We start from the raw sequence: 576,716 nt of genomic DNA, 5'->3' as shown, positions 1-576,716 counted from the left end.
CTGAGGAGTGATTAGGAGTTAGCTAGATGAAGAGCTGGAAAAATGAGTAGGAGGAGACAGTGGGAGTGGCATTGGCATGTGGGAAGGCTCAGAGGCTTTAACGAGCCAAGTTTGTTCAAGGAATTGAAATGTTTTCAATACAGGTAGTCCCCAACTTATGATGTGCTGGAGTTATGACAAACCACACTTAAGGCTGACCTCTTTGTTTTGTTTTGAACATGTTGTTATTAGTAATATTAGTACTACTACAAACAATGTTGCAGCATGTAATTTGCTGATATTATCATTCTCTTGCAAACCCCCAAAGACAAATAAAGATCGGATTTATAAAGATGCTGATAATAAAAGGCAATAATAATGAAAGCCAAAAAAAAAAAAAAAGAGGCATTCAATTTGCATCAGAACTGACTTATGACTGAGTCGTCCAAAGGAACCCGTCTTAAGGTGGGGATTACCTGTGTAGGTTGGAGCACAGAGTGTGGGACAGGAAACAAAATTGAGAGACCACTGGAGGTCAACTCATTTAGGAATTTGTAGTCATATTGGAATATTCACAGATCTCCTCTCTGGTCCTGGCTCTGTTCTGGTACTAGGAATATATAGAATTGAATCAGACCTTAAAGCTGTTCAATCTCAGACTTTAAAGAGCTCACAATCAAGAGGGGTAGAGAAACTCAGACGATGATATGGCATGATAAATAGGATGATAGAGGTAAGAGGTCTTCATGGGAATGTGCACAGGAACACTGAAGAAATAAAATTATTTCATTATACTGCTTTTAAATTTATTTCGTGTTGCTTCCAAATTCTTATTACATCAGCCAATTGTAGGATTAAGTTTAAATTAATGTTATTTTTGGAGGCAGGGCCAAGGTGGCAGAGTATTCAGATGCTTCCAGTGATCCCCCTTACAACAAAGACCTGAAAACACAAGTGAATTGATTATATATATGACAAGCTAGGAACCCTGAACATCAAGGGCAAAGTTAAGAAATCTGACTGAGTGACAGGGGAGGGAGAGACAGTGCAGGAGCAGTGAGGAGTCGCCGAGCCAGCAGCAGCTCCTCAGGCCTGATTCCTTGGTACAACTGTGGCAGGGCTGATGGTAGTTTTGGGGGATATGGCCGCTTCAGCAAACGAAAGCAAGCAAAGAACTGCACACCTGACCCTGTGGTGTGTCTCCAGTGGGGCTGGCCGAGGTGTTTAGGATGCGGCAGATTCAGCGAAAGAAGGCAAGCACAGGACGCAGCCCTAACCCCTGGGGTGATCTCACTGGGAACCCAGCCAGCAGGGCACACAGGCTACATACGCCACTGGAGTCTGAGATAAAACAGAGCTCTCAGCACAAGATAAGTGATTTTGCTAATTTATCACATAGATCTAATAGCTCCTCCTTTTGAAAGAACTTTCTCCTATCTATCTGATCCCTCCTCCCTCTGCCCTAGCTGGCTTCATTAACAGTTTATTTTCGTGCGCCTGAGATAAAAAAAAGGTCCTGCCGCACTTTCTGAGCCATTCTTCTGGCCTTGGAAAAGGAACAAATTAACAAATGGGGAGAAATACTCTGCCAATTCCCCTAATCTGGAAACCCAGAGCAGAAGCAGCTCCAGTCCAGGCACAGGGGATCCACAGACTTTGTCTTTTACCCCTGCATGGATCCAGGTGGCTTCACTACACCAGATAGGATCTGGGTGTTATATTGCAATGGCAAATCTGTTTGAGGCCTGACTGTAACTGTTTCAGCTGTGTGGTGGAGAGGCAGGTTTCGGACATTTGATACCACTCTGCCTATCAAACAGGGCCTTTACCTACTCACAGCGGGGACCTGAGGACTGGAGGCTCCAACTATGCCACCTATCCACCTGTGACAGGGCTCCAAGGATAAGTGGTGCCTACCAGTCCTTACAGGTAAAAGCACTGGGTGTCTATGGTACAGCTGCAGAGCCCACCTACCAGAGCACTCTAGAGAACAGGGATGTGCCTTCCTCATAGACACTCGGGGGAACGTTGTCAGCACCCTGCTTTCCTCAGAGTGTGACCCCTCCTGCTGCTACCAGAAACCTGTGCATACACCAATTACCACTGCTCTCTAAGATAGTAGGTAAGAGCCTACACCACACACTAGGTGACCAACTATCAGGACACCTGAGCTGAATCTATACAAGAATAGCAAATGGACTCCTGGGCTCATATACCTGGTAACAGACATTAGCCATCTGGTAACAGGACATTAGTGCTTCAAAGGCTCCAATAATCACGTTAGCTCACTCTAGTACCCTATTTGGGTATATCAAAACAAAACAAAGCAAGAAACTAGAACACAGTGAGCAAACATAAAATAAATTACTACAATAATTTATAGATGGCTCAAAGAAAATAGCCAATGTCATATCACATAAATAAGCAGACCATGATTGCTTCAACAAACTCCCAAAACAAAGAATCAAGGACTCTCCCGGATGAAGATGTATTCCTGGAATTACCAGATTTAGAATATAAAAGATTAATATACAGAACTTTTCAAGGCATCGGGAACGAGAGTAGGCAAAATGCAGAACAAGCCAAAGAACACACAGATAAAGCAGCTGAAGAAATTAAAAAGATTGTTCAAGAACATAATGAAAAATTTAATAAGCTGCAAGAATCCATAGAGAGACAGCAATCAGAAATTCAGAAGATTAACAACAAAATTACAGAATTAGACACCTCAATAGTCAGAGGAGCAGAATTGAGGAAGTGGAAGGCAGAATTAGTGAGATTAAAGATGAAACAGTTGGCAACAATATATTCGAAGAAAAATCAGATAAAAGAATTTAAAAAATGAAGAAACCCTAAGAATCATGTGGGACTCTATCAAGAAGAATAACTTGCAAATGATTGGAATACCAGAACAGGGAGGGAAAACAGAAAATACAGAGAGAATTGTTGAAGATTTGTTGGCAGAAAACTTCCCTGACATCCTGAAAGATGAAAGGATATCTATCCAAGATGCTCATTGAACCCCATACAAGGTAGACCCCAAAAGAAAGTCACCAAGACATATTATATTCAAACTTGCCAAAACCAAAGATAAAGAGAAAATTTTAAGAGCAACCAGGGATAAGCAAAAAATCACCTACAAAGGAGAATCAATAAAAATAAGTTCGGAGTACTCCACAGAAACCATGCAGGCAAGAAGGCAATGGGATGACATATAAAGCATTGAAGGAGAAAAATTGCCAGCCAAGAATCATATATCCAGCAAAACTGTCTCTCAAATATGAAGGCAAAATTAAGATGTTTCCAGATAAACAGAAGCTTCGGGAATGTGCAAAAACCAAACCAAAACTGCGAGAAATACTAAAGAGAATTCTCAGGTTAGAAAGTCAATGATATCAGATATCCACCCAATACTAGAACACAGGACAGAGCAACCAGATATCAACCCAGTTAGGGAAATCATAAAAATAAATCAAGATTTAAAAAAAAACGCCCAAAACAGGGAATCAGTGATGTCATTATGTAAAATAAAGAAGGACTAAATAAAGTAGGCATAGATTTTCCACATGGAGAGGAAATCAAGGTGATATAGGGAGATACAAGTTAGGTTTAAACTTAGAAAAATTGGGGTAAATATTAAGGAAACAACAAAGAAGACTAACAATCCTATGCATCAAAATAAAAAAACAAGAAAAACATAAAGACTCCGCAAAAACAAAATCAAGTATACTGAAAAAGAGGAACACACAATTTACAAAGAAAAGCTACTCAGCACAAAAAAAGTGGAAAATGAAACTGTCAACAACACACACACAAAAGGCATCAAAATGACTGCACTAAACTCATACCTAATCATGCTGAACGTAAATGCACTAAATGCACCAATAGACAGAGAATGCCAGGATGGTTCAAAAAAACATGATCCATCCAAATGCCGCCTACAAGAAACACACCTTAGACTTAAAGACACAAATGAACTAAAACTCAAAGGATGGAAAAAAATATATCAAGCAAAAAACAATAAAAAAGAGCAGGAGTGGCTATACTAATTTCTGACAAAACAGACTTCAAACTTAAATCTACCACAAAGGATAAGGAAGGACCTATATAATGATTAAAGGGACAACATACCAGGAGGATATTACCATATTAAATATTTATGCACCCAATGACACGGCTGCAAGATACATAAAACAAACTCTAACAGCATTGAGAAGTGAGATAGATACCTCCACAATAATAGTAGACTTCAACACACCACTTTCAGTGAAGGACAGAGCATTCATAAAGAAGCTCAGTAAAGATACGGAAGAGCTAAATGCCACAATTAACCAACTTGGCCTCATAGACACATACAGAACACTCCACCCAACTGCATTCAAGTATACTTTCTTTTCCAACGCACATGAAATATTCTCTAGAATAGACCACATATTAGGCCATAAAGCAAGCCTTAACAGATTCTAAAACACTGAAATATTACAAAGCATCTCCTCTGACCATAAGCCATAAAACTAGAAGTCAATAACAGAAAAATCAGGGAAAAGAACTGAAACACATAGAAACTGAACAACACTTTGCTCAAAAATGATTGGATTATATAACAAATTAATGATGGGATAAAGAAATTCATAGAATCCAACAAGAATGAAAACACTTCTTATCACAACCTTTGAGACACAGCGAAAGCAGTGCTCAGAGGTCCATTTATATCAATAAATGCACACATCCAAAAAGAAGAAAGGGCCAAAATCAAAGAATTATCCCTACAACTTAAAGAAATAGGAAGAGAGCAACAAAAGAAACCTTCAGGCACCAGAAAAAAGCAAATAATAAAAATTACAGCAGAATTAAATGAAAGAGAAGACAGAAAAACAACTGAAAGAGTTAACAAGACCAAAAGCTGGTTCTTCGAAAAAATCAACAAAATCGATAAACCATTGGCCAGACTGACAAATGAAGAAGAGGAGATGAAGCAAATAACCCCAATAAGAAATGAGATGGGCGATATCACAAAAGACCCAACTGAAATTAACAGAATCATAACAGAGTACTATGAAAAGTTGTACCGTAACAAATTAGAAAACCTGGAGGATATGGACAAATTTCTAGAAACACGCTACCTACCTAAACTAACATAAACAAGACAGAGCAACTAAATAAACTCATAACAAAAGAAACCAAAAACCAAACAAAACCCAGTGCCGTCGAGTCTATTTCGACTCATAGTGACCCTATAGGACAGAGTAGAACTGCCCCATGGAGCTTCCAAGGAGTGTCTGGTGGATTCGAACTGCCGGCCCTTTGGTTAGTGACCATAGCACTTAACCATTATGCCACCAGGGTTTCCATAACAAAAGAAGAGATTGAAAAAGTAATTAAAAAATTCCCAACAGAGAAAAGCCCTGGCCCTGATGGCTTCACTGGAGAATTCTACCAAACTTTCAGAGAAGAGTTAACACTACTACTAAAGGTATTTCAGAGCATAGAAAAGGATGGAATACTCCCAAACTCATTCTATGAAGCCAGCATAACCCGGATACCAAAACCAGGTAAAGACCCCCCAAAGAAGAAAATTACAGACCAATATCCCTCATGAACTTAGACACAAAAATCCTCAACAAAATTCTAGCCAATAGAATTCAACAACATATCAAAAAAATAATTCACCATGACCAAGTGGGATTCATACCAGGTATGCAGGGATGGTTCAACATTAGAAAAACAATCAATGTAATCCATCACATAAATAAAACAAAAGACAAGAAAAACATGATTGTACCAATTGATGCAGAAAAGGCATTTGACAAAGTTCAACACCCATTCATCATAAAAACTCTCAGCAATATAGGAATAGAAGGAAAATTCCTAAACATTATAAAGGGTATTTATACAAAGCCAACAGCCAACATTATCCCAAAAGGAGAGAGACTGAAAGCACACCCCTTGAGAACAGGAACCATACAAGGATGCCCTTTATCACCACTCTTATTCAACATTGTGCTGGAGGTCCTAGCCAGAGCTATCAGGCTAGATAAAGAAAGGGCATCAAAATTGGCAAAGAAGAAGTAAAATTATCTCTGTTTGCAGATGACTTGATCTTATACACAGAAAAACCTAAAGAATCCTCAAGAAAACTACTGAAACTAATAGAAGAGTTTAGCAGAGTATCAGGATACAAGATAAAAAAAAAAAAAATTTTTTTTTTTTTAAGATAGACATACATAAATCAGTTGGATTCCTTTACACCAACAAAGAGAGCAACGAAGAAGAAATCACCAAATCAATACCATTTACAGTAGCCCCTAAGAAGATAAAATAAAAGAGATTAGGAATAAATCTAACCAGAGATGTAAAAGACCTGTACAAAGAAAACTATAAGACACCACTACAAGAAACCAAAAGAAACCTACGTAAGCGGAAAAGCACACCTTGCTCATGGATAGGAAAAGTTAACATTGTAAAAATGTCTCTTCTGCCCCAAGCGATCTGTAGATTCAATGAAATCCCGATCGAAATACCAGTGACATTTTTTAATGAGGTGGAGAAACAAATCACCAACTTCATACAGAAGGGAAAGAGGCCTCGAATAAGTAAGCATTACTGAAAAAGAAGAACAAAGTGGGAGGCCTCACAGTACCAGATTTGAAAACATATTATACAGCCATGGTAGTTAAAACAGCCTGGTACTGGTACAACAACAGATACATAGACCAATGGAACAGAATTGAGAATCCAGATGTAAATCCATCCACATATGAGCAGCTGATATTTGACAAAGGCCCAAAGTATGTCAATTGGGGAAAAGACAGTCTCTTTAACAAATGGTGCTGGTATAATGGGATATCCATCTGCAAAAAATGAAACAAGACCCATACCTCATGCCATGTACAAAAACAAACTCAAAATGGATCAAAGACTTAAATATAAAGTCTAAAACAATAAAGATCATGGAAGACAAAAATACATGGCATAAACAGCATAAAAAACATTACTAGAACTGTACAAACACCAGAAGAGAAGTTAGATAACTGGGAGCTCCTAAAAGTCAAACACCTATGTTCATCCAAAGACTTCACCAAAAGAGTAAAAAAATTACCTACAGACTGGGAAAAAGTTTTTAGCTATGACATTTCCGATCAGCATCTGATCTCTAAAATCTACATCATACTGCAAAAACTCAACTACAAAAAGACAAATAACCCAATTAAAATATGGGCAAAAGATATGAACAGGGACTTCACTAAAGATGACATTCAGGTAGCTAACAAAAACATGTGGAAATGCTCATGATCATTAGCGATTAAAGAAATGCAAATCAAAACTACAATGAGATTCCATCTCACTCTAACAAGGTTGGCATTAATCTAAAAAACACAAAAGAATAAATGTTGGAGAGGTTGTGGAGAGACTGGAACACTTATACACTGCTGGTGGGAATGTAAAATGGTACAACCACTTTGAAAATTGATTTGGCACTTCCTTAAAAAGCTAGAAATAGAACTACCATAGGATCCAGCAATCCCACTCCTTGGAATATATCCTAGAGAAATAAGAGCCTTTACATGGACAGATATATGCACACTCATGTTCATTTTAGCACTGTTTACAATAGCAAAAAGATGGAAGCAACCAAGGTGCCCATCAACGGATGAATGGATAAATAAATTATGGTATATTCACACAATGGAATACTATGCATTGATAAAGAATGATGATGAATCCATGAAGCATTTCATAACATGGAGGAATCTGGAAGGCATTATGCTGATTGAAACGAGTCAGCTGCAAAAGGAAAAATATTGTATGAGACCACTCTTATAAGAACTGGAGAAACAGTTTAAACAGAGAAGAAAATACTCTTTGATGGTTACAAGAAGGGGGAGGGAGGGAGGGAGGGAGGGAAAGGGGGACTCATTAATTAGCAGACAAGAACTAATTTAGGTGAAGGGAAAGACAACACACAATACAGGAGAGGTCAGCACAACTGGACTAAACCAAAAGCAAAGAAGTTTCCTGAATAAACCAAATGTTTTGAATGCCAGCGTAGCAGAGGTGGGGTTTTTGGGACCATGGTTTCATGGGACATCTAGGTCAATTGGCATAATAAAATCTATTAAGAAAACATTTTGCAACCCATTTTGGAGAGTGGTGTCTGGGGTCTTAAACGCTAAGCAAGTGGCCATCTAAGATGCATCAATTGGTCTCAACCCACATGGAACAAAAGAGAATGCAGATCACCGAAGACACAAGGTAATTATAAGCCCAAGAGACAGAAAGGGCTACATAAATTAGAGACTACATCAGCCTGAGACCAGAAGAACTACATGGTGCCCGGCTACAACTGATGACTGCCCCGACAGGGAACAAAACAGAGAATCCCTGAAGGAGCAGGAGAGCAGTGGGATGCAGACCTCAAATTCTTGTAAAAAGACCAGACTTAATGGTTTTACTGAGACTAGAAGGACCCCGGAGGTCATGGTCCCCAGATCTTCTGTTAGCCCAAGACAGGAACCATTCCTAAAGCCAACTCTTCAGACAGGGATTGAACTGGACTATAAAATACAAAATGATACTGGTGAGGAGTGAGCCTCTTTGATCAAGTAGACACATGAGACTATGTGGACAGCTCCTGTCTTGAGGAGAGATGTGAAGGCTGAGGGGGACAGAAGCTGGCTGAGTAGACACAGAAATACAGGATGGAGAGGAGTGTGCTATATAATTAGGGTGGAGCAACTAGGAATATATAGCAAGGTGTATATAAGTTTTTGTATGACAGACTGACTTGATTTGTAAAGTTTCACTTAAAGCACAGTAAAAATAAAAAAACAGAAAAAAATTTAATGTTATTTTTGGACCACTACCACACCACCCACTGGCGTCGAGTCGATTTCGGCTTATAGAGACCCTATACGACAGAATAGAACTGTCCGATAGAGTTTCCAAGGAGCGCATGGCGGATTCGAACTGCCGACCTCTTGGTTAGCAGCCGTAGCGCTTAACCACTACCCCACCAGCTACAAAACAAATTCCAGTATAGAACTTGCTTTCGACTTCTATGCTGTATTTTCCTTATCTTTTCATAAGGTCCCACTGCTCCTTTAAGACTTTGAGGAAGTGTCACTCTTTCACTTCACCCCAGGTACTACCTGGGGCAGATTATCCAATAACCAAGGTAAGCAAGCTTCTTACTTTGCTTACCAGATCATCTGTAATGAACAATTTCACATTTTTTCACCACATCAAATATTCTGCTTCTAGGTACGGCTGGCCTCTGTTTCTCTCCCAACCCCATAGCACTTTCCTACAGAATCAAAGCCTCTTTTCCAATTTACGATCTCTGACGGGGGCAGATGACCCAGTAAACGAGGTAAAAAATAATTTTTTTTTTTTATTTGTGCTTACTTATTAATGTGAAACTCCCGTGAAATTGTTCACTACAGATTAGTAAGTAAGCACAAGCTTACCTCGCTTATTGGATAACCGGCCACTGTCAGATAGTGTTACATATCTCCCCCTCTGTGCCCTAGAGGACCCTGATAGAGCCCTCTTATAGCATTTATCACAACGTAGCATAAATGACTATTTGCCTGTCCCCTCCTAGACTTCTTAAGCATAGAGATTTTTTTCTCATCCTTCAATCAGTTATTCAGCAAGTATTTATTAAGCACCTACTATATGCCAGGCATCATGCTAGGTGCTGCAGATTCAGTGATTATCTGGATAGATTCAATCCCTGCCCTCAGAAAGGTTATAGTCTAGTGCAGAAGGCAGAAAAGTAAATATGCAAGAACTGTAAGTATGAAAAATGCTGTGATAAGGAAAATATAAAGTGCCATGAAGAGAGCTCAGAGCAGGGATACCTAACTTACTTTAGGGAGGTTATGGAAGAGTTTCAGAAGGAAGTAATTTAAGCCAAGAACTGAGGAATAAACAGGAGTTAACCACGCAAAGTGGCAGGCATGGGTCCAGAGCTGAGAGAGAGAGAACACAACATATTCAAGAAACTAAAAGCAGTTCATAGAACGGTCTAGTTTCAGGGCAGGAGATTGGGAGGCAAGGGAAGGAACTGTTAGAGACAGATGTTTAGCACGATGATGTGAACTTAGAAAGCACTACGTAAATGTTTACTGAATGTGTGAATGAGCCATTAAAAACCCCAAGAAAGTGAGACCTTTGGGAAAGGCATGTGTGTTTGTGATTCTTTGTTCCCTTGCTCACTGGAAGCATTGTAGTATGTTGGTTAAAGGTTGGACTCTGACACCAACTACTTAGGTTTGAATTCTCAGCTACTTAGATTTGAATTTTCATTTTGATGATTAGTAGCTGAGTGACTGTCTTAGTTATCTAGTGCTGCTATTACGGAAATGCCACAAGTGGATAACTTTAACAAACAGAAACTTATTTTCTCACAGTTTGGGAGGCTAGAAGTCTGAATTCAGGGCACCAGCTTCAGGCAAAGGTTCTCTCTCTGTCAACGCTGGGAGAAGGTCCTTGTCATCAACCTTCCCCGGGTGTAGGAGCTTCTCAGTGCATGGACCGCAGGTCCAAGGGACATACTCCACTCCTGGCTCTTCTTTTTTGGTAGTATGAGGTTTCCATCTATCAGGTTGCTTCTCTCTCCTGCACAAAAGGTGATGCTGGCCACATCCCAGGGAAACTCCCCTTACATCAGATCAGGGCTATGACCTGAGTAAGGGTGTTGCATCCCATCCTAATCCTCTTTAATGTAACCTAATCTTGCCTCATTAACCACAGGCAGAGATAAGGATTTATAACACAGGAAAATTACATCAGATCATAAAATGGAGGACAACCACACAATACTAGGAATCATGGTCTAGCCAAGTTGACACATATTTGGGGGAACACTATTCAATCCATGACAGTGACCTTAGACCAATAACCATTCTGTGCATCATTTTCCTCATCTGGAAAATACAGATGATAATAATACTGCATAGGATTGTCATGAAGATTAAATGAGTTAATACTACATATAAATAAAGCACTCAGATCAGTGCCTAACTAAGCAGCATGTGTTTGCTATTATTATTCCTTCATTTATCAACAACATTTAATGAGGACCAGACATTGTGCTAGATGCTGTGAAGATAAGATGTGGCTCCAGCCATGGAGGAGAACCAGAAAATCTGATGAGAGAGACGATTCATAAATAAGTAATTATAACACAGTGCATTCGAGTGAGGTGATAGCAGTAAGTGGTGAAGAATCAAAGAAGACAGAGTGACTCATTCTCTCCGAAGAAGCCAAGGGAGGCTTCAGAGGGAAGGGTGCATTTAAATTGGGTGACATGGAAAGAACAGACTTTTCCAGCAGAGAAAGGGTAGAAGGTGTTCCGGGCCAGAGTGGCAGCATATTGCAAAGGCTTAAAAGGATGCAAGCCTAAGGCATGTTTAGGAAATGTCAAGAGGCTCTTGAGTAAATTATGTTCCAGGATATGAGCTAGGCCTTTATTTATGTCTCTTTTTCTCTTCATTAGAATTTAGGAGGGGAGAATTATCAAACTTTTAGAGATGAGAAAATGTCACCAGAAAGACTTAGAGACTTGCTCAAGGTCGCAGAAAGTGGTGGTCTCAACTTGAATCCAAGTCTATGTGACTTCAAGGTTTGTGTTCTTTGCTCTCTGCTTGAGGACAGGATGGGGCCAGATGAGAATAACCTTGTAAGTTTTCAGTATAGGTAACTGTACAATATTTTTATTTTAAATGTTAATAATGTTGGAGGACAACCTTTTAAAATAGACACCTAATTTCTCAGGCTTCTTAAATGGAAGAAACTGACTATAAATTAAACTTTTTTGGATAGCCCAAGGTTATTATCATGACCATTATTTATTATTCTGTGCTATTCAAGGAAACACTGGTGGCATAGTGGTTGAGAGCTACGGCTCCTAATCAAAAGGTCAGCAGTTCGAATCCGCCTGGTGCTCCTTGGAAACCTTATGGGGCAGTTCTGCGCCGTCCCTTCAGGGTTGCTATGAGTCGGAATCGACGGCAAAGGGTTGGTTGGTGTTGGTTGTGCTGATCGATGTTAATATCCTGAAAGTTTGTTAGTGGGTTGTTCTCTTACAGCCATGCTTCCAAAACTGTCTGCCAAAGAAACCTGGGGTACTTCAGCTAACTCACCAGGACACCAAGGGATATTTTAAAATTTTAAGAGATATTTAACATCTGTCTGACGCCACACAAGTTTGGGTTCAAGATATCATTTGGTCCTGCTATATGACTCTGAATGATGTCAAATCTCTGTAAAGCTGGATTTTTGGAGGTTGCTGCAATAAAAATCAAGTACCAAGTGAAAATTAATGTGGAACAAGAAACAAGTGTGGTGGTGTGTAATCTGATTCCAAAGTTTTGGAACTGAATTGTACAACAGGCACATTCCAAACCAAAAACCTGTTGCCGTCAGTCGATTCCAATTCAACAGGCACAACCAACCCATTAATAGGTAATGGTGATAGTTTAAGAATAAAATATTATATATATTATTATTTCAAATAGCTACTAACTTGTTAGGATACAAAACTGATGGTTTGGACTTAATAAACAAAATTTGGTAGATATTTATTTTGGTCTGGGGTCCCTTGAAAAAATTACTGAACTGAGAAAATTTGGGAACCTCTGCCTTACACAGATGGATCCTAGATTGCTCTGTTTTCATGAATTTGTTCGTTTGTTTTGTTTTCTCCTTTGCTACACCTCACCACTACTGTTACCAATGGGCCTATTTCATGTGATAACTGTCAACACTTACACAGTACTTACGTTGCAGGTACTTTGCATATATTAACTCATTTAATCCTTATTAAACCAAAAACCAACCAAACCTAGTGCCATCAAGTCGATTCCGACTCACAGCAACCCTATAGGACAGCGTAGAACTGCCCCATAGAGTTTCCAAGGAGCACCTGGTGGATTTGAACTGCCGACCCTTTGGTTAGCAGCTGTAGCACTTAACCACTACACCACCAGAGAATCCTTATTAACAACTCTGTAAAATAAAAAAAAAAATGTAAAATAGGTACCATTATTCCCATTTTACAGATGAGGAAACTGAGGCCAAAAGATTCAGTAGCTCACTTAAAGTCATATAGCTAGGAAGTGTCAGAGCTGTGATTCAAACCAGCTGTTTGGCTCCAGAATTTGAGCTCTAAACCACTTTTTTATTCTGCCTGCTCCCTACCTCCACACTTTTGTCATTGTTTTTGATCTGTTATAGACATGAAAACCAGATATCCAAACCTGTTGAAATTAAAGTCAGAGTTGGAAGTCACTTCTGGGGGAAAAGTGCATGAACTCTACAACATAAGCAGTCTGTATAAGACTGAGCATAAAATGCTTAAAAATAACTCCATGTCCTTTCTGCCTCTCCTAGTTGCTGCAGCCAGCAAAATGGGGGTGGGGGTGGGAAGGTATTTACTGGATTAATCAGGATGTCTCATGCCACCCATGTTTCTCTGAAGGTCCGTTTTATACTTGTCTCCTCCAATCAGGAAGTAGCTATACTCTGGAAATAAAAGTTTAAAATACTTTCTTCAGTGTAGAGGAGGACAAAAATGGGCAGAAAATGAAGCACACATACATGACAAAAAGAAATCGGATTATCTAGAGCTAAGCAGACCATATTAATTCTCAAAAAGAAACATCATCTCAAGGGCCAGTAAGTATTAAGAAGGGGGAGTTTTGCAAGTTTATTGGAGGAAGCAAACTTCTTCAGAAATAGGATTAAGACTGTATTTAGAGTGAACCTTGAGCAAATGCAACCGTGGGGGTTTAGCTTAAGGGCCCTGGAGCTATCTCCAGACAGATAGGCGTGGAGCACACAGAGAGAGTCTGCAGAGCTTGAATAGTGTAAAAAAGAAAGTCCAGACTGGACCAGAGGAATTCACATTGGTTAAAAACTTTCCCTAATATTTTAGGGAGGAGGAGCTGAAAACATCACACAGATTTATACATAAGTCAACGGGTAGTAAATTGTATATTCTAATTTGAGAGCATGGGTTCAGACTTCCTCAGTGAATCCTTTTGTGAGCTTCAAAATGTCCCCAAAGGAGCCCTGGTGACACAATGGCTAAAGTACTCAGCTGCTAACCTAAAGGTCAGCAGTTAGAACCCACCAACAGCTCTGGCTCTGCAGTAGAAAAGATCTGGTGATCTGCTCCCATGAAGATTACAGACTAGGAAACCCTATGGGGCAGTTCTACTCTTCCTATAGGACCACTATGAGTTGGAATCAACTCAATGGCACAAAACAACGATGGCATAAAGTCTCCAGTTAAAGAATCCCTCTAGGTATGATTTATAGATAGCAATCTGGATGGCTAGATCCTATCTGATGTGCAGTCAAAATTCTGACTCTCAAAGTGGGGAAAAACCATTTTTAGTCTGATCGTAATATACAGAACATAGCTGCAACAATGGACTCAAACATACCAACAATCATGACGATGGCTCAGGACCGGGCAGCATTTAGTTCTGCTGTACATAAGGGTGCCATGAGTAGGAGCCAACGCTATGGCCCCTGATTACGCAATACGCAGAACCCGACCTCTGACAACTTGGAGGACTCTTCAGAGTTTTTCTTGCCTGTGACACTGCTTGAGAGCTGGATTCTGGATAGGTGGAATTTATAGCAACATCACATCTCAGATTTTCCAGGAGAGCCCAGGTTTCAAATATCCTGTTTTGTAACTCTGTGATTAACTGTGTGCTTGTTCTCATATAGCCTGATTTTTGGATGGATGGAAAAGTATGGGCATAATATAATTGATCCTTTCTTGGAGTATATGATAAGGACAAATACCAGAAGGAAGTCATGTTGGGTTTGGAGGGATAACATTGGTCTACTGAGAGCATTCCTTGGTAACAGAGTGTGAAACAGCTATCTTTTGTGTGAAAGAGGTAGGGAGAAACTCCTGCAAAATTGGGGATGGTGTGTGTGCCATTTAGGGAGAATAAAAAAGGCCAGGGGAGAAAAGTCTGGGGACAAAAGAGAGGAGCAGTCTCTTGAATCCACCAGGTGTTCCTTGGAAACTCTATGCGACAGTTCTACTCTGTCCTATAGACTTGGATTCAACTCGATGACAAAGGTTTGTTTTTTGGCTCCTAGGGAAGGTCAGCTGTGTCTTTTTTATAGAGGAGGAAAAGACTTGAAAAAAGTATGATAGAACTAGAAGGACAGAGAGATAGAAGGAGAAAGAAGAAAGTTACACAAAGATGGGGATGGGGGAGAAAGAGAACAGCAAAAGAGAAACCTAGAAACTTAAAAGACAAGACACATAGGTAAGGCATACTAAGCAAGAAGGAGAGAGATGGTTGGGGCAGACAGGAAAAGAACGGCTAAAGAGAGAAAAAAAATAAAGAGAGAATAGGAGCAGAAATTAGAGTGAGAATTGGGGGAAGGGGACAATTAGATCAAGCAAGCAAACGAGATATAGAGAGAATGAGAGATAGAGAGATGCTTGAAGCTACTCTCCAGGATGTAGATGTTTGGAGTGCCCTGGAGGAGGTTTAGGAGAAATCTAAGGCTGGGAAAAGTATTATAAAACTGGGCCAGGGGCTGTTCAAACAAAGAAAATCCAGGGCTGCATACACCATCTGGTAAAACTGGTGATCCTGGTTTAGAGTACCTCTCTCCAAAGCTATACCTTGCTTGGGTCATATTCTCTGGGGGAGCTTTGGGGATCCCAAAGGAAGTTTTGTTGGTGTTATTTAACTTTAAGGAAATCTTTCTCTAAAACATTGTTGTCTTACAAGGTGGGGGTATTTACTTAACTAAAGGTGTGTCTCTCATGATCTTGGGGGACACTGAGGCAAGTTAAGTGTGACGAGAGCCTTTTGCCCCACCCTCTATCTGGAACTTTTATGCTACCAGCCAGTATTTATTTTTCAAAGGAAAATATATTTGTAGATACTATAGCCTTTGCCCAGAGTTTCTGAGAAGGCTATCTTTTTTTTTCTTCCTCCAGCTAGGGGCCTATTCTTTTTTTTTTTTAATCTTTATTGAGGAATAATTCACATAAAATACAGTTCACCAATTTTTTCTTGTTTTTATTTTATTGTGTTTTAGGTGAAAGTTTACAGCTGAAATTAGTTTTTCATTCAAAAATTTATACACAAATTGTTTTGTGACATTGGCTACAATGCCTGCAACAATTCACCAATTTTAAGTGATGACTTCCCCCCTCCTACCAACCCCTAGTAACCACCAATCTTCTTTTTTGTCTCAACAGATTTACCATTTTCAGACATTTCATATAACTGGAATCATACAATATTTGTCCTTCCGTGTATGGCTTATTTCACTTAGCATAGTGTTTTTTTTTTATCCATGTGGTGGCATGTATCAGAAATTAATTTTTATTTATGGCTGAATAATATTCCATTCTGTGTATATACCACAATTTGTTTATCCATTCACCTGTTAATGGGCACTTGGGTTGTTTCCATCAAGCCCATCTTTTTTAAAGCACATGTTTAGTTGGTTTTCTCACTCACATAATAGTGGAAGTGGAATTTAGTACAATCGTTTAAAGAAGGAATTTGACAGTACAGTTCGTGCTCTGTATCTATGGGTTCCACATTTGTGGATTCAAACAACTGCAGATAAAAATATTCAGAATAAAAAAAAAATAACACTTTTTTTCCTTGTCATTCCCTAAACAACATTATAACAACTATTTACATAACATTTACATTGTATTAGGTATTGCAAGTAATCTAGAGATTATTTAAAGTACAGCAGAGGATGTGTACAGGTTATATGCGAATACTATAACATTTTGTATAAGGGAGCATCCTCGAATTTTGGTATGCGGGGGAGAGTGTCTTGGGATCAATCTCCCATGAATACAAAGGGATGACTCTTTTTTAGAAGGCTCCGCGTTGTGCCCCTTCGTGGTCTATACCCACACCACCACCCAGAAAAAAAAAAGAGATAACGATTATTCTGGCTTATATCAACGTAGATTAGTTTTGCCTGTTTTTGAATTTCATATATGTACTTTGAAACACATAGTGCATTTTTGTTTCCTCTGCCTGAGATTAGGAATGGTAAATAGCTGCCATGTGCCAATACTTCCCGTTCTGCATTCATAGCAGATGTTACTAATCCATCATTCTTTCCTATCGTGCCTAGACTGGGCTTTAGGCTATTTTCCTAAACTGCACACCAGCAGCCACTAGGTGTTCAGAGTTGGCACTAATGAAACCACCTTGGTTGAGAATGACCACTTCTACATGACAGCTTTCATCTCCACCACCCACAATGCATCTAGTAAAATCACTGAAGTCTTGTGAATTTATTACTGTAACATCTCTCCAATCTGCCCCTTCTCTCCATTCCTATGGTTTCTGCTTATTTCAAGCTTTCAAAATCTCTCATTTGATTTTCTGAAACAATCCTTTACTGTTTTCCTCACTTTCAGTCTTGGCCTCTCAATTATTTCTACACACCAATGATTAATCTTTTTAAGTATATAAATATGACTGCATCATTCTCTGGTTAAAACCCTTTAAGGAGTACCCTTCAGGCTCAGTCCAAGTTCCTTAGCAAGGCATTGAAAGCCACATGATCTGGCCCTGCCTATCCCTCTAGTATCATTTCCCACACTCTGTCCTTTATTTAAGGAGCCCTGATGGCACAGTGGTTAAAGTGCTTGGCTGCTAACTGAGAGGTCGGTGATTTGAATCCTCCAGCCGCTCTGCAGGAGAAAGATGTGGCTGTCTGCTTCTGTAAAGATTTACAGCCTTGGAAACCCTATGGGGCAGTTTTACTTTGTCCTATAGGGTTGCTATGAATCAGAATCGACAGGATGACAGTGAGTGTGGTGGTGACGGGTCCTCTATTTAGTGTGTTAACTATCTGCAAGTTCCTGAAACGTCTTGCCTTTTTTCTCCTCTACATCTTGAATGCTCTTCCATTCCTCCACCTGGTTAGGTCCTACTCACATTTCAAGGTTCAAATGTCTTATTATTCAAATCTTCCCTGACCATTCCTCCCCTAAAAAACTGTTATCATCTTCCAGACAAGATTAATTATCCCTTTTTTGTGTCCTCATAATACTTTATGTTGCTGTTTTTGTGTGCTGTAGAATTGATTCTGGAGAGCAGATTGCCAGGTCTTTTCTCCTGAGAAGCCGCTGGTGGGTTCGAACCACCAACCTTTCAGTTAGCAACTGATTACTTTAACCGTTGCACCACCAGGGCTCCTTATAATGCTTTATACTTTATACATATCTTTATTATAGCAATTATCATATTATATTATTGTTTTCTGTTTACATTTCTGAGAGCTCCTTCAGGGAAGAGACTTTGTAGCTCCAGAATTCATCAGAATGCATGACATTTTTTAGGACAAATAAGAATTGGAGTACAGATTGTCCAACACATAAGAGTTGGTCTTAGGGAGATTGTTAGAATGGAGTTGGATCTCATTTTTTTTTAAAGAGGAAAAAGGGAGAGAGGTTTCATACAGAGGGAGGTAAAATAGCTGACTTAAGAGGGAACTCATGTCAAAATCATAGATTTCTAGACTCCTTTGCTGCCTAGTTCATCTAGTTCACACTCTTGTTTTTCGAGATGAAGGAAAAGAAGCTTGGTGTTACTCCTGAGGTCAGAAACAAATAGACCAACAAATAGACATCACAGAAGGAAGATTTCAGTACATGAGACAGTCTTGCCATCCTCACTTCTAAGGACCAATTTGGTTGTACTTCTTCCAAAATAAATTTGTTCATTCTTCTGGAAGTCAATGGTATATTCAGTATTCTTTGCCAACATCAAGATTCAAAGGTATCAATTCTTCTTTGGTCTTCCTTATTCATTGTCCATCTTTTACATGCGTATGAGGCTATTGAAAATGCCATCCACAAAGCCCCACTGGCACAGTGGTTAAGACAATCAGCTGCTAACCAAAGGTTGGTGGTTTGAAACCACCAGCAACTCCAAGTGAGAGATATGTGGCAATCTGCTTCCATAGAGATTTACAGCCTTGTAAACACTATGGGGTCACTATGAGTCGAAATCGACTCGATGGCAGTGGATTTTGGTTTTGGGGTCGGGTGCACCTTAATCCTCAAAGTGACATCTTTGCTTTTTAATACTTTAAAGAGGTCTTTTTCAGCAGATTTGCCCAATGCAATATGTCATTTCATTTCTTGACTGCTGCTTCCATGGACATTGATTGTGGATCTAAATAAAACGAAATCCTTGACAACTTCAATATTTCCTCGGTTTATTATGATATTGCTTATTGAAATTGTTGTGGGGATTTTTTGTTTTCTTTATGTTGAGGTGTAATCCACACTGAAGGCTGTAGTCTTTGATCTTCACCAGTTAAGTGCTTCAAGTCCTCATCACTTTCAGCAAGTAAGTCTGCGTTCTCTGTATAACGCAGGTTGTTGATCAGTCTTCCTCCAATCCTTCTTCACATAGCCTAGTTTCTCATACAGACTAAGTATGGTGAAAGGATACAACCCTGGTGCACACCTTTTCCACTTTTAAACCATGCAATATCCCCTTGTTCTGTTCGAACAGCTGCCTCTTGGTCTATGTACAGGTTCCTCAGGGGCACAATTAAGTATTCTGGAATTCCCATCCTTCTCAACGTTATTCATGATTTATGATCCACACAGTTGAATGTCTTTGCATAGTCAGTAAAACAAAGATAAACATCTTTCTGGTATTCTCTGCCTTCAGTGAAGATGCCTCTGACATCAGCAATGATATCCCTCATTTCATGTCCTCTTCTGAATCCAACTTGAATTTCTGGCAGGTCCCTGTTGATGTACTGCTGCAACTGTTTTGGAATGATCTTCAGCAAAATTTTACTTGCATGAGATATTAATGATATTGTTTGATAATTTCCACATTCTGTTGGATCACCTTTCTTTGGAATGGGCACAAACATGGATTTCCTTCAGTCGGTCTGCCAGGCAGCTATCTTCCAAATTTCTTGGCATAGATGAATGAGTGCTTGCAGAGTTGCATCCATTCATTGAAACATCTCAATTGGTATGCTGTCAGTTCCTGGAGCCTTGTTTTTCACTAATGTCTCCAGTGCATCTTGGACTTTTTCCTTCAATACCATCGGTTCTTGATCATACACTACTTCCCGAAATGGTTGAACATCGACCAATTCTTTTTGGTCCAGTGACTCTGTATGTTCCTTCCATCTTCTTTTGATACTTCCTGTGTTGTTCAATATTTTGCCCATACGATCCTTCAGTATTGCAGCTCAAGGTTTAAATTTTTTCTTCAGTTCTTTCAGCTTGAGAAATGCCAAGTGAGTCCTTCCTTTATAGTTTTCTAACTCTGGTCTTTGCACATTTCATTTAATACTTTACTTTGTTTTCTTGAGCTGCCCTTTGAAATCTTCTGCTCAGTTTTTACTTCATCATTTCTTCCTTTTGCTTTAGCTACTCTACATTCAAGAGCAAGTTTCAGAGTCTTTTCTCACATCCATTTTGGCCTTTTCTTTCTTTCCTCTCTCTTTAATGGCCTTTTGCTTTCTTCCTGTATGATGTCCTTGATGTCATCCCACAACTCGTCTGGTCTTCGGTCATTAGTGATCAATGCATAAAATCTGTTCTTGAGGTGGTCTCTAAATTCAGGTGGGATATACTCAGGGTGGTACTTTGGCTCTCGTGGGCTTGTTTTAATTTTTTTCAGCTTCAACTTGAACTTGCATATGAGCAATTGATGATCTGTTCCGCAATCAGCCCCTGGCCTTTTTCTGACTGATGATGATTGTCCAATTCAAAATCGCCAATACCATCCATTTCGACATCAGTCTTCATGTGTTCCATTTTATTTTTGATGACTTCCTGTTTTTCTAGATTCATACTTCATATATTCTATGATTCAGTTATTAATGGATGCTTGCAGCTGTTTCTTCTCATTTTGAGTCATGACACATCAGCAGATGAAGGTCCTGATAGCTTGACTTCATCCACATCATTAAGGTCGACTCTACTTTGAGGAGGCAGCTCTTACCCCTTTCTTACTCTGAGTGCCTTCCAACCTGAGGGCCTCATCTTCTGGCACTATATCAGACAACGTTCTGAGGCTATTCATAAGGTTTTCTCTAATCAACTTTTTAGAAATAGATCACCAGATCCTTCTTCCTAGAGTGTGTTAATCTGGAAGCTCTGCTGAAACCTGTCCACCCTGGGTGACCTTGCCGGTATTTGAAATACCAGTGTCATAGCTTCCAGCATCACAGCAACATGCAAGTCACCCACAGTATGACAGATGAGTGGTAGAACCTCAGGATAAAGACGAGTGGTGGAACTTCAGGATAAAGGCCCTCTATTTTCAGTGGCATATGTGGCCCTTACGATCTAGTCCTAGGCTATCTTTATAGCATCATCTCCCACCACGTATCTATGTTTTTGATATACCTAAGAGTATAAACTCTAATGTACTTTCTAAGACATTCTTTTTCACAGATTAGAAAATACCAACTTAAAAAAACAGGCTTTTTTTTTTTTTTTTTTTTAATGCTTCAGTGAAGTAAGCTAAGGGTGTGGTTGTAGTTAAAAATTCCACACGTAGAATCCTCAGAACAGCGGAATCAGTGGGTAGCAAGTATACACATGTGCTAGTGTGAATCTAAGGGCTCAAGAAATCCTAACTGGGGCTGGTAAGAAGAAACTAGATTTTAAGGAGAAAAGTAATTAATTTTTTGTTGAGAGTTTACTATGTAATAGGCCTTTAAACATATTTTATGTTATTTAATTTTAAGAATGCAAAAAGACAAAGAAAAAGTAACCCTTTAAACTGTCTTTGAGGTGAGCACACACCTTGAAAGCTTTGGTATTTGCCATGCTCTTTGTAAGAATCACAAAAATTTTAAACCTTGAACTTTGCTTCTGCTTTATAGACAACTCAAAGTGTCAGCAAGCAATTTCTGGGTCCTTTCTATGTATCAGGAATGTGCTGTGTGCTGGAGATACAAAGGTGAAAACATGGTTAGGACCACATCATGGGGGTGATACACCATTTTTGACTGGAGGTTTACAAAAGGTTAACAAGCACTGAAGTCTCTCTCCTTGAAGGGAATGGTGGGACAGGGGAGGATGGGACTCAGAGAAAAGACCATGTGATCATTTCTCTCCTTTGCTTATACATGCTCAGTGATTCCCCAACAACAACAAAGCCAACTTTTTTAGAATGGCATACATGATTTTTTATGATCTGTTCCCTTTATGATCAGCCAGCAGATCTACTACTTGTTTTGAAAAGGCTTATCTCTTAGGTTCATTTCTTGTTCAGATTTCATGTACTCACCAAGTCATCTTTTTATTCAATATCATTATTATTTTTTGACTAGGCTTTCCCATGACCTAGGAAAAGAAAAGAATATGAATATTGATTCAATGGGCAGTTATATTTCTCATTATATAACATGAAATTGGATTTTTGCTGCAAGTAATTTTCACCTGAGTTTGGATGAACCTGAGTTCTCAGAGCTTCCAAACTGGGAGGGAAAATTTGGTTAAGATGGATTTATTTAACCACAATCATGAGGTCTTTCTTACAAGTATCAGATATAAGTTCTCAGGTTATTTTTACAGCTGGCAGAACACTCACCATTTTACTTTTCAGTAAGCTATTTATGGTTCAATGGAAAGAAACACAGGGGGGCTGGTATTCTAGTCTTGCCCATGACTTACTGTATGATCCTGGGCACTAATAAGCCTCTTATGCCTTAAGTTTCCTCATTCATCATGTGGGAATAATACTTGCTCTATCTGTACTTAGTTGTGATGATAAAACAAGACTACGGTTGTCAAAAATTTCAACTCAACGAGTATTGTCTTAGTCATCTAGTGCTGCTGTAACAGAAAAACCACAAGCGGATAGCTATAACCAACAGAAGTTTATTCTCTCACAGTCTAGTAGGCTAGAAGTCCAAATTCAGAGAGTTGGCTCCAGGGGAAGGCTTTATCTGTTGGCTCTGGAGGAAGGTCCTTGTCTTGAATCTTCCCCCGGACTAGGAGCTTCTCTGTGCAGGAACTGTGGGTCCAAAAGATGCACTGCTCCCAGAGCTGCTTTCTTGGCGTTATGAGGTCTCCCAGTCCCTTGGGTAGCTTCTCTCTTTTGCATCTCAAAAGAGATTGTCTCAAGACACAACCAAATCTGGTAGAGTCCTGCCTCATTAACATAATTGCTGTCTATCCCACCTCATTAGCACCATAGACATAAGATTTACAACACATAGGAAAATCACATCAGATCACAAAATGATGGACAATCACAAGATACTGGGAATCATGGCCTAGCCAAATTCATACACATATTTTTGGGGGACAAAATTCAATCCACGACAAGCATGTAGGTATTGCAAGGAATACAAATACAAGTATTTGTGTTCAAGTTTATAATCTATTGGGCATCAGATGTATAAAAGTAACATGTAGAGATTCAGAGACTAGAGGAATCATGTTCAGTGGAGTGGGGGGTAATAAGATTTAATGAAGGAGGTAGGAGTTGAGCTGGGCCTTGAGGAATAGGAAAGGTGGTAGAGTTATCTGGAAGGAAAAAGGGCAAGGAGGCATTGAGCTTGTCAGTCTGGCCTCAGCTTTCTTTTCCACACTTACTATCTTCTGTCCTCTGAATCATGGACATGTGTCTGGCACGTAGCAGGCAAGACTTCAAGGTCTAGCTTCCACCTCTTGCACTGAAGCCTCACCCAAGCAGGATTAATTACTCTCTCTGTATGTGCCTAGCCTTTGTTTATATGACCTATTGCTTTTATTGTAGCTCAATAGATCCTTCTCCCCTGCCTGATGAACTTTTGAAGATCTATGATTTGTCTCTGTATCCCTAGGTACCTAACTCAATGCTTGACTCTTATTAAGTAATCAAAGTATATTTATTCAATTGAACTTGCTCTGAGGACACTGACATCATTAATTAAAATGAAAGGCATGTTGGTATCATCTTAATGTCTCTATAGACTTTCGGTTTTGTTTCCTGCTGTGTTCTGTACATCATCTTTGTGAAGTAGATTTTTTTTTTTTAATAATTTTTATTGTGCTTTAAGTGGAAGTTTACAAATCAAGTCAGTCTCTCACACAAAAATCCATATACACCTTGCTACACACCCCCAATTACTCTCCCCCTAATAAGACAGCCTGCTCTCTCCCTCCACTCTCTCTTCCTGTGTCCATTTCGCCAGCTTCTAACCCCCTCCACCCTCTGATCTCCCATGCAGGCAGGAGATGCCAACATAGACTCAAGTGTCCACCTGATCCAACAAGCTCACTCCTCACCAGGATCCCTCTCCAACCCATTGTCCAGTCCAATCCATGTCTGAAGAGTTGGCTTCAGGAATGGTTCCTGTCCTGGGCCAACAGAAGGTCTGGGGGCTGTGACCACCATGGTCCTTCTAGTGTCAGTCAGACCATTAAGTCTGGTCTTTTTATGAGAATTTGGGGTCTGCATCCTACTGTTCCCCTACTCCCTCAGGGGCTCTCTGTTGTGTTCCCTGTCAGGGCAGTCATTGGTTGTAGCCGGGCACCATCTAGTTCTTCTGGTCTCAGGATGATGTAGACTCTGGTTCACGTGGCCCTTTCTGTCTCTTGGGCTCGTTATTATCTTGTGTTCTTGGTGTTCTTCATTCTCCTTTGATCCAGGTGGGTTGAGACTCATTGATGCATCTTAGATGGCTGCTTGCTAGCATTTAAGACCCCAGACGCCACTCTTCAAAGTGGGATGCAGAATGTTTTCTTAATAGATTTTATTATGCCAGTTGACTTAGATGTCCCCTGAAACCATGGTCCCCAAACCCCTGCCCCTGCTTCACTGGCCTTCGAAGCATTCAGTTTATTCAGGAAACTTCTTTGCTTTTGGTTTAGTCCAATTGTGCTGACCTCCCCCGTATTGTGTGCTCTTTCCCTTCACCTAAAGTAGTTCTTATCTACTATCTACTAAATATCCCTCTCCCACACTCCCTCCCTCCCTCCCCCTCTCATAACCACAAAAGAAGGTTTCTTGTCAGTTTAAACTATTTCTCAAGTTCTTATAATAGTGGTCTTATGCAATATTTGTCCTTTTGCTACTGACTAATTTCACTCAGCATAATGCCTTCCAGGTTTCTCCATGTTATGAAATGTTTCACAGATTCCTCACTGTTCTTTATTGATTCGTAGTATTCCATTGTGTGAATATACCATAATTTATCCATTCATCCATTGATGGGCACTTTGCTAGCGTTTAAGATCCCAAACACCACTTCTGAAGTAGGTTTTTACCTTTAAAAGCTTAGACGAGGAAATAAACTCAAAGGCTGTATTTGCTCAGCGTCATCCAGCTGATAAACACTGAAGCCAGGGCTCTTTTGACTTGAAATACAGTACTGTACCCACTATATCAGAAACTCTGGTGGCATAGTGGTTAAGAGTTACTGCTGCTAACCAAAAGGTCAGCAGTTCAAACCCACCAGATCTATGGGGCAGTTCTACTCTGTCCTGTAGGGTCACTATGAGTCCACTATGAGTCAGAATTGACTCCACAGCAATGGGTTTTTTTTTTTTTTTAATCCACTGTATCTGGGCCCTGTGGAATTATACAGATAGGGGTTGAATTTTCTCCTCTGTAAATGGGAGCATAGTACCTGCCTTGTAGGATTGTTGTGAAGATTAAATGGTGAAATATGTGAAGTCCCTAGCTCAACACCTAGCACTTAGTGGCCAATGCTTTGTCCCTCCTTACCAAGTTTATTACCTGCCCCGGGATTCCGATGGATATAAACAGATAAATAAGAGGTAGCAGTGAAAGTAAAAAAAAAAAAACAAAACTATGGCACTAGTTTTTTTTTTTTAGCAGTGAAAGTAGATGTGCTATGCAGAGAGAAGTGTCCCTCGGTTGCCTGTTCTCAGTTCCAGCCTCTGAGTCATATTACAGGAGATTTTATAAGGCAGTATCTTGTAAATACTTAAGTTTAGTATCTTCCTTTCACCCCCACAACTACCCTTCTTACATCCTTTCCCTGCCTAGCATGCGTCAAGCATAAGACCTGCAGTTGTGTGAGTTGTCCAGCTTTGAGGTAAGGGGATAGTTGAAAACTCTCTGAGGTGGAATCTTAAAAAACTAACAAAACCATACGTTCTCTCTGATCTTGCCTTGAAATAAGATAACTACACGAGGGAACCTAACACGTTAAAAGCAGGACCTGGGTGTGGGGTGAAGGGTGGGTAGTAAGAGTAGTGTCCTTGGATTATAACTAATCCCGAATCCACCTGAATCTAGGGACATAATTTCTAAAATCTCTTGGGGGGTGAGGTGCTCCTGAGATTTCTGTACTGAGCTCTTTAACTCCTGAATTGGCTGCTTTTTAACAGGAAAAAGAGTCCAGCTTTGGTGAGCTGGTGGCAAAGGTGACTGGGGGCTCGATTCCAGAGGATTCCTCTAATTTTCCGCTGCTCAGAAGCCTGCGCTAGCCGCCTAGGTTCCGCGGAGGAGGCTAAGCCCGGGCCAGGCCAGAAGTTGCACATCCAAGGCCCCGCTCCCTCCCTCGAAGGGACAGCTTTGGGAGCAAGGCGCCAAGGCGGCTTTCGGGCCCTTCTTCTCACCTCCGGGCCTCGGCGAGGCGGCCCGCAGCCCGTGAGTTAGACCTGAGCGTCGTTGAGTCTGCCTGCGACACTGGCCTCCTCAAACGCACCGACGTCCTCCAGCCCCTCACCAGCCGCGCACTTGAGGGCAGCCGGGCTTCGAGACCACTGCTCTGTGGCCCCGCCCCTCCGCGCGAGCCCGGGGCGACTTCGCCCCTCCCCCTCCGCCAGGGCCCTACCCCCTCCTCGCGGGCTAACGAGCGTCCTCGCGTGCGGGTTCCTTTTCCTCAGCAAGAGTGAGTGCGCTGCCCTCCCACCTCAGCCCCTTCCTCATTCTTTTTTGCGGCTACAGCAAGCCCCCGAGTGTAACCCCTCCCCCTCTGAGTGGTGTTTGCCCCACACACCAACGCCGGGTTAATCGGTGCTTGGGGGCTCCCAGAAGGAAGCGAGGGGGCACTCCTGAATCCCTCCCCTCCCGAGGCTCTTTCGCACCTATCTCCCCACCTTCACAGGTCAGGACCCTGTTCGGGGCTTCATCCCTTTCTCCCCTCCCCCTCTTCCCTAGCTCCCACTCTCTCTCGGCCCCCTCCCCTCAGCGGGTCCCCGTCTTTCTCTCCCTCTCTCTTCTCCCCCTCCTTCCCCCCCACAATGCAGTTCGCGGCGCGGCGGACATGGCGGTGGAGTCTTGAGCTCGTCGTGTCCCGGCCTCCAGCGGCGGTAGCGACGACGGCTGCGGCGGCAGCAGAGGGCTGAGGGGGAGAGGGAGCCATTGAGATGATGAGGCGCCGCGCGCGTCTGTAGGTCGGCGGGCCTCGCAGGTACTGAGACTCCAGTAGCGGCGCCCGGCGCCGAGGGGGTGTGCTCGGGAAGGCCGGGCGGCCCCGGGTTCGCCCTCCTCAGGTGCCGCGCCTCGCAGGTGTCGGGGCCCCCGCCCAAGCGTGTCTTAGTCGCCCCCTTGTACCTGACACTTCTTTCTTTGCTGGAATGGGCTTCGGGTGTTCCAGGGGAAGGCAGTGCTGAGGGAAGGAGGAACGGCGGCCTCGGCGGCCTGAGGAGGGGATTGGGGCGCTTTGGGGGCCGAACTCCTCAGAGAGGCTGGGGCCCCCGGCCCCGGGCCGAAATCTGTAGACCCAGGGAAGCGGATCTTAAGTCAGCGGGATTGGCTTCAGCATTCTCTTGGGTCCTGTACGATTCCCTCTCGTGTGCGCCTTTTCTTACACCCCTGCTTAAAGATATGGGTGTGAATACATGTAAATATACACACGTATATAATACATAATACACGTTTTTCTTCTCTGGTCTCGCCCTTGTCTGGAGGGGAGAAGGCAGAGGTATTTCGTGTGTGGATTTCGTTTCTTGCTCACCCGCCTTCTCCCCCCGCCCCAGTCGAATGGTGGTAATGCGCGCTCTTGACGTGGGAAACTGAGATTCGTATTTGTAAACAGACAGCACTCCCCGAGTGTGTTGCACGCCTCCGCGAGAGGTCTCTGATCCTTTTGGTGTCCGGATTGCAAAAGAATGAGATATTTAGGCTTGAAAGAAGCACATCAGAGGGATTTCTAGTCGTACCTGAATGGAATGAATTGCTATATTATTTTAACGTTCAAATCAGATGAATTGCTTACTTTGAGCGAGATCTTAGTTTCTCTATACCATGTTTCTTCATTTTAGTATTTTTTTTGCTACAGAAGGAGTTGGTTCCCAACACCTTTGACTTTCTTTTCCCTTTTGGGATTTTAAATTAGTGTCCAGAAATGCAATTGGGTTGTGTATTGTTGGCACGCGTTTACTAATTAGCTCTACTGGATCAGATCACCTTTTGTTTCCAAAGATTTTTCGGCAAGTCTTGTAGTATCTAAATGTGTTACACTTGGTGAAACACAGCATATCCTCTTTCTGTTTTGAAAGTAATGAGAACTATTAGCTAATAAAATTGGATAATCCCAACCGGATATTATTGTTTGGAGAAAATCCATACCAAGGTGTTGAACTGCAGGATGGTTTAAAAAGAAAAGTTGACTTTTTTTTTGGCCAGTAGAGATCTGCATGTTCTTTATATGGGTAAATAGAACGCCAGAGTTTTCTGTAGGTTCAGAACCCCTGTATGTCTCTTTCTTTGGAATTTTTGCTGCACTAACCTGCACCGTAGTACCGATTAGTCACAATTTGTAAAATTATGACATATTGATCTTAAGCTGTGCTTAAGATAATTAATGAATTCACTAGTGTCTCGTATACTGTAATGTTTTTATAAACAAGTTTTAAAGATTTCATCTTAAAAACCATAAACTTTTGGGAATATAAGGATTTTTAAATAGTTTTATGCTTTAAAAGTATTTGTGGTATCTAATATAAACAAAAGAAAGTTGCTTTTTAAAAAAGAGGTCTTTTAGATATATTTTTCTTCTGTTTGTAGTTTTTCTGTCAGTGTGGAAAAATGAAAACCAGTGCTTCTTTGAAATAATCCAGAAGCGAAAGTGAAAGCTATTGACATATTTCGTGTTTTAAGTGTAGCAAAGATTTGAAGTTTTTTATTGTCCTAGGCCAAAGTGCTAGTAATACAGATAAATTAACAATAGATTCTCATGCAAGTTTTATTCAATTTCATAAGTCCTAAATCACACATAGAATTACATTTATTTTTCATCTAGCAAGAGCAATAGTGTCTACATTTTAATTGTAACCCTTGAAATAAAACTTTATAATTGTAATTATAAGTATCTCTAATCAAGAAAAAGCTGTTTCAGAACAATTTTTATTAGTCGTCAGAGCAAACTCATTTTGTTAAGAGCAAGTAGACAACTTCTTTTGATTTCAAAGTTAACCTTTACGTACATAGTAAGTAGCACGTATTATGTGGTGGTCTTTATGGAATGTCAAATCAGGATCTATGTGTAGAGAAAGGTGTTTGAATTTATTCACTGAAGAAAGTTTTCTGGTTTCAAAGAAACAAGATTACCTGTAATGTTGATGCCAGTTAATTTTGCCTATGCTTTAAAAAATAGACCACTTTGATATAACAGACATCATTGAGGTGTCTTCCTTTCTAAAATAAATTGCAGATGCTTGAATTCATAAAATAATGTTACAGAATTCTGTTAAAGTCATTACTGCAGATGTTCTAAAAAACCAAAAAAAAAAAAAAAAACAGTTCTAGAAAGACCTGAAAGGCAAGGGAAAATGACCACAATAGTTCAAAGCAGGATATATGGATGTTTTTGTTCTTTGTCTAAGAGGCATTAGAATGTTTACACTGAAGTAAAATGAACTGTTTTAATTCTAGAATCCTAGATAGTTGGATAATTTGGAGAAATGTTTAAAAACCAGAATAATGTTCGTAGGTGTTCCTTACAAGTCCAAAAAGAGGAAAAGGATTATAGATCCTTTGGGTTAAAGGGGAGGAAAGCGGGAACTAAAGTTTATTTGAATACCTGTTTTGTTCCAGGCACTATACTCTGCATATTTTATGTATTATTATTTTTCCTCTTATTTATTGTAATTACTCTATGAAACTTGTTTTATAGATGAGGAATCTGTGACTCAAAGACGTTAAGTAATTTGCTGAAGATCATAAAAGTTTGAGAGATTCAAAGCAGATCTGCTTGTTCTTATATGCCATGTTGCTTCTCAAGTGTATATTCTCTTGATTCTTTACGAGAAACTAAGGCTTTTAGAAGTAGAATGCTTTATTTAAAGGTGCTCATTCACCCATAGATTAACCATTCATCTATTCCTCAGGCATTTGTATTTATACTGTATTGTGGATACTGCTAGGTTTTAGAGATAGAAAAATATAGGAGATTTAATTTCTGCCTACATGGAACTCAGTCTACATATAATATGGATAAATCACAACACACTAGACTGGGAGTTCAGAGGGAAGATGATGATTAAGGTGTCTTTTGAGGGATGAGTAGGAGTTTGATAAGTGGAGAACAGGATGGACTGGAAGACATTCCAGAGTTAGGGAACAGCAAAAGCAAAGATGATAAATTGTGATAGGGTTGCGGGGGGGAGTGTGTATGACAGGAATTGAGGATTTCTATGTAGAGTGGTGAGAGAAGTGATTGGAAAATGACAGACTGCGAATGGACGCGTATGTTAAATTAAGGCTTTTGAATTTTTATCTTGTAAGCGATATCACCAAGTGAAATACTGGTTTAGCTGTGATTAAAACTATGTTTTCTAACTCCTAGTCTAGTATTTCTTTCTCCTTGGCATCCTTACCGACAGATTCTACCCCTATCTTCAGAAGATAGTCAGGTCATCCTTTCCATACCACTTCACTCTCTTCTCCCTAGTTGCTGTGTTCCAGACTGGTTTATTTGTGGATCCTGTGGTCCAAATCTTATTGTCTAAAAATTTTAATTCCTTAGAAAATTCTTTTGGGAATCTACCTCTGGAAAAATCATCTTGCTGTGGTTATTGAGTAAGTTTTTCATTTTTTGGCTTGGATTAATTGACTGCTTCCTAGCTTAGCACTATAAAGCAAAGGATATGGCATTGGGGAGTGTGGGCTGGAGAGGGGGAAAGGCATTTATGTAAGCTCTCAGTGTTCATCAATAAAGATGAGCAAAGTCCTTAGACTTTGCTTTAGACAAGCAGCCTGTGTTTTCGAAAGGGAATAGGTATGTTTGTAAATTACACAAGTCTGATAGTTTTAAACGGGCATTTATCTTACAATGATAGTAGATAACTTCCTGAATACTTATTATGTGCTAGTCTCTTTTGAAGATTTTAGAGGTATTAACTTAGTCCTTATAACAACCCTTTTATTTTTATTATTCTCATTTATAGGTGAGGAAAGTGAGATGCAGAAGGGATAAGTACCTTGGACAAGATCTCACAGCTAGTGACTGCAGAGTCAGTATTTGAACTCAGGGTGTTTGAGTCTAAAGCCAGCTCTTAACTACTATATTTTTGTTGCATTTCAAGCTTAGAGTGTTATAACTTAGTATGCAGAGGCTATTACATTTAGTATACTCACACAGATTGGCAGAGAAATTTTTTTTTTTAACTATATAAAATATGAATTATACAGAACTAAACTTTATGACATTTTGTTAGTGTCTTAGCCACTGGAGTTTAATTTCATTTTTGAAATTGATCAGTTGTTAAGTATACATTAAGCTCTCATCATGCGCTGAATATTAGTTTGGACCAGTAGTATTCAAAATATGTCTAGCGACTTTGGGGGTCTCTGAGTCAAAACTGTATTCATAATGATAAGACACTATTTGCCTTTTTTCCATCCTCTCTCTGAATGTAGAGTGTTGTTGACCAAAGACTACATGACAGGTGAGAACGTTGTTGCTTTTAGTGTGTAATGACGTATTCCTTGTTTTGCTATGGTTAAGATATAATTCACATACCATAAATTTCACTGTTTTAAAGTATGAAATTCAGTGGTTGTTAGTATATTCATAAGATTGTGTAACTATCACCTCTAATTCCAGAACGTTTTCTTCATCCCAAAAAGAAACATCAGCCCATTAATAGTCATTTCTCATTCCTTCCTCCCCCCGGTCCCTGACAACCACTAAACTACTTTTTGTCTCTCTGTATTTGCCTATCCTGGACATTTCGTACAAATGGTACCTTATGATATATGGCCTTTTGTGTCTGGCTTCTTTCACTTAGGTATTTTCAGAACACATCCACATAGTAGAAGGTATCAATACTTCATTTCTTTTTGTGACTGAATGGTGTTTTATTTAGTGGCTATACCACATCTTGTTCATTCACACATTAGTGGATGGACATTTGAGTTGGTTCTATTCTTTGGTTATTATTAATAATAATGTTATTCACATTGATGTAAAAGTTTTTGTGTGGATGTATGTTTTCATTTCTTTTGGGTATATACCCAGGAGTGGAATTGTTGGGTCATCTGATAAATTTATTATTAACGTTTTGAGGAACTTCCAGACTGTTTTCCAAAGTGGCTGCACCATTTTATATTCACACCAGCAGCATACGAAGGTTTCAGTTTTTTTACATCTTCTCTAACACTTGCGTTGTCAGTCTTTTTTTTTTTCTTTAAATTTTATTTGTTCTGTTGTTGAGGATATACACGCAAAACATAACACCAATTCAGCAGTTTATACATGTACCATTTAGTGACGGATTACATTCTTTGAGTTGTGCAACCATTCTTACCCTCCTTTGCTGAGTTGTTCCTCCCTCATTAACATAAACTTACTGCCTCCTAAGGTTCCTATCTAATCTTTCTAGTTGCTGTTGTCAATTTGATCACATACGGTTTTTTTTTTTTAACTGTGCTTTTGATGAAAGCTTACAGAGCAAATTAGTTTCTTATTAAACAGTTAATACACAGATTGTTTTGTGACATTGGTTGCCAACCATGCGATGTGTCAGCACTCTCGCTTTCTCCACCCCGAGTTCCCTGTTTCCCTTCGTCCAGTTTTCCTGTCCTTTCCTGCCTTCTCGTCTTTACTTTTGGGCTGGCATGCCCATTAATCTCCTATACATGATTAAACTACGAAGCATGTTCCTCACGTGTGTTGTTATTGGCTCTATAGACATGTCTAATCTTTGGCTGAAGGGTGAACCTCAGGAGTAACATCAGTATTGAGTTAGATGAGCCATGCTTTTGGGGTTTCTCTAGTCTTTGACAGACCAGCAAGCCTGGGTTTTTTTTTTTTTCTTTTTGGTGAATTTGTTCTACATTTTTCTCTTACTCTGTCCAAGACCCTCTATTGTGATCCCTGCCACAGCAGTCTGTGGTGGCAACCAGGTACCATCTAGTTGTTCTGGGCTCAGTCTGGTGGAGGTTGTGGTAGTTGTAGTCTCTTAGTGCTTTGGACTCATCTTTTCCTGTGTCTGGTTTTCTTCATTGTCCTTTGCTACAGCTGGAATGAGACCAGTAGATGTATCTTAGATGGTTGCTTGTAGACCTTTAAGACCCCAGATGCTACTCACCACAGTCGGTTGTAAAACATTTTCTTCATAGGCTGTGTTATACTAATTGAGCTAGGTATTCCCTGAGACCATGGCCCCCAGTCCTTAACCTAGTACCTTGATCTCTCGGGACATTTGGATGTATCTGAGAAGCTTCTGTGACTTTGCCCTGGTCAAGTTGTGCTGATTTCCTCAGTATTGTGTACTGCCGTACCCTTCTCCGAAGTTACCACTTATCTACTGCCTAGTTAGTGCTTTTCCCTCCCTGCCCCTTCCCTCCCTTATAACCATCAAAGATTGTTTCTTTCTGTGTGGAAACATTTTCATGTGTTTTTATAATAGTGGTTTCATACAGTATTTGTCCTTTTGTGATTGACTTATTTCACTCAGCATAACACCCTCCAGATTCATCAATGTTTTGAGATGTTTCACAGATTTGTTATTCTTTATCATTGCATAGTATTCAGTTGTGGATATGTACCATAGTTTGTTTATCCATTCATCTGTTGATGGACCCTAGGTTGTTTCCATCTTTTTACTATTGTGAATAATGCTACAGTGAACATGAGTGTCCATACGTCTGTTTGTATGACGGCTCTTATTTCTCTAGGATATATTTCTGGAATAGGATTGCTGGGTCATATGGTACTTTTCATATTTTTAGCTTTTTTAAAAAAAATCTATTTTTAGCTTTTTAAGGAAGCCCCATATCATTTTCCAAAATGGTTGTACCTTTTTACATTCCCACTAGCAGTGCCCCAATAAGCCACATCATGATAAATGGAGAAAAGATTGAAGTTGTCAAAGAAGTTCATTTTACTTGGATCCACAATCAACACCCATGGAAACCGCAACTAAGAAATCAAAAGAGGCATTGCGTTGGGCACATCTGCTGCAAAGGACCTCTTTAAAGTGTTGAAAAGCAAAGATGTCACCTTGAAGATTAAGGTGCGCCTGACCCAAGCCATGGTATTTTCATTCGTATCATATGCATCTGAAACCTGAACAGTGAATAGTGAAGACCGAAGAAGAATTGACGCCTTTGAATTGTAGTGTTGGAGAATATCGAATATACCATGGACTGCCAAAAGAATGAACAAATCTGTCTCGGAAGAAGTACATCCAGAATGCTCCTTAGAAGCAAGGATGGCGAGACTGTGTCTTACATACTTTGGACATGTTGTCAGGAGGGATCAGTCCCTGGAGAAGGACATCATGCTTGGTAAAGTACGGGGTCAGCGGAAAAGAGGAAGCCCCTCAATGAGATGGATTGACACTTTGGCTGCAACAGTGGGTTGAAGCATAACAAGGATTGTAAGGATGGTGCAGTACTGGGCAGTGTTTCCTTCTGTTGTACATAGGGTCGCTATGAGGTAGAACCGACTTGATGGCACCTAACAACAACCAACAACGCATAAGAGTTCCAGTCTCCTGGTAGCCTCTCCAGCATTTGTTATTTTCTGGTTTTTTGATTAGTGCCGTTAATACCAGGGTGAGATGGTGTCTCATTGTAGTTTTGATTTGCATTTCTTTAATGGCTAGTGACCACAAGCATTTCCTCATGTGTCTGTTAGCTGCCTGAATGTCTTCTTTGGTGAAGTGTCTGTTCATATCCTTTGCCCATTTTTAAATTGGATTATTTGTCTTTTTATTGCAGAAGTGTTGGATTTTTCTGTAGATTTTAGAGATTAGACCTTTGTCGAATATGTCATATCTGAACATTTTTTACTAGACTGTAGGTTCTCTTACTCTTGGTGAAATAATCTGATGAGCATAAATGTTTAATTTTTAGAAGATCCCATTTATCTAGCTTATATTCTGGTGTTTGTGTATCGTGAATTATGGTTCATATCCTATTTATGGCATATATTTGGGCCCCTAGTGTTGACAGTATTTTTTCTTCCATGATCTTTATAGTTTTTGGTTTTATATTTAGGTCTTTAATCCATTTTGAATTAGTTTTTATGGATGGTATGCAGTATGGGTCCTGTTTCCTTTTTTTACATATGGACATTCAGTTTTGCTGGCACCACTTGTTAAAAAGAATGTCTTTTCCCTGTTTAATGGACTTAAGGCCTTTGTCAAAGATCAGGTGGCTGTAGGTGGATGGAATTATGTCTGAATCCTTGATTCTGTTCCATTGGTCTATGTGTCTGTCGTTGTACCAGTACCAGGCTGTTTTGACCACCGTAGCTATATAGTAGTTTCTGAAGTCAGGTAGTATGAGGCCTCCTACTTTGTTCTTCGTCTTCAGTAATGCTTTACTTATCCGGGGCCTCTTCCTTTCTGTATAAAGTTAATTATCAGTTTTTCCATCTCTTTAAAGAATGCTGTTGGTATTTGGATTGGGTTTGCATTGTACTGGTAGCTTGCTTTGGGTGGAGATGACGTTTTCACAATATCGAGTCTACCTATCCATGAGCACAGTATGTTTTTCCGTTTATATCAGCCTCTCTTGGTTTCTTGGGTAGTGTTTTGTAGTTTTCTTTGTATAGGTCTTTTACATCCCTGGTTAGATTTATTCCCAAGTATTTAGGAATAAATTTTTGGGGGCTGTAATAAATGGTATTGCTTTCCTGATTTTATAGTTTCCTTTATTGGTGTATGGGTGGGAATCCAACTGATTTTTGTGTGTTTGTCTTGTATCCTGCTACTCTGCTGAACCTTTCTATTTCCAGTAGTTTTCTTGCAGAGTCTTTAGGGCTATAGATAGTTCTTAATCCTTTCAAGGCTTAATTATTTTCTCCTTTAAATTTTTTGTTGATACCATGTGTTTTTCCTAATAGAAAGCTTGCCGATTAAAGGACCAATTCAGAATTTTTGTTATGGCTTATGGATTTTGTTACCCATTATCTGGAACCACATATGTCCCAGCATCCCTGGATGTCATAAGTCCTGCCAATATGAGTCTTGATAAAAATCTTTTTTTTTTTTTAATTTTATTTCTTGAAAATTTGTAAAACGAGGTAAAACATGAAGGCACCTGGCAATGACTGCACATGCATTTTATTCTTATCTCCTTTTTAGCCTTTTTATTATTTTTCATGAAAAATTTTAAAACATGGCACAATGCATTCTTCCTTATTGCAAAAACAGTATTTATATCCCAAATAAATAAAGCCAAAAGATTTTTTAATCTCAGGAAAATTATCACTACAGTGTAGTCTTCGTTACTGCAAAAGCAGTATTGACAGGCCAAATAAATAAAACCAAAGGAATTTGAATCTCAGGAAAATTACCAGTACTGTGTATTCTTCATTATAATATAAGCAGTACTAACGGCTCAGAAACAGAAATAGCTGCCCTTGAATACTGCAGAACTGCTCATAGCCATGCATTCCACCTGCTACACACGGAAGCAATGATTGGGCCCTGAAGATGAGTGCAGGGTGAGAATAACTTACAAGAGTTCCAGTCTTTTGAAAAGTACCATTGCAATGCATTATTCCTTATTGCAGAGACATTATTTACTGTTCAGACGCTAGAAAAGCAGGGAGCCAGTAACACCTGGAAACAATGAATGGCATTGGGGAGAAAATGGCCACTATGACTGAATGAAGACTAAGAGTAGCTTATTCTCACAATAAGTACATTCTCATGAGAATATAGTAATTGGGAAACATAGTGAGGAGGCTTATCTCACAAAAATAAAGGAAAACCTGTCAAAAGTTTAGGAAATTCACACATCCAGGAGCCATAACCTAAGACAATGTTCAATCTGCACAAAAATGAGGCTCCAACTCTGGGTTCTTGAGTTTTACACATTTCAAGGTGTGGGTCAGGATTGTATTCTTTCACCATACCTATTTAATTTGTGTGTTGAGCAAATAATACGAGAAGCTGGACTATATGAAGAAAAACGAGGCATCAGGATTGGAGGAAGACTCATTAGCAACCTGCGTTATGCTGATGACACAGCCTTCCTTGCTGAAAATGAAGAGCACTTGAAGCACTTACTAATGAAGATTAAAGACCACAGCCTTCACTATGGATTGCACCTCAACATAAAACAAAAATCCTCACAACTGGACCAGTGAGCAACATCATGATAAACGGAAAAAAGATTGAAGTTGTCGAGGATTTCATTTTACTTGGATCCACAATCAACAGCCATGGAAGCAGCAGTTAAGAAATCAAAAGATGTATTGCTCTGGATAAATCTGCTGCAAAGGATGTCTTCAAAGTGTTGAAGAGCAAAGATGTCACCTTGAAGACTAAGGTGCGCCTGACCCAAGCCATGGTATTTTCAGTCGCATCTTATGCATGTGAAAACTGGACAATGAATGAGGAACACTGAAGAAGAGTTGATGCCTTTGAACTGTGATGTTGGTGAAGAGTATTGAATATATCATGGACTGCCAAAAGAACGAACAAATCTGTTATGGAAGAAGTGCGGCCAGAATGCTCCTTAGAGGCAAGGATGGCGAGACTGCATCTTACATACTTTGGACATGTTGTCAGGAGAGATCAGTCCCTGGAGGAGGACATCATGCTTGGTAGAGTACAGGGTCAGCGGAAAAGAGGAAGCCCCTCAATGAGATGGATTGACACTTTGGCTTCAACAGTGGGTTGAAGCATAACAAGGATTGTAAGGATGGCGCAGGACTGAGCAGTTATTTCCTTCTGTTGTGCGTAGGGTCGCTATGAGTCAGAACCGACTCGATGGCATCTAACAACAACAACACACATTTCAAAAGGCTCCCACCTTGAGTCTAATAAACACATTAAAATCAGGTTACCTCCTTCCCAAAGAACTCTGGAGGTGTAAAAAGCGGTTGGGATACCATATGTCCCACGAGTCACAGAAGGGAAGAGCATAATGCTCAAGACAGACCTTTTTTTACTAGTTAAGCTAAACTGTTGTTTGATTTTAAGATGACTTCAGGGGATATTTTTGGTTTAAGGTTTAAAGATTATCTCAGGGCAGCAGTTTCAGGGGTTCATGCACCCTCCATGGCTTTAGAAAGTCTAGAGTCTGTAAGATTTTGAAATTCTGTATTTTCTCCCCTTTGATCAAGATTCTTCTATGAAATCTTTGACCTAAATATTCAGTAATGGTAGCTGGGCACCATCCAGTTCTTCTGGTCTCATGGCAAAAGAGGCAGTTGTTCGTGGAGGCAGCCAACCGCACATTCTATATCCTCCTCCTGTTCCTGACTCTCCTTCCTCTGTTGCTGCAGGTAAATAGAGACCAATTACTGAAACCGTGCTTGCGTAGTGATTAAGAGCTACGGCTGCTAACCAAAAGGTCAGCAGTTCGAATCCACCAGGCCCTCCTTGGAAACCTATGGTGCGGGACTAATCTGTCCTGTAGGGGCACTATGAGTCGCAATCACCTTGACGGCAATGGGTTTATTATGCCTTGAATGGCCGCTTGTAAGCTTTTAAGACCCCAGGCACTACGCAACAAACTGGAAGGTGGAACTCAAAACCCACTGCCGTCGAGTCGATTCGAACTCATAGCGACCCTATAGAACAGGGTAGAACTGCTCCCATAGAGTTTCCAAGGAGCGCCTGGCGGATTCGAACTGCTGGCCTTTTAGTTAGCAGCTGTAGCACTTAACCACTACGCTACTGAAGGCAGAACAGAAGCACTAAACATGTTATTAGGGCAATTAACTGGGCTATCCCATGAAACCATGACCCTAAATCTGCAAACTAAGGAACCCAATTCCATGTGGTGTTTGGTTGAATGTATGTAAGCAGCCTCAGCAGTTACTTTTTTTGTCGTTGTTGTTGTGAATATATCTATCACATAACTTTGGCGAATTCAACTTTTTACAGGTGTACAGTTTATTGACAGCAGTTACAATAATCGGCTGTGTGTCCCTCCCCTTAATCAATGTGATTTGTCTATCACTGTTAACCTCCCTTTCCACCTCCTTCCTGTCCCTGGTAACTGCTAATAAACTTCGGTCTTTATATGTTTCCCTTTTTTTGTCTTTTCATATAAGTGAGGTTATACAATATTTGTCCTTTTGTGATTGGCTTATTTCATTCAGCATAATATCTTCAGGCTTCATCCATAGTGTAGCATGTGTCAAGACTTCGTTTCTCCTGCTGGCTGAGTAGCATTCCATTGTATGTATGTACTGCATTTTGGTTATCTATTCATCTGCCGATGGGCATTTAGGTGATTTCTACCTTTTGGCTGTTATGAATAGTGCTGCAGTGAACATTGGTGTAAAATGAGTCTCTGCTTTCAAGTCTTTTGGGTATATTCCTAGGAGTGGAATTACTGGGTCATTTTTTTGAGGATTGGCCACACTATCATCCACAATGGCTGTACCATTTCGTATCTCCACCAGCAATGCATAAGGGTTCCAGTTTCCCCACATCCTCGTCAGCATTTATTCTTTTTTTTTTTTTTTTAATTTTTACTGTGCTTTACGTGAAAGTTTACTTCAGGTCAGACTCTCATACAAATATTTATATATATCTTGCTGTATACTCCTAGTTGCTCTCACTCTAATGAGACAGCCTGCTCCTTCACTCCACTCTCTGTTTTTGTGTCCATTCCACCAGCTTCTGACTCCCTCTGCCCTCTCCTCTCCCCTCCAGACAGGACATGACAAAGTAATGTGAAGTGTCTACTTGATCCAAGAAGCTCATTCTTGACCAGCATCTTTTTCTATCCCATTGTCCAGTCCAATCCCTGTCTCAAGACTTGGGTTTGGGAATGGTTTCTGTCTTGGGCTAATAGAAGGTCTGGGGGCTGTGACCACCAGGGTCCTTGTAGTCTCAGTCAGACCATTAAGTCTGGTCTTTTTACTAGACTTTGGGGTCTGCATCCCACTACTTTGCCGCTCCCTCGGGGGTTCTCTGTTGTGTTCCCTGTCAGGGCAGTCATCGACTGTAGCCTGGCACCATCTAGTTCTTCTGGACTCAGGTTGATATAGTCTCTGGTTTATGTGGCCCTTTCTATCTCTTGGGCTCCTAGTTACCTTGAGTCCTTGGTGTTCTTCATTCTCCTTTGGTCCAGGTGGGCTGAGACCAATTGACGCATGTTAGGTGGCTGCTTGCTAGCATTTAAGACCCCAGATGCCACTGTCCAAAGTGGGATGCAGAATGTTAATAGGTTTTATTATGCCAGTTGACTTAGATGTCCCCTGAAACCATGGTCCCCAAACCCCGCCCCTGCTTCGCCGGCTGTTGAAGCGTTCAGTTTATTCAGGAAACTTCTTTGTTTTTGGTTTAGTCCAGTTGTGCTGACATTGCCTGTATTGTGTGTTGTCTTTCCCTTCATCTAAAGTAGTTCTTATCTACTGTCTAATCAGTGAGTACCCTTCTCCCTCCCCCCTCCCTCCCCCCTTGTAGCCATCAAAGAATATTTTCTTCTCTGTATAAACTGTTTCTCAAGTTCTTATAATAGTAGTCTTATACAATATTTGTCCTTTTGCAACTGACTAATTTTAATTTCACTGAGCATGGTGCCTTCCAGATTTCTCCACGTTATGAAATGTTTCACAGAGTCATCACAGTTCTTGATCGATGCATAGTATTCCATTGTGTGAATACACCATAATTTATGTGTTCATCTGTTGAGGGGCACCTTGGTTGTTTACATCTTTTCGCTATTGTAAACAGTGCTGTAGTGAACATGGGCGTGCATATATCTGTTCGTATAAAGGCTCTTACTTCTCTAGGATATATTCCAAGGAGTGGGATTGCTGGATCGTATGGTAGTTCTATTTCTAGCTTTTTAAGGAAGTGCCAAATTGATTTCCAAAGTGGCTATACCATTTTACATTCCCACCAGCAGTGTATAAGTGTTCAGACTCTCCACAACCTCTCCAACATTTATTCTTTTGTGTTTTTTGGATTAATGCCAGCCTTGTTGGAGTGAGATGGAATCTCATTGTAGTTTTGATTTGCATTTCTCTAATGGCTGATGACCCTGAGCATTTCCTCACATATCTCTTAGCTACCTGAATGTCGTCTTTAGTGAAGTGTCTGTTCATATCTTTAGCCGATTTTTTATTGGGTTATTTGTCTTTTTGTAGTTGAGTTTTTGTAGTATCATGTAGGTTTTAGAGATCGGGCGCTGATCGGAAATGCCATAGCTAAAAACTTTTTCCCAGTCTGTAGGTAATCTTTTTACTCTTTTGGTGAAGTCTTTGCATAAGCATAGGTGTTTGATTTTTAGGAGCTCCCAGTTATCTAGTTTCTCTTCTGCATTGTTAGTAATGTTTTATATACCGTTTATGCCATGTATTAGGGCTCCTAACGTTGTCCCTATTTTTTCTTCCATGATCTTTATCATTTTAAATTTTATATTTAGGTCTTTGATCCATTTTGAGTTTGTTTTTGTGCATGATGTGAGGTATGAGTCGTTTCATTTTTTTGCAGATGGGTATCCGTTATGCCAGCATCATTTGTTAAAAAGACTGTCTTTTCCCCATTTAACTGATTTTGGGCCTTTGTCAAATATCAACTGCTCGTATGTGGATGATTTATATCTGGATTCTCAGTTCTGTTCCATTGACCCATGTATCTGTTGTTGTACCAGTACTAGGCTGTTTTGACTCCTGTGGCAGTATCATAGGGTCTGCAATCAGGTAGAGTGAGGCCTCCCACTTTGCTCATGTTTTTCAGTAATGCTTTACTTATCCAGGGCCTCTTTCCCTTCCATATGAAGTTGGTGATTTGTTTTTCCATCTCATTAAAGAATGCTGTTGGAATTTGTATCGGAATTACATTAAATGTATAGATTGCTTTTGGTAGAACAGACATTTTTACGATCTTAAGTCTTCCTATCCATGAGCAAAGTATGTTTTTCCACTTATGTAGGTCTTTCTTGGTTTCTTGCAGAAGTGTTCTGTAGTTTTATTTATATAAGTCTTTTACATCTCTGATAAGATTTATTCCTCAGTATTTTATTTTTGGGGGGGTACTGTAAATGGTATTGATTTGGTGATTTCCTGTTCAGTGTTCTTTTTGTTGGTGTAGAGGAATCTCAACTGATTTTTGTATGTTTATCTTGTATCCCGATAGTCTGATGAACTCTTCTATTAGTTTCAGTAGTTTTCTGGAGGTTTCCTTAGGGTTTTCTGTGCATAAGATCATGTCATCTGCAATTAGAGATACTTTCACTTCTTTCTTGCCAATTTGGATGCCTTTTATTTCTTTATCTAGCCTAATTGCTCTGGCTAGGACCTCCAGTACAATGTTGATAAGAGTGGTGATGAAGGGCATCCTGTGTGTTTCCCGATCTCAAGGGGAATGCTTTTAGACTCTCTCCATTTAGGATGATGTTGGCTGTTGGCTTTGTATAAATGCCCTTTATTATGTTGAGGAATTTTCCTTCTATCTCTTTTTTGCTGAGAATTTTTATCATGAATAGGTGTTGAACTTTGTGAAATACCTTTTCTGCATCAATTGATAAACTCTTGTCATTCTTGTCTTTTGTTTTATTTATGTGATGGATTACATTAATTGTTTTTCTAATGTTGAACCATCCCTGCATACCTGGTATAGGTCCCACTTGGTCATGGTGAATTGTTTTTTTTGATATGTTGTTGAATTTTATTGGCTGAAATTTTGTTGAGGATTTTTGTCTGTAATTTTCTTTTTTTGTGGTGTCTTTACCTGGTTTTGGCATTAGGAATATGCTGGCTTCATAGAATGGGTTTGGGAGTATTCCATCCTCTTTTGTGCTCTGAAGTACCTTTAGTAGTAGTGGTGTTAACTCTCCTCTGAAAGTTTGGTAGAACTCTGCAGTGAAGCCATCCGGGCCACAACTTTTTCTTTGTTGGGAGTTTTTTGATTACCTTTTCAATCTTTTCTTTTGTTGTGGGTCTGTTTAGCTGTTCTACTTCTGTTTGTGTTAGTTTAGGTAGGTAGTGTGTTTCTAGGAATTCATCCATTTCTTCTAGGTTTTCAAGTTTGTTGGAGTACAATTTTTCGTAGTAATCTGATACGACTCTTTTAATTTCAGTTGGTCTGTTGCAATATCGCCCATCTCGTTTCTTATTTAGGTTATTTGCTTCCTCTCCTGTTTTTCTTTTCTCAGTTGGGCCAGTGGTTTATCAATTTTGTTAATTTTTTCAAAGAACCAGCTTTTGGTCTTGTTAATTCTTTCAATTGTTTTTTTTGTTTTCTGTTTTATTTAATTCTGCTTTAATTTTTATTATTTGCTTTCTCCTGGTGTCTGAGGGTTTCTTTTGTTGCTCTTTTTCTATTTGTTGAAGTTGTAGGGATAATTCTTTAATTTTGGCCCTTTGTTTTCGGATGTGTGCATTTATTGATATAAATTGACCTCTGAACGCTGCTTTCACTGTTTTCCAAAGGTTCAGATGGGAAGTGTCTTAATTCTCATTGGATTCTGTGAATTTCTTTATTCCATCCTTAATGTCTTCTATAATCCAGTCTTTTTTGAGCAGGGTATTGTTCAGTTTCCAAGTGTTTGATTTCTTTTCCCTGCTTTTTCTGTTATTGATTTCTACCTTTATGGCCTTATGGTCAGAGAAGATGCTTTTGTAATATTTCAGTGTTTTGGATTCTCCTCAGGTTTGCTTTATGACTAATATGTGGCCTATTCAGGAGAATGTTCCATGTGCACTAGGAAAGAAAGTATATCTGGCTGCTTTGGGTGGAGTGTTGTGTATATGTCTATAAGGTCGAGTTGGTTGATTGTGGCATTTCGATCTTTCGTGTCTTTATTGAACTTCTTTCTGGATGTCCTGTCCTTCACTAAAGTGGTATATTGAAGTCTCCTACTATTATTGTGGAGCTGTCTATCTCATTTTTCAGTTCTGATAGAGTTTGTTTTATGTACCTTGCAGCCCCGTCATTGGACGCATAAATATTTAATATGGTTATATCTCCTTGGTATGTTGTCTGTTTAATGATTATGTAGTGTCCTTCCTTATTGTTTATGATGGATTTAACTTTAAAGTCTGTTCTGTCAGAAATGAATATTGTCACTCCTGCTCTTTTTTTATTGTTGTTTGCTTGATATATTTTTTTCCATCCTTTGAATTTTAGTTTGTTTGTCTCTCTAAGTCTAAGGTGTGTCTCTTGTAGGCATCATATAGACAGATCATGTTTTTTAATCCATTCTGCCACTCTCTGTCCCTTTATGGGTGAATTTAGTCCATTTACATTCAGTGTAATTATGGATAGGTATGAATTTAGTGCTGTCATTTTGATGTCTTTTTATGTGTGTGGTTGGCAGTTTCTTTTTCCCACTTAATTTTTTGTGCTGAGTGGTTTATATATTGTCTTTTCCTCATATTCATTGTTGCTCATTTTGTTTCTGTTGAGCCTCTATTTTTTCTTGTAGTTTATTTTGATGTGTAGGATAGTTTGTCTCCTTTGTGGTTACTTTAATATTTACCCGTTTTTCTAAATTTAAACCTAATGTTTCTTTGTATCGCCTTGTCTTCCTCTCCATATGAAAGATCTATGAGTACATTTCTTACTTATTGTTTTCGTGTTGTGTTCTTTTACATAATAACTTTGTTTCCTGTTTTTTTTTTTTTTCCCTCTTGATTTATTTTTGCGATTTCCCTCTCTGGGTTGACATCTGATTGCTCCATCCAGTGTTCTAGTCTTGGGTTGATAACCTGATATTACTGATTTTCTAATCAATGAACTCCCTTTAGTATTTCTTGCAGTTTTGGTTTGGTTTTTATGAATTACCTAAACTTTTGTTTATCTGGAAATATCCTAATTTCACCATCATATTTGAGAGACAGTTTTGCTGGATATGTGATTCTTGGCTGGCAATTTTTTTCTGTGAGTGCTTTATATAGGTCACCCCATTGCATTCTTGCCTGCATAGTTCCTGGGGAGTAGTCCAGGCTTAGTTTTATTGACTCTCCTTTGTAGGTAACTTTTTTATCCCTAGCTGCTCTTAAAATTCTCTCTTTATCTTTGGTTTTGACAAGTTTGATTCTAATATGTCTTGGTGACTTTCTTTTAATATCTACCTTATGTGGAGTTCATTGAGCATCTTGGATAGATATCTTCACATTTTTCAGGATACCAGGGTAGTTTTCTATCAACAAATCTTCAGCAGTTCTCTCTGTATTTTCTATTATCCCTCCCTGTTCTGATACTCCAGTAACTTGTAGGTTGTTTTCTCGATAGAGTCCCACATGATTCTTAAGTTTTCTTCATTTTTTAAAAAATTCTTTTATCTGATTTTTCTTCAAATATATTGGTGCCAAGTGCTTTATCTTCAGATTCACAAATTCTGCTTTCCACTTGCTCAGTTCTGCTCCTCTGACTTTCTTTTGAGTTGTCCAATTCTGTAATTTCATTGTTAATCTTCTGAATTTCTCATTGCTGTCTATGGATTTTTCCAGCTTATTAAATTTTTCATTATGTTCTTGAAGAACGTTTTCAATTTCTTCAGCTCCTTTATATGTGGGTAGCTATGAGTCGAAATTGACTTGACGGCAGTGGTTTTTGGGTCCTTTATTTGTGTGTTCCTTGGCTTGTTCTGTGTATTGCCTCATTTCCTTCCTGATGTCTTGAAGGGCTCTGTGTATTAATCTTTCACATTCTGCCTCTGGTAATTCCAGAAAGGAGCTTTCATCTAGAAGATCCCTTAATTCTTTGTTTTGGGATATTGTTGAGGTGATCATGGTCTGTTTCTTTATGTGACTTGATATTGACTGTTGTCTCTGAGCCATCTATAAGTTAGTGTGTTAGTTTATGTTAGTTTGCTTACTGTATCATAAGTCCTTGCTTTGTTTTGTTTTGATACTCCCAGATGGGTTGTTCGAGTGAACTGGCATGACTATTTTCACCTTTGGAGCTCTGACGCCCTGTCACCAGATGGCTAGAGCTGTTATCAGTCTAGGAGTCCATTCACTTTCCTTGTATGAATTTAGCTCAGGTGTCCAGGTAGTTGATCATCAAGTGTGTGGTACAGGTTCTGTCCTACAGTCTTAGAGGGGCAGGGGTGATTGGTGTAGGTACCGGTATCTGGTTGCAGCAGGGGGTCATGCTCTGAACAAGGCACGGGTCTGAGAGTCATCCCCCAAGAGTCTCTGAGGAAAGTGTGTCCCTCTTCCCTAGAGTGTACAGGTGGGTGGGCTCTGCAGACGGGCCATGAGCACCCATTGTTTTTGGTTGTTAAGAACTGGGAGGTACCAGTTAACCCTTGGATCCCTGTTGCAGGTTGCTGGGTGACCTGAGTGGAGCTACCAGTCCTTAGGCCCCTGTTGTTTGTAAGTGAGGACCCTGTTTAATAGGCAATGTGATGTCAAATATCAAACACCCCCGTGTCTGCTGCACAGCTGAAAGAGTTGTAGTCTGCCATCAAGGGCCTGTTCTCCTGAAATAGGCCCACACAGGTCCATGCAGCTCAAAGTCCACGGATCGTTTATGCCTGGAGAGGAGCTGCTGTTGTCCTGAGCTTCCCTGGTTACTGGAGCTGGCAAATTATCTTTTCCCCCAATTGCAAATTTATTCCTTCTTCAAAGCCGGGAGGATGGCTGTAGGCGATCAGCAGGCCTATCTCAGGCCCAGGGAAATCAACAGCTGCTGAAGCCGGCTTGGGGGTGGGGGACGTTGTAAAATATACGCAGGTACTTAGGTTTTGCCGAGACTACCGTTCTTCTCTGTTTCCAGAGGTGTGAGTAGGCTGTGTGGCTGTCTGCTTCTCCCTGAGGAACCTGGGGCTGATGCTAGTACTAGCCCGCTGCTGCTGCTCCTGGGAATGGTACTTGAGGGCTCCCGGAGATTCAGGTCTGATAACTCCGCTCTGCTTCTGAACCGTGTCTTCTTGCCCCTGACCCTCAGTTTGTATTCTGACTTTGCCTCTGATGTTCAGGGCTCCTAGGTTTTTATAAATACACTCATTTCACCTGTTTTTTTTGGGTCTTAGTTATAAGAGTGCTTACCGGAAGCATCTGTCTATTCTGCCATCTTGGCCCCACCTCCTCTTTTTTTTTTTCTATCTTAGCCATCTTAGTAGAAGTGAAATGGTACCTCATCGTGGTTTTGATTTGCATCTCTCGGATGGCTAATGATGCTGAACATCTTTTCATGTGTTTGGTGGCCATTCCCATGTTCTCTTTGGGGAAATATGTATTCAGATTCTTTGCTCATTTTATGATTGGGTTGTCTTTGTTGTCGGAGGTTTATATATATTTTGGTTATTAGATTCTTGTTGGTTATTAGGTTCTTACTGGTTGCATGGTTTACAAAGACAGTCTCCCAGTAGGTAGCTCGTCATTTCCCTTTTTTGGTAAAGTCTTTCGATGAACAAAAGTTTTTAATTTTCATATGGTCCATTTATTTATTTTATCTTTTGCTAGTTTTGCTTTTGATATTATATTAGATAATCCATTATTGAAAGCTAGGCCTGACAGCATTGCCCCTGCTTCTTCTTCTAAGAATTTTATGGTTTTAGCTTGCACCTTTAGGTCCTTAATCCGTTTTGAATTTGTTTTGTTTGTGGTGTGAGGCACAGATTCTGTTTAGTTTTTCTTCTTGTTTTAATTCAGTTTTCCCAGTACCATGTATTGAAGAGACTCATCTTTCCCCATCGAATAGACTTAGCACATTTGTCAAAAATCAGTTGACCATAGATTTCTGGGTTTATTTCTGAACCTTCAATTCTGTTCCATTGGTTTATGCGACTGTTGTTACAGCAGTACCAGGCCATTTTGATTACTGCAGCTGTATAATATATTTTAAAACCAGAAAGTGTCAGTCCTCCTGCATTGTTCTTCTGTTTCAGCATTGTATGAGACTGGTATTATAAAAACTCAAGAAGAGTTTTAAACATAGAAAAAAGCATTCTTTGATGGTTATGAGGAGGGGAGTGGGAAGGAGGGGAAATGACTAGGTAGTAGACAAGGATCAACTTCGGTGAAGGGAAGGACAACACACAATACAGGGGAAGTCTGTACAAGTAAAGAAAGAAAGAAGAAAAATCAAGAAAAAGAAATTTATAGTTTAAAATCTTACCTTTAGGTCTGTGATCCATTTTGAGTTAATTTTTATAGTGGTGTGGGGTAGGAGTTCATATTTGTAATTTTGCAGTGTGGTTATCCAGTTGTCCTGGCAGCATTTGTTGATGGGGCAATTCTTTCCCTATTGAATGAAAATCAATTCACCACAAAAGTATGGATTTTTTTCTGGACTCTCAGTTCAGTTCTCTTGTTTTGTATGTCTGTCCTTAATGCCAGTAGCACACAGTCTTGATTACTTACTATTGCTTTGTAGTAAGTTTTGAAATGAGGAAATGTGAGTCCTCCAGCTTTGTTCTATTTCAAGATTCTTTTACCTATTCTAGATCCCTTGTGTTTCCATATGAATTTTAGGTTCAATTGTCAATTTCTGCAAAAAAAGGCAGCTGGATTTTTGATAAGGGATTGTGTTGAATTTGGAGATTAATTTGGGGAATATGTCATCTTAACAATATTAAGTCTTCTAATTCATGATTATGTGATGTCTCTCTGTTTGTTGAGGTCTTCTTTAATTCATTTCAATGACATTTTGTTGTTTTCAGTGTACAATTATTATACTTGTATATTTAAATTTATTCCTAGGCATTTTATTCTTTTGGGTGCTATCATAAATGGAATTGTTTTTTTAATTTCATTTTTATATTGTTCATTGCTGGTATATAGAAACAAAACAGTTTTGTATGTTGATCTTATATCCTGCAAACTTATTTGCGAATTCCGTAAAATTTTGTGAATAGGAATAGTGTTACTTCCTTTCCAAACTAGATGACTTACTTCCTTTTCCTAGCCTAATTGCCCCAGAACATCCAATACAACGTTGAATAAATAGAAGTGAGGGCAGACATCCTTGTCCTGGTCTTGATCTTCTATACTTGGTTTGTTGAGTGTTTTTTTTTTTTTTTACCATGAAAAGGTGTTGGTTTTTGTCAAGTACTTTTTCTGCATCTATTGAGATGTTCATGTGAATTTTGTCTTTTATTCTCTTAATATTACATTGAGTTTTATATGTTGAACCAACCTTGAATTCCTGGGATAAATCCTACTTGGTGTATAATCCTTTGTATTTGTTGCTGGATTTGATTTGCTAGATTTGAGAATTTTTACATCTGTATTTCATAAGGGATATTAGGCTGTAATTTTCCTTTCTTGTGATGTCTTTGTTTGGTTTTGCTATCCAGGTAATGCCTCATAGAATAAATTAATAGTTTATTTTTGTGTTTTAAAAACTTTCAGTTTTAATGTTTGATGAAGCAAATAGCGATAGATATACCCACAAAAACAAAAACTCTTTGAGTCCTCAGTAGTAATTTTTAAGAGTACAAACGTATCCAGAAACCATTAAGTTAGACAACTACTGATTTAGCTAAAAGACATTCCCTATTACCTGAGCATTAGACCAAAAATAAGGATTCTTTCGTATAGTCTACACCAGTTCCATGTTTGTCCCCTTAGGCAAGTCATAAATTCAGATGTCTCGTTAATATGTAAAACAGAAATAGTGCATGACTGTGTTAACTTCAGAGAAGTATAAGGATAAATAATGGGCATGTTAGACATATATTAAAACAAGTTGCCATTGAGTAGATACTGACACATGGTAACTGCATGTATGTTAGAGTAGAGCTGTGCTCCGAAGGGTTTTCAGTGGGTGATTTTTCAGAAGTAGATCACCAGGCCTTACTTTTGTGATATCTCTGGGTGGACTTGAACCTCCAGCCTTTTGTTTGCACCACCCAGGGACTCCTAGGCAAGTATGAGCTAATGCTAAATTCTCAAAAATGGCTTTTTATTTTTTTTTTAACCTGAAAAATTTGTAAGAGCAGTAGATCTTTTTGTAGGAACTTGTGGCATTGTTAAGTGGCAGTGTCCTGAACTCTGCCTAACACTTAGTAAATGTTTGATTATCATACGGACAAAAAATGTTATTTTGTGTTTAGAACTTGTAATTAAGCTTTCTCTGATAGCACTACTTTTTTTTTTCAAATAATTTTTATTGTGCTTTCAGTGAAAATTTTTAATTCAAGTCAGCCTCTCACATAAAAACTTATATGCAACTTGCTACATATTGCCAATTACTCCCCCCCCCATGAGACAGCCCACTCCCTCCTTCCACTCTCTCTTTTCGTGACCATTTTGACAGCTTCTAAGCTCCTCTACCCTCCCATCTCCCCTCCAGGCAGGAGATGCCAACATTGTCCCAAGTGTCCACCCGAACCAAGTAGCTCATGCCTCACCAGTTTCCCTCTCCAACCCATTGTCCAGTCCAGTCCATGTTTGACGAGCTGGCTTCGGGGATGGTTCCTGTAGTGGGCCAACAGAAGGTCTGGGGGCCATGATCACTGGGGTCCTTCCAGTCTCAGTCAGACCATTAAGTCTGGTCTTTTTATGAGAATTTGGGGTCTGCATCCTACTGTTCTCCTACTCCCTCAGGGGTTCTCTGTTGTGTTCCCTGTCAGGGCAGTCATTGGTTGTAGCCGGGCACCATCTAGTTCTTCTGGTCTCAGGATGATGTAGACTCTGGTTCATGTGGCCCTTTCTGTCTCTTGGGCTCGTTATTATCTTGTGTTCTTGGTGTTTTTCATTCTCCTTTGATCCAGGTGGGTTGAGACTCATTGATGCATCTTAGATGGCTGCTTGCTAGCATTTAAGACCCCAGATGCCACTCTTCAAAGTGGGATGCAGAATGTTTTCTTAATAGATTTTATTATGCCAGTTGACTTAGATGTCCCCTGAAACCATGGTCCCCAAACCCCTGCCCCTGCTTCACTGGCCTTCGAAGCATTCAGTTTATTCAGGAAACTTCTTTGCTTTTGGTTTAGTCCAGCTGCGCTGACCTCCACTGTGTTGAGTGTTGTCCTTCCCTTCACCCAAAGTAGTTTTTGTCTACTATCTATTTAGTAAATACCCTTCTCCTACCCTCCCTCCCTCCTCCCTCTCATAACCACAAAAGAGGGTGTTCTTCTCAGTTTAAACTGTTTCTCAAGATCTTATGATAGTGGTCTTACACAGTATTTGTCCTTTTGCTACTGACTAATTTCACTCAGCATAATGCCTTCCAGGTTTCTCCATGTTATGAAATGTTTCACAGATTCATCACTGTTCTTTATCGATGCATAATATTCCATTGTGTGAATATACTACTTTTTTTTATCATTTTTTAAAATAATTTTTATTGTGCTTTAAGTGAAAGTTTACGAATTAAGTCAGTCTGTCACATATAAACTTATATACACCTTACTCCGTACTCCCACTTACTCTCCCCCTAATGAGTCAGCCTGCTCCCTCCTTCCAGTCTCTCCTTTTGTGACGGTTTTGCCAGTTTCTAACCCTTTCTACCCTCGCATCACCCCTCCAGACAGGAGATGCCAACACAGTCTCAAGTGTCCACCTGATACAAGTAGCTCACTCTTCATCAGCATCTCTCTCCAACCCATTGTCCAGTCCCTTCCATGTCTGATGAGTTGTCTTCAGGAGTGGTTCCTGTCCTGGGCCAACAGAAGGTTTGGGGACCATGACCGCTGGGATTCTTCTAGTCTCAGTCAGACCATTAAGTCTGGTCTTTTTATGAGAATTTGGGGTCTGTATCCCACTGATCTCCTGCTCCCTCAGGGGTTCTCTGTTGTGCTCCCTGTCAGGGCATATACTACTTTAAAAAAAAAATTTTTTTTTATTGTGCTTTAAGTGAAAGTTTACAGATCAAGTCGGTCTCATACAAAAATTTATATGTATCTTGTTGTATACTTGTAGTTGCTCTCCCCCTAATGAGACAGCACACTCCTTTCCACCCTCTATTTTTGTGTCCATTCGGCCAACTTTTGACCCTCTGATAGCACTACTTTTAAGCCAGTGATTTTCTGTGCACGAGGGATATATGTCTTAGGGATGCATTTTATAATCACTTTGGAGGGCCACGTACAGTCATTCTCATCCTCCCTGTACCCCATTTTTGTGTTCCTCCTTATTTCTGTTGTAAGCGTGTTCTGTTCCTCAGTATGTTGGAACAGAAAAAATGATTGAGAATCACTACAGCCAGTCCCCCGGTTACAAACAAGATCCGTTCCTGAGTGTGTTTTTAAGAATTTGTAGGTAAGATGGAACAGGTGTATATGATTCTTAGGTAGCCTTACTTCAGTGCAATAAAAGTCTTGAAGACTTTCCAATGATTTAAAAGCTGTACGTGCAGCAGATGAAGGTGATCGTGATGAAGAATTTGTTGCCAGTAGGAGTTGGTTCAGCCATTTCAAACTGAGGGCAAATTTATATAACACTAAAGGGTAAGCAGGAGTTGTCCATAAGTTGAACATTCGTAACCCAGGGATTGCCTGTATTCTAAATCCTTAGGAGATGTAGCTTATCTACCTTACACCTGTTTCCTTAAAACTGGAAATCAGGCCTGTGCTTTTCTAGATAATGTCATTTTATTCTTCTTCAGTCTTCCTTAAAAATTCCTTCTCTTTCAAGATTCACGCCCTGTTTGCTGTGTTTTTTATCCATCTTTGTCATTTCAGTATTGCAGCTTCTGTGTCAGTCCCCTGTATTCGCTGATACTTTGGTCTAACTCTTGCCGTCATGTGGGCCATTTCAACTGATAAGACTGAAGGTTACTGTTAATGGATCAAATTGTGTCCCCCCAAAATATGTGTCAACTTGGCTAGGTCATGATTCCCAGTATTATGTGATTGTCTACGATTTTGCCATCTGATGTGGTTTTCTTATGTGTTGTAAACCCTCTACGCTATTAACGAGATGGGATTATCAGCAGTTATGTTAATGAGGCCGGACTCAAATCTACAAGATTAGATTATATTTTGAGTTAACCTCTTTTGAGAAGTGAGCAGAGAGACAAGGGGGTACCTCTTGCCACCAAGACTGAAGAACCAGGAGGGGAGTGTGTGCTTTGGGCCTAGGGTCCCTGCACTGAGAAGCTCCTAGACCAGGGGAAGATTGAAGGCAAGGACCTTTCCCCAGAAGTGACAGAGAGACAAAGCCTTCCCCTAGAGCTGGCACCCTGAATTTGGACTTCTAGCCTCCTAAAGTATGAGAGAATAAACTTCTGTTTGTTAAAGCCATCCACTTGTGGTATTTTTGTTACAGTAGCACTAGATGACTAAGATGGAATGGAATTTCGTACTGAGAGTGGGGTTCTACTGTAACAGATTACCTAAAATGTGGGAGCAGTTTTGAAACTGTGAATGGATAGAGGCTGGAAGAGGCTTAAAGTGTGTAATAGTAAAGGCCTTGATCACCTTGAAGAGACTGTTGGTGGCGTTATGGACATCAAAGACAGTTCAGGTGAGGACTTAATAAGGAAATGAGGAGAGCTGTTACACTGGAAATGCCATAGATGGCGAGAAGCAGCATCAGAGAAACGGCAGTAGCAGAACCAGGAGACTGGTGTGAAATAGCACTAGAGAGCTGACCCATGGAGTGAGAGAGCTGAGCGCCTTTGCGCAGGAGCCTTCCTGGCAGAGTAGGGTACCTCCAGAAACTTTGGTGGAGCTAGGCTTGCCAACCTATTCAGTAAGAGAGCTGAGTGTCTTCTGGCCAGAGTTTACTGGCGGAGTGGGATGCCTCCAGGCACTTATCAGTGTAGCTAAAGAACTTTGGAAAGCTTGCTTCAGCAGGGCATACCGGGGCAACAAGGCCCAAGGGGCCAAGGAACCTGGAAGCAAAAGCTGAAGAGACAAAGGAAACAGGGAGTAGAACTGCCTTAGTCTTTGAATGAAGTCACGGCCTCTGGAGTTTGTAAGGGTGGGGCTACAGCCTCCTAGGTTTCATAGAGTCACATCTTCACCAGCTTGGTTCTGGAGCATGGGACTGCCATTCACAAGTGCCAGCAGGATGGGGCCAAATCCACTGCCCAAAGCTGTGGGGGTGGAGCTGCCATGCTGCATGCAGTTGATTACTTTTGTGTGGCATTTCTGGCCATGGTCTTAAAACTCCTACCCAGGTGATTGGGCAAGACTGTACAGATGGGGATTGGAAGGGGATTGGTAAGTTTTGCCATAAAAGAGAGCCAGTTCCAAAGCAGAGGATTACACCACCACCAAGGAAGAACAGCCAGGAGATAGCATGTTCTTTGGACCTGGGATCCCTGTGCTGAGAAGCTTCTGCAACCAGGAGACAGATGTAACACTGAGGGTAGCAGAAACCCATCAGCAGGAGATGGCGTGGTGGGCTTCCCAGCTCGTGGAGGGAGAAAGCTGAGTGCCTTTGGACAGAGGCCTATGGCCAGAGAGAGGCGTGCCTGTAAACATAGCTGGGAAGAGGCTGTTCTGATGGAAGAACTGAATCCTTGGCATTCCTCAACCTGAATTGTAACCTTTACTTCCCTAATAAACCCCATAATTATGAGTATGGTCTGTGAGTTCTATGTGGCCATTGTTGCAATGAATTATCAAACCCAGCAGAGAAGTAGAGAGTGCTGTGGGAGGGACGGTTGGTGTCAGAATTTGCTAAAGATGATGGAGAGAGGGAGCATGTCTGACCTCCATCTCATGGGTATCAGCCTTGGGCTGTTGATCTTGGTTTTCCTTCCCCCTTGGGGAGTTAGAGGAGGTTAGACACCACCCCCAAGCTGTTTTTTTACACATGCTCAAGGGACAGAAGAACAAGGCCATGCCGGGTCTAAGGGGGTAGGTTGCCACTCAGAGGAACTAGGAGAATGGGGCTGCCCAAAACCGTGGGAGCAGAGATGCCACGCCAGTAGGCCTGGAAGGCGGAGGTGAAGCCCAGGGCCCAGCTGAAGCCCAGGGCCTCCATCCAGAATCTGGAGAGTGTGGCCAGTACCCAAAGTCTGGAGGGCAGGGCCATTGCGTAAATGGTCTCAGAGAACAGAGGATTATTTTCAAGCCTTGAGAGCTAATGTAATTTGTTCTCCTGACTTGCTTGGTGCCAGTTATCCCTTCTTTCCCTCCTGTTCCTCGCACTTACAATAGAAATGTCTAGCTCGTGCTCGTTCCACCATTGTACTTTGGAAGCAGATAACTTGTATTCTAGATTTCATAGACGAAGAGGAATTTTTGGATTTTGGACTTGGAGTTGAGTTAAGACTTTTGCTATGATATGAGGGGGTGAGTGTGTTTTACATGTGGCAAGGACATGAATTTTTGGGGACCAAAGGGTGGAATGTTATGGATTGAATTGTGTCCCCCAAAAATGTGTGTCAACTTGGCTAGGCCATGATTCCCACTGTTGTGTGGTTGTCCACCATTTTTTCATCTGATGTGATTTTCCTGTGCGTTGTAAGTCCTGCCTCTGTGATATTAATGAGGTGGGATTAGCGGCAGTTATGTTAACGAGGGAGGATTCAGTCTACAAGATCAGATTGTATCTTGAGTCATTCTCTTTTGAGATAAAAAAGAGAGAAGTGAGCAGAGAGACATGGGTACCTTGTGCCAACAAGAATGAAGAACCAGGAGGCGAGTGTGTCCTTGGGGCCTGGGGTCCCTGCGCTGAGAAGCTCCTAGACCAGGGGAAGACTGAAAACAAGGACCTTTCCTCAGAACTGACAGAGAGAAAGCCTTTCCCTAAAGCTGTCACCTTGACTTTGGACTTCTAGCCTTTTAAACTGAGAGAATAAACTTGTTTGTTAAAAGCCATCCACTTTTGGTATTTCTGTTGTGGCAGCACTAGAGGACTAAGACAGGCACCTAATACAACTTTATTTTTTTTTCTTAATTTCTGTATTCCAGTGATATTCAACTCTACTTTCCTTGACATATCCCCTCATGTGGTTCCAAACAGCTCTACTTCTGATCAAAATCTCCTGTATATCAACATGTCCATCTTATTTGTTTCTTTACTCTTCTGATCCATCCCTAATCTGTGTAGCCTCTTTTTAGCTTTAACTCTCTCTATCAGTATCAGTACCTTAATATCCCACCTGAATTTAGAAGCCATCTCAAGAATAGATTTGATTCATTGGACACTAATGACCGAAGACGACAAGACGAGTTGTGGGTTGACATCAAGGACATCATACATGAAGAAAGCAAAAGGTCATTAAACAGACAGTAAAGAAAGAAAAGACCAAAATGGATGTCAGAAGAGACTTTGAAACTTGCTTTTGAACATAGAGTAGCTAAAGCAAATGGAAGAAATGATGAAGTAAAAGAGCTAGACAGAAGATTTCAAAGGGCGGCTTGAGAAGACGAAGTAGAGTATTAAATGAAGTGTGGAGAGACCTGGAGTTAGAAATTCAAAAGTGAAGAACACACTCAGCATTTCTCAAACTGAAAGAACTGAAGAAAAAATTCAGATTTTGAGTTGCCATATTGAAGGATTCTGTGGGCAAGATATCGAATGACACAGGAACCATCAAAAGAAGATGGAAGGAAAACACAGAGTCACTGTACCCAAAAGAATGGGTCCGATGTTCAACTATTTTATGAGGTAGCATACGATCAAGAACCGATAGTGTTGAAGGAAGAAGTCGAAGGTGTACTGCAGCTGTTGGTGAAAAACAAGGCTTCAGGAATTGACAGAGTACCAATTGAGATGTTTCAACAAACAGATGGAACGCTGAAATCGCTCATTCATCTGTGCCAAGAAATTTAGAAGACAGCTACCTGGCCAACTGATTAGAAGAAATCCATATTTGTGCCCATTCCAAAGAAAGGTAATCTGATGGAATGTGGACATTATTGAAAAATATCATTAATTTCACACGCAGGTAAAATTTTGCTGAATTAAAGAATGGTTGCAGCAGTACGTCAGCAGAGAACTGCCGGAAATTCAAGCTGGATTCAGAAGAAGTCGTGGCATGAGGGATATCATTGCTGAGGTCAGATGGATCATGGCTGAAAGCAGGGAATACCAGAAAGATGTTTACCTGTGTTTTATTGACTATGCAAAGGCATTTTACTGTGTGGATCATAACAAATTATGGATAACATTGTGAAAAATGGGAATTGCAGAACAATTAATTGTGCTCATGAGGAACCTGTACATAGACCAAGAGGCAGTTGTTTGAACAGAACAGGCAGATACTGTGTGATTTAAAATGTGGGAAGGTGTGCATCAGGTTTGTATACTTTCACTATACTTATTCAGTCTGCATACTGAACAAATAATCTGAGAAGCTGGACTGTATAAAGAAGAACATGACATCAGGATTGGAGGAATCCTTATTAACAAACTGCAAAATACAGGTGACACAACCTTGCTTGCTGAAACTGAAGAGGACTTGAAGCACTTACTGATAAAGATCAAAGACTGCAGCCTTCAGTATGAATTACACTTCAACATAAAGAAAACAGATGTCTTCACAGCTGAACCAGTAAGCAACATCATGATAAACAGAGAAAATGTTGAAATTGTCAAGGATTTCACTTTTCTTGCATCCACTATCAATGCCCATGGAAGCAGCAGTCAAGAAATCAAACGACGCGTTGCATTGGGCAAGTCTACTGCAAAAAAGTCTTTAAAACTGTTAAAATGCAAAGACTTCGCTTTGAGACTAAGGTGCATCTGATCGAAGCCATGGTATTTTCCCTTGCCTCATACGTACAGAAAGCCTGAACGACAAATAAGGAAGATTGAAGAAGAATTGATGCCTTTGAATTATGACATTGGTAAAGAATATTGAATATACCATGGACTGCCAAACGAAGGAATAAATCTGTCTCGGAAGAAGTACAGCTAGAATGCTTCTTAGAAGGGAGGATGGCAAGGCTTTGTCTCACGTACTTTGGACATGTTATCAGAAGGGATCGTTCCCTGGAGAAGGACATCATACTTGGTAGAGGGTCAGTGTAAAAGACAAAGATCCTCCATGAGATGGATTGGCACAGTGGCTACAACAGTGGACTCAAACATGACAACAATTGTGAGGATGGCACAGGACCAGCAGTGTTCCATTTTGTTGTACGTAGGGTCACTATGAGTTGGAACTGACTCGAGGGCACCTAACAACGCCACTACCACCAGTACCACTGGAGGAGCCCTGGTGGTGCAGTAGTTAAGTGCTTGGCTGCTAACTGAAAGGTTGGTGGTCCAACCCACTATCCACTCCTTGGCAGAAAGATGTGGCAGCCTGCTTCAGTAAAGATTATAGTCTTGGAAGCCCTGTGGGCCAGTTCTGCTCTGCCCTGTAGGGTCACTATTAGTTGGAATCGACTCCATGGTACTGGTTTTGGGTTTTAGATACCAGTTCCACTGCTGGAGCCCTGGTGGTAGAGTGGTTAAGAGCTTAGCTGCTAACCAAAAGGTTGGCAGTTCGAATCCACCAGCTGTTCCTTGGAAACCCTATGGGGTAGTTCTCCTCTGTCCTGTGGGGTTGCAATGAGTTGGAATCGATTTGATGGCAGCGAGGTTTAATGCAGCGTGGCTATGTTGTAGTCAGTTTCCTTTCCTGTTCTTCACATTTTCTATTGTTTTACCCCTGTCTTAAGTCCTCTACTGCCCTCTGCTTTCCTCTCTTAGTGTTTGTTTACTTCCTGTGTCATAGAATGGTGTTATCAACTTTGTGTTCTTTACGGTTTTCTTTTTTAATTTTTATTGTGCTTTTAGTGAAAGTTTACAAATCAAGTCAGTCTCTCTTTACAGTTCTTTGAGATACTAATAGGTGGTCCTGGCTAAAGAGGCTTCGTTAGTCAAATCAGCCTGGGAAATGCTGCAGATTACATCCCTGTTTTAGTGATTTATTGTGCATGTTAACATACTAAAGAGCCTGAGAGGTCCTTCAGGAAAGAAGTCTGTTTAACTTGGGTTAACACAACCATCCCTCCCCCCACTAAATTGGTTGTGATAAGACCCCAAATAACCTCATAATGCTTTTTATTATTATCGCTAATTACTCTTACTTTACTGCCTCTTGATTTTTCCCTCGAACTTCAGCCTCTCTTTCCTCTGCAGTGTGTCTTCCTTGTTCTGCAGAAGTTAATCTAAAACAGAAATTGTGCTACTCTTCTGGTTATAAATCTGTGGCCTTGCTAAAGTTTATACTCAACTTGGCATGCAAATTGCTTCATAGTGTGGCACTGACCTACGTTCCCTATTTCATCTCCTGTCCTTATCGTTATTTATGCTATTTTGTGGTCCTAAAAAAATTCTCAGAGTTTTACAAACACATTTGTTTAGTATATAAAAAGTCCATCAATTAGGACTATTCCTTCTCACTTCTCTCAACTAGGAAATTGCTTTTCAGCTCAACTATTATCTCCATTATGAAGGCTTTCTTAAGACTCTTTCCCCTAGGTTTTCATAGTATGTGCCACATAATATTGTCATTATATATTTATATGACTGTCTCCCCTGTTAAGGCCCCTTGTTTATTTTTGTATCCCTAGCATTTAACTCGGCTCTTTATGTATGAATGTTCACAAATAATGTTTAACATTCATTTCAGATTTGTATTTGTTTACCTGAACAAATGCGGGGCCAGCTATGTAATTTGCAGGACCCGGTGCAAAATGAAAATGTAAGAGGAGTCTGGAGCAAGATGGTTGTATGATCAGCAGCATACTCCTGAACCCTCTCAAAAATACCAAAAAACCCCGAAACAAAACAAAAAAACCGCTCCTCAAAACCAAAACATAACAACAAAACCAAGCAGAAACTGGCAGAATCAACTTTTTTAGAATTCTGGAAGCCAGATAAAGAGTTACAGGAACTAAGTGAACACTGAATCAAGAAAAAAGTGCTGTCTAAATGGTAGGAAAGCTTTGGTTTTCTACTTGACTGTGCCCCATCCTTCCCCCTTGCCTCCCCAAGTATGGCCGTCTTAAAGTGGCAGTGGCCTGCACTCTCAAAGAAGGAACCTGGTCTCTGGCTCTAGAAGGATCAGAGTAGACTTTATTCTCAAATTATTGTGTATGTCTGTTCTAACCTGTCTGGGGAATGCCTGAAGGATTAAAGTAAGGTTACAAACCAAAAATACCATAAAACTAGCCTTTATATTTACCCATGAAATTACCTTTTCTGTAAATCTTTTTCCCCTTTGTATGGCTTCAAGCTACTGTCTAGTATCCTTTCACTCTAATCTGAAAGATTCCCATTAGCAAGTCTTGTAGGGCAGATCTCCTGGTAACAAACTCCCTCAGTTTGTTTATCTGAGAATGTCTTTAATTTCACCCTCATTTTTGAAGGGCAGTTTGCTGCATATAGAATTCTTAGTTAATAGTTCTTTTCTTTCAGCACTTGAAGTATGTCATTCCATGGTCTTTTGACCTCATGGCGACCCTATAGGACAGAATAGAACTGCCCCGTAGGGTTTCCAAGGCTGTGAATCTTTACGGAAGCAGAGTGTCACATCTTTCTCCCAGCAGAGTGTCACATTTTTCTCCCAGGGAGCTGATGTCGGGTTTGAACTGCTGACCTTTCCAGAAGCTGAATGGTTAACCCCTGTGCTGCCAGGACTCCTATTATTGATCCTACAGAAATAAAAAGTATTGTGTTGTTGTTAGTTGCCATTGAGTTGGCTCTGATTCTTGGTGAACTTAAGTATAACAGAATGAAATGTTGCTCAGTTCTGTGCCATCTTTATGATCCTTTGGTATATTTGGGTACGTTGTTGTGGCTGTTGTGTCAGCCCACCTCACTGATGGTTTCCCTCTTTCACTGAACCTCTAGTTTACCAAAGATGATGTCCTTTTCTGGTGATTGGTCTTTTCTGATGACATGTACAAAGTAAGCAAGCTGAAGTCTTGCCATTCTTGCTTATAAGGAGTATTCTAGTTGTATTTCTTATAATTTGTTTATTCTCCTGGTGTTTAATAGTATATTCAGTATTTTTTGCCAGTGCCACAATTCAGATACATAGGTTCTTCTTTGGTCATCCTTTTTCATTGTCTAGCTTTCACATATGAGATGTTTTCACATTTGAGGATAGCGTAGGAGGGAGCAGTGTTTCATTCTGTTGTGCATAGGGTCGCTATGAGTCAGAACTGACTCGAGGGCACCTTATAACAACACCAGCTTTTGCATGCATGTAAGGCAACTGAAAAGATTATAAGAGAATACTGTGAACAGTTGTTGCCAGCAAATTAGATAACCTAGATAAAATGAATAAATTCCTAGAAACACATAGACTACCTAACTTGACTCAAGAAGAAATAAAAAATCTCAGTAGACCTATAACAAATGAGGAGATTGAATCCATAATCAAAAACTGCCCAACAAAAAAAAGTCTGGGATCAGATGGCTTCATTGGTGAATTCTACCAAACATTTAAAGAAGAATTAATTTCAGTGCTTCTCACAGTCTTCTGAAAAGTAGAAGAGGGGATGCTTCCTAACTCATTCTGTGAAGTAAGCATTACCCTGATACCAAAACCAGATAAAAACACTGTAAGAAAAGAAAACTGTGGAACAATGTCCTTATGAATTGTTGTTCTTATTAGGTGCCACCAAGTCACCTCCGACTCATGGTGACCTTATGCATAACAGAATGAAATGCTGCTTGGTCATGTACCATCCTCACAATCCTCGCTATGTTTGAAGCCATTGTTGCAGCCACTGTGTCAATCCAGTCCATTTGTGGGTCCACTCTTTTTCACTGATCCTGTTTTACCAAGTACGATGTCTTTCTCCAGGGACAGATCTCTTCTGATGTGCTCGGTTTGTTCATTCAAACAGATCTGTTCATTTTTCTGGTAGTTGTGGTTTTATTTGCTCTTCAGTATTTTTCTAAGTAAAGAAGAATTAAGTTACTGGCATTAATTTTATCATTCATCTTTATGTTGTGTCATCCCACTTTTAAATGGTACAGGCTCTGTCCTATAGTCTTAGAGGGGCAGGGTGATTGGTGTAGGTACTGGTATCTGGTTGCAGCAGGTGGGTTCTGCAGACGGACCATGGGCACCCAGTGTTTTTGGTTGTAAGGACTGGGAGGCACCAGTTATCCTTGGATCCCTGTCGCGGGTGGCCGGGTGACCCGAGTGGAGCCACCAGTCCTTAGGACTCTGATGTGGGTAGGTGAAGACCCTGTTTAATAGGCAAAGCAATGTCAAACATCAAACACCCACCTCTCCCCTGCACAGCTAAAATGGTTGGAGTCTGCCAGCAAGGGCCTGTTCTCCTGAAATAGGCCCACACAGGTCCATGCAGAGGGGAAAGGTACTCAAAGGCCATAGACCGTTTGTGCCTGGACAGGAGCCGCTTCTGTCCTGAGCTCCCCCTGGTTAGTGGAGCTGGCAAATTATCTTCTCCCCCAGTTGTGAATTTATTCCTTCTCCAGGGCCTGGAGGTTGGCTCTAGGCGCTCAACAGGGCCTATCTCAGACCCAGGGAAATCAGCCGCTGAAACTGCCTTGGGTGGGGTGGGGGTGCAGCGGTAAAATATACCCAGGTACTTAGCTTTTGCCGAGAGCACCGTTATTCTTTGTTTCCAGAGGTGTGAGTAGGCTCTGTGGCTGGCTGCTTCTCCCTGAGGAAACTGGCCGAATGCTCGTACCAGCCTGCTGCCGCCTCTCCTGGGAATGGTGCCTTAGGGCTCCCTTTCTGCTTCTGAACCATCTCTTCCTCCCCCTGCCCCTCAGTTCATTTTCTAAGCTTGCCTTTGATGTTCAGGGCTCCTAGCTTGTCATAAATACACTTGTTTCACTTGTTTTTTTTCGGATCTTTGTTGTACGGAGGGCTTGCCGGAAGCGTCTGTCTTTTCTGCTGTCTTGGCTCCCCTCTACCACTTTTAAATGGAAATATAAGAGTATTTAAATCTTTTGTGGAAGCACTAGTATTTCATGGTTTTACATGCTACCAGAACAGTGGAAATGCTGCACAAAACTTATTTGTTTTTATTTCCCTGCTTGGTATTTGTACATTCTACAAATACTTCATAGCTTTGACTTTCTGATGAGCAAGGTAAGACTGAAAGGAAAATGAACTATCGGTTGCCCTATCTTTTCTTTTCCTTCTGGATCGTCATTTTTAGGATAAGTGGTTGTCTAATACAAGAAAGTATCACAAATAAAAAAAGATTTAGTTCCTTAGTCATTCATGTCTCTTAGAACATCATTGTTCTTCTCTATTTGAAGCAAGTTACGGTTTGAACAGAAAGTGTGTCTTCTTGGGGCTGTCAGTTCCCCTTTTTAGTTAGTTGCAACAACACACCTTATACTTCTGTTGAGTCTTGCTGAACGCCCACATGTTATAGGTTTACTGGAATTCTTTGCTTATGGGCCATCATGAATGCTGTGTAAGAACTGGGTGGTAAGGAATGGTGGGCATGCCTATAGCATGTATCTTCTCTGCTTATGTGGATGTTCTATTGTCTCATTAGATTTTACTTACTAAGTGTAAGCTCAAAGATAAAATTATTAAGAATTTCAAGATGGCCATAAAAACCAAACAAACCCATTGCTGCCAAGTCAATTCTGACTCATGACAACTCCATGTGTTACAAAGTAGAACTGCTCCTTATGGTTTTTTTGGTTGTAATCTTACAGAAGCAGATTGCCAGGCCATTCTTTTGCTGTGTGTCTGGGTGAGTTCAAACTGCCTTTAGGTTAGCAGCTGATCACAAACTGCCTACTCCACCTGGGGACCTAAGGTTGTCATAACAGACAAGTATAGGGTATTTCTGAGCATGAGACCTTGCGTACCTGTGTAGGTCACATGCCTGTGAAACTGTCCCTGCCCGAAAGGATTGGAGTGAAATGATACTGTGCATTGAGAGCACAGGCTGCCGTATTTCACTTTGTGTTAATTCATAGTATAGGAAGGACTAGTGCCAGTCCTTCTCTTCCTGTTTTGCTAATAATAGGAGGAACCTTAAAGATTAAGGCAGCTCGAGATGCTGAGTCAACACATGAAGGACAGCTGCCTTAGTCACCTGAATTCACAGAGAACTTTGAATAAATTGGGAAATAAACTTAGGGGTTGTTATTTCAGCATCACTGAGCATGTTTCGACTGATACAGTTTGTGAATTTTCAAAATGAATGTGGTATTTGAAGCCCAAGCCTTTGAGGACCAGAACAAAAACAAAAACCAAACCCATTGTCATCAAGTCAATTTTGACTCATAGTGACCCTGTAGGACAGGGTAGAACTGCCCCATAGAGTTTCCAAGGCTGTAAATCTTCATGGAAGCAGACCGCCACATCTTTCTCCCATGGAGCGGCTGGAAGGTTCTAACTGCCAACCTTTGGATTCATAGCTGAGTGCTTAACCCCTGTGCCACCAGAGCTCCCAGTACAGTAATATATCACAGTTTTTGGACCTGTGGGATATACTTGGTACTCCCAACAAACAAATGAACTCACTCACAAATCATTAAGTAAATACCTGTTTGCTGCTTGATAATGGAAGAATCAAGAGTTCTCTAGCAAATCTTGTATCCTAGAACTGTTCAAATACAGAGGCAGTTTTGGTTATTTAGTTACAATGCAGATGAGGAAAGTGTGGCTTGAGTAATTTGGGAGCCCCTGTAGTTTACAGAAGTCATTAAAAAACAAAAACAGGAACTATTGATAATGTCTGGCTGTTTTAGCCAACAAATTGCTTCCGAAAGAAGCAGAATTTAAATTTCCTTCTACCATCACTGGTGAGGGTTCTAATTAATACGTAGTGAAATGGCCCAAAAGGGTTATCAGATGAAGAAAGAAAGAAAAGGCTCGAAATAATGCGAAAAACCTTTGGTGAGCCTTTGGCTGAACATTTAGGTCATTTAGTTTGGAAATCTTATATATTTGTAAATTAGCTTTGAGAACAGAGGGCACAGCTCCACTTGCTTTTGATCATATAAATTCAGTTGATTTACTCATATGAAGGGATGCCATTTTTTTAAACCTTTAAGCTATTTTAAAAGGTGATTGACGTGTAAAATTTAAGATATGTGTATACTTTTATACAAGCTTTCATGCCTTTTACTAAAATTCTGAATGTATGCTTATTCAGTACATATTTATGCTGAACACATGGTTTATAATAAAATACCCTGATAATGTAATAATATTATATTATTAAGTTGAACAGTTGTCAAACTATTCATTCGTTTTTTTCAATATATTATTGACTGTCTCTTATGAGTCAGACACTGTTCTAGCCACTGGGGGGACTGGTTAAGAAGACAGATAAGGTTTAACTCCCATATAGCATATAATTTAGTAACTGTTGTTTGCCTGATACATGTCTGACACTGAACTATAGATACAGTGCTCCAAAATTTATGATTTATGATTTTTGGATAGAAACAGTAAAATGACCAGAAAGAGTTAAATTATAATGTATAGACTCACAAAAGCAATGAAAATGTAAGAGGAGATGACAGCAGATGAGAGATGTCAAAATATAGGAAACTGAAAAGTAAAAGAAAAAGTGTTGACTGATTTAACAGGGCAGAGCTAGCTGAAATACAACATAGCAGTAGAGAAGCCAGTAAGAAATTCACAGATTTGATTTGTGGGACTTGGAAATGCTCAGAAATTTGGGGGGAGCTTGCATCTCTGAAGGCAGGGGTATGTAATGGGTCTGAAAACAGGAGGATTGACAGGAGCAGTTAAAGCCCCATATCTACCCTATGCTTTGTAGCCAGGTGACTGAATATTTCACTGTGGCGGAAGTGTAGAAATTTCCTCCCTGGAGAGGTTGAACCAGAAAGATTTTGGACATGGGATACCAGGGACAAATGAGAGCAGGGGAGAGACTGTACTGAAAACGGAGAAATCGAATGAAGTTTTACTGAGTGGTGAGCTCCCTTCTGTATACACCAGCTCCCATTTCCCACTTAAGTCTCAGAATGCTTACAGCCAGATGTACACTCAGCAGGCTAGGTTAGAGAATTTTTATTTAGAGAAACTGAATGACCTAAGAAAAAAAGGCCTGTAGATACTGACATTTTGGCTGACAAATGAAACAGCCTAGAATTCATCTGATCATCCTATAGTGAAACCCATCTCTCCTCCCCTTCAGTGTAATGGATAACTAAGAATCACCAGGTATTTATGGGAAAGCAAGAGAAGAAAACATACACAAAAAAGGAACTCAGGAAGGAAACAATGCAAGGAGCAGAATAAAATTTCCAAAAAACTACTGGTGTTCTTAGAAAAAAGAGATGATAACCATGAGACAAAATCCTATAAAAGGAATAATCAGAGTTCTTAGAAATGAGAATATGATAGTCCCTCAAAAAATGATGGAAGGGTTTGAAGATAAAATTGAGGAAATCACCTAGGAAGGAACACAAAAAAAGAGATGCAAAATTGGAGAGAACATGTAAGAAAATTGGAGGATCAATTCAGGAGTTCCTAAGTCCAATTAATTGGACTATAGAAAGAACAGAGAAGATGGAAGAGAGGAAATTATAAAAGATGTAATGCAAGAAATAAGTTCCAGAACTGAGGGATCTGAGTTTACAGATTATAAGAGCCAGCTGAATGTCCAGCAAAATGAATGAAGAATGGGAAATTTCGTAACACTGTGCCAAGGAAAATATCCTGAAAACTTCCATAGAGAACAGAACAGTTCAGTAAAAAATCTCATAAAATTTACCTTTTATTGGGGCTTCAGAGGGTCAAATAAATACCATTCCTTTCCCTTCCCGATGGCAGCGGGTTTGGTTCCCTTCCTGAACTCTAAGCGAACTGGGAGAGGCAGAGGAAGCATATGAACTAGGCATTACATTTATTATTGATGAGGCTCATTTTGGAGAAAGAGGCTTTTTTGAATACTGAATGCCAGAAATAGGCAGACTTTCCCACTCAAGCACAGGCAAAACTGAACAACTGCAGGCCTCTCTGTGTGTGGTTTGTACCTGTAAGCCTTGGATACAGAGAACAGAATGAAATTTGCTTCCTTGTGGGCAGACGGATCCAAAGAGAAAGGAAAGGGGGAATAGGCTATGTTTTGTCAAGATAATTTTTCTGATTTTACTCATCAACTGTGTTATGATAAAAGGTAGCATCATAAGTGGGGTGTAGTTGTTTTTTTTGATATCTGTCATGTTTCCTTTCTTAGAAATCTTCTGGTAGATATGCTCTTCCAAGGAGGAGTAGTAAGTGAGCGAAGAGGGAAACGGAAAAATCAGCATGAGAAGGGAAGGGAGTTGACAGAATGATAGTGAAAGGAAGTCTCGGGGTGACAACTGTGGTAGAAGTCTAGAAGTGATCAGAGAACCCTAGACAAAGGACATCAAAAGGAGAACGCATGTGATTACTTGATGTGTTTGAACATATTTGAGAGTTTTGTCATTGAGTTACTGATAAACCAGTTGCTGTTCTGTAGATTCTGACTCATGACAACCCCATTTGTTGCAGGGTAGAACTGCTTTCTATAGGGTTTTCATGGCTGTGACCTTTTGGAAGCAGATCTCCAGGCTTTTCTTCCAAGGAAGCCAGTGGGTAGGTTCAAATAACCTTTTGGTTAGTAGGCTATTGCTTAATCATTTGCACCCAGGGCCTCCTGAATTACTGATTTGTTAGGTGCCGTCGAGTCAGTTCCAATTCATAGTGACCCCATGTACAACAGAACGAAGTGCTGCCTTGTCCTGCAGCATCTCAAAATCATTGCTATGTTTGAGCCCATTGTTGCAGCCACTGTCAGTCCAACTTGTTAAGGATCTTCCTCTTTTTCACTGACCCTCTACTTTACCAAGCATGATGTCCTTCTTCAGGGACTGGTCCCTCCTGATAACATGTCCAAAGTACAGGAGATGAAGTCTTGCCACCTTCGCTTCTAAGGAGCATTCTGGCTGTACTCCTTCCAAGACAGAGTTGATCATCTTTCTGGCAATCCGTGGTATGTTCTGTATTCTTCACCAACACCATAATTAAAATGCAACAGTTCTTCTTTGGTCTTCCTTTTTCATTGTCCAGCTTTTGCAAATATATAAAACGATTGAAATTACCATGGTGTAGGTCAGGCGCACCTTAGTCCTCAGAGTGACATCTTTGCTTTTTAACACTTGAAAGAGGTTTTCTGTAGATTTACCCGATGCAATACGTCATTTGATTTTTTGACTTCTGCTTGCATGGGTGTTGATTGTGGATTCAAGTAAAATAAAATCCTTGACAGCTTTAATCTTTTCTCTGTTTATCATGAAGCGGCTTTTTGGTCCAGTTGTGAGGATTTTTGTTTTCTTTATGTTGAGATATAACCCATATTGAAGACTGCAGTCTTTGATCTTCATCAGTAAGTGCTTCAAGTCCTCTTCACTTTCAGCAAGCAGGGTTGTGTCATCTGCATATTGCAGGTTATTAATGAATCGTCTCCAGTCCTCATGTCACGTTCTTCTTCATATAGTCCAGCTTCTCAGATTATTTGTTCAGTATACAGATTGAGTAAGTATAGTGAAAGGATACGACCCTGGCACACACCTGTCCTGATTTTAAGCTGTGCAGCATCTGCTTGTTCTGTTCGAATGACTGTCTCTTGATCTGTGTACAGGTTTATCAGGAATGCAGTGATGTGTTCTAGAATTCCCATTCTCTGTACTGTTATCCATAATTTGTTTTGATCCACACAGTCGAACGCCTTGTGTACTCAATAAAACACTGTTAGGCGTATAAAAAAATCTGAAGAAAAACAAAACAGTAACTTATTACAGGGAAGATGGAAAATTACTTCAAAAGACAAAGTGATCATAGTGTATATATTCTTTAAAGGAAAAAAAACAAACAAAACTAGGCAGCTGTGACAAAGAGACCCAGTAATACAAAACAACAAAAAAAAGAAGAGTTTTATTTCTCTTTCATGTAATAGTTGCTAGATGTGTAGTCACCAGATCCAGATAAATGGTTTATTCCATGTGGTCATTCAAGGGCCCAAATTCCTTTGATTATGTTATCCAGACAAAAGTATGACCAGGTATTGTGAAATGTAAGGCCATATTCCAAACCTACTGAATCAGAGTTTGCATTTTAACAAAATCCCTAGGTGATTCTTACGCACAAAAGTTGAGATTCACTGGTCTGGATTAGAGCATAATTGTTGGCTGAATGGTTGAAGCTGAGTTGTTCAGGATTTTATCCAGTGAGAAGGGAAAAAAGAGCAAGAACTTGATTAGCTTAACTTCAGGGAAGGCTGGGAAATGTACTGTAGTCATGTGCCTAGGAAAAAGGAGAAAATAAATTTTGATGGAAAGCTAGCAGTCTGTGCTGTAGTATAATATGTGGCTCTGCTGTGAGTAATGTTTACATAATCATTATAATCCTTAGAGAATGGGGTTTCAGTGAGGAAATAATGTGTGCATGTAATTCTTTCTGTCTCTGTAAAGTGTGTTTGTGAGAGCCAAATCCATATTTTCCAAAGTCAGTAGATAATACCTAAAGGTAAAACAAAGTATTTGCTTAAACAATTTAGAAATATGGAGATAAATCCCATAAGAAACAGCTACAAGGGTTCTAGGTATACTTCTGAGGAGAGAAATTAGGAGTTGGCAGGAGACTACTGTCTTACCTTGTTGTACTGTTGACATTTTCAGCTGTATAAATGTAATTGATAAAAAGCAAATTGAAAAACAAAAACAAACCTGCAGTCCATATAGAAAGTAAATACCTAAAAAGTTTTTAAGTACTAAGTGATAGAAGAAAGGTAAGATGAAAGTTCAGAGAAAGGCACACTTAGCTTAGCCTTGGTAGAAAGATGAGGGTGGATTAGGGAAGGCTTTCTGGAAGAGATAGTCTCTAGTTCTCTTATAGGCAACAAAGTTGGTGTGATTAAATATCTTTTGAGTTACTTAAATTTGGTTTTTAAAGTGTGAACAATTAAACATAATTTAAGCTAATTTTTTATTTAATAAATTTATTGTCTATTTTGTAGTAGGCACTGTGGTAGGGATTGAAGCTATAATTGTAAGCAGAATCAGAAATGGTTTCTTAACTCACGGAGTATAGTCTAGTGAGGAGGCTGACATTAATCAAATTCTTCAGTAATTGTAATATTGTTTAACCAGTAGAGAAGTGTACAGTTCCCTTTTACTACTAGGACCACTCGCTAGAACAGTGGTTCTTCAAATGTGGTCCCCAGGCCAGCCTTAACATCACCTGGGAACCTGTTAGAAATGCAAATTCTCAGGCCCCGTCTCAGACCTACTGAATTAGAAACTCTAAGAATGAGACCCTTCAGGTGATGTAATGAATGCTAACATTTGAGAAACACTACAGGAGTTGCTGGGTGGTACACATGGCTAATGTGCTAAGCTGCTAACTGAAGGGTTGGCAGTTTGAGTCCGCCCAGAGATGTCTCAGTGGAAAGGCCTGGCAACCTACTTCTAAAAAATCAACCACTGAAAAACCTTATGGAGCACAGTTCTACTCTTGATATACATGGGGTCACCATGAGTCAGAATTGACTCAGCAGCAACTGGTTTGGTTTTTGTTTTTTGCCTTAGAGGTAAATCAGTTTGAAGGTTTTAAGTTTGGTTTATTATTACTAGTATTTCAGTGTTCAAAATAACCAGTTGCAAATGCCAGATTATATAACTATTAAGCATTTTAATGACTTTCAAAATGTTAAATAAAGTATATGTTCAGAATTAATTTATTGAGCTTCATACCATGTATAGTTAAATTCAGTCTCTAGATCGCATGTTTACTTGGACCCCTTATTCTTGGCAAGCTTTCTTCCCTTGGAGAGAATTGTCTATTAATGCTGTGTCTCTATTGAGCCTGAGAGGTTCCTGGTAATTTTTTATAACTTGTAAAGTTATCAGAACCGATACAATATTAACATCACTGTGTTTCAGAATTTGCATAGAATCATAATTTTTTTTAGTTGGAGTAGACTAAAGATAATCTGGTTCAAGCACTAATTTTAGAGTTAGAAATCTCTGACTCAGAGGAATTCATTGGCTTCTTGTTCAGGGACACTCAGCAGCTAGTGGTCCTCAGTGGTTGGAGGCCTAGGCTGAAGTTCAAGATTTGCTACTAGCAGTAGAAGCTTCTGATAAGTTTTTGTACTTATGTCTTAGAATAGTTTCCCTGTTTGTCCCATGAAGGGTTACTTGAGCAGTAGCTATTTCTGTGATTAGCTTCTTCATAAACTGTGCAACAACCATTTTAGCTAAACTTTCTAAGGTGGTATGTCCTTTTTTAAGTCTTAAGCACCAGATATTGTGGTCAGTCTGCTAATGGAACAATGGCTAATTATGAAAGGCATCAACAACTTCTTTTGATTGTGGTTACGAGAGGAGGGAGGGAGGGTGGGAGAGGGGTATTTACTAATTAGATAGTAGATAGGAGGTACTTTAGGTGAAGGGAAAGACAACACACAATACAGGAGAGGTCAGCACAGCTGGACTAAACCAAAAGCAGAGAAGTTTCCTGAATAAACTGAATGCTTCGAAGGCCAGTGTAGCAGGGGCAGGGGTCTGGGGACCATGATTTCAGGGGACATCTAGGTCAATTGGCATGATAAGATCTGTTGAGAAAACATTCTGCATCCCACTTTGAAGAGTGGCGTCTGGGGTCTTAAACGCTAGCAAGCATCCATCTAAGATGCATCAGTTGGTCTCAACCCACCTGGATCAAAAGAGAATGAAGAACACCAAGGACACAAGGTAATTATGAGCCTAAGAGACAGAAGGGGCCACGTGAACCAGAGACTACATTGTCCTGAGACCAGGGGACCTAGATGGTGCCCGGCTACAATCGATGACTGCCCTGACAGGGAACACAACAGAGAACCCCTAAGGGAGCAGGAGAGCACTGGGATGCAGACCCCAAATTCTCATAAAAACACTAGACTTAATGGTCTGACTGAGACTGGAAGAACCCCGGTGGTCATGGCCCCCAGACCTTCTGTTGGCCCAGGACAGGAATCAATCCTGAAGGCAACTCTTAGACATGGATTGGACTGGACAATGGGTTGGAGAGGGATGCTGGTGAGGAGTGAGCTTCTTGGATCAGGTGGACACTTGAGACTATGTTGGCATCTCCTGCATGGAGGGTAGGGGAGAGGGTAGAGGGGGTTAGAAGCTGGCGAAATGGACACGAAAAGAGAGAGTGGAGGGAGAGAGTGGGCTCTCTCATTAGGGGGAGAGTAATTGGGAGTATGTAGCAAGGTGTATGTAAGTTTTTATGTGAGAGACTGACTTGTAAACTTTCACTTAAAGCACAATAAAAATTATTAAACCTTTTGAAACAATTCTTATTTCTGCTAAAGACTTTAATTTGCAGCAAGAAAGAGGGATATGAAGACATCAGTCTGGACTAGTACTTTTTTAAAAAATAATTTTATTATAGTAAAATGTAACAAAAAATTTGCCATTGTTAACCATTTTTAAGTGTAAAAGTCATTGACATCAATTCCATTCACGATTGTACAACTGTCACCATTATCTCTTTTCAAATATTTTTCATCCCTCTAAACAGAAACTTTTCTTTTAAACAGAAACTCAGTACCCCTTAAGTCATAACTCTCCATTTTCCCCTTCCCCCAGCCACTGGTAATCACTAATAAACTTTTGTCTCTATGAATTTGCCTATTCCAAGTATTTCATATTGGTGGGGTCATACAATTTGCTAGTGATTTTAAACTTATACTAAGTACCTAGCATTGTGCCAAGCATTGTAAGGATTTAAGCAAGATATTAGGCCTAGAAACCCAGTGCTGTCCAGTTGATTCTGACTCATAGCTGTAGGGTAGCTATGAGTTGGAATCGACTCGATGGCACTGGGTTTGGTTTTTTTGGTATTAGGCCCAGAAGTAAGTAATGGACTCATGTCTTAATAGCTTACTTAAAACCGAAATTGAATATGTTCTAAATTCTATTGTTTTCTATAAAGTTCATACAGTCATCTTTTAAAAATTTATTTTAAATTCCGTGTATTTTCTTAATAATTAATAAGTATACTACTAGCTATTTAAGACATTTAATACCCATTTAGCACGTTCTGAAAATATAACCAGGAACTAGAAAGCAGGTCTGACATTATTTGCTTCAATCAGTTTTGCTATGAGTGTGCAACTGGGAAGCAGTGAACCTTAGAATTTTATTTCTAGCAATTGTAATTTTTTTGGCAATGTATGTACTGTCGATAGCTTAAAAAATTAAAAATAGCAATTTTGGTATAAAATTACCACACTTAACTTTTTTTTTTGGTGGAGGGATCAATAAGACATTATAGGGGAGTCCCTGGGTGGCACAAATGGTTAAGTGCTTGGTTATTTATCGATTTATGTTATGTATCTATTTATGTCTTTTATTTATTTAAAAAAATATTTTATTGTGTTTTAAGTGAAAGTTTATACAGCAAATTAGGTTCCCATTTAACAATTTTTATATAAATTGTTCTATGACATTGGTTACAATTGTTCTGTTTCCCTGTTCCTCCTTGCCGTCTCTCTTTGCTTTTGGGTAAATATTGACTGTTTGGTCTCATATAGTTGATTGTTTAAGGGAGCATGTTCCTCATGGGTGATTTTATGTTAAAAGCCAATCTAATATTTGGCTAAAAGGTGACTTCTGGGAGTGGCTTCAGTTCCAAGTTCAAAGGGTATCTTAGGGCAGTAGTCTCGGGGGTTTCTTTAATCTCTGCCCAGTAAGTCTGGCCTTGTTTTAGGAATTTGAGTTTTGTTCTACATTTTTCTCCCAGTCTTTCTGGAACTTTCTGTTGTGTTTCTGGTTAGAACGGTCTGTGGTGGTAGCTGGGCACCATCTAGTTCTTTTGGTGTCAGGCTAGAAGAGGCTATGGTTCATGTGGGCTATTAGTCCTGTGGACTAGTTTCTTATGTCTTTGGTTTCCTTTATTCTCTTCTGCTCCAGACGAGTAGAGACCAATAGTTGTGTCTTAGATGAACATTGGTATACAGGTTTCTGTTTGTGTTTCCACTTTCATTTGTTTTGGGTTTATACTTAGAATTGGGATTGCTGGATCATATGGTAGTTCCATGCTTAACCTTTTGAGGAATCACCAAACTGTTTTCCACAACAGCTGTACCATTTTGCATTCCTACCAGCAATTCAGTGTCATTAATTATATTTACAATGTAGTGCAATCGTCACTGTCATTCCAAAAGAAATTATAAAAGCAGGGTCCAAGTTGAGTAAGATGTTTTAGTGGATACATAGCTAGGTAAGTTTAATTTATTGCTTAGTTTTTCATTTTTTTTTAATATACTCTTACATAAACACATAATTGGGAGTAAGTGGCTGTCTTCTGAGCTTTTTATTTTAAGTGATATTTTTGTGTTTATATGATTTATAGTTAAATGATTAGAGGTGCATAATTGTCTAAATTTTTAATTTAGTAAATTAACCAAGTAAAATTCAAAGCTGCTACATTTAAATTCTTTATAGTTTGCTGGCAGGACTCTTAATTATTATCCATTTTGTTAATCTTAGAGGCATAGATCTGAATTTAAGGCATATGGGTACAAGGTGAACAGTAAAAAGTCCTGATTTCCATAAAATTTAGTATTAAAAGTACTTTTGATATAGAAATACTATACCAGATACTACTTTCATATCTTCAGAGCTTGTGCTGTATGGTAAATTTAATGTTTCCTTTTTGTCAAAATAGTTCCTATATTTTAGAACAAAATGGGCTCTGATTAATTTTGAGGGATTTTTAAAAATTGCGGTAAAATATACATAACAAAAGCTGCCATTTTAACCACTTTTATGTGTACAATTCAGCGTCATTAATTATTTTCACAATGTAGTGCAATCATCACTGTTATTCCAAAATTTTTCATCACCCCAAATAGAAACTCTGTGCTCATTAAGCAATAACTCTTCATTCTCTGCCCTTCCCTCATCTTGGTAATCTATAATGTGCTTTTTTTTCCTCTGGATTTGCCTATTCTAGATAATTCATGTAAGTAGAATCATACAATATTTGTTCTTTTGTTTCTGGCTTATTTCACTTGGCATAATGCTTCTGATTGATTTTAGTGTTCTTTCTTATTCCCACTTTTTAACTGTGGATTCCTATTGGTTTTTAAAATTTCCTTCAGAAGAATTCACTTAAACTCATGATACCTCAGGAGTGGAGAAAGTTTGTTTACATTGTTTCCTCATGTTTAGCGACTAAAGTTTGAAGTAAGTTCGTGGTGGTGTAAATAGGTACTATTTTGTAGAAAAGTCGTGTGGACAATATCTTACTATTTTGGATTCTATAAACTGATTCTCTGTGGCACATGTAGACATGCATTTCTTTGTTCCATTTTCTTTTATGTTAATTGTGGCATATCAGTTGTAGATTTTATTTACCTTTTAGTTGGAATTCTCATTGAGTAATGTAAAACAATCTTTTATTTCTCTAAAATTCTCTTATTTTTATGTCGTATTACCGTAATAACATTAGAACCTTCTTGATGAGCATATTGCTGTTGTTTACTCAACGGTCTTTAATGCCTCGTACAGTTTTCTGGGTTTTGACTTTTTTCTATTTTTTCAATTTTGAGAACAGATTTTAAAAGTTAATTTTTATGTCTTTTACCATTTATTATAAATGGGTTTTTGCAATTTAAATAACATATTCTTTTTTATCCAATAGTTTTCTTGCCTAAACTGGATTGGAAGCAGTACATACTACTGGAGATCTGCCTTTTACAATATCGCATTTAAAAGGAAGCAGGTTTTCAAATAATGGAAGAGTCTAAGACCTCTAAAAATGAAAATCATGAACCAAAGAAGAATGCTTGGGCTATTTGTGAAGAAAACAAAGCAGTAAAAGTAATAAATAATCAGACTTTGAAAACTAGGAATGATAAATCCGTAAAAGAAATTGGGACCAGCTCTTCAAATAGGAATAGTAGTAAAAAAAGTAAGCAAAATGATATTTGTATAGAAAAAACAGAAGTTAAATCATGCAAGGCAAATGCTGCCAGTGTTCCAGGCCCTAAAGATTTGGGATTGGTTCTTCGAGATCAAAGTCATTGCAAAGCAAAAAAATCACCTAATTCACCAGTGAAAGCTGAAAAGGCACCTACTTCACAGGCAAAAATGGAAAAAATACCCAGTTTACAGGCAAAAGCAGAAAAATCACCAAAGTCACCTAATTCATCCGTGACAGCAGAAAAGGCACCCGATTTACAGACAGCAGCAGAAAAGGCACTTAGTTTCCAGAGAAAAGGAGAGAAAGTACCCCTTTCTCAGATGAAATCAGAAAAGATGCCCAGTACACCAGCAGAAGCAGAAAACGTGCCTAGTTTACTATTGAAAGAAAACATGAGACAGATGGAATTACAGCAGGTTGGAAAAAAAATTCCAGGCTCCATTATGTCTGTGAACAAAGTGAATATTGAAGTTGTACAGGGGGAAAAATCTGCCCTGAAAGACTCACTAAAATCTCAGAAACGACAAACATGTGCAGATAATATTGGGGACTCTGACGATAGTGCTTCAGGAATTGAGGACATACCAGATGATTTGAGTAAGTAGAGTTTTTTCCATAAACGATGTTGTCAGAGAGATTTTCCTCTATTAATGTTCTGTCGACGGCACTGGGTTGTTGGGTAGATTATCCCTGGGTAATGGGTTTTAGATTATCCCTAGTTTGATTTTAACTCCTTTGATTACTAAAAGGGTATTAGTAATATGGCTCTTAAAGAAAAAAACAGAAAAAAAAACTTTTCATTTTTTGTAGGTGTGCAGGTGCTTTTAAATGGACTTTTTTTTAGTTAGGTATTGCTCATTCATTTGCCAAACATGTATGTATTGAGTTTCTGTTCTATGCCAAGCATGTGTTTATAGTGGAAAACAAGAACTAAAAACAAAACAAAAAAACTGACAGCGCAGACCTCAAGGAATCTTCTAGTCTGAGGGGGTGATATACATAAGTAAAGTAACAATTTAGTTCAATGACAAGAACTTAGAGCTGAGAAAGTACATTATTTGTAGGATTTACACTTAAGGTAGAGAAAATGCGTAAGGTAAACGTGAGACTGTGAGTTTGACTGAGGCTCAGGTTGAATAGGGAGTTGAGGGAAGAGTGGCAAGAGATGCTACTGAAAAGCACATAGGAATCGGAAAATCAAGGGTCTTGTAGGCTGTGATAGAGGGTAAGAAAAATCATTTGACTACAGTACAGTAAATTCCCTGACAGAACACAAGACTGGAAGCAGAGATGGGTTAGAACACTGCTGAAATTACTTGAGAACTGTTAGTGTACAATTCATTTTGTTCTGGGATCCTGATTTTAATTTGAGTTGTTTAAAATCATCGTCTGTGTCTTTTGTATACTTTAGTCCTGGTTTTGTTTGAATTAATTAATTTTCCTTGGTAATCTTTTTTATTTTTATTTTTTTGTACCTAGAACACGCAATCCTTACCTTGATGTGGAAATAAACAGAAGCTATTTCCAAACTCCTTTTTTACCACTTTGAGAAATTTTGGTAAAGAGTTCAGAAATAGCTTCTTTTCATTTATGGTGATACACTGATGATGGCATATGAACAGGCTTTTTTATTTTAACAGAAGTATGTTTATTTTGGGAGTCCCTGGGTGATGCAAACAGTTAATGTGCTCAGCTGCTAACCGAAAGGTTGGAGGTTAGTGTCCACCCAGAGGCACCTCGGAAGAAAGGCCTGGTGATCTACTTCCGAAAAATCAGCCATTGAAAACCTTATGAAGCAGTTCTACTCTGACATACATGGGTCACTATGAGTTGGAATCAGCTTGGCGACATCTGGTTTACTGGTATGTTTATTTTATGTGTACAAGAGAAATATCAATCCCATGATTTTATAGATATGGCTTAGGACAAGGCCAAGTTAAAAAAGTAAGGCAATTTAATGACAGTTTCAGATAAGTAATATTTAGCTGTGGCAAAAATCTAAACATGGTTGTACATGAATGACTGAAGTTTAGAAAATACTGGTATATAAAATCACTTAATTAAAGGACTAATGAAGCACTTGAATTAGTGAAAAATATGATTAAAAAAATTTTTTTTTAAAGGCAACAAAACAAATGAGGTAACATAGTAAGATGGCTAAGGTTGTGGTTTCTGGAGTGGCATGGGTTTTGAATCCCGTCGTCCCCACTTAATAACTTTGTAATCTTGGATAAACTGTTTAATGCTTTAAGTTTCCTTTTTAAAAGTGGAGATGATACTGCCTATGTTATGAAATGTTGTTAAGTGAAATAATCCGTAAGAGTGTTTAGGGTATTACCTAGCACGTAATTAGCATACTATGACAACTAGCATCATATATTATTAGTGCAACTAAATGCAGTGTTCTTTTTTTTTCATTCTGAGAAATATATAGGTAACAGAATATTTGCCATTTCTATAATCTTCACATGTACAGTTCAGTGACATTAGTTAAGCTAATCAACCATCACCATTAACCATTCCCAAATTTTTCCATCACCCTTAACAGAAGCCCAGTATCCCCTAAGCATCGTGTCTTCCTTTTTCCCTTCCTCCCACCTGTCCCTGGTGGTTGTTTGCTGTCAAGTCATGTCCAGCTCCTCACAGTGACCGTATAGGACAGAAGAGAACTGCCCCATAGGGTTTCCTAGGCTGTAATCTTTACAGGAGCAGACCTCCAGGTCTTTTCTCCTGCAGAGCTGCTGGTGGGTTTGAACTGCCAACCTTCTGGTTAGCAGCCGGGTGCCTTAACCATTGCGCCACCAGGGCTCATTCTATTCTTGGTAACCACTAAATTAACTTTGGTCTTTATACACTTGCCTATTTTAGATATATAATTGGGATCATTCAATGTTTGTCCTTTTGTCACTGACTTACTTCACTCAGCATAATGTGTTGTTTCTTAACATAGAAGTTGAGCTAGCTTAAGGAAGCATTACCAAGTAAAGGTCCTTTCAGGAAACTTACTGTATTTTATGTAAATAACGCGTGCCTTTTGTGCTTTGAGGGGGGGCATATTTTCCTAAAAGTGCTATGCTAATGTTTTTTATCGCAACTTGTGGAAGAGTATTGGCATGGTGGTGCCTGTGAGGGTGCCTCAAAGGGGTAGGGGGAGGGCACAGCCAGCAAACAAGTGCAGATGGCATATGTTATTTGTGTAAAAATACGATAGTTTAGCAAACTCATAAGAATCATTTATAGTATAGTACAGGTATGCCCCAGTTCTCGAAAGTTCCTTTTGTGCTGCTTTGCTTTTATGAAAGACCTAAATCAGTACCTGTTTTCGATAACGGGGAGACACCCAAAGAGGATTTTCACTTTTACGAAAAAAGGCAAAAAGCAGAAATAGCATTTAGCGCTTGTTTTGCAGCGAGCTGTTAAAGAGGCATTGCACCCCCCAGTCAGTGAGAATGATGTCACCAAGCTCCTTCTCGGGAACTATATTCAGCATCTCAGCATCAAGCCACCATAACTTTGAACTGTGTCTGTGAGCACCTGTGCTTTATCTTGATTTATTTTGTACATCTATTAGCAAGATGTGTCCTAAGGTATCAGAAAAGCTTAAGAGAGCTCCCTTAGTATAAAACTGTACATAATTGTTTCAGTTGTGGTGAACAGAATAAAGACATTGTGCATGCATTGAACTTGCCTGCGTCAGCCATTGGTACTATTTACACGCAGAGAGAAGGAATCTTGAAAGCTGCTGAAGTTACTGTTGGCTCTGCTAGTAGCAAAGTGGTCTCTCTTAGTTGGCATCCAGTAGTAGATAAGATAGAAGGTCTGTTGCCTGAGTGGATTGATGTTAGTGTTATTTTAGGTTTTGTGTGTGATTTAGTAGAAACGCTGGGGGCGTTGTGGTTAAGAACTACGGCGGCTCATCAAAAGATCAGTTTGAATCCATCAGGCACTCCTTGGAAACCCTATGGGGCAGTTCTGCTCTGTCCTCTAGGGTCACTATGAGTTGGAATCAACTCGATGGCAGTGGGTTTGGTTTTTTTGGGTGTGATTTGGTAGGTGATTTTTTTTGAGTGTGGGGACGCTCAGGAATTTTTCCTATGTAAATTAATGGTAATTTTTTGCTTTATGCCATTTTGGCTTACGAAAGGTTTCATAGGAATGCTCTACTTTTGGATAGCGGGGGACCTATAACTTTTTTGTAAATAAGTGCTTCTAGTATTTTTAAGAATTCTCTTAAATATATATAATACTTGCCTTAAAGTTATATTCATAATGATTTGGTACTTTTTTATGTGACGAAATTCAAATTAATAATTTGAATTTCTTGATTGCCTCTTTGTAAATTAATAGAATAAAATTTTTACATTTAGATCTTGGTCTGTTTGAACTTAATAGATTATATAGAAATGTGATTAATCTGAGTGTTCTCCATTTGACCCAGCCTTAGCTCCTACCTAGCATTTGTACCATTTTTCCTTTGCCATTTATTCATTGAATATTTTTTGAGTGCCTGCTATGTGCCCAGGTACTGATCTAGTCTCTAGGAATACTGCAATAAACAAAACAGACAACGCTGTCCTCATGGAGTTTATATTCAAATATAAAGTGACAGGCAATAAACGCAATAAATAAGAAAAATATATGGTATGTTAGAAGATGATAAAACAGGAAAGATCATAGGGAATGATGTTACTGTTGGTGTTGCTGGTGGTAGTGTTTCAGATATAAATTGTCACTGAGAAGGTGACACTAGAGCAGAGACTTGGAGGAAAGAGGTAAGAGTGTGAGCTGGATTAATATTTGAGGGGAGAGTGTTTTAGCTCTGGGCTTCTCAAATGTTAGTAGATACACGAATCACCAGAGATTTATGATTCAGGTCTGGAGTACAATCTGAGAAATTGCATTTGTAACAAACTCCCAAGTGGTGGTGATGCTGTCGGTCAGGATCATGCATTTGAATAGCAAGCATGCCCTAATCCATCTCTTTACTTTCACACATACCATACCTCATTATGTTTGATCATAGCACTCTGAATGATCCTGTTAAAATATGAGTCAGATTATGTCTCTCCTGTTCAAATTGTTTTAGTGGCTTACCATATTATCTGTGTAGAAGCTAGTGTACTTACAATAACCAGTAAGGCCATATGTGATCTGTGACACTCCCATACTTCTTTTCCCTTATTTATCTACTTCTCATCTTCTCTCTTTCTGCTGCAGTTACACTGCCTCCTTGCTGTTCCTAAAATGTGCAGGCATATACCTACATCATGGCCTTTGCAATTGGCTTTTTTCATCTGCCTGGAACACTCTTCCCCATATATCCATATGGCTATCTCTCACCTCTTTTGCCTTTTCATCGAGGCTTTTGCTTGCGTCACTTATCTAACATTTGCAGCCTTCATATCCACCTCTAACACTTCTCCATTCCTTTTCTCCTTTTAATCTTTCTCTGTAGTCTTTAGCAACATCTGTCACATTTTTTAATAACAGTTTTATTGAAGTGTAATTCACATGCCATAAAATCCACTCATTTAGAGTGACAATGAAGTGGTTTTAGTGTTATTTGTGTGAATAACAGAGTTAAGCTACCATCACCACTAATTCCTAAACGTTTTCATCATCTCAAAAAGAAACCCCGCTCTCTGTTTGCAATCACTACTCGTTCCTCCTAGCCTCTCTGGCAACTGTTGATACACTTTCTGTCTATGTTGTTGTTGTTAGGGGCTGTCAAGTTGGTTCTGACTCATAGCCATCCTGTGTGCAACAGAATGAAACACTGCCTGGTCCTGAGCCATCCTTATTTTGAGCCAGTTGTTGCAGCCACCTTGTCAGTCCATCTCATTGAGGGTTTTCTTCTTTTTCGCTGACCCTCTACTTTACCGAACATACTGTCCTTCTCTAGGGACTGGTCCCTTCTGGTAACATGTCCAAAGTACATGAGACGAAGTCCAGCCATCCTTGCTTCTAAGGAGCATCCTGGCTATACTCCTTTCAAGACAGAGTTGTTTGTTCTTCTGGCAGTCCGTGGAATATTCAGTATTCCCCACCAACACCATAATTCAAAGGTGTCAGTTCTTCAGTCTTTCTTACTCATTGTCCATTTGAATAATCTGTCTCTATAGATTTGCCTGTTTCATGTAGATGGAATCATACAACATGTGACCTTTTGTGTCTGGCTTTTTTAGCACGTTTTCAAGGTTCATCCATGTTGTAATATGTATCAATACATCATTCTTTCTTATTGCTGAGTTATATTTCATTGTATAGATACCACATTTTGTTATCCATTTGTCAGTTGATGGACATTTGGGTTGTTTTCACTTCTTGGCTATTGTGAACATTTGTCTAAAAGTTTTTGTGTTTTTATTTTATTTTTATGTTTTTATTTCATTAGAGTATATACCTAGGGGTGGAATTGGAGTCCCTGGGTGGTGCACATGATTAAGTGCTAGACTGTTAACCTGTTGGCTGTTCAGACCCACCCAGAGGCTCCATGGAATTAAAGCCTGGTGAGCTGCTTCTGAAAGATCACAGACTTGAAAACCCTATGGAGCAGTTCTGTTCTGTACACATGGCCTCAACCGTGAGTAGGAATCAACTTGGGGGCAATTAACACAACATGGTAACTCTGCTTAACTTTTTTTTTTTAAATTGTGGCAAAATACACAATTTTTAAAAAAACAAAAGTTTTTACCATTTTAAAGTATATAATTCAGTTGCATTAAGTAGTTTCACAGTGTTTTATAGCCATCACCACTATATAGTTCCAGAACTTTTTTTGTTACCCCAAAAGGAAACCTGTATATCCATTAAGCAGTTACTCCCCATTATCCCCCTCCTTCCAGCCACTGGCAACCACTAACCTGCTTTCTGTCTATGGATTTGCCTATTCTGGATATTTCATAAAATTGGAATCATAAAATAAGTGGCCTTTGTGTCTGGCTTCTTTCAGTTAATGTTTTCAAGGTTGATCCATGTTGTAGCATGTGTCGGTACTTCATTTCTTTTTATGGCTGAATAATATTCCATTGTCTGGATACACTACATTTTGTGTGTTCATTCTTCAGCTGATGGATCTTTGGGTTGTTTTTGTCTTTTAGCTATTGTGAGTATTGCTGCTGTGAACATCTGTGTAAAAGTTTTTCTCTGAGCATGTTTTCAATTCTTTCGGATATTTACCTTTTGGATAAGGCCCTTGTGATCTTTGATACTCCCCCACTTCTCTGTCTTCGTTCATCTACTACCCACTATTTCTCTCTCTCTGTGCTTCCACCTAGGAAACAGGATCATATATGTAAGAGGGTTCCAGTTTTTTCATACCCTCACTACAAAAAATAAAACCAAACCCATTGCTGTTGAGTTGATTCCAACTCAGAGTGACCCTATAAGAGAGAGTAGAACTGCCTCATGGGGTTTCCAAGGAGTGGCTGGTGGATTTGAACTGCCAACTTTTTGGTTAGCAGCCGAACCCAACCACTGCACCACCAGGGCTCCCATATCCTCACTAGCAGTTTTTAATTATCTGTCATTTTGATTATAGCGATTCTAGTGGTTTTAATATGCATTTCCCTAATGATGTTGAGCATCTTTTCATATGTGTGTTGGCCATGTGTGTGTCTTCTTTGGAGAAATGCCTTTTCAAATTCTTTGCCATTTTTTAATTGGGTTGTTTTAAAATTGTCTATTTTATTGTCGGTTAATCACACTAGAACGTGAGCTTCCTGTGCTATTATTGTTGGTTGCCATCAAGTTGATTCTGACTGTGACGACCCCACATGTGCATAGTAGAACTGCTCAATGGGGTTTTAAGGCTGTGACCTTTCAGAAGCAATCTCCAGGTTTTACTTCCAGGACGGCTCTCGGTGGGTTTGATCCACCAACCTTTCAGTTAGTAGTTCAGCACTTAACCGCTTTCACCTCTCAGAGACTCCTTAAGCTTTATATAGGCAGGGATTTTAGCTTTTATTCATTGCTGTTTCCTTGGTGTTTGGCACATAGTAAGCACTCAGCATTTGTTGAATGAAGGATTAAATGAATAAATATGGTATGTAATATTCCCAAATTTATTTGGCCCCAGAGCCCATTTTTCAGGAATACCTGTTAACATCTTGTGTAACTAGTATTCTGTGGAACATAGCTTGGGAAATTTTGCTTTATGTTAATTATTTTGTATTTTGATTCAAGAAAATTAAATAATTTTATTTATTTCTGATTTAAAAAATGATATGTAGCTTTCTCTAATTCGTTAGATTGGCAAAAATAATAAATTTACAAGATTTACTGATATTAGTTGCCTTGTATTACTCATGCAGCGCAAGTTCTACATATAGAAAAATAAAGGTTAAAATATTGTATTGTACTACTGTCCGTTTTTTTGAAATGTAGAAATAAAGTAGGATTTCACCTTATCTTTTCTATTACCATCATAAAATGGTTACTAAAAAACTGAATTATTTTTCCAGACATTAAAACACAATTGCCAGTTGTTCATGGTGCGTCAGGGCTCTCCTATCATTTACAAAATACGTGTCTAACCTAGCTACACTTCTAATGTGTGAATCCTTTTTATAACATTCTTATCCAAGAGTTTACTTTCCTATTCTAGAAACTCCTGTTCTGGTAGAAGGAAATGCACCAATTCCAGAAGCATACCATTCCTTCCTTGTTCAGAAAATTAGTGCTATCAAAAGGTAGGGTTGACTGTCAGGGTTCCTGTAAATGGCATGCAGTTGGCTCTCAAGGGCTGAATGAAGAGATTTGTTGATTATCTTCTAGAAATGCTTTTAAATACATCCAAATTCATTTATTTTTTCTACATATTTTTATTAAATGCCAGATAGACATTGTATTAAGGTCTAGAGGAAAAAATATTGGTTAAGTGGTGATATCAATGAGTTCTGTGAAAGCACAGGAGGAGCCTCGTGGGTTTGTGATTTGGAGTATATATGTTTTTTTAATTGCTAATATTATAGTGATACACTGACTTTAGTTCACTGACTGTTTTTTGGGCAGGACTCGAAATAGCTTTGTATCAAATTGCCTTCAGAGATTCCACAAGTTGGTTGTGTTATGTTATCCTTTGTAAAAGGCCTTTTTTTTTCTTTGGTGGATAGGTTGGAAGAATGTAGGTATTTTACTCATGAAGTAGATTTTTCTTTGTGAATTTTGATACCATGTATTTATGTTTTACATAATTATACTTTGTGCAACCAAGAAAAATAAGGAAATAGAAGGAAAGAACATCTTCCCATTTATGTATAAATTCAATATCTGTTTACATTAAGAAAAATTTAAAATAATACCCATTTAAAAAGTCTGATGATAGTAACTCAGTGCTTCCTTTTCTAGGTAAAATGAAGAATGATGAATCAAATAAAGAAAATTCATCAGAGATGGAGTATTTAGAAAATGCCACTGTGATAGATGAATCTACATTGACACCTGAACAGAGACTAGGCTTGAAACAAGCTGAAGAACGCTTAGAAAGAGATCACATCTTTCGACTTGAAAAAGTATACTATGTTGTTTTAGTTTTTTGGAGGAAAATGTGTGTTTCATAACCTTTCTTTCCCAAGTATAGTTCTTTTTATTTTTCTTTTTCCATCCACAAGAAAAAGGCAATGTTCCTCTTTCCTTCCTTCCTTTTCCCTTTATTCTCTTCCTTCTTCCTTTCCTCCCTTGTAACCCTTACATTTGTTAGTCTCACTTCATTCATTCATTCTGTGGGTCAGCAAACTATGGCCTAGCCATGTGTTTTTTGTAAACAAAGTTTTATTGGAAGACACTCATTCTTTTATATTTTGTGTATGGTTTCTTTAATGCTACAAGGGCAGACTGAGTTGAGTAGTTGCCTCAGAGAGTATATATAGCCCGTGAAATATACAATATTTACTATTTGGCCCTTTACAGAAGTTAGCTGACCTCTGATTTATTTACTCATCGAGGATCTTGAGTGCTTGTTATGTGCCAGTTACTATGCTAGGCACTAGGGATATGTTGGTGAACATGGCACAGTCTTTTACCCATAAGAAGTTAACATTCTATTCAGGGATGACAGAAATAAATTAACAAATATTATACAACGTACAAGACTCCCTGCTTTTCCCCTTTGCTTTTACTTTCTCTTCTTTCCGTTTTCTCTCCTGTATTTACTGAACATTTACTGTGTATTAGGAACTATTCTAGCCACTGGTATCTTGTTACTGGATATTAATTTCTTAACCTAGAAATGCACATTCTTAGCCCCAAAAGTAAAAATACTGTTAGGTATTGAAGGAAAGAACCATAAGCCAATCCATGAACATACAGCAGTCTTGGACAGATGTGAGTGCATACAAGAAATTAGGTCATCGTTCTTGATAAATAAGAAGGAAAAAACTGTATGGTTTTTGATAGTTTAGAAAAAATGAAGTTGTATCTAGATTGAAGAAGCCAATCCTGATTTATTAATATAACTTATGACAGAGTAGTCACCTTATGAAAAGAGAAGGAATATAGGAATGGAAGCCCAAAACATAGGAGAGAGTTGGGAATCATACACCTAGTGCTACAAGATCCTAGCTAGAACAAAGTCCTTTTTGCAATCTGCCTTTTTATTTAATTCTTTCTTTCCTCTCACTTTCTTTGTTCTAAGCCTGGAATTTGCAAATACTTTTGGATCCGTGCATTGGCAGGATAAGTATTGAGTGCCTTTCATTTGCCATCATCTGATAATACAAAATTGAATTGTAGGGGCATGCCTGACATGTTTTAAGACATGATATTGCTTTTCAGGGAGTTCACTAATTGGGGAGAGACATGTGAACAGATAATAATAGTAATAATAACAGTTTTGTTTGAAAATGAGATTGTAGACAAAAGAATGACCAACTTAAGCTGGGGGTATAAGGGCATCAATGGGGGGATGCTTTGTATGGAAGTGACATTGGAGCTGAGTCTCAAGGAATGGCTAGGTGTTAACCAGGTGAAAGGTAAATTATATGGTGGATGTAAAACCCCCAAAAAACCAAACCCATTGCCATTGAGTTGATTCCAACTCATAGTGACCCTAAAGGACAGAGTAGAACTGCCCCTTAGGGTTTCCAAGGAGTGCCTGGTGGATTTGAACTGTCAACCTTTTTGTTAGCAGCCATAGCTCTAACCATTACACCACCGGGGTTTCTGGCAATTGTAAAGGAAATGTGAAAAATGTGTTCTCAGGAAAAATAAGTGGAGAATTGGAGAGGAAGATAGGTAGTATATAAAGCAGGAAAAGTCAGTTCTTGGAAGAAGGAAAAAGTTGAGGTGGAATGGCTATTTGGTGGTAGTAGGAAATGAATGGCCTCGGGTGAGAGGATAGCTTAGAAGCAATGGAAACATTTTATTTGTTGTTGAGCTTACTTAGGTAGTCAGCAATGATGAAAGGTCACTGTGCTTATACCAGCATAAATGTCTGTAATCCCTTTTCTTTCTGATACCTCTTTGTTATCATGGCTTCCAAATTCCATGATTTCAACCCAGTGTATTTAAAATATGTATAAATTTATTTTATAAATATAAACCAAGAACCTTTACTTTTCCATACAGTAAATCATTGGAAACAATGAGAGGATTTTTTTTTCCTAGTTAGATGGTAAAGAGGTGTTCCTGTTTTTAATTTTTTATGATTCTATTTGTTAGAGTCAGAACAGAACAAAACCCAAAACTTAAAAAAAGGACATCTTTTTGTAAGTGAAAAGTGTCCTCTTCCCTCCAGACAGTTCTTGTGTACTTTTAATTAATATTTTTCTTTACTGCTTTAAAAGCTAATTAAGAATATTCTTCCCAAGTTGCTTTTGATTTCACCAGGTCCTTTGGCTCAGTTATCAAATTTAAGAGTAAAAGATTAGGTTTAGAAGGATAGATTTCTCTATAGAGAGTGTTATTTGACTTTAAAATATTTAGAATCTCCATTCCCAGAAATAAATTTATTCTAGTTGGTCTGTGGGAGGTTTCAGGATGGTTGGCTTGTTTAATGGTAAAATAAAATATGATAAAAGAAGTATTTAAACACTCTTCGTGTGTGTGTTCTGTGATCTTACAAGCATTAAGGATGAAAGCAATTTTGTCTTACTTGCTATTGTGCCTAATACAGTACCTGGCACATGGTAGGTGATCAGTAATTAGATGTAGCATGCTTAGTGGTTAAGTGTATGAGTTTTATAGTTACTTGGGACTAGCTCTGCCACTTACTGGTTAGATAACATTGAATAAGTTATTTAATCTATTTAAACCTCAGTTTCCTCATTAGTAGAATGGGGTTGATAAAAATAGTAATACCTACTTTACAGGGCTGTTATGAGAATTAAATAAGATGGTACAAGTAAAATTCTTGGCACAATGATCAGCATGTTGTTGTGTGCCATCAAGTTGATTTCAACTCATAGCAACCTTGTAGGACAGAGTATAAGTGCCCCGTAGAGTTTCCTAGGCTGTAACCTTTACAGGAGCAAATTTACAGGTCTTTTCTCCTGCGGAGTGGCTGGTGGGTTTGAACTGCTGACATTTTAGTTAGCAGTTGAGTGCTTAACCATTGCTCCACCAGGGCTTCTGCTTGCTATGTTGTTGTTGTTAGGTGCTATCGAGTCAGTTCTGACTCATAGCTATCCTATGCACAACAAAAGGAAACACTGCCTGGTCCTGCACCATCCTCACAGTTGTCGCTGTGCTTGAACCCATTGTTGCGGCCACTGTGTCAATTCATCTCCCTGAGGGTCTTCCTTTTTTTCGCTGACCCTCTACTTTACCAAGTATGACGTCCTTCTCCAGGGACTGATTCCTCCTGACAATGTATCCAACGTATGTGAGACACAGTCTCGCCATCCTTACTTCCTAGGAGCAAGGATGTACTGGCAGTATTTCTTCCAAGACAGATTTGTTCATTCCGTATGTAGTAAGCACTAAAGATTAGCTACTAGTGAAAGTGAGTTATTTCATCAGCTAGGGCAATTATTATTTTATTTTATAAATAAGGAGATTGAAAGCAGACTTCAGTGATAGAGATTTCTCTACAATCAGTTGAGATACCATCCCAGGCTTTCTGATTCCCCATTCAGTGTCATGCCAAGCTTTTCTTGGTAAAAAAATATCCAGGTATGTGCTTGTCTGCCAGCAGTTGACAGTTGAAGAATTCACATGATGAGTAATTTCATGATTACCTTAATGATCTCATCATTTCACATGGTTTTAGGCATTCTCTGTATTTGCTTTCAACTCCTGAATCCAACCACTTTTACCACATCTACTACTCTTACCTTGAACCAAGCCAACAGCATCTCCCTTCTGGTTTATTCCACTATCCTCTTAATTGGTCTTCCTGCTTCTACTGGGAAGCAAGAGGCTTCTATTCTTAGCATAGAAGTTAAGTGATTCTTCTAAAATAAAGATTAAACCAGTTGCCATCAAGTCACTTCTGACTCATGGCAACCCCATGCGTTTCGGAGTAGAACTGTTTTCAATGACTGTGACCTTTTGGAGAGAGATTGCTGGACTTTTCTTCCGAGGTACCTCTGGGTGGATTTGAGCTGCTCTCTTTTCGCCTAATAGCTAAGTGTTTGGCCATTTGTGCCACCCGGACTCCTTAAAATATAGATTAGATCTTGTAATTCTCTGCTCAAAGTCCATCAGTGGCTTCCCATCAAACTTAAAAGCTACAGTTCTCATTACTTCTCTGTTGCAATCGCATTGGCCTTCTTGTAGTTTCTCAAATGTACTAGGCACATTCCTGGTTCAGGACCTTAGCATTCATTCTTCCTTCTACTTGGGATGTTCCCTTTGTAAAATATTCGTACAGCTCAGTCCTTCACTTCCTTAAAGTCACTTTATCAATAAGGCCTTCAGTGAAAACCATGTGTTTAAAAAAGCAGCACCCCCATTCCTGTTTATTTTTTTGTGCATTTGCTTATTACCTGTCTCACTAGAATATAATTTCATGAGGACAGAGATAATTTGTCTGCTGTGTTTAATGCTATAACCCCAGCTTCTGAAAAAATGTTTGAAAATGTTTGGTGGATAAGAAAACAGTTGTAGTTGGAAATTAAAAGGTAAAGTTCTCTGTGAGGGCTTGATTCATTGCCCAGTAAGAACTGATTTGAAAGAATTTTTAGACTAAAGAATTGAAATGATAAGTTTTTTTTATTTACTTGTCTTGGGCAAATTATTTAATCCCTGAGATTTAGTTCCTTTGCCAGTAAAATGGGGAATCCTCATAGCGTTAAGTTTAATAGGCACTTTGTAAATGGTGGCTGTATTTATTTTTAGTATGGCAGGACTGCTGCTAAATTTGAGACACGTTTCCCATTTAAAGAAAATCATATGGTCATACGTAGTATTCTGAGGTGAGAGAATTTTTTTGTCAGGAGCCACAACCTATTGAAGATCAATCTGAAATAAAAATTAAATACTGCTGGGACGTTACTGTAAGGCATTGGAAACTGTTTTAAAATTCAGTGTGTATTGTCTTTTTATAATTTTTGATTGTGCAGCCTTTTGGATAGAATAATGGTTTCTGATTCAGACATACGTGATTTTAAATTCAGCATTTTCCACTTAGTACTTGTATAATCTTGCAAAAGTTGCAAGCTCTTCTGAGCTTTTGTTTTCACACCTGTGAAACAGGTAATAGTAATCTAGTTGGATTATTGCATTGGTGTTGTGTCCAGTTGAATCAGTACTGACTCACAGTGAACCTATAGGACAGAGAACTGCCGCATAGGGTTTCCTAGGCTGTAATCTTTACCAAAGCAGGTTATCAGGTCTTTTCTCCTGTGGCACGGCTGGTGGGTTTGAACAACCAACTATTTGATTAGCTGCCAAGGGCTTTAACCATTGCACTACCAGGGCTCCAGTTGGATTATGAGGGGAGTTAAAATGACAAATTGTATGCGGAGGATCTGTTGAAGTGCGTGGCATATAACAAGCACTCAGTAATAAGTTTTATTACTGTTTTGAGAACGTGCACAGATTATGACTAAAGTACTGTGATATTTTAGTGTCAGAATTGTTGTTCCCTTCAGAGTAGTTACCTTAAGAGGTTATCTATCTGTTCCCTGTGATATTGCGATTAGTTGAAATGCTTTGGGAACTCAGCATTTAAAATTGTCTTTGATATTTGTGATTTATTCTTTTGAAATCCCCTATTTGAGAATGGATTTTATTTTTTTATAGTAATCAAAAAGAGTGAAGGTTAATTTTGAAAATCTAGTTTATGGGGCAGCGTGGGAATAGACTATAAAATAATGAAATTCTTTCTCATCATACACTGGACTGATTTTCAGTAGGCTATATAGCAAACATATTTGTTGTTATTAGGTACCGTCAAGTCAGTTCTGTACAGCAGAACGAAACACTGCCCCGTCCTGTGCCATCCTCAAACAATCCTTGTTATGCTTGAGCCGATTGTTTCAGCCACTGTGTCAGTCTGTGTCATTGAGGGTCTTCCTCTTTTTGGCTGACCCTCTGCTTTACCAAGCATGATGTTTTTCTCCAGGGATTGTCTCTCTTCCTAACATGTCTAAAGTACGTGAGATAAAGCCTTGCCATCCTCGCTTCTAAGGAGCATTCTGGCTGTACTTCTTACAAGACAGATTTGTTTATTCTAACAGTGCATGGTATATTCAGTATTCTTCACCAACAATAATTCTTCTTCTTTCTTCCTTATTCGTTGCTCGCCTTTTGTATTCATATGAAGCGACTGAAAATACCATGGCTTGGGTCAGGCGCACCTAAGTCCTCAAAGTTACATCTTTGCTTTTTTGACACTTTCAAAAAGGTCTTTTGCGGCAGATTTGCCCAGTGCAAAACGTTGTTTGGTTTCTTGACTGCTGCTTCCACGAGTGTTGATTGCGGATCCAAGTAAAATGAGATCCTTGACAGCTTCAATCTTTTCTCTGTTTACCATGATGTTGTTTATTGGCCTAGTTGTGAAGATTTTTATTTTCTTTATGTTGAGGTTCAATCCATACTAAGGCTATAGTCTTTGATCTTCATCAGTAAGTGCTTCAAGTCCTCTTCACTTCAAGCAAGGTTGTGTCATCTGTGTATTGCTGGTTGTTAATGAGTCTTCCGCCAGTCCTGATGTTCCATTCTTCATATAGTCCGGTTTATTGGATTATTAGCTCAGTATACAGATTGAACAAGTATGGTGAAAGGTTACAACCCTGACGTACACCTTTCCTGACTTTAAACCATGTAGTGTTCCCTTGTTCTGTTATAACGACTGCCTCTTGGTCTGTGTACACGTTCCTCGTGAGCACGTTTAAGTGTTCTGGAATTCTTCTTCGCAGTGTTATCCATAATTTGTTGTAATCCACACAGTCGAATGTCTTTGCATAGTCAGGAAAACACAAGTAAACATCTTTCTGGTATTCTGTACTTTCAGCCATGATCCATCTGGCATCAGCAATGATATCCCTTGCTCCACATCCTCTTCTGGATCTGGCTTGAATTTCTGGCAGTTCTCCGTCGATGTACTATTGTAATTGCTTTTGAATGATCTTCAGCAAAATTTTACTTATGCGTGACATTAATGATATTGTTAGATAATTTTGCATCCTGTTGGATCACTTTTCTTTGGAATGGGCACAAATATGGATTTCTTCCAGTCGGTTTGCTAGGTTGCTTGTCTTCCAAATTTCTCGGCATAGATGAGTGAGCACTTCCAGCACTGCATCTGTTTGTTGAAACATCTCATTTGGTATTCTGTCTATTCCTGGAGCCTTCTTTATTGCCAGTGTCTACAGTGCAGCTTGGACGTCTTCCTTCAGTACTGTTGGTTCCTGATCATATGCTACCTCCTGAAATGGTTGAATGTTAACCAATTCTTTTTGGTATAGTGATTCTGTGTTTTCCTTCCATCTTCTTTTGATGCTTCTTGTGTCATTTAATATTTTCCTCATAGAATCCTTTAATATAACTAGAGGGTTGAAATTTTTCTTCAATTCTTTTCTTCTTGAGTAATGGCAAGTGCGTTCTTTCCTTTTGGTTTTCTATCTCCAGGTCTTTACACATTTCATCATAATACTTTACTTTGTCTTCTTGAGCTGCCCTGTGAAATTTTCTCTTCAGCTCTTTACGTCTTCATATCATCAGTTCACTTTATCTACTCTGTGTCCAGTGCATTAGATCTATTCTTAAGATGGTCTCTAAATTCAGGTGGATTATACTAAAGGTTGTATTTTGACTCTCATGGACTTGTTCTAATTTTCTTCAGCTTCATCTTGAACTTGCATATGAGCAATTGATGGTCTTCTTTGCAGTCGGCCCTTGGCGTTGTTTTGATTGATGATACTGAGCTTTTCCATCGTGTCTTTCCACAGGTGTAGTTGATTTGATTCCTGTGTATGAAATCATCTGGCAAGGTCCATGTGCATAGTTGCGGTTTATGTTATTGAAAGGAGGTATTTGCAGTGAAGAAGTTGTTGGTCTTGCAACATTCTGTCATGTGATCTCTGGTGGTGTTTCTGTCATCAAGGCCATATTTTCCAACTTCTGATCCTTCTTATTTGTTTCCAACTTTTGCTTTCTGATCACCAGTAATTATCAATGCCTCTTGGTTGCATATTTGATCAATTTCAAACTGTAAAAGTTGGTAAAGATCTTCAGTTTCCTTATCTTTGGTCTTAGTGGTTGGTATGTAAAGTCGAATAATAGTCATATTAACTGGTGTTTCTTGTAGGGATATGGATATTATCCTATCACTGACAGTGTTGTACTTCGGATAGATCTTGAAATGTTCTTTTTGACCATGAATGCAATGCCATTCCTTTTCAGTTTGTCATTTCTGGCGTAGTAGACCATATGACCGTCCTATTCAGAATGGCCAGTAGCAGTCTATTTCAGTTCACTAATGCGTAGGATATCGATGTTTATATGTTCCCTCATTTTGACGATTTCCAATTTTCCTAGATTTATACTTTGTACCTTCCACATTCTGATTATTAATGGATGTTTGCAGTTGTTTCTTCTCATTTTGAGTCGTGCCACATCCGCAAATGAAGGTCCCGAAAGCTTGATTTCATCCACGTCATCGAGGTCGACTCTACTTTGAGGAGGCAGTTATTCCCCAATCCTATTTTGGGTACCTTCCAACCTGAGGGGCTCATCTTCCCGCACGATATCAGACAGTGTTCCATTGCTATTTGTAAAGTTTTCACTGGCCAATCAAACATATTTAATATTAAAATATTGTTTGAAATTAGTACATAATCTACTATGATCAACAGTCTTTTGGATATGTAAGTACTGATTTGCTTATTAAAAACTTCTTCCTTTGGTGCTTATTTCTGTCTCTTGTATTAGCATAATTGTTTCATTCATTTATATTATGTAGTCAATAATTCACTTCTGTGTTTTCTGAAAAAAATGCATTTTTTTAACCTCTCTCTTCAGCGCTCACCAGAATATACCAATTGCCGGTATCTATGCAAACTTTGCCTAATTCACATTGAAAACATACAGGCAGCTCATAAACATATAAAGGAGAAACGACATAAGAAAAATATTCTGGTAAGTTCTTTTTAAGAAATATTTTTATTTATTTGTAGAATGGTGAAATCAAAGTTTTTTTTTTATTTATGAAATTAAAAATGAGACACTTTCCCACTCTTTATAACTGAAGCGATAGCCTTGAAAGCTGTGATTGCCTTTCTTATCTCAGGTGGCCAGGAGGGGAACCTTCTTAGAGACCGGTTTGCTCATCCTGAAGAATGTTGATTCCTGAATTTAAAGCTGTCATATACAGTCGGTTTAACTGATGGCCCTTGAGTTCTTGTGTGCTAGGACTAAGGTAGTGGGCCTTGCCTTCACAGTTTCTAAAATATTGAAGGCATATATTGAATAAGGGTTTAAGTATGCTGAGTCTCATTAAAGAGGAAAATATGTGCTAATCGAATGTACAGAGTTATATTACTTAGTTTATGGCAAGGAAGGTTTCTCTAAGGAACTGACATTTAAGTTGAAACATGCAGTAGCCGTTAAAAAGGCAAAAAGGTGGGTGGCATAGAGGGGTAAGGGGAAAGTATTTTACACATAAAAGCAGGAAAAGATGTGGCATATGAAGAACTCAAAGAGTCTAATATAATTGGAGCAAAAAGAGCTGAGGGAAAATAGTGTGAGATGAAACTGGAGAACTCAGGAACATGTAGGGTCTTATAAACTTTGGAGTTTGGGATTTCATGATTTTTTTTTTTAAAGCTAAAGGTAGATACTATTAGTAGAATGCATGTCTTTGAAATTTTTTGTTAGCTATTTAATTTTTTCTTTTTAAAATTGTGTTAATACTGTGTAACCTCTTATCTTCAAGTCTCAACTTGTGTATCTTCTTTGAGAAATACTCTCTTACTTGACTCTGCCAGCAAATTTGGGCTAAGTACTCTTTCTCTGTGCTTCCATAGCAGTCTTTACATAGCTTGATCAGGAAACTTAGTATACTGATTACAAATGTCTGCCGCCTTGATTCTCTTTTTGTACTTCACTATATGATATTTTTAGAGGGCAGGTTTAGTTTCTTCTTTATTTTTGTTTCTGCGTTGCTTATGACAGTATCTGTATCTGACAAATAGTAGGTACTTAATGCACACAGCCATGTCAGATTTCTGGTTGTGGTAAAGTTGGAATAACAGGGACCAGATTTTTCTTCAGCTTGAGATAACCACCCAAAAGACAAAAACAAACAAACAAAAACAGTCAAAAATATCAATCAGTGCCTTTCAAGACACTAGACGTCAGGCTGTGAAAAATAGTGGTTCCTGGAAAATGAAAACAAATGAGGTGAGCCTGATGTTTGTCCCAGCTTGAGAGAGTTTCTACGATCCATTGTAGGAGGGGGAACCCAAAGGAATCCCAGAGTTGAAGAGACAGACCTGAGAGTCTGGGGGGTCCGAGGTGGCTAGAGTTTACAGGGCAAAGTAATGGAGAAGGAAAAGCTGTACAGAGGGAACTCCAGAGATATGTGGGGGTCCCCCTTAGAGTATTCAGCAAAGTACTGATTGGTGCATACATGTGAGGAAGCTGCTTGAAGCCAGGGAAAGAACTAGCCAAGGCAATTTGAGAGAGTGGTTCTTGTTGCTTACACAGGGCTGGAAATAGTGCCTTTCCATCATCCATTTTGGAATACGTGATACTTTCTTAGACACTGGATGGAGTTTTCAGAAGGATCTTATCTCTGACATGGGGAATAATTAGCCCTAAAGTAATTGTGTCCCTGAACTCACCTAAAAAATCTTAAAGGCAAGACCTAGAAGGATCACCATTTCCAAGTATTTCCAGAACAAAGTTTCAGACTATTTATAGAAATACAAAAATATCCATCACCAACCAGAAATTCACGTTGTCTGGCATTCAGTCAAAGATTACCAGGCATGCAAGGAAGCTAGCAAATAAAACCCATGAAGACAAAAATCTATCAATTGGTAAGGGGTTTTCAGTTTTTAGTTTGACATATAAAGAACTTGGGAATTGTCACCCCTTCCTCACAACAATAAAAAAAGCTGAACACATTGAAATTCAGTAACTTTTCTCAGGTCCATTAGAAAATTGAGGTCACAGGGCAAACTGCTGCTGCAAAAACTGGAGAAACAGATACTGGGAATGGATACTGGGATTGGAGCAGAAACCTACAGCTTGAGGCAGTACCCAGTACAGGTAGGACCGCTTTTACCTATAATTGACAAATTGCTAGGGGCTCAGGGTGGACTAGCTTGAGAGTTTAAAATTCTAGAGGGGAGGGGAAAAGAATATTGGCAGTCCTAAGGGGACTACACTTTCATGAGTTTTACCTCCAGGAACCCCACCAGGTTCTCACTGCGAAGATCAGAAAGAGAATACTCTCATTCTTCCTGCACAATCAGGGGAAAAATACTCATTTTAAAATGCCCCTAGACCTCTCTGTTCTCCTTAACAAGTGCTGTCCTCAAAGGAAACTATTTTACCAGAGCCTGACCGACTTGGATTTTACCAAAGGCTGGCTAACCCGGGAGAAGGGAAATACCCAACTCCAGGCCCCTTTAGTTTGTCTCACCTAAGTGGGGAAAACTGAGAAGCACTTGTGAAGGTCACAGGTCAGGGACACAGTCTCACTAAAAGGTTGAGACCTAATCATAGGACTGTAGAATGCTTCCTTTCCCCCGACACCTTACCACCATATCAGTAGGGCTTCTGTATGATAATGGGATTACAGCTAAAAAACTGCAAGCTTCAGAACCTATTTAAGGAATCGTCTCTAAGGAAACCCAGAGACAATGGGGAGATAAAAACAAGGATACTGGGGGAAATTTTAGCCTCTGACACCACAGCTATAATAAACAGTAAACATTTCCTAGCTCCTAACCAGACAACCATAAAACTTCATATTATTGGCCTTAGTTTTTCTTTTCTTTTTTTTTTTTACCTGATCTATCATGTTTGGCTTTCAACAAAAAATTATAAGGCATGTTAAAAGGCAAAAAACAGCAGTCTGAAGAGAGAAACCAAGCATAAGAACCACAGTGAGATATAACAGTGATTTTGGAATCATCAGGTTGGGAATTTAAAATAACTGATTAATATGCAGTGGGCTCCAGTGGAAAAAGGGGACAACAGACAACATGCAAGAACAAAAAGGTAATGTAAGCAGAGAGATGAAAACTCGAAGAAGCAGTCAAAAAGAAATGGTAGGGATAAAAACCAGTGTAACAAAAACAGAGAATAACTTTGATAGGTTCATCAATAGATTGCACATGGCTGAGGAAAGAATCATTGAGTATGAAGATGTGTCAGTAGAAAGTTCCCAAACTGAAAACCAAAGAGATAAAATTAAAAAACAACATATATCCAAGAACTATGGGACAATTATAAAAGGTGCGACATATGCATAATGGGAATACCAGAAGAAGAAAGAGGCGGGAACAGGAGAAATACTTGAAGGTAATAATGGCTGAGACTCTTGCAAGATTGATGATAGACAGCAAATCATAGATACAGGAAGCTCAGAGAACACCAAGTAGGATAAATACCCAAAAATCTAAACCTAGACCTGTCATATTCAAACTACAGAAAATTAAGGACAAAGAAAATCTTGAAAGAAGCCAGAGAAATAAAACACCTACTTAAGGATGAGTTACATCAGACTTCTCTTTTTACCATGCAAGCAAGAAGGGAGTGGAGTGAAATACTTAAAGTGTTGAAAGAAAAAAAAAAAAAAAACCCACTAACCTAGAATTCTGTATGCAGCAAATTACCCTTCAATAGTAAAGGAGAAATTCTTTCTCAGACAAAAAAACTGAGGGGATTTGTTTCCAGTAGACCAACCTTGTAAGAAATGTTAAAAGAAATTCTTCAGAGAGAAGGAAAATTATATAGTTAAGAAACTCATATCTGCATAAAGAGTGTTCGAGATGAAATGAAGGTAAAATCTTTTTTTTCATTCATAATCTTATAGATAGCAGTTCAAAATAATAGCGACAGTGTATCAGGTGGTTGTAGCTTATGGGTATGTGAAATAAATAACAGCAGTGTTATAAGGGATGGGAGGGAGGAATTGGAAATACTCTGTTATAAGGTACCAGCACTACCCATGAAGTGGTATAGTGTTATTTGAAAGTGGACTTAGATTAGTTGTAAATGTATATTGGAAACACTAGGGCAACCACTAACAAGATTTTAAAAAGCATAATTGATACATTAAGAGAGGAGAGAAAATGGAATCATGTAAAATGCTCAATTAAAACTAGAGAAGGCAGAAAAAGAATGGAAGACCAAAGAAAAAGAAAAGCAACAGGGACAGTGAAGAAGAAATAGTTAGATATATGCTGTTAGTTGGCTGTCAAGTTGGCTCTGACTCATGGCAACCTTATGTATAACAGAACAAAATATTGTCCAGACCTGTACCATCTTCATGATTGTTGGTATGTTCAAGTCCGTTTTTGTGGCTATTGTCTCAGTCTTATTCAGCATTTCCCTTTTTTTTGGTGACCCCCTGCTTTACCAGTTTTGATGTCCTTTTGTAACAATTGACCTTTCCTAATGATGTGTCCAAAGTAAACGAGTCAAAGCCTTGCCATTCTTGCTTCTAAGGAGCGTTCTGTTAGAAATACGGTACATCTCAATTCATCTGTGTCATTATTCACTTTAAATGGAAGTGATCTAAATACACTAATTAAAAGAGACTGAGTGGATAAAAAAAGAAAACCCAACTATATATTTTCTGCAAGAAACCCACTTTAAATATAAAGACACAGATAGAGTAGAAACCCTGGGTGGCATAGTGGTTAAGAGCTGTCACTGCTAACCAAAAGGTTGGCAGTTCAGATCTACCAGGCACTCCTTGGAAACCCTATGGGGCAGTTTTACTCTGTCCTATAGGGTCGCTATGAGTCGGAATTGACTTGATGGTAACGGGTTTGAGAGTGTAAAAACAAAAGAATGGAGAAAAATATACCATGCTAACACTAATCAAAAGAAAGCTGGAGAAGCTGTATTAAATTCAGACAAAGCAGACTACAGAGCAAGGAAAATTATCGGGGATAAAGAGGAGTACAACGATGTTAAAGGGGTCAGTTCTTCAAAAGGACATAACAATCCTTAATGTGTATGTGCTTAACAACAGAGTACAACAAAATAGATGGGACAAAAACTGATAGAAATGTAAGGAGAAATAGATAAATCCCCTTTTATAGTTGAAGACTTCAGTACCCCCTTTTCAGTAATTTATTGATCGAGCAGGCAGAAAATAAAGTTATGTTGAACTGAACAGCACCATCAGTCAACTGGATCTAATTGACATTTATAGAATAATTCATCCAGTGACAGCAGAATTATACATTCTTCTCAAGCTCACGTGGAAGATTCATCAAGATAGACCATATTCTGGGCTATAAAACATACCTAAACAAATTTAAAAGGATATAGATCACATGAAGTTTGCTCTCAGACCACAGTGGAGTTAAACTAGAAGTCACTGACAGAAAGACAGCTAGGAAGTCCCCAGGTAGTTGGAGATTAAACAACACATTCCTGAATAACACATGGGTCAAAAAAGAAGTCTCCAGATAAATTAAAAAATATTTTGAACAAAACAAAAATGAAAATACAACTTAACAAAATTTGTGGGATGCAATGAAAACAGTGCTTAGAGGGAAATTTATAACATTGAATATGTATATGAGAAAAGAAGAAAGATCTAAAATAAAAAATATAAGCTTCCACCTTAGGAAAAAAAAAAAAAAAGAGCAAATTAAATTCAAAGTAATCATAAGAAAAGATGTAAAAGCCAGAGCAGAAATCAGTGAAATTAGAAACAGGAAGTTAGTAGAGAGAATTAATGAAACCAAAAGCTTATTCTTTGAATCATAATAATAACATTGATAAACCTCTAGCCATGCTAGCCCAGAAAAAAAGAAAACACACATTACTAATATCAGAAATGAAATACGGGCTATCACTTCTGATCTCATGGGCATTAAAAGGATAATAAATATTACGAACATTTCTGTGCCCACAAATTTGATAAGTTAGATGAAATGAACCAATTTCTTGAAAGATATAATCCACCAAAACTCATACAGGGAGAAGTAGATAATCCGAATAGGTCTATATCTATTAAAGTAATTAAATCAATAATTAATAAACTTCTAACCAAAGGATTTGTATCTAAAATATATAAATAACTTTCAAAACTCAATAATATGGAAATAACCCAGTAAAAAGTGTGGGCAAAAGATTTGAGCTGAGCCTTTATTAAAGAAGACGTGCAGATGCCAGATACGTGAAAAGATGCTCCACGTTATTAGTTACTAGGAAAATGCAAATTAAGATCTTAGTAAGATATTTCTTATTGGAATGGCTAGAATTAAAAAGACTGACCATAGCAAGTGTCAAGGATATGGAGGAGCTGCGAGTTTAATTTACTATTTGTGAGAATGTAAAATAGTACATCGACTTGGGACAACATTTTGGCAGTTATTTAAAAAGTTAAATGATACAGCTAATATATGATCATGCCATTCCAGTCTTATGTATTTATCTAAGAGAATTGAAAGCATATACATATAAAAAGAATTGTATGAGAATGTTCATAGTGTTAGTTTTAATAGCCAAACAATAGAAACAACCCGAAGTTTCATCAGTGAGTGAATGGACATACAAATTGTGGTATGTTCATACCACAGCATATAAAGGAATAAACCACTTTTACATACAACATGGATGAATCTCAAAACAGTTACCTTGAGTGAAAGAAGTCAGACAAAAACAAGTATACTCTATATGATTCCATTTATATAAGATACTAGAAAATGCAAACTAATCTGAAATCACAGAAAGGAGGTCAGTGGTTGCGTAGGTGTAGGAGAGGCTGGGATGTGGGGTAATAGCGGATGAAAAAGCAGATCAAACAGAAAGCTCAACCAAAATTCATCTTTCACATACTCAAAAAGGTAAATGTACTTATACTTTTCAGTTCAAAGACAATTATCAATTTTTGATTTGTAAATAATTTGTTGTGTACCTTTAACTGCTGTTTTTAGGCACTGAAGCCATAGAAATCTAAAAAGAAAACACCATAATCTGTGGATGTAAGGAGTTCACAGGCTTTGAGGGCAGGCACATAAGCAGATGGTTGAGAAAGTGTGTGGTAAGTGTGGTAGTAGATTGTTTTTAGAACATGTTATGACAGTAGGTTGGGAGGTACCTAACAGTTTGTTTAGTGAGCCAGGGAAGGCTTGAAAGAGAAGGCGATTACTTGATCTGGCTCTTAAAAATTGTTAGCCGGGTAAGGTAGTGAGAATGGATCTTTTAAAGAAGACGAACCAGCATGTGCAGAGTCACTGAAGCAAGAAATAACAGATTATATGTTGAGGGAACAACTAGTAGTTTAGCATAACTGTAGCTTGAGGTGGAAAAGGGGAGAATGAAATACATGATTTTAGTCAGGCGAAAGTCAGATCTTGAAAGAATATGTATACTATGCTAGAGTGTGGGATTTTATTTTGCGGTGATGGAACTTAAGGACATGTATTTTTGTAAGATCACTCACCCTAGCATTAGTATGAAAGAAGCTTTAGAAGGGCCTAGATTGGGAGGACCAGATAGTCTTTAATAGTAATCCAGCCAAGCAATAGTGAGTATTTGATCTAATGTGGTAGCTAGTGAGAATGCAGTTGAGGTTAGATCTTGAAGATAAATTTAGGACATAAAATTATGGAGGCAGAGGCCTAGGATGCCTAGAATGATCTTAAGGTGTCTGACATAAGATGTTATTGTAGATTGTGGTGCCATTTACTTAGAAGAAATACAAAAAATATATTTCAAAATATACTGAGTTTTAAAATAACTATGGAACATTTTAAGGCGAGATACCCAGAAATTTGGTGAATATGAGGGTCTGGAACTTGTATCAGGAGCCGGAGATGCAGATTTGACAATCTTTAGCATATTGAAATCATCAGTATGGGAGATCACTAAGGGAGAATTATAGAGGGAGGAGAGAATATCAAGGAACACAAACATTTAAAGGGCTGCTAGAGACAGAGAAGCCAATAGACTGATAAAGAGTGACCAGAAAAATAGGCACTGAGAGAGATGTCACAGCAGCTAAAAGAAGGAAGAGTTTTAAGAGGCTAGTGTCTGATAACATAGGTAAAAATAATGTAAGAAAATAAAAATGTCTAATTTGGCAAATAGGAGGTTATCGATAATCTTGGTATGAGCAGTTTCCTTTTAGATCCAAAAGACATAGTTATGAGTGAAAGGAGGTAAGGAAACAGAGAAAAGTAGTATAGACAGCTTTCGGGAAACCCCGTTGTGAAAGAAAGGAAGATTGATAGTGGCTACAGGAGCACACAGGGCCTTTTTTTTTTTAAATATGATGGCTTGGGAGTCATCACAGTTTATACCTTTAATTCTCTATTAGCTTTAGTAATCATTTGATTGATTTTTATCTCTTGACTATAAGCTTCATGAAGGGAGAGAATATTTGCATTCTTTTTTACCATTGTAATTCCATTGCCTGGCATAATGCCGGTGGCTCAGTGTATATAGTTACTCCATAAATATTTGTTGACTAATAATTTAAATGGAATTCAAAGGAGCACAAGCTTTGGAGATAGACCCAGATTTAATTGTAAGTTCCATCCTGTGATCTTGGGAAAATATTTAACATCTTTAAGCTTCAGTTGTCTTATCTATGAAGTGGATTTATGTAGTGAAATGTAGTGAAAGGAAACCCTGGTGGCGTAGTGGTTAAGTGCTATGGCAGCTACCCAAGAGGTTGGCAGTTCAAATCTGTCAGGTGCTCCTCGGAAACTCTATGGGGCGGTTCTACTCTGTCCTGTAGGGTTGCTATGAGTCAGAATTGACTCGACAGCTGTGGGTTTGGTTTTTTTTAAATATGTAGTGAAGGGTATTATAATAGTTAAATGACATAATGTCTGTAAAGCCCCTAGCACAATGCCTGTAGTAGGTACTCAACAAATGATAATTGTTGTTGTTGGTTTTATTGGAGAGATAGAGAGCACTTACTTGATGAAAACACAGACCAATAGATTGGGCAGTGTTTAAAATAGGGAGGATTTGATTACCTGAGGAGGTGAAGACGTATGAAATTCAGAGCATAGGTGATACTATCAATCCTAAATTAAAGAGAGCATTTCATTATGTTGTAAAGGAAAGGAATTAAGGAAGTCTTCATTGAATGTTTGACATTTAAGTTACACCTTGAAGGATTAGAGTTTCTCCAGATGGAGATACAAGAAGAAGGGTCAAGGACCTTTTAGGCAGAGAACTAAATGAGTAAAGTCGTGGAGGTTCAGTAGCACATACAGTATTTGAAGATTGGTAACTAAGTGTGGGTTTCTACCAAAATGTTGGTGAGGTAGAGAGAATGGTTAGCGGAGAGTCTGTTTTTGACAGATTGAGACCAAATTTATTTTCTGTGTTAAGAAATGGTACATTACCTTACTAGGGCCATTGAAGGTTTTTAAGTAGGGCAATAACTCATAGCAGTAAGGAGAATGGAATAAAGGTAAAAAGACTGGAAACAAGACCATATTAGGAGGCATTTGACTCTTGGACAGACTTTTCTAGCCTAATTGTTGCTGGAATTTGCCTCACCAGTAAAAGGTACCATCCTCATTCCACTAGTTGCTTAGGATAAACACCTTGAGGTTATCTTCGATTTATCTCTCTCAGGCCATTAGCAAATCCTATAGACTTTACCTTCAAAATACCGTGTATTCCAAATTCAGTCATTTGTCACACAACTCCACTTTTTCTGCCTTAGTCTTACCACCATCTCTCACCTGGGCTCTCCCCCGCACCCCCGCCCCCAACCTCTTCTCCAGTTAGCAACCAGTATGGCTCTTCCGGAAACCCTGGTGGCATAGTAAAGAGCTGTGGCTGCTAACCAAAAGGTCAGCAGTTTGAATCCACCAGGCACTCCTTGGAAACCCTATGGGGCAGTTCTGCTCTGTCCTACAGGGTCGCTATGAGTCGACATCAACTCGACGGCGACGGGGAATGGATTGCTCTTCTAAATATGTTTTATCATACTGTTTCCTGGTCGTAGCCTTCAGTGGCATCTCAACTTAGAATAAAATTTTTAAGTCCCTACCAAGTCCCATAGGTTCATACATGATTTGGCTTCCAATTCTTCAGCGTCATCATCCTCCATAGCCTCCTGATCTTTACACCTTTCTCCCTCAACTCCAGCCACATTGATCTCTTAAAAAAAACATGAGGCGCTTCCCTGCCTCAGAGTCCTTGCAGTTACTGTCCTCTCTGTCTGGAATGCTCTTCCCCTAGAGAGACTTCAGTGTCTCGCTCTTTCATTTAGGTGTCTGCTTAAGTGTTACGTATTTGTAGTGGCCTTCAGTATCTACTATATTCTCAATAACACCCCCCGTTCATCACTCTATAACTCCTTACCCTGTTTTGTTTTTCTTCAGAGCACTACCTGACATATATTTATTTATTTGTCTCTTGATTATTTCCTCTAATAATCATGTAAGTTACATGAGGGCAGAGACTTCATTGATCATGTCTATGTCAGAGAAGAGTAGTGAGAATATCAATGAAAACAGTATCCTAAAGGAAGGATAGGCTTATTAGTAGCACAGAAGAGTGTTTCTTGATTGTCTGTTATGTTCTTATTTCCATGACAACCTAACAATGTAATTCAGAATACCTTGTGGTACTTCCATGTATATAAAAGTAATTTTGTTGCGTGATAATCCTGTATCATTTTTTAAGTATGTTGCTTTTAATCTCCTGGGTGAATCCTAAAATATAGTCCTGAAAACTTAGATGCTAATCTAAAACCTAGGTTATAATCACGAATTGCAGAAATACTCACAGAAATTTATAAAAATGAAGTGTTAACCTCCCATTTTTGATAATTCTATGTCTTAGGTAAGCTTTACTTATGCTAAGTCTGAATATGGTAAAAATAGGTGTAATTAGTAATAGACCAAAGTCATTGTTTAACTTTATTTGGGAGAGGACCAGGTACTTTTGATTATTATATCTGATGATATGTCTTAATGTCTTAAGAAGGAAGAGATTGATTTCCTCTTGACTGAAAAGTGGTAGTAGAAAGTGCCTGTTCTGTAACACTAAATGAAAACTGTATGGTCTCAATGTTGTTAAAACAAATGAAATAAATTGTGGGGTGTAAGATTATGGGTAATTCTCTTCTTCGTATGTTCCTGTATTTTATGTGAATTTTGCAATTAGCATATTTTTTAATAATCAGAAAAATAAACTAAATTTAAAAAGTATGTTGTACATGTATAATATGGTCCCCCTTTAGCTCCCTGGTTTAAAGTGGTTTTGAAAAACTTTTAGCAAAATTCACTTTTTTTTTTTTTTTAAACATTTTGCCTGATGTTAGGTTAATAATAGAAATCAGTTGTAAATGTTTGGCAGTGTATCACATTTGGTGGTGGAGCCTAGGCTGTTTTCCTCTGACCCTTTAACCTGATAATTTTATATGTCTATGATCAGAGAAAATTTGAGACCTTCTACGTCTAAGACAATCTGTCTTTGTTGTAACAAAATCATCAGCTAAATGTTACATCATCTTGGCTTTGATGTAACATTTCAGAATTTATGAAGACAGTGCACTAGAACAAATTTTATTTTTAAAAAATATTTAATAGCAGCCTTCCCCCATAGCACCTCTGGTTGTTCCTTCAGTCCTGCTTCATAGGTAGGGACCTCGGTCTTTTTTGTTCACTTCTGGATCCTAGGTGTCTTTTATCTTGCACATAGAAGGTACTCTGTGAATATTTGTTGAGTTAATATATTTCTGTCCAGCTCTCCTAAATATAGAGACATTAAAATAGAAATCTCTTTTCATTGTTACTGTTGTTAAATATTATGCTAATAGGAAAAACAGGAAGAAAATGAGCTTCGTTCTCTGCCACCTCCTTCCCCTGCCCACTTGGCTGCTTTAAGTGTTGCAGTTATTGAATTAGCAAAAGAACAAGGAATAACAGATGATGAACTCAGAGTTCGGCAGGAAATTGTGGAGGAAATGTCGAAGGTTATAACAACATGTTTACCAGGTACAAATACATTTTTAAACCATAAATTCTTCTTCCTGCTTACTCTTGAACTTAGGGCAAGTTTCTTAAGGCTTTTCTTTCTATCTTTTCTCCATCTTAAAAGTAGGTGGATTTAATTGTTTAATATACTACGTGATGAAAATGTTTTGGGGAAATATTTCAAAAAGGAAAATTCAGAATTTTGGCATACCATAATTTTGATAATAAGCAAATGTTATTATAGAATAATTTCTTAGTGGTCAAATATTTTGTGTTTTTCAGTATCGGTGATTTCTAAATGGACTTACTAGTTATGTTATTTTAAGTGTAATTATTCCAACCAATCACTGAATAAAATTCCTATTGCCTGATTTTGGGAAAAAATAATTTACTTTAAGTAGTGACTATGGAGGTAAACCCTGGTGGCGTAGTAATTAAGAGCTACGGCTGCTAACCAAAAGGTCGGCAGTTTGAATCTACTAGGCACTCCCTGGAAACCCTATGGAGCAGTTCTACTCTGTCCTATATGGTCAGTATGAGTCGGAATTGACTCCAGAGCAGTGGGTTTGGTTTTTTTTGGTTTATGGAGGTAGAATTTCTGTCTTTACAGAAAACTTATATTTTGGTGCAAGGGGGATTCAGTCCTGGTTTATTTTAGACGTTTACATAGAGACTGTCTAGCCCCCATCATTTTTTGTATCGATACAAGATTTAAGTAAATATGTCTTAAATATGACTTTTATTTCTTAGCACTGAAGGGATTTTAGACAGTTGATATAGTTTCATATAGATCCATTGTAAGAGTTATAAGAAAGAAGGTAAAGTTGAAATTTTAAAAATGGAAAAAATAATTCTATTTAATATTTTTGTTACGTGGTTTTCTACATAAAATACATTGAATACTAATTTAAATTACATATAAAATAATTACTATTTGAGAGTAGAAGTGAATATTTTATGATTTTAATGACTTGGATGACTTTCAGACATTTTGTGAGCTTGAAAAAGGTAGACTTTTGTGTATATAGCTGAGTGTGAACTTAAAATTTTTAAAACATTAAATCTCTTACCTGATCTGTCTCAGTCACATGTTTCAACTTGCCCTCTGGTGAGATCCTTTTAAAATTTTTCCGTGTTTTTGAAATAACACACTCGATAGTCTGTGAAAGATTTCACTGATGTGTTATTAGTCCTGTTTATTTTGTTCCATAAACTCTTGCATGCCATAGAGTTTTTTTTTAGTTTTAGGTTTGCATTATCAAATGGCTCGGCTTCATCTTGTAGTTTTAAAAAGCATTGGCATTGAATGTCTGATTGCTTCCATACCCAAAGTACTATCTCTTATGTCTAAAAATAAATGTAGTTTGTGATGGTGGCTACAGCTAGGTTAGTGTATTTTTTACTGTTGTACATTGAATACTAAACATACTCTCAGTTATCCTTAAATGAACTGTTACTAAAATTTTGTTCAAACACTAAACTTTTATGAGTAATTTCTTTTTCCCTTCCCTATTCCTGTGCTCCGTAACTGAGAAATATTTTTATTATTTTATAGATCAGTCAGAAAGGGCATCATTCTTCTATAACCATTGTATTAGAAATGGAAGACATAGAATCATAGCATATGCAGTTTTCCTACCACTGTTTTTTAAGAGTCTAATTTTTGTATGCTATTTTATGCTTTGATGTTTTTTATTTTTTCCAGAATGCTCACTTAGGTTATATGGCTCGTCACTGACCAAGTTTGCTCTGAAAAGTAGTGATGTTAATATAGATATAAAATTTCCTCCCAAGGTAAGTGATTAGAAAAGAACCTTTTTGTGTGGTTCTTAACTAGTACTTAGTATGTTTTATTGATTCTAAATAAAACCAAACCAAACACATTGCCATCGAGTTGATTCTGACTCATAGCAACCCTGTAGACAGAGTAGAACTGCCTCATAGGGTTTGCAGGGAGCAGCTGGTGGGTTGGAACTGGTGACCTTCTGGTAAGTAGCTGAACTCTTAACCACTGTGCCACCAGAGTGCCAAAGAAGGAATTAAAAAAACAAAACAAAACCCAAACCCATTGTCATCAAGTCGATTCCAACTCATAGCAACCCTATGAGGTAGAGTGTAACTGCCCTATAGCATTTCCAAGAAGTGGCTGGTGGATTTGAACTGCCAACGTTTTGGTTAGCAGCCGAGCTCTCAACCACTGTGCCACCAGGGCTCCAGAAAAGGGAGGGAACTATAAAACTACAACAAAATGGTGTTTTTGGAAACTACTAGTAGGCTTCACAAGAGCCTTGGTGGTGCAACAGTTAAGAGCTCGGTTGCTACTGGAAGGATTGGCAGTTTGAACCCACCCAGCAGCTCCTTGGGAGAAAGGCCTGGCGATGTACTTCTGTAAAGATGCGCCAAGAAAACCCTATGGGGCAGTGCTTTTGTGTCACATGAGGTCGCTATGAGTGGAATCAACTTGATGGCACTCAGCAACAATAGGTTTCAGACATACATGGGGAGAAGAAATAAGTGATAGAGGAGGAAAAAAAACCAGGAATCAGAAGAGGAAAAAAGAAAAAAAGAAAAAGTGCTTATATTTGAGCCTGTTGAACAGCTATTGCTATGGGAAACAGTATAGAAAGTAGAAAGAACTTTGGAATTAAACTCCTTTGGATTCAAATCCTCACTTCATTGAGCAAGTTACCTCAGCTGTTTGAGCCTCAGTTTCCTGATTTCCAAAACAGAAATAATAACTTTTATATTAAATAAGATGCTATTTCTCAGGTGTATTAGTATAGTATAGTATAGTATCTGGTATATGATAGGAACTTTTAGTAATTAGCAGCTAATATCATTAGTTGTTGTCGTTGTTAGGTACTATTGAGGCAGTTCTGACTCAAAGCAACCCTATGTATAGCAGAAAAAAACATTGCCCGGTCTTGGGCCTTCCTCACAATTGTTGTGCTTGAGCCCATTATTGCAGCCACTGTGTCAGTCCATCTCGTTGAGGGCCTTCCTCTCTCTTGCTGACCCTGTGCTTCACCAAGCGTGATGTCCTTCTCCAGGGACTGATCCCTCCTGACAGCATGTCCAAAGTATGTGAGACAAAGCCTCGCCATGCTTGCTTCTGATGAGCATTCTGGCTGTACTTATTTCAAGATAGATTTGTTCGTTTTTTTGACAGTCCATGATATATTCAGTATTCTTCGCCAGGACCACAGTTCAAAGGCATCAATTCTTCTTCTCTCTTCCTTATTCATTAACCTAGCTTTCATGTGCATTTGAGGCGACTGAAAATACCATGGCTTGGGTCAGGTGCACCTTAGTCTTCAAGGTGATATCTTTGCTTTTCAACACTTTAAAAAGGCCTTTTGCATCACATTTGTGCAATGCAGTGTGTCTTGATTTCTTGACTGCTGCTTCCATGGGTGTTGACTGTGGATACAAGTAAAATGAAATCCTTGACAGCTTCAATTTTTTTCCCCATTTATTGTGCTTATTTGCCCAGTTGTGAGGATTTTTGTTTTCTTTTTGTTGAGGTATGATATGTACTGAAGGCTGTAGTCTTTGATCTTCATCAGTAAGTGCTTCAAGTCCTGTTCACTTTCAGCAGGCAAGGTTGTGTCATCTGCATAACACAGGTTGTTAATTCAGCCTTCCTCCAATCCTGATGTTCCATTCTTTGTATAGTCCAGTTTATTGGATAATTTGCTCAGTATACAGATAGGTGTATTCATGTGCATAAGTAGGAAATTCCTGGGTAGACTTTAATTTTTAAAAATTTTTATTGTGTTTTAAGTGAAAGTTTACAAACCAAGTCAGTCTCTCATGCAAAAATTTATGTACTCCTAGTTGCTCTCCCCCTAATGAGACAGCACATTCCTTCTCTCCACCCTCTGTTTTCGTGTCTATTTAGCTAGCTTTTATCCCACTCTGCCTTCTCATCTTCCCTCGAGATAGGAGCTGCCCACATAGTCTCATGTGTGTACTTGATCCAAGAAGCTCACTCCTCACCAGTATCATTTTCTGTCTTACAGTCCGGTCCAATCACCGTCTGAAGAGTTGACTTTGGGAGTGGTTCCTGGCTTGGGCTAACAGAAGGTCTGGGGACCATGACCTCTGGGGTCCTTCTAATCTCAGTGAGACCATTAAGTCTGGTCTTTTTACGAGAATTTGAGGTCTGCATCCTACTGCTCCCCTGCTCCCTCAGGGGTTCTCTGTTGTGTTCCCTCTCAGGGCAGTCATTGGTTGTAGCTGGGCACTATCTAGTTCTTCTGTTCTCAGGCTGATGTAATCTCTGATTTATGTGGCCCTTTCTGTCTCTTGGGCTCATAATTACCTTGTGTCTTTGGTGTTCTTCGTTCTCCTTTGCTCCAGATGAGTTGAGACCAATTGATGCATCTTAGATGGCTGCTTACTAGCATTTAAGACCCCAGACGTCACTTTCCAAAGTGGGATGCAGAATGTTTTCTTAATAGATGTTATTATGCCAGTTGACCTAGATGTCCCCTACAAACATGGTCCACCAAACCCCTGCCCCTGTTACGCTGGTGGCCTTCGAAGCATTCAGTTTATTTAGGAAACTTCTTTGCTTTTGGTTTAGTCCAGTTGTGCTGACCTCTCCTGTATGTGTGTGTTCTTTCCCTTCACCTAAAATTGTTCTTGTCTACTATCTGATTAGTGAATACCCCTCTCCCACTCTCTCTCCCCACTCTTGTAACCATCAAAGAGTATTTTCTTTTCTGTTTAAACTATTTCTCAAGTTCTTCAATAGTGGTCTCATACAATATTTATCCTTTTGCAGCTGACTAATTTCATGCAGCATAATGCCTTCCAGATTGCTCCATGTTATGAAATGTTTCACAGCTTCATCATTGTTCTTTATCGATGTGTAGTATTCCATTGTGTGAATATACCATAATTTATCCATTCATCCATTGATGGCCACCTTGGTTGCTTCCAGGCTTTTGCTATTGTAAACACTGCTGCAGTGAACATGGGTATGAATATATCTGTTTGTGTAAAGGCTCTTATTTTTCTAGGATATATTCCAAGGAGTGGGATTGCAGGATTGTATGGTAGTTCTATTTCTAGCATTTTAAGGAAGCGCCAAATCAATTTCCAAAGTGGTTGTACCATTTTACATTCCCATCAGCAGTGTTTAAGTGTTCCAGTCTCTCCACAACCTCTCCAACATTTATTATTTGGTCTTTTTTGGATTAATACCACTGTTGTTGGAGTATGATGGAATCTTATTGTAGTTTTGATTTGCGTTTCTCTAATGGCTAATGATTGTGAGCATTTCTTCATGTATCTGTTAGCTACCTGAATGTCTTCTTTAGTGAAGTGTCTGTTCATATCCTTTGCCCTGTTTTTAGTTGGGTTACTAGTCTTTTTGGTGTTGAGTTTTTGCAGTATCCTGTAGATTTTAGAGATCAGGCCCTGATCGGAAACGTCATAGCTAAAAACTTTTTCCCAGTCTTTAGGTAATCTTTTTACACTTTTGGTGAAGTCTTTGGATAAGCATAGGTGTTTGATTTTTAGGAGCTCCCAGTTATCTAGTTTCTCTTCTGGTGTTTGTGCATTGTTAGTAATGTTTTGTATGTTGTTTATGCCATATATTAGGGCTCCTAGCGTTGTCCCTATTTTTTCTTCCATGATCTTTATCATTTTAGATTTTATATTTAGGTCTTTGATCCATTTTGAGTTAGTTTTTGTTTGCATGTCTTTATCTTCTTGAGCTGCTCTTTGAAATCTTCTGTTCAGTTCTTTTACTTCATCATTTCTTCCTTTTGCTTTAGCTGCTTGACATTCGAGAGCAAGTTTCAGAGTCTCCTCTGAAATCCATCTTGGTCTTTTCTTTCTTTCCTGTCTTTTCAATGACCTCTTGCTTTTTTCATGTATGATGCCCTTGATGTCATTCCACAACTTGTTTGGTCTTCGGGTCATTAGTGTTCAACGCATCAAATCTGTTCTTGAGATGGTCTGTAAATTCAGATGGGATATACTCACGGTTGTACTTTGACTTTCATGGACTTGTAATTTTCTTCAGCTGCAACTTGAACTTGCGTATGAGCAATTTATGGTCTGTCCCACAGTTGGCCCCTGGCCTTGCTGTAACTGATGATACCAAGCTTCTGTCTCTTTCCACAGGTGTAGTCAATCTGATTCCTGTGTATTCCATCTGGCAAGGTCCATGTGTATAGTTGCCATTTATCGTTAGTAAAAGTACCAATATTGTTTAGCACTGCTAACATTGCTTACTTTAGTGGCATATGAAACATTTAAAATAATCAGTCAATATTTTATGTGTTTTTAATATTTGAGTACATTTATACTCAAGTTTGATTTGGGTGAAAGTTGGATGTTTTAATTTCTAGGCTGAACAGCCATAACTTCACAATTAATGTTTGGTTATTAAATACTATTAAATAGCAAAGTGCACATTAAACTGTAACCATTTGACAGGCATGGTATGTAAAATTGTATTTTACTCTAAACCTTTTGGCCAAACTGCCAATTTATTTATATCCCTAAAAGTTCTTCTCACAACAGGTTTGGCTTAATAATCACTTGGTAAACTAATTTCTTTCTCAGTTGGTTTGCTGTGGAATTCCAAAACCTTTTCTCACTCTAAGAATTTATTAATTCAGGGAGTGTTGCTAGAATAATAGCTCTACATCATTTGTTAGATTCTACTTCCTTGAACAAGGTTTGTTAATGTAAAAGCAAAACACTATGTTTTCTGTTTTAAAATATAGAGCATGGTTTTGTATAAATGTTACTCTTCAGTGAAATTAAATTTTCTCAAAAATTTGGTTATTTGAACTTTGAAATCTGTGTGTTGATTTAATTAAAAACTTTTTTAGATGAGTCATCCAGATCTTCTAATACAAGTGCTTGGGATTTTAAAAAAAAATGGTGAGTTTTTTTTCCTTTCTTTTTTCAATTTGTCTAATAGCATGCACCATTAGCACAAGATTCTCTAAAGGTAATTGCATTGTGTTGTAGTTATGGCTAACCAAACTAAAACTAAAACTCTTAGCATATTGGAGTTAGTGTATTATATAGGGATGGATACATATATTATTTTAATGGTGTACTAGAAGGTATATGTTACATACACTGAATCATACTTAGTTTTTTGTATGTGCTTTGTATGTCTAGATTTCTTTTAATGCAGAAAGAATATATTCATATAGGTAAAAATACTTTTCAAAGAAAAAAAATTACAGCTGTCTCAAACTAGGCCCTATGTCATACAGTATCATCTGGAAGATTTTCTTTCTTTTTAAAAAATTTTTGTAAAAATGTAAATAACAGAACATTAGCCAGTTCAATATTTTTTACATGTAAAATTCAGAGACATTATGCTCATCATGTTGTGATGAACATCACCACTGTCCATTTCCAAATTAGTCTATCACCATTAACAGAAATTTGGTGCTCCCTAAGCAATGACACCCTCTTTCCTCTTCCCTCCTGTTCCTGGTAACCACTAATAAACTTTGGTCTATATATTTGCTTATTCATATAAGCGGGATCATGCAATATTTGTCCTTTTGTGACATATTTCTTCTAGCATGTTTCCAGGGTTCATCCATGTTGTAGCATGTATCAGTACTTTATTCCGTTTATGACTAATATTCCCATTGTATGTATGTACCACATTTTGTTTATCCATTCGTTTGCTGGTGGACATTTAGGTTGTTTCCACCTTTTGGCTATTGTGGATAGTGCTGCAATGAACGTTGATGTACAAGTATCTGTTTGTGTTCCCGCGTTCATTCTTCTGGACATATACGTAAGAGTGGGATTGCTGAGTTATGTGGTAGTTCTGTGTTTAACTTTTTGGGGGAACCACTAAACTGTTCTCCACAGTGACTACACCATTTTGCATTCTCACCAACAATGAATGGATGAGGATTCCAAGTTCTCCACATCTTTGTCAATACTTGTTGTTTTTTATGTGTGTGTGTGTTTCTTTTTTTGCTCATAGTCATCCTAGTGGGGTATTTTCTTGGTTTTTATTGACTAGATGCTTCTGCCTTAAGGAAGCCTACTTTTTTGTTTTAAAGTCAGTGTTTAAGAGCTCAGGTTGTAGAGCCAGACTTCTGGGCCCAAATTCTAGCTCTCCCATTTATTGGCTGTGTTTCCTTGGGCAAATAATTGAAGTGTTTATACCTCAGTTTTTTCGTTTGTAAAATGGCAGTAATGTAGCATCTCTTTGAAGAGAAGATTGTTATGAGGATGGAATGGATTAAAACCATAGCTGAGAAAAATGCTTGGCATATAGTAATCTCATTAAATTTTTGATACTGCTGCTATTATTATTATTACTGTTTTTTGCCAGGTATACCTGATTTTATGAATCAGTTGTACCCGGCGAAAAAATTTCATTTGGCTTAGAAAAGATAGCTATTTAACCTTAGCCTTACCCTCTCATTGGCTCTCAGGTCAGTTCTAATCTTCTTTCTCTGTCTGTCTTCCCCATCAGCTCTCCATTATGGATTAGATTCTTTTTGGCCATTTTCCTGGGAAATTAGTTTTTAAGAAATGAACTTGGTCCAGTTTATTCTGTAAAGGGATTTTAATATAGTTTTCTTTTGTAATAAATAAAAACCAACACCAAACCAGTTGTTGCCAAGCAGATTCTGGCTCATGGTGACCTCATATGTTGTGGAGCAGAAACTGTACTCCTTTCAAGGCTGTGACCTTTAAGAAGCAGATCTCCAGACCTTTCTCCTAAGGTGCCTCTGGGTGGGTTTGGACTGCCAACTTTCAGTTATTAGTTGAATGCTTAACTGATTGCGCTACCCAGGAACTTCTTTCTTAATAAATGTTGTTGTTCGGTGCCGTTGAATCGATTTCTACTCATAGTGACTCTGTGTGACAGAGCAGAATTGCCCCATAAGGTTTTTAGGCCGTAATCTAGATTGCCAGGTCTTTCTCCTGTGGAGCTGCTAAGTGGATTTGAACCACCAATCTTTAAGTTGGCAGCTGAACACTTAACTGTTGCGCCACCAGGGCTCCTTCCTTAAATACTTGTTTCTAATTGCATAAAAACTCTAAAGCATATAGTAGATAATTGTAGACATAAACCTTTTAAAGAGTGTCGTCTTCTGCTAACATACACGAGTAGATCATCCTAAGCCATGTGATACAGGTTTATAAAACTCGGTCTCATTGTAAAATTGACTCTTCTCTTCATTATGCCTTTCTTATACCCTCTAAAAAGGGCCGTAGTATCACAGTGGTTAAAACACTTGGTTGCTAGCCATAAGATTGGTGATTCAAACTCACCAACTGCTCCTTCTGTAAAGATTTACAGCCTTGAAAACCCTGTAGGGTCGCCAGGAGTCAGAATTGACTCGATGGCGGTAAGTTTGGTTTTTCAATACCCTCTAAAGACCTCGAGCCTAGTATCTACAAGATTTGTTTATACATTTGTATTCAAAACTCCTCATTGAACACTTTTTATCTTAGTCACTATCATATCTTATCATTGAGCTCTTTTTTTCTTTATCAGTATCACCATCTCCTGTGCATTAACATGCTTTCTGGCTCATAGGTCTTCAACATGTATTTTGAAAAAATTAAGCATTCCAGCTATACTACTAGGATTTTCCTTTGAACTTTAAATGAAATATTGTTAATCCATCCATTTTTATTTAGATATTTATGGCATGGGCCTATCTTAAAAGACTTCTGGGTGGAGGTGTGCTTTACCTTATTAGTTTTTATTTAGGAGCTTTGGTTTGATAACTTAGAGAACTAAACTATCAAAGCATTGTTAGTCCTCATTTTGTGACTTCTGTGGAAAAAGCCCTCTGAAGTAAGTGGTGTCCTCTCTATATCTGTGAAGGGTTAGCAACTTTGACTAGATTGTATGCTTGGTAATAGTCTAACCTTTAGGAATGTGAAGACCTTCTTATGGTGATTGGAACTTGCGGACTGTCTAATCTTTGGCTGAAAGGGGAGCCTCAGGAATGACTTCAGTACTGAGTTATTAAAAGGGTGTCCGGGGGCCATATTATGGTTTCTCCAGTCTCTGTCAGACCAGCAAGCCTTGTGTGTGCGTGTGTGTGCGTGTGTGAATTTTAATTTTGTTCTATATTTTTCTCCCACTGTGTCTGGGACCTGGTGATTTCTGATGTATAATTTCTTACCAAAGGGGGTAAGAGATTCTAGTGTATTAATGCTCATAATGAGAAGAGTGGCTTATCTCACAGAAGCAATAAGAGTGATTTTAGAAGGAAACTATTAATGTTTACTGGAGAGTAAGCGTTTGAGAGATGTTGACATTAGCTTACTTGTGTTTATTTTATTTTTTTTCCATATTAGTGTCATATGTAGATGTGGAATCTGATTTTCACGCTAAAGTTCCTGTTGTGGTGTGCAAAGATCGGAAAAGGTTGGTAACGATGGAGAGAAAAAAAAAAAGGCAATTAACCAAATATGTAGTGAACATATCCAAAAGAAAATTACTTTAGATTTCTTCTTGGATTAATATTACTAAGTAGTTTCTATTCACTGAAAATAGCTAACTTATGAAAAGCATGTAAACAAGAAATAGAATTACGTGTCAGTTGAAATAAAACACTCCAGGCAAATCTTCATTCTTTTCTTAAATTTAGTGACTCACCCAACAGTATTGAGCATACTATATGTTAGGTAGTGGTCGGCTCTAGGGAATAGGTAACCAGAACAAGAAATAGCCCTTCGTCTCAAGGACTCATAGTCAATTACAATCTAGTTTTTACTTCACTGAATTGAATGAGTCATTGATGATTGATCTTGCCTTTCTACTCAGATGTCTGTAGGATTGATAGACACTTTTCAAAGTCTCTTTGAAAAAAGGAAATTAATACTATTTGAGTTCAGTGTAAGAGATATGAAAACAATACAGAGATAATAGTGTTTTTTTTTAATGGGCTATTAACTTACTGTATTTCTTACATTTTAAGATTGCTGTATTTTCCTACCCAAAGCTAGAAAGCTGGAAGGGTCTGTGGAGATCTAGTTCATCTTCCTTATTTTCTCAATTAGAAAATTGAGACCTGGAGGGGTTAAGTGATTTGCTCAAACTCATATCATTTAAGGGAAAATCAGAATTGGAATGCAGGTATTGTGACTTCTGTTGTTTTTTCCACTTCACTGTGTCACATTGCCTCTGTATGGCAGTGCTGCATATGTTCTTCTCCCTGCCTCAGAAATATCTTAAGACCTTTGTTGTTATAGTGATTATAACTACAGTTTTGTCACCTCGTATAATGTAGCTCTTACTACCATTTAATCTGTGGGTTAACATGTAAATCTTTTCTAGACTCTACTCTTAAACATGTCATTAAAGGCATAAAAGCTTGGATAGGAAAAATAAGCATCAAGAAGCCTAGCTAGTCAGCTCATTATTTCACTTACAGTTTTTATCATGTATGGCAGTGGCTTAGTGGGTAAAGCAAAAAGATGAAGTAGGATGATGTGTTGCACTGTTTAACTTTGAAGAAATCAGTGTTCTCTCTCATATATATCAAATTTTGGTGAATCTTACTGTTGCTTTTGAAGCTAATTTTTCATGTTTCTTCAATTTATGTGTAACTCTAGTAATGGAAATTTAGTTTAGCTCTAAATTTATTAAAATGTTTTTGTTATCACTTTTTAGGTCTTAAAATATGGTAACTGGGAAGGATAGCCACAGGATTTGAAGTATTCCGTTTTTTAAGGTATTGATGTAGTAAACTTGGTTTCTTTCTCATTCACAGTGGTTTACTTTGTAGAGTGAGTGCAGGAAATGATATGGCATGCCTCACTACTGATTTACTTGCTGCTCTTGGCAAAAGGGAACCTGTCTTTACTCCCTTGGTGTTAGCTTTTCGCTACTGGGCAAAGGTAAGTGGAACAGAATTTAAAAGTAACTGATTTTCAAAATAGTTCATGCTTTTTCTTGTGCTGACATGTGACATAAATCATAATGTGTGTGACAAAATAGTTACCTGGGCCAGACAGAAGTGGTGTGGTAGATTCTGGCTTACGGACATGAAAGTAGTTTCACAGTCTTATAAACTTAATGATAGATACATTTCAGAATTTTTGTTATATTTAATTTATTCTCCTATGTACTATAAAAAAATGTTCTTTTTCATATTTTAATATCCGAGGCTCAAGTTTTGACACATATTGTAAATTAAGGTTCTTTTCTTGGCACATTTTTTCTAATCTCTTAGAAGGTTATTCCCTTCCCTCTAAGTTATTCATAAACCAAACCAAACCCGTTGCCGTCGAGCCGATTCTGGCTCATAGCGACCCTATAGGACAGAGTAGGACTGCCCCCATAGGGTTTCCAAGGAGCATCTGGTAGATTCAAACTGCCAGCCTTTTGGTTAGCAGCCATAGCTCTTAACCACTCTGCCGCTAGGGTTTCAGAATTATTGGTAACGTGCAGTAATTTCTGATTGGGCAACTTTTGAGGATTAGTTATCTAAATTAGAATTATTTCATAGTTTAAAGACTGTGGTCCTCCTGTGCTGTTTCTTTGGTGAAGGCAGGGAGAAGGGGTGGTAAAGTAATTACTAACACCAGTCGAAATGATCTGAAGAGAGATATTTTAACTTTTTGGCGGGGGTGTGTTCTTATTCTGTCAGTACAATCTCTTTCAGTTGTTAGACCAGTTATGAGTAAATTCTCAGTTTTATTCAAAGAAAATGGATTAATAGGGTGTTGGTGGAGTGATAACATCAGAGCAAAAGTAGTGAGAAGATTCTTTTTGGAATTTTTTGTCTGGACTCTCGATTAGAGGATTGCCCCCATGGTTGGGGTAGTGCCAAATGGCTGAGCACAGCTGGAAAAGTAGGAAGCAGTCAGAAAGCCCCGGGTTGGGACTTCTTCATGCTCAAGGTCTTCGTATTTACAGTTTCCACTATAGGGTCGCTATGAGTCGGAATTGACTTCATGGCAACAAATTTGGTTTTCATCTAGAATATTCTTTTCCCAGGTATCCAGAATGGTTCACTCCTTTCCTTATTTCAGGTCCCTGCTCAAATTTCATTTATTAGCATTTCCCAGACCACCCTATGTAAGCATTGCCTCTATCACGTTCCTGCCTTTGCTGTGCTTAATTTTTTACACAGCACTTACTGCCACTTGCCAAACATATATTTATTTGTTTCTGGTATGCTTTTTTCCATGAAATTGTAAACTCTGTGAGGGCAGGGATTTTAATCTGTTTTATTCACTCCTAGTCCCTAGTTGCTGTGTGTCAGAGTTGACTTGATAGCAACTGGTTTTTGGTTTGGTTAGTCCCCAGTGGCGCTTATTTTCCTGTGTCAGCACATAGTAGGCACTCACTAAATATTTGTTGAATGAACGGTCCACTTTCTTCAGAAAGAAGATTTTTAACCTTTGCAAGTGAGGGAGGGTGAGTACCTCCTCTTATTTATTACATTATATACTCTGTGCTTAGCATGATGCTTGGCATACTCTAGAAGTTAGTGTCATGAAATGGAGTAAACCAATTCCAGCTGTAGTTTTTGTGCTAATTCTTTATGTGCTCTTAGGCAAAGTGTTTCACCTATCTGAGCCTCTCTTCTATCTGGAGAGATTATTTTGAACATAATGCATGAGAATATACTTTGAGCTCTAAAATGCTACATAAATATGAGGACCGAAAGACTACACAGCTGCCTGTGGGTTGGCACTTCTCAATTATGCCCTAATTTTTTAATGGTCATAAACTAGTGGCAGTTTTCTCACATACATTCTTTTACTCAATAAAATAAGTAAACTGTATTATAAAAATATAAATGATACACAAATAAGTTATTTTCGCTTTGGAAAAAAAAAAGTGGCCTGCAAACTTTGTTTCCTAGAGTGGCTCTTATGTAGAAAAGGTGCTCATACTGTGATAGCATTTGAAATAAATACGTTCATTCTGATCAGTCAATGAAGGACACAAAGATTTAAAGCTGATTGCAGAGTGGTTCCTGTTGTTATCTGCAACAAAATAGTGTGTTCCATTTTTGGCAGCTAAGAGCTTCTTTTCATTGTCTCAGTTTATTGTAACCGGAAAACAAACAAACAAAAAAACAGTTGCCATCAAATCAGCTTTACCCCATGTGTGTCAGAACAGAACTGTGCTTTATAGGGCTTCAGTGGCTGATTTTTCTGAAATAGGTCACCAGGCCTTTCTTCCAAGGTACCTCTGTGGATTTTAACTGCCAGCCTTTTGGTTAGCAGCCAGATGTGTTAATGCTTGCATGGCCTATGGACTCTGAGTTTATTGTAAGAAACCCAGAAATAATTTCTGGCATGTTTTCCTTCTCAAATATGTATGTATGTATGTGTGTAAATATATGTGTATGTGTATATATGTATATGTGTGTGTGTATATATATATATAGATATAAACAGCTTTATTTTTCTTGAAGGTTTTAAGCCATATTTTGCATATCTAGCAAGTATTTTCCACAGTTTGGGGGCTCATAATCTAGTATATGAATACAGTGTATCCTTGTAACTGATAAAATGAGATTGTAGTTGACCATTAGCTGTCTCTCTTAAGTAGCTATATATTTAGCATTCTAGTAATAGGAAATAATTTTCTAGATAAAGCTTCTTAACTCCAGGTGGCAAAACTCTTCATCTTATCATCAGTCCATTAGAGTCAAACTTAAGTTATCTGACTCAGAGCCACAATTTGTGGTTGACATAAACATTACATTTTAGCAGTATTTGAAACTGAAAAGAGATTCCTTGGTTTTAAGAGCTTTCAGACTGCCTTAACCTTGTTTTTCACTGAGGTGTCTTATAGCGTTAACAGTACATTGGCAGTTGCTTAAAATTGAAAAGGCGCTGGACTCATTCATTATTTAGTATATTTTTTGTTCTAATATTTTAGCTAAATGACAGTTTATCTTAGTGGAATAGCTCAAGTCCTTTTGACAAATGTTTTTTAATCTCTTTTGTTTTTAATTGAATTCTTAAATTCACTGCATCATTGTAGCTCAAGTTCTAGTGCTAAATCTTTATTATCTAATGAAGGGGAAAAAAAATTTAACTATAGACCAATCGTGCTTATACAGTTGCAAAAATCTAAATAAAATGTAAACAAATGGAATACATCAGTATATCGAAGGGTAATACGTCAGGACCTATACATGATTTATTTCAGGAATAGAAAAATAATGATTTTTCTATTCCTGAAATAAACAGTGTCAGAAAATCTGTTAACATAATTTATTAAATAAATAAAGCCAAATAAACGTTAGTAGATGCTGAAAAGGCATGTTATTCCTTAAAAAACCTCTTAAGTAAACAAGAAATAGAAATTAATGATAAAGACTGTTTACAAAAAAAAAAAACTTGAATAACATCATTCTTACCCATGAATTGCTTAAATATATTATATTCAGGAATATTACGAGATATTTACTTGGAATATTATTATTATACATTGTTTTGGAAAATTTAGAGAATGCAGTAAGAAATGAAATGATGAATGTAAATATTGGAAAAGAGAAAATTATCTTTTTTTGCTAATGATATGATTGTATACTAGTATAGACTTTATAATAGTAAAAAACTACTAGGATTAGTAAGAGAATGTGGTGAAATAAATTATAAAAATCAGTAGCTTTTCTTTGTCATAAGAATAACCTGCTAGAAAGGAAATGGAACAAAATATTACTTCCATGACAATGATAAAATACTAAGAAATAAATTTAATAAGAAAAGTACAGGAGGGGAATTATATCATTGAAAGATAAAATGTGAACAAATTTATTCATTCGGCAAACATTTGTTGACTGCTTCGTATATGCCAAACACTGTTCAAGGTGCTGGAAACATATAATAAGACATGCAGATCCTGTTGTCATGGAGCTTACATACTTTTTGGAGAATCAGACAGCTTACAAATATATAAATAACATAACACATGGTAGAGGTTGGTGCTAGTCTGAGAGAATAGCATCCAAAGAATAGCCAGTGCAGAACCTCGAGGGTGGGAATAAGCTCATGAAGAGCAGAAAGGAAGGCAAGTGTGGCTGGAATGAAGTGAGTGAGGGTGAAAGTGGTAAGAGATGAGGTCAGACAGGTAGATATGGCCCATAATAAGGAATTTGGATTTTAAGTACAGTGAGAAAACACAGGAAGGGTTTTAAAAACAATGTATGACTTGATATAATTTATCCTTTAAAAAGGTCACTCAAGGGTAAAATAGAAACAGAGAGCCCAGCGAGCTGCCTGTTGGAGTATCATCCAGAGAAGATAACGGCCTGTGCTAGGTTAGAATAGATAGGAAGCAAAGTAAATAGATTTGGCATAGGTTTTAAAGGTAGAAATTGCAGATGGATTGGATGTAAGAATAAAGGTAGTGAAGTTATTGAAGACCATTCATACATTTTTAGAAAATGGAAGATACCAAGTTCTTAGATAGAGAAACAGTATCCTTAAAATGTTAAATCTCCTTAAAATTTCAAATATAACTCCATTTGGAGTTATCCATCATATTAAATAATTGGATAAAATGATCTTAAAGTTAACATGGAAGAATAAATGAGAAGAGCCAAGAAAATTCAGAAAGAAAAGACTAGTGAGGGTAGACCTAACTTACAACTATAAGACTGCTTTTATTAAGAGTATGCCATTGGCATAGGAAGAGACAAATACATTTATGGAACAGACTAGAGAGCCCAGAAATAGATCCCACTGCATATGGGATTTTAATATATGAAATAATAAAAAATTTCATTTCATTGATAGAACAGTGGTTTATTTAATAAATTGTAATGTTATAATTATCTTTCTGGAAGAAAATGATTTGAATCCTTACAGACTAAATACAAAAATAAATTCCTCTTAAATGAAAAAAATTTTAAATCTTTGAAGAAAATTTAGGAGTATGTATATATGCAACCTTTAGGTTTTGGAGACCTTTTTACTATAATAGGAAACTCAGAAGCTGTAAGCATAATTAAATTTTTTGTATGCAAAAAGCTACCTTAAATACTCTCCTGGTCTCACCTCATCTGGAACAAGGGAGAATGAAGAAAACAAAGACATAAGGGAAAGATTTGTCCAAAGGACTAATGGACTACAACTACCACAGCCTCCACCAGACTGAGTCCAGCACAACTAGATGGTGCCCGTCTACCACCACCGATTGCTTCAACAGGAATCACAACAGGGGGTCCCGGACAGAGCTGGAGTAAAATGTAGAACAAAATTCTAACTCAAGGGGGGAAAAAAAAAAGACCAGATTGGAGAAACCCTAGGAGTATGGCCCCCGAACACCGTTTTAGCCCAGTAATGAAGTCACTCCTGAGGTTCACCTTTCAGCCAAAGATCAGACAGGACCATAAAGCAAAATGAGGCTAAGTGGACACACCTGCCCAGGATCAAGGATGAGAAGTCAGGAGGGGACAGGAAAGCTGGTAATGGGGAACCTAAGGTTGAGAAAGGGAGAGTGTTGACATGTCATGGTGTTGACAACCAGTGTTATAAAACAGTATGTATATTAATTGTTTAATGAGAAGATAGTTTGCTCTGTAAACCATGTAAAGTACAATAAAAAACCAAGAAATCTAAAAAAAAAACTAATAAAGTATATTGGAAAAAATAACATTTTTCAGATGCTTATTTCAGATATAAAGGGTTGTTATGTATAGTGAGGTTCTTAGGTGGCACAAACATTTTGCTCTTGACTGTTAACCGAAAGGTTGGTGGTTTGAATCCATCCAGTGGTGCCCTGGGAGAAAGTCCTGGAGATTTAGTTCCTTAAGATTGTGTTGTTGTATGCCATTGAGTTGATTCTGACCCATAGCGACCCTATAGGACAGAGTAGAACTGCCCCTTAGGGTTTCCAAGGCTGTAATTTTTATGCAAGCAGACCGCTACATGGAAAGATACCAAGTTCTTATATGGTGAGTTCGAACTGCTGACCTTTTGGTTAGCAGCCAAATGCTTAACCACTGTGCCGCCAGGGCTCCATTCCACAAGGTTTGTTGTTAGGTGCCCTTGAGTTGGTTCCGACTTATAGCGACCCTGTGTACAACAGAAAGAAACACTGCCTGGTCCTGCACCATCCATTGAAAACCCTGTGGAGTGCAGTTCTACTCTGAGATGCATGGGGTAGCCATGAATTGGAATTGACTTGACGGTAATGGATGTTTGGTTATCTATAATGTAAAGTTAACTCCTAGAAATTCATGTATAACGTATGAAAACAGAAAAACTGGCAAAAGATTTAATGAGACCATTCATAAAAGAGCAAATTCAAATGTTTAGTAAACACATGAAAATTGTGTATCTTTGTTAGGTTAAAGAAATATGATCAAAGTACCTACTAGATATCACATTTCACCCATCCCATTGGGAAATTTGTGGTAATATCATACCTAGTGTTGAAAGGGGTATGTACACTCATATATTGCTGATGAAAAAGAAAAACTTTTGTAGTATTTTTGGAAAATAGTCTTATAATATTTATCAAAAATTTAAAATATCACATATTCTTCAGTCTAGCCAGCACATTCCTGGAAATATATCTCACAGAAATAAGTACTAGTACTTAGGAAATATGTATAAGGATACATATTACAGCATTTTTTTAGTGACAAAAACTGGGAACAAAGTGAATGTCCTTGAGTAGGGGAACTTTTGAGTAATCATTCAGATCATAGACTATAATTTAACCATTAAAAAGAATGCATTAGATCTGTACTAATTGATTTAGAGGGATTTTCTTGATGCATTGCTAAGGTAAAACCCACATATATTACCATATATAATATATATACTACCATATATATATTACCACATATGTTACCATATGTAAGGTAATATACAGAAAGGTGTCTTATACCGTTTTGGTAAAACAGTGACAAAAAAAATCATAACATCCTGTCTATGTTTATACAGAAAATTGAAATTATATATACTTGTATGTGATTGAGTATAGAGAAATACATGGAAAAATATGTAGAAGGCTGTTAACATTGTGGCAGACGTGGAGATGAGAATATTTTTTGAAAGGTGTCTACAATAAAAGCACTGTGTAAGATTCCATTTAATTAAAGTATTTATGTTTATATGCATGCAGAAACGAATGAAAAGATGATTCAGACATAATGGTTATTTCAGGGTGGTGAGATTTTAGGTAATTCCTCATATTATTCATTATCGTTTGAACTTTTTACAATGATTATGGTAGGAAAAAACAATAAAGTGATTTTTGTTGTGAGGGAAACAATAAAAAAAGAAACCTAAGTGGTGGCAATTCTTTTTTTCCACTTTATTTTGCAGTTGTGCCATATTGACTCTCAAACCGATGGTGGAATCCCTTCTTACTGTTTTGCTTTAATGGTGATGTTTTTTCTACAACAAAGAAAACCTCCTCTTCTTCCTTGCTTACTTGGAAGTTGGGTAAGCGTGAGTTTGTGATATATATGTGCATGTAGATATGTAGTTTGCTCTGCTTAAACACTTTTAAGCTGGAATTCTGGTTTGTCTGTTTGTCCATCTTTTTTTTTTTTTTTTAAATAATTTTTCCACCATACCAATTTGGAATGCCTTTTTATATAGATTGAAGGCTTTGACCCAAAAAGAATGGATGACTTTCAGCTGAAGGGCATAGTAGAAGAGAAGTTTGTGAAGTGGGAATATAATTCAAGTAGTGCAACTGAGAAAAACTCAATTGCTGAGGAAAACAAAGCTAAGGCAGACCAACCAAAAGATGATACCAAGAAGACAGAAACAGACAACCAAAGTAATGCCATGAAGGAAAAACATGGCAAAGTAAGCTTGTTTTTGTTTTTGGCTTTTCTATCTGTAGAATTTGTAGTGCCTTCTGTTGAAGCTATTTTAATAGTAGATTGACTGACTGACCTTGAGCAAGCCTCTTGGCCTCATTTTCCTCATCTGTAAAGTGAGGGGTTGATCTGGTTTAGTTTTCAGTACTGAGATTCCCTAATGAATTTATACCTCATTTGGAAGATTTGTATTGTTTCGGTCATGACAAGGTATTTCTTTATATCTTTTTTCATCTAGACAAGGAAAATTTCCTTCAGGAGTTGGTCTCTGATCAAAACTATAGCATATGGGAATTATGTTGCCAGATTGGTGGAGAAATAAAGACCCTGTGCTCCATGAGAGCATGGCTTGATTATATATATAATCATTCAACATTCATTCATTAAGGACTTGCTACGTGCCAGGCATTATCTTGAGTGTTAGAGAGCCAAAGATGCATAAACATAGTGAATTGTGTCCTCTAGAGGCTTGTAATCTTCTGAAGTAGACACACGCATAATTACAGAAATGTAAACATTCCTGAAACCAGTGCTTTAGCTTTATTGATTTGTAGTTCCCTGAACATACATCCGTAGTCTACTTAACACTTTGTCTTTCCTAGACTACCTTCTGCTCTCTCTGTACACCGTTAATACTTAACCTCAGCTAATGCTCTTGCTTATTATTACTTCACTGATAAAATTGAAGCAATCAGAAGGAGGTTCTACACATTTCCACTGTCATCTACCACCACCTGCCCTCACGTACTCTGCCTTGCTTTTTTTCATAGGGGAACTTCCCATGTTCCTATCTAAAGTCATTTTCTTCACTTATGCATTTAATCTCTTTCTATTTCAGAACATTGCTCTAACAATTCTTCCCTTTCTCTCCTAAATTATCAATTTTTAAATTCTGTATTGAATCAAGCATGCTTTTATTTCTCCATCTTAAAGAAAGATCTCGACACCACTTCCACTATTAGTTACCACCCTAGTCTTTGCTGCTGTTTGCAATAAAGCTCCTCAAAAGAATTGTCTGTATTCACTGTTTCCAATTTCTCTGGTTCCGTTTCCTCTTAACTTTAGACTTTGTCCCCCATCAGTCTGCCAAAACTTGTATCATCGAAGTCAACGGTATCCTCCCTGTTCCTAAATCCAGTGGTCATTTTTTTTTTTCTTTATCTTTTTAATTTATCAGCAACATTTGCTAGTTGATTACTTCCTTCTCTGAAAAAATTCTTCACTTGACTTTTGGGACACCACAACCTTGATTTTCCTCTTATCTTACTAGTTATTCCTTCTCAGTCTCCTTGGCTGGTTCCTCCTTTTCTCAGGCACTTAATATTGTAGTGCTCCAGGGTTCTGTCTTTGTTCCACTTTCTCTTCTCTAACTTGTTCACTCCCTTGGTAATCCCTTCCAGCCACATGTTTCTTAAGTAGCATTTGTATGCAAATGAGTTTTAAATTACAATCTCCAGCCTGACCTCTCTCCTGAACTCTGTAATTGTACATCTGACTGCTTTATTTAATGATTCTGTGTAGCTGTCTAGTAGTTATCTTGAACTTAACAGGTCTAAAACGGAACTCCTGATCTTCCCCTCAAATTGGCTTCATCTGCAGTTTTCCCATCTCAGTTGATGGCCTGTCCTTTCAGTTGCTCAGTCAAAAACATTGGAGTCATCCTCTACCCCTCCTCCTTTTCACACTCCATATCTAGTCTGTCAGGAAATTCTGTCAGTTCTGCTTCGAAATATATCCAGAATTTGACCATCTTTCAGCACCTCCACTGCTACCATTGTGGTCCTAGCTACCATCACCTCTGGCTTGGAATCTACCTACTTGCTAACAGGTTTCCCTCATCCCCTGTAGTCTTTTCTCAAAACAGTAATCAATTTTTTTTTTTTAAACTTAAGTCAGATCATTTCCTTCACCCTGTTCCTCCCCTAAAACCCTTCATTTAGACTAAAAGCCAAAGAGTGCTTACTGGTTAGCGCTTTGTTTATCCTCTTCTAGTATTCTTTTTCTTTACCACAGCCACACTAACTTTCTTGTTTTTTCCTTTAAAATGCTAGTCACATTCCCACCTTAACCCCATTGCTCTAGCTGTTTCCTATTCCTAGAACACTTTCCCTCCTCTTCAAATCTTTGTCCAATTTCACGCTTTCTCAACAAGTTGCATCCTGACCACCGTATTTAACACTGTAACCTTCTCCTGTTTTCACAATCTCAGTCCCCTTTACCGTATTCAACATTTTCTTTTTTCCACATCAGGTATCTTCTTCTCATACACAGTGCTATATAATTAATTGTAGCCCTGGTGACAAAGCAGCTAAGAGCTCAGGCTGCTAACCAAAAGGTCAGCAGTTTGAATCCACCAGCCGCTCCTTGGAAACCTGTGGGGCAGTTGTGCTCCGTCCTATGGGGTCACTATGAGTCAGAACCGACTCAACGGCACGCAACAACAACATGTAATTAATTACTAAGTTATTTATTGTCTTTTTCCCCTAAAAAGTAAGCCGTATGAATGCAAGGATATATATATTTTTTCCACTGACATATCCCAAGTCCCTAGACCACTGCCTGGTACATAGTAGGTACTCAATAAGTATTCGTAGAATTGAATGAATGAATGACTGTTAATGCCTTTGTGCTGCCTAGTGATCACTTTTAGTCAGTCTTCATCTAGCTAATTCCTTCAGAATTCAGGTGTTACCTCATCTGTGAAGACTCCTCTAATTTAGAGGCCCATCTTAGGATGTAGCCTTTACTGTAATTGTTAAATTGTTTCTCCTTGTCCTAGTAGTCTATGAAGTGGGGACCTCACCTTATTTGAGTGGCAGTATAGCATAGTGATTAAGAACATGAACCCAGTAGCCAAATGATCTTGGACCAAATCTTTGCCCTATAGTATCTACTTCATAATGTTGTTAGAATTAATAATAAATATATATATGTATCGCACATGAATGATACAGGGTAGACGTCATATATAAATGTTAGCTCTCATTAATTGGTGTCCCCAGCACCTAGCACAATGCTAGTGACAAAGTTCTAAATAAGTGTTTGCTGAATGAAGGAATTAGTTTTTTGAAAATCTAGGATATTTACTTACTTTTTTAAAGTAATTACTATAATGAGGAACTGTTAGAGTTCTTTTATGCAGTGATTTTCAACCTTGGCTGCACGTGTGAATCCCTTAGGGAGCTTTAAAAATTCCCAATGGCCAGGAGATATACCCCAGGTCAATTAGAATCTTGGGATGGGGGTGGGAGGTGGGAGGTGGGAGTAGTATAGGACCCAGGTATTACTGTATTTTAAAACTCCTCAGGTGAGTCTCCTGTGCAGCTAAGGTTGAGAATTATTGGTTTAGTAGAAATACCACAGAATTCTGGGAGTCAGTAGACTGGGGCTCTGTTCCCAGTTCTGCCACAAATTGACTGCTTTGTGGCAAGTTAATTCTCCATGCTTCAGTTTTTGAAAAGGTGATCTTTAATGTCCTTTCAGACTGAAAATAATTCTATAGTTTTGTGAAGCTTAAATGAAAAGTATTTTTTCTTTTCCAGTCTCCTTTAACATTGGAAACACCAAATCAGGTGTCCTTGGGACAGTTATGGTTAGAGCTACTAAAGTTTTACACACTGGATTTTGCTTTGGAGGAGTATGTCATATGTGTACGGATAAAAGATATTTTAACAAGAGAGAACAAAAACTGGCCTAAAAGGCGAATAGCCATTGAAGGTGAGATGATGTGTTATGTTTCATGTGGAGAATATTTTTCTGTGTGCCACGCCTCATCTGTTTCTAACATAGTGTTATAAATCTCTTGGCTTTATAGCACGATATATGCCGCTAGGTTGTCATTATATATTTTAGATTATTCTTACTAAGTCCATGATAATTTCATAGGATTAAGACTATTTAAAGGTCTTTAATCTGTAAGTATGTTGGTTAGGGTTATTTACTTCTTTACATATGGAAAAATAAAATAATTAATACTATTAATACTACTTCACAGACACATCCAAACGCCTTGAAAGACGGAGCTACTGGGCTGAGGGCTGGGGACCATGGTCTTGGGGGATATCTAGCTCAATTGGCATAATATAGTCTATAAGGAAAATGTTCTACGTCCAATTGTGGTGAGTAGCAACTGGGGTCTTTAAAGCTTGTGAGCAGCACCCTGAGATACAGCTACCGGTCCTGTCCTGACTGGAGCAAAGGAGAATGAAGAATACCAAAGACAAAAGGGAGAGATGAATCCAAAGGACAAATGGACCACAACTACGACAGCCTTCACCAGACTGAGTCCAGAACAACTAGATGGTGCCTGATACCACCACCGACTGCTCTGACGGGGATCACAGTAGAGGGTCCCAAACAGAGTGAGAGAAAAATGTAGAACAAAATTCAAATTCGTACGCATACACACGAAAAGACCAGGCTTGCTGGTCTGACAGACTGAAGAAAGCCCAAGAGCATGGCTCCCAGACACCCTTTTAACTCAGTACTGAAGTTACTCCTGAGGTTCATCCTTCAGCCAAAGATTGGACAGATCTATGGAGCCTTGGTGGCAAAGTAGTTAAAGAGCTTGGCTGCTAACCAAAACATCAGCAGTTCAAATCCACCGCTGCTCCTTGGAAATCCTATGGGGCAGTCCTGCTCTGTCCTATAGGGTTGCTATGAGTCAGCATCGACCCGACAGCAGGGATGGGTTTTGTTTCTTGTATAGGAACAACAGTAACATGTGAGGGTCTTGCATCATAGATCAGTCATGTGTATGAGACTAATGGGCACAGCAGCCCCAAAGCAAAAACGAGAAGGCAGGAAGGGACAGGAAAACTGGATGAATGGAAACAGGGAACCTGGGGTGGAGAAAGGGAGAGTGTTGACACATTGCTAGGTTGGCAACCAATGTCACAAAACAATTTGTGTATTAACTGTTTAATAAGAAACTAATTTGCTCTGTAAACTTTCACCTAAATCACAATTTAAAAAACAAAACAAAAAAAACTTCAACCCTCCATCTAAAGCCATTTCAGGGGTTCCTGTAAAACTGAATATTGTGTCACTCAGCATTTCCCTCTTCCCCTAGTTCAGCCTCCATGTGAGAAATTTCTTATAGAGTTTAGTGCCAAGGAAGCCTGTTTCCTAAAATGTTGGGTTAATAGGGTGGTGAGAGCAAAGAGAGCAGTCAGGCTTCTCTGGGTTTGAATCTTTGGGGTACTTACTAACTGTGTAACCTGAAACAAATCACTTTACCTCCCTGATCATTGTTGGTTTCCTTACATGTCAAATGGAGATAATAATAGGATCTACTTTTGAGCATTGTTAGAAGAATTAAAAATTTTTTGTGTGAGGCCCCTAGCATAGTACCTGCCACATAGAAGATGTTCAGTAAGCACAGGTATACATGAATATGCTGAAAAATATTTTTTGAACAAATTGTGTCAATATTATGTTAAAGTACAATTTTAATATCCAGTTCACATTGTATTCTGAAGTGTCTCGTGTTAAATGTGGCTAAGCTAAAGGAAAAAAGAAATATTGATGGTTGGCAAAGAAGTTTCTGCATCAAATACCAAGAACGTTAAGATCATTAAATATATAAAAGTTAGTAGAATGACTTCTGAATCTGTAATAAAAAATTTAAATCCCACAGCATTTCGCTAACCTTTGGTAGGTACGCAATGAATTTCTGCCCATCATTTTAGTATAGCTTACACATTCTTCTGCTCCCTCAGCCCTAGGTTGGCCTTCTCTATTGTGAGTTGAACTCAGTGATACCCTCAGACATACACTTAAACATGTGCTCACATCTTGTCCTCTCTCACATATAGTAAATAAATGAGCTCTGAAGCCTCCATCCATAATTTCTTTTATTTTTATTTTTTTCTTCTTTGAGAAGGAGGAAAGAGGCTAGGAAAAGGATTTTAGAAAATTGCTTTTTTTTAGAAAAGCAAATTTTTTTTTTTTTGTATTTAGATATCAGCAGAAAATAACAAATGCCCCAGCTTTAACAGTCTCGAGCCTGGCCTATTAATCTTTTTATTTAGTGATCTTCAGTAGTGGAGAAAATTTGTATTGCTTTTGGGGCGGCACTGTTATTTTTTCCTAGGGTGTATTTATATTTAAGGTTTATGGATCAAAATTCCAACAACCCACAAACATTTTCGGAAGTCTGTCATCATTATTAATGCTGAGGATGTAATTGATTGTAGCAAACCCTTTTAACCTAGACTTTTTAGACTGAATCAAACTTAAACTTTTAACTTTCACTTCTTAAAGCCTCTTTATCTCTCTCATCCCTCCCTCTCTTCTATAACTCCTCCTTTCAACCTTTCTTTGTAATTACAGTGCTCACTAAAGCTGAGTCTTAAAGTCAGTATTTAACTTAAGGCTTTGAGAGTTTTAAGTTGTGTTTGTTTAAATTGCGAAGAGTTTATAACTACATTAAAGAATACTATGACAAGAGAGAAAAATTATCAATGGGTTCTAGAGCTTGGGGTTTTCATTCAGCAGCAATCTAAGGGTGTCATATTGTTACAGCTTCCTTTCTAGCAGTTTCATTGTTGAAACTTTCTACTTACTGAATTGATCTCCTCATCCACTCTCTCATCACTTATCTTTACTCTGTTTTCCATTTAGCTTTTTGTTTTCTGGGAGAAACAAAGGGAAAAATGTTGTTATTGTATTCCCCCTACTCAGTTTGCGGGAACCCTCATTGGGATCCTCTGTTAGAAAAACATTGGGAGGATGTATCTGCGGACTCTCTAGCAGTTAAAATCTATTTGTGTAAACTTGGAAATGTATTTTGCTAGTAGAGACTTAGCTACTGACCATTTTCTTTTTTACTAGATCCATTTTCAGTCAAGAGGAATGTTGCACGGAGCTTAAACAGCCAGCTTGTTTATGAATATGTTGTGGAAAGGTTCAGGGCAGCTTATCGGTATTTTGCCTGTCCTCAGAGGAAGGGTGGAAATAAGTCTGCAGTGGATTCCAAGAAAAAAGAAAAGGGAAAAGTAAGCAATAAGAAACCAGTGAAGTCTGACAATATGGCAGCCAACTGTTGCATTCTGCTTGGAGAACGCACGGAAAAAATAAATGCGGAAAGAGATCAACCTGATAAATGTGATGAAATGGAACGTACATCACAGCATTGTATTACTGACAGTGATTTGGTAAATGAACCAAATTTGGCTGAACATGGCCAGGAATCTTCATCTCTCATTACCACTGAAGGCAGTCAATTACAGCCCAAATCAATTAAGAAACAAGATGATTTAGCGCCTTCAGAAACTTGTTTGAAAAAGGGGCTCAGCCAGTGTGATTGCAATGAACATAAGTCCCCTGACCCAGGTGAATCTACCAGTACTGACTGCAGGTCAAATTTAGGAACACAGAGTTCACATCAGATTGTGTGCACTGACAAGTCTGCTACCTCTTGCAACTGCAAAGCTACAGAAGATTCTTCTGACCTTAATGATGATAACCTCCTCACCGAGGAATTATATTATGTGTTTGATAAGTTTATTTTAACCTCTGGCAAGGTAGGATACAGTTTGTAAATAATCTGTAATATTTTGTGGTTGTTATATGACTCTCTGATCTCTCTCTAGAATTTGTAGATTCAGAAATGTGAAAATAATGTCTGTGATGATAGACTGTATTGTTTTGAAATGCCATTTCAGTATATGTTTGTCTTTTACTTTTTGCATTATGCCTATAGTTGCCTTTAAAGAATATATGTAAAGCCCCAAAACATTTCAGCACTCTATTACATTTTTTTTTTTTTTTTTTTTGCTGTTTTTCCATATAACAAAGGATTCATCACATATTTTATTAAAATTAGTTTGGTAGAAGCAGCATATATTTTAAAGTTTGCTCATTTTTTATACTTGTGATATTTTTCTTCCGAAAGGGAAAATACAGTTTGTAAATTCTCATAGTATTCTATTTTAAAGATTTTTTTTTAGAAGCTCTAAACAAATAAAAAGTCGTTGAGGGAGAAATAAGATTAGGAACCAAAAGAATGCAGAAGAGTCTAAATTCTGTCTCTGCAATGAGTTTCTCTCTGGATTTTGGCATGTACCTTATACATGTGTAGCAGTCCTAACTTTTCTGCCTTGAAGTGAGATTGTCTGAACCTTAACCTTCAAAATTGTATAAAATAAAATACCCCAATGAATGGAAAACAAGCAATAACTGCTTTGTTCACAGAAGAAAGTTTTGGCTCCATTATGTTGTTTTAAGTGTAGTGCACATAATGAAAATATTATTATCAGAATCCAGAATTTAAAAATGCTGATACAGATATGTGTAAATAAACTATGTAGAGTATTAAAGTCATCATTCTTATTGACATGCTTTAAAACTTTTAACCTAAGCATTAGTAGTATTTTTTCATTTTATATAAGGCTACATCTGTATCATTTTATTTAGGTTGCAGTATTTAGGGAAGCTGGACTGTTGGAAGAATGAAATAAATGGCAGATCCTTAGAAAAAAATTCTTTAACTATATAATTGCAATTTACTTTTTTTATACTTTATACTTTTATCCTGGAAACTTGGCTTAGGGTAACTATTTTCTTGATTTTTATTGTTTCTAGTCATCCAGTCAACATGGTTTAGAATTTCTTGATTACTGTGTCATTAAAAAAAAAAAATGATTTGTGGTAGTTGTTGTTAGGTGCTATTGGCCTGACTTAGAGTGACCATATGCATAACAGAACAAAACACTGCCTGGTTGTGTGCCATCCTCACAGTTTTTGCTATGTTTGAGCCCATTGTTGCAGCCACGGTATCAGTCCATATCATTGAGGGTCTTCCTCTTTTTTGCTGATCCTCTACTTTACCAAGCATAATGTCGTTTTCCAGAAACTTATCCCTCCTGATAACATGTCCATAGTATGTGAGACAAAGTCTCACCATCCTCGCTTCTGAGGAGCATTCTGGCTGTACTTCTTCCAAGACAGACTAGTTTGTTCTTCTGGCAGTCAGTGGTGTATTCAGTATTCTTCACCAACATCATAATTCGAAGACATCAGTTCTTCTTTGGTCTTCCTTACTAGTCGTGCACCTTTTGCATGCATATGTGGTAATTGAAAATACCATAGTTTGGTTTGGGTCAGGTGCACCTTAGTCCTCAAAGTGACATCTTTTCATTTTAACACTTTAAAGAGGTCTTTTGCAGCAGATTTGCCCAGTGCAATACATTCTTTGATTTCTTGACTGCTGCTTCCATGGGTGTTGATTGTGGACCCAGGTAAAATGAAATCCTTGACAATGTCAGTCTTTTCTCCAGTTATCATGATGTTGCTTATTGGTTCAGCTGTGAGTATTTTTGTTTTTTTTATGTTGAGCTGTAATCCATACTGAAGGCTGTGGTCTTTGATCTTTGTCAGTAAGTGCTTCAAGTCCTTTTCGCTTTCAGAGACCTGACTACCATCAAGAAAGAAGAGACTGGACTGGAGCATACCCTTTGGACCTGGGGTCCGTGTGCTGAGAACCTCCTAGACCCAGGGGCATATTGATGCCAAGACACATTTAGATCTTAAAGTAACACGAGGCAAACAGGTGTTGAAAGGAGACAAGGACCTTTTCCCCAGAGCCAACATAGAGAGAAGGCCTTCCCCTGGAGTTGGTGCCCTGAGTGCAAACTTCTAGCCTACTAAACTGTGAGAAAAAGTTTGGTTGTTCTAAGAATTTCTGTCTTAGTTATCTAATGCTGCTGTAACAAATGCCACAAGTAGATGGCGTTAATACACAGAAATTTATCCTGTCACAGTGTAGGAGGCTGGAAGTCTGAATTCAGGGCTCCAGGTCCAGGGAAAGGCCTTTTTTCTCTGTCAGCTTTGGGGGAATGTCCCCCTTGTCATCAACCTTTCCCTGGGTCTAGGAGTTTCTCAGCACAGGAACCCCAGGTCCAAAGGACATGCTTTGCTCTCAACTCTTCTTTCTTGATGTTAGGAGGTCCCTGACTCTCTGCTGACTTCTCTCTCTCTTTATCTCTTGTAAGATAAAAGGTGAAGCAGCCCACACTCCAGGGAAACTCCCCTTACATCTCATCACGGCTGTGACCTGAGTAAGGGTGTTTTATCCCATCCTAACCCCCTTATAACTGATCGGAAGATTACATGGGATCACATTATGGAAGATGATTACATCATTTTGTAGCTGCCAAATTAAATCATTACATAATTGCCAGACCACTGAGAATAATGGCCGAGCCAAGTTGACACATATTTTTTGTGGGACACTATTTAATCCATGACATTCTACCCTTTGGCCCCCCAAAATTCATGTCTTTGCCACATTTAAAACACTTTCAGCCCATCATATCATGTCAAAAGTCTTAAATCAATTCCAAATCTAAATTTCCATCCTGGGGCAAAATTCCTCTTCATCTGTGAACCTGTGAAATCTACAGTACAGGTTATCTGCTTTAAAGTACAGTGATGGAATAGGCACAAGGTAGACATTTCCAGTAAATATGGGAGAAATTGGAGGGAGAGAAGAATTAACGGCCACCAAGCAAATAATTTTTTTTTTTTTTTTATCCAAATAAAAAACCCAGCAGAACAGTTTATGTGAGCTCTCAAGACTTGAAAATAATCCTCTGTTCTCTGAGACCCTCTAGGCAGTGGCCCTGCCCGCCAGACTCTGGGTATTGGCCATGCTGTCTAGATTCTGGATTCTATTAATTAGCCTACAGTACAGAATTCTTAGAAAATGGAGGCTTCTGCATCCAAGTTGAGACAGAGCGCATGACTGGGCAAATGTCCAGGCTAACGTTGGAGGAAGAGGATATAGGCATATTACAATAAAGAGAATAGTATTGTTCTGTAACATGTGTTTTAAGTAAGTGAGTTACATTTTTACTTTGGATAATTTTTAGCCACTTAGTTTGTGGTCCGTTGACTTATATTTCAAATGGTGATATGGGGTTTGGAGTTCATTTTGTGGCTATTGATAAAAATTGTCCTTTATATGAAACCATGTTGGTTTTAGAGCTCAGTTCCGTAGTTTGGTCTCTTGAGTATCATGCTAATGTAATAAATTGAACCAGCTAGCCAGGCTGGGTTTCTGTAATTGATTAACTCTGAAGATAGAAGATGTTTGGGGTGAAATGAGAAAGACACCACTTGAAATTTCTTTATAAACTATTTTGCTATATCTCAGTAAATTGAAAATATAATGCATATATTTCTCTTATATTTTAGCTGAATAGTTAATGTAATTATTTAGGATTTGATCAAGCTGTTTGAATTAATCCATAACCTTTTGGATTTCCTGATATTTCCTGTACCTTACATCCTAGGTAAATTTAATCCTAGATAATTTCATTTTAGTGAGGTGACTAAAATGAATTTTTTACATTTAACCAGGCATTTGTATTTTAACCCTGCATTTCATTGGCATGCTTTCCTTAACTTCTGTAAGCACAGGCTATCGGAACTGAGTTATATGAAAGATTTCTTTGGACCTACTTTGTGAATGATAATGAAGTCCCTCAGAAGTTTAACTTTTATTTTTATAAATATGGATTCTTTTTTTTACCTTTGCATAGCCGCCAACAATAGTATGCAGCATCTGCAAAAAGGATGGCCATTCAAAAAATGATTGCCCAGAGGATTTCAGGAAAATTGATCTAAAACCTCTACCACCGATGACAAACCGGTTTCGGGAAATACTTGATTTAGTATGTAAGAGGTGTTTTGGTAAGTTTTTTTATTACCAGAACTACTGGGACTACATTCAATTTTAGATCTATTTATTTTCTAATTTAAAAACAGTTTTTTTACATTTCATTTTGGTAGAGATTTTTCAAAAAGCTTAGAAGCTCAGCCATAGATATTTACTAAATGCCTACCATATACAGGGCACTGTGGTAAATACCAGGGGGAATACAGAGTCCATTCTGGTTGCCATCGAGTTGATTTCAACTTATGGGGACCCCATGTATATCAGAGTAGAACTGTGCTCCATGGGGTTTTCAGTGGCCGATTTTTCTGAAGTAGATCACCAGGCCTTTTTCAAAGGTGACTCTGGGTGGACTTGAACCTCCAGTCTTTCAGTTAATAACCAAGTATGTTAACTGTTTGCAGCAGCCAGGGATTCCACAGTGTCCATATGTATTGCTTTGAAGGAATTTTGACTCTGGATCTGTGCTATATACTACAATGGCCACTAGCCCTATTTGGCTATTTTAATTCAAATTAATTCAAATTAAATTAAAAATTAAGTTCCTCACCTAGTCACATCTCAAGTACTCAATAGCTACATCTGGCTAGTGGCTGCTGTATTGAACAGTCCAGATACAGAGCATTTCTGTCCTTGCGGTGTTCTTGGATATCGCTGCTCTAGATGGATATACAAGACACGTGTGTAAATTGTGATAATTGAAAGCAGAATGTTTTACATCCTATAATAGTAGTAAATGAAATACAGTGCAAACAATTTTAACTGGGATGGATCACAGGAATTGGGATTAATGGTGAGGTATTTGAAGTGGACTCTGAACTGCAGTTTTAGATATAGACGGTTATGAGTGAAAGCATAGACTGCATAATTTGGGAAAAGAATTACCTTTGATTTTGTAGGTTATGAAAAAGGCAATAGAGGGAGATAGCCTATAAAGATATTTTAGGGAAAGCCTTGAATGTCTTTATTCACCAAACACAATGGAATACCCTGGGATATAGCTTCACTCAGAAAACATTTATGAATTACCTTGTGTCTCAGGTAAGGTAAAACTTGGACTATCCATTATATTTAGTGCCTCGCTGTAATCTTCTTCTCCTGCCGCTCCCCCAGGAAACCACTGATGTGCTTTCTTTCACTACAGATTACTTCATCCTCTGTAGAGTTTTATATAAATAGATTCACATGGAATGTACTCGTTTTTTGTCTCACTTTCACTCAGCATTTTTTTGAGATTCATCCATGTTGTGTGTGCCAGTGGTTTGTTCCTTTTTATTTTTGAGTAGTATTCCGTTGTGTTGATGTCCCACAGTTTACCTGTTTATTTGTTGGTGAATATTTGGGTTGTGACAGATTTTGGCTGTAGGCAATAAATCTGCCCTGCAAATTGTGTACAAGTCTGGGCATGGGCATCTGCTTTCATTACTCTTGTGGAGAATGGCTAGGTCATGGAACAATTTTTTTTTTTAGCGGCTTTATTGAGATGTAATTCTCTACATTTGTTTTTATTTATTCAGTCATTTATCTCACTATGGACTTATGGATATTTAATTTATCCTTTGGATTATAATCCAAAATTACTTTGTTTTTCAAATTATTCCAGCTTTGGCCATTCGGAGCTCTTTTAGTTCGTTCTTATGTCTTTTTGACATACTCCCATCAGCGTGGTGGTGGTCTAGCAGTTTCTTACTTTCTGGCACGTAAGATTTGATTCCAGCATACATGTATAGTAGTATCAGAATTATTAGCCTTTATCCCCATGAGAATCAAATTTTATCAACTAGGGTATTGTGCTCATATGCAGTGTCTTTTGCCTTTAGTCTTACACTTCCATTCATTTCCAGAGTTGCTTAGGATGGCATCCTTTCGCCTACTTCCTTGGGTGAAGTTGTTTCATACATTTGTAATACAGTTAGATTCTTTTGTCACAGTGTGCATTCTATCCTCACATCTCCAAACTCATAAATGATTTTTTAAAAAATTTATATTAAGGCTACAATGTACTTTCGGTTTTGACAAGGGCGTTGTATTACGTATCTACCATTATAGTATCATACAAAATAAGTTTACTGCCTTAAAAAAAATCCCCTGTGCTTCATTTATTCAGCCCTCCCTCATCCCCCTGAGCCTCTGGCAAACACTGATACTACATTTGTTTTTTTAAAGGTAAATATTAATTCATTACAGCAGATTCTTAGTAAATTACAGCTTTGTTCCCATTATAGTATTAACTCTGGAAAAGAAAAGTCTTTTGTTCTTAAGGACTATATAGTTATATTTGGCAAAAGAAGTTTAATATAAATGAAAAAACTGGAAAATGAAAAGGTATAAAGTCAGGTGCTAGACCATGGCTAGAGCAGTTCGGAGGACTAAAGAAATTCAGTTAAGGAAAGCTTATTGAAGGCTGTGGTTAGGCAAAGCAGTTTATAGGTAAGATGTGAATCTGGACCAGGCATTTGAGGGAAGTACAAGATTTGAATGGGTCAGGTGCCTAATGTGAAAATGCAAATATAGTCTTAACAGGAGGAATAAACCATCAAGACTGTGGAGGAGAGTGGAATGTCTGAATAAAACAGTTGAAGTAAAATATATGTTGTTGATATTCATAGGGAAAATGATCATATGAAATGTATGTTGTTATTTACAAATTATTTTGTACTGTTCCCCATCCCTTCCCCAGTAACATTCATGGTTTTAAAATCAGAGAAGTCAACAAATAATGACGAAACTGTAAGTAAAATTTTTAGGGTAAAAAATTGAAAATGTTTTCAGATTCTATTTTTCTTACTATTTTTTCTTTTTTACTTAGATGAGTTATCACCACCTTTCTCTGAACAACACAACAGAGAGCAGATTTTAATTGGTTTGGAAAAGTTTATTCAAAAAGAATATGATGGTATGTCATAGGTTAAAAATTGATTGCTATGGTTATTACAGTCCCTTGGTCTTGAGTTTCATTAATTTATTTAAAAATGTTTGTTAAATGTTATGTGTTAGCTACAATTCTTGATGCTGGGGATACAGTGCTAATAAGAGAGGTGAATCCTCTTCTCATGGAGTTTACATTCTAAAGGGGGAGGCAGTCGACTAAGCATATAATGTAATGTCAGGAAATAATAAATGTTAAGAAGAAAAGTATGAGATAAGATGACAGAAGTGGAAGGGTGTAGGGCAGGTCTCTCTGATAAGGGCACATTTGAGCAGAGCCCTGAATGACATGATGGAACAAGTTATGTGAATATCCAGTAGAAGAACATTCTACTGAGAAAGAATAGCAATGATAAAGACCCAAAGACTGGATTATCCTTTCCATGTTTAAAGAACAGCCAAGAGTTCAGTGTGGCCGGAGTGGAGTGAGGGAGGGAGAGTAGTAGAAAGATGAAGGCAGAGAGGTTTGGATTAAATCACTAGGGCTTTATGGATGATGGTATAAAGGCTTTGGATTTTATTCTTAGTGTCTAATGAGAGGCTTTTATAGGTTTCTTTTGCAGATAAGTGACATGATTTGAGAGAATAAAGTATAGGGCCATAAGAGTAGAAGCAAGCAGAACATTTAGGAAACTTGCATAAGGTCAGATGAGATATAGTAATTTGGACTAGAGTAGTTTTGGAGGCGTATACGAGAAACGGCCAGATTTGTGATATATTTTTTATGTAGAACCAACAGAATTTGCTAATACATCACATGTAAGATGTGGGAGAAAGAAAGGAGTAAGGATGGTTTCAAAGTTTTTAACCTCAGTAGTCGAGTGATGCTGCTAACTAAGATAGCAAAGATAGTAGAAGGAGGAGTAGGTTTGGGGCATGGCAGTGAAGAATCAGTAGTTCTGTGACCAGATAATTTTAGAAAAGGATAAACAGTTGATATATAATCAGAACGAACTTCTGCTTTTAAAAGATGATGTGTTATGTGCTAAAATTTCTATTTATTAAAAATTAAATTTTGTTACTATGTAAAGTATTGACCAAATCTAAGTCCTTATTTTATTAGACTCAGTCATTTTTATTTACTGGTAAACATAGCTTCTTTTATGCTTCTCAGTTTTCATGGAAATTGGATCCCATTAAATCATTGCCATCGAGTCGATTCTGACTCATAGCGACCCTATAGGACGGAGTAGAACTGTCCCATAGAGTTTCCAAGGAGCGCCTGGTGGATTTGAACTGCTGACCTTTAGGTTAGCAGTCATAGCACTTAACCACTATGCCACCAGGGTTTACGAAGTTGGATAGAAGGATTAAATTTTGAAAATACAGAATTTGTTATCTAAGTGTGTAGTCTACTTAAGAATTAATAGAGGAAATCCAATTCTTTCAGGCATAGCTTGTTTGAAGCTGTTACTGAATGACACTGAGCATGAAGGGATTTGTTGTTAGGTGCTGTCCAGTTGGTTCTGACTCATAGTGACTGTGTGTACCACGGAACAAAACATTGCCTGGCCCTGCGCCATCCTCACAATCGTTAGTAAGTGTGAGCTCATTGTTGCATCCACTGTGTCAGTCTTTCTCATTGAGGGTCTTCCTCTTTTTCTGTGACCCTCTACTTTACCAAGCATAATGCCCTTCTCTAGGGACTAGTCCCTCCCGATAGCATGTCTGAAGTATGTGAGATAAAGTCTTGTGATCCTCACATTTGAGGACCATTCTAGCTGTACTTCCATGACAGATTTGTTCCTTCTTATGGCAGTCCATGGTTTATTAAATGTTCTTCACCAATGCCATAATCCAAAGGCATCAGTTCTTTGGTCTTCCTTATTCATTGTCCAGCTTTCACATGCATATGAGGCGATTGAAAACACCATGGCTTGGGTCAGGTGCACCTTCCTCCTCCAAGTGACATATCTTTGCATTTTAACACTTACAGAGAGGTCTTTTGCAGCACATTTGCCCAGTGCATTATAGCATTTGATTTCTTGACTGCTGCTTCCATGGGCATTGATTGATTACTTCCAAGTAAAATGAAATCCTTGACAAATTCAGTCTTTTCTCAGTTTATCATGATGTTGCTTACTGGTACACTTGTGAGTATTTTTGTTTTCTTTATGTTGAGGTGCAATCCATCCTTAAGGCTGTAGCCTTTGATTTTCATCAGTCAGTGCTTCAAGTCCTCTTTGCTTTCATCAAGCAAAGTTGTATCATTTGCATAACACAGGTTGTTAACGAGTCTTCCCCCTGTCCTGATACTGCGTTTTTGTTCATATAGTCCAGCTTCTCAGATTATTTGCTCAGTGTACAGATTGAGTAAATATGGTGAAAGGATGCAACCCTGATGCACACATTTCCTAATTTTAAACCGTTCAGTATCCCTCTGTTCAGTTGTTCGAACAACTGCTTTTTGGTCTATGTTCAGGTTCCTCATGAGCACAATTACGTGTTCTGGAATTCCCATTCTTCACAGTGTTATCCGTAATTTGTTATGTTCCACACAGTCGAAGCCTTTGCATAGTCAATAAAACACAGGTAAAAATCTTTCTAGTATTCTCTGCTTTCAGTTGAGATCCATCTGACATCAGCAATGATGTCCCTTGTTCTACATCCTCTTCTGAATCAGGGTTGAATTTCTGGCAGTTCCCTGTTGATGTATTGCTGCAACAGTTTTTGAATGATCTTCAGCAAAATTTTACTTCAGTGTGATATTAATGATACTGTTAGTTACCACATTCTGTTGGATCACCTTTCTTTGGAATGGGTACAAATATGGGTCTATTCCAGTTAGTTGGCCAGGTAGCTGTCTTCTAAATTTCTTGGCATAGATGAGTGAGCACTTTCAGCATTGCATCCCTTTATTGAAACATCTCGATGGGTGTTCCATCAATTCCTGGAGCCTTGTTTTTTGCCTGTGCGTTCAGTGCAGCTTGGACTTCTTTCCTCAGTACCATTGGTTCCTGATCATATGTTACCTCCTGAAATGGCTGAACACTGACCAGTTCTTTTTGGTATTGTGACTCTGTGCATTCCTTCCATCTTTGGATGCTTCCTGTGTCGTCCAATATTTTGCCCATAGAATCCTTTAGTATTGCAACTTGAGGCTTGAATTTTTTCTTCAGTTGTTTTAGCTTGAGAAATGCCAAGTATGTTCTTTCTTTTTGGTTTTCTAACTCCAGGTCTTTGCACATTTCATTACAGTACTTTACTTTGTGTTCTCTAGCCGCCCTTTGAAATCTTTTGTTCAGCACTTTTACTTCATCATTTCTTCTGTTCGTTTTAGCTACTCTACATTGAAGAACAAGTTTCAGAGTTTCTCCTGACATCCATTTTGGTCTTTTCTTTCTTTCCTGTCTTTTTAATGACCTTTTGCTTCCTTCATGTATAACGTCTTTGATGTCATTCATAGCTCATCTGGTCTTTGGTCATTAGTGTTAAGTGCATCAAATCTGTTCTTAAAGTGGTCTCTAAAAGTCAGGTGGGAGATACTCAAGTCGTTCTTTCCAGTTGTGGACTTGTTTTAATTTGCTTAGGCTTCGTCCCAGACTTGCATATGAGCAATTGATGGTCTGTTCTGAAGTTGATTCTTAACTGATGATATTGAGCTTCTGCATCGTCTCTTTCCACAGATGTAGTCAATTTGATTCGTGTGTATTCCATCTGGCGAAGTCCACGTGTATGGTCGCTGTTTATGTTGTTGAAAAAGACAGTATTTGCAATGAAAGAAGTTGTTGGTCTTGCAAAATTCTGTCATGCGATCTCCGGCGTCACTTCTATCACCAAGACCATATTTTCCAACTACCGATCCTTCTTTGTTTCCAACTTTTGCATTCTGATCACCGGTAATTATCAGTGCATCTTGATTGCATGTTTGATCAATTTCAGACTGCAGAAGTTGGTATAAATCCTCAATTTCTTTATCTTTGGCATTAGTAGATGGTGTGTAAATTTAGATAATAGTCTTATGAAGGGATAACTCTGTCATAATTTATTCAAGTGGATAGAATGCTCACTTGAAAAAAATTTTTTATTGAGTTTGTTGTTGTCAACTCAGTTCTGACTCGTAGTGACCCTGTAGAGTAGAGTAGAACTGCCGCATAGGGTTTCCTGGGCTGTAACCTTTACAGGAGCAGATCACCATGTCTTTTCTTCTGCGGAGCCACTGGGCGGGTTTGAAGTGCCGACCTTTCATTTAGTATCTGAGAACTTAACCATTGTGCCACTAGGGCTCCTGATCCCTCTCTTTTGGGAGAAGAATTAATCGTGTATACTAAGGTGATGTTTGTATAATTACTTGAATTGTGCCCTGAAAGAACTAGTATATTTATTTAATCCTCAAATGTTGATCTTAACTATTCGTAGTGATAGTGAGAAAAAGCAGATTTTGATTTTTAAAAAAACAAACAAATCCATTGCCGTCAAGTCATTTCTGACTAATAGCAACCCTGTAGGACACAGTAGAACTGCCTCATAGGGTTTCCAAGGCTGTAATCTTTATGAAAGCAGACTGCCACATCTTTCTCCCATGGAGTGGTTGGTTGGTTGGAACCACTGTCCTTTCCATTAACAGCCAAGTTCTTAATTACTGCACCACCAGGGCTCCTTAGGTCGATTTAAGAGATAATTAAGTTGAAGGGCCTAAAGGACTTGGTGACTACTTGTATGTGAAGGTTGAGAGAGAGAGGAGTTAAGGACAGCATCCATATTTCTGACTTGAGCAACCGAGTAGATGATGGTACTAAATTGAGAATTAAAAACAAAGAACAAACAGTTGTCCTCAAGTTGATTCCGCCTTAGGGCAACCCAAGGTGTGTAGAGTAGAACAGCATTCCATAGGGTTTTCATGGCTGTGACCTTTTGGAAGCAGATTGCCAAGCCTTCCAAGGCATCTCTGTTGGGTGTCAGCCACCAGCTTTTCAGTTAGTAGTTGGGCGTTTAACCATTTGTGCCACCCAGAGACTCCTCATAGGTTTGGGGTGAAGTTGATGAGTTTAGTTTTTGGCACAGTCGAATTTATGATGCATATGGAAAAGTGGAAAAAAGCAGTTAGATAACATGGGTATGAGAATATAGGCAAAAGATCTAAGCTTGAGATGGGTGTTTTGGAATTTCTCAGTTTATCTGCCAGTGGTAGGTAATTTAAACCGTAGAAATGGACAAGATCACCTTGGGTTAGGGCATTAGTAGATAATAGAAGACTTCTCTTTTCTACCAATTGTAAGACTTTTGTTTTCCTTTGCTTAGAAAAGGCAAGATTGTGCTTATTTGGCTCTTCTAAGAATGGATTTGGATTTCGTGATAGTGATCTGGATATTTGTATGACTCTGGAAGGCCATGAAAATGCAGAGGTAAGAGTGTTTGGAGAGGGCTGTGAATGTTTATTTTATTCCAGTGATGAATCTATTTTCAGTTTCTTATGTAATACTGGTAAAATACATGATGTCATTTTATATATCGACATACTAGCAAGAGCAGTGTTTGAAATGTAAAAGCATTACCATTGTCAATCTAGAAGACATTGAAGTGTTAAAATAAGTGAGCTTACTGTTTCGATGATTTTGTAACGTAAAACCCATGTCACTGAGAGTTACAGATGCTTTATAATGAATTTGGGGAAAGAAGTTGCTATATTTGAGTTAGAATTTTTTCATTGGAACCAACGAGATGTTGATGCTTCAGTTTGGTAGTGAACACTGATCTCTCGTACTGTGTCTTTTGATACCTCTTCCATTAAATGGTATCTTTGTATAACTATAGGTAGAAAATGCAGGTGGGCACTAATTTGTAAATAGGTTGTATTCTAAAAGAAATTACAATGTTGTATAGATTTCTAAGAGCTTGCTTTTAGAAGCTCATTTTGGGCAGGGAGGGGAGCTAACATTTATTGAGTCCCCAGTGTATACTTTTACATACATTATCTCACTTCATTCTTACAACCACCTTCGAGGTAGGTATTATTTCCCCCATTTTACAGATGAGGAAACTGAGGCTTTGAGAGATAAACTGACTTGCCCAAGTTCACACAGCTATTAGGTGTTGGAGCCGGGACTCGTACCCAGGTCTGTCTGACTCCAGAATCCATGCTTTTTCCAATATAGCTCACTGCCTCTCTATAATTTATTTAACCCATATGTAGCTGTAATAGTACTAATAGTACTGTAGAACCTAACCACTACTTTCTGAAACTGAAAATTTTCTGAGTTCCACTGTGAGATGCCAGGAGCAGACCTACCCCTAGTGCAGTCAACAGTGAGAATGGGAACGTATGGATTCCTCGTTTGTGTACCAGGTCTCTACAGTGTGAGTAAGATTGCCCAAGCTCCAGTAGAGAAAGGAACTGATTGGACAGGAAAGTAGTGTCCCAGACCTTCCTAGCAGCAAGTAGAAAAGGAGGGGGTCCCTATAATTGCTCAGTCCTTTTCCAGCATAGCTGTTGGTATTTATGCTTCAAAATTAGGGTCTGCTTGCAAGATTGGGGTGAGGCCAAGCTTCTGGCATCTGTAGTGGTGTCAGTATAGCCTCTTGCATTATAAAAGAATTCAGCAGATTAGTGTACCTGTGCATTTCTGAAATAGTTCTTTAAAAGGTTTTTAAATTGTTAGACCTGGAGTAAAGATGACAGTGACGTCTGGTAGAGTCTTATTTCTGGCTCTAAGAAATTGTTTCTGGTTTCTATCAACATCTTCTTGTTCTTTAAAGAAACTGAAAAATTGCAAATATTTTCTTTGTTCTCCTTAACTAACTTCTGCTTAGTGCCACCTACTGGAAAGAGGTTGCCCTCTCTCCATTTTGAAGAGCAAGAATTGAGAGAATAGGAAATGATTTTTACCCAGGGAGGAGGTTATAGTTTTATATATCTTCTTTGTAAAATTTAATAATCAGACTTTTAATCACTAAAGGTTTGTATATTATAATCTGTGTCATTCACATTCAGCGTTTAAACGGTAAAAAAGAATACATTACTTTCTTTTGTATTATTCATAAATGAAATTTAAAATTTAGCAGAAATCGTATGCCTTGAAATCCCCAGTTTATGCTCCAATGGCTATTGCTTTCTTGTAGCTAGAAAGAGTATGTTGGGGATACACAAAAGTGATTTTCATAGTAACTATGGGGATCCGATGTGTATACCCTTCACCTTAATCCAGCTAGTTTATAATGCCATTATTCTCCCTGTTCACTGTATTATGATTGTCATTACCATACCAACTCTGCTGTTTCTGTGGTGATTTTTAAAAAGTAACACATTTGCAGAGGTAAGAATTTCTTTAAAGACTTAAGTGCTGGTAATAATAGGATTATCTATGTTTTTCTCATCAATAGGGTAATAATAAATAGCTCACAAATTTTAAGTTCTTACTTTGTGCCAGGCATGCTGCTGAATGCTTTATATTATTTGTCTCATGTAATCTTCCTAACAACTGTGTAGGGCAAGAGTTTATGATTATTGTGATTTTATAGAAAAGTAGTGAGGCTCAGAGGGATTAAGAATTTCTTTAGAGTTACACAGCTAGTTAATGCTTAGTTCAAGATTTGAATCCAGATTTGTCTAAATTCAGAGCCTTTGTTCTTAATCGCTGTAGTATTTTGCCGTCACCAGACCCATCTCTACTTGTTTATTCACACAGTGAAAATTATTCTTCTCTTTGTGTGCTTCTCAGACTTTAATGTGTATGTAAATTTCCTGAGGATCTTGTTAAAGGTAGATGATGATTCAGTAGACTGGGGTGAGACTTGAGGTTCTGCAGTTATGTCAAGTTTCCAGATGATGCTGATACTATGGGTCTATGAACTACATCCTTGAAGTGGCAAGGTAGTAGAGCCTTATGGTTGGAAGTTGTAAATGCTGCTATTAAATGCCTGAAGTGCATTTTGTACAAGGCCAGGTTGAGTCAGACAAATGATGATTATTTATTTCAGACAAATAATTTATTAATTTCTTTTATTTTTTAGAAATTAAATTGTAAGGAAATAATTGAAAATTTGGCAAAAATTCTTAAGAGACATCCAGGTATGAATTTTTAATTATAGTTTAAAACAAAAGAAAATGTATTTTAGCATTGTGAAAATTATTTAACCTACTGAAGTATTTTTTTTTAAATCAGGTTTAAGAAACATTTTGCCTATAACTACTGCCAAAGTGCCTATAGTAAAATTTGAGCACAGACGAAGTGGGTTAGAAGGTGATATCAGTTTATATAATACATTGGTAAGTTTCTCTTTCTGAGTAGGCCAGGTATGGTTATGCTTGTCATTTTAAGTGTTTACATGTAACTGACTGTACCTTTATATTTAAAACTTTCAAATATGATTGGAACTAAGAAAAAAATATCAACCGTCTTGATGTTTTTTTCAAATTGAAGATTAGTTTTTGTTTGACCTGTTTACAGGTATTTTAAGTTTTATATTTATGTATTCTGTTTGGCATGTATTGTATCTTTTTATATGATTTGTGAATTTAAATTTGAAATATATGAATTCTTTTTTAGGCTCAGCATAACACAAGAATGCTAGCTACTTATGCAGCTATTGATCCTAGAGTGCAGTACTTGGGATATACTATGAAAGTGTTCGCTAAGGTATTTACGAAGAACTTTATGATTTGTTTTGTTATAAAATATCCATGGATAGTTAAAATGAAACATGCTGCTGTCAGATTTGTGAAAAATGTCTGTTTGTTTACCTGAGCTTTAAAAAAAAAAAAAAAAGGTGCTCAATATTAGAAGGGTTGGATTTATACTAATTAGGGTAGTTTTTCGTCTTTTTCCTATATGTGCTCTATTCATATGTGCAACACACTAGTAAATTTCTCAGTGGTGAAGTTTCTTAATGCAGTAATGATTTTGAACCCCAGGGATGGGGGTTGACCTGTCGTCCTAGTTAAGAATCTCTGGGTTACAAAGTCTGGTCTTTGGGTTTAGTGGTAAATATTTCTGGCCAAGGAGACAAAGACAAAACCATATCAATAAAACGGATGCTTCTTGAGTTGTCATACTTATCACACTGCATTTTATTGTTTCTTTTTTTGCTAAATGTGTAAACTTCATGAAGGCAGGGACCTTTGTATCGCTGGTTCAGGGCAGTGCCTGGTTTATGGTAGCTGCTCAGTAAATATTTGTTCAATGAATGTGTTAGTGGAAGAATTTTAACAGTGAAGTGACTCTGTAAAAATGAGTGGAGTCTGACCTCGTTTAATTTCAGAAGTGGGGAGGAGAATCAAGATCAACAGCCCAAGGCAGATTCCTATGAGGCAGAGGTCAGATATGCCTCCTCTCTCCCCTATCTTTCCCAATGCTGACACCAGCCATCCCTCTCATGTCACTCTCTACTTCTTTGTTGGGTTCAATGATTCGTTACAGTGGCCACACAGAACTCACAGACGATACGATTATGGGGTTTATTAGAGAAGTAACAGGTTACAGTTCAGACTGAGGAACACTCAGGATACAGTTCTTCCATCAGGACAGCCTCTACCGTGCTCAGGCAAGTGTTACAAAGCTGTTTTAGCTCTGTCGGTAAGTGCCCAGAGGCACCCTACTCCACCATTAAGCCTTGGCCCAAAGGCACTCAGCTTTCTTGCTCCATGGACTGGGAAGCCCACTGTCTTGTCTCCTTCTGGTGCCTCCTGCTGCTGTTTCTCTGCCACTGCTTCTTGCTGTCTTTGGTGTTTCAGCCCTCTGTCTCCTGGATCCAAGAGCCTCTCAGCACGGGGATCCCAGGTCCAAAGGTTATGCTCTCTGCTTCTGGCTGTTCTCCGTTGGTGGTGGTGGGATCCTCTCTTTTCTGCCTCTGGCATGGCTCATTTCAAGGCCAGTGGGATGACAAAACTGACCAATCCTTTTGGTGGGCCACATTTATCCTATCTGTGCAGTCCTGCCCAGTTACTTGGTTGGGAATTAAAAGACCATGGCAGAGAGAGGCGGAGCCAAGATGGCTGACTAGGTTAAAAGCTACCTCGGATCCCTCTTGCAACAAAGACTCAGAAAAACAAGTGAATCGATCACATACATGACAATCTATGAACCCTGACCATCAAATACAGATCTAAAGAGTTGACCTGAATGACAGAGACTGAGAATGAGCAACCACGGGGAAGCAACGACTGCTTTTGGACCCTGGAGCCAGCGTCCCGGTCAGAAAACCTTGGCACCAGGCTTTGGACTGGGCGCAGGGGAGCTGAGCACGGCATCCTGAGACGGCGCAAACACAGGACGCAGCTCTAGCCCCCAGAAGTGACCTCGGGGGAAGCCCAGCCAGTGCACGCAGGCAGCGCAGTGACTTGGCTGACAGGAGGAGAAGTCACCGGGAGGCAGCAACTGGTTTTGGAGCCTGGAGTGCAGTGTCCCAGCTGGGGAACCTTGGCGCTGGGCTTTGGACTGGGAGGGAGGAACTGACCATGGCTTCTGAGACAGCACAAGCACACAATGCGGGCCTGACCCTCGGGGCAATCTTGACCCAGCCAATGCACACAGACTACACACCCCTCAGGAATCTCAGATAAAACAGTCATCACCAAGCAAGATAAGTAACTTTGTCTATATTCCGGGGTGCTTCTCTCTAATATCTCTCTGATCCCTCCCCTCCCCGTCCCAGGCGGCTTCATTAACATTGGAATTTCCTGAGCCAGAGAGTGAAGTGCTCTGCGGTTTTGTTTTTTTTTTTGTCTTTTCCTAACCCATTCTCCTGGCCTGAGAGAAGCAGCTACAAAAAATCCAGGGACCGAAAATCCTTCCCTGACTTCCCAAAATTGGACTAAAAATACAGAACCAGTTCCAGCCAAGCATATGAGATCCACAGTCTTAGGCTTTCATCCCTACAGGGAACAAGGTGGCTATTATAATGCAAAGGCAATTTTGATAGGGATCTGACTGTAATTGTTTTAGTGGATTACTGGAAAGACAAGTTTCCCAGGTCTGATATCTCTGTGTATTAAACAGAGCCCTCACTGACCCACAATGGGGAACTGAGGGCTGAAACTCCCCCCAGACCACCTAGCCTCCTGCCTTAGGGGTCTGAGGATGGTGACACCTACCAATCTGTAGAGGTACTTGCATTGGGTGCCTAAGGTACAGCTGCAGAGCCCACCCACCAAAGTGCTTTAGGAACAGAGACACACCTACCTCACTGGCACTTAGGGGAAACCTGTCAGCATCCTGCCCCCCCTGGAGTGTGACCCCCTGCTGCTACTAGAATCTGGTGCACACAACTATCACCACTACTCCTGTAGGTGGATAGGTGACAGTCTGCACCACACACTTGGTGACCCAAAATCAGATTCTACTCAAGAATAGTGAATGGACTCTTAGGCTTGGCTTATGTATCTGGTAACAGCCCAAACCAGCTGGTAATAGGACATAAGTGATTCAAGGGCTACAACAACCAAGACGGCGCAATCTAGTAGCCCATCTATGTATATTGAAAGAAAACAAAACAAGGTAAGACTCAGTGAGCAAATATAAAATAAATCGTTACAATATCTTATAGACAACTCGGAGACAGCAGTCAATATCAAACCACATAAAGAAGCAGATCATGATTGCTTCTACAACTCCCCAAACTAAAGAATCAAAATCTTTCCCAAATGAAGATGCAATCCTGGAATTGCCAGATGCAGAATATAAAAAACTAATTTACAGAATGCTTTAAGACATCAGGGATGACCTCAGAAATGAAATGAGGCAATCTACAGAAAAAGCTAAGGAACACACTGATAAAGCAGTTGAAGAAACCAAAAAGATTATTCAAGAACATAGTGGAAAAATGAATAAGCTGCAAGAATCCATAGAGAGACAGCATTCAGAAATCCAAAAGATTAACAGTAAAATTACAGAATTAGACAACTCAATAGGAAGTCAGAGGAATGGAATCGAGCAGTTGGAATGCAGGGTGGGGGATCCGGAGGATAAGGGAATTGACACCGATATAGCTGAAAAAAAAATCAGATAAAAGAATTAAAAAAAACGAAGAAACCCTAAGAATCAAGTGGGACTTTATCGAGAAGAATAACTTGCGTGTGATTGGAGTTCCAGAACAGGGAGGGGTAACAGAAAATACAGAGAGAATAGTTGAAGATCTGTTGGCAGAAAACTTCCCTGACACCATGAAAGACGAAAGGATATCTATCCAAGATGCTTATCGAACCCCATATAAGATTGATCCAAAAAGAAAATCACCAAGGCATATTATCATCAAACTTGCCAAAACCAAAGATAAAGAGAAAATTTTAAAAGCAGCCAGGGAGAAAAGAAAGGTCTCCTACAAAGGGGAATCAATATGTTCAGACTACTCAGCAGAAACCATGCAGTCAAGAAGGCAATGGGATGACATATACAGAACACTGAAGGAGAAAAACTGCCAGCCAAGGATCATATATCCAGCAAAACTCTCTCTCAAATATGAAGGCAAAATTAAAACATTTACAGATAAACACCAGCTTAAAGGATTCGCAAAAAACAAACCAAAGCTACAAGAAATACTAAAGGAAATTGGTCAGAAAATCAATAATATCAGATACCGGCACAACACAAGGTCCCAGAACAGAACATCCTGATGTCAACTCAAATAGAGAAATCATAAAAACAAATTAAGATTAATTTTAAAAAGGAAAAAAATGCTCAAAACAGGGAATCATTGAATTCAATATGTAAAAGATCACATAATCAAAAACAGGGACTAAATAGAGGAGGCATAGAACTGCCATATGGAGAGGGAAACAAGGCAGTATAGGACAATACAAGATAGGTTTTTATTTAGAAAAATGGGGGTAAATATTAAGGTAACCACAAAGAAGTATAACAACTCCATAACTCAAAATAAAAACCAAGAAAAACATAGAAGACCATGACAAGAAGGGCCATTGCAAAAAAGAAAATCGATCCATTGCACTGCTATCAGATTTTCATTTCAAAAAGCTCCGTCTTCCGACAGGTAGGCATACTTGATCAGACATTCTTATACATCTCTATGGACAGAGGGCGTCTTAAGGAAAAAAATTAATTCAGGCACATACCACAAATCAGACTTGAGATGACTACTTTTCTAGATCTATTTCACAAAAATAACTCAACGTGGTGGCTTTGTACATGCAGTTTTAGTAATGAAACCAGGTGGTTCATATAAGAAAATTATTCCTCTCTTTATATGCAGATAACAGCTGTACCTTTAGTCAAAGGAAAAGTCTCTGAGGATTCTTCTAGGATTTTGTTTGTTTTTTGCTTTTAATTAAAAAATTTTTTGAATAGCTGACATATTCGTGTGGTTTAGAATTCATAAGGTCTAAAGGGGTTTATGGTGAAAAATCTACCATGTACACCTGTCTCCTAGCCAAAGTTAAAAGTTCCTCTGTATCTTCCTAAAATATACTACAATATGCAAGTACATAAATCCTGTCCCCCATTTTTAATACTAGTGTAAATGCAGTATAAACATTCTCCACTTCGCTTTTTCCACTCAGCAATAGATTTTTAGTATACAAAGAGGTTCCCTAATCTTTTTTTTTTTTCATGGCTGCATGTTATTCTGTTAGGTGTATACGCCACAGTTTTTTAAACCATTGCATTACAGATGAACCTTGTGCCTGGGTTTTTGCTGTTACAAAAATGCTGCAGTGAAAAGTTGGTTATTTAGTCATTTCACACATTTTCTGGTATATTTGCAGTATAAATTCTTAGAACAGAATTAGGTTAAAGGACATGTGCTTTTCTAATTTTGATATTATCAAACTATTCTTGATAGGGTTTGTGCAAATTTACTGTATTTTTAGACAAATAACGCATACCTTCTGCATTTGTTTGCTGGCTGTGTTCCCCTGCCCCCTGTGAGGCACCCTCACAAGTGCCACCATGCCAATTCTCTTCCACATGTTGTTGTAAAAAAATTCACATAGTGCAGTTACAGAAATACTCACGGGGGGAGTGCATGGCCAGCAAACAGAGAAGGAGTGCATTATTTGTGTAAAAATATGGTATACTCTCAACTGTAATGTATGACAGTGCTGTGTCCTCACACCATCTATGATAGTTTGTCATTGAACTTTTGGATATTAGCTAACTTAATGGCTTTAAAAAATATATCTCAGATTAGTCAGTACTTCTGCATTTAATGAAAATCTCAGATTTTATTTTCAATCATTATTTTATGTTTCTTTAGCGATGTGACATTGGAGATGCTTCCAGGGGAAGTTTATCTTCGTATGCGTATATCCTCATGGTGCTGTACTTTCTGCAGCAGAGAAAACCACCTGTTATCCCAGTTCTACAAGAGGTAGGTCTTTAAGAAAACTATAAAGGAGTTTTCTTGTGCAAACAATAGATCTAAGAAGTATATCTTGCTCACTTTATTATATAATGGGTTTTCCCATCATGAACATCCTAAGTTTTTTTCTTCCATTAATTATATAATCAAATATGATGACTCTTACAAAAATTTTTATTATATGGGAGAATACGGACTATCAAAAAATATTACGTGAACAGAACCACTGAATATCTTTTGTGACCTTTTCGTATTTCAGTCTTACAATGCTGCAGATCATTACGGAATTTTTGTAGCCAACCATGAACTCATATGTATTTTTGAACTTGTATATGTTTCAGTTTCTGAGATGCAAATACATAACCTTCATGTCTCCAGAATATGATCACTGCCCTAGCAATGAAGTTTGTTTTATTCCTGTATGTACTTTGTTCAAGGAGCCCTGATGGCAAAGTGGTTAAGCGCTTGGCTGCTAACTGAAAGATTGGTGGTTTGAGCCTAACCTGTGGGAGAAAGACCAGGCAATCTGATGTCATAAAGATGAAAAAAATCTCTTGCCATCGAGTCAGTCTCGACTCATTGTGGACCTATAGGACAGAGTAGAACTGCCTCATGGGGTTTCCAAGGCTTGTCGGTCTTTATGGAAGCAGACTGCCACATCTTTCTCCTACAGAGTGGCTGATGGATTCAAACCACTGACCTTATAGTTAGCAGCTGAGCACTTATGCACTGTGCCACGAGGGTGCTCTCGTAAAGATTACTGCCTAGAAAACCCTTTGGGGCAGCTCTCCTCTATCACATGGGGATGTTATGAGTCAAAAATTGACTTGACAGCACCTAACAACAACATACTTTATTTAACCTTCTGAATTTTTATTGAGAGCAAACCCAAGGAAATTTTTCATGATCTTTGTAAAGTCATGTTAATCGCATCAAGCTTAATAATGTACAGTGAAAGAAGCAGATTATACTCATTCGCTCAAAATTGGTGACTCATACAGTCCCGTTTTGTAGCTGAATAGGCACAAAGGAGTTCTTAATCATCCATCTGTTCCTTCTGATTCTTGGCACAAAGTGGATTTGCCAGCATTAAGGAGGATCCAGTTCTAATTTCTTAGAAGGGTGGTTATTTTGATGGAACAATTCTGAGGTAATTGTAAAAATCACATATTCTGATTTCACATAAACATTGATAGTCATGACAAAGAAGGAAACCACAAAATAGTAAGCCATGTGATTATGTCACATGGCCTTAGTAAGTTTTAAAAAGTTCTGATGAATACCATGTGGTTTTACCAGCATTTTCTTCCCTCTTTTAAACAAACAGTGGAAGAGAAATAAAAATTTAAAATATCTTTTCCTAGCAGAAAGTTTTAAGTTGCTGAGTTTATGTTGGGTGATATGTTTGTAACAAGGTTGTTCACTATAAGATATTTAAAATTTAACATGAATTAAATTAGGCCTACCTAGAATGGATCACTCTCTGTATTAGTCTAATTGTTTAGGCTTTAAATTGGAAGATCTTATGCATGATGGCCTTAGTAATATCATAGCAGCCATTTATCACTTTTGACACAATACTGTGGTCAATAAAAATTAAGCCACAAATTTTATTTTCATGCTGGTTTGTCTTATGTTCTCTCATTTTATCACCCATGGTTCAAGAGCCATTGAGACAGTATGGTATATGGAAAGAGCAGGGTATTATATTTGGAGCCAAGGAGAACTGGTCTTCTTAATTTTGAGAGTGTTACCTTCAGCAAGCTGCCTAACCTCCAGAAGGCTGAGTTTCATCAGCAGTCAAAATGTAATAATAGTAGTATTGATTTTTCAGTGTTTATATAAGAAACAGACAGCAAATGCCTTTGCATGTAGTAGATACCAAAGTAGGCATTCATAAATGGTGGTTACTTTTACTATTATTTTTACTGTTTTAATTGTTATTATTATTAGCAGCATTATTAACATTATTATTGGAAAAATTTAGGTAGGATTGCCATAGTCAACTTTCAAGAACTTTCCCATTATCTGCTTAACAGACAGTGATTGATGAAATGACAGTCCATGGGATGTTTTCCATCATAATGAGCTCTGATTGTGGGGGGCTTTGTGATACATATGGACTGATGATGTATGGATTTTTGCTTCTGGCCTTTTTTGCTTGTCATATGGGACCCCATTGTCCATTGCTCTGGCATCATTTAAGTATTGGTCATTGGCATCGATCAACTTTTAAGGGTAAGGATATGTTTAATGAAGCTGATGATCTCTGGCTCCGTTTGTAATTAAATTTAGACTTTAAGTGGGTGGGTATTAAAGACTTAGCTAAGAGTGGTTTTTTTGGTCGTCAACAATATAATGTTCTTTAGGTCAAAAGGAGCTTTCCTAAGAGAGATTTTGCTGTATTCTAGCATATCATCATAAATAAAAGCAAATTTTCATATAAAATTTAATACTTAAAGAGGATATAGGAGTGTTGTTCACACTTAATATTATAAACTTCTTCATTTTCTTAGTTTATATCAGCTTAAAATTATAATTTAAACATAGATGTAGACATTAAAATATTACATTGAAATAACAAATAAGGAGATGTACAGGGTTTCCCTTGCACAAATATGCTAGATTTTTTGGTGAAGTTTGAGAGGGAAGGTTGTTGGGTGCTGAGTGAAGGATGGTTGATGGGAGTGAGATAAAGAGGAGAACGGGGGAGGATGGGAGGAGAGAGCAAAAGGGAAAGCATTTCTCTGTGTGTGTATGGTACGTGTAGGGGAACAAGAGGATAGCACTAGTGCTTTTAAGGGCTAAAACAGTGAAACAGAGTAGAGAATTAAACACCATGAAACACCAGAGTTGTGAAGAACAAGAAAAATGAGAATTTAATCATTCTCCAAAGTATCACAGGTCTCCTCTGCTGTGTTATCAGCCAACATGGTTGAATTTGGATCATGGTTGTTACTCAAAACTAAGAATTCTCTTTAAAAGAATCAAAGTCTTAAGTAGCTTGTATTATTTCAATGTCTGGTAAATGAATAAAACTATACAAAGCATGTAGTATCTGTAATAGCATCTTAATCTACAAGAGTAAAATATTATACTTCAGCCTCTTTTAAAACTTTTTTCTTGAGGGCGAGATCCCATGTCTTTTGTTTCAGATATTAATATCTGTAATCTTCAGGCTCTTCCTTTTTTGTTTTATGAAGTGTCAGACTTATGGTAGACGATTCTTGATAACTGTTTATGTGTAAATAAAAACTTGTCATTAGCTTAAGTCCCTGGAAACTTGAATACTTACGAAAACATGCTTACAGAGTAAATACATTTGTTAAACAAACATAGTAAGCATTCACTGCATGGCAGGCTTAGGGATGGTAGGGCTTTGGGCTCCAGAGATAAGCTAGTCGCTATCTAGAAGGAACTCAAACCTGAGAGTGAGATTGAAGGGGCCAGACATGTGGTTAATTTTATAAATCACTGCCTATCTAGAATTGAAGAGACATAGGGACTACTTTATCTCGTTGTTTTAAACTGTATTCTGGTAAGCATTAGGGGTCCCACGGAGCCCTTAAAAGAGCCCCATTAGTGTGTGTGGGCCGGATAAGGAATAGGTGTTTTCTCCACTCAGGCATTTATTGGAGTACTTCTGATTTTATCTGTTTTACGTATTGACCTTCCAAGGAAGGATCTGTTTAGTCTTCTCTTGTTTTCATTGGAAAAATGAGGACGTAGGGGGATAATTGTCCTGTCCAGAGTCACTCTTTGGCAGGACCAAGACTAGATAGAAATGATGTCTGTTAACTTTGAGCCTTTTGCACTTTGCACTTCATTGCATCTCTCCTGTTAGAATAAAAGTTGTCCAAATTGCTTGTGGAGGTCAGCTGCGCCTATACTACGACCCTATGAGTTACTTTTCTTTTAAAATAGCATTCCTTTTTCCTGTCACTCCTTCTTTAGGGTAGTGAATTACTATTTATAATTAATAATGAACATTTTGTAGTCTTTATTAAGATGTCAGGAAAGTTGCCTGATAGTCCATTTAAAAAGGTCAGTGTCTAGGTGCTTCTTAGCCTCATCTGATACAGATAACTGACTAAAGGTGCTAGACCCTTCTTCCAAAAATAATAGTAATAATACTATTGATTTCATTTGGGTACAGGATCATTAAGTATTATTTATTGTATATTTCCGTACCTATTATTTGTTGATGAAAGTGCCATTTTCATTTTCTTTGTTTTGCCTCATTAATTTTGGACTGGGTATGTTTTGATAGGCCAGATGGATAATAGTAAATGTGTCATTTGGAAAGTCTAATGCTGTTAAGATATCCCTTGCCCGTTTTAGTCTTTCAGATATACTTTTTATTCATTAACTACTTGGCATCAACTTACTACACCATCATGGCATGTTCTTTTTGATAGAAATATTTCAGTATGTCTGTTACAGGTAGATTCTAAAATGATACAAGATTATTTAGTCCTTTGGATTGGCTGACTTTGAAATCTGATAATAAAATTTTTTTTTGCAGATCTTTGATGGAAAACAGATTCCACAGAGAATGGTTGATGGATGGAATGCCTTTTTCTTTGATAAAACAGAAGAACTGGTAATATAGTCTTTGTTATAGAACACTCATTGATTTGCATAATTTAATTATTTTACTTAAATTTGCTGTTCATACTTTGGATAGCTATGGACATTTTTGTCTATTTCATTTTCTCTTGCTTACATTTAGAAAAAGCGTTTACCTTCACTTGGAAAGAACACAGAAACATTAGGAGAGCTTTGGTTGGGACTGCTTCGCTTCTATACTGAAGAGTTTGATTTCAAGGAATATGTAATTAGCATTCGGCAGAAAAAGCTGTTGACAACTTTTGAGAAGCAGTGGACATCCAAATGCATTGCAATTGAAGGTAATTATTCAGCTGATAGTAATTCAGGCACGAGACAAAAAACCAGAGGGTCATTTGACCAAGGAAATTGGGAGGGGAACTGAAACACATTAGGATTTGGACGATTCTTCCATTTAATGTTTATCAGTTTCCATCCCTTAATCTGTAATTTTAAAAGAATAATTTGGCGACTTGGATGGTCTGAGTCAGGGATGGATTACCCATTAAGCAAGGTATGCATGGGCTTACTTGTGCTTACTTAGTAATCTGTAGTGCACAATTGTACCTGACCCATGTGAAATTGTGCACTACAGGTTAGTAAGTAAACACAATTAAGCCTGTGTGTACTTTGCTTACTGGTTAATCGGCCCCTGGTTTGAGTATATGTAGTGTTAGACTCTAGTTGTGACTCAACTCTATGGCACCTAACATCCACAACAACATGACCGTTACGTATATTTTATGTTACCATTAAAATTTACTGCTCTTAAGTCGATTCCAACTCAGCAACCAGTGAACATAATTCTTAATAAAAAAAAATTCAAATATTTCTTTTCTAGACCCTTTTGACTTGAATCATAACCTCGGTGCTGGAGTTTCTAGAAAAAGTAAGTTTTAAAAAGTAGATTTCTAGCTTAAGTTTAAAGCTCTGACACATTAATATCTACATCTTCATTGTTTTCTTCTTTTTTCAATAGTGACCAATTTCATCATGAAGGCATTTATCAACGGAAGGAAACTTTTTGGTACCCCATTTTATCCCCTCATTGGCAGAGAAGCTGTAAGTTTACATAGTTTTAATTCTTAATGTTTTCTTTTTTAGTAGAAAATTTTTTTGTAAGAACAGGAAACCTAATCCTGTTTCCAAATTGATGATAGGAATAGGAAAAAGATAATCAGAGCTCCCTGTATTTTTTCTTACTGAACTTACTGTAGTCCCTAATGACAGAGGCTTTATACACACACACAAACATGCCTGTGTGTTTGTATAGATATACACACATATATATAAATAAAATGTGTTGTGTGTTTTATGTGTATATAAAATGTGTTTTATGATACCTGTCTGTCTGTCTGTCTGTCAGTCATCTAATCTACTTGTTAAATTCTTTCTCCCACACTAGACTGTAAGCTCCATGAGGGTAGGGTCCTTGTCTGTAAGGTTCACCATTATACCTCCAGTGCTAATCTTAGTGTTTGGCACATAAACTCAAACTAAACTTGTTGCCATTGAGTCAGTTCCAACTCATGGCGCCCCATGTGTTACAGAGTAGAATTGAGTTCCATAGGGTTTTCTTGGCTGTAGGCTTGATAGAAGCAGATCACCAGCTGCTAGGTGGGTTTGAAATGCCAGCCTTTTAGTTAGTAGTTGAGTGCAAACTGTTTGCACCACTCAGGGGCATGGCTTGCACATTTGTTGTTGTATGCCGTCAAGTCGATTCTGACTCATAGCGACCCTGTAGGACAGAGTAGAACTGCCCCATAGGGTTTCCTAGGCTGTAATCTTTACTGGAACAGATAGCCAGGTCTTTTCTATGCAGCGGCTGGTCGGATTTGAACTGTCTACCTTTTGGTTAGTAGCTGAGCGCTTAACTATTGTGCAGCCAGGGCTCCTGGCTTGCACATAGGGTGTACCAAATAAGCATTTGCTGAGTCAATAAGGGTAGATAGCCAAGATTCAGGAACCTTGAATTGTGAATTTGAGTTGCAGCCCACCGCTCCTCTTCCATCTTTAGAAATCATGATGAAAATATACACACAGGGCAGTACCAAAGAAACACTTTGTTATTTGCTGCGGCTTCTGCTCTAATTGTGCCGTAGCACTGGGAAACTGACTAGATGACATAGAACTGAGAGGATTTCTTTTGCCTAGACTTGATGGGATAATGTTCCCCACTCTCTTTGATCTCACTCTGATTTTTGCTTGCTTTCTAATGGGTGGAGAGGGTTCTTCTTTCCAAGTGAGAGGAAGTCCCAGTTTCACAGAGAGAGAGTTCCAAGAGAAGAAATCTCAAAAGAAACCATGACCCTATGGTTATTGGGGTCTGTTATGGATTGAATTGTGTCCCCCAAAAATACATGTTATAAATCCTGACCTCTAGGCTTGTGACTGTAATCCCATTTGGGAATGTGTTGTCTTTGTTCCATTAATAAGACAGGATTAGTATAGGATATTCTTGAATCAGTCTCTTTGGAGATATAAAAAGAGGTTAAACAAGCAACAGAGTTGGGAGAGGATAGACGTCATGCAGGTCACCAAGGAGCCAAGGAATAAGGACTTTCCCTTGGATCCAACAGAGAGAAAGCCTTGCCCAAGAACTGATGCCCTGAATTCAGACTTCTGGCCTCCTAAACTGTGAGAATATTAATTTCTGTTTGTTAAAGCCATCCATCCATTTGTATTTCTGTTATAGCGGCACTAGATGACTAAGACAGGGTCTGTTCTTTCTTGGGAGTAGAGTGAGAAAAGGGGTGAGAAAAGTGGAGAAAAGCCTGGAGCTTTTTTTCCTTAGAGCACTGTCTTAGTCATCTAGTGCTGCCATAATAGAAATACCACAAGTGGATGGCTTTAACAAAGAGAAATTTATTTTCTCACAGTCTAGTAGGTTACAAGTTCAAATTCAGGGAGTTGGCTCCAGGGGAAGGCTGTCTCTCACTGTCAGCTTTGGAGGAAGGTCCTTATCCTCAATCTTGTCCTGGTCGAGGAGCTTCTCAGGTGCAGACAGGGACCCCGTGTCCAAAGGATGCACTCTGCTCCCGGCACTGGCTTTCTTGGTGGTATGAGGTCCCCAGCTCTCTGCTCGCTTTCCTTTCCTCTTATCTCTTCAGAGATAAAAGGTGATGCAGGCCACAACCCAGGGAAACTCCCTTTACCTTGGATCAGGGAGGTGACCTCAGTAAGTGTGGTGTTAAAATCCCACCTTAATCCTCTCAACATAAAATGACAATCACAAAATGGAGGACAACCACACAATACTGGGAATCATGACCTAACCAAGTTGATACACAGATTTTTTGGGGGGACACAGTTCAGTCCATGACAAGCACTCAGACATTTTTGATTGTCCAGACTTTCAGGTGGTGATAATAATTACAATGGAGAGAGATTAAAAAAACAGTGAGAGTTGAAACAACATAAGATTCACACAAGAACAAAATAACAGCAACAAAAAAAAACTCAGTAATTTTACTAACATGTTAATTAAAATACCAATAAAAGAAAACCACAGCCAAATCAAAACAGATCTGACAATGCATTGTTAAAATATTTTATCTGAAAATTATGGGAATCCCAACTATTTGTGTGTGTATCTGTTCGGTAGCAACCTAGCAATGTTGCATGCACTTAGGCTAAATTAAGAGCCCTCAGTAAGCTAGAAATATGCTACTTTTAGTTTATGAATATAAAGTCTTTATAACTTAGGATTTTGTTAATAAGTAGTTCTCAATTACATATAGATATTGAAGTCTTTGGACTTGAATGTCATTTGGTGTAAAAGCCAAACTTCAGTTTGGGACCTATCAAAAGAGGCCTATGAGTCTGCAAACCGTATCTTGATCTAGTTTATTCTCTTTTAAAAGTCTGTTTATATATAGTCAATATATATCACAGTTGAGCCTCAATGTTTGTAGAGTTATGGTCTATAAAATTGCTGTGGACATGAATTAGCAAAAACTGAACCATTGTTCCTGGGGGAAATATAGGGTTAGATTCCTGCCAGCTCTGGTCACAACATTTTCATCAGCTGATCAACACACAGTCTTGTTTTATTTGTGTTTCTGTTTAAAGACACCTTATTAAGTATATATTGTTGATTCATTAACATTGAACTCATGGCCAGCGGCACTATAACTCATGCATGAACAACGCTTATCTAACATACATATTTTCTCTAAGAGGTATATCACAGTCTTCTTGTCCTTAAGAATAAAAGACAACACTTCAGCAATACACTTGGGGGTCGTTTTGAACAGTGAAATCACACACATGCAAAAACCACAGAAATGCAAAAAACATGGCACTAAATAGACTTCGAATAGGATGCTTGTTTACAGTTGTTATCAGGTGTTGTCTAGTTGGTGCCGACTCATAGTGACCCTATCCCTATGGCACAACAGAACAAAACACTGCCCAGTCCTGCACCATCCTCACAGTCATGATTATGCTTGAGCCCTTTGTTGCAGCCACTGTGTCATTCTGTCTCGTTGAGGGTATTCCTGTTTTTCGATGACCCTGTACTTTACCAACATGTCATTCTCCAGGTACTGAATCTCACTTAAGTGAAATGTTGTCTTCCCAAAAAGGAATTCTGTTCCTCTTTTTAGCAAACTTGTATTATAAAAAAACAGAACTCAAGGTCAGCTCAGCTGGACTGGACCAAAAGCAAAGAAGTTCCCGGGGTAAACTGAATGCTTCAAAGGTCAGCGGAGCAGGGGCGGCGGTCTGGGGAACATGATTTGAAGGGACTTCTAAGTCAATTGGCAAAATAATTCTAGTATGAAAACATTCTGCATCCCACTTTGAAATGTGGTGTCTGGGGTCTTAAATGCTAACAAGCAGCCATCTAAGATGCATCAATTGGTCTCAACCCACCTGGAGCAAAGGAGAATGAAGAACACCAAGGTCACACGACAACTAAGAGCCCAAGAGACAGAAAGGGCCACATGAACCAGAGACCTACATCGTCCTGAGACCAGAAGAACTAGTTGGTGCCCAGGCACAATTGATGACTGCCCTGACGGGGAGCACAACAGAGAACCCCTGAGGGAGCAGGAGATCAGTGGGATGCAGACCCCAAATTCTCATAAAAAGACCATACTTAATGGTCTGACTGAGACTAGAGGAATCCCAGCGGGCATGGTCCCCAAACCTTCTGTTGGCACAGGACAGGAACCATCCCCGAAGACAACTCATCAGACATGAAAGGGACTGGACAGTGGGTAGGAGAGAGATGCTGATGAAGAGTGAGCTAATTATATCAGGTGGACACTTGAGACTGTTGGCATCTCCTGTCTGGAGGGGGGATGGGAGGATAGAGAGAGTTGGAAGCTGGCAAAATTGTCACGAAAGGAGAGACTGGAAGGGCTGACTCATCAGGGGGAGAGCAAGTGGGAGTACGGAGTAAGGTGTATATAAACTTATATCTGACAGTCTGACTTGATTTGTAAACGTTCACTTGAGGCTCAATAAAAGTTAATAAAAAAGATAGAACTCATTATTGGCATATTTTTAATTTCTCCAGTAACATTTTTTGTTGAAATTTGTTCTTTTATAAATGCCCACATAGCATCTTTAATTTTACTGCAACACCCAAAATACTGTCTAGCCTTTACGGAGAAATTTTGTCAACTCCATGTCTAGGCCATCTTGACTGGAGTGGTGGGATAGAGTAAAGAAGTTCAAGAGGTATTTGAGAGTAGAATGGATTAGAACTTGGTGATTGATTGGAGGTGATGGGTGAAGGAGAACAAGTTCAGGATGATGTCTAGGTTTCTGCCTTAAGCAGCTGGTTGAATTGAGAAATGGCTTCATTTCATCCTGGCAGAAAATGTGATGATGAAGATACTAATTAGCTATATTAGTTTCATCAGCACGAATGTTTCTCTTGCCATTTTTTTAAAACACAGCTTTATTGAGATATAATTCACATACTATATAACTCACCCAATTAAAGTGTAGAGTGTTTTTTAGTACACTGGATTGTACAACCATCACCACAGTCTAATCTTAGCACATTTTCATCCTCTCTAAAGGAAATCCCTTTACCTATTAGATATCAATCCCCTTACCCTTTCTCATCCCTTTCCCAGCTTTAAATAACTACTTACTGCCCCTATAAATTTGCTTGTTCTGGACATTCCATGTAAATGGAATCATACAATGTGTGTTCTTTTGTGTTTGTCTTTCACTTACCGGATGTTGTCAGAGTTCATCCATGTTGTAAAACCAACTAAACCAAACCCACTGCTGTCGAGTTGATTCCGACTCATAGCGACCCTATAGAATAGAGTAGAACTGCCCCATAGAGTTTCCAAGGAGCGCCTGGCGGATTCGAACTGCCGACCTCTTGGTTAGCAGCCGTAGCACTTAACCACTACACCACCAGGGCTTCCATCCATGTTGTAGCATGTATCAAAACTTCATTCCTTTTTATGACCAAATGATATTTCATTGTATGGATATGGTACATTTATCTATTCATCAGTTGTTGAATAGATTGTTTCCACATTTTGGCTATTCTGAGTAATGCTGCTATGAGCATTTGTGTACACATTTTTGTGTGAATATGTTTTCATTTCTCTTGGGCATATACCTAGCTATGTAATTGCTGGGTCATTTTGATAAATTAGTGTTTAACTTTTCGAGGACCTGCCAAACTGTTTTCCAAAGTAGCTGCACCATTTTACATTTCCATCAGCAGTGTACGTGGGTTCCAGTTTCTTCACGTCCTCACCAACACTTGTTATTGTCTGTCATTCCGATTATTGCCATTGTAAAGGATGTGTCTCTTAAACTTTTATCCCTGACTTTAGATGGATTTATAGTGAGCTATATAAACATGTTCTCTTGCCTTCCAGAAGTATGGATACAGTTAGGACCACATAGCCTTTGTGACAGTGCACAACCGAGCTAACGTTTAGAAGGATAAGCAAGGAGCCTAGGGTAAAGCAAAAATGAGCTTAGTTCTTTTAAGACTTGAAAAATTGTTTGTGCTTATTAGTTTCCTACCATCTCCTTCGGTACATCTCACTGTATATGATAGATGTTACATGTTCATGAAAGTTGTATGTAAATCAAATCATATTTTAAATAAACCAGAGGACTGATGAGGAGAAACTTTTTTGTGAAGGAAATAATTTCTTGCAGAAACTGCCTGTTGCAGCAGAAAGCATGAGCTTTGTAGTCAGACTTAGGTCTAAATCTTTTTTATCTGCTTCTTACCAGCTTTTTTACATATGGGCATTTGACTTGAACTCTGAACCTCAGTTTCCTTATCTGTAAAATTAGGATGAAAATAGTGTCTGCTTTATTGAGGTGCTGCAGGGATTGAGTGAGAAAGTGATTATGGAGGTGAAGTGGTTAGCACTGTTAGAAACTGTGATGTTAATGATTCCAAATCTTATTTTTGTATCTTGTTTTACAGAGGAATATTTGTTGATATTTCTTTTCTTCTTCCCTTTTTTTTTTTTGAAACTACTTTTACAGCTTGGTTTTCTTTCCATTTGGTTCCATAAGGTTTACAGAGATTTTTTTTCCTAGTAAAATTGCATTTTCTTTCTAGGAGTACTTCTTTGATTCCAGAGTATTAACAGATGGAGAACTGGCTCCCAATGATCGATGTTGCCGCGTGTGTGGGAAAATAGGCCACTACATGAAAGACTGCCCTAAGAGGAGAAGGTTGGCAAATGATTATATATCAACATTACAGGAAAAATAAATGTTAGGTCAATTTATAGCTATAACTGTGTTCAGAAATGCTTATGTGAGAAAATTAAGGGTTTCAGATTAGAACATACGTAGCTAAATGTACATTTTGTAATGGGGTGAGACTTAGTCATATGATGATATCTCATACCATTCATTTGTTCATTCATTCAGGGTTTTTGTGTTTTGTTTATTGAAGAAACATTTATTGACACATACTATGTGTTGGGAACTTTGCTAGGCACCAAGGAAAAAAAGATGACCAAGATACGGGTTTCTTGCTGGGGACCTCAGAGTCATACAAGCCATTAATTAAAATATAATACATGAATCCTTGAGGTATATGGTGTAAGGTATACCTGTATACTATGTACCTTGAGAAATATGTATCCTGCACACTCCCTCAAAAGATATCTATGAAACATACTTGCACCACACCCTCCCCCAACACAGGTTCTATATATTGTGTTTAACAGGGCAAGAAAATCCCTTCTTTAATTATCAAGTCTGGCCTAATATAATGAGCTTATAATTTTTCAGACAAAATACTATTTTTCGTCACTGCTATTTTATTGACATAAATTTGTGCAAGATACTTCTCTGGTTCTTAGCTTCTTACTCTGTAAAAACGAGTTAATAAATACCAGCCTTTAAGGATTGTCGTAGGATTGAGATTCTACATTAAATATTTTTTATTTTTGATATTGTAAAAATACTATAATGCCCAGTTTCTGTTGTATGAGTAGGTGTGCTATAAATGTGAGTTCCTTTGACTTCAAAAACATGGTGCATGAAACAATAGGCGTGTTAGGCCCTTTGTGATTGTGGGACTCTTACATAGTTTAGTTTGGTCTATGACTCACTCAGCTTACAAGTCCCTAGCCCCACATTATTGGTATCAGCAGTTTACTGTTTAGACTAAAGAAGAAAGACAGTGAAGAAGAGAAGGAAGGGAATGAAGAAGATAAAGACTCCCGAGATCTTCTTGACCCCCGAGACCTCCACGACAATCGAGACTATAGAGACCCCAGAGACCTCAGATGTTTTATTTGTGGAGATGCAGGACATGTACGAAGGGAGTGCCCAGAGGTCAAGCTGGCCCGTCAAAGGAATAGCAGTGTGGCAGGTAAACAGAAAAAGCCAAAAACTGTTTCTGGTGGGAATAAAGTCATTTGTACTGATTGCATGCCAAGGGACTGATTTCTCTGTACTCCAAATCTTGTCATATGATTTCGGGCCTTATAATTTCTTAAAGAGATAAAAATTATTCAATGAGGCTCTTAGTTTGAACAGTATTTGGATATGTTCAGAGTCTCTGGGTGGTGCAAAATGGTCAATACCCTCGGCTACTAACTGAAAGGTTGGAGGTTTGAGTCTACCCAGAGGTACCTCGGAAGAAAGACCTGGCCATGTGCTTCTGAAAAGTCAGTTATTGAAAAACCTATGGAGCACAGTTCTACTGTGACATATACGGGATCTCCATGAGTCAGAGTCTACTTAACCCAACTGTTTTTTTTTTTTTTTTATATACTCACTGTAGAGGTCTCAACATTCTGTGGTAGTCAACTCCTTCTTTGGATTTGCGTCAGACTATTTTTCTTGCTCTTAAATGTTAAAATTCTTTATCAGAGGTTCTTTCATGGGAACATGTATGAGAAATTATAGTTCCCCCAAGTACTACTGTGAGAAAGGGGGGTCTGTTCTTGGTGTATTTCATAGGAATTTTAAGAATCATATAGTAAAATAAACTCCCAAATAAGAGTGTTTTGGAAAAACATTAAATTATTTTAGAAGTAATGATTTCTAGTTATTCAGATTCTTATTGCACAGTGTATTTGCTTAAATAAATATGTTGTCTCCTTTAAAAAAAATAGCAAGGTATTTGATCTTAGTTCCAAAACCAGTGCATTTTTGATGCATTTAGAGGATTGCAAAATGGCTTCGAAAAAAAGTTGTTAGAAATTCTTTACTAGCATAGATTAATAATCCAAATTTATAAAATCTCAGATTTGAGACTCTTTTACGTAAGAATGGAGATTAAAAAAAAAAATCATTTCTCTCCTACCTTGTCTGCTGATATTTGTTGTGATGTCTTCTCTTAGCAGCCCAGCTGGTCCGAAACCTTGTAAATGCCCAGCAAGTGGCCGGTTCAACTCAGCAACAGGGGGATCAGCCTATAAGGACTAGACAGTCCTCAGAGTGTGTAAGTACCTTTCAGTGGGTTAGTCTTGACAGGAAGATAGCCCTATCTTTGGTGAGTGATAATGGATTTCTCTCTCAGACTGGCAAATAAAATCCTGCAGATTACATAATGCCTTGTAGAGGCACCTTTTCTAGGCACATGAGGTTGAATGAACATTGTGTTGGAGTAAGGTAAATCTGGGATTATTCTGTGGACAATCTGCTTTTTTTTTTTTTTTAAATTGTGCTTTAAGTGAAAGTTTACAAATCAAGTTGGACTCTCATACAAAAATTTATAGACACCTTGCTATATTCTCCTAACTGCTCTCTCCCTAATGAGACAGCATACTCCTTCCCTCTTACATTTCTTCTCAAGTCCATTCAGCCAGCTTCTGACCCTCTCTACCCTCTCATCTCCCCTTCAGACAGGAGATGCCAACATAGCCTCATGTGTCTACTTGATCCAAGAAGCTCATTCTTCACCAGTATCGTTGCCTATTCCATAATCTAGTCCAATCCCTGTCTGAAGAGTTAGCTTTAGGAATGGTTCCTGCCTTGGGCTTACAGAAAGTCTGCGGACCATGACGTCTGAGGTCATTCTAGTCTCAGTCAGACCATTCAGTCTGGTCTTTTTATGAGAATTTGGGGTCTGCGTCTCACTGCTCTCCTGGTGCCTCAGGAGTTCTGTTGTGTTCCCTGTCAGGACAGTCATTGGTTGTAGCCAGGCACCATTTAGTTCTTCTGGTCTCAGGATGATGTAGGTCTCTGGCTTATGTGGCCCTTTCTGTCGCTTGGGCTCATCATTACCCTGTGGCTTTGGTGTTCTTCATTCTCCTTTGCTCTGGGTGGGTTGAGGCCAATTGATGCATCTTAGATGGCCGCTTGCTAGCATTTAAGACTCCAGACGCCACTCGCCGAAGTGGGTTGCAGAATGTTTTCTTAATAGATTTTATTATGCCAATTGACTTACATGTTCCCTGAAACCAGGGTCCCCAAACTGCTGTCTCTGCTACACTGGCCTTCGAAACATTCAGTTTATTCAGGAAACTTCTTTGCTTTTGGTGTAGTCCAATTGTGCTGACATCCCTGTATTGTGTGCTGTCTTTCCCTTCACCTAAAGTAGTTCTTATCTGCCAACTAATTAATGAATACTCCTCTCCCACCCTCTCACTCTCCCTCCTCTTATAACCACAAAAGAATGTTTTCTTCTCAGTTTAAACTATTTCTCAAGTTCTTATAATAGTGGTCTTATACAATATTTGTCCTTTTGCATCATGCCTTCCAGGTTCCTCCATGTTATGAAATGTTTCACAGATTCCTCACTGTTCTTTATCGATGTGTGGTATTCCCTTGTGTGAATATACCATAATTTATATATCCATTCATCCGTTGATGGGCACCTTGCTTGCTTCCATCTTTTTGCTTTTGTAAACAGTGCTGCAATAAACGTGGGTGTGCATATACCTGTTCGTGTAAAGGCTCTTACTTCTCTGGGATATATTCCGAGGAGTGGGATTGCTAGATCATATGGTAGTTCTATTTCTAACTTTTTAAGGAAGTGCCAAATCGATTTCCAAAGTGGTTGTACCATTTTACATTCCCACCAGCAGTGTATAAGTGTTCCAGTCTCTCCACAGCCTCTTCAAGATTTATTCTTTTGTGTTTTTTGGATTAATGCCAGCCTTGTTGGAGTGAGATGGAATCTCATTGTAGTTTTGATTTGCATTTCTCCAATGCCTAATGATCGTATTTCCTTATGTATCTGTTAGCTACCTGAATGCCTTCTTTAGTGAAGTGTCTGTTCATATCCTTTGCCCATTTTTTAATTGGGTTAATTGTCTTCTTGTAGTTTAGTTTTTGCAGTATTGTGCAGATTCAGAGATCAGGCTCTGAACAGAAATGTCATAGCTAAAAACTTTTTCCCAGTCTGTAGGTAATCTTTTTACTCTTTTGGTGAAGTCTTTGGATGAGCATAGGTGTTTGCTTTTTAGGAGCTCCCAGTTATCTGGTTTCTCTTCTACATTGTTAGTAGTGTTTTGTGCACTGTTTATGCTATGTATTAGGGGTCCTAATGTTGTCCCTGTTTTTTCTTCCATGGTTTTTATCGTTTTAGATTTTATATTTAAGTCTTTGATACATTTTCAGTTCATTTTTGTGCATTTTTGTGAGGTATGGGTCTTGTTTCATTTTTTTGCAGATGGGTATCCAGTTATGCCAGCACCATTTGTTAAAAACACTGTCGTTTCCCATTTAACTGACTTTAGGCCTTTGTCAAATACCAGCTACTCATATGTGGATGGATTTATGTCTGGATTCTCAATTCTGTCCCATTGGTCTATGTGTCTGTTGTACCAGTACCAGGCTGTTTTGACTACTATGGCAGTATAATAGATTCTAAAATCAGATAGAGTGAGGCCTCCCACGTTGCTCTTCTTTTTCAGTAATGCTTTACTTATCCAGGGCCTCTTTCCCTTCCATATGAAGTTGGTGATTTGTTTCTCCATCACATTAAAAAATGTCATTGGAATTTGGATTGGAATTACATTGTATCTATAGGTGGCTTTTGGTAGAATAGACATTTTTTCAATGTTAAGCCTTCCTATCCATGAGCAAGGTATGTTTTTCCACTTATGTAGGTCTCTTTTAGTTTCTTGCCGTAGTGTCTTGTAGTTTTCTTTGTGTAGGTCTTTTACATCTCTGGTAAGATTTATTCCTAAGTATTTTATTTTCTTGGGGCTACTGTAAATGGTATTGATTTGGTGATTTCCTCTTCGATATTCTTTGTTGGTGTAGAGGAATCCAACTGATTTTTGTAGTTTATCTTGTATCCTGATACTCTGCTGAACTCTTTTGTTAGTTTCAGTAGTTTTCTTGAGGATTCTTTAGGGTTTTCTTGTATAAGATCATGTCATCTGCAAATAGAGATACTTTTACTTCTTCCTTGCCAGTTTGGATGCCCTTTAGTTCTTTATCTAATTGCTCTGGCTAGGACCTGCAGCACAGTGTTGAGTAAGAGTGGTTGATAAAGGGCATCCTTTTCTGGTTCCCAATCTCAAGGGGAATGTGTTTAGACTCTCCATTTATGATGATGTTGGCTGTTGGCTTTGTATAAATGCCCTTTATTATGGTGAGGAATTTTCCTTCCATTCCTATTTTGCTGAGAGTTTTTATGATGAATGGGTGTTGAACTTTGTCAAATGCCTTATCCGCATCGATTGATAAAATCGTGTAGTTGTTGTCTTTTGTTTTATTTATATGATGGATTACATTGATTGTTTTTCTAAGGTTCAACCATCCCTGCATACCTGGTATAAAACCCACTTGATCATGGTGAATTATTTTTTTGATATGTTCTTTAATTCTATTGGCTAGAATTTTTTTGAGGACTTTTGCATCTAAGTTCTTGAGGGATATAGATCTATAATTTTCTTTTTTTTTGTGGTGTCTTTTTTTTTTTTAACCTGGTTTTGGCATCAGGGATATGCTGGCTTCATAGAATGATTTTGGGAGTATTCCATCCTTTTCTATGCTCTGAAATACCTTTAGTAGTAGTGGTGTTAACTCTTCCCTGAAAGTTTTGTAGAACTCTGCAGTGAAGCCATCTGGGCCTGTGTTTTTTTTTTTTGTTGGGAGTGTTTTGATTACCTCTTCAATCTCTTCTTTTGTTATGGGTCTATTTAGTTATTCTACCTCTGTTTGTGTTAGTTTAGGTAGGTAGTGTGTTTCTAAGAATTCATCCATTTCTTCTAGGTTTTCAAATTTGTTAGAGTACAATTTTTCGTGGTGATCTGATATGATTCTTTTAATTTCAGTTGGGTTTGTTGTAATATCACCTGTCTCATTTCTTATTCAGGTTATTTGCTTCCTCTCCTATTTTTCTTTTGTCAGTTTGGCCAGTGGTTTATCAATTTTGTTAATTTTTTCAAAGAACCAGCTTTTGGTCTTGTTAACTCTTTCAGTTGTTCTTCTGTTTTCTATTTCATTTATTTCTGCTCTAATTTTTGTTATTTCCTTTCTTCTAGTGCCTGAAGGTTTCTTTTGTTGCTCTCTTTGTATTTGTTGAAGTTGTAGGGATAATTCTTTGATTTTGGCCCTTTCTTCTTTTTGGATGTGTGCATTTATTGATATAAATGGACCTCTGAGAACTGCTTTCGCTGTGTCCCAAAGGTTGTGATAGGAAGTGTTTTCATTCTCATTGGGTTCTCTGAATTTCTTCATTCCATCCTTAGTGTCTTCTATAACCTAGTCTTTTTTGAGCAGGGTATTGTTCAGTTTCCAAGTGTTTGATTTCTTTTCCCTGCTTTTTCTGTTATTAATTTCTACTTTTATGGCCTTATGGTCAGAGAAGATGCTTTGTAATATTTCGATGTTTGGGATTCTGCTTAGGCTAGCTTTAGGACCTAATATGTGGTCTATTCTAGAGAATGTTCCATGTGCACTAGGAAAGGAAGTATACTTGGTTGCTGTTGGGTGGAGTGATCTGTATATGTCTATAAGGTTGAGTTGGTTGATTGTGGCATTTAGATCTTGTGTGTCTTTATTGAGTTTCTTTCTGGATGTCCTGTCCTTCACCGAAAGTGGTGTGTTGAAGTCTCCTACTATTATTGTGGAGCTGTCTATCTCAATTTTCAATGCTGTTAGAGTTCGTATTATATATCTTGCAGCCTGTCATTGGTGCATAAATATTTAATGTGGTTATATTTTTCTGGTGTATTGTCCTTTTAATCAATATATAGTATCCTTCCATATCCTTTGTGGTGGATTTGACTTTAAAGTGTATTTTGTCAGAAATTGATATTGCCACTCCTGTTCTTTTTTGATTGTTGTTTGCTTGATACATTTTTTTCTATCCTTTGAGTTTTAGTTTGTGTCTCTAAGTCTGAGCTGTGTCTCTTTTAGGCAGCATATAGATGGATCATGTTTTTTATCCATTCTGGCACTCTCTGTCTCTTTATTGATGCATTTAGTCCATTAACATTCAGCGTAATTATGGATAGGTTTGAGTTTAGTGCTGTCATTTTGATGTCTTTTTTACGTATTGTTGAGAGTTTTTTTCCTGCTTAATATTTCGTGCTGACTAGTTTATATATTGTCTTTTCCTCTTACTGTTGTCGATTTTGTTTCTGTTGAGTCTATTTCTTTCTTGTATTTTATTTTGATGAGTAGGATAGTTAGTCTACTTTGTGGTTAACTTGATATTTTCCCAAGTTTAAAACTAACCTTTATTTATATCGCTTTGTCTTCCTCCCCATATGAAAGATCTATGAGTACATTTCTTAGTCCCTCTTTATTATTTTAATATGGTCTTCTTTTACATAATGACATTGCTGTTTCCGTTTTGAGCGTTTTTTTATCTTGGTTTGTTTTGTGATTTCCCTGTCTGGGTTGACAGCTGATTGCTCTGTCCAGTGTTCTAGTCTTGGGTTAATACCTGATATTATTGATTTTCTAACCAAAGAACTCCCTTTTGCATTTCGTGTCGTTTTGGTTTGGTTTTATGAAATTCCTAAACTACTGTTTATCTGGAAATGTCTTAATTTCACCTTCATATTTGAGAGACAGTTTTGCTGGATATGTGATTCTTGGGTGGCAATTTTTTTCCTTCAAAACTTTATACATTGACTTCTTGACTGCATGGTTTCTGCCGAGTAGTCCAAGCTTACTCTTACTGCCTGTCCTTTGTAGGTGACTTTTCGTTTTTCCCTTGCTGCTCTTAAAATTCTGTTTATCTTTGGTTCTGGCAAGTTTGATTGTAATATGTCTTAGTGACTTTCTTTTAAAATCTACCTTATGTGGAGTTCGATGAGCATCTTGGATAGATATGTTCTCATCTTTCATGATATCAAGGAAGTTTTCTGCCAACAAATCTTCAACAATTGTCTCTCTATTTTCTGTTATCCCTCCCTGTTCTGGTACTCCAATCACTCGTAGGTTATTTCTTGATAGAGTCCCACATGATCCTTAAGGTTTCTTCATTTTTTTAAATTCTTTTACCTGATTTTTCTGCAAATATATTGGTGCCAAGTGATTTATGTTCAGGGTCCCCAATTCTGCCTTCCACTTGCTCGATTTTGCTCCTCTGACTTTCTGTTGAATTGTCTGATTCTGTAATTTTATTATTAATCTTTTGAATTTCCAACTGGTGTCTCTCTATGGATTTTTGCAGCTTATTAAATTTTTCATTATGTTCTTGAAGAACCTTTTTAATTTCTTCAGGTGTTTTATCTGTGTGTTCCTTGGCTTGTTCTGCATATTGCCTGATCTCCTTCCCTATGTCTTGAAGAGTTCTGTATATTAATGTTTTGAATTTTGCATCTGGTAATTCCAGGAAGGCACCTTCATTCAGAAGACCCTTTGATTCTCGGTTTTGAGAGCTTGCTGAAGCAATCATGGTCTGTTTCTTTATGTGGTTTGATATTGACTGTTGTCTCTGAGCCATCTATAAGTTATTAGTTTATTTTATGTTTGCTTACTGTATCCTTGTTTCTTGCTTTGTTTTGTTTTGATAGGCCCAAATGGATTGCTTGAGTGATCTAGCTTGATTATTTTCGCCTTTGGGGCACTGATGTCCTGTCCCCAGATGGCTAGAGTTGTTACCAGGTATATGAGCTTATGAGTCCATTCACTTTTCTTTTATGGATTCAGCTCAAGTGTCCAGGTAGCTGGTCATCAAGTGTGTGGTACAGGCTCTGTTGTACAGTCTTAGAGCGTCAGGGTGTTTGGTGTAGGTACCGGTATCTGCTTGCAGCAGGGGGTCACATTGTGAACAAGGCAGGAGGCTGAGAACTGAGGAAAGCACGTCCCTCTTCCCTAGAGCGTGCAGGTGGGTGGGTTCTGCAGATGGACCATAGGCACTCAGTGCTTTTGGTCATAAGGACTGGGAGGTACCAGTTACCTTTGGACCCCTGTCGCGGGTGGCTGGGTGACCTGAGAGGAGCCACCAGTCCATAGGCCCCTGATGTGGGTAGGTGAGGACCCTGCTTAATAGGCAAAGCCATGTCAAATATCAAACACTCACCTCTCCACTGCACAGCTTAACCAGTCGCAGTCTGCCAGCAAGAGCCTATTCACCTGGAATAGGCCCACATAGGTCCATGCAGGGGGGAAGGTATTCAAAGTCCATGGACCGTTTATGTGCCTGGACAGGAGCCGCCTCTGTCCCGAGCTTCCCTGGTTAGTGGAGCTGGCAAAGTGTCTTTTCCCCCTGTGGTGAATTTATTCCTTCTACAAGTCAGGGAGCATGGCTCAGGGTGCTCACATGGGCCTGTTTCAGGCCCAGGGAAATCAATAGTCAATGAAGCCGGCTTGGGGGTGGGGGCTTGGTAACGCAAGTACTTAGCTTTTGCCTAGAGTGCCGTTGTTCTGTGGTTCTGGAGGTGTGAGTAGGCTGTGTGGCTGGCTACTTCTCCCTGAGAAAACTGCAGCTGAACACTACCACCAGCCTGCTGCAGCTGCTTCCGGGAATGGTACCTGAGGGATCTCAGAGATTCAGGTCCAGCAGCTCCTCTCTGCTTCTGAATGGGCTCACTCTCCCCCTGCCACTTAGTCTGTTTTCTAACTTTGCCTTTGATGTTCAGGACTCCTAGCTTGTCATAAATATAATCATTTCACTTGATTTTTCGAGTCTTTGTTGTAAGAGGGATCGCCGGAAGCATCTGGTTATTCCGCCTTCTTGGCCCCGCCTCCTGGACTGTCTGTACTTTCATGAGCCTGCTTCCTTATTTGTAAAATAAGATAACAACTGCCTAATAAGGTAATTGGTTAGATTAAAATAATGACTTTGAGATTTTAGCCTTTGCTTAGTGGAAAAATGTCATCATTAAGAAACATAAAATTGAGATGTATTATATGTTTAGTGCTGTTAAGGCAATACATGATAGGATTTCATTTGCCAATATTCCCATAACTATTGATATAAGCTCACTACTTCTTAGAGAATAATTTCCTCTTCCCCTCCCCCTCCTGCCCAAGGTAACCACTAATAACCTGTCTGTATATATTTACCTATTCTTGTCATTTCATAAAAGTGAGATCATACAGTATTTGTCCTTTTGTGATTGCCTTATTTCATTCAGCACAATATCTTTGAGGTTTATCCATGTCGTAGCATGCATAAGGACTTCTTTTCTCTTTATGACAAAGTAGTATTCCATTGTATGTATATATCACATGTTTTTTATACATTCGCCTGTTGATGGGCACTTAGGTTGTTTCCACCTTTTTGTGTATAGTACTGCTATGAATATAGGTGTTCATATGCTTGCTCATGTCACTAGTTTTAGGTCGCTATGAGTCAGAATCGACTAGATGGCAATGGGTTTTTTTTTTTTTTTTTTTGTAGGGTATATAGTTATAGGGTTGCTATGAGTCAGAATTGATTCCAACTCGACAGCAATGGTTTTTGCTTTTTTAGGGTATATACCTATGAGTGGAATTGCTGACTCATATGATAGTTCTATTTTAAAAATTTTGAGGAATCAAAATGCTGTTTTCCACAACAGTTGTATGGTTTTCCATTCCCACCAGCAATGGATAAGGGTTCTGATCTCCCCCACATCCTCACCAACACTTGTTGTTTTCTGTCTTTGGCTTTTTTTTTTTTTTTATTCTTGCCATTTTAGTAGGGGTGAGTTGGTATCTAGTTGTAGTTTTGATTTGCAGCTCTCAGGGTCAGCAGTTTGAATCCGCCAGGCGCTCCTTGGAAACTCTATGGGGCAGTTCTACTGTGTCCCTCCTACAGGGTCGCTATGAGTTGGAATCGACTCGATGGCATTGGGTTTTTTTGTTAATGGCTAATGACATTGAGCATCTTTTCATATGTTTGTTGTCCACTTGGATATCCTCTTTTGTGAAATGTCTGTTCATGTCATTTGCCCATTTTTTGATTGGGTTATTTTTCTTTTTGTTGTTAAGTTGTAGCAGTTTTATATATACTTTGGATATTAGACCATTCTTGGATATATGGTTCCTAAAGATTTTTTCCCAGTCTATAGGTTGTCTTTTTCCTCATTTGATAAAGTCCTTTGATGAACTAAGTATTTAATTTTTATGAGGTCCCAATGATCTATTTTGTATTGTATTGCTTATGGATTTGTTGTATTTTATATCATTTAAAGAACTTGGTCCTGTAGCTTTGTCTGTATATTTTCTTCCAAAAATTTTATGGTTTTAGGTTTAACATTTAGGTCATTGATCCATTTGGAATTACTTTTTGTATAAGGTATGAGGTATGGATCACACTTCAGTTTTCTGCATGTGGAAATCCAATTTTTCCAGCACCATTTGTTGAAGAGACTGTTCCTTCCACATTAAATTGACTTAGCACCCTTGTAGAAAATCAGTTGACCCATAGATACATGGTTTTATTTCTGGGTGCTCAGTTCTGTTCCGTTGGTCCGCATGTCTATCATCAAACCAGTAGCAGACTGTTTTGATTAACGTAGCTGTGTGTTTTAAAATCAGGAAGTGTGAGGCCTCCTGCTTTGTTCTTCTTCTTCAAAATTGCTTTGGTCCTGTTGGGGCCTCTTGCCTGTCCATATGAAGTTGAGAATTAGTTTTTCCATTTCTGTTAAAAACCCTGTTGGAATTTTGACTTAGATTGCATTGAATTTATAGATCATTTTGGATAGTATTGACATATTCACAGTATTAAGTCTTTCAGTCTATGAGCATGGGATGTCTTTCCGTTTATTTAGGTCTGTTTAGTCTTTTGTGGCAGGGTTTTATAATTGTCATTGTATTAGTCCTTTACATACCTGTTTAGGCTTAGTCCTAGGTATTTTATTCTTTTAGATGCTATCGTAAATGAAATTTTCTTGATTTCCTTTTCAGATATCTTTTTGTGGTGTATAGAAACCCAAATAATTTCTGTGTGTTGATCTTGTACCCTGCAGCTCTGCTGAATTCTTTTATTAGTTCTAGATGCTTTCTTATGGATTCTTTGGATTCTTTCTTATGGATTTTTTATATATGGGATCATATCATTTACAAATAGAGATAGTTCTATTTCTTTCTTTCCAATTTGGATTTGTTTTATTTCTTGTCTTTTTGCTCTGAGTAGGACTTCCAGTATAATATTGAATAGAATTGGTGAAAGCAGTTATCGTTGTCTTGTTCCCATTGGAAGGCTGTCAGTCTTTCTCTATTGAGTATAATGTTGGCTTTTGGTTTTTTATAGATGCTCTTAATCTGGCTGAAGAACTTCCCTTCTGTTTCCGTCTTATTGGGAGTTTTTATCAGAAAAGGATGTTAGATTTTATCAAATGCCTTTTTTCATCTATTGAGATAATAATGTGTTTCTTTTCTTTTGTTCTATTAATGTGGTGTATTACATTGATAGATTTTCTAATGTTGAACCATCCTTAAATTTCTAGAATAAATTCCACTTGTTCATGGTGTATAATTTTTTTAATGTATCGTTGGATTCTGTTTGCTTGTATTTTGTTGAGATTTTTTGCATCTGTATTCATAAGAGATATAGGTCTGTAGTTTTCTTGTTATGTCTTTGTCTGGCTTTGGTATCAAGGTAATGCTGGGTTTATAGAATGAGTTAGTATTTCTTCCTTTTCTATGTTTTGCAAGAGTTTGAGGAGGGTTGGTGTCAGTTCTTCTCTGCCTGTTTGGTAAAATTCCCCAGCAGAGCTGTCTGGTCCGGGACTTTTTTATTGTTGCTGGGAGGTTTTTGATTAATAATTCAATCTTTTCTCTTGTAATGGGGCTGTTGAGATTTTCTACCTTGTTTTGTGTTAGATTAGGTAGACTGTGTGTTTCTAGGAGTTTGTCTATTTCATCTTAAGTTTTCAAATTTGTTGGAGTACAACTTTTCATAGTATTCTGTTAAAATCCTTTTTTTATTTCACTTGTATCTGTAGTATGTATCCCGTTTAATTTATTTGGTTAATTGCTTCCTTTCACATTTTTTGTCAGTTTAGCTAACAGTCTGTTACTGTTATTGATCTTTTCAAAGAATCAACTTTTGGTTTTGTTGATGGTCTTTAATTTCTTTAAAAAATGGTTTATTTTTCTGTGTACAAGCGTTTCACCTTTCTGGTTAAATTTATTCCTAGGTACTTTATTCTTTAGGATGCTATTTTAAATGGTAATTTTCCTTAATTTCCTTTTCCGCTTGCTCATTGCTAATATATAGAAACCGTGCTGAGTTTTGCATGTAGACCTTATACCCTGCCATCTTGCTGAATTCATTTATTAGTTCCAGTAGTTTTCTTGTGGGTTCTTTAGGGTTTCCTATGTATAAGATCATGTCATCTGTGAAAGGATTGTTTTATTCCTCCTTCCCAGTTTGGATACCTTTTTATCCCCCCCTAGCCTAATTGCTCTGAGTAGGTATTGAGTAGCAGTAGTGAGAGTGGGCATCCTGTCTTGTTCCTGATTGTAATGAGAAAGCTTTTAGTCTTTTTCCATTGAGTATGATGTTAGTTGTGGGTTTCACATTTATTTATAACAAATTTAATCCTTAGAGTGCCATGTGAAGTAATAGGTATTAACATGATCAAATTTTACAAATTGGGCAACTTGAGAGTAAGCGAAATAAAAAGATTCAAACCCAGGTCTGTCTAGCATCAAAGCTCTTAATTCTTACATGTATGCTAAATCCAATGTGATCTGTGTTTTAGAAAGAAAAATTCTTAAAATATTTGAAGAGCAATAATAAAGACTTAAAATGGGAAAAACAGGGAGCTCTTTCCTCCCATTTTAATACCTACATGTGCTTAACACTTTCATAAATGTTACATAACAATGACAACAATAAAATTAGCCAGCATTTCTCAAGTGCTGTGTGCTATACAGAAACCCTGGTGGCGTAGTTGTTAAGTGCTACAGCTGCTAACCGAGAGGCTGGCAGTTCGAATTCACCAGGCACTCCTTGGAAACTCTATGGGGCAGTTCTTCTCTGTCCTATAGGGTCACTATGAGTCGGAATCGACTCGACAGCAGTGGGTTTGGGTTTTGGATGTGCTATATACACGCATTATTTCTTATTATAAAATATTTCAAGATTACAAAAAAGTATTTAAGAAAAAATTCATGTACCACCGCCATACTTTAACAGTTCTTATCATTTTGTTATTTTTGAGGTATTAAAAATACACCCACAGTTGAAAACCCTTGTTCGTCCCATTCCTGTTGAAACCCCTGTTGGTGGATCCCATTCCTTATATTTTCTTATCTTCCTTCTCTGGCTTCTAAAAGATACCTACTGTCTTGAATTTGGTTGTTCTCTCTACCTAGAAAATTCTTCCTTTCCCGTTATCCTCACCCTCATCAGGTTGGTTTCTACTTACTGTTGAGACTCAGCTTGAGGATCACTTCATCTGAGAAACTTTCGTTTATCTTTTCTTCTCTCCTCCTTTCAAAGTGGGCTAGGTGTTCTTCCTCTGTGATTTCTTTATATTACACCATCTTCATCATAGTAATTAATTATTATTCTTTACTTTTATTGGTTATGTAATCTTTACCTGCTCCTCTCCTTGGTCCCCATAAACTTTCAGCTGTATGAGGGTATGCATGCTAATATTGTAATTATTAGCACCTGGAACAATGCCCAGTACATAATTAACAGTCAATAAATACTTGTTGAGGGACTGAATTAAACAGACTGTAAGATATTTAGATGTAAGTTTCTAGTTCACACTTGGGAGTATGCATGTCATGATGGGAGTATTATCTGGACTTCTTTTCCTTGGGTAATAAAAAGGTATATGAAGAAAAGTCCATCTGAGAGATGGTGTGAATACCTTGGGAAAAGTTCTACCTGCATGCAAAATGAGACTTTATGACTTCAGAAATTATATTAATATTGTGTTTTCAGTGAAGGTTTACCCCAGCACTTGAGGCTTCCATTTTTCAGTAACATTGGTTACATTCTTCACAATGCATGAACATTTTCAATATTTTTGTTCTGGTTGTGTTTCCGTTAATCTAGTTTCCCTGCCCCCTTACATTCTCATCTTTGTTTTTAAAGTAATTGTTGAGCGTTTGGTCTCACATAGGTGACTTTTTAAAGGAGCACAATACTTGTGATACTCATTTTATTTTGAGCCAGTTTGTCATTTAGCTACAAGGGGACCTCAGGAGTTAGTTTCGGTTCAAGGTTTTAAGAGTATCTCAGGGCAGTAGTCTGTAGGAGTCCTGCAGTCTCAACCAGTTCAGTAGATCTTTTTTTTTTTTTTTAAATGTAAATTGAGGTTCTGTTCCACATTTTTCTCCCATTTTGTCAAACTCCATCTCTTGTGGCCCTGATTATTTGTTGTTACACACATTTTAGAGTTCTATTTATAATGTCCTAATGAAATAAATCCATAATTTTATATTTTGATAATCTGTGTTCTTTTATGAAATTTAAGATGTTTGTTAATTTGAAAATGTATCTTTTTTCTTTGCAGTCTGATTCACCATCTTATTCCCCTCAGCCTCAGCCATTTCCACAGAACTCTTCCCAATCAGCTGCTATTACTCAGCCTCCATCACAGCCAGGATCCCAACCGAAGCTTGGCCCACCTCAGCAGGGAGCCCAGCCCCCACATCAGGTCCAGATGTCTATGTATAACTTCCCCCAATCACCACCAGCTCAGTATTCTCCCATGCACAATATGGGGTTATTGCCAATGCATCCTCTCCAAATCCCTGCTCCATCCTGGCCCATCCATGGCCCAGTGATGCATTCTGCACCAGGCAGTGCCCCCAGCAGTATTGGCCTGAACGATCCCAGCATCATCTTTGCACAGCCTGCTGCCAGACCTGTGGCGATCCCTAGCTCCTCTCATGATGGACACTGGCCTCGTACTGTGGCTCCAAATTCCCTGGTGAACAACGGTGCAGTCAGGAATTCCGGTAACCCTTCCATCTCTTCTCTTTACCTGCCTGTCTTTTTTTCCTAATTATCTAAGCAATACATGTTTATTATAGAACATTTGAAAAATAAAAACAAAAAAATCGTCCATAATCTCAATTCTCAGTGATAACTACTAAGTAATATTTTGGTATATTACCATCCAGTCATTTTTTTGTATACTTGCATATTTTAAAAATAGTTGGTATACATATAAATCTAGTTTTATACCTAGCTTCTTAGTGATTTTATATTTTTACTTTTAAAATGCTTTATTATGGAAACTTAAAAAACATACCTAAAAGGAGAGAGTAAAATACGTTGGACCCCCATGTACTCATTACTTGGCTTTAACAGTTATCAATATTTGCTATTCTTTTACTTGTTGCCCCTCTTTCTCATTTTTTATAATTTTTGGTTTGAGTATTTAATCACATCCTAGTCATTGTATCAAATTTGCCTGTAAACTTCAGTTTATATCTTTTAAAAAGAAATCACAATACTATTACCATACCCAGTATCATCTAACACATAGTTTTTATTTAGTCTTCCCCATTTCTCTGAATAGTGTTCTTACTGATTTATTTGAATCAGGATTCAGACAGAGCACATGAATCACATGTGGTTGTTATATCTCATAAGTCTTTTTTAATTTATAAAAGTTCTCCAGTATTTTTTCCCCATGCCAAGTATTGAAGAAACTAGGTTAGTAGTCCTTTAGAATTTCCTGCCTTCTGGAGCTGGCTGATTATATCCTTGTGGTATCCTTTAACATGTACCTCTGTCCCTGTATTACCTATAAACTGGTAATTAGAGTTAAAAGGCTCAATTAGATTCAATTTCTTTTTTTTTTGCAAGAATACTCTTTGGTTGGTGCTGTGTACTTTCTGTTTCTCACTTCAGAAGGAACTTGATATCTGGTTTTTCCTTTTTTAGTGATTTTAAGATTGATCAGGGAATTCAGGTACTGGTAGCCCTTTCTATCCATCCATTATAAATTTCTTCATTAATTTTTACTTAGTGGTCAAAGCTACCATTGACAATTGTCTAGATCCATTATTTCATTATGGGTTTTTAAATGGTGATTTTCTATTTATATCTGGTGATCTTCCATAAAGAAGAGTTTTCCTTATTAGCTACTTAGTTACTGTCTTACTTTCCTAGTGCTGCTATAACAGAAATACCATAAGTAGGTGGCCTTAACAAACATTTTTTTGCTCAGTTTAGGAGGCTAGCCAAGCTGACACATAACATTAACTCTCACAGTTACCCTGAAATGTAGAATAAAAACTTTATCAATTTTCAAAAGAACAAGTTTAGTGATAATTTTAAACAAAAGTATACTGTTCCTTAGAACACCGATGTAAGCTGTCCCTCCGACCTCTTTTGGAACAACGCAGATAGTAAATTTTCTGAACTGAAGTGCTAGAATGAGGCAACTATTTAGATTTCTAAGATCAAAGGATATATGGCATTCATGGTTCTCTTAATGTGGTTTCTGCTTATCTCACTCAACAAATATTTATTGAATATATGGCATGACACGTACCATGATAGGCACTGAGTTTTATAACCATGAAGATAGATACGGTTTCTGTGTGCCTTTTGATATATTGGCTCAGTTTTTACAGTTTTAAATCTCCTCTTCCCCTGCCACTAGTTGATCTGTGTTTCAGCCATACTCAACTAATTAACATCCTGTAAATATACCATGCTGTCTCTTACCCCTAGCCTACTTGTTTATCTAAGTTGTTCCCTCTGCTTGGAATGTCCTCTGCATTAACTTCTGCTGCTCATTTTTACCTCTTTCTGTCTTGCCCCAAAGTTTGACCAACTCATTTCTCCACTTTTTAATTGAGATCACTTTCTTTAGGAAGCATTCCTTAATCCTTACTCATCTGTCCTCCAATTGTATTAGGTATCCTTTCTCTCCTTCGTGTCTCCTTAACATTCATATCATACCACTTGTGTTGAAATTGTTCGTCTGCGTAACTCAATAGAATGAACTCTAAAAAAAACACTCTAGAGGCTAAAAATTGTGCCTTGTCTGTCATCGTATCCCTAGTATATAAAAAAATACCTGACATATGGTAGATACTTTATTCATATTATACATTATTTCCATATTTTAGCACCTTCCAGATTCATTTGCTAACCACTCCCTCCCCCCATGAAGTATTTTGTTAGCATGCTGTGCTAAGGTTTTTTACAGCAGCATGTGAAAAAAAACTGGCATAGTGGCACTTAGGAAAATACATTGTGGTGGGGAGGGTGTGGTTGGCAAAATGTAAGAGACACATCTTGTTTGCGTAAAAATAGTGTATAATTATTCAATAAATATTTGTTGGATGGATGTACAACTCATAATATTATGGCTAAAATAATTATTTTAGTAATAGCCTAAAGCTGATAGTATAACTATTTTATTATGTTAAGAACGGAAAGACTGATGACAGTACATTAAAATGAGTATGGTGGTTGTGTTAGATTAAGAGATTCTGCAAGTTTTTCCTTGCATTTAAAGAATTGTCCTTTAAAGAGTTACAGTACTAAGATATTTGGCTGTGAAAAATGGGATATATCCTAAAAAATACCCTTTTATGTTAAAACTGCATTTCTGAATTGATCACTACCCCCGAGCTCTTTAGCTCAGCCCCTAATTGTAACTTGGCTTTATGAACTTGCAGCTAAAGGCAGCTGTTTTGTTTTCTGGTTACCTCCTGAGAAACTGAGGTTGTAGTGTGACTCGTATGGATTTGGATTTGTTTCTTTGCTCCCTACTCCTACCCATCGTCTTCCTCTGAATTTGAGTTCCTGCTAGATCATTTAGTGAGGAAAAGCAGCGTCTTTCAGATTATTCCCTAGCACATTGCAACCCTGCATGTAAGAAGCTACCAGAAACAATCCAGAAAATGCAGGGAACACTGCACTTTGAAAGATGTACTTAAAGGGAGAGACGGATTTGTGGGGTGATTAGCTATAGAAAGAATAGGACTCATACTCTTTGAGTTCCTACTTATATGCCAGAACTTATGTCAACCACTTTCTATCTGATTTAATCCTCATAATAATCTGAGGTTCAAAATTGTAGTTATCTTTGGAACTGGGATTTGAACTTAGACCTGTTTGGCTTCAAAGCCCAGGTTCTCAATCATTATATCACAGTGCCTGAAGCTCCAGGTCGAGATATAATTGATTCTGGGATAGTTAGAAATGTCTTTGGGATAAAATATAAGCTACTTAGCATGATGTACTAAGTTTCCTTGAAATGGGGATCCCACCTACCTGTCTGACTTTTTCTCTCACCACTTCCCTTTACTGCTATCTCTGTTAATACCAATTTTTTTTTTTTTGCAGCTCCTTGTTTCCAAGCTTTTGTACATGCCATTCCTTCTGTCAGAAATGCCCTGTCTTCTCAATTTTTCCTAATTTGTTCCTTGTTCTTCAAATTCAGCTTGGTCATCTCAGGAAAACCTCCTTTAACCTTTTTAAAGACTGGTTTAGCTCCTCTTTAGAGCACCTTCTGTGTATCTGTTACAGCAGTTATCACGTATTATTGTCTGTCTCCTTACTTGTATGTCTCTTTTATGAATATTTTGTGCACAATTACAGTGTGTTAGATTCTTCATAAAATTTTTTTGGTATCCTCTGCATTTAGCATAGGTCTTGGTCAGTGGTAGGTACTGAGTAAATCTTTGTGGAATGGAAGAACGTTTGAATGGACAAACTGATGTTTTAAAAATGTGTTTTTCCTTTCTCGTTGAAATGCAGAGCCAGGCTTTCCAGGACTAAATCCTCCAATTCCTTGGGAACATGCACCACGTCCCCATTTCCCCCTTGTCCCAGCTTCGTGGCCTTATGGTTTGCATCAAAACTTCATGCATCAGGGAAATGCCAGATTTCAGCCCAACAAACCTTTCTATACTCAAGGTACCGTTACTCACAAATTAGTTAACAGGTTGGGTGGGTTTTGTTTCGGGGCAGGGAGCTTCAGTGAAGGCCAGGACATGGGAATTAAAATTCATGCATTGACTGAGCATATATGGAGAGCATACTTTATGTCAGACTGTGCTAGATGTTTGTTGTTCAACGTGAATAAAATAATATCCCCACACATAATGCACATTTTATTAGGAGAGCCTGACATGTAAAATAGGCAAACGTAGAAGCTTAGGGTGATCAGTTACATTTGCCCTAGTAGGAGGGGGTCAGGAGGGCAGGATATGGATACGAGAAATTCATGGATTTTGGCATTTGAACTAGATATTGAAAAGGAACTTTTTTCTAGAGATTTTCTGAGGATTTAGAGGGGAGGGTGTTCTTAGTCGAGGGATTAATATATGCAAAGTCACTGAGTTTTGCCTGGCATAATGAAGAAGGAAAATAAAGCTAGAGCACGAGGTATATAAGAAAGAGGTATATAGGTGATGAGGCTAGAGAGGGTAGGCTGAGGCCATATTATAAGAGTTTGGGCTTCATTTAGTAAGCTAACCTGAAAATCATTGCCATCAAGTCAATTCTAGAACTGCCCCATAGGGTTTTCAAGGAGCGGCTGGTGGATTCCAACTGCCAACTGTTTGATTAGCACCCAAGCTCTTAAACTTAATGTACCACCAGGGCTCCATTTAGTAAGTAGTGGGGATCTAATAAGTTTTTGAATCAAATATACATGATTAGATTTGTTTAGTAAAGCTAGGACTTGAATAACATTAGAATTCATTATATTCTTCTTGTGCTGATGTACCAATAACGGCTTTGACCTAGGTAATGAATATTACAAACTAAAGAGAATTCCAAGGAACTTGTAGCATCTTATCTAGCCTACTTGCCTCAAAGGTACTTCAGTGCTAATAGGGACTGTGTCTGGCTGGGAGATCAGTCAACTTAGAGGTTAAAAAAACTAGAGTCAGGGTAACTACAATTAAACTAGGAGTTCAAGAAATTAAAGCTACTCAGGAAATGTTGGCTGAATGAAATGATAACTTTAAAGGGAGATTGTTCAGGCCCCTGGTATATAAGTTTTAGGCTTGATACATTTAAGCCTCCCTGAACTATCCATGTACTGCTGGGGCAGCTCTGTATTATAAAGAGCGGTAGAACCTTAACTATGGTTGGTTTCTTCTGAGGAAAGAACTAGGGTTGAGGGAAGTGATTAATGGTCATATAAGCCTTTTTCAGAGGAGAGAGTCTAAAGGTTTTCCCTGGTGGGTTTCTTTCTCTTAATTCCTCCCCTCCATCTCTCTTTTGCCTCTTCTCTCCTTTCTTTCAGTACCCATATCTCCCAGCTCTCCCTGTTCCCCACGAAAATGTTTTGATGTGCTTCATCCCCTCTTACTCTGTAAATAGAGAAAAAAAGAGAGCTAGCTACAAGTTAATTCTAAGGGGTTGTCAGATAAATAGGCACAAGCCTTTCAGTTTCCTGTCTGTGTTGTATCCAACAGACAGATGTGCCAACCGTCGGTGTAGAGAGCGTTGTCCCCACCCACCAAGAGGAAACGTGTCGGAGTAATGCGAGTCCATTTTCTTTCAGCTGGTCTACCGATGCACAGCAACCAGCCAATCCTGCTGTCTCAAGGGTATCCGTACCTCAGTGTCAGTTACATTCAGCAGAAAAAGTGACATTTAATGGAAAGCAAAACAAATCAGGTCCTGATTCAAAATTTTAACACATTTAGATAGATTATTTAAATTCTAAGACTGTTTTTAAAGACTGTATTATTTGTATATAAATATGAACTATAGTTTTTACCAGTATCACCAAATTGAGTGATACAAATTTCATCTATTTTATTACCCTATTTTTAAGGGAATTTTATGTTTTGTTTAACCTTGATGAATTGTATAAAGAGAGAATTTTAAAAAGTACATTCTTTATTTTCTATTAGCTGTATTCATACTTCGGTTGCTTCAGACTTTATATATATTGTTCTTAAGAATTAGGAAAGAATTTCATGTGTTTTAAATTTGTCACTTCTATTCTTTACAGAACCTTGTAGTGCCAAAAAACTTTTTAAAAGGTAAAAAAAAATAAAAATAATAAAAGTACAACACAAATCCAGATTTTCTTCTTCTTTTACATACTTGTATACCGAAAATATTCACACTTGAAAGTTGCTTGTCTGTATTTGAAGTAACTCTATTTTAAGGTAATATATTTTTTTGAAAATAATTTGGTTAGTTCATCTGGTTGTTTAGGTGACAGAAATATAACAATTCAGAGATTAGTTTCCTTCTCAGCGGATATAAGTATTCTAAATCACACTTAGAGGCTCAAGGACCTTTTCATGACCTTTATTTTACTGGACTCTAACAAATATATGAGGTAGACAGGAGCAGATAACTTTTCTCCATTTTATCATTGCGAAAACTAAGGAGCAAAACAGTGGAGTGACTTCCAAAGGTAGCACACTTACAGGTGGAAATAGATTTGAAACAAAGGTCTTTTGAAGTAGCGTTTTTAAACATTGAGACTAATGCTAATAGAGTGGAAGGAAGAGAATGTTGTTCGGTGCCGTCAAGTTGGTTCCGACTCATAGTGACCCTGTGTACAACAGAACAAAACACCGCCTGGTTCTATGCTATCCTCACAATCAATTGCTGTTTGAGCCCATTGTTGCAGCCAGTGTGCCAGTCCATCTCGTTGAGGGTCTTTCTCTTTTTCACTGACCCTCTACCAAGCATGATGTCCTTCTCCAGGGACTGGTCCCTCCTGATAACATGTCCAAAGTACATGAGATAAATTCTTGCCATCCTCGCTTGTAATGAGCATTCTGGCAGTACTTCCTCCAAGACACATTTGTTCATTCTTCCATATACTTACTTATTAAGGACCTAATATGTGCCATTTGACTGTGTGGATCATAACAAATTATGGATAACATTGCAAAGGATGGGAATTCCAGAACACTTAATTGTGCTCATGGGGAACCTGTACATAGGTCAAGAGGCAATCGTTCCAACAGAACAAGGGGATACTGCATGGTTTAAAATCAGGGAAGTGTGCGTCAGGGTTGTATCCTTTCAACATACTTATTCAATCTGTATGCTGAGCAAATAATCCGAGAAGCTAAGCTATATGAACAACACTGCATCAGGATTAGAGGACGACACATTAACACCCTGTAATATGCATGACCATACCTTGCTTGCTGAAAGTGAAGAGGACTTGAAGCACTTACTGATGAAGATCAAAGACTGCAGCCTTCAGTACGGATTACACCTCAACATAAAGAAGAGAAAAATCTTCACAGCAGGACCAATAAGCCACATGTTGATAAACGGAGAAAAGATTGCAGTTGTCAAGGATTTCATTTTACTTGGATCCACAATTAACGCCCACGGAAGCAGCAGGCAGAAAATCAGACAACACGTTGCATTGGCCAAATCTGTGGCAAAAGATCTCTTTAAAGCGTTAAAAAACAAAGATGTCACTTTGAGGACTAAAGTGCTCCTGACCCAAGCCATGATATTTTCAGTTGCCTCATATGTATGGGAAAGCTGGACAGTGAATAAGGAAGACTGAAGAATTGATGCCTTTGAATTAGGGTGTTGGTGAAGAATACTGAATGTACCACGGACTGCCAGAAGAACAAACAAATCTGTCTTGGAAGAAATACAGCCAGAATGCTCCTTAGAAGGGAGGATGGCAAGACTTCCTCTTACATACACTATGGACATGTTGTCAGGAGAGATCAGTCCCTGGAGAAGGATGTCATACTTTGTAGAAAGGGTCAGCAGAAAAAGGGAAGACCCTTAATGAGATGGATGGACACAGTGGTTTCAACAGTGGGTTCAAGCATAACGATTGTGAGAATGGCACAGGACAGGCGGTGTTCTGTTGCACACAGGGTCGCTATGAGTTGGAACCAAGTGGATGGCACCTAACAACATGATGTGTCAGACTGTATACCCATTCCGAATCATGTACTACCACCTGGAAAACAAATCTGGTAGGATGCCAACTGGTTACCAATACTGCTTGTATAATCAGTAACTACAGAATTGTTGGAATTTAGACTTCTGTTGTTGTTGGCAGATAACACTTAGGTTATTTTGTCTAATCTGTTAAACAGAGTTGCCAGGAATTTTAGGCTAAATTATACTACAGATGTATTTGGAAATGTACAGAATAAGAAAATGTATTTGAAGGATAGTGATTGTATTTTCTTTGTCCTGCTTCCTGGGATATGTGTTGCTTAGAGTACCTGGGATTCTGCCGTGTTTTCTAACAGAGACAAAGCTTTAAGTCTATTGTGGGAAATTGAGGGTTTTCATTGCCTGAGCCTGAAAAGGCATTTATTAAATGCTACAACTAGGTATATTTACTGTTAGCTTTTATATTAAAGCATTATAACTTCAGCATCCCTTAGGATGCTACTACATTTAAAGTCAGCTTATTTGCTTTCTTAATGAGATACCTGGCCCAGCTTATGCTTTTGTTAAAATATGACTTGGAGCATTCAAGATTTTAAATTTCATGTTTATCATCTCCTTCCAGCTCTTGGAGAAGTAGCAGGTTTGCTATAAAATGTGAGGCCATCTTATTTCCCCATCACACAGACGATTTCTCTGCTTGGGTGCTCACCTAATTTATCCTTTAAATTCAGGATAATTTTTTATAAGATTACTTTGCATATGCTGGGTTTTCTTTCAGGTATTTTCTACATTATTTCTCTAGCTTTTATCACTTTATTCTTTTCCATTTCTTATTTCTTCCTGCCCATCTTCTCTGTGCCTTTGTATTTTGTAGCTTCTGATAAGGCTTTCATTTCTGCAATTTTAAAAATCTTCAAGTTGCACCAGTTTATTTTGTCTTATCTTTTAATCTCTTCTTTAAATCCATGTACTTGAAATTTTTTAACAGCTTATGCTGTCTGCTGTATCTTTTTCTGAGCCTGTACAGAATTTACTTCATATTCCTTTAACTTCTGGGGCCCTGGTGGTGCAGTGGTTAAGAGCTCAGGCTGCTAACCAAAAGGTTGGCAGTTTGAATCCACCAGCCACTCCTTGGAAACCCTGTCAGGCAGTTCTACTCCGTTGTCCTGTAGGGTCGCTATGAGTCAGAATCGACTGGACGGCAATGGGTTTGGTTTGTTTTTTGGGTGGGGGGGGAGGAAGTGGCATTTTATGATCATTCTTTTCTGATTAATGCTTAATTTTAATGAGGTCTAGCTACTGAAGAATAATGGGAAGGGGCTAAGGAAATTATTAATTTGGGTTGTTGTATTGATGCCTTCTCACCAAATCCATTATTCCCTCTGCTTCTGGAACACATTTCCCAGCATCATGCCTCATGGCAAACCTCTTTAAAAAGCGGTGTTTTTCAGACAGTGGGAAATGAAATCAATTTAGTGGTTTGCACCTAATATTAAAAAAACTGAAATTGAATAGGAAATGTCAAGAACGTACTTTGCATAAGGGATAAGAATTACTTCATGAAATTTCAGCACATAATATGCAAAATGTAACTATAATTTATCAAAATGGTTTCTAGAGAGATGTTCAACATGTCCCACCAACTTTGTTCTAATTAGAGAATATGGATGATCTGCTTCCTGCTACAGGTTGGCTATGGTGCCTCAGTTTTGGTCCAGATTTAACCATATGTCTAAAGTGTGCTTTCAGGTTTGTTTTAGGGAGGTTTATTTCTCTATTAAAAATTTTTTGGTGACTTTTTAAATTTTTTATGAAGGTACTGAATGATGACATGTAGTAAATTTGGTTGGACCATGGATCATTCCTCCAGAAGGAATTTCTTTCCACCCAAATCACTTTGGTAAATAACTGCTAGTACTCTATTAGACTTAAATAGATATGCTTTTATCTAATTTTTAAAGGTAGTCCCCTATATATAGCTACATTACAAACATGTAATAGCTCTTATGGACAACCTTTGCCAACTCAGGTAGTATCATGAGGGAATCACAGAAGAATATGAGAGCTCTAATGTGACCCAAAAATTCTGTAATACTGCTGTGAAGGATTTGTGTCTACTAAGTTTCTTCAGCTCAGTAGCAAATAATAGAATGTTTACTCTGTGATCTGATGACTTCCCAAGAAACAATCCGGTGAGGCAGCTGGTCTTAACGTTTCCTGCTGGGACTAGTGTTGAAAGAATAACTTTTTCCTTTTCGAAGGAGATGATAAGTATAAATAGAAGTAACTGATATAGTAAAAATTATACCCTCTTTTGATTATTGATGCTCATGGATACTTCTCAGTGCTTACTTTGCTTAGACCCTTGGCTTGTCTGACCTACTCTCCTACCTTGCTGAATGGTTCATTTCACTTTTCGATTGGTGGCTGCTTTTCCTCCTTAAACCAGTGTTGGTGCTGCCCACAGTTTTGCTGTTCACGCACACTCCCTGGACAATCTCATCGAATTACACACCTTCCACAATTACCTAAAATTTGTCAATTCCATCTTAGATCACTATGCTGAACTCCAGTATGTATTTCCAGCTGTCTGGACTTTATCTAGATATGCCATACTAAAAACTAGCCACCTTTGAGTTGATTCTCACAGCAACCCATGTGTGTCAAGAGTAGAACTGTATTCCAAAGGGTTTTTAATGGCTTTTTTCAGAAACAGATCACCAGTTATTTCTCCTGAGACGCCCCTGGGTAGACTCAAAACTGCCAACCTTTCCCTTAGCAGCCAAGCACATTAATCGTTTGTACCACCCAGGGACTCCAGATTTACCATTGATGTCTCAAATTAAACTTACTAAACCAAATGTATCATTTTCACCACCACCTTTCTTGATTCTGTGTCCCTTCTAAACTTAGTCTCTTCCTGATGTATTTTCTGAAGTTGTGAATCACACCACTGTCCATCTATTTAAGTCAAAACTATGTTAGCATTACACCCTTCCCTCTCTATCAAACCTTTTTCAGTTCTGTTGCCCTAGTATTACTGATTAGGCTTGGATGAAGTCAACACTTGTAGGATAAAAGGTGAGCTCCTTAACCTGGAATTCAAGGCTCGTAGGGAAGAACAATACTGTGCTATATAAAGGATGTTTAGTGTTACTGTTGTGCTGTTCAGTGAAACTGGACTAAGTGATTCAGAAGGAGCCTTACGTTTGATTGCATTTTGCTCCTGCAAAGCTGTTGCTAAATAGTCAGTTTACATGGTCATTACCACTTGCTGCTGTGAGTTAGTTAGGAGTTAATATGTTTTACTGATTTGATCTTTGAATAACAGCAGCAGCACAAATCCCAGGAGTCTCAAAGCAGTTCCATCACAAAGCAAACTAAAGAATAAACTACAGAAAAATGGGAAATAGGTGTGTCAGGTTTAATAACAAAAAAAGGGTCGCCAGATTGCCACATCCTTTCCCTGTCATCCATATACCCCCCCCCAATATTATTCCTATCTTCATAAATTTATCTGGCTACAGTTAAGGCTGGGTGTACATAATAGGTCAGAAGCAGCCCTCAGGAAGCATTATCTCCCAAACATGTGAGTTAGGATTCAAAAAGGACTCTCTCCACAACATCAGCACCTCCTTCCTTTTTTTTTTTTTTTTAAAAAAAAAAAAAAGGGTGGAAAATCTGGGTAAGAAAAAATTAAAAATATTCTCATAGCTGCCTAGGGAACAAATCTTAATCCTTCCACATAGATACTCTCCTAGCCACAGGAGGCCATCTGGACTAAAATCAAACTGAGTCCATTATTCATTCCCTCTCCGGCTCTTCTTGTGGCTTTTCTTAGACCTGAAATGGTAACACATAGAAATCATTTGATTAAGCAGCTGTTCAAGGAGCTGGGCAAAGACTACAAGACATGATGAGGATGACACTGAATATTCAATAAATACACCCGGTGTTCTTTATGTCTCAGAGCAACCCTGTGCGTCAGGGCATTGCTATCTAAAATTTACCACTGAGGAAATGGCCTCTGAGAGGTTAAAAGTGTACCTAACAGTGTATGGTATATAGAGGTTTCTAAGGAAAGCCTATTGAAAGAAAGTGACTTTCCAAGTTGGGACTTAGACCCTTTGTTCTCTTCTGAAAACAAAGCTCATGCCCTTTCCACCATCCAAAGTTGCAGTCTCATAAGAAAAAAAATTCTCAGGGCTGTAAGACAGTTTTGTCCTGAAATGAAGAAGAATCCCCTTTTAAAACAAAATTTGTATGTTCAACTTGATTGTGATTGGCATTTTAATTTCTAAATTAAGAGTGAAGTTCTTAACATGAAACAGAGGCCATTACATACCTTTCAGGGGACTTTGAGTGGCTCCTGTGTCTGTGACTACGGTGATGACCTGGGGAAGAAAAGTCCATTGGATGAGTGAGATTCTACTCTTGCCCTCATCCACTATCATTCTCACCTACCCCACACTCCCTTCCACTGACTTAGTATTTTCCTGGCCTGCTCTGGGTATACCTCTTGTAAGTGAACTGACGATGAGGGAAGTAGTAATGAAACCACTTCATATGCGTGAAGGGCTTTATGGGTATCATGTTGGGTTTTACCATTACTCTGTGGGATTTATTCCTATAATTTCAGATGAAGAAACTGAAGCCCAACATCGTATCAGCAAAGCTAGTAAGGTTCCAAATTCCTAGTTCGGTTCCTTTTCTGCTAGGCAATAATATAGTCAGGCCACACTCACACTGTAGGAAGCTACCGGCTCTTCTTAGGTTTCTTTGTTAAGACAACCAACGGCAAAAGGCCCAAATGCTATACCTGGGGACTTAGAGCGGGATCTGTGCCGTCGATCTCGGGACCTACTGCGGTGACGTCTCGGGCTCTTGCTCCTATGCCTTTCTCGGCGAGGGGAGGGGCTGTGGAAAAGACTGGTCAGACCCCCTGATAATGTGCAATATATACACTACAACAGACAACACACAGCCCCAACCCCTATCTTTCATCACAAATGACTGAAAGCCTACCTCCTCCTTTTGGGAGACCGACTCCGCCTATAGGAAAGAAACAACAGGAGAGAGAGAGAGCTTAGTGGATGCACTGGATGTTATAGATTACAAAATGTCCCCAATTCTTCCTTATCTCTGTGTCCATGTCCTTTGCAAGAGAACTTTGTAGCACCCTCCCGCGCTAACTCTGGGATTGGCCATTTGACTTGGTTTCGTCAATGGGATATCTGCAACTGTGATGCAAGTAGATGATGGAAAAACACTAGCATGACTGGGCTTGTTTGCTCTCAAACTCTGCCAGTGCCATGAGAACATACCTATAGGATGAGGAGATGTATGGGCAAGAGATGAGTTGCCCCAGACATCCCAGCGAAGGCCATCCTGTATCAGCCAACAGCTGATCGCAAGGCATGTGACTGAACCTAGCTTTACTCAAAAACTGCCCAGCCAAGCTCAGCTGACCATAGACTTATAAGCTAATAAATGGTTATTTTTGTCTGCATTGAGGTTTTGTGGGTCACTGTTCTGTGATGGTAGATAACTAACCCACTGGGCAAAGAAACACTTTCCATAGGCAGGGCATCTTTCCTTCCCTGAAGGCTAAACTTCTGGGCTACAGTGTGCAAACTCTCCCTGAAGAGGACAATGACTAGGGCCTGACCGTCTAGGAGACCTGCTCCTACTCCTCCTGTAGCGCAGTGTGGGAGAGCGACGTGGCTTGTCTAAGTCTCTGTAGCTTCTCCGGCGGTGATCAGGTGATGGCACTCTCTCCAACTGGAAATGAGAGGGAAAGGTCAGAGATGGGACACAGGCTTGAGAGAGCCATGTAGGAACACCACTTACACCCATATTCTGTCCCAAAGTCCCCCTCTAAATGACTTTACAACATAGTAATTTAACTACATATGAAAGGATAACTCTAAGGATAGAACTACCCCCAAAAAAAGAAAAAAAAAACTTTCCAATCTAACTGTTCTAGCATTGGTATAGTTATTCTGGAACTGTGTGTGAGTAATGTGGGAGTTATACATGTTATTATGCTCATTTACTTACAGAATTGGATTTCCAACCTGATTATGTGCATCTCCTTAAGTTCCAAAGAACTTAAGAGATGGATGCCAGACTAATAAATATAAACTCACAGTTTTATTTTACCTTAAAAAAACTTTTCCCCCTAGCTCTGCCAGCTGAAAAGGCCTAGAAACACTGACCAACCCCAGTAGCAATGAATGTGGGTACATCTGCAGAACAAAATATTTAACTTTAGTAAAATGGTAAAAGAAATCTAATGTAGGACCTGGCTGACCGAATCTTACAGGGATCCTCTCAGTGTAGAACTAAGTCAGGTGGTAGGACATGTGGTGGTCTCACAAGAATTAGGGGAGATCTTCAGGTATCCACCCACTTCAAGAACAAACCAAACCAACAACAACAACAAAAAAGACAGAACAGTGAGTGAGTGCCTGTGCAATGAGAAGCTGGGGCAGAGCAGCAAGAATCCAAGAAGAGCTGGGTTTGAACAGAAGTGCCAAGATCTGCAATGCTTTAGGAAAGGAGAGCCTTGTACAAACCTCAAGGCATAGAAGAGAAGCCTAGGGCTCATGTGCTGAACCAAAATTCTCAAAAAAAGCTGAAGAGGTCCCAGTTAGTAGTATCTCTAGGTACTAGCAGAAACAAATAAATCCTTTTTGGAGGAAAACTGCATGAGTCTTCAACTTAGGGCCACAGAAATCTACCAAATTTAAGCAATAAGCTTAAAATAGAAATCATCAAACACATGAGTAGGCAAAACACCATGATTGAGAGTCAGCAGTAGCAAGAAGCAACAGATTTAGATACCTTCAGGATGGACACTGAACTGTAAGAAAATATATTTGTGAAATGTTTAAAGGAATAAAGGACACAATCAAAAAATGACCAACCAATAAGAGACCTTTAGGAAACAACAGATTAAAAAAAAAAAAAGGGAACATCTAAGAGAGAAACACACAATTGGTGACAAACAACTCAAAATAGATGGATGAAAAAGCAGATGAGACAAAGTGCAAGTGACTTAGAAGACATATATGAAGAAATTACTGGCAATGCAGGACAAAGTGACAAGACAGAAAGCACAAAAGAAATAGAAATATGGTGGATAGAATGATCCAGTAAAAAAAAAAGAAAAAACAGCTGCCATTCAGTCAAGTCCAACTCATGGTGACTCTCTGTGTGTCAAGGCAGAACTGTGTTCCATAGGGTTTCTGATGGCTGATTTTTCCAAAAGAGATTGCCAGGCCTTTCTTTTGAGGTACGTCTAGGAGGACTTGAACGTCCAAGCTTTCAATTAACAGCAGCGCGTGTTAATTGTTTGCACCACCCAGGGACTCTGCATAGACTGATAGAACCTTATATACAATCTAAATGGAATCCCTTTAAGAGAGAATAGAGCAATTATAGACAAGGCAATGGCTCTCAATTGTCCAGAGCTAAGGGAAAACATTCAAGATGCAAAATGTATACCAAAACCCAGGCCTAGAGACATTATAGTAGAATTGAAAAACACCCCCCCCCACAGAAAAATCATAGACCACTTACAAAGAAATAGAATGACAGCAGACTTCTTACAGTGACTGTGGGTGGCAGAAGACTAGTTTTTTTAAGTGCTGTGAGAAAGTACGTCTATAATTGTATACTCAAAAAAAAAAAAATGCATTTCAAAAATAAGAATGAAATAGTCATTTATCGATGAATAGAATTTACTAAGGACTTCCAGAAGAAAGAAGATAACAGAAGTATGGGCTGATATTCTGAAGAATTTCTTAATTAAGACACATAAAAATACTAACTTTAAAAGGAACATTGGTAAGTTTGAGTACAATAAAATTAACTTTTTTGTTCATCAAAAGTACTTCCAAAGAGTTAGGCATAGGTATCTGCAACACATCACAAACACAGAGAACTCAGTTGAAAAATGAGCAAAATATATGAGCAGATAGTTCACAGAACAGTAAATAGTTATGGCAAATAACATAAAAAGATGTTCAGCTTCATTAGTGATCAGAATGCAAAAGAAAACTAATAGTTCACAGCCAATGAACTCATAAAGATTGACAAAACAAGTGTGGAGAAGGTTTGGAGCAACAGGAACTCTTATTTGCTGCCAGTGGAAACGTAAATCGATACACTCACACTGGGAAACAATCTGACAACATCTCAAGACCTCAAAATTATGTATGTCTACAACTCAACAATCCCAATCACGGGTGTATATAGCTAAGAGAAACTCTTACACGTGTGTACCAAGAGCCAAGAATGTTTTTAATAAAAAGTAGAAGACACAATACCCTTTGATAGAAAAGAATATATTTACACAATTTATTACAAAGTTGTGAAAATGACTGAACTACAGTTTTACCTACAACATAATTGAATACTGGAAACGTACTGGGTGAAAAAAGCAAATCCTAGTCCTAGAAGACTACGCTATGGTGTGATGCCACTTTTATAAAGCTCAAAAACAAAACTTAACATTTTGACAGAGATACATGTGCAGAGACCCTACACTGCATAACTCCAGAGGGCCCATCCACAGAGATTAGGATGTGAATGGTACGGCCTGATGCGGTGCACTACCTACAGGGCCTCAGGTGCCAGCTCTGCATATGTGACTAAATTACCTCAGAAAAATGACCTCTGAGACAGAGGCAGGAGCAAGAGATAGGGAAGGAACACATAGGTAGATGCAAATTACTGTTAATACTCTAATTCTTGAGTTGCTGGTAGATCCAGAGGTTTTCATTACATTATACTTAATACCTCACATTTTAACTTACAGTCTTTTGACTGTATCAAGTGATATATTTAAAAAGATAATACACTGAAAGAAAAAACTAAATGTATCTAAAGATAGAATACTAGTATTTTTCCATAGAAAAGTGATACACGGCATTAAACAAAAACAGAGAAGTAAAAAGGAAGATTATTTATAGTCCTAATTATCCAAATATATTCAAGGCTAACATTTCTTGTATTTCCTTCTAGGTTTTTATGCATATATTTTTTACTATAATTTTAATCACAAATGTTTTAGTTCCTGCTTTTTTAACTTCAGCCTTTTCCACATTATCATATTACTTTTCCTAACAGTTTTAATGGCTGCCTAATAGTTTGTTGAGTTGATAGAATGATTTACCTGTTCTTTAACAGCTGGGCATCTGGATTGTTTTCAGTTTTTCAGCATTGGAACAAATATTGAAAGGACATGACCATGCAGCAGGCATTTTATTTTTCTAAAGGCTTATTATTCTTTAGAGTATGCAGTTATGAAAAGTGTTTTTTCCCCTCAAGTATTTATTTTAATAGCTACTGTATAGCAAACAATTATAACGTGCCAATACTCTGCTAAGGGCTGTGTGTATATCATCTCATTTAGTACAACGTCCTAAGAGAAAAGGTATCATTATTACTACTTTACGGCAGAGAAAACTGAGATTAAGTAATTTGCAAAAGATTATACCGCCATAAAATGGTAGAGCTATGAATCCAGATCTATTTGACTCTCAAACTCATAGTCTTAATGACTAAATATTGTTATTTTGATTAAAGAAAGTTAAAAATTAAAGTCTGAAAACCCAAACAAAAAAGTACCATTCCCAGCCCCTACAATACTCCCCTGTCAACCCTTAAGCTCCCCGAGGCCTGACCTTCTCATCTTCCTCTTCCTCCTCTTCACTGGACTCCACGTCATCCATGTCTTCTTCTAGGGCACTAACTCGAGGCTCCAATTGCTCAGCTTCCTCTAGCACATAGCGTTTCTACAGAGAATGCAGTTAGAGTTAGGGGTTTTTGCCATTTCCTCTAAGTCCTAAAGCCCCAACATTAGTCTTCTGGGACTGATGGAAAACTGTAGTGCAACAGCTGGGGCAAATCCTAAGGATTTTAACATACCTGGCATCTATACACTCTTTCAATTAAACTTCCCTGTGAACAGATAATACAAAGCTAAAGGGCAAATCTTCATTTTCTACTGGCTCTATTCCCTGTGATCTTATACTTTAAGGCCATGGGAATATCAATCAGTACAGGTGCAGCCTAGAACCAAAATTCTGAGCTTTATACACACAGGAAATTGAAGGGCCAATAAGTTCATGGCTGAGACTGTTTTGGCTGGTAGCTCCTCCATAAGAGGCCCAGGCCAGAATCTACTCTAAGAGATCCATTGGGGTTCAGCCCAGTTTGGAGGTTCAAGAATCCTTGGGTCCTACTACAGAGCAGTGCCAACCCTCCACTAGACTTAGGATCCAGAAGCTGTCAGAATTCATGTATTTCAGACTGGCACAGGAAGTAAACAATTCAACTCATCTCCTGTTTCCATTTTCTTCTTGGATGTGGCTTAGCAGTACTTATTAACTGAAGACCTGAGAAGCAAAAGTGAGTTCAAAACTGGAAAAGCAGACTGGCTGGGTCAGAAGATCCCTTACCATTTTCCTTTGCCAAAGACATAATGCTGGATGATGTAGATGGAAAGCCCTATATCATTTGTATACTACTAAGCTCTCTCTCACCCCTCATCAAAATCCTATGATGGATGGGAAAAATGAGACAGAGAGGCCCCTTAGTGAAGTCAGCTGGCAAAGGAAAAGGGCTCTCCAGGATCACCAGTTTGGGATTTGGAACTGAATCAAACAGGGCATCAGAGTCCCTCATGCCCACCGGACTCAGAAGAGACTGATGTCAATGTGTTTAATGAATGAAATTATTCCAGAGTACATCAGAAGCTAAACTGCTGACCTGAAAGTTGCTTAGTAAGAACAGAATCAAAACAAAAGGTAGTCTTACGGGTCACTTCACCCAGAACACATAGAGGTGGACACCACAGCACACCTCTCAGTGATCTAAAAACATTAGTCACAGTCAGATTTCAATTTCTCTCACTTTGGCAAAAAACAAACAAAAAAAACCAAACCCGTTGCTGTCCAGTCAATTACAAATTATGGCAATACCATCTGTTACAGCATAGAACTGCTCCATAGGGTTTTCTTGGCTGCAATCTTTATAGAAACAAATTAGCAGGCCTTTCTTCCCTGGAGGCACTGAGTGGGTTCGAACCACCAACCCCTAGGTTAGTAGTCAAGGGCTTAATAAAGAGTAGCAAAAAAAAATTTTTTTGTGCTCTTTCCTTCTAGAATCCACACGGACCACCCCACTTGCATTAACAGGCTTGCTTAGAGTTGACTGGGCTTTAGAATTCAGCTACAGTCTGAATGCACATGGAAGTTTTCCATTTCTTACGGTATTTCTAAAGGTTATAAAAAATTAGCTAAAGATAATAATAAAATAGCTAATGTAACCCACAATGAGCTAGTGTAAGAACTCCTCTTCATTATATACACTATGGTGTTGCTGTTGTTAGGTGCCATCGAGTCAGTTCTGACTTACAGTGACCCGATGCACAACAGAACAAAACACTGCCCGGCCCTGTGCCATCCTTACAATCGTTAACACTTGAGCTCACTGTTGCAGCTACTGTGTCAATCCACCTTGTTGAGGGTCTTCCTCTTTTCCACTGACCCTACTTTGCCAAGTATGATGTCCTTCTCCAGGGACTCATCCATCCTGACAACATGTCCAAAGTGTGTAAGACGCAATCTTGCCATCCTTGCTTCTAAGGAGCATTCTGTGTACTTGTTCTAAGACAGATTTGTTTGTTCTTTTGGCAGTCCATGGCATATTCAATATTCTTTACCAACACCACAATTCAAAAGCATCAATTCTTCTTCGGTCTTCCTTATTCGTTGTCCACCTTTCACACGCATATGATGTGACTAAAAATACCATGCGGTCAAGCGCACCTTAGTCTTCAAGGTGACATCTTTGCTTTTCAACACTTTAAAGAGATCCTTTGCAACAGATCTGCCTAAAGCAATGTGTCGTCTGATTTCTTGACTACTGCTTCCATGGCTGTTGATTGTGGATCCAAGTAAAATGAAATCCTTGACAACTTCAATCTTTTCTCCGTTTATCATGATGTTGCTCGTTGGTCCGGTTGTGAGGATTTTTGTTTTCTTTATGTTGAGGTGCAATCCATACTGAAGGCTGTGGTCTTTGATCTTCATCAGTTAAGTGCTTCAAGTCCTCTTCACTTTCAGCAAGCAAGGTTGTGTCATCTGCATAATGCAGATTGTTAATGAGTCTTCCTCCAATCCTGATGCCCCGTTCTTCTTCATATAGTCCAGCTTCTTGGTTTATGTGCTCACCATACAGATTGAATATGTATGGTGAAAGGATACAACCCTGATGCACACCTTTCCTAACTTTAAACCACTCAGTATCCCCTTGTTCTTTCCAAACAACTGCCTCTTGACCTATGTAAAGGTTCCTCATGAGCACGATTATGTGTTCTGGAATTCCCATTCGTTGCAATGTTATCCATAATTTGTTATGATCCACACAGTCGAATGCCTTTGCATAGTCAATAAAACAGGTAAACATCCTTCTGGTATTCTCTGCTTTCAGCCAGGATCCATCTGACATCAGCAATGATATCCCTGGTTCCACGTCCTCTTCTGAAACCAGCCTGAATTTCTGGCAGTTCCCTGTCGATATACTGCTGCAGCGCTTTTTGAATGATCTTCAGCAAAATTTTGCTTGCGTGTGATATTAATGATATTGTTCTATAATTTCCACATTTGGTTGGATCACCTTTCTTGGGAATAGGCATAAATATGGATCTCTTCCAGTCAGTTGGCCAGGAAGCTGTCTTCGATATCTCTCAGCACAGACGAGCAAGCACCTCCAGCGCTGCATCTGTTTGTTGAAACATCTAAATTGATATTCTGTCAATTCCTGGAGCCTTGTTTTTCGCCAATGCCTTCAGTGCAGCTTGGACCTCTTCCTTCAGTACCACCAGTTCCTGATTGTATGCCACCTCTTGAAATGGTGGAACACCGACTAATTCTTTTTGGTATAATGACTCTGTGTATTCCTTCCATCTTCTTTTGATGCTTCCTGCGTCATTTAATATTTTCCCCATAGAATCCTTCACTATTGCAACTTGAAGCTTGAATTTTTTCTTCAATTCCTTCAGCTTGAGAAACGCTGAGTGTTCTTCCCTTTTGGTTTTCTATCTCCAGCTCTTTGCACATGTCATTATAATTACTTTGTCTTCTGGAGTCGTCCTTTGAAATCTTCAGTTCTTTTCTTTCATCATTTCTTCCTTTTGCTTTAGCAGCTCTATGTTTGTGAGCAAGTTTCAGAGTCTCCTCTGACATCCATCTTGGTCTTTTCTCTCTTTCCTGTCTTTTCAGTGACCTCTCATTCTTCATGCATGATGTCCTTGATGTCATTGCACAACTCATCTGGTCTTTGGTCACTAGTGTTCAATGTGTCAAATCTATTCTTGAGATGGTCTCTAAATTCAGGTGGGATATACTCAAGGTCATATTTTTTGGCTCTCATGGACTTGCTCTGATTTTCTTCAGTTTCAGCTTGAACTTGCATATGAGCAATTGATGGTCTGTTCCACAGTCGGCCCCTGGCCTTGTTTTGACTGATGATTTTGACCTTTTCCATCATCTCTTTCCACAGATGTAGTTGATTTGATCGCTGTGTGTTCCATCTGGCGAGGTCCATGTGTACAGTCGGTGTTTACGTTGGTGAAAGAAGGTATCTGCAATGAAGAAGTCACTGGTCTTGCGAAATTCTATCATTCAATCTCTGGCATTGTTTCTATCACCAAGGCCATATTTTCCAACTACCGATCCTTTGTCTTTGTTTCCGACTTTCACATTCTAATCACCAGTAATTATCAATGCATCCTGATTGCATGTTCGATCAATTTCATACTGCAGCAGCTGATAAAAATCTTCTATTTCTTCATCTTTGGCTGTAATGGTTGGTGCGTAAATTTGAATAATAGTTGTATTAACTGGTCTTTCTTGTAGGCATATGGATATTATCCTATCACTGACAGCGTTGTACTTCAGGATAGATCTTGAAATGTTCTTTTTGATGATGAATGCGACACCATTCCTCTTCAAGTTGTCATTCCCAGCATAGCAGACTATATGATTGTCCAATTCAAAATGGCCAATACCAGTCCATTTCAGTTCACTAACGCCTAGGATATCAATGTTTATGCGTTCCATTTCATTTTTGAAAATTTCCAATTTTCCTAGATTCATACTTCGCACATTCCAGGTTCCAATTATTAATGGGTGTTTGCAGCTGTTTCTTGTCATTTTGAGTCGTGCCACATCAGGAGATGAAGGTCCCAAAAGCTTGACTCCATCCACATCATTAAGGTCGACTCTACTTTAAGGAGGCAGCTCTTCCCCAGTGGTCTTTTGAGTGCCTTCCAACCTGGGGGGCTCATTTTCCAGCACTGTATCAGACAATGTTCTGCTGCTATACATAAGGTTTTCACTGGCTAATTCTTTTCAGAAGTAGACTGCCGGGCCCTTCTTCCTACTCTTAGTTTGGAAGCTCAGCTGAAACCTGTCCTCCATGGGTGACCCTGCTGGTATCTGAATACCGGGGCATAGCTTCCAGCATCACAGCAACACGCAAGCCCCCAGAGTATGAGAAACTGACAGACATGTGGGAGTACACTATGGTAGCCACCATGAAACAAGAATTACACCACACTCATTTTCAAGATTTTTATTTTATAGGATTGTAACTGAGCCAGTGTGACAGAAGAGTCGATTCGTTGCATTTTAGCATAGGCAGTTATCTATCAATTACTTTTATCCAACTGTTTTGCTGCCTCATGCAAATTCATTGCACCCACTCATCGGGTATCTGTAATCCATTCAATTCTCTACTTTGAAATTTAAGTTTTTCTGATCCCTTTGATCTTTAAATGGTCCCTTTTTGTTTTATAACTAGCAAGAAAGGAAGCACCTAGCAGGTGGGATATAGCAAATGGCTTCAGAATTACTGAACTGCAGTAGCATCAACAAGGAAACGTGAAGCAGTACATGCTCCCAGCTGAAGTTCCTGTGATTGCTTACAACGCATAAGAATCTGCTTCCATTCCCCATTTACAATACTGCCTCTAAGACCTTTTAGTTAATGCTGGCAATTTTAACACACATAGACATACAAATTAGAGAACAATAGTGCTGGAAAAACCAAAGGTCCTTAGTAGGCATCTATTCCAGTGATTTTTTGGCAGAATTTTTTTTACAGTTTGAGGTATAATTAATATAAGATAAATAGTACATTTAAAAAACATTCCAATTGATGAGTGTTGACATGTATTATAGACAACTATACCCTGTCCCCAGGCAAACACCAATGTGTCTACATTTTCTAAAATTTTATATGAATGGAATTATACAGTATGTACTTTTTTTGTCTTCTTTCACTCAGCATAATTATTTTTCATCCATGCTGACTGCATGTATCAATTGTTCCTTCACTTTTACTAACAAGCCATTTTCCATTGTATGGATACACCCCAAGTTGTTTATCCATTCACTTGTTATGGACATTTCATTCTTTCCAATTTCTGACCACTACAAATACAGCAGTTAGGGACATTCATGTGTAAGTCTTCTTGTGGAGATGTGCCTTCACTCCTCTTGAGTAAATACCTAGGAGTGAAATGGCTAGGTTGTATGGTTAACTTTTTAGGAAACCACCAATACTTTTCCAACGTTGTTATTTTAAATTGCCACCAGCAATGTATGAGAGTTCAGTTCCTCCACAACCTCACCAACATTTGGTATGCTCAGTCTTTTTCCTTTTAGACGTTCTAATAGGTATGTAGTATACCATCATAATTTTAATTTGGATTTTCCTAATGATTAATAATGTTGAGTGGTTTTTTAATGTGCTTAATGACCAGCTATACATCTTCTCTGGTAAAGCATGTTAGAATCTTTTGCTCATTTGTTCCATTGGCTTGGTCTTATTATTAAGCTGTAAGGCCCTTCTAGATTCAAGGCCATTGTCAGATGTTATGCAACTATAGTCTTCCTCTCTGTGGCTTGCCTGTTTGTTTTTGTAAGAATGTCTTTCGAAAAATAAGTTTTTATAACAGCCAATTTATTAAAAGAAAAATTATGCTTTTTGTGTCCCATTATGAAGTTTTTGCCAAACCCAAGGTCACTAAGATTTTCCCCTTAGTTTTTATTTTAGAAGTTTTATGGTCTTAGCTTTTATATTTAAGTCTATTATCCTCTCCAAGTTGATTTTTATATAAGGTGTGAGCTAAGGGTAGAAATTTATTAGTGTGTATACGGCTATCCAATTTTATAGAAAAGATTATGCTTTCTCAATGGAATTGCCCTGACATCTCTGTAGAAAATCAACTGACCATATAAATGTGGGTTTATTTCTGCTTCCTTTATTTTGTTCCATTCATATATTTGTCTATCCTTATGCCAATACGGAAACCCTGGTGGCGCAGTGGTTAAGTGCTATAGCTGCTAACCAAAGGGTCGGCAGTTTGAATCCGCCAGGTGCACCTTGGAAACTCTATGGGGCAGTTCTACTCTGTCCTATAGGGTCGCTATGAGTCAGAATTGACTCAGCACTGGGTCACTGGATTTGGTGGGTTTGGTTTTTATGCCAATACAACACCATCTTGGTGACTGTAGCTTTATATAACAAGTCTTGAAATCAGGTAGTGTTTATCCTGCTTTGTTCCTTTTCAAAGTTATTTTGGATATCCTAGGTACTTTGTACTTTCATATAAATTTTAGAATCATCTTGTCAAGCACATCAAAAGCCTACTGGGATTTTGATTGGGATTTGCACTGAATCTATAGATAAACTTGGGGAGAATTGATATTTTAGCAATGTTAAGTCATCTGACTCATGAACATGGTATATCTCTCCACTTATTTAGGACTTCTTTAATTTTTCTCAGTAATGCCATGTTTTCTAGTTTTAAGTGTATAGGTCTTGTGCATCTTTTGGCAAAACTATCCTTTATTATTTTATATTTTTGATGCTATTGCAAATAGTATTTTTAAATAAAATTTCAAGTTCTGACCGTTCATTGCTAGTTTGTAGAAATACAAGGGATTTTTATATACTGACCTTGTATCCCACAATTTTGCATAAACAGATGAACAGATAAACTGTGGTATATTCATACAATGTAATACTATCCAGCAATAAAAATAAACTATTGATAGATGCAACAAAATGGATGAATAATTATGCTGAGTGAAAAAAGACAGGCAAAAAAAAGAGTACCTACTCTGTAATTCCAGTGCGAACTAATCTGTTGTGACAGCACATCAGTGGTTCTTGGGGGCGAGGAGGAGGGCTGGGACAGAAGGATTACATTAAGAGGAAAGAAGGAAACTTCTGAAGGGGCTGCCTATGTTCACTGTGGTGATGGTTTCACGAGTGTACACATGTCAAAACTTATCAAACTCAACACTTTAAATATGGGTAGTTTATTGTCTGTCAATTATACCTCAATAAGACCATTAAAAAACAAACAAAAGGCTTTGTTCAAATGAAATCTCACTAGCTGAGGCCCGATATATAACCTGGTTGGAATCTGTGGGGCTGTCTCCTCTTTTTCCTCTCAGTAGTTGTAACAGTCCCACAGGGCAGTTTAAAGACCACTGAGGTAGTCTAATTTCACCATTTTATTTTATTCTTGTTAGGCGCTGTCGAGTTGGTTCCAACTCAGAGACCTCATGTACAACAGAACAAAACACTGCCCGTTCCTGCTCCATTCTCACAATGGTTGCTATGTTTGAACCCATTGTTGTAGCCACTGTGTCAATCCATCTCATCAAGGGTCTTCCTCTTTTCTGCTGACCCTCTACCTCATCAAGCATTTTATAGGGGCAAAATGAAACCTGGTCCTACAACTAGTCAGCTGTGCCACAATACGGAAATTTATTTCTCCATTCAGTCATCTCTGCATTATAGCCCATCCCCTTTCTCTTAAGGCTATCTACCACATCTGTTTTCCCTTTGTATTTTCCAACAGTAATTTTCAAATCAGACTCTGTAAAACCCATTACTAGAAGGTGCTTCACAGACCATCATTTATCACTGGGGAAGGGAGGTAGGATGATTAAAGTAAGGTTTAAGGAGGTAAGGGCTCAGTCTCCTACTCGCAGCCTCCCACTAGGATCAACTCTCCTTTTTTGTTTTATATCCTGGATTTTTATATGAAGATCAATTGGAAAACTGCTCACAAAGTTTAAAAACCATGACTCTAAGCTACATTTCCTTGATCTAACATCTTACAGAAGAAGGCTTTCCTGTGTTAATTATTCACTTTTAAAGCCCTAGCCTTCATATACTCCATGTGCTTTCCTCTCCAATCCTACATCTTCTCATAGTCATGAAGACTACTTATTAAGAGTACCCACGAGATCCATGGCCTCACTGTTTTACCTGGCTGTGTTGGAGATAAGGGTAACTCTGATAAGAGACTTTTGGAGGTAAGGGTAACTCTGATAAGAGACCTTTATCTCTTACCTGTAGTCGGGGCAGAATAATGTCACAGACTCTCTCACTATGCAGTAGCTCATCAATAAATTCATCCACATGCATCAGTTCAAACTCTGAAAGAAAAATCATTAGCTCAAACAACTTTGAAATAACAGATTTAGATGGCCAAGAGGTAAAGATATGTAAGACTCTTCATGCAAAATATCTAACAGAGTGCTCGGTATAGAAAGTATTGAATTCTCTGCTGCTTTCCCTTCCCCTGCACATTCACTAGTAAAGCTACTGCAGCGTGCTAATTACACAGAATCCCTAGTGGCACAGTGGTTAAGGGCTACAGTTGCTAACCAAAAGGTCAGCAGTTCGAATCCACCAGGTGCTCCTTGGAAACTCTATGGGGCAGTTCTACAATCCTATAGGGTCGCTATGAGTAGGAATCGACTTGATGGCAATGGGTTTTTGGGAATTACATAGAAGACACTACTGTCAAACCTGGGTTCAAACTAAAGCCCTTCTTGCCTTGTCATCCTCACCTATCTTCATTCATTCAACCCACCTTCACTGAGGCCATCTTTGCGCTAGGCCTCTTTTAAGAGCTAGGGAGAAAGGGACGGATGAGCTGTCCTCAGCAGCAGGAGAGACAAACACAAAGGTAACCACAAACAATCCTGAATTACGTAGAAGTCATATTCTTAAATACATCATATAACTCAAGTGCAATTTCTCATGTGAACTCACTGTGGATCTTATATGGCACGTGGAGTAACAGCTCTGCAGAGTTTCCGCAGCAAATATTACCTTAGTTTGGTGGTTCTCAAGCAGGGGCAATTTTGCCCCCCCAATTGGGCGGGTGCTACTGACATCTGGTGGGTAGAGGCCAAGGATGCTGCTTAACATCCTACAATGCACAGGACAGCTCTCTGTAACCAAGAATTATCTGGCCCAAAATGTCAAGAGGTTGAGAAACCCTGTGATAGCTTAACATAATATAATTACAAATTAATAAGTAGCTCCTTGAGGGCCATGATCATCTTGTTGACCATGGTATCTTCAGTATATAGCACAGTGCCTGGCAATTCACTAGCACTTAATTTACATTCAATGAATGAATTGGTAAGTTAATAAAAGTATAATTACAAATTCTTAGCTGCCTACCATTCAACGATACACAGAAGGGAAAGGCAAATCCTTTGTTAGGACACTAAGTGATGAGGAGAGAAAAGGTTTTGATTGCATCTCCCTGAATCCTGCTTTACCACAGAAGGTATCTCTGTAAAAAGTACGGAGCTGCCCCTCTTGAATATACTTGTTACTTTTCAGTCCAACTCCCATATGAGTGTACTTAGTCTGTATACTGCAAAATGAAATATGGAAAGCTGAATTTGTCTGGGAGGGCTGGGGAATGCTTTTATGGAGAAGGTAATTCTGGAGCTAGATCCAGTGGTATGAGTAGTAATTTGCAGAGCACTAACAAAGGCATGAAAGGAACAAGGCAAGTTCAATGAAGAGTGAGATTAGCATAGAAGTTGCTCATGATGCAAGTCAGGGAATACCACGATGCAGTGAGAAAGACAGGCAGATGGGGAAGACTGGGTAAGGCCAACAGAACGTTAGTAGTCACCTGGAGTACTCCCCATGAGAGAGATGGAGGGCCTGGAGAGAGAACAATGTGAATGGAGAGGAGCACTCACAGTGTAAGTGACCATGTGAGGACAGAGATATTAGTGAAATAAAAACTGGCTCAGGGATGAAGGTCTAGAGACTTGACACCAAACTTACCCCCATTTCGGTTTTGGCTCTTGATTTTCCGATAGTCATTGTACAGAGGCTCCAAGTACTTGTAGCAATCAATTGCAGTGCCTGTCAGCCTCATGTAAAGTGCCCCCAACATGCGGACATACCTAAAATATTCATGACAGTGAGACAACAGACCATCCTGAGAAATTCCTGAGTTTTACCACTGGCTTTTCTTACGACAGTAGTGGATCAACAAGTTATTTTTTCCCTTTGGAAAGGGTGGCAGCAAGACAGCTAAAATATGAAGACTGAGATTTAGGCTCCCACCCTACCAACAACTGTGGGAACTTGCTAAATTTTCAGAGTTCATTATATCATCTGTATAAACTGGTATAAAACATATTTACCTCACAGGATTACTGTAGGAATCATATGAGATCCTGAGTGTAACAAAAGAAGGTGTAAGATTAAATAACAATATCAGTACTAGTACACATGGACCTGGATATATAAATTGTTGCTAGGCAGCAGAATGCTGGCTCTGGAAAAAAGTTGGTCATCTGGGTTCATATTCCGATTCTATTACTTACTAACTTTGTGACACTTGACAAGTTTCTTGCTCTCTCAATTCTTGTAAAACAGAGAGGATGGTACCTCATTTATAGGCTTGGTGTGAATATTAAATGAGACATGTATGTAAAGTGTCAAACACAGCATATAACACATAGTAAGTGTCTAATAAAAGTTAGCTACTTTGCAGCTGTTAATAATCTGTAGTTAACAATTCCTTCTATATCCAACTACTACTCGAATCTCCACTTGGATAACTAGTAGGCATCTGAAACTCAATAGTTCCAAAACCAAGCTCTTAATTTCCCTGCTCTGGTGCTCCTCATTACTGTATATAGCTCTAGTGTTCCTCATTATAGTATACACCACCATTATCCATGCTCAAGCTGATAAAATCGTAGTCATCCTTTCGTCCTTTTCTTCCCCCTTTACGTCCTAGATGCAATCTACCGCAAGCCTTGCCAGCCCTTCCTTCAAAATATACCATAATCTGGCCACTTGTCATCACCTTCACTGCTACCACCCTCGTTCCAGCCACATTAACTCCTGTCTGGATTACAACGGCCTCCTAACTGGTATCCCTTTCACTCCTGCACACTTCTCCAACCCCACCCAGTCTTTTCTCAATACAACAACCAGAGATTCTTCTAAAATGTAAGTCAGATCGCATCATCCCCTGAATATCAACAGTCCAATGGTCTCCCATTATACTGAGAATAAATCCACAGACTTTACCACAGCCTCAAGGTTCTAATGATGTTGCCCTGCTTCCCTCATTTCCAGCCCCCTGCACTCCAGTCACGCCGGCTGGCTGTTCCCCAACATGCCAAGCTCATCACTACTCCTGGCCTTTGCACCTGTTGTTCCCACTGCTTAAGACACTTATCTGCCAGGTCTGGAAGGATTGGCTCCCTCACTTTTAGGGTTCTACTCAAAAGTCATTTTCTGACCATCTTACAAACAATCTAACACAAAATGACTAAGTACATGGTTATTCATTATTGCAAAAGATTGGAAGCAACAGAAATATTCATTATGGTACATCTGTAATTGTGAAAAAAAAAATTTTTTTGGAGTCAAACTGCCTGGATTCAAATCCTACCTCTGCCCTGGTGTCCTCTTCTGTAAAATGGGGACAATAGTAGCACTATGAGGGACAGTTTCACATAATGGTTAAGAGCATGGACTCTAGAGCCAGACTGTCCAGATTTACATCCTGGCTCTGGAACTTACCAGCTATGTGATCCTGGGGAAGTTACTTAATGGCTCTTGTGCCTCAGTGCTGTCATTTTAATCTTTTAACATAGGAACGATAAGAACTACCTACCTCATATAATTATTGTCAGGATTAAATAATCTATCATACATAAAGTACTTAAAACAGTGCCTGGGATATAATAGTATTAGCTCTTACTATGCTGTCCCTATAACGGAATATTATACATGCATTAAAAAGAATGAGAAAGACTATGAGTACCAATATGGAAGAATCTCCAAAATCTACTATTAAATAAAAAAGCAAGGGGGAGATGCTATAATTTTGTGTACAAAAATGGAAAAATAAAATATAGCTATCTCTTTGCTAACATATGCATGAAATTTCTGGGAGGAAACATAAGAAACTGATAATACTGGATTCCTCCACAGAAGAAAACTGGATAGCCTGAGGACAGTGATGGAAGGCAGACATTTCGGTGAATGTATTTTTATAGTTTTGAATTCTAAATCATATGAACGTAGTATGTATTCAAAGAGTAAATTAGTTTTTTTATTTTTGCTACAAAGAAATCTCATTCTTCTTTTGAAGTTTTAACTACTACCTGTATTCATTCATTCCCAAATCCAGAGTCTTCTTTTCCTAAAAATTCCTAGTTGGATGTTGTACAAATTGTTCAAACTGAACACATCTGAAACAATGAATTTCCTAGGCTAGACATGCTCTTCTTCTGGTATTTCTTACCTTTGGGTGTCAGGTAAGATTTCAGAAAGACGATCCTAGCTTTGAGAGGAATGAGACTAGAATCAGAGAAACCACTAAGTGGCTACAAGGTGAGCAGTGACAAAGCTTGAATTAAGAAATGGAAGGAGAGGAGAGGACAAATTAAAAAGACAGCTATGATCATCTCAACTACCTATGAGACGGTGGGAGGGAGCAGTGAATTATATTTTAAAAACACTGGAAACAAATATGCCGAACTATTAATAGTGGTTACTTCTGTGAGATAAGATTATGGATTTTTTCCTCCCTACTTTTTAATACCTATCTGTACTTTGTAAATTTTCAACAATGCGTATCTTTATTTTATAATCAGCAGAAAAGATACATTTAGAAGATGGAATTTACAGATATTAGTGATTGTATACAAAAGAATGAAGGATGATTCCTTAGTTTCTGGCTTGTCAGAAGTTGCTATCCCCTTACTGAGAGAAGGAACATGGCTAGAGGAAGGCTTTCTTTTCCCCAAGTTCCGTCACGCAGAACAAGTTCAGGTCACATCCTGGAGGATACCCATCTAACGTTCTGGTCTCTTCTGCTCTCCATCTATGGTGGATGCCACCATTATCCATCCATCCGATTGTCCCAGCGAGCAATGTAGTAATCACCTTTGGTGCCTTCCTCATCCTTCCACATCAAATCAATCATCAAATTCTGTTCTTCCACTTTTACATCTTTCAAGTGTCACCTCTCTGTGTCTCCTGTTGCCACATTGATCCAGACCCTCATCAGCTGTAGCTGGCTGACTACACTAGCCTCCTCTCTGCTGCTTCTGTCTGGCCAGTCTCTGTTTTACTGTTCACACTGCTGCCAGAGGCAACCATCTGAAAACACAATAATAACTCCTTCTATTTCAGTTCTTTTCATAACTTGCCATAGTTCCAGATAAAGGCCAAACCATTAGCTTTGTATAAAAAAATCACTTATAACCTGGAGCCCATCCTTCAATCTCACTATTGACTTTGCTACTATCCTACGCGCCAACTTGACTTAATTAAAACACGCAGGACTACTTGTAGCTGAGGTACATGGTATTCTTCACGCCTCTGTGCCTCCAACTTTATCACTCTACACTTCCTCCTCCAAAACTCAGTTTATGAATCACTTTCTTTCTCTGAGAATCCCAAACCCCAGGCTGATTTAGATGCTCCCCTCTCCCCACATTCCTTCTTTTATAGCATATTATATACACTTATAAAAATACTTAACACGCTGTATTCCATTTGTTTCTTAAATAAGCAGAATAATACAGCAAAAGACACAGACTCTGAAGCAACTTTGCCACTTACTAGCTGTTTGGCCTTGGGTATATTACTTAAACTCTCTGTGCCTCAGTTTCCTCATCTGTAAAATAGGGATAACATTTATTGACAGGGCTGTTGTGAGGGCTAAATGAATTATTATTATATGTTGTGAGGGTAAAAGCCCTTAGAGGATGGCATGTAATAAGCTATGATTTCTGTCTCATATAGTAGTCTGTAAGCTCCTTGATGATGAATGATAAACAATTACAGCAGCTGACATTTCCTGGGTGTTTATCCCGTAAGAGATGCTGTGTTGAGTGGTTTACATGCATTATCTTCTTTAAAATCAATCTTACAAGTAGGTATTGTTATCCGAATTTTACAGATAAAGAAAATAAAACCAAAACCAAACCAAACCCAGTGCTGTCGAGTCGATTCCGACTCATAGCGACCCCATAGGACAGAGTAGAACTGCCCCATAGAGTTTTCAAGGAGCGCCTGGCAGATTCGAACTGCTGACCCTTTGGTTAGCAGCCGTAGCACTTAACCACTACGCCACCAGGGTTTCCAAAGAAAATAAAGCTTAGAAAATTACGTCAACTTCTTTGAGGTCACAGTTAATTAGAGATAAAGTCTAGATAAAAATTCAGACCTGTCTAACACCATGGTTTTCTCTCTTATCTACCATACTATGTTGTTTTCTTCACCCTAAAGTATCCAGTGCCTACCAACACATTAGATCCTCACTGCTGCTTAATGTATGTTCAGTGAATTGGTAAAGAAATCCTCTTTTTTGGGGGAGAAGTTACCAAGATTAAGAAAGTAAAGGAGAATATCAATTCAATCAGAACAGGCAAAACACAAACCCAAGGACTCAAGAGCAAAACCCTGGAGCGGAAGTCTCTGTGGAAATGAGAGATACTATGTTCATTCCTCTTAACCAAAGTCCAATTCTGGGATGTCCAAAACGATGCTTTTGTATTAGCCAGTCAACATCACACTCACTTGAAATCTTCATTTTTGATAAACTCTACAATGATATCCTTCTCGGGTTGAATCTGCAGCATCTTCAAGGTCAAACACAGAAAGGGAGTTGGCTTTATGTTGCCGCCATAAACGCCACCCACAAACCTTAACTCCATGGCTTTATCAACTACAAGTTCAGCTAAAAAAAGAAAAACAAAAACAAATCAAGTGCCATCTCAGATACTTCAGGGTTAAGCTTATCCTGGTGTGAAGTGGAAAGAAGTCAGTTCACGTGTTGGTGCTCCAGAACACTCACCAACAGTTTAGTATTAGGAGAGCAAGTGCATATTAATAACAATAATAACACCAAAACCAAACTAAACCTGGTGCCGCTGAGTCAATTCCGACTCATAGCGATTCTACAGAACAGAGCAGAACTGCCCCACAGGGTTTCCAAGGAGCAGCTGGTGGCTTCTAACTGCTGACTTTTTGGTTAGCAGCCATAGCTGTTAACCACTGTGCCACCAGAGCTCCATAAAAATAACAATAGTAGCATCTAATTGAGGGCTTACTATATGCCCAGTGCTCTGCTAAGCATTTCATATTATCTCATTTAATCTTCACAGCAAACCATGACCTAAGTTCTAGCATTGTTCTCTACTTTTAGATAAGGAAACTCAGGCCTAAGAAAGGTTAAGTGACTTGCTCCAGGCCCAGAGCCAAAAAGTTACAGGGCCTGGATTTAAATCTAAGCGGTCTAACTTCAGAGTCCACGCTCATCACCATCATGCTAGGGAAAAAATTGCTGGATTAAAAATTAAAAAAAAAAAAAAAACTCAATAGCTACACAACCTCGAGTAAGTCTCTCCCACAGAATGGCAATAATAACCTCCCAACACTGTTGCCAATACTCAAACAATAGCGGTGTGATCTTAGGCCAGTCATTTTATCTCTCTTTGAGTCTGTCAGCTCAACTGGGTTGTAGTGAGGATTGAATGCGATAATATACATAAAACGCTAAGTACCTACGTGAGGCAGCTCAGCTCCTAACAAAAAGACCGATTTTTCTGAAAAGCATAACCACTTCCCTTCCCAACAGAGCCCTAGTGGCGCAGTGGTTAACCAAAAGGTTTAACGGTTCAAACCCAGCAGCCGTTCGGCAGGCCAAAGATGTGACAGTCTGCTTCCATAAAATTTACAGCCTTGGAAACGCTATGGGGCAGTTCTACTCTGTCCTAGGGTCGCTATGAGTCAGAATTGACTGGATGGCAGTGGGTTTTTTTCCTTCCCAACGCTAGGTTAGGTTCCCTTGTCGTACATTTCTATTGCGTTCTGCTGCTTCTTTCAAACTACTCATCATACTTTCGTTTTTCATACTTCCTGCCTTGCTAAGTTATAAACTCATTAATAGTATTGACTGTGTCTGTCTTGTTCATCCATATACCTGTATCTCTAGTACTCAGCACAGTGCCTAGCTATAAATTGTTTAGCTATAATGCTGAATATATTAATACAGAATTTATCCTAAAGAACTTGCAGTCTGATTTCTTAAGCGATAGCTCGTTAATGGTTAAAAAAAAAAAAAAAAAAAAGCTCCGTGGCCGTCAAGTCGATTCTGACTCATAACAACCCTATAGGGCAGAGTAGAACTGCCCCTCATAGGGTTTCCTAGGCTGAAATCTTTACGGAGCAGATCGCCAGATCTTTTCTCCCGCTGAGCGGCTGATGGGTTCGAACTTGTCGCTTAACCATTGCTCCACCAGGGCTCCTTTTCATGACACACTCCTCTCCAATCCTACCCACCAACACTGAGCCAGTCTTGCCCCCAGGGGCCAATCCCATTCAGCGCCCAGCCAGGGGGGGTGGGCCACAAGCAGCCGAGGCGGTGCGCGCGCTCCCGCTCACCTGTAAGTCCAAAACATTCCTCTTTCCAGTACTTGGACTCATAAATTCGCGTCCGAATGATCTTCTCCACAAGATATTGAGGGTTGGTGCCGTGGATGCTGTGTGCATCCTTCACCGTACGGTTCGCCATCTTAGAAAGCCTTCAGCTCTATTTCCGTCGGGTCCTTTAATACGTCACATCCAGGTTAAAAAAAAAAAAAAAAAAACTCGATGGGGATGGAAAAATCACTAACTCTCCGAGGCGACCATTTTGAAACCGGAAACTCTGATGTGGAAGGAACTAACTTCCGTGAACAGAAACCCCGCCCAAACCAATGATGGCTGCTGCACGTCGGCAGACGTACGTCATGCGTCCAATCTACGTAGGCGGGACGGGAGAGCTGGTTGGTGTCGTAACACGGAGACAGCCTGGGGGCGGGACTACGTCGTTTGGCGCGAAATTCTCTTTTCTCCACCTTCTTCTTGCCGTCCTTAGCGAGGCATCGGCTTTGCCGGTGGCGTTCGGCTTGGTCGCGATCCTCGTGGCTGTAAGAGGAGGCGTCCAGCTGGGGCAATTTAGAGTTGCTGCAGCACCAGGAGCTCCTGAAGCGGAGGCGGGGGGAAGCAGAGGGCTTGCGCCCAGCCTGAGGAAGCTTCGGTCTCCGGGTGAGTCTGCGGGCTGGAGGCAGACCTGAGCCGCTAGAACTGAGGGTGTTCTCTACAGACTCACATATTCACTAATTCATTCAGCAGACATTTACTAAGCCCCCGTTAAGTGCCAGGCACCTTTCTAACCCCGGCAAAAGGCGTCTTTTTCCCCATCCCAACTCCTAAAATGCTTCCTGCTGCGCCAGGGACTGAGAATTGGCACTGGGGAAGCCGGAAGCCTACAGCAGCGCCCTCGGACTCTCAGCAATGCTCGGAACTGTTCCTTCCGTCTATGTTGCCCCTTGTGATGCACTCGCATCTGTTTCCTGCTTTGAGCCTCAGTGTTGCACTACAGGGAAGGCGGAACAGCAAAAGTTATTACCCCATTTTATGGATGTAGCGATTTTGCCCAGACAAAAACATTTTTAAGTCTGGGTCGCTTTTAGTACCCAGGTCTTTTCTGGATTAGTTGCTCTTTACTGCTGGGCTCTAATTCACATTTTTTTTTTCCAGAAGAAAATTTTAATGGCGCTTTTCCCAATTATTCTAGGCTGATCCCGGAATAGAGGGCAAAACGCGTCAGCTGGAAAAAAAGCATTGTTTTCTTCTGGGCTACTATCTGTGAAACGCAGTGATTGGATATGTTAATTTTATCTTGTCTGTAAAAAAATGACCTTTGTTTGTTTTGTTGGGTGCTTGTGAGTGCCAGTGGAGGTTTTGGATGTGCGAGCATAGTTAGCCAAACCCCTCTGCAACAGCTTTTAACTGTAACAGAGGACAGTATTGGGACTTTAAAAGGTTTATGAATCCCCTTAAATGGAATGCAAAATTTTGTGTTAACTGTATGTGAGTTCTGTAACACTCATGATATTATTAAAACAAAAAAAAAAACCATTGCCTCTTACAAATAAATGGAAGGGGGATTAAGGGAGTGGGGGAGTGAATTTATCATTATGCATTTCACTTAATCTTCAACAATCGTAGAATAGTTCCTGGCACACAGTGGGTGTTTAAAAATTTATCCTCATTTTGTGGGTAAAGAAATTGAGATTCAGTTGGCCACTCGATGGGTTAGGAAACCTAACTTATTATAATAAACATACCAAAAGTGAGCTCTCATTGGCATGTGTTATTGACATTATCCAGTTTCTCAGTAAGGAGAAGTGGTTAAGAGCATAGTCACTGGAATCTGGATGTTCAGAGTGTCAGTTAAGGCTCTGTCATTCTGTATAACATTGGATACCTTGGAAGTGATAATAGCAGCTACCTTTCATTCAGCAAATATTTATTATTGAGCACCAACAGTGCACTTACTGTGTACCAGCATTGTTCTAGGGTTATTGTGAGGATTAAATGAGATAAATGTGTCAAGAGCTTTGGCCCAGCCTTCTGTCATATTGGTGAAATAAATATCTGCTATCATTGTTTTTTGGAGCCCTGGTGGCACAGTGGTTAAGAGCTTGGCTGCTAAACAAAAGGTGGGTAGTTCAAATCCACCAGCTGCTCCTTGGAAACCCTATGGGGCAGTTCTACTTTGTCCTAAAGTGGAGAGTTATAGAAAAAAAGGGAGACCCCTCGAGGAGATGGATTGACACAATGGCTGCAACAGTGAGCTTAAGCATAGCAACGATTGTCAGATGGCACAGGACTGGCAGTGCTTCGTTCTGTTGTGCAGAGGGTTGCTATGAGTTAGATCTGACTCAACGGGGCAATGGGTTTGGTTTTAGGTATCATTGTTTTTACTGCAACTCAATGATCTGTTTTTCTTGGGTGTGGCCTCTGGACTGAGTGGTGTGTGTCTTCCAGATTTCCAGTATCTGTGACATCCAGAGCCTGTAGTGGGTTATCTTATAGAAGCCAAAGCCTTTTGCATGGCCAAGTCAGGCCTGTCTTCCTATTCCATCCACCATCCCTCTTGGGGAATGTCTGTGCTGAGATGAAATGCTGGATTGGTCTAAGAGTGGGGTACAAGAGGCTCTGATTTCCTTATGCTGCTTCTTCAGAAGAACTACTAACGTTTGAGCTTTTCACTGAAGAATAAGGTATATTCGGGGAAGTGCACAAATCATAAATGTAGAGGGTAATGTATTTTCTCAAAGAGAATATACCCACGGATCCAACATCCAGATCAAGCAACGACATTACCAGCATCCCAGAAGTCGCCTTGCCATGTCTCCTTTCAGTTACCTAGGTTATCCTCTCTTCTCACTTCTAACAACACAGATGACTTTTGTCTGTTTTTGTGCTTTACGTAAACAAAACCAATATAGTTTGTATTCTTTTCGTGTCTTATTTCTTAAGCTCAACTATATTTCCCGAGGTTTCCCCCACATAGTTGCATGGAGTTGTAGTTGCTTCAATTTCATGGCTGTATAATGCTGCTAGGAATATTCTTGTCTATGCCTTTTGATGATATGTGTGTATTCTTGTTGGGTATATCCCTTGGAATGGAACAGCTGAATCGCAGGTGATGCGTATGTTCAGCTTTAGTAGATGCTGCTAGTTTCCAAAGTGATTGTACCAATACCCACTTCTTCCAGCAGGGCATGAGAGTTCCGGCTGCTCTATGTCCTTCATTCCTGATGCTTGGCCTCCTGATGATTTTAAAAACCAGTTCATTTCATTCAGTCAGTCTTTTACCTACTACGTGCCAGGTCCTGACCTAGGCCCTGGGAATGCAGTCATGACTTAAGATAGGGTCTCTGCTCCTTTGGAAGTTACATTCTAATGTGGGAAGCAGAGAAAATAGCATAATGGTTATTGCTTTGATGAAAAGTAAAATAAGGTTGTATAATGGAACATGATCCCCGGGGGATAGCATAAAGAGGGGCAGTGCGTAACATTCGATCGGGTGTCAGCAAAGACCTCTCTGAGGAAGTGACATTGGAGCTGAAACTTGAGCCATCCCTGCAAAGACGTGTAGGAAGAGATGATAGCAACTGCAGAAATCTGAGAGGAGTAACAACCTTGGTCTTTTTGAGGTTTGGAAAGGAGGCCTGAAGCTGAGTGACAGGCAGAGGTGGAGGCAGGTTCTACAGTCCAGTTAGCCTCCCTTCGTCACCTGCTCAGCCTAGGGACAATCACCCACCCTTTCACACATACACCCATATACTGGCTGGTCTCATTGCACACAGCCCATGGTCTACTAGAAAATGAATATTGCCTTAGTTTTTGGAAGAGGACACCTGCTGTGGTAAACTGCAATATAACCTGGATTTAAAACAGTTGAGAACATGAATTTGAGTACTTTATAAGTATGGAGGAAACCCTGGTGGTGTAGTGGTTAAGTGCTACAGCTGCTAACCAAAGGGTCAGCAGTTCAAATCCGCCAGGTGTTCCTTGGAAACTCTATGGGGCAGTTGTACTCTGTCCTATAGGGTCGCTATGAGTCGGAATCGACTCAACAGCACTGGGGTTTTTTTTTTTTTTTTTGGTATAGGTATGGAGACAAGCTTTCTGTATGCCCGTTTGTTGGTTTGAAATAAGATCACTGTGACAGTGAAATCAGACTGTCCTACAATTAGATTATTTAAGAATTGTAGAAAGTTTGCTGGGAAATACTAATTTGCTACAAAACACTCTCCGATTTTCCCATTTTAACGAGAGATCTTAGTGGGTACTGCAATTTACTTGAATCGTTTGTGTCTCGTAGCATATTTGGCTTGATTTCACTGTGGAAAAGGTGAAGAGTTCCAGTTTACTTCTGATCGTTCCATGTTACATGATCCATTAAACCAAACCCATTGCCGTTGAGTCGATTCCAACTCATAGTGACCCTATAAGTTATGTATTTCCTTGAACAATTATTCAGATTCAAGTACTTTTACTAATTGTTACCAAAAGATTATTGGATATTATGCATCCAAATTCATTTGTTACTTGAGCACAAGTATTCTGTTTTTACTCATCAATCTGTTATTTCTACAGTGTACTTAATTAAAATTAGCTTGGTTTTAATAGAAGTGTGTTGTAATTATACTGTACATAAATGTACATAATAACAATCGTTCATACATCTTCTGTGAGTCAAGGTTCTCAAAAATAATGTGAGACATAATGCCACTGAACTTTAGGAAACCAGCTTGTTTAGTTAGGATGTTGATAGGCTGTTCTAACTCTGTCGTTTTCAACACAGACTGGTGTTAATGGACTTTCTATAGGAATTCAGAATAATTCTTTGAGTTTTTTTTTTCAACCCCAGTTTTGCCAGATTTTAGCTCCATAAGAAAAACACTGAATTCAGAGGAAAGGTTTTTTGTTTTTTGTTTTTTTTTAGTTATTTAAGCTTAAGATAATGGGCCAGAATTATTATTAGATCTAGTAGATTTCAGTTTCCAAATTATAAAGATGATTATCCGATAGGTTTTCATTCACGTTTCTGTTTTTAACACTAAAAATGTCCTTTTTTCCATATACTTTAATGCAAGTATTTCGTTTCAGCTGTTTACAATACTCATATCCAGGACCTGTCAGCTGCAAAGGAAAATACTGTCCAACTGCCAGAGCAGTACAGGTTAGTGACCCTGATTTTTTTTTTTTTTAATATAAGTGGGAAGATACACTTGATAAAATCCATTGTCATTCTCCCAAAAGCAGCTTACGTGTTTTTGTTTCCATTTCTTGGAATCCCTCATTTCATTGCACCTACTCGTTATTCAGTATTCAGCCCTTCCTCCCCACCCACAAGACCTGACCTCTAACTTCCACTAATACTTAACTTTCTTTCAGTTCTTACTGTAGGTCGTCCTTTGTTTTTGCTGTTGTTTTAATTGCCTTGTAGAACAGAGCAAGGAAACATTGCTTTAGGGCATTTATGTTTGATCTCTATCTAGATTATAAGTGTTGTGAAGATACTTAAAATCACTGTATCACTGTCATTAGTTCCATATTGTATGTATTTCACACCTAACATTGTGTCCCTTACCTAGTAAGTACTTCTAAAGTTTTATATTTCTTTTCTTATGTATTAACTCTCCCTCCCTGTATCCCTGGGTGGGTTGAGGTGAACAGCAAAGTACAAGACAGATACCAAAAACAAAAAAAACCGATTGCTGTTGAATGGATTCTGACTCACAGCGACCCTATAGGACAGAGTAGAACTGCCCCATAGGGTTTCCAAGGAGGTGCTGGTGGATTCAAACTGCCAACCTTTTGGTTAGCAGCTGAGCTCTTAACCATTGTGCCACCAGGGCTCCAAGACAGACACAGATGACACTAAATTGCCTGTGTTTAATCTTGATTAGAGATTGACTTTTTCCTTCACAGGAAATTTTAAGTCTGAAATGTGTGGGCTTTTCCAGCAGGGTAGAAAAGAAGGCTGAACTCACTGAAGGCAGGGACTATGCCCTAGAATCCATAGAGCACTGTCATGTAACTCAGTGACTTTTACACAGGAGCCATGGCATCCTACACCACCAGACTGAAGACCAGACAAACTTACTCATGGGTTGGCAGACCATTGTTGGATCGAAAACTACACTACCAAACCTACAAGTGAGTGGTGGGGTTGTCCTAGAAATGGAGGGGAGGGAAGGGAAAAGGGAAGGTAGAAAATAAGTGCTTTGCACTATGATAGAGATGTGTCCTATAATTTTGGCAATGTGGAAGTCAGTAACGAATTTTGCAAGTATAACTTCTTCCTGTCCCTTCCCTTCCAGCCTGTTATATCCAGAGTGTTCTAGTGACTACAGATTGAGGATTGAGGGGCAATAGATAAGAACTGATTGTAAGGGGGGGGTTCTGTCTTATGGTAGCATAAATATAGCAGTTTGTGATGGGGGAAGAACTTGTTAGGACAGGTTAATAAAATTTTTAATCTATGATAATGTCATATAAATTTAAGGGGGGCTCTCTGTAATTCTGCAGGATAACAGGGTAGAGTTAGATTTAGTACTATGTCCTCCCCAGCCGTTGAGCTCTCTGAACAATTTAATATGGTTATTGGGCAGCTTTCGAGCCTTGGGAAGTCTTTGTTGTTCTGTGTCTGGGAAGTCTTTGTTGTTCTGTGTCAATTACTGAGAGAAGTTGGAGTTCATATTAAAGCCTCTGGATCCTTCTCTTGTTCAAAACAATTCATCCAACCCATTTCCTCTAGTCTTGCATGTAAGTAGGTAAATTGGTTTCCTAGTAGGAGAGTGGTCAGCAGAGAGAAACTAGGGAATTTTCCAGCTGAGAGCATTTTCCTCTGCCCAGAGAGTCTGAAGATCTTGACCTGCCCTAAGTGATTTCCTTGCATGCTTCTCTGTTACTTTCCAGTGAAATGTGTGTGAAAATAGAAGGTTGTTCAACTCAGATTCACATCCAAGTTGGACAGTTCGTGCTGATTGCAGGCGATTGTGAACAATATCCATATGTTGCTAAATTGATTGAATTGTTTGAAGATGGTGAGTTTGGGGCTGCAGTGAAAACTGTTTCTTGACATGAATAGTTTGGAAGTGCTAATTGGTGGGGAAGAAGGGAAGTTGATGATTCTTGTGTTCACAGTAGCATACAGGGTACCTTTGAGTCTGAGGTGGGGTCACTTAAACACTAGTTGTACCTTCTTCCAAAGCAAAGATGTCACCTTGAAGACTAAGGTGCACCTGATCCAAGCCATGGTGTTTTCAGTCACTTCATATGCATGCGAAAGCATTCCAATGAATAAGGAAGACCGAAGAAGAATTGACACCTTTGAATTATGGTGTTGGTGAAGAGTATTGGATATACCATGGACTGCCAAAAGAATGAACAAATCTGTTTTGGAAGACGCACAACCAGAGTGCTCCTTAGAAGCAAGGATGGTGAGACTTTGTCTCACATACTTTGGACATGTTATCAGGAAGGACCAGTCCCTGGAGAAGGGCATCATGCTTGATAGAGGATCAGTAAAAAAGAGGAAGGCCCTCAATGAGATGGATTGACACAGTGGCTGCAACAGTGGGCTCAAGCATAACAATGATCGTGAGAATGGCACAGGACCAGGCAGTGTTTTGCTCTGTTGAGCGTAGGATTGCTATGAGTCAGAACGGACTCGACGGCACATGACAACAACAATATTTTTCCATCTAGTGAACCTTTGCACTTACCACAGCATTGGGTAAAATGGGATTAGAGGGATAAAGAATTTAGATTTACTGTTGTTTTTAGGAATGTTTTTGAAATTTTCGGAATTCCAAATTTGGAATTTCCAAATTTTTGGGATTTGGGGAAAGGACAAATGGAAAAAAAATAGGTGCTTTGCACTGCTATAGAGATGTGTCCTACAATTTTGGCATGTGGAAGTCAGTAATGAATTTTGCAAGTGAAACCTCTTTACAAAAACCAAAACCATGCCGTTGAGTCAATTCTGACTCATAGCGACCCTCTGAGACAGAGTAGAACTGCCCCACAGGGTTTCCAAGGAGCACCTGGTGGATTGGAACTGCCAATCTTTTGATAAGTAGCCAAACTCTTAACCACTACATCACCAGGCCTCTAGCCTCTTCAAAAGAAACCAAAAAACAAACCCAGTGCTGTCAAGTGGATTCTGACTCATAGCGACCCTACAGGACAGAGTAGAATTGCCCCATAGAGTTCTCCAAGGAGTGCCTGGCAGATTCAATCTGCCAACCCTTTGGTTAGCAGCCGTAGCGCTTAACCACTACGCCACCAGGGTTCCCTTCTTTACAAGACAGGAGATAAATCAGATAGGGAAGGTGTACCAGTTGGTGTTCAATCAGGAAAATAAAAACACCTCAGGTGTTTTACTCAGAGGGCTTTGATTACAATTGTTGAAAAGGCTGGGGGAACAAAAGGGGGAGGATAATGTTGCCCTGAGATCAGTAAGTGCAGGAAACCACTACTGCTGGAGGAGTAAGAGGAAAGATAGTGTTAACCAGAGCCTATGAGCCCACGTTCACAGCCTCAACTGGATTTCCAAGCTTCTGTCCTTCTGCAAAACCGGAGAGCACAGGAAGGTGGGAATGGGATGGGACTCCAAAAGTAAGATTAAGAAGAAAGATGGTAATTTGAAGCTATGTAAAACTGCATCTTCCCAGAGCCAGGAGAGGGAAGATTGTGGCAGTTAGGTAGTCTGGTGGTGGTTTGTCTGCCTAAAAGAAGGAACCGATGGCGTGATGGGTAAAGATGTTTTACATTACACAGATCGGAGGGGTATTTGCAAGGCACAGAGAAAATCTGCATCAAAGTAATGTCCGTGGTGGGAAGCACATGAGCAGAAGTTTGGTCTTTGGAGCGTAGATTTTAGGATCATTGTGTGCTGCTCCGTAGGAGGGCTTCAGCCTCTCAAGCGAGCTGAGGAAGAGAAGGGGCATGATGGTGGCACTCGAGAGTGTGTGTCCTTTCCCTGGGAGCTGATGCTGCTGTGGAGTGATATCAGCTGTGTATCACGATGTTACAGCTGAAGATGTAAGCATACGTTTACGAGACGTCATCTCAGTCTCAGTGGCCGATGGGCCAGTCCTTGCCCAGATTTTCACTTTGCAGCTTTTTGATGGCTTCTTTATAATTACTGATGAGGTCTGGTTAAGAGCTCAGCTGCTGACTGACCAAAAAGGTCAGCCACTCTGGGAAAAGAGACTGATGATCTGTTCTATAAATATTACAGCCTGGGAAACCCTATAGCATAGTTCTACTGTCTTAAAGGGTTGGTATAAGTTAGAATTGACACGACAGCACACAACAACAATCTTTACGTGAGCAGATTGACAGGTCTTTGAGCCCTGGTGGTGCAGTAGTTAAAGCACTTGGCTGCTAACAGAAAGGATGGCAGTTTGAACCCACCACCTGCTCTGTGGGAGAAAGATGGGGCAGTCTGCTTCCATAAAGATTTACAGCCTTGGAAACCCTATGAGATTGCTATGAATTGGAATCAACTTGACGACACTGGATTTGGTTTGGTTTCTCTCGCAGAATGGCTGGTGGGTTCCAGCTACTTTGGTTAGCAGCCCAGCTTTGTTTCACTACCATTGAGTAGCTCCTCTCAAACACCTTTTCTAATCCCTTTGTTGGATGATAGCACCATTAAGAAGTGGCACAAAGTGGGAAGAGCATGGGTGGAGTCAGATTACTACTGGTTGGGCTTGGGACCTATGACAAATTATTTATGGTCCTGGAACTTCATTTCACTTGTAAAAGGGGGATAGCCATAGCACCTACCTTGTAGGGTTATTATGAGGACGATGCATGTCAAGTGTTTACAACAGGATCTGGCACATAGGAAGTAGTCAATAAGTTTATTTTAGTAGGTGTGTTTGCAAATATTCTTATTCTTCCTCTTTACACCTAACCTCTCTCATAGATTCTGAACCTTATTCCAAGAAACGTGCTCGAGTACAGTGGTGTGTCCGATTCTGCGAAGTCCCTGTGCGTAAACAGCATTTGTTGGGCCGGAAGCCTGCAGCACAGGAGATATTCTGGTATGATTACCCTGCCTGTGACAGCAACATTAATGCTGAGGCCATCATTGGCCCTGTGCGGGTAGGTGGTGCCTTGGTCTTCAGTTCTGTTGTGAAACTTATTTTTGTCTGTCTCCTAAACTGCATGACCTCAAAAATATTACTGGCTGTGATTTACCCCATAGGAAATGAATTTTCACCTGGCTTCTCTACTTGCCTGCCTGCTTAATCTCAACAAATATTTATTGAGAGCACTTAACCATGTGTTAGGAGCCTCCTAGAGGAAGTGACATTTAGGTTGTGACCTAAGGGATGAGCAGGAATTAGCAAATGTATCTCAGTGGGAAACTATATTTAGCTGTGATTGTGGCAGGCATCAAGCATTGTGAAGCTAAATATGATTGCTTAAATGAGGACTTCACCTTGAGTAAATCAGTAGCGTGCTAGTTGCTGCTAGCAAATTTGTGTTACAGGATTTTATGATAAATGAGTGTGAATGAGTTGCTGGTTTGTAGGCTGAATTTGAGACACCAGCTTGAAAACTAAACAAAACCCACTGTGGTCAAGTTGATTCTGACTCATAGTGACCCTCTAGGACAGAGTAGAATTGCCCTATAGGGTTTCCAAGGCTGTAAATCTTTACAGAAGCAGACTGCCACATCTTTCTCCTGCAAAGAGGCTGATGGTTTCAAACTGCTGGCCTTTTGGTTCACAGCTGAGCGCTTTAACCACTGTGCCACCAGGTCTCCTCTTTGAATTCTGAAGATATTGATTATTCCTGGAGCTATTTCAGGTCTCAAAGGTAGGATTAGATCATTATGTGAACTGTGGTTGTATGGTGATTTAGAGCGTTAGTTTAATGGTAGAGCAGAGAGGCTTTGGCCTGGCAGGGCTGTGTTCAGATTTTTCCAGTCTGTGGGCCCACGTAATATATGCTATAAGATAGTGTTATCTCTGAGGAAAATCAACGGAAGAGAGAAAGCTGAAGTAGTGAAAGGCAGGTGTGGAAGTTGAAACAGCAGGTTAGGTAGATTTGGAAAGGCAGAGGAGAGGGAAGGGATACTTTAGGCAGGAGTAGATGATGGGATAGTACAGAACCCTGACAAGCCCAGCTTGACCAGTGATGGAAGGCCATTTTGAGGAGTACTGAGCCCTGATGGCTCAATGGTTAAGAGCTTGGCTGCTAACCAAAAGGTTGGCAGTTTAAGATCCATCAGCCACTCCTTGGAAACCCTATGGGGCAGTTCTATTCTGTAGGTTCACTATGAGTCGGAATTGGCTTGATGGCAATGGGTTTGGTTTTTTTTTTTTTTTTTTTTGAGCATTCAGTGGGTGAGATTGAACTAGATTTTAGAAGGTATTGTAAACCAGTAATCTGATCTTGGCTCCCTCAATGGCACAAATAGCTAAGGTTGGCTAAGAGTTGCCTCGGAAGACAGGCCTAGTAGTCTGCTTCCAGCAGGTCATGGCCTTGAAACCCTATAGAGCAGTTCTGCTCTGTCACATGGGGTCACCATGAGGCAGAATCGATGAGCAATCTGATCTTGCTACAGTTGAGAGCCATTATAGACTAGTGAGACAAGGAAAGACTCTTGAGCTTAGGAAAGCTTTTGTGGGAAAATTTGTCATAGGTGAATAGAATAGACTGGAAAAACAAAAGCATTGTTGGGTATGGATATCAGTTAAGGAGGAGTCTGTGGAAGTAATGGAGGAGCGAGATGATGTGTACTTGAACTAGGGTGGGAGTGGTAGTCAAGAGGTGAAGCCAATAAACATTTCAAAAGGGAAACAGGAATAATTTACTCTGGATATTTCATTGACACATTTAACGCCATTAGTGATTAAATGAGTAAATGCTCAGTAAGTATTAACTATTCTCATGGTTTTCTCTATCAATATGCTATGCCATGTCTTTGCTTCTTTAGACAAAAAAGTAATGTCTCAGGCACAGATTTGGACTTAAATGTTTTTCAGTTATAGCTCTGGTGGAACGTTCCTTGGCTTTTTTGGTCCTGATGTCTTCTTCCCTCCCATTACTTCCTAAATTCAGGTAGTAGCTTTAGCTCCAGATGAAGCGATACCTGTGGATTTGAAAAATGAAAAGACACTCTTTATGAAACTATCCTGGAACGAAAAGAAGTTCAGACCACTGTCCCCAGAACTACTTGCAAATTTAGATAAGCTACGAGAAAGCAGTCCCAGGTGCCAGAAGCCCGCGGGAACCAAGACTAGGAGTATAGATAGCCTTCCTTGGACCACAGCAGAGCAAGTGGTCAGAAGTATTGAATCAAGGCATTCCGCCTCCAAATCTTGCCAAACTCCTACCCATTCCGTTACTCCAAGGGCAAGGAAGCGGCTGGAGCTCAACAGTAAGTGCAAATGGGTCACAGTGGGCAATGTTGAGGCTAAAGGAATATGGTTAAAAGCATTAATTCCAGTGACAGTGTTGAGTTAGTACAGCACTGGGCCAGGTACTGATTGGACATATGGTGAAATTTTCATTCCTGGGTGGCTGGCCAGGTGACCCTTATGGTTCTCTTCACCCTGAGATTGATCCCTGTTGTTGTCTAGTGTCGTACTAAACACACAAAGATAAACACAAAAACCCTTTTTTTTGCATCGATAAATTTTAAGTACTGTCAATGTGCTAGGCCTTGGGACACAAAGACCCATCTGTACATTTTCATTGGGGGAGTCATAAAAATCAGCAGTCACAATGGTCTTTTATATCTTCTAGTATTGAGAATATTCAAGGTCCTTTGGAAGCATAGAGGAGCATCTAACTAATACCAAGGTGCAGGTCTAGAAGAATGAGGGAGAAGAAGAAATCTAGGACGGCCCCTGTGCTTCTGAACTTAAGGGGCTTATCATGTAAGGAGATAAAATCTCAAACAATTTCAGAGCAAGTAGATGCTAAAATGATACTAGAGTAAGGCTTCTTATCTCTAGCGTGTGCTATTAAAGTGGAGCCATGAGAAGTGTTTAGGATTTAATGGACTAGGGGACAGGTGTAGCCTGAATGAACAATATTTAGGCAAGAATGAGTGTGGTATACGTGTGAGACTTGGCTAAAGTGAGAATGCTTTGAGAAGTGGTAGAAAATAAGGTTTGAGAATTAGGATGAACTTTCTGAAACACTACTTTTTTTTTGGTTACTTCCTTGCCCAGAAAACTTCCTAGGGTCCTCCTTTGATAATAAATGAGAAATTTTAGACTTTCTTGGCAGACTGTTATAAAGGGAAAGGATACAGGATTTGAAGTTAGAAGACCTTGGGCAAGACCCTTGGAAATCTGGCCACAACTATTCATCCTTGTTTTACCATTTTCTCTGTGAACTCGTCTGGGCTGGTCTCATCTCTTCCATTTCCGGAATTTGGGACCCTTTTTGCCTTCAGACCCTCATTCAGCATTCTTCCTGCCTGGAACGATTTTCACTGCTCTTTCCTTCCCCCTGCTTTACACTTGACTATGAATCCTACCTATCCTGTAGCCCACAGAGGTCACTTTATCTCCCCTTTCCTCCTGCCCAAGTGTTTTGCAGAAACTTAAAACCTATACAGAAATTGCAAGAATCATACAATAAACACTCATATATTCTTTACCTAAAAAAAAAATCAAACCCATTGCCATGGAATCAATTCTGATGCATAGTGGCCCTATAGGACAGAGTAGAATAGTCCTCATAGAGTTTCTAAGGAGTGGCTGGTGGCTGCTCTGCCACCAGGGCTCCATTCTTCACCTAGATTCACCAGTTTTGAACATTGTGCTCCATCTGTTATCTCTCTTCTCTCTCTCTCCCTGTGTGTGTATAGGTAGATATGTATATGTGTGTGTACACATGTATGTATATATATACATATGTATGTGATATATACACACATGCATGTGTCTCCTAAGAACAAGGGCATTCTCTTATATAACTGCAATAGAATTATCACACAAGAAATTTAACATTGATACAATATTATTATCTAATACAGGGTTGATAAACTACAGCACATGAGCCAAATCCAGCCTACCTGTTTTTGTACAACTTTCAACTTGAGAATGGTTTTTTACATTTTTAAAGGATTTTTTAAAAAACAAAACAAAAATGTGAAAAAGGCTTGGAAGTAGCTCACAAAACCTAAAATATTTACCATATGGCCCTTTTACAGAAAAAAGCTTGCCAATCTTTGATCTATTAAACAGTTCTCATTCAAGTTTAAACATGTGAAACAGTAATACAGTTAAGGAGCTGAAACTATTTAAAACAAGTATACTCAGAGAAGCCCCATTCCTTTCCTTATCCTCCTCCCGTTTCTCCCCCATCTTCTGTATGTAACTGATTTTATTACTTTCTGGTTTGTCTTTCCTGTGTTCTGTTTTGCAAAACTCAGCAGATGCACAAACATTCTTATTTCTCATTCTCTCTCAACCCGGTACGATAGCTGGTGGCTATGTTCTCTTCTACCTTGTTTTTCTCACTTAATAATGTATTTGAAAGTCACTCCATGGAAGTTCTAAGAGATGGTCCTCATTCTGTTATATGTCACTAGTCCTTTCGAATGTTTTGTGTCAGGGCCAAATTATTTGGGTGTAAGTTATTTGTGAGGAGCCCTGGTGGTGCAGGAGTTAAAGCGTTTGGCTGCTAACCGAAAGGTCAGCGCTTGGAACCCCCCAGCTGCTCCATGGGAAAAAGATGTGGCAGTCTGCTTCCAGAAAGATTACAGCCTTAGAAACCTATGGGGCAGTTCTACTCTGTCCTATAAGGTCGCTATAGGTCAGAATCCACTTGACAGCAACGGGTTTGGTTTAAGTTATTTGTATACCTAATAGCTCCTTAGTACAGTATGGGTTTTGTGGGCTGAATATAAATACATAAAACATTTGGAAGATACAAAACTACTAAAGGAATCATCTGTAATACTAGCATTTAGAAATTATTGTAGTAGTTTTTGGTTGTTGATTATGCAAGACCTTGAAAGTTAGGCTGGAGAATTTAGACTTGACACAGTTACGTACTTGGAGGAGGGAGAATATGGTGAGAATATTTTGGGTGAATTGTTTTGACAAAAAGATGTGAAATTAATAGAGGTCTGGGGGGTCTGGGACATTTTATAGCAGTCTGGACAACAGTCACCTACATATCTACGAACTGAATAATTGTAGCTTCACATTCAAAGACCTCTAAGATCTGGCTCTAGATAACTTTTACAAAGTCAGGTTTATCGAGATGTAATTTACATACAGTAAAATTTCCCTTTTTAGTGTATGGTTTTGTAAGTTTTGACTAACACATATATTTGTGTAACTGCCATTATAACCAAGATACAGAATAGTTCAAACACTCCAAAATTTCCTTGGGCCCCTTTGTAGTTAACCCTTCGCATCACCTATTTCACAGTGATCTGATTTCTGTCTCTGGTTTTGCCTGTCCAGAATGTTATATAAATGGAATCACGTAGCCTTTGGAGTCTGGCTTCTTTGACTTAGCCTGATGCATTTGAGATTCATCCATGTTGTTGCATTCATCCACATCTGTACCTTTTTTATTGCTGAGTAGTATGCCATTGCATCGATGTACCACAGTTTATCCAGTCCCAGTGTAAGGACATTTGGGTTGTTTCTAGATTTTGGTGACTCACTAAAGCTGCCATAAGCATCCATGTACAGATACTACATAGCTCTTCTACCCTAACCTGTAACTATGCCCCACATTTGATGCATGTGACTAAAGTAAACTCCCTGTGCTCAGTGCTTTCCTGCCTTGTTTCCTTAGCTTACATCGATACCTCCTGTATCTCCTGATACATCCTTTCACCTTCCCATTTCTACTCTGTTGAAATTTTATCTTCCTCTCAAGGCCTATCTCAAAAGCCATCTTTATTAGTGCTTATGTATTGCAGGACACTTACTTTACTTGATATTACAGACATTAAAGTCCGTCTTCCTTATTGGACTTGAGTGTCTTGGATAGGGACCAGGATTGAGTCTCATCCAGCTTTTGTTTCTTCCTAGCACCTGGCACATACCTTCCTGTCTTAACAGCTCAGTTGATATCTGTGGAGAATGACTGGGGCCCTTGGCACCTGTGGTCATGGTGAGGGAGGAGCAGACCCATGTGGTCCTGGGTATTAATAGCCATTCCTATCCCCAGTTGATTACCCCCAGGAATCTGTCATTTATTGGTAAATAAAATCTGGATTAAGAAAAATCTAGAACTTAGGGTTACTCAATAGGGGCACTAGTGCATTTTTAATTAGTATAAATATTTTCAGATGCCTTGGAGTGGAGTGGGAGGGTGCATGACCCCATGACCCTCCGCTGAGACCAAACCATTGCCATTGAATCAGTGAGCGTTACAGAGTAACTGCGCTCCATAGGATTTTCTTGGTTGTAATCTTTACAGAAGCAAATCATGAGGCCTTTCTTCCATGGTACCACTGGGTGGGTTTGAACTGCCAACCTTTCAGTTAGTAGCCAAGCACAAACGGTGTGTACCACCCAGGGACCTCCCACACTGAGAACCACTGTCATAGATTACGTTGGGATTTAAACCTGATTGCTGAACATTTATCTACAAAAGCTAGCTTAACAGTTGACTTGTGGTTCTAACTAGGAAAATCACTCATGAAATTTAAAAGACCAAAAATGATTAAAGTTACCTGCATGGGAAAAGAAAGCATGGAATAATCCAAAATAAGGAGAAATCATGTCTCTGTACAACCTTATTAGATGAATTTAGTTAATGAGATTAGGGGTGTGAATAGTGCTAATTATAAAATTTACACCATGTCCGTGGTGATTTCTCTTGGGCTTAGGTCTCCCGAGGACACCAGACTCTAGCACTTCCCGGCAGAATGCCTGTGCCTCTTTGGGTTCTCCAGGAAGAACTAAGCGGAAGGTGGCCTTCTCTGAGGTCACCTCACCTTGTAAGAGGCCTCAGCCTGATGAACTTCAGACCTCGTCTCCAGCTCTGAAATCCCCTTGTACCAAGGACAACAAGAAGTGTTCACCTGAATGTCACATGACCCTGAGAACCCGAGTCCCAGTTTTGAAAGCCACAGATATTACTGAGGATAAAACACTTACCCCTATCAGTGGGGGACGGAAATCCTTGGTGGTGTCTGATGTGGTCCTGAAACCAGAAAATATCAAAAAGAGGTAACTGGGGACATTACCCTGCCTCCCATAGAGCAAATCAAGATCCTGTACATGATGTGAAAGGTGTGGGCCACTGTGGAAAAAATTAGAGCAGTGGGTTGCAAACCTGATTGTCACGGAATCACTGGGGAACTTTTCTGAAATACAGATTTATGAGCCTCTTCCCAGACCTAGCAGATCAATCTTCAGGCATGCGGCCCGGGAATCTATATTTCTAAAACGTTCTTTGGATGATTCTGATACACCTGGTTATCATTTGGGGATTACAGTTCTTGGGAATAATTTTCCAAACCTGAATTGCTTCACAGTCCTGGATTTCATTTTAAGTCATTTTCTTAGTTTTTGTTTTTCTTTTAAACTGAAAAATCATTCTCAAATATATCTGGTATAAAACGATAATGCTTCTAGAACAAACTTTGCAGTTTGACATTAGATAGTGTTTGCAGATAAGCTATACATATAAAATGGGACAAACCAGAAATTACATATTTACGTTTCCTGTGCAGAAACTCTTAATACCTGGGATATAATCCTGTAAAACCTGTTGCCATCCAGTCAATTCTGACTCATAGCAACCCTATAGGACAGAGCAGAACTGCCCCGTGTGGTTTCTAATGGGCGCCTGGTGGATTTGAACTGCTGACCTTTTAAAAGTTAGCAACCATAGCTCTTAACCGCTACGCCACCAGGGTTTCTGGCATATAATTAGTTGCTCAGTAAATGTTTTATATTGAATTATACCTGCATTTCTGCTAACCTTGAACTGGGTGGACAGTAAACAAAACAGGACAAGGAGCTGCCTGGGATTAGTGTATTCTGGTTTCTCCTGGGCGGTGGGGAGATGTGGATGTGGTTCTGATTTAAATGATAAGCTTCAGGCCAACTTTTCCCTCTGTGTTTGATTCAAGCTTCAAGTATGAAATTTTTTTTTTTTTTTTTTAGCAAAATGTCATTAGTTCTTCCAAAGTAGTTCTGAAAAGAGTAGGAGCCAGTCAGTCCAGCTAACTTTAGTACCTGCTGCTGATCCTTCGTGCCCAGAATTGCTTTCCATGACTCTGCTGTGATATCTTACAGGAAGGTAGAAGAACCAGAAGCTCAGAATGAAGCCACGTCTACTCCCCATCGTGTCAACAGAAAGAGTTCTACCTTGGCTTTGAATCGGATTAGGCAGCAGCTTCAGTAAGGCTGCTTCTTGACAGGCAGAAAATCATGTATAGCTGCCATCTATGATATCTATTATCTTTTCCCTTAAAGTCTCTTATACTGTTATTTGCTAATCCACTGAAATTTACCTTTCACTTAGTTTGTCCGTAAGTACCTTAAATTTACATAAATGTCATAGTTAGGAAGGGGAAAAAAACACTGCCCTGGGCTTTGGTGGCTTCCAGAGCCCCGTAATCTCATGCTCTGCAAGACTGGTGGTGGGAAGCCCTGTCGTGGGTGCCTAAGAGCATGAGCTTTGATTCTGATAGACCTGGATGGGGGAAGGTTATTTAACCTAAGTCTCAATTTCCCCAGCAGTAAAATGAGATTAATAATACACAACTGATGAAGTTAAGGGGTTCAGTGAGATAATGTAATAATGCACTTAGCAGAGTGTGTCAGTAGTAAGTGCCGAAGAAGTGGAGAAATCCTGTATTACCTGATGTTAGGGGAGAAGTGACAGTACCTTTATTCCACACTGACCTGTCGTGAAGCTTGTCTTATTTAGACTTCGAACACTGCATATAAGAAAATAATATTCTCAACATCCAGATTTTTAGGTAATAACAAAAATGAGCAAGAAGAGGAAGAGTTTCTACCAGCAGCAGAGATTTCAGACTCTAGCAGGGAGGAGGAAGAGGTCTCCACGCCACCCTTCTCAAGAGCACACAGCAGTGTATCCAGGAGCCGATGCTCTTCCATGAAGTCATCCTTTCAGACTCCCTCCAAGACACCAAAGAAAACCGTAAGGCTCTTTTGGTGAAGCTTCCCTCTTGTAATTTAAAAGCGATGATGGCCAGTGTCAACACACGGCTGGATTCTGAGCACAGGTCTGTCCTATTTCAAAGCTATTCCACTTGGAATATTCATGGAGGAAAGGACCTAAGTGAACCCTAGGACTGAAAATGAACCTAGTAAGGACCTAAGTGAACCCTAGGACTGGAAATGAACCTAGTAGACAGTGATTTTTGAGACCAATTCCTTTTAAGATGCAGAACCAAATGGCCAAGAGGTGAACCTCCTGAAGAAAGAATAAGAACTGTCTCCTCACCTTTGCATTTCTCTCAAAACGTAACAAAGCGCTTTGTATATAATTGGTGCTCGGTAGATATTGAATCATGGCTACTGAACCCTGTTGTTGATTGTGTTGTCTCTGAGTACACATGAGAAACAGTGAAAACTATTAAGAAAAAAGAGTTCTCTGGTGTTCAAAGATGTTTGAGAAATGTTTGGGTTAAACAAAGTTAGTTTCTTTATCATATGACTTCTCAGGGCCATGCATTTATTAATGTTCATTGTGACCTTAGTCACATTAGTGTATGAGTTTCCCAATCTCTGATTTTTTCATGGAGCATCATGTCCTTTGGAGCACAGTTAGGAAATGCTTTGTTATTGTTAGTTGCCCTGGAGAACTGCCCTCCATAGGGTTTTCAAGGCTGTGACCTTTTGGAAACAGATAGCCCGGCCTCTCTTTAGAGGCACCTCTAGGTGTTCAAAACCACCAACCTTTGGGCTAGTAATGCAGCTCTTAACTCTTTGCACACCACCCAGGGACTCCTTGGGGAAATGCTTGCTGTTGTTATGTGCCATCGAGTTGGTTCCAACTCATAGCGACTCTGTGTATGACAGAACAAAACACCGCCCAGTTCTGCACCATCCTCACAATTATGACTATGTTTGAGCCCATTATTGCAGCCACTGTGTCAGTCCATCTTATTGATGGTCTTACTTTTTTTTTTTTTGATGACCCTGTACTTTAACAAGCCCAATATTCTTCTCCAGGGAATGGTCCCTCGTGCTAATACGTCCCAAGACGGCAGTGGTTGGTGGGTTATCCTCACTTATAAGGAGCATTTTGATTGATTTCTGGGAAACCCTGGTGGCGTAGTGCTTAAGCGCTATGGCTGCTAACCCAAAGGTTGGCAGTTTGAATCCACCAGGTGGTCCTTGGAAACTATGGGGCAGTTCTACTCTGTCCTGTAGGGTCGCTATGATTCAGAATCAACTCAATGGTAACGGGCTTGTTTTGTTGTTGTTGTTCTATGAGACAATGTTCGCCTGCTATCCGTAAGGTTTTCACTGACCAATTTTTTCAGAAGTAGATCATCAGGTCCTTCTTCCTAATCTGTCTTAGTGTGGAAGCTGAAACCTCTCCACCACGGGTGACCCTGCTGGTATTTGAAATAGCAACGGCATAGCTTCCAGCATCACAGCAACACACAAGCCACCACGGGAGGACAAACTGAGAGACAAGTGGTGGGGGAAATGCTTGTTTTTGTTGCTATTGTTGCTGTGAGGTGCCTGTCTTAGTTATCTAATGTTACTATAACAAATACCACAAGTGGATGGGTTTAACAAAGAGAAATTTATTCTCACAGTTTAAGAGGCTGGAAGTTCAAATTCAGGGTGCCAGCTCCAGGGGAAAACTTTCTCTCTCTTTTGGCTCTGGGAGGCCCTTGTCCTTGTCATCAGCCTTCCCCTGGTCTAGGAACTTCTCAATGCAGAGTCCCCTCCTGATTCTTCATTCTTGGTGGTAGGAGGTCCCTCATCCCTCTGCCTACTTCTCTCTTTTACATCTCAAAGGACATTGACTCAAGGCACAACCTAATCTTGTAGATTGAGTCCTGACCCATGTAATGTAACTGCCTCTAATCCTGCCTGATTAATGTCGTAGAGGTAGGATTTACAACACACAGGAAAATCACATCAGAAGACGAAATGGTGGACAACCACACAATGCTGGGAATCATGGCCTAGCGAAGTTCACATACATTTTTTTGAGAGACACAGTTCAATCTGTAGCAGTGCCGTCCAGTCATCTCTGACTCATACTGACCCTGTGTACAACAGAAAGAAACACTGCCTGGTCCTGCACCACCCTCAGAGTTGTTGCTATGCTTGAGCCCACTGTTGCAGCCACTGTATCAATCCATCTTGTTGAGGGTCCTCCTTTTTTCACTGACCCTCTACTTTACCAAGCATGATGTCCTCCTCGAGGGACTGGTTCTTCCCGATAACATGTACAAAGTACCTGAGAAGAAATCTCACCATCCTCGCTTCTAAGGAGCATTCTGGCTGTACTTGTTTCAAGATCTGTTCATTCTTCTGGCAGTCCATGGTATATTCAATATTCTGTGCCAATACCATAATTCAAAAGCATCCTTCTTCAGTCTTCCTTATTCATTGTCTAGCTTTTACATGCATATGAAATGATTGAAAATATCATGGCTTTGGTCAGGTGCACCTTAGTTCTCAAAGTGACATCTTTGCTTTTTAAAACTTTAAAGACATCTTTTTTTTTTTTTTTTTAATTATTATACTTTAGATGAAGGTTTACAAAACAAACTAGCTTCTCATTAAACAGTTAGTACACATATTGTTTTGTGATATTGGTTACCAACATGACATGTCACCACTCTCCCTTCTTGACTTTGGGTTCCCTATTATCAGCTTTCCTGTCCCCTCCTGCGATCTAATCCTTGCCCCTGGGCTGGTGTGCCCCTTTAGTTTTGTTTTGTTTTATGAGCCTGTCTCATCATTGGCTGAAGGGCGAACCTCAGTAGTGACTTCATTATTGAGCTAAAAGGGTGTCCCGGGGCCATACCCTCGGGGTTTCTCCAGTCTCTGTCAGGCCAGTAAGTCTGGTTTTTTTTTGTGTGTGTGTGAGTTAGAATTTTGTTCTACATTTTTCTCCAGCTCTGTCTGGGATCCTCTATTGTGATCCCTGTCAGAGCAGTCACTGGTAGGTAGTAGCCGGGTACCATCTAGTTGTGCTGGACTCAGTCTGATAGAGGCTGTGGCAGTTGTGGTCCATTAGTCCTTTGGGCTAATCTTTCCCTTGTGTCTTGGGTTTTCTTCATTCTCCCTCGATCCAGACTGGGTGAGACCAGTGGATATCTAAATCTTAGATGGCTGCTCACAAGCTTTTGAGACCCTAGATGCTACTCACCAAAGTAGAATGTAGAACATTTTCTTTGTGAATTATGTTATGCCGGTTGAGCTAGATGTTCCCCCGAGACCACGGTCCCCACATCCCTCAGCCCAGTAATTTGGTCCCTCAAGGAGTTTGGATTGCCTGTGGAGCTTCTGTGACCTTGCCTTGGACAAGTTGTGCTGGCTTTCCCAGTATTGTGTACTGTCTTACCCTTCACCAAAGTTAACCACTTATCTATTGTCTAGTGTTTTTCTATCCTCATCCCTTCCCTCCCTTGTAACCACCAAAGATTGTTTCTTTTATGTGTTACCCTTTAATGAGTTTTTATAGTAATAGTCTCATACAATATTTTTCCTTTTGTGATTGATTTGATTCACTCAGCACAATGCTGTCCATGTTGTGAAATGCTTTGCAGATTCATCATTGTTCTTTATCGTTGCATAGTACTCCATTGTGTGTATGTACCACAGTTTGTTTATCCATTCATCTGTTGATGGGCATCTAGGTTGTTTCCATCTTTTTGCTATTGTGAACAATGCTGCAATGAACATGGGTGTGGATATGTCTATTCGTATGACAGCTCTTATTTCTCTAGCATATATTCCTAGGAGTGGGATTGCTGAATCATATGGTATTTGTCTTTTAGCTTTCTAAGGAAGCACCATATCATTTTCCAAAATGGTTGTACCATTTTGCATTCCCACCAGCAGTGCATAAGAATTCAAATTGAACTGAACGCCACTCAGATTCTTGTTTTGTCTTATTAGCCGATTGAAATAAGACGGACACTGATCGCAAGGGAAACAAAGTGGCAAGTTTATTGTCTGCGGAGCGCGTGGGGTCTAGTAACCATAAGGCCACTAAGGCCACGAGATGTTCAGAACGGGCTGTGGTTAGCAAGACAAAGAAAGGGGGGAAAGAGTGTTGACTGGGGTTTTCAATCCCTCCTCTAATAGGTTCTTTGTAATCTTAAAAAGAAAAAAAAAGGAAGGCGGCTTGGGATGGAGGTCTCATCTTTTCTAACTTTTTTATGCTGAAAAGGGGCGATGTTAGGGGCCTTGATGGAACCTCTGTATTGTTTTTTCTCAGGGGATCAGCTGGAACCCTTAAACTGCTACCAGTTGGAAATGTAGCTTTCCAAGTCTGGAAGAAACAAACTTTACGAGACAATTAAAAATGCAAGGGCCAAATGGAAGGGCGAGGATCATGCAGATAGGGGGAACTAGGGGCCATAACCAGCTAAACAGTTGTGAGAACACCCTCCCTTTTAGTCACTGGTAATGCCAGGCAGATTACTGGCAGATAAGAGGGTGGTTTGTAGCCTTTTTAACCAAGATGCTTGTTCAAGAATGTGTTGAATATTGACCTCTACTCTGGCTGTGATATTAATATAAGTACAGCAGGAGGTATTAGCCATGGCACACACTCTTCCTCCTTTAGGGAGTTAGAAGTCCAGCACCATACGGTTGTCAACAACCATGTTAACGAGGGAATCTAGGGATTGTTGTTGAAGCTTGATGGAAGTTCCTGTTTCATTAGCAATGCGCTCTAGGGTGTAAGTGAGAATGGCCGGCATGAGCTCATGATTTAAAATGCTTGTCCTGGGCACTGCCAGGTTGAATGACTTCATTGCCCAAAAGATAGTGCTATCTAAAATTTTTCATTTTTGACAGAGAGATTTTTATGACCTCTCTGCTGTTGTTAAAGACAGTTATGATTGGTCGTATGTGGGCTAGCGCACACTGTCGGTTTGTGAGGAGGGGGTTTAGACAGTGAGTGGCTACAACTCAGAGGTCATCTTGCCTAGAAATATACAATTGGGGAAGTGAGCATTTCCCACAAATGAAGACGTACCTAGGTGGGGCACAAGTTTGATGTGTATTTAGGGTGATATTTGTTTGGGTGTACCAGGAATCAGTACTTACACACCCTGGTAGGAGGCCTGGGGGTCTCTAAGTTGTTCTTAGCTGACATGTAGTCTCCCATAGTTTCTGGAGGGTCTTATTAGCACAAGCCTGAGACAGCTGGGCCCAGTTTCTGAGATATTGAGGTACTAAGGCCCAAGGACACGGCCCTTGTATTAAGTATTTATAAGGCATTGGTTTAGAGTCATTTTTACAAACATTTTTACTGTCGTTAAGACAAGCATGAGTTGTATTTGGGGAACATGATACAGAGTTTCAGCCTGATGCCCTTCCCAGGTCTTATCAGTAAAGGTGAAGGGATCAGTAAGCTGGGAGAGTATGATTTTAAATTAGGTTTTTAGTGTTCTCACAAGTAGACTGGTTTTCTTGGGTGTAGTTATAAAAATCAGTTACATTAAAACAAAGATATTGTTGTGGTGTGTGTTAAGGAGGGTTGCAATGAAAATTGGGGTAAGGGTATATATTGAGGATCTCTCTCCCTGGACTGCTTGGACATTTGACAAATTGGTTACAAGGACAGCAGTGGGTAGGCCACACCCCTCACTCTGGGGATGCTGATTACAAACCTGACAATCTTTGAGATTGCCCTCAGTATTCTTACCCCATGGGGAAAGGAGGGTTTTGACAGAGAAATTTGAATAACAGTATTCTTACCCCATGGGGAAAGGAGGGTTTTGAGTTGGGTGTTAGGGGAGGCAGCGGGTGTTAGGGGAGGCAGCGACAGGTCTCCCACTCCAGGCCAAGACAAAGGTGAGGGTTAGGCTGAGCATCATACCTCTAAGAGTAGTAGAGGTGGTTAGAAATAACTATTAAACAGGTTATATGGAAGGTCGATGGGGGTGTTTGAAAGAGAGCATCTCAGGCAAAAAAAAAAAAAAAAAAAAAAACCCGTTTCTTATCTCTTAAGGGTTATTTTTCGTGAACAGCCACCTGAGGTCTCCTGTCCTGCTTTGCCGGGGAGTCACAGTGAAATGTTTTTGTGTCTCTAGAAGTTCTGGTCTCAGCGACAGGCGGAGCCTTCTTTATCCGAGTGTAATGGACTCAAGGCCTCACTCTCTCTAGTTCTACAGAAGAGAGGATGGTTAATAAAACAAGATAGCGTCTCCCCCACACTTCCTGTAGGCTGTCATCTGTCTCCCAGTGTTTAAGGAGAACCCAGTTGCCAGGTTGGAAAGAATAGAGAGGGGTGTCAGAAGGACAGAGCTTCTTCAGAATATTGAGTTATTGATGACTGAGCTGCCTGCAAGGCTTGTAGGTAAGCTCAGATCAAGGCCTTTTGTTCCAAGTGAGGGTCCCAACCCGCCTGCCTTAGGAAGGCCTACCCATATAACATTTCAAAAGGGCATAGTTTAAGCCTGCTTTTAGGAAAAACCCTTATCTTCAAGAGATCCAGTGGGCAGAGCCTTTACCCAAGGTAGGTGGGTTTTTTGACATAGTTTGGCAGTAGTTTTTTTTAAGGTGTTGTTCATCTGTTCTACTTTTCCTGAGGATTGGGGCGTCCAAGCCACATGTAATTTCTACTTAACTCCCAACGCAGAGGAGATGGAGTGTGTGACTTCATCCACGAAGGCTGGCCCATTGTCTGATTGGATGGAGGTTGGGGGCCCAAACCGCGGGATGATTTATTCTAACAAGGCCTTTGTCACTTCTATAGCTTTTTCTGTCTTGCAGGGGCAAGCTTCAACCCAATTTGTTAAGGTATCTACCAAGACTAGGAGGTATGTCAGGCCTCTGCGGGTAGGGGGCATGACAGTAAAGTCTACCTGCCAGTCTTCTCTTGGGTATTGTCTTCTATATTGTGTTCCTTGAATGGGGGATAGCCGTGTGTGTCATGGGTTGTTCTGTGCACAAATTTTGCATCTGTGAACTATTTCTCAGATAACACGGGTCATTTGAGGTCCTGCTATTACAGGTCTAGCCCAGTTTTGAGTAGCCTTTACTTCCCAATGGGTACCTTCGTAGAGTTTTGAGGATCATCCACAATTGTCCCTCAGGTATATATACCTTGCCCTCAGGGTTTTTATACCAGTGTCCCTCTTTTTCAGTGAACCCCCACTCTTCTCTCTTTTTTTTTGTCTTTGAGGGTATAAATGAGCTGAAGGTCCCTTGGGGGGTCTATGAGAATAAGGGGACACGCCTGGGCTGGCTCGGTTGAGGGCGAGCTTACCTGTCGTGCTGCTTGTTTGGTGGCTTGGTCAGCAAAGTTGTTACCCTGGGCCTCTGGAGATGTCCCCTTCTGGTGTCCAGGACAATACACAACTGCTGTTTCAGTGGGTAGGAGTACAGCTTTCAAGACTTCTTGTATTTGTTTTCCATGTTTAATTTTTTTATTGTTAGCTGTTAACATTCCCCTCTCTCGCCAGATGGCGCTGTGGGCGTGTACCACAGAGAAGGAATAACGTGAGTCAGTCTAAACCGTGACCCTTTTACCTGTGGCTAGATGGAAGGCCCTGGTTAAGGCTATTATTTCTGCCTTTTGAGCCGATGTCCCAGTGGGTAGGGGTTCAGCTTTGATCACCTCAGGAGTGGGTTTGATGGTGACAACTGCATATCCTGCGTGTCACATACACCCTTTTACAAAGCTGCTGCCATCAGTGAACAGCTCTAGGTCTGGAGCCTCTAGGGGCTGGTCTCGCAGGTCTGGACAACTCGAGAAGACCTCTTCTATTGTCTCGTCACAATCGTGTCGTTGGTCCCCATCCAGTGATTGTGTGGGGAGGAGGGTGGCTGGGTTCAAGGTGGTGCATACCTTCAGGGTGATCAAGGGGTTGCCTAGTAAAATAGCCTGGTACCTTCCCATCTGACCGGTAGTTAACCAGAGTCCGCCCTTTTGTTCTAGCAGGGTCAAAACTGCATGAGGGGTGTATTTTGCTATAAGCTGTTGCATAGTCAATTTTTCAGCTTCTAGGATTAGATTACAAGTGGCTGCCACTGCCCTAAGGCAGGCAGGCCAGCCCTGGGCTACAGAGTCTGTTTTGAAAAATACCCTACCTGTCTCTTCAGGAGCCCTAGCATTTGTGTGAGGACCCCAAGAGCAACTCTTTGCCTCTCATTTATGTAGAACTTAAAAGGCTTGGTTAGATTTGGGAGGCCAAGGGTGGGGGCCCTCATGAGGTAGGCTTTTAGTTCTTGAAATGCCTGTTGGCACTGGGGTGTCCATAAAAAGATCACTATCTGCTCTCTTTGTGGCCTCGTATAGAGGTTTTGTGATGAGTCCAAAGTTGGGGATTTAAATTCGGCAGAACCCTGCCATCCCCCAAACCCCTCAGAGTTGTCTCTTTGTCGAGGGGAAATGAGTTTGGCAAATAGGCTCTTTACGGGCTGGGAGGAGAGTTCTTTGTTTGTCTGTAAAGGAAAAGCCTAGGTATTGAACCTCTTGGCAAGTAACTTGGTCCTTTTCTCTTTAGACTTTATAGCCTAAGGCTGCCAGGTGATTCAGGGTTTTAATTGTATTTTTGTCTGAGGCCTCTTTATTGGTGCTGACAATCAGCAGGTCGTCAACATATTGAAGAAGGACCCCCTTTTCTAACTGTAACTTTTGGAGATCTCTCCCCAGGATTTTTCTAAAAATAGTGGGGCTGTTTTTGAACCCTTGGGGCAGCACTGTCCAACAATACTTGGATCTTCGCCCACTTTTGTCCTCCCACTCAAAAGCAAAGATTTCTTGAGAATCTCTTTCAAGGGGGTGCAGTAGAAGGCATCTTTTAAGTCTAAAACAGTCTGTCTCCTGGGAGTGCAGATAATAGGGTGTATGTGTTGGAGACCACAGGGTGTATGTCACTTACGATTCGGTTGATGGCTCTTAGATCTTGTATAAACTGTTATTCTCTAGTTGGTTTCTTCACCAGGAAGATCGGGTGTTGTAGGGAGATTGGCAAGGCCAGATCAATCTATGTTTCAGGAACATGCCTACCACCTCCTGGAGTCCGTCTTTTGCTTCTTTCCTGATGGGATACTGTCTCAGGCAGGGGATGGGAGCCCCTTCTTTGAGCCAGATTCTAACAGGTTGGGCAGAGACTGCCCATCCTGGGAGTCTGTCAGCCCATATACGGGCCATGACACCTTTGGGTATCAGTGGGGAATGCCTGTAAGGCCCATGCTTGTTCTGGGGGTATGCTTACCTCAACTGCTGGTGAGGCGAGCGTGACCTGGGCCTGTAATTTGGTTAGGATATCTTGGCCAAGCAGGGGGATAGGGCATTCTGGGATATACAGGAAGCTATGCACCAATTGGTGGGCCCCTGCTTTGCAGGTGAGGGGTTTTAAGAAATTCTGTTTTTCTGGTTGCCCTGTGACTCTTACAACTTGAGTTGTTTTTTTAGATAGAGGGGCAGGGGCCTGGTTCAAGAGTGAGTGGGTGGCCCCAGTGTCCAGTAAGAACTCGAATTCTTTTCTCTCCACTTGCAGGGTTACCCAGGGCTTTAGGGGGAGATTTTAACTGACCCCTTAAGGGGGTCGGTTGTATTTTCCGGGCCTCATCACTGTGAGCTTGGGTCTTGACTCACCATCTTTTTACATTCTCTTCATACCTTCTTCTTCGGGGTCATTCTCATTGCCAGTGGCCCTCCTGTTTGCAGTATGCGCACTGGTTTGGGCTCAAAGCGGGGTGGCCTCTCAGCTCCCTGGGCTTCTCTGAGTGGGCTCTTGGCTCTCTCTCTTGGTGTTGGGAAACTTGGTTCTGGCTTGTAGGTGCTGGTTGGGTCAGGGCCACTGCCAGGAGGGCGGCCTGTCATCTCATTTTCTGAGCTTTTTGTTCAGTGTCCTGGTCTCTGTTGTTAAAAACTCGAGAAGAAATTTTTACTAACTGAGATATTGGCATACCCACCCTCCCCCACCCCCCCCCCCCACCTACCTTTTGGAGCTTTTTCTTGATGTCCGGAGCGCTGTGTCCAATGAAGAGCACGTTAATCATCCACTGATTGTCTTGTGCTTCTGGGTTCAGGTCCGTGTGTTGTCGGAAGGCCTGAAAGATTCTTTCAAGAAACTCAGAAGGATTTTCTTTAGGTTTTGTACTACTTCATATATTTTAGAGAGGTTGTTTTTTTGTTTTTGAGCCCCCTCTTTTAGACCAGTTAGTAGACAGCGTCAGTAGTGCCTCAGACTGTTCTGTCGTGGCTCCTGATTGGGATCCCAGTTGGCGTCTTGCCCTGGTATAGGTAAAGATGCCTCTTGTTTAACTGGGTCCTGTAGGTTCTCAGTATGTTCTCGCTCTGCCTGTCGCCTAGCTTTTTTTAGTATCATTCTCTTTTCTTCTGCTATAAGGAGGACCTCCATTAGAGCTTGGCAACCTGCCCATGTGGGCTGGTGGGTGTTGAAAATGGAGAACATATCATACATCTTTAGGGGGTCCTCTCTATAGGCGGGTAAATTGTTTTTCCAATTAAACAGGTCCAAGGTGGTAAAAGGTACGTGGATGAGAGTATATCCCCGTGGTTGACCGTCTGCAGTGCTCCCGACTGGAGCGTGCCTGTGGCCTGAGTGCCACTCCCCAACACTCTAGCCCCTGGTCCTGGGTTGGCGGGGGCTGTTTGGGGAATCTGGGGGTAGGTGGGTTGATATGGGGGAGGGGCCAAGAACAAGATCCTCCTCCGATTGTGCAAGGATGGGAGTCCCCTGCTTTTCTTTAGGCTTTTGTCTTTCTCCTTTTTAAACCATTATTTTACACTTTTTGTAGATCCTTGTTATACTATAGAGGGCCATAAAAGTCTGTACATAAAGGATCTTATCCCGCCTTTTTTTTTTTTTTTTTCTCTTTTACAAAATAAATCTAACTCTAAAATTGTGTTGTAAGCTGTAGAACCCCCAATTGGCCATTCTTGTTAGTTCCCTAGTTGGTTCTGGGGCTAAGCTACATTACAAAAGAAAGTTAATTCTTTTTCTTCATTCCCTCAGATTTGAAAAAAATCCCAATGCTTTAAGACACATCCTAAGGGGGAGTCACAAGGTATTGAACTTTTATTTCCCATTTAGATATTTATCACTATTAGGTTTCCATCTCTTGTATTTAATTAGGGGTCAGACATCACAGCCCCTGACTCAAATGAGGTTAAAAATATTTTTTTCTTTTTAAGAGGGAAAAAGAGACAGAAAAAAAAAAATTTTTTTAAGGCTACAGAGGGACTTTCAAGCTTAACTTCTTGGGCTAGTCCCAAACCAAGACCTACGTCTCCAACCCATACCCAGGGTTGGTAATTTTTGGGATTATAGTCTTCCCAGGGGTGAGAAGAAAAAAAAGGAAAAATCCACCCTTTTCTACGTGGAGAGAAAATAAAAGATGGAGAGTGAAAAGACAGCAGAGTGGATACTAAGATGAGAAAGGAGAGAAGAGTGTTCCAAAAAACCTGCAGAGGGACTGGAACCCCTCAGGTCACCAACGGGGCGAGGGTCCCTTAATTAGGCAAGAGTGGGTCCCAGTCGGCCACAACCCCTATTTCCCTCCTTGTTGCGGGGTTTGGTCTTAGGACTGCACTTGGCCACCCTCTTCGTGCCAAATTTCCCGAGACCAGTGGAACAACCTGGCAGAGCGTGCTTACCTGAAGTTAGAGGTCTGTCCCGTCCAGTTTCTGTTCCGGAGCTGAGGTGGGTACGCAGTGGACTTTGTCCCCAGTGGGAATTGTGGTAGCTGCCCAAGACTCCTTACCAATCAAATGAGATTGGGGCATGCCTTAAGGGCTATCAGGGGTCCAGATATTCACCGCCTGGGTTTCACAGTCTGCCATCCCGGCAGAGTCACCACTCGGGTCCTTGTCCTGTCTTATCAGCCGATTGAAATAAGAGGGACGCTGATCACAAGGGAAACAAAGTGGCAAGTTTAGTGTCTGTGCATGCAAGGAGTGCGTGGGGTCTAATAACCATAAGGCCACGTGCTCGCTCTCTAAGGGGGCTGGGGAGCTTTTTGTTTCTAATGGCATTGGGGGTTGGGTTCGGTACCCGGAACTTTCCGCCCTTACCCCTCCCATGCCCATATTTGGGGGGTTGGCTATTAAATCATCTTTTGCCGGATGTACGTGTAGTGGGACCTCTCACTTTTAAAATGGAATTGGGTAAAATCATGGACTGGGAAATATCGTTCTTTGCGGTGACAATCAGTCTGGGAACGGGGGGGGGGTCGGTTGAAGGATGTGATTTTTTTAATCTGTGCATGCTTCAAGGTGTACCTTGGGCCAGTTCAGTGGATGGAGCCACTACCTGCTGCGACTTCTTGAAAAATGTTCAAAACAAGCTTGTGGTTAGCAAAACAAAGAAAGGGGGGAAGGAATGTTGATTGGGGTTTTCAAAATCTCCTCAAAGCCTCTCCAGTACTTGCTATTTTCTGTTTTTTCTTTGATTGTGCCAGTAATGTTGGGATGAGATGGTATCTCATTGTGGTTTTGATTCACATTTTTCTAATGGCTAATGACCTCGAGCATTTCCTCATGTGTCTGTTACCCACTTGAATGTCTTTAGTGAAATGCCTGTTCATTTCCTTTGCCCATTTTTTAATTGGATTATTTGTCTTTTTGTTGTAGAGGTTTTGGATTTTCCTGTAGATTTTAGAGATTAGACCTTTGTTGGACTTGTCATAGCCAAAGTTTTTCCCAGTCTGTAGGTTCTTTTTACTATTTTGGTGAAGTCTTTTGATGAGCATAGTGTTTGCTTTTTAGAAGATCCTAGTTATCTAGCTTATCTTCTGGAGTTTATGTGTTGTTGGTTGTGGTTTGTATCTTGTTAATGCTGTGTATTAGGACATCTAGTGTTGATCCTGTTTTTTCTTCTATGAACTTCATAGTTTTTAGCTTTATATTTAGGCCTTTGATCCATTTTTAATTAGTTTTTGTATATGGCGTGAAGTATGGGTCCTATTTTGTTTTTTTGCAGATGGACGTCCTATTTTGCCAGCACCATTTGTTAAAAAGACTGTCTTTTCCCCATTTGATGGACTTTGGGCACTTGTTGAAGATCAGGTGACCATAGGTGGATGGGTTTACACCTGGGTTCTCAATTCTGTTCCATTGGTCAATGTATCTGTCCTTGTACCAGTACCAGGCTGATTTGACTACTGTAGCTGTATAGTAGGTTCTGAGGTCAGGTAGTACGAGCCCTCTTACTTGATTCTTCTTCTTCAATAGTGCTCTACTTACGCAGGGCCTCATCCCTTTCCATATAAAGTTAATGATTAGTTTTTCCATCTCTTTAAAGAATTCTGTTGGCATTTGGATAGGGATTGCATTTAAAGAGGTCTTTTGCAGTAGATTTGCCCAATGCAGTATGTCATTTTATTTTTCGACTGCCTCTTCCAGGAAGAGGAATTTAGGGTGTGGAAACACCTTCAGCACAATAAAAATGAAGGTCAAATTGTTGCCAGCACCTCTATGCCTTTTATTGAATAAGGTTCTTGCCTCTCACGGGTCAAGAATGAACAGGTAAGGAATGGAGAATTTTCCACACGAGCAAAGCTTTATTACAGAGGCTTGCAAGTGGAGACAAGGAGGACCTAGGCAACACTTAAACACACACACCACACCACCACCCCCACCACACCACCCCCCCACCCCCTGCTCCATCTCCCAGGACAAAGGATTTATATGGGTTTTTAAAGTTTTTTTTTTTGGACGGGTGTTAAGTCATGTTTATTCAGAGGCATAGGGGGAGTTTTCTGGCAAGTGGCCCGTTTTGGGCAGCCATAGGTTAACTGAGGTGTGCATGCAGCAGCTTTTTAAGATGGTTCCTGTCCCAGAGGCTGCTGAGATCTGTAACAGGGCTTATTATGGGGTGTTGCACCTGCACAGTCGCCTGTTCCCCGAGTTCAATTCCCCAGCTGCAGCTGCAGCCCCTCACTGCCCCTGGTGGAAGGTCACACAGCCATCACAGGTGGATGTTCTGCGCATGTCCCTGGGGCTGGTTTCATCTGGCTGCTTCTGAAAGACAGCTAAAGAAGTTTGTGGGCTGTTTTTTGATATTCTGCCCCACAGTTCTGGGGAATGGTTTTGTTTCTGCACCCCGGCCCATTTCCTGTTAGTTTGTTACTTTAACTTGTTTGTATGAATTGCAGATTTGGGGGCCCCTCTGTCTTAAAATGTTCACCTGGCTTCTTGATACTTTCTCAGCTATTTTCAGATTTTGTTAACTGGTATAAAGCCCTTTTTGTTACCAAGTTTTTATTTTTAATTTTTGACAGCATGTGTTTTTAGTATTGGAATGCATGCTTACTAAGTGTGTTTAAGTTTTTGGTTGGTAATATGGATTTTTAGAAATACAGTCTGGCAATACAATCTACCACTGAGGCCAGTGGCACTTTGGCACCACCGATCTGTGCCATCACAGTATGTCACTGAGAACTAGGTAGATAATTTATTGCTGGAGCCTTTCAATTAGTTACATGGGGAAGCTGGTTTTTCAAATATGACACAGAAAAACCAAAACAAACTCCTCTGGGTCTCTCTGTTACACAGGAAAGCTCTAATTATGCTTGCAAGCCTTATCTCACAGAAATAAAGGGAAAAATGCAAAACTTTATAAAATTAACACATCCAGGAGGCATCACCTGATGGAATGCTTAACCTATACAACAATGAGACTCCAACTCCAGTCTGCTGAGCTTCACACATTTCAGAAGGGACCCACCTTGAGGCTAAATTGGAATGGAGATGCCTGAAGTCCAGAGGCAGAAAAAGTGGCTAGCATACTGTTTATGCCAAAGGTCATGAAAGGTTTTAAACCCAAGGGTCTGAGAGACTTCTGCCTGAGGAAAAGGTAGAGAGATTATCATCACTCTACAGCCCAGAGGGTAGGGGGTTGAAGTACTTTGCAGAAACTATCCCAGTGGAGATGGAGTTAGCAGGCCTGCTCTAAGGAACCCAGTGAAAACAAAACAGTTGCCATGGAGTCGATTCTGACTCTTGGTGACCCAGCATGTTACAGAATAGGACTGGTGCTACACAAAAGCAGATCACCAGGCCTTTCTTCTTTGGTGCCACTGGGTGGTTTTGAATTGCCAACCTTTAAGTTAGTAGTTTGAGCACCACCCAAGAACCTGCAAGGAGCTCAGTAGCAAGGAAGAAGAGAAAACAGGGTTGTTTCCCAAGTCTAAGCAGTGATCCTAGGGTTTGGAGTGGAAAAATCCTGTGAGACTTCCTCACGAACATTATTGTGGAATATGGAAGATCTGAGTTAAAGCTGGAAACCCTGGTGGTGTAGTGGTTAAGAGCTTCGACTGCTAACCAAAAGGTCTGTAGTTCAAATCTACCAGGCACTCCACGGAAACTCTATGAGGCAGTTCTACTCTGTCCTATAGGGTCGCTATGAGTCGGAATTGACTCCACAGCAGTGGGCTTGGTTTTCTGGTTTTGGAGTTAAAGCTGTGTCACCTTTTCAAACTAATCTAGAAAATGACTCAAGCTTCCTACTCTGCCTTGTATTGGGTAACACAGACAGGGTTTCTTAATAATTTCTTGTCTCTCTTTCAAGATGATATTTTAGTTTTAAACAATTTTTAATCCATATTTTATTTATTCCTTCCTCATGTTGACACTGTTCTCAAATCCTGATGCTGTATGTGAACTAGAAAAGAGAAAACGTGTTTGGGCTCTGAACAAAATGCGTGTGTAATTGTAAGGTGAAAGAGGGAGGATCCTGGTGCTTTATACGAAGGAACTAAGGATTTCACCACCTCTCTTCCTTTTATCAGGTGACCTAGATGGTGTTTGGGGTTTGTTTGGTTTTTTCCCCGTCTGAAATGTGTTCTCCTTTTTGAATACAGCCTAAGCGTAGAACTCCGTGTCAGGTCACGCCCCAGATCCGCAGCCGAAGCTTGGCTGCCCAGGAGCCAGCCAGTGCGCTGGAGGAGGCCCGGCTTAGGTAAGGGAGATGGACCTCTGCTTCATTCCCATAAAGTGGGGGTAATCCACAGTCGTTCACGTACCTGACAAAGGTAGAGTGAAATGAACGTGTGTGTTTGAAACCGGACCAGTGGGTCTATGCCCAGAGTGCAAGAAGCCAAACTGTCAGATGCTGGTTTTGAGAGAAAGGCTAACAAGTGGGAACGCAGAGGTATTGGCCTCAGATTGAGTTCCCTGATCTGCATGAGCAGTGTACAAGTTATACTTATACCTGTGCATTTAAGGGTGGAGGGAAACAGTAGGCAGGATCAGAGGTTTTACCTATTCATAGTTTCTACTGATTTATTTATTATGAGGTGGCGGAAGTGGCCAACGGAAGAAACGCTTTTGAAATGGGCTCAGATATAACCCTGGTGGTGTAGTGGTTAAGTGTTATAGCTGCTAACCAAGAAGTCAGCAGGCCGAATCTACCAAGTGATCCTTGGAAACTCTACGGGGCAGTTCTACTCTCTCCTGCAGGGTCGCTATGAGTCGGAATTGACTCAGTGGCAACGGCTTGTTTTTTTTTGTTGTCGATGATGCATTTCCAGTGATTTTGGTTCCTTGGCATGAGTCTTTTGGTTCTTTGACATAAGTTCTCTTGCATTATTGAGCATGCATGGCAGCCTAGGGTCATTTGTCGGTCATTGTGCTTTGCTGCACATGAGCCAGTTAGATCTGGACTCTTCCAGGGCTTTCCCAAGGCCCTGAAAAACAACTTCGAGGAAGTGAGTGACATGGTGGGTGGGGAGGTGACTGGGAGTGGCCTGGTACCTGGTGGAGTACTAATAATTGGGTGTCTTCAGCCTCCAGAGTCCACTAACATGTTTTAAAAGAAGCCTTTGTCAGGTGCATCTGGGTGAGCTCAGGGGCTCTGGGGGCGTCGACCAGCCAATTGGCTACCGTCATTCTCTCAAGGCTGGAGGATGGGTAGTCAGGACTCAGCTTTGCAGTTATAGTACTCTAAAGAACCATGTGGGGCCTTTTCTGAAACACATAAGCCTAGATCCTGCCAGAAATCAACTAAGCCAGTCTCTTGGGATAATGTTCACCCATGTGACTTGGGCGAGCTCTCTGGGTGACACCTGTCCTTGGTTAAGAACCACTGAGTTGGGTGATTTAGGTGGAGAAAGGGAGGCCAAGGGTTATAGGCCAAATGGAGAAAATGAAGAATGAATGCATTCCCTTGAATGTGTGGTTGAGGTTTGACGTAGAATTTATTGAGGAGGTGGTGAAATGCTTCTAAAGTCCTCTTTTTGCACATTTACCATAACTGTAGGCTGCATGTTTCTGCTGTTCCTGAGTCTCTCCCCTGTCGGGAACGGGAATTCCAGGACATCTACAACTTTGTGGAAAGCAAGCTCCTTGACCGCACTGGAGGGTGAGTCATGCTGAGGCAGGCAGGATGGTTTGAGGGGAAGGACCCTGACAGCATGCCACCTCTTGGTCTTTCCTCAGTGTGAGGAGAATAGGCAAAATCACTGCTTAAGCCTAAAGCTTATGAAGCAGCTGTTACCAAAGTAATTTTATAGGAATAGAAATTCTGCTTTTCAGAAAGAATGAAACTGGCCTTGCTTCGGTAGGCAGTTTGCATACAGCATTGCTTATGGAGTAGATGGTTAGCTATAAATAGGTCTGTCTTTGTCATCTAGTGCAGCTATAACAGAAAGACCAGAAGGGAATGGCTTTAACAAAGAGAAGTTTATTTCTTCACAGTCAAGTAGGCTAAAGGTCCAAATTCAGGGCGTCAGTTTCAGGGAAGGCTTTCTCTCTCTGTCAGCCTTCTCATCAATCTTCCCCCAGACTAGGAGCTTTTCCATGCAGGGACCCTGGGTCCAAAGGGCACTCTCTGCTCCTGGCACTGCTTTCTAGGTGGTATGAGGTCCCCATGTCTCTCTGCTTGCTTCTCTTATGTCTCAAAAGAGATTGCCTCAAGACACAATCCAATGTTGTAGATTGAGCCCTACCTCACTAACAACTGCTGCCCAACCACCCTCATTAACATCACAGAGGCAGGATTTACAACATACAGGAAAATCACATCAGATGACAAAATGGTGGACAGTCACACAATACCAGGAATCATGACCCAGTCAAATTGATACACACATTTTGTGGGGGACATAATTCAATCTCTGACAAGGTCCTACTGTGACCCTCTTCCAAGGATGGCTCTTACTGCTTTCACCTTCACATTTCAGGGGTCTCAATCCTTCCCTCAGGACACATTCCTACACTCCTGGCTAATTACCGTGTGAGGAGGCTGGCCCAGACCCAGCCTGTGGGTCTTCCTTTCTTACCCTAGGTGCATGTACATCTCCGGGGTCCCTGGGACAGGGAAGACTGCCACTGTGCACGAGGTGACACGCTGTCTGCAGCAGGCAGCCCAAGCAAATGATGTTCCGCCCTTTCAATACGTTGAGGTCAATGGCATGAAGCTGACAGAGCCCCACCAGGTCTATGTACAGATCTTACAGGTAAGCAAAGCTGTTGGGGCTTATTGGTCATGTGATAGTAATTTTGGAAGGGCTTCTGGGAACAGTTTGTGACTTGTTTGAACTTCAAACACAGATTTTCTTCCTTTTTTAATCTTCTCATATGGTGTCTTCTCTTGTCCTTCCAGGTTAAGGTTGAGGCTAGAGTGATACTGAAGTCCTCAGGCTAAAAAGCTTACTCTGCTTCCAGATTTAGCTTTAAGCCCAGAGGAGTTAAACCCTTAGAGTTTACCACAGCTTAAGGTGTTTTTCCCCAATGCAGAAGCTGACAGGCCAAAAGGCAACAGCCAACCACGCGGCACAACTGCTGGCAAAGCGATTCTGCACACGAGGCTCCCCTCAGGAAACCACTGTGCTGCTTGTGGATGAGGTGAGAAGGTACCCACAGGGGACTGGAGGAGAAATGGGACCATACTTGACTAATGCTTCAAGAGCAATTACTGGGCAGGAAGGAGGTCCTGGCTCTGTCCTTCATGAATCAGTCCATTCCCAGGTGGTGAGAGGGGTGTGTCGCAACTTAGAGAATGACCCTTTTGACCTCCCCTTTGCTGCTCTGGTGGTGTAACCCGGGAAACACATGCAGCCAAAACAATGGTAACACTCTGGGGCTGACCCTGCACCTCTCACCATTTCCCTGACAGCTCGACCTCCTGTGGACTCAGAAACAGGACGTCATGTACAATCTCTTTGACTGGCCCACTCACAAGGAGGCCCGGCTAGTGGTCCTGACCATTGCCAACACAATGGACCTGCCAGAGCGAATCATGATGAACCGGGTGGCGAGCCGACTGGTAGGTCCTAGGGCAATTCTCGAGCTGTTCTTAACAGCCCCATAAGCTGGAACAAGAAGTTCTTCCGCAAAAATGAATACCCAGGAAACTAACATAAATGGGAAAAATTAAGAAGAGTGATTTCCCTATGTCGTGTCACCATTGCATGATTTTCTGCAAGCATCACAGCTTCTTGGTGTTCTTCTGCTAGTGCACTTTTAAATTGCACAAGCCATGGAGGCTTAATTATTTTAAAAAGTATTTAAGCACTTATAATGTGTAATGTGCCAGGCAGTGTTAGATGCTTGGAGTATAGCAGTGAACAAGGCAGATGTGGTTTCTGCCCTTGTGGAACAGGAAGTACAACATCAAAGATGTATTTATAAGCAGGATGAGGGAAGCCAGGGGCTATGGCTGTGCATATTGTAGTAGATCATAAGATCTTCCCACCCACTTTGAATAAAGCACCTCTGCTTCACCTACTTTTAACAATTCTGTTACAATAAAAGGTTCTTAAACTAAATGAACAAATAGCTATAGAACTACTCCCCTACAGGACCCACTGGCCACTGTCAGCAACAAAAGGAGCTGAAAGCAGTCCTGGGATGAAGTGTTGTGTGGATTGTTGCATGGCACTTGGAAATCAGGCTTGGGACCTGTGCATTTGCCTTCCACCTGGACGATCGGAGTGGGCATTCAGTGACCTTGTTTCTCTGTTGTCTTGGCTCCCAGGGTCTCACCAGGATGTCCTTTCAACCCTATACTCACAGCCAACTGCAGCAGATCCTAATGTCCCGACTCAAACACATGAAGGTCTTTGAGGATGATGCTATCCAGTTGGTAGCCAGGAAGGTAAGTTGCCTTCGGGGAGCTCCTAGCTGTACCTACAAAGCAGTCACAGTCGTGGGCACCTTCCAGGTGTGAGACCCTGTGCTGTGTGCTTCAAGGCTGAAGTTGAGGAAGTCCTATAAAAACAAATACCAAAAAATAGAAACAAAATTGGAAAATTCCATAACCTTCTCATTGAATAATCAATTAGAAGGCCGTGAATATGGTAGGCTTATATGAGTCAGAATCGACTCGACGGCAGTGGGTGGGTGGGTTATATACAAGTTAACATTAATTAATTTGGGGGAACAAACAGCTTTATATAATGAAGAGGGCAGTATAATTGGAGTCGGATAGACCCCACCTGGTTTGAATTCTGGCTCTAACGTTTACTAGTCAGGTGGGAAGGTATAAGAGAGTTATTTAAAACATCGCTGAGCCTCAGTTTTCTTCTCTGAAAAATGGGAATAATAATAGCTACCTCATAGGGTCCTTTTGAGAGTTAATTGAGGTCATGTCTATAACCTACCTAGCAAGGTACACATTCCACGCTAGATATGGGATTTTGGGTACCTATGTCTTCCAAGCTCACTAGGAGAAAGAGTCTACCCTACAGACCAGTCTTTGAGCCAGCTGAGGAACAAAATGGGTTAAATATCTGCTTCAAGATGAAAGAAAGAAACCACAAATTCACAAATATTTCGGCACTGAAAAGAATTATAAACTTATTTCTAGTTTCTTCTTGTTCCAAACGATCTGAACTCTGAACACTTACAGCAGCAGCACACATCTGTAACACCTGCTTGGAGCTGGATACTGTACTAGGTTCGGGGTTGGAGGTGAGCCAGATATGGTGCCCGTCTTCAGACTTTGCCCTCTAGGAGATAGTTCCTAGGAGAGACCCTCGAAGTTACCGTCTAACCCTTCTATTCAGGAGAGGTTTTTTTTTTTTTTTTTGCTTCTGCTATCTGCTATCATTAAGTTTCTAGGAGTTCTTATTTTTCTCTGAATAGTCCTTTTTTTGTGTGTCATTCTATATATTTCAGGTTGTTGTCTCTCTTTTTCCTCTGAGATGCTTTTGTATGTTGGTGTTTTGGTCTCTTGTACTATATTTGAATTCTGAAAACAGAAATGTGTGTGTGTGTATTCATATGCCTGTTCAGTTTGGTTTTTAAACTTATTATACCATAAATTTTGGAAGGAAATAATCATTTTGGGGATGTCGCCAGGCTAGATATGATGGTCATCAGGTGAGTGGTAGAGATTTGGAGATTCTTGGCAAGTTCCAGGAATAACAGAAACTGCGAAGTCCTTGCAGGCTGTAGGGAGTCCAAGAATTCCCTCAGTGATGCCTTTTTACTATGAGACCAGAAGAACTGGATGGTGCCCAGCTACCATTACTAACCATTTTGATCAAAGATTCTACAGCAGAATCCTGATCAAAAGGGGGAAAATATAGAACAGATTTTTAAATTTCTCATGGAATCTAGACTTTCTGGAGCCATGGAGGTTGGAAACTATTGCCCTGAGAAAAACTTAAACCAAAAATACCCCCTGAAATCTTTTTAAAACCAAACAACTTAGCTGAACTAGTAAGGAATATCTGCCTTGAGCATTGTGCTCTTTTAGGATCTATCTGTGTGGGATCAAATGGACAACAGCAATTCAAAAGATTAGATAAGAACCTTAGGAGGCAGTGAGTTTATGTTAATTGGGGAGGAACAATTTGGAAAAGGAGGGTAGGAATTATTGTACAACTTGAAGACTGTAATCAGTGTCACTAAATTATACATGTAGTAATTGTTGAATTGGCATATGTTCTGCTGAGTATATTCTTAACAACAAAAATACAATAAATTGTTTTAAAAAAGAATTCCTTTGTTGAAACTTAAAATGCAAGTGGCTTTCTACGTCAGCTTGGGAAAAGGTAGAAGATTCCCTGGGGAGGGAGCCCAGGAGCCCCTCAGCCTCAGTGTACACGGAAAGGAAGGAGCAGCAGCAGAGCTGTTGTGGGTTCGTCTGATTCTTCTGTGTCTTCAGGGTCTGTGGTTTCTTTTCCCCATTCCCGACTGATGTTGTCTTAGCCATTGACTAGGCAGTCCCCCAAATTCACCACGGGCTACAAGGGAGGCCCAGGCTGTAGCTTTATCTCTACATAGGCTCTCCCGCTACCTCCTGGCCTTGGCTGGCTGCTTGTGGGGTCACACTGCTCTATTCCTGCAAAGAACAAGAACGCTCCTGTTCTAGAAGGATCAGTAATGATATTGGGCTAAGGGTGTCTTCTTCTAGACTTTGGCTTTCTTAATATTAATCAAAGCTGAGATTGTCTGCCCTTTCCATTGTGGAGTTACCCATAAAACCAAGACAAAGGTTTGGACTCAGTGAGTAGAGTCCCAGGCAGAGCACAATAGTTTACTTCCTATGTGTCCACAGGCTCCCAGCCAGGAGTAGGGACTTAACTTGCCAGCACCACCTTCCTTTTTCAGTGGAACACAGAATTGATGTGACAGTATGGTTTACAGATAATATTGAAGCTCAGAAGGTCATTTGCCCAGGGTTGGACATCTAGGTAAATGGCAGAACCAGGAGTCAGACCTGGCATTGTGATTGCAAGGCCAGTATTGCATAGATCTGGGCTGAAATGGCAGGGGGACCTTATGTGATTAAAATAAAGTGTCCTTCTTGCAGGTAGCAGCCCTCTCTGGAGATGCACGACGCTGCCTAGACATTTGTAGGCGTGCCACCGAGATCTGTGAGTTGTCCCCCCAGAAGCCTGACTCCCCTGGCCTGGTCACTGTGGCCCACTTGATGGAAGCTGTGGACGAGATGTTTTCATCATCATACATCACTGCCATCAAGTAAGATGCTTCCTCTTATTTAACCTGGGCCTTGCTGGAGAGGTCCAGAGTCTGGGAAGGCCATGGCAATGTGTTCCTTTGTCTCAGTTTTTAGTCACTGAGCCTGAATTTACTAAAGACGTTCTTTTTCTTAAGGGGTGTAGTCTAGTCAGGGAGACAGACCGGTAAACCTCAGGTAGTCACCATTTGTTGAGCTGTACTGTAGTGTCACTGTAATGTGGGGCTTAGTGGAATACATGCATTATGGGGGTAAGGAACAGGAAACAGCCAGTGATATACTCAGCTCATGAATGAGGGTGCTGGTATGTTCCCTTACATTTTCCGTAACAGTTCAAGACTTTAGGCATAAAGGCTAACCTTGCTGAGTAATACAGGGGAACACATTTCCTAGTTCTTTCTCTTTTCTAAAGACACAGAGAAACTATTTGACTTTTCCTCTGGGCCGGTGGTCCAGCCACTTGGGAGCACTCACATCTCCTCATTTCTTTTAAGAAATTCCTCGGTTCTGGAACAGGGCTTCCTGAGAGCCATCCTTGCAGAGTTCCGTAGAACAGGCCTGGAGGAAGCAACATTTCAACAGGTGATCATTCTCCCTCTGGGTTTTGTTCTGGTACCTTTAGAATACATGGGAATTCCTATCAGTGTATATCAGTTTGTCTATTTTGTTCCACCCTGATTATGCTAAAGAACATCGGGCCAGCACCTATTTTAATTAATAGAGACCTTTAGGAGGTGGTTTCTGCACGTTAGATGGAAGGCCTACTCTGTGCCAGAGGTTGTTCTAGGAGTAGGAGCTTCAAAGATGAACAAGACAGAAGTTACCGTCCTACTATAGCTTATTTTGTAGTGGGGCAAGGATTCCAGAATGAGACCACGTGTAAACAATCACAAAGATCAGACTCTGAATGCTATTTGAGGTTGCATAAAAGGAATCATTAGAGCACGTTCCTTAAGGGTCCAATCTAAGACTGCTGTTGGTAGGTCAGGAGCTGCTTTGGAAAATGAATTGTTAAAGATGTGTGTGTGTACCTGAGAGCGTGCATTATGTCTGTGGTGCATGTTGTTGACATCTTTATTTAATTAACATAGGTCAGGGAAATGTTTTCCTTTTGGCTACTTTTTTAATGGGTTGTTGGTACATTGTCTAAGGGGCCCTGGTGGTGCAGTGGTTAAGAGCTTGGCTGCTAACCAAAGGGTTGTCCATTTGAATCCACCAGCTGCTCCCTGAAAACCCTACGGGGCAGTTCTACTCTCCTATAGGGTCACTATGAGTTGGAATCAGCTGGTTTGCTTTTTGCGGGGTTGGTACATTGTTTATTAAAAACTTAGTTGATGGTCATGTTTTGACCTTTACTGTTCCCCTTCTAAGAGTCCCACACAGCTCTTCTGCAAAGAGTGATGCAATCTAGTTTGTAAACATCTCCTGAATACCTGTAGTGTGTCACTAACTGTGGTGGGCACCAGAGACACTGAGCTGAATCAGCGAATATCTCTGCTTCTAATAAGCTCTTACTTTGGTGATGGGGATAAACTCAAACAATTACCAGGAAGTGGCACAGACTCACCTGACCCAGTGGGGGGCTTTGTGATGGGGTTCTAGTTCTCTTCCTCCCTCCCCTTATTCAGTATTCTCTCTGGGCCTTTGTGCTTTTCCAAGAGTCGTGCTGTGGCACCTGCTCACCGTATCAGCTAAGGAAAATGCCCTTGTAGCAAAACTTGACTGGATTATGACAGTCTCAATTGTAGACTCTCAGCCCCTGGAGACCAGGACTGTCTGTAACAGTGACAATTGCTGTGTGTTTATATCCATTAATTCACGAGGGTGGTGGCAGCACATTTTATAGATGAAACTGAAGCTCAGAAAGTGAAGTGTCACTGCCCAGGGTTGCGCACCTAGGTAAATGGTAGAACCGGGATTCAGATCTGGTGTTCGATTTCAAGGCCAGCATTGCATTCCGCCTCTGCATTTGTATATCATCAGGTATCCATTGACGATTTCTGAGGTATTTCATATCCTGGACACCAAGTGTCTCATTTTCCCAAAAGAAGAAATAAAATGATCAGACCCAGTCATACCTTGCCTCTGAACCCTTCAGCAGCTCACCTCGGCTTTGCTTCTTGCGTGCAGGTGTACAGTCAGCACGTGGTTCTGTGCAGGATGGAGGGACTGCCCTACCCCACCATGTCCGAGACTATGGCCGTGTGCTCACGCCTGGGCTCCTGTCGCCTGCTCCTCGTGGAGCCCAGCAGGAATGACCTGCTCCTTCGTGTGCGGCTCAACGTCAGCCAGGATGACGTGCTGTACGCACTGAAAGAAGAGTGAGGGGCTTCGACAAGGAAGGACTCCGCTCTGCTGTTTTTTAAAGTCTGGTTTTCTTTTCCGAAACACAGGGAATTGTTGTAGAGAAGTATACTGAATGGGAATGGCTGTGTCATCTATTTTGAAATTTTCAGTAAATGGCTTTTTCCAGAGGGTTTGGGAAGTCTACAATCATTGTGTTGTTCCTAGCTATCGTGGTGTTAGCCCCCAACTCATGGCAACCCGGCACACAGTGGAACAAAATGCTGCCCAACCATCCCCACAATCAGCTGGGATTGGACTCTTGTGATCCGTAGGGTTCTCACTGGCTGATTTTCAGAAGTAGATCACCAGGCCTTTCTTCCTAGTCACTCGTAGTCTGGAAGCTCTGCTGAAACCTGTTCATCATCACAGCAACACAGAAGCCTCTACTGACAGACAAGCTGTTGCTGCATGTGAGGTGCACTGGACCAGAAGTGATTATGGGTCTCCCACATGGAAGGCAAAAATTCTGTCACTGAATCAACACTGCCCTGACACAGTCTTTACAAACATCAGATTATAAAACCAAACTGCACTTCCCACAATAGGCTCTTCGTCTGAGTTTATGTCTGTTATCAGCCCTACCGTTGATTTAATGGCAACATACCATATATGAGCGTATGCACACAATATACTTGTATCTATATAATCGTTCTGGGAGAAGATATAAGGAATTGATTACATTGGTTACCTCTGGAAAAGAGAACTGAATGACTAGGATAAGGGGTGGTAGGAGGACTTTTCACTGTGTCATTATGTGCCTTAAATTTTGAACCATGTGAATGTAACAAAATTTAGTTTATAAAAAAGAACTGCTGGGAATAATATCAGTAATATGTAATCCCTAGCAACAAATAGCTAGAAAATGTAATTTTTAAAAGGTAACCATTTATCACAAGAAGTTTTAAAAAAGATACGTGGCACAGAAAATATGTGGTACTAGGAATAAATCTAATAGCGAGCTATAATTAATCTCTTATTTATAAATCAATTCCAATCAAGATCTTGCAGAGTTTCTTGTATAACTTTGCAGACTAATTCTAATATGTGTGTGGAAACCAACAATGGGTTTAACTGGCATCTCAAATCGCCTCTGAGGCCCTGAGAAACACGTTACCACCCATGTAACAGGCCTGCCAAAAATGTTTAAACTAAAGCTATTGATGAGAAAATTATCAGACAAATTCAAACTGAAGGAGAGAATTCTGCAAAGCAGCTAGTTACGCTCTAAAAATGTCAATATCACAAAAGACCAAACATGGAGGATCTTGAAAGAATAGACATGATGACAACTAAATGTACCACATGAACCTTTATTGGGTCCTTGTTGTTAGGTGCTGTGGAGTCAGTTCCGACTCATAGTGACCCTGTGCACAACAGAACGAAATACTGCCCGGTCCTGCACCATCCTCAGAATTGTTGCTACACTCGAGCCCTTTGTTGTAGCCATTGTGTCATTCCATCTCACCGAGGATCTTTCACTTTTTCGCTAACCCTCTATTCTACCAAGCATGATGTCTTTCTCCAGGGACTGATCCCTCCCGACAGCATGTCCAAAGTATGTGGGATGCAGTCTCGCCATCCTTGCTTCCAAGGAGCATTCTGGTTGTACTTCTTCCATGACAAATTGGTTCATTCTTTTGGCAGTCCACGGTATATTCAATATTCTTCACCAACACCACAATTCAGAGGCATCAGTTCTTCTGTCTTCCTTATTGGCCAGCTTTCGAATGCATATGAGGTGGTTGAAAACACCATGGCTTGGGTCAGGCACACCTTAGCCCACAAGGTGATGTCTTTTCTTTTTAACCCTTTAAAGAGGTCTCTTGCAGCCAATTTGCCCAATGCAATGCATCTTTTGATTTCCTGACTGCTGCTTCCATGGGTGTTCGTTGTAGATCCAAGCAAAATGAAATCCTTGACAACCTCAATCTTCTCCATTTATCATGATGTTGCTTACTGGTCCAGTTGTGAGGATTTTTGTTTTCTTTATGTTGAGGTGTAATCCATAATGAAGGCTGTGGTCTTTGATCATTAGTAAGTGCTTCAAGTCCCAGTGGTCAGCAAGCAAGATTGTGTCACCTGCATAAAACAGGTTGTTAATGAGTTCCTCCAATCCTGATGCCCTGTTCTTCATATAGTCCAGCTTCTCGTATTATTTGTTCAGCATACAGATTGAATAGGTATGGTGAAAGGATACAATCCTGATACACATCTTTCCTAACTTTAAACCATGCAGTATTCCCTTGTTCTGTTTGAACAACTGCCTTTTGATCCATGTACAGATTCCTCATGAGCACAATTAAGTGTTCTGGAATTCCTGTTCCCCACAATATTATCCATAATTTGATCCATATACTCAAATGCCTTCGCATCGTCAATAAAACACAGGTAAACATCCTTCTGGTATTCTCTGCTTTCAGCCAGGGTCCATCTGACATCAGCAATGATACCCGTGGTTCTATGTCCTCTTCTAAATCCAGCTTGAATTTCTGACAGTTCCATGTTAATATACTTACTAACGCAGCCACTTCTGAATGATCTTCAGCAAAATTTTGCTTGCATATGATATTAATGATATTGTTGGATAATTTCCACATTCTGTTGGATCACCTTTCTTGGGAATAGGCATAAATATGGATCTCTTCCAATCAGTTACTTGGCCAGGTAGCTGTCTTCCAAATTTCTTGGCATAGATAAGTGAGCACTTTCAGTGCTGTATCTGTTTGTTGAAATATCTCAACTGGTATTCCGTCAATTCCTGGAGGCTTGTTTTTCACCAATGCCTTCAGTGCAGCTTGGACCTCTTCCTTCAGTACCATTGGTTCCTGATCATATGCTACCTCCTGAAACGGTTGAATGTCGACAGATTCTTTTTGGTATAGTGACTCTGTCTTTTCCTTCCATCTTTTGATGCTTCCTGTGTTGTTTAATATTTTCCCCATAGAATCGTTCCGTATTACAACTCGAGACTTGAATTTTTTCTTCAGTTCTTTCAGCTTGAGAAACGCTGAGCGTGTTCTTCCCTTCTGGTTTTCTATCTCCAGGTCTTTGCACATGTCATCATAATACTTTGTCTTCTCCAGCTGCCCTTTGAAATCTTCTGTTCAGATTTTAAAAATCTATCCTACATTAAAAAAAAAAAAAAGTTGTAGATACCCATATGGAGTAAATTCATATTAAATGATAGTATTATGTAAGTGTTAAATTCCACGAGGGTGGTAAAATATTGTGGTTATATAGGAGAATGCCCTTGTTCTTAGGGATTCATGCTGAAATATTTGGGGGTGAAAGTTCAGATGGCCTGTGTAATGGGTCTCCCAGAAATTCATATCCTCCCAGAACCTCAGAATGAGACCTTATTTGGAAATAGGGTCTTTGTAGGTGTAACTAGTTAAGAATCTCGAGATGAAGTCCAGGATTTCGAGTGGGCCCTAAATTCAATGACTAGTATCTTTATAAGAGAAAGGAAAGGGAAGTCTGGACACAAACACACAGAGAAGAAAGCTATGTGAAGACAGAGACTGAAGTGATGCTGTCACAAGCTAAGGAACACCAGGAGCTGGAAGAGGCAATGACGGATCTTTCTCCGGAGACTTTGCAGGGAGCGTGGCCCTGCGGACACCTTGATTTCAGACTTCTGGCCTCCAGAACAGTAAGAGAATAAATTTCTGTTGTTTTAAGCTACAAAATCTATGGTAATTTTTAATGGCAATCCTAGGAGACTAATACAGTCTTCAACAAATTTCTCAAATAATTCAGCAAAAGAAAAAAATGTATATACACACACACATACGTATATTTATAACTGCATATAATGGACAGAGGTTCAAAGTTATAAAGATCTCCACAATTAATAATAATTAAAAAAAAAAAAAACTATTGCCGTCTAGTCGATTGTGACTAATGGGGAACCTACGGGGCAGAGCAGAACTGCCCCATAGGGTTGCCAAGGATAGGCTGGTGGATTTGAATTGCTGACTTTTTGGTTAGCAGCTGAATGCTTAACCACTGCACCACCAGGGCTTCACTGGAAATAATTTGGCAATATTTAATTTGAAAAATGTAGAAATTCTATGAGCCAGCAGTTCCATTCCTAAGGATATGCTCTAGACAAAAAAAAATAATGATAATACATAAGAAATCATATCCAAGAATGTTCACAGTACTGTTTGTAATGGCAAACCACTGGAAAAGTGAATTGTGTATTTTCATACTATGAAATATCACACAGAGGTGAAAATAACTCCAAACTATACGTATCAATATGGATGAAGCTTACAAACAAGGCTAAGTGGGAAAAGAAGCTGAAGGATATATGCAGTATGATACCAATGACATAATGTTTAAAAACTTGCAAAAAATACTGTGTATTGCTTAAGGATACATACATATCTTGTAGAAATTAACAGAAAAGCTCAGGAATACTAAACACCAGATTCAGGATAGTCAGTACTTCTTTGTGAAAGGGAAGTTTTGTAATATGGAGGGTCTACAGGTGGCTTCAACTGTGTTATAGTGTTTTTTTCATAAATTTGGTGGTAGGTGTCCATGTATTTATTAATTGATACAAGAAATAGGAAATGTTGAGTGCCTACTATGTACCAGGCAGTGTTTTGTTATGCTGTACACAGGGTCTCTGAGTTGGAATTGACTTGAGGGCACCTAACAACAACACTATGTACTATGCGCTGCTCTAGACACTGGAGATACATTAGAGAAAAAACATTTCTGCCCTCATGGAGTTTACATCCTAATAAATGAGAAATATTGCATATCTTTGTGTACATCCTAAATATTACATTATAAAAATTTTAAAAATATATAACTCAACAACAAAAAGAAAACATCGTTAAAAAATGGGCAAAGGACTTGAGCAGACATTTCTCCAGAAAAGATATACAAATAGCACTGAGCGCATAAAGGGATATTTGATGTCATTAGTCCTTGTTATTAGCTGTCAAGTCATTTTCGACTCAGTAGAGTTTTCTAGGCTGTAATCTTTATGAGAGCAGATTACCAAGTCTTTCTCCCATGGAGCCGCTGAGTGGTTTGAACCACCAGTCCTTCAGCTAGCAGCTGAGCACTTAACCATTGCACCACTAGGGGTCCTTCACATCCACTAAACCAAAAACACAAAAATCATTGCTGTCAAGACCCTATTGAGTCAGAGTAGAACTGCCCCATAAGAGCTGCTGAGTGGGTTCCAAGTGCCAACATTTTAGTTAGCAGTTGAGCACTTAACCATTGCACCACCAGGGCTCCTTCACACCTACTAAACAAAAAAAAACAAACCAGTTGCTATCAGGCCCTACAGGACAGCAGAACTAACCCCATAGAGTTTCCAAGCCTGTAAATCTTTATGGAAGCTGACTGTCACATCTTTCTTCTGCAGAGTGGCTAGTGGGTTTGAACCACTGACCTTTTGATTAGCAGCTGAGTGCTTAACCACTGCACCACTGGGGCTCCTGTCACACCCACTAGGATGGCTACATTCAGAAAAATTTCACATGTATTGGCAAGAATGTGGAGAAATTGGAATCATGCATTACTGATGGGAATATAAAATGGCAACCACTATGCCAGTTTGTCGTGCTGTGGGGGCTTGTGTGTTGCGGTGATGCTGGAAGCTATGCCACCGGTATTCAGATACCAGCAGGGTCACCTATGGAGGACAGGTTTCAGCTGAGCTTCCAGACTAAGACAGACTAGGAAGAAGGACCCGGCAGTCTACTTCTGAAAAGCATTAGCCAGTGAAAACCTTATGAATAGCAGTGGAACATTGACTGGTACAGTGCTGGAAGATGAGCCCCTCAGGTTGGAAGGCACTCAAAATATGACTGGGGAAGAGCTGCCTCCTCAAAGTGGAGTCGACCTTAATAACGTGGCTGGAGTAAAGCTTTCGGGACCTTCATTTGCTGATGTGGCACGACTCAAAATGAGAAGAAACAGCTGCAAACATCCTTTAATAATCGGAACCTGGAATGTACGAAGTATGAATCTAGGGAAATTGGAAATCATCAAAAATGAAACGGAATGCATAAACATTGATATCCCAGGCATTAGTGAGCTAAAATGGACTGGTATTGGCCATTTTGAATCGGACAATCATATAATCTACTATGTTGGGAATGACAACTTGAAGAGGAATTGTTTCGCATTCATCGTCAAAAGAACATTTCAAGAACTACCCTGAAGTACAGCACTGTCAGTGATAGGATAATATTCATACACCTATGAGGAAGACTCGATGGCACTAGTTTATGAGGAAGACCAGTTAATATGACTATTATTCAAATTTACGCACCAACCATTACAGCCAAAGATGAAGAAATAGAAGATTTTTATCAGCTGCTACAGTCTGAAATTGATTGAACATGCAATCAAGATGCATTGATAATTACTGGCAATCGGAATGCAAAGTTGGAAACAAAGAAGAAGGATCAGTAGTTGGAAAATATGGCCTTGGTGATAGAAACAATGCTGGAGATGGAATGATAGAATTTTGCAAGACCAATGACTTCTTCATTGCAAATACCTTCTTTCACCAACATAAATGGCAACTATACACATGGACCTCGCCAGATGAACACACAGAAATCAAATTAACTACATCTGTGGAAAGAGACAATGGAAAAGCTCAATATCATCAGTCAGAACAAGGCCAGGGGCCCACTGTGGAACAGACCATCAATTGCTCATATGCAAGTTCAAGCTGAAACTGAAGAAAGTCAGAGCTAGTCCACGAGAGCCAAAATATGACCTGGAGTATATCCCACCTGAATTTAGAGACCATCTCAAGAATAGATTTGATGCATTGAACACTAGTGACCGCAGACCAGACGAGTTGTGGAATGACATCGAGGACATCATCCACAAAGAAAGCAAGAGGTCACTGAAAAGAAAGAAAAGACCAAGGTGGATATCAGAGGAGACTGTGAAACTTGCTCTTGAGCGTCGAGCAGCTAAAGCAAAAGGAAGAATTGATGAAGTAAAAGAACTGAATAGAAGATTTCAAAGGGCCTCTCGAGAAGACAAAGTAAAGTATTATAATGACGTGTGCAAAGAGCTGGAGATGGAAAACCAAAACGGAAGAACATGCTCAGTGTTTCTCAAGCTGAAAGAACTGAAGAAAAAATTCAAGCCTCAAGTTGCAATAGTGAAGGATTCTATGGGGAAAAACGACGCAGGAAGCATCAAAAGAAGATGGAAGGAATACACAGAGTCATTATACCAAAAAGAATTAGTCGATAATCAACCATTTCAAGAGGTGGCATATGATCAGGAACTGATGGTACTGAAGGAAGAAGTCCAAGCTGCTCTGAAGGCATTGGCGAAAAACAAGGCTCCAGGAATTGATGGAATATCAATTGAGATGTTTCAACAAACATGCAAGGCTGGAGGTGCTCACTCGTCTGTACCAAGAAATATGGAAGACAGCTTCCTGGCCAACTGACTGGAAGAGATCCATATTTATGCCTATTTTCAAGAAAGGTGATCCAACCAAATGTGGAAATTATAGAACAATATCATTAATATCACACGCAAGCAAAATTTTGCTGAAGACCATTCAAAAATGGCTGCAGTAGTATATCAACAGGGAACTGCCAGAAATTCAGGCCGGTTTCAGAAGAGGACGTGGAACCAGGGATATCATTGCTGATGTCAGATGGATCCTGGCTGAAAGCAGAGAATACCAGAAGGATGTTTACCTGTGTTTTATTGACGATGCAAAGGCATTCAACTGTGTGGATCATAACAAACTATGGATAGCACTGCGAAGAATGGGAATTCCAGAACACTTAATTGTGCTCATGAGGAACCTTTACATAGATCAAGAGGCGGTTGTTCGGACAGAACAAGGGGATACTGATTGGTTTAAAGTCAGGAAAGGTGTGCATCAGGGTTGTATTCTTTCACCATACCTATTCAATCTGTATGCTGAACAAATAATCTGAGAAGCTGGACTATATACAGAGAAACGGGGCATCAGGATTGGAGGAAGACTCATTAACAACCTGCGTTATGCAGATGACACAACCTTGCTTGCTGAAAGTGAAGAGGACTCGAAGCACTTACTGATGAAGATCAAAGAACATAGCCTTCATTATGGATTACACCTCAACATAAAGAAAACAAAAATGCTCACAACTGGACCAATGAGCAACATCATGATAAACAGAGAAAAGATTGAAGTTGTCAACGATTTCATTTTACTTGGATCCACAATCAATAGCCATGGAAGCAGCAGTCAGGAAATCAAAAGACGCGTTGCATTGGGCAAATCTGCTGCAAAGGACCTCTTTAAAGTGTTGAAGTGCAAAGATGTCACCCTGAAGACTAAGGTGTGCCTGACCCACGCCATGGTGTTTTCAACGGCACCATATGCATGTGAAAGCTGGACAATGAATAAGGAAGACTGAAGAAGAGCTGATGCCTTTGAATTGTGGTGTTGGCGAAGAATATTGAATATGCCACGGACTGCCAAAAGAACGAACAAATCTGTCTTGAAAGAAGTGCGGCCAGCATGCTCCTTAGAGGCAAGGATGGTGAGACTGCGTCTTACATAGTTTGGACATGTTATCAGGAGAGATCAGTCTCTGGAGAAGGATATCATGCTTGGCAGAGTACAGGGTCAGCGGAAAAGAGGAAGACCCTCAACGAGGTGGATTGACACAGCGGCTGCAACAATGAGCTCAAGCGTAACAATGATTGTAAGGATGGCTCAGGACCGGGCAGTGTTTCGTTCTGTTGTGCACAGGGTAGCTATGAGTAGGAACCAACTCGACGGCACCTAACAACAATAACAGCATGGAAAATAAGTTTGGCTGTTCCTCAAATAGTTAACCAGTTACCACGTGACCCATTAATTCCACTCTTACCCAAGAGACCTGAAAGCTGGAACTCAATACATCAATATTCACTGCAGCATTATTTTCAACAGCCAAAAGGTGTAAACAACCCAAGTGGCCATCAACAGATGAAAGGATAAACAAAATGTGGTATGCCTATACACCTGAATATTATTTAGCCATAAAGAGAAATGAAATTAGGTACATGCTACAACATTGATAAACCTTGAAAATATGCTAAGTGAAGTAAGCCACACACAAAAGGACAAATGTTGTATGATCCCACTTATATGAAATATCTAGAATAGGCAAGTGCATAGAAATAAAAGTTTATTAGTGGCTATCAGGGGCTGGGGAAGGAGGGAATGGACAGTTACTGCTTAAAGGGTGGTGGTGGTGTTAGGTGCTGTGAAGTCGGTTTCTACTCAGAGTGACCTGTGTACAACAGAACAAAACACTGCCCAGTCCTGCGCCATCCTCATTCGTGATCATTGCTGTGCTTGAGCCCTTTGTTGCAGCCACTAACAGGTACCAAGTTTCTATTTGGGATGATGAAAAGGTTTTGGAAATAGCTGTGATGCTTGCACAACATGGTGAATATAATTAACATTACTGAATTGTACATTTAAAAATTGGTTCAAATGACAAACTTTTTAATATATTTCACCAAAATACAGTTTTACAACAATTTTAGAAGAAATAAACAAACAAAAAATGGGAGTGAGACTTATTTTTAAAATGGCAAAGTCCTTTGTCTAGGAAATCACCTAAATGCATGGAAATTGAAAAGTTTTGTCCAAAGAAACTAAAAGATCTTTGAAATTACTAACATAATATAGTAATGGTTTTACAAGTGTGAAGATAGGATACAGGCAGAAAGAGTAAGTGAAGTGGCAAGGTTTGTTTTAGATGGAAGTCACTAGGGTACAGCATTTTTACTGATGGTACAGAGCTTAGCTTTGTATTTTCCTGGGCAAGTAACAATTTCTCTGAGCCTCTGTTTCCTCTTCTGTGAAATGGGAATGGTGCCCATTTCAACCCTCCTTCTGAATGGAAAAGAGGTACATTTAAATGTTGAATGATTGAGAAAAATAAGGTTAGCTAGGAAGACTCACCTGTAAAATGCACAGAGGTGAGGAAGGAGGGGGAGGAAGACAGTAGTAGGGCGGAGTCTGACCTGGCCCCGCCCCCGACCAAGATAGTGATAGGCCGGGCGTGCACTTGGCCAGAAGAGCCGGGCTGGGAAGAAGGGAGCGGGGGAAGTTATAAAGGAAAAAGGGGTAGGGGGCGGGAAGCAGAACCGCCTACAGTATTTGCCTGAGCAGGTGGACGTTCCGAAGGAGCGGCCGGTAGCTCTTCTCCGGAAGCTTGCGCTACCTGCTTGGAGGAGCTTGCGCACTGGGGACCCCACCCTTTGGATCACCTGTCGGAACGCCCCGCCCACTTCGTTTGCGCATGCGCACTGTGTGCTGCCTGGCTCGGAGTCACGTGTTAGGCCGTGAGCAGTCTCCAGGCAGGCGCTTCCTACCTCCGCTGCCGCCCCGGGCCCGCGGGAGCCCAGGGCGGTGCACGGCCGCAGAAGGCCCGATTTCGGTTCCGGATCTGCCGCGAGGTATGCCGCGTACCCGCTCCCCGGCGAGGGGAGATCTGGGGACGGCGGGGAAGATGGAGGCAGCCGGGGGCAGGCCGGGGGTGGGGCGGAGGGTCCAGCCGCAAGGGGGTGCGGGCCCGGCTTCTCCCCACCTGCGGACTCCGCTGCCCACCTCCCTCCAGAGCCCGGGCCTCGGTCCGGCACCGATGTCCACAGCCCAGTGCTCCCCCGCGCCTCAGACTTGGCGTGTCTGATTCTGACCTCGTCCTTGCCCTGAGTCCTGCCACTCCCGTGTCCCATCTCTGTTGACTGCCCCGCCATTCACCCAAGTCTGACACCTGGACTCATCCTGGGCGCCCCTTTCCGAACACCCACATCCGTTAAGCTCTGAGCTCTGTTGATTTGACCTTTTAACTCTGGAATCAGCTACTTTACTCCGTTCCCACCGCCATCCCCGCGCTCCATCAGCTTGCCTCTGTCGCCTGGACTGTTGCGGAATGCTCAATACGGGGGCAGTTCCCGGGCTTCGTGATCCCCGCTCCGCCCTGTGCACCTTCCCTTGTGCAGCTAGAGGGATGCTTCTGAATCGGCAGTCTGATCTTGTCACTTTTCACCCCATTGCTCTCAGAGTGCTGTCCAAACTCCTTTCGGCTTAAAGATTGTTCTTGTTTGTTTTACCTTCCTGCTCACGTTTCCAGCTTCACTTGTACCATTTCTTATTTTATCCTTGAAACACCAAGTTTGTCTTCCTTTTTTTTTCTTTTGTGCAGGCCAAGCCCTCTCACCTCAGAACCTTTATCAAGTTGTTCTCTCTGCTTGGAATCCTATATCCCTTCCTCGCCCCCCAGCTTCTTCATGACTCAACACAGGCATCACATCCTCCCTCCAAGAAGCCTTTTCCATAGCCCTGGAACAACCCCGCGTGGTGGTTCCTGAGTCTGCCTCCATCGCACAGGTGTTCCTTGAGGGCTGAGCACATGTCAGGCTCATTTCTGCACTCCCAGCCCAGAGTCTGACACATAGTAGGTCCTAGGAATGGTTGTGAGATCTCTGTGGGGGTAAGACTGCTGAGTCAGGTTTCTCTAGAGCAGTGCTATCCAATAGGACTTCCTGTGATAATAAAAATGTATGTGCAGGAGCCATACTTGACTCTTGGGTGCTGGAAATGTCTAGGGTGACTGAGGAACTAGATCTTTTAACTGTAATTATAATTAATTGAAATTTAAACTTAAATAGCACATGTGGCTACCATGTTGGACAGTGCTGCTCTAGACCGTTGCGGAATCTTACTCAGGCTTCTGTCCATCCTGTTCCTACAGTTACTTCTCTTGAGTCTGCCTTCCTAGCTGCTCCCCACCCAACTTCTTTAGGTCTGATCCATGTTCCTCAATTAGTTCAGAAACATATCATGTGTTCACTCCCATCCCAATGTAAACCCATTACCAGACAGTCCCCATCCCTCTCTAGCTCCTCATACACGTTTGGTGCTATAATTCCAACATTAGTATTCCATCCCCTGGTTTTAAGCATTGTCCTCTCTCTGGAGTTGGGAGCTCACCAGTCACACCTTACCACAGTAGCTCTGTTGGCAGGTTTGAAAGCTGTTCCAGTCTGAGTCAGTCTTCCACTCCTACCAGATAAGCATCTAAGCTGCAAAGAGATGCCAGGCCCAAGACCTCGGAAGGGTCCTCAGGCCAGTGGTCAGGGTGTGGCAGCTGCCAGGCAGGTATGGCTCTAGCTTCCTTCACCCTTGGGCCATTTGAGGGAGAGGGGTTTCTAGACAGAGCTTGGGCAAGCCGGGGCGCCAGGGTGGTTCTCCCATTAGTCAGGATACTTTGAGTTCTGTCTCCTGGAGTTGGCAGAGCCATTAAGAGACTTTCTGAGTAACTGCTACCACTCATAGGTGTGAGGTGAGGCCTGAACTCACAGGCCTCCTCCTGCACTGACCATCTCCGTAAGAGTGACTTGGAGGGCTCAGGAGTCACCGAAGTCCAGGGCATTCTCATAGGGCCTCAGTGCTTTATGGGTTTTTCATTTAGGACCACAGTTTTGCATGCCAGCAAGGATGCCAGGACTTAAGGGCTGTGGCCAGGGGCTAGGGACAGACATGGCCCATGTGGGAGACTGAGCTGGTCTGTCCTCTCATTTTCTCCCTTTAGTTCTCCTGGGCCCAAGCCCTCGGCCTTCTGAGTCTGTTTTTATTGTCTTAAAGGAGGCAGATAAGGGAAGTGGTAGTGTAAAGGGCTTGAACTCAAGTCACAAAGGCCTTATTTTAAATTCTGGCTCTGTCACTTACCAGGCTGTCTCAGTTTCATCTGTACATGGAGGTGAAAATAGGACCTGCCGCTCGCAGGTGTTGAGAATTAACTAAGATGACCATGTAGAATGCTGAGTAAATGCCTGGCAGCCATTGCTACTGTTATTAGTTGTAATAACAGTAGTTATCCGGTTCTTTGTGGGGTCTCAGGAGATAAGTGTCCTGAGGGGTAGTATCTCAGACCTCAGTTTTCCTTTCTGCACATGGGCCTCACGGACAGTGAAAGAGGCCTGACTCCTTCCGCCTCAGGAGCCCTGACTCAGGTCCTGGGGCTGGGCCCGGCCTCTGCCTCATTGTGTGCTTCCTAAGAACCCCTGTCTGCACTCAGCTGGGCCTCTTTGTGGAGTTCAACCCTGAGGACATGCTACTGGGAACAGAAGAGGCCGAAGATGATGGGGACCTAGAGGCCGAGCTGCTGGCCCTCACCGGAGAGGCAGGGACCCCAGGCAGGAAGCCAGTGCCCAAGGGGCAGGGTGAGTTTGTGCCACTGGGCCGGGCTCGGTGGAGGAACCAGCCAGGTCACCTGGTCCTTCTGATGCCCGTGGCCCCCCTGCAGCACTCCCACCCCGAGGGCATCTGGCCCTGCTTGCACACTCCCTCCCTGCGCTGCCCCCCCCCCCCCCGACTGGGGACATATCTGACTCTTGGAGAGACTAACTGATGACTCCCTGCTTGTCCTAACCTGGGCCTGCTATTGAGGGCTCTCAGCAAGGACTGAATTGGGTACATAGTGAGTGCACAAAAACTGTTGAATGAATGGGCAAGTGGAAGCATCAGGGGGCCTAGATCTTCCTCACTTCTCCCAGGAACCCCCCAGAGAGAACCACCCCCATCTCCTGTGGCTCTGAGCTGAGGATAATGGGAGGACCTGGAAAGGGCTCTCTGGTCTGGGAGAACTACTGGGCCCTCCCCTCTCTCTCAGTCCAACCCTGGTTTGGTGTTAGACGAGCATGGGTTTGGATCCTGGCTCTACCCCTTACACAAATTGTGATGTTAATAAAATTAACGTTAGTAGTTTTCAGTTTACTCATATACGAAATGGGGATAATAGTACCTATCTTGCAGAATTGTTGTGAAGTTCAAATGAATTTTAAGGTCTTTACAGATGTGAGAGGTGTGGTTGGGGTGAATGGATGGGTATGTCTATGAATAATACTACAGGCAAAAATGCAAAGAGGGGAACAGAGCAGGAAGGTTTCCCTGGTGGGGGTCTTTTGAGCTGGGTCGTAATGAATGAGCCAGAGTTTTCCAGGCAGGACTTGGGTTGTGGGAGTGAAAGGGGATTTCTTCTGGGTATGTGTACCCAGCCCAGTGGATTGAAGACCCTCCTTTACTCATCCTGGACCTTTCCTGTGTTGCCCTGACCTGCTGTGACCCTCTTCCCCCAGCCCCCCTGCCCATGGCCCAAATCGAGAAGTTGGCGGCTGACTGTATGCGGGATGTGGAGGAGGAGGAGGAGGAGGAAGGGCTGGAGGAGGATGCAGACCTGCTGGTGCGTGCTGCCATGCTGGTAGCCAAGGGTTCCTGTGGTCAGACTCGGGCCTGGTGGAGGAGAAGGGTGTGGAGAAAAGGCTGGGGTTTGTCCCTCTATGTGCTCGGACTTGGAGTGAGTGCCCTGTCCTTCCCAGGCCACAGTTTTCCTAACTGAACGGTGTGAGACTGGTCTCCTTTGACCGCTGGTCTGAGCTCAGCAGTGGGGAGTCTCAGATTTGGAGTCATCACAGTTTTCCAGGCTGTCCTTGGTCAGATTAAAGGGGCGTTTGGTAGGGCAACTCTCAGGCGCAGTGGCTGATGCTGGGAAGTATTGCTGGGGGAGAGCCCTTTAGTCTCAGAGTCTGTTGTGGGTGTGGCCATGAGGCCCCCAAGGTCCTGGGACTTGTCTCCCCAGACTGAGCTGCGGGAGGTGCTGGGTGCAGAGGAGGAGAAGGAGGCCAGGGCCCTGGATGGTGACGAGGCAGCCAGCCTGGGTGGCCCTGAGGAGGAGAAGGGGCAGGAGAATGTTGACCCCCCAGTGCAGACAGCTCTCCTAACAGCGCCAGCTCCAGCAGCTCAGGTAGGCTCTGGAGGATTTTGTGTGCCTCTGATGTCCCTCACTGTCCATAGGGTCCTGTGTGCCTCTGGTGCCCCTCACTGTCCATGGGGTGCTGTGTGCCTCTGGTGCCCCTCACTGTACATGGGGTCCCGTGTGCCTCTGGTGCCCCTCACCGTCCATGGGGTCCCGTGTGCCTCTGGTGCCCCTCACCGTCCATGGGGTGCTGTGTGCCTCTGGTGCCCCTCACCGTCCATGGGGTGCTGTGTGCCTCTGGTGCCCCTCACCGTCCATGGGGTCCCGTGTGCCTCTGGTGCCCCTCACTGTACATGTGGAGCATGCACGGAGCATAGCCTGCATATCCAGGCTAGAGTATCCCCCCACCCCAGGGCCCCCTCCAGCAGCTGCCCCAAGCCGAAACCCAACAAGAAAAACTCCTTGGTGGCTGGCTGGCCTCAAGGGCCCCTCTGTTTTCTGAGACCACCCACCTGAGCCATTTCCTGTCTCCACCAGTTGTCTGGGCCTCTGTGTTTGTCTCTGACATGGCCTCTGGCCTTGTCAGTGAGTCTTGGCCTCCCACCTTGAGGCTTTTAGGCCTTCTCCCTGAGTCCCAGAGCTCCATCTTCTGGGGCAGTTTCCTGGCAGGGAGGGAGCAGCAAGGGCCTAGCTAGCCCTGAGTGAAGTGTCTGCAGGCTGAAAGGCCTGAGGAGCTGCAGGCCCTGCTGGAGGAGCGGATCCACAACTATCGGGCAGCAGTGGCCAGTGCCAAGGAGGCAGGGGAAGCAGCCAAGGCGAGGCGCTGTGAGCGTGGCTTGAAGGTGGGTGAGCCCCGCCGAGGAGCAGGGCTGGGCTGTGGGGCTGAGGGCAGTGGGTGAGGCAGCTGAAAAAGGTTGGGCCAATGGAACGAAGGCTTTCCCACCAGCCCTGTGGAGGCGATGGATCCCTGGCCTGTCTTGGAACAGGATCCAGGCTGAGATGGCTGGCTGGGTTTCTGGACTAGTTCCTCTCCCTCAGACTCTGGAGTCTCAGCTGGCTGCTCTGAGGAAAGGCAGGAAGATCAATGAAGATGAAATCCCTCCTCCAGTCGCCTTGGGCAAGAGGCCTCCAGCCTCCCAGGAAGCAGTCACGAGGAGCCCTGTGGCAGAGCCCCCACTACTCCCGGCTGTGGAACCAGGTATCTGGAGACACTCAAATCCTGTCGTGGTTCCCAGGGCCAGGACCCATGGCCTGCCTCCCCTCACACCACCGTCCCTCGCCCTTATTGCCGCTTCACTGAGAGGTCTTCAGGCTGACCAGGCATGTAGGCACTGGAACCCAAGGTGTGCACCTTCTTTGGCCCTTATGCCCTTTCTCTGGGCTTTTTGTTTCCCCATAGACATCTCTTCCCAGCCTGAGACAAGCCCTCTGGAAAGTCCTGGCATTTCTGCCCCATTGGATTCAGACCCAGACCCAAGGGCTCTGCTGTTGGCCCGACAGCGGGAGTACAAGGTGGCTGCACTCAGTGCCAAGCGGGCTGGAGATCTGGATCGTGCCCGAGAGCTCATGAGGATTGGGAAGGTAGGGCATCTGGCTCAGAGGCCCTGTGTCCCACCCCTCGTTTCACAGATGGGTAAACAGAGGCTCTGGGAGAGATAGGTCACACAGGTAGACCAGACTTGAGTGAGATTGGCCTGAGGGGGCATTGCTTTCAGCCGGACTCTCGGGGATCCTAGCTTACAATGACACCTGCCTTTCTTCCTACTGTAGAGATTTGGTGCTGTCCTGGAGGCTTTGGAGAGGGGGCAGCCCGTGGACCTGAGTGCCATGCCCCCAGCACCTGAGGGTCAGTATGGTAGTGGTGGGGCAGTCTGTTGGGTTGAGGTTGGGAAGGAGTATCAGGGCTGGGGCTGGCCAGGGCCCCCCACCTACATCTCTGCTCTGGGTCCCTCAGATGTGAAGCCACAGGCTTCCAAGGCCCCCACAGCACCCTCAGTCATACCCCCGGCAGTGGAGCGAGTACAGCCAGTGATGGCCGCTGATGCCCCAGCAACCCCAGGTAGGGCAGGATGGAGGGACCATTGGGTGGGGCTGGGGAGGGGCAGGCAGAGCTGATGCCGTCTCCCTCCCCGATTCAAGCGGCCCCTGCAGAGCCACAGACGGTGCTGGATGCCCTGCAGCAGAGGCTCAACAAGTACCGGGAGGCGGGCATCCAGGCCCGGGGCAGTGGGGATGAGCGCAAGGCCCGGATGCACGAGCGCATCGCCAAGGTGGGCAGCAGCCGTGCGGTCCTTGTTCTGCTGGGCTCTCCCTGGCTGGTTGCCGTCTCTGCTTCCCTGACGGGCCCTGGTCTTCTCTGAGTCTGTCTTGGTGTGTCTGTCCATCTCGCTGAACTCTTGTTGCCTCAGGGGCCTTTTTCCCTCCAGAGCTGTCTTTCCATTGGCCTTCCTCTCCTTGTCTCTGTGTCTGGTGGGCATGGAGCCTGCCAACTGCTGCTCACCCTCAGCCCCTCCCATCCCTCCCTTGTAGCAATATCAGGATGCCATTCGGGCACACCGAGCGGGACGGAAAGTTGACTTTGCTGAGTTGCCTGTTCCACCAGGTGAGTGGGGGTTGGTCTAGGGGCTCTATGAGGAGGTCTGTGTGCAAGAAGGGAAGGAGAAGGAAGTGATTCCTCACATATCTGCCTAAACCCTGTGAAAGCCACCCCCCCAGGCCATGCCCAGGGAAGACCCAGACAAGGGCCCTCAGCAGCTTGGTGCTTCCCTGAGGCTATTCCACTCCTCCAGTTTTGTCTCTCTCTTCCACAGGCTTCCCTCCAATCCCTGGCCTGGAGCCCACTGCGGGCACTGTGGAGGATGCAATGGCAGCTACTCTTGCAGCTGCCCAGAAACTGGCCACGTCAGAGGATACAGCCCCAGCAGAGGAAGATGAGGAGGATGAGGTTTGGCTCAGAGCCCAAGACCCAGGGGCTGGTGGAGGAAACAGGGTAAACCCAGACCCAGTGCTTGACATTATCCGTACTAACGAGCCCAGTGAGGTAGGTATTCTTTGAGAAAATCTTGACCAAGGGTGTCCAGCTAGGACTTAGCAGAGCTAGGATTCAAACCAAGGTCTTTCAGACTCCAGAACCCAGGTTTGATTACCCTGCTGTTTTCTCTCTGGGGAGTTTAGACCAGAGAGCTTTTAAAGCTTCTTCTAGCCCTGAGATTCTCTAGGGCCCAGAGAGGGAAGGCCACTGATCTTGGGTCACACAGCAAATTACTACTATGTTAGGAAGAGAGCTCAAGTCTGGGAGCTGCTGTGGTTGGGGTGGGGAACAGATCTCTCTGTAACAGCCTTCTGGGACCTGCAGGATGAGCCCCCAGCCCAGGCCCCAGTGGCAAAGAAGCCGGCACAGCCTCTGGTCCCTTCATCCCAGCCACTGCCTGAGCCCAAGGCCTCAAGTTCTAAGGAGTCACTGAGTCCATCTGGTGAGTTGAGACGAGGAATGAAGGGATGAAGGGTCTAGTGAGGGGCAGGCGTGGCTCCAGCCAGCGTCCTTCTCCCTTCAGTGCGGGAGCAGCTGGTGCTGCTAGAGGCGCGGAAACTGCAGTACCAGCGGGCAGCCCTGCAGGCCAAGCGTGGCCAGGACCTGGAGCAGGCCAAGGCCCATCTGCGGGTGGTCAAAGGCCTCGAGGCCCAGATCCTCCAGGCCCGAGCTGGTCGCCCTGTCAGCCTCTCCAAGGTGAGTCCCAGCTGGGTAAGCAGAGGAGGTGGACATGCAGTGGGAGGCAGAGGACTAAACTGGGACCACTTCTTGGATGAGGCAGGATTTGGACAGGCTGTGTGGGCAGCCTGGCAAGGAGTCTACCCCATGGCCCCAAGAGAGGCCAGGGAAGGGCAGGAGGGCGTTCTGTGGTTAGAGGTGACAAGGCCAGGGGGATAGAGTGTTCCAGCAGCCTGGGGTAGAATGGAAGGCAGTGAGCTTCCGTTAATGGAGTTTAGTAGAAGCTGAAGAACATTTAGATGAGATTCCTGCCTTTGCTGGGCTCAGTAGAGGATTAATCTGACTCTTGGGGCCCCTGAGGGGCCTTGTGACCTGGGCAGGTGCCTTCACCTTTGACGGATGAGGAGGGTGACTTCATCCTCATCCACCATGAGGACCTGCGACTCTCCCAGAAGGCTGAGGAGGTGTACGCCCAGCTACAAAAAATGCTTCTGGAGCAACATGAGGTCAGTAGGTCTCTTGTCTGTGTTCCCCCTTTCGGTGCCCACAGCCTGTTCTGGGGAAAGGGCTCAGACCAGATAGGCCTGGTTTCAAATTCTAGCTTGGGTAAGGCACTTACCCTTCCTCATCTGCAAAATGGGATGATAATGCCCCTTTCAGGGTGGTTACAAAGTTCACATAACAGAGTGGAGGGTAACGTATTTTGCAGATGGGAGCAGGAAATGTTGAGAGATAATGCAGTCATGTGTCGTTGAATGTCATGATACGTTCTGTGAAATATGTCATGTGATTGGGATGTTCTGCGAACACCATATTATGGGTGAAGGTCCTTTCAGGCTTCTGCTTCCAGAATAAGGAGGGTTTGTCGGCGTTAAAAATTTGCTGGGGCAAATAACCTCCCTCTGCAAGTAGTTTACCGAAGGTTTCTACAAATTCTGCTGCTGCCTTCGCATCAGCACTCACAGACTCACCATTAACCGTCGCGTTATGCAGCAAAAAACATCGTTTGAAGCGCTCAAACCATCCAGAGCTAGCACTAAACTCGATGTCATAGTCTGGTCCTGCTTTTTCTTTAAGCATCTCAAACAAGCTTTGTGCCTTAGCAGTGATAGTCACATGTTCAGAGGGATTCACTTTTGTGTTTGATCCTTAATCCGCGTCATTAACAATTTTCTCCGTGTGTGATATTGGTCCCTCTCTCATTTTTGTTAGCTTTATAGCTTTCACTGAAGCTGATCCTTTAATAGCTTGGAGAATTTTTTCTTTGTTTTTGAGGATCATTGTGATTGTCGAGTGCAGCACGCCTAAATCCGCTACATCCTGTTTTCCCGTTCCCTGTGGAACCAGAGATGTATATATGGTTGGACGTTGCCCAGATGGTTGTTATGCGGCACATAACTATATATATATCCACGTAGAAATGTATATGTAGGTATATGTGTATAAACATATGTATTTATGTATACACATGTGCCGACATGGTTATGTTCCAAAGACCAGATCATTATGCAAAAATTGGTGTTAATGTGAAAAAGATGACCACATCAGATCACAAAATGGAGGATGACCACATCATTACATAACTGCCAAACCACTGAGAATCATGACCTAGCTAAGTTGACACATAACCATTACAGCCAGCGTTACTCTGGTCTCGCACCTGTGTTCGTTACTGCTAGATGTACATCGTTAATGTACAAAATAGATTTTTTACTGTTGTCATAAATGCAGAATGTCAGATAATGAGATAGTCGATAAGTGAGGAGTAGGTGTATATATGTAAATGAACTGCTGCTTACTCTTCTGGAAAGCCTTCTGAGGTGATGTTTGAATTGTGTTTTGTAGAATGAATAGGAGGTTGCCATGTGAATTTTGGAAATAGCAAAACTTAGGCAGAAAAAGGTGATAGGACTTGGGAACGGTGCCCTTGGGATACGAGTTTGGGGAAGGAAAGGAGAAGGCTACAGAGGAAGGTCGAAGCTTTAAGAAGATGGGCCTTTGAATGCCAACCTAGGCAGGTCCTGCTCTGAGCTCTGTTGGCAGGTCCTGCTCTGAGCTCTGTTGTCATGCTGGGCCCTTGTTTTCAGAAGTGCCTGCTATTCTCCAAGCAGTTCATGCACCAGGGCAATGTAGCTGAGACCACCCGGTAAGTGCAAGGGCTGGGGCTAAGGTAGCCTTGTGGGATGGGCAGCAAAAAACGAGCCCTGCCATGCTAATCTGCACACCCCTCCCTGCCAGGTTTGAAAAGCTTGCTCAGGACCGCAAAAAGCAGCTTGAGATCCTGCAGCTGGCCCAGGCCCAGGGCCTCGACCCTCCCAGCCACCACTTTGAGTTGAAGACGTTCCAGACTGTAAGGTGTGAAAGCCTGAGCGAGCGAGCGGCTCTTGGGTGGAGGCCTGTATAGGGACGGGGCCAGAGGCTGGGAGCCAGGCCTGGAGCCTGAAGCCTTTTGTGTAGCTTCCCAAGGCTTGGCCTTGCCGTAGGCACTGTGGGTGGCGAGTAGCAGCATGTGGGGACTGCCTGTGATTTGCTCAGAGCTGGTCCAGTTGTGTGCAAAGATCTCTGGACTGGGAGTTGGAAACTGAGACTTGAGTACCAGCACAGCCACTTCTAGCTGAGGCAAGCCTTTCCCCCTGGGCACACCCTCCTCCTGGCCACGACTGGCAGGCATGGGAACAGGAACCTTGTTCCACCACTCTCCTTCACTTGGGCTTTTCCTCCTTTCTTGTTGGCTGTAGGATCTTCTCAGATCTCAACAGCACAGAAATGCATCTGATCATTGTCCGGGGAATGAACCTCCCAGCTCCTCCAGGTAACCCAGGGCCACCCTTACTCCGAGAGACTCTTGCCCAGACACTCCGCCTCCAGCCAGTGTGGACACACTGGCTCTCCCTCCACATCAAGAACTGAGCTCCTGGCCACTCCCTCTGACTCTGTTTCTCCCTCATAGGGGTGACCCCTGATGACTTGGATGCTTTTGTGCGGTTTGAGTTCCACTACCCTAACTCGGTGAGGCTCAGGTGGAGGCAGGATGCTCTGAGTCCCCATCTTCCATTCTAGGACCCTGTGCTCCATTTCTCCCCATCCCTGGCCAGGTCTGTTGTAGAAAGGGGTTTGAGGACCCTTAGGTCCATTCCCTACAGGGGCCCCTTTCTTTGACACTCATGTAGCCCAGAGTCCCTGGCCCTGTTTGTCTCTTTTTTTTACCTAAGCTGTCCTGAATTCTCCCTGTTCACTGCTCTTAGGACCAGGCTCAAAAAAACAAAACAGCTGTGGTGAAGAACACAAACTCTCCAGGTGAGGCTCTCCATGAGGACCCTCCTCCTTTCTCTCTCTGACGTGTGTGCAGCACTTGTATTTCTAGAGTGTTTGCACATCTGTTGTCTTACTTGTTCCTGTTAACTTGAGTGATAGTTATTATCACCAGTCCTCTTACGTACTTGGGGAAACTGAAGCTCAGAGGGGTAGAGACTTGCCTTGGGTCTCATAGCAAGGAGGCGGTGGAAATGGGACTTGAACCCAGGAATCTTGACTCCAAATTCCAAGTCCTTCCCTCTTTGCTATAATCTGCATCAACTGTTGTTGGTTGTCATTGAGTTCATCCTGACTCCTGGTGACCCATGTGTGCAGAGTAGAACTGCTCCATAGTGTTTTCAAGGTTGTGGCCTTTCAGAAGCAGATCGCCAGGCCCATCTTCCAAGGCACCTCTGAATGGGTTCAGACCTCCAACTTTTAGGCGAGTAGTTGAGCGCCTGTTAACTATAAGCACAAAAACTCTTAAGGCCAGCATTTTAGACTCTGTATCACCCTCTGGTGGCAATCACTCTGAAATGCAGGCAGAGAGATCCAGAAGGAAGGCCAGCCCTGGGCCTCTGTATTCCGCTTTCTCAGGAAATCCCTGGGAGCCAAGCCCCTCCTTACCTTCTTCCCCTGTTGCAGAATTTGATCAACTCTTCAAACTAAACATCAACCGAAACCACCGGGGCTTCAGGAGGGTGATCCAAAGCAAAGGAATCAAGTTTGAAATCTTCCACAAAGGGTAAGGCCCCTTACAGTTACACTGCTGAGGTGGGCTGGGCAGTTACTTGCTGCTGTTGCTGTTATTGTTCATTTGTTTTCTGCACTGGCCTCAGCCAGTTCAGTTCTCTGCTGCCTCTTGGTTCCCAGGTCCTTTTTCAGAAGCGACAAGCTGGTCGGCACAGCACATCTGAAGCTGGAGCGGCTGGAGAATGAGTGTGAGATCAGAGAGATTGTGGAGGTAGGGCTCAGGGGTGGTGGGGATACCAGAGGACTTGGAAGAGAAAAACCAACATTTTTTGGACGCCAGTCCCTACTGAAGGTTTTTTATGCCCAGTGTTTAATTTAAAATATCCGTAAGTGTCCAGTATAGTAGGTGGTATCCGCATTTCACACAAAGAGATTCAGAGGGTCTGAGAAACTTACACAGACACACACAGATAGGAGTGGACATACTCTTTCTAGAATGTTCTGTCCCCCGTCAAGTTCTGGGGAAAGTAGGTTAGAGAGAGGGCCCTTAAGGGGTCTGATTATTGCTGTCAGCTTGGCACACGCAGATTCCTAGGCTTCTGAAGGTAGAGTTATGGTTGGGACAACTGTCTGGCAACATATGAAGTGGAACAGGCTCCTGACATAATGCCGATAAGGTGTTTCTGGAGTAGGGATCCAACAGAATGTAGCTAACCTATGCTTAGGCATCAGCCCCCAGACAGGTCTTTAAGCTTCCATGGGATTTTGCAGGCAGAGTTTGTCTCTGACAGAGGAGGAAGGTAAGGCCCAGCAGGAAGGGTGTTACATAAGCTCATATAGTGTGTTCCTGGCAGAGAGAGTATAGACCCTTGCTGATGCCTTCTCAAGTGTGGGGGGGGGTCTTGGAGGACCTTGTTCCCTAGTGCAGCCTGGTCTGTATTGGTCCCCTTGAGGGTGATCAGACTTCTCAGGCCTGTTGGCACTGCTTAGCACTCTAGCTGCCGCCTCTCCTGATGAGAGGAGAGAGCCAGCATGGCGGGTTGGCAGGAACCTTGGCCTGGGTCCTAGTCCTAGCTTTGCCATGCAGTGGCTGTGTAACTTTAAATCACTTCTCTGGGCCACCTCTGAAGCGAAGTTGGGCTAAGTAGTTTTCAGGCTGCTCCTTGAAGCCAGTGTTTCTTCCAGGAGCTGCCATGAGGACTGAGGGGGACACTGGGTAGGCAGAGTTATAGGTTTCCCATTTCCACTTCAGTTGGAACATTGCCGCCCCTCTGCATTTTTATGTTACGTCTTTTTATGAGACTTACCTAAAAACTATCACCAAATGGCAGGAGGGCAGGGGCTGTCATGTAGCAGACACCTTTGTTAACACTGTAGGTGCCTTAGCGCCTCTTCCACCATTCCTGTGAGGACAGTGAAGCTCCACCCCCACCCCGTTACCTCTCCCTCTTTACTGTCCTCACAGGTCCTGGATGGAAGGAAACCCACGGGGGGGAAGCTGGAGGTGAAGGTGAGGCTGCGGGAGCCTCTGAGCGGTCAAGACATGCAGATAGTCACCGAGAACTGGTTGGTCCTGGAGCGCAGGGGCCTGTGAGGTGGGCAGCTCTCTGGACCTTCAGAACCTCTCCCTTCTGCCAGGGCCCCACAGGCCCCCATCCTTTACTCTCTGGGAAGAAAGCCTAGGAGTTTCTTTTGTTCTTCAGTAGAACTGGGGAGGGAAGTTCACCTTCCGAGGTTTGTCTCCAGAAAATCCTTTCTAAAATCTGTTTGTATTTTCCACAACAGTTTAGACTTAACATGCTTTGTGCCCCAGTGCAGCAGATGGTCCGTGCTGAGGAGCCAGGCCAGCAATGGTGGTGTACAGGGGCTTGCTTGTCCTTGCTTTGCAGGGTACAAGAGCGTGTGTACATAAGGGAGATGCTGTACCAAAGACTTGTTAAATACTTGCACTACTGACCACAGCCCTGGTCTTGCCTGTTGCCAGCCCCTCCCCAGGCCTCCACAGAAGCAAGAGGGGTTCTGGGCACCCCCATTCTCCCTCAGTGTGGGAGAAGGCAAGGGTACCCTCATTGCTATGTGCTGTGGAGACTTGCAGCCTCACCTATTCACCCTTGCGTAGCAACTGTGTGCAGCTTACCCCAGCCCCCAGTTGCACCATTTCTGGATGTGCCTTTAAAAGATAAAACTGAGGGATGGGAGAACTCACGGGTGATCTGGGACCTTCCCTGCTTGGGGTGGGGGCAGGGTCCAATGACAGCCTATCCCATATGACTTAATTTACCCAGCTTTGCCTGTGCCTTGTGCCTTCGTTCCTGACAGCTGCTGCATTAGCCTTCCTGCTTCCTAAAGGAGAGAGCGGAGGAGGAACTATTTCCAATACTATTTAGTGGGAAGTAAAGGGAAGGTCGTATCTCGGGTCTGGTCCATGCACCTAAGACTAAAAAGACTGTTAACTGGAAAAAAAAAATTATATATATATATAATTTTATGTAGCCATTTTTATTTAAGAAAACTAGCTCTAATTCATTATTGGGGTTTTACACTCTAAACACACACACATTGAGTAACTACCAAAGTTGTAAACTCAAGCCCTGCTGCCTGGCATTTTTTTTAAAGTGGTAAAATACATATCACAAAAAAATGTGCTGTTTAACCAGTCTTTTCCCTGTCACTTTTAAAAAGCCAGAGTAGCAGGAACGTTTGGGGGGCAGGGGAGGCTTTTACTCTCCAGTTGATCACCTGGAGAAATCCCGTAGTCATTTCCCAAGAAATTCCCCTTTGGCTTTGTTTTTCTGAATGGATGGAGACAAGGGAGGGATTTGTAGTTGCAACAGATTTAATATTCAAAACCACATGTTCTTAGAAATAAACTTTAACACCCCAGTGTTTTTTCTTTTTTAAGCATTAAGTTCAAAGCATTCCTCAAGATCATTTTTGAAAGGCTGTAACTGAAGCAGGTACATTGCGTGTACTGATGACTACAGCATTGCATAAGCACAGCTCAGAGATGAGCTTTTGTGTCTCTTTCAGGGACGGGGCCAGGGCATGCTTCTCTGCCCTTAAGAGCAGAGCTTTCACTCAGCAACAGCAGGAACTGCAAAGGACTTTTTCCTAGAGCTTTCTGGTCAGCCTTACCTATCAGAAGTGAACTACCAAAATTTCCACAGATGGGAGATTTAACACTTAATTGCAGTCACATAAGCGTGGCAAACAAGCAGTGATCTAGAATGAAGGGGAGAACTGGCAGACTTCAGAGCAGAGGGGGTGGCCAGGAAGTTTCTAGGGTTTGTACCCAACCCAGCGCTTACCAAGAGGGCAAACATGACAGCAGTGGTTCACCTCTAAGTTTCCACCAGCCCTAGGAATTTCTGAATTTAGGCCTCTTATGGAAATGCCTATTTCGATAGGAAATTTTCTATGGCCTCAAAGATTTCCCTTTGCAAAACCCATTCAACTTCAGTTGGCTTCACTGCTCTTTGCTTTTTGAAAAACAACCTTTATGCTGAGGGAGGCAAGACAAAGCCACCCACTGGACTTGGAGACTGAGGTTCTTAAAAGGCCTTTGTTGCAGCCGAGGCATGCGGGGGTCAGGGAATGGGAGGAGCCTGCCCCAGCCTTGTCCTAAGATTTGTCGGAGTGCAGTAACCAAGCACTGCAGGTTAGTGACTTGTGGGCAAATGCGAACCAGCCACAACTGAAACAGTTTTTACAGTTTTATATTCTGCCTTTCACCTAGTGCAATGCACACTTTGTTCTGAATTAGTGGACTGAATAAGAAATGGAAGAAGATGAGAGTCAGGATGTCTTGCTCACAATTAAAGGGCAAATTCAGCATTACTCTTTCTTACAGCACCATTCTGACACCTATGATGGGGCTTCCAAATTTTGAAGGCTTGATTTCCAAACGTGTGGGCAGCCCCTCAAAGATCCTGCCCCTTAGGGCAGCGGCTTTCAGGAGCCAGAGAGCTGGGTACCTGGTCTGTGTCCAGCTCCGTCACAGATGGATTCTTCCCTTCTCTGGGCCTCGCCTTCCTGAGCTCTAAAATGAGCAGTATCATCCCTGCTCTACCCCAGCTCCTTCGACATATACAGGCCCTGAAAGTCCCTAGCATTATTAAAATAGAAACTACTGATACAAAGTGACTACAGAAACAATGTTCAGTAAAGACTGCTTGATTGTTGTTTGAAATGCATAAATTATTCCCAGCTAACCAGTTATTTAAAAAAAAAAAAAAAAAATTTTTTTTTAACCAGTTATGTGATAAGAGGTAAGTTCGGTTGGGAGTTTTGGGCCCACCATCTACCACGTTCCTGAGAGAGGACACTTGAAACCTGTTCAGGAACCGCTGTGGCTGAGGAAGATAAGAACGTCACAGGGTGAAGTCACGTGTCTCTAACCCTAGAGCCCAGTAGGTGCTCAGAAAATGCTGATAAAAACAGATGGAGAAACTACATTGCCTAGAATATGGTAGAGATTCAATAATTTTAAAATATTTATTACTAAATTACCAGAATGGCAGTTCCACTCCTCAGTTTATAAGGATCTCTATAGCAATCTTCAGGTTTACATTCCAGAAAAGTTTGCCTTATTTAAAAATGTGACGTTTCGGATCTTCGCCTTATGTAATCCTTACAATATACATTATATAAAAAGCAAAGAAAAAAAACAGCCTCCATTGTTTTATGCCCAATTCCACAAGATGGTTGTACTAAAGGACATTTTATGCAGTTGACAGTATACCTGATTGTACAGGGCCAGGGTATGTCCTTGGAGCGAGAGTTAAAAAGCCTGCACTGATCCAGAAAAAATACATACAATGGCAAGACCTGTTTAGCCAAGTAGCAAGGAAGATAAACTTCTATAGGAAAACAGGACCAGCACACAGTGCATCAAACCAGACCTTCACACACTGTTACGGCGGGGGAGGCAGGAGGCGCAGACAAATCAGGAAGAGAAACTCTGCAGTTGGCATTAGCAAAGTCACTGGTCTTGTGAACTGCTGACCTCTGTAGACGCTCCAAACTTCTGAGGTATATTTAGAACAAGCTGGATGTTACACCGAAAATACCTGACCCTGTTATAACAAGTGCTTCTTGTTCTGTCAGGTTTGAGGGTTGGTGATCCCAAGGCTCAGTCCTTACTAGCTGAGCTCTGCACTAAGGAGCACTTACTTTCCTCTCCTTTAGAACTCCAAGTACTCGAGTCTGAGAGAAAGGCTACAAATCACAGTTCTCAGCAGCCATCATCAGCAAGACCTATGGAGAGGCAGATGTAGGATGTGACCTCCTACCACATGGAGAGAGATGAACCTGCCTAGACACGCTTCCCAGGCCAGGTCTTTGGGGCTCTGTTTGAAAAACAGCTGCTACCCTAAGCTCCACAGCCTCAATGGTTGCCAAGTCCTGGATCCAGCTTCAGCGATGGGGAACAGCTTCTCACTGTCCCAGAGGCCTGTGTTAGCTCCCAGGGGATCCATGGAGCTGTGTGCTTTTACTGCGGAGGGACTGACTCCAGCCTGGCCTGGGCTTTTAGTGATGACAGCCACACAAGGCGTGAGTTGCCCTAAAGCAGTGTTCTTCAAACTTAGTTGTGAAATCCATTTGATCTGTGGCCAAAATAAATTTTTAATCAACGAGAAAATGACCAGTCACATATATCATGGACAAACCAGATCTTGATTTCTAATACTTGTGTCCACTGGGGAAAAAAAGAGCTCCTTGGAGAAATGTCCGATTCTGGGGCTGGGGGAGAGGAAGTACAAGATGAGCCTGAAGTACCTTAGGCCAGAAAAGGAAGTGCTCAAAAAAGTCATGGAGACAGACACAAAAACATAGAAGCCAGCCTGAGGGGGCTCCCACTGGCCAAAACAGACCGTATGAGCACTAAAATAATGAAACTACTGAAAAAATAATGTGTCAGTCCATAGCGAAAATTTAATGAATAGGGGAAAAAGAAGGGCTTTTGCTTAAAGTAGATCATCAAGTGCCAGCTGTGAAGGGTGCAGGGAGTGATGGAACTGGAAGACCACTATTTGCAACCATCACAGTAAAAGATTAGGTAAGAAACATCAGTGGATACTTCATCTAAAATGAAATTCTGATAAGCAAAATTACATGTTCTGAAAATGTCTCCTCACATACTGCTTATTAGTTACAAGGGGAAAAGTCATACAGTGGAGAAATCAGGCAGCATCTTGACCAGATGATCAAAATTTACCATCAGTGAGGGGCAGATGAGTATCAAGTGCCCCAGATGTGATGTCCTGAAAAGGAAACATCATCACGTAGGTAGGGGTCCGGCCAAGAAGGCACAGTGAACGTGCCAATCATGAGGAATGTAAGCCCTGGTGGCACAGTGGTTAAAGCACTTGGCTGCTAACTGAAAGGTTGGCTGTTCAAACCCACCAGCTACTTCCCGGGAGAAAGATGTGGCAGTCTGCTTCCGTAAAGATTACAGCCTTGGAAACCCTATGGGACAATTCTACTGTGTCACATGGGGCCGCTGAGTCAGAATCATCATGAGGAAACATCAAACTCAAAATGAGGTCTTTTCTACTAAGAAATGGACTGGGAAGCTCTGCTCACCAAAAATATCAGTGACATGGAAGATAAAGTCAATGAAAACCTTTCAGATTAAAGGAGACTGAAGTGTCATGACAGCTGCATGCCACGTCTGATCCGACACTGGAAGCTTTACTGGAGGAGGAAATTCTCTGAGGGATGTTGTTGGATCATTTGACTACTGGAAGAGAGAAAGTATATCAATGTTAAATTGACTGAAGCTGATTAGCTGTCTTGCGGTTGGTTATATAAGCCCAAGCCAAGCCCACTGCCATCAAATCAATTCCGACTCATAGCAACCCTATAAACCGAAAAAAAAAAAAAACCAAAAAACCCAGTCATCGAGTCAATTCCAACTCAAGGTGACCCTACAGGATAGAGGAAAACAGCCCCGTACAGTTTCCAAGGAGTGCCTGGTGGATTCGAACTGCTGACCTGTTGGTTAGCAGCCATTGCTCTTAACCACTACGCCACCAGTATTTCCAAATAGGATAGCATAAAACTGCCCCACAGGGTCTCCAAGGCTGTAAATCTTTAAGGAAGCAGACTGCCATCATCTTTCTCCCACAGAGCAGCTGGTGGGTTTGAACCACAGTTAAGTAGCTGAGCACTTGACCACTGCATCACCAGGGCTCCTTGGTTATATAAGAGAATATCCTTATTCTTAGGAAATAAGCATTAAAGTACTTAGGGATAAAGGGCTATGATGTATGCAACTTTCTCTCAAAAGCCTCAAAATGTTTTATGGAGAGAGGGAGAAAGCACTGATCAAGCAAACTGGGCAGAATGTTTATATGTTAACAATAGGCGAAACTGGGTCAATTGTTTATGAGTGTTCTTTGTACTTGCAACTTTCCTGGAAGTTTTAATTATTTCCTGATGAAATACTTAAAAACACAGGCCTCTAGCATATTATAACTTAAAAGGTTTTAGGTGTATTCTGTCGGCCTTCACAGAAAGGCCAAATTCGACATCAGCCATTCCCTGGAGCAAATAAATCTCTACCGATCCTGAAATTGCTCTGCTATCCAAGTGAACTCATTTTCAGTGAGTTGTCCTTCCTTGGTCAAACCTGTTGCCCTTGAGTCAACTTTGACTCATAGCAACCCCACAGGACACAGTAGAACTGCCCCATAGGGTTTCCAAAGGCTGTAAGCTTTACAGAAGCAGGCGGCCACATCTTTCCCCTGTGGAGCAGCTGGTGGGTTCGAACTGCTGACCTTTCAGTTTGCAGCTGAGTGCTCACTTCAGCCAATAATCTGGTAAAAACAGAAAATGGAAGTGTGACTTCTACTTAATAAACAGCTGTGCTGTAACTGGGAGATCAGTGTGGGATTCTCCTTTCTATATCAGTTCTATACAAAGAGTGCAAGACTGATGCTTCATTTTTTATTTCCCCTCTGCCCTCCCACCCCACCCTTGGTGATGGCTGTACCCATTTGAGCATTTCTGAGCACATGACCATAAGTAAGTCTTTAAAGTGGAGCGGAATTCTTGTCTAAACAGTAACAGAAGGGGATTAGCTGCAAAGATAGCATAACTGTTGTGCAGTAACAGAAGCTGCCCAGATCCTCTTGGTGGACAATGCATAGAAGACTTAAAATTACGGAACATCTGTCCCCCAACCACCCTTTCCCACCCCCTGCCCCGCAAACCCCCACTCCCACCCACCACCCATTAATAGTGTTAACAAAAGCTTAATCTTCCAGTTTTAAAGTGCAAATGATTTGGGTATGACTGCTGTCGCAACAGGTCTTAACAGAAAAAAAATGAAGTCCTTTCTGTCTATGCGATGTTTTCCAGAATATAAAAGATGAGTTCCATGACGACAGGGCCCTCGCTGAGCTGGCAGGCCCCTCCATGGATCACGGGCACCAAGGCGCTGTCTAGATCGTTCATGTACTGCGAGGGAAGGGGCTGTCCATTGCTCCCTGCTTGGTAGCCAACCTACACCACAGAGAGAAGGGGATGGCAGGTTACTAGGGAGAGAAGATTTCTCCAGAGGGCTGAGGGCCATGGAGGCTGAGCAGTAAAGGGGATGTCCCTCATGGCCACGAGCTAGACACATGGCTGTGAATACAGATTCCTCCCTTCCCTGTACTATCATTTATCCTCCTGTCATTTACCCTGACCCTGCCACTTGGTAGCTGGGAGACCTTGGGCAAGTCACTTAACCTGTTAAAGTCTTTGTTTCTGAGGGAACTGCATAGAGAGTAGAGTGTCAGAAATAATACCTAAACCTTTGGTTATGAAAATTAAAATGAGAAATACTGTGTATGCACAGCTCCCTGATATAGCAGGAAATGAGTGAATGTTCTTCCATCCATGTCTGACCATCTACAAACACAGGGATCCAAAGATGAATGAAACAGGGCCCCTGCCCACAAGGAGCTCACACATTTAGTACAAAAATGTTTGTTTTGTTTTATGTAAAGTAATTCTCTCTCCAGCCAGATTATCAGTACCATTCAAGAAAGGACCAAGATATTCATTTGTATTACCCTGGTATGCTTAGTACAGCATTGGGCAAGACTGTAAATAGAAAATAAATACTTGTTCATTGATGATTAGTCAGGAAACAGCCAAACACATAATCCTTCACCATTTTCTCTGATAATGGCAGGACTGCGCTGAGGAACCAGTTTCTCCCCAGAAGCACTCAAGGCAGCAGCAGTTTAGACAGGATTACAGGTGATCAAGCTGGGAGTCCACGCCCATTTTCTAAATGACTCAAAGCTAAAGGGCTGAGGGGAGAAGTGGGGTCTAGCAATTAGTAACCAAACAAAAAACATTGCCACCTAGTCGATTCCAACTCACAGCGACCCTGCAGGACAGAGTATAACTACCCCGTAGGGTATCCTAGGCTGTAATCTTTATGGAAACATACTGTCACATCTTTCTCCTAAGGACTGGCTAGTGGGTTCAAACTGCCGATCTTTCAGTTAGCAGCCGAGCACTTAACCACTGTGCCACTAGGGCTCCTGGACATGCCACAGGCATCCAAAATCCAAAAGAAATATGTAGATATTAGAGTGCGACGTCAAGAAGAGAGACACTGGAACAAGAAATCAGAGGAGGGAACAACCAGGGAAGCCTGGCAGTAGGAAACCCAAGCTGATAGGAAAATCAGTGGGGAAAGAGCTCAAGTCCTATTCACTAACTAGCATGAAAATGCCGAAGTAAGAAAAACCTTACTTAGGAGCAGGCAGCTGCAGAGATGTCACCAGCAGTCTGCTCTAGTCAGATTAAGAAAACTAGAGGAGAATGGACAGCTTGGGACCTGGCCTCTGAGGCAGTTCTGAACGATTCCTGATTGGTGGGACTGAGAGTTTCAAAGGGCAGCATAGATGCCATTCACACAGGGGTGGCAGGTCCTCACATACGCTCCTCCTTATCCCACACTAAGAAGAAAACTAACTCCTTGGAAGACATTCAGGTGAGGAAGTCAAGGTTCAAATGGGATCAGAGAGAGTCTGACCAAGCAGCATGTCAGGGTAGATTACGATTAGAAGGAGGGCCAGAATGCTACATCCGGTCAGGCCAGGTCAGGAGAAGTAAGCTCTCTGGGTAGATGCACGAAAACTCACGTCTTAAAATAGGGACACTGCCCAAGGCCAGCTTCAAAAGCCACCTACAACCCTTCTTACCTGATCTGAGTCAAGTGTCACACGCAGTCCCAGCTTAGTCATTCCATCTTCCTTCAGAAGCTTCAGGTGGGGGCAGAGAGCAAGGCAAAAAGCCTTGGCAACATGCTCGGTAAGTCTGCTATGGTCTGCAGGATCACTTAGGCAATTGTGCTGGTCATCATTTTCTAGGAAAAAAACCTGTTCCCAAACAAAAGAGACTTTTAATCTTGTGTTCAGGAGATTCTCAAAGAAACAAGTGGATCATTTTGCTGTGTATGAGCACCATGATTCCCTGAGATGTGTAAGACCTAATAGGAATAGGACACCATAAAGTCCTCAGACCAAGGAAAGTAGGGACTAATGTCTTACATCTAAGAAACAATGTCTGTGCCTTAGTCTCTGTGTCTACAAATTGCGGTAGCCACCTACCGAACTCCCTGAAAGCCTTGGCCATGGTCATACTGACGCCTAGTACTCAGAACCAGAAAAGGCCTACATCTTGCATTGTGCATCTCTAAAAGGCAATCTCTATGTGCATGATTTTCTTAAGGAAGGATCTTAGAATCCCAAGAGAAAAGGCTTTATAGATTACATGATCCAACGTAATCCTTCATCTTCCAGATTACTCACAGAAGGGAAATGACTTGCTGAAGTGCACAGAACTATTTAGAGGCAAAGCCAAGTCCAGAATTCGAGTCTTCTGCCTCTATCACAGACAGAGCTTTTCCCAGCGCATGGCCAGAGCTGTGTTGGTTTCTTTGTACAAAGCCAAGCACTGCACTGTGTACGCGCAGAAGCACAGCAAACTAGGCAGTGAAAGACCTCAGTCCTTGTCACACAGAGAAGGGGTCACGAGCAGGTCCCTTGACTTCTCCATGTCCAATCTGCCTCTGTGAAATGGAAAACACCTGTCCTCCCTGGTTACTGTAAACAGTATAAAAACAAAATATAGAAGACAGGTATACAAATACATACTGTTTATAAATACCAACTCTTAGCTTACTTTTCAACAAAGGGCAAGTCTGAACCCCTGTGCCTGGATGCAGTAGTGAGAGTGGTAGCATGAAATGATGAAAAGAGCTCTGCCGGGAGTAATGAGACCCAGCCTGGCCCCTGCTCTGCTAGTAACCAGCATTTGGCAAGTCACAAAGCCACATGACCTCTCTGAGCCTGTTTTCTTATTTGCATAATGGGATGTGTAGCCTGCCTACCTCACTGAGTCACTGTGCAGCAAAAATGAGGAAACGGAGATCAAACATCTTTGTAAGCTATAAAGAGTTTTACATGTTCCAGACTCTGTGCGCTACTCAAAATGTGTCAAAGGGACAATCATTACAAAGCAAGCAATTAAAATCAGCTGCAAATGAAAACACTGAGCCTGGTGTGAGGGATGAATCACTTGGCACAAACTGAAGAGCCAGGTTCTACCTGCTCTGTGCTATCAGGGGCCAGCTGTGTCAACTTGGGTAAGTCACTTAACCTCTCTTGGCCTCTTTTCCTTGTGAATAAAATGGAAAAGCTAAATGTCACAGAGTTAAAAAAAATTAAAAGACTTCTAAAGCTGAAAGGAATCCTAGAGATCTTATAATTCAACACTTTACTTTATAGATGAGTATAAATGAGGTGCAAAAGAAATTAAGAGACCTAAGATCTATTTGACTTCCAGCTATGTGCCAATCTTGAAGAATAAACTTTCTGTTATATGTATAATATATACACACAAACAGGGTCTCTACCGAGCCCCTCCCATTCCCAGGTGACCTACTAATACAGCTTCCCATTTTTTGTTGTAAATGGCTTTCAAGTTAAGGAGCAACCTAATATAATGGAAAAGAGCTTAGCAGTTGGTCAGATCTGGGTTTGAATCAGAACTTGACCATTACTTACTTGCTTTGTAATCTTAGGCAAGGTACTCAGTCTCTGAGCTTTAGTTTTCTTATTGGTAAAATAAGTTTTTTTTTTTTAAAGACCAAGTTATCTCACATAGTTCCAACTGTATGGCAGGGACCCAATACAGATCCTAACTGCAGCAAAACTGACCAGGCTTTCTGCAGAACAGTGAAGGTGGTATGCACTATTCAAGGATGCATCCTTCTTAAACTCCAATGCAAACAAATCTCTAAAAGCTAGTCCACAGGAATGAGGATACATCAGATTGCTGCAGGATGCACTTGGTGGCATTCTGTCCCTGGGAGCTAAGACAGACCCAAAAGAGTTGGAGAACAGAAGGTAAACAGAGAGATTTAGTCTTATTCTCCCAACATCTATGGCTCTTGGCCTACCCAGAAGTGCCGGAAGTGGGTCAAGGATGCCAGGTTTCATTTCCTTACCTCTGTCCACCTGATGACTTTTCCATTTGCTTTATACTCTGACCCATGGAATATCTTCACACTAGTTATAGACTCCATGGACTTCCCATCGATAGGACTTATGACACTAAAATGGAGGCAGAGGAGAGAGACAGAAGGAGCTCTTGAAGTTAGGGGAACCATTTTCCTCATCAAGTCTTGCTGCAAATGCCAGGTCTGACCTAATTACATGGGGTGTCTTGCTAACACAGCTGTGCAACACATCACTGTAGGAAGAAACCACTGTACAGAAATGCACATGAAACATTATGGAAATATCATGGAAAGGGCTTATGTACTGTAATAATTCAAAGAACACACATTTAAAAAAAAAAAATTTTTTTTTTCCAGGAGCTGGTTCTTATTGTAAAGAAACTGTTTCATCAAACCTGCGCCTCCCCAGCACTCCTTACTTTAGCGAATGCTCAGCTGCCCACCAGACTTGCTCTCCCATCCGCTCTGTTGCATCACTTTGCTTCTGGCTCTAGAACAACACTCATCACATTACACTTTTCATGTTTGCATAATTGCCGGACAAATGAACTTCTGAAGGGCAGGGAATATGACAACCCAGTACTGACCCATTTTGTTTGGTTCTTAGGCATTAAATAAACGTCTGTTATTAAAAGAATTATTTGAGCAAGTTTGTTAATTATGTCAGTGCCGGTATGAACTGGGAGCCCTGGTGGTGCAGTGGTTAAGAGCTTGGCTGCTAATCAAAAGGTCAGCAGTTCAAATCCACCAGGCACTCCTTGGAAACCCTATGGGGTAGTTCTACTCCGTCCTGTAGGGTCACTATAAGTCGGAATCGACTTGACAGCAATGGGTTTGGTTTTTGGTTTTGGTTTGGTGTAAACAGATGAATGTGTATCTATAAATCTATCATAACAAATTCCCTTCACTGCTAAATTATCAATCTTAGATACTGAATAGAAAGGCCACTTTTTAAAAGCTATTTCTCCCTGAAATACTGCAAGTATAAATACATGGAGATACACATAAATACTCGTTCTGATGAATGAGGATTCAAAACGATTGGCACAAAAATTCCAGATTCCTCCCAACAACTTTCACAACTGTTTTTGATTCTCTATGAATTAAAGGTCAAACTCAACTTAAACTTCAATATCAGGCATTCACTTTATTCATTCAAAATAAAACTATTTTGACAATGTAAGTTTAATTCCTAACTCCTCAGCCAACGATATCAAAAAAGGGCCCCTTCTTTAAGGGAGGATTGTCCATTCACTTGGGGACAAGCTGGAGAACATTCAAGTTACACACTATACACTAAACTCCTGAGTTTGAGAGTCTTCCCTGGCTAGTTTTTGTCCTGTTTCCTAAGATGCTGCCACTGGCACTTGCTTTGGGAAAGGGCAATCTGCTTGTTAGTTACCGATACGTTATGGCATCAGATTTTTACATTACACATTTTTTGGTCCTAATAACCATGTCCATTTCTAATAGACAAAGTCATCTTGAAATTAAATTTTCCAGTGAAGAACAGAAAGATAAAGGATTATTTGTAAAATAGGTAAATGTGCCCACTGATTTGAATGCGCTTCTTTTTTTGTTCAACTATAAACGTTTTTAAATCTCTTTTTAAAAAATCTGGTATGTCACGTTCTAAATGCCCTCTGTCTGCCTTTGCTCCTGCTACTCCCTCTGATTGGAATGCCCTCTCTGCCACAGCTACATGGCAAATCTTACCAGAGTCAGCTCAAGCATCAGTCATTTCCATATGAAGTCTTTCCTGAATACTCCTACCACCTCTACCAAACTTCCTCTTCACTGTATCCTATCTCATTACCTATTAGCATCTTCTATACTTTGGTGTGCTTAATTTAACTGTCTTGAAACTAGACGGATCTACTTGTCAGAAGAGACCATGAGGAAGTCATCTTTGTATTTCCAGAGCCCCATATATAGTAGAGGAGCCTTGGTGGCGCAATGGTTAAAAGCTCAGTTGCTAACCAAAAGGTTGGCAGTTCAAATCCTTGGAAACCCTATGGGGCAGTTCTACTCTGTCCTATAGGGTCACCAAGAGTCAGAAATCGACTGGATGGCAAGGGGTTTAGGTTTTTGGTATATGTAATAGAATTTACTGCTGGATGGATGAATGAATGGGAGAAAGATTAGTACAATGAAGTATAGTACATTCATTCAATTCATCAGTATTTTTAAAGCACCTACTAAGTGCCAAACACTGTTCTAGGTGCTGGTGATACCCAAGTAAATATACCAGACAAAAATCCCTTCCCTCACAGAGCTTACATTCCAGGGAAAATATAATAAATAAGGAAAATTATACTGTATATTAGAGAGTGAAAAGTTATATTGATAAATATAACTCAAAGAAGGTAGACAGGAAGTATTGAGGCAGGGAGGAAGATGATGTGTATGAGAGGGTTACAATTTAGATAGGTTGACTAGGGAAGGCCTTACTGAGAAAGTGACATTTGGGAAAAGACTTGAAGGTTGTGAGAGTGACTCATTTAGCTATTTAGGGGAAGAGTATGAGCTGAGAGAACAGTGAATGCAAAGGCCCTGGACCAGGGGTGTGCTTGGCTCAATATGTCCAAGCAAGAAAGCCAGCATTGTTTTTGAAAGGGAACAGGGTAGGAGAAGGGATGTGCAGGCTGCTGAAAGACTTAGACGTCATGAAAGACTTTGGCTTTTACCCTAAATGATACAGGAAGCCGTTGGTGGGTTTTGAGCAGAAAAGCGACATTACTCTGGCTGTTGTATTAGAAGCAGACTGGGGTGAGGGAAAGGAGGGAGCCGAGATTAGAAATAAGGAAACCAGTTAGGAGGCTACTGCAATAATCCAGCCCAGATGATGGTGCCTTAACTAGGATGGTGGCAGCAGAGGTCGTGAGTAGTATGATTCCGGATGTATTCTGTAGTACAGCAAACAGGATTTACTGTTGGATGAGTTGTGGGATGTGAGAGAAAGACGTGTGTCAAAGATGGCTCCAACCATTAGAAAAAAGTTGCCATATACTGGGAAAGAGTATAGGATTTAAAGCCCCAGGAAGTGGTTTTGGGTTCTAGTCTGTCATTTCCTACCTTTGTGGATCTGACAAGTTATTTAGCCTCTTGGTGCTTGTTTACTCATCTGTAAAATGGGAATAACAATGCCCATCTGAAAGGGCTATTATACTCAAAGAAACAATGTTAGCAAAAGTGCTCTGTGAAATCACAAAAGGTTTAAGTATTACTATTATCTCAATAATTGTTAAGTCTTTAATTAGAATGCTGTTTCATCAAAACTTCTTCCATCTTCTCTTGAAAAATATGCATAAAAACTACATCAGAAACTAAGTTAAGAAACCAGAACTTTAAATGTATAATGTCTTGCATACAAAGCAGTTGTTTCTCTTAGGCAGGGCTTTCAGGAAAGCTATAAAACACCAGGGTAGGCAGCGACGCAACCTGGGGCCTAGCCCCGAAGTAACTAATGTCCAAGGGGGTTAATGTGTGCACTTACCCCTTGTTGACGTTCTTGTCGTCATCCACCCACTGGATGTGGATGTGCTCCTGGGGATCCTCTGCATCTGCCTTCCCACAGGTGATGCTGAAGTCCTTCATCTCTCGCAGCGCCTGCCTCAGCGAATCCATGTTCTCGGCAGTGATCTGGACCATAACGCCATCTGAGAATCAGCACCAAGATAACATAGATGGAGACAACGCAAAGCCAGGGAGAGGGACAGATGGAACAGTACCTGGCACCTGGTAAATCCCTCTGAGGTTAAATGTAAAACTTCCCTCTGCTCTCTAAAGTCGGCAGATACAAAGAGGCTTTGTTCTTTGAGCTGAACCTGTTAACTTTTCGAAAGTACCGTAAGGCACAAACACCAAGATGGGTTCTGCTTAGGACACTTACCCGTGGAATTCACTCCAGACACAACTAAGAGTCTGTCCTAAGACTACTCAAAGGGAAAACTGACTCATGGCCCACACGGTCATATCCCTCTCTTTTGCACTCAGAGCATTTTTTTCCTATTTCTACTTTTGTGTTTATCATGCTCTGACCATACTTATTTGCTCACATCTGTCTCTCTCACTACTTGTTATGACTGCCTGATGTAAGACTGCATGCCCAGGAAATGTTTCTTAAATCAATCATTGGATCAACTACAGTCGTGGGCTCGGGAGTAAAACCAGTTACTGGCTAGAAATAAGGCAAACCTACCACATCTGTTCATATGGGCTACCACACAGTCAACAGATGGTAACTACTTTTCAGTTGCTAGCTACCTGTGTCAAAGGCAAACACTGAAACTGTGAGTGAGAGCTGTCACATGCTGAGCAATGACCCTGTTTCACTGACACAAAATTTCATCTGCTGAAATGATCTCCAACAGAACCTCAATCAGAATTTCATGAACAGGCAGCCAATGGCTCTGCAGGTACACACAGTGAAATGTAAGACCTAAGAAATTCACAGCCCAGAGACATAAACATAGAACTTTTAAACACACTGCTTTTCATTTGTAAGAACCTGTGTCAGTTCACTTGATCATCTCAACAACATTTAGGGTGTTTTTAATCACCTTGTAAAGATACCATTTCAACTGTACTCAGCATGTGTTCATACAGGCATTAACTGGTTGCTTTAGACCAACTGACCGTTTAACTCCTAGATTTCTCTTAAAAATGACTTATTAGCCTGTTTCAGCTTTGTAGTCAGAGTTATGAAATTTAGTTGTAAAAAAGTACTTTGCTCTTTACTTACTGTGTTATTAAGTTTACCGATAAAGGAGATCAAAGCTAATATTTATAAATGTACATAAGATTATCTATGCATTTCAATCAACACATAGGAATCCAGGCCTCAGAAAGGAATGCTTTTAGATAGGGTCTTGAAGTGAGCTATTCTGGAAATGAAAACCTGTCATTACGTGTGGCAGACTGTGTTTTCCAAAGATGGCCACACTATCTCCCATTTCACATGCTTTTCTACAATGCTACCTTCTCACTCCCCCAACAAGAAGTGGAATCTAATTCCCTTCCTCTTGAGTCTGGGCAGGCTTATGACTACTTTGACCACTGGAATACAGCAGAAGTGACCCTGTGTGATTTCAAAGCTGGGTCATAAAAGGCAATGCAAACGCAGCTTCTGCCTAGTTGTCGGAGCGCTTGTGCTTGGAGCCCTGAGCCACTATGTAAGAAGTCTATTATAAGGCTGCCATGCCATCCTACAGAGTCCATGTGTAAGTGCGCCAGTCCTTACTTCTAGTCTTTAAATCGCCCAGGCCAACCAACAGACATGTGCATGAAAAACCTTCAGATGACTCCAGCTCCCAGCTATCAAGTAACCAACCCTCAGCCTTCAAGTCTTCCCAGCTGAGGTTCCATACATCACGGGGCAGGGTCAAGTCATCCCTGCATTGCCCGTTCCAGATTCCTGACCCAGAGAGTCAGTGAGCATGATAAAACACTTGTTTTAAGTCATTAAGTTTTGGGGTAATTTGTTATGCAACAAGACTAACCAGATCACAAAACAGTGAAGAATAACTAAAAAATAAACAGTGTGCTCACTAGCCTTTCATTTAATTTAATTAACTTTTGCCGGGTTATGTGTCTTGTCTAATTACAGCAAACCAGCAGCAAGCATTTCCCATTCTGTGTCTGTAAGTGATAATTACAGCATTCTTGTGGGTAGGAGGGACTGAACTTTATTCACATATTTAGAGATTTGTGCCCAAGGGTATATTTGAACTTAGCCGATGTCCACTTACAAACCTTATCCCAGAGCTCTGAAAGGCCACCTCTTAAATTTTATCTCACTATCCCATAGCATCTCTACCACTTAATCCCTTTTTTGGAGACCTAGACACCCTCATGGCAGTTTTAATTTACTGAAGAGGGAGACGCTACTGAATAAATAATAGGAGTCAGATGTCTAAACCATAAGTATCAAGGCTTCCCTTACGTCCCTAGCTTTTCACCTGCATAATTAGGACTGAACTAATGTACACGTGGAAACCCTGGTGGCGTAGTGGTTAAGTGCTACAGCTGCTAACCAAAAGGTCAGCAGTTTGAATCCACTGGGTGCTCCCTGGAAACTACTACTCTGTCTCATAGGGTTGCTATGAGTTGAAGTCAATTTGACGGCAATGGGTTTTTTTTTTTTTTTTTAACGTACATGGCAGTAAGCAACTCATTCTTTACCTTCCACAATACTGGACTTGGCAAGGTATCCTGAAGAGGATTTCAGAGCCCCACTGAACACAAAGAAACTGGCACCGGTCACTAAAATCACAATAGAAACAGTTTAGTGAAGACAGACATCTCCCAACAGCCCACTGCCCCCCCGCCCCACCCCCACCCTGCCCGAGATGGATGGGTTTGGAACAATAACGACATACTCAGTAGTTGGGGGCTCCAACCACCATCATTATACAGAGAAAAAAATACCAGCCCTGCAACATACAAATAACAAGTAATTCTGATGTTGATCATCGCTTTGGGAATGAGATTTTAAGATACACTCCCCTGTTTTGTTTTTGTCTTCCTCTAGTCAAGAATCAAAGAATCTTAGAAGGAAAGAAATCTTAGTAGTCATTGAATCCAGGGGTTGACAAAGTACAGCCTGCTTGGTTCATGGCCTGTTTTTGCAAATAAAATTTTACTGGAACACAGCCATGCCCATTCATTTACATCTTATCTATGGTGGTTTTCCAACTACAATGGCAAAGTTGAGTAGTTGGTGACAAATACCATCAAAACCAAAACCAAATCCAGTGCCGTTGAGTAGATTCCGACTCATAGCGACCCTATAGGACAGAGTAGAACTGCCTCACAGAGTTTCCAAGGAGCACCTGGTGGATTCGAAGTGCCGACCCTTTGGTTAGCAGCCGTAGCACTTAACCACTATGCCACCAGGGTTTCCACAAATACCATAGTGCCCGTAAAACCTAAAGTATTTATTATCTGGCCCTCCACAGAAAGTCTGCCAAGCCCTGATCTAATCCATTGGTTTCTGGATTTTTTGGATGAAAAAAAAAAATCTATATATCCATATCTATATCTATATATATATTTTGGATTACTGATCGTTATTTACTATGCACTAGGTAAAAGTTTACAGAGCAAATTAGTTTCCCATTTGTTAATTTGTAATTTGTATATAAAGTGTTCTGAGACATTGGTTTCATGCCCCACAATGTGTCAGCGCTCTCCCCATTTCCTTACGCCCTGATTCTCTACCCCTTCTTGCCTTCTCTTCTTTTGGGCAAATGTTGCCTGCTTTGATCTCTTATAATTGATTGTTCTAAGGAGCACATCCTTTTTGGGTGTTATTATTTATTTCATGGGCCTGTCTATGCTTTGGAAAGGTGGTCTCTGGGAACGGCTTCAGTTCCAGTTCAGAAGGGCATCTTAGGGCCACAGTCTTGAGGGTTCTCCAGTCTCTGTCAGACCAGTAAATCTGGTCTTTTTGTGAATTTGATTTTTTGTTCTACAATTTTTTTCCTGCTCTGTTTGAAACCCTCTGTTGTGATCCCAGTCAGAGCAGATCAGATATATTTTGAAGATAGAGATATGATTGCCAATTATTATCACTCTCTCTTCATAAAAGAAAGGATATTTAATTACGTTTAGTTTTATGAAAACTGCACTACACTGTCCTAATTTTCCTGAATTTCCATATCTTAAATTGACTGCTTGGTTCAAGGCCTGTTCATGGGAAGTTGGAGCTAATCCAACTTCCCACCCATCTTCCCTATAGTATCTCTTACCTCCAGCCTTTGTCAGAGACTTCTAGTGAAAACAAGGCAGTCCATTCAGTGTTAGAACGTGCTCTAACACTGAGCCAAACTCTGGCTCCCTGTAGCTTTCACCCATTGGTGCTGTTTCTGGCTTTTTGTAACTACAGAGAATAAACTGAATCTTAATTCTACATCATAGATAATTTAAAAAATAGAGCTCTTGCCCCTGTCTTCCAATCTATACTTTCCTAGTTTAAACACTTATAATTTGTTAAAGAAGTCTTCCTATGGCCTAGTTTTCATACTGCTCACAGGCCTTGAATCGTCCTCTGGAGATCCTCCAGTTTTATCAATGTACTTACATTAATGATATTCAGAACTTCCTGCAATCTTCTAGATACAATTTGGCTAAAGGAAGCACTGTAGATACATCACCTATCTTATTTTGAAACATTCCCTTTATGTTTCACCAAACATCTAATATTGAAAACAGAGATAGCATGCCTACTAGACAAGTGTTCAACAAAGCATACTAAAGACAGCTAGTTCAGGAGATACTCTCAGAAAAAAAAAAAGATTCATGGTGAAATAAATTTGGGAAGGGCTGAGCACTCGCCTCCTCTTGGATATGTATCACAATACATTTCAGTTTGATAAGCCTCTGAAAAGTCCTGTAAACATGACAAGTAAATAAACCTGTTTCAATTTGTTTAACCCAGGGTTTCTGGAATCTTATTAAGAAAAGATTTTTTTTTTTAATTTTTTATATAACTCAAGAAAACATTTTGGGAAATGCCACTTACAGAAGTGCTTCTCAAACTCTAATGTGCATTTGAATCACCCAGGAAAGTTGTTAAAATGCAAATTGTGATTTAGCAGACCTGGTGTATAAATTCTTCATTCCTAGCAGTCTCCTAAGTGATGAGACCAGATTCTGAATAGCACTTAACCTGGAGGCCTTCCTTCAGACTCCTGTCAATCTATGAGTGAACACTCTTTGGCTATGATCATTCAACATGCTCCAATTCTACCTAAGCATACTCTCACTATGGGGCCTAGTCTCCTAACCTTCAAATACCAATGCTGATGCTATCAATATGATGAGGTAGTAATTTCAAAATGTGTCCCTCAATATCAATATGGGCACCATTTGTAACTCTGAGTCTGGTTACTTGGGGAGTATATATATTATCCTGGATCATACACCTGAACAGGTTAATTAACTTGTTTGTGGTAACCTATCTAGAACGCGATAGTTATGGAACTGAAATACTCGACTCTCCAAGTCCAGTATGAACTTCCATTATCATAATGTCAAGCAGATCAAGTGCTCACCCTTTCTAGGCTGATTGTGAATACTGATAGCCTGGGTCTGATAGTTTCCGTCATCATTCTGTACACACACAAGATGGGAGTCTGCCTTCTCATTGAAGCAGGCACCTCCTGCCAGGACATGCTCATTGGACTTGTTCATGGCTTTCATCATCTGTAATCAAAGGAAAGGGTTAACCTTCTTATTCTGCCAAGGACAGGCATTCTTCTGTCTGACATGGTACAACTCCTTCACCTTCTCAAAGACAAAATAAATAAAATAATATTACTTATTAAAGTGGCAAAGGGACTACCAAATAATGAAAACAAAGTAACAAGTCACAGTCACCATTGTTATTGTTATTGTTGTTGTCAGATGCTGTCAAGTTGGTTCTGACTCATAGTGACCCTATGCACAACAAAACGAAACACTGCCCAGTCCTGGGCCATCCTTACAATCATTGCTACACTTGAACTCATTGTTGCAGCCACAGTGTCAGTCCAACTCGTTCAGGGTCTTCCTCTTTTCCGCTGACCCTGTACTCTCCCAAGCATGATGTCCTTCTCCAGGGACTGATCCCTTCTGACAACATGTCCAAAGTATGTAAGATGCAGTCTCGCCATCCTTGCTTCTAAGGAGCATTCTGGTTGTACTTCTTCTAAGACACGTGTTAGTTCTTTGGGCAGTCCATGGTATATTCAATATTCCTTGCCAACACAACAATTCAAAGGCATCAATTCTTCTTCGGTCTTCCTTATTCATTGTCCAGCTTTCACATGCATATGATGTGACTGAAAATACCATGGCTTGGGTCAGGCGCACCTTAGTCTTCAAGGTGACATCTTTGCTCTTCAACACTTTAAAGAGGTCCTTTGCAGCAGATGTACCCAATGCAACGTGTCTTTTGATTTCCTGACTGCTGCTGCCATGGCTATTGATTGTGGATCCAAGTAAAATGAAATCCTTGACAACTTCAATCTTTTCTCCGTTTATCATGATGTTGCTCATTGGTCCAGTTGTGAGCATTTTTGTTTTCTTTCTGTTGAGGTGCAATCCATACTGAAGGCTGTGGTCTTTGATCTTCATTAGTAAGTGCTTCAAGTCCTCTTCACTTTCAGCAAGCAAGTTGTGTCATCTGCATAACACAGGCTGTTAATGAGTCTTCCTCCAACGCTGATACCCCGTTCCTCTTCATATAGTCCAGCTTCTTGGATTATTTGCTCAGCATACAGATTGAATAGGTATGGTGAAAGAATACAACCCTGATGCACACCTTTCCTGACTTTAAACCAATCAGTATTCCCTTGTTCTGTCCGAACAACTGCCTCTTGATCTATGTAAAGGTTCCTCATGAGCACAATTAAGTGCTCTGGAATTCCCATTCTTCGCAGTGTTATCCATAGTTTGTTATGATCCACACAGTCGAATGCCTTTGCATAGTCAATAAAACACAGGTAAACATCCTTTGGTGTTCTCTGCTTTCAGCCAGGATCCATCTGACATCAGAAATGATATACCTGGTTCCACATCCTCTTTTAAAACTGGCCTGAATTTCTGGCAGTTCCCTATCAATATAGTGCTGCAGCCGCTTTTGAATGATCTTCAGCAGAATTTTGCTTGCGTGTGATATTAATGATATTGTTCTATAATTTCCACATTTGGTTGGATCACCTTTCTTGGGAATAGGCATAAATATGGATCTCTTCCAGTCAGTTGGCCAGGAAGCTGTCTTCCATATTTCTTGGCATAGACGAGTGAGCATCTCCAGCGCTGCATCTGTTTGTTGAAACATCTCAATTGATATTCCATCAATTCCTGGAGCCTCAAAGTGGAGTCGACCTTAATGACGTGGATGGAGTAAAGCTTTTGGGACCTTCATTCGCTGATGTGGCATGACTGAAAATGAGAAGAAACAGGTGCAAACGTCCGGAACCTGGAATGTACGAAGTATGAATCTAGGAAAATTGGAAATCATCAAAAATGAAATGGAATGCATAAACATCGATATCCTAGGCATTAATGAGCTGAAATGGACTGGTATTGGCCATTTTGAATCAGACAATCATATAGTCTACTATGTTGGGAATGACAACTCGAAGAGGAATGGTGTTGCATTCATCGTCAAAAACAACGTTTGAAGTTCTATCCTGAAGTACAACGCTGTCAGTGATAGGACAATATCCATACACCTACAAGGAAGACCAGTTAATACGACTATTATTCAAATTTACACACCAACCACTAGGGCCAAAGATGAAGAAATCAAGATGCATTGATAATTACTGGCGACTGGAATGGGAAAGTTGGAAACAAAAAAGAAGGATCAGTAGTTGAAAAATATGGCTTTGGTGATAGAAACAATGCTGGACATCGAATGAGAGAATTTTGCAAGACCAACGACTTCTTCATTGCAAATATCTTCTTTCACCAACATAAACGGCGACTAAACACACAGACCTCGCCAGATGGAACACAAAGAAATCAAATCTGAAAGTCACCATTACTAAGGGGGAAAAAATAATCAACATATATCAAAATTCCCTGTACAGTTTACAGGTGATCTGTGTTATAATCTAAGTACTTAATACATTCTGTACTCAATTTTTTTCTTCTTATTGCTGCACTGAACTGAAGTAACCAAAATTAGTTTAGTTAATTGCAGTATTTTCTCCCATCCACTGGGTTCTCTGGGAATATATACACAAATTCTAAGTTTAAAAGAATGTCTCATATTTAAGTGTATCTGCCTTCTTTTTCCACATACACATAAAAGAGCAAGGGGTCTCCTGTAGAAATACATGAACTACATTGTTTCTTAGTTTTACTAACTTAAGTTAGACACATACAATAAAATCAATTACTAATATTTTGTTTTGTTCTTATCAAAAGATTTAAGATGACAATTCTGGATCTACCCAGACAAAAACTCACAGGAATCTAAATTTATATTATCTTCCTACAAAATTCTGACCTCTGGCTAAAACAGGCATGATAATTTTTTCCCATTTTTCTCATAATGCCATCCCATTTGACCAACTTTCTGTTTCAATCCTTTTAAATGGCTTCCATCCTTTGAAACTATAACCCAAAATTATTATTTTGTTTTATTCTCTTTTTCCTCCTACATTGTAAACTGGAGAACCACAGTGTGAAAAATACCAGGCAAGTGTCTCGACACCTTTTACAGGCCTGCATCAATAAACTTGTAAAGTATCATCTCCTGGCTTTACTTTATGATCCTTGCAAAGTGAACATTTTAGTAGATTACTATATCACCAGAAGCACCCAAACAATAACTGGATACTCCTCTAACACTGAGTTTATCAACCTCACTAAACCAAACCACTTCCATCAGGGTTTTCCAAAGGTTACTTTTAAGTAAGTCTTCTGCAAACAGGATGAGTCAGCTAGAAGATTTCCTGCTTAGCAAAGTCAACTGATAAGACTAATTTAGGCCCTCATTTGCAATTTATATTTGTATCACATGAAAGGAACTGAGATGATCACATGTAGCAATTTTAAAGAACACTGTATCCATCATTGCTTCTAAATCATTAGGTTAAAGTGGTTTCTAATTCTGTCTACACTAAAGGGATTAAGAAATATTTTCAATTCAGACATTCTGAATAAATTAGGTGGCCTCTAAGGAAATCATTTCCCTGGGTGTCAATTTCAAGCCCAATGAGATAAACAAACTTCATATTTCTTTAGTGATGAATGAACAGATTTTTCTTTCTCTTAAAATAATCTGCATTTACATGAAGAAGACGGTTTCCCAGGTATTCAAAGGACCTTATTGCCCATAAAATAAACTTATGCTTATTATATGATGATAAAAATACTAAATGCTCCATTTTAGTTGTGCTATTTCTCTGCTCTATCAATTCAACTTCTGTAATATCTTTCACATCTATCCCTACCTTCACCATAGTTCAAGGCCTACTTACCTCTTATCTGGATACAATACCCTTCTACCTGGTTTTTCTATAGTTAGTCTCATTGGCTCCAATTCATTCCATACACTGTTTCCATACTTACCAAAGCACAGTGGTGATCCAGTTACAGCTTCTCCACCTTGGCCTTCACTCAACATCACAAGCTTACTATGCTCTACCCCCAAACCTGCTTTCCTGTCTTGCTTCTCTTCCTGCTGCCCTAACATTTCCTATCTTTGAGTCTTTGAACATGCTATTATTTAGCCTCCCTTTTCTTCTTCCACTGAAACCCTGGTGGCAGGGTGGTTAAGAGCTACAGCTGCTAACCAAAAGGTCAGCAGTTTGAATCCACCAGATGCTCCTTGGAAACTCTATGGGGCAGTTCTACTCTGTCCTAGAGGGTCGCTATGAGTCAGAATTGACTCAACAGCAACAGGGTTTCTTCTTCCAAATTCAGGCACCTGAAAAGAGCTAGCCCCCAAATCAAGGCTTAGAAAAAATACCAATTCTTGCATGTAACCTTCTTTAACCCCAAATCAGACATAATATGCCAATGTCCGCCCGCCCCCCCCGCCCCTTCTGAACTACCAAAGCACATTCTTTGTATTTCTCACATGGCATCATCCACATTCAGCCTTGGATTGTGATTAATACCAAGGACTCTGGGCCAGACTCCTGTGTTTGAATCCCAGCTTTGCTACTAAGTAGCGGTGTACCCTTGCACAAGCTACTTGACTTCTCTGTTTCCCAGTTTCCTCCTCGGCAAAATGGGATAACAAAAATAACTATTTCTTAACTTCCGATCCAAATTCCAATGTCATCTTTTAATGTGATAGAGAAACAAATCACCAACTTCATATGGAAGGGAAAGAAGCCTCGGATAAGCAAAGCATTACTGAAAAAGAAGAAGAAAGTGGGAGGCCTCACTCTACCTGATTTCAGAACCTATTATACAGCCACAGTAGTCAAAACAGCCTGGTACTGGTACAACAACAGACACATAGACCAATGGAACAGAATTGAGAACCCAGATATAAATCCATCCACATATGAGCAGCTGATATTTGACAAAGGCCCAGTGTCAGTTAATTGGGGAAAAGACAGTCTTTTTAACAAATGGTGCTGGCATAACTGGATATCCATTTGCAAAAAAATGAAACAGGACCCATACCTCACACCATGCACAAAAACTAACTCCAAGTGGATCAAAGACCTAAACATAAAGACTAAAACGATAAAGATCATGGAAGAAAAAATAGGGACAACCTTAGGAGCCCTAATACAAGGCATAAACAGAATACAAAACATTACCAAAAATGACGAAGAGAAACCAGATAACTGGGAGCTCCTAAAAATCAAACATTTATGCTCATCTAAAGACTTCACCAAAAGAGTAAAAAGACCACCTACAGACTGGGAAAGAATTTTCAGCTATGACATCTCTGACCAGCGCCTGATCTCTAAAATCTATATGATTCTGTCAAAACTCAACCACAAAAAGACAAGCCAATCAAGAAGTGGGCAAAGGATATGAACACACACTTCAATAAAGAAGATATTCGGGCAGCTAAAAGATACATGAGAAAATGCTCTCGATCATTAGCCATTAGAGAAATGCAAATTAAAACTACGATGAGATTCCATCTCACTCCAACAAGGCTGGCATTAATCGAAAAAACACAAAATAATAAATGTTGGAGAGGCTGCGGAGAGATTGGAACTCTTATACACTGCTGGTGGGAATGTAAAATGGTACAACCACTTTGGAAATCTATCTGGCGTTTTCTTAAAAAGTTAGAAATAGAACTACCATACAACCCAGAAATCCCACTCCTCGGAATACACCCTAGAGAAATAAGAGCCTTCACACAAACAGATATATGCACACCCACGTTTATTGCAGCTCTGTTTACAATAGCAAAAAGCGGGAATCAAGCTGTCCATCAACGGATGAATGGATAAATAAACTGTGGTATATTCACACAATGGAATACTACGCATTGATAAAGAACAGTGATGAATCTGTGAAATATTTCATAACATGGAGGAACCTGGAAGGCATTATGCTGAGCGAAATTAGAGGCAAAAGGACAAATATTGTATAAGACCACTATTATAAGATCTTGAGAAACAGTATAAACTGAGAAGAACACATACTTTTGTGGTTACAAGGCGGGGAGGGAGAGAGGGTGGGAGAGAGTTTTTTACTGATTAGTTAGTAGATAAGAACTGCTTTAGGTGAAGGGAAGGACAAAATACATGGAAGGTCAGCTCAACTGGACTGGACCAAAAGCAAAGAAGTTTCCGGGATAAAATGAATGCTTCAAAGGTCAGCGGAGCAAGGACGGGGGTTTAGGGACCATGGTTTAAGGGGACTTCTAAGTCAATTGGCAAAATAATTCTATTATGAAAACATTCTGCATCCCACTTTGAAATGTGGCGTCTGGGGTCTTAAATGCTAACAAGCGGCCATCTAAGATGCATCAATTGGTCTCAACCCACCTGGATCAAAGGAGAATGAAGAACACCAAGGTCACACGATAACTAAGAGCCCAAGAGACAGAAAGGGCCACATGAACCAGAGACCTACATCATCCTGAGACCAGAAGAACTAGTTGGTGCCTGGCCACAACCGATGACTGCCCTGACAGGGAGCACAACAGAGAACCCCTGAGGGAGCAGGAGAACAGTGGGATGCAGACCCCAAATTCTCACAAAAAGACCATACTTGATGGTCTGACTGAGACTACAGGAATCCCGGAGGTCATGGTCCCCAAAGCTTCTGTTGGCCCAGGACAGGAACCATTCCCGAAGACAACTCATCAGACATGAAAGGGACTGGACAGTGGGTAGGAGACAGATGCTGATGAAGAGTGAGCTAATTATATCAGGTGGACACTTGAGACTGTGTTGGTATCTCCTGTCTGGAGGGGGGATGGGAGGATAGAGAGAGTTGGAAGCTGGCAAAATTGTCACGAAAGGAGAGACTGGAAGGGCTGACTCATTAGGGGGACAGCAAGTGGGAGTAGGGAGTAAGGTGTATATAAACTTATATGTGACAGTTTGACTTGATTTGTAAACGTTCACTTGAAGCTCAATAAAAGTTAATAAAAAAATAACTATTTCTGAAGAGTTATGAGGATTAAACAAGTTAATATTTATAAAGCACTCAGAATAGCACCAGGTACATAATAAGCAGTGACTGCTTGTTAAATAAAATTTGTATGCCTCTTTTCTCTCTACAAAATCTTAAAGCAACCTTAAAATCAGCAGCACATCAGTCAACAAACTGGGTACCTCCTATGAGATGATGGAACTCAGACCCTTCCTTGCTAAGAGCTCACAAATTAGTGAGAACGACATGCTGACAAGAGACAGGGAAGCAACCACTGTGACAGCTGTGTGTGACACAGCAGACATTTATAGAGTGCTATTAACCTTGAGCCAGGAACGGAGCTAAATGGACATGGGTATTATCTCAAATGAACCATTTAAGACATCACGTGAAGCAGCACGTGAGCTGTATCTCTCTGTGTTTCCCATCCCTTGAGTCTAGCCAGCCACAAAAATTACAAGAGCCAATTAAAAAAATATAGCTCTAGTAATGATGGTGCTGGAGGGACAGGTGAGTAAGGAGTTAAATGATATCTAATCCATCTCTGAATAACACAGCAAAAAACCAAAAACCACACCATATCCTTCAATTTCCTGACAGCTAAAGTTTTTTTAAAAAATTAGTTTATTTAACTTTTTTATTTGAAGTGGAAACCTGTGGAGAAGAAGTTTAGGGGCTTGAGGAACAGGTAAAATTTGTATGATGTGTCAGGCTTAGCACAGGGCTTTGCTCATGGAAGGCATTCAATAAATTAATTAGTAAAAAGGGTGAGTAGAAATGGATTTAGAGAATTTGTCTTCTTCCTAGAGTTATACTGAAAGTAACTGTTGTCAGCGAAATTAAAAAAAAAAAAAAAATCTTGGTTCCCTTGTAATTGTAGTGTCACATAGATTAGTTATCTAATAAGTTTTAATTATTCCATTCTATAAATATTTATCAAGCAATTAACAAAGGCTTTCAGTAGGAAGAGCTACTGCAGAGGTGTGGAAAATCTACGAAAATGATCCACTGCACCATGGATATGGTGAAGAAAGAAAAATACACCTGCTTCCCTAAGGGGCTTGCAGTCAGAGTGGAAGGGACTCATACCCAGCAGCTATATGTGGTTCATGAATAAGTACAGTGGGGAAATAGAGGGTATGAAGACTGATCCTGTCTGATGGACTAAGAATTCTAGGAAGGTTCCTAAAGGCTGTGCCATTAAATGGGCTTTGCCATCAGGTACAGAGAAAGAACCTTATGAATAAAGGGCACAGCATGAGCAAAGGCACCGAAACAGAACTGTGAAATAACACAGAGAGGAGTAAGGGTGGAACCAGTGAAAGAATATACCTTCTTGGAGGTTTTTAGGGAAGATATAAATACATATCCTCCCACGTCAGCTGGAATTCACTAGCATCTAGAGGCTAGAACCCACCTTCCAGTTCCATGGGTCCACATATCACCATCTGTGGGCCTTCATTCATTCATTTAGCAGATATTTACTGGGCATCTAGTATGTGTCAGGCACTGTTTTAAACAGTGCTTGGTTTATTCAGTAGTGAACAAAACTAATCCCTACTTCAGCACAGAGCTTATATTCTCGGTGTGTAAGGAGAAGAGACAATAAACAAAACAAATAAATAAATAGATAAATAAAATACATAAAATGTGAGATAATAAGTGCTATGCAGAAAAATAAAGCCTGGAAAGGTGACTGGGAATACTGGCAGGTGCCATTTTAAATAGGAGAGCCTGGGGGGGCCTTACTGAAAGAACTGAGGGAAAAGCCACAGGGATAGCTAAGGAAGAGCATCATGGGCACTCAGAACAGCTTGTGCAAAAAGGCCCTAAGGTGGTGGCATGGTGGCAGGCTCAGGAGACATCAAGGAGGACAGTGAGGTTGCAGCTGAGTGACAGGAGAGGAAGAGGTGTAAGAAATGAGATCAGAGAGGTAATGAGTTAAGGGATACAAATAGTAGAGAGGGCTTTAGTTTTTATTCTGATTGGGATGAAATGCCTTTGGGGGATTTTGAGCAGAGGAGTGACACGATTTGACTCAAGTTTAAGCAGGATCACTCAGGCTGCTGTACTGAGAACAGACTGACAGGGCAAGGGTACCAACAGGAAGACAGTTAGAAGGTTACTGCATAAATTCAGGTCAGAGATGATGTTAATTTAGACCAAGACTGGTCCAGGGACTGAGGAGTGGTTGGATTCTAGATCTATTTGGAAGGCAGAGTCAACATAATTTCCTGGTGGATTGGACGTGGGGTATGAAAGAAAATTTAAAGATGACTCCAAAATTTTGGACCTGGGTAACGGATGGATGTCATCGCTATTAACTGATACGGGGAAAACTGCAAGAAGAGCAGGTTTTGAGGAATGATCAGGAGGTCAGAGTTGGACTTGTCAACCTTGAGATGCCTATGCGAGTAGAAATGTCAACTGGTCAGTAAGACGCTCAAGTCTACAAAACAGGGGAGAGGCTCCAGCCACAGGCAAACAGGAGAAATCACCATAGAGATAATATTTAAGCCCATAAGACTGGATAAGATCACCAAGGAAATGGATAGAGACAAAGAAGACTTACAAGGACTGAGCCCTAGGGTTTTCTTCAAAATGGGTGAGAAATGGGGTCAGAAAGGACATATAGAGAGATAAGTTAGACTGTGGGAGATGACGGATATCCTAGGAGCCCAGGGCTTCTTGTGGTGCTCGATATAAATGAGATTAGAGCTGAGGGTCTCGAGATCAAAAGTGGCAGCAAGGTTGTGAATGCTGGGAGATAAGGAAAGCTAGAGGTTTAGTTTAGCTTTAGCACAGAGGCCTGGAGCCACTTGTTCACTCCTGTCAATGGGCATGTAGAGACATGGGAAAGGCACAGTCTTATTCTGGGTATAAGAGCAGTGGCATCACTAGGGCTGGTGTCACCCAGGGTGGTAGCTCATGGTGTTACCCGCTCCCCATGTTAACTACAATATTGTAGTTAAAACACCAGAAATTTTTACAAAATCAACGACTGTAAAAACACTGGCTGAAATGAAAGCAACAGATGAAATCACATGATTTGATGTGTCATTGTAATCGGGTAATAATGACAGCTCTGACCGGAGCACATTAGAAGGTTCAAAAAGTAAGTCAGCATAGAGTTTTAGCCTTGTAGGTATACTGATACATTTAAGCTGGGCTTACAAAAAATGGCTTTGTTTTAGCTAACTACAGGGATATTTTTATAAAAAATAATACATTTCTATTAGACTGGACTATAAACTATAATGCTCATGAAGACTGTGCTTTTTTAGTTCAAGCAACTACATGAGACTAAATGGGCAGCTCCTGTCCGGAAGCAGGATGAGAAGGCAGAAAGGGACTGGAGTTGTTTGGATGGACATGGGAAACCAGGGTGGAAAGGGGTCACATTACAGGGATTGCAACTAGTGTCACATAACAACCTGTATATAAATTTTTGTATAAGAAACTAACTTGAGCTGTGAACTTTCACCTAAAGCACAATTAAAAAAAGTAAAAAAGCTTGCCAGCGGCCACCCAAGATACAACAATTGGTCTCTTTTCACCTTGAACAACAGAGGAAGAAGGAGACCCAGGAATCAGGGAAGGAAATGGACTGCAGGTCTATTGGCTCTATGAACTACTGTCTCCTTCGCTATGAGACCAGAACTGGATGGTCCCTGTCTGCTATTGCTGAACGTTTTGATCAGGGACCCAATAGATGGATCTTAATCAAAAGGAGGAAAAGTGTGGAAGAGAACTTCAAGTTCTTATTGGAAACCAGACTTACTAGGTCCATTGAGACTGGGGAAAACCCTGAATCTATTGCCTGGAAACACCTCTGAAGTCTTGAACTGAAACTATCCCATGAAGTCATCATTAAACTAAGCAACAATTTAGCTCATTCAGTAAAGAATGTTTGCCTTGAGCAGTGGGCTCTTCTAAAGAATTATCTATATGAAATCAAATGGACAACAGTAACTCTAAAACACAGATGAGAACTTTAAGGGGCAGAGAGTCTAAGTTAACAACGGTCAAAAAATATGGGCAGAGGTAGGGAGAATGATGACACAACGTGAAGTCTGCAACCACTGTCAGTGAACCATATATGTAAAAATTGTTGAATGGGTGTGTGATTTGTTGTGTATATTTTCACTAAAAATAAAAAATTAGTTAAAAAAATAATTTCTGCTGAAACCCTGCACAAAAATTTTATAGCCCATCATTTTAGTGTCACCCCCTCTGACAGTGTCACCCAGCAGAGTCCGCACCCACCACGGTTCCCTAGTGGCGCCACCGTATGAGAGGTCAGCTGGTGTAGAGGTCTACACAGGTATGGTCGGGATGTTTTTGAGTTTATACATATGGTGACATAGTCTTCTGCTTTTAACACTTGAAATAGCTATACCAATAATCAACGGACCATCACTTCCCCCTTCTGTGCTATTCACTGGATCTTTTTATTCCTTGGAAAAGAGGACTGTCAGCTCCTTCTCCCCTAAGACAAAAGAAATTTATTCCCTGAAGGCCAGGAAATCAAACATTCCTCAAAGAGATTTTGAAGCCATCTATTTTCCTAGTGCTACAATGAACTCTTCAAATTAAGTTTTGTTCACTTCACACTTCTCTGAAGAATATGTGTAGCTTTGAATTAAAATGAACTAAAACTCCTATTCTAGAATCTTAGAGTGGGAAAGGATCTCAAGAGGCCATTCAGCCTATCTTTCAGCCTAAAGTATACACGATGGGAAATTGTAAAAAATATACCATTTCACGGATTCTTGTACTGTATCACAACCAACATAAACTTCCCTATTTCCATATCTCAGGTTAAGAGTAAAAGGTTATGAAAACCTTGTTCCTTTTTGTATAACACTTTGACATTAGGCTGTTTTGCTCTATTCCCACTGTGACCTGATAAAAGTTTGAAAATCTCCTACATTACTAGGAAAAAAATTGCTTTATTTTTTACAGTTGCATTGAGAATAATGGGCAAATTGCACAGAGGATTGCTATGTGTCAGAAATGACTCCACAGCAATGGGTTTGGTTTTTATTTGATGAATTTTGACATATATATATACCCATAAAAACAGCACCTGCAATCAGCCCCAAAGTTTCCTTGAGTCCCTTTCTCCCCTCATACCCCTTCCCCAAACCCAAGGTTCCTTCTATCTTTATTTTTATCTTATGTATTCTTTTAGAAGTTTTATAGTTTTAACTCTTTAAATCTATGAACGATTTTGACTTGATTTTGCACATGATGTAAGGTAAGGGCAAAGGCTCGTTTTTTTTTACATTTGACTGTTTAATTATAGCAGTACCATTTTTGTTGAAAAGACTGTCTTTTTCCTATTCAACTGTCTTAGCACCTTTATAGAAAATCAATTGAGCATCCACATGTGGGTCCATTTCTCGACACTATTCTGTATGCTCTTCCACTGGGGGGGAGGGAGGAATATGTGTGTGTATATGTGTGTGTGTATATAGTATATGTATACTACCCTACTTTTAAAGTAAGTGTTAAGATCAGGTAATGTAAGTCTTCAAATTATGTTCTTCTTTTTCAAAGTTATTTTGACTATTCTCTGCATCTCCATATGAATTTTGGAAGCAGTTTCTCAATTTCTACAAAGAAAAAAAAAAAACCTCGTATTTTGATTAGAATTGTGTTGAATCTATAGATCATTTTGGGAAGAACTGACATCTTAATAATATTGAGTTCTTCTGATCCATATACATAGCATATCTCTCCATTTATCTGGGTCTTTAACTTAGCAATGTTTTGTAGTTCTTAGTGTATACATATTGCAAATCTCTGGCCAAATTTATCATTAAATATGTTATATTTTTATGTTACAGTATTGTTTTTAAATTTCAACTTCCTGTTCATTGCTACAATTGATTTTTGAAAAATACAATTAGAAATACAATTGATTTTTGCAAAATGATCTATATCTTATGGCCTTGCTAAATTCACTTATTAATTCTAGTGGTCATTTTGTAGGTTCCTTAGGATTTTCTGCATAGATTTTCATGTTGTCTATGAATAAAGATAATTTTACTATCTTTTTCCATTCTTTGTTCCTCTTAACTTCCATTACAATGTTGAATAGAAGTTAAGAGTAAACATCCTTTCCTTTTTCCCAAACTTAAGGGAGAAGCATTTAGTCTTTCACCATTAAATATGTCAAGTGTAGGTTTTTCTTAGATGCTCTTTATTAGGTTGAGGAAGTTACCTTCTATTCTTCGTTTGCCAAGTGAGTAAGTGTGGGTGCACGTAATGAATGGAAGCAGGGCTTTGTCAAATGCACTTTCTGCTTTTATTGAGATGATCCTATAGTTTTCCCTTTTTATTCTAGTTAATATGGCAAATTATAGGTTAATTTTCAAATGTTAAATCAACTTTGTGTTCTTGGAGTAGACCCCTCTTAGTCATGATGTGCATTTTTTTAAATATTGCTGGATTGGATTATTAAAAATTTGTTATTTATGTGACTGTGTTCATAAGGTATACTGATCTGTAGTTTTCACTTCTTGTGAAGTCATTTTCTGGTTTTGTTTTAGTGTAGTGCTTGTCTCACAGGACGCATCAGGGAATATTCTCTTCTGTTTTCTGGAAGCGTCTGTGTAGCATCGGTATTATTTCCTCCTTCATTGTTTGGTAAAAATCACCACTGGAGCCATCTGGAGCTGGACTTTTCTTGGTGGGAAGATTTTTTAACAACAAATTCAATTCTTTTAATAGATATATGGCTATTCAGGTTATCTATTTCTTCTTAAGGGAGCAGTGAACAAATTTTTCCCTTTTGTTTCAGGAGAATACGTATTGGCATGAACTTGTCCTTTTACTGTCTGTAAGATCTGAAGTGATGTCCTTCTTTCTATATCATGTAGTTTGTGTTTTCTTGCTTTTAGTTACCTAATCAGTCTGATTGAGGTTTATCAATTTTACTGATCTTAAAAAAAAAAAACAAAAAACCTTAGTTTTCGTTTTTTCTCTCTTGTTTTTGTTTTCTAGTTTATGGATTGCTAATCTTTATTATTTCTCTCTTCATTTTATATTGTTTCATTTGCTTTTCTTTTCCTAATTTCTTAAAGTAGAACATCCCCCAAATTTTCATATTTTATTTTCATTCAGTTCAAAATATTTTCAAATTTCCCTTTTGGTTTCTTCTTTGACTCATAGGTTATTGAGAAGTGTATGTTTTGTTTCCAAATATTTGGGCATTTTCTAGAGCTCTTTCTTTTATTGAATTTTAGTTTAATGCTATTATGGTCAGAGAACACAACAGCGTAATTTAAACTTCTAAAAAATTTACTGAGACTTCTATTATACCACAGATTGTAGTCTATTTGTTAATGTTTTGTGTGCACTGGAAAAGAACACACATTCTGCTTCTGTTGAGTGGAATATTCCACAATATTAAGTCAAACTGATTCACTGTTTGTTCAAGTTTTCTATATCCTTGCTGGTTTTCTGTCTACCTTTTCTAATAATTATTGAGACAGGGTTCTTGAAATCTCCAAATATAATTGTAGATTTGTCTATTTCTCCTTAGAATTCTATCAGTTCTTGCTTCATGAATTTTGAAGCTCTGCTATTAGACACACTTGTACTTAAGATTCTTATATCCTTTGGATGAATTGACACCTTTGTCTGATATTAACCAGCCACTCTTTCTTTTGATTAGTCTCATGGTATATCTTTTCCCATCCTTCTATTTCAAGTGGGTTTCTTATATACAACATGTAGTTCAATCTTGCTTATTTCTCCAATCTGACATTTCTGTCTTTTGAGGCAATTAGGCTGTTTACGGTTAACATGATTACTGACAGAGTCGGATTTAAATCAACCATCTTGCTATTTATTTTCTATTTGTCCCATCTCTTCTTTGTTCTCTTTTTTGGCCTACTTATGATTCTGGTTTATCTTCTTTATTGGCTTATTTTTTTATTAGCTATACCTCTTCAATTTTATTTTTTTTTTAGTGGCTGCTCTGGGATTTATACTATGCATCTTAAACTTATCAATCTACTTCAAAAAATACTATACCACATCATGTGTCATACAAGAAACATATCTGTATACTTTCATCTCCCCTTCCCTAGTGTTTGTGCTAATTTTGTCATACATTTTATTTCTATATGTTATAAATCCCACAGTACATTGCAATTATTGTGGCTTTTATTAATCAATTATCTTTTAAAGAGATTTTATATTTACCCATATATTTACCATCCCTAGTGTTCTTCGTTCCTTTGTGTAGATCCCGATTTTCACCATTTGGTATTCTTCCTGAAGTGAAGATCTGTTAGTGATAAACTCTTTTAGCTTTTATATGCCTGAAAAAGTAGTCTGCCTTCATTTTGAAAGATATTTTCACCATATATATAATACAGATTGATAGGTTTTTTTCTTCTAGTAGTTTGAATGTTGCTGCACTGCCTTGTTCGATGAGAAGTCTGCTGTTATTCTTTTTTTTTTCCTAGATGCTTTTAAGATTCTTCTCTTTATCTCTGGTTTTAAGTAATTTGATTGTGATGTTCCTTAATGTAGTCTTCCTCATGTTTCTTGTGACTGGGGTGCATTGAACTTCTTGAGTCTACGGGTTTACAGTTCTCATCCAACTTGGAAAAATTTCCACCTTTGTTACATCAAATATTTTCCACTCCCCTTCTCTCCTTTGAGTATTTGCATTACACAGTTAGGACAATTAGGCTGCTTGAAGTTTTCCACAGTTCAGTAATGCTCTGTTCATTTATTATTTTTGCACTTTTTTGTCTTTGTGTTTTATCTTGAATAGTTTCTATTGCTATGTTTTCAAGTTTATGAATCTTTTTTTCAGTAGTATCATTCAGCTATTGATCTCACCTGGTGTATTTTTCATCCCAGTCACTGGAGTTTTCATTTCTTTAAGTTTGATTTGGGTCTTTTACAAAAAATATCTTCCATATCTCCCCCTAACATGCTTATGCCTTCCTCTACCTTCATGAACATACAAAATAAATCTACAACAACTGTTCTAATGCTCTTGTCTACTAATTCTACTACTAATTCTACATCTGTGTCATTTCTGGGTTTTTTTTTTTTTTTTCCTTCTCATTATAGGACATAGTGTCTTCTTGGGAATTCTTGTCATTTTCTTATATAATTTATTTTTTGTTGTTCTTGAGAATATACACAGCAGAACATACACCAATTCAACAATTTCCACATGTACAAATCAGGGACACTGATTCCATTCTTCAAGTTGTGCAACCATTCTTACCCTCCTTTTCTGAATTGTTCCTCCTTCATTAACATAAATTCACTGTCCCCTAAGTTTCTTATTTAAATTTATGAGCTGCTGTTGTCAATTTGATCCCATATAGATAGATCTTAAAACAGCATAATGCTCAAGGCAGATCTTCTTTACTAATTAAGATAAACTACTGTTTCATTTTAAGAATACTTCAAGGGATATTTTTGGTTTAAGGTTTAAAGATTATATCCAGCCTCCATGGCTCCAGCAAATCTGGAGTCCATGAAATTCTGAAATTCCGTTCTTCCTTTTGATCAGGATTCTTCTGTAGAATTTTTCATCACAACATTCAGTAATGGTAGCTGGGCACCATCCAGGTCTTCTGGTCTTATAGCAGAGAGTGCAGTTGTTCATAGAGGCAAAGAGCCACACATTCCACTTCTTCCTATAGTTCCCATTATTCCAGGTGTCTAGAGACCCACAACTGTACCTTGGATGGCCAACTACAAGGTTTTAAGACCCCAGACACTATGCATTGATCTAGAAGATAGAACAGAAGCACTAAACACAATCAGGCCAATTAACTGAGATGTCCCATGAAACCATGACCCTAAACCTCCAAACCAAATCCCAAGAGGTGTTTGGTTGTACATAAGTAGCCTCTGCAGCTGCTTTCTTTTATTGTTGTTGTAAATATATCTATCACACAATTTTTGCCAATTCAACTTTTTATAGATGTATAGACTAGGAAGAAGAACTTGACAGTCTACTTCTGAAAAGGCTGGCCAGTGAAAACCTTATGAATAGCAGTGGAACACTGTCTGATATTCTGCTGGAAGTTGAACCCATCAGGTTGTAAGGCACTGGAAATGCAACTGGGGAAGAGCCGCCTCCTCAAAGTAGAGCTGACCTTAATGACGTGGATGGAGTCAAGCTTTCAGGACCTTCATTTGCTGATATGGCACGACTCAAAATAAGAAAAAGCAGCTGGAAGCATCCATTAGCAACTAGAATTTGGAATGTACAAATTATGAATTTAGGAAAATTGCAAGTCCTCAAAAATGAAATGGAACACATAAACATCGATATCCTAGGCGTTAAACCCACTGCCGTTGAGTCAATTCTGACTCATAGCGACCCTATAGGACAGAGTAGAACTGCCCCGTAGAGTTTCCAAGGAGCACCTGGTGGATCTGAACTGCTGACTTTTGGTCAGGAGCTGTAGCACTTAACCACTACACCACTAGGGTTTCCAAAGTGAGCTGAAATGGACTGGTATTGGCCATTCTGAATCTGAAAATCATATGGTCTACTCTGCTGGGAATGACAAAGAGGAATGGCAACACGTTCATCGTCAAAAAGAACATTTCAAGATCTATCCTGAAATATAACACTGTCTGTGATAGGCTAATAGCCATACATCTAAGGAAGACTAGTTAATATGACTATTATTCAAATTTACCCCCCAACCACTAAAGCCAAAGATGAAGAAATTGAAGATTTTTACCAAGTTCTGTAGTCTGAAATTGATCAAACATGCAATCAAGATGCAGTGATAATTGCTGGTAATTGGAGTGCAAATGTTGGAAATGAAGAAGGATCAGTACTTTGAAAATATGGCCTTGGTGACAGAAACGGTGGTGGAGATTGCATGACAGAATTTCTCAAGACCAATGACATATAACGCAAATATATTTTTCAACAACATGAGTGACGACTATGCATGTGGACCTCACCAGATGGAAGACACAGGAATCAAACTGACTACAAGTGTGGAGAGAGATGATAAAGTGCTCACAATAGAGAGCTTAATATCATCTATTGGAATAAGGCCAGGAGCAGACTGCAGAACAGACCATCAATTGCTCATATGCAAGTTCAAGTTGCAGTTGAAGAAAATTTAAACAAGTCTATTAGAACCAAAATACAACCTTGAGTATATCCCATACAAAGCTGGAGACCATCTCAAGAAGAGACTTGACCCACTGAACAATAATGACTGAAGACCTGACGAGTTGTGGAATAACATCAAGGACATCACACATGGAGAGCAAAGGGTTGTTAAAAAGACAGGAAAGAAAAGACCAATATGGATGTCAGAAGAGACTCTGAAATTTGCTCTTGAACACAGAGCATTTAACAAAAGAAATGATGAAGAGCTCAATAGAAGATTTCAAAGGGAAGCTTGAGAAGACAAAGTAAAATATTATATTGAAATGTGCTAAGACCTGAAGTTAGAAAACCAACAGGGAAGAACACACTTGGCATTTCTCAAGATAAAAGAACAGAAGAAAAAATTCAAGGTGCAATTTTGAAGGATTCTGTGGGCAATATATTGAATGATGCAGGAAGCATCAAAAGCAGACGGAAGGACAACACAAAATCATTGCACCAAAAAGAATTGGTTGATGTTCAACCATTTCAGGAGGTAGCATATGATCAAGAATTGATGGTATTGAAGGAAAATGTCCAAGCTGCACTGCAGGCAGTGGCAGGCAACAAGGCGCCAAGAATTGACAGAATAACAATTGAGATGTTTCAACAAAGGAATGCAGGGCTGGGGGTGCACACTTCCCTATGTCAAGAAATTTGGAAGACAGCTACTTGGTCAACTGACTGGAAGAGATCCATATTTGTGTCCATTCCAAAGAAATGTGATCCAAAAGAATGTGGAAATTATCGAACGATATCATTAATATCACATGCAAGTAAATTCTGTTGAACATGATTCAAAAGCGGTTGCAGCAGTACATCAATAGGGAACTGCCAGAAGTTCAAGCCAGATTCAGAAGAGGATGTGAAATGAGGGATATCACTGCTGATATGTCAGATGGATCCTGGCTGAAAGCAGAGCATACCAGAAGGATGTTTACCTGTGTATTAATGACTATGCAAAGGCATTCGACTGTGTGAGTCATAACAAATTATGGATAACACTGTGAAGAATGAGCATTTCAGAACACTTAATTGTGCTCATGAGGAACCTGTACACAGATCAAGAGGCAGTCTTTCAAACAGAACAAGGGGATACTGTGTGTTTTAAAATCAGGGAAGGTGTGCAACAGGGTTGTATCATTTCACCATACATATTCAATCTGTATGCTGAGCAAATAATCCAAGAAGCTGGACTATATGAAGAACACAGCATCAGCACTGGAGGAAGACTCATTAACAACTTGCAATATGCAGATGACACAATCTTGCTTGGTGAAAGTGAAGAGGACTTGAAGCACTTACTGATGAAGATCAAAGACTACAGCCTTCAGCCTTCAGTATGGATTACACCTCAACATAAAGAAAACAAAAATCCTCACAACTAGACCAATAAGCAACATCATGATAAATGGAGAAAAGACTGAAGCTGTCAAGGATTTCATTTTACTTGGATCCACAATCAACGCCCACGGAAGTAGCAGATAGGAAATCAAACAACATATTGCATTGGGCAAATCTGTTGCAAAAGACCTCTATAAAGTGTTAAAAAGTGAAGATGTTACTTTGAAAACTAAGGTACAACTGACCCAAGCCATGGTATTTTCAATGGCCTGGCATGCATCTGAAAGCTGGATAATGAATAAGGAAGACCAAAGAATACTGCGTTGCCAAAGGATACTGAATACAGCATGGACTGCCAGAAGAACAAACAAGTCTATCTTGGGTGAAATACAGCCAGGGTGGCCCTGGAAGCAAGGATGGTGAGACTTTATCTCATGTACTTTGGACATGTTATCAGGAGGGGCCAGTTCCTGGAGAAGGACATCATGCTTGGTAAAGTAAGGGTCAGCAAAAAAAAAAGGAAGACCCTCAACAAGATGGACTGACACAGTGGCTGGAACAAGGGGCTCAAGTATAACAATGATTGTGAGGATGGTACAGTACTGGGCAGTGTTTCATTCTGTTGTACCTAGGGTCACTATGTGCCAGAACCAACTGAATGGCACCTAACAACAACAACACAACTTAGTAACAGCAATTACATTAATCAACTGTGCAATCCTACTCTTCATCAATGCTATTTTTCCATCGAGGTAAACTGAAAGCCAGTGTTCCATAAGCAATAACCACTCTCCTCTTTTTGCCCTGCCTCCTATCCTTATGTCTTACCATTTTTTATTAAATGCCACATTGCTAATTTTACCTTGCTGGGTGTTGGATGTTTTTATGTCCCTTTAAATATTCTTCAGCTATGTTCGAGGACTAGTATAAAGTTACTTGGAAACAGTTGGATCCTTTAAGGGCTTCCTGGTTAAGCTTTGTTAGGCGAGACCTGAGCAGTCTGAATCTATTAATAACTTGGACCAGTAGGGATAATGTGGTTTCTATATTACAAAATTTTTTTTCACTTTGGCTAGTAAAAACACAAATTATTTCTCACTCTGTGTGAAAATTGTTCTACCTTTTCTCTCCAGTACTTTCCTCACACACATGCACTGATTAGTTGTCAGCTCAAAACTTGATGGGAACCTTCTTGAATCTTCAGAGCTCTCTTCTTTTCCAGTAATTTCCCCGGCAAATGGTAGTCATCATCATGTTGTTGAGGTTGTTAGCTGCAGTTCAGCTGACTCTGACTCATGGCAACCTTATGTATAACAGAATGAAACATTGCTCGGTCCTGTACCATCTCTATCTTTGACATATTTGAGCCACTGTTAATGCTATTGTGTTAATTCATCTAACTGTAAGTTTTCCTTATTTTTGCTGACCCTCTACCAAACATGATATCCTTCTCTAGCGATTGGTCTTTCCTGATGACAGGTTCAAAGTAAGCAAGATGAAGTCTCATCATCCTCCCTTCTAAGGAGCATTTGGGTTACACTTCTTCTAAGACTGATTTGTTCATTCTTCTGGCAGTCCATGGTATACTTAATATTCTTCATCAATACAATTAAAATGCATCGATTCTTCTTGTGACTTTTTTTTCATTGTCCAGCTTTCACATGCATGAGGTGACTGAAAAGACCATGGCTTGGGTCAGGCACACCTTAGTCATCAAAGCGACATCTTTGCTTTCGAACACTTTACAAAGGGCTTTTGCAGAAGATTTGCCCAATGCAATACATTGTTTGATTCCTTGACTGCTGCTTCTGTGGGGACTGAATGTTAACCCAAATAGAATGAAATCACTGACGACTTTGACTAGTCATCTTGGCCTTCATATATTCTCAACTCTGTCTCCTCAACTTAGGAGACCACTGAGCTCGGTTTTGGTCCCACCTCCCTGTGCTATGGTCTGGAAACTCTAGGCAGTAAGGTGGGGTAATCACAGTGCTCACCTTCTCTCAAGGATCCTATACTGCTGTTTTGTCCATTTTTTCAAATATATTTTATATTCTTATTTAGTTATTAAGGTGGATTGGTCCCTATTATTACATCATTGCTGAATGCAAAAGTTGATATATTCCATTTGAACTGTGAGAACTATAAATGCCTGACAGACATAAATTTGGGCTTCCCTGAATGCAGTCACATTTGCAACTGAGCATGTCCCCTACAATCACCCTGGAATCGATCCCTATGAAGTTATTACAAGAGACCCTGGTTCCTATTGAAAATAAGGCTTCTAACCCAAGACAGCTCCTATACTTGTCTGATATGACTCTTGTATCCTTGAATCTGAGTCTTCTGTGGGGTGGGGCTGGAGGGGTTCCAGAAGATGACTGCCACTTAGCTATGTGAACTGCTACATGGACTGCTTCAAGGACTGTGACAGAAGACAAATACCTGACATGGTACTGCCAGCTAATTATAGTCCATGTTCTATACCCTTATGAGCACCCTCAGGATCAAGTATGACCTGTAATCATATAACCTTATGAACATGAATGTATAACAGGGCCTAAGCAGACTTCTTGGTAAGTTCTGCGTCCTTATTTTTCAGTCTTTTCTTCCTCAAATTAAGTACCTATAGTCAACTTTAATATTTTCTCTCTTCAATGATCTCCAGAGTCTTAACTATTCCGGGTTCCCTTCTGTAGACTTAGTTGCCCTGTGCTACTTAAAAACGTGGCCCTCTGAGAAAGGAGCTGAGAACTAATATTTACTATGTACCAATTATGTGGCAGGCAACAGTAGCCATTTCATTCAATCCTTGTAACAATTCTGCAAGGTAAACCAGTGCTAAGAGAACACATAATTGAAGCTAAGGCATTAGGGAGTTCTTCTAGGATTAGGTACATCTGATGTGACTTTTGAGGGATGGACAAGAGAAATATGGAAAAGATATTCCAGGCAGAAGCAAACAGACTGCACGTGGCATGGAAGTGGAAACATCAGAATATGTTCAGGGAGTGATGAGTAAGTATTCTAAGTCAGTGGGTTACAAAGTTTGTTACTTAAGTAACAGCTAAAAACTGATTTTTTTTTTTCCTCCAGAAAAAATTCAACATACATTCTAGCTACTATTTTCTAATGTCTTGAAAAAAGCCATCACAGAGAATGCCATGGGTAAGTGCTTTCTTCACTTAGGTCATTCTCATAACAGTGCTGAGCCCTGAGCTTGGGATTCCAGCAAGACATCTGTGTGATTCTAAGTGCATTAAAAAAAAAAAAAAAAAAAAACCTAGTACAAAATGTTTATGGAATAAACAAATGAATGAGTCAGAGAATAAATAACTGGATGTGAAAAGAGAAAGACAAAAAGGAATAAAGGGAAGAAAATAATTATTTTACACTAAGAAAACAGTGGAAGGAATGTTCAAGGAGTTACCGCCTTATCCAATAAAACAACAAATTATAACCACTATTATACCAAACTAAGTTTTTTTTTTTAAGTTGCTCTTGAAAACCCTAATGATTACCATGAGACATTTTAGAACAGATTTTAAGAACATTCTGAATTCAAGTAACATTTCACATGGCAAATAAGCAAAGAGCACTGTTTATATAATTCTGTTAATATGTGTGTTTATGTCATTTTAGACACAAATTACAGCTTAAGTCAGATGCAACCATTTGCTTTTGGAACCTTACTTAAAAGCCATTTCAGGACAGAAGTGAACTGCAGGCTGTGCTTAAACATTAAGAACAAAGATAACACTTACATTAAAAAGAAAAAAAATCGAAAAATCCACCATTAATATTACAGACATAAAGTTAATTTTACACCTTAATGAAAGCACAAATCGACCACTGATCATGAGAGCATCAAAAGGTCAAAAGTACAATGACATAAGCAGTGATTGAATAAATCACAAATTCAACATCTGCTCTTCCTGAAATGAAATTTCCCAACACTGAACTAAGCCATACAATATTGTGAACTGATTTCATTGTCAATTAATTAAAATTGAAATTTACATATAATCATGTATTTTTCACTGTTATTCATGTACTCAACTATAAAATGCCTTCATGATAAATCTTACCTCATTGTATCTGTTGCTGGGAATTTTGATGCTGGTTTTTCGAACTTCCATATCAACCACCAAACCTTGAACTACAGGTAATGTGTACTGGTAATTTCTGAAGTCCTGGGCAAAAGCAGATTGAAGTGGAATAAAGATGTTCATCAAAGGCAGGATTTGATTTATAGATTTATAAATTTATAATAATATTAGTGCAAATGGAAAGAATGTCAACACTGAAAAATCCTGTTTATTTAAATAGTAAGAAAATGTAATGAAAACCCAACTATATTTTTCCAGCTTTCCAATTAGATTGTACGCTTTATAAGGAAGTAGACCAAACCAATATTAAACACATATTTGAATGCCTCTGCTGTTTTATTTTTCTCTGTGGCACTTATCACCACTTAACATTTTCTGTATCTATTTGTTCACTGCCTGCCTCCTCCTTTAAGATAAGCTCCAAAAGGACAGGAACTCTTACTTGTTTTGTTCTTGCTATATCCCAAAGCCCCTGGAACATCACAGGCACTCAATGAATATTTATAGAGGAAAACACACACGCACACACAGGACGTATCCAGTGTGGATGAAGCAAAATGAGCAAGGGTGGTAGGTGCTGAGGTCAAAGTGATAGCATTGGGCTAGATCTCTTAAGGACTTGGAGGCACAGTAAAGCCTTTAACTTTTTTCTGAGGAGGGTTTTGGCGTATTTCAACAGATCTCACTTCTCTATAAAGAAGAGTTTTAGGGAGCAACGCTAAAAGAAGGGAGATCAGATAGACACAATGAAAATAATCCAGGCAAGGGGTAGTGATAACTTGGACCAGCATGTTAGTGGTACAAAAGGTGGTGAAAAGCTGTCAGATCCTAGATATATTCTGAAGGCAGAACACAGTATTTGTTACTGCATTGGATGTAAAATGTGAATAAAAAGAGTCAAAGATGGTTCTAAATTTTATGGCCTGGGATACTAGAAGAAGAGAACTGCCATTCACTGAATTGTAGAATATGAGGAGAGGAAGGTGGCAAATCACTATAGAAGAACCAAGAAGGAATGGTGCCCTAGAAGCCAAGAGAAGAAAATCATAAATATTAGTAAGTTGTTAGATAGAACTGTGTAAAAACAGTCTTTTGATTGCTTCCATTTCTCAGGGAAATAGAGGCTAGGTCATCAGCTGAAAGGGAGGCAAGAATAGGAAGCACTGGAGGTTTGAGAAGAAATAATGTACAAACAGTCATCTAGGGTAATAAAAATGTTTTACGAATCAGGAAAGACTGCAGGTAGCTCTGCCAGGTAATTCCCATAGCCAGACAGGAAAACCTCATAATTCCGGGGTGGTGGGTAATGAAAGTACTGAGAGGGGTCCTGCCTTAGTAGTGGGGAATAATTAACTTCATAGTAAACCTGACTCTAGTCCCACCTTACAAACCTTAAAGTAAAACTTGAAATCAAGTATCCTAACTGCATTACTTGCACCAGAGCTCAAGAGTATTTATAGGAACACAAAAACATCTCACACCTAACAAGGTAAAATCACAATGTCTGGCATCCAATAAAAAAAATGATCAATGATCAGTCAGTCATCCAAAGAAGCAGGAAAACATGACTCAAATTAAGGGAAAAAAAAAGTCAATCAAAAGTGAGCGAGAAGTGATATAAATATTAGAGTTACCAAACAAGAACATTATTTGTTATAACAGTACTCTAAATGTTCAAAAGTAGAGACATAGAACATATTTAAAAAAAAAAAAAAAAAAGACCCAAATCAAACTTCTAGAGATGAAAACTACAATTTCATCTGAGATAAAAACCCACACTGGATGAAATTAACAGCAGGCTAGACAATGCAGAAAAAAAGATTAGTGAACTTGAAGACACAGCAGTAAAAGTCATCCAAAATCACAGCAAGAAAAAATACTGAAAAAGAAATAAAAAGAGCATTAGTGAGCTATGAAACAATTTCAAGCAGCCTAATAATATACATGGAATTGGAGTCCCTGAAGGAGGGTAAGGCGGTAGACAGAAAAAAATATTTCATGAAAACTATAAACCCAAAGATCAAAGAAGCTCAACAAATCCTAAGCACAAGAAACAAATAAAACTATACCGAGGCACATTATAATCAAATTGCTCAAAGGCAATGATAAAAAGAAAAAAATTTAATCAGAGAAAAAAAGAAACATTAAGTACAGAAGAACAAAGACAAGAGTAAAATCATATATATATATATTTTTTGCTTGAAATAATGCAAGTCAGAAGACAGTGGAGCAACATCTTTAAAATACCCAAAAAAACTGTCAATCTAGAATTTTCTTCCCGGTAAAAATATTTTTGAAATACAAAGGTGAAATAAAGATGTTAGAAATACAAAAGCTGAAAGAATTCATCACCAACAGACCCATACTACAAGAAAGGTTACAGGAAATTCTTTAAAGCAGAAGGAAAATGACACAAGATAGAAACATGGATATATACAAGCAAATGAAAAACACCAGAAATAACTGCATGGGTAAATCTACAAGATTTTTTTCTTTCTTTTTGAATAACTTTAAAAGATAACTGGAGCTACAACTTCTCACATGATGGAGTGAGGAAATCGATAAACCCACTCCCCAAAACAACTAGAAACCTAGGCAAAATGATTTAAAAAAAAAAATCATATCGGTATTCAGGAATTAGACCAAAGGCGTACAACACACCACCAAGAGTTTATTCATGAAACTACTGAACTTCAGGTTAAGAACAGTAGAGTTGAGTCTGATGTTCTTGCCTGGGGATGCCCCCGAGGCTCTGTTCACTGGGTAGTTAAACCAGGAGAGATTTGCTACCTGAAGGAGCTCTTGGTTTAGAGCATTATCAGTTAAAGTGGCAATCTCAGCGGCTAGCAAATGAGAAGGGCCACTAGCAATGTTACCCTTAGGCTGCTGGCCTGTTTGGAACAAGCAATGAACAGTCAGACTGGCCAACGATTTAACAAGCAGTTCTGGGAAGTAAGGCAGCCATAGAAGGCTTCATATACTCTCGAATATCCAAGATGGACCTTAGTTTGTGCATCTATGTGCGGCAGAGTCTCTAGTGGGCCCAAGCCAACCACATGCTCTTAACCAACAGAGTCAGAGCCTATACCTGCACAGAGGAGACACGAGAAGAGCCCAGCAGGAAGGAAATGCATGGAATTTGAATCCCAGCCTATATACAGATCCATCAGCAGAACTGGGAGCCTTACTGGCTTGAGGTATTTGAGTACAACCTCTGACCAATCTTTGGCTGTACAGTAAGCTATGCAAACATAGGGGATACCTCTAGGATGCCAGGCTTAAAATAAAAACAAGACAAAATGCAGGTATTTTAAATATACATTACCTTAGTCCTCACAATAATCCTGCAAGGTCACTTACATAACAAGTATATGATCAGGGCTGGAATCATGAACTATTTCACTCCAGAACTCCATAAAGCTTTCCAAAGGATACATATATGTTCTTTACTTTTCCTCCAACATAAACCTTTACCTGCTTAAAGCATCAGGGGCATGGCTACCAATAAAATAATAAGATCCTTGTCTTCCTTCTCCTATACAAACCCCAGTAAAGAAAATAAAACTTTCAACTTACTGCAAGAAGATTCATGATGGTATGCCCCGTCTCTCCAAATAATGGCTTCCGAAATCTGACACTGAACAGTGGGCATGGATAAACTATGGAAATGAGAAATGATCAGACTAAGTCTGGCAGCTAAAATTTTCAGTAAAAGGGACATAATGGCTGGTTCAGTTTTCAAAATGTAATTTTAATAGCTATTACAGCATACGAAATTTAGAGTTCAAAAAATATTTTGCATGGTAGCACCAATAATGAGCCTCCTACAAACTATATACCACAGTAAGTCCTTTTGATGTAGCTGTTTGAAAAACGACCCACAAGATCTTAGGAAGCACTCTTCTTCAAATAGGATTGATATGATCCAGGAAACAAATATCTCCTGATTCCTCTGTGCTCAAGAAGTTTAAAAGAGTTTACTCTTCTATTCCTGCCAATTGGGGTCCTCCTTAGCTCCAAGGAGGGCCAGACAACAAATACCCAGTGATTCTATTGGCTGGCTCGCCCTTTGAACTTTATGGTTTGAAATAACTGTACAAGGCAGGAAGATGTACACATTGTTTCCTCTGCATACATTCCTTCCTTTCCCCTACGTCATTGGGTTGATTTATATGCCTCCTTCAGAGTCCAGTCCAGAGGCCACTTCATCCAAGAAGTGTTTCTGGTCCAACTCATTCATTCTTGGTCAAGTTAGAGCCCACTCTGGAGCTTCCAAAGAACTTTGCTAACCTTGATCATATGTTTTAACACAATATACTATAATCATGATTTCTGCCTGACTCCTTAAATACCTATAACCATGACACATGGTATGCTTTCATTAAGTGAATTAATAAATGAGTGAAAGAATAAAGCTGACTTGCTGAGAACACACAGTATAGTGTTTTACAGTTTACAAAATACTTTTTCATTTATTATCTCATTTGATACTTTTAATAATCCCGGATACTATAAAAGACAAGCGTTATTATCTCCAGTTTACAGAAGAAACTAAGAATTTAGAGAAGTTGTGTCCCCCAAAACTATGTGCTCGAATCGTAAGCCCTATACCTATTCCATTTGAAAATAGGGTTTTCTTTGTTAAGTTAACGGGGCCATAGCAATGTAGGGTATATCCTAAACCTAATAACTTCTTAGTTATTAAAAAAGCAGATTAGACACAGAGGCAAGCACAAATGGGAAGAAAAATGCCACATGAAGATCACCAAAACCAAAAAAAAAAAAAAAAAACCCCAAAAAACAACTTATTGCCGTCGAGTTGATTCCGACTTATAGTGACCCTATGGTACAGAGCAGAACTGCCCCACAGGGTTTCTACGGAGCGGCTGGTGGATTTCAACTGCTAACCTTTTGGTTAGCAGCCATAGCTTGCTGTGGGTCACCAATGAACTTTAAAAAGCCAGGGATACAGAAGCTGAAAGACAAAACGGTCTTTCTTCAGAGCTAACAGAGAGAACGAGCCATCCCCTAGAGCTGATGCCCTGAATTTGGACTCTGAACTGTGAGAAAATAAATTTCTGTTCTTTAAAGCCACTTACCTGTGGTATTTCTGTTACAGCAGCACTAGGAAACTAAGGCTGATAAAAAGTTTATAATAAAGCTTGCATTTAGTCTTTAATGTCTTTAAAAAAAACTACAACCTAGTAGCAGTGCTACGATAGGCAAGGAAGCTCTTCTCCAGCAGGTTACCTTACCAAGTGAGAGAGGCCTCCATACCACTAGCTTCCAGTATATGTTACATTGAAACATTATTTGTCATAACTACTCCCCAACCAAGTGACAAAGAATACATTCACCATATGTAGACCAAAAACCAAAAACCGAACCTGTTGCCGTCGAGTCAATTCTGACTCAGTGACCCTACAGGACAGAGTAGAACTGCCCCACAGGGTTTCCAAGGAGCACCTGGTGGATTCGAATTGCTGACCTTTTGGTTAGCAGCCGTAGGTCTTAAACGCTACGCTACCAGGTTTTCCATATGTAGACACTACACAAAAATAAAGTTACTTGTTAAGTTCAAATTTATTTTTCTGAAGATAATCATACGTTTATCAGTGAACTATAAAAATAATAAGTTTGCAGGGTAACATAATCACCAATTTCCTCATTTGATATTCTTAAGTCCTTTCCATTACAGCCAAAATAAGAAGGGACATTGGGCAAACTTAGCTATTTCAAAAGAGGCACTCCTTGGAAACTCTATGGGGCAGTTCTACTCTGTCCTATAGGATCACTATGAGTTGGAATCGACTTGACGGCAGTGGGTATCTTTTTTTTTTTCCCCCCGAAAGAACTACTTCTGCTGGGTTTTATCACCAAACTGAGGGGCTCTGAATATTTTAGACCTTATTTATTATGCCTTGGTCATATGACTTAGAAGAAAGTATTTTACTACTTACGTCGATATTCAGCTCCGAGTCTCAACATTAGTCGGATGGGAAACACTTTAGCCCAAGGAGTTTCCCATTTCTGGATGAGAATCCCAAACAAGTAAGGTGGAGTCGGAAGTACTAGGTCTTGCAGTGACTGATAGGTAGATGTCACATACAAGAACCCACCATGTTCTTTGCTGCCAAGAAAGCTTTGGCTGAAGAAGGAATGTCCCAAGTTGCTCACAACATTCCCTGAAACAAAAAAATTCACTATTTTACTTTCAATCAATAAATCAATATTTTTCAATAATCATTATTACTCAGCACTGGGCAAGATACTTAAAACAAAACAAAACAAAACAAAAAACAATTAGTTGCCATCTAGTCAATTCTGACTCGTGGAAACCCCCTGGGTGTCAGAGTACTGTGCTCCATAGGGTTTTCTTTTTTATATATAATTTATTTTATTTCTGTTGCTGTTGTTAAGAATATACATAGCAGAACATACACCAATTCAACTTCTACATGTATAATTCAGTGACACTGATGATACTGAAGTTGTGCAACCATTCTCATCCTCCGATTCTACGCTGTTCTTCCTCCATTAAGATAAACTCACTGCCCCCTAAATTTTCTATCTATTCTTTTGAGTTTCTGTGGTCCATTTCGTCCCATATAGATAGATCTTAAAAGAGCACAATGCTCAAGAAAGGCATTCTTTACTAAACTACTGTTTGGTTTTAAGAAGATCTCAGGGAATATCTTTGGCTTAAGGTTTAAAGATTATCTCAGGGCAAGAGTTTCAGGAGTTCATCCAGCCTCTGTGGCTCCAGAAAATCTGGATTCCATAAGATTTTGAAATTCTGTTCTGGATTTCCCCCCTTTTGATAAGGATTTTTATACAGAATTTTTGATCAAAATGTTCGGTAATGGTAGCTGGGCATCATTTAGTTCTTCTGGTCTTGTGGCAGAGGGTGCAGTTGTTCACAGAGTCAATCAGTCACACATTCTATTTCCTCCTCATATTCCTGATTCTCCTTTTTCTACTGTTGCTCCAGGTGAGTAGAGACCAATTGTTGCACCTTTGATTGCCACTTGCAAGCTTTTAAGACCCCAGGCACTATACAATCAACTAGGAGGTAGAACAGAAACACTAGCTCCATAGGATTTTCAATGGCTGATTTTTTTGAAGTAGATCACTGGTCTTATCTTCCAAGGCACCTCTGGGTAGACTCAAACCATAAACCTTTTGGTTAGCAGCCAAACACATTAACTCTTTACACCATCCAGAGATGGGCCAGAGACTACCAAACACTAATTTCCAATTGTTCACCATGAAGAACCTACGTTAGGAAGTTTTTCTTAAGTAAATGACACTTATGGAATGCAGATGTATTTTCCAATTGTATCAGGGCTTCTGATAAGCATGAAATAACTTGTATTAGCACATTGTAGATGTGTATCCAGCTAAAAGTAAAAAATATTGATGCTTTCTTTAGTTAAATTGTACAGTTTTACTGTATGAATCACTTGAGAGGTCTCAGGATAAAAATTATTGCCTCAAAGCTCATGAAAAAAAATGTTAAGGTTAGGTACCTGCTCTATAGAGCTTACAATCTCATTGGATGAACCAAGTCAATTCATGAACATAATTAAGACAGTAGATATGTTCATTAGACACGTACAAGCTTCCCTTGATACCTGTGAAAGAAATAACACCAAATAAATCTCTAAAATAGAAGTTAATGGTTACTCTCTTCAAAAACTAACATTTGCTCACAGAGCAGTTATCAGTCATAGACTCCATGAGCAAAGTGGGAAGGTATGTCGATAGGAGGGTTCACAAGTGAAGGAAACACCTAGCCTCAAAACTCAGAGAAGCTTCGTGGCTGAGAACCATGTTCACCTGAACATCATTGCCTGCAATGCATTTACAGGTAGTACTACTGTCCCAGATCAATCAAAGCTGGCTATCCAGTTAGGCTGCTGGACTAGATCTACGAAAACAAAAAAATGCCCGTATCAAAGAAGGAGATGGCATTCTGAAAAAATTGCTGATTTTAGGAACCAAAGATACAGGTTTAAATACTAGCTTGAACCTCACTATTCTGTGATTTCGGACAAGTTATTTAACTTTGCTGAGCCTCAACATCCATGTCAAATGGGGGAATTATACTAAATTCCAACCCTGTTGTGAAGAATAAGAAACAGAATCTATATAAAATGTCTAGTAGCACCTGGCACACAGTGTGTTCTCACAGAAATTTTCCCTGGGTATGTGTGAAGTAGGGAGACAATGGGAGATAAAAGAGATAGAAGGTTTTCCCCCACAATATAAGCTGCATGGTAGCATTCCTCCAAAACTCTAACAACAGAATAATGTATATGTAAAACAAGATTGTCGTAGTGCATACAGCTCAGAGGTGAAAAATATGTTGGCTTGGTACTCAAGGAATTCATTCATTACTCCTCTGGGATTTCCATATTAGGCCCTAGAATCTATTACTGACCCATTTCTCCACAGACGCTGATCTCCCTTCTGCCTCCACCACCTACCACCTGCCTCCCCCACATCCTAATCACACTCAGATTCTTCATCATGTCCCTGCGCATGATCATATCTTTTATTCTTTAAAAACTTAAATTCTTTAAAAGAAAGAAGTAGGTCTTCATTACTCCTAATTAGTGATTTAGTTTAGACTGTCATTTACCACCTCATCTATAAACAAATAATGTTCCACAAGCGTAGATACTGGCAAAAATAAAACACTAGGTATAAGGACTTGACAAAGAAAAGCTTCCATTTGAAGACATCTAGGGCTCTTGAACTCATGAAGTCTATTATATAGGAACTTACAGGTAGTTCTCTATGGAAACAATAAATATAACTGTGCATTCTACAGTACCAAACAGTGATCTTAAAATTCTCTTTAGACTACATCAAATAAATTTTAGATTTAAATCCCCTCAATTAAAAAGGCTTTAAAGCCAAGCTAACCAACTGAATTAATCCTGTATTTTCCAAGACCACTGAAGAATCCATATAACTAAAACAGATGCCAAATCTTGCTTCTGAGCTTTAACAGGCTAGCAAGGATGTCAAATGCTTTTTATCAATAGATTTAAAAAAAATTACATGGCGTTAATTAGGTGATCAACAGTCCAGTGCTACTTGGTTAACAAGGCAGGTGCCAGTATCCTGAATTTTGCAGGTCTATTTTACACTGAGCAAATAATCCAAGAAGCTGTACTATATGAAGTAGAACGCAGCATCAGGATTGGAGGAAGGCTCATTAACAACCTGTGATATGCAGATGACAACCTTGCTTCCTGAAAGTGAAGAGGACTTGAAGCACTGATGAAGATCAAAGACTACAGCCTTCAGGATGGATTACAACTCAGCATAAAGAAAACAAAAGTCCTCACAACTAGGCCAATAAGCAACATCATGATAAATGGAGAAAAGACTGAACTTGTCAAGGATTTTATTTTACTTGAGTACACAATCAACACCCATGGAAGCAGCAACCAAGAAATCAAACAACGTATTGGACTGGGCAAATCTGCTGCAAAAGACCTGTTAAAAAGCAAAGATGTCACTTTGAGAACTAAGATGCACCTGACCCAAGCCACAGACAGTATTTTCAATCCCGTTATATGTATGTGAAAGCTGGACAATGAATAAGGAAGACCAAAGAAGAACTGATGTCTTTGAATTACAGTGTTGGTGAAGAATATTGAGTATACCATGAACTGCCAGAAGAACAAACAAATCTGTCTTGGAAGAAGTACAACCAGAATGCTCCTTAGAAGGGAGCACGATAAGACTTCATTTTACTGACTTTGGATATGTTATCAGGAAGGACCAATCCCTGGAGAAGGCATCATGCTTGGTAGAGGGTCAGCGAAAAAGAAGACCCTCAACAGGATGGATTGACACGATGGCTGCAAAAATGGGCTCAAACATAGCAACAACTGTGAAGATGGCACAGGACCAGGCAGTTTTTCATTCTGTTGTACACAGGGGTGCTATGAGTCCAAACTGACTCAATGGCAATTTTCCATCTCAAATTTGGAATTTACACTTTAGAGGTATTACAAAGAGCCATCTTTAAGTTCACTTGAAATACAACTTAAATATCTATGTGACAACAGCTTCCTTTTGGTTTCAAAGCATATTTAACAATCTTTACACCAACCCAGAACAGTTTCCAAGTACCAGTCAATGGTTCACTTATTTCAAGAAATACTAATATTTCCAAATATTAATATAACTAAACCTCGAGCCATCAAAAGAATTCAGATAATTCCTTAGAGTTCGCTGTACTACAATAAGCCACAGTTAAGCATAAGGGCTTTGTAAAATGTCATTCCCTTGGCTCAGGGCATCTGTGAGTTTAGCATGTAACTTCAAAAAACTCAAGAGGCAGCACATGGCTTCTTATGGTTCAAAACAGGATTTAGAGATAACACAGCTGAGTTCAAGCCTGGGGTCAGCCACTTACCAGCTGTGTGTGATCTTGGGCAAGTTATTTCTGCCCTCAGCACCTCTCATGTTCTTGTGTAAATGAAAACAACAGTAAGAATCTCAGAGGTATAGTTAAGAAGAAAAAAACAGTGCACATAAAGCAATGAATGCACTGCCTATCATGTAGCGAGTGATCATAAATAATTCCACATAGCTTCAGTCATCAGTTGAAAAATCACTTTGTAAAGCAGTATCATGACTCTTAAAGAACAATACAAAATTAATTTAATTTACTAAAAAAAGGTTCACAATAAAATGAAAAACAATACTCTTAACAATGAAATAACATTCTTCAACTAGAAAAACAATACAAGAAAATTGCTAATGACTGTAAAAACACTGATGAGATTCCTCTTTTTCCGGGAGACATGTTGGTTGGCAAACCTTTTTTTTCTTATTTTGCTGATGAAAAAGTGACATGCTTCAGAAATTCTAAAGATTATAAGCAGTGTAATTTTTGTGTCCCTGAGAAATAACAGCAAGCTATTAAGATCTGAAACAATTACTTGAATATCGGTTGATCAAGCATCTACCATATGCACGCACTGCTAGATGCCAATTCTAAATAAGCAGTATTGTTGTTAGTTGCCATCAAGCTGGTTCTTACCCGTGGTGACCCCACATGTGCAGAATAGAACTGCTCCACGGGGTTTTTAAGGCTGCGACCTTTCAGAAGCAGATTACCAGACCCGTTTTCTGAGGTGCCTATGGGTGGATATGAGCTGCCAATGTTTTGGTTAGTAGACCAGTGCTTAACCATTTGCATGCATCACCCAGATACCAATCCAAAAAAAGCAATATATATGTGTATAAAAATTAAAAGGAACCCTGGTGGTGTAGTGGTTAAGAGCTATGGTTGCTAACCAAAAGGTTGGCAGTTTGAATTTACCAGGTGCTCCTTGGAAATCCTGTGGGGCAGTTCTACCCTATCCTATAGGGTCGCTATGAGTCCGAATCAACTTTACGGCAACAGGTTTGATGTTTTTTTCTTTGGTTTTTCATGTTTTTATAAACTTTCTAAATGAATCATTTGTGTTGATTAGTCACATTCTTCTAATGACTACTTTTTAAAAATTCTCCGGTATTTTTATTCCCGTAATTCACTTATAGTTTTTCTTCTAAATACTTGTGGGGATACGGAATGAGCAAGAGATGGTAGTTTAAAAAATACTTAAAATAGTTTTTTTTTTTTCCTAAGTTAAAGTGAGTATATTCTGAGAATGAGATAACATTAAACATTAAAAAATTAAGATCACATACAATTAAGGCATAATTTTACTAGCAAGAGTTATGAAGTTATCAATAAAAATAAAAAAAGATGAATGTAACTTACTAATAATATACGAAGAGTTATACAGTGCCTTGTAAGTTTACAAAGCCTTTTGATAAATCTACTTAAGAAAGAAATTTAAAGTCAACCAAGAGTTCATTTGGGTTAATTCAATTGGCCACAATTTAAAAACACAAGATAAGAAAAACTTTAGAATGAGAGTAGGTGACAAAAAAGAGATAATAAGAAGTGACCTGCTTGAGTAACACAAGGCATTTCTTTCTTTCTCTGGGGACAAAAGACACTAAGTTTCAGAAACATTTTTAGGTTCATCTAAATAGTATTTTACCATATCTCCAAGTCACAATGGGAGCCAAGGTGTCAGGAATAATTAGTACAACATTTCAACACCCAAAGTATTCTCTCAGGACTCCTTTCTTTCTGGTGCTTTTCCACTAAATGACAGAAAATGTTACTCAGTGACATGAAATCAACTCATTCATTCCTTCAATCAACAGTTTTTATTAAAGACTTTCCAATATGCTGGACTGCTGTGGTGCTGGTACACAGATTTGAGCCAGACAGATAAAAAACCTTGTACTACGCTCTAATGGGGAGAGACAAATGATTTGTTAGTCAAGTTAGTGATAAAAGCTTTGAAGAAAACAAAACACAGTCATGTGACAGACTGATAGGGGGAGGTGAGAAAATCTCACTGAGGAGGAAACATTTAAGTATAGACCTAAATAAAGAGAAGCCAGCCAAATAAAGATCTGGAAGAAGACCATTTCAGGTCATAGAACAGTAAGTGCAAGGAAATGAGTCTGATAGGTTCAAAGGTCACAAAGATGACCAATGCAGCTAAAGCAAACTATATAGTAGTAACAGTTACGGTCAAAGAGGTCTTTACTAGCTAGATTATGAAGGGTCTTGAAGTCCAAAGTAAGGAGTTTGGATTTTATTCTAATTGCAGTGGGAAGCTACTGCTTGGTTTAAGACAGTTTCAACTCTGCAATCCTATCTATCACTATGCTATATAAATGTGCTCTCAATTCTCAAAGATTAGGGCTAGGACACCTGAGGAATAGTGGAGGAAAGACAAATAGGTCTGCATACATAGAATTGCAGATGACTGAATGGGGACAATAAGCAGAGTTTTCAAATGTAAAATGATTTAACTTGCAAGGTCAATGATATTTACATTCTGTGTTTATAATTGTCTTCCTGCTTTGTTTAGAGGATAAATCTAAAAGTTTAAATCAATAAGAGTATCAACCTTATTATGCCCATGTAAATATTAATCAATTCAGACTAATATTTCTCTTGAATTAATAATTTTCTTGAGGAGAGAAATATTAAATTGAAAGACAACACCGAGAAATGTACCCGAGGAAGCAGCACAGAAAAACAAAGAGATACATAATACGAAAGAACAGTTAAGAGCTCCCAAGGATTTCAGAGACTCCAGCATCAAAAAGGAGTTCCAAAAGATGACAATGGAGGAAATGAAATATTCAAAAAGATAACTAAAAATTTTCCATATAATTAAGAAAGAAATGTGCTCTTCAGATCAAAAGTCTACTTTGAGTAGTAGCAAGAAAAATAAAAATAAATCCACATATATACTGATATTCAAAATCAGTGCCAAGGTAATACAATTAAGAAAAAAAAGAACTTCGAACCATACTTTGCTCCCCGTACAAAAATGAACGCATAATGCGTCACAGACCGATGCATAAGAGGTACAACTAGAAAACTTCCAGAAAAAAAGCAGAAGACAATCTTTGTGACCTTGGGTGAAATAAAGACTTTTTAGACAGGAAACTGAAAGCATAAACCATAAAAGAAAAAACTGACACACTGGATTTCATCAAAATTTACAACTTCTACTTTTCAAAAGACACACACAGTGAAGAAAATAAAAAGACAAGCCATGGACTGGAACATTTGCATAACACGTATCTGAAAATTAACTTGTACCTAAAATCTGTAAAGACCTCCTAAAACTCAATTAAGAAAACAAATAACCCGATTTTTAAAATGAGCCGAAGAAGAGATACAGCTGGCAAATAAGCATATGGAAAGATGCTAAATATCATTAGTCATTAGGGAAATACAAATTAAAGCCACAATGAGATATCACTACACATCTACCAGAAAAGCAAAAAACAAAATAACAAAAATTGGCAGTAGCAGGTGCTGGTAAAAATCTAGAACAATTGGAACTTTTAATACACTACTGATGAGTGGAAAAGCAAATTGCAGTACAACCATTCATACAATGGAATACCACTCAGCAATAAAAAGATGGAATTACTGATACGTGCAACCATATGGATGAATCTAAAAAGCATTACACTAAGTGAAATAAACCAAACACAAAAGGATGATTCCATCTATACAACATTCTAGAAAAGGTAAAAGTACAGGGAAAGTAATCAGAGGAATAGTTGCCAAGGACTACGGGTCAGGGGAGAGGGTTGAACATAAAGGGACATGAGGGAAGGTTTGGAGGTGAGGAAAATATTTTATATCTTGATTTTGGTAGTTACATGACTATATGTGTTTACCTAAACTCACTGAACTATATACCTAAAAAAGGGGAATTTCACTGAATATAAATTATACCTCAGTAAACCTGACCAAAAATAAAATTCAGACAGAACCTTAGTAGTGGGTTTCCAGAAAATCAAGGTTAAAGAGACAATCCTAAGCGCCACAAAAGAAAAAAGACAAATAACTACCTATAAAGGAAAAACAATTAGATCGCAGCAGATACCAGAAGATGATAAACTAATATTGCTAAAGGAAAAAAGGATGAAAGGACAGACAGACAGAACTCTGTTAACTTGGAATTTTATAACTAAATTATCCTTCAAGAGTGATAGCAAAATAAAAAATTTTAGACATACAAAGACTAAGGAAATTTACCAGCCATAGAATTAATAAAATGATGTATCTCAGCAAGAAAAGCAAACCTAAAAGGAAACATAGGATACTAAAACAATAGCGAGTTCAGCTACAGAGGAAAATAGGCTGGTAAATTTAGTTAATATCTGAATATAAACAAAACTAATTTTTTTCTTTTACAAAGATTAACAACAAACAACAGTAAGAGGGTATTAAATGAGTATGCTAAGGTCTGTGTCATGGTTGGGGAAATACTGTGTAGTAGGTAGAATTCTAAAGGAGCCCCGTGGCACAGTGGTTAAGCACTCAGCTGCTAACAAAAAGGTCAGAGGTTCAAACCCACCAGCCGCTCCGAGGGACAAAGATGTGGCAGTCTGCTTCCCTAAAGATTTACAGCCTTGGAAATCCTTAAGAGGCATTTCTGTTCTGTCCTATAGGGTCATTGTGAATTGGAATCGACTTGATGGTTCTAGATGGAATTCTAAGATGGCCTCCAAGATTCCCACTGCCTGATATTCTGTGCCTTGTCTAATTCCCTTCCACTGAGTGGGCAGCACCTATGAATATGATGGGATTATCATTCCCATGATTAGGTTACTAATCTGCTGACCTGAGTTAATCAAAAGAGAGATTACCTTAGGGCTGACCTGGTTCTATAAACCCTTTAAATCTAGGTCTAGAGGTCAGAGAGATAGGTAGTCAGAGATTGAAAGCAGAGAGAGGCATATTCCTGCTGGCCTGGAAAAAAGCAGCCATCGATGCTGCAAAGTGCCTATAAGGGCAAGAACTTCAAGCTCCTCTAGGAGCTGAGAGCAGTCTCCACCTGAGAAGTAGCAAAAAATGGGACTGTAGGAAACTAAATTCTTCTAATAACCTAAACGAACTTAGAAGAGGACCCCAAGCTCCAAACGAGAACCACCAAAGCACAGCTGAAGCTTTGATTGCAGCCTTGAGACACCCAGAGAGGAGGATCCAGCCTAGCCGTACCTGACCCACAGCAACCGTGAGATAAAAAAATCTCTGTTGTTTTAAGCCACTAATCCTGTGGTAATTTGGTATGCAGTGATCAAAAACTAATGTTGTTGTTAGCTGCCACTGAGTCCGCCCCTGACTCACAGTGACCCCAGGTACAATGGAGCGAAATGCTGCCTATTCATGTGCCATGCCCATGACTGGACTATATGACCCACAGGGTTTCCACTGGCTGAGTTTTAAAAGCAGATAGCCAGGCCTTTCTTCCTAGTTCATCTTATTCTGGAAGCTCTGCTGAAACTTGTTCAGCATCATAGTAACATGCAAGCTGCCAATGACAGACAAGTGGGTGGTGACTTGCATGCAGCGCACTGGCCAGGCATCAAATCTGAGTCTCCCACGTGGAGGGCAAGAATTCTGTGAATGAACTACCAATGCACTCATTATTTCTTCCGGCTGCCACAACAAAATACCACAAGGTAGACAGCTTTAAAGAATAGCAATTTATTGTCTCACAATAAACAAATGTATTTAACATATGTACATAGAAAACTAACACAAAAACAACTGTTTGAAGAAGGTCACAGTCAAGCATGAATGTTTAAAAAATTAAAAGAATTCCCAATACTAATAGCAAAATGGATGAAGGACATAACTAGGGATTTCATAGAAGACAAAAATGCAATGCCAATAAATACATGAATATATGCTCAGTCACAATAATCAGTTACATGTAAATCAAAATGAGATACCATTTTATACCCACCAGATGGGCAAAAATGAAAATTCTGTATATCAAATGTTGGCAACTCTTATACACTGGGGATGAGGGTGGATAGGTATAAACTGATAAACCATTCTGGAAAATAATTTGACATTATCTAATGAAGTTGAAGATGTCCACACCCTACAAGCCAGCAATTCTAGTGCTAAGTGTACAAGTATAAGAATTTTGAAGAGCACTGTAAGAATAACAATAAACCGGCAAGAGCAGTAAACTGTCTATCAGAAAGAGAATTACCACATTTTTACATAAATAATGCACACTTTCTACGTTTGTTCATCCTGCCCCCACAGAGTATTTTCTCAAGCACCTCTAGGCCAATTTTTTTGCATATTGCTATAAAAAATTAGCATAGCATGCTTATAAAAATACCTAAGGGGGGAGGGTGTGGTTGACAAAGTAGAAAGTGCACGTTATCTGCATAAAATATGGTAATAAATCTCAGTATATCTGTGTTGTGAATAGAAAATAGTAGCCTAAAAATGAATGAACTAGAGCTACCAAAGCTATTTATTAATGTCATAAACATAAAGTGGAATGAAAAAAGAAAACCACACCTGGATCAAAGGAGAATGAAGAACACCAAGGACACAAGGTAATCACGAGCCCAAGAGACGGAAAGGGCCCCATGAACCAGAGACTACAGCATCCTGAGACCAGAAGAACTAGATGGTGCCCAGCTACAACCGATGACTGCCCTTACAGGGAGTACAACAGAGAACCCCTGAGGGAGCAGGAGAGCAGTGGGATGCAGACCCCAAATTCTCATAAAAAGACCAGACTGAATGGTCTGACTGAAACTGGAAGGACCCTGGTGGTCATGGCCCCCAGACCTTCTGCTGGCCCAGGACAGGAACCATTCCTGAAGCCAACTCTTTAGACATGGATTGGACTGGACAATGGGTTGGAGCAGGATGCCGGTGAGGAGTGAGCTTCTTGGATCAGGTGGACACTTGAGACTATGTTGGCATCTCCTGCCTGGAGGGGAGATGAGAGGGTAGAGGGGGTTAGAAGCTGGCGAAACGGACACAAAAAGAGAGAGTGGAAGGAGAGAGCGGGCTGTCTCATTAGGGAGAGAGTAATTGGGAGTATGTAGCAAGGTGTATATAAGTTTTTATGTGAGACTGACTTGATTTGTAAACTTTCACTTAAAGCACAATAAAAATTAAAAAAAAAAACAAAACACCTAAGATATATACAGTGTGAAACCGTTTATATAAAGTTTAAAAACATGCAAAATAATGATATACAGCTTGGAGATGCAAACATTTGTGAGAAAATTATAAAGAAAAGTGCAACACAAGATTGAAGATAATCATTAGCCAGGAGTTGGGGATGGGAAGTTTGGCAGGATGTAATTAGGAAAGTGAACAGAAAGCTTCAATGGATTAGTAATTTTTTATTTCCAAGTTGGGTATTTTGTTTAGGAGTAGTTATTTTGTTATTCCGTTGTGGGGTGTACAATTAACTTTACCTAAAGAATTCGATCTCTGTCCTTTTTTTCCTGAGAGATAACCTCTAAACCCTTGGAATTTCCCAAGCGATTGGAATATTTTTTATGCTAAAATGGTGACTGTTTGGCTGCCGGCCCCACCATGTGATATCAGCCTGACCTCAGGAAAGTGGGGCTGGGAGGTTGAATTCAACTACATCGGCGGCAATTCAACCAATCATCCTATGAATGAAACCCTGATAAAAACTCGCAGCACTGAAGCTTGGGTGAGCATGCTGGTTGTTAAAAGACATTCATGCATCCCTTGGGATATGTAAGCTCTATTTAGAGGATCCTCCCAGACCCTGTCCTATGTGTCTCTTCGTTTGTATCCTTTTTACTATAATGTAACTATAGTTTTACTATAATAAAACTAATGGTAAGTATAGTGCTTTCCTGAGTTCTGTGAGTTATTCTAGTGAATTATCAAACCCAAGGTGGTGATGTGAACCTCTGAATTTGTAGCCAGCAGGCCAGAAGTGAGGAGGGCCTAGGGATCCTGAGCTTACAGCTGGCATCCTGAAGGGGTAGTGAGAACTGCCAAATTTATAGTCAACAGGTCAGAAGTGAGGGTGTTGTGAGGAACCCCAAGCTTGCAGCTCGTGGCTGGTGTCTGCAGTCCCGGGACGACTTGGCAGCGTGGAGGACTGTGTTCTTTAACTTGTAAGATCTAAACTAGCTCTGGTGCTTAGGTTAGTAAGAAAACAACTGCATTTGCAGTTGGTGTGAGACAGGGTATTTAAAGTGTATACTGGAGGAGATAACACACTCCTATCTGTCAGTTTGTTGTACTGTGCAGGACTTCAAACCAGTTTGTTCCTGTCCGAACCCCTACTGATAATTTGCATTTCTAACAAGTTCTCTGCTGAGAATTTGCATTTCCACCCCAGATACACTGAATCTCCATTTTAACAAGATCCCCAGATGATTCTTATGTATAACTTCCTGGAAACTTGGTAGTTTCCAGTGGCTTCTACAATGGACTCAGGTACACTAATGATCATGAAGATGGTACAGGACCAGGTAACGTTTCAGTCTACTTGTACACGGGGTTGCATAATAAAACTATTACATTCAGAGTCAGAGTTGACCTGATGGCAACTGACAATAATCTGAGGAAAGAAACACGCACACACCCACCTTATAGGTTTCACAGCGCATATAAATATTACATATGTTCCTTTGTACATACCAAATAATTTTTTAAAGGTAAAGCATTAAAGCAGTTCAGAAGGAGACATTACTTCTGACTGGGAAGATCATCAGGGAAGAATTCATGGAGAAAGTGGCTTTTGAGTAAGACTTCAGAGAACTGAAAGGATTCAGAGAGTTGGGATGGTTGGGACTGAGGGTAATGAAGGGTAATGGGTAATGAAGGGGGAAATCATGAGGATATATAAAGAACCAAGAAATGCTTAGTTTGGCTACAGTGGAAGTATAGGAGACTACCAGTGGGAAATGAGACTGAAAATACAGGATCAGATCATACAGAGTACTGAATGTTGGTAGCACAGAATTTATAAAGGCAGTACAAAACCAATAAAAGTTTTTGAATAACAGAGGGAAATAACCAGAGACTAAGTCCAGAAAAAATAATCTGGTAGATACAAGTCTCATTTCGTTCAAATCTGTGTTCACAATGTATGTTTGCAAAATACAGGTATAAACCATGGAGGAAGGGAAGGAGAATGGTGAAAAACAGTGTACAATCTAGAAACTCTCTAGAATGACACTTCTCACAAATTACAATCTTTCTCCTCACTGTAGAAAGCAGAAGCAACTACGTTATGACTAATAATAATAATGTATACTAAATAAGAACTACACACCCACATACATTACTATTAAACACATGTATTCTAGATTTTAAAAATCCATAGGAAATTATAAAGAAAGTTCATTCAAGGGCTCCTCAAGTTTTCTGAGTAATTTATGGCAGAGTCCTGGTGGTGCAGGGGTTAAGTGCTCAGCTGCTAACCGAAAGGTTGGCGGTTTGAACCCACCAGCTGCTCCATGGGAGAAAGATGTGGCAGTCTGCCTCCATAAAGATTATGGCTGTGAAAATCCTATGGGGGCAGTTCTACACTGTCCTATAGGGTCACTGTGAGTCAGAATCAACTTGATGGCAAGTTTTTTTTTTTTTTTTTAAACCACTAAGCAAGTGATAGAAGGAGCCCTGGTTAAGTGCTTAACTGCTAACTGAAACGTTGGTGACTGGAACCTGGGCGAAAGACCTGGCGATCAGCTTCTGTAAAGATTATAGCCAAGAAAATCCTATGGGGAAGTTCTACTCTGTCACGTGGGTCACTATGAGTCAGAATTGACTTGACAGCACCTAACAACAACTACAAGAAGTAAGTGATAGAATATTCAAAGACTTCACACTCAGAAATTTATGATACAATTTGTTGACCCTACAGAATGTGCTACACAAAGGAGAAAAATAATGAATTAGAACCATTTTAGAGCACCTAAAATATTTTCCACTTATAAAAAAACCATAATGAATTGTATCAAGCTACTACCTTGACTGTCTAAAAACAGGATTCTTGATAAAATATACACAGCACACAGATATTATGCACAACTGCTGTATAATTTTAAAAGAACTGCTGTACTATTAATAGATACACAGAGGATCTACCGCCTGAGATTCATATCCATATATTCATCTGTCACTTACACACCTCCTTCTGATGTTCAGTTACTTCAAATTCGGCCCAGTGAACAAAGAACTCAGCTCCCACTACTCCGCCAAATCTGCTGCGTTTCTATATCCCATCTCACTGAGGCGCCCAACCCAGAAATCTAAGTCAACTTTACCTGTACCCTCTCGCCCGCATCCAAGTAGTTACCGGCTCCTATTGAGATGTAACTTATCATTGTCTTTCAGAGCTCTCCAGCACTGTTTATTCTCACTGCCATTACCTTAATTTAAACCCTGGCAATTTCTTAATTTCTTGCTGGATTCCTACAATAATAGCATTTTTAAATATCTATTTTATTGAAGTGGAATTTAAATGCAATAAAATCCACAGATTTTTAGTGAATGATTCAATGAGTTTTGACAAATATAAACACCCATGTAACCACTATCCCAGTTAAGATATAGAACATGTACCTCATCCCAGAAAGTTCCCCTGGGCCCCAGGCAGGCAGTGATCTCATTTTTTTCACTACAGATTCATTCTGCCTGTCCCAGAGACTAATATAAATGGGATCATGCAATATGTACTTCTCTCTGCTTGGCTTCTTTTGCTCAGCATAATAACCATGAGATGCATCCATGTTGTTGTGTACATTAACAGTTTGTTCGTTTTTTATTCTTAAGCAGTATTTTAGTGTCTCAGTACACCCAATTTTCTTATCCACTGCAATAGCGTCTTAACTGGTCTCCCTACCTTCAAACTCATAGACTTTGATTCATTTTTACTGCTTTTAGAGTCATCTTTCTAAAATGCAAATCTGATTATGTCAATTATCTTCTTAAATTCTTTTAATGGTTCCCCATTGTCTACAAAGGAAAAGACCAACTTCTATTCATGAACCTTCCATGCCCTAGTCCCTGATACCCTCTCAAATCCCACATGAACATGCAATCACACAATGTCATTTGTCTAGTTAAGAGTTTTTACATGTGAATACATTCAAATTGAAGTGAAAAGTCAATGTTTCAGGTCATTTCTGGAACTAAGTTCAGGCCCAGTTATATGGCCTGGAGGCTCTGGATGACACAGTAAACGCTGAAGAGTACAGTGTGGTCCATTTCCTGTGTGTCACTTTGCCTTTATGTAAGATTATGCCTAAATTATCACAGAGTCTAAGTAAGACGTACAGGCATAATCTTTTTATGCATGAGCTATAATCACATTAAAATGTAATTTTGTATCTTGCTGTGTACTTATTATTTCAAGAGCATTTCCATATTATTACATTCTTTTCATAAATGTTACCTTTAATGGCTAAAACACATTCTAGAAGAGACACATATATCTAATAAATATAACACAGTTAAACTTTTCACCTACAGCTAGACATTTAGGTTACTTCTAAATTTCTGTGTTAAATTTAGATACTGCTGCAATGAATGCTTCCATGTACAAAAGTGTATATTTTGGATAATTTCTTTGGGATAGAATCCCACAAGGGAAGTGATTGCATTAGAAAGGTATGAATAATTTGTTTTAATATTTTTATAAAATAATATCAAATAATACATGAAAATAGTTTTAATCCCTTGACCATCCTCACCACCCCTTCTAACTCTTGTTTCTCAATCTCTTTAGTAGTCACTTGTTTTAGTTCCTATATATAAACTACTCTTTCCCTATTTATCAACTATAAAACAAACGTAGGTATTATTTATAGGCTTCCTATCATAATAAATGAGAACTTAGCTTAACTATACCTCTCTTAACTCCTCTGTTACATCATGGGAAGGCTAACTGTAATGTCAAATAATACACTTAAATATATACAGTTGATCTTCATTATTCATAAATCACCTATTCAATAAACATACTTGCAGTGCTTTTGCAGACATGCAGAGCAGCAAAAAATTACCAGCTACGTCTAAGAAATTCAGTGTTCGTGGGAACTTTGTAACAAATAACTACTGTGAATGAGGAGAGTCAACTGATCAACTGCATTTCCTTCTCTCTCAACTTTTGACAGTGATCTCTTTACGTCAGTAACCCCAGTCTTCCCCAACTTCTGTTGCTATACCTTTACTTTTATAGCACAACAGTTATAACATTTATAATTCAGTCTGAAATCACAATGGAGTCTGTCATGTTAGTTATTTTTTAAAATTGAAAAATCAGCAAGGAATGCTTACATTGTGATTATATAAATATTAACTGAATAGTCAAGGAATAAGTTGTTTTCTTCTAACAGGTACCAATGTCATGAATCCTAAGCCACCCAAAAGAAAATATTCTTATACCAAGGTCAAAGGCTTCTCTTACAACTTTTATTCCATCCTTTGTAAAATAACAACAGCCAGAGGTAAAGAACTAAAATTTATAATTTCCTCAAACCATGGCAATTTCTAATATGCCACTAATTATCAAAGTCCAATGCTATGCTTCCAAATTTAAGACTAATATTTTGTACCTCATAGCGACCTTATAGGACAGAGCAGAATTGCCCTATAGGTTTTCCAAGACTGTAATTTTTATGGAAGCAGATCACCAGGTCTTTCTACAGCACAGTGGCTGGTGGATTCCACTGCCCACCTTCTGTCTGGCAGCCAAGCATGTAACCACTGTACCACCCGCAACCCTTAGGGTCACTATGAGTTGGAACTGACTCGACAGCAGCGGAGTTAATGGGATTTTGTATCTGAGTCCAAAAAAAATTTTTACCATCTATAAATAGCGCAAAGCCAAACAGACTAAGTCATAAAGCATTCCCACCTGCTAGGGCATCCCGATAAAGCTGCACAAAGTGATTAAAGATGTCCTTTGGCAAACACTTCTCATCCGGTAGACACTGTAGGAGAATGACTATTTCAGACTGACCCACTGCATGCATTCCCTTGGTTGTGAAACACCAGCACTTTCTGTTCACATCTAGAGATGAAATAAAAATATAAAAATAAAGACATTCTTTCAATCTTTACTCTTAAAAAAGAGGCACAAAAACCTGTGGTGCAAAACAGTAAAGAATAATATAGATCATACTGAGTCTGTATAAATCAACTGTCAACTGTCATCGCATTGCTTCAAAAACTATCATAGAAAATAAAACATGCCAATGCTACTGGCTCTAAGCAAACACTTAGAAAAACAACTGGGAGGGAAATAAAAGACTTAATAGTGAAAGAAAATGCACTTAAAACTTTTAACTAGTATTCAAAGGTATAATTATTAAAAGAAACAATATTCTATTAATAAAATAAAATGAAACTATGTATTCTAGGCTATAATGATTAAAGGATATAGTGCCATCTTTATTTAAAAAAAATCACTTTCCCAAGGGAAATACTTATTTAAGACCACAAGCAACCATACACATACACACACACACACAAAACCCCAACATTATCCCTTTGGCCTTAGGTTGTAACCTAAAGAAAACACGCTTTCATATACAATTATTAAATTTAATCTATAAGACTGACAGACTCTAGCTATTTTAATTACGGTCCTTTCTGTTTGAAAATTCTAGAGAATCAGCGGTATGACTTTACTTGGCTTCGTGGTGTAAAAACGGGTGAAAAGGATGACTTTTCTGGACTTCTTCCACTCCTTCACTTTAAGGCTAGATAGAGCCACAATAGCACAAGCCACATAATTATTAAAAAATAATGGTCAATTCTTGACATTTTTATCATTTGTACCCCCAACACAATGGGATCATCAAAGGAAATAAAAAAAGGATTCAAATAAAATTATAGATACCACCATGGACATCTAAGCTAAAAAATCTCTTTCACTTTGAGAAATATCAATTTATGTACCTAAACAGAAAGTGTCCATTCCAACTATATTAAGATGTACTCTTTCTAAAAAGGAATCCAAGGTTAGCTTTTTTCTAAGTATATCTTATAAACTAGATATGGTACATAGAATTTTTGAGCAAATTATTTTTTGAATCTGATCCTAGAAAGAAAGCATATTTTCTAAGTATAACTTGGAAACTAGATATGGTACATTAAAATTTTGAGCAAATTATTTTTGAATCTGGGTCTAGAAGGAAAGGTGGCAAACATTAATAACTGGATGTGACTTAAAAATAAACCAGAGACCTATATTTTATCATTGTAGAACTTCTAAGTAAGTGGTATATAGATGTTTCTGGTTTCTATCGTCAACTTAAAACAAGAATACAGTGGAAACTGGAAGACTGTTCCTCAGAGCTTCCTCCTCCCTTTCAAAACTCTACCTACTAATACTCACCCAGGATAAAAACATCCATTTTCCCATACCATATTACAAAGTGGAATCAAGATTTTAGATTACTGTCCTCTTTCTCATTCTGATACCTAAGAAACTATCTGCACCCAGAACTGAGAAGTTCCTTCTTCATTTTAACTTATGATATACTGAAGTTTTACCATGTGTTAGCTAACTAATTAGCATGTAATTGTTTGACCCTCCTGGATAATTTACCGACCACCAGTTATTCTGGTGGTGAGTTGTGATTTAACACACCTATTTCAGGAATGACCTAACTTAGATCAGTTCAAATTTTGCTTGGCTTTCCTCCACGGAGCATTCACCTACCTCACTGGCTAAAGAGTCAGTTAGTTCCAAAGTTGTCCTCTGGGATATATTATTTTATATAAACCAATATATAAAAAATACTTGTGTATAATTAATTTGAAAGCTTTATTTACTATTTTTGAGTCAGGAAATTATCTCACTTTAATTAAAAAAAAAATTCTAACTTACAGTTTACAATTTTAACCATTGACAACAAATTTGCGTTTAAAACAAACACAAGTGGGTCAGGGCCACCATCCTCCAATTGCTGCATTACTGAAATCTGTGATGGTCTCTCTTCCACAGCATAGTCTAAGGGGAGAAAACAATATAATAGATTAGTAAAAAACATCAAATCAAGAGAGAAACCTAATGGCGGAATGGGCTGGTACTCATAGGAAAGAGACAGCAATTGATTTACAGGTCCTGCTTCATGCCTGCTATCCCAAAGTCATGTTAACAGTGTCCCCTTTCACTCTCAAAAGTGACCCAACTTGGATGACAGTATGGTTATCCTATTTATATAGGCCTCTCCCACTTCCCAAAATGGTACGTGACATAATCTAAAGACAACCATTTTATTTAATAAAAATCCTCCTACTGTCCGTCATAACAAAATTTCACATATTATAAGTTCTAAGACCAATATTTAAAATAACCTATAACAAGAGAATACTAGCTACCCCTGGAAAGGGGATTTAAAGGCTAAGGTAGGGAGGAGTCCCACATTTACTCCATACTTTTTTGTACCGTTTGAGATTTTTTTTTTTAGGCATTAAAAATTTAAAGTTTAAAAAATGCACCCAGAAAATAAAGTATCATAAAAACCAAAACCCGTTGCTGTCTAGTGCATTCCAACTCACAGCAACCCCATAGGACAAAATAAAACTGTCCCATAGGGCTTACGAGGAGTGGCTGGTAGGTTCGAACTGCTGACCTTTTGGTTAGCAGTTGAGCCCTTAACCACTGTGCCACCAGGGCTGTCTCTCTAACCAGGGATTTATCACCAACATCACTGGTAAATCATGCCTCGGATTCTGTACATGCGCGATACTTAAAGACCCCATTCTCGTTTAATCCCTAGGAGCACAGTATGTAATAGTCAGCCACCTCAGGCTGAACAATGGTGGTCATCTCTACGGCAAAATCATGTGGAATAATCATGTGGAATCTAAAGATATGGGAAAGGAATTGAAAACCTAAAAGCAACAGGCAGCCAAGTGGAACAAACACCATTTCCCACTGACCAATGAAGACCAAAAAAAACCTGTATTTTTCGGACGAAATAGAAAATGTCCAACCATCTATCAATGAAAATATTTATTGGAAAGAGAATACTAAGTGACTTGAAAAACTTTTAATGAAATCATCCCATTGGAATACAAATGTGCAAAACTCTTCTGAAGACAAAGTGTTGTTCCTGTTAGGTGCTGAGGCAACTTCAACTCATAGCAACCCACGTAACAGAGTAGAACTGTTATCTTTATGGGAGCAGATCACCAGGTCTTTCTCCTGCAGAGTCACTGGGTGGGTTCGAACCACCGATCTTTCAGTTAGCAATCAAACACTTAACTGTTGCACCACCAGGGTTCGTTGAAGTTTCATGGTTTGATTAAGTGAATAATGGTAACTAGTTTTTCTTTCTTGGTGGGAGAGATTATGACAATAAGATTTAATGGGTGTGACTTCTGTGGGAATGAAATATGACTTATTTTAATAATTGAGTAGGCCAAATGAATTCTTTATTCATTTAAGACTTATTAAAAATGATTAAAATTTGAAACCTAAGCAATTTTACTAACAAAAGAGTATTTTTAGGGGTCCTGGAAAACAAGTAAATGCATTCCCAAACAAAAGGACACTTAAATTTATACTTATCCATTGTAGAACTATCTGGGACACAGCTCCATTTGACAGTTCAATGCATTCAGCCTACATTTGCTGCGAGCCTACTATGAGTCCAGCACCACGCCAGGAATAGAATACACAAAGATGAATTAAGACTGAAGGAACTCATGACCTAAGTATGAGAATCACACCTATAAAATACCTGAATTACAATGAAGTAAGTCTTAATGCAGTAACAATCTATAAGAAATGCTATTACAACAGAGATGAGGAAGCAAAACATGGTTGTACAGTCAGCCTAAGTAAGTATTCAGAGAAGAATTATCCATTAAGCTGGATTTTCAAAGGCTGAGGAGTTCTTCACGGAGTTTAGAGTTTAGAAGGGTATTTCATGCAGAGGAAAGGAAGAAAAGGAAAGTATTAATTTCATGCTACTATGCACCAGATACTTTCTTGCTATGAACATAAATGCAGAGAGGATAAATGATTTGCCCACTGGATAACAGCTAGAATGGAGCAGTACTGGGATTTAAAAACTCATGTTTGTCTGACTCTAAAGCCCATTTTCTTTCCACTACCCCACAGCAAAAGAAAAGGCATGGAAGAACGAAAAGCAAATGTTTAGAAAAAAAGCAAACAATCTGTAGTATGCCTGTAAGCTGTTTGGGTATTATATTAACATAATACAATATAATACAAGCTGAAAATAAACTTAGAAAGAAAAGTTGAGACTAGCTTGTGAAGAACCTTATATGCCAAGGTAAGTCATTTATACTGAAGGTATTGGGAATCCATATATTTCTAAGAATAATAATATATGACAAAATCTATGCTTAAAAAGATAATTGCCAACAGTGTGAAGGATAAATTAAAGAGAGAAAGACTGAAGGCAAGGAGATTAGGTAAAAGACTAGTACAAAAGTGAAGACAGATTAGTAATAAAGCATCTCCTGAAAATGTACTGACTGGATGCTGGCCCAGATATATCAATAATGAACTTTCACAAAAAGTTAAGCACTCTTTTTTGATCGGATAATGTTTTTACTTCTTACCAGGACTCCTTAAAATATCTGCTTAACAGTAAAATTCCTATTTAAGTTCAGTGCTCTCCACTTATTATACATGTGCCTTTCTGAATGTATACATCTACTCCTCACTTATCGACTACCTCGTTATCTGACATTTTGCATTTACGGCAACAGTAAAAAATCTATTATTTGACTATTTTGTAAATTCACAATGTACGTCTGGCAGTGATGAACGCCGAGACGTGAGGCAAGAGTAACACTGACAGTGATGGTTAAAGTTATTTGTCAATTTGGCTAGGTCATGATTCTCAGAGGTTTGGCAGTTACATAATGATGTAATTTGGCACATAAGTAATGGCATAATTTGGCAATTATGTAATGATATAATTTGGCAGCTATGTAATGATGTAATTTGGCCATTATGTAATGATGTAGTCATCCTCCATTTCGTGATCTGATGTGTCCATCCTCCGTTTTCAAGTAATGCCAATTTTTGGATAACATCCTGGTCTTTGGAACCTTAATCATGTCGATAAGTGAGCAGTGGGTGTATTATACTTAAGAAAAAAAAGTTAAATTAATGTAGGGGGTATACCAGGGTGAGTCAATCCTAGAACCATAAGCAACTCTCAGAGTATGATGTGTTTTGAAATATTAAAAAAAAAAAGCTTCCAATAAACTACATTTATATTATAGTTAAAAATAATAATACATCCTTCCAAACAATGAAAATGACATTATAATATAAAAACATTAAAGCCTACTCTAAAACAATCAGTAATGGCAACAGATGTTTTCATGGCAACTGGAGTAGCTGCTTTTCTTTTTGGAGAGAATGGTGGTTATTGTTTAAATCCTGTCTCTGTCCCTTAATTAAAATGTAACATTTGGCATATATAACTAACATTGTTTAAATATGTAAGTCTACATACCTCCTTTTACACCAGTAGAGATGAGAATGGGAGGAAGGCCATCTTCAGGAATAAGGTTCATTGCACTTCCAACAGGACTTCCAACCTGAGTTATATTCCCAGAGAATAGAGACATATCCGTCTAGGAAAATATCAGCAAAGTGAGCATTACAGGGAGTCAAAGACTTTGCCAGAATATAGTTAAGAATACTAAATAGGAATTTAAGTGAAAAATTTGAAATTCACATTTTTGAAAGATAGCATAAGATACTACTAATTAACCTGTGGTTTCTGAAAGGTCTGAGTTTGTACTATGAAAATATTTTCCAATGTATAACTTCTCCTTCTGGCATCATCAAATCATGGCAAACTTACAGCCTAGTTTAGCTCTCTTTGTACCCAGGCTTCTTTTGCAAATAAAATTTTAAAAAATTTAAGCTGTAATGACAACAGAAACAAAATTTCGATATGATTTCTTAAGTCCTGAACCTTTAATGCCTTTGGATCTACTTAAACTCATTAATAACCCGCATTATGCAGGTGACACAACCTTGCCTGCTGAAAGTAAAGAGGACTTGAAGCACTTGTTGATGAGATAAAAGACCACACCCTTCAGTAGGGATTACACCTCAACATAAAGAAAACAAAAATCCTCTCAACTGGACTAACAAGCAACATTGTGATAAATGGAGAAAAGATTGAAGTTGTCAAGGACTTAATTTTATTTGGATCCACCATCAACACTCAGGGAAGCGGCAGTCAAGAAATCAAAAGACACATTGTATTGGGCAAATTTGCTGCAAAAGACCTCTTTAAAGGGTTTAAAAAAAAAGATGTCGCATTGAAGACTAAGGTGCACCTGACCCAAGCCATAGTATTTTCAATTGCATTCTACGCATGTGAAAGCTGGACAATAAATAAGGAAGACAAAAGAAGAACTGACGCCTTTGAATTATGGTGTTGGCAAACAATATTGAATATACCATGGACTGCCAAAGGAACGAACAAATCTGTCTTGGAGGAAGTACAACCGGAATGCTCCTTAGGAACAAGGATGGAGAAACTACGTCTCACATATCTTGGATGTGTTGTCAGGAGAGATCAATCTTTGGAGAAGGACATCATGCTTGGTAAAGCAGAGGGTCAGTGAAAAAGAGGAAGACCCTCAACAAAATGGACTGGCACGTTGGCAGCAACAATGGGCTCGAGCATAACAAAAATTGAGGGCATGGCACAGAACCGGGCAGTGTTTCGTTCTGTTGTACATAGGGTTGCAATGAGTTGGAACTGACTCGACAGCACCTAACAACAATGATTAAAACAAACAAACAAACAACAACAAAAAAGAAAACAACAGGTGTTGGCAGGGTTGTGAAGAAAATGGAACCCTCATTCATCACTGGTGAAAATGTAAAATGGTACAGCCACTCTGCAAAAACTGTTTGGTGGTTCCTCAAAGACCTGAACATAGTACTACCATGGTGTTGTTAGGTGCCATCAAGTTGGTTCAGACTCATAGCTACCCCAAGTACAAAAGAATGAAACGCTGCCCAGTCTGGTGCCATTCTCATAATCATTGTTATGCTTTAACCCACTGTGTCAATCCATCTGGTGGAGGGTCTTCCTCTGTTTTGCTGATCCTCTACTTTGCCAACCATGATGTCCTTCTCCAGGGACTGATCCCTCCTGATAACATATCCAAAGTATGTGAGACATAGTCTTGCCATCCTTGCTTCTAAGGAGCATTCTGGTTGTATTTCTTCCAAGACAGAATTGTTCGTTCTTCTGGCAGCCCATGGTATATTCAATATTCTTCTCCAGCACTAAAATTCACAAGGCGTCAATTCTTCTTTGGTATTCCGTATTCATCATTCAGTTTCACACACATACGAGGCAACTAAAAACACCATGGCTTGGGTTAGGGGTACCTTAGTCGTTAAAGTGACATCTTGCTTTCGAACACTTCAAAGAGGTCTTTTCAGCAGATTTGCCCAGGGCAATGTGTCATCTGATTTTTCTTTTTTATTGTGCTTTAAGTGAAAGTTCAAAATTCAAGTCAGTTTCTCGTACAAAAAACTGTGACCCTAGTTGCTCTCACTACTATGTGACAGCACACTCCTTTTCTCCACCCTGCATTTCCGGTGTCCATTCAACTAGCTCCTGTCCCCCTCTGCCTTCTCATCTCGTCTCCAGACAGGAGTTGCCCACATAGTCTCATGTGTCTACCTGACCTAAGAAGCACACTCCTCACCAGTATCATTTTACATCTTATAGTCCAGTCTAATCTTTGTCTGAAGAGTTGGCTTTGGGAATAGTTTTAGTTTGGGGCTAGCAGAGTCCAGGGGCCGTGACCTCTGAGGCCCCTCCAGTCTCAGTCAGACAATTAAGTCTGGTCTCTTTACTAGAATTTGAGGTCTGCGTCCCACTTTTCCTCTGCTCCATAAGGGATTCTCTGTTGTGTTCCCTGTCAGGGCAGTCATCGGTGGTAGCCAGGCACCATCTACTTCTTCCAGTCTCAGGCTGATGGATTCTTTGCTTTATGTGGCCCTGTCTCTTGGGCTCATATTTTCCTTGTGTCTTTGGTGTTCTTCACTCTCCTTTGGTCCAGGTGGGTTGGGACCAACTGATGCATCTCAGAATGCCGCTTGCTAGCTTTTAAGACCCCAGATGCCACTCACCAAATTGGGATGCAGAACATTTTCTTAATATAGTTTGTTATGCCAATTGACCTAGATGACCCCTGAAACAATGGTCCCTAGACCCCTGCCCCTGTTACTCTGTCCCTTGAAGTGTTGGGTTGTATCTGGGAAATTTCTTAGTTTTTGGATTAGTCCAGTTGTGACTTCCCCTGTACTGTGTGTTGTCCTTCCCTATACCTAAAATAATTCTTGTCTACTATCTAATTAGTGAATTCCCCTCTCTCTCCCTCCCCATCCCTGTAACCATCAAAAAATGTTTTCTTCTGCGTTTAAATCTTTTCTTGAGTTTTTATAATAACAGTCTCACACAGTATTTGTCCTTTTGCAGCTGACTAATTCACTCAGCATAATGTCTTCCTGATTCCTCCAAGTTATGAGATGTTTCAAGGATTCAACGATGTTCTTTACAGTTGCATACTATTCCATTATGTGACAAGGCCATAATTTGTTTTTCTATTCATCTGTTGATGGGCACCTTGGTTGTCTCAATCTTTTTTTGCTATTATAAACAGTGATAGAATGAACACGGTTGTGCATGTATCTATTCACGTGAGGGCTCTTATTTCTCTAGGATATATTAGAAGGAGTGGGATTGCTGGATCATGTGCTACTCTATTTCTAGCTTTTTAAGGAAGCGCCAATTCAATCTCCAAAGCGTTTGTACTGTTAAACATTCCTACCAGCAGTGTCCCCCACGTGTCTGTCAGTTTGTTGTACTGTGGGGACTTATGTGTTGCTGTGATGCTGGAAGCTATGCCACCGGTATTCAGATACCAGCAGGGTCATGGAGGACAGGTTTCAGCTGAGCTTCCAGACTAAGACAGACTAGGAAGAAGGACCTGGCAGTTTACTTCTGAAAAGCATTGGCCTAATGAATAGCAGCAGAACATTGTCTGATATCGTGCTGGAAGATGAGCCCCCCAGGTTGGAAAGCACTCAAAAGATGACTGGGGAAGAGCTGCCTCCTCAAAGTAGAGTCGACCTTAATGACATGGATGGAGTAAAGCTTTCGGGACCTTCATCTGCTGATGTGGCACGACTCAAAATGAGGAGAAACAGCTGCAAACATCCATTAATAATCGGAACCTGGAATGAACAAAGTATGAATCTAGGAAAATTGGAAATCGTCAAAAATGAAATGGAACGCATAAACATCAATACCCTAGGCATTAGTGAGCTGAAGTGGACTGGTATTGGCCATTTTGAATCGGACAATTATATAGTCTACCCTGCTGGGAATGACAACTTGAAGAGGAATGGTGTTGCATTCATCGTCAAAAAGAACATATCAAGATCTATCCTGAAGTACAACACTGTCAGTGATAGGATAATATCCATATGCCTACAAGGAAGACCAGTTAATACGACTATTATTCAAATTTACGCACCAACCACTAGAGCCAAAGATGAAGAAATAGAAGATTTTTATCAGCTGCTACAGTCTGAAATTTATCGAACATGCAATCAAGATGCATTGATAATTACTGGTGATTGGAATGCGAAAGTTGGAAACAAAGAAGAAGGATCAGTAGTTGGAAAATATGGCCTTGGTGATAGAAACAATGCTGGAGATCGAATGATAGAATTTTGCAAGACCAACGACTTCTTCATTGCAAATACCTTCTTTCACCAACATAAACAGTGACTATACACATGGACCTCACCAGATGGAACACACAGAAATCAAATTGACTACATCTGTGGAAAGAGACAATGGAAAAGCTCAATATCATCAGTCAGAACAAGGCCAGGGGCCGACTGTGGAACAGACCATCAATTGCTCATATGCAAGTTCAAGCTGAAACTGAAGAAAATCAGAGCAAGTCCACGAGACACAAAATATGACCTCGAGTATATCCCACCTGAATTTAGAGACCATCTGAAGAATACATTTGATGCACTGAACACTAGTGAATGCAGACCAGACGAGTTGTGGAATGACATCAAGGACATCATCCATGAAGAAAGCAAGAGGTCACTGAAAAGACAGGAAAGAAAGAAAAGACCAAGATGGATGTCAGAGGAGACTCTGAAACTTGCTCTTGAGCATCAAGCAGCTAAAGCAAAAGGAAGAATTGATGAAGTAAAAGAACTGAACAGAAGATTTCAAAGGGCTTCTCAAGAAGACAAAGTATTATAATGACATGTGCAAAGAGCTGGAGATGCAAAACCAAAAGGGAAGAACACGCTTGGCGTTTCTCAAACTGAAAGAACTGAAGAAAAAATTCAAGACTCGAGTTACAACAGTGACGGATTCCATGGGGAAAATATTAAACAATGCAGGAAGCATCAAAAGAAGATGGAAGGAATACACAGAGTCATTATACCAAAAAGAATTAGTTGATATTCAACCATTTCAAGAGGTGGCATATGCTCAGGAACCTATGGTACTGAAGAAAGAAGTCCAAGCTGCTCTGAAGGCACTGACGAAAAACAAGGCTCCAGGAATTGACGGAATATCAGCTGAGGTGTTTCAACAAACAGATGCAGCGCTGGATGTGTTCACTCGTCTATGCCAAGAAATATGGAAGACAGCTTCCTGGCCAACTGACTGGAAAAGATCCATATTTATGCCTATTCCCAAGAAAGGCGATCCAACCAAATGTGGAAATTATAGAACAATATCATTAATATCACATGCAAGCAAAATTTTGCTGAAGATCATTCAAAAATGGCTGCAGTAGTATATCGACAGGGAACTGCCAGAAATTCAGGCTGGTTTCAGAAGATGACGTGGAACGAGGAACATCATTGCTGATGTCAGATGGATCCCAGCTGAAAGCAGAGAATACCAGAAGGACGTTTACCTGTGTTTTATTGATTATGCAAATGCATTCGACTGTGTGGATCATAACAAACTATGGAAAACATTGCGAAGAATGGGAATTCCAGAACACTTAATTGTGCTCATGAGGAACCTTTACATAGATCAAGAGGCAGCTGTTCGGACAGAACAAGGGAATACTGATTGGCTTAAAGTCAGGAAAGGTGTGCGTCAGGGTTGTATTCCTTCACCATACCTATTTAATTTGTATGCTGAAGCAATAATACGAGAAGCTGAACTATATGAAGAAGAACGGGGCATCAGGATTGGAGGAAGACACATTAACAACCTGTGTTATGCAGATGACACAACCTTGCTTGCTGAAAGTGAAGAGGACTTGAAGCACTTACTAATGAAGATCAAAGACCACAGCCTTCAGTATGGATTGCACCTCAACAGAAAGAAAAGAAAAACCCTCACAACTGGACCAATGAGCAACATCATGATAAACGGAGAAAAGATTGAAGTTGTCAAGGATTTGATTTTACTTGGATCCACAATCAATACCCATGGAAGCAGCAGTCAAGAATCAAAAGATGCATTGCATTGGGCAAATCTGCTGCAAAAGACCTCTTCAAAGTGTTGAAGAGCAAAGATGTCACCCTGAAGACTAAGGTGTGCCCGATCCAAGCCGTGGTATTTTCAGTCACGTCATATGCATGTGAAAACTGGACAATGAATAAGGAAGACTGAAGAAGAGTTGATGCCTTTGAATTGTGGTGTTGGTGGAGGATACTGAATATACCATGGACTGCCAAAAGAATGAACAAATCTGTCTTGGAAGAAGTGTGGCCAGAATGCTCCTTAGAGGCAAGGATGGCAAGAGTGAGTCTTACATACTTTGGACATGTTGTCAGGAGGGATCAGTCCCTGGAGGAGGACACCATGCTTGGCAGAGTAAAGAGTCAGCGGAAAAGAGGAAGACCCTTAATGAGGTGGACTGACACTGTGGCTGCAACAATGAGCTCAAGCATAACAACAATTGTGAGGATAGTGCAGGACCGGGCAGTGTTTCATTCTGTTGTGCGTAGGGTTGCGATGAGTCGGAACCGACTCGACGGCACCTAACAACAACAACCAGCAGTGTATAAGTGCTCCAGTCTCTCCACAACCTGTCCAACATTTATTATTTTGTGTTTTTTTTTTTGATTAATGCTAACTTTGCTGTGGTGAGACGGTATCTCATTGTGGTTTTGATTTGCGTTTCTCTAATAGCTATGATCGTGAGCATTTCCTCATGTATGTTAGCCGCCTGAGTGTCTTCTTTGGTGAAGTTCCTGTTTATATTCTTTGCTCATTTTTTAATTGGGTTATTTGTCTTTTTGTTGAGGTTTTGTAGTATATTGTAGATTTTACAGATCAGACGCTGATCGGATTTGTCGTAACCAATAACTTTTTCCCAGTCTGTAGGTTGCGTTGTTACTCTTTCGGTGAAGTCTTTGGATGAGGATAAGTGTTTGATTTTTAAGATCTCCCAGTTATCTAGTTTCTCTTCTGGTGTCTGTGCACTGTCACTAATGTTTTGTACACCATTTATGCCATGTATTAGGGCTCCTAGTGTTGTCCCTATTTTTTCTTCCATGATCTTTTTCATTTTAGATTTTATATTTAGGTCTTTGATCCATTTTGAGTTAGTTTTTCTGCATGCTATGAGATATGGGTCTTATCCAGTTATGACAGCACCATTTGTTAAAAGAGACTGTCTTTTCCCCGTTTAATGGACTTTGGGCCTTGTTCAAATGTCAGCTGCTCATAGGTGGATGAATTTACATCTGGACTCTCAATTCTGTTCCACTGGTCTATGTATTTGTTATGATGCTGTTTTGACTACTGCAACAGTATAACAGGTTCTAAAATCAGGTAGTGTGAGGCATCCTACTTCGTTCTTCCTTTTTAGTAATGCTTTACTTATCTGGGCCCTCTTCCCTTTCCATATGAAGTTGGTGATTTGTTTCTCCATCTCATTAAAAAATGTCATTGAAATTCAAATGGGGATTGTACTGTATCTATAGATCGCTTAGGGTATAATAGACATTTTCACAATGTTGAGTCTTCCTACCCATAAGCAAGGTATGTTTTTCCACTGTGTAGGTCTCTTTTGGCTTCTTGCAGTAGTGTCACGTAGTTTTCTTTGTACAGGTCTTTTACGTCTCTGGTTAGATTTATTCCTAAGTATTTTATCCTCCTGGGGGCTACTGTAAATGGTATTGATTTGGTGGTTTCCTCTTCGACATTCTCTTTGTTGGTGTAAAGGAATCCAACTGATTTTCGTATGTTTATCTTGTATCACGATACTCTGCTGAACTCTTCTATTAGTTTCAGTAGTTTTCTTGTGGATTCTTTAGGGTTTTTTGTGTTTAAGACCATATCATCTGCAAATAGAGATACTTTTACTTCCTCCTTACCAATTTGGATGTCCTTTCTTTCTTTTTCTAGCCTAATTGCTCTGGCTAGGACCTCCAGCACAATGTTGAATAAAAATGGTGATAAAGGGCATCTTTGTCTGGTTCCTGTTTTCAAGGGGAATGCTTTCAGTCTCTCTCCATTTAGGATGACGTTGGCTGTTGGCTTTGTTATAAATGCCCTTCATTATGTTGAAGAACTGCCCGTCTACTTCTATTTTGCTGTGAGTTTTTATCATGAATGGATGTTGCACTTTGTAAAATGCCTTTTTGAATCAATTGCCAAGATCATGGGGTTCTTATCTTTTGTTTTATTTATGTGACTGATTACACTGACTGTTTTTCTAATGTTGGCCCCATCCCTTGCATACACGGTATGAATCCTACTTGGTCATGGTGAATTATTTTTTTGATTGTTGTTGAATACTATTGGTTAGAATTTTGTTGAGGATATTTGTATCTAAGTTCATGAGGGATATTGGTCTGTAATTTTCTTTTCTTTTTTTTTTTTTTGTGGTGCCTTTACCTGGTTTTGGTATCAGGGATATGCTGGCTTCATAGAATGAATTTGGGGGTATTCCTTCCTTTTCTACACTCTAAAATACCTTTGGTAGTAGTGGTGTTAACTCTTCTCTGAAGGTTTGGTAGAATCCTCTAGTGAAGCTGTCAAGGCCAAGGCTTTTTGTTGTTGTTGTTGGGAGTTTTTTAATTACCTGTTAAATCTCTTCTTTTGCTATAGGTTTATTTAGTTGTTCTACCTCTGTTTGTGTTAGTTTAGGTAAGCAGTGTGTTTCTAGAAATTTGTCCATTTCCTCTAGGATTTCAGTTTGTTAGAGTACAGTGTTTCATAGTGTTCTGTTATAATTCTTTTAATTCCAGTTGAGTCTGTTGTGATATTGCCCATCTCATTTCTTATTCGGGCTATTTGCTTACTCTTCTGTTTCCCTTTTGTCAGTTTGGCCAAGGGTTTCTCTACTGATGTTTTCAAAGAACCAGCTTTTCGTCTTATTAACTCTTTTGATTGTTTTTCTATTTCATTTAATTCTGCTCTAATTTTTATTATTTGCTTTCTTCTGGTGCTCAAGGGCTTCTTTTGCTGTCCTCTATTTGTGCAAGTTGTAGGGTTAATTCTTTGATTTCGGCCCTTCTTTTTGGGTGTGTCCATTTATTGCTATAAATTGACCTCTGAGCACTGCTTTTGTTGTGTCCCAAAGGTTCTGGTAGGATGTATTTTCACTCTCATTTGAATCTATGAATGTCTTTATTCCACCTTTAATTTCTTCTACAACCCAGTGGTTTTTGAGCAAGGTGTTGTTCAGTTTCCATGTGTTTGATTTTTTTCCCCTTGTTTTTTCTGCTGTTGATTTCTACTTTTATGGCTTTATGGTCAGAAAAGATGCTTTGTAATATTTTGATGTTTTGGATTCTGTTAAGGCTTGCTTTATGGCCTAATATGTGGTCTGTTCTGGAGAATGTTCCAAGTACACTGGAAAAGAAAGTATACTTGGCTGCTGTTGGGTGGGGTGTTCTGTATATGTCTATGAGGTCAAGTTGGTTGGTTTTGGCATTTAGATCTCCTGTGTCTTTATTGAGCTTCTTTCTGGGTGTTCTGTCCTTCACTGAAAGTGGTGTGTTGAAGTCTTCTACTATTACTGTGGAGCTGTCTATCTCTCTTTTCAATGCTGATACAGTTTGTTTTATGTATTTTGGAGCCCTGTCGTTGGGTGTATAAATATTCATTAGTTTATGTCCTCCGGGTGTATTGACCCTTTAATGATTATATAGTGTCTTTCCTTTTCCTTTGTGGTGGATTTAACTTTAAAGTCTATTTTGTCAGAAATTAATATTGGCGCTCCTGCTTTTTTTTTGATTGTTATCTGCTTGATATATTTTTTTCCATCCTTTACATTTTAGTTTGTGTCTTTAAGTCTAATTTGTGTCCCTTGTAGGCAGCATATAGATGGATCATGGTTTTTTATCCATTCTGCCTCTTTATTGGTGCATTTAATCCATTTACAGTCAACGTAATTATTGATGAGTTTAATGCTATCATTTTGATGTCTTTTTTTGTATGTTGTTGACAGTTTCTTTGTTCCACTTACTTTTCTGTTTTTATATATTTTCTTTTCCTCTTTGTCATTGTTGTTTATTTTGTATTTGCTGAGTCTTTATGTTTTTCTTTTTTTTTTTTTATTTTGATGGGCAGGATTGTTAGTTTCCTTTGTGATTATCTTAGTATTTACCCCTATTTTCCAAAGTTTAAAACAATCTTTTATTTCTTTTACTGCCTTGACTTCTTCTCCACAGGAAAGATCTATAACTACATTTTTTGTTCCTCTTTTTTGTTTTAATGCTGTCATCTTTTACACAATAATGTCTCTGTTTCCCTGTTTTGAATGCTTTAGCTTTACTTTTGTGATTTCCCTATCTGGGTTGATATCTGGTTGCTCTGTCCTGTGTTCTAATTTTGGGTTGTTATCTGATGTTACTTTCTAACCAGAGGACTCCCTTTAATATTTCTTGTAATTTTGGCTTGGTTTTTGCAAATTCCCTAAACTTCTGTTTGTCTGGAAATGTCCTAATTTCACCATCATATTTGAGAGAGAGTTTTCCTAGATATATAATTCTTGTCTGGCAATTTTTTTCCTTCAAGGCTTTATATATGTCATCCCACTGCCTTCTTGCCTGCATGGTTTCTGCTAAGTAGTCTGAGCTTAGTCCTATTGACTCTCCTTTGTAGGTGGCTTTTTGTTTATCACTAGCCGCTCTTAAAATTCTCTCTTTATCACTGGTTTTAGCAAGTTTGATTATAAATGTCCTTGTGACTTTCTTTTGGGATCTACCTTGTGTGGTGTTCAATGAGCATCTTGGATAGATATCTTCCCTTCTTTCATGATACCAGGGAAGTTTTCTGCCAACAAATCTTCAACAATTTTCTCTGTATTTTCTGTTATCTCCCCTGTTCTGACACTCCAATCACTCGTAAGTCTTTCCTCTTGATACAGTCCCACATAATTCTTAGGGTTTCTTCATTTTTTTTAATTCTTTTATCTGATTTTTCCTCAAATATGTTGGTGTCAAGTGCTTTATCTCCAGTCGTACTAATTCTGACTTCCATTGCCTCAATTCTGCTCTTATGACTTTCTATTGAATTGTCTAATTCTGAAATTTTATTGTTACTCTTCTGAATTTGTTTGCTGTCTCTCTATGAATTCTTGCAGCCTAATTAATTTGTTATTATGCTCTTGTCTAATCTCTTAAGTTTCTCTAAAGCTTTGTCTGTGTGCTGCTTGGCTTGTTCTGTACTTTACCTGGCCTCCTTTCAGATCTCTTCAAGAGTTCTGTATGTTAATCTTCTGTATATTACCTCAGGTAATTTCAGGAAGTTCTCTTCATCTGTAATATTTCTTGATTCTGTGTTTTGGGAGTTTGCTGAAGCCATAATGGTCTGCCTTTTTATGTGATTTGATATTGACTGTTGTCTCTGAGCCATCAGTAAGTTATTATATTTACTTATTTTATGTTTGGTTACTCTGTCCTCACTTCTTGTTTTGTTTTGATATGCCCAGATAGCCTGCCTGAGTGAGCTAATTTGATTATTGGCACTTTTGAAGTTCTAACGTCCTGTTACCAGGTGGTTAGAGCTGTTACTACATATGTGAGCCCAGCAGTCCCTTTACTTTTCTTGTATGGATTCAGTTCAGGTGTCCAGGTAGTCAGTCACCAAATGTGTGTGGTGCAGACTCTTGTCTACATACAGTCCTAGATGAACAGGGGTGATTGGTGTAGGCACAGGTATCTGGATGCAGTAGGGGGTCTCGCACTGAGCAAGGCAGGGGGCTAAAAACTGCCTCTAAGTATCTATGAGGAAAGTGTGTCCCTGTTGCCTAGGGTGCATAAGTGGGTGGGTTTTGCAGCCAGACTATGGGCACCCAATGCTGTTGGCTATAAGGACTGGGAGGCACCACTTATTTTTGGACCCCTGTCACAAGTGGCTAGGTGTCATTAGTGGAGCCGCCAGTTCTCAGGCCCCTGATGTTGGTAGATGAGGACCCTGTTTAATAGGCAGAGCAGTGTCAAATGTCACAAACCTGCCTCTCCACCATGTAGGTGAGACAGCTGAAGCTAGACTTCAGATATGCACCCAGTTGTACCATGCTCACAAAGGCCTATGTTGTTGAAATGGGCCTACACAGGTCTATACTGGGGTGAAAGGCATTCAAAATCTGTGGAACCTTTATGCCTATGCCTAAGCAAAGGAGCTGTCTCTGCCCTCAGTTCCCAGCTTGGAGGGGCCGGTAGATTATTTTTTCCGTTTGTTAATTTGTTCCACCTCCTGGTCCAGAAAAATGGCTCAGAGTGAACACAGGGTCCTTCTTCCATCCCAGGGGATGCAGCCGGCTGAGACCTAGTGCAGAGCGGAAAGGGAGCAGGTAAGTGGGAGAGAGCTTTTTCACGAAGCAGTATTTTTGGATTCATGCAGTAGGTTAAATGCAGGTACTGATCTTTTGCCTGTTGAGGGCTGCTTCTCGCTTGTTCTAGAGGGTTGAGCAGACTCTCTGCTGCATGTTCTCTCCCAATGTGGAAAACACGTCTCAAACGCCACTGCTTGCCTTACTGCGCTCTCACCAGTGGAATCAGCCTGTGGGGTGCCAGTTCCCACCGCGTCAGGTCTGTTAACTCCTCGCTGCTTCTCAACCATTCCTGCCTCCCCCTGCCACTCAGACTGATTCCTCAGCTTTGCTTTTGATGTCCAGGGCTCCTAGCCTGTCATATATAATCGATTCACTTGTTTTTTCAGTTTTAGTTGTAAGAGGGACCACAGAAGATGTCTGAATGCTCCACCATCTTGCCCCACCTCATTTAATTTCTTAACTGCTTCCATGGGTGTTGATTATGGATCCAAGTAAGATGAAATCCTTGACAACTTCGGAAACCCTGGTGGCATACTGGTTAAGAGCTATGGCTGCTAACCAAAAGGTGAGCAGTTTGAAGCCACCAGGTATTCCTTGGAAACCCTATGGGGCAGTTCTACCTCGTCCTTTACAGTCACTATGAGTCAGGACTGACTTGACAGCAATGGGTTTGGTTTTGGTTTTTTTTTTTTCCGACAACTTCAATCTTTTCTCTTTTTATCATGATGTTACTCATTGGCCCAGTTGTGAGGATTCTGTTTTCTTTATGTTAAGGTGTAATCCATACTGAAGGCTGTGGTCCTTGATCTTCATTTGCAAGTGCTTCAAGTCCTCTTCACTTTCAGCAAACGACTTTCTTTCATCAGCATAACGTAGGTTGTTAATGAGTCTTCCTCCAGTCCTGATGCCCTGTTCTTCTTCATACACTCCAGCTTCTCAGATTATTTGTTTAGCATACAGATTGAATAGGTATGGTGAAAGAATACAACCCTGACACACACCTTTACTGACTTTAAATCATGAAGTATCCCCTTTTTTCTGTTCAAACGATTGCCTCTTGATCTATGTAGAGGTTCCTCACGAGCACAATTAAGTTCTGGAACTTCCATTTTTCCCAAAGTTATTCATAATTTGTTATGATCCACACAGTCAAATGCCTTTGCATAGTCAATAAGACAGAGGTAAACATCTTTCTGATAGCCTCTGCTTTCAGTTAGGACCCATCTGAAATCCCAAAGGTATCCCTGGTTCCGCGTCTGAATCCAGCTTGAATTTCTGGCAGTCCCCTGTTGATATACTGCTGCAGTCACTTTTGAATTATCTTCAGCAAAATTTTATTTGCATGTGATATTGTTCGATAATTTCTGCATCCAGTGGGATAACGTTTCTTGGGAATAGGCATAAATACGGATCTTTTCCAGTCAGTTGGCGAGGTAACCGTCTTCCAATTTCTTGGCATAAACAAGTGAGTACGTCCAGCGTTACATCCATTTGTTGAAACATCTCAACTGGTATTCTGTCAATTCCTGTTTTTCACCAATGCTTTCAGTGAAACGTGGACTTCTTCCTTCAGTACTATCAATTCCTGATCATATGCCACCTCCTGAAATGGTTGAGCATCAACCAATTCTTTTTGGTCTAGTGGCTCTGTGTATACCTTCCATCCTCCTTTGATGCTTCCTACGTCATTTAATATTTTCCCCATAGAATCCTTCAATATTCCAACTCAAGGCTTGAATTTTGTCTTCAGTTCTTTCAGCTTGAGTAACACTGAATGTGTTCTTCCCTTTTAGTTTTCTATCTCCAGGTCTTTGCCCATGGTATTATAATCTTTATTTTGTCCACTTGAGACACCTTTTGAAATCTCTATTTAGCTCTTTTACTTCATCGTTTTTTCCTTTTGCTTTAGCTACTCAATGTTCAAGAGCAAGTTTCAGAGTCTCTTCTGACATTCATTTTGGTCTTTTCTTCCTTTCCTGTCTTTTTATGACCTCTTGCTTCCTTCATGTATGATGCCCTTGATGTCATTCCATAACTCATCTGGTCTTCAGTCATTAATGTTCAATGCGTCAAATGTATTCTTGAGATGGTCTCTAAATTCAGGTGGGATCTACTCATGGTCCTACTTTGGCTCTCATGGACTTGTTCTAATTTTATTCAGTTTCAACCTAAACTTGCGAATGAGCAACATATGGTCTGTTCTGCAGTCGGCTCCTCGCCTTCTTCTTACTGATGGTTTTGAGCTTCTCCATCATCTCCTTCCACAGATATAGTCGATTTGATTCCTGTGTGTTCCATCTTGTGAGGTCGACATGTATAGTCACCGTTTATATTGGTGAAAAACAGTATTTGCATTGAAGTCATTGGTCTTGCAAAATTCTATCATATGATCTCCAGCATCGTTTCTATCACCAAAGCCATATTTTCCAATTACCGATCCTTCTTCCTTGTTTCCAATTTTTGCCTTCTAATCACCAGTAATTATCAATGCATCCCAAGTGCATGCATTTCAGGCTGCACAGGTTGGTAAAAATCTTCAATTTCTTCATCTTTGGCCTTCGTAGTGCGTAAAGTTGAATAACAGTCTTGTCAACTGGTCTTCCTTGCAGGTATATGGATATTATCCCACAACTGATAGCACTGTACTTCAGAAGAGACCTTGAAATGGTCTTTTTGACAATGAATGCAATGTCACTGCTCTTCAAATTGTTATTCCTTGCACAGTAGACCATATGATTGTCTGATTCAAAATGCCCAATACCAGTCCATTTCAGCTCACTAATACCTTGGGTATCGATGTTTATGCATTCCATTTGTGTACCATAATACCCAGAAATCCCAATTGTAGGTCTATACCCAAAAGAAGTGAAGGCAGGAACACAAACAGAAACCTGTAAACCAATATTCACTGTAGCATTATTCACAAGAGTCAAAAGGTAGAAACTACCCTAGTGTCCATCAATTCTTTTGAAAAACAATAAACAAAATTCTGTATAGACATGCACATACACACACACACACACACACAAATATTATTCAGCCATAAAAAAGAATGATGTTCTGGTACATACTACACCATGAATGCATCTTGGAAACATTACCATGTGTTGACACAAATAACATGCACCTTCATACATTTGTTTGCCAACCACGCCCTCCCTCCATGAGGTATATTCGTAAACACTGTTATGCCAATTATTTTTTTACATGTTACTGTAAAAAACTGGCATAGTGTGCTTAGGAAAATACCTCGAGGAAGGAGGGCATGGGTGACAGACAAACGTAGGAGGTATGTGTTATTTGTGTAAATATATGGTATGCCCAGTAAAATAAGCTAGCCACAAAAGGACACATATTTATGATTCAACTTCTATGAAATAGTTAGAATAGGCAAATTCACAGAGACAGACAGTAGATTAGAGGTTACCAAGGGCTGGGAAGAAGGGGTAATAGGAAGTTATTGATTAGTGGGTAGAGTTTCTGTTTGGGATAATAAAAATTCTGAAAAAAGAAACAAGGCTGGCATTAATCGAAAAAACACATAATAATAAATGTTGGAGAGGTTGTGGAGAGACTGGAACACTTATACACTGCTGGTGGGAATATAAAATGGTACAACCACTTTGGAAATCGATTTGGCTCTTCCTTAAAAAACTAGAAATAGAACTACCATATGATCTAGCAATCCCACTCCTTGGAATATCCTAGAGAAATAAGAGCCTTTACATGAATAGATATATGCACACCCATGTTCACTGCACCACTTTTTACAACAGCAAAAAGTTGGAAGCAACCAAGGTGTCCATCAACGGATGAATGGATAAATAAATTATGGTATATTCACATAATGGAATACTACGCATCGATAAAGAATAATGATGAATCCATGGAACATTTCATAACATGGAGAAATCTAGAAGACATTACGCTAAGTGAAATTAATCAGTGGCAAAAGGACAAATATTGTACAAGACCACTATTATAAGAACGGGAGAAATAGTTTAAATAGAGAAGAAAATATTCTTTGAGAGTTCCGGGGCGGGTGGGAGGGAGGGAGGGAGGAAAAGGGATATCCACTTATTAGATAGTAAAATAAGTTTTATTTTAGGTGAAGGTAAAGACAATACACGATACAAGAGGTCAATACAACTGGACTAAACCAAAAGCAAAGAAGTTTCCTGAACAAACTGAACACTTCAAAGGCCAGCATAGCAGGGGCAGGGGTTTGAGGACCATGGTTTCAGGGGACATCTAAGTCAATTGGCATAATAAAATCTATTAAGAAAACATTCTGCATCCCACTTTGGAAAGTGGCATCTGGTGTCTTAAACAGTAGCAAGCAGCCATCTAAGATGCATCAATTGATCTCAACCCACCTGAAGCAAAGAAGAATGAAGAACACCAAAGATACAAGGTAATTATGAGCCTAAGAGATAGAAAGGACCACATAAACCAGAGACTACATCAGCCTGAGACCAGAAGAACTAGATGGTGCCTGGCTACAACCAATGACTGCCCAGATAGGGAACTCAACAGGGAATCCCTGAGGGAACAGGTGAGTAGTGGGATGCAGACCCCAAATTCTCGTAAAAAGACCAGGCTTAATGGTCAGACTGGGACTAGAAGGACCCTGGGGGCCATAGTCCCCAGACCTTCTGTTAGCCCAAGACAGGAGCCATTCCCAAAGCCAACTCTTCAAACAGGGATTGGACTGGAATACAGGCTGGAAAATGATACTGGTGAAGAACGAGCTTCTTGGATCAAGTAGACACATGAGACTATGTTGGTATCTCCTGGCTGGAGATTCTATTATTTTATTTTTTTAAAGTTAACATATATAACCTGCTGCTGTTGAGTTGATTCCAATTCATAGCAACCCACAGGACAGAGCAGAACTATCCCATAGGGTTTCCAAGGCTGTAATCTTTATGGAAACAGACTGTTACATCTTTCTTCCACAGAATACGCTTGTGGGTTCAAACCACCAGCTTTCTGTTAGCATTCAGGCGCTTAACCACTGTGTTACCAGGGCCCCTTTTTAAACACATTAAATGGAATTAATGGCCTTATTATAACCTTGACCACCAAACTGAAGGGGGCAACCAGGAACAGAAAGGGGTTCATTGTATAAAAGGATCCTATGTGTATATTTTCTAATTTTGGTTCTAAGTGGCTCTATTCTCTCGCTTACTCCAAGAAAAAGTAGTTGATAGCTGTCCCCTTTTTGAAAATTAGGCCCCAAGGGAAGAAATTTCCATTACCCCTCAAAATTGTGACCAGGACTTCCTACAGAGACAAGGTAGGGGTGAGAGGACAGTACGAGTTAGTTTTCTTAGATAAAGTCTTCCATCCATTAAGCCAGTGGTCTTCAACTTATTTTTAAGCTTTGGAATCCTTTTTTAAAATCTTAAATGGAACACAATAGCTAAAGCTGAAAAAAGTAGAGATGCTCTGAAGAAAGAGAGAAACAGAGGCATTCCTCAACTACCTTCATATTGCCCCACGCTTTCCCACCACAGCACTCATAAGAGGCCACCACAGAACTGGGGAACGTGGTTTGAAAACCATGTTCAAGGGGCCAATATATAAAATAATGTATAAGGGCTGGGGTTCTCTCTAGCCTGACCTTACCTGAGAACAACCTTCCTAAGAATCTGTTTCCTGAAAATCTTCCAAATGTACAGTAAACAAGAACAGCTCATGTCACACATACTGGAAAAACTAGTGGGTTATAGAGGAAGGGAAGGCCTGAGTTGAGGTAAGTCTTGGGTTCTTCCTTTTCCAAAAACTTGAAAGAAATTGCATACATATATATAAAACCAAACCCAGCGCTGTCGAGTCGATTCCAACTCATAGTGACCTTATAGGACAGAGTAGAACTGCCCCATAGAGTTTCCAAGGAGCGCCTGGCAGATTTGAACTGCCGACCGTTTGTTTAGCAGCCGTAGCACTTAGCTACTACGCCACCAGGGTTTCCATATATATATATATATAAATTCATTTTGCTTAACATGCTTTCTTAAAAAAAAAAAAAAATCAAATACTAGTGAATTATGTTACACTTCCATAAAAAGATTTTCATTGAAAGCAATATAATCCAAGTGCTAGATGGAATAGCTAAACCCTTTCCTAAGGAATATTGATCTTTAATAAGAAAACTAAGAGCTAGGGAAATGAGAATGTTAATGGTGAACAACAGAGCATAGGACACTTCCCAGAGCGCAAGCAAAGATAAGATGTGGGAGACACTGAACAGCTGTGAGGCCTTGGGTAACCTGGGTCTGAGGAAGAAAGGATGGAAGAAGTTGGGATAGAGACATGGAATGTGGTGTGTAATGTTCTAAATGAGATTTCAATATTCCTAGAGTGTATTTATAAACACATCTACATAAGAAACGCTTTATCGTGTGTGCTTTCTACCCATGTAATTAGGGATCTGTCTGTGCGAAATTGTATCCAAAGCCTACTGGGCTCCATAGAAAGGTCACTTAACCTAGAAAAAGGCAAGACAGAAGCAGCACAATGCTAGGTAAAGTAGGTACTCCCCTGGTTGCTGTTTTGTTTTCTTACCTCTGCTGGTAAAGGACTGGTAGTTACTGTCTTGACTGGGTCATGCGACACAGCTAGGGTTCCTGCAGAGGAAGTTCCGTTCATTGTTAATTTGGCCGCATCAGCAACTTCTCCATTGGGCAAGATCCCATCAGCAAACCAAACTCGCCTCTGCTCTCTGGGCTGAGCCACTTGAGGGGCCAGAAAAATAAAACAGATATCAATGTAACATTGTTAAGGTATCTGACATCAAAGACGAGAAGGTCACCAATTCCAGATGTACAAAGAAATCACTATTTAGCATCTTACAATTATAATCTTCGGAACTGTGTATGAAAGTGGTTATAAATTAATAGAAATATACATTTAAATATATTTTAGTTCTATCACATATATGCAAAGATTTACAACACTTTGCTTTGAAATATTAAGAGCTCTTACATACATCAATGATTGTCATGTACTTTGCTCCACATCACTGCAAAGAAACTAAGGAAGGTTTTCTAAGTGTTTAGGAAATAAATTAATAGCACAGAAAACAAAAAACAACCCTACCAGTTGACTCCATATCTAAAAGTAAGAGGTTTCCTCAGGACTCAAATGCCTGGAAACGTGATATGGTATTTTTAAAGGGCAAAAGATGCCCTGAAGAATGTTGAAGAATTCTTATTAATTACTAAAAGAAGAATTGGCACAGACATGTAAGAATTATAAGCAAACTGACCAGACCTTTGGCTAAAGTGAAACTGAAGAAGAAAAAGACAGATCTGGCAGTGCAAAGTAGTTTGCATTTTAATACAAAGACAGGGAAAAGGTGGAAAACTGAGTCTAATAAAATGATCTCTTTAAATCCAGTTTTGGAAATCAATTCAAACGACCAAAACAAAGAGAGACTAAGGAGGAACAACAAAAACAACAAATGAAGTAAAGAGAAAAAAGGTTTTAAGAAAGAAAACCTGAACTCATAAAAATACAAGGAGTAGGACTAAAAGATGATCCAAAAGGAAGGGAAAATAGGGAAAGAGTATGATGTCAATAAAATTCTTTGATCTTCAAAAGGGGAGAAAGGCTATTTAGCCAGGGAAGGGACTATTACTAGAAGAAAATAATGAATTAATGAAGGAAGACTGATTTTCATTATCAAGGGAAACTTCTTAACAAGATCATTTTAAGAAAATATATGTGTTAATTTTTCTATTCATAACTACTCCCAGAATTTACAAAGTGCCTTTCATCTGACAATATCATAACCATAAAGACAAAATAAACCAAACTAACTTGAATGCCTACAATTTTCCACCTGCCATATGATATAATCAGAATGAAAGTTTTGGGTTTTATAAAGGTCTATGTGCCTAACACAATAATTTTATATTTCTATATGCATAGATTAAAAATGAAAGGAGAAAATGGGAATGTATATCTTTTAAAAAACAATACTGGAATGGGCTGGTCATAGGCCAGTTAGGAGGAGGAATTCTCATTTTTATTACTTTCTAAGCTCCTACAAAGAACATTAAGGTAGGCATGAAGCTAGAATTTTACAGGCCGACTTTGAATTCTGTACCTCTTTTCAAGTATAGGCAGTGTGATTATTCCATTCTTAAGCTGGAGAGGGGATTGGCATATTTTCAGAGGTGTCTCCAAAATGTTAGGCAACATGATATTCTTCTTTACTTGCACAGAAATAGTCTCAACACATTTCTCACCTTGTTCTTCCACTTTAATAACCACCCAACGGGACTTATCTGCAGTGTTCTAAAGGGTTGTGCTGCAAAGTCATTTCAGCACCTTTTCAGAGGAACTTGGTGAGGAAAAAGAGAGAGAATAGCACATGATCCCCTACCTTCTGCTCCAGGGTGCTTTAAAACTCCCACAGGTACCATCACAGTGGGAGGTGGAGAGCTCAGAGCTCCTGAGGCCTGAGCTTGCTGCAAGGGAGGGATAGTAGAACAGTACTCAGCAGGATTGTTAGGGTTAGGGCTCTGGCTTGAGGCACTCATCATGTTCTCCCAGGCTTGAGCTAAAGCAAATACAGACACAATCAATGTGAATGGATTGCAAAATCTGGACATCAAGACCTCCACAATATTGGGTAAATAATGCGGCTCCACCTCGCTAATACACATAGCATGTCTCTCTGCCAGCTCATGAAGGTCTTAAAGAGGTAGGTGATTTTATTCAATAAAGGAGACCATTCAGCTAAGTAACCATTGGGCCGGAACAAGTAGGAATTACGTGACATTTCTGAAACTAGGATTTACCGATCAGTCTGAGGTTAAAGACTAGGAGTTCTTTAAAGGAGACCACAACATTTCCTTAAGAGGAAGTAAAACAACTTTAAACTTATTAAGGATTACATCTGGGATAGCACTTAATCATTTTTTGCTGTTGTTTTAATATTCAAGGTCTTTTACACAGTTCTATCAAAAACCAAAACCAGGGGCTAAAATAACATAACTCAATTGTATGATTTTTATTTCATTTCTAGACTTTTAGGGTCTTCTTAGGTAAAATCTCACTTGAAAAATCCTGAAGCCTAAAGATCAGGAGACCACATTTCACCATTTTTGTGAATTCTCCTTTTATGCAATCATCACCCTGTGTAAAAGTGTCTAGCAATAACAATCATTTCACATCTTTACTGTGTCTCAAAAGCACAGGACCCATTTGAACATGAAAATATGCCATTATTATATGTGTGATCAAACAATATGAATGATTAAAAATATGTTAAGATTGTGTATACCCTAAAATTTTACTAAATTCTGACATATCTACTACTGTCTTTCAAGTAAGTCGGATGAAAGGTACTAAATGAAAGCTATTAAATTTTATCTTCTAGATTCAGATAATATGCCATGCCTAGCAACAGAAATCATCAAGTTTTTTTGCACATCTTTTCAAAAACTTCATTCAGTGTCAAAGAATGATCCATAAGATTCTGAATATTTATCGACTCCAAATGCAAGACAAGGCTGGTAACAAAAGCTATACAGGTTCCTCTGAAAGCACTGGCAGGAAGAGAGGGGAGGAAGAGAAAACGAGAAAGGGAAAAAGCGAGAGGGAACACTGAAAAGCATCAAATTAAATGTTTAGAAAAAGACCGGACTAAGCCATGCGAGAGGAAAGATGCTGGAAAAACCAGGAAATGTAGATTACCTTAAGGATTCCCTGTTAAGGGTCTCCTTCACATAATAAAAAGTAAGTATTCCATATGAATCCTCTGCCATTTCCTTCATCTTTAGCTACGCACCAAGTAGTAAAAAATAGCTATCAAGTTGGAAGACCTCAACAAATAAAGGAGGCATTGGGTACTATAATTAAGCAGCATGCTCTTGTCTGTGATGTTTCAGAAAATGAAAGGCGTGGAATAAAATCATCAATTGAGCAACCAGTGAGATAACCACCATCTAAAAAGTGACTCTTAAGAGTAGAGAAAATCATTCATATTTGATCAAAATTTTAAGAATTCAGAAATGGGAGGAAATTGAGTGGATCATAGGAGATTAGAACAGATCAGATTAACTGACATGCAATAGGTTAATAAGCCAGCAACAGGAAAACATTACCATGAGCAATGCAGACAGACAGAGCAGGAGGGATCTCGGAGCAGGTAAGTTTCTGCCTCCAGGAGGCACGCTTTCTGACACAGGCAGCAGTGGTGTCAAAGTTCAACATTTTATGTCTTTTAGTAACAGTTCATAGCAACGGCAATGGGTTTTAGTAACAGTTCTGGCAACTGTACAAAGATGCATTCAAAGAGAAAATACTATAGCCTGATAAATTTTATTATATTTCTTTATAAAGAATACTCATTTTTTAAATTTAAATGCCCTTGGATTTATTTCCAGTCCCACAAAAGGTGAACACTGGATATGTTATATTTATACGGCCACATTCTTCTACCACATAACAGCTACATTCAAAAGCATTATCCCTATAACAAATACAAGTAGCATTATGGAGGAAGCTGATAGAAAAATGAAGTTTTCTACTTGATCCTAGATGCTAAAATATTTATTTTTAACAAGACGAATTTAACAAGGTGTTATTAAAAAATATATTCTTAAGCTGTAGAAAGAGACAGTTCCTCTTGAAAGGAAAACCTCAGCCCAATTTTATTATCTCATCATCTAGGTGGTCAGTAACTACCCCCCTCAACCCTTTCTTCCCTGTCAAGAACATTATTAACAGCTACACAGCACCAGATTTACACAAGAACTTCCACTTTTCCTGCCAAACTTACCTGGCGTTAGCATTTTTTCATTAAATTAGGCACAAGAATTTCGAAATCCTAAGGCATTTTAAAAATGTTGAAATTCAGCTCAACATTTTCAGTTACAGTTAACGACATATGAGAAAGTGAGCAACTTGTAGTGAAAGGGTAGGAAAAAACAGTAGCCTTTCCATAGGAATTCTCCTGTTCTGCCTCAATAACTGACATCAACCTGTGTTAATACTTACCATTCATTAGCACTGAATGGCAGATTACACACACTCTAGCCTCCTTTCTGTCCATGTATAACAGCTTACATTTCAGGCTACAGCAGGAAGCGCAGAAGACCTGCAGGAAGAAGAGCATACTAATTTACTTAGGATCACAGTGCAAGGGCAGTAAAACATTTTGACCAGTACTAACTGACAGGAAACTCCTAAAAACTCTGAAAGAAATGCAGCTCAGGAAGTTGGGCATAAGACCCAATTCAAAAGCAAGTGTGACATTACAAATCTGTCACCAATAAGGAAAGTGAAACTGTTGGCAGAAAATAAAAATCTTGAACTCAAGATCACATCCCAAACACACAGCAGAGCAGGGGAAAAACACCGGTGCTGCCCTTAGGTAAAATTCCCTTACACAGTATCACACGACATTGGCGCTTAAAAATCATTTACAGCTGTTATTCCTGTTTGGAAAAGCAATACAGCAGGATGAAATAAACAAGACTGGGATTTCTGGGTTCTAACTTGTTCTTTTACTATCCTTATGTGTGGAATAAACCATACCAACTGTTTTAACTGGTTTGCTACCATGGCTCAGGAAGGATAAGTCAAAATATACAGTTCAATCATAAAAATAAGCACAACCCCAGCTACAGGAAACCTGAGCAAGCAACCAAAATTGGTCATGCCAGTGTCTGCCTCATTTCTACCTTCTGGGCTTCGTTCCTGATAATCTCACATCCATATCAGGCAACAAGAATCTCCTTAGGTTCCTATTAAGATTTATTTTCTTGAGGACTCACGAGGCACTTATCACACCAAACTTCACACAGGCAGACCACTGTTCGCAGTAGGGTAAATTCTACTTCTCTGCCTTTTACGGCCAAGAAGTATCCTACCTTCCAAAGCTGAACCAAGGAATGAAGCCATATTAAAGACAAAGTGAAATAGATCATCTCCCTTCCTACCAATTATAATTAATATATCCAGCTACTATGATTACCAATTTATAGTTTTCTGAGGGCTTCAATTACCAAAACAACTCTGTGATGTAGGGAGAATGGAACATATTGTCCTTATTTTCTATCTGAGGACACCAGGTTTGGGTGATTCAATGACTTGTTCAAGTTCACAGCAAATTATGAACCCTAGGTACTTCACATGTATTATCTCATTTAACCTCAAAAATTTTATAAAGACCCTCATTTATCATTAACAGAAATATTAAGTAAAAGTGGTCAGGATTACTCATCTACTAAGTTACACAATAAGTTTGTATGACTCCAAAGGCTATGTTCTTAACCACCTATGTAATACTGCCTCATAATAATCTACATATTTCATTTTAATTTTTGGAACTGACTTTTCCTTCTGCTTCATCATTGGTGTGTAAGAGTTTTCTAGCATAAAGAGGAACTAAGGAGGGAGGGAATAATAAGCAGAGGAAACAGTATATGCATAGGGCCTGTAAGTGGAAGAAGAATGGCTTGACCAAGGAATTAAAAGAAAGCTAGTGTGGCAAAAAAACCCCAAAAGTTCAGGGATACATGGAATGAGATGAGGCCAGACTAAACAAAGGCTCTGAGGGTTGTAATAATAACTTTAGCCTTTATTATAGAGCAATGGGAAATCACTTAAGCATTTTAAGCAAAGGAAAAATAATGATCAGATTTGCATGCCTAAATCTGGGGGGTTAATGAAGGGGAGCAAGAATGAATATTGGAAACCAGTTAATGAGCCACTGCAATTATAAAAATATTTATAATCAAAATATGATTACATAAATATTTTTCAATTTCTACATAGTGAAAGATTCAGTAAGCGAAGTTAAAAGATAAATAACAGACTGGAGAAAATATCTGTATTATATATAAAATATTATAACAAAGGAATGAGATCCATAATATACATTAAGAGTTTCAACAGACCAACAGAAAAATACAAATATCTTGAAGGAAAAGTGGGCAAAGGACTCACATAGGTAAACTCACAGAAAAATAAATAAAATACCCAATAAGTAACAACATACTAAATATCACTGATGATGAAATAAAAATCAAAACAATGAGATATCATTCCTTTTCTATGAGACTGCCAAAGATTAAAAAAAAAAATCAAAAAAAGCAACCCAAAAAACAACTGATAATATCCAATGGAGGTATGGAGAAAAGACGAGCTTTCTCTCATGTCTTGTTGGCTGAATAAATTGGTAGGTTAATTTGACAGTATCTCTAAATTTTTTAAGTATTTATTCCCTTTGACTCTGCACAAGCAGTTCTTAAAAATTACCCTACAGAAAACATCCATATGTGCAAAGAGATGTATACAATAATTATCTCTTTTGTAATAACCCAAACCTATAAATAACCGAAATGTTCATCAGCAGAGGAATGGTTAATCGAACTGCAGTATATTCATAAAATGGAACACTGTTTAGCCTGTAAAAACAACAGGATAGTTCTATAAGTACTGACTGACATGGAAAGAAAAAGTAAAATAGGCAAGTTGTAGGGTAAGAGTAAAATGGGTGTGGGGTCTTTCTTTCTCTTTTTACTATACATATCCCATGGGTGAAAGGAGAGTGTAGAACCTTTGTTTCCAGTGGGATTAGAAAATGGCACAGAAGTTAGCTAAAAATGTAGATGACTTGCTAAGAGGCTCCTTAAAATGGCAAAGAAAACAAAAGACAGGCAAAAGGATGCATTTCTGTGGGACCACCTGTGCCAGAGAACAACACAGAATGAAACATATACCACAAAACTAGCACGGGACAGTGCCTGTGACTGAGACAGTGTACTACAATATAAAATAGGAGACAGAAACCTGTTAACACTGGCCCTCATTCTCAGAAAGACTGATGTAGTAAGATCCTCATTTCACTAAAATTAGTACCGCGGAAAAGATACTTAAACGGGTTGAATCTAAGAGATCTGAACCAGGCTAGGGCTGGGTTAATAATCCCGAATTTGCCTGAAAAGATCAAGATGAAGCTGTCTGCCATAAGCCAGGTTAGTCAGTGTTTCTCAACAGGGGCACTCCTGACATTTTGGGTGGGCCAATTCTTAATTGAGAAGCTCTGTCCTGTACATTGCAGGATGTTTAACAGTCCTGGTCCTGGTCTACTAAATGCCTGTAGCAACCCCAGTCATTGTGACAACCAAAAATACCCACTGCACACACTCCAAATATCCTTTAAGCACTTCCCCAGTTCACTGAGCTAGAGGGTCAGAGTCAAAAAGTAAATTCTAGAAATAAAGAGAATTCCATATTTTCATACCTAAATTTGAATTACTATACTGCTGAAATATCATACATATGCCATTATTAGCACATATACCTTTGTTATCATTTATTTACTATATTCTCAGTTTCCCCAACTAAGATGTAAACTCCTTCAAGCTATGGACTAAAGTACTTACAACACTGGTATTTCCAATGCTATCATAGTGCCTAAAACATAATAATAAATAAATGTTTATTTACTTCCTTGATAAAATAAAATTATTGCATAAATGAATATATGAATGGAGAAACAAACATTAAAGTGTACTTATCTGGAAAGGGTTATGTCATTTATACCCAAATTCACAAAATAATTTAAGATCATTCAACTTGAATAAAGACAGTCAAACACAATTTAAGCAGCATGTAGTAAGAGCTACTTCAAAGTTTATAGGCCTAATGGTTATGAATGACTTTAAATGACAGGATCAGTAGACATGCCTAACATAATAAGATAAACTACGATTTATAATATACATGCTTATACAAATGTTCCTGCTAAAAACATTGGTTAAAATGTTCCATTTGTATGTTTACATGTAACTGTCTTTGATGTCCCATTTCAGAGATTCAATCTCAGCTTTATTATTCACTAGCCAAATTGCTTTAGTAAAATAATTTAAACTCTCTGAGCCTGTTTTTCTCATACGGAAAATGGAAATGTTAATATTCTCCTCATAAGGCTTTTATGATAATTAAATGAGACAATGCATGTAAAATGTACAACATAGTAGGTACAGATAATATGTTGGTGTCCCTATTTTCCTTTTTAAATTTCACACTCATGGCTTTCCACATAACAAATGTTACTGCCAAATTTATGAACAGGCTTTTTACTCAAGTACCACTTTATGACAATTTATACCCCCTTACAGAGGGAACAGAGTCCCTGGGTGGTACAAATGGTTAAGTGCTTGGCTACTAACTGAAAGGTTAGAGGTTTGAATCCACCAAGGTGCCTCAGAAGAAAGGCCTGGCAATTTACTTTCTGAAAGGTCAGTCATTGAATACCCTATGGAGCACTATTCTACTCTGAAACACACTCAATGGCAACTAATTTTCTTTGTCTTTTTTTCAAACGGTGGGAATAACATTCCTTTGCAATTCCTGAAATCATCAAATGCTCACTTGTTGCTTTCCAAATTAGAATGTAGAAAAATGATGTCCCAGGCCTTCAAAAAGTCCTGTAATTATACCAAAAATAATTGCCATGCAAGAACAAAAAACAGTAGGAGAGGAACGCTGATAACTGACCAACATCCAGCTGTTCATAAAGACCAGTGACAATGATGACGTGTGAAAATTCTGAAGTGCAGAAGAGCACTTTACCCCACTTATTGGCAAATACCAAAAATGAGCAGAAGCAGTTCAGTCAGACCCAGACCCTGCTGCAACACTTCTTCTACCTAAACACCTATTCCACCTTTACTGTTTTTAACATAAGCAACAGAATTATCACTTTAAAAGTCTACCATGGGAAAAGGCTACAAAGGGTCTCTAAACTTTAGACAATATTTCCAAGTGAAGTTATACAAACAGAAAGATAAAATAGCATAACTAGAAGAAAACAAGATTCATCAGAGAACTTCATACTTGTTTGCAGTTATCAGACATCGCTACCATTAACATACTCTAAATTAATTTTTATATATCTTCTAACAATCTTGTAAATAGCATACTTATCAATATAAGTATGCTATATTATATTTAAAGTTTTTTGTGTGGGTTAAAAACTACTAATTTGTAAAAGGCAAATAATTAAAATATAACCCTTATTTTTGTAACTACGTTTTTAGACATTCTTCACTTCCTAAACTTTTTATTATAGAAAACTCAACCACATAAAAGTAGATATAACTGTATAATTAACACCCTAGACACATCACAGAGCTTCAACGTTATCAAAGCCATTTTATTTCATCTACACCTTCACCGTGGGGCCGTTCTACTCTGTCCTATAGGGTCGCTATGAGTCAGAATTGACTCGACAGCAGTGGGTTTTTTTTTTTTTTATACCTTCACCTACTTCTCCCCTATTTGAATCAATTTGGAATAAATCTCAGATATCATTTCATCTTCAATATTTTAGAACATATCTCTAAAACATACGGACTATTTCTTAAACATAATACCAATATCACACCTTAAAAAATTTAACAATAGTGCCGCAATATCAAATATCCAGGCAGTGTTCACATTCTCAATTGTCTTATAATATACACACATATATATTTATATTAAAAATTTTTATGTATATTTTTATTTCACTTTATTTTTGAATGTTATCCTTGAACCAGAATTCAAATTAGTTCCATACACTGTGATTACTTAACATGTCCCAGGGCTCTTTTATTATGCCGTTTCTCCTCCAAAAATATTTTATAGAAGAAACTGGGTCATTTGTTCTAGGAGCCCTGTTGGCACGGCAGTTAGGTGTTTGGCTGTTAACCAAAAGGATGGCAGTTTGAATCCACCAGCCACTTCTTGGAAACTCTATGGGGCAGTTCTATTCTGTTCTATATGGTTGCTATGAATCGGAATCAACTTGATGACAATGGGTTTGTTGGTTTGGGGTTTTCTCACAATCTGGATTTTGTTGACTGCCTCCCTGAGAGTTTTTTTTTTTTTTTTTTTTTAATGTGCTTTAAGTGAAAATTTACAAATCAAGTCAGTCTCTAACACAAAAACATATATACCTTGCTACATACTCCTAATTGCTCTCCCCCTAATGAGACAGCCTGCTCCCTCCCTCCACTCTCTCTTTTAATGCCCATTTCGCCAACTTCTAACCCCCTCTACCCTCCCATCTCCCCTCCAGGCAGGAGATGCCAACACAGTCTCAAGTGATCACCTGATCCAAGAAGCTCACTCTTCACCAGCATCCTTCTCCAACCCATTGTCCAGTCCAATCCCTGTCTGAAGAGTTGGCTTTGGGAATGGTTCCAGTCCTGGGCCAACAGAAGGTCTGGGAGCCATGACCACTGGGGTTCTTCTAGTCTCAGTCAGACCATTAAGTCTGGTCTTTTTACAAGAATTTGGGGTCTGCAAACCACTGCTCTCCCCCTCCCTCAAGGCTTCTCTGTTGTATTCCCTGTCAGGGTAGTCATCGGTTGTAGCCGGGTACCATCTAGTTCTTCTGGTCTCAGGATGCTGTAGTTTCTGGTTCACGGGGCCCTTTCCGTCTCTTGGGCTCGTAATTACCTTGTCTCCTTGGTGTTCTTCATTCTCCTTTGATCCAGGTGGGCTGAGACCAATTCACTCGTGTTAGATGGCCGCTTGCTAGCATTTAAGATCCCAGATGCCACTGTCCAAAGTGGGATGCAGGATGTTTTCTTAATAGATTTTATTATGCCAATTGACTTAGATATCCCCTGAAACCATGGTCCCCAGACCCCCGCCCCTGCTACGCTGGCCTTTGAAGCATTCAGTTTATTCCGGAAACTACTTTGCTTTTGGTTTAGTTCAGTTGTGCTGACCTCGCCTATATTGTGTGTTGTCTTTTCCATCACCTAAAGTAGTACTTATCTACTATCTAATTAGTGAATATGCTTCTCCCACCCTCCCTCCCTCCCTCCTCTCGTAACCCTCAAAGAATATTTTCTTCTCTGTTTAAACTATTTCTTGAGTTCTTATAATAGTGGTCTTATACAGGATTTGTCCTTTTACAGCTAACTAATTTTACTCAGCCTAATGCCTTCCAGGTTCCTCTATGTTATGAAATGTTTCACAGATTCGTCATTGTTCTTTATGGATGTGTAGTATTCCATTGTGTGAATATACCATAATTTACTTATCCATTCATCTGCTGATGGGCACCTTGGTTGCTTCCAGCTTTTTGCTTTTGTAAACAGTGCTGCAATGAACATGGGTGTGCATCTATCTGTTCGTGTAAAGGCTCTTATTTCTCTAGGATATATTCCAAGGAGTGGGATTGCTGCATCCTATGGTAGTTCTATTTCTAGCTTTTTAAGGAAGCGCCAAATCGATTTCCAAACAGGTTGAACCATTTTACATTCCACCAGCAGTGTACAAGTGTTCCAATCTCTCCACAGCCTCTCCAACATTTATTATTTTGTGTTTTTTGGATTAATGCCAGCCTTGTTGGAGTGAGATGGAATCTCATTGTAGTTTTGATCTGCATTTCTCTAATGGCTAATGATCGTGAGCATTTCCTTATGTATCTGTTAGCTACCTGAATGTCTTCTTTAGTGAGGTGTCTTTTGCCCATTTTTTAATTGGGTTGTCTTTTTGTAGTTGAGTTTTTGCAGTATCACGTAGATTTTAGAGATCAGGCACTGATCACAAATGTCATAGCTAAAAGCTTTTTCCCAGTCTGGAGGTAATCTTTTTTACTCTTTTGGTGAAGTCTTTGGGTGAGCGTAGGTGTTTGATTTTTAGGAACTCCCGGTTATCTAGTTTTTCTTCTGCATTGTTAGTAACATTTTGTATACTGTTTATGCCATATATTAGGGCTGCTAATGTTGTCCCTATTTTTTCCTCCATGATCTTTATCGTTTTAGATTTTATATTTAGGTCTTTGATCCATTTTGAGCTCGTTTTTGTGCATGGAGTGAGGTATGGGTCTTGTTTCATTTTTTTGCAGATGGATATCTGTTATGCCAGCACCATTTGTTAAAAAAGACTGTCCTTCCCATTTAACTGTTTTGGAGCCTTTGTGAAATACCAGCTACTCATATGTGGATGGATTTATGTCTGGATTCTCAATTCTGTTCCATTGGTCTATGTATCTATTGTTGTACCAGTACCAGGCTGTTTTGACTACGGTGGCGGTATAATAGGTTCTAAAATCAGGTAGAGTAAGGCCTCCCACTTTGTTCTTCCTTTTCAGTAATGCTTTACTTATCCAGGGCCTCTTTCCCTTCCATATGAAGTTGGTGATTTGTTTCTCCATCTCATTAAAGAATGTTGTTGGAATTTGGATCAGAATTGTATTAAATGTATAGATCGCTTCTGGTAGAATAGACATTTTTATAATGTTAAGTCTTCCTATACATGAGCAAAGTATGTCTTTCCACTTATGTAGGTCTCTTTTGGTTTCTGGCAGAAGTGTATTGTAGTTTTCTTTGTATAAGTCTTTTACACTTCTGGTAAGATTTATTCCTAAGTATTTTATCTTCTTGGGGCTACTATAAACGGTATTGATTTGGTGATTTCCTCTTCAACGTTCTTTTTGTTGGTGTAGAGGAATCCAACTGATTTTTGTATGTTTATCTTGTATCCTGATACTCTGCTGAACTCTTCTGTTAGTTTCAGTAGTATTCTTGAGGATTCCTGAGGGTTTTCTGTGTATAAGATCACGTCATCTGCAAATAGAGATACTTTTACTTCTTCCTTTCCAATCTGGATGCCCTTTATTTCTTTGTCTAGCCTAATTGCTATGGCTAGGACCTCCCGCACAATGTTGAATAAGAGAGGTGATAAAGGGCATCCTTGTCGGGTTCCCGTTCTCAAGGGGAATGATTTCAGGCTCTCTCCATTTAGGATGACGTTGGCTGTTGGCTTTGTATAAAAGCCCATTATTGTGGTGAGGAATTCTCCTTCTATTCCTATTTTGCTGAGTTTTTTTTTTTTTTGTCATGAATGGGTATTGAACTCTGTTAAATGCCTTTTCTGCATCAATTGATAAAATCATGTGATTCTTGTCTTTTGTTTTATTTATGTGATGAATTACATTAATTGTTTTTCTAATGTTGAACCATCCCTGCACACCTGGTATGAAGCCCACTTGGTCATGGTGAATTATTTTTTTGATATGTTGTCAAATTTTATTGGCTAGAATTTTGTTGAGGATTTTTACATCTACGTTCTTGAAGAATATAGGTCTGTAATTTTCTTTTTTTGTGGTGTCTTTACCTGGTTTTGGTATCAGGGATATACTACCTTCAGAGAATGAGTTTGGTAGTGTTCTGTCCTTTTCTATGCTCTGAAATACCTTTAGTGGTAGTGATGTTAACTCTTCTCTGAAAGTTTGGTAGAACTCTGCAGTGAAGCCGTCTGGGCTGGAGCTTTTTTTTTTTTGGGAGTTTTTTGATTACCTTTTCAATCTCTTCTTTTGATATGGGTCTATTTAGTTGTTCTACCTCTGTTTGTGTTAGTTTAGGTAAATAGTGTGTTTCTAGGAATTCTTCCATTTCTTCTAGGTTTTCAAATTTGTTAAACTACGATTTTTCATAGCAATCTGATATGGTTCTTTTCATTTCAGTTGGGTCTGTTGTAATATCGACCATCTCATTTCTTATTCGGGTTATTTGCTTCCTCTCCTGTTTTTCTTTTGTCAGTTTAGCCAATGGTTTATCAATTTTGTTGATTTTTTCAAAGAACCAGCTTTTGGTCTTGTTAATTCTTTCAATTGTTTTCCTGTTTTCTATTTCATTTAGTTCAGCTCTAATTTTTATTATTTGTTTTCTTCTGGTGCCTGAGGGTTTCTTTTGTTGCTCTCTTTCTATTTGTTCAAGTTGTAGGGATAATTCTTTGATTTTGACCCTTTCTACTTTTTGGACGTGTGCATTTATTGATATAAACTGACCTCTGACCAATGCTTTTGCTGTGTCCCAATGGTTCTGACAGGAAGTGTTTTCATTCTTATTGGATTCTATGAATTTCTTTATTCCATCCTTAATGTGTTCTATAATCCAGTCTTTTCTGAGCAGGGTATTGTTCAGTTTCCAAGAGTTTGATTTCTTTTCCTTGATTTTTCTGTTATTGACTTCCCTGAGGTGTTTTTAAAGTGCTTCTCTCTGTGTTTCCTACGATTGTTAGATCTAGAAATTTGATAATATTTGAGCTTGAGTTTTTTTGGCAAGCCCTGGTGGCGTAGTGGTTTAGAGCTACAGCTTCTAACCAAAAGGTCCACAGCTAGAATCCACCAGACGTCGCTTGGAAACTCTACAGGGCAGTTCTACTCTGTCACATAGGGTCGCTATGAGTTGGAATTGATTCAGGTTTGGTTTTGGGTTTTTATTCCATAGGTTCTGAATTGTTTTTAATTCAGTCACCATTAAGACCCATTAAAGAATAAAAAATGCAGAAAACAATCATCCTGAATTCTACCAATTAAATTACGTATTCTTGATTTTCCATATTCCCTTCAGGCATACTTGTTCATATGCACAAGAATAACTTTTATAGTTGTAAACAAAGTATAACTATAATTTTGCCTTCTATTTTATTCTTAGAAGTATTTTCCATACTGCCTTATAATGATTCTTTTTAATGACCAAATAATAGTCAATCAAATTTATGTATCATATTTAACTTACCATTATCCAACTCTGGACACTTAAATTATTTAAAATATATTTGGTATTCTGAGTAACAAGAAAATTAACTGTTTTGTGTTTACAGCTCTTGTTTTTTGAGAATTATTTCCCTGAAAAGGATTTACTAGCTAAAAATTGATACATATAGCTTTAAAAAAAAAAAAAGAATATTTTAGTTTCATGTTACTTCATGTGTTGAGTATTATCAACATTTTTTAATTTTTGGTAGTTTAATAGGCATAAAGTCTTAATTTTTACCTCTTATTAACTAATAAATGGAACTATTTCTCCAGTTTACTAATACACTTAAACATCTTTTTGCCCATTAATATACTGAAAATATGATGGTTTTAACAATTTGTATAGATGCTTCATATAGTAAAGACACTTTGCCAGTTTATATTCTGTAACCAATTTCTGATTTGTTTTATTAGTCAGAGGAAGCACTGATTATAGGACTCAATATCCTACTCTGTATTTTACAAAGACTTTTCTTCCAGTTTTGAAAAAATAATGACCAGTATTCAGAGAGCATCAGTAGACCAGACATTGTGAAGTAGATAGGCAAATGCCTACCAGTGAGGAGTACGGTAATTTAATGAAAAAAACAGTATGGGCGTGGAGTTGACACAGCTTAGGGCCAATGTTTTTTTAGCTATGTGTTTTTTATACCATTTTAAACCTCTTTGCACCTCAGTTACTTTATCTGCTAAGAATATTTGGTACTCAATACTACAACTTTACTTCTTTTCCTTGTTATACTCAGCAGTAAGGAGTTCTCAAAACCAGAAAAGAGCTATCTTGGCTCCGATAAACAAACAAAAAACCCAAACCAGTTGCCATGGAGTGAATTACAACTCATGAAGACCTATGTGTTTCAGAATAGAACTGCCTTCCATAGGGTTTTCATGGTTGTGACCTTTTAGAAGTAGATCACCAGGCCTTTCTTCCAAAGTGCCTTTAGGTGGGTTCGAACCAGGAACCTTTCAGTTAATAGCCCAGGATTTAACCCTTTACACCACCCAGGGACTTCTGGCTACTGTTAGATCACCCTAATATGAGCAACAGTGCCTCCTATATACCTGAAGGCAATGTGGCTATGTAGTATGTCTGAGTTTTGCTTGTAATCAGGAAGAAAAACTACTGATAAATCAATAGATTCATATGCAGAGTAATACACCTAAAAGAGAAAAAAACATCAAGTGACTTAAAATCCCATAAGACCTTGGGAGGAGGAGACCAAGTGTCAGCCTTGTTGAGTGCTTAGTAGTATTAAGTATTCATTAGTCCCAGCCAAGCGGGAAAGTAAGGAAGGCAGTCTTGTCCACAGACCTAAGTATTTATTAGGTAGATTCTAAATCCCACGGTATATGGATAAATGTATTATTTTGTTTTAATCATAAGGCCATCTGAAATTTATTTTATCTTATTGGCTGCTTCCCTTACATTATTTTTATAGCCCTCTCCACTTGGAAAAGCACCTTCACATAGTTTATCTGATTAAAAACTCATAAGAACCCAAGATATAATGTTTATTTTTTCTACTGAATGTATATATCTTCCTAGTAACTATGTGATGATGGTTATTAGTCAAATTTTTAAAAACAATTCAAGTATTTATTGAAGTAAAAGTTACTAAAAATAAATCACTTAGGGAAGGGGGAAAGAAGTCACCTGGAGTTTAAAAAATTAGAAATTAGGTGACAAACATTAACTTCTTAGGTCACAGAAAATTCAAAGAGATTCGCTATATGCAGTTCTCCATTCACATTCCATGAAGAACTGGTTTCTACGAGTAAGAAGGCTTTCAGAATTTCTTGTCTTTAATGTACCCAATTACAAATTATCGTATTATTATTATTCTATAATGCATTTATTATAATTACTATACAATTATTTCATTTTTCTATAATCTACTTCCCTCAGCAACCTCCCCTAAATTTTTCCTTTTTAAGGTAAATTAAAAAGTAGATCTTGACTACTGAAACCATAGCTAATAACTATAATCCAGTACTGGGTTGCATGCGAATTACAAAGCTACTCAACTGGACTTACATTTTAAAGGAAGTTACAAATACCACTTTATAAAGAAACTACTATCAATTTTCTAAAAAGATATTTAATGATAATTCACTAGGTACACCACTACGTAACTTTCATACTGTCTTTGTTATCTAGCACTGTTATAATAGAAATACCTCAAGTAGATGGCTTTAACAAACTAAAATTTATTCTCTCACAGTCTAGGAGGCTAGACTTCCGAATTCAGGTTGCCAGCTCCAGGGAAAGGCTTTCTTTCTCTGTCAGCTCTGGGGAAAGGTCCTTGCCATCAATCTTCTCCTGGTCTAGGAGCTTCTCAGCACAGGGATCCTGGGTCCAAAGGACAAGCTCCACTCACCGCACATCTTTCTTCGTGGAACGAGGTCCTTGTCCTCTATGCTCACTTCTCTCTTTTATATTTCAGAAGAGATAGACTCAAAATACAACCAAATTCTGTAGATTGAGTCCTGCCGCATTAACATAACTGCCTCTAATCCTGCCTCATTAATATTATAGAGGTAGGATTTACAACACATAGGAAAATCACATCAGATCACAAAATGGTACACAACAACACAATACTAGGAATCATGGCTTAGCCAAATTGACACACATTTTGGGGTGACACAATTCAATCCTAACAAATATATTAGTTCTGATCCTCATAATTCATTCTTCCAACAGATCCTGATTATATCTAATTGTAGAAATTACATACTATCACCTCCATTTTACAGATAATGAAAGTGCTTTGCCCAAAATCATCAAGTATTCTGAACCTAGGTTTCAAACACTCAAGCTATTTCCACATAAAGCTTAATGCTGAGTAATTAGTATGTGTTCTCAGCTTTGAGAAATATTGATCTCTTTTGGTCTTTACAATGCTGTTAGCACCACATTTCAATCAACTTTCAGTGTGATAAATTACTATCACCCTGCTTCCCATGAAGCATATCCAGGGGCCATGTTTTAATACAAGAGGACAAAAACATACCTTGAGAAAACTGATCTCTGAAGTTATAAATCAAAAGATTACCTATCTTAATGCACTACCAGTCCAGGGTCTTATGAAGGTTATTCTGTATTCACCAGCAAAATTTTCAAATGTAATTTTCATGAGCTAACTGTAAAATTGACTGTAACTTAAGTTGTCCAAAAATAAATTACACCTAATTTAACATGTAACTATACTTAAAATAAGAAACAGCCATCTAATAAAATAAAATAACTACAAGGTCTTATTTCATCTTTAATTTTTGAAATAAGTATTTATAAAATTTACTTTCCATTGCATGGTATGAATGCAGATAGTCCTCTCAGAAATGGGAAGATATTAACATGAAAATCACCATGAAGAAACTTATTGAGTTATTTTATTTTTATCCTAACTCAACTTTATTCACCAGAAAAGAGCATGAGTCATGTAGCAAGCCAGCAAAACCTTGGTTGGCTCCTACTTCTACCTCATCAGTTTCTTCAACTGTAAAACATGGATAATACCACTTATCTAATATATTTACTAAAACCAAAACACCAAACCTGCTGCTGTTGAGTCAACTCCGACTCTTAGTGACATACAGGACAGAGCAGAACTACCCCCAATGAGTTTCCAAGGAGCAGCTGGTGGATTCGAAATGCTGACCTTGTGGTTAGTAGCCATAGCTCTTTAACCACTGCGCTACCAGGGCGCCAATACTTTTACTAGGAAGCTTAAATTATATAATAATAAAAGCATTACGTACTAAACAAATGTTAGCTCTCCTTTCTCTTTCCCTCTTACCTGGCTGCCCAGGTGTTGCTAGAGAAGTGGCTCTTACTTACTAAGGCCCTCAGAATTCTATCACTTCCTTATTCAACTGTCTTCTGGAGACCACACTATACTTGTTAGGACTGTGGACTCTACTCTCAGAATGCCTGAGTTTGAATCCTAATTTCACCTAATTAGCTATATGACTTTGAACAAGTTATTTAATCTTTCTTGGCCTATGTCATCACTTGTAAAATGTGGATTATAACAGCAGCTATTTATTTATTGATTGATTGATTCATTCATTCATTCATTTATTTCATAGGGTTGTTTTGTGTATTAAATAAGGTAATATAGGTAAGCACTCAATCAATACTATTGAATCTTCCTCACCACCATCGCCACCATCATAAACTATCTATTGCAACTGCTAAGCATTTGTAGCTTTATAAGTGTTCATTACTTATTTACATATCTAAGTCTTTTCATCTGCAGGAACATGAACAGCATATTTCTTCTAACAGAGTAGCTATATTTTTTACTTTTCTTTGCATCTCTTTAGTGAAAAAATGATAAGCAATAGGTAAATGCTCACTGGATAAATGAAAGAATGCGTAAAGGAAGAGATTAATAAGCTGAGATAGATGGGTACACGGCAGCATAGATTGCCTCTTTAGAACTTTCCTGGCTTTGCCAGTCCAAATTGCTTGTATTGCAAAGATAATATAAAAATCATGGGAACCACAGGTCTGGTAAGAGTTTAATATCTGGAACATATAATGAATTCCTACAACTGAACAACAAAAAGACCAACACCCAAACAAAAAATGGACAAAGAACTTAAACAGACATTTCTCCAAAGAAGATACACAAATGGCCAACAAGGACATGAGAAGATGCTTAACGTAGTCATTTGTTGTTGTTCTGTAACATCGAGTGGACTTCTACTCATAGCAACCCTGTAGCACAGAGTAGAACTGCCCCATAGGGTTTCCTAGGCTGTAATCTTTACAGGCCACTAATCATCTGTCAGTTTGTCATACTGTGGAGGCTTGAGTGTTATTATGACACTGGAAGCTATGCAGCCAGTATTTCAAATGCCAGAAGAGTCACTCGTGCTGGGCAGGTTTCAGTGGAGCTTCAAGACTAAGACAAAGTAGAAAGAAGGACATGGTGATCTATATCTGAAAAAAGGCCAGTGAAAACCTTAGGGATAACAGTAGAACATTGTCTGATACAGTACTGAAAGATGAGCCTCTCAGGTTGGAAGAACTCAAAATAAAACTGGGAAAGAGCTACCTCCTCAAAGTAGAGTCAACTTTAATGACGTGGATGGAGTAAAGCTTTTGGGACCTTCATTTGCTGATGTGGCATGACTGAAAATGAGAAGAACAGCTGAAAACATCCATTAGCAATTGGAATATGGAATATACAAAATATGAATCTAGGAAAATCAGAAGTTGTCAAAAATGAAATGGAACACTTGATCGATATCCTAAGCATTAGCGAGCTAAAGTGGACTGGTATTGGCCATTCTAAATCAGACAATGATACGGGCTACTATGCCAGGAATGACAAATTGAAGAGAACAGTGTCACATTCATCATCAAAAAGTACATTTCAAGATCTGTCCTGAAGTACAACTCTGTCAGTGATAGAATAATATCCATATATCTACAAGAAAGACCAGTTAATACAACTATTATTCAAATTTATGCACCAAACACTAATGAAGAGATTGAAGATTTTCATGCACTTTTGCAGTATGAAATTGATCAAGCATGCAAGGAAGATGTACTGATAATTATTGGTGATTGGAATGTGAAAGATGGAAACAAAAAAGAAGGATTAGTAGTTAGGAAATAAGGTCTAGGTGACAGAAATGATGGCGGAGACTGCATGACAGAATTTGGTAAGACCATCCACTTCTTCACTGCAAATACCTTTTTCAACAACAAAAACTGCGACTATACACACAGACCTCCCCAGATGGAATGCACAGCAATCGAATTGACTACACCTGTGGAAAAGGAAATGTAGAAGCTCGATATCATCAGCCAGAACAAGGCCAGGGGCCAACTGTGGAACAGACCATCAATTGCTCATATGCAAGTTCAAGCTGAAGCTGAAGAAAATTAAAACAAGTCCATGAGAGCCAAAAGAACAACCTCAAGTATATCCCACCTGACTTCTGCGACTACCTTAAGAATAGATTTGAAGTGATGAACACTAATGACAGAAGACAGACAAGTTGTGGGGTGACATCAAGGACATCATACAGGTGATAAAGGCAGGAAAGAAAGAAAATACCAAAATGGATGTCTGAAGAGACTCTGAAACATACTCTTGAAAACAGAACAGCTAAAGTGAAAGGAAGAAATGACGAAGTAAAAGGGGTGAACAGAAGATGTCAAAGGGCCCCTTGAAAAGACAAAGTAAAATATTATAATGAAATGTGCAAAGACTCGGAGTTAGAAAACCAAAATGGAAGAACGCACTCGGCATTTCTCAAGCTTAAAGAAATGAAGAAAAAGTTAAAGCTATCAGTTGCAACACTGAAGGATTCTATGGGCAAAATACTGAATGACACAGGAAGCATCAAAAAAAGATGTAAGGAATACACAGAGTCACATACACCAAAAAGAATTTGTCGGTGTTCAACCCATTTCAGGAGGTAGCATGTGATCAAGAACCGACGGTACCAAAGGAAGAAGTTCAAGCCGTGCTGAAGGCACTGGTGAAAAACAAGCCTCCAGGAATTGACAGAATACCAATTGAGATGTTTCAACAAACGGATGCAACGCTGCAAATATATGCTCATCTATGCCAAGAAATTTGGAAGACAGCTACCTGGCCAACAGACTGCAAGAGATTCATATTTGTGCCCATTCCAAAGAAACGCTGATCAACAGAATGAGGAACAATATCATTAACTGGTTTTTTTTTTTTTTTTTTGATCATTAATGTTACACTCAAGTAAAATTTTGCTGAAGATAATTCAAAAACAGTTGCAGCAATACATCAACAGGGAACTGCCAGAAATTCAAGCTGGATTTAGAAGAGGATGTGAAACGAGGGATATCATTGCTCATATCAGATGGATCCTGACAGAAAGCAAAGAATATAAGAAAAATGTTTACCTGTATTGACTATGCGAAGACCTTCAACTGTATGGATCATAACAAATTATTGATAACATTTTGAAGAATGGGAATTCCAGAATACTTAATTGTGTTCTTGTGGAATCTGTACATAGATCAATGGGCAGTCATCCAAACAAAACAAGGGGGTACAGCATGGTTTAAAATCAGGAAAGGTGTGCATCAGAGTTGTATCCTTTCATCATACTTATTTGATCTCTATGCTGAGCAAATAATCCAAGAAGCTGGACTATATGAAGAAGAGCAGGGCATTGGGATTGGAGGAAGACTCATTAACCATCTGCGATATGCAGACGACACAACCTTGCTGGCTGAAAGTGAAGAGGACTTGAAGCACTTACTGAAGATCAAAGACCACAGCCTTCAGTACGGATTACACCTCAACATAAAGCAAACAAAAATCCACAAAACTGGACCAATAAGCAACATCAAGATAAATGGAGAAAAGATTGAAGTTGTCAAGGACTTCACTTTACTTGGATCCACAATCAAAGCCCATGGAAGCAGCAGTCAAGAAATCAAATGACGTACTGCATTGGGCAAACCTGTGACAAAAATCTCTTTAAAGTGTTAAAAAGTAAAGATGTTACCCTGAGGACTAAGATGTGCCTGACCCAACCCATAGTGTTTTCAATCAACTCATATCCATACAAAAGCTGGTCAATGATTAAGGAAGACCAAAGAATTGATGCCTTTGAATTATGGTGTTAGCAAAGAATACCGAATATACCATGGACTGCCAAAAGAATGAACAAATCTGTCTTGGAGGAAGTTCAGCCAAAATGCTCCTTAGAAGTGAGGATGGCTAGACTTCTCACTTACTTTGGACATGTTTTCAGGAGGGACAAGTACCTGGAGAAGGACATCATACTTGGTAAAGTAGATGGTGAGCAAAAAAGAGGAAGACTCTCAATGAGATGGATTGATACAGTGGCTGCGACAATGGGCTCAAACACAGCAACTATTATAAGGATGGCAGAGGACCAGGCAGTGTTTTGTTTTGTTGTACACAGGGTTGCTATAAGTTGGAACCAACTCAATGACATCTAAGAACAACAACTATCTTTACAGGAGCAGATCACCAGGTCTTTTCTGTGTTCCAAGAGCCAACCTTTTGATTAGCAGCTGAGTACTTAACCATTGCACCACCAAGGCTCCTTTCATTAGTCATTACTTGTTGCCTTCAAGGTGACTGTGACTCATAGAGACCCTATCGTATGGAGTAGAACTGCCCATAAGGTTTCCAAGGCTGTAAACTTTCCAGAAGCTGACTGCCACATCTTTCTGCCTTGGACTCCCTGGTGGGTTTGAACCACTGACCATTTGGTTAGCAGCTGAGTGCTTAAGTGCTGCACCAACAGAGCTTCTGTTAGTCATTGTTGTGTGGCATTGAGCCAATTCCAACTCACGGCGACCCTACAGAACAAAGTAAAACTGCCCTATAGGGTTTTGAAGGAGTGGCTGGTGGATTCAAACTGCTGACCTTTTCGTTAGTAACTATAGCTCTTAACCACTGTGCCACCAGGTCTCCCCGTTAGTCATTAGGGAGTTGCAAATCAAAACCACAATGAGATAGTACTTTACCGTCACTGTATTTGCTGTTTGTTGCTTGTTGCTGTTGAATCAATTCCAACTCATGGCAACTCCATGTGTGCAGAGTAGTACTGCCCACAGGGTTTTCAAGGTTGTGACCTTTGGGAAGCAGATTGCCAGGTCTGTCTTCTGAGGCACCTCAAGGTAAGTTCAAATCGACAACCATTCAGCCAGTTATTAAGTGCTTAACTATTTGTGTCATCCAAGGGCTCGTGCCACAAGAATGGCTATGATTAAAGAAAAGTAACAGGCACCAATGATGTGGAGAAAATGGAACCCTCATCCATTGCTGGTAAGAATGCAAAATGGTACAGCCATTATGGAAAACAGTTTGGTGGTTCCTCAAAAAGTTAAACATAGAACTACCATATGATCCAGCAATACCAATCCTGAGTATATCCAAAATAACTGAAAACGAGAAAGTAAACAGAAACTTGTACACCAATGTTCGATGCAGCATAATTCGCAATAGTTAAAAGGTAGAAACTTAAATGACCAGGAACAGAGGAATTGATAAACAAAATGTGGTAAATGCATACAATGGAATATTACTCAGCCGTAAAGAGAAGGAAGTTCTGATACATGCTACGATATGGATGAACCTTGAAAACATTATGCTGAGTGAAATAAGTCGGTCACAGAAGGACATTATATGATGCTGCTTATGTGAAATAGGCAAACATATAGAAACCAAAGTTTGTTAATGATTACCAGGGTGGAGGGGAGGGGAAAATGGGGAGTCATTGTTTTGGGAACACTGAGTTTCTGTTAGTGGTGGTGGAATAATTTGGTAAAGGACAGTGGCGATGGTTGCATGACATGATGAACATAATCACTGTCACTGAACTGTACATGCAAGAATGGAATTGGCAAATATTTCGTTATATATATTTTTATCACGATGAAAAATTTATTTTAAAGATCATATAACAAGCTTATCATGACTCCAAGTACAAATACCGACCTCATCCCATGAAGTCAGGACTGATCTAGTATAAACTGTGGAGTAAAGGTTTGATCTCAAGGGCTCTGAAATTTGGTGGCATACTAGTTAAGAGCTATAGCTGTTAACCAAAAGGTCGGCAGTTTGAATCCACCAGATGTTCCTTGGAAACCCTATGGGGCAGTTCTACTCAGTCCTATAGGGTCGCTATTAGTTGGAATCGACTCGATGGCAATGGGTTTAAATGGGTTTGGTTTGGTGGGTACTAGGCTTTACTTTCCCACTCCAAGGTAACTATCTCTCTTTCCTCAAACTTTCTTCCTCTATTCCAGTCTTATTCTTCACAATATTTATGTCTTCTATATGAGCCAATCAGACTTAAATTTCTTCAAGTTTCCACCACTAAATCCATAAACCTACCTCTGTCTGTCCCCACCTATAAGGCCCAGCCCTCAACATGTGCATACATCTAGGCCCTTGGGCCTACTCAAGCATTCTTCTCTCCTTTGATCAATACCTCCCCACCCCCAACCCTAGCTTTCTCCTAAAACTTCCTTCTACAGGATCCTTTAGGACATTATAGGCATACCTCAGAGATACTGCCAGTTCGGTTCCAGACCACTGCAATAAAGCGAATATCGCAATAAAGCAAGTCACACAAATTTTTTGGTTTCCCAGTGCATATAAAAGTTATGTTTATTCTGTACCGTGGCCTATTAAGTGTGTAACAGCATTATGTCTAAATGAACAGTATACATACCATAATTAAAAAATACTGGATTTTTGGGAGGTGAGGCCAAGATGGTGGAATAGCCAAACGCTTCCTATGAAGCCTCTTACAACAAAGACCCGAAAAAACAAGTGAAACGATTATATTTATGACAATCTAGGAGCCTTGAACATCAAAAGCAAAGTTAGAAAACAAACTGAGTGGCAGGGGGAGAGACGGTTCAGAAACGGAGAGGGGTTGCCAGACCTGAATCACCGGGATCCCTCTGGCACCATTCCCAGGAACAGATGCAGCAGACTGGTAGTAGCGTTCAGCTGCAGTTTCCACAGGGAGAAGCAGCCAGCCGTACAGCCTACTCACACCTCCAGAACCAGACAATAACGGCACTCTCAGCAAATGTTAAGTACTTGCATATATTTTACGACGCCTCCTGCCCCCTAACCAGCTTCAGTGGCTGTTTATTTCCCTGGGCCTGAGATAGGCCCTGTTGGGTGCCTGGAGCCATCCTCCTGGCCTTGCAGAAGGAATAAATTCGCAATTGGGGGAAAAGATACTTTGCCGCTCCACTAACCGGGGCAGCTCAGGACAGAAGTGGCTCCTGTCCAGGGATAAACAGTCCATAGACTTTGAATACCTTTCCCCACTGCACGGACCTGTGTGGGCCTACTTCAGGAGAACAGGCCCTTGCTGGCAGACTACAATGGTTTCAGCTGTGTGGTGAAGAGGTGGGTGTTTGATGTTTGACACGACTCTGCCTATTAAACAGGGTCCTCACCTACCCACATCAGGGGTCTAAGGACTGGTGGCTCCACTCAGGTCACCCAGTCACCCATGAAAGGGGCCCAACAATGACTGGTACCTCCCAGTCCTTACAACCAAAAACACTGGGTGCCCACGGTCCGCCTATAGAACCTAACCACCTGTGCACTCTAGGGAAGAGGGACGTGCTTTCCTCAGAGACATGCGGGGGACAATTCTCAGCCCCTGCCTTGTTCAGAGCATGACCCCCTCCTGCAACCTGATACCGGTACCTACACCAATCACCCCTGCCCCTCTAAGACTGTAGGACAGAACCTGAACCACACACTTGATGATCACCTACCTGGACATCTGAGCTGAATTCATACAAGAAAACTGAATGGACTCCTAGACTGATGCACCTGATAACAGCTCCAGCCATCTGGTGACAGGACGTCAGAGCTCCAAAGGAGAAAATAATCAAGCTAGCTCACTCAAGCAACCCATTTCAGCATATCAAATGAAAAGCAGGAAGCTAGGATACAGTAAGAAAACATAAAATAAACTAATATAATAACCTGTAGATGGCTCAGAGACAAGTCAATTCCAAGTCACATAAAGAAACAGACCATGACCACCTCAAAAAGCTTTCAAAACAAAGAATCAATGAATCTTCTGGGTGAAGGTGCCTTCCTGGAACAACTGGATGCAGGATTCGAAAGATTAATATACAGAACTCTTCAAGACATCAGGAATGAAATTAGGAAGGAGATCACCCAATATGCAGAAAAAGGCAAGGAACAGATAAAACAGTCGAAGAAATTAAAAAGGTTATACAAGAACATAATGAAAAATTTACTAAGCTGTAAGAATCCATAGGGAGAGCGCAATCAGCAATTCAGAAGATTAACAATAAAATTACAGAATCAGACAACTCAATAGAAAGTCAGAGGAGCAGAATTGAGCAAGTGGAAGGCAGAATTTGTGAAGCTGAGGATAAAGCACTTGGCACCAATATATTTGAAGAAAAATCAGATAAAAGAATTAAAAAAAAATGAAGAAACCCTAAGTATCACGAGGGACACTATCAAGAGAAATAACCTACGAGTGACTGAAGTACCAGAACGAGAAGGGATATCAGAAAATACAAGGAGAATTGTTGAAGATTTCTTGACAGAAAACTTCCCTGATACCGTGAAAGATGAGATGGTATCTATCAAAGATGCTCATTGAACTCCACATAAGGTAGATGTTAAGAGAAAGTCACCAAGACATATTATAATCAAACTTGCCAAAACCAAAGATAAAGAGAAAATTTTAAATGCAGTTAGGGACAAAGGAACCAAACAAAAACCCACTGCCGTCGAGCCAATTCTGACTCATAGGACAAAGGAAGTCACCTACAAAGTAAAGTCAATAAGAATAAGCTCAGACTACTCAGCAGAAACCATTCAAGCAAGAAGGCAATGGGCTGACTTATATAAAGTACTGAAAGAAAAAAACTGCCAGCCAAGAATCATATATCCAGCAAAACTGTCTCTCAAATATGAAGGTGAAATCAGGACATTTCCAGATAAGCAGAAGTTTAGAGAATTAGTAAAAACCAAACCAAAACTACAAGAAATACTAAAAGGAGTTCTTTGGTTAGAAAATCAATAATATCAGGTATCAACCCAAGACTAGAACACTGGACAGAGCAGTCAGCTGTCAACCCAGACAAGGAAATCACAAAAATGAATCAAGATTAAAAAAAATGCTCAAAACAGAGAAACACTGATTTATTATGTAAAAGAACACAACACTGAAACAATAAACAGGGACTAAGATGTAGTCATAGATCTTTCATATGGAGAGGAGGACAAGGAGGTACAAAGAAATAAAAGTTAAGTTTAAATTAAGAAAAATACAATAGCTGTTAAGGTAACCACAAAGGAGACAAACTACCCAACACAACAAAATAAAACACAAGAAAAAAACAGAGACTCAGCAGAAACAAAATCAACAATGAATATGAGGAAAAGACAATATATAAACTACTCAGCACAAAAAATTAAGTGGGAAAAAGAAACTGTCAACAACACACAAAAAAAGACATCAAAATGATACCTATCCATAATTACGCCAAATGTAAATGGACTAAATGCACCAATAAAGACACAGAGTGTCAGAATGGATTAAAAAACTCAATCTGTCTATATGCTGCCTATCAGAGACACACCTTAGACTTAGAGACACAAACTAAAACTCAAAGGATGGAAAAAAATATATCAAGCAAACAACAATCAAAAAAGAGCAGGAGTGGCAATATTAATTTCTGACAAAACAGACTTTGAAGTTAAATCCACCACAAAGGATAGGGAAGGACGCTACATAATGATTACAGGGACAATATACCAGAAGAATATAACCATATTAAATATTTATGCACCCAATGACAGGGCTGCAAGGTACATAAAACAAACTCTAACAGCACTGAAAAGTGAGATAGACAGCTCCACAATAATAGTAGGAGACTTCAACACACCACTTTCGGTGAAGGATAGGACATTCAGAAAGAAGCTCAATAAAGACACGGAAGATCTAAATGCCACAATCAACCAACTTGACCTCGTAGACATATACAGAACACTCCACCCAACAGCAACCAAGTATACTTTCTTTTCTAGTGCACATGGAACAACTCTCTAGAATAGACCACATGTTAGGTCATAAAGAAAGCCATAGCAGAATCCAAAACATTGAAATATTACAACGCATCTTCTCTGACCATAAGGCCATAAAAGTAGAAATCAATAACAGAAAAAGCTGGGAAAAGAAATCAAACACTTTAAAACTGAACAGTACCCTGCTCAAAAAAGACTGGGTTATAGAAGGCACTAAAGACAAAATAAATTCATGGAATCCAATAAGAATGAAAACACTTCCTATCAGAATCTTTGCGACACAGCAAAACCAGTGCTCAGAGGTCAATTTATATAAACAAATGTACACATACAAAAAGAAGGACCAAAATCAAAGAATTATCCCTACAATTTGAACAAATAGAAAGAGAGCAACAAAAGAAATCCTCAGGCACAAGAAGAAAGCAAATAATAAAAATTAGAGCAGAACTAAATGAAATAGAAAACAGAAAAACAATTGAAAGAATTAATAAGACCAAAGCTGGTTCTTAGAAAAAATTAACAAAACTGATAAACCACTGGCCAAACTGACAAAAGAAAAACAGGAGAGGAAGCAAATAACTCAAATAAGAAATAAGATGGGTAATATTACAACAGACTCGACTGGAATGAAAAGAATCATAACAACAGATTACTACGAAAAGCCGTACACTAACAAATCTAAAAATCTAGAAGAAATGGATGAATTCCTAGGAACACACTCTCTACCTAAATTAACACAAACAGAGGTAGAACAACTAAATAGACCCATTCAAAAGAAGAGATTGAAAAGGTAATCAAAAAACTCCCCCCCACAAAAAAAAAAGCCCTGGCCCTGACAGCTTCACTGCAGAGTTCTACCAAACTTTCAGAGAAGAGTTAACACCACTACTACTAAAGGTATTTCAGAACATAGTAAAGAACAGAATACTCCCAAACTCATTCTGTAAAGCCAGAATATCCCTGATACCAAAACCAGGTAGACACCACAAAAAAAGAAAATTACAGACTATATCCCTCATGAACTTAGATGCAAAAATCCTCAACAAAATTCTAGCCAATAAAATTTGACAACATATCAAAAAAATAATTCACCATGACCAAGCGGCATCTATACCAGGTATTCCCGGATGGTTCAACATTAGAAAAACAATGCAATCCACCATATAAATAAAACAAAAGACAAGAATCACATGATTTTATCAATTGATGCAGAAAAGGCATTTAACAGAGTTCAATACCCATTCATGATAAAAACTCAGCAAAATAGGAATAGAAGGAAAATTCCTCACCATAATAAAGGACATTTACACAAAGCCAACAGCCGACATCATCCTAAATGGAGAGAGTCTGAAAGCATTCCCCCTAAGACCAGGAACCCGACAAGCATGTCTTTTATCACCGCTCTTATTCAACATTGTGCTGGAGGTCCTAGCCAGAGCAGTTAGGCTAGATAAAGAAATAAGCGGCATCCAGATCAGCAAGGAAGAAGTAAAAGTATCTGTATTTGCAGATGACATGATCTTATACACCGAAAACCCTAAGGAATCCTCCAGAAAACTACTGAAACTAATAGAAGAGTTCAGCAGAGTATCAGGATACAAGATAAACATACAAAAATCAGTTGGATTCCTCTACACCAACAAAAAGAACATCAAAGAGGAAATCGCCAAATCAATATCATTTATAGTAGCCCCCAAGAAGATAAAATACTTAGGAATAAATCTTACCAGATGTGTAAAAGACTTATACAAAGAAAACCACAGAACACTTATGCAAGAAACCAAAAGAGACCTACATAAGTGGAAAAACATACCTTACTCATGAATAGGAAGACTTAACGTAAAAATGTCTATTCTAACAAAAGCAATCTACAGATATAATCCAATTCCGATCTAAATTCCAAAGACATTTTTAAATGAGATGGAAAAACAAATCACCAACTTCATATGGAAGGGAAAGAGGCCTCGGATAAGTAAAGCATTACTGAAAAAGAAGAACAAAGCGGGAGGCCTCACTGTACCTGATATTAGAACCTATTATACCACCATAGCAGTCAAAACAGCCTAGTACTGGTACAACAACAGATACATGCACCAATAAAACAGAATTGAGAATTCAGACATAAAACCATCCACATACGAACAGCTGATATTTGACAAAGGCCCAAAATCATTTAAATGGGGAAAAGACAGTCTCTTTAACAAATGGTGCTGGCATAACTGGATATCCGTCTATAAAAAAATGAAACAAGACCTCAAATCATGCACAAAAATGAGCTCAAAATGGATCAAAGACCTTTTAAATATAAAATCTAAAACGATAAAGATCATGGAAGAAAAAACAGGGACAATGTTAGAAGCCCTAATACATGGAATAAACCATATACAAAACATTATTAAGAACGCAATAGAGAAACTAGGTAACTGGGAGCTCCTAAAAATCAAACACCTATGCTCATCCAAAGATTTCACCAAAAGAGTAAAAAGATTACCTACAGACTGGGAAAAAGTTTTTAGCTATGACATTTCTAATCAGTGCCTGATCTCTAAAATCTACACGATACTGCAAAAACTTAACTGCAAAAAGACAAATAACCCAATTAAAAAATGGGCAAAACATATGAAAAGGCATTTCACCAAAGAAGACATTCAGGCAGCTAACAGATACATGAGGAAATGCTCAGGATCATTAGCCATTAGAGAACTGCAGATCAAAACTATAATGAGATTCCATCTCACTCCAACAAAAGAAAGTAAGCTGGCATTAATCCAAAAAACACAAAATAATAAATGTTGGAGAGGTTGTGGACAGACTGGGACACTTATACACTGCTGGTGGGAATGTAAAATGGTACAATCACTTTGGAAATCAATTTGGCACTTCCTTAAAAAGCTAGAAATAGAACTACCATACAATCCAGCAATCCCACTCCTTGGAATATATCCTAGAGAAATAAGAGCCTTTACACGAAAAGATAGATGCACACTCGTGTTCACTGCAGCACTGTTTACAATAACAAAAAGCTGGAAGCAACCAAGGTGTCCATCAACGGATGAATGGATAAATAAATCATGGTATATTCACACAATGGAATACTACGCATCGATAAAGAACACTGATGAATCTGTGAAACATTTCACAACATGGAGGAATCTGGAAGGCATTATGCTGAGTGAAATTAGTCTGCTGCAAAAGGACAAATATTGTATAAGACAACTATTAGAAGAACTAGAGAAATAGTTTAAATAGAGAAGAGAATATTCTGTGATGGTTACGAGAGGGGGGAAGGAGGGAGAGGTGTATTCACTAATTAGATAAAGAACTACTTTAGGTGAAGAGAAAGACAACACACAATACAGGCGAGGTCGGTAGAACTGGACTAAATGAAAAGCAAAGAAGTTTCCTGAATAAACTGAGGCTTCAAAGGCCAGTGTAGTAGGGGCGGGGGTTTGGGGACCATGGTTTCAGGGGACGTCTAAGTCAATTGGCATAATAAAATCTATTAAGAAAACATTCTGCATCGCACTTTGGAGAGTGGTGTCTGGGGTCTTAATGATAGCAAGCAGCCATCTAAGATGCAGCAATTGGTCTCAACCCACCTGGAGCTAAGGAGAATGAAGAACATCAAACACACAAGGTAATTATGAGCCCAAGAGACAGAAAGGGCCACATCAATCAGAGACTACAGCAGCCCAAGAGCAGAAGAACTAGACGGTGCCCGGCTACAACCGAATACTGCCCTGACAGGAAACACAACAGAGAATCCCTGAGGGAACAGGAGAGCAGTGGGATGCAGACCCCAAATTCTCATAAAAAGACCGGACTTAATGGTCTGAGACTGCAAGGACCCCGGTGGTCCTTCTGTCAGCCCAAGACAGGAACCATTCCCAAAGCCAACTCATCAGACAGGGATTAGACTGGACAATGGGATAGAAAATGATGCTGGTGAAGAATGAGCTTCTTGGATCAAGTAGACACATGAGGCTATGTTGGCATCTCCTATCTGGAAGGGAGATGAGAGGGCAAAGGGGGTCAGAAGCTGGCAGAATGGACATGAAAAGAGAGAGTGGAGGGAAGGAGTATGCTGTCTCATTCGGGGCAGAGCAATTAGGAGTATGTAGCAAGGTGTACATAAATTTTTGTATGAGAGACTGACTTGATTTGTAAACTTTCACTTAAAGCACAATAAAAATTAAAAAAAACTCGATTGTTAAAAAAATGCTAACCATCATCTGAGCCTTCAGCAAGGTGTAATCTTTTTCCTGGTAGAGGGTCTTGCCTCTATATTGATGGCTGCTGAGTGATCAGGGTAATTGTTGCCGAAAGTTGGGGTGGCTGTGCCAATTTCTTAAAATAAAACAACAATGAAGTCTGACCCTCCCTTTCATGAAAGATTTCTCTGTAGCATGCGATGCTGTTTAATAGCATTTTGCCCACAGCAGAACTCCTTTCAAAATTGGAGTCAATCCTCTCAAACCCTGCTGCTGCTTTATCAAAAAAGTTTATGTAATGTTCTAAATCCTTTGTTGTCATTTCAACAATGTTCATCACCATTTTCACCAGGAGTAGATTCCATCTCAAGAAACCACTTTCTTTGCTTACCCGTAAGAAGCAACTCCTCATCAGTTGACGTTTTATCATGAGATTGCAGCAATTCAGTCACATCTTCAGGCTCCACTTCTAATTCTCTTGCTATATCTACTACAACTGCAGTTACTTCCTCCACTGAAGTCTTTAACCCCTCAAAGTCATCCATGAAGGTTGGAATCAATTTCTTCCAAAACTCCTCTTAAAGTTGATATTTTGACTTCCTCCTATGAATCACAAATGTTCGTAATGGCATCTAGAATGGTGAACCCTTTCCAGGAAGTTTTCAATTTATTCTGCCCAGATCCATCGGAGGAATCCATATGTACGGCAGCCGTAGCCTTACAAAATGTATTTCCATAGTAAGACTTGACAGTGAAAATTGCTCCTTGATCCTGAGCTGCAGAATGGATGTTGTGTTAACAGGCATGAAAACGATATTAATCTCCAACAGAGCTCTTGGGTGACCAGGTGCATTGTCAATGAAAAGTAATATTTTGAAAGGAATTTTTTTTCTGAGCAGTAGGTCTCAATGGTGGGCTTAAAATATTCAGTAAACCATGCTGTAGTAAAAAGATGTGGTGTCATCCAGGCTTTGTTGTTCCATTTATAGAGCACAGGCAGAGTAGGTTTAGCATAATTCTTAAGGGCCCTAGGATTTTTAGAATGGTAAGCGAACACTGGCTTCAACTTAAAGTCACCAGCTGCATTAGCCCCCACCAAGAGAGTCAGCCTGCCCTTTACAGCTTTGAAGCTAGGCAATGACTTCTCCTCTCTAGCTATCAAAGTCCTAGATGGCATCTTCCAGTGTGAGGCTGTTTCGTCTACATTGAAAATCTGTTGTTTAGTATAGCCACTTGCCAGGGATTGAATTATGTTCCCCAAAAAATGTGTGTATCAATTTGACTGGACCCTGATTCCCAGTATTGTGTGGTTGTCCTCCATTTTGTGATGTAATTTTATGTTAAAGAGGATTCGGGTGGGATTGTAACACCCTTACTAAGGTCACATCCCTGATCCAATGTAAAGTGTGTTTACCTGGGGTGTGGCCTGCACCACCTTTTCTCTTACAAGAGATAAAAGGAAACAGAGGCAAGCCGAGAGTAGGGGGCCTCATACCACCACAAAGAAAGCAGTGTCAGAATTAGAACAAGTCCCGAGGCCCTCAATTTGGACTTCTAGCCTACTTCACTGTGCAGAAATAAATTCCTCTTCGTTAAAGCCATCCACTTGTGACACTTCTGTTATGGCAGAGCCAGGTGAGGAAGACACCACCTTCGTCAGTTACCTTCAGCTAGACCTTCTGGATAACTTACTGCAGCTTCTACATCAGCACTTGGTGCTTCACCTCGCATTTTTATGTTATGAAGATGGTTTCTTTTATTAAACCTTGAGCCAACCTCTGCTAGCTTCAAACATATATGTATTTATATGCTTTATTGGTTTTGCTCCTCTAGAGAACCCAGCCTAAGACAATCACTGATCACTGATCACAATAACGGATGTGCTGTTGTTGTTCGGTGCCGTTGACTCGATTGCAACTCATAGCGACCTCATGCACAAGAGAGTGAAACATTGCCCGGTCCTGCGCCATCCTCACAATTGTTGCTACGCTTAGCCCAATAACAGATATAATAATGATTAAAAAGTTTGAAATACTGCAAGAATTACCAAAATGTGAGCACATACTACTGGAAAAATGGTGCCGACAGACTGACTCAACACAGTATCTGTGAAGTGCAACAAAGTGAAGCACGATAAAACTAGGTATGCCTATATATAGACAGAATAGATAGAATATCCTCCCATCCTTAACAAATTCATCCATAACCACCCTCTCCGTTTAATAATTGCTCCATTTTTTTTTTTTCTGTTCTCTCTCATGGCAAAGCTTCTTGAAAAGGCCTTTCTTTACTGCCTAAAGTCTTATTCCATTTACTTTCCCATTCCACTGCATCCACCACTACACCAAAATCTGCTTTCTCAATGACCCAGATGTAGTCAAGTTCAACAGTCCCTTTCCTATCCACATCTTATTTGACCCCTCAACAGCAGTTTACATATGTGATAACTACTCCTTTCACAAACCACACGTCCTCTTTTGACTTCTAGAACCACATTCTCTTGGTTTTCCTTTTACCTCTTTGGCTACTTCTTCTGGTTATTTGTGCTGGGTCCTACTCCTTCACTGATCTCAGTGGGTCAGACCTGGGCCCTTCTCTTCCCTTACATATACTCCCCTAGGTGCTCTCATTCATTCCCATGGCTTCCCACTGTGCTCCTTACACGACCTGCAAAGCCCTACATGATCTATATTCCCTGACTTCCTCTTCAAGCTCTTATCATGTGACTCTTCTCTCACTTGCTATGCTTTAAGAGTACTGGGTTCATTTCAGTTTCTTGAATAGGTGCTTTCTTACTTTAAAGACTTTGTATATCCTGTTCAATCTGCCTGAAGCATCCTTCTCCCTGTTCTTCGAACGGTTGACTGTTCAACTTTTTTTCTTTTTTTTAACATTATCTCCCCTTGTTTATTTCCTTCATGGCCCTTATCACAATTTATATGTTTATGTGGTATGGTGAATTGCTTAATATGGCTCTTCTAGCCATAGTCTCATAACTCCCACCAGAAGACTGGGTGGGACTATTTAGATGATGTGCTTGTGGCCCGTCAAGAGGACTGGATTGCTTGCTAATAATACAAATAAGGTGCATGGCACCCTTGCAGGTGTGGGACCATGTAAATAAGGTATATGGAACACTAACAAAGGGATTGGTCAGTTTTGCCATCCCGCTATCTTAAAATGAGCCATTCCAAAGGGGGACAGAGGGGAATCTCACTATCACCAAAGAAGAAGAGATGGGAGTGGCGCACATTCTTGGACCTGGGGTCCCTGTGCTGAGAACCCCCTAGACCCAGGAGACAGAGAGAGAGGTGTAATACTGGAGGTGGCGAGAGACGATGGAGAAGCTGCGGCAGGGAAATGGTGGCAGCAGAGGCAGCAGAACCAGAAGACCACAGTGAGCTTCCCAGCTTACAGAGTGAGAAAGCTGAGCACCTTCGGGCAGGAGGCTTACTGACAGGAGTGGAGTGCTTCTAAGCACTTGTCCATGGAGCTAGGTTTGCCGAAACATGGAGCTAGAGAGCTGAGTGCCTTCAGGGCCAAGGCTTACCGGTGGAGTGGGGTCCCTCTAGGTATATACTTATTGGTGGAGCTAAAGAGCTTTGTACCACTTTCCCAAGCAGGACGGAGGCCTGCCACAGGGCCGAGGCCCAAGAGGCTGAGGGCCGGAGAAAGGCCTGCCTGTGGGTATGGCTGAGAAGAGGCTGTTCTGACTGAAGAACCGTATTCTGAATTGTAACCTGCTACATCCTTAATAAACCCCACAACTTTGAGTATGGTCTGTGAGCTCAGTGTGGCCATGGCAACAAATTATCAAACCCAGCAGAGAAGTAGAGTGTTGTGGGAGGAAGAGCTGGTGTGAGAATTGGTAAAAAGACTGGAAAGAGGAGGTATGTCTGACCACCACCTCATAGAAATCAGCTTTTGGGCAACTGATGCTGATAATGATTCTCTCTCCTTCCCCTTGTGAAATGAGACAAGGAGCTCAGATGCCTCCACCATGCCATTTTTACAGTTTATTTTTTAGTCTTTCCCACTCATCTTTACTTTACTTAAGGATAAGGATCACATGTTTTACTCATCAGAGAAAATTCAGAATTCAGCATAGTGACAGTCAAATTACAGGCACTCAATATTTGCTGAACATGCTAATGATCTAGGACTCATTTATTTATTAACAAGCATTTATTTAACACCTTGTGGAACCTACTGTGTTAGGTTCTAGGGATGCAAAGACAAATCAGAATCAATCTCAAGATCCTAACAGCCCTATGCAGGAGAAGGACAAGGACAACAAAGTATGATATGTGCTGTAAGGAAGGCCCACTTTTAGTCAACACAGACTTTTGGAGGGTATATTGTTGCTGTTAGGTGCCATCGAGTCAGTTCCGACTCATAGAACGAAACAAAGAACTGTACTCATAGATCTGTACAAAAGAATGAAACACGACCTGGTCCTGCGCCATGCTCACAGTCGCCATGCTTGCTGCAGCCATGTGTCAAGCCATCTCATTGAAGGTCTTCCTTTTTCGCTGGCTCTCTACTTTACCTTGCATGGTGACCTTCTCCAGGGACTGATCCCTCTGGAGAACATGTCCAAATTGAGACGTAGTCTCGCCACCCTTGCTTCTAAGGAGCATTCTGATTTTCCTTGTTCCAAGATAGATTTGTTCATTCTTTTGGCAGTACATGATATATTCAATATTCTTCATCAACACCATAATTCGAAGGCCATCAGTTCTTCTTCAGTCCTCCTTATCCACTTCCAGCTTTCACATGCATATGAGGCAACTGAAAACACTATGGCTTGAGTCAGAACCACCTTAGTCTTCAAGGTGACATCTTTGCTTTTGAATACTTTAAAGAGGTCTTTTGCAGCAGATTTTCTCAATGCAGTGGGTCTTTTAAATTTCTTAACTGCTGCTTCCATGGGTGTTGGTTGTGGATCCAAGTAAAATGAAATCCTTGACAACTTCTATCTTTTCTCCGTTTATCACGATGTTGCTTATCGGTCTAGTTGTGAGGGTATGTAACGGGATGTATTTCCCTAGCTTCATCAGAACCTAAGCGTAACCCCAACGTTGGTTCTGTTTTACCATGCCAGAATGGTACAGATCATAAGGTCAATAATAAGGCAAGACTGACAAGTTTTAAAGAAAAGTACCAGGAAAACTGCAAATACAATGTAATATTCTACTTAAAGTATCTATTTCTTACTGTTACAGTAGGTAAGTAAATAGGAAACCACAAAAAGAAACTTCTTTTGGTTTAAAGCTGTCTATAAATAGAAAAAACATACACAACTAATTTAACGTATTTTCCAAGGTTCTAACATCCATTATATCTTATGAAAAATATTCTGAATTTGATAACACCTTCTAAAAACTTAAGGCGTTACATAAAAAATATAATGCTGCATTAAGAGATAACCAAACCAAAACCTGTTGCCATTGAGTTGATTCCGACTCATAGCAACCCTATAGGACAAGTAGAACAGCCCCATAGGATTTCCAAGGAGCGGCTTGGATCCAAACTGTCTGCCTTTTAGTTAACAGCTGAACTCTTAACCACTACACCATCAGGGCTCTGCATTAGTTACTTCATTTATTTCTTCATTCATCCAAGACATAGCTGCTGAGCACCCACTATGTACTACTGCTGAGTGCTAAGGATACAGCAGTAATCAAGACAGGAAAGATCCTTAATCTCACAGACCTTTGGACCCTAGTTGGGGAGACAAATAATAAACAAGTACATACATAAATAATAATTGAAAAATTAACCCATCATTTCTAAAACTGATAAAAGAAACAGCTCAATAATTCTATTGAAGTATATTATTTAGAAACATGTAGTTAAACACTCAAAGATACTTGTAAAAGAATTAGAAGGGGATACATCTGAAGAGAACAAAAAGATAAGCCACTGACTGGGACAAAGTATTTGTAAAACACGAGCTTGTATATGGGGTTGCTCTGAGTCGGAACTGACAGTGATGGATTTTTTTGGTGGGGGAAGGAACACTTTAAAGAGGTCTTTTGCAGCAGATTTGCCCAATGCAATGTGTCATTTGATTTCTTCACTGCTGCTTCCATGGGCACTGATTGTGGATCCAAGTAAAATGAAACCCTTGACAACTTCAATCTTTTCTCCATTTATCATGATGTTGCTTGTTGATCCAGTTGTGAGGATTTTTGTTCTCTTTATGTTGAGATGTAATCCATACTGAAGATCGTAGACTTTGATCTACATCAGGAAGTGCTCCAAGTCTTCTCCACTTTCAGCAAGCAAGGCTGTGCCATCTGCATATCACAGGTCATTAATAAGTCTTCCTGATGCCCCATTCTTCATTATAGCCCAGTTTCTTGGATTATTTACTCAGCATACAAAGTGAATAACTATGGTAAAAGGATACAACCCTGACACACACCTTTCCTGATTTTAAACTACACAGTATCCCCTTGTTCTGTCTGAATGACTGCGTCTTGGTCTATGTACAGGTTCCTCATGCGCACAATTAAGTGTCTGGCTTTCCCATTCTTTGCGATGTTATCCATAATTTGTTATGATCCACACAGTGGAATGCCTTCACAGTCAATAAAACACCGGTAAACATCTTTCTGGTATTCTCTGCTTTCAGCCAGAATCCACCTGACATCAACAATGATCTCTCTCATTCCATGCCCTCTTCTGAATCCGGCTTGAATTTCTGGCAGTTCCCTGTCGACGTACTCCTGCAACCGCTTTTGACTGATCTTCAGCAAAATTTTACTTGTGTGTGACATTAATGGTATTGTTTGATAATTTCCACATTCTGCTGGGTCACCTTTCTTTGGAACGGCCACAAATATGGATCTCTTCCAGTCAGTTGGCCACGTAGTTGTCTTCCAAGTTTCTTGACAAAGACGAGTAAGCACTTCCAGTATTGCATCTCTTTGTTGAAGCATCTCAATTGGTATTCTATCAATTCCTAAAGCATTGTTTTTGCCAGTGCCTGCAGTGTGGCTTGTACATCTTCCTTCAGAACCAGCAGTTCTTGACCAAATGCCACCTCCTGAAATGGTTGAACACTGACCAATTCTTTTTGGTAGAATGACTGTGTATTCCCTTCATCTTCTAATGATGCTTTCTGTGGCATTCAATTTTTTGCCCATAGAATTCTTCAATACTGCCAACTCGAGGCTTGAATTTTTTCTTCAGTTCCTCCAAGTCTTTGTGCATTTCACTATAATACTTCACTTTGTGTTCTTGAGCCACCCTTGAAATCTTGTTCAGCTCTTTTACTTCATCATTTTTTTCCATTTGCTTTAGCTACTGTGCACTTAACAGCAAACTTCCGTCTTTTCTGACATCCATTTTGATCTTTTCTTCTTTCCTGTCTTTTCGATGACCTTTTACTTTCTTTAGGCATGATGTACTTGATGTCATCTCACAACTCTTCTAGTCTTCAATCATTAGCCTTCAATGCATCAAATCTACTCTTAAGACAGTCTCTAAATTCAAGTGGGATGTGTTCAAGGTCATACTTTGGCTCTCGTGGACTTGCTTTGATTTTCTTCAGCTTCAAATTGAATTTGCATATGAGCAATTGATGGACTGTTCTATAGCTGGCTTCTGGCTTTGTCTTGAATGCTGATATTGAGTGTCTCCATTGTCTCTCTCCACAGATGTAGTTGATTTGATTCCTGCATAAACCATCTGGCAAGGTCCATGTGTATAGGAGTCATTTGTGTTGTTGAAAAAAAGTATTTCCAATGAATAAGTTATTGGTCTTGCAGAATTATATCACACAGTCTTCAGAATCATTCCTATCACACCACGGTTGTATTTTCCAACTACTGATCCTTCTTTGTTTCCAAAGTTTGCATTCTAATAACCACTAATTATCAGTGCATCTTGACTGCATGTCTGATCAGTTTCAGACTGCAGAAGTTGGTAAAAGTCTTCAGTTTCTTCATCTTTGGCATTAGTGCTTCATGCCTAAGTTTGAATAACAGTCTGATTAACTGGTTTTCCTTGTAGGTGAACGGATATTAACATATCACTGAGAGTAGCACTTCAGGGTACATCTTGAAATGTTCTTTTTGATGGCAAATGCAACACCATTCCTCTTCAATTTGTCATTCCCAGCATAGTAGATTCAAAATGGCCAATGCCAGACGATTTCAGCTCACTAATCCCTAGAATATTTGATCCTCAAGCATTCCATTTTTTTACAATTTCCAATTTGCTTTGATTCATACTTCATACATTCCACATTTTAATTATTAATGGATATTTACAGCTGTTGTTTCTCATTTTAGTCAGTCTGAAAAGATTACACGCTTTATGATCCCAACTATATGACATACTGGAAAGGGCAAAACAATAGACAGTAAAAAGATGCAGGGAGAAGGAAGAAATGAATAAGTACAGCACAGGAGATTTTTAGGGCAGTGAAACTGTTCTGCATGATACTGTAATAGTGGATACATAATATAATGTACTTATCAGAACCCACAGAACTATATAACACAAAGAGTAAAACCTTACATAAACTAAACTATAAAAAAACTATGGAGTTCAGTAAATAACAATATATCAATAAAAAAACTGGTAATCAATTATAACAAATGTACCACAGTAACACAAAATGTTAGTAATAGGGGGAACTGGGCCTGTTTTTGGAGTTCCTGGGTGGTAAATGGTTTAACTCACCTAACTGCTAACTGAAAGTTGCTAACGGCTACTGGTTTTTTGGTATGTGTGTTTGCGTGTGTTTCCATTTCCAGTTGCTATAAAATTGCCTCCAACTCATGGCAACTCCATGTGCGTCAGTGTAGAACTGTGCTGCATAGGGTTTTCAGGGGCTGATTTTTTAGAAGTAGATCGCCAGGGCTTTCTTCCAAGGCGTCTCTGGGTGGACTCAAACTTCCAACCTTTTGGTTAGCAGCTGAGCAGGTTAATTGAGCTTATTAACCAAACATGTCAACAGAGCATGTTAATCGTCTGAACCACCCAGGGAATTTTCTGTACTTTCTGTTCAATTTTTTCTGCTCTAAAATATATAGTATTAAAATTTTTTTTTTTTTTTTAGTAGATATATCTAGGGAGCCGGACTTAGAGATATGCAGAGGTGGGCAGGAGGCTGCTATTTTTTATTATCAGCCTTTTAGTATAATTTACTTTTCAACTACATGTATATATTATCTAGGTCCCTGGGTGGTACAAATGGTTTGCACTAGACTACTAACCTAAAGGTTTACAGCTAGAACCCATCCAGCAGTCCTGCAAAAGAAAGGCCTGGAGATAGTCTTCTGTAAAGATGACAGCCAGGAAAAACCCTATGGAGCAGTTCTACTCTATAACACATGGAGACACCATGGGTTGGAATCAACTCAATCGCAACAGGTTACGTATTATTTTGTTAAAAAAAAAAAAAAGAAATACTGGGCTTTTTCACCCCATCTCAAAAAGTGTATTTTATTCTGTTTTAAACTTGAACAGTTACTTTCAATGTAAGATCTTAATTCTCTAAAGTATTTTTTACTTAATTAAGTTAAAAATGTAGCATAATAACCTAAATATGAAAATACCTTTATATAGTTTTATTACCATCCCCATTGCCATCGAGTTGATTCTGATTCATAGGGACCCTATAGCACAGAGCAGAACTGCCCCACAGGGTTTCCAAGTAGCAGCTGGTGGATTAAACTACCAGCCTTTTGGTTAGTTGCCATAGCTCTTAACCACGGCGCCACCAGGGTTTCCACATAATTCTATTACAAACCTTTATAAAAAATCACCCCTGACTTTACTGGAACACAAATTCAAATTAAATACAAAGAGTTAGAAATTGACTGCACTTTGCCATTTTATACCAATGTAAATATAACATTTTACAATTAAATTAATAAATGCTCGGTATCTGTCAAATACCTATTACTTACAATGTCGAAAGGAGGAACCTTTCTAGAACTATGTTAGAAAAAAAAAAAGATGTTAGAAATTAAACTAAATCATTTTTCAATATGCCACTTTGATATTATGCATGTCACCAAGCTACTTTTTTTTCTTGAACTATAAGTGATGAAGATCATGAGCACTTAAAAGGACCCTGAAGACGCTAGTATAGAAAACTAATCAAAAGAAAACAGTAATTTCAAAATAAAACTCGACGTGTAGCCCACTTAACAGATATGTTGATAAGCAGCATTCCAGTCTAACTGGGATGACTTCCAGAAAAAACTCTTTCAGCCTGACACACTTCAAAATAAAGTTTAATGGCATACTTTTCCCACATAAGTGACCTCAGTAATAATTTTAAAGAGATAAATCACTGCTAGCACAAATCCTTCCATTTTCTTTTTTTAAATACGGAGGTTCACATAGCTCTTTTGGAGCTAGAAGATAATTTAGTCTATACAATCCCTTCCTTTTATAGAAAGTGAAACAGGGGCCCAGAGAAGAAAGGGGCTTATTCTAGGTCACCCAAGAAGTTAGAAACAGAGCTTTTCAAAACCATTCCACTGCTCTTTTCCACACTATCTCTCATATACTTCTCCTTTTTGTTCTGCTTATTCTAACCACTAATGTAGTAATATTTCATCTTTTAAAAAAAGTTTTTTTATTGTGCTTTAAGTGAAAGTTTACAAATCAAGTCAGTCTCCCATACAAAAATTTATACACACCTTGCTAGATACTCCTAATTGCTCTCCCCCTAAGGGGACAGCACACTCCTTCCCTTGCCATTCTATTTTTGTGTCCATTTGGCCAGCTTCTGACCCCCTCTGCTCTCTCATTTCTCCTCCAGACAGGAGATGCCAAAATGGTCTCATGTGTCTACTTGATCCAAGAAGCCCATTCTTCACCAGTATCATTTTCTATCCCACAGTCCAGTCAATCCCTGTCTGAAGAGCTGGCTTTGGGAATGGCTCCTGTCTTTTATTTCATTTATCTTGAAATACACTTTTTAGGTTAAAAAAAAAAAGGTGGAAAAAATAGTGTGGGTAGTAGTATACACTACTGTTGTTAAATTTCTCCTCTTAGCCCTAATACATGGCATAAACAGTATACAAAATATTATTAACAAAGCACAAACACCAGAAGAGAAACTAGATAACTGGGAGCTCCTAAAAATTAAACACCTATGCTCATCCAAAGACTTCATCAAAAAGGTAAAAAGATTACCTACAGACTGGGAAAAATTTTTTGGCTAAGACAAATCAGATCAGCATCTGATCTCTAAAATCTACATGATACTGTAAAAACTCAACAACAAAAAGATAAATAACCTAATTAAAAATGGGCAAAGGACACAAACAGGCACTTCACCAAAGACATTAAGGCAGCTAACAGATACATGAGGAAATGCTCACGATTATTAGCCATTAAAGTAAGGCAAATCAAAACTACAACGAGATACCATCTCACCCCAACAAGTAGCATTAATCCAAAAAACACAAAATAATAAATGTTGGAACGGGTGTGGAGAGACTGAAACACTGATATACTGCTGGTACGGATGTAAAATGGTACAACCACTTTGGAAATCAATTTGGCGCTTCCTTAAAAAGTTAGAAATAGAATTACCATATGATCCAGCAATTCCACTCCTTGCAATATATCCTGGAGAAATAAGAGCCTTCATATGAACAGATATATGCACACCCATGTTCATGCAGCATTGTTTACAATAGCAAAAAGATGGAAGCAACCAAGGTGCTCATCGACAGATGAATGGATAAATAAATTATAGTACATTCACATAATGGAATACTGATGAATCTGTAAAACATCTCATAACATGGAGGAATCTGGAAGGCATTGTGCTGAGTGAAATTAGCTGCAAAAGGACAAATATTGTATGAGACCCTTATTATAGGAACTCTAGAAAAAGTTTAAACACAGAAGAAAATATTCTTTGATGATTACAAGGGTAGAGAGGGAGGGACGTAGAGGGGTAGTCACTAATTAGACAGTAGACAAGAACTATTTTAGGAGAAGTGAAAGACCACACACAATCCAGGAAAGGTCAGCACTACTGGACTAAACCAAAAGCAAAGAAGTTTCCTGAGTACAACCAAATACTTCAAAGGCCAGAGTAGCATGGACAGGGGTCTGGGGACCATGGTTTCAGGGGACACCTAGGTCAACTGGCATAACAAAATGTATTAAGAAAACATTCTGCATCCCACTTTGGTGAGAGGCGTCTGGGGTCTTTAATGCCAGCAAGTGGCCATCTAAGAGGCATCAATTGGTCTCAACCTACCTAGAGCAAAGGAGAATGAAGAACACCAGAGACATATGGTAAAGATGAGCCCAGGAGACAGAAAGGGCCACATAAATCAGAGACTACATCAGCCTGAGACCAGAAGAACTAGATGGTGCCTGGCTACAACCCGTGACTACACTGACAGGGAAGACAACAAAGAATCCCTGGTGGTGCAGGAGAACAGTGGGATACAGATATCAAATTCTTGTAAAAAGACCGGACTTAATGGTCTGACTGAAACTAGAGGGACCCTGGAGGTCATGGTCCCCAAGCCCTTTGCTAGCCCAAGACCAGAACCATTCCCAAAGCCAACTCTTCAGACAGGGATTGGACTGGGCTATAAAGATAGAAAATGATACTGGTGAGGAGTGAGCTTCTTCTTCTTCGCTCAAGTAGACACACGAGACTCTGTGGGCAACTCCTGTCTGGAGGTGAGAAGAGAAGGCAGAGAGGGTCAGGAGCTGGTTGAATGGACACGGGGAATAGAGGGTTGAGAGCAGTGTGCTGTCTTATTAGGAGGAGTGCAGCTAGGAGTACACAGCAAGGTGTGTGTAACCTTTTGTATGAGAGACTAGCTTGATTTGTAAACTTTCACTTGAAGCACAGCAAAAAAAAATTTTTCTCCTCTTTCCATTTGATGCCTATAATCTTCTTTTCCTACTTTGTAGTTCAAGGCCTGATAGGTAAATTAAAGAAATCCTACTAATTATTCTAGCACAAACCATTCAATATTTTTGTCTTCTTTAAGAATTCAAGTACTCAAATTCCTGATCCTTACCCACCACCCAAACCTAGTATTCACCCCAAAACTTATATGTATAACAAACAATTCAAGTACAGATAAATTTTGTTACTGTGGCCACTGAAGCAAAAAGAGCATGGGGAGTCTGACAGATTTGTGTTGAAATCTATGAATTCCCATTTTTAAACTCTGAGATTTGGGGCAAGTTACTTAATCTTTCTCAGGCACATTTTTCTCACCTGTAACTGTATCTTGGAAAATTATGATGTTAGACTAGATAAGCCTAACATAAAATAGAAGTGTTCAAAAATATCGTACTTTCATCTTTCTCATCCTCCCAAATACAAAATATCTAAGATATAAATATCAGTTCAACAAGTTTTACTTTATAAAGGCTATTTTTATGTCTCTCACTACCAAGCAGATAAAACAGATTTATTCACCAGCTGGCACCTCGTAAATCATAACCAACCACATCAGTGATGGTAACGGGTAAAGTGTGGAAAGGCCTTTCAAATTAATCCTTTTTTTTTTTTTTTTAACAAATTCTTCTCTACTTTTGAAAAATTCTTTTACTCCCAAACTCAATGCCTTTCCTAGGCTTTAGAAGTCAAATGATCAAATAAAAAGCGATCAAAATATTCAAGACAAATGGAGCCTGACAGAGGATGAATAACCAAGGTCTGCTGGAATCAATGATTTCCATAGGAAATTAATATAGATATACAATAATGGCTACTACTCATCTATCAATCTGTCATACTATGGTGGTTTGTGTGTTGGCTGTGATGTTGGAAGCTACGCCACTGGTATTTCAAATACAAGTAATATGACTATTATTCAAATTTACACACCAACCATTAATGCCAAAGATGAGAAAATCGAAGATTTTTACCAACTTCTGCAGTCTGAAATTGACCAAACATGCAGTTAAGATGCATTGACAATTACTGGTGATAGAGAAGCAAAATCTGGAAACAAAGAAGAAGGATCAGTAGCTGGAAAATAAGGCCTTGGTGACAGAAATGACAGCAGAGATCACATGATAGAATTTTGCAAGATCAACAACCTATTCATTAAAAATCCCTTTTTTCAACAACATAAACGGAGACTATACACATGGACCTCAAAAGATGGAATACACAGGAATCAAATCAGTCAGAACAAGGCCAAGTGCTGACAGAGGAACATCAACTGTTCACATGTAAGTTCAAGTTGAAGCTGAGGGAAATTAGAATAAGTCCACAAGAGCCAAAGTACAACCTTGAGTATATCCCACCTGAATTCAGAGACCATCTCAAGAACAGATTTGATGCACTGAACACTAATGACTGAAGACCAGATGAGTTATGGAATGACATCAAGGATATCATACATAAAGGAGCAAAAGGTCATTAAAAAGACAGAAAAGGAAGAGGAGACCAAAATGCATGTCAGAAGACTCTGAAACTTGCTCTTGAACATCAAGTAGCTAAAACGAATGGAAAAAAATGATGAAGTAAAAGCGCTGAACTGAAGATTTCAAAGGGTGGCTAGAGAAGACAAGGTAAAGTATTATAATGAAACCTGCAAAGACCTGAAGTTAGAAAATCAAAAGGGAAGACCATACTCATCATTTCTCAAGCTGAAAGAACCAAAGAAAAAAAATCAAGCCTTGAGTTGCAACAGTAAAGGATTCTGCAGGCAAAATACTGAACAGAGGAAGCATCAAAAGAAGATGGAAGATGTTATGGATTGAATTGTGTCCCCCAAAGATGTGTGTCAACTTGGCTAGGCTGTGATTCCCAGTATTGTATGACTGTCCACCATTTTATGATCCAATGTGATTTTCCTGTGTGCTGTAAATTCTACCCCTATGATGTTAACCAGAGCCCTGGTGGCACTGTGGTTAAAAGCTCAGCTACTAACCAAAAGGTTGGCAGTTCAACTCCTCCAGCTGCTCCTTGGAAACCTTATGGGGCAGTTCTACTCTGTCCCATAGGGTTGCTATGAATTGGAATAGCCTAGAAGGCAACAGGTTTGCTTTTGGTTTTATATGTTAATAAGGCAGGATTAGAGGCAGTTATGTTTTTAAGGCAGGGCTAAATCTACAGATTAGGTTGCATGTTGAGTCAATCAATCTTTTGAGATATAAAAGAGAATTGAGCAGAGAGGAAAGGGACCTCATGTCGCCAAGAAGGAAATGCCAGGAGCAGAGCATGTGATTTAGATCCAGGGTCCCTGCACTGAGAAGCTCCTACACCAGGGGAAAATTGATGACAAGGACCTTCCCCCAGAACCAACAAAGAGAGAAAGCCTTCCCTGGGAGCTGGCACCCTGAATTCAGACTTCTAGCCTCCTAATCTGTGAGAGAATAAAATTCTATTTGATAAAGCCATCAACTTGTACTACTTCTGTTACAGCAGCACTTGATAACTAAGACGGAAGGAACACAGAGTTAGTATACCAGAAAAAAAAAAAATGGTTGACATCCAACCATTTTTAGGAGGTAGCACATGATCAAGAACCGATGGTACTGAAGGAAGAAGCTCAAGCTGCACTAATGGCACTGGCAAAAAACAAGGCCCCAGGAATTGATGGATTAACAATTGAGATGTTTCAACAAAGGCATGCAATGCTGGAGTGCTCACTCATCTGTGCCAAGAAATTTGGAAGACAACTACCTGGCTAACTGACTGGAAAAGATCCATATTTGTGCCCATTCCAACTCAAGGTGATCCAACAGAATGCAGAAATTATCACACAATATTATTAATATCATATGCAAGTGAAATTTTGCTGAAGGTAATTCAAAAAAGGCTGCAGCAGTATATCAACGGGGAACTGCAAGAAATTCAAGTTGGATTCAGAAGAGGATGTGGAATGATGGATATCACTGCTGACGTCTGGTGGATCTTGGCTGAAAATAGAGTAAGAGAAAGATGTTTACCTGTGCTTTATTGACTATGCAAAGGCATCTGATTGCGTGGGTCATAACAAATTATGGATAAAATTGTGAAGCACCGGAATTCCATAACACTTAATTGCACACATGCTAAATTTGTACATAGACCAAGAGGCAGTCATTCAAACAGAAACAAGGGGTACCACATGGTTTAAAATCTGACAAGGTGTACATCAGGATCCTTTCACCATACTTATTCGATCTGTATGCTAAGCAAATAATCTGAGAAGGTGACCTGTATGAAGAAGAATGCAGGATCAGGATTGGAGGAAAACCAACAACGTGCAACATACAGATGATACAACTTTGCTTGCTGAATGTGAAGAAGACTTGAAGCAGTTTCTGATGAAGATCAGAGACTGCAGCCTTCAGTATGGATTACACCTCAACATAAAGAAAACAAAATCCTCACAATTGGACCAATAAGCAACATCATGATAAATGGAGAAAAGACTGAAGTTGTCAAGGATTTTACTTTACTTGGATCTACAACCAATACCCATGGAAGCAGCAGTCAAGAAATCAAATGACATGCTGCATTGGTCAAATCATGGGGCAAAAGACCTCTTTAAAGTGTTAAAAAGCAAAGATGTCACTTTGGGGACTGAGATGCGCCTGACCCAAAGCCATGGTATTTTTCAATTGCTTCACATGCATGTGAAAGCTGGACAATGAATAAGGAAAACTGAAGAAGACTTGATGATGCCTTTGAATTACAGTGCTGGCCAAGAATACTGAATATTCCATGGACTGCCAGAAGAGCGAATAAATCTGTCTTAGAAGAAGTACAGCCAGAACGACCCTTAGAAGTGAGGATTGCAAGACTTCGTCTCACATACTTTGGGCATTTTATCAGGAGGGACCAATCCCTGGAGAAGGGCAACATGCTTGGTAAAGCAGAGGGTTAGTGAAAAAGAGGAAGATCCTCAACCAGACAGATTGACACAGTGGCTGTGACAATAGGCTCAAACACAGACAAAAACTGTGAGTATGCTGCAGGACTGGGCAGTGTTTCATTCTGTTGTACATACGATCACTGTTTGTTGTACATACGGTCACTATTTGTTGTAACTGACTCAACAGCACCTAAGAACAACATATAATAATGGAAATAAGTTTAATTTTTAAGGCACCTCTTGAGGAGGTAGTTCTCTGTACTCTTTCTACTCTAATTTATCACCTATCACACAGGAGAAGTCAGGATTATGCTACTGCATGGAGCAATTATCTAAATTAATAATGTAAAAAATCATAAAACACTTTTGTCAAGCATTTTATCACGTGTAACATGCTTTTCCACTTAAGAGGTATTTCTCTCCCCACCTAACAATGAAGGCAACAATGGAACCTCTATGTCTTGATTCCCCATTTTAGAAGTATAGCGATAAACTGCAACATTTTAACAGTTCCACAAATTCTAGTATACTTATTTTTATTCTACTTGAGTAAAATAGTATACCAAGAATCTTATAACAATTATACCTACTACTTATCAACAGCTTAACACAGGCCCTATAGTGTACTAAATAACTTGCCATGATTTTCTATTAACTCCTATATTCAACTGTATTTCTATCTTGACATATTCTGTAAGATGAATTTACTTCCTCTGCTAATTCTGCAGCTGTGTTCTAATAACATTCTCATTCTTCTGACCTACTCTAGAACTTTGTTCCAAAAATTATATCCACTTTTTTTATCTCCCTCTCCAAGTTTTTTTTTTTTTTTCTCCAAGTAGTCACCTTTTGTGTCATTCTTTTCCGACTCCCTCTGCCATTTTTGGCAAAATTAACCTTCCATTCTTCAATGATTCTAAAGTATTTTGTTCATACTGCTAATATGAATGAGGAAAGCTAGCTGCAAAGTTGGACCTGGGTGTTAAACTCAGGGTCTGGCACTTACAAGTTGTGTGACCTTGGGCATATTCCTTGAGCTCTCTGAACCTCAGATTCTTGTCAAATAGAAAAAAATAATGTTCACTCTACAGGAATGTGATGAAGATTAGATGAGAATGAACATAAACCACACATAACTGGGACACTTAATGCATTGTATTTGGGGAGGTCTGTCTGTCTCCTCAGATCAGTAGTTCACAATTAAAAAAAAAAAAAAAAAAACTCCTCCAGGAAATCCAGACATTCCCCTCTCTAATCATTCAAATTGGTGTCCTTAATTATAAACTCCATGAGGTCATAAATCCCAACTTATGTACTTCTGAATCTCCAACACATAGCCCAGAATCTTTCAGATATTATACGCTTGTCAAAGTAAAGAGAATTTAGCTATAGATATTAAGTAGAGGAATTACTGGATATGCTTCATTTCTACTAGGATGGAATTAGTTAATTAATGGAATTTTTCAACGTTCAACATTATTTTACAAAATCATATTGCTTAGGGTATTTTTCTAGCTATATTTCCAGTACAAAGTGATTAACGTAATATTTTACCTAGAAAAAGCATATCTGTATTTATAAGCCCCTTTCTTCCGAAAGGCTCAAAGATTTTTACATTCATTATCTCATTAATCCTTATAATATCCCTGAGGTAAATGACGAAAAGACAAATTAAGATGGAATTTCATATTGCCAATCCATAAATTCAGGTCACTTACATAACAAAATTCTTTATTAAAAATATACTATCTAATGAGCAGAAATCCCATCTAATTTTTTTATTTATGTGCATTCTATTCTGTCACAATTTTCTTTCTAAATCCACATTAGGTACCTTTTTACTCATTAAAATATGGATATGCTGATCTTGACCAAAAATGTTTTTATTATTTGCTTAAGTATGCAAAAATTTCAAAAAGTGTTAAAACACAGTAAGCAAAATGTAAAGCAACATAAATATGATGAACCTAATCCACTAATAGAGAACTACACTGTTCAGGCTGCTGACCATAGGTCTCCTTTAACAAAAACAAGATTGCAAAATATTTAGGAATTAGACACATTATTTTCTTCAAGTTTTAATAATAGAGACCAACAGCCCAGTGTCAGCTTTAACTTCTTTCTGCTTCCCATCATTTGGCTTTTTTCTGTTCTTTAGACCTTGTAGTAAATATTGCTGATTGCCCACCAGAAGCCATTCTCCACCTTCTCCTTGTTAACAGAATCCCACTTTTGTTCAGTTAACATTGTACTCGGCCTCAGGCAATCTTAATCGATCCTGGCAATTCTGTTCCACTTTGCCAATAATTGGTCTAAGATTGGATTTATGGCCTAGAACTGGCCAATAAGCTGAAAGAAGTTGTTTCTGGGGATACTTTCCTAGGCTCCTCTGCCCTCCACCAGTTTCTCTGCACTTGGGAAGTTGTCAGGTTGGATCTGATGTTTACAGCTGTGCCACTATCTTGAGCCCATGAAGGGAAGACCTAGAGAACTTCAGTGATCCTTACTCTGTACCCAGACAAATTGAGTCTCTATCTTCAGGCTTCTTGTTATATAAAATAAATGTTATTTTTGTCTAAGTCACTGAGGGTCAGACACTCTGTTCCTTGCAGCTGAAAGCATCCTAATTAACACAGACAGACTATAAATCAGGCAAGAAGTGAGTAGAGAGTAATTAAGAAGCACTTACTATTACATGTGCAATCTCACTTAATCCTCACAACGGCCATATGAAAATTATTAACATTCTATTTTGTTTTTACAGATAACAAAACTAAAGCTTAGAGAAGTTATATGTAGTTAGTAGTAACAAACCTGAGACTCAAATCCAGACCTGACAGTAGACCTCACATTCTTTCTATAAAATGCAAAATCCTCTTCCCTCCTTGTTTGTACCTCTTGTCAAAAAAAAAAAAAAAAAAACTAGTAAGTTGATGTGTTAACTAACAGAATTTGGGGAGAGCTAAGGAACATCGATTATTCTTACAACCTTGTCACAAGGATCTATAGCTTCCAAATTTATCTTGTATCAAAGTTATGTGGGGGAAAAGACAAAAAATGTGTGTGTATGTATAGAAGTTCCAAAATTTCTAGTATAATGGCAAAAATTCTACAGAAAAAAAATTGGGATAGATTCTAAGTGTAATATTCAATTTCTCAAGAATTGAAAGTTATGAAGTCAATTACAAATATTTCCTTCACCAAAGGAAGAACAGCTTCCTTATTTCAAACAATCCCATGAACCAAGTATCGATCAATACAGAAACCACAAAGCTAGCACATCCTCAATTCTCATCATGAAAACAGATTCAGCTGAAGTCTTGGTAGCATCAACAAAAATTACATAAACTCAAAGAATCTGCAAGTTCATTTTTTATTTAGAAATTTACTAAGACAAAAACCAGTTGCTGTCAAGTTGATTCCAACTTATGGCGACCCCATGTGTGTTAGAGTAAAACTGTGCTCTATAAGGTTTTCAAAAACTACTTATGATGCCATCTCAATCAGAAGTATGTTCACCTTATATTGCGCCTTTGTTATTTTCTAATTGAGCAGTACAAAAAGGGCATGCCAGGTTTCTGAGCTGATGATACACACAACTTACCTTCCCACATGCTCTGCAGTGATGCCTCCTTTTGGTGAATGTAAACTTGGCTTCACATTTCATGCAATTTGGAGCCTGAGAATCCGGTACCCATACTGGCGCCACCTCACCTAGAGTGGTAAATGGCTTTCTGGCAGAGACTCCAAACTGGCCAGCTCTGAGATCATTATCTGGGCTATCTGGAGCTAATGCAAGGCACGGTCTACTAGAGATTCCAGCCTCATAACTTTCTAAATGTTCCCCATTTGTATCAGCAACAGAGATGTTTCCCAAAGAGGCATTGCATACATTGGTTGCTGAGTTTTCCCCTAATTTTTCTTTCCCAAGAATATCATTTTTGTTTTTAATATTATTTCCACCGTTTGAAGGAAGGTCATTTTGTAAATGGTCTGATAATGGCTTAGGAATTTGAAGCTTAAGATTAGAAGGTTGCTTGGGTCTTGCACCGCCAAAAGGTGCACTGATAGACTGCAGGTTCCCTACCATCTTTGGGGAAGATTGCGCAAGCACTGATGGAACCTGACTACAGAAATTGTGTAAATAGTTTTTCTTCATTAGGTCACCAGTGCTGTTTAAAAGTAGTCCACTCCCTTCTGTGGCCTCATTTCCTCTCTGTTCATAAATATTTGAGTAGCATTCCAACTTGCTCTCCTCTATTTCCTTCTCTTCTGTTACTGAATCTTCTTTGGAGGGTAAAGTCTTTGGAACAAAAGCAACAACTGGGCTCTGCATTCCACAGGAATCACAACCATTAGATAGAGAATTTGCTGCTGGTGTATCCTTAACAGTGGAGAAATCACATCCTTCACTTTCATTCATGCAAGTTCCTTTTAAATCTGCTATTCCATCACACTCTCCTCCATTATCACACGTGTCCTCAGGGTGACTCACTGGCAGAAACTCCTTTTCTTCATTTACTTGGTTGTTATTCATCTCATTTAGTTTAGTCAATTTCCAATTAGTCATCTCCTGAGACTCAGAGAAATGCTCTCTCATATTAAGAAATTCTGTAGTGTCAAGAACTTCTTCATGTCTACAACCTTCATTTTCATCAGCCTTAAGGTTAACTTCGCTGGGCACAAGGCAATCTGAAAACTGTTCACAATTATCACTTCCAGATCCATTAGGCATGTCTGGATTGAGAAGCAAAGGTAAACCAGGTCGGAGGAATTCTTCTGTTGTTCTCTCCTCTATTGACTCCTTTTTCATCAAAATCCCCTCACTCAAGTGGGAAAAGGAGTTTGGACTACCTACATCTGTCCTAGAAGAGCTGGTTTTGCCAGTGAGAACCTCATCTGGTGTATAATTCTCTTGCTTTTTAACAGCAGGGCTTTCATCTGTTCCATGCGATGAGATCACTGAATCGATTGTTAAACTTGTAACCGTATACATGGAGGGGCCCCTAGCTATGTTTTCATCATTCTTTAACTGTGAAGGGGAACAGACGCTGGCTAGACTATCAGATGAAGTTGTACGTAGACGGTTAACAGAATTTCCTTCTGCACTTGGTCTAGTCAATGGATCCATTTGTTTCTCTGTGTTAACATCTTTTTCAGCAGACCCATTTATACTAAAACTAAATTGATCAGTTTGACTGCTTTCGTTATCCAGTGAACAGCTAAAAGCATCCATGAGCGAGTGATTATTATAATTGCTACAATCCTGTAAATCACTTTGTAATGTCCTTTTATCACAGTTATGCATGACGGCTACAACAAGAACGTTCTTCTCATCTGGCGGACAAGCTAGGTTTCCACACTTCTTCTCTCCCCCTTCAACAGCACTGCACTGATCATCTCGGTTACGGTTTTTCTTAATAAGTTTATCTTCTGCCACAGCATTTTCATCAATCCACATTGTGGCAATCTCTGCATTTAGACTACTGTCCTGTCCATTAGCACAATGGTCCTCTCCCTCTGTGGGCAGAGGATCTGAGTGAGCCAGGGAGAAGACTTTCAGTTGTGGCTGTGACTCATTAGAAACCGCGGGTTCATTCACACTGGCCAATGCAGGGTTAAATGACAGTTGGTGAGAAGGGGGATCTAGAATCTTATTCCACTTTGTATCCAATAAAGCAGGAGAAACTGTTTCATCTGAAAAGATAAATAATTACAATAAGTTTGCTGGCAACACTGGAAAAGCTACCTTAGCAGGACTAAGTTAATAAACTATATTTCCAATTAAGCTCTGAAAATAAAATATTCCCAGGATATATATGAAGGTTTCTAATTTTCAGTTAGAAAATGGTCCTGAACTTATGCAGATATGGCTAGAAGAAAATATCTTTAAGATTCTTCCCTCTAAATTAAACAAGGTCAAATGGTAAATTATAAAACATTCCAAACAATAGAATTCTACCTTAATCTAGTAACATAACTAAATCAGCCCCACAGACTGTCCTGGAACCCAGTTATGGAGAAGGCACCTTCAGATTGCCCAGGTGCAACACCAGGCAGGGACTAATCTGAAGTTGGAAAAAAAAAAAAAAAAACAGAACAGTGATGAGGAGGTAGTAATCAAGTGGAAAGGAAAATGAGGCAATTCTCTGTGAAGACAAAATGCTCTATAATCAATATCATGATTGGGGTGTAGGTTACACGGATATAGCTATTTGTCAAAACTACACAGTTAATACCAGCACATTTTAATGTATATAAATTTTACCTAAAAAATTATTTTAAATAAACAGCAGTGAATCAGAGAAAACCAAAAACCAAACCTGTTGCCATCAATTCTGACTCACAGAGACCCTAAAGGACATAGTAGAACTGCCCCACAGGGTTTCTAAGGAGCGGCTGGTAGATTTGAACTTTCGGCCTTTTGGTTAGCAGCCAAGCTCTTAACCACCATGCCATCAGGGCTCCATGAAGCAGAGAGTAAGGAGCAAATAGAGGTATAAATGAAATAAAAATGGCAAAGTGTTGATCACTGCTGAAGCTGGGCAATGGGCACACTGGAGTTTATTATGCTATGATGTTTACTTTGTATATATTTGAAATTTGTCCATAACAAGTAAAGAAAAAAAGTTTGCTACAATATATCATAACCTTGTCACAATGCATTATTAATTTAATAAGGTTCATATTTACACTATTACCTGAGGACACCTAGAAAAAAGTATTCATTTACCTCATTAAATCAACCCACTTATATTTATCAATAAGCATAATTTCATATAAAATGCTCATTTACTTTTTAATAGATAATTGTGTCAGCTAAGTTATTCTCTCGAATTATAGTACTATCATACGTGTTTAATTAGAGAAATACAAAATAATGTACTTATTGCCTTTCTTACCTTTCTTCCTATAGTAACTCTGATAGTTATGGTCCTGAACTTATACAGGTATGTTTTGTCATCAGTAGTAAAATTCATTTTCAATGCTACCATAGCAACTTATTCATACCCCTATTAAAGCACTTACTACACTGTAATGCAATGCTTTGCTTATCTATCTCTTTCACACTTAAACTGTAGGCAGAAATGATGTTTTTCCATAAATGTAAGCACTCACTTTGCATAGAGCCTGGTTTGTATTAGGTACACAACAAATATATGGAAATTGAGTATCTGCCCCAGTAAAAGCATTGGGCTTGAGTAACATGAAGATTAAATAATAGCTCTGGCCTCTAGGAAGTATATAATCTGGTTGGTACAATAAGATATAGACAAAATACACATGATCTCTAATTTGCAGTATAGAATAGCATAAGCATTTGAAAACTACTATGCAGAAGTAGAAAATAAATTCAGAGAAGAAACATATCTTCCACACTGAGGTAGCAAGCTCAAATTCATGGAGGCAGGAGGACCTGAGCTAGGCTTCAGACAATTTTATATGAGTTTGGAAAAGAGGGGATTCAAAAGTAGGGGCTACACAGAACTGAAACCATTCCTGAAGCCAACTCTTCAGACAAAGATTAGACTGGGCTATTTTTTTTTTATATAGGACATAAAACAATACTTGTGAAGACAGTGCTTCTTAGCTCAAGTAGATAAAAAACAAACAACCAAAAAAAAGCAAATCCAGTGCCATCGAGTCGATTCCGACTCAGTGTGACCCTATAGGACAGAGTAGACCTGCCCGATAGAGTTTCCAAGGAGCGCCTGGCAGATTCGAACTGCCGACCCTTTGGTTAGCAGCCATAGCACTTAACCACTACGCTAACAGGGTAAACGGGCAGCTTCTGTCCGGAGGCGAAATTAGAAGGCAAAAAGGGACAGGAGCTGGTTGAATAGACATGGGAAATGTGGGGTGGAAAGAAGTGTGCTGTCACATTACAGGGAAAGCAACTAAGGTCACATAACAATGTGTGTATAAATTTTTGCATGAGAAACTAACTTGAACTGTAAACTTTTACTTAAAGCACACGAAAAAAAAGTAGAAGCTACAAGGAGAAGCATAGCACCAAACAGCAATTTGAAAGAGCAATACATAAATTAGTTTGAGTTGAGAAAAGGATTAGTGTAAGAAAGTAGTGAAAAAACACTAGAAAGGCTAGTAAAGGCCCTAAAAAATCAGATTTTGTAGAGAATGGGCTTAGTATCCTCTGAGTGTTAAATTCTGAGTTTTACCAAATTTGGGCTGGCAAAGATTTGGGTTAAGTAATAAGTGCTTCCATTGTGAAAAGAAATCATGTTTCCAAGCTGGCTCCCAGCAATGCAAAAGGAGGCACTGCTTCTTACTAGAATAATATTCAATTCAATTTAATAACACTCAAACAGGAATGGTTATTAAAATTTTTTATTCAACCATCTACTGCCTAGGCATAATATTAATTACCTAGTGTTATCACAGTCTGTGGTACATTTTAATTTAAAGAAGGAAACAAAGTAACACAAAAAGAGAAAGTACCTTATTTAAAGCGTACTTGCGAAAGTACCAGGCTAAATGTTGTAGTTTTAATACAGCTATACTGAGATTCAAAAAAATAGTTCAAACAAATAACCCATGTAGTTACTACCAAAAAGCTTGTTTCTGAAATCCTTCTCCTTCTAAAAGATGTATCTTCTGTAAGCAAATACATCTTCTGTAAGCATTTTAAACCAAAACGACAATTTTTACTGGTTCAACAAAAATGTATTGAAAATCAACTATATACAAAGTACCTACTAGAATCTACAGAAGTCACAATGAGAATAATGTAGGGAACTTACAGTTTTTTTTACAGTCAATGATATTCTAGAAGCTTAGTATTCACAGGATTAGGTTTAGTACCTGTCTAGACATCTGATGATTTAAATAACTGTGACACATATAGGGCCAAATCAAAGAAAAAACAAAACAAACCAAACCCTTTGCCGTTGAGTCGATTCTGACTCATAGTGACCCTATAGGACAGAGTAGAACTGCTCCATAGAGTTTCCAAGGAGCACCTGGTGGATTCAAACTCCCGACCTTTTGGGTAGCAGCCATAGCACTTAACCACACTACACCACCAGGGTTTCCAAACCAAAGAAAGGGTGAAGAAAATACTTGTATTAAGTGGTTGAAATTCAAAGGATAATACATCTTCCAGCTTGGTATGAACAAAGTCCATCTAGATCCAATAAAATCCCGAATGATGAGATTTCACAATCAGTAATAATCCTAAGGGTTAGTAAAGCAGGCCATTCCAGGGACCCTTCCTCTCTCCTTATCCCCAGGACCCCAAATTCTATTTAAAGCTTGCTGTATCATAGACCCAAAGTGTCAAAATCAAAACTAATCTCTCTTCCCAACTGCTATCAAAAAAACAACCTGAATTACTAGATATAGTGGAGGTTTGGAGACCATCACTGAACTATGGGCTTTAGACAGAAATATATCACTTTGTAAATATGCTTCATGCCCTTCACTGTTAAAAATAGAGAACACAGGGAAAGTACAGTGAGATAAGCAATGGAGATTTAAATATGGATGATCCATTCAAATCAAATAGAGAAGGGGATTTTAGGGAAAAGGCTTCCTTAAATTAAGTGATCTTAAGTAGGCATTTTGAGGCTGAGCCTTGAAGATATGTAATTAACTATTCTGGCAGTTACTTATAAACTTAAATCTTTAAAAATTAGGTTTAAAATGTATCTTTACTTTATTGGGTAATCATGAAATGAGTTATTTTTCTTACTTAAGGAAATGCAAACACACATACTAAACTTTTTTCTTGACTATAATGTGGGATATTAAAAAAATAAAATCAAGTCCAATGACTTCATAATAATAATATACAGAGGAAGAACTAACTTTTTCAGCACTATGTGCCAGATACTATGCTAAACCATTTACAAGAATTATATAATTTAATCTTTAAAACAATCCCATGAAGGTAGATCCTATTTTCTCCATTTTAGAGATGAGAATAGAGGCACAGAGAAGTTAAACAACTTCCCCAAAGCTACCTTGCCAGTAAGTGGTAGGATTAGAATCCAGGCAGTACAGTAGTAAAGCCTGAGCTCCAAATACCTATCCTATACAATTACAATACATGCAAACAGATTCACCAATGTACATTCTCACCTTCGTTTTGTTCAAATTCATCTAACACCTTGTCCAGGTTGTAAGCTTCTGCTTGGAAGTAATTCTCCATCAGTGAGGAAACACCACTCAAGAGACTTGTTTAAACCTAAGTGGATAAATTTGTATTAAACTTTCAACTATTAAGATAAAATTTGTAAATCTTAAGTATACAAGGATAAAATCTCTCATAAATCTACCCATAACATAGTAAGCAATGAAACCTGTCATGCTACTAGATGTATTTTAAGATCTTTAAACTAATAAAGCCTGGAAACCTATAAACTGACAATCATCAAAACTTAACTAAACTTAGAAGGCTGACTCAGTAACCATTTCATAAGACATGCTGCAAAAGACAAATTTCAAATGTTGGGAGGGGAATTACTTTATTTGGGATAAAGTTATACTTATTAGAATCTTTTTTTTTTCCAAATGAGAAATGACAGGAAAATTCAAGCACAGAGGTGTTACAGTCTTTACATGTTAGTTTCAAAATGTTAATGATGACTGTAAGCCCTTATTCTTTTTAAATCTCTTCTTTCCAAGCACCATTTCTAAGCCTTCCTTAGTGTTAATCAACCTGAAAGGGTTCTCTGGGCATATGTACTAGGTGTGTTAACTGCTTAAAAGAAATGCCAAAAGCATATACCCCAAAACCCAACCTGATGTCATCCATTTGATTCTGATTCACAGTGGCCCTCTAGGACAGAGTAGCCCCACAGGGCAGATTCGAACTGCCAACCTTTTAGTTAGCAGCCAAGCTCCTAACCACTGCACCACCAAGGTGAACAAACCGTTACTGTGGAGTTGATTCCGAATCATAGTGACCCTATAAGTGTTACATGAACGGTATCTATTATCCCATTTTCTCCTCTGTTATCACCTCTATGTTTATCCTCCTTGATTTCTCAAAATTTTCTTTTCAGACTGAAATTATGCTTGATTTCTTATTGGCATATCTGGAGGCAGATGGGAGGGGAAGTCCAATTACAACTCCCTGAAAAGTCTGAGTAAAGAAAATGAAGACAGGGAAAAATAAAAATGTTATATTCTGCCATTATAAACTTTTAAGTCAAATACAGAAAATGGTGAATTTTCTTTGACTTATAAACACAATGTTTCTTCTTCTGAGGCATATAAAAGTGTTTATATAATTTCTTTCATTTTACAAATAAGAAAGCTCAGAAAATTTAACTGATTTATTCAAGTAATCGAAATACCCCCCTTACCCGATATTAATTTAATCCACTTTTATTTATTGTTTGGCTTCTCTTAATTACTTAAAGTTAGGTAGACAAATAGTCTACATTATAAAAGGTTTTTTTTAATCTATTCACTTTGTCTAACAATTTATATTTCAAAATAATTTTCACATAGTTTATTTTGATGAAAACTACATATTTAAACTGTCTAATGTTAAAATCAAATGAAATGTTTCACAACACACCATTAGGCACATTTAATACACCTACAATATTTAATAGCATTTTAGGGTCTATACATAAAACATATATACACACACACGTATGTGTGTACGTATAACGGAAGTACATACAATTATTATACATAAATTCCCCCACGTGTCTGTCAGTTTGTCGTACTGTGGGGGTTTGTGTCTTGCTGTCATGCTGGAAGTTACACCACTAGTATTCAAATACCACCAGTCACCCATGGTGGACAGGTTTCAGCTGAGCTTCCAGACTAAGACAGACTAGGAAGAAGGACCCGGCGGTCTACTTCTAAAAAGAATTAGCCAGTGAAAACCTTAAGAACAGCAGCAAGACACTGCGTGATACAGTGCCAGAGCATAAGCCCCTCAGGTTGAAAGGCACTCAAAAGATGACTGGGGAAGAGCTGTGCCCTCAAAGTCAAGGCAACCTTAATGATGTGGATAGAGTCAAGCTCTTGGAACCTTCATTTGCTGATGTGGCATGACTAAAAATGAGAAGAAATAGCTGCAAACATCCATTAATAATCGGAAGCTGGAACGTACAAAGTATGAATCTACGAAAATTGGAAATTGTTAAAAATGAAATGGAGCCTATTACATCGATATCCTAGGCATTAGTGAGCTGAAATGGACTGGTATTGGTCATTTTGAAACAGACAATCTTATGATCTACTATGCCAAAAATGACAAATTGAAGAGGAATGGCATTGCATTCATCGTCAAAAAGAACATTTCAAGATCTATCCTGAAGTACAATGCTGTCAGCGATAGGATAATAATATCCATTTGCCTACAAGAAGACCAGTTAATATAACTATTATTCAAATTTACGCACCAAGCACTAAGGCCAAAGATTAAGAAATTGAAGATTTTTACCAACTTCTACAGTCTGAAATTGATTGAACATGCAATCAGGAAACACTGATAACTACTGGTGATTGGACGATGAAAGTTGGAAACAAAGAAGAAGGATCGGTATTTGGAAAATATGGCCTTAGTGACAGAAGCGATGCTGGAGATCACATGATTGAATTTTGCAAGACCAACGACTTCTTCATTGCAAATACCTTTTTTCAACAACATAAACGGTGACGACACATGGACCTCACTAGATGAAATACACAGGAATCAAATCAACTACATCTGTGGAAAGAGACGATGGAAAAGCTCAATATCATCAATCAGAACAAGGCCAGGGGCTGACTGCAGATCAGACCATCAATGACTCATATGCAAGTTCAGGTTGAAATTGAAGAAAATTAGAACAAGTCCATGAGAGCCAAAGTACTACCTTCAGTATACCCTACCTGAATTTAAAGACCATCTCAAAAACAGATTTGATGCACGGACAACTAATGACCAAAAACCAGATGAGTTGTGAAATGACATTAAGGACATCATACATGAAGAAAGCAAGAGGTCATTAAACAGACAGGAGCGAAAGAAAAGACCTAACTGTATGTCAGAAGAGGCTGAAGCTTGAACACTGAGTAGCTAAAGCAAAAGGAAAAAATGATGACGTAAAATAGCTGAACAGAAGATTTCAAAGGGTGGCTCCAGAAGACAAGTGTTAGGATGACATGTGCAAAGACCTGGAGATAGAAAATCAAAATGGAAGAAAAGCTCAGCATTTCTCAAGCTCAAAGAACTGAAGAAAAAATTCAAGCCTTGAGTTGCAATACTGAAGGATTCTATGGGGGAAAAATTAAATGATGCAGGAAGCATACAAAGAAAACGGAAGGAATATAGAGAGTAACTACACCAAAAAGAATCCATCGATGTTCAACCATTTCAGGAAACGATGGTACCAAAGGAAGAAGTTCAAGCTTCAGGGTGCACCGAAGGCACTGGCAAAAACCAAGGCTCTGGGAATTGATGGAATACCAGTTGAGATGTTTCAACAAACAGATGCAGCACTGGAAGTGCTTAGTCGTCTATGACAAGAAATTTGGAAGATAGCTACATGGCCAGCTAACTGGAAGAGATCCATATTTATGCCTATTCCCAAGAAAACTGATCCAACAGAATGTGGATATTATTGAACAATATCATTAATATCATATGTAAGCAAAATTTTTGCTGAAGATCATTCAAAAGTGGCTGCAGCAGTGTATCAACAGGGAACTGCCAGAAATTCAAGCTGGATTTAGAAGAGGACATGGAACCAAGGGATATCATTGCTGATGTCAGATGGATCCTGGCTAGAAGCAGAGAGCACCAGAAAGATGTTTACCTGTGTTTTATTGACTATGCTAAGGCATTCAACTGTGTGCATCATAACAAATTATGGATAACACTGCAGAGAATGGGAATTCCAGAACACTTAATTGTGCTCATGAGGAATCTGTACATGGATCAAGAGGCAGTCATTCGAACAGAACAAGGGGATACTGCACAGTTTAAAGTCAGGAAATATATGCATCAAGGTTGTATCCTTTGACCATACCTATTCAATCTGTATACTGAGCAAATAATCCAAGAAGATGGACTACATAAAGAAGAATGGAGCATCAGGATTGAAGGAAGACTTATTAACAACCTACATTATGCAGATGACACAACCCTGCTTGCTGAAAGTGAAGAGGACTTGAAGCACTTACAGATAAAGATCAAAGACCACAGCCTTTAGTATGAATTACACCTCAACATAAATAAAACAAAAATCCTCAAAACAGGACCATTAAGCAACATCATGACAAATGCAGAAAAGATTGAGGTTGTCAAGGATTTCATTTTACTTGGATCCACAATCAGCACCCATGGAAGCAGAAGTTGAGAGATTAAAAGACCCACTGCATTGGGCAAATCGACTGCAAAAGACCTCTTTAAAGTGTTGAAAAGCAAAGATGTCACCTGGAGGACAGGGTGCACCTGACCCAAGCCATGGCGTTTTCAAACGCCTCATATGCATGTGAAATCTGGACAATGAACAAGGACGACCGAAGAAGAATTGACGCCTTTGAATTATGGTGTTGGTGAAGAATATCGAATATATCATGGACTGCCAAAAGAAGGACCAAATCTGTCTTGGAAGAAGAACCAGGATGCTCCGTAAAAACAAGGATGGTGAGACTATGTCTCACATACTTTGGACATGGTATCAGGAGGGGTCAGTCCCTGGAGAAGGACATCATGCTTGGTAAAGCAGATGGTTAGTAAAAAAGAGGACGACCCTCAGTGAGATGGACTAACACAGTGGCTGCAACAATGGGCTCAAGCATAGCAAAAATAGTAAGGACGGAGCAGGACCGGCAGTGTTTCGGTTTCTTTTGCACAGGGTTGCTATGAATCAGAACCAACTCGATGGCACCTAACAACAACAACATAAAAAAGTAGTAAATAAACAATCAAATCAAAGTATTTATTGTACATCTACTCCACACAGGGTTCTGTGATAATCGAGTCTCAGACATCATCCCCAACATCAAGAAGCTTATAATTTAATTAATGATAATGCTAAATATAAAAAGTTAAATAGTAATAAATAATTTTAAGAAGGCAACAGAAGAGATATATCATAAAGTACCACATGACTACTTCTGCACTGCTGGTGGGAATGTCAAATGGTACAGCCACTTTGGAAATCGATCTGGTGCTTCCTTAAAAAGCTAGAAATAGAACTACCATAAGATCCAGAATCCCACTCCTTGGAATATATCCCAGAGGATTAAGAGCCTTTACACGAACAGATATATGCACACCCATGTTCGCTGCAGCACTGTTTACCATAGCAAAAAGATGGGAGCAACCAAGGTGCCCATCAACGGATAAATGGATAAATAAATTATGGTATATTCACACAATAGAATACTACACATTGATAAAGAACAATGATGAAGCCATGAAACATTTCATAACATGAAGGAATCTGGAAGGCATTATGCTGAGTGAAATTAGTCAGTTGCAAAAGGACAAATATTGCATGAGACCACTATTTTAAGACCAGACTTAATGGTCTGAGATTAGAAGGACCCCAGAGGTTATGGTCCCCACACCTTCTGTTAGCCCAAGACAAGAACCATTCCCAAAGCCAACTCTTCAGACAGAGATTGACTTGACTATAGGATAGAAAACAATACTGGTGAGGAGTAAGCTTCTTGGATCAAGAAGACACATGAGACTATGTGGGCAGCTCCTGTCTGGAGCAGAGATGAGAAGGCAGAGGGGGTCAGAAGCTGAATGAACACGGATAATAGAGAGTGGAGAGAAGGAGTGTGCTGTCTCATTAGGTGGAGAGCAACTACGAGTATACAGCGAGCTGTATATAAATTTTTGTATGACTGACTTGATTTGTAAACTTTCACTTAAAGGACAATAAAAACTAAAAAAAAATTATACTGGAACCTAAAAAAAAAATCTGTCCACTTGGTTAGGTCTTGATTCCCAGTATTACACAACTGTCCACCATTCTGTCATCTGATGTGATTTCCCTATGTGTTGTAAATCTTATCTCTATGATGTCGATGAGATGGCATTAGCAGCAGTTAGGTAAACTCAATCTACAAGATTAGATTATGTCTAAAACCAATTTCTTTTGAGATATAAAAGAAAGAAGCCAGCAGAGAGACAGGGGAACCTCATACCACCAAGAAAGCAGCACTGGGAGCAGAGCACGTCCTTTGGACCAATGGTTCCTGCACAGAAAAGCCCCTAGAACAAGGGAAGATTGATGATGAGGACCTTCCTCCAGTGCCAACAGAGAAAGAAAGCTTTCCTTTGGAGCTGATGCCCTGAATTTGGACTTGCAGCCTACCAGACTGTGAGAGAATACATTTCTCTTTGTTAAAGCCATCCATTTGAGGTATTTCTGTTAAAGCAGCACTAGATAACTTAAGATACCCTCCTTGCCCAGATAATGCTTCATCTTTCAGCACTTAACTCAAATATCACTTTGACAGGAAAGTCTTCCCTGAACCCCTAGAAAAGGTGATGTCTCCCCTTATAAGCATTCACACCCCTGCATTCTTTTCCTTTGTAATATTCATCACAATCTATAAACATGCATTCGATGTGATTTTTTATTAATATCAATTTCTCCCACCAGATTATAGGCACTACAAAGGCATCCACCAGAGTGTTCACCACATATCCCCAGTGATCAGCACAGAATCTGATATAGTATCTATTCAATAAACACCTGTGTAATGAATAAATGAACAGCCATTCCAGAAGTTGTACTGAACTTCAATTTTAATTATTGATTCAAGCAACTATAAACAATGGGTGCTAATACTATTAGGTAAATGATTATTGTGGAAGAGAATATTCAGTGTCTCAACGTATCATACCACAGATGACTTACTAATTATAAAGGAGAAAATGTGTAGTTACCCTAAAGAGATATGGCAATGAACACCTTAACCAAGTGATCAAACTAAGCTTCACCAATAGTTGAACAAGCTGACATTATGTACCTTCTGATATGATGCAACAAGAAGTATAAAACATCACCTATAAAGTATTCCTGCCAAAAATATTTAACTTCAATTTAATCATGAGGAAACAATTAGTGAAGTGTAGAATGTGAAATATCCTGTAATTGACCTGAACTCTTCAAAAATTCAGTTATGAAAAACAAGATTATTCTAGATTCAATGAGACTAAGAGCTTAAACAACCAAATGTCAAGTCCAAAAAGCAAAAAAGGGAAATATACATATGCCAAAACCAAGAAGGAACCAAAACAATGCAATGAGTGGGAACTAAAGAGTGGCAGTCCACAGAGGTAAATAACTAGACAGCAACCTTCAGGCCTCGGGTTTGAAAGCTAGCAAGGAAGATGGAAATTACTGGCTGCAAACTTGTAGAAGTTTCAACATTGGACAGGGCCAGACTACGTTCTCTGCATGAAGCCAGGAGTTGGGGGAAAACTCTACCTAGTGACTACCCAGTGATAGCAACAGAGTATAATCCACTGAATAAAAAAGAAAACCCTAAATCCTTACAGAGGAATGAATAAATCATAAGTGTGATGATGAATGGATATTTACATAGTTTCAAAGCACCTCTTCACCAAAGTATTAATTACAATGGAAAAAAATAACTGCAGAGGAAAAGCCTGGCAGACACCACCTTGCTCAGGTGATCGAAGTGAACATCATCACTAACGGGGCAAATCAAAATCCAGTGCTCCAATCAGAACTACAATGAAAACAACACAGCACCACTTCTGTGATATTCTCACCAAAAATGCATAATCTGAATCTAGTGGGAGAAACATATGACAAATTGGAAAACCTATGGGGCAGTTCTATTCTGTCCTATACAGTCGCCGTGAGTCGGAATCGACTTGACAGCAATGGGTTTATATATATATATATACATACACAAAATAATTAGTCCATGATCTTCAAAAGGTCAAGAAAGTTAAAGAAAGGCTGTAGACTGTTTCAGACTGAAGGAGACTAAAGAGACATGACAAGTACATGTAATTTTAAACTAAGTTCTTTGATAAAAATGGTATTATCTGAACAACTGGCAAAATTTGAATAGGGTCTGAAGATTAGATAGTTCTAATATACCAGCATTCATTTCCTGATCTTGATGGCTGTTATTATGGTTACATAAATGTCCTTGTTTGCAGAAAACACATTCAAAGATGGTGGCACACACAGCTAGCAACTTACTTTCAAACAGCTCATAGAAAAAGTTCTGTACTACACTTGCAAATTTTTTATAAGCTTGAGATTGTTTTAGAATTAAAACATTACATGCACACACACACAAAAAACCTATCATATTTTTAATTTCTGGAGTGCTTTCTTTTTCTGATCCTTTTTATGGCATCTTGATCTTGTCTCATGAATGTAACTTCTTCTCTTACCTTTCTGGAGCAATTATTTACAGTTGTTTTTTGTTCTGTTACCAATATTATTTCTTCCAAGTTCCTTTTTTGTTATTTAAGTGTTTTGATCTCTATCGTTCACACTGGAGGGTTTTGCCAAATGCCTATATATTTAAGAAATGAGGTACTAAAAATTAATTGGTCACCCTTCAGCCAAAGATTAGACAGGCCCATAAAACAAAAAGAGACTAAATGGGCACACCAGCTCAGGGGCAAGGACAAGAAGACAGGAAGGGATAGGACAGCTGGTAATGGGGAACCCAAGGTCGAGAAGGGGAAACTATTGGCATGTTGTGAGGTTGTCAACCACTGTCACATAACAATATGCGTTTTAATTGTTTAATGAGAAACTAATTTGCTCTGTAAATCTTCATCTAAAGTACAATAAATGAAATCTTAAAAAAAAAAATTTTGAAGCTTTGCATGTGTGGCATGACTTGTCATTTGGGAGGCTTCTACTGCATGATGACTGGGTGGGAACACAGCTACTCATCAGGAAACCCCCAAATGTCAGTATATGTAGGTTTTTTCTCTGGATTCCAGAGAAGATCAAATAATCTCCTGTTAATTCCAGGCAGCTACCTTACCTTCTGAAAGAAGGGTAGGGGAAGGGCCATGAGGAGGGTCTCTACTTTTAGTATGTGGGGTTTCCCTTAATCTCCCTGTGTTCAGGATGGAGTCTCATCCTCGATTTCTGTTATGCCTGATGTTTCCAAGTCTTCAGCCTCTTTGGTTTCATTCTCCAGGAGACGGGCAGTCTTGTGACTACATGTGCTAGAACTCTCAGAGGATTTAAATCTTATGTCAGGATTCTTCACTTGTCTTCTTATAAAAGCATCAATCTCTTATTCAAAATAGAAGTACACTAAATATTTGAACATGTATATCTCAGAGAGGAATATAATTACTTAGTTCAGTACAGTTTATCCTTGCAAACCTCTTCTTTCTGTGTTTCTGCTTCTAGCTCTCTCCTTTCTTATTCTGTTGAATTTTGGATCCTTTCCTGAATCTCAGTCTTAGGGATCCCACTTTTAAAGCACTCATCTGATTGCTCCTTTTATGTCTCCTTCACTGGTACTTCTCTTTATGTCATAAATTAATTACTTGAATATGTGTATATGCATTCTTGCATCAAACATTATTTAGCATCTAGTCTGCCAGGTGCTCCTTGGAAACTCTATGGGGCAGTTCTACTCTGTCCTGTAGGGTCGCTATGAGTCGGAATCGACTCGATGGCTGTGGGATTGGGTTATGTAGTAGGCACTGTCCTAGCCACAAAGTTAAAATGACAAATAAGACAATGTCCCTGAGCTAAAGGAGACCAATGTCTCACAGGGGAGATGGACAGGTAAACTTAAAATATATAACACTGTGCTATGTATTAATTGATATGTGCCCGGGGTGGGGGAGGGGGGGTAAGGAGCCAAAACAGAGATATTATTTGGGGTACAATAGGCTACTGTAACAAATATTCCAATAATTTTTCTGTGACTCAGATAAGACAGAAGTTCATTTATATCTCATATAACAACCACATCAAGTATTCCACATCTGCAGACAACTCTACTCAGTGTAGTGCTGGGATCCAGGCTCCTTCCACCTTGGTTGTCCACCATCCCCTACGGCAGTGCTTCTCGAAAGTGCCAATCTGCAAGGGGAATATAGATCAAAACACTACTGTCTTCATGGATAAATACTTACCACAAAAAATAGTAGCCGAACTAAACACAACTCCTTTTATCAGGATGGACCAGTAATAGCTCAAGAAAGATGGCTGGTTGGTGGGCTACACTTTGATTAGCACTGCCCTAGCCTGAAGGTGAAAAATGAAAATCCTCACAACTGGACCAGTAAACAACATCATGATAAATAAAGAAAACAATGAAGGTGTAAACAATTTCTTTCTACTTGGATCAACCATCAACATTCACGGAAACAGGAGCAACCCACTAACAGAACAGACATGGAAGTAGTACCATCATTTCTGCTCACAGTCCTTTAGTTAGCTTAGTCACAAAGCCACATCTAGCTGTAAAGGAGGCTGACTCGACTGCCGCATCCAGCTGTAGCTACAGAATGGAAGGATGGATTTTGGAGTCTTTCCTGTAGGAGGCAGAAAGCTTCCTAAAGAGCGATGTCTGAAGGATGAATAAGATTTTGCCAGGTGAAGGCAGCAAATGGCACTCCAGAGAGAGGGAATCCTATGTGAGAAGGCTAGGGGACAAGAAATAGCTTGCCAACTGAAGACCTAGAAGTTTCAGTGAGGAAAACACTGCCAAGTGCCTCTGCTCCTCCTCAAAGGAAAAGAAAAGGAGCTCAATCTCCTGCCACACACCTCTGCCATGCCTTTCCTTGCTTGCCTCTTTCCTCGCGTCTGTGGAAAACCATCGAACTCAGAGTATGCAACACTCCATTAGTGAACGGCACAATCATCTTCTGAAATCTACCACCCACCCACCTTTGCCATTTTGTACCTTTCAAACAATTATAAAATTTGAAAAAAAAAATCCTTATCAGGAAAGAGTCAAGGATTCCTGCTCTAAAAGGATGAATAAGATACTTCCAGTTTTCTACTTTAAATTAAGGCTTTTCACAACTAGTCCAAAAATACAAAATAAAATAATGTAATTAAATTTATATTTCTAACCAATTCCCCATTCCAAAATTAACTTTAATTATTTAGATCTTGCATGATGACTAAGAAACGTAAATGAATTTAATTAAACAGATATACTGCTCTTTTCTCCTAACAATATCACTCAAGTCCAAGTTCTTTCTCATGCTGAAACTACCTTCCTGTGCTCAAGATAGCAGTATCTTGACTCTAGAAGGCAGGAGCCAAGCACCGGAAATTAGCTTTCTGACATAGTTCAACAATAATTTTAGAATATTCTTTTGCTCTAGATTTAAATAAAATCTTTTTGAAAAATTACACTTACGATTTAATAAGAGGCAAGGCCATAAATGAAGCAAGCGGCATACAGGCATCAGCATTACTTTCTACGGATCTAGTTGTTTTCTCAAGCTCAACCTCTAAGAGAAATACGAACATGTTTTTCTTACCTTTTTCCCTTTACACACGTGATAAGAAACAGACTTCTCTGAGCTTACTCATGATGTTTGCTGCACCACCAGCCAGTCCTGCTGATTCAGTATGTTCCGTTTGATCCTGAAGAAAAAAACACATTGTCCATTATATTTGCTAGAGCAATAAGCCCTAATTTTCTTCATATAAACTTACATACCCATACAAATAAAAGCTGTAGGGCTTAAATAATAAATTAAAATTACACCTTTCAGATTCAAAGACCTGGCTAGCATGGTATGCAATAGCAGACACATGTTATTGTCTAAGAAGGTCAAAAGTTAAATGTTTCAATGAACAGTTAAGAATATTTATATACTTATTTCCAATGGATGATACAAAGTAAAATATCAACAGCAAGCACTTTCTTCTCAATGACTTTAACTATGTTAATTCATAAAAACACCACTTATGTTATATCACAGTAGGCCTTCCAAAGCTAACAAAACTGCTGCTTTACAAAAATGTCCTGTTAGTGTGATCTACTCCACGGCACTGGGAAGTGTGATTTTTTTTTTCTATACACACAGAATTCTTAAATTGAGTTTCAAAAGCTTCCTGCTGAGATTTTTATTGCCAAACAACTGTTTTCCCCTCAAATGGAGTCCCTTATGATTCTAGTCCTCCTCCACTGCTTAGAAACAATGGATCCATTAACCCTATATTAACCTTTACTATCAGGGGTATGTAAAAGACAAAGCTTTTTTTTTTTTTTTTTAATAACTTTTATTAAGCTTCAAGTGAACGTTTACAAATCCAATCAGTTTGTCACATATAAGTTTACATACATCTCACTCCCTACTCCCACTTGCTCTCCCCCTCTTGAGTCAGCCCTTTCAGTCTCTCCTTTCTTGACAATTTTGCCGGCTTCCCTCTCTCTCTATCCTCCCATCCCCCCTCCAGACAAGAGTTGCCAACACAATCTCAAGTGTCCACCTAATATAATTAGCTCACTCTTCATCAGCGTCTCTCTCCCACCCGCTGACCCGTCCCTTTCATGTCTGATGAGCTGTCTTCGGGGATGGTTCCTGTCCTGTGGCAACAGAAGGTCTGGGGAGCATGGCCGCCGGGATTCCTCCAGACTCAGTCAGACCATTAAGTTTGGTCTTTTTATGAGAATTTGGGGTCTGTATCCCACTGATCTCCTGCTCCCTCAGGGGTCCTTTGCTGTGCTCCCTGTCAGGGCAGTCATCGATTGTGGCCGGGCACCAACTAGTTCTTCTGGTCTCAGGATGATGTAGGTCTCTGGTTCATGTGGCCCTTTCTGTCTCTTGGGCTCTTAGTTGTCGTGTGGCCTTGGTGTTCTTCATTTTCCTTTGCTCCAGGTGGGTTGAGACCAATTGCTGCATCTTAGATGGCCGCTTGTTAGCATTTAAGACCCCAGACGCCACATTTCAAAGTGGGATGCAGAATGATTTCATAATAGAATTATTTTGCCAATTGACTTAGAAGTCCCCTCAAACCATGTTCCCCAGACCCCCGCACTTGCTCCCCTGACCTTTGAAGCATTCATTTTATCCCGGAAACTTCTTTGCTTTTGGTCCAGTCCAATTGAGCTGACCTTCCATGTATTGAGTGTTGTCTTTCCCTTCACCTAAAGCAGTTCTTATCTACTGATTAATCAATAAAAAACCCTCTCCCACCCTCCCTCCCTCCCCCCCTCGTAACCACAAAAGTATGTGTTCTTCTCAGTTTATACTATTTCTCAAGATCTTATAATAGTGGTCTTATACAATATTTGTCCTTTTGCCTCTGACTAATTTCACTCAGCATAATGCCTTCCAGGTTCCTCCATGTTATGAAATGTTTCAGAGATTCGTCACTGTTCTTTATCGATGCGTAGTATTCCATTGTGTGAATATACCACAATTTATTTACCCATTCATCCGTTGATGGACACCTTGGTTGCTTCCAGCTTTTTGCTATTGTAAACAGAGCTGCAATAAACATGGGTGTGCATATATCTGGTTGTATGAAGGCTCTTGTATCTCTAGGGTATATTCCTAGGAGTGGGATTTCTGGGTTGTATGGTAGTTCTATTTCTAACTGTTTAAGATAACGCCAGATAGATTTCCAAAGTGGTTGTACCATTTTACATTCCCACCAGCAGTGTATGAGAGTTCCAATCTCTCCGCAGCCTCTCCAACATTTATTATTTTGTGTTTTTTGGATTAATGCCAGCCTTGCTGGTGTGAGATGGAATCTCATCGTAGTTTTAATTTGCATTTCTCTAATGGCTAATGATCGAGAGCATTTTCTCATGTATCTGTTGGCTGCCTGAATATCTTCTTTAGTGAAATGTGTGTTCATATCCTTTGCCCACTTCTTGATTGGGTTGTTTGTCTTTTTGTGGTTGAGTTTTGACAGAATCATGTAGATTTTAGAGATCAGGCGCTGGTCGGAGATGTCATAGCTGAAAATTCTTTCCCAGTCTGTAGGTGGTCTTTTTACTCTTTTGGAGAAGTCTCTAGATGAGCATAGGTGTTTGATTTTTAGGAGCTCCCAGTTATCGGGTTTCTCTTCATCATTTTTGGTAATGTTTTGTATTCTGTTTATACCTTGTATTAGGGCTCCTAGGGTTGTCCCAATTTTTTCTTCCATGATCTTTATCGTTTTAGTCTTTATGTTGAGGTCTTTGATCCACTTGGAGTTAGTTTTTGTGCATGGTGTGAGGTATGGGTCCTGTTTCATTTTTTTGCAAATGGATATCCAGTTATGCCAGCACCATTTGTTAAAAAGGCTATCTTTTCCCCAGTTAATTGACACTGGTCCTTTGTCAAATATCAGCTGCTCATACGTGGATGGATCTATGTCTGGGTTCTCAATTCTGTTCCATTGGTCTATGTGTCTGTTGTTGTACCAATACCAGGCTGTTTTGACTACTGTGGCTGTATAGTAGGTTCTGAAGTCAGGTAAGGTGAGGCCTCCCACTTTCTTCTTCTTTTTCAGTAGTGCTTTGCTTATCCGGGGCTTCTTTCCCTTCCATATGAAATTGGTGATTTGTTTCTCTATCCCCTTAAAATATGACATTGGAATTTGCATCGGAAGTGCGTTAAATGTATAGATGGCTTTTGGTAGAATAGACATTTTTACTATGTTAAGTCTTCCTATCCATGAGCAGGGTATGTTTTTCCACTTAAGTATGTCCTTTTGAATTTCTTGTAGTAGAGCTTTGTAGTTTTCTTTTGTATAGGTCTTTTACATCCTTGGTAAGATTTATTCCTAAGTATCTTATCTTCTTGGGGGCTACTGTGAATGGTATTGATTTGGTTATTTCCTCTTCGGTGTTCTTTTTGTTGATGTAGAGGAATCCAAGTGATTTTTGTATGTTTATTTTATAACCTGAGACTCTGCCAAACTCTTCTATTAGTTTCAGTAGTTTTCTGGAGGATTCCTTAGGGTTTTCTGTGTATATAATCATGTCATCTGCAAATAGTGATAACTTTACTTCTTCCTTGCCAATCCGGATACCTTTTATTTCTTTGTCTAGCCTAATTGCCCTGGCTAAGACTTCCAACACGATGTTGAATAAGAGCGGTGATAAAGGGCATCCTTGTCTGGTTCCCGTTCTCAAGGGAAATGCTTTCAGGTTCTCTCCATTTAGAGTGATATTGGCTGTTGGCTTTGCATAGATGCCCTTTATTATGTTGAGGAATTTTCCTTCAATTCCTATTTTGGTAAGAGTTTTTATCATGAATGGGTGTTGGACTTTGTCAAATGCCTTTTCTGCATCAATTGATAAGATCATGTGGTTTTTGTCTTTTGTTTTATTTATGTGGTGGATTACATTAATGGTTTTTCTGATATTAAACCAGCCTTGCATACCTGGTATAAATCCCACTTGATCAGGGTGAATTATTTTTTTGATGTGTTGTTGGATTCTATTGGCTAGAATTTTGTTGAGGATTTTTGCATCAATGTTCATGGGGGATATAGGTCTATAATTTTCTTTTTTTGTAATGTCTTTACCTGGTTTTGGTATCAGGGAGATGGTGGCTTCATAGAATGAGTTGGGTAGTATTCCGTCATTTTCTATGCTTTGGAATACCTTTAGTAGCAGTGGTGTTAACTCTTCTCTGAAAGTTTGGTAGAACTCTGCAGTGAAGCCGTCCGAGCCAGGGCTTTTTTTTGTTGGGAGTTTTTTGATTACCGTTTCAATCTCTTTTTTTGTTATGGGTCTATTTAGTTGTTCTACTTCTGAATGTGTTAGTTTAGGTAGGTAGTGTTTTTCCAGGAATTCATCCATTTCTTCTAGGTTTTCAAATTTGTTAGAGTACAATTTTTCATAATAATCTGAAATGATTCTTTTAATTTCATTTGGTTCTGTTGTGATGTGGTCCTTCTCATTTCTTATTCGGGTTATTTGTTTCCTTTCCTGTATTTCTTTAGTCAGTCTAGCCAAAGGTTTATCAATTTTGTTAATTTTTTCAAAGAACCAGCTTTTGGCTTTGTTAATTCCTTCAATTGTTTTTCTGTTCTCTAATTCATTTAGTTCAGCTCTAATTTTTATTATTTGTTTTCTTCTGGTGCCTGATGGATTCTTTTGTTGCTCAGTTTCTATTTGTTCAAGTTGTCGGGACAGTTCTCTGATTTTGGCTCTTTCTTCTTTTTGTATGTGTGCATTTATTGATATAAATTGGCCTCTGAGCACTGCTTTTGCTGTGTCCCAGAGGTTTTGATAGGAAGTATTTTCATTCTCGTTGCTTTCTATGAATTTCCTTATTCCCTCCTTGATGTCTTCTATAACCCAGTCTTTTTTCAGGAGGGTATTGTTCATTTTCCAAGTATTTGATTTCTTTTCCCTAGTTTTTCTGTTATTGATCTCTAGTTTTATTGCCTTGTGGTCTGAGAAGATGCTTTGTAATATTTCGATGTTTTGGATTCTGCAAAGGTTTGTTTTATGACCTAATATGTGGTCTATTCTAGAGAATGTTCCATGTGCGCTAGAAAAAAAAGTATATTTTGCAGCAGTTGGGGGGAGAGTTCTGTATAAGTCAATGAGGTCAAGTTGGTTGATTCTTGTAATTAGATCTTCCGTGTCTCTGTTGAGCTTCTTACTGAATGTCCTGTCCTTCTCTGAAAGTGGTGTGTTGAAGTCTCCTACTATAATTGTGGAGGTATCTATCTCGCTTTTCAATTCTGTTAAAATTTGATTTATGTATCTTGCAGCCCTGTCATTGGGTGCATAAATATTTAATATGGTTATGTCTTCCTGATCAATTGTCCCTTTTATCATTATATAGTGTCCTTCTTTATCCTTTGTGGTGGATTTAAGTCTAAAGTCTATTTTGTCAGAAATTAATATTGCTACTCCTCTTCTTTTTTGCTTATTGTTTGCTTGATATACTTTTTTCCATCCTTTGAGTTTTAGTTTGTTTGTGTCTCTAAGTCTAAGGTGTGTCTCTTGTAGGCAGCATATAGATGGATTGTGTTTCTTTATCCAGTCTGTGACTCTCTGTCTCTTTATTGGTGCATTTAGTCCATTTACATTCAGGGTAATTATAGATAAATAAGTTTTTAGTGCTGTCATTTTGATGCCTTTTTATGTGTGTTGTTGACAATTTCATTTTTCCACATACTTTTTAGTGCTGAGGCGTTTTTCTTAGTAAATCGTGAGATCCTCATTTTCATAGTGCTTGACTTTATGTTAGTTGAGTCGTTACGTTTTTCTTGGTTTTTATCTTGAGTTATAGAGTTGTTATACCTTTTTGTGGTTACCTTATTATTTACCCCTATTTTTCTAAGTAAAAACCTAACTTGTATGGTTCTATATCGCCTTGTATCACTCTCCATATGGCAGTTCAATGCCTCCTATATTTAGTCCCTCTTTTTGATTATTGTGATCTTTTACCTATTGACTTCCATGATTCCCTGTTACGTGTATTTTTTTTTTTTTAATTAATCTTAATTTGTTTGTTTTTGTGCTTTCCCTATTTGAGTTGATATCAGGACGTTCTGTTTTGTGACCTTGTGTTGTGCTGATATCTGATATTATTGGTTCTCTGACCAAACAATATCCTTTAGTATTTCTTGTAGCTTTGGTTTGGTTTTTGCAAATTCTCTAAACTTGTGTTTATCTGTAAATATCTTAATTTCGCCTTCATATTTCAGAGAGAGTTTTGCTGGATATATGATCCTTGGCTGGCAGTTTTTCTCCTTCAGTGTTCTGTATATGTCGTCCCATTCCCTTCTTGCCTGCATGGTTTCAGCTGAGTAGTCAGAACATATTCTTATTGATTCTCCCTTGAAGGAAACCTTTCTTTTCTCCCTGGCTGCTTTTAAAATTTTCTGTTTATCTTTGGTTTTGGTGAGTTTGATGATAATGTGTCTTGGTGTTTTTCTTTTTGGATCAATCTTAAATGGGGTTAGATGAGCATCTTGGATAGATATCCTTTCGTCTTTCATGATGTCAGGGAAGTTTTCTGTCAGGAGTTCTTCAACTATTTTCTCTGTGTTTTCTGTCCCCCCTCCCTGTTCTGGGACTCCAATCACCCGCAGGTTATCCTTCTTGATAGAGTCCCACATAATTCTTAGGGTTTCTTCATTTTTTTTAATTCTTTTATCTGATTTTTTTTCAGCTATGTTGGTGTTGATTCCCTGGTCCTCCAGATGTCCCAGTCTGCATTCTAATTGCTCGAGTCTGCTCCTCTGACTTCCTATTGTGTTGTCTAATTCTGTAATTTTATTGTTAATCTTTTGGATTTCTACATGTTGTCTCTCTATGGATTCTTGCAACTTATTAATTTTTCCAGTATGTTCTTGAATAATCTTTTTGAGTTCTTCAACAGTTTTATCAGTGTGTTCCTTGGCTTTTTCTGCAGTTATCCTAATTTCATTTGTGATATCATTAAGCATTCTGTAAATTAGTTTTTTATATTCTGTATCTGATAATTCCAAGATTGTATCTTCATTTGGGAAAGATTTTGATTCTTTTGTTTGGGGGGTTGGAGAAGCTGTCATGGTCTGCTTCTTTAAGTGGTTTGATATGGATTGTTGTCTCCAAGCCATCACTGGGAAACTAGTTTTTCCAGAAAATCCGCTAAAAAAAAATGCAGTCAGATCCCCATCAGAGTTCTCCCTCTGGCTCAGGCTATTCAGATGTTAATGAAGCCGCCTGGGGAGGGTGGGGGAGGGAACAGAGAGATAGGAGAGTAGCACCTCAGAATATAGCCAGAGTTGCTTGTCTTGCTTGGAATGACTATTATATCTGAGACTCCCGCGGGGCGCGTCGCCTATGTGTGCTGGCTGTGTGGAGATTGCCCCCAGGGGGTCTGGCCCGCTGGAGTCACGGTCAGATCCTCTGCTTCCAGCCCCACGCCCAGCGTCAAGGCTCCCCTACTGGGACGATGCACTCTCGACTCCAAAATCAGTCGCTGCCTCCCGGGGACTTCTCGTCCCTCCAGCTGCGTGGCCGTGCCACACCCGAGAGCCAGTTGGGCCTCCTCCCGGGGTTAGTTCAGATGGGTGGAGCAGCTCCCCGTGCTTGTGCCGTGACCGAGTGTCCCGGCTGGGACGCTGTTCTCCCCGCTCCAATACCAGTCGCTGCCTCCCGGGGACTTCTCCTACCGGCTGCGTCCCACGCCGCTCGCGCGACCCGGCTGGTCCCCTTCCCGGGGTTAGTTCAGGGGGGTGGAGCTACTCTCTGTGTTTATGCCGTACCTGCGTCCAGTCCAAATCCCTGCGGGACGGTTCCCCGGCTCGGACGCTGCTCTTTCTGCTCCAAGACCAGTCACTGCCTCCCGGGGACTTCTCCTACCGGCTGCGTCCCACGCCGCCCGTGGAACCAGCTGGTCCCCCTCCCGGGGTTAGTTCAGGGGGGTGGAGTAGCTCTCTGTGCTTGTGCTGTACCTGACTGGTACGCTGGCTCCAGGCTCTGGAAACAATCGCTGCTTCCCCGTATTAGTTCGTTCTCCATCTCTAAATCTGTGTTTGTTGTTCAGGGTTCGTAGATTGTTATGTATGTGATCGATTCACTTGTTTTTCCGTGTCTTTGTTGTAAGAGGGATCTGAGGTAGCGTCTGCCTAGTCCGCCATCTTGGCTCCACCTCTCAAGACAAAGCTTTTTGAAATGTTATTTCTTTCTTCTGATTATATGACAATATCCATGAAGTTATAACAGTACAACGTAAATGACTCTGTAATTGCTGAGAGAGATAATCTGAAATCCTTTAATGGTCTAATTTAGTCTTAAACAAGATTAGTAGTTGAAACTAATCACAATAAAACTAAGACTAAGAATCCCATATTGTTTGTATAAGATATCTACCACATAATCATAGCATTTTCAAAGCAAGATGATGTCTTAGAGATGGTCAACTGAACACTAAATTTTAAAGATAAACTAAGGTGCCAAAAAAATTTTTTCTGATATTATTACAAATATGTTTTCATTATCTGACGGAATATATTACTATCACACGCAAGTTAAATATGGCTGAAGATAATTTTAAAATGGTTGCAGCAGTACATGGACAGGAAACTGTCGGAAATTCAGGCCAGATTTGGAAGAGAATGTGGAACAAAAGATATCATTGCTGACGTCAGATGGATCTTGGCTGAAAGCAGAGAATATCAGGAAGACGTTTACCTGTGCTTTATTGACCATGCAAAGGCATTTGACCATGTGGATTATAACAAATTATGGATAACACTGTGAAGAATGGGAATTCCAGAATACTTAATTGTGCTCATGCGGAACCTGTACATAGACCAATAGGCAATCATTTGAACAGGGCTAGGGGATATTGCATAGTTTAAAGTCCAGAAAGTGTGTAGCACAGTTGCATCTTTTCACCATACTTATTCAATCTGTATGCTGAGCAAATAATCCAAGAAGCTGGACTATATGAAGAAGAACGTAGTATCAGGTTTGGTGGAAGGCTCATTAACCTGCAATATGCAGAAAACACAACGTTGCTTGCTGAAAGCAAAGAGGACTTGAAGCACTTACTAACGAAGATCAAAGACTACAGCCTTCAGTATGGATTGAACCTCAACATAATGAAAACGAAAATCTTCAAAACTGGACCAATTAGCAACATCGTGATAAATGGAGAAAAATTGAAGTTATCTAAGATTTCACTTTACTTGGATCCACAATCAATGCCCATGGAAACAGCAGTCAAGAAATCAAATGTCGTGTTGCACTGGGCAAATCTGCTGCAAAAGATCTCTTTAAAATGTTAAAAAGCAACTATGTTACCTTGAGCACTAATACATGCCTGATCCAAGCCATAATATTTTCAGTCCCTCATATACATGTGAAAGGACATCATGCTTGGTCGAAAGTCAGCCAAAAGGAGGAAGACCCTCAACGAGATGGACTGTCACAGTGGCTGCAACAATGGGCTCAAACATACAAGAATTGTGAGGATGGCGCAGGACTGTTCTGTTGTACATAGGGTCTCTATGAGTCAGAATTGACTTGACAGCACTTAACAACAACAATCTGATGTGAAAATGAAAGGCTTACTAAAAAATAAGTGATTAAGAAAAGCATCTAAAACTCAAGTTTCCAGAGACCAATAAAAACTATGGAATGAAAATCACTGGTGGAAGATTTTTCTGTCTTGAACACTTGAAAAATATGCATAAGCTATGAAATACTCTAAATGAGAAATGCTATTAATGCTAAGAAATAGACTTACATCTATGAAATAAAGGACTAAATCATATCAAAACTATGCAACAGCTGTATAGAGTAGAAGAACCAAGGTCAAAATGAGAACGAGGTAATTGAGTAAGGCTCTCCCCTCTAATGCAATCTACTTAAGTTTTTTTTTCTAAACAAATAAAATTAACTCCATAGATTCAAAGTCAAATGCAGTATTTTTTTTTTTTTTTTTAACGTGTGAGGCAATTCCAATAATGTTACCTAACATTCATTTTCAAACTTTAAAGGTTTTTTTTCTGGAATTATATTCTTTTGTCTCTCTCCCTCAGCTGGCAAAGGCTCGACCCTAGTTAAATACTGTCCACCTACTCCACCCTCTCCAAGCTGCTGAAGTATGGCTGAATGAAATCACACAAGATGACAGCCGGTCTCAACTTCACATTTATGACCTCACACTACTTCTTCCTCAATCTACTTTGTCTCTCAAAGATGACTATTTGATACCCATTTCTCTCTCATCAAACTGTCAACAAGCACTTCTCTGCTTTACTATGAATGACGACCTTGCTTCTTATTTTACTTTTTTTCATTCAATATAAGAAATCAAGAATGGTTAAGATACACCATTACTTTATTTAAAAAAAAAAATCAAAATTAAGCACTATGCCTTTAATGACTATCCTGTGATACGCATCTATCAGTAACACCAACCTTCTGGTAGCTTTGAAGTTTATTCCAACCGAGGTTAATTCTCCTGCCTTCAGTTATATGATTTGGCCTATAATAGGGAACACTTTGGTAACTCAGTAACAAGGTTGACACAACTATATTTACTTGCAGTCATTTTTTTCCTAGGGTCCTATAAAGTATTTGGTTGTTCCTTTCTGGAAAAAACACTGCATGGTAGTTAATTCTATAAAGATGGATAACTGCTTCACTAATATAAAATGTATGCCTACTGCTCTGTGCCTTTCTGTATATAAAGTAACTATTCATTTCAATGCCAATCACAGTGTAATTTTTTAAAAAAGACCTTTTAAACGGCATTTAAACAATATACGTATTACCAAAAAACATAACAGTAACTAACACTACATCAACTTTAACCAAATCTGGGCATCAGGACGGTCACCTGGTCAATAACAATTGTGAGATGCCATCAATTAAAAAATGCACCCCAATTTCAAAGATTTTGAAATGTAAAAAAAAAAAAATGCACATTATAGAATTGATGAAATGCTATACTTTTTTTACATTTAAATCTATGGCCCAGTTCAATTTATTCTGGTGTAAAGTGTGAGGTATAGATTGAGCTTCATTGTCTCCTAGATGGCTACCCAACTGTTCAATACTATTAAAAAGGCCAGCTTTTGCTCACTAATATAAATGCCTCCGTAATCATATACTAAATTTCTGTAGGTATTTGAATTGGTATTTTTTGACTTTCTATTTTGTTTCATTGTTCTGTGACTGTTTGCATCACAAATATTTGTATCATATAGTTTTAATTACTATAGCTATTTAACCATATATTGTGTTTGTGTATGTATTCTACTTCTAGCTCCTCCCTCTATATTCGTTTTCAGATTTTTTAAGACCATACTTATTTATTTTTCCATAAAAACTTTAGAATGTTTATTTAGTATCAAAAAATCTCATGGTAGTTTTATTGGCATTACATTAAATTGAGATTAATTTAGAAAAGGGTAACATTTTCATAATATTGAATAGCCCATCCAAGAACATTGTAGGTCTTTCCAATGTTTTTCTTCTCTTCTGCATGTCCTTCAATAGCTTTTCAAGGTTTTCTTCATAGAAATAATTCACATTTCTTGTTAAACATATTCCTTAACAGGTTCTTTTGTGTGCTATTATATATGGACTCTTTTCTTCCGCTGCATTCTCATACACAAAGTCTATCAATTTTTTAATATACCTTTATTAATTATTTTAAATTTTATGATACTTTTCAGTTGGGTTCCTTGGGCTGCTTAGGTATCTAACCACATCTCCTATATTCATTTCATCTCTTCATCTTTGCATTTCAATCTGAGGGAGATTACAACCTTATCTTCCACTCCTTGTGTTGATTTTTATTTAGCCTATCATCTTTTAATTTAGAAGACCTCTTTCTTATTTTCTGATTATTTCCTTTTTAATGGTATCATATTCTTGTTTCACATTTTTTATACCCTCTTATTTCTCCGGAAACCCTGGCGGTGTAGTGGTTAAGAGCTATGGCTGCTAAACAAGAAGTTGGCAGTTCAAATCTACCAGGTGCTCCTCGGAAACCCTATGGGGCATGTTCTACTCTGTCCTATAGGATTGCTACGAGTTGGAATCAACTCAATCGCAACAGGTTTTGGTTTTTTTTCTCATTTCTCCAAGACTTTTGTTTAGTTTTAACATTTTCTTTTCCACCCTGGAATGTCTCCCTGTTTCCTCCAAACATCTTTTTTCTGTTTGAGTGTTTTGCTTTATCTTTCATTTTGAAGACTTTTATCAAATGTCTAGGAGTCCCTAGCTATTCATTTGTAATTAACAGTAAAGAGTCTAAAAAGCTAATTGTGTGCAGGCAAGGCTTGCTGCCTGGTGGACTTTACTTCAGGGTGATTAGGCAGAAACCCAGACATTTCATTAGAGAATCTCAAAGTCAGTAGTATCTATAGCCCTTTTTCCTAGATCTATTCACTTTCTACTTGGAGAATTCTCCTTTTTCTGGCCAGGCAGCAGATGTAGGAGGAATAGCTGGCTGAAGGTTTGTGGTAGAAGTAGGTTTGCTACCTCACCATTTAGCTTGCAGATTTGCTTTAAGTACGTGTTTTCAACCCTACATCCCATCCCTACCTTCATATGCCTGCTATCCTTCAATTCAAAGCCTCTATAATTCAATTCTTCCAGAAAATAAACCTCTATAGTCTCCTGCTAGAGGAGGAGGAAAGTCACTTGACTGCATAGAATGGGATGGAGTACCTGCAAAACTAACCACTCCTTGTATAGACGTCCAACCAATCTCTGCTTTCAGCACAACTCACCTAAACCTTTAGAGATCCCTAGAGTTTGGTGGCACAGTGGTTAAGCACTTGGTTGCTAACCAAAAGGTATGCAGTTGGAGCCCAGCAGCTGCTCCCTGAGAGAAAGATGTGGCAGTCTGATTCCATAAAGATTACAACCTTAGAAACCCTATGGAGTAGTTTTACCCTGTCCTATGAGTCCAAATCAACTCAATGGCAATCAGTTTGTTTGTTTGTTTTACAGTCTCCGTATCTCAATCTCTTCAGGGTTCTGTAGGCTATCTACTAGCTTCTCATCATATCTCCCTTGGCAGACAAGTAATTTATTGCTTCTTTAGTTCTAAGACAGTTACCTTTTACTCTTTAAATTTCTTTAAATCGCTCATCCATTATTATCTCTTCTCCTGTTGATTCTTCTTACAATTTTAGTGGAGTTTCAGGGAAGAAAGAAAACACATATGTGTGTGTGTTCTATCCTTCTTGTTTACTAATAAGTTTCCATCTTTTAAAAGTAACATATAATGGACTAGACTACTGCATTCTTTTTTTTAAAGTAGACTTAAAGTTGCAAATGCCATAATAAACTAAGAAATAGTTCAGAAAAACAAAGGGAAGGAGGGAGGGAGGAATAGAAAAAGGGAGGGAAAGAAGAAAGATAAACAGATAAGAAACAGGTAGTGTAAAGTGGAATTGAACAACCTCACAAAGAGAACATGCTTTTCAGATAAGAGACAAAGAATCTAGTAGTTTTTACCCAGAATGGATGCTTATGGTAACAGCCTTTTCATTGTCTTTTGGCATTATAGCATTGCTTTTTGCAAGGAACAAAAGAAGTTTAGTAAATGGATAGGTAGAGAGCACAGGATAAAATGCCTTAAATCCAGTTCATGATACAAAGAAAAAAAGCTCCATCAATATTCTGCTCAAATGTCACCTCTCTATGTGAAATCAGTAATTAATCACTTAGTTCTCTGTGTTTTCACAATAAATTTATACCTATAACACTTTTCACATTATGTGGTAATTTCCCTCTTTACAAACCCTAAGCTCACTCAAGGCAGGAAACCCTTTTTATTCATCCTTCTACCTTGATGATCCTGCACAGTGCTTCTCACATAGATGGTACTAACAAAACGTGGGGTTAATTAAGTGTAGCATATAACACACTCCCATGGCAAGGATTTCAAATAAACAGCTTCTAATTTCATTCCCCTCCTGCTATTTCTACAACTGTCCTCATCAGTTCTCACTAAGATTGGTTCAATATTGTTTCTGAACTAGTGCTGGAAACCCTGGTGGCGTAGTGGTTAAGCGCTATGGCTGCTAACCAACAGGTCAGCAATTCAAATCCAGCAGGCGCTCCTCGGAAACTCTATGGGGCAGTTCTACTCTGTCCTATAGGGTTGCTGTGAGTCGGATTTGATTCGACAGCAATGGGTTTGGTTTTTTGGTTGAGCTAGTGTCACTACTTCCATTTCTCTATAAAATATATCCTTCATAATCTTACTAAAAATAGTTTTCTAAAACAAAAATCAGATCATTTTATTCTTCTGCTAACAATCCTTAAATGACTCTCCATCTCATCTAATTAATGGACATACATCCGGACGCCACGGTGAACTCACTACATTTCCTATCCAGATCGATGGTGTTTTTCTAGTTAACTGAACAGGTTTCCCTTTTCCCTTCCCTCAAGAATTAAGTACAGTTTCTTAACACGGCATAGAGATTCCTTCAGAGCTTGCTCTCTGCCTCTTCTCCAGCGTGCTTTCATATTACTTCCCTAAGCTCCAGTCATACCAAACTACCAGTAGTTCTTGTCAAACGCTCTATCTTGCTTCTCTGTTGTTGCATGTGCTGTGCCTATGTTGGAATACTCTTGCCACTCTTCTTTGCATAGCTAGCCCAGGCTTCAACTCAAACTCACCCTCAACTCAATCTGAGAAGCCTTCTTTTCTTTTTCATAAGCTGCTTTAGAAGAGTCACCCTTTGCTCATATCATGCATCTCTCTATTGTGGCAGCTCTTACCAAATGAAGTTACACTGTCAGTATGCCTGTCTATCTCCCCTCACTGAACGGTGAGTTCGCTAAAGATAAGGACTATCTACAAGTCTTCATTCTCTGTACTCCAGGGCATAGCATAAAGTGCTCAACAAAAGTTTCATAAAGAAATAAACTGAATGAAATTAATGAGGTCGATACTTAAGTAATGAACCTCATGATAAAGATTTCTTTCTAAGAAATAAGTATTTATGAATACGCATATGTGTTGGAGGGGAGAGGGATAATAAGCAAACGCAAAAGAGAAACAAAAAACAGAGAAATATTCTAATAGGAGAGAGAAGAGTGAGAAAGATTTAAGTAGCTGGGAAAATCTATCATTATTATACAGATACATGCCCTCTCACATAATAATTTCCCTTCTAGAAATTTATCTTAAGGAAATAAATGAACAAGTAGAAAAGATATAGATAAGGTAACTGTTAGACTAATGTTTAAAATAGCAAAAAACTGGGAGCAACCTAAATGTCAAGTGAAAGAAGCAATTTACAAAATGGTAAGATGCCACATTTGGGGGAAGAATTTAAAAGCCTTGAAAAATATATACCAAAATATAATAGGGAATCTCTTGATGTTTGGGTGATACACATTTTTCAAGTCTCTAGAGTCCCAATTTTTCTTACAATGAATATATATTATCTGGATAACAAAGGGACGAGAAATTGAGGATACATGAATTTCAATTAATAAAAACTCAAGCTACTTAAATTTTTACTTTCAACTATAAAAGCTGAAAAACAAAGAATAGGAAAGACAGGGATAAAAATTTTAATGTAACATGGGGTAAAGAGAAAGTGAAGCATTTAAAATGAAAAAACCGAGATTTTATTTTTTAAAATAAACCTATGGGGTCACTTCGAGTCGGAACTGACTTGACGCCAATGGGTTCTTTTTCTTAAATAAAGAAAAATGACAAAAATTAAGATATTTTAAAAAAGAAAACATAAGCAATTTACAGGAATCTCTTAATTTGGAAGTGTTTATAACAGAAAAGATTTATGAAGATAACAAATTCTGAAATCCTGGCTATAGGTGGCAAGAAAGAAAGGGGGGCGGGGGAGGAAGAGAATAAACTAGAAAATAATCTCAGTTAAATATGACTCTAATTGATACTACTCACCACAGAACGAATTCAGTATCTGCCAGGTAACCAAACCGCTTAAAAATTTTTCCACCTGGAAGTTTGACAAGGAATTCAAATTCGGTATGTACAAAACTGTATTCAATCTTCTCAAGTCCACTTTCTTGGTTCCCTATCTTGGTCTGGGCAGAGGTCTCAAGATAGGTGTGGTAGATTGCATTTCTGAAGATCGATGCAACTAAGTCTCCCATCACACATGCTCTTCTTACAATGTGACTGTGACATGCCACCAATCAAGTGATGAAGTCTATGTTCCCTTCCCCCAAACCTAGGCAGACTTTCATGACTGCCTAGCTAATAGACCATAAAGGAAAACACACTATATAACTTCCAAGGCTAAATCGCAAGAGGTAATACAGTTTCTGCTTGGTTCTCTGGGGACACCCACTCTTAGAATCCAGTCACCACGAGGGACCACATGGACAGGCCACATGAACCTCTACACATGTGAACTGAGCGAGCCTCAAGATAACTGCTAGTCAGTCACTGTCTGACTGTAACTACATGAAGACCTTACGTGAGAGCCATCTGAGCCCAGTCAATCCTCAGAACCATAACAGATAATAATTAAAAGATTGTTGTTTTAAGCTGCTACATTTTGGTGTAATTTGTCACACAGCAATAGATAAATTCAGAAATTGACTTGACAGCATCTAGTAACAACAACAATAGATAAATGGAACAGCAAGCTAGTATTTGATACTGTTCAAAACAATCTAATACAAATATTTTAAAGAAAAGGGTAAGAACCATAAAAAGGACAGACAAAAAAGAAGGCCTACTGATAGCAGCCTCTCCTTTATTAAGTTACTTAGCTCTGGCTCCAAACTTTGATATCCCACTCAATAAAACAGTCATTGGGGTTCTTAGTGTACACTTTAGGAACAATGTTATTTAAGTACCTAGGTAAGGGAATGGGATTTAATTCCATCTACAGTAGTTTATCAAAGTTTTCAAGTCATATACAGTACTCTACTAATAAGTAATGAGCTCTGGTAAATGCATTTTCCCCCATCTCATTAACTTTCCAGTGGCACTTCAGTATTCCTTATAGATTGGCACCCAAGAGCTTGCCTGGCTAATAGATTCTCAATCCGATTCTAGGCATCATTATTCACCTGGCTCACTAAGCCAGAAATTTGAGAGCCACACTATGTATTACCTTCTCTTCTCCCTCTCTATATTCAATCTAACAAGTCTTGTCAATCCTACCTTTTAAAACTCTCAAATCCAACCATTTCTTTCCATTCTCACTGCCCTGTCCTATACCACCATCTTTCCATTGCCTAGGTTTTTGCAAGAATCCTAACTAGTCTCCCTGTCCCACTCTGTCCCCATCTTGCCTATTTTCTACACAAATCTGACTAAATCGCTTTCTTATTTAACTCCATTCAAGGGCATCCTACTGCCCTTAGGATAAAATCCATACATCCATAATATAGCTGACAATGCTCTGTTGGATTTGGTTCCTGCGTGTATCTCTAGTGTTATACTTTCTCTCTCTTCTCAAATTCCTACTCTACGTACTAGTCATTCTGATCAACTAAACTTTTAATTCTCCATCTTGCCAATCTCCATTCCTCAAAACAGGTCTTCATATGATACATGCTACATTATGGAAGAATCTGGAAAATACCATGCCGATAGAATGGAAGAAAAATGTAGAACAAAATTCAAATTCTTAAAAAAAGGCCAGACCTATTCGACCAATAGAGACTAGAGGAAACCCTGAGACTATCACCCTAAGATAAGATACCCTTTGAACTTGGCACTGAAGCTATTCCTGGATGTCACCTTTCTGCCAAATAATAGACTGGCTTATGAAATAATATCACCAGTGAGTAGTGTGCTCCCTTAAACAATCAACTATATGAGACCAAACGATCAACATTTACCCAAAAGCAAAGATAAGAAGGCAAGAAAGGGAAGATAGATCAACAGAAACAGAACAAACAGAATGGAAATAATGAGAATGCTGACACATTGTGAAAACTGTAACCAATGTCACAGGACAATCTGTACAAAAATTGTTAAACAGGAATGCATTTTGTTCTGTAATTTTTCACCTAAAACACAGTAAAGAAAAAAAAAAAAAAATATATATATATATATAATACAAAGTGAAAGAAGGCAGGGACAGAAGGCCAAATATTACATGGTCCCATTTATATGAAATGTCCAGAATAGGGAAATTCATAGAGACAGAAAGTACCTTAGCGGATACAACGGGTTAGGGCAAGGACTGCTAACGGATAACGGATAAAGGGTTTCTCTTTGGGGTAGGGCTTCGAATCGGTTCAAAACAGTTCGGTCATGGGCCGACGGAAACGAGGGCAGCATACTCGTTGCACAGCAACCAAATCTCTCACCTGTCAGATTTGGACCTGAGTAGGAAACAGGCACTGGTGTCCCATTCAAAGATGGTGGCTAATTGCGCCACTGTCGATGTGTGTCGTTCTTCACAGTCCTGCCAATAATCCAATCTCCCAGGTGACGTACTGTGAAACTTTGAGAAGCCTGATGTGTGGGGCCAGATTATTGGCAGGACTGTGGAGAGCAACACATATTCAAAGTGGTCCAGTTGGCTGCCATCTTTGAGTGGGGCAACGCTGCCTGTTTCCTACTCAGGTCAAAATGTGACAGGCAAGAGATTCAGTTGCTATGTAACACGTACGCTGCCCTCATTTCTACCGGCCATTACTGAACCATTTCAAACCAGTTTGAAGCCCTGCTTTAGGGTGATGAAAATGTTCTAAAATTAGGTAGTGGTGACAGTTGCATAATTCTGTGAATATACTAAAAACCATTGAACATACACTTAAAAGGGTGAATTTTATGGTATTTGAATTATATCTCAAAAAAAGCATTTCTTTTAAAAGACCTTCACATATTATTTAGGCTTAAAATATCCACCAACACTTTCCCCCCTGCCACTGTTACTTGATTAACTCTTATCGTTCTCATCCTACTTTATACATCATTTCTTCCACAAAGTCCTTCTGATATAGCTCTGGGATAGATGACTCTTATTTCCCTTATACCTTTTTCTTCTCCTATCATAGCACTTACAGTGACTCATAATTTTTTTTTTTCTTAAACTATTCGTCTCCCCCTTACAGGTTATTAAGGATTTCACCATAAGGGCTGCATTTGACTTATTTATAATTTTATCTCTGGTATATGACACAGAATAAGTACTCACTACCTGTGATATAAATAAATTAAAATAAATAAATGACTTAACTTTCAAGGCACTTTCATCTAGAAAATCTTCCCATACAAAGGATCCCAGGAGTTGTGCTGAAATAGCTGAGACTTCAATATACTCTTTCAAAGTTTATTGATGCCAACATAAAAATTATTGATTTACATAATGAAGAACAGTTCAAACTGAAACCATGTTTTATTGAGCCTTTCTATCCATAATTACAGCTCTTCAGAGAGCTCCTATTCATTTGATGACTTAACTTTAAAAAAAGAAAAAGTAGATTCAAGAGTATGTATTAATACACAGCAATGGAATATCTGGCAAAACTGGGATCAGAATTTCAAATCAGCCATTGTCAGTATGTAACAGACCTCCTTGTTTCATGTTTAATCCAAATGAACAATCTGTTAAGAGTAGTCATTGGAGCTTGGTGGGAAGAGTACAAGCACAAGAATCTGGCAGTTCGAGGTTTAAATTCATGGTCTAGGATTTAATAGCTATTGTTGTTTTGAGCAAGGTACTTCTCTTTCAGTTTCTTTACTATGAAAACCATACTTTACAGAGTACTTTTAATGATAAAGAAGGATGTGTTTACGTAAAGTGCCTTGCAAAGATCTGATATGTAAGTGCTTAATAAGTGGTAGCTATTATTATCCATCATAAAAAAGCAAGTTGTGTGAAAGAATTAGAAAAGAAAGGCAGAGTGTGATCTGAACTGGTTTGCTTATACAATTAATAATCCATCAGGACTACTGGTCTTAAGTGATCAAGTCTGAACAATGAAACAGAAAAACAGCAACAAAGAAATAACCTGACTGTTCAACTTTCTGAAGAGCCTAAGTACATTTGATCCTAAAAGACACCCTTTGAATATGAACGTTCTCACTCATAGTGGCAGAAAAAAGAAAAGAGATAATCCTGCAGATCAAGACCAAAGTGCATTAAGAGAGGAGGATCTGGGAAAGTGACATTGTTACTACCTCACATTCACACAGGGCTTCAATTTCCATATCAATCTGGCATCTTTCACAAACACTGAATTCTCAGGCAAGAGCTATAAAGAACAAGGTTGTTGTTTTCACCTAGTACACACTACACAAAAAGCACAGTAGCTTAACAAATATTGGAAAGCGTGATAACAGATTTATCAAATACTGTATATGTATGTATTGACATCTCTACAACAGCAAATTATTTGAGATTGGCACTAAAACAAGAAACATGTATAATTCTCATGTCTGAAATAAGAAAAGACTAAAGAGCAAATAAACAAACTTGTATATAGATGGCATAGGGCCAGAAGTTATTCTGAAGTAGCATATAGATTGTCCATGACTGAACCATTAGCCTAAGTCCCTATCAATAGCTTTTAGATAGTAGAAAAACCCAACATCTATTGAATTACCCTTGCCAAAAGAATATATAAATGCCCACCCCTCTGTCCCATACACACACACATACATTTTTATCAAAAGATAAAATGCCATGTTTAGGGGAAATCTATCCACCTAACCAGTGTATTGTTCTGCTGTGAGATCCTATTTCAAGCTGAGTGAATCAGAGATGCTTCTACACTATTCCTGAAATACAGCTGCAATCCTTGCCTTTGGATTCTGAGATATATCCTAGTATCCTTATAAAATTCCCTATTTTTCTTAAATTAGCTTCAGTGGGTTGCCTTAACTTGCAACAAGAGCCTTAACAAATATATTCCAACGGTATGACATAAATCAAGGCAACATCGATATCACAGTTTCAGTCTTAATGGCACATCTAACATTTCAAAGATCAGACATTAACTCAGAAATCCTATGATCTACATACATAGATAATAAGAGATAAACTCATTTTGGAAAGTCTTTAAGGTTCAGGTCATTCCAGGCAGCAGTCTGACAGGGAGACAGAATTTGTATATGCGTACCACAAATTGTGTGCACCAAGAGTAGTAACACCAGTACAGGAAATTCTCTGGTTGAGAAAGTCCAACTTAGGGACAACTCTTCTTGCCCTTGGATATTATGTAAATTTGCCTTCACTTTGAAAGGAATGAACCAACCCCTACTAGCATCAAATTCTTCATTACAATCACCTTCACTTGCTGCACCTGGAGCTTTTAAATAACTGAAAAGGCCTCAAGCCTTTTCTGGCACTAAAGTAAGGCTACTAAATAAGAACCATACACTCCTGTTCCAACTTACCTACAAATTTGACTTAAAGACACAGTCAGGAACAGATGTCGTTCCCTACCTGGGGACTGCCTGTATACATAAAATAGTGCTATGACTAACTACTAATCCTGTCATCACGAGTGATAGATTTATCATAAACAAAGCACCAAATATTGGAAAATTACCAAATTGGTAGGTTCATAAAACTGTATATCCTCCAGCTGCAAAAAATGAAACAAGACCCATACCTCACTCCATACACAAAAATGAGCTCAAAATGGATCCAAGATCTAAATATAAAATCTAAAACGATAAAGATCATGGAAGAAAAAATAGGGACAACGTTAGGAGCCCTAATACATGGCATAAACAGTACACAAAACATTACTAACAATGAGGAAGAAAACTAAACAACTGGGAGCTCCTAAAAATCAAACACTATGCTCATCCAAAGGCTTCACCAAAAGAGTAAAAAGACTACCTACAGACTGGGAAAAAGTTTTTAGCTATGATGTTTCCGATCAGCATCTGATCTCCAAAATCTACACGATACTGCAAAAACTCAAATGCACAAATAACCCTATTAAAAAAATGGGCAAAAGATATGAATAGACACTTCACTACAGAAGACATTCAGGTAGCTAACAGATACATGAGAAAATGCTCAGGATCATTAGCCATTAGAGAAATGCAGATCAAAACTACAATGAGATTTCATCTCACTCCAACAAGGCTGACATTAATCTAAAAAACACAAAATAGTAAATGTTGGAGAGGTTGTGGAGAGACTGGGACACTTATACAGTGCTGGTGGGAATGTAAAACGGTACAACCACTTTGGAAATTGATTTGGCGCTTCCTTAAAAAGCTAGAAATAGAACTACCATATGATCCAGCAATCCCACTCCTTGGAATATATCCTAGAGAAATAAGAACCTTTACACGAACAGATATATGCACACCCGTGTTTATTGCAGCACTGTTTACAATAGCAAAAAGATGGAAGCAACCAAGGTGTCCATCAACGGATGAATGGATAAATAAATTATGGTATATTCACACAATGGAATACTACGCATCGATAAAGAACAGTGAAGAATCTGTGAAACATTTCATAACATGGAGGAACCTGGAAGGCATTATGCTGAGTGAACTCAGTCAGTTGCAAAAGGACAAATACTGTATAAGACCACTATTATAAGAACTTGAGAAATAGTTTAAACTGAGAAGAAAAAATTTTGTAGTTATGAGAGGAGGGAGGGTAAGAGGGTGGGAGAGGGGTATTCACTAATTAGTTGGTAGATAAGAGCTACTTTAGGTGAAGGGAAAGACAGCACACAATACAGGGGAGGTCAGCACAACTGGACGAAACCAAAACGAAAGAAGTTTCCTGAATAAACTGAATGCTTCGAAGGCCAGTGTAGCAGGGGCAGGGGTCTGGGGACCATGGTTTCAGGGGACATCTAAGTCAATTGGCATAATAAAATCTATTAAGAAAACATTCTGCATCCCACTTTGAAGAGTGGCATCTGGGGTCTTAAACGCTAGCAAGCATCCATCTAAGATGCATCAATCGGTCTCAACCCACCTGGCTCAAAGGAGAACGAAGAACACCAAGGACACAAGGTAATTACGAACCCAAGAGACAGAAAGTGCCACATGAACCAAGACTACATCATCCTGAGACCAGAAGAACTAGACAGTGCCCAGCTACAACTGATGACTGCCCTGACAGGGAACACAACAGAGAACCCCTGAGGGAGCAGGAGACTAGTGGCGTGCAGACCCCAAATTCTCATAAAAAGACCAGACTTAATGGTCTGACTGAGACTGGAAGGACCCTGGTGGTTATGGCCCCCAGACCTTCTGTTGGCCCAGGACAGGAACCATTCCGGAAGCCAAATCTTCAGACATGGATTGGACTGGACAATGGGTTGGAGATGGACACTGGTGAGGAGTGAGCTTCTTGGATCAGATGGACACTTGAGACTATGTTGGCACTTCCTGCCTGGAGGGGACATGAGAGGGTAGAGAGGGTTAGAAGCTGGCGAAATAGACACAAAAAGAGAGAGTGGAGGGAGAAAGAGGGCTGTCTCATTAGGGGGAGAATAATTGGGAGTATGTAGCAAGGTGTATATAAGTTTTTATGTGAGAGACTGACTTGATTTGTAAACTTTCACTTAAAGCACAGTAAAAATTATTAGAAAAAACTGTATATCCTAATACTTGCAGTAAAATTAGATATCAGGTATGCTCCTGTCTACAATTTTTTGTGAGCATGTGATATACTGTATCTTACTTTTAACGATGTCAATTTAAAAAAGGATAACTTAAATTATCTCAGCCAAAACTTGAGATAAACGATTTGGATGAAACAAGTCCAAGCACAAATTACTTGTACTATGACTACACTATTTTTTAATGATAAACCAACAAAATCTCGAACTATAGGCGCTCTCCTCATTCTAACTTTGGTTCCCTTTTCTTTTTAAAGTCTTCAACTAGCATCTTCACGTGAATGACTCTCAGATTTCTCTAACCCTCTCCTTTCTTAAATTCCAATGCCACAGCTTCACCTGCCTGATATACTTCTCCATCTGGATGTTCCACTACATCTCAAACTTCAAAGAGTGAGGCCTTCACATTTAAGACGGACATTTTTTCAAAAGAGTTGTCTAATTTCAGCATCTCCCCTTCACCTCCCACTCATGCCCCCGTTCTTTTCTGACTTCGTCTCCCACAAGTTTTGTTACAAGTCAATAAAAAATTCCAAATTGTTAAAATCAATGGATACTTTTTTTCCCTAATTTCATATGCTATCTTAGCAACATTCAATTTTAGTATACTACACCCTCCTCCTTTAAAAAACTTGTCTTCCATGACTTCTGTGACACTACAAATTTGGATTTTCTCCTACTTCTTTGACATTTCATTCTTATCTACAGCCCTGACACCTCTTCCATTCAATCTTAAAAGCTGAAATTCTTCTGAGTTCTATGCTCATTCATCTTTTCTCAATTTATTCATTGCCAAGGGAATCCTATCACCTACCATTGCCTCTTACACCATCTATTAACAAGTCCAAATTTTTTTTCTCCACTTCAGACCTCTTTTCTCTGTTCTAATCCTATAAATTCAAGTGCCCAATCCATGCAGAAAATTTCAAAGAGCAGCTTGGGAAGACAACGTAAAGTACTATAATGAAATATGCAAAGACCTGGAGCTAGAAAACCAAAGAGGAAAAACACGTTCAGCATTTCTCAAGCTGAAAGAGCTGAAGAAAAATTCAAGCCTCGGTTTGCAATTCTGAAGGATTCTATGGACAAAGTACTGAAAGATGCAGGAAGCATCAAAAAAAGATGGAAGAAATACACAGAGTAACTACACCAAAAAGAATTGGTCGACGTTCAGTTACTTCAGGAGGTAGCATATAATCAAGAACTGATGGTACTGAAGGAAGAAGTCCAAGCTGTACTGAAGACACTGGTGAAAAATAAGGCTCCAGGAATTGACGAAACACCAATTGAGATGTTTCAGCAAATGAATGGAGTGCTGGAAGTGCTCACTAGTCTATGCAAAAAAATTGGGAGGCAGCTACCTGGCCAACTGACTGGAAGAGATCCATATTTATGCCTATTCCAAAGAAAGATGATACAATCAAATGCAGAAATTATCAAGTAATATCATTAATATCACACACAAGTAAAATGTTGCTAAAGATCACTCAAAAGTGGCTGCAGCAGTACATCAACAGGGAACTGCCAGAAATTCAATCTGGATTCATAAGAGGACACAGAATGAGGGATATCATTGCTGATGTCTGGTGGATCCTGGCTGAAAGCAGAGAATACCAGAAAGTTGTTTACCTGTATTTTATTGACTATGCTAAGACATTCGCCTGTTCGGAATGTAACAAATTATAACACTGCGAAGAACGGGAATTCCAGAACACTTAATTGTGCTCATGAGGAATCTGTACATAGATGAAGAGGCAGCCATGAGAACAGAACAAAGGGATACTGCATGTTTAAAGTCAGGAAAGGTGTGCGTCAGGGTTGTATCATTTCACCATACCTATTCAATCTGTATGCTGAGCAAATAATCTCATAAGGTGGACTATATGAAAAAGAACTTGGCATCTGGATTGGAGGAAGACTCATTACCAACTTGTGTTATGCAAATGACACAACCTTCCTTGCTGAAGTGAAGAGGACTTGAAGCACTTACACATGAAGATCAAACACCACAGCCTTCAGTATGGATTACACCTCAACATAAAGAAAACAAAAATCCTCACAACTGGGCAATAAATGGCACCTTGATTAACAGAGAAAGGATTGAAGTTGTCAAGGATTTCATTTTACTTGGATCCACAATCAATACCCATGGAAGCAGTAGTCAAGAAATCAAAAGATGCATTGCATTGGGCAAATCTGCTGCAAAGGACCTCTTCAAAGTGTTGAAGAGCAAAGATGTCACCCTGAAGACTAAGGTGTGCCTGATCCAAGCCATGGTGTTTTCAATCACCTCATATGCACGTGAAAGCTGGACAATAAATAAGGAAGACTGAAGAAGAATTGACACCTTTGGAATTGTAGTGCTGGGAAAGGGTATTGAATAAACCACGGAAGGCCGAAACAATGAACAAAGCTGTCTTGGAAGAAATACAACCAGAATGCTCCTTAGAAGCAAGGATGGCAAGACTACATCTCACATACTTTGGACATGTTATCAGGAGGGATCAGTCCCTGGAGAAGGACATCATACTTGGTAAAGCAGATGGTCAACGAAAAAGAGGAGGACCCTCAAAGAGATGGATTGACACAGTGGCTGCAACAATGGGCTCAAACACAGCAACAATTGTGAAGATGGTGCAGGACAGGGCAGTGCTTTGTTTTGTTGTACACAGGGTCGCTATGAGCTGGAACCGACCTGACGGTACCTAACAACAATAATAGAAACATAAACACTAGATTAAGCACTCAACAGTTTTAAACCCACCTTGGAAGACAGGCCTAGCCATGGATTGAACTGTGTTCCCCAAAAATGTCAACATAGCTAGGTCATGATTCCCAGTACTGTATAACTATCTACCATTTTTTGTCATCTGATGTGATTTCCCTGTATGTTGTAAATTCTATCACTATGAGGTAGTGAGATAAAGTAGTGGCAGTTATAATGATGAGATCTACAAGATTAGATAGTGTCTTAAGACAATCTCTTTTGAGATATAAAAGAGATAAGAAGCAGAGAAACATGGGGACCTCATACCACCAAGAAAGCAGCACCTGGAGGAGGCAGAGCCAAGATGGTAGAACAGACACTTCTGGCAAGCCCTTTTACAACAAAGACCTGAAAAACCAAGTGAAACGAGTATATTTATGACAAGCTAGGAGCCCTGAACATCAAAGGCAAGGTTAGAAAACGACCTGAGGGGCAGAGGGAGGAAGAGATGGCTCAGAAGCGGAGAGGAGTTACCAGACTTGAATCGCCAGGAGCCCTCAGGCACTATTCGGCCACAGTTTCCTCAGGGAGAGGCAGCCAGCCACACAGCCTACTCACACCTCCAGAACCAGAAAAGAAGGGTACTCGCAGCAAAAGCTAAGTACTTGTGTATATTTTACCACGCCCTCTGCCCCCAAGCCAGCATCAGCAGCTGTAGATTTCTCTGGGCCTGAGACAGGCCCTGTTGAGCACCTAGAGCCATCCTCCAGGCCATGGAGAAGGAATAAATTCGCAACTGGGGTAAAAGATAATTTGCCAGCTCCACTAACCAGGGGAGCTCAGGACAGAAGTGACTCCTGTCCAGGCATAAACAGTCTGTGGACTTCGAGTACCTTTCGCCTCTGCATGGACCTCTGTGAACCTATTTCAGGAGAATAGGCCCTTGTTGGCAGACTACAACTATTTCAGTTGTGCAGTGAAGAGGTGGGCGTTTGATGTTTGACACCACTTCCCCTATTAAACAGGATCCTCACCTACCTACACTAGGAGCCTAAGGACTGGTAGCTCCACTCAGGTCACCCAGCCACCCATGACAGGGGTCCAAGGATAACTGGTACCTCCCAGCCCTTACAACCCCAAAAATTGGGTACCCATACAAAAATCAGTTGGATTCCTCTAAACCAACAAAAAAAACATTGAAGAGGAAATCACCAAATCAATACCATTTATAGTAGCCCCCATGAAGATAAAATACTTAGGAATAAATCTTGCCAGAGATATAAAAGACTTATACAAAGAAAACTACAAAACGCTTCTGCAAGAAACCAAAAGAGGCCTATATAAGTGGAAAAACGTACCTTGCTCATGGATAGGAAGACTTAAAATTGTAAAAACGTCTATTCTAACAAAAGCAATCTATAGATACAATGCAATTCTGATCCAAACTCCAAAGACATTTTTTAATGAGATGGAGAAACAAATCACCAACTACACATGGAAGGGAAGGAGGTCCCGGATAAGTAAAGCATTACTGAAAAAGAAGAAGAAAGTGGGAGGCCTCACTCTACCTGATTTTGGAACCTATTATACCACCACAGCCGTCAAAACAGTCTGGTACTGGTACAACAACAGACACATAGACCAACAGAACAGAATTGAGAATCCAGACATAAATCCATCCACATATGAGCAGCTGATATTTGACAAAGGCTCCAAATCAGTTAAATGGGGAAAAGACAGTCTTTTTAACAAATGGTGCTAGCATAATTGGACATCCATCTGCAAAAAATGAAACAAGACCCACACCTCACACCATGCACAAAAATGAACTCAAAATGGGTCAAAGACCTAAATATAAAATCTAAAACAATAAAGATCATGGAAGAAAAAATAGGGGCGTTAGGAGCCCTAATACATGGAATAAAAAGTATACAAAACTTTAGTAACAACGCAGAAGAAAAAGTAGATAACTGTGAGCTCCTAAAAATCAACACTTACGCTCATCCAAAGACTTCACCAAAAGGGTAAAAAGATTACCTACAGACTGGGAAAAAGTTTTTAGCTACGACATTTCCGATCAGCACCTGATCTCTAAAATCTACATGATACTGCTAAAAACTCAACTGCAAAAGGACAAATAACCCAATTAAAAAATGGGGAAAAGACACTTCACCAAAGAAGATATTCAGGTAGCTAACAGATACATAAGGAAATGCTCACGATCATTAGCCATTAGAGAAATGCAGATCAAAACCACAATAAGATTCCATCTCACTCCAACAAGGCTGGCATTAATCCAAAAAACACAACATAATAAATGTTGGAGAGGTTGTGGACAGACTGGACCACTTATACACTGCTGGTGGGAATGTCAAATGGTACAACCACTTTGGAAATTGATTTGGAGCTTCCTTAAAAAGCTGGAAATAGAACTACCATATGATCCAGCAATCCCACTCCTTGGAATATATCCTAGAGAAATAAGAGCCTTTACACGAACAGATAGACGCATACTCACGTTCATTGCAGCACTGTTTACAACAGCAAAAGGATGGAAGCAACCAAGGTGTCCATCAACGGATGAATGGGTAAATAAATTGTGGTATATTCACACAATGGAATACTACGCATCGATAAAGAACAGTGACAAATCTCTGAAACATCTCATAACATGGAGGAATCTGGAAGGCATTATGCTGAGTGAAATTAGTCAGTTGCAAAAGGACAAATATTGTATAAGACCACTATTATAAGAACTTGAGAAATAGTTTAAATAGAGAAGAAAGTACTCTTTGACGGTTACAAAGCGGGGAGGAAGGGAAGGAGAGAGAGCGGTACTCATGAGATACTAGATAAGAACTACTTTAGGTGAAGGGAAAGACAACACACAATACAGGACAGGTCAGCACAACTGGACTAAACAAAAAGCAAAGAAGTTTCCTGAATAAACTGAATGCTTCAAAGGCCAGTGTAGCAAGGGGTGGGGGTTTGGGGACCATGGTTTCAGGGGACAGCTAAACCAACTGGCATAATAAAATCTATTAAGAAAACATTCTGCATCCCACTTTGGAGAGCGGCATCTGGGGTCTTAAATGCTAGCAAGCGGCCATCTAAGATGCATCAATGGGTGTCAACCCACCTGGACCAAAGGAGAATGAAGACCTCCAAGGACACAAGGTAATTACGACCCCAAGTGACAGAAAGGGCCATATAAATCAGAGACTACAGCAGCCTGAGACCAGAAGAACTAGATGGCGCCCAGCTACAACTGATGACTGCCCTGACAGGGAACACAACAGAGAACCCGTGAGGGAGCAGGAGAGCAGTGGGATGCAGACCCCAAATTCTAGTAAAAGGACCAGACTTAATAGTCTGACTGAGACTAGAAGGACCCCGGTAGTCACGGTCCCTAGATCTTCTGTTAGCCCAAGACAGGAACCATTCCCAAAACCAACTCTTCAGACAGGGATTAGACTGGACAATGGGATAGAAAAAGATGCTGGTGAAGAATAAGCTTCTTGGATCAAGTAGACACTTGAGACTATGTTGGCATCTCCTATCTGGAAGGGAGATGAAAGGGCAGAGGGGGTTAGAAGCTGGGGGAAGGAACAGAAAAAGAGTGAAGGGAAGGAGTGGGCTGTCTCATTAGGGGGAGAGCAGTTAGGAGTATATAGCAAGGTGTATATAAATTTTTTTATGAGAGACTGACTTGATTTGTAAACATTCACTTAAAGCACGATAAAAATTTAAAAAGAAAGAAAGCAGCACCAGGAGCAGAGTACATCCTCTGGACCTGAGGTTCCTGCACTAAGATGCTCCCAGAGCAAGGGAAGATTGACGACAAGGACCACCTCTAGAACTGACAGGGAAAGAAAACCTTCCCCTGGAGCTGATGTCCTGAATTTGGACTGTAGCCTACTAGACTGTGAGAGAATAAATTTCTTTGTTAAAGCCATCTACTTGTGGTATTTCTGTTTTAGCAGCACTAGATGACTAAGACACCTGGTGACCTCCTTCCAAAAGGTCACAGCCTTGAAAACTCTATGGAGCAGTGCTACTCTGCACACACGGGGTCACTGTGAGTCAGAATCAACTTGATAGCAACTAACAATAACAACATGGTATGTCTGAATTTATTAATGCTCCCGCTACAGACAATAGTACTCACAGCAGAGGGATAAATATAGATTAACAGGTTACCATAATGAATTTTTTTCAAATAAATACATATATCTATTATAATATATTCATACGTTATTTAACATAGCACTATAATCAATCATCACACATAAAGCAGTGTCAAATGAGGCAGGTATGTACATCTAGATTTGCCAGGGTCTTTTTATATAGGGGAACAGAATTCCATTATATGCATGTATACTACATTTTAACCCTCATCCCATCAATGGACATACAGTTTCCATATGTTTATACGTATTAGCAATACTATCCTTGCATATTTATCTTTAAAATTTAGTGAGCAATAAATTCTTAAAAGTGGAGTTTATTGGTCTCAACCCACCTGGATCAAAGGAGAATGAAGAACACCAAGGTCACACGATAACTATGAGCCCAAGAGACAGAAAGGGCCACATGAACCAGAGACTTACATCATCCTGAGACCAGAACTAGATGGTGCCTGGCCACAACCGATGACTGCCCTGACAGGGAGCACAACAGAGAACCCCTGAGGGAGCAGGAGATCAGTGGGATGCAGACCCCAAATTCTTATAAAAAAGACCAGACTTAATGGTCTGACTGAGACTAGAAGAATCCCGGCGGTCATGGTCCCCAAACCTTCTGTTGGCCCAGGACAGGAACCATTCCCGAAGACAACTCATCAGACATGGAAAGGACTGGACAATGGGTTGGAGAGAGATGCTGATGAAGAGTGAGCTACTTGTATCAGGTGGACACTTGAGCCTGTGTTGGCGTCTCCTGTCTGGAGAGGAGATGGGAGGGTAGAGAGGGTTAGAAACTGGCAAAACCATCATGAAAGGAGAGACTGGAAGGAGGGAGTGGGCTGACTTATTAGGGGGAGAGTAAGTGGGAGTATGGAGTAAGGTGTATATAAGCTTATGTGTGACAGACTGACTTGATTTGTAAACTTTCACTTAAAGCACAATAAAAAAAAATTTTTTTTTTTTTTAAATCTAGAAATAGAACTACCATACGATCCAGCAATCCCACTCCTTGGAATGTATCCTAAAGAAATAAGAGCTTTTACACGAACAGATATATGCACACCCGTGTTTATTGCAGCACTGTTTACCATAGCAAAAAGATGGCAGCAACCAAGGTGCCCATCAATGGATGAATGGATAAATAAATTATGGTATATTCACACAATGGAATACTACACATCGATAAAGAATAGTGAGGAATCTGTGAAACATTTCATAACATGGAGGAACCTGGAAGGCATTATGCTGAGTGAATTAGTCAGTTGCAAAAGGACAAATATTGTGTAAGACCACTATTATAAGCACTTGAGAAATAGTTTAAACTAAGAAGAAAACATTCTTTTGTGGTTACGCAAGGGGGGAAGGAGGGAGGGAGGGGGGAGAGGGGCATTCACTAATTAGATAGTAGATAAGAACTATTTTAGGTGAAGGGAAAGGACAGCACGCAATACATGGAAGGTCGGCACAACTGGACTAAACCAAAAGCAAAGAAGTTTCCTGAATAAACTGAATGCTTCGATGGCCAGCGTAGCAGGGGCAGGGGTCTGGGGACCATGGTTTCAGGGGACATCTAAGTCAATTGGCATAATAAAATCTAATAGGAAAACATTCTTCATCCCGTTTTGAAGAGTGGCATCTGGGGTCTTAAATGCTAGAAAGCAGCCATCTAAGATGCATCAATCGGTCTCAACCCACCTGGATCAAAGGAGAATGAAGAACACCAAGGACACAAGGTGATTACGAGCCCAAGAGACAGAAAGGGCCACATGAACCAAAGACTACATCATCCTGAGACCAGAAGAACTAGATGGTGCCCGGCTACAACCGATGACTACTTCTTGGATCAGGTGGACACTTGAGACTATGCTGGTATCTCCTGCCTGGAACAAGATGAGAGGGTGGAGGGTGTTAGAAGCTGTCTAAATGGACACGAAAAGAGACAGTGGAGGGAGAGAGCAGACTGTCTCATTAGGGGGGAGAGTAATTGGGAGTGTGTAGCAAGGTGCATATGGGTTTTTGTGTTAGAGACTGACTTGATTTGTAAACTTTCACTTAAAGAATAATAAAAATTATTTTTAAAAAATGAAAAAAAAAGTGGAGTTTAAGACAAAGGTAATATACCTTTTTAAATTTTCATAAATGTTGCCAAATCTGCCATCAAAAATGCTGGGCTGACTTATATTTCCTCCAAGGGTATACAAGAGTTTTTTCTTCATGTTGTTGCCATTGTTGAGTACTATCAATCTTTGCTAATCTCACAGGTATAAAACATGACCTGATTTTCTAATTTGTATTTTTAATTATGAGTAAAAGCTGAACATCTATTTTATCTTCATATTATTTACTGGCCTTTCTGCAAACTGCCTCTAAATACTGTTTGACCATTTCTGTTTTGGATTTTCTTTTAGACCTTCATCTTACTGATTCATAAAAGCTCTCTTATATTAAGGAAACTAGCTTCATATATATCATCTTGGAATCTCTGTCCCAGTTTATGTTTGTTTTTTCTTTGTTTATAATGGGTTCCCCTACTCCATGGAAGTCTTCCATTTTTATGCAGTCAAATTCATCATGCTTAGAAAATCCTTTCTCAATCCATTATAAAAATATTCACCCACTTTTTCTCAGCTTTTTTCATGGTTTTATCTTTGTTTCATTCTTTCATCATCTAGAACCTATTTTGGTAGAAAAAGTTCTGTAACTTGCTTGTCTCATTCAATAATATATCTTAAGTATCTTTCCAGATCAACTATATCATTTATTTTAACCATGCATATAGAATTCTATAATACATCCATATTACAGTTTATTTGGAGGAAAAGTGAAAAACTGGTCAACTGACTGAGACAATCCATATTCGTGTCCATTCCAAAGAAAGTCAGTCAAACAAGATGTGCAAATTATCAAACAATATCATCAATATCACATGCTAGCAAAATTTTGTTGAAGATAATTAAAAAATGGCTGCGGTCATACATCAACAGGGAAATGCCAGAAGTTCAAGCTGGATTCAGAAGAGAATGTGAAACAAGGGATATCGTTGCTGATGTCAGATGGCTGAAAGCAGAGAATACCAGAAAGATGTTTACCAGCGTTTGAGATCAACTATGCAATGGCATTTGTTGATCTTACAAATTATGATAAACATTATGAAGAATGGAAATACCAGAACACTTAACTGTGCTCATACAGAACCTGTACACAGGTCAAAAGGCAACTGTTCAAACAGAACAAGGGATACTGAGTGGTTTAAAATCAGAAAAGGCATGTGGAGAATTGTACCCTTTTACCTTACTTATTCAATCTGTATGCTGAACAAATAATCCAAGACACTGGACTATATGAAGAAGAGCATAACTATATGTAAAAGATGATCAGGATTAGAGAAAGACCCATTAATAACCTTTAACATACAGATAACACAACCTTGCTTGCTGAAAGTGAAGACGACTTAAAGTACTTGACTGATGACGGTCAAAGACTATGGATTACACCTGAACATAATATAAAAATCCTCACAACTGGACCTATAAATAACATCATGATAAATGACAAAGAAACTGAAGCTGTCTAGGATTTCATTCTACTTAGATCCACAATCAATGCCCATGGAACCAGCTGTCAAGAAAGACCTCAACTGCATGCAAAAGCTGGACAATGAAAAAGGAAGATCAAAGAATTGAAGCATTTGAATCGTAGTGTTGGTAAAGAATATTTAGTATAACGTGGATTGCCAGAAGAACGAACAAATCAGTCTCGGAGTACGTACAGCCAGACTGCTCCTTAGAAGTGAGGATGATGAGACTTTGTCTGCCTTACTTTGCACCCATCAGCAGAAAAGACATCATTTTGGTAAAGCGTGAAAATGAAGGAAACCTTCCATAAGGTGGACTGACACAATAGCTGCAACAATTTTTGATGGTGCGAGACCGGGCAACGCTTAGTTCTTTTACACATGAGCTGCCAGGAGTCAGTCAACTCTGTAGCAACTAAGAACAACAATAGTTTATTTAATTATTCTTCCACTAATGAGCATTTACATTTTCCCCTATTTTTCCATGATTGTCAAGAAAGCTGCCACGAACACCCTCGTACCTGGCTTCTTGTACATGTGTTTTTTTTCTCAAGATAAACATTAAGTTAAATTACTGAGTCATTAGTATGTCTTTTTTGATACTGACAAATTATTCTCCAAAACGATGTTAATTTTAAAAATTCATTATCTGTATTCATTCACTTGACAAGTATTTAAATGTTTTCTTTGTGCCAGGTACTGTTCTAAAGGCAGGATATACAGTATAATGGTAGCCAACCCAGACAAGGCCACTGCTCTGATGATTAAGAGTGTAGCCCTAGACACAAAATGCCTGGGTTCAAACCTGGGCTCAATAAGATCTACATGTCTAACCTTGGGCAAATTAACTCTACCCCTGTACCTCAAGTCCCTTATAAATAAAACAGAAATAATAATAGTATCCACCTCATAAGACTATCGTAAGGATTGTTGTACCTGCCTACAGAAGAACTCAATAAAGTTTTATCATTATTATTTAAACTTGCTATTAAGAACCTTTCATGTTTGCCAGTGAGAGAGGTAAAAATAGCATTTCATTACTGAATCATCATTTCCCTGATTACTGGTAAGATGGAACAGACCTTTTCACCTTTATAGCCTTTTGTATTTTCTATTCTGTAATCTCCTGTTCAAATCCTTTGTCTATTTTTTCCTGTTGGGATATTTGTCTTTTTCTTAATGATTTGTGAGTCTTTACATCTCCTAGGCATTAACCCTCTGACTGTTAAATATGATGCAAATATTTTCTAGGATGACACCCGAGCTCTGGCCCATAGGCTGTCAGGTTCTACATATGGCCAAGTCACAAGGCCAGAAGTATTGACCGCTATTTTGGCTAAGAGTATTTCAGGTCTTGCTCTCTATGTTAAAAGGCTTTTAATTCCTTAGACTTAAGGAGAAAGGGTGGTGAAATACTCTCTAAGGAATGGAACATGTAAGCTAAAAGTTTAGGGGCAATTTCTATCTTATCTACTCTTGTCTCCTGAACACCTGCCACATAATAGACTCTGGATGAGTAGGTGTTTGAATGAACGCAGTATCTCCTTACTAGGTTACAAACTCCTTATGGGCAAGAATGGTGTCTCCCACAATGCTTAACAGTGCTTTTACACAGAAGATACACTCAAATGCTTTTGCTGAATGGATCGAGATCACTACACATGCATAAAAGTGACTGCGATAACCAAGGTAAAACAAACAATCCCCTCCTCGTATAAAGATTACATTCTGATCTGCAGTTGCAGACAGCTCTGTACAGAGTCTGGTGTTGTTTGGGTCTATTCTTCTTAGGCTCACTATCTATTTCAAGTCTTTGCTCTGGGAAAAAATGCCCGTGGCAATTATTGTGCCCTGAGCTCATCTGGGTGCTGCTGAGACCATGTGTGTGCAACATTTCTCATGTTTTAGTTTCTCTCTAAAGCATTAGGTTCTACTCACTACGTTATTTACTGATGAGTCCATTTCAGCACACTAGATAGCTATTTGGGTCTTCAGCTTTTGTCTCTTTCCGAATGCCCTGCATGGTAGGACTCGGCTTTGCTAAGTGCTGCTAGACTGCTTACTTTCCAGGATATCACTCTTTGGTATCTAGATTTGTAGTTTCACATGAAACAATGAGCTAAGACGGTGTAACGAACAAAGTGCAGGATCCTTGGAACCAGATGGTCTGGGTTTGAGTACTGGTCAGCCATTTACTAACTATATGACCGTAATATTCCTAAGTCTGTTTGTTTTCAAATGGGGATAACAGCTGACCTACCTGGGCCACATGACTGTAATAAGGAATTTAAAATTAGATGAAAATGCATAAGTTTTTTATAAACTACAGGGTATTCTACAAATACATCACTATTATTTAAAATATGGTTGAAAACACAACTTGTTCAAGGCAAGGTCCTGGAAGCTCCATAGACACATCCAAACTCCAAACTCCCTGAGGGACCAAGTTCCTGGGCTGAGGGCTGTGGGGACCATGGTCTCCAGGAACATCTAACTCAATTGGCATAGCATTGTTTATAAAGAAAATGTTCTACTTTCTACTTCACTGGTCTTACCCCTTTGAGAGCAATGGAGAATGAAGAAAACTACAGATACAAGGGAAAGATTAGTCCAAAGAACTAATGGACCACAACTACCACGGCCTCCACCAGACTAAGCCCAGTACAACTAGATGGTGCCCAGCTACCACCACCGACTGCTCTGACAGGGATCACAATAGGGGGTCCAGGACAGAGCTGGAGAAAAGTGTAGAATAATTCCTACTCACACACACACACAAAAGACCAGACTTATTACCCTGAGAGAGATTGGAGAAACCCCAAGAGTATGGCCCCCAGATACTCTCTTAGCTCAGTAATGAAGTCACTCCTGAGGTTCACTCCTCATCCAAAGATTAGACAGCCCCATAAAACAAAATGAGACTATAGGGGCACATCAGCCCAGGGGCAGGGACTACAAGGCAGAAGGGGACAGGAAACCTGGTAATAGGGAACCCAAGGTTGAGAAGGAAGAATGTTGACATGTTATCAAATTGTTAACCAATGTCACAAAACAGTATATGTACTGTTTAACGAGAAGCTAGTTTGTTCTATCAACTTTCATCTAAAGTACAATATATATATATACAGCTGAAAGCATCAGTGAAAGGACACCACTAGATAGTTCACTTCACGAAGCCATGTCTGACTGGGTTACGGATGCATCTCCAAAGCCTGACATATCTGTTGAATAACTGAAGAATAACGAAAATGAAAAGAGCACTCACCAGCTACCATAGCAAATTAAGTATACTTCTAGGCTTCAATTTTCTCATTTGTAAAGTGAGAGCAATACCATTTACCTCAAATGATTGCTATGAGGATTAAAAAGAGATAATATATATAGAATACCTAGCACATAATAGGTACTTCTCTAATTACTTCATCCTCCTAACCCAGATATAGTTTAGGACTTGGCTGTATACTATAAATAATAATAATGGGTACTGACTCAAAATTCTTCTAGGAACAAAGTTACATTATCATTTGTCCTTCAATCTCAACAAAAATTATACATTGACTAAGTGATTACTTACTTTATCTCAGCTATGTAAACTGCTACAGTTCACTGTGACTCACACGTACATAGACCCTTATAATGAGCCACGGCCCCACCGAAGCTGAGAGTCCTCTCAGAGACGTGTGCTGATTTATATAATCTAGACGTGATAATTTCCTACCAATAGATTTTAAAACCACTTACACAAAGCCATAAGAAAACAAATTCCACTTATTGGTTACAGCATTAGAAGATGGGAACAGTATATCAAGTTAATTCAATATTATGCATCAGTGTCAAAGCAAGATCACCAAAAATAGAGCCCCAAAATACACGAAGCAAAAACTGACAGAACTGAAGTGAGAAACAGACAATTCAACAGCAGTAGTTGGAGACTGCAGTATTCTACTTTCAATAACTGATAGAGCAACTAGGCAGAATATCAAAAGAAAATAAAAGACCTGAACATTATAAACCAACGAGACCTAACAGACGTCTACAGAATACTCCACCCAATAACAGCAGAATATACATTCTTCTCACATGTACCTGGACCAAGATAGGACACATTAGGCCCCAAACAATCCTCAAAAAAATTTAAAAGAACTGAAATCATATAAAGTATGTTCTCCAACCACAATGGAATGAAATTAGAAATCAGTAACAGACGGATATTTGGGAAAATTCACAAATAAGTAGAAATTAAACAACACATTCCTAAATAACCACGGGTAAAAGAATATATCACAAGTAAAATTAGAAAATACTTTGAGATGAATAAAAACAAAAATGCAACATACCAAAACTTATGGCATGCTGTGAAAACAATGTTTAGAAGGAGATTATTTATAGCTATAAATGCCTGTTTTTTTAAAAAAGAAAGACTTCAGAACAACCTAACCTTCCACCTTAAGAAACTAGAAATAGAAGAGCAAACTAAATGCAAAGCCAGCAGAAGAAAGGAAATAATAAAGATCAGAGTAGCAGTAAATAAAATAGAGAAAATTTTTTAAAAAATCAAAAGTTGGTTCTTTAGAAAATGTCAACAAACAAAATTGACAAACCATTAGCTATATTGGCCAAGAAGAAAAAAGACTCAAATTCCTAAAATCAGAAATGAAAGCAGAGACATTACTACTAACTTTATAGAAATCAAAAGGATGTAAAAGAATACTATAACAATTGTACATCAACAAATTAGATAACCTAGATGAAATGCACAAATCCCTAGAAACACACTAATCACCTGAACTGACTCAAGAATAGAGAATTTGAACAGACCTATATAGCAAGTAAAGAAATTATTCATTTTAATACTTCCCACAAAGCTTTGGGGGAGAATGAGGAGTTATTGCTTAATGGGTACAGAGTTTCTGTTCAGAATGATGAAAGTTTTAGAAACAGATTAGTGGTGATGGCTGCACAACATTGTATACGTAATTAATTCCACTGGAATGTACACAAAAACTGTTAGAATGGAAAATGCTATGCTCCATATATTTTACAATAAAATAAAAAAATCTTTTTTAACTTCACACAATGAAATATCAGAGTCTGAATGGTTTCACTGGTGGATTCTATCAAATATATAAAGACAAATTAATACCAATCTTTCACAAATTCATCCAAAAAACAGAAGGGGAGGAAACACTACCAATATCGTTCTAAGAGGCCAGTATCACCCTGATATTAAAGCCAGCCTAGTACATCACAAGAAAACTACTAAAGACCAATATCCCTTATAAATATAGATGCAAAAATCCTCAACAAAATAATAATCAATTAAATTCTAGCAACATATAAAGAAGATCATATACTATGACCAAGCAGGGATTTATTCCAGGTGTGCAAGACTGGTGTACCACACAAAAATCCATCAGTGTAATACAGGAAATTAACAGAATAAGGAACAAAAACCACATGATCTTCTCAATAGACACAGAAAAAGCATCTGACAAAACCCAACACCCTTTCATGATAAAAACACTCAACAAACTAGGAATAGAACTTCCTCAATGTGATAAAGGCCATCTATGAAAAACCCACAGCTTACATCATAATTAGTGGTGAAAAGCTGAATCCTTTCCCTCTAAGATCCAGAATAAGACAAAGATGTGCACTCTTGCCACTTACATTCAATGTTGTAATAGAGGTTTTAGCCAGGACATTTAGACAAGAATAGGAAATAAAAAGCATCCAGGTTAGAAAGGAAGAAGGGAAATTCTCTCTATTGACGGAAGACATGATGTTATAAATCAAAAATCCTAAGGAATCCACAAAAAAAAATCTGTAAGTACTAATAAACAAGTTCAGCAAAGTTGCAAGATATAAGATCAATATATAAAAATTGACTGTATTTCTACATACCAGCAATGAACAATAATAATTCCATTCAGAATAACATCAAAAGGAATAAAACACTTAGGAATAAACTTAACAAAAGATGTGCAGGACTTATCCACAGAAAACCACAAAACATCACTGAAAGAATTTAAAGAAGACCTAAATAAGTGGAAAGACACCCCACGTTCATAAACTGGAAAACTTGATATCCGCAATACTCCCCAAACTGACCTATGAATTCAACACGATCTCTATCAAAATCCCAGATGCCTTTTTGTGCAGAAAGTGACAAGCTGATCCTAAAAACACATGGAAACACAAGGGAAATCCCTATGGAAATGCAAGCCAAAAACATCTTGACGAAGAACAAAATTGAAGGACTCACACTTGCTTATTTCAAAACTTGCTACAAAGCTACAGTAATCAATACAGTATGGCACTGGTATAAGGATAGGCATACAAAGAATGGAAAAGAATTGAAAGCTCAGAAATAAACCCTGACATATTTATGTCAATTGATTTTCGACAAGGGCACTAAGACAATTCAATGGATAAAAAATTGTGTTTTCAACAAATGTTGGGACAACTGGATATTCACGTGCAAAAGAATAAAATTGGACCTACATCATACCACATACAACAATTAACTTGGAAGAGATCACAGACCTAAATGTAAGAGCTAGCCCTCTTATAAGAAAACGTCATAGCAAATCTTTGTGACCTTGGGTTAGGCAATGGTTTCTCAACTATAATACCAAAAGCACAAGTAACAAAAGAAAAAACAGATAAATTGGATTTCATCAAAATTAAAACCTTGCATATCAACAGACACCATCAAGAAAGTTAAAAGACAACCCACAGAATTGGAGAAAATATTTGCAAATCATATATCGGATAAGGGTTTAATATCCAGAATATGTAAAGAATTCAAACAAAAAGACAAACAACCCAATTTCAAAAACAGGCAAAGGACTTGAACAGACATTTCTCCAAAAAAGACATATAAATGGGAAACGAGCACATGAAAAGATGCTCAACATGATTAGTCATTTGAAATACACATCAAAATGGCAATGAGGTCCCATTTGACACTCACTAGGGTGGACAGAATCAAAAAGACAAGACAATAACAAGAATTGGTGAGAATGCGGAGGAATTGGGACCCTCATACACTCCTGAAGGGAATATAAAATGGTGCAACCCCTTTTGTAAAACAGTCCGGCAGTTTCTCAATAAGGTTAACACTGAACTACCATATGACCCAGCAACTTCACTCCTAAGAAAATACTGAAATGAAAACATATGCCCACATATAAACCTGTACTCAAATGTTCATAGCAGCATCATCCATAATAGCCAAAATGTGTAAATAACCCAAATACCTATCAACTCATGAATGGATAAATAAAATGTGGTATATTCATACAATGGGATATTTTTCAGTGATAAAAAGAAAGCACTAATTCATGCCACAAAATGGATCAATCTTGAAAACATTATGCCAAAAACAGTTAGATGCAGAGTCCATTTATGTGAAATGTCCAGAGTAGGCGAATCCATACAGACAGAAAGTAGATGAGTGCCAGGGACTGAGGGGAGGAGATGAGCCATGACTACAATGGGTACTGGATTTCTTCTTGGGCTGATAAATCTGTTCTAAAATTAGATAATGGTGAAGGTTGCACAACTTTGTGAACATACTAAAAATAATTTATTGTACACTTTAAAAGAATAAATTTTATGGTACATACGTTATATCTCAATAAAGCTGTTTTTAAAAAAAAGAATTAAAGCTAGAATTAGTTATAATTCTAATCTGCCTGGCCTTAAAATGCTGCTTCTGCCAGGTCTATCAGCCTACTATATAAATCACTATAACTAATCTATAATCATAAGATGGAAAAAATAGCAACAAGTCTTCCATAACATATAAATTTAAGGGCCGCACAATTATCTTTTTGTAGAAAACTTCAAATTTATTATTTTTAATGAAATCATAGTCTCAGACACCAACTATGATAACTGCTGAAGAAACTAAGCAATTTTATTTTTTTAACAAAAGATTTAAAAGTGCTTTGCAAAGCTCTGTATTAAAATTTCCAACTCAATAAATAGCATATCATGTCTATTTGGTTTGTTAGTCAGGGACTGATATTCTATAACCGCCAAACAGAGCTAAGCAACAGAATTTCAGATATTCCTGAACATTCCCCAGGTTTATAATTTCATTTTTATATCATGAAAATTATCTAAACATTGATAATTTTGTCAGAATAAGGCGTGGGAATTCACAATCTTTTAGAGTGGTGTGACCTTAGAAAAGTTGCTTAACCTCTTTTTATCTGTTTTTTCCTCCCCCTAAATGGAGATAATAAGAATATCATCCTCTTTATTTGACCGGTATGAAAATCTAAAGAGAAAGCACTCTGTAAGGTACAATTATTACCTCTTCCTAAATGAAAAGGCTGGATGACTGGAATACCTTGGTGACGCAAAGGGTTACCATGCGTGGCTGCTAACAGAAAGGTTTCAAGTCTACCCAGAGGTGCCTAGAAAGAAAGGCCTCGTGGTCCACTTCTGAAAAAATCAGCCACTGAAAAACACTAGGGAGCACAGTCCTACTCTGACACACATGGGGTTGCCCTAAGTCAGAGCCGGCTCTACAGCAACTGGAGAAATAAAGTAGATAAATTATCACACACTTTTAAAAAGAGGATAAACCTGGGGTGGAGGAGGAAAGGTGCGGGACAGGCTGATAACTAGGGAAACAGATCTAAAGGTTCCACTCCCAAACAAAAAGCTGTACGTCACTTTGAACATCAATCACTATTAACCGGGTTTACAAAGCTTTTTAACCTATTCTTTAATACTGAGCATTAGGAGCTGTTTAAATCTAATCACCACAAAGGATCATTATTACTGATAACCTTCCAGGACAGTTAAAGAAGAATTTGTTTTAGTGCCAATGTATTAAATGCATGAAACGGGGTTAATAACGAAAAAGGCTGACTTCAAAATTCTTTGCCTTAAAGTTTTTCAAGTAGTAAGTCACAAAAATGTCATTTGCCCTGTTTAAAGTTATTTTTAAAATACTACAAATAATATTTGAGCAAAAATAACACTTTCTTCAACACCACCCTCAATAAACTATAATAAGAACACCGTGCCAGGGAGGCATCCACACTTGTCCTTAAAGAAACACCAGCAGCTGAGCACTTTAACCACTGTGCCACCAGGGCTCCATAAAGGACAAATACCGAAAAAAAAAAAAACCAAACCCAGTGCCATCGAGTCAATTCCAACTTACAGCAACCCTACAGGACAGAGTAGAACTGCTCCCATAGAGTTTCTAAGGAGCACCTGGTGGATTTGAACTACCGACCCTTTGGTTAGCAGCCATAGCACTTAACCACTACGCCACTAGTGTTTACTAAAGGACAAATAGAACCATGAAATGACCTAATTTAAAGCCATGAAATGAACTAATTTAAAGCTGCCAGCCAGAAAGGTATGATTCCCACGGTAAAATCACCTGACAGCTGCATGAGGTTATAAAACTCCATGATGTCCTTCCCAGGCCTACTCCACCTCTGGCTTTGTATTGAAGTCCTCGAAAAGAGTAACAATAGAAGAGGGAAAGATCCTAACAATAAAGGAATTCTGAAAGTGTGTTCACAATTTTCAAAAACTCAAACACATTTTCTGGTCAACCCTCACAATACTTTATATAAAGACCACTCATATCTGGTAATGAAGATATTCACCAGTTTACCAATTATCTCTTCAAAACATAATAAATTTGGAGGCTGAGGGCAAACCACTCAATAAGCACATGCTTACAAGGCTTCAAAGTGGGAGAGGGGAGGAGGAGAGAGCCCAATGCCAAATACTGAAAATAAAATACAGCTTACGAATTCAGAGATTACTGAAGCCCATCTGTTATGGATTGAATTGTGTCCCCCAAACAGGTATATGAACTTGGCTAGGCCATGATTCCCAGTATTGTGTGACTGGCTGCTATTTTGTCACCTGATGTGATTTTCCTATGTGTTGTAAATCCTACCTCTGATGATGTTAATGAGACAGGATTAGAGGTAGTTATGTTAATGATTCAGGACTCAGTCTATAAGACTAGGTTGTATCTTGGGTCAACCTCTTTTGAGATATGAAAGAGAAGCAAGCAGAAATACAGGGGACCTCATCCCACCAAAAAAGCAGTGCCGGGAGCAGAGCCCGTCATTTGGACCTAAGACTTCTGCGCTGAGAAATTCCCAAACCAGGGGAAGATTGATGACAAGGATATTGCCCGATCCAAAAGAGAAAAAGCCTTCCCCTGGAGCTTTGTTGTTGTTAGGTGCGGTCGAGTCAGTTCCGACTCACGGCAACCCTATGCACAACAGAACGAAACACTGCCCAGTCCTGCGCCATCCTTACAATCCCCTAGAGCTAGCATCCTGAAATCGGATTTCTAGTCTCCGGGACCGTGAGAGAATAAATTTCTTTGTTAAAGCCATCCACTTGTGGTATTTCTGTTACAGCAGCACTAGATAACTAAGACGCCATCCATAGCAACAGTGTTACATATGTAGGTATAAGAAGTTTCTTTCCATCGGACATTGGTAAATTCATGGATGAGCAGAATTTGGAAAGTTTATCTTTTTGTCCAATTTATGAATTCATCCATCCATCACTGAAGCGTATATCTACTGATCACCTACTATGTATGCTCAAGAGCTATACTAAGAGCTCAGAAAACAAGAAATTCACAGTCGCAGTATAATCCATGATGGATACTCCAAGAGGCAGCATTTAATTCAACTGAGAGGTAGTGGAAAGACCAAAAAATGTATTTGAGATGCATATAGAAACTGAGGGCTGAGTAAGCTGCATAAGTCATTATTTTTAAGTTTCTCATGTTGACTTGTCTAGATTGGTGGGGATTTTTTGGCCTATTTTTTTTAAATAATATTTTCTTGTGTTGTCAGTGTAAGTTTCTACAGCAAATTAGATTTCCTGGCCCATTTTTTAAAGTCACATATGTAATTAAAAAATCAAATGTTATTTTAAGTAAACAAACATATGTGTAACAAAAGTCTGGTCTGAAAAAAGAAATTCAAGCTTAATATATCCATGAATATCATAATTTAAATTAAAAAATCTATTAATATAAGCTTAATGGAAATAATTTTAAATAAATAAAATTAATAAATTAAAAGGCAAAAGTACCAACCTAGGTCTCAATTCCATCAACTATCCAATGAAGGAACTAGTCTAGAAAATTTCTAAGTTCCCTATGACTTCTAAAATTTAAATAAATAAAATTAATAAATTAAAAGGCAAAAGTACCAACCTAGGTCTCAAATCCATCAGCTATCCAATGAAGGAACTAATGTAGAAAATTTCTAAGTTCCCTATGACTTCTAAAATTGAGTTTGTGTGTCCTACATGTTAGTGGTTGCTGTTCTAGTAAACTACAAGAAAAACATATCCCAAATATTCATAGTTTGTCTACTCAACTGGAGATTAATTTATCTTCCAATTCACACATCAATTAATTTTAAAACCAATCTACTGTTCGATATATACTGAGTGCCTAGGCCCTCTGCTTTTTCAAACGTTCCCTCCCATAGTCTGTAAACAAACATAAGAGCCTTTCTTTCAATCCTAAGTTCCCTCTAAAGCAAAAAACCAAACCCAGTGCCATCGAGTCGATTCCGACTCATAGCAACCGTACAGGACAGAGTAGAACTGCCCCATAGAGTTTCCAAGGAGCGCCTGGCAGATTCGAACTGCCAACCCTTTGGTTAGCAGCCGTAGCACTTAACCACTACGCCACCATAGTTCCCACATTCCCTCTAGTTACTGCCTTTTTACTTTCCCTTCACAGCCAAGTCTTCTTTAAAACGTACTGAGTATCTGAACCACCTTATCTTCAATCCATGACAATGCCCCAGCCAAGGTCATCAATTACTTTCTAATTGCCAAATCCAATAAAAACCAGTTGCCAACAAGTCAATTCCAATTCGTGGCAATTCCATGTGTGTCAGAAGCAGAACTGTGCTTCATTGGGTTTTCAATGGCGATTTTAGGCAGTATATTGCCAGGCCTTTCTCCCAAGTTACCTTTGGGGGGACTCAAACCTCTAACCTTTCGGTTTGCCCTTTGCACCATCAGAGACTCCCAAATAGACATTTTAAATTCTCATCTTATTTAGCCTATGCAGCTGACTACTCCTTTTTAAAACTCCTCTCTTGCTTCTACAAAACTTGATTTTTTTCCTACTGATTTTCCTACTGTCTTTTCCTTCCCTGTCTCCTTTTGCAGACTATTCCCCTGTGTGTTCCTTAAATGTGATTTTTGCCCAGCATCATGTTCTCATACCTTTTCTCTTCACTCTATATATTCTCACTGAATGGTCTCATCCACTCTGTGGCTTTAACTACTTCTCCTTAAAGCCTATTTATATCTCCTACATGCCCGCCTAAACAAAAGTTTCACCATACACTCAGTAATCCAAACCCAGACACCCAGAAACCATTCTCTTCATCATTTACATCCAGTCAATGCTAATAATTATAACTCTCAAATATGTCTTGCCTCCATCCTTTCTTCTTGATCCCAGATGTTACTACCTTATGCATACTATCATCTCTGGCTTAGATTTCTTCCATAGTTCCCCAACTGGTCTCCCTGTATCCATTCTAGTTCTCCTCCAATCCATCTGCTATGGTGACACCAAAATAATTTTTCTAAAAGCCCAAATATGACCAAATAGTCTATTTTAAACTCTTCATTGGCTTCTTATATTCTACTGAAAAAAAAAAAAAACTCCTTTAAATAGTATGAGGCCTTTCATCACTTGGCTCCCATGGCTAGATCTCCACCACACCTCCTGCCCCACTTTCTATCAACCTACAAAAACAGCCATACTGCATATTCAGTTCCTCAAATATGACATGTTACTTCACATACTTGCACAACTTTGTGCCAAGTCTTTCTTCTGGTTAAACTGTCCCTCTTTTTTATCCATGTGGGAAACTCCTACTCATTTTTCAATACTGAACACAAGCATTACCTCTTCCATAAAGGCTTCCTTGATCTCCCTAGGTGAAACTGATCAGCCTCACTGAAGCAGGTGCATTTACTTATTTACAAATTTGCCTTCTCAGCTAGCCCTTTAATTCCTTGATGGCAAAAATGTCTCATTCCTCTACTTCCAGCACTTAAGCACAGTCCTGCCTTAGAGTATATGGATCAATTACTATTGTTAAACGATCAAATAAATGAATGAATGTAAAATACCTTACTGGGTACTACCAAGAAGTATAATATATATTTTATATTATATAAAATAATACATTAATATACATTTTCCTGTTCCAAAAAGCTTATGGATATAGTGCAAGATTCGTAGACATATGCTCATGAAAGTAACAACACAAAATATAAGTCACAATTCAGAAATACCACATGATATTAAAATACAATAAATGTGCAGATATTAATGTTATAAAAACCCAGAGGAAACAAAAATTATTGCAGCTTAGAACTATCTGAAAATGCTTCAAGGAAAAGCTTCAAATTGAGTATTAAAAGAGAAGTAGGATTTGAGAGAATTAGAAAAAAAAACGAGGAAAGAAATTTTTTTTTTTTTAATCTTCCTAAGTAAAACCTTTAAAATCAAAACTAATTCTAGGCTGTTTTAGTGTATACGATTGTTACCTCATATTATAAAAACAGGTTTCTGCAGAAAAAAAATTGAGCCTTCCTAATTGACAATTCCATTTATTAAGTATATAATTGAACTTACTCTGTAGGCCAGGATCAAGTTGGGAACAAGAGGATAGCAGGTAGCTAGGACACAAAGACTTTATAGCGGCAAGTTTTCAAGTATTTGGTCAAATCGCATCACAATAAACATAATTACAATAAAAACCTCCACATGTAGGTCAACTGCCATAGCAAAATGTATTAAGAAAACGTTCTGCATCCCACTTTGGTGAGGGGCGTCTGGGTCTTAAATGCTAGCAAGCGGCCATCTAAGAGGCATCAATTGGTTTCAACACCACTGGACCAAAGGAGAATGAAGAGCACCAAAGACACAAATATGAGCTCAAGAGACAGAAAGGGCCACATAAACCAGAGGCAACATCAGCCTGAGACCAGAAGAACTAGATGGTACCTGGCTATAACCAATGACTGCCCTGACAGGGAATACAACTGAGAATCCCTGATGGAGCAGGAGAACAGTGGGATGCAGATCTCAAATTTTCATAAAAAGACCAGGCTTAATGGTCAGACTGAGATTGGAGGGACCCTGGAGGTCATGGTCCCTGGGCCCTCTGTTAGCCCAAGACTGGAACCATTCCCAAATCCAATTCTTCAGACAGAGACTGGACTGGAGTTTATATAACATAAAATGATACTGGTGAGGAGGGAGCTTCTTGGCTCAAGTAAACACATGAGATTATGTGGACAGCTCCTGTCTGGTGGTGAGATGAGAAGGCAGCGGGGGACAGGAGCTGGCTCAATGGACACAGGGAATATGGGGTGGAGAAGAGAGTGTGCTGTCTCATTATGGGGAGAGCAGATAGGAGTACATAGCAAGGTATGTATAAGTTTTTGTGTGAGAGACAGACTTGATTTGTAAACTTTCACTTAAAGAACAATTTTTTTTTAAAAGGCCAAAGGCGGAAAAAAAACTGGGATTAAAAAAAAAAAAAACCTCCACGTAATTCATATTTACATGAGATAAATATTTATACAACAAATAGCTAAGTGCTCACTGTATTCCAGGTACAAGTCTAAGCACTGGGGATAAAGTAGCAAGCAAAACAGGCATAACTCCCTCATGAAGCTTATATTTTAATGGGTAGAGAGTGGTAATAACTAGGTAAGTATTTTTTTTTTTTTTATATAGTATGCTAGATGATGAGACATGCTAAGAAGAAAAATCAAAAAGGAACAGGAGAGGTAAGATTGAGTACCACGATTTTAGACAGGACAACACAGACGACCTCACTGAGAAGGCAACTATGTCAAGACCTGAATGCTAGGGAACAACCCCGTGACAATCTGGAGGAAGAGAGTTCCAAGCACAGGGAACTGCAAGCACAAAGAGATTAAGTGAGGGGAAGAGTAGTAAAAGATGGGAAAGACAGGCTTATTGGGGTGGGGTGAGGGTGGCAGTTCAGATTAGGGCTGGTCAACTGCCAATTATTTCCAGCAAAACTCAATACAACAAAATTTCAATATACTAAAAGAATCTTGATAATCTATGTAGAATTTACTATTAAGGGCTCTAATCTGTAATACCAACTTGATTTGTTTCTATTTTCAAATTTGATTTACGAGAGGTTTTAAGTTTCCTTAAGCAAGGGCTATACTAAAGGAAAGCAGTCCCCTCCTCATTCCTAAGGTAGCCCCAAATATCACACCATTGTATGATATTTGTAATGACAAAGTGAACATAACACTACAGCTACTAATACTTCTAATCACTTTTATTCCAAGAGCCTGCTGGAAATATTTCACCAATCCTAAACTACTTGCCTTTTCCCAAAGAAGCTAGAGAAACCAAAAAAAAAAAAAAATTTTTTTTATTTTAAGAATCTCATAGGATTTAAATGTCAAAAGAGCAACTGCTACAGTTTTGAAAGAGATTTCAGAATAAGGAACTATGGAATAAAAGCCTTAAAACCATTTTTTTTAATGTCTTGAAGATGGAGTTAATATATATGAGCAACCAGTATTCAGACTAAAAATAAGGAAAGATACAGATTAGCACCATATTATTAAAGCTTTCTTAAATGATTAAGTCAGTTAAACACTCAAGGAAGTTTACCTAACCAGGTTGTTGAATTTACTAAAGTTTAAAAATAGGCTAGGTAATCATAAGAGGTGAAGTTCCGGCTGCCTGAAAGCATCCCAGCACAAAATGGGATAAGCTTAGGTTACTTAGATTACTCCAGTGGTTCTCAAAGCGTGGTCCATAGACCCCAAGGCCCTTGCAGGAAGTAGATGAGGTCAAAACCTTTTTCATTATACTGTAATACTAAGATATAATGTTTTAGTATGCCTTTTTCAACATGGCTACTTTTGCAGCGATGGTCCAAAGGCAATGGTGGGTAGAAATGTTGATGCCTTAGCACAAATCAATGCAGCAATGCCAAATTGTACTAGTAGTCACATTCTTCACTGCCATGTACTCTCAGAAAAAAAAAAAAAAAGCCAGGTTCACTTGATCAATGAAACAATAAAAATTATTAATTGGATTAAATCTCAACCTTTGAGTAAATGTCTTTTTAATGTTCTGTGTTACCAAGTGGGAAGTACACACAAAACACTTCTGCTGCATACCAAAATGTGATGGCTGTCTCAAGAAAGCACCTACACAATTGTTTGATATGGGAACTCAAATAGCCGCTTTTTTCATGAACACTATTTTCATTTCGAAGAAAAGAGTGAGTTAACAAGCATAAGCAGCAAAAAAGGATCCAAAGAAAAGGAGACAGGTAAAACAAGTTATTCTTCCAACCCTCCAGTACTTGACAGCATAGCCTAGAAGACAACTAAATTTGCTATTATTTATTTATATGTCTCTTCAATGATTCTTCTCATAAACTCAATCATCTTGCTATGTTCTAGGAACAATGCTGGCCACTAGTATTGAACTGAACCAGGAATAGTAAACTTTTCTGTTGGAAGAATCCATAGGGTTCTAGACCAACGGCTTTGAAACTTCCATTAGTAGCACAACTCCAACAGCAGCACACAGAAAACGAAATGCTCTCATTGAAATCAGCAGATAAAAGGTAGGTGTAGATACACATACCTCATGAATTTGCCCTATCTCCCCTTTATCCATTTTGAAAATGAGCAATTCTGAGGGATTCTGTGGGCCCCAGTGATCTTACTTGATTGGTAAAGAATCTCAAATCCTGAAAGGCTAAGTGACCTTCCCGAGGTCATTCAAAGGATCTACTCAAATTAGAATAATGAACTATATTATCTAATATAGTGTTTATAGAGATAACATGGTACCACAATCACATTCAAAAAGATTCAAACTATTGAACCATCTGTAACAGAAAAAACTATCAGGAAACAAGCTAACCCAATCTCAAGCTGCACTGTTAGAAACATCCCGAATAAGGGTGGGAATTATCACACTACAGGCTGTACCATCAACATTCACTGAGTACCTCCTATGTCCTAGACCACACTTTGAAATACTGTTTTTAGTTCCAAATACAAGACTCAGGTCACTTACTGACAAGCGAAACATATCCAAGAGGAAATAACTAAGGAAGTAAGATATCTAGAAAAATTTTTACTTATAAAGGATAAAAATAACTTAGGGAAATTTAATTAGAAGATTATTACAATGATAATACTTGACATTTACTTAGCACTTATTATATATGGCAGCCATAAGGTATGTCACTTGTATCTTCTTTCAAGAAAGAACCTGCCATTCAACTGCTAGGCAGTATTAGCTTCAGGATCTTCACCTTTCAAGATGAGACCACACACTTCCTGGGCAGCCCCAGCCAATGACTGAGCACGATGTGTGTACTAATACCTGGCCCTTTCTGTCCAATGCAGGACTCCTCTAAAGGACAAATTTTGCCTGGAGTCATCGCTGGGTTGGCCGAGACTCTCAGATCTCCATGGCATCCGGAGGAGGCTCTCCCTGCCAATTCTGCTTCCTCCCCAGTTTCCTTTCACAGACGCCTCCTCCGCCCACCTTCCCATAAGCCTTTTGCACTGCTAACTCTGACTCAGAACGTGCTTCCCGAAGGACTCAAATTGACACAATTGGTACCAGAAATGGACTGAGAAAACAGGAACTAAGATAGGGTTTGGAGACTGGATCATACCATCTGACTGGCAATGAGGAGCTCATCCCAGGTGGTATATGAGGCATGGGCAAGTCCTGGCACAAGTTGGTGGCTCAGGTGCTAAAATTTTCACAAATTGTGACTTGGGAGAACATTCCTGAAGAGAAACTCCATAACTGACACAATAATTCCAATGTTTGGAAAGTATCAGGGAAACAATGCATACAAAAAAATTGAAAGGGGCTGGTTGTTACTTTGCACTGGCTCCCTAGAGAAGGCAGCTAACAAACAATTGAAAACTAAGTGGGAAGGACTTTAAACTTAAAACTAAGCATGAAGATTTTCAAACTTTAAGTGTGAAGGCTCTTTAGTAGCTCACAAAGAGGTCCTTATCACCTACAGCAGGAGAGCAGAAAAATAACCAAACTCAGCATAGAGGCAATGCTTCAAAGGGCAGATCTGTTACGTCAAGATCAGGAGCCTGGTTTAGAAAACCTGGAAGCCTGATGGATAAGAAAAGGACATCTCAGGTGGCTACTCCCAAAGAATTTGACTCTCCAGGCTCCTTTGAACTCTCAGCATCTTCAGGGACAAGGATAGCACTCCCCACGTGCAGAAACACACTTTAGAGGCCTCTCCCCTACAAGGTAAGAAGAGCTCCCCTCAGGATCTGCCCCATCTCTGCTGCTACTGACATGATAATAACTAATGTTAAATCACAGCATAACCCTGCCAAGGACATCTTGGGCCTAATAAGGGAGAAAAGAGACAATACTCCAAAGGAGCTGCAAGAATTAGCCAGCATATACTATCCAACAGATCAGGTGGAATACCCAGGGTGCTGGATTTCGATGATGCTTAATCAAGGAGGCTGGAACATTAGACTGAATAAGGTAAAGTTTGACGTGGGAGGCAACATCTCCAGATACAAGAATTAACACCATTGCAAGGACCTGGGGATAGTGCAAGCTCACTGCCAGTGTGGCTCCTACAAGCCTAGAAAAAATGATGGCCCGTACTGAGTGAAGCTGAAATGCCTGAACTGACACAGAGTAGAGGACGAGATTAAGAGGCTCAGGAAAGTGGGTATTCCAGAGTGAAATATTATGTGAGATCAGTAGACCTACCAGAGGATTATGTTCCACAAGTGGGCCCATGGGACATACCATTCATCAAGGCCATGAGGAATACACTGGTGAGAGGGGCACTAGCCCCACTGACAAGTTCAGTGGTGACTCTCCTCTAAAGGGGAAGCTGTCACAGAGTTTGGTTCATTGATATCAATAGGGATGATGGGGCCCTGAAGCAATAGCTGCCAGGTGGTGTTTTAAACACTAGAAGCTAGGGGACCACAGTTATCATCATACTGGCAGCTACAGTGGGGAAAGGGAAATACTCAAACATTTCAACGACTATTGGTCATGGGGTCTCAGCTGACATTAACATTCAGAGACCTGGGCATCACCACAGCCTTATTACAGGAGAAGAAAAAAGGTGCCAAGTAGTAAGTGGGAATCCTGGCCAAAGTCCGTCTTACAATGGGTCCACTGGTCCATGTACTCACCCAGTAGTCATTTCCCCAGTCCCTGAATGTATAAATGGGACTGGCATACTTGACAGTTGGTTAATCCCTACCCTGGGTCCTTGGCCTGTGGAATAAGAGCTATCATAGGGAGAAAGGTCAAGTGAAAGCTTCTGAAATTGTCGCTCCACCCCCTAGCCAAGATAGTAAATCAAAAACAATAACGTATAGAGGGAAGTGGTGAGAGTTAACGGCAGAGACTACACAGGGTCACCCTGAAGGATCTCAAAGATTCAGGAGCAGTGTTCCTTTCCATATGTCTATTTAATTCACCTGTCTGGCCCCTGAACTTCAATCCTGGGAAACGATTAGACTAACACAAAAGTTCAACCAAGTAGTAGCCACAACCAGCAGGACGTAGTAGGTTTGCTAGAGCAGAAAAATGTAGCCTTAAAAAGGTATATGGCATGCAGCCATTGATTGTGCAAATGATTTCTTTTCTATTCCAATCAGAAAAGAGAATAAGGAACAGTACACTTTCATGTGGAATAAACAAGAATACGCATTCACAGTTTTGCCTCAGGGCTGTTAACTCTCCTACTGTCATAATATACATACTGTACTCTGAAGAGATCTGGACTCAGAGCAGCACATTGATCCATTAAATCAATAGCACCATGTTGATCATAAAAGATGAGCAAAAAGTCGATGAGGTGATTAGCATGCTGAAGGACTTGGTAAAATACATGTGCCCCAGAGGGTAGAGGAAGAACCCTACAAATATTCAGGGACCTGCCACTTTAGTGAATCTGGTGGTCAGGGTCATGCCAACAAATCCCCTCCAAAGCAAAAGGCAAACTGTTGCATCTTGCACCCAACCCTCCCTGCCTCCCCTTCCCCCCTGCCCCCCCCACACACAAAAGGAAGCACAATGTCTGGTAGACTTTTTCAGATTCCAGAAGCAACACATTCTACACATAGGAATACTGCTGTGGTCCTTATCTTGGGTAACATGAAAGCTGCCAGATTTGAGTGGGGGAAACAACCCTGCATTAGGTCCAGGCTGTAGTTTGAGCAGTTCCTGCGGTGTTGGAGATATAAATGGTGAGCAAAAGACCCAGTGTGGAGTTTATGGCAAGCCCCAGTGGGAGAATTACAATGCAGGCCCCGGGAGTTCTGAAGGAAAGGCATGCTGTTAGAAAAACAGCTCCTGGTGTACTATTCGCCCCGATAAGAGAGAGAACATTTGACTATGGGGCACCATGTGTCCAGAACTGCCCATAATGAGCCAGATTCAGTACAACTCTCCAAGTCAAACTCTGGTAGATTCAGCAACAATCCATTGTAAGATAGAAATAGTACACCAAGAATTCAGCCCAAGTAGGACCAAAAGTATAAGTAAACTGCAAAATCAAGTAGCTGAGACCTCCCTAACACCCACCACAGTTGTACCAGCATCCCTTTCTCAGCTCACATCTGTAGTTTTTTGTGGCTCCTACACGGCAAACTGAGAAGGAAAAAGTCAAACCTTGGCTTATAAGTACGTCATCTCAGTGTGTGGGTACAAGCCGAAAAGAGACAACAGCTTCATTATACAGCCACACTTGGGATGACCTTGACAGTGGAAAGGGAAAATCTTCCTAACGGATGGTACTTCAAGTGGTACATCTGGTCATGGACTCTGTGCAGAAAGAAAGTCCTGAAATGAGAATATATAGAATCATGGGCAATGGCAAATGGACTGGCCAGCTGGTCACGGACCTTTAAAGACTGGAAGACGGAGACAAGGAGTAGGAGTGGACGCAAATAAGCAAACATATGGGAGTGGGAGTGAAACATGAAAATCTTTGTCTCACATGTTAATGCCAACCAGAAAGCATTGCAGAAGAGAACTGAAAAACCCAGTAGACAAAATTACTCAGGCAACTGACATTAGCTACCTCACAACTGTCAAGATGGGGACATGAATGAAGTGGTCACTATGGCAGAAATGAAGGTTATTTGTAGATCCACCAGAATGGACTCCCACTTATCAAGGCCTAATCAGGCTACTGCCACCTTTAAATATCCAACCTGTCAGCAACAGAGACCAAAAATGATTCCCCAATATGGCACCATGCCTCAAGCAGTCACTAGGAGGCAAGTTAACTACATTGTGTCCTTCTACCTCATAAGGACCAGAGACAGATTCTCATAGGAATACTTATTCCCAGTATGGGTTTGCTTTTCCTGCCCATAGAGACAGTCAGCACCACTAAAGAAGGGCTTAAAAAGTACCTGGTCCACAGACATGGAATCCCACATAATATCGGCATCCAACCAAGGAAACCACTTCACAGTGAAGGAGCTGTGGTAGGAGGACCATGTGATATGTCCTCTGGACATACCACACAACAGCATCATACCAAAGCAGCCGACTTTACAGAATATTGCAATGGCCTCCTAAAGGCATGGCTGATGTGCCAGCTTAGAGGCAAAAACAGGGTGTTAATCCTCTGGGATGTGGTATATGCACTGATTCAGAGACTATGTCCCCAGAAGGTAGAAAATATGGGTCCAGGAACCAAGAGGTAGAAGCATAAATGGCCCCCACTTATCATCATTCCCAATGATCCACTGGAGGACTTTGTGCTTCCCATTCCCGCAACACAGGCTTTTCACAGTTAGAGGTCCTAGCGCTCAAGGAGGGCATACTCTTGTGAACACATTAAGAGTCGCACTGAACTACAAGCTACAGCTGCAATCTGAGTGTTTGAAATTCCTTGTATCCAGGCATCAGCACACAAGAAGAGGAGTCACCATCTTGGCAAGTTAATTAACCCTGATCAGCAGAAGCAAATAGGGCCGCTGTTACACAATGGGGCAAGAAGGAATACGTATGCAACTCAGATGATCCACTTGGGTATCTCTTGGTATACTCCGTTGCTCAACCTTGAATGTAAATGGACAAATGCTACCACTCCAGCCTGAGAAGCATATGGTTCTCAGAGCTCTCAGAAATGAGGGTTTGGGTCAGACTGACAGGTAAACGACCAAGACCAGCAGAGATGACAACCGAGGGCAAAGGGAATTTAGACTGGATGGTGGAAGACGCAATGAGAACTATTATGGCCCAAGGAAAGGTGTGTGTCAGGATTATATGCTTTCATCACACTTATTCAATCTGTATGCTGAGCAAATAATCTGAGAAACTGGACTACATGAAGAAGAATGGGGCATCAAAATTGGAGGAACACTCATTAACAACCTGCAATATACAGATGACACAATCCTGCTTGTTGAAAGCAAAAAGGACTTGAAGTGCTTACTAATGAAGATCAAAGGCTACAGCCTTTCTGTGGATTACACTTCAACGTAAAGAAACAAAAATCCTCACAACTGGACCAATAAGCAAAATCATGATAAACGGAGAAAAGACTGAAGTTGTTAAGGATTTCATTTTACTTGGATTCACAGTCAATGCCCGTGAAAGCAACAGTCGAGAAATCAAACAACGTATTGCATTGGACAAATCTGGTGCAAAAGCTCTCTTTAAAGTGCTGAAAAGCAAAGATGCTACTTTGAGGACTGAGGTACACCTGACCAAAGTCATGGTATTTTCAATCGCCTCATATGCATGCAAAAGCTGGAAAATGAATAAGGAGGACCGAAGAAAACTGAAACTTGTATGATTAAAGAACACTTCCTTGATCCTTTAGAAATCCTGATCTAAGATGATTTCTCTCTCAAGTCAAGACTGACTGATCCAAGGATTCCAGAAGAAGCTAATAAGGTGAAAGATAACAATTTTCTAGCTAGTTAACAATTTTCCAGATAGTCAAAACTTGCTTGTCTATCTGTATTTCAATATGAGCATCTCTATTTAAAAGTTTTATCACCAAAATGTATTTCATACTTTTGAATGCAAAGCATGCCCTCCTTTGCTTTAGAAACAAAATCTCTGAAGATCTATAATAATGGGGCCACATTTTAATTACAGAGTTCTCACTTTATGGGTATTATGAAAGCTTTAATTATTTCAAGTATGCTACTGGTGACCTGGATATTTTCATACAACATAGCTTCTAGATATGTTCTTCTTAAACACACACACACACGCAATCACAAGAAAGGACAGAAAAAAGGGCACAATGGTTAAGTGCTTGGCTGCTAACCAGAAGGCTGGCGGTTCAAACCCACCCAGTGGCTCTTTGGGAGAAAGACCTGGCGATTTGCTTCTGTAAAGATTATAGCCAAGAAAATCCAGAGAGCGGTCCTACTCAAAATCAACTCGATGGCATCCAACAACAGCTAGAGAAGAAGTGGCCTCAGCCACAGATTATTCATGTAGCTGATTCCCAAAGTTTCAGTGTTCTTACTCAGAAGTATATTCTCTTCAGGGAAAACTTTTATGTAAATTACAATCCCTTGGTCTTGGTTCCCTATTCAGTCCCAGACAGAGTTTACAGCTTCTTTAGTCCTCCTCCCCACCAATTCCATTACTTCATCAATGACATTTTATCACCATTACCCGGAGTTGTCTACATGTAATCTACTCATTCAGTTCTCCTTTAGAAATACTGAATTGAATATTAAATGTGGAAAAAACAAAAACCAAACCCGCTGCCATTGAGTCAATTCTGACTCATGGCAACCCTGTAGAACACAGTAGAACTGCCTCATAGGATTTCCAAGGGGCGCCTGGTAGATTTTACACTGCCAACCTTTTTGGTTAGCAGCCAAGCTCTTAACCACTGTGCAACTAGGGCTCCATTTAATGTGGAAGGGTCTTAATATTTAGTTCACCATTTGTTCTCTAATCAGAGAACTGAGATCCAGAGATCAGTTAGTATATTCTTCTAATAACAGCAAATTGGGCATTTATCATTCAAAAATACCAAGTATAGGAAACCTGAAATTCCTAAAACCCACACACACACACACAGACTTCTTACACAAACTGCTACATGTTAGTATACTTCAGAGGCAAACATCCACCAAAGCAATCAACTAAGCCTGTGCTCTCCTAATACGAATACTTTCTAAAGCACAATGGAAGATCCAAGATAAAACAGACACAGACACATGGGAGGTTCACATGATTAAAAAAGAATGCGGACTTTGTAGTCAGAGAAATGTGAGTTTGAGTCATGTATGTGGACTTAGGAAAGTCAATAAAACTCTCCAAGTCTCAGCTGTAAAATAGGCCAAAGATTATGGATATTATAAGGTAACTGTAAAATTTAGGAATAATATACATAAAACACCCAGAAGGAATCTGCCATGCTATAGGCAAAGCTTTTATATTACACAAATAAGTAATACAACGTAAAAGAAATCAAGGAAAGCTTTGTAAACCTGGAATCTTGGAATGACTGAATAGTAGAGCATGCAGAAATGAGAGTGAGAAAAGATATGTTTGGAACCAAATCAGGAAGGGCTGCCTGCCAGGTTACAGAAATCTCACCTTGTTTTTTAGGCATTGAAGAGAAACTTCCAAGAGTGGCCTCAAAATAACTTCAAAAATAATTAATCTCAGCTACTAATAAAAAAAATCTATGGGCAGTTATTGCATCATTAGAATCATAAAAAGGCCTACATAATGCATTTTGAAGTTTTAAGGTTTTTCTGAAATTGGCAACACTACACTTACCTTTTAGGGGTTGTTTCTCTTGCTTAATTGATAATAAAAAATGGAGACGAAAGTAAAGTTTACATAAGCCCTGAGAGAATGTTTTCACAAAATTTTGATACTGCTTGCTTGACTTATTTAATAAAGAGAATTTTTAGATACTCTATTGTACAATGAAATAATAATAAAGACATATATTATTCACTCTCTCTTCGTTTTAATAAAACGAATTCTGGCAGTTAAAATACCAAACCTTAACATGAGAGGTTAGAAAAGAAACATATTACAAAAAGAAATGTATACCTTTTCATTAGCCCCACCGAAAAGGCTCTAGAGCTGCTGTTTTGTAACTCTATACGGAAATTATGGCAACTAAAAGGCTGTATAACTAGCGCAAGCCTTTCAGCTCAGTTCAAAATCAGCATTAATGGTTCTGAAGGTGATCTTAATCAAGTGGGAAAATACTATGGGCATTCCACTGCAGTGAAGATGAAGGCCCAGAATTTGTACTTCCTTTAAGAAAACAATGGCTCCCTGCAGTATTTCCTAACGGGTTTGAAAAAACTTTAGAAACAAGCCATTATTGCTGACTTTGAACTAAGTCCTACAAAACCTCATAGAAAAGCTTAAATATTTTGAATGGGAACAAAGGATAAAGGAGTATTCTACATATAAGAATAAAGAACAATGACTAATCTGTATTTACATAGAATTACATATCATTGAGATGTAATAAAATGTAATAGCAATCCTTAAAATTAGCCAGATCAGAGCACTCAGAAATGTTAATGGCTAAGTATGCAACTGGACTCCTACTAATTTTTAGAAATGTTTTAGCAGAGGTAAAGGAAAACTACTAAATTTAGGGCTTACTTTGGTTAAGAAATATTCTTAGAAGACAACCTTTCATACAGTTGAAGTCCCTGTACCACCACCATCCCCATCACTACCCAAAGTGGTTAACCAGTTCCACTGAGTTCACTGTTTACTAAACAGGAGACTACAAAGTTAGCCTCTTTTATCTTCAAGCCAAAGGCTCCTTGTCATCAAAGAATCTGGCAATTTATCTACAATAAAACCTTCAACAATTTACCTAATGACTGTAATAAAAGTTATAAATCTCAATTAGAACCTTACTTTACCACTTCAAACCCACTAGGATGGCTGCAATTAAAAAAAAAATTTAATAACAAGTGTTGGTAAGGATGTAGAAAAAAAGGAATCCTCATACTGTGTTGATAGCAATGTAAAATGGTGCAGGTGCTTTGTAAAAAAGTCTGGCAGTTCCTCAAATGGCTACACACAGAGTTACCATAAAAAACCCACTGCCGCAAAAGATATGAATAGACACTTCACTAAAGAAGACACTCAGGTAGACATATAGCTAACAGATATATGAGGAAATGTTCACGATCATTAGCCATTAGAGAAATGCAGATCAAAACTGCAATGAGATTTCATCTCACTCCAACAAGGCTGGCATTAATCCAAAAAACACAATAAATGTTGGAGAGGCTGTGGAAAAATTGGAACACTTATACACTGCTGGTGGGAATGTAAAATGGTACAACCACTTTGGAAATCGATTTGGCGCTTCCTTAAAAAGCTAGAAATAGAACTACCATACCATCCAGCAATCCCACTCCTTGGAATATATCGTAGAGAAATAAGAGCCTTTACACGAACAGATATATGCACACCCATGTTTATTGCAGCACTGTTTACAACAGCAAAAAGCTGGAAGCAACCAAGGTGCCCATCAACGGATGAATGGATAAATAAATTATGGTATATTCACACAATGGAATACTACGCATCGATAAAGAAAAGTGAGGAATCTGTGAAACATTTCATAACATGCAGGAACCCGGAAGGCATTATGCTGAGTGAAATTAGTCAGTTGCAAAAGGACAAATATTGTGTAAGACCACTATTATAAGCACTTGAGAAACAGTTTAAAGTGAGAAGAAAACATTCTTTTGTGGTTACCAGAGGGGGGAGGGAGGGAGGGTGGGAGAGGGGCATTCACTAATTAGATAGTAGATAACAACTACTTTAGGTGAAGGAAAAGACAGCACACAATAAAGGGGATGTAAGCACAACTGGACTAAACCAAAAGCAAAGAAGTTGCCTGAATAAACTGAATGCTTCGAAGGCCAGTGTAGCAGGGGCAGGGGTCTGGGGACCATCGTTTCAGGGGACATCTAAGTGAACTGGCATAATAAAATCTATTAAGAAAACATTCTGCATCCCACTTTGACGTGTGGTGTCTCGGGTCTTAAACACTAGAAAGCAGCCATCTAAGATGCATCAATTGGTCTCGACCCACCTGGATCAAAGGAGAATAAAGAACACCAAGGACACAAGGCGATTACGAGCCCAAGAGACAAAAAGGGCCACATGAACCAGAGACTACATCATCCTGAGACTAGAAGAACTAGATGGTGCCCGGCTACAACCAATGACTGCCCTGACAGGGAACACAACAGAGAACCCATAAGGGAGCAGGAGAGCAGTGGGATGCAGACCCCAAATTCTCATAAGACCAGACTTAAGGGTCTAGGACTACAAGGACCCCAGTGGTCATGGCCCCCCGACCTTCTGTTGGCCCAGGACAGGAACCATTCCGGAAGCTAACTCTTCAGACATGGATTGGACCAGACAATGGGTTGGAGAGGGATCCTGGTGAGGAGTGAGCTTCTTAGACCAGGTGGACACTTGAGACTATGTTGGCATCTCCTGCCTGGAGGGGAGATGAGAGGGTGGAGGGGGTTAGAATCTGGCGAAATGGACACGAAAAGAGAGAGTGGGGCTGTCTCATTAGGGGGAGAGTAATTGGGAGTGTGTAGCAAGGTGTATATGGGATCTTGTGTGAGAGACTGACTTGATTTGTAAACTTTCACTTAAAGCACAATAAAAATTATTAAAAAAAAAAAAAAAACCCATTGCCGTCAAGTCGACTCCAAGTCACAGCAATCCTATAGGACAGTGTAGAACTGCCTCATAGGGTTTCCAAGGAGTAGCTGGTAGATTCAAACTGCCGACGTTTTGGTTAGCAGCCGAGGTCTTAACCACTGCGCCACCAAGGCTCCAGAGTTACCATAAACCCAGTGCTGTCAAGTCGATCCTGACTCACAGCCATACAGCCCAACAATTTCACTCCTAGGCATATGAATACCCAAGAGAAATGAAAACATAAGTGTATACAGTAACTTGCACAGAAACGTGCAATATTATTCATACTAGCCAAAAAGTGAAAACTAAATTTCCATGAACTGATAATGGGTAAGTAAAATGTGGTATATCCATACAACGGAATATAACTCAACAATAAAATTGAATGAAGAACATTACATGTACGATATGGATGAATCTTAAAAACATTATGCTAAATCAAAGAAGTTGGTCACATATTATAATTAGGTTTCCTAGAGCTAAGGGACTAGGGAGATAACCCAGTGCGAATGCTAATGGGTATAGGTTTCTTTTTGGAAGGATGAAAACGTTCTAAAATTTAAAATAAAATTAAAAAAAATTTTTTTTTTTTTTTTAATTAAAGGGTAGCAATATTTGCACAACTGAGAATATACTAAAAGTCCTTGAATTGTACACTTTGTTGTTCTTGTTATTAGGTGCCCTAGAGTCTTTTCAGACTCACAGCAACTCACAGAACAAAAAACTGCCTGGTCCTTGATCATCCTCACAATCGTTATGCTTGAGCCCATTGTTGCAGCTACTGTGTCAATTCATCGCATTGAGGATCTTCCTCTTTCTCTCTGACCCTCTACTTTACCAAGCATGATGTCCTCCTCCAGGAACAGGTCCCTCCTGATAACATGTCCAAAGTACATGAGACAAAGTCCTCACTCTGGCTGTATTTCTTCCAAGACAGACTTGTTTGTTATTCTGGCTGTCCATGATATATTCAATATTCTTCGTCAACACCATAAATCAAAGGCAGCAATTCTTCGTTCTTCCTTATTCACTGTCCAGTTTTCGCATGCACGAGGCAACTAAAATATCATAGCTGGGTTATGCACACCTTAGTCCTTAAAATGACATCTTTGCTTTTTAACACTTTAAAGAGGTCTTTTGCAGACCACTCGGCCAATGCAATATATCGTTTGCTTTCTTGACTGCTGCTTCCAAGAGCACTGATTGTGGATCCAAGTAAAATGAAATCCTTGACAACTTCAATCTTTTCTCCATTTATTCATGATGTTGCCTATTGGTCCAGTTGTGAGGATTTTTATTTCTTTATGTGGAGGTGCAATCCATAGTGAAGGCTGTAGTCTTTTGATCTTCATCAGTACAAGTCTCCACTTTCAGCAAGCAGGATTGTGTCACCTGCATAACATAGGTTGTTAATGAGCCTCCAATCCTGATGCTCCGTTCTTCATATAATCCAGCTTCTCGGATTATTCACTCAGCATACAGACTGAATAAATATGGTGAAATGATACAACCCTGATGCACACCTTTCCTGACTTTACATCACAAAGCATCCCTTTGTTCTGTTCAAACAACTACCTCTTGGTCTATGCACAGGTTCTGTATGAGCACAAATTCAGTGTTCTGGAATTCCCGTTCTTCACGATGTTATCCATAATTTGTTATGATTCACACTGTCTAATGCCTTTGCATAGTCAATATAACACAAGTAAACATCTTTCTAGTATTCTCTGCGTTCAGTCAAGATCCACCTGACATTAGCAATGGATATCCCTTGTTTCATGCCCTCTTCTGAATCCAGCTTGAATTTCTGGCAGTTCCTGTCAATATACTGCTGCAACTGTTTTTAATTATCTTCAGAAAAATTTTACCTGCATGTAATATTAATGATATTGTTCGATAATTTCCACATTCTGCTGGATTACCTTTCTTTGGAATGGGTGCGAATATGGATCTCTTCCAGTTGGTTGGCCAGGTAGCTGTCTTCCAAGTTTCTTTGCACAGACAAATGAGCACCTCCAGTGCTGCGTTCCTTCATTGAAACATCTCAGTTGGTATTCTGTCAATTCCTGGAGCCTTGTTTTTCACCAATGCCTTCAGTGCAGCTTGGACTTCTTCAGTACATCAGTTCTTGATCATGTGCTACCTCCTAAAATGGATGAATGTTGAACAATTGTTTTTGGTAGTAACTGTGTATTTATTCCACCTTCTTTTGATGCTTCCTGCATCATTTAATATTTTGCCAGGAGACTCCTTCAGTACTGCAACTCAAGGCTTGAATTTTTTCTTCAGTCTTTTCAGTTTTAAAAATGGCAAGCATGTTCTTCATTTTTGGTTTTCTAACTCCAAGTCTTTGCATATTTCATTATAATACTTTGTCTTTTCTAGCCACCCTTTGAAATCTTCTGTTCAGCACTTTTACCGGATATTTCTTCTGTTCGCTTTAGCTACTTTTCCTTCAGGAGCAAGTTTAGAGTCTCTTTCGACATTCTTCTTGGTCTTTTCTTTCTTTCCTGTCTTCTTAATGATCTCTTGCTTTTTTTATGTAGGATGTCCTTGATGTCATTCTATAACATCTGGTCTTCGGTTGTTCAATGCATCAAATCTATTCTTGACGGAAAAAAAAAAAAAAAACTGTTGCTGTCAAGTCGATTCTGACTCATAGCAACCCTATAGGACAGAGGAGAACTGCTTCATAGGGTTTCTAAGAAGCAGCTGGTGGATTCGAACTCCTGACGTTTTGGTTAGCAGCAGTATCTCTTAACCACTGTGCCACCAGGGCTTCATTCTTGAGATGGTCTCTCAGTTCCAGTGGGATATACTCAAGGTTGTATTTTGGCTCCTCTAATTTTCTTCAGCTTCAACTTGAACTTGCATATGAGCAACTGATGGTCCATTCCACAGTCGGCCCCCACCTTGTTCTGACTGCTGATATCATCATCTCTTTCCACAGATGTAGTCAATTTGATTCCTGTGTTTTCCATCTGGTGAGGTCCACGTGTGTAGTCACTGTTTATGTTGTCGAAAAAAGGTATCTGCAATGAAGAAGTCGTTGCTCTTGCAAAATTCTATCACGTGATCTCCAGCATCATTTCTATCACCGAGGCCATACTTTCCAACTACTTCTTGTTTCCAACTTTTGTGTTTAAACACCAGTAATTATCAATGCATCTTGCTTGCATGTTTGGTCAATTTTAGGCTACAGAAGTTGATAAAAATCTTCAATTTCTTCATCTTTGATATTAGTGGTTGGTGCGTAAATTTGAATAATAATTGTATTAACTGATCTTCCTTCTAGGGGTATGGATATTATACTATCACTGACAGTGTTGTACTTCAGAATAGATCTTGAAATGTTCTTTTTGACAATGAGTGCAACATCATTTGTCTTCAGTTTGTCATTCCTGGCATAGTAGACCATATGACTGTCCAACTCAAAATGGCCAATTACAGTCCATTTCATCTCATTAATGCCCACGATACCTATCTTTACATGTTCCATTTCAATTTTGACAACATCCAATCTTCCTAGACTCATACTTCATACGTTCTGCATTCCAATTGTTAACGGATGTTTGCAACTGTTTCTTCTCATTTTAAGTTGTGCCACATCAACAAACGCAAGTCCCAAAAGCTTAACTCCATCCACGTCATTACAGTCAACTCCATTTTGAGGAGGCAGCTCTTCCCCAGTTGTATTCTGAGTGCCTTCCGACCTGAGGGGCTCATCTTCCAGCACTACATCAGACAACGTTCCGCTGCTTTTCATACGGTTTTCACTGGCTATTTTTTTCGGAAGTAAACTGCTAGGTCCTTCTTCGTAATCTGTCTTGGCCTGGAAACTCTGCTGAAACCTGTCTACCATGGATGACCCTGCTGGTATTTGAAATACCGGTAGCACAGCTTCCAGTATCACAGCAACATACAAGCCACCACAGCAAAACAAACATAGACGAGAGATGGAAATTTCTATACTCATTTTGCCATTTGCTTAGGTCTTGTCTCCTAAGACTCCTTCCCTCAAAAGTTAATAAATTACCACTTAAGTTTTATTAATTTTAAAAATCTAGGGCATGGATTTAATAATTCTCTATTTTAAAAACTTCAACAGACTTAAATTTTTGTATGCAAAACTAACTTGAGCTGTAAACGTTCACCTTATGCACAGTTAAAAACAAAACAAAGAGTATCGTCATATCCTTAAGGATATATATGATCATAATTAAGAAAGAAGGAAAACGTGGCAAATTACTATGGAAATACCAACTAAAGAAATTACGATAGCCAAAAGCCTAAGGCCACAAAAGCATTTAAAAAGTTTTTTTTTTTAAGTAAATAAATGTAAGGATTTTAAACTAAAAGACAATTTACAGAGAAAATTTTAAGATCTTTACAAATAGCTCTGTAATATAAAATCCCAAGTGCTTCAAGATTCCCATCAACATACATTTCCCTTGCTCAATATGAATCCAATGACTTTTTCTTGATTTCAATGTATCCATAAAGATTTCCTCTTTGTAATGGTTAAGCTTGTGTGTCAGTTTGGCTGGGCCATGATTCTTAGTTTGGCAGTTTATGTAATGATGTAGTTTGTCAGTTATGTAATGATGTAGTTTGGCAATTATGTAATGATATAGTTTGGCAGTTACATAACGATGTAGTCATCCTCCATGATGTGATCTGATGTGATCAGCCAGTTGTAAGGAACGTTTCCTCGGGGGTATGGCCCGCATCCAATATATAAATGTAGATTTGGCAAGGCCTGCTTACTTGCTCTGGATCCTATCACTATGATCCTAAACAAGTTTCAGTGGAGCTTCCAGACAGACCAGGAAGAAAGGTGTGGAGATCTATTTCTGAAAATTAGCCAACAAAAACCCTGTGGATCACAATGGTCTGATTTGCAACTCATCATGGGGATAGTGCAGGACCAGGTGGCATTTAGCTGAGTTGTGCATGAGGTCACCATGAGTCTGGAGCTGACTCAAGGGCAGCTAACAATAACAACGTAAATTACGTAAATTACAATAATTCAAAAGAAAAAAATTTTAAGTTTCACATAATTAGTAAAACAGGAAATATAAATAGCATTTTCAATGTATTTTATTTCAAATTATTTACCTTATTAAATAAAATTCATTGAAAATTAGAAAGCATAAGAAAGGTCAAAAAGGGGAGAGTGTTGACACGTCGCAGGGTTGGCAACCAATATCACAAAAAATATGTGTACTAATTGTTCACTAAGAAACTAAAGCACAATTAAAAAAAAAAAAGAAAGCACAAGACATTCTAACTGTACCATTAAAATTCTAACCCTACTAAGTAAGACCTTGGTTCCTTTAACTTAGCAATCTCTAATACTTCAAAACTGATCGTGCTGACTTTATTTTTCAGTAGTAAACCATATAAATAATTAATGATCCTTCCAACTCTTTCAAAACTCAAAGAGAAGTAAACAAGAAATACATTTTCCACTTCCAGAGTAATTCTGGTTTACCAGGACTCATGGGACTAAATTAGAGCTCTGATTCACACATTGTATCATTTAATCCTCACAAATAATCCTACGAAGTAGGTATTACCAGTCTCATTTTATGTAAGAGTAAACTGAGGTTAAAAGGGGTAAGAAACTGTCCAAGTCATATAGGCTGTAAGACTGGAACCCATATCTGACAGGTTATAAAATCTAGTTCTAAACTATTGTAGTTTGTAAGGAAAAGCCTAAATTTTGAAGACTCCATAATTCTTAAATTATGAAAACTTAATAATCTGACATGATTTTTTAGAAACTAAGTATATGAACTATTTCTATTCATTACCTGCCACTATATATCTTTCAATAAGAATGTTGCTCTATATAATGTAGGTCAGGTACACACAACTAAAATCAAAGATCAACCTAAAACTGTGAAAATGAATAATTTATAATAAGTGTGCCCTACACAGAGGCGATAGCTAAATTGCTAGCTAAAATGAAATGGAAAATATGTGTGATAAATTAGGATAAAAATTGCTCTTTATCTTGAGCTTCTTGGCTCAAGAAGACACATGACACTAGGTGGACAGCTCCTGTCGGGAGGGGAAACGAGAGGGAAGAGCAGGTCAGAAGCTGGCTGAATGGACACAAGGAATACATGGTGGAGAGATGGACTGTGCTGTCTCATTAGGGGGAGAGCAACTAGAAGTACATAGCAAGGTGTATATAAATTCTTATACGAGACTGATTTGATTTGTAAGCTTTCATTTAAAGCATAATTTTTTTAAAAATGCTATCAAAAATTTCAACGAATTTCAAAAGTAGACTCCTGGATGCCCTTTATCACCGCTCTTATTCAACATTGTGCTAGAGGTCCTAGCCAGAGCAATTAGGCTAGATAAAGAAATAAAGGGCATCTGGATTGGCAAGGAAGAAGTAAAATTTTCTCTATTTGTGGATGACATGATCTTATACACAGAAAACCCTAAGGAATCCTCCAGAAAACTACTGAAACTAATGGAAGAGTTTGGCAGAGTCTCAGGTTACAAGATAAACATACAAAAATCACTTGCATTCCTCTACATCAACAAAAAGAACATCGAAGAGGAAATTACCAAATCAATACCATTCACAGTAGCCCCCAAGAAGATAAAATACTTAGGAATAAATCTTACCAAAGATGTAAAAGACCTATACAAAGAAAACTACAAAGTGCTAGTGCAACAAACTAAAAGGGACCTACACAAGTGGAAAAACATACCTTGCTCATGGATAGGAAGACTTAACATAGTAAAAATGTCTATTCTACCAAAAGCCATCTATACATACAATGCACTTTCGATCCAAATTCCAATGCCATTTTCTAAAGTGATGAAGAAATCACCAACTTCACCTGGAAGGGAAAGAAGCCCCGGATAAGTAAAGCATTACTAAAAAAGAAGAAGAAAGTGGGAGGCCTCACTCTACCTGATTTTACAACCTATTATACATCCACAGTAGTCAAAACAGCCTGGTACTGGTACAACGACAGGCACACAGATCAATGGAACAGAATTGAGAATCCAGACATAAATCCACCCACATATGAGTAGCTGGTATTTCACAAAGGCTCCAAAACAGTTAAATGGGAAGGACAGTCTTTTTAACAAATGGTGCTGGCATAACTGGATATCCATTTGCAAAAAAATGAAACAGGACCCATACCTCACACCATGCACAAAAACTAACTCCAAGTGGATCAAAGACCTAAGCATAAAGATTAAAACGATAAAGATCATGGAAGAAAAAATAGGGACAACCTTAGAAGCCCTCATACAAGGCATAAACAGAATACAAAATATTACCAAAAATGACGAAGAGAAACCAGATAACTGGGAGCTCCTAAAAATCAAACACCTATGCTCATCTAAAGACTTCACCAAAAGAGTAAAAAGACCACCTACAGACTGGGAAAGAATTTTCAGCTATGACATCTCCGACCAGCGCCTGATCTCTAAAATCTATATGATTCTGTTAAAACTCAACCACAAAAAGACAAACAACCCAATCAAAAAGTGGGCAAAGGATATGAACACACACTTCACTAAAGAAGATATTCAGGCAGCTAACAGATACATGAGAAAATGCTCTCGATCATTAGCCATTAGAGAAACGCAAATTAAAACTACGATGAGATTCCATCTCACTCCAATAAGGCTGGCGTTAATCCAAAAAACACAAAATAATAAATGTTGGAAAGGCTGCGGAGAGATTGGAACTCTTATACACTGCTGGTGGGAATGTAAAATGGTACAACTACTTTGGAAATCTATCTGGTGTTTTCTTAAAAAGTCACAAATAGAACTACCATGCAACCCAGAAATCCCACTCCTCGGAATATACCCTAGAGAAATAAGAGCCTTCACACGAACAGATATATGCACACCCATGTTTACTGCAGCACTGTTTACGATAGCAAAAAGCTGGAAGCAACCAAGGTGTCCATCAATAGACAAATGGTTAAATAAATTATGGTACACTCACACAATGGAATACTACGCATCGATAAAGAACAGTGACGAATCTGTGAAACATTTCATAACATGGAGGAACCTGGAAGGCATTATGCTGAGTGAAATTAGTCAGAGGCAAAAGGACAAATATTGTATAAGACCACTATTATAAGATCTTGAGAAATAGTATAAACTAAGAAGAACACATTCTTTTGTGGTTACGAGAGGCGGGAGGGAGGGAGGATGGGAAAGGGGTACTCACTGATTAGTTAGTAGATAAGAACTACTTTAGGTGAAGGTAAGGACAATACTCAATACAGGGACGGTCAGCTCAACTGGACTGGACCAAAAGCAAAGAAGTTTCCGGGATAAAATGAATGCTTCAAAGGTCAGCGGAGCAAGGGCGGTGGTTTGGGGAATATGGCTTAAGGGGACTTCTAAGTCAATTGGCAAAATGAATTCTATTATGAAAACATTCTGCATCCCAGTTTGAAGTGTGGTGTCTGGGGTCTTAAATGCTAACAAGCGGCCATCTAAGATGCATCAATTGGTCTCAATCCACCTGGATCAAAGGAGAATGAAGAACACCAAGGTCACACGATAACTATGAGCCCAAGAGACAGAAAGGGCCACATGAACTAGAGACTTACATCATCCTGAGACCAGAAGAACTAGATGGTGCCTGGCCACAACCGATGACTGCCCTGACAGGGAGCACAACAGAGAACCCCTGAGGGAGCAGGAGATCAGTGGGATGCAGACCCCAGATTCTTATAAAAAGACCAGACTTAATGGTCTGACTGAGACTAGAAGAATCCCGGCGGTCATGGTCCCCAAACCTTCTGTTGGCCCAGGACAGGAACCATTCCCGAAGACAACTCATCAGACATGGAAAGGACTGGACAATGGGTTGGAGAGAGATGCTGATGAAGAGTGAGCTATTTGTATCAGGTGGACACTTCAGACTGTATTGACATCTCCTGTCTGGAGGGGAGATGGGAGGGTAGAGAGGGTTAGAAACTGGCAAAACAGTCACAAGAGGAGAGACTGGAAGGAGGGAGCGGGCTGACTCATCAGGGGGAGAGTAAATGGGAGTATGCAGTAAGGTGTATATAAGCTTATATGTGACAGACTGACTTGATTTGTAAACTTTCACTTAAAGCACAATAAATACTATTTAAAAAAAAAAAAAGTAGACTCCTTCTCTAAAAAATTAAAGCTACCAGGTTTTAAGTCATAAGAAATTTCAATGTCTGGTTTTTGTTTTTGTTTTTCCCCAAAAGGGAAAATGGAAATAAGCATTTATTAAGCACCTTCTATTTGACAAACACCAAGCTAATTGCTTTTAATTACATTTATCTCATGAAACCTGTTTCCTTGCCTGTGAGGGGTACTATTACTCCATTTGTACATCAAGAAGAAACTAAGAATCTAAGTATTACATTGCTCTAAGAGGTGTAGTAAGGAGTCCTGCCCACATCTAATTCCATACTCTGCACCACACCGTGCAATTAACAACCATAAAACATACACACACATACCCTTTAGGTATGTAAGAATTTAAGTTCAAATCTAAGCAATGATCTTTTAAACAACTTTGTGCATTGGAACAAGTCTCTGGCTAGCACAGTCCAAAGGAAAGTTTACTGAATAGAATGACAGTGGTAGTCTAGCAACGGAGGAAGAAACAGGATCATCTCCACTCATTATGTCTTTCTAAAGAAGTTAATGTAAAAGTATCACTTTCTAAGCAACATATACAATTATCTCCTTAAAAAAATGACACACTGAATCGGAAATTGGAAGAGAAAGGAATGACTATACATTAAAAAGTATTATTAATGTTCCTAAAGTGCAAGATACTGGATTAGGAATTAAAAACAAACAACGTTGCCATCCAGTCAACTGTGACTCACTGCGACGCTACAGACAGAGTATAACTTCCTCATAGGGCTTCCATAGGTGGATTCAAACTGCCAACCTTTTAGTTAGCAGCCGAGCCCTTAACCACTGCGCCACCAGGGCTCCAGATTAGGGATCCAAAACCCAAACCCACTGCCGTCGAGTCCGACTCATAGCGACCCGAAAGGACAGACTAGAACTGCCCCATAGAGTTTCCAAGGAGCGCCTGGAGGACTTGAACTGCCGACCTCTTGGTTAGCAGCTGTAGCACTTAACGACTACGCCACCAGGGTTTCCAGATTAGGGATAGAAGCCTTAAATAGAGATCTAGCATGTTCCACTCAATTAACAACACCTGTCCGACCCTGCCTTGTAACAGTTAATTAAACATGTCCTGCTTCCACAATTACCTAATTGCTAGCAGAGCCCTTGGTCATTATTGTGTTTCCCAGAACACCTAAGGCAGCACCTAGCACTTAATAGATAAAAATTTATAAAAAATCTTTTGCAGTTTACAAAACTTTTTCAGACACATCACTTGATGTATTCACCCTGAAAGTCTTGCAAGATAAGTATAACAACCATCTTCATTTCATAGGCAATGACATTGAGGTCCAGGGAGATTAACTGCCAAGGTAAGTGACCAAGTGTCTTTCTATAACACCACATTTACCACAGTAGGCCGTCAATAAATGTTTGTTGATCAAATCAACTGTCCCTCAAAATATCGTTATTTTTCTTTCTAAGATTATAGCACCATTATCTGTTGTCACAAGAAATGAATGTAATGCCATTTAAAATTGATAGCTTTGTTAGAAAACAGAGATGGTTGTTTCAGCTCCACAAGGCTAGTTAACTTTAAACTCCATTATCAGTGACTCTCAAAGTTTAGTAGAACTAAGAATCAGGAAGCTTGATAAAATGAAGACCCTTGGGCTACCATCGTCCCTAGAAATTCTGATTCAAGGGCCAGGAATTCGCATATCTTAATACACACTCTCAGCTGATGCTAACGTTGGAGGTCTTCAGAAACACACTGAGAATTGAATCAAACTTTTTAAAACCTAAGTTCGACTAACGAATATAAATTTTAATCAAACCAATTTTTTACAGTTAGAAATATTTAAACAAAATTTTACGAAAATAATACAGGGCTACATTACCTAACTCAGTAAAAAAAAATTTTTTTTTTTAATAGGTCCTCAAAATCTGTTTAGCACACTGAACCTCCCTAGACTTCAGGAGCTCCTTCTGCTGCACGAGAAATGAGGAGTCTTTGAGGTAGTTACCCGTGTTAATCCAAGTTTTATTTGATGAATTCAACCATGGTTGCAGTGTAATTTAGTAAAACATTTTTAGGTGTTATCAAAATGGCTGGGTTTTAAACAGTAAAACAGAACTGTAAGTTAACTTTGAACCTAATACCCAGAAATCATAATTAAAAATCACCATCAGTACAAGCCCACTTTAAACTTTGAATGACCCTCAAAATGTACTAACTGCGGGATTATGGCTGATTTCTCGTCCATTATTAATTTTTATTCCTTGAAAGCCCACAAGTACCTTTCTTTAAATTTTGCACATTAAGAATATTTTTTCATGTTATAAGTTTTAAAAGCACCGACTTAATCCTACAAGCTTCACACACGTAACAGGAAGACAAGAATAACCTGTAACCGTATTTATTATAAACCATAAACATCCAAATATCTGATTTATGGTATCAAACTGTAATCAACTTTTTTTTACATTAATACCAGAACAGATCATTTTTGCTCTAACATGGTATTCCATTTTCATCAGTACTTTTTCTAATAACAGTATGATTTTTAGAAAAATCCTCTTGTTTATCCTTTCTCTGGATCTATTATGGTGGAACATTTTTGTACCGTGGACTGAAACATTACAAAATTTCTTATTCTGGGAAGGGGAGAAAGACAGACCTTTGTAAAAAGAGATATTTTTATAATTACCGAGTATTTATATAGGAAACAACATCGCAAAAGCTGGGATGGGGCTTTCTCCAAGGCAGACCGCGCTTACAAGAGTCAAGATGTAATACAAGAAGGCAGGGATAAGCTACCGGCAGGTGATGACATTTCACCTCAAATAAGACGCAAAGGGTTTTTCTCAAGCAAGTCAGATCCGGAAATGACACTCCAGGAGCACCAGGGCCTCTCAGAGCCCCCCACTCTCCGCACCCCAATTCTCATCTCCTTCCCTCCCCCCCCCCCCCCCCCGCGGGACGTTGCGGGACTCGGTGTGGGGAGCGAGCAGCCAAGGCTGTTTGCAAACAGCCGTCCTCTGCCTCCCTCTGGGATGTACGTACAGGGCCCGGGGTAAGAGGCTGCGCTCGCCCCGCGCCCAGGCAAACCCAAAGGGCTCCCGCGCCCCCGCTCGCCCCCAGCCCCACACGCCTGGCCGCGCCGGAACGGAGGCCGGGGCTGGGGCTTCTCGGCGGCTTGGGGCCTAGTCGCCCCCCTCCCCCCGCCCCAGCGCCTCCAGCCTCCCAGGGAACGCGGGGGGAGAGGAAGGGCTGAGGCCCCAGAACCGCGGGATGGGGGAGGCGGCCGCAGCGGTAGGACGCCCGGTCCGCCCGGCCCGAGGGCGGTCGCCGGGGCCCCCGCGGGCAGCGGGAGGCTGACGAGCCCGACCCGCGTCGCGCCGCACTCACCTCGAGCAGCGGCCGCCGCCTCAGCATGGCCGGGGGGGTTGTCCCTGAGCTGGCAGCCTCCTCCGGAGGGCACCGGCGCGGCCCCAGGCGCCGCCGCGGAGCCTCCCACTCCTGAAGGGGCTGTGGCCGCCGCTGCTGCTGGGGCCCAGAGCCCGCCGAGCCGCATCGGGCTCTCGGGCCGCCGCAGCCACGCGGATCCCGGAGGAGCGTCGCTGAGCCGGGCCGGGGGCGCAAGGCTGCGGTGGGACGAGCGAGGCGCTGCGCGCGAGGATCCTCCGCGAAGCCTCCAGCGTAGTCGCGGCCGCTCCTGCTGCCTGCGCCGCCGGCGCCGCTGGGCCACAGCGCCCCCTGGACCCCACGCCTGGCTACGGCGCTGGGACTGCGGAGGCCGCGCGGGGCGCGAGCGGGCGGGAGGACGGCCTGGGGGAGACTGGAGCCCCGCGCTCCTCGCGCAGCTCTCGCCCCGGGAGACGCCTCCCGGGGAACGGAAACCCCTTGGTCCCCACCGCCCCTAGTCCTCAGGCCCCAACATCTTTTCTTTCTCTCGGTAAGGTGCGTGAATGTTCCTGTCACTCGGTTCTGCACCTGAGGGCAGGAGTGTGAGGGCATCTCCTCGTTTTCATCTCGCAGGACTCGAGGGGATCCCTTCAAATCCCAACACTGTGTTTGGGTGAAAGAAGAGTGACCCAGAACAAACCATTTTTCAAACACACACACATGCGCGCACGCACGCGCGCGCACACATACATGCACACCTTTCCCAAAACAGAGGGACTTGTCTTTGACCTTAACTTTTGGGGGGCTCTACTGTTCACATCATAACAGAATCTTCCTACAGTTGCCAAACTTTTAGCCCCCATCCCCCGAAAAAACAAAAAAAGGGGGGGGGAATGTCAAGCAAGAGAATACCCAACGTATTGTCCTGAAATTCATAAACAACTTAGAAGTAAAACGAAGAAAAACCAGCCTTACATCCCACCCCCTGCAAATCCTAGGTAAGGCTCTAAAGGAAGGAAGTTGTTTTTTAGTGGGAGCTGCGGAGTCTTTGGTTTACAGGTAACCCACATTCACTCTCACTTAACCACTAGGGTGCAAACGTCAGAACCAAAAACAAAAAGGATGTCAGACGGGAAGTAGGGAGAGAAATTCTCCAAATCCTCTGGTCCCCAAATTTTCTGGATACAGTATTTTATCACAGAGTGGTATAGTAGAATGAACAGGAACTTTGGTGTCAGACAAATCGTGATACTATTTCCAGTTCTGTCATGCCTTAGCTTTATGACCCTAGGCAAGTTATAACATTTCTGAACATCCGTTTTCTCATACCTACCTTGCTGATTGTTGTGAATATTGGAGATAATTTATGTAAAGGAACTGGCCCATAAAAAAAAAACCCATAGAAGATAATAAATTCCAACTATTGTTAATTCCAGAATGCCCTAACTGCTAGTCTTTCTTAGTTTCAACATTGTGCCCATCTGTTTTTGTTTTTCTCTTATGTGTGTGTGTGTAAGTATATTCATATTAAAAAAAAAATGGGTGCATCATTCTTCACCATCTCTGGTATGGGTGAGATTTTTCTGAATTTCTCTAATAGGTTTACATAACATCCCTCCACTGAATAATACAGCCTAATACTCTGGGTCCTGTGACATTCTGTTGCACAGCAGAGTGTCAGCATAGACCTGTATATTTTTCTATATTTTTAAAAAAAAAAAACATAATGCAATCTCACCTTAACTTAGGTTATGTCCTAATATAATAAACCTTAGTGATAAAATTATATAAGGTCTCCAAGAAACTTTCAAATAATAATTAAGTAGCCACCTTAGAAAAAAATATAACCTAGCAGCTCTCTTCCAAATCAGTGAAAGCTGTTCCTGTACAAGCCTAAGTGTGCCTTCACCACATACTTCTGAGTCACATCACAAAAAAAAAAAAAAAAAAAACTATCCCCTTTTTATAACAAGAGAAAACGGGGCTCAGAAGAAAACTATGATTCATCCTTACAACAACCCTATGAATTCAGTACTGTATTACCACTATTTTGCATATGAGGTACATCCACCCTAAGGAAAACTGGAAGTAGACCCTGAGATTTCTTCAGTCCCCCATCTGATGCTTTAACGGTCCTTTCTGCAATATTCAGAGAATGCTGTAAGGATAAGTTACTGTTGCTAAAAATTTTCAATGTAGAGAAATGGGCCCTTTAATTAAGATCAGTTTGGCAAACTATCATTAGCACTGTGCTTTCCAAGCCTAGATCACTACCATGGCAGGAAACCTGTGTTTGTTTATGAATAATCATGCTAACCAGGGTGTAGCAACTACATGAAGATGATTCATTTGTTCCCAGAACTAGTTTCCTCTTGCTTTGGACTTTCTCCCCTTCTATTCAAATTCTGCTAGTGCAAGAAGCTATCTTTATCATCACCACCACCTCCATGATCATAGGAGTTCACTTTAAATTCTTTCATCTTCTACAGTCTCATTCAGTAGTTTTTATTTTTCCTGCCCAGTTTGCTCTCTGCCCCTGAAATGTCTCTCATCTGTTTTCCTCTCCGCTACTATAAATTACCTTTCCATTTTAATCTACCTTGACCTGCTGCCAATTGATTTGGTTACTCCATTCTCAATTTTGCATTGCTTTCCACTACTGGACTATCTTCTTACTCCCAACCTGGTAGGCCTCCCCACTTTCATTTTTAGACTATCTATATCCTTTACAAAGCAAGTATTCTAAGAATGATTTCTTCAAGTGAATTTAAAGTCTAGCACGTCAAGCAAAATATTCCTTGTTCCTTTAAAACTCAGGCCAAAAAGATAACCATTTCCTGGGTTGGTAAATGGCACCACTGTCCACTCAGGTGCCCAAGCCAAAAATCTGGGAATCATCTTTACCATTGTGCCTGCCTCCCCAACAATTAGTCGCCAAGCCTGATAAATTCTACTTTCTGGCCTTTATTGCAAGAAAGGTAAGATATGCTTAATAAATTATAGCTGAACTGAATGAAAGGAAGGAAGGAAGAGGGAATGAATGAATGTTGTATTTATATAAGAGAGTTTATATATAAAAGTGTGTTTAAAGGAAGGCACGAAAGCTCTTCCGTGCTCCCTGTAACCCTTGTGCTTCCATTTATGACCACCTATCACTGCAAAAAAAAATTTTTTTTTTTTTTTTATCACTGCACTGCAGTGTCAGTATCTATTTACTTATATGTCTCTCCCACCAGATTGTGAGCCTCATGGGTCAGGTTGTGTTTGATTCATCTCTGAGTCCACAGAACCAGTCTTGGCATGGGGTGCACCTCAAGGAATGTTAAGCTGAACTGAACCTCATCAGGCTATGACTAACCTGCATCCCACCCCCTCAGTGACTTTTTGGGCCTTTCCCATTAATTTTCAGAGCCTATTTTATTCAATAGGTGATTGCCCTGCAACCCAAAACTGAGCCCAGCGTTTTGCTGCCACCTATGGTCTCCTACACCCCTCGGCACTCACCAGCCAACCACAAATTCACAGTCTGTTAACAACAGCTGAACCCTACAACAGGCTAGATGTTAGTAAAGCAGCACAGACTTAAAAAGGAAATTGGGGACATTTGGGAGCTCGTTAAGTTACTTGAGTCATTAAAAAAGAACAAAGCAATTCTACTTCTAGGAATCAAGTATAAGGAAGTTATCAAATATGTAGACAAAGATATATGCAAAAAAAGATGTTTATTGTATGTTTTACTGCAGGTTTATGGCCTAGCAACATGAGGAAACCTATAAATAAATTAAGTAAATGACGGTACCTCCATACAAAGAAATATTTAAAAACAAAAACCCAAACCCGTTGCTGTCGAGTTGATTCTGAACCATAGTGACCCTATAGGACAGAGGAGAACTGCCGCATAGGGTTTCCAAGGAGTAGCTGGTAGATTCTAACTGCAAACCTTTTGGTTAGCACCAGAACTCTTAACCACTGCACTACCAGGGCTGCAAAGACATATTATGCACCCATTAATTATATTTTTAAAGAATTTTAAAACTGCTTATGATTAAATATAAAAAACACTGTTAAGTAGAAATGACTTTTATAATTCCGAATAGGTTTTTTATATATCGATGAAATATTTAAATATAAATATATGTATATGATATTTAGAAGGAAATAGTCCAAATGTTATATCTAGTTTTTAGAATTTTTACCTTTTGTTTTGAATAATTTCAGACTCAAAGAAAAGTTGCAAAAATGGCACAAAAAATTCCAATATACCCGTCACCCACGTTTAACCATGTTTGCATTATCCACATTTATCTATGATCATTCTCTCTCTGTCTATATAGAGGTCCTGGTAGAGATCTAAATACAAAGATAGATATAGATACACATACATATACATTAAAAAAAAAGTTGTCATCAACTCACTCCTAGCCACCCTAAAGGACAGAGTAGAACTGCTGCACAGGGTTTCCAAGGCTGTAATCTTTTAGTGGAAGCAGACTGCCACATTTTTCTCCCCAGAGTGGCTGGTGGGTTCGACCTCTGACCTTTTGGTTAGCAGCTGAGCGCTTAACCACTGCGCCATCAGGGATCATACATATACATGTTTAAAAAAAAAGAAAAAAAACCTGTTGCCATCAAGTCAATTTTGACTCATAGTAACCCTATGGAAAGAGTAGAACTGCCCCATAGGGCTTCCAAGGATCCGCTGGTGGTTTCAAACTGCTGATCTTTTGGTTAGCAGCTGAACTCGTTAACCACTATTGTAATTATTTTCTGATTCACGTATCCCTAAATATTTTCAGTCTGTTTCCTCAAAGCAGGGTACAAATATCACAGCACAACTATCAAAATCAGGAACTTAACAAAAAATACAATACTGTGATCTAACCTACAGACCATATTCAAATTTTTCCAGTTGTCCCACTCTAATGGTTAACTTTATGTGTCAACTTGGCTAGGATACGGTACCCAGTTGTTGGGTCAAACAGTAGTCTAGATGTTGCTGTGAACGTATTTTGTTGATGTGATTAACATTTACAACCAACTGATGCTAATAAGTAAAGGAGATTACCCTCAAAAAAGTGGGTGGACCTCATCCAATCAGTTGAAGACCTTAAGAGCAAAAACTGAGGTGTCCAAGAAGAAAAGGAATTCTGCCTCAAAACCGTAACATAGATATCTTGCAGGAGTTTCCAGCCTATCACCTGACCTACAGATTTTTGACTTACCAGTCCCCACATGAGCCAGTTCCTTAAAATAATTCTCTCTCAATGAAGAAAACCAAACACACAAGGGGAAGATTAGTCCAAAGGACTGATGAACCACAACTACCACAGCCTCCACCAGACTCAGTCCAGCACAACTAGAGGGAGCCCAGCTACCACCACCGAGTGCTCTGACAGGGATCACAATAGAGGGTCCCAGACAGAGTTGGAGAAACATGTAGAACAAAGTTCTAACTCACAAAAAAGACCAGACTAACTAGATGGTGCCCAGCTACAACGATGACTGCCCTGACAGGGAACACGACCGAGAACCCCTGAGGGAGCAGGAGACCAGTGGGATGCAGACCCCAAATTCTCATAAAAAGACCAGACTTAATGGTCTGACTGACACTAGAGGGACCCCAGTGGTCATGGCCCCCAGACCTTCTGTTGGCCCAGGACAGGAACCAGTCCCAAAGCCAACTCTTCAGACATGGATTGGACTGGGCAATGGGGTTGGAGAGGGATGCTGGTGAGGAGTGAGCTTCTTGGATCAGGTGGACACTTGAGACTGTGTTGGTATCTCCTGCCTGGAGGGAAGATGAGAGGGTAGAGGGGGTTAGAAGCTGGTGAAATGGACATCAAAAGAGAGAGTGGGGGGAGAGAGAGGGCTGTCTCATTAGGGGGAGAGTAATTGGGAGTATGTAGCAAGGTGTATATAAGTTTTTATGTGAGAGACTGACTTAATTTGTAAACTTTCACTTAAAGCACAATAAAAATTAAAAAAAAAAAAAGACCAGACTTACTGGCCTGACAGAGACTGGAGAAAACCCGAAAGTATGGCCCCCGGACACCCTTATAGCTCAGGAGTGAAGTCACTCCTGAGGTTCAGCCTTCAACCAAAGATTAGACAGGCCCGTAAAACAAAATGAGACTAAAGGGGCTCACCAGCCTGGGGGCAAGGACTAGAAGGCAGGAGGGAACAGGAAAGCTGGTAATAGGAAACCTAAGGCCTAGAATGGGAGAGTGTTGACATGTTGTGGGGTTGGCAACCAATGTCACAAAACAATATGTGTACTAACTGTTTAACGAGAAGCTAGTTTGTTCTGTAAAACTTCATCTAAAGTATAATAATAATAAAAAATAATAATTCTGTCTCTCATATTCATGTATATGTCTATATATATAAATGGTTCTGTTTCTCTGGAAAACTCTGACTAATGCATCCACTAATACTCTTTATATAAAAATAGTTTTTTTCTGGTCCAGGATCCAGTGCAGGTCTCTTTAGTTTTCTTTAATCTTGAGCAGTTTCTTAGTCTTTGCTTTCATGACCACTACATTTTTTAAGAATATAGGCTGTTTATTTTGTAAAATATCACTCAGTTTGAGTTTGCCTGATCCTTCCTCATGATTAGATTCAGGTTATGCATTTTTGGCAGGAATAATATTGCTATATCCTGTGATACCTATATACCCCTCTCATCACTGGTGATAGCAGCTTTGATTACTTGGTTAGGTGGGATCTGCCAGGTTTCTCTACTATTTTCCCTTTAGTAATAAGTATCTTGTAGGGAGATAATTTGAAACTACCTACAAGCTTTAGCATCCATTGATGATTCTTGCTTGAAACAATTATTACTATAAAAAAAAAAAATAGTGGTTGCCAAATGGTGATTTTCTAATTCTATTATTATCATTCCTTATACATTTATTATTTGTTTCCCTACTGTGTGGAAGAGCTTTTTACTTCTCCCCCATTTATTAACTTATTTGTTTCTTTATATTAGAATGAACTCATTGATTCTCATTTTAGTCTGGGAATTATATAATCATTACTATAAAAAAAATTTTTTTATCATAATTTATTTTGATACACAAGTTGTTTCAGATTTGGCTGGCTCCTGTGTCCTTTTAACGTCTTCCTATCATTTTGTAAGCACTTCCCTTAGCTTCTGTCACTATATCCCAGGCTTACCTTGTACTTTTCCAGCCCCAGCCCTGGAATCGCTCGTTTCCCCAAAGAGCCCTAGTTCTATTTAGTGAAGAATGACATTTTGAAATCAAGATTTAGGTGCCAGGTGTGCTCATTGCTACTACAGTTGTCATGGCTTTAATTGTGTTGCCCCAAAACATGTGTCAACTTGGTTAGGCCATGATTCCCTGGTATTCTGTGGTTGTCCTCCATTTTGTGATTGTAATTTTATGTTAAAGAGGATTAGGGTAGGATTGTAGCACCCTTACCCAGGTCACATCCCTCATCCAATATAAAGGAAGTTTCCTCGGGTTATGGCCTGCACAACCTTTTGTCTCTCAAGAGATAAAAACAAAAGGGAAGCAAGCAGACAGGGGGACCTCATACCACCAAGGAAGCAGTACCAGGAGCAGAACACGCGTCCTTAGGACTTGAAGTTCCTGCCCTGAGATGCTCCCAGACCAAGGGAAGACGGTAACAAGTACCTTCCTCCAGAGCTGACAGACAGAGAAAGCCTTCCTCTGGAGCTGGCACCCCGAATTTGGGCTTGTAGCCTACTAGACTGTGAGGGAATAACTTCCTCTTTGTAAAGCCATCCGCTTGTGGTATTTCTGTTATAGCAGCACTAGATGATTAAGACAATGGTGTTATTGCCTTTAGGCTTTCAGTGAGCAGAGCCAGGAAATACATACATACACACATGTAATTTTTACTCAGACATCATTTTTCCTTGAAAGAACAACAAACTATGGTATTTGGCACATATCTTCTAGAAAATGAACAGAGTTAGCTTGTCACTTCAGAGAAAACAACTAACAGCTCAGTGAACCAATATTTTTCGAATGATGTTACAAAAACACGTATGGGTAGAATATTTATTTAAGGTGTAAGACAGACCAATGGATCTTAATGTAACAGGGTACAAAAAGTTCATTGATATAGTTTCAGATTCCACATTACAACTAACCTTTAAGAAATTACCACTTGTCAAGTTTTGATGTAGTATCAAAGAAAATATCCACAATTACCTGAAACAGCTATTAAAATACTCCTTTCCCTATCCATGTGAGGACAGATTTTCTTCATATACTTCAACCGAAAGAACATATCCCAGCAGATTGAATGCAGACACAGAGAGAAGCCAGTTATCTTCTAGTAAGCCAACTTTGGAGTTCCTGGGTGGCACAAACAGCTAAGCACTCGTGCTCAGCTACTAACCAAGAGGTTGGCGGTTCAAGTCCACCCAGAAACATCTTGGAAGAAAGACCTGATGATCTATTTCTGAAAGATCATAGCAATTGAAAACCCTAGGGAGCACAGTTCTAGTCTGAAACACAGAGAGTTGCCATGGGTTGGAATCGACTCTACTGTAACTGGTTAGGCAGTAAGGAGATTTCAGTAGGTAAAATCCTTAAACTCAGTGATCGAACTGGTGTGTGAAGAAGATGGAGAAGTCAGAGATAACACCTGGGTTTCTGGCTTGGGCACTTTCATAGTTGATACTACCAGGCAGGGAGACAGAAAGCAGTAAAGGAGGATCAGGCCTGAGGCCAATAGTGATGAGTGTTCTTCCAACATGTTGACAAATTAGGAAACTGAGGTTTAGAGAGGTGAAATTACGTGTCCAAGGTGACTAGAAGTGGCAGAGCTAAGACTCCAACTCAGGTGTGCCTGACTACAAAATTCCTTGCTGCTTTAGCTCCACCACAACCCCTCCCACACTCAGTGGGAATGTACTCTAACCACCAAATGCCAACCCTTTGCTATCGAGCAGATTCCGACTCATGGTCACCCTGTAGGACAGAGTAGAACTGCCCCATGGGGTTTCCAAGGCTGTAATCTTCACAGAAGCAGACTGCCACATCTTTCTCCCATGGAGGGGCTGGTGGGTTCAAACCACCAAACCTTTTGGTTAGCAGCCGAGCACTTAACCACTGCACTACCAGCCTCCTTCACTAACCACTAGGGAGGGGTAAACAATTGGCAGGACTTATAATGTGAGCAAAATGCCTTCATATAAGTAAAATTCAACTGAATAGTAACACAAGAGGGTATATATTAGCATAATTACATTATTAACACTCTGTCTATGATGACTCACACTGCCATCCTCTGGTCCAAGTAAGGAAGAATTAAAAGTGTTTTTTTGTGAGGATTACATGTGAGGCAGCATGGCACGTGGTACAATGGAAAGACCCTCACCTGGGAGACTGGAAACCTGGGTTTTAATGCTGTCAGCATGGACTGGGTTGAGAAGGAAGGTGTTGATTTCAGCATTTGAATCTCTAGGCCTAACCTCAGGGTGTCCAGTTCAGTCAGGCTCTTAGTGCCCACCAACCTATTCCATACCACCCACCATGAACAGACGCAGTGCACTGTAGTGGGAAGAGCTTGGCCTTTGGAGGGAGCAGATCTGGGTTCAATTCATGGCTCCTCCAATTTCAGGCTGTTTAGCTTGAGGAAATCACTTAGTCTTATTTTTCTCATCTTCTTATTGTTACAATCTTGGGAGGGTTACTGAGAAAGTGCTAGACACATGGTAGGCATTCAATTAATGTTAATTATCTCTCTTTGCCTTTCTCATCTTTTAACCTGAAACACTATTCCTTCACCATCTCGCAGCTCCAGAGAGGCAATACCAAACCACAAACCAAACCCAGTGCCATCGAGTCGATTCCGATTCATAGTGACCCTATAGGACAGAGTAGAACTGCCCCATAGAGTTTCCAAGGATCGCCTGGCAGATTTGAACTGCCGACCCTTTGGTTGGCAGCCGTAGCACTTAACCGCTATGCCACCAGGGTTTCTGAAGAGGCAATAACAGCTTCTTTATACCCTTTTCTATTCTTTCCAAAGTACAAGTATTCTCTCATAATCAGAAAATCAAATAAACAAAAAATATTTTGGAGTACAGGGTAGACCAGCCAAGCAGTCAGTATCCATTGCAAATTGATGACTCATAAGTTTTGTTTTATCTGGATATGCTACACCCCATTTGCACATGTGGGCTAATGATGTGGACCCATTCACGTGTTCTCTGGTCAATGTGAATTCACTTCAGTTCACTGAGCTCGAAACACTGAGCTCTAACTATGATCCAAGCACTCAGGGAATACAGAGCTGGGGAAAAAAAGTGTTTTTACTTGGTTTTAAATATATTCATGTGTATGTGTATATGTACTTTGGCTCAGAGAAGAGAGGATTCATAGAATCAAGGAATGAATGAGCTGAAAACAGCCAACTTGTATTAGCTCATGAGAGCTGTTTGTTCAACTGTAAGAAACTTTGGGGAGCCGGTTATGAAACATGGCCATTTTTTAAAGTTAAATTACATAAACTTACAACTAAATAAACTACATTAAAAACAATGGTGATAAATACAGGTAGCTCCCACTTTTCACAGTCCTGATACTCACAAATTTTAGTTACCACAGTTTGGTTAGATAACATCAGCCCCCTAAAAACACAATTCGAATTTCATTTATCCTGATATATTAACTGTTAAGTAATTGCATACAGACTCTGCTGCTAGTACTTCAGTTCACAGATCACTGTGTAAATAACGTATGCACTTTATGATCAATGATTAACCACGTTACTTCTTTCAGTTTGTCAGTGATTAATTGCTGTGCATCTGTTATTCAGGTCATGCACAGACAGCAAAGTTGTATAGTTTTGTTGCCTCATTGTCTCCCAGTGATAAAACTACACGATGTTTTACAAAAATGAGTAATTGAAAGAAGGAATTGTCCAGAAGAGATCAAAGTGAAACAAAGAAACATAAAATGATAATGCTAAAAGTGAAGTTTGAATTGAACATAAATGGAGTGATAGAAGAAATAGCTGCCCGTGGAAATGTTGATATTACTTCTTTCTGAAAGACTCTAGATATGCAGTCAGAGGAACTTAGTGAGGGCAAATTTATTAATGTACTTAAGGACAATGGTTGTGACCAAAATAATGAAGATGTCCCGTTGAAAGTACAAAGGATAAAATGTAGAAAGGTGATCTAAACTTAGAAAGAAGAATGATCCTGTGCCAAAGCAGAGAGAAATTGCTTGCTTTGTATGACAAGTTATACAACAAGAAGAAACAAGCACGTTCAAACTACCCTCGATAAGTTTTTTTACAAAAAAAAAAAAAAAACTTTAATTACCAATGTTTCAATATTTTAAATTGCGGTATACTAACATTCAATAATGAAAATATAGTCTTTTCAATACATGGTGCAGGACAACTGGATAGCTACATGTGAAAGAATGAATTTGGCTTACCTCACACCATAAATAAAAATTAACTCAAAATGGATCAAGGACCTACATATAAGAGATAAAATTATAAAACTCTTAGAAGGAAACATAGGTTTATGTCTTGTGACCTTGGATTAGGGGATGGTTTCTTAGACATAACACCAAAAACACAAACAACCAAGGAAAAAAACTAATTGGACTTCATCAAAATTAAGAATTTTTGTGCATCAAAGGACATGATAAAGAAAGCAAAAAGATAACCCACAGAAGAGGAGAAATATTTGCAGATGATTTGTCTGATAAGAGTCTAGTATCCAGAATACATAAAGAACTCTTACAACAAAAAGACAACTCAATTTAAAATTGAATGAAAGGCTTGAGTAGACATTCCTCCAAAGAAGATATGCAAATGAAAATAAGCATATGAAAAGATGCTCAACATCATTAGCATTAGGGAAACGCAAATTAAAACCACAGTATGAAATACCACTTCACTCCCACTAGAATGGCTATTAAAAAAAAGAAAGAAAGGAAATAATAAGTGTTGGCAAGAATGTGTAGAAATTGGGACCCTAATGCATTACTGCTGGTGGAGCTGCTGTGGAAAATATTTTGACAGTTCCTCAAAAAGTTAAACATAAAATACAGAACAAAACTCAAATTCTTAAAAAGTTTAGACTTACTGGACCGGTTGAGTCTAGAGGACTCCCCGAGACTATCGCCCTGAGATACTCTTTAAACTTGAGACTGAAATGATCCCTTGATGTCACCTTTTAGCTAAATAACAGATTGACACATAAAATAAAGAATATCATCCATGAGTAATGGGCTTCTTTAAAAAAAAAAAAAAAACCACCTGTAGGAGACCAGATGGTCAAAAATTACTCTAAATGAAAGATGAGAAGGTAAGAACCCATTGCTGCCGAGTCGATTCTGACTCATAGCGACCCTATAGGACAGAGTAGAACTGCCCCATAGAGTTTCCAAGGAGCGCCTGGTGGATTTGAACTGCCGACCTTTTGGTTAGCAGCGGTAGTGGAGCAGGGAATCTAGGGTACTGGAAATGGTACAACCAGAACAGAATGAATGAGAGTGATGACACATTGTGAAAAATGTAACCAATATCATTGAATCATTTGTGTAGAAATTGTTTAATGGGAATCTAATTTGCTGTGCAAACTTTCACCTTAAACACGATAAAATATTATTAAAAAAAAAGTTAAAATAGAATGGCACATGACTCAGCCATGCCACTCCTAGATATAAAACTCAAGTGAATTGGTATACACACGAGAATTGAAAAAATATTTTCACACAAAAACTCGTGCGTGAATATCCATAGCGGCATTATTTGTAATAGTGAAAAAGTGGAAACAACCAAAATGTCCATCAATAGAGGAATGAATAAACAAAATGTGGTATATTCATACAATAGAATATTATTCAGCCATAAAAAGTGAACTACTGATAGATGTTACCATATGGATGAGCCTTCAAAACATTATGCTAAGTCAAAGAAGCCAGAGATACGAAAGGCCATCTGTTATGTGATTTCATTCATATGAAATATCCAGGCAAATCCATAGAGACGGGAAGTAGATTAGTGGTTACCAGGTTGTGGGGGAGGAAGGAGATGGGTATGACTGCTAACAAGTACAGGGTCTCTCTGAGAGTGATAGAAATGTTCTGGGATTAAATAGTGGTGATGGAGGCACAGCATTGTGAATATACTAAAAATCATTCAATTATACATTTTAAAACAGTGGTTTCTTTGTTATGTGAATTATATATCAATTTTTTTAGTTGAAAAAGAAATTACAGTGTACTAAATAAATATTCATTTTACTATTTTTTCATTTCCCTATAGCTCCATGGGAGAAAGACCTGGTGGTCTGCTCCCATAAAGATTACCAAAAAAAAAAAAAAAAAAAAACCATTACCCTCGAGTTGAGTCTGACGCATAATGACCCTATAGAGCAGACTAGAAATGCCCCATAGGATTTTCAATGCTGTAACCTTTTTATGGAAGCAGACTGCCTCATCTTTTTCCCGCGGAGTCGCCAACCTTGTGGTTAGCAGTCCAGCCCTACTACATCACCAGGGTTCCTCCCCTGTAAAGATTATAGCCTAGAAAACCCTATGGGACAGTTCTACTCTGTCACACGGGGTCGCTATGAGTCACAATCTGCCCAGTGGCACATGACAACAACATACGTTTATAACTAACAATAAGAGAGTTTTTAAGGTTTTGACAAAAATTACTAAAGGTCATAGAACAACCATAATTTCCCCACAGGTTTCACTTTGCATAGTTTCAGTTTGTGTGGTCATTTTTATGGGCCCCACATTACCATGCAAAGCAAGGACTCCCTGTACTCAATACTCATCACTTCCTTTACTATATTTTACTATTATCTAGGCTCTCTACTCTTAAGGTTATTGACACCTAATAACCTTACATGAAATACTACATAATGGTGGGCTCTTGTGCATCTCTTCCCAACTCTGTGTTTAATGGTATCACACCAGTAGCTTGAAATTGGCCATGGTGGCAATATTTATACCACAGAAATTATGAAATACTCCATATCAAAATCCGTCTTGGAAGTAAGCCAGAATGCTCCTTAGAAGCAAGGATGGTGAGACTTCGTCTCATGTACTTTGGATATGTTATCAGGAGGGACCAGCTCCGAGAGAAGGACATCATGCTTGAGAAAGTAGAGGATCAGCAAAAAAAAAAAAAAGAGGAAAACCCTGAGTGAGGTGAATTGACACAGTGGCTGCAACGATGGGCTCAAACATAGCAACAATTGTGAAGATGGTGTAGGACCGGGCAGTGCTTCATTCTGTTGTACTATAAGTTGAACCAACTCAATGGCGCCTAACAACAACAACACATATCAGGGCTTGTTTTGTTAGTTGTCTAGATTTAAGAGGGTGATGGAGCAAATGTTAACAATGCAGATTAAACTTAAGTGTATTGCGTCTGTAGCTCTTACGTTGTAAAAAGTACAAAAAAAGAGCAAATATTCTTCCAGTATTTGTAAACAATTATTTGATTCAGCAAAGAAGCGGCTCACATTGTTGACAAACGAGTGAAGTTCCAGTAGACATCTTCGTGATTTCTCTCGTTTCTTACTTGTTAACATAAATTAACACTTTAACCAGCATTCGTGTCAGAACTACGCTCAGAGAAACATTTGCCAGCACGCTATTGGCTGGAAGGAACATCAAAGGTTGTAGAATCCAGCATCTCTTCCCACTTTACATGTTGGGGGCCTGAAGCCCAGGATTTGTCCAAGGTCACAAGTAAATCAGTGAACCATGTGATGTCTCTTACATTTTATCACTGCCTCCTGGGTATCCAGGGAAACGAGTTTCAATGACATGCTAGATTGAAGATGGACAGTGAAGATGTATTGAACAATGGTCATCAGTTTAGCTAATAAGAAGCCCTGTAGCCAGGGATCTGACAAGGTTGCCCTCAGGGCAGGAGGAGCCAGCAGAATCAGGACAAAAGAAGAGACCTGCCAAGTCCCCCTCCCTAGCTGGGCACAGAGCAACCAGGCATGCAAAACAAGCCAGGTCTTATTTTTGGACTTTTCTTTCCTCTCCTTGTGCTCTGAGGCACTGAAGACATTGGGGAGATACTCAGGCTCCTTTCCTCACTCAGGGATTTAACCTGGTGCCATGGGAGAGGATCAGGTTCAAACTTGGCCTCCAGACAAAAGCTCTCCTTGGCCTCAATCACTTGAAACATTACTTCAACCTTAGCTCATTCACCCAGAGTCTCCTTGGGAGGTAAGCAGGGATGACTAATACTAATAGACCCTTACTTTTACATAATAACCTTTTATAAGGCCTTTGCACATATCCAAAAACAGCCCTGTGTGGTAAGCCGGGTTGGGGAGGGGTGGTAAACCTATTTTATAAATGAGGAAAATGAAGCTTAAAGAAATAGTATGCCCAAATTCATGGAGCCAATTTCAGGACTAGAACCCAGGTATGCTGACACCAAATTTACTTATCTTCCGTAACACAAAAGTACTCTAGCATAGGCCTAGGAGTATTCAGAGAATTAGTGATAGTTATTAATAACAAAAATAAAAAACAAAAAGAAAAATAGGTACCATTTATTAGCACTTACTTATCTCACTGTGCTAAGTGCTTCGCATACTTTCTCATTTAATCTTATAACAATCTTTTCTGGAACAATGCTAAACTCTCCATTTAATAAGGCTCGGAAAGGTTAAGGACCCTGTCCTGGATCACATAGTAGATGTGTCAGGGCAAGGATTTGACCCCAGACCTCTCAGTTTCCAAAGATCATATTCTTATGCTCTTATGACAGATGAATGGCGTATGATCCGTGAAACAATTTTTGTCAGTTGTGCAATATTTCATTAGGTGTGTCTGGTAACAATATAGTAAGTGGAGGAAGGCGAAAGAGATGAAACTAACTGAGCAGCCACTTTTTATTCATTTAATAAATATTCTCTGAGAACTATATCTTCAGGGTTATGCTAGGCATTAGGGATAAAAACCAAAAAACTCATTGCTGTCAAGGCGATTCTGACATAGCAACCATATAGGACAGAGTAGAACAGCCCTGTAGGGTTTCCAAGGAACGGCTGCTGGATTCAAATTGCTGACCTTTTGGTTAGCAGCCGATCTCTTAACCACTGTGTAACCAGGACTACCAGGCATTAGGGATAGAGGGGTGGAGAAAACAGACTTTGTCCCTATGCTTAAAGTGCTTATGCTTGGAATGGATATAAAGCATTAAGTAAAAGCAAGTGAATATATAACTTTAAACCATGTTAAGTCTTGGAATATTATGAGAGTGTTAGCAGAGAGAATAATGGGGGCTAGGGGGGATCATTAAGAGAGAATTTAGGGGGTCCCAAGGTCTTTCTGAGGATGCAACATGTAAATGGAGTCTTGAAGGCCAAATAGCAGTTAGCCAGGTGAACAGCATGTGCAAAGGCCTAGCGTGGGAAAGAAGCTGAGGAACTGAGAGTCGGCCACTGTGGTTGGTGTGGCCTGAGCAAGGGGTGAGTGGCAAGAGATGATGTGTCCAGAGAGAGAGAGACAAAGATCAGGTCATGAAGGACTTGTAGGCCGTGGTAAGGATTGGAGATTTTATTTCAAGGACAGTGGGAAGTTTTGTAAACTTTTCAATCAGGGGAGGAGTATGCTCTAATTTATGTTTAAAATAACACTCTGGGTGCTGTGGAGGCAAGATTTGAAGCAGGGAAACAAGAGGCTTTCAGAAGTCTAGGCAAGATGGTGGCTTGGACTAGGCCTAGGATAATCACAGTGGAGATGAACAACTTTGAGTAGATGAATTTGAAATATGTGCCAGATACTATCCTATCGACTATCAAATATATTTTCTTCTTTAAGCCTCAAAACAACCCAGTGATGCGGATATTTTTCCTCTGTTTTGTAGACGAGGAAGCTGAGGCTCAGGGAGGTTCAACCTCAGTATCATATTGCCCTCTGGATAGCCCTGATCATTTTATCCGCCAGGTGAAGAAACTGATATTCAGAACCCAGAACAGGTGTCAAGGTGATTAGTACGATAAAGCCCTGTCTGAAAGGCTTCAGCCTTCAGCCTAGTTAGGGAACTTCTGTAGTTAGATGAGATTATGTCACCTAGAGAACTGTGTGTGACTTAGCTCAAGACTCTGTATTCAGGAGAGGAGCCTGGGACCCCACCCTGGGTGTTCACACTCGTACTCTTTACACCATATAATTTGAGGGAGGCACCTTCCTGCCTTAAAATATCTCTTCCACCCTCTGGGAGGAGGTGAGGTGTTGATGAAAGTATGAGCTTTGGAGTTAAACAGGCTTGGGTTTGAATCTTGGCGCTGCCATTCTACCAGCTCTACAATCTTATGCAGGTTACCCCTCCACCCTCATCTCCCCGGGTCCTCTATCTGTAATGCCTACTGCTTGCTGTGAGGGTTAATATAATGTCTGTAAGGTATATGAGGAAGAAAAGCATATAAAACTTTCACTTAAGGAAAAAAGTCACATTATAAACATAATATTAAAAGAGCCATCCCTCTGTTCTCTTCCTACTACAGTAGGATTTTTAAAAACGAGGTGGTGCCATCTAACAGTTTATTTTCTGAAAGCCAAAATAAATGCAAAGCCTTTTCTTTCTTCCACGTGCCAAATGCATAATAAATGTTCAATACTTTTTTATTATCAATATAATTACAATTGTTGATTGTAAATTCAGTGAACATACTCAGAAGGTTCTCTCTAAAACAGAAATCTGATTCAAAACTCTCTTCTGCTTAAAAGTCTTTAGTGGCTCCCCAAAGCCCACCCAGTAGAAAGCCCCAAATTTCTACTGTCATTGAAAGTTCCCAACATTCTAGTCCCAACCTGCTTTTGCAGCGTGAAGTCTCTGGTGAAAAAAAAAAGCACACAATTTGTCACACATCTTAGCCACTGAACTAGTTTGCTCTTCTGTAATACTAGGATAATAATATCTACCTCACAGTTTAAATAATACCTTTTGATAGGTATTAATTATTGCAGTTATTTAGTGCGTAAGAATTTGACAAACATTATCTCATTTAATCTTGACAAGAGTCCAATGAAGCAGGTATTTTTTATTTACAGATGAAAAAGGTGAAGCCTAGGCTATATAACTGTCAAGTATAACACAGTTGTCAAATATAACACGGACTTTAACACAGGTCTAGTTGACATCACAGCCTATGCTGTCAACCAGGGTGCTATGAAACTTCCATTTTGGGCATATGTTAAAAGGACTTTGGACACTGTACAGAACTGTAAACACTGGTTATAAATCACTGTCTCTCCTTCCTTGGATACAATATTCTGACGACACAGAGCAATTTACCAACCCAAAAGCGCTTTTACACTCTGTGCCTTCGCTCTCATTGTTTTCTCTGCCTGAAGTGCTCTTATTTTCCTCTCAAAATTATACTTCTTTCATAAGGCTCAGGTAAGAGATCCATGAAGGCTTCCCTGACACACTAAATACCCCTTATCCCTTCAAAGGCAGGGATTCTTTGTTTTCCTGGCACTTTCCACTTGGTAAATGTTCAAAAGATATTGTTGAGTATCTATTGAATAGATAATTACTGAAATAATTAATTTTAAATAATTTGTTATAAATTCGGTAACATAAATCAGGAGAATGTTTCTTCCAAAGAGGCTTCAGGTATGCCAGTGATGGTTGGATGACCGTAGAAAGAAAAACAGTGTAATTTAAGCACATGTCCAGCAGGTGGCACAGTAGTCACAGTCAAAGCAGCCAGGGGCGCGCCCTTTGAAAAAAGGAGAGTGACGATAACTGCATAATGTTCAAAAGCTCTTTTACATATATTATCTACATGCGTTCTTATTCTCATTTTACAAATATGAGGGAAATCAGGGAACTTTTTCAAATCCCAGAATGTTTTCAGACCACAATACGAGTCAATTAGGTAAGGTGATTTCAAGGGTCTAATAAAAGCTCTGTGATTTTCCTTCCAAATTACTTAACCCATTCTTTAAAAATGCCTGAAATGTTACCTTAGGAGCTTGAGATTCTAATACTGAACTGCAGTATTTACTATTGAAACTTCAGGTTCTACTCTCTGGGCCTGAATCCTACAATTAGATTCCACAATCACAACCAGAAGTTCTACGTTAAGAATTTCCATTATGGCCAGCTAAGACACCATATTTAGAATGCCAAATTCTAATCTAAGACCCTCAGATTCTACTTTTGACTTCCAAGTTCTATCAAAGTCTGAGATTCTAACACTGAACTCTAGGTACCACACTTGGAATTGCAGATTTTACTATTTTCCTCCAAGTTTTGTTCTTACAATCCCAGATTTGACTCTCAGATTTACAGCTCTATCTGGAGAACGTTGAGTAAGACATTACCACTTGATTATATACTGTCCTGAATTGTGCTCTTAAGTTCCTGGAGCAATAAATCCCTTGATGAATGGAGTCCCCAGCAATAGGGAACCAGGGCTGGCCGGGTTAAGTTAATGAAACATTTTACAGTTCCCTTTCCTTTTTCCCGCCCACCATCTCTTCTCTGTGGCTTTTCTTCAGGTCCTGAGTATCCTTACACATTCTTACTATGGCCATCCAACCACTTTGGTTAAGTGGAACTCAAAAATATATTTTAAACTTTTTACACTAAAGTGCAAATGAATTAAAATATCTCATATTCCCTTTTTTTTTTTTTTCCTTCATTTATCTCAAAGAAATGGCTCATGCAGTTGTAGATGCTGGCACTGGCAAGTCCCAAGTCTATGGGTCAGATGTCAGGCTGGAGGCTTCCCCTGACTTATGTAGCTGCAGGAGCTGATGAACGCAAGATTGGTAGGTCAGATGGCAGGCTGCTGGCTAACAGGCTGTGGAAGCCAATGAATTCTAAGATCGGCAGGCAATATGGCAGGCAAGAACCTGGAGGTCAGATGATGGTGAGCCAAATGCATGATCCAGAGCAAGCAAAAGCCACTGAGCTTTGCCAGAATGTCCATATATATTGGATGCAGGCCACACCCCTGAGGAAACTCCCTTTAAAACTGATTGGCTGATCACATCAGATCACATCATGGAGGTGATTATTATATCACAAAATAGAGAATAACTACATCATTAGGTAACTGTCAAATTACATCATTATGTAATTGCCAAACTACTTCATTACATAACTGCCAAACCACTGAGAATCATGGCCCAGCCAAGCTGACACACAATCTTAACCGTCATAGAAGGGTTAAAATTTGATCGTGGTATATTATCCTTTTAATATGATGCTGAATTCAGTTTTCTATTTTTTTTTTTTGGTGTTTTTTGTTTGCATCTATATTTATAAAGGATATTGGTCTGTAATTTTCTTTTCTTGTGGTGTATTTATTTGGCTTTGGTATTAGGATAATGCTGGCCTCATAGGATAAGTTAGGAAATGTTCCCTCTTCTTTTTTTTTTTTGGAAGAGTTGAGAAAGATTAGTGTTAATTCTTTATTAAATGTTTGGTAGAATTCACCAGGGAAGCCATCTAGTCCTGAACTTTTCTTTGTTGGGAGATTTTGATTTCAGATTCAATTTCTTCACTTGTTACGGTTTGGTTGAGATTTTCCATTTCTTTTTGAGTCATTTTTGATAACTATGTTTCTAGAAATTCTTCCATTTCATCTAGATTATCTAATTTGCAGGCATACAATAGTTAATGGTATTCCCTAATAATCGCTATAATTTCTGTAAGGTCGGTCATAGTGTCCCCACTTTCATTTCTGGTTTATTTATTTGAATTTCCTCTGTTTTTTTTCTTGGTCATTCTAGCTAAAGCCTTGTCGAATGTGTTGATCTTTTCAAAGAACTAACTTCTGGTTTCATTAATTCTATTTTCTATTCTCTATTCATTTATCTTTGCTCTAGTCTTTATTATTTCCTTCTTGCTGCTGACGTTGGTTTTAGCTTGCTCTTTTTTTGAAGCTTAAGTTTTGATTGTAGAACCTTCTTTGAAGACTAAGACCTGGGGTTTTATAGTAGAATCTAGGACTATTAAAGTAGATCCTTGAGCTCCAAGATTGGAAATTGAGATTCCAATAATGGAATTTTAGTTACAGTAATACAATATAAGATTCAATAGTACAGTCTTAGGTTTAGAGAGTACAGTGTGGCATTCCTAAATTAGAATATATGATTCCAAGAATAGAACCTGAAGTTCCAATATTAGAATTTTGGGTCTTGATAATAGAACCTGGGGTTATTAGGATATTAGGATCTAAGATTTAGGGAATAGAATTTGGAATTGTCCTAATAGAAGCTATAATTTCAAAAGCAGCACCTTGGGCTTTAATAGTGGAATCTGGTTCTCCAATGGGAGAATATGGGACTCATGGAATAAAACCTGGAGTTCCAAACCAGAATTGTCAAGTAGGCAACCTGGAGTGGAATCAGTAGTCCAGTAGAATAGTTTTATACAATGATAGTAGAATGTAGACTTCATATTAGTACAGTCAGGTATTCTCAGAGTAGAACCTAGAGGTCCAGTAGTAGAATTTGGGATTCTCAGAATAGAACCTGTGAATTCCAGCAGAACATTCTGGAGTTCCAACTGTAGAACTCTAAAACTGAAAGTAGAACCTGGAGTTACGGTGGTCGAAACTCAGGTTCCAGCCGAATTACTTTGCAACACTTCCCCTGTGTTAGTAATGCCTCCTCATAGAAGTTTGCTGTGCCTCCTTACCAGCATCCCTGTCTTCTGTTCAGTAAGGGAGGATTCTTAAACAGGGTGTAGGAGTTCTATTGCCACTCTCAGACATGGGTAGAAGTGAACGCAATATCACATTATATCTGAAGGTTATTTGGCTCTAGATGAAAGAAGTCTTCCAATCAACAAGCCATGTGATCAGGCCTATGTAACATGCTCTGGGGCATTTGAAAGAGAAGACCCTGTCCTCGTCCTGAGAAACTAACCATGAATGAAGCAATACAAGCCCAACAATGGGCCGGGATGTAATCCAGGGCTAAAACATGTGTGCTAACATTATTCAGACAGGGTAGAAAAGAGATCAGCGTAGGCTACAACAGTCAGGGAGGCTCAACAGAAAAGATAGTTCAAGGGGAAGGTAGAATTGAAACAGGCAGAGAAGAGGCAGGCAGGGCATTTCAGGTAGGAAAATACTCAAAGAAAAATATGAAAGTAGGACCTAGCATGATGGGCACTAGCAATTTATTCAGTTAAAAATGTTTATGGAGTGCCTAGTATTCACCAGGCACAATATAGGCCCTGGGGAGATAAAGAGAAACCACAAGTAGTTCTTGCCCCTGAGGAGATCATGTGGGAAAAACAAATACAATGACTTTGGACTTAGACAGACCTGGGTTTGAATAGCAGGCTCATTAACTTACTAGCTATGTGACCAGGCAAGCCCCTTTATATCTTTAAGCTAATTTCTTCATCTACACAAAGAGGATAATAATACCTTCCTTGATGGGTTGTTGTGAGGGTTCATGATAATGTATATGTGTGTGTGCGTACATAAAGAGGCACATGGGGGATGCTAGTTATTATTATCATTATGCCCTCAAAAGAGTTACATACAAAGTGTTATGAGAATACAGAGGAGGCGACACCTGAGCTGAGTCCTGAATAATAAGAAGATGCATCTGACAAGCAAAGAACAGAAAGGGTATTTCAGGCAGAGGCAGTAGAAACTATAAAAGCATAGAGGCATGAAAGGGAAAAAGTATTTGAGAAGACCTTGTCATAGATGAGTGGGAAAGCTAGGCTGGGGCCAGACAGCAAAGGGTTTTTTGTTGTTTTTGTTAGTTCCCATTGAGTTGGCTCTGACTCATGGTGTCCCTATGTACAACAGAACGAAACATTGCCTGGTCCTGTGCCATCTTTGTGATCATTGGTATGCTCAAGTTCACTGCTGCAGCTACTATGTATTTTGAGTTCCTTCCAACCTAGAGGGCTCATTTTCCAGCATTATATCATACAGTATTTTGTTGTGATCCATAGAATTTTCATTGGCTCATTTTCAGAAGCAGATTGCCAAGCTTTTCTTCCTAGTCTGTCTTAGTCCAGAGACTTTGCTAAAACCTGTGTACCAAGGGTGACCCTGCAGGTATTTTAAATACTGAAGCCATAACTTCCAGCATCATAGTAAGACAAAAGCCACCACAGTATGACAAACTGACAAATGGGTGGCAGAAAAGTTCTTTCGTGCTAATGGCCTTTAGGCGATGGAGAACCACCGAAGTATTGTTAACAGGGGACTTACCCAACAAATATATATTGAATAGGTTCAAGGCCTAACTGAATAGTAAACCAGTGTAGGACAGACGGTCTCTGTTTTCAAAGGCCTTATAAAATTTTAGCTGGGGAGAAAGTATATACACACAAGATTAATAACAATATTGGGCATAGAAGGAAAAGGATGGTTTTTAAAGTTAGAAATGCCTACCGTGTTTCATTCACCAAATGTATTTTATTTATACCTTTATTTAACTCCCACTTGCAATAAGAAATTTTAAAGGACTTAGATTAGCGTTATGTTTAGGGAAACAGTGGTATGATAGAAAAAGCAAGGGCTCTGGAGAAGAGTTCAAATTTTAGTTACAACACAATCTGATTTTAGGCAGGTGAACTTAACTCTTTGAACCTTAGTTCCCAAAGCTACAGAATGAGGATGCTAACCCTTACCTTTCAGTGAGGAGACATCAGTTAAGTCACATGTGTTATGTTAATTAAGCTTTTCTGAGTTGTTAGGAAACTCACTTAAGTTACTGTGATGGTTAAGGCTGTGTGTCAACTTGGCTGGGACATATCTCAGTGGTTTGACAGTTATGATGTAGTTTGGCAGTCATATGGTGTTGTGATCACTTCCTTGATGAGATTTGATATAACGTGATCACCTCCATGATGGGATCTGCTGTGACTAGCCAGTCAGTTGAAAGGGAGTTTCCTTGGGCCTGTGGACTGCATCCAATATAAGTGGACATTATGGCAAGGGTCTCAAACTTTCCTCACTCTGGATCCTGCAGTTGGCTCCTATTCGTCTGATATCCGGTTCTTGGGACTTGAGCTAGCAGCTTACCTGCGGTCTTGCCTACCCACCTTGGGATTCATCAATCTTCTCAGCCTGTGAGCAAGAGCCCTGCTCTCTGATCTGCCAATCTTGGGTTTGCCAGCATCTGCGGCTATATGAATCAGGAGAAGCATCTACCATGACACATGGACTCGGGACGTTCCAGCCTCTACAACCACGTGAAGCCATTTCCTTGATATAAATCTCTCTGTCAATATTTATATGCTATGCTGGTTTTGCTTCTCTAGACAACCCAGCTTAAGACAGTTACCATAAGTTATAGGAATATATCATAAGGATACACGTGGAAATGAGGTCGAGTGCCTGATAGGGACTACACAGCCAAGCCCATGGTAGAGCAGGAACAGCTGCACAGTGTGGCTTCAAGTACTCAGTAATGTAGTTTGGAAAAAAATGGATTCTGTGGTATACCACTCGGATTGCCCTTCAGGGTTAAGGTAGTCATACCCCCAGCTGCTGAGTCTCTCTCTGGGAATTGCCTTTGGCAAAGGAGCTGCCCATCCAAGGCTATGCCTCCATCCTGGGTACAATCTAGATTGCATTTGGGTGCAACCAATGACAGGTTAATGGGGGAGGGCATAAAAGTCTCCCCAACTTACCTCAATTCTAAAGGGTCATTTCAGCTCCTGAGCTCCCTGTAGGATCAGCTGAGGCTTCTGTTGTGACTGTAATCACAGCCCAACTTCTTCCTCTGCTTAATCATGCTCCCCTCACTTCCTTTTAGGTGTTGATCCCAAGAACACACCTTAATAAATCCCTCTGCCTGATAATCTCTGACTCACAGTCTTTGCCAGAGAATCCAACCCAAAATAGGGATCCAAAAGGCAGATCAGCAACCAAGCAACAGACTATGTCATTAACTCCTCAAGCAGCTGGCATTCTTTCTACTGTGGTGGTGACTCACTACCCATTGTCTTTGCGTTTCCTGCCTCTGCAACTACCGACAAAAAAAAAAAAAAAAAATTCTCCTTTGCTCTGTTTTGGGCTTGTTTTCTGCCTCCTCTGTATGTTTTTCAACTTTTGCCCCCACCCCAACTGCTGACTCCTTTATTAATCAAATATTCATTGATTGGCTAGCCACTCCTTTCTCGGTGTTCCTCTCACATAGTTAAGATATGTAGCAGTTATATATTTTATCCCAAATATAATATATAGCCCCAAACAGCATTCTGTGCCTCTATCTTTTTAATTGTATTTTAGATGATGGTTTACAGAACAAACTAGTTTCTTATTAGACACTTAGTACACATATTGTTTTATGACATTGGTTAACAACCCCACCACACATCAACACTCTCCCTTCTCAATCTTGGGTTCCCTATTACCAGCTTTCCTGTCCCCACTTGCCTCATAGTCCCTGGCCCAGGGCTGGCACACCCCTTTAGGCTCGTTTTGTTTTATGGGCCTGTCCAATCTTTGGCTGAAGGGTGAACCTCAGGAGTGACTTCATTACTGAGCTAAAAGTGTGTCCAGGGACCATACTCTCAGGGTTTCTCCAGTCTCTGTCAGGTCAGCAAGTCTGGTCTTTCTTTCGAGTTAGGATTTTGTTCTACATTTTTCTGCAGCTCTGTCCAGGACCTTCTATTGTGATCTCTGTCAGAGCAGTCAGTGGTAGTAGCTAGGCACCATCTAGTTGTACTGGACTCAGTCTAGTGGAGGCCGTGGTAGATGTGGTTCATTAGTCCTTTGGACTAATCTTTCCGTTGTATCCTTAGTTTTCTTCATTCTTCCTTGCTCCTGAAGGAGTGAGACCAGTAGAGTATCCTAGATGGCTGCTCACAGGCTTTTAAGACCCCAGATGCTACTCACCAAAGTAGAATGTAGAAAATTTTCTTTATAAACTATGTTATGCCAATTGAACTAGATGTTCCTCAAGACCATGGTCCCCACAGCCCTCAGCCCAGCAATTTGGTCCCTCAAGGAGCTTGGATGTGTCTGTGGAGCTTCCATGACCTTGCCTTGTACAGGTTGTTCTGGCTTCCCCAGTATGGTGTACTGTCTTACCCTTCACCAAAGTTACCACTTATCTATTGTCTATTTAGTGTTTTTCCATTCCTACCCCTCCCCTCCCTCGTAACCATCAAAGATTGTTTCTTTTTGTGTTTTTACAGTAGTGGTCTCATTAAATATTTGTCCTTTTGTGATTGACTTATTTTACTCAGCATAATAGCCTCCAGATTCATCCATGTTATGAGATTCTTCATAGGTTCATCATTGTTCTTTATCATTGCATAATACTCCATTGTGTGTACTTACCACAGTTTGTTTATCCATTCATCTGTTGATGGGCATCTAGGTTGTTCCCATCTTTTTGCTATTGTGAACAGTGCTGCAATGAACATGGGTGTGCATATGTCTATTCGTGTGATGACTCTTATTTCTCTAGGATATATTCCTAGGAGTGGGATTGCTGAACCATATGGTATTTCTATTTCTAGCTTTCTAAGGAAGTACCATATCATTTTCTAAAATGGTTGTATCATTTTCCATTCCCACCAGCAGTGCATAAGAGTTCCGATCTCCCCACAGCCTCTCCAACATTTGTTATTTCCTGTTTGTTTGATTCATGCCAGTAACGCTGGGTGAGAGGGTATCTCATTGTGGTTTTGATTTGCATTTCTGTAATGGCCAGTCATCGCAAGCATTTCCGCATGTGTCTGTTGGCTGCTTGAATTTCTTCTTTGGTGAAGTGTCTGTTCATTTCTTTTGCCCATTTTTTAATTACTTGTCTTTTTGTTGTAGAGGTGTTGAATTTTCTTATAGATTTTAGAGATTAGACCTTTGTCTGATTTGTAATAGCAAAATTTTTTTTTGCTCAGTCCATAGGTTCTCTTTTTACTCTTTTGGTGAAATTCTTTGATGAGCATAGTGTTTAATTTTTAGAAGATCCCAGTTATCTAGCTTATCTTCTGGAGTTTGCATGTTGTTGGTTGTGGTTTGTATCCTGTTAATGCCGTGTATTAGGACCTCTACTGTTGATCCTATTTTTTCTTCTATGAACTTCTTAGTTTGGAGCTTTATATTTAGGTCTTTGATCCATTTTGAATTGGTTTTTGTATGTAGTGTGAAGTATGGGTCCTGTTTCATTTTTTTGCAGATGGACATCCAATTTTCCCAAAATCTTTTGTTAAAAAGAATGTCTTTTCCCCATTTGAAGGACTTTGGGCTCTTGTCAAATATCAGGTGACCATAGGTGGATGGGTTTACATCTGAGTTCTCAATTCTGTTCCATTGGTCAATGTATCTGTCATTGTGCCAGTACCAGGCTGTTTTGACTACTGTAGCTGTGTAGTACATTCTGAGGTCAGGTAGTGCAGGTCCTCCTACTGTATTCTTCTTCTTCAATAGTGCTTTACTTATCCACAGCTTCTTCCCTTTCCATATAAAGTTAATGATAAGTTTTTCTATCTCTTTAAAGAATGTTGCTGGTATTTGGATCGGGATTGCATTGTATTTGTAAATAGCTTTGGGGAGAATTGTCATTTTCACAATGTTGCATCTACCTATCCATGAGCATGGTATGTTTTTCCATTTATGTAGCTAGCTCTCTTTTGGTTTCTTGCGGTAGTGTTTTGTAGTTTTCTTTGTATAGGTCTTTTACATCACCGGTTAGATTTATTCCCAAGTATTCTTTCTTTTTTTTTTAGCGACTATTATAAATGGTATTGTTTTCCTGATTTCCTTTTCATCATTCTCTTTATTGGTGTATAGGAATCCAACTGATTTTTTTATGTTTATCTTGTATCCTGCTACTCTGCTGAATCTTTCTATTAGTTCCAGTAGTTTTCTCATGGAGTTTTTTGGGTTTTCTATGTATAGTATCATATCATCTGCAGATAGGGACAGTTTGGCTTCCTCATTACCAAATTGGATGCCCTGTATTTCTTTTTCTTGCCTTATTGCTTTAGCTAGGACTTTCAGCATGATGTTAAATAGGAGTGGTGATAAAGGCCGTCCTTGTCTTGTTCCTGTTCTCAAGCAGAGTGTTTTCAACCTCTCTCCATTAAGAATGATGTTGGCTGTGGGCTTTGTGTAGATGCCCTTTATTATGTTGAGAGAAATTTTCCTTCTATACCTATTTTATTGAGAGTTTTTATCAGGAATGGGTTGTGCTTCTATCTTAGCATTATCATACTGTGTTGTAAGAGTTATCAGATAACTTCCCAGTCTCCACACAACCTTCATTTCCTGTCTGTGACTCCTTCACACCTTCAGTCTGTGTGTCCTTTGGGAATAGAGACTATGTTTTTTCCCCAAACTCTTTATTGTAAAGAAAACTTGTAATACAAAAAAGTTGAAATAAGTACCCATATATGTAACCTCCTATGTCCAATAATTCATGTTTCTACTTACTCATCTTGTATATAATTTATAACTATACAAAAGTAAGTTGCAGACGTCATGACACTAATTAAAAAAAATTTTTAATATCATCTATTATTTAGCCCATATTCAAAAATCCTCAATTGTCCCCAAATGTCTTTTTTGTTTGCATCAATTTTCCATCAAGGTTCAGGCATTGCACTGGGTTGTGCTCCTCACATTTTTAAAATCTAAAACAGTCATCCTTTTTTTTTTTTTTAATGACAATTACTTTTTGAAAAGATGAGTCCTATTGTCTTAAAGAATATTTCACATTCTGGATTGCCTGACTATTTTATCATAATGTCATTTAACTTGCTTCTCTGTTTCCTATATTTTCTATAAAGTAGAAGTTAAGCCTAAAGCCTTGATTAAATTCAGGCTAAACATTTTTGGAAGGAATATTTCACAAATAATACTATAAACTTTATATTGTATCACAGCAGGAGTCATTTTAATGTCTGGTTGTCCCACTCTTAACCATGTGAAGTATAGTTAAGGTGGTGTCAATCACACACTCCTGCAACCTTGCAATGAGCAAGTAAGCTCTGGAGATATGCTTTGGAACCTTGGTGGTGCAAACAGTTAAGCATTTGGCTGCTACTGAATCAGCAGTTCAAACCTACCCAGTAGCTCCGCGGGAGAAAGACTTGGCAATTTGCTTCCACAAAGATTACAGCCAAGAAGACCCTATGGTGCAGTTCTACTCTGGCACATGAGGTCGCTATGAGTCAGAATCAGTTCGATGACTCCCCAAAACAACAATAACCATATAAACAATCTTTCACCTAATAGTTTTAGCACCTATTGAAAGGCCTTGCATGAATCAGTTATATTACTGATGGTTGAAGTATGGTGATTTTCTAATTCTATTATTTCTTCTACATCTATTAGCTATCATTCTGAAAAGAGCTTTGCCTCCAACTTGGGATAAACTAGAGTTCTTCCTAAAAAGGCAATGATAAATGTTTTAGTCTTTTCTCTTTAACTACCCATTTTAGAGTAAAAGTTGGTGAAACAGTCACCACCAATTTTGGTAAATAATATATATTTTTAAATTTTTATAAGTATTACTGTGGATTTGTAGGGTTTTTATTTATTCAATATTTTAGAGACAGTGACAGTTGCATTTGACTTCTCTTTTATTTCTCAAATTGTCCCAGATTTGGCCAGTGCAAATCCCTTTAAGCTGGTTTATGTGCCATTTCGACACATGTCCATCATTCTTTGAGCACTTCCTTACTTTCTGGAAAGAAAAGATACCCCAGGCTCGCCTTGTACGTTCTCTGCCCCAGACTTAGAATCAGCTGTTTCTCTGAGGGAGCCCTGCTTCATTTTAGTGGGGAATGATATTTAGAAACCAGCATCTGGGCACTAGCACTAAATATGCTCATTGCTACTGGGGTGTCATTGCTTCTGGCCTCATTCAGTGGACAGAAACAGGAAATTTATTTTTTTTAAATCATGAGTTAATATTGATGTTTCCAATTAAAACTTAACATTACAAGTTTAAGGTTTTTTTTTTTTTTTTTTGTATCTGTTTTTTCTTACCCCGAAAACAAAATCTTGGTTTCTAATAACAACATACTTATTTATTTGCTTTATCCTACACTATACACAAAATAGTTTGGAAATTACAACACTAATATTACTAACAATATAACTACAGAGTAAAGTTTGATTCCTTTGCAGTTCTTCTTGTCCTTAGACGCTATCCCACTAAAGATGTACAGTCAGAGCACTGTGTTCAGAGGTCACTTGAAATAATTCTTTTTTCTGGTAATTACAGTACTAATTCAATGTAGAATAAGATCCATTTGCTTTTGTTTTCAATTGTTTGCTTTTTAATAACATTTTTTAAATGTAACATTTTTACATGGTTCAAAAGTCAAAACTATTTAAAAGGTATACTTAGAGAAATCTTGATTTCATATCCTCCATCCCATTTTTCCTCTCCTGAGTGTTTCTAATATTCTTCCAGTGTTTGTGTTTATTTCTTCTTTCTTTTAAAAAACATTTTATTTTGAAAAATTCCCATCCTACAGAAAAGTTGCAAGAACAGCTCAACTAACACTTATATATCCTTTACCTAATTAATTATGAACATTTCCCCATTTTCTCTCTGTCTTTTCATGATATTGATTTTGTTGTTATTATTATTATTTGCTGAAGCATTTGAGAGCATGTTGCAAACATCATGACCCTTTATCCCTAAATACTTCAGCATGTATCTCCTAAGAATAAGGACATTTTTGTACATAACCATAACACAATTATCAAATTCAGAAAGTTTAACATTCATTCAATATTATTACCTAACATATAGTCCATATTCAAATTTCAACAGTAGTCCCACTAATGTCCTTTAAGTCGGAAAGCAACTTTCTATTAATATTTTCAGGTATCTGCATAGTCAGGGCTTTCTAAGAAAAAATTTTTGGCAGCCTGGGTTAAAGGATAATTAAATAGCAATCATAAAGATAGAGACCTCTGAGGAGATATAAAGTCTTATCTCTCTGCCGAGAGATTTGTTTACATTCCATGGTAATGAAGTAGAGAGGCTTTGTTTACATTCCAGAGCAAAGATCTCCATTCATTTCTGGCAGGAAGGTTGGACAACTGTGCCAGCTATCCTATATAAGCTCCGAGATTAATACTCCCAGACTTTCTCTCACGTGTGGTACAAAGCTCACTGTATGCACAGGTGACATCAGACCCTGATCACGTCACCCTGTGGGGAAATGGGATATAGGAAACTGGCGCTAACATTGCTGTGTCTGTAAAAACAGTCTTATCCTGATCCAGAGGTCTTGTGTTCTTTTAGTGTATATGTGAGGGTGTGTGTTTATAGAAACTGTGCAAGTGGAGTAACATCTCAGGCTCTTTACAGTTTAAGACTTAACACTTTATAGCTTTTTTTCCCCCCAAGATCCAGGATTCAAGTGCAGATCACATGTTGCATTTAGTTTGTCAAATCTCTTTAGGCTTTTTTTTTTTTGTCATTTATCACATTGACATTTTTGGAGAGTTCAGACCAGTTGTTTTGTAGTTCCTTTCTATTTCATACATAAAAACTATGTATACTATATAGTATGTGTATATGCATGTATGTATGTACCTATCTACTCTCGTGCACTTTGCTTTCTTAACAATAGATCATGCTATATGAATATATTGAGACCTTCCTTTTTTTATGCATGCATAATACTTCAAAGGTTAGTAATCCTTTGCCTATTATATAGCACAGGGGTATACAGCAGGTACTCAGTGAGTGTTTGCTGAAGAACTGCATGGTTAAAAAAAAAAAAAAAGAAGTGAATAAGGAACGATTGAGCAGAAGAGCAGTGAGTAGACTGGACGGAGAATAATTTGGAGTCACACAGACCTGGGATGCAAAACCAGCTTTCCTGACATAAAGCAGTTTGCACAGTAGTGGTTTAGCAAGCAAGCTCTAAAGCCAGTTTGACTCTGCCACTTACTTAGCTATGTTTCCTTATGAAGGTTACTAAACCAATTGTGCCTTGGTTTCCTCGTCATAAAATTGAGATAGTAAGAGCACCTACTTCATAAGGTTATTGTGAAGATTAAATGATTTCTTTGTTGTTAGTTGCCATCAGGTCAGTTCCCACACATGAAAACCCCACGTGTTGCAGAGTAGAACTGTTCATTGGGGTTTTCAAGGCTTTTTGGAAGCAGAATGCCAGGCCTTTCTTCCAAGGCACCTCTGGGTGGGTTTGAACTGCCAACCTTTCTACTAGTAGTCAAGTGCTTAACTGTTTGCGCCACACAGCATCTCCTTAAATGAGTTGAAACCAGGGCTTCGAACTGGTTTGTTCCAGTTCAACCCCCTGCTGAGAAACGACATTTCCACCCCAGATATACTGGATCAGAATCTACAGTTTAACAAGATCCCCAGGTGATTTTTATGTATAACTTCCTGGGAGCTTGTTAGAAATGCAAATTCTCAGCGGGGGGTCAAACTGGAAAGACCTTGTTGGCAGCCCTGGCTGAAACATGTAAATCACTTAGGATATAATCTGTCACTTAGTAAGAGCTCAGTAAATCTTTGCTATACTTTATTGCTATAATTTCTCTAAGCCTCAGTTTCTTCATACGTAAAACAGGGCTAATAATGCCCATCCAGCAGGGAAACTGTTGAAGGCTAAGTAAGATAATGTATATAAGGCACTTGGTGTGGTGACTAGCACAGAGAAGCAATCAGTAAATGTTAACCATGAGGCTAGAGGCTGGGAAGCGACGTGATTATAAGTACTGCAAACTCCTTGAGGGTTGACTGCTTATCTTGTTCACTAACTCAGGCCAAACACACAGTACCTGTCACATTACACAGTGGGCTTTGAAGTTATATAAACCTATTTGTGTTTAAATTACGGTCATGACACCTCCCAGCTGTGTGATCTCAGACACATATTTTCCTCATTGATGAAACAGGGATAACAATAGTACCTATTATGGATTGAATTGTGTGTCTCCGTCCCCTCCCCAATCCTAACCTCTATGCCTGTGATTATAATCCCATTTGGGAATAGGTTGTCTTTGTTATGTTAATGAGACAGGATTAGTATAGGGTATGTCTTAAATTAATCTCTTTTGAGACATAAAAGAGATTAAACAACAAAGACAGAGAAGCAGAGATGAGGGAAGAGAGATGCCAAGCCACATGAAGACCACCCAGGAGCTCCAATGAGACAAGGACTTTCCTCCAGAGCTGACAGAGTCAGCACACTGAATTCGGACTTCTGGCCTCCTAAACTGTGAGAAAAAAATTCTGTTTGTTAAAGCCATCCACTTGTGGTATTTTTGTTATAGCAGCACTAGATAACTAAGCCAGTACCTATCTCAGGATTGTTGTTAGAATTAAATAGAATGATAGGTTTAAAGTCACCCCTGGTGGCACAGTGGTTAAGAGCTCAGTTGCTAATCAAAAGACTGACAGTTCGAATCTACCAGCGGCTCCTTGGAAACCCCAGGGGGCAGTTCTACTCTGCCCTATAGGGTTGCTATGAGTCAGAATTGATGGCAACGGATTTGGGTTTGGTTTGATCTCAACTTACCAGTATAAGAGTTGCAGTCATGTCTAGTCCCACTGATGGTGACCCCATGTGTTGCAGAGTAGAACTACACTCCATAGGATTTTCAAGGCTGTGATCTTTTGGAAGCAGATCACCAGGCTTGTCTTCTGAGGCACCTGTGGGTGAGTATGAACTGCCACTCTTTTGGTTAGTAGTGTGAAGCACCTAACCATTTGTACCACCCAAGGATTTCACCTTAGGAAAAAAAAAAAAAGTAGAGCAGGAGCCTGCCTTTGTATGCATGCATTACAAAATATTTTTTATTTTGAGGCAGTCATGAGAATTTGCCTTGCAGACCTCCAACTACAGGGAAGGTAATTGATCAAGGGCCCAGGCTGCTGAACTCTGAAATCCATCACTGTATTTGTACTGAGGCCATGCCTTGTATGGGTTGCCCCAGTCAATGACAGAGTATAGCAGGGAAACTGAGTCAGACCTATTACTGAGATTCCTCTGATAACCAGCTCTGGCTTGAGGGCTTACCAATGGCTTTGCCAAACCTTCCCCAGATTGCCAGGCAGCCTAAGATGCTTCCATCCAGCCTTTTCTCCCTCTATCCTTCAATCAGGGTCGGGCTTACAAGGCAATCTGATAGCTCCCTCAGTCTGTTTTAGCTCCCTCCTTATTTTCTCTCACACGTGCATTTCCCTTAATAAAATCCTTGCATGATTAATACCATCTTGGATTCTTCGAGAATTGAAATAGGCCAAACTTAAATTCTCTGGTTAAATGAGCAAGGATGTCAGTGACATAAAAAGTGACTGTGTAATTTAGTAAATTAGCTGTCATTATTGTGTGCTATTCTGGGGGCTACAGCACAATCAAAGCTGTGGAAAACTTCACATGATTATGCCTTGAATTTTAGTTAAATATTATTTAACCTGTAGCTGTTGAGTCAATTCCGACTCATAGTGACCCTAAAGGACAGAGTAGAACTGCCCCATGGGGTTTCCAAGGAGTGGCTGGTGGATTTGAACTGCCAGCCTTTTAGTTAGCAGCCATGGCATTTAACCACCACATCACCAGGGCTCCCATATATTATTAGGCCTAGGCAATTACTCTCAACCAACCAAATGAGTTTCACTGTTCTACTTTATTACCACTCCCCTAAAATATCCTTCAATCCCCTGAGGAAACGAGGAAAAGGGAAATAAAAGGCAAAGTAATACAAGTGGCAATGTAGGAATCCTTTTGTACCCTTTATAAATTTTTTTTTTTTTTTTTTTATAAATGTCAGGACTGAGTGGCCCTGGTGCAGGCAACCAGTGCCTCTGGCAGATAGCAGAGAGCTTTCCTGAAGATGCCATGTGACACAGAGCCATCTCTGTATCCTACTCGCTGTTCCATTTGCTCCAGGAGCTGGGGACAATGTATTATGCAGGCAGAACAGCCAACACCCAATACCACTGTAAGGTCTAATTAGATAGAATGAGCATTGGCAGGTTTATCCATGGCTTGGGTTCTGGCTCCCTGGATTCAGTCATGGTCAAGGTAACCTGACCTTAGTGTTGCTCATTCCACAGTAAATATACAAGATACAAATTCTCACACTTTTTTGTAGGCAGAAAAATTCACTTTCATAACCAATTTTATAGTTACCCACAGAAGGGAAATTTGATTTCTTTTTATTTTTTCTTGTTATATATTTTGCAAGAATTAAAAAGACATATATTAAAATCCAATATATGGTGTGCAGTGTGTAGAAATATAAGCCTGACACCTAAAGACCAACTTTCCCCCCATATCCCATAGCAACATAGTCTCATGAAAGCATAAAGTGGCAAAAACTGATTTGAATTTAGGCATAACTCCCAAGCCAATTTTCTTTCCACTTGGCCATGATGTTCTTATAAGAAGACCTTCCTCAACCCCATGCAAATTATTCTCTGAGAGGAATGAATGCTAGTAAGGAAAACAGAAAACTCTCATTTTTGTGCAAAACCAGAACATAGTGCCTGGCACGAATCAGACCCTCCATAAATGTTCAATAATAGTAATAATCCACCAGTGTCAGTGTGTGTCTTAGTTATCTAGGGCTACCATAACAGAAATACCACAAGTGGATGGCTTTAACAAACAGAAATTTATTCTCTCACAGTTTAGGAGGCTAGAAGTCCAAATTCAGGGCCCCAGCTCCAGGCGAAGTCTTTCTCTCTCTGTCAGCTCTGGAGGAAGGTCCTTGTTTCCTTTCAACATCTGTGGACCTGGCATTCCTTGGAGATATCCATGTGCCTTGGCATCAATCTTCACCTGGTTCTAGGGGCTTCTCAGTGCAGGACCCCAGTCCAAAGGACACGCTGTTCTCCCGGCTCTTCTTTCTTGGTGGTACTAAGGTCCTTCTCCTCTCTGCTCACTTCTCTCTCCTTTTATCTCTTGTAAGATAAAAGGTGTGACTCAAGCAAAAGGTATGACTTGAGTAAGGCAGTGACTTGAGTCACACTCTCATTACCATATAGAGGTTTAAGATTTATAACACATCACGAAGTGGAGGATTACATCAGATCACAAAATGGAGGACAATCACACAATAATGGGAACCATGGCCTAGCCAAGTTGACACATATTTTTGGAGGGACACAATTAAATCTATAACATTCCACCCTTTGGCCCCCCAAAATTCATATTCTCACCACATGTAAAACTCATTCACCACATCGTATCATCCCGAGAGTCTTAAATTAACTTCAAGTCCAAAATCTCATCTTCTGAATCATCTACATCAAATATGGGTGAGACTTTGGTGTATTCCATCCTGGGGCAAAATTCCTCTTCATCTGTGAACCTGTGAAATCTAGAATGTAAGTTATCTGTTTCCAAAGTACAATGGTGGAATATTATAAATGGGAGAAATAAGAGGGAAAGAAGGGATAACGGGCACCAAGAAAGTCCAAAACCCAGCAGAACAATTTGCATTAGCTCTCAAGGCTTGAAAATAATCCTCTGTTCTCTGAGTCCATCTAGGCAATGGCCCTACCCTCTGGACTCTGGATGTTGGCCATGCTGTCTGGATTCTGGGTAGAGGTCCCTCAGCCCTGGGCTTCAACTTCGCCTTCCAGGCCAACAAGGGTACTGCCTATTATATATAATTAAAAGAGATCAAAAATTGATGAGCAGAAGGCTGAGGTCAGCTGCCCAATTGAAAAGTCAGAAATCTTTCCCAGTTTTCAGACCCAGAAGCTATCAACTGGAGGAAAGGCCAGGTCTCCATGAGAAAGTATTCTGCAAAACCACAGCCAAGTATATATAGTAGTGACAGTCCTTCTTCAAATAGAACTATGGTAATTTGTTCAGACAACCATACACTGAAGTAAGGAAAATACCCATATCTTTCTAGGGTTGTTGGATACAGGATTCAAGTTAACACTGATACCTGAGTACCTAAAGCCTCAGCATGGTCCACCTATTGGAATAGGGGTATATGAGGGTGAGGTAATAAATGGAGCCCTGACCCAGGTCTGTCTCACAGTGGTTCTACTAGGTACATGGACCTCAAAAGCAAATCAAACCATTGCCATCGAGTCGATTCCAACTCATACCGACTCTACAGGACAGAGTAGAACTGCCCTGTAGAGTTTCCAAGGAGTGCTTCGTGGATTCAAACTGCCAACCTTTTGGTTAGCAGCCATAGCACTTAACCACTACGCCACCCGGGTTTCCACTCACTACTACAGTAGCTTTTATTCTACAGGTCAATGAACCAATGTGAGGGTTCTATGTATACCCATTCCACATTCAGGAACAGAGGAAATAATCATGGAGTAGGTCCATCGTGTGCTCCTTAAAGCCTCTGAAACTGCCTCTACTATGGCCATGATAATAAATCAAAGACATACTGCATCCTAGGGGAATGGCAGAGCTTAGTGCTTGCCTCAAAACTTTAAAGAATTTAAGAATGATAATTTCTGTCATACTCTCATTTAATGAACCAGTCTGGCCACTACAAAAACTGGATGGATCATGGCAGATAACAAGCAGACTGCTTACAAATTTCATCAGTTTGTGGCTCCAACTATACCTGCTTAGCCAGATGTGATATCTTTCTAGAGCAGATCAACATAGTTGCGGGTATATGGTGTGTAGCCAGCGATCTGGCAAATGTGCTCTTTTCCATACCCATCTGTAAGGAGAATTACGTGGGATGGACAACAGTATACATTAATGGTCTTGCTCCAGTGCTGTTAATTCACATACTGTCATAATATAGTCCAAAGCAACTCAAGCTGTTTGGACATTTCGCAGATCTCACTGGTCCAATACGTCAGTGTCATCATGGTAATTGGACCTGATAAACAATAAGTGGCAGGTTCTCTGAATGTCTTTAGTAAGGCACATGCACTCTAGAGTGTGGGGGAGAAACTATATATTCAGAGGCCTGTCACATCACTGAAGTTTTAGGGGTTCAGTGATCTAGAGAACTCCAGGACATTCCCTCCAAAGTAAAGAACAAATCATTGTAGCTTGTACCTTTTACCACCAAATAATCTGTGCATTTGGTAGGGCTTTTTGGATTTTGCAGGCAGCATATTCTGCACTTGGCAATTCTGCTATGACACATTTAACAGCTGATATCGAAGGCTGGTAGCTTTGAGCACTCCCATGTGTCTGTCAGTTTTTTGTACTGCAGAATGTATGAAGTATGAATCTAGGAAAATTGAAAATCGTCAAAAATGAAATGGAACACATTTTTAGTACAAAATAGTAAGAAATAAATGAATTGGCCCAGCTTAGTTTATGGGCTGGATTTTGGGTCAGTTTTCTACCTTGGGTCTGATCACCTATGACTGAGGGTCACACTGTGCAAACAAACATGGCTGTCTAGGCTTCTTGAGCAGGATCTGTGGATGTAAAACAATTTCAGAAGGGGTTGTGAGCTGTGCTTAATACACTGTGGTAATAATCTTGCTGTCCATGAAAACAGCAGTCAGGAAATCAAATGATGTATCACCCTGAGCAAATCTGCTGCAAAAGACTTCTTTAAAGTGTTGAAAAGCAAAGAAGTCACTTTGAGGGCTAAGGTGCGCCTGGCCCAAGCCATGATATTTTCAATTGCCTCATATGCGTGCAAAAGCTGGACTATGAATAAGGAAGATCAAAGAAGAACTGATGCCTTTGAAATATGCTGTTGGCAAAGAGTATTGAATATACCCAGGTACTGCCAGAAGAACAAACAAGTCTGTCTTAGAACAAATACAGCCAGAGTGCTCCTCGGAAGCGAGGATGGTGAGACATCATCTCACGCAGTTTGGATATGTTCCCAGAAGGGACTCGTCCCTGGAGAAAGACATCATGCTTAGTAAGGTAGAGTGTCAGCGAAAAAGAGGAAGACCCTTGACGAAATGGACTGACAGTGGCTGCAATAATGGGCTTATGCATACCAACCATTGTAAGGATGGCGCAGGACCAGACAGTGTTTTGTTCAGTTGTACATGGGGTTGCTTTGAGTTGGAACTGATTTGATGGCACCTAACAACAACCAGCAATGCACAGAAGTTTCAATTTCTCCACATCCTCTCCAACTCTTGTTATCTTCCTAACAGGTATGAAGTAATAGCTCACTGTGGTTTTGATTTGCATTCGCCTGATGACTAATGATGTTGAGCATCTTTACATGTGTTTATTGGCCATTTGTATATCTTCTTTGGAGAGATGTCTATTTAAGCCCTTTGACCACTTTTTAATTGGGTTGTTTTCTTATTGTTGAGTTGTACAAATTCTTTATATATTGTGGGTATCCTTATCAGATATATGATTTGCAAGTATTTTCTCCCATTCTGTGGACTGTCTTTTCACTCTCTAGTTCTTTTTGATGCACAATTTTTAAAAAAAATCTTGATGAAATCCGTTTTTTTTTTTTTTTTTCCTATTATTGTCTGTGTTTTTGGTGGTTTATGTAAGAATCTGTTGCCACATCTAAGGTCATGAAACTTTCCCCGTATCTTTTCTTCTAAGAGTTTCACAGTTTTAGCTCAGATTTAGGTTTTTGATCCATTTTGATTTGATTTTTGTATACACTGTAAGGTAAGGGTGTTGCATTTTGTTAAATGCTTTTTCTGCATCAATTCAGATGATCATGTGGTTCTTCTCCTTTGTTCTATTAACGTGGTATATTATAACGGTCGATTTTTTAATATTGAACCACCCTTGCATTCCTGAGATTAATTCCATTGGTCATGACGTATAATCCTTTCATTATGCTGTTGAATTTGGTTTGCTAGTATTTTGTTTAGACTTCGCATCTATATTCCTAAGGGATATTGGTCTGTAGTTTTCTTGTCATATCTTTGTCAGGCTTTCGTATCAAGGTAATGCTGACCTCATACCAATTAGGCAGGGTTCTTTCCTATTTTTTTGAAAGAGTTTGAGAAGCATTGGTGTTTATGTTTCTTTAAATGGTTGGTAGAATTAATCAGTGAAATCATCTGGTCCTGGGCTTTTCTCGTTGGGAGGCTCTTAACTACTGCTTCAATGTCATTGTTATAATACATCTGTTCAGATTTTCTCTCTTCTTCAGTCAATTTTGGTAGTTTATGTTTCTAGGAATTTGTCCTTATGCAAAGTTCTCAAAGGTGACCAAAATGAGCCCTTTTCTAACCTTCCCCCTTCTAGACAGCAATTCCCAGAGATATTTATACTCTAGGAATTCATCCATTTCATCTAGATTGTCAAATTTGTTGGTGTATGATTTTTATATATTTATAACCCTTTTCATTTCTGTAAGGTCAGTACTAATATTCCTGCTTTTATTGCATCCTTTTTTTTTTTTTAATTGTTCAGTCTAGCTAACAGTTTGTCAATTTTGTTGATATTTTCAAATAACAACTTTGGTTTCATTGATTTTCAGTATTACTTTTGTATTCTCTATTTTGCTTATCTCTGTGTTGATCTTTACTGTTTTCTCCCTCTGCTAGCTTTGGGTTTGGTTTGGTCTTCTAGTTCCTTAAGCTGTAGTATTTGCTTATTTATTTGAGATCTGTTTTAATATAGGTGTTTATGGCTAAAAACTTCCCTCTTATTACTGCTTTCACTGCATCCCATAAATTTTGGTATATTCTGTTTTCATTTTCATTTGTGTCAAGGTATTTTGTGACTTCCCTTTTGATTTGTTCTTTGACCAAACGGCTTTTAAAGTGTATTAATTTCCACCACTTTTGAATTTTCCTTTTCCTTCTGTTATTGTTTCTAGTTTCATTCCATTGTTACTGGAAAACATACTTTGTATAATTTCAATCTTTTAAATTTTTTTAAGACTTGTTTTGTGGCCTAACATACGGTCTATCCTGGAGAATGTTCCGTGCGCACGTATTACGAATGTGTACTGTGTTGTTGTTGGGTAGAGGATTCTTTATATGTCTGTTTCTGTTAAGCCTAATTGGTTTATCGTGTTGCACAAATCCACTTCGTTATTGTTCTAGTGTCTTATTTTTCTATTATTGAAAGTGAGGTATTGAACTGTGGAACTATTTCTTCCCACAATTCTGTCAACTTTTACTCATGTATCTTGGGGCTTTGTAGATGTACATGTATTTGTAATTGTTATATTTTCTCGCCAGATGAAATCTTTTATCAATATATGTCCTTCTTTGTCTCTTGTAGACTTTTATGATTTAAAGTCTATTTTATCTAATAATATAGCCACCCAGCTTTCTTTTGGTTACTATTTGCATGGAATATCTTTTTCCATTCATTTACTTTCAACTTCTTTGTTTCTATGTTTCTAGGGTCTCTTGTAGACAGCATATAGATGGAACTTTTTTTTTTTTTTTTTATAAATCCAGTTTGCCAATCTGCCTTTTAACAGGAATTTAGTCTATTTCCATTTAAAGTAATTACTGATAGGGATTTACTTTTTATATAAACATTCTGTATGTCTTGTTTTTTGTTTTTCAATTTCTCCATTACTGCCTTTTTTTTGTATTTAGTTGAAAATTTGTGCTATACCATTTTGAATCATTTCTTCCTTTTCTGTATTGTTTTTAGTGGTTGCCTCGGGGACTAAAACGAACACTGTAAATTTACAGCAATCTAGTTTGATTAAAAAAAAAAAAAATTTTTTTTTTTTTTAGTTTGATAGTACTTAGTTACAACGGTTATGCACACACTCTATCCCTATATATTTCTGTCCCTCCCCTTTAATACTGTCAAAAATTACATTATACGTTGTGTGCCCATTAACATAGATCTTTGTTTATGCATTTTGTCTTTTAAAACATATATAAGGGGAGTTACAAGCAAAAGTACAATAATATGGCTCTTATATTTAGCTATGTAGTTGCCTTTATCAGTGTTATTCTTTTTATGGCTTCGAGTTACTATCTAGTGTCTTCATTTTGGCCTGAAGGATTCCCTTTAGCATTTCTTGTAAGGCAGGTTTACGGGTAATAAAATCACTCAGCTTTTGTTTGTCTGAAGATGTCTTTTTCTTTTTTTTGTATTTTGTTGTTGAGTCTCTATTTTTTGAGGGATAGTTTTCCTGGATATAGAATTCTTGGTTGACATTTTTTTCTTTCAGTGTTTTAAATATGTTATCCTACTGCTTTCTGGCCTCTATGGTTTCTGATGAGAAGTCAGCAGTTAATCTTATTGAGGATAACTTGTATGTGATGATTTGCTTCTCTCTTGATGCTTTAAAAATTGTCTTTGGTTTTCAACAATTTGGCTATAGTGTGTTTTGGTGTGGATCTCATCAAGTTCCTCTGAAGTTTGTTAAGCTTCTTGGATGTGTATACTCCTGTCCATAAAATTTGGGAAGTTCTCAGCCTATTTCTTCAAATATTTTTTCTGCCCTTTTCTCTCTTCTCCTTCTGGGACTCCTATGATGTACATGTTGGTATGCTTCATGTTGTCCCACAAATCTCTCAGGCTCTGTTCATTTCATTCTTTTTTCTTTCTGCTCTGCACATTCAATCATTTCAAATGTCTTTTATCTTCAAGTTTACTGATCCTTTCTTCTGCCTATTCTAGTCTGCTGCTGAAGCCATGTAGTGAATTTTTTCATTTATTGTACTTAGGAACTCCAGAATTTGTTTGGTTCCTTTTAAAATAATTTTTCTTTATTGATGTTCTCATTTTGTTCATGCATAATTTTCCTAATTTCCTTTAGCAGTTTGTCCATGGTTCCCTTTAGTTTGTTGTCATTAGGTGCTGTCGAGTTGGTTCCAACTCATAGCGACCTTGTGTATCACAGAACGAAACATTGCCCAGTCCTGTGCCACGCTCACGATTGTTACGCTTGAGCTCATTGTTGCAGCCACTATGTCAATCCATCTCGTCAAGTGTCTTCCCCTTTTCCGCTGGCCTTGTACTTTACCAAGCATGATGTCCTTCTCCAGGGACTGGTCCCTCCCGACATGTCCAAAGTAGTTAAGACATATCCTCACTTCTAAGGAGCATTCTGGTTGTACTTCTTCCAAGACAGATTTGCTTGTTCTTCTGACACTCCATGGTATACTCAATATTTTCTGCTAACACCACAATTCAAAGGCGTCAATTCTTCTTCGGTCTTCCTTATTTATTGTCCAACTTTTGCATGCATATGATGCGATTGAAAATACCATGGCTTGGGTCAGGTGCACCTTAGTCTTTAAGGTGACATCTTTGCTTTTCAAGACTTTAAAGAGGTTCTTTGCAGATTTGCCCAATGCAATGCATCTTGACTGCTGCTTCCATGGGTGTTGATTCTGGATCCAAGTAAAATGAAATCCTTGACTTCAACATTTTCTCTATTTATCATGATGTTGCTTATTGGTCCAGTTGTGAGGATTTTAATTTTCTTTATGTTGAGGTGTTATCCATACTGAAAGCTGTGGTCTTTGATCTTCTCTCCATCAACAGACTGAAGAGGTACAGTGAAAGGATACAACCCTGACACACACCTTTCCTGACTTTAAATCAGCATTATCCCCTTGTTCTGTCTGAACAACTGCCTCTTGATCTATGTAAAGGTTCCTCATGAGCACAATTAAGTGCTCTGGAATTCCCAATCTTTGTCATGTTATCCATAATTTGTTATGATCCACACAGTCAAATGTCTTTGCATAGTCAATAAAACACAGATAAACATCCTTCTGGTATTCTCTACTTTCAGCTAGGGTCCATCTAACATCAGCAATGATATCCCTCGTTCCATGTCCTTTTCTGAATCCGGCCTTAATTTCTGGCATTTCCCTGTTGATATACTGTTGCAGCCGCTTTTGAATGATCTTCAGCAAAATTTTGCTTGCGTGCGATATTAATGATATTGTTTGATAATTTCCACATTTGGCTGGATCACCTTTCTTGGGAATAGGCATAAATATGGATCTCTTCTAGTTGGTTGGTCACATAGCTATCTTCCAAATTTCTCAGCATAGACGAGTGAGCACTTCTGGCACTGCATCTGTTTGTTGAAACATCTCAGTTGATACTCTGTCAATTCCTGAAGCCTTTTTGCCAATATCTTCAGTGCAGCTTGGACTCTCCCTTAGTACCATTGCTTCCTGGTCATATGCTACCTCTTGAAATAGATGAACGTCAACCAATTTTTTGGTATAATGACTCTGTGTATTCCTTCCATCTTCTTTTGATGCTTCCTGCGTCATTTAATATTTTCCCCATTGAATCCTTCACTACTGCAACTCGAGATCTGAATTTTTCTTCAGTTCCTTCAGTTTGAGAAATGCCCAGTGTGTTCTTCCCTTTTGGTTTTCTACCTCCAGCTCTTTGCACGTCATTTTACTTTGTCTTCTTGAGCCGCCGTTTGAAACCTTCTGTTCAGCTCTTCTACTTCATCATTTCTTCCTTTTGCTCTAGCAGCTCGACGTTCAAGAGCAAGTTTCGGAGTCTCTTCTGACGTCCATTTTGGTCTTTTCTTTCTTTCTTCTTTTAATGACCTCTCACTTCCCTCATGTATGATGTCCTTGATGTCATTCCACAACTCATCTGGTCTTTGGTCATTAGCATTCAATGCATCAAATCTATTCTTGAGATGGTCCCTAAATTCAGGTGGGATATACTCAAGGTCATACTTTGGCTCTCAAGGACTTGTTCTAATTTTCTTCAGTTTCAACTTGAACTTGCATATGAGCAACTGATGGTCTGTTTTTCAGTAGGCCTCTGGCCTTTTTCTGACTGATATTCAACTTTTCCATCATCTCTTTCCACAGATGTAGTCGATTTGATTCCTGTGTATACCATCTGGGAAGGTCCATGTGTAGAGTTGCCGTTTATATTGTTGAAAAAAGGTATTTGCAATAGTCATTGATCTTGCAAAATTCAATCATGCAATCTATCACCAAGGTCATATTTTCCAACCATGTTTCCAATTTTCGCGTTCCAATCACCAATAATTACCAATGCATCCTGATTGCATGTTTGATCAATTTCAGACTGCGTAAGTTGGTAAAAACGTCAATTTCTTCATCTTTGGTCTTAGTGGTTGGTGCATAATTTGAATACTAGTCATATTAACTGGTCTTCCTTGTAGGTGTATGGATATTATCTTGTCATTGACAGCGCTGTACTTCAGGACAGATCTTGAAATGTTCTTTTGACAAACGAATGCAATGCCATTCCTCTACAAGTTGTCATTCCTGGCATAGTAGACCATATGATTGTTCAATTCAAAATGGCCAATACCAGTCCTTTTCAGCTCACCAATGCCTAGGATATCAATGTTTATGCATCCCATTAGCTTGTTGAGCATATTTAAGACAGCTGACTACAAATTCCAATGTCTGGACTCAAGAATGGTTTCTGTCAAACTCTTTTTTTTCCTATGACTGGGTCATGTTTTCCTTTTTTTTGAGTACGGGACATGCTACATATTATAATGCGGTAATCTGGAAATGTGATTCTCCCACTTTGTCAGGGATTGATGTTGTTACTTAACGAAGTCTGGAATGCTCTGTTTAATGCCTTTTCTAAACTATTATTGCAAAGTGTGTATTCCAATTGTGTGTAATTAACCACTGAAGTTTCTGCACTGTTATCTCTGTAGTCAGACAGTGGCTAGACAGATTTCACCAAAAGGAAAAAAAAAAAAAAAGGCACACTGATCCTTTAAGCTGCTGCCACTGGAAGATACTAGTGTGAGAGGGCTGCACTGTGCAAACCTGAGTCCTTGGAAAACAAGATTCTATTTGCCCTGGCACCACAGACAGCTACTTCAGGAATTACTAGTAGAGGGTGCTGTCCCGACCACCATGGAGGGGCTGAGAATGGGGGATGGTAGGTAGCTGGTTGGCGTATGTGGCTCACCTAGGATCAGGTTCCATAGTTCCAAAATAGTCGATTCCAATTTTTTCCAATTCATTTTGGTGGAGAGACCTAGAGCTTCCTACTTTGACATTTTGCGTGTTGTCACTAGACAGTTTAATCTTCAAACACAGAAAAAGTGAGGCTGCAGGATAAATTCACCCTTCTATTCAAGTTTATAGAATATTTTTAACTATGTCTAAAAGGTGGCAAAATTTTGATTAGAAACACTAGTGTCAAATAGATCAACATATGTAATCTAAGAATTTTTGCCTAAATACTGCTATCAAAGATCTTGTCCCAGGTATGCAAAATGTCCAATTGTTAAGTTATATAAAAAAGTCAACTAACTCCTGTAAATATATGTAAAAATTGTAAAACCCACTTCTTAAAACGTCTCATAAGCCTACTTTCTGAGGAATCCGTATAGACAGGTTTGACGTTCATGTGAATACAGAGTGACATTAATTACATGTGAATCTGATGAGAGTATCTGTCTAGAGGCCATGTACACATAATTTGCATTTCAATGAACACTTGGTGAGCAGCATGATGTGAGATTAAGTTTAGTCTGGAATTTAGTAGATCTAAATTATAATCCTGGTTCTCTCACCAATTAGTTGTGTGACTTCAGCAACTTCCCTATTTTTTGTTCCTCTTTTAAATGTGGGATTATAATATCTGCCTCATTGGACTGTTTGAGAAATGACAATTTTGTATTCAACATTAAGTATTCAATAAGTGTTAGTTATTATGATCATGAGTAGACTACATGTTAGGCACTATGCTAGATGTTGGGGACAAAATGTAACACTACTTCTGCCATCGAGGTTCTCATGATCTAAATCAAAAAGTATAAAGAAAAATAGTATTTAAGTGCTAGAGTAAAAACATGTGTGCTTTAGCTATCTAGTGCTGCTGTAACAGAAATACCAGAAATGGATGACTTCAAACAAAAAGAAATTTATTCTCTCATAGTCTAAAAGGCTAGAAGTCCAAATTCAGGGTGCCAGGTCCAGGCGAAAGCTTTCTGTGTTAGCTCTGGGGGAAAGTTTTGTCCTCAATCTTCCCTGCTAGAGGAGTTTTTCAGCACAGGGACCCCAGGTCCAAAGGATGTGCTGTTCTCCCAGCTCTCGTTTCTTGGTGGTATGAAGTCCTCACGTCTCTCTCTGCTTGCTTCTGTATCTCAAGAGACTGACTTAAAACACAATCTAATCTTGTAGACTGAGTCCTGCTTCATTAAAATAACTGCCACTAATCCCACCTCATTAGCATTATAGAGGTAGGATTTACAACATAATAGGATAATCACATCAGATGGCAAAATGGTGAATAATCACACTATACTTGGAATCATGGACTAGTCAAGTTGACATGTATTTTTGGGGGACATAATTCAATCCATGATAATGTGAAAAGGAATGGAAGCATGAAACAGAACAGTGTGTTGGAAGAAAATGTAAGCCTATGATGTTCTCAGATTTGAATCTTAGTTTGGCTCCTGTGTAGAAGATGTATTAGATGAAGTGAATCAGATGCAAGACCAAAGGGTAGGCTACCATGATAATCTGGGCAAACACAAACTGACAAAGCAGCACAGGTTGAACTGGAGGGTGGCAGTGTAGGATACAATCTAGCAGTGGCCAGAACCATGGTTTTCACCTCCAAAAGCAAACTTTCCGCTGGGGCTTGGGAGAATACACTTTAATAATCTTTCATTTTTACCTTAGTCATTTTGGGGTTCTAAGGAATGGCGCTTGATTCTTAGGCACCACTTTACAGAGGAAACTGAGGCTCAGAGAGGAAAGGCATCATTGCATTATTCACAAGAGGCACTATTCACGTGGTAGTCTATGAAACTCGCGCCTCTTGGAACACAACAGATATGAATGGTGGCCCTGGAGTTGTGTTTTGCAGTAGCTTTGTTGGACTGGGAATGGTAGCCCATGGACTTGTATATTGCAATTGCTCTGTCGGAGAGGTTATGGCATGGTACGTAGTCAAACTAATCTCTACTTAAAAACCTGTGCTCTTCCCACTATACCAAGTTATCTCTCATCATGATATCCTATTCATGAGCATACAGCATACTTACGATTTTAACACTGAATTGAAAGAAATCAAACACATCCTAGATACAGGTTTTCTCATAAGAACCTGGTAGGCTTATTTGGGGTTAAAATGAATTTAATGCAACCCCATAAGCACTAGTTATTAAACAAGAAATTAAGGTGCTTGGTGTATTCTTAAACCATTACTTAACAGGTAGAATAAGGATAAAACAAATACAAGGTCCCAACTATTTACTTTGGGCTTCTCCCAAATAAATGAGGTGATTTACAAAAGCTGAAAGGACTAACCACAAAAAATCAAGACCATGAGTCAATTTTCTGCAGACATTTCTTGAATTATCCCCAAATTTTAAAGATGGTTTCCCCCCAAAATGCTGCTATAGTTTTCTTAAAAAGTATAATTCATATTTATACCAAGAACACTAAAATTTACAAATAGCTTCATCCATATTCTTACTTTTTTTTTTTTTTTTTTTTATTCTTACTTTTACCCTTACCCTACCCACTCTGAAGGCAGAAACATTTCTTTGGGTTGGGTAAGGATCTCAATATGCTTTGTCCAGGAAAGAGGAAGGTATGAAAAAACAAAACAAATAGAATATTGGCTCATTGCACACAAGAGAAGCTAGCCATTAAGAGTTGTTGTCAGCAGTACAGAAAGGAATGTTGACCAGAGCTTGTTTGGGTAAATAGCTAAAATGTGATCCAAAGGGAAAAAGAGGAACAATAGTATAAAAAACAAAAAGTTTTACGGATACTGATAAAGGCAAGGATATCTTAAAAGATGATAAAATCACCTCAAGAGTTGAGAAATGAGGTTCACAGAACTGCAGAAGTGGAAGGAATTTTAATTTAGAATGTCTTATTTGACTGATGATGAATCTCAGAGTAGTTAGATGACCTGCTCAAGGTCACATAATTAATGCCAGAGCTTGGACTAGAACTCAGACTTTTGACTCCATGGTGAGTGCTCTTTTTTCATTTGCTATGCTACTCACCTTTTCTATGTCCCTAACCACTTGAGGTATGCTCCGTAACTCTTTCTGCTCTACAACATGCCCTGTGTGGATAGTCAGAGGAACAGAATTCTGAGCTGTGTAAAGCATGCAGTTACTGACCGGACCATGGACGAGACATTATTTCAAATGATGACTGTACTAAAATTCATTTTGGGATTGGGAGTAGAGGGGAAATACAAAAGAAGGAAATTTCATAGACACCAATGAGAAGCACAAGAGGAGATATAATCCTCTTTTGTACTGTTATTTTATTTTGTAGTTAAGTCCATATATTATATAAAACATAACAGGAAAAATGAACAAATTTATAAAATAAATTGAGCGTTTTGATGGAAAAAAAAATACAGAAGAGCTTCGCCTTTGTGTCTAAAGATCTCTTGATACGTTGTTAGTCTTGCACTTTAGATATCAAATAAAGATATCTAGCTTGAAACAAAAGTTGGTATGCTACATGGTTAAGTTATAGCTTGATGATGAAGTTATAGTTTGGTCTTAACGTTTCACTACTGGCTATAACAAATGCTGATATAGCAAAATGCAAGCTTTTACCATCAGACAGCAAGAGGGAAACTTGAGTGAATGAATGCAACTTACCTCCATGTCCTCTGAAAGGAGGTGAAAAAATAAATACTGTGTTTTCTCAGTGTACCCCCAAAGCATTACCCTAAGCATGCAGGAGGGGTGCTGTGAGCAGCTACAATAGTAAGATCCAACCCAGAGGTAGGTCCAAGGCCAAGAATAGGAGAGTGGGTGAAGAACTCCTCCTGGGGCGAATACCATTTTACAGAATGCCTGTCTTGTACTAGAAGATGAGTATATGGCCAATTTTTTTCTGATTCAAGAGGACATTTCCAATTTCAACCTTGCTGAAAAAGACATGTTTACATTTGCTATTAAGAACAGCTAGGATATAGGGTAAGGCCGACATAAAATTATTTAGCAAGCACATGCTAGCCATTCCAGTTTGAAATTTACCAAACTGTAAAATCAAGGGAAAACGAAAAGTTGAGGATGAAGCTGTTGTCCCTCAGGATGAGGGAAGAAAATCTTAAAAAGAGAGGGATTAGGCACTCACTTAACTCTATATGGAGAACATCCTTCTCAGACTAAGTGGAAGATGAGGAAGAGCATAAACAGAGGCTGACCAGGCCATTTTGAGACCCAAAGGTGAGGAAAAAGGGAATTAGGAAGAAAAGAAAAAGCTAGTAAAAGAAACTCTTCTGGGTCTGACTAGGTGAGTGAATCTAAGGTAACTGTACCAGAGAATATGCTACCCAATTACTCCAGCATGAAGTGGGTAGTCAAATATCTCAAGACATCTTAAACCCACGGAAATGTATAAAAAATATGACAGTTAACAAAGCAAATTAAAACCCAACCGCCAATAGTAAAATCTCTTCTGATTTGAAATCCAAGATACTTACTTTTTAGTATCTCTGTGCATTATTGGAAAAAAAAAAAAAAAGTAACAGATGTAAAGAGTTGCTTTATTTCTACTGGGGAAAGGGGAAGGATAAATAGAACTGTTTTCCAATTTGCTCTCCACCGTATACACACACATACCCACACGCATACATACACATACACGCACCAAAAATTCCCCAACAAAAAACAAAGAATCAAAAAACCAAAAACACCCTCAAACCGCACCGGTACTTCTCATTTTAACCAAAAGATTAGATCCTGGGAGGAAGTGCAAAATGCAAAATCAAATGACCGAAAAATGCTGAACCAAACAGCATTATTAATATACAAAATATTTATATTACTGAACTAGTAACAGGTGATGTTCTCCGTGTCTGTAAAACTTTGGAACCACATAGCTGATTTGTTAAGTCTAGTCCATGCCAGCTTCCAAAAACCAGAAAAGATTTTAGTTAGCTTCATTCTTTGATGCCTCATCAAAATTTTCTACGAGATCTAGAAAAAGAATAAACAAAAACAGGAACAGTAAATGACTCAAAGAATACAAAAAAGAAAGAGAGGTAAACGGAATTCCTAACTTCTAACCTCAATAAAAACAAAATTGTTGCTACCAGAATTAATCTAAAAACATACAGGGCAAGAGGCAGAAGTGAACTGGTGGGATTTCTCTAATAATGATTCATTTATCTGCTTAAAACAGTAATCCTAAGGAAATACCAATTAGTCTTTTATTTGTCTATGCAAACAAATAAGATGAACAGTACTTTCATATGTCAATCACAACTCCCACAGAAAGGTTATAATAATAACTACGCAAATTTATAATCACAATTTCAATTTAATAAATGCTAGCAGCAGAGCTATGTGTAACAATTTCTCATTCTAAGTTCTAAATGAAAGGGCTTTCATTCTTTTTCATTAGATCATATTTGCATCAACGTGAATGAACTTAAATTCACAAACTCATCCATCAACACAAAACTCAAAGTCATCTATGCAATGACTGAAATGTGACAAATAGAATGCTAAAAATCTTAAAACTAAAGAAATGTCACTCGCCTGGAACATCATCATCCTCCTCATCAATGTCTTCTGGTTTTGGCGTTTTGCTATCCAACACTACAAAAAGTTTATTTCATATTAATCATTGAGAACAAATGCTTCCACAGAACACTTGAACTGTTTATCCCTTTTTTCCCATCTAAATTGCATATAGTTGCTAAGAAAAAGCTAAATATTATCAATCTAATGCCAGTCATATCTTTTTGCTTAAATAACACTAAAATCAATAAAACTTTAACTTAACTTGATACACACTAATTATAGATGTCAATTTCAATGTGCAACAAAGCTAAATAATTTATATGCAAAATGGAATAATTCAGATGAGTTTAAACAAAAAGGCATTATGGTTAACTTACAGTGGCCACATTCAAGTGAAAAATCAGTATTAAAGAGTTTTTCCTTCTCTTTTAGTGTAAGAAAGTGTCTAGATATGTAGTACACTGAAATACTGTCTAGGGGTTTTGATTTTTGGAGGTCACAGACAATTATAAAACCAGAATCACCTTGTAAATTCAGAGCTCTTGTAAGGCCACAACTATAGTATAATCAACAATATTAAACAAAAACATAGTTCTGTAATAACACTATTTTTTGATTGTCACTAATCAGAAGTGAAAATCAAATTAGCTTTTTATAAAACCTTGGCCTGCATATCCGGGCACTTTCCTTTTTTTGTCTTTAAATCACTATATTACTACCAAAATGTATCCAAATATTCTATATGCTGCATTCCATAACTTTAAAGAAATAAACTCAAAATTTTGTGAAGCATAAAAGTGAACTTTATAAAATGTAACATAATTTACATACAGGCAAGTCCTTTCAGTTTAAGATGGGACACCTTTTAAAGTATTAGGTTCTTTCCTTGAGTTGGAGAGAGAAAGAGGTACTAAATTAAAATACCTACCTTGCCTCGGGAACTGTTCAGCTAACTTCCTAAGACTTGTTAGGCTGTCAGCACCAAGCTGACTTAATATTCCAGGAAGCATTTCTGTGATTGGTTTGGCTTCTGCATGGCCAGTAATTGCAAAGGTGTTAGCAGACAGGGAAGCTTGGACCTTGGGATTGTTGAAATGAATAACCGTTCCATCATCTTTAATCATGTTCACCTGTATAATCACAGAAAAAAATATTTATTTCACATATCTGGTACAATGAAAACAATATTAAAAAAAAAAAAATTTAGACAATTATTTTTTTTTTAACTTGGTAGTTATATAATCCCAAAGTAATAATTATCTAGAGTAAGAAGCGGACATGGGTGGGAAAAGGCCCTAGCAACAAAGTAAAATGGTATCAATAGCACAAATTACTAGGATGGTCAAAAAACAGTCATTGTATTATTGAATCTACATTTTAAATTCAAAGACTTCCACTGTGAGAACGAAGTTCAGGCCCACAGATTAAAAAAAAAAATGGAATTATTAACCAAGAACTGGCTTCTTAATGAAATTACCCATTAGAGTATTTCAATTTATACTACCGAACAAAATTGGTGCAGTTACCATCTGGTGGAGCAGCATCATAGTTAGAGGACTGGCTATAAGGGGAAACAGTGTATCGTAAAAATAACCACTGAAAAATCCATAAAGAACACTCAGAAATTTAATCATTCAGATTTTTCACTCCTAAGGACAATTAAATTTACAAATATTCCAACTTGTTCTTGTCATCATGTTATCCTCTGTAGAGGATATTGTCAGTTCCTCAACTTCTTAACTGTAGCTTCTCAACAGCCCTCAATAATCCTAGTAAATGCCGAGGAAGGCCTCCCCACCCCCTTGCCTGGCCACCTAAACATGACCGGGAAGCCTTTAAAATCATCCACACATTTTTCCATAGTTTTCACAAATATGTACTGACTGCTTCAGATTTGA

At 39.3% G+C, this 576,716-nt stretch overlaps 6 protein-coding genes across 28 annotated transcripts in view; 3 read left to right on the top strand and 3 right to left on the bottom strand.

Annotated features, from left to right (window-relative positions):
• Positions 1 to 26,764: 26,764 nt before the first annotated feature.
• TUT4 (terminal uridylyl transferase 4) lies at positions 26,765 to 189,472 on the top strand. 11 transcript variants are annotated; one of them, XM_049879250.1, is made up of 31 exons: positions 26,771 to 26,856; positions 27,215 to 27,378; positions 75,788 to 76,666; positions 85,418 to 85,581; positions 94,475 to 94,591; positions 106,446 to 106,623; positions 108,308 to 108,396; positions 113,457 to 113,508; positions 116,932 to 117,001; positions 118,350 to 118,476; positions 125,887 to 126,006; positions 126,166 to 126,378; positions 129,935 to 130,109; positions 133,227 to 133,918; positions 137,939 to 138,089; positions 140,882 to 140,968; positions 146,242 to 146,345; positions 148,951 to 149,008; positions 149,103 to 149,206; positions 149,487 to 149,576; positions 155,146 to 155,259; positions 159,776 to 159,853; positions 159,983 to 160,160; positions 160,700 to 160,747; positions 160,838 to 160,920; positions 167,423 to 167,538; positions 168,483 to 168,691; positions 169,668 to 169,768; positions 183,150 to 183,597; positions 187,367 to 187,525; positions 189,126 to 189,461. In XM_049879250.1, exons 3-31 carry the CDS (start codon positions 75,880 to 75,882, stop codon positions 189,212 to 189,214), a joined length of 5,001 nt encoding a protein of 1,666 aa, XP_049735207.1. In that variant the 5' UTR covers positions 26,771 to 26,856; positions 27,215 to 27,378; positions 75,788 to 75,879; the 3' UTR covers positions 189,215 to 189,461. The 11 variants fall into 11 exon arrangements, with proteins under 11 accessions (XP_049735201.1, XP_049735207.1, XP_049735206.1 ...); XM_049879249.1 differs by having other exon boundaries at positions 168,471 to 168,691; XM_049879243.1 differs by having other exon boundaries at positions 168,468 to 168,691.
• Positions 189,473 to 189,647: 175 nt separating this feature from the next.
• On the bottom strand, positions 189,648 to 218,498 carry PRPF38A (pre-mRNA processing factor 38A). The gene is made up of 10 exons (XM_049879269.1): positions 218,309 to 218,498; positions 216,443 to 216,602; positions 211,670 to 211,791; positions 209,921 to 210,006; positions 201,163 to 201,273; positions 197,139 to 197,251; positions 196,496 to 196,522; positions 196,290 to 196,387; positions 195,816 to 195,864; positions 189,648 to 195,313 (listed from the first exon to the last, which is right to left on the bottom strand). Exons 1-10 carry the CDS (start codon positions 218,436 to 218,438, stop codon positions 195,271 to 195,273), a joined length of 939 nt encoding a protein of 312 aa, XP_049735226.1. The 5' UTR covers positions 218,439 to 218,498; the 3' UTR covers positions 189,648 to 195,270.
• Positions 218,499 to 218,703: 205 nt separating this feature from the next.
• On the top strand, positions 218,704 to 263,310 carry ORC1 (origin recognition complex subunit 1). Its single transcript, XM_049879242.1, has 18 exons — positions 218,704 to 218,953; positions 223,376 to 223,448; positions 224,329 to 224,428; positions 225,191 to 225,318; positions 228,213 to 228,395; positions 230,364 to 230,678; positions 235,113 to 235,455; positions 236,530 to 236,634; positions 237,211 to 237,403; positions 253,255 to 253,352; positions 254,652 to 254,753; positions 255,678 to 255,849; positions 256,130 to 256,237; positions 256,509 to 256,658; positions 257,370 to 257,489; positions 260,154 to 260,323; positions 260,816 to 260,903; positions 262,452 to 263,310. The coding sequence occupies exons 3-18, from the start codon at positions 224,334 to 224,336 to the stop codon at positions 262,644 to 262,646; spliced, it is 2,565 nt and encodes an 854-aa protein (XP_049735199.1). The 5' UTR covers positions 218,704 to 218,953; positions 223,376 to 223,448; positions 224,329 to 224,333; the 3' UTR covers positions 262,647 to 263,310.
• A 9,681-nt stretch (positions 263,311 to 272,991) lies between these two features.
• On the top strand, positions 272,992 to 298,275 carry CC2D1B (coiled-coil and C2 domain containing 1B). Of its 8 annotated transcripts, none has more exons than XM_049875171.1 (26): positions 272,992 to 273,128; positions 273,878 to 274,129; positions 274,745 to 274,833; positions 275,753 to 275,897; positions 276,813 to 276,916; positions 277,313 to 277,477; positions 278,146 to 278,271; positions 278,468 to 278,627; positions 278,829 to 279,010; positions 279,200 to 279,275; positions 279,384 to 279,488; positions 279,569 to 279,699; positions 279,959 to 280,031; positions 280,240 to 280,469; positions 280,785 to 280,902; positions 280,984 to 281,156; positions 281,519 to 281,644; positions 283,226 to 283,284; positions 283,377 to 283,493; positions 283,877 to 283,950; positions 284,089 to 284,147; positions 284,384 to 284,435; positions 285,078 to 285,177; positions 285,306 to 285,396; positions 286,591 to 286,720; positions 298,012 to 298,275. In XM_049875171.1, exons 3-25 carry the CDS (start codon positions 274,768 to 274,770, stop codon positions 286,717 to 286,719), a joined length of 2,661 nt encoding a protein of 886 aa, XP_049731128.1. In that variant the 5' UTR covers positions 272,992 to 273,128; positions 273,878 to 274,129; positions 274,745 to 274,767; the 3' UTR covers position 286,720; positions 298,012 to 298,275. The 8 variants fall into 8 exon arrangements, with proteins under 8 accessions (XP_049731128.1, XP_049731127.1, XP_049731125.1 ...); XM_049875170.1 differs by lacking the exon at positions 298,012 to 298,275 and adding an exon at positions 290,313 to 293,061; XM_049875168.1 differs by lacking the exon at positions 298,012 to 298,275 and having other exon boundaries at positions 273,878 to 274,062; positions 286,591 to 293,070.
• Positions 293,359 to 523,860, bottom strand: ZFYVE9 (zinc finger FYVE-type containing 9). Of its 4 annotated transcripts, XM_049875155.1 has the most exons (20): positions 523,536 to 523,860; positions 449,254 to 449,359; positions 438,781 to 438,903; positions 437,898 to 438,003; positions 431,401 to 433,493; positions 382,598 to 382,697; positions 379,977 to 380,153; positions 378,152 to 378,321; positions 359,263 to 359,383; positions 355,644 to 355,766; positions 353,664 to 353,819; positions 336,318 to 336,542; positions 333,934 to 334,016; positions 330,337 to 330,441; positions 306,711 to 306,861; positions 303,838 to 303,918; positions 301,151 to 301,313; positions 297,643 to 297,748; positions 295,334 to 295,510; positions 293,359 to 293,633 (listed from the first exon to the last, which is right to left on the bottom strand). In XM_049875155.1, the coding sequence occupies exons 4-20, from the start codon at positions 437,965 to 437,967 to the stop codon at positions 293,472 to 293,474; spliced, it is 4,263 nt and encodes a 1,420-aa protein (XP_049731112.1). In that variant the 5' UTR covers positions 437,968 to 438,003; positions 438,781 to 438,903; positions 449,254 to 449,359; positions 523,536 to 523,860; the 3' UTR covers positions 293,359 to 293,471. The 4 variants fall into 4 exon arrangements, with proteins under 4 accessions (XP_049731112.1, XP_049731110.1, XP_049731114.1 ...); XM_049875153.1 differs by lacking the exon at positions 438,781 to 438,903; XM_049875157.1 differs by lacking the exons at positions 379,977 to 380,153; positions 438,781 to 438,903.
• A 49,955-nt stretch (positions 523,861 to 573,815) lies between these two features.
• Positions 573,816 to 576,716, bottom strand: part of BTF3L4 (basic transcription factor 3 like 4) — a 22,283-nt gene continuing 19,382 nt past the window's right edge. For all 3 annotated transcript variants that reach the window (XM_049875194.1, XM_049875195.1, XM_049875196.1), the window contains 3 exons: positions 575,747 to 575,948; positions 574,834 to 574,893; positions 573,816 to 574,269 (listed from right to left, as the gene is read on the bottom strand). In XM_049875194.1, coding sequence (XP_049731151.1) covers positions 574,223 to 574,269; positions 574,834 to 574,893; positions 575,747 to 575,948 — 309 coding nt within the window. In that variant the 3' untranslated portion in view covers positions 573,816 to 574,222. The remainder of the gene's footprint in view (positions 574,270 to 574,833; positions 574,894 to 575,746; positions 575,949 to 576,716) is intronic.

This window comes from Elephas maximus, chromosome 3 (assembly GCF_024166365.1).
Source record: "Elephas maximus indicus isolate mEleMax1 chromosome 3, mEleMax1 primary haplotype, whole genome shotgun sequence".
NCBI lineage: Eukaryota > Metazoa > Chordata > Mammalia > Proboscidea > Elephantidae > Elephas > Elephas maximus.
The sequence above is the reverse complement of the archived record's forward strand: the minus strand, read 5'-3'. Positions and strand labels throughout refer to the sequence as shown.

Excerpts from the sequence above, each read along its gene's own strand:
- CC2D1B (XM_049875171.1), top strand. The coding sequence starts at position 274,768 with ATGCCAGGCCCAAGACCTCGGAAGGGTCCTCAGGCCAGTGGTCAGGGT. Across the intron at positions 277,478-278,145 it reads CGCCAGCTCCAGCAGCTCAG|GCTGAAAGGCCTGAGGAGCT; the intron begins GTAGGCTCTGGA and ends AAGTGTCTGCAG. Across the intron at positions 283,285-283,376 it reads AATGTAGCTGAGACCACCCG|GTTTGAAAAGCTTGCTCAGG; the intron begins GTAAGTGCAAGG and ends CCTCCCTGCCAG.
- ORC1 (XM_049879242.1), top strand. The coding sequence starts at position 224,334 with ATGGCATCCTACACCACCAGACTGAAGACCAGACAAACTTACTCATGG. Across the intron at positions 235,456-236,529 it reads CCAGAAAATATCAAAAAGAG|GAAGGTAGAAGAACCAGAAG; the intron begins GTAACTGGGGAC and ends GATATCTTACAG. Across the intron at positions 260,904-262,451 it reads AGGAAGCAACATTTCAACAG|GTGTACAGTCAGCACGTGGT; the intron begins GTGATCATTCTC and ends TCTTGCGTGCAG.
- ZFYVE9 (XM_049875155.1), bottom strand. The coding sequence starts at position 437,967 with ATGGAGAATTACTTCCAAGCAGAAGCTTACAACCTGGACAAGGTGTTA. Across the intron at positions 301,314-303,837 it reads CAAGTCCAGTATTGTGGAAG|ATGGCGTTATGGTCCAGATC; the intron begins GTAAAGAATGAG and ends GCTGATTCTCAG. Across the intron at positions 297,749-301,150 it reads GACAAGAACGTCAACAAGGG|TGTCATAAGTCCTATCGATG; the intron begins GTAAGTGCACAC and ends CCTCCATTTTAG.
- PRPF38A (XM_049879269.1), bottom strand. The coding sequence starts at position 218,438 with ATGGCGAACCGTACGGTGAAGGATGCACACAGCATCCACGGCACCAAC. Across the intron at positions 216,603-218,308 it reads GGAATGTTTTGGACTTACAG|CTGAACTTGTAGTTGATAAA; the intron begins GTGAGCGGGAGC and ends TTCTTTTTTTAG. Across the intron at positions 195,865-196,289 it reads ATCCCGCTCTAAGTCCCCAG|GTCATCACCGTAGTCACAGA; the intron begins GTATAGCATTTG and ends TTTCTTCCCCAG.
- TUT4 (XM_049879244.1), top strand. The coding sequence starts at position 75,880 with ATGGAAGAGTCTAAGACCTCTAAAAATGAAAATCATGAACCAAAGAAG. Across the intron at positions 85,582-94,474 it reads ACATCTTTCGACTTGAAAAA|CGCTCACCAGAATATACCAA; the intron begins GTATACTATGTT and ends CTCTCTCTTCAG. Across the intron at positions 167,539-168,467 it reads GACTGCCCTAAGAGGAGAAG|CAGTTTACTGTTTAGACTAA; the intron begins GTTGGCAAATGA and ends TATTGGTATCAG.